A 551186-nucleotide genomic window follows, 5' to 3' on the forward strand; every position below is an offset into this window, starting at 1 on the left:
TACATCTGTTAGAAATCTTGCTTGACCGTTGGTTGGGGGCTCTTGGTTGAGGTTTTCACAACAGATTTGACGGTAACACCTGGAGGAATAACAGGGCTGGCTTAAAAATATGAACCAATAGTTGAAGTCCTGACGGTAGACACTCGTTTCGTAATACTTTTCACATGTTGCAAATATGGTATTTCGTGTTATCGACGATAATTGAAAGACTTCATCTAGATTGAGGTATCATCCCATCGTTCCCAACAAAAGCAAAAGGTGTGATGTTTCACTTCCGCCCGACTTGAGCCATAAACAATTGCGAAGTTAGACAAGATGAGCTCGATTTGATAACCAACCAAAGTACCATTCAGAAGCCTGAACAACAAACCGGGAGGGTACGCTGTACCTTTTGGACAAAATCCCAAGAACATCGTCACAGGTGTTTCTGCGCGTCGAGGCCGATAACTCTATTTACATTCTCACGCGGACAATCGGCGTGCCGGGGGGGCGGTACGACGTACCGTGAATGGTACCCGATATCTTGCGAAATGTGAAGTACGGGGAGCCTCCATCGCCATCATCGTCGCCGCCGTATCAGTAGAAAAATGCGGCCCGCAGATAACATATGGCCTCGTACGGCCGGCGGGGGCTGGACGCTTCTGGGAGGGAGCCCGAATCCCGAAAACACATGTAAACACATCGCATCACATGGTGGCGGGCGCGGGTTCTCACCACCACATGCGCCGTCGGTGGGTCAGGGCGCGTTACCGCGAAACATATGTCGGGCCCGATGTCGAACCTGGTCGAGGCAATCTGCTGTTGAAAGTCACCGCAATCCTACTGACTACGCTGACCGGATGTCAGTCAGTGCGATAAAGTGCGATATTCTTACCGCTAATCGGGTCCAGCATTCAGGTGAGCAGATTGCACCATTTTCCCCGCTGACTCACTGGCTGACCGCTGGCCATAAGAACACCGCGAATGGAACAGTTGGTAGCCCGAGAAAACCCGCGAGAACTTTCACTCTTCCGGACCGAAAAAGAACGTCTCACTCTCGAGTCTGGTCCAAGGCGGGGAAAAGGGAGCACGGGGCTCCACTTACGCACTTCTCACTTACTTGCACTCGGAACAGCGAACAGAGAGAGAGAGAGAGAGAGCGTTTGGTTTGTGCGAAGTTCTGATCGCAATTCTTATATCATCGTCCGGGAACTCAGTCATCACGGCTTTTCACAGGGACCACTTGTTGCAATGCACCCTTCCTCCCCCACCCATCACTGACATCCACACACACACACACACCCACAGGTTGTTGACGTTTAGTCCTTACGGCATTGCGACTACGAAAGGGTCGACGAATCAACTCTCATCTCTCATCGGCAGTGTTTTCACTGCGGTTTGGGTTTTCCGAGACTCGTCTAACTGGTTGTTGGGTCACCACACTTATTGACCACACTGCTCCGTAGCGAAGGATCAACTGATAACGCCGGCACAGGAAGAAGGAACACCGGCACAGGTGAACGCATCAGCGCTGCATCTCGTGAGGTTCGGATCGGCCGTTCACAATGGCATTGGGAAGCAACGGTAGTGTTATTTACAGGAACGCACTTGTGTGTGCGTATTGGCCAAGTTCGCAACAGGCACGTTGCGGTGACCCCCCCACAGCCTCTTGGACACAGCGGGAACTCATTTTCCGCCGAGCGCACTCACCGGGTCACTCACGCCACTACGCGATGACGATTAGCCGCGAGATACCTCTTCACTTTTCTTACGCCCAATTACTAGGTTCCAATTCCTTCGGATCGAATTGACAATTTTCCGACCGCATCCGACTGCGAATCGGCCCGGGGTCGGTTGGCGACAGGCATGTTCCGAGGCGTGTTCCGAAAGAGGCGTTCTTCGGCCCCGACCGGAGCTAACCTGCCCCATCTCGCTGCAAGGGGCGAGCGGGGGGTGCGCGTGTAACACTTTCGGGCAGCGGTAAAGTGCCGAAAGTAGGCCAAAGTAGCCGATACCGGCGGCGATGGCGGCGACGGCAGAAGGAAAAGAACCAACGGTTACTGGCCCGTTGAGTGTATTCTGACCGAATGCGCGAGTGCGTACGGCCCGCCGGGCAGACAATGTAGAGCACGTTAGTAAAGTGTGTGCATTAACAGTGTGCCGTTCCGTTCCGGTAGGTGGTGGCCGGTCAATCGGACCACGGGCCCGGAACGGATGGCGAACGGACCTGTACCGTTGCTGCCCCGGGTACGCAGACTCCCTGAGCCGACCTAGCTAAGAACCTCGGTGCGTCATAAAGTGGGGACCGGTGAAAGAGGGATGTATTAATGCTTGAGTCCTCCAAACTCACTACACTGCCAACCTTACTCCAGTGGGCAAGAGAAAACAGTCAGCTGTGCGGACATAAAGAAAATTGATTAAGAAAAACGAGAGAGAGAGAGAGAGAGAGCCGGGGGAGAGAGAGAAATCAAGGCTGCGCAAACCGTTCCACGAACGCCGGGAATGTCCACCGAGCCGTTTCGATATACGGTTATTCTGACCGAAAATCCGCTACGGTTGGCCCCTGCTCATTGGACCGGCTTGTCCAAATATTTTGCCAATCGCACCAACGCACTCGAGTGCTTCAAGAGGCCACACTATATACTTACCTAGGCCTAGACCTATGAAAACTGTTACTTTAAAACATCTGGCAGTGAACTGCACTCCCTACTTGTTCCGATAACCGCAACTTACATCTTACAAACGGACCTAGGCGAGACTTATCCGATTTGTTAGAAAGAACGGGAAAGAATTCATCAGATGGGCGCGCCTCGAACACGATTACAATTCACGCACTTGGTGCACTTGGGAAATAAGACCGCAAACTGTATGCCTTATGAAACGCCTACTTAAACTTAAAAGAAGCGAGTTGATCTTGACAGCTAGTCCAACGACCTACTATATGATGAACTCAATAAAAAACTATTAAACTATTAACGTAAACTATTCGTTCATCCTTCGCCCAAACCTTGAATAAACGATGTACCACAATTGATCGGGAATCGGGACTATCTGGTGTTCACTTCTTGGCCACCACTTATCAATAAACGCTGTCACTGTAAACAATGCGCTAAGAACAACAACAAATCTAATCTGGGGCTTCACCACCTTCACGAGCCTTCTTTATCAGGAGCAGTTTTCCCTGTGAAGGTGATAGCAAATAAACGCAACTCCTTGCAACACGCAACGCGCACGGCACGGGTGCATCCGAACCGAACTTCTTCGAATAACTATCGGCAAATAACTGATAGATTTGTGCCGCGCTTTTTATCACGACACGCATGCGTGGGCATTTTATTTGTGATCTTCGGCGTGTGGGAGTACGGCGTCTGTTACAGTACGTGTAAAATTAGAACGAACTAGAAACACCGTTTGCACCGGCATGGAAGTAACGTTCGCAAGTGGTGCGCCTCAGCGCATCAGTTTTGTGAGGATTATTGACAATTACAATGATCGCTGTTAGAGAAAGGTTTGCGCGTCCACCACTGTTAGCGGTTCAAACTGATGCCTCTCGCATGGAAACCATGTGGATTATTATTCTACTTTCTTTAACGAGCCAACGGCTTTGTCAAGAATTTTACGAACCAGGCGAACGTTTAGCAGTGGACATCATCAGACGGATAGACACAAGCGCTGACGTAGACTGACGCACTCAAAGGAGTCGTAGTTGGCATTGGTTCTGGTTGATGGCATAAGCGGTTCAAATTGCGAGGCGTAGACACGACTTCGGATGATGTTGAGCCCACCCAGGGAACGTAGAAGGCGCTGCATGCCGTCCCTGCGTACTATAGATAGACCTGCTGTCACAGAAAGGGCTTCACCGGCACTGCCGCTGAAACGAAGTGGTGGCTCAAGGTGGTTCAAGATCCAGAAGAAGACAACGAGTTCGCGAATCAAGCTCATCAAGAGTCCAAGAAGTTTGTTAGTCTTCGAAATAAGGTATTCACGATAGTCATTAAATTTGATTTAATTGCACAAAAGCAAACCACAATGCCTGGCACGGTCTAAACAATTACATCATTGCTTGTGGTAAACGGTGGTGATCACATTACGCACAGCAATGTAGCCGGACAGTCCATTAAGGGTACAGGGTAAGGGAGTGGCAATTGTTGATGTTACGTTGGCGATCGTTGATGTCAGATAAAAAGGAGTTTTTCCAGGTTGATACTTGGTTAGAAAATGTGGCTAGAAAAGACCTGAGAAAAGATTATCAGGATCAGCCTTCTTCGCGACCAACGATTGCACAGAACAAGTCTGGGTGGGTTTTATTTCTTTTTCGCATCGAAATTGCGAAGCTTTATTGTCCTAAAGAGGCTCTTATCTATGTGTGTCTAATGTTCATTAATTAGTGCAACCCGAAATTCCTGCTTTGAGCTCTAAGCTTCATAAACGAAAGTTTAAGCAGAGAATACTTGAGACGGTCAGCAAAGATCTGAAGGATAACATGAAACTGCTTACAATGCCTAAACACACAACCGTTTTAACACTACAGCGGAGCTTTCAAAATACGGTGTCCTTTTTTATTGTGCGCGAAATGTTTCCTCAACATCCCTGGGCTAGACATGAAGCTCCCCGAAGCCTAACCGAGCCTTTTACCTAAGCCCAACCGAGCGCTGCAGCTTATCTGAGCATATACCGAGTCGCGTTCGTCGAACGATTTTAATGGCATTTTGGTATTACGCTTTTATGTTGTCCAGGATCCATTGCATGAAGTAGGAAACGCGCGAGCTAATGCCCGGAACACCGGAAGCACCGCAGCGGGGCCCGGCCGAGATCACACCGTACTGCACGTAGCGGAAGTTGTACTCGGGCACCTGTGCCTTCATCGGTCCACCGGAATCGCCTTCGCAATGCAGCGTAGCGTTGCCGTACCCGGCGCAGATTGCGTAGTTGCTCAAGCTGCACGCCACCGAGGGGATCCGTGCCTGCAGCAGGACCGGGCTGACTTCTAGCCGCTCCGTGAGCCCCCAGCCGGTGATCCAGTACATCGTCGGATCGAAGCCCATCAGTCCGGTGGTGAAGGGCAAACACACCGGCACTACGTCCCCGGTGCTGAAGTCTATCGTACGGTTCAGTCTTAGCAGGCCGATGTCGTGGCCGGAGCGAACGATGCGGGTAAAGTTTGGATGGAATCGGGCTTCCGCTACACCGTATCGTTGAATGGGCGCCGCACACGTGTCATCCTCGCAGTCCGGATCGGTCCTGGTGTCAAACTCCCCGATGCGTACGTAACGTCTACAACGGGAAAAGGGACAGTTAGAGGCAGGCGCAAACCGGTGCTAATGCGTGTCGCCAGGGAACCTACAATCGCTCCATCTGTCCATCGATGCAGTGGGCAGCCGTCAGGACGTAGCGGCTGTTGATGATGGTTCCGGCGCACTCGGTGCTATCGCTGTCAGATGTGGCCGATGTGTACACGATCATGGCCATCCAAGGATACTGGAACAGGTGCGCTCGCTGCCCGAAAGCGATCTTATTCTCGGTCTCCGAAATACCACAGTTGTTGCGGTCAAACAGGCGCATATTCGGGTGACTCAAGACGGTCGACGCCGGCCTGGCAGTGGTCGTAGCCGGAGCAGGAGCCGGCGTCGTTGTCGTGAGCACGGTGGTCGCCTCGCAGCACACATGATACCCGGTGGACTGTAAGTAAAAGGTGAAATGATCGATCCACGCTTGATTTGGGGTCTCCGCATCATACCCCACTCGGCGCGGTACAGATGGCGCTTCGCAGGAACATCGCCTCGTCGGCCGATGGTGCCGTTCCGCGAGCCGAAATATCACGCAACAATCTGACCACCAGTGGACACGTCGCCAACGGGACACACAGCCCGGCCCGGTTCATCGGTGTCCGGCACGTCGGTGCATCCTCTCCCGCTCGTTCCCCAAACTCGATCACCGGAGCTAAAAGCATTCCAGAGAAGTATCGAATCTGACGTTCATCACGCCTCCTGACACCATCCCGTACCTTCCTTAATGCGGTCCTTCGCACAGCACAGATAGTCGACTTGCTGCAGGCTCGTGTAGCACCAGTTCCGGCGCACGTACATATCCTTTTCGCCGGATTCGATAAAATCTAGGCACCGTTCTGCCTCCGAGCACACACCCGGCTGGCCCGTGTCCGTTTCGCACTCCTTGCCCGTTTCCTGGTCGAACACGAGCTGGGAGGCGGTGCAGCAGAGGTGCGGCTGACCCTTGACCGGATCGCACCCCACCTGAAACGCCTCCAGCTCCGACGTCAGCGTGCTCGGATCGTCCACCATGGCGCAGCGGGCCGGTGGAACGCACTTCCCGTCGTCCCCGAACGGCGTCTTGCAGGACTGCCAACTGACGCGCTTCTTCAGCTGCGCCCCGATGCTCTCGTGGCTGACGAAATGGTCCGGATCGCAGCACACGTACAGCTGGCCGGCTTCCTCGTAGCAAAAGCTTCGCTGCAGTCGTTTGTGCAGCCGACGATCATACCGCTTCTGCAGCACTGCACTCCGCTCGTACACCGCCGGGCAGTTCTCGATGGGGACGCACTCCTGGGAGCAAGAGCCGATACTTTCCATCGGCAGCTCCGGTTTGCGCTCGTCGTGCCCATTCTTCCCCGTACAGCACACATGCAGAGTCTGCGAAGGGAAACAGTATCGCACGCACCATTATCACCGTTCGTCGTTTGACCTTACGCCCGACACGCTACGGCCAGCTGCTCCGTGCTTACCCCGTCTCGTCCAAAGTTGCAGGCGCGCTCCCACAGGAACGCTTCGTACTCGAACGACGAGCAGAACTGAAGCCGCAGCAGGAACCACTTGATCGAGGAACATTTGGACACGGGCACACACAGGCCCTGCACCGGAAAGAGGGACCGCGTCGCACACCAGTTCTGGCAGCCGCTCTGCAGCACCAGCACCAGCAACCAGCCGATCACTGTCAACCACGATCGCCAAACGTATTTCAGCATCGCTCACAGAAGAGGAGCGTGTCCAGGGTTCGTGCTTCTCGACCAACTGCGATGCTGTGACTGGTCCAGCTGCGCACCGACACCGAGGACGCCACGAAACCGTAACCTTCTGGGAGGATTATCGCTCCGATCGCACCGAACGCCGAACTATCAACGAGCTGACCACGCGGCCGTGTCTGTGCACCCGAGCGTCGAAGGTTTCGTGAAGATCGCCGTTCAAGATGAACGTGATTCATTGCCGGTCCACCGGTTGATCAAAACATTCTCGGCCTAACTGCGGGATTTTCAGACCAACGCGATCGAGGGGCGATCCGTTGTTTGGCAGTTCGCAGCTCGGACCTCGCCCAAAGGTGAGGGGTTCTTCTTCAACCACGACTCTTCCAACTCGTCTCCACTCGTCGCAACTCGGAACAAGTTCTACCGGATTCGATTGCGTCTAGTTGGTCAGCCCGAACCGGAAACAGTTGTGCAAAACAGCGCGCTAAAAGTTACCGAAGACGATGTGATGGGCGGGTTAATGGATTTAACAGTTCATCAGTGCGAGGGCAACTCATTACACGGAATGGTTATTGCTATTGTAGGTACACATGGCTCAGTCCTACAGTGCCCGCCGTTTATGGCAAGTTACTTCCGAACGTGGATTACCTTTGGAAATCCCACAATCGCGACAGGCACAAAGAAGGGTCTTCGGTCCTTCGGATGCGTCATACGTTTGGGGCGATGCACTACCAACTGCAACTCTTCGCGAAGTTAGCGAACATAGTTATACCATTCCAGTCGGCATGTAGTTGTCCTTTGAACTCCCTTGTTGAGAATGAACTCTTGAATAAACGAAGTACCAAACTCGCACAACTTGTTGGCTTATCTAATCGGTTGTTTATTACACTTTTTCACATTCGTCCAGTTCGAATCCTGAATGGTTTCATGAAATCGGATGTTTGTAACGAAAGTGTGCATGTGTGTGATTATTCAAATGTTCGGTTTCCGTACGGAACCGGTTTACCCAAGCAGCGATATAATGGCGAGCCGGCACCCCGTGGTCTTGGGAAAGAAGTCGAAAACCCATCCAAAGGTAAACAAATAATTTCGTTTTCATGTATCACCGAATTGTGTTGAAAAAATTTAAATAATACGGAACTAATAAAGGATCACTAAAAAATCCATGTAATTTGAAACATTTTAAACAGCATCGAAAAGTGCCATTCCGTTGGCCATGAGTGCGATATCGGAGTGCCGATTAAAAACCTTGTCCAATCCATTCTAAACTAACATTTGTACCACTCATAGCGTACGTCTGACGTAGTTATGGTACAGCCCGCTTTTGCTTGTTATCGTGTATCGTTATCATTCTAACCTGTTTCACGATCCTTGTGGATTTTATACGATGGGCCAAGCCTGATTGTTTTCGAACGTTCGGATTTATTTTTTGTTAGGAACGTTACTTATTTGCAGTCTTATTGCTTCATCTTTTATTATCTTTTGGACTGGTTTGTTCCTTTATGTTTTATTCGCACGACAGTAATCTTGTTTTGTCGGTTGCGATAGGTGCGGTTCGCTCCGGAATACCACATTGAATTTTAAATTGAGTACTTTTAATTAATTAACTACATTTGGTGTCGGTAACACCTAAAATCAATTCGTTTACACAATGACTATGGAAACAATGGCCAATGATGTTCTTTTGTAACATTTGTACAGAACATGAATCATGAACTAAACTATGTACTCAGCACACAAGAGAATACGAGAATAAAACTTGAAAAACAAAATCGGAGATGAAACAAATTATTCCGACAAAGAACTAATGACTAATAAGGACTGACTAATGACCAAACGAACAAATGGATAGAGATAGAGAGAAAGGGGCAGAAGAAGAAAGAGAGAGTTTGAGAATTTGCAAACATCGTACATTTTCGATCGAATGGAATGTAGCCACACAGTCTAGCACACATCATGGTGATAACGACCGTGAAATGGCCTCAGACTAATTACCATTGCTCCGTTTATTTACTCTACTTCCGCTATGAAACCCACGCGGTGCACTGCGTCCAAAACCAGATTGACGCTACTGCAGTCGTTACTGCGGCCCTCGTATCTTGCCGCCGATGCATTGCTCGGTCGGTTGATCGCCGTTTCGAAACAAATGCTCGAAAATTATTTGACGGACCAGCAGAACACCCTGAGGGACACCCTGACCGATGTTGAGAGCGATGCAGAAATTCCCACCGTGGCACCATTCTGCTTCCGGAAGCAAGAAGGAAAAACACAAAGGATACTTCTGTAGCGCATCCTTCCGCAACCTTCAATAGTCTAAACAAACAAAACCCACAACAATTGGACTATCGAATTGATCAATGGAGCTCATTATTGTTTGTAGGAGACACGGTCACTTTGTGCGTTGACCAACGAATCGGTACCTTTCGCTTTAAAAATCGGCGAAGATGAAAACTAGTCCCTCTCAGGTTCGGCGCGTCTAAGACTGCATGCTTCTCCTATCGTTCCATCGAGAACTAACCGTACAACACAACGAAACGTAATTTACTGCACAATAGAAATCACCACGAAACACTAACCGCAATGCCAACCAGCTCTAAGAAGTCGCATTCTGTCGCTTCATGTTGTATATTGAAAATCGAAAAACAAGAACTTTTACGATATGTGTTCACTGTGGAACTGTTTATTTCATATATTTCCAGTTTCGCATAAATTCTAACACTTGGTTAATTGACCTATGATGCGTGATAACTTGAAAACAATACAAATCGGTCACGCCTAGTTGGTTTCGATTATATTACAGTCTCTAAGGAGGCGCCCATCTTCCGAGATGTCGCTTCTGATCACCGAGTGATCTGTTCCGACTGCTTGGAGCGAAACGATCGATCTACATGTTGTACAAAGAATAACCTAGTGGTCACGAAACGTTTAACGTTGGGATAGAAAACAGTCAATCACTGGCAATTTTCATTGGATGGAAATTCGTACGTTACGTAAAAAAAAACAAAAGCCAAACATGAGTCCGGTTACCACCCAGTGGGCCGTCAGTAGCGGGTCTCTAATTTATGTGTGCCCTCCTGTTGCGTTTGGTACTTGCTTTGTTTGTTTCCCACGTGTGATCACATGGGGCAACATATGCGCGGTTTTACGAGATATTTGAAGGAGCATCAACAGTCTCTCGGGATTAAAAAAACAACATCACACAAACCCATTTCGCACTGCGGAAACAGCATCCATGGTCTGTGTTTGCTCTCCTACAGCGGACATCGGTTCTGTTGGTTCAATGTTTGTGTTTGTGCATTGGTGTGCTGGCTGGGTTCCTGGCATTTCTAAACTGGCACAAAGTATTCTACATGGTGCACTATACTCTGCACCTCTGCCTCCGAGTCGAAGGGTGGTAGCAGCGAAACCAGTCTCACACCGTTGTTGTTCGTAGTCTCGATGTACGATCGTTTCTCAAAAACTTTCAGACAATTTCGCACCGTGTCCGTGGATATGCTTTCGCCTGGAGTGGAATAGAGAATCCCATCATTAGTGCCCGTAGCATTAACCGATTTTATTATTGATCTAAACGAGTATTCCAATGATCTGAATCATTCTGAACCACTCTGTCGAATACATACCGTACTTGCAGGTACCTTGCTCAACGCGGGCGTTGATTTCTTTGATGCACAATTGGATGAACTCCGATTCCATCATGGATCCACAGTGAGTAGACGGCTCCGACTCCACAACGAGTAGTTTGTGCAGCGTGGACGCTACCGCTGCGTAGGTGTGTGTAAACGGAGCGAGCACCGACTGTAGCACGATACGATCGCAGTGCTTCTCCGGTGGAAAGTGTACGCGTTCGGTGTCTTCTTCGAACACTTGCCGATCATCGAAATAATCGTCCATCTCGTCGTCCACGTCCAGCCCATCCATGTTTCGGTACATCCGTTGCGCCTGTTGCTGTTCCTCGGTCAGCTCCTGCTTCGGTTGACACAAAATGTTCTGAACACACAGCCCTTCCAGCGAGTTTTCGAGTACGGTTTCAAGCTTCTGACACGGTTTGCACAGAATGAACTCGTACATAAGGAGGTCAGCAAACTCCATACACTTTTGCAGTAGCGAGCTACGCCCAACCGTCGTTTCGCCGGTGTCCATTTTGCGCTCCGTGTCCCGCTTGATCAGACAGGCACATGTGACGACGATCGATTCCAGGGCAAAGTGAGGTAGCAAACAGTTCGAGTAGTACGCCAGCTCGATTACGTTCGGTATCATGACGACCGGTTTGATGAAGGTTTGTCCGTTGCGCAGTTCGCGGGTTACGAGGCCGGGCCCAAGCAGGTCGGCAGCGTAGCGTATCACGTCCTCGGACGTCCCGGTGAACCCGAGATCACGGACTCCACTTAGCACGGCGCGGAGTTCATCAAGTGCTTCGACCAAAATCGAAAGCGGTGCTCCATCGCGGAAACGATTCAGCAGCAGGAAGGCGAGCGCGTTCGTCGTCATGACCGATGTTGCGCGTGCACTGTCGAACACTACATGGCGCGCAATATTGTCAATCAATTGACGCTGGTCCTGCTCTTCCTGCACGACATCCGTACCGAAAAGCGACGTGGTGGAAGGTTTATGTTGCAAACGCCTAAAATATGGGAAACATCATTAGCACAAGCCCATCAATGTGCTAGAACTTGCAACGTACCGCATCTCCGGTGAGTAGTTGTGTGCCGTGTCGGAGGTGCGCAGCGATTTTACCAGCTCGCTGAGTGAAAACGGTTCGTTAAAGTCGATCCTCATCAATCCGTAGCGGGCTTTCAGGACCTTCACGATAGCCTTTGCTGCCGAAGCAAAGCTTTCCGGTATCTTCTTTTGTCCGAGCTGTTCGCGCACGAAATTGCCATCGACCAGCTTTTCATAGTTGATAGAAACTGGCACTATCAAAGCGTCCGAGATGCTCTTGTCGTTGAACGCGTCTACGATTACGGACAGAATTCCGCTCTGGGTTTGAGAGATAAATAAAACATTGCTTAATACGCAAGAATCTCTTCATTCGGGACAATACGGTCCTACCTTGGGCATACACGGCTTTCCGGTCCTCGTTCGACCTCCTTCGATGAAAAACTCGACATTGTGACCGGCGGTCAAACATTTCTGCAGGTAAGTGTGCAGAACCGCCCGGTACACGTGATCTTTTTTGCCCGTCAACGGATCAATCTTGCGTTTGATAAAGAACGCCCCGTCGTAGCGAAGGATGCTCCCAAACACCGGTATCCGCAAGTTGTCCCCACCCGCCACCAGTGGACATTTGATATCGTTGTTCAGCAGGATGAAGCTGACCATAATGTAATCGAGATGGCTTCGGTGAAGGGGCAGGAAAATGAGAGGGATATTCGGATTCTTCTCAATGGCGCGCTTTATCATCTCAACCTGGGCCGGGTGGGCGGCTACGCCCGACATGAAACACGGCAGCAGCTTGTACAGTACCCACGAGGTGATGCGCAGCACCATATTGGAGATCTTGGACCGCATTCCGGTCAAAATCTGAAAATGGCAGAAAGCGAAACCGATCAGTCAGACGATCGCAATCGAAGCCACAGCAGTCCTACCTTTGCCGCTCGCTGTTCGTGTTTGTGGTGCATCTCGTTGAAGTAGCTGTCCTCGTCGAAGCTTTCGTCGTCTTCGGCAAGCCCCAACTGGGCCCGCTTTTCGTTCGTGGCCTCCTTGGCGGCCAACTCCAGCGCTTCCAGAACTCGGTCGTCCGGCAGAACGGCACCGGCCATCTGCGGGTAAGGGAATCGCTTCACACGCGTTGCCTGGGCCAGATGGGGACACCAGACGCCCCAATCGAAGGCACCAGTCCCGGTGGCAGTGGCATAGTGGGAACCGGCATGCGTTGTCACGCGCAGAATGTCGATCGCATGACGCCGCCGGTCACTCTGGTCCAGCTGAGGACGCTGATGATGAAAAGCACCAACACGAAAACGCACCCACCAGAGGAAGAAAGAGTGAGAGAGAACGAGAGAAAGAGATGGATGAGATAAGATAAAACCGTTCACGCAAATCTTCCCATCCAAGATGATCGCGCCCTCGCGTACCCAAACGTGATCTAGTTCGTAGATGCGATGATATCCGTTGCTGTTTGCCTTGCTGAGTGCGGCGCGGTTAGGTAACGACATCGGCCAACCCCCGCCGGCATTGGCCGGCATCGCCCTGTCCCTACCACACACACCGTTTGCTCTCTAAACTAAGCCAACTGAACACAGGAATGGTTACAGGAATTCGTCTACTAAACGGGCGACGCGCCGCGGAAACGGACAATTTGATGATTAGCTCAGTCGCAAGCCCCACCGAACTACTGTAGGAACACCAGGGGTCAACCGCGGACTGTGTGCTTGCTAAAAGGCAGGTACCTATGTTTCTGGTACCGGATATAAATAGAGATTCCGCCCGTGACAGCCGTGAGCTACGCAGTGACTGACACAAAACGCGCCACTGAACCCGCGCTGCTGTGCGCCGTCGGCTGGCGTATGTTTACGGTTCCCGAAGGTTGCCACCTCCTCTCGAGGTGAGAGAATTACTTGATGCCACAGTGACTTTCCGGCCAGTGGAGAGGAATCTTCACCACACTCTGCTGGTGCTCTCGAGATCGTTGTAGAGAAGATTATACATGCAAATAAATACGAAACCCTATCCTCATTTCGCCGTATCACACGCGTTCCTGACCAGCCCTCTCCGATAGGGCGAACAGTGCCAATTCCAGCGCAAGCTAGTGCGTTCAAGGAGTATATCAATTTTATAATTACATACTGAGGCATTTATTAATTGTGCAGCGGATTACGAATCGTTAATAGTTGAATAGTGCGAGCGTAATGTGGAGGAACCCTTCCTTCGCTAGTGAAGCAGCATGCATATTAGTATGCTCCACCAGGCACGAACATTCGGTAGGAATAGACTAGCCAAAAATTAAGATGTTGTTAAATTGTGCTCTCTATAAACATGCAAGTATTAGACAGTATTTCTGTTAACCGGATGCTAACCCCCCGTGCCCATCGTTATTGTGCAAGATTGAGTTGCAACGACTCCACGTGATAAGGTTTTACGATGATGAATGATTACCGGCAGAAATTGCTTTCAAACTTACACTTTCGATCGGCGAACAGGACGGGCACGCCAGGCCGGGGATGTGCGGCTGTTCCGGTTGTACGTGCGGTGTCGGTGTATCCTTTATATGAAACAGCCGTTGCTGTCGCACCTGTGTTTTATATGCAAACGGTTCGTCGACCAAGCCGGTTCCAGTGTCCGTAGATAGGAGTCGACCAAGTAGAACGGTTTAGAGTCGGTGTTGGTTTGTAACATTCACAATTCCGAAACCGTGCGAGGCACATAAATGTGTACATTTTTGTAGATGCATGGGAAAGCGTACGATAAGTGATGTATGTTCTCAATTCTCATATGTACCGATTATGCTATTTAATGTGCAAAGTCGCAAAGAACGTAACGAATTTGAAGTTACATAACAATCTTAGCAAAGAAATAGGCAATAGATCTCTAAAAGCATAGTTCATAGCACCATCGTCCATTCCGTATAACAGTGTGCAGAAGGAAGTGTTAAGTTATTTACAAATTCAGTAAACTCTTCGTTCGTGGTTCATGGTTTTGCAAATTCACGGCAGGCGTTCGAAAGAAGAGAACTTACGGAGATGCAGAAGCATGCGATACATACCGTTCGATCATTGTCCTTGTTGAGCTGCCGTTGCTCCCGTTCCAAATCTTTGTAACGCTTCGGGGCAGCAAAGGCAGAAAAGACGCCATTCCGTTCGGTGTCCGTAGCGGAGCTGAAAACATTCGGTATTCGGAAGGACCCGTACGCCTCCTGTATGCGATTTGATATCACGTCAACCATATCGTTCGCCCTGTACGTTGGAAAATGATAAAAAAAACAGACAAAATAATGATCAGACGATAAAACCAGGAAAACTACATTCGATACACTAATGCTCGAGATACAACTACATGATTATTGCAATTTGTGATTTTATGACCTAAATACACGGGATACAGTCGGGAGAGGTCGGACAAGAAGTGGTGGTTCTTCTAGAGGAAAGTTCTTGTCAGATCCCGCACGTGGTCCATTGCCGTAAGTGAACAACTCACTCACCTTCTTGAAGCAAGCATATGAAATTTGCTTATGAACCCGATATTCAAGCACATAAAAATGTTTGTTCCGTGCGAAGAACATTATCCAGAGCCAATTGAAGCAATTTAATCTTTGCACCTCGTGCCGAACTCATACAAGAGTGTGCCACAACCCCGTTCTCTTGCCGCACCGCACAGTGCTGTTATTAAGTCTGCTCAAGTGCAACCCACTCGGTTTAATGATTAACAGATAGCGTTATCGACGAGTGCTACTGATAATGGTAGCCAAAGTCTACCACAGTCCAACAGGAAAGGTGATCACTTTGTTTTTCTATACCAAATAATCTCGACTAAGAACTTTGCACCGAGTTTAGATTATCAAACGTCAGCTGCAGTTACCACCCTGCGGGGGACCATTGTGGTCCAAGCTAATTAAATAAGTAGATAAAATACTCGTCACCCAAGTCCAAAGTCTAGAGTGTTAATGGGTTCGCGTTCTTGTGGCGAATGGTGGTGGCTTATGACCTACGGTACAGTGGCAGGGCAAACAACGTTAACGTCGAAACAAGTGCAGGTGGTGATCGTTAAAAATTCGACCAGCACCTGCCCGATTACTGATACCAATGAAGCAAAAGATAGCATGTGTCAAGGACGGATTGGTCGTCGAGACAATTTTTGTTTTATCATTTATCAGAACGAGCCGAGAGTCGAGAGGGTCAATATTTGCGATTATTTCATCGTCCATCGATTGGTAGCAACTGACCAAACAAACAAACCTGTTGATGATCCTCGTTAGCGCTACATTTCCTGGTGTGAATAAACAAAGCTCCGCAAGAAAGTGGAGCACAGGTCGCTATCATGAAAACGAAACAGGGCACAGTTAAACCAAAAACTCAGGTGCCAGATATAGTATATTGATCAGAATGGATTTGAAAGCAATTATCTTCAAATAGCATAAATAACCGCGACTTTTAAACCGAATTCATCTCTTCGTTTTGAGAAAGTAACGGTTATTTGTTTTTAATTTTCACGAAAAATTTTCTTTTTTCTACTCTTCTTACACAACAATCTTCATTACACGAAATCATGTACAGCATCGTCAGATTAGAATGATGCAAAAGTTCTACGTCACGCTGTGTCATTATGTAATTGATATAACGCAACCGCGCAGCGTAAAGCTGGCGTAAGTCTAATTGGTAGGGGAAGAGTTTCATTGAACTCTCTTTCCGCAACCATTGAAAGTGACGTGGTTGTCGTGCATTGGCGGTTCACGGCCCTAGACGACCTTGACACTAAGAACACGCCGCGTCAGTCAACGGAGCGAGCATGGCCCATCGAACGGTTAACGTATTGGGATCTATGATACGCGCGCGGGAAATAGGGAAGTTTAGGGCAGAAATCCGAAACGGCGTCGACCGATTGTCTAAAACCGAACAACACGTAGTGGGGCGCAGTAGAAGCATAGCCCTGCTTTGGAAATCGATCGGGTTTCGAGGAATGGTTCACTTCATTAGAAAAACACTTCATGTTTGTTTAGCTGAGCGAACAGTCACTTCACTGCTATTGCTACTTTAGCTTTAAGTATTCTCCAAGTGAAGCAAGATCCTTTGTCATGTAGACGGTAGTTAGTTTTACATTGTGATGATCGCGTATCACCGCTGTTAAGGGGCTATCACTTCAATGAAAGGGAACGTGGAAAAATGCTCTTACGACACGTGGCACACGCCGACAGTACTTTAATTTGTAGTGAATGGTCAACTTTATTCTAACTTCAAACAAACGAATAACGATCGTGCTCGATGTTTGCACTGATAGACTACTAGCTACTTTCTAGCAGAATAAAGCAAATTGGAATGCTGAACGAGTGCCTGCCGAAAAGGTGGTTCCCCTTTCACAACTCGACGCACTCACAGCATCTCCATTGGCAAATGTAAGTTTTCTATTGCTGACCACTACTGCGAATCATGCCATACTCGCAGTACGCAAGAGAAACAGTTCACAACTGAGCTGAGCAAGGCATTCGGAAGCACATTTCGTGCCCGGCCTTAAGTGCGTTATTCAGGATCACTTTAAGGCCGCATAATAAACTTCGCAGCGACCCATTCCCGGGCGGAACAATCTCAGGATTAATCACTCAGCCAGTGGTGACGAGCACGCAACGCCTATCATCGTTCCGCGGCTTCTGCGGTGCGTTGTCCGGCTCCAACCCGGAGTACAGAGGTGCACACGAAATGCTACAACAAACAAACAAAAAACGGTCACGTAGTTCGTCAACCAATGCTACCGTTTCGCCTTGAGCAGAAGCAGTAAGCGCATGGTCAAAGTTCCGACTTAGCGTTGCGCGGCACGTTGTTCTGCAGTCAAACTCGAAATGATTGCCGATCGAACAGCCCGAGGACAGCGGCGGGAACTTCCCGGTGCAGAACGTGAAGCCTTCTTCCCCCGCATTCGGCCTATCAGCGGCAAATCTGTAGGGCCACGATCGTTGATCAATTGATCGATCGCTGGTAGGATGTTCCTTGCCGCACAATTGGTCGTCCGTCAATTCGCAGTACACGATCATAAGTAGCCAAGTAGGAGAGCTACCGCGGTGGTGCCGTGCTGAGAAGTGGAACACCGCGCCACCGAGGAAAGGTCAAGTCTGGAAGTCGGACGAGAGATGATAACGGTCCGAGCACGAACACCACGGATGGGTCAATCTGGGCCGTGATCGCCAAGCCGATTGCCGCTGTGTGTCAGGGCGCCGTGTGGACTCCAACCGCCGATCGCGTGATCGGCTTCTCCCCGTCCGCCCAGTGAGAGGACGGACGATCGCCGATTTTGCGCACATCAACGCAGAGGACGTTATTGATAATTTCGCCTGCCATTCATTTACCTTTGGTTTTTAAACAAGTATCCAACGACACAGAGAAACACTAGTATCTCGACGAAGCCCAACATTGTGGCGACCGGTTACCGACGACGCTCTCTCACCAGAACCCGTTCTTCGCTCTCTCGGACTCGGGGCCGGGAGTGACCCAAACACTGGATGCGGTACCCCTTGTCACATGCACTGCCACGCGCGTTGTTTATGGTGTGCCACGATGATTTGTACCACTTGTTTGACAGCGTTTCGGGCAGAAATGGCACGAGGAAAAAGCTGCTCGCGGCCACACCAAAAGCGCCCGCAGCAGTAGAGCACTGCGTGGTGATCCTTTTTAATTTGCCGCTGACGAAAGTTTCGCACCACTACACGATGATGGCCACCGAACCGACGAGGCTTTCGCTTTTCTTGTCAATCGCTAACCGAACGTCGTGCGACATCCGTCTCGTTGATGACAATGAACCTTCTGCTGGCACAGGGCCAACATTAAAAATAACAAAACATTCACTACTTGCACTCTCCGATGCGACTGATGCTTTCTCTACAGTGGAACAGCAGCTTCGACGCCACCGCACCGAACGAGTGCAGCGATCTCACACTTGCTTCAGGTGGTGCTACAAAATCGCGACACGAATGACACCAAACTCACACGCATCGATCACGATCGTCTGCAGCCACTTGTGCTAACGGAAGAACATTCTATGCGCGAGAGCTGGTTCTAAAATCTAGCCGCGGAATCGGCCGGTGAGACCGAACTTAGACAACGCGTAAGTACCACTTCCTATCACGACTGTGTTTGCGGCTGTGTTACGAGACGGCACCATTCGACCATGTCCGATGATAGGAAACCCATCGACTGCCGGCACCGCGAGCCGTTCGCGACGGTTTTGTGCAAAGTAGTCACAGCAATCATCTCTCGCGCTCTCTCACGGCTCCCTTGACAGTCAGCGGTGAGGTTGGCGGGATGGCCAGGGAGGGTTATGCTCCGAGGAATTACAATGCCGAGACGCACACCGTCTCCAGTAGCCGCGCGAACATTTTCGCGGATTGGAGGACAATTGGTTCGCGGGACGGTCAACCGGACATCACTACACCACACGCAGCGGCCAATAACAACGGCGTGCGCCCCACAACCAACACCGACTTTGGACGCCCAAAGGGCTGGCTGATAACCCGCGGTCGACCGGTCGGTGGACTCCGCACGACGGTAAGCGCCGTACGGGGGTACGATTTAGAAGTGACGAGCGTCTCGCGACTCGATGCTACGCATTGTATTTCCCGCTCTGCGCCGGTGTTGCGCCGGGCACAGGAAGTAGGGTGGTCTGCCCTGCTAGCTCGCGCTGTATCGCTCGCCTTTGTCGCTGATAAGAAACAAACTGCGGAGCGATCGCAAAAAAAACGATGGCAAGCGAATGATATTAGCAATGACGCCTGAGAAGACTAGGGACCGCAATTGCCTTGGTGCGACAACGACTGACAGGTTCATTGTCTACGACCAGCGCGTGGAAGAAAGTTGCCGCGGAGCACGTTGCAGGACTTAAGATGAGCCTGCGGATGGTAGTGTCCTGCCCGAGCGTGACTGATTCAAACAAATTTCCCTTGCAGCATCTTTGTTGACGAAAGATGATCGAACAACGAAACCCATTACTTTCTCCAATGCCGTGGGGCGTGGGCCTCCACTGTCCATGGGCCTTGACCATTCGTGCCGAGTACAAAGACAAATTGAATAGTTTAAATGCGAATAACGCTAGAACCGTCTTATTGAGTTCATTCACGTAACAAAACAAGCTTTTTCATATTTTCGATGGCGACTCAGAAATAATCTATTTTTTAGCGTAACCTGGTTAGAAAATTCGCATCGAGAGTGAACTTTTATATACATTCAAATGTAAACAACTGCAATGACATCGAGTTTATTTGCGACGCTAGCTTCTATCAGCTCCCCTTCGCAGTAGGCTTTGTGGGGGGACTCTCGTGTGCATCGTCCTTTCTGAAACGCAGTTGTTGCTGACAACAAACATAGAAACAATAGCGTACTTACGAATGATCAAGTTCCTAAAGTCGAAAGGGCGCAAAAGACATTCGGTCCGCTCGGCTGCGCGGTCATAGATAACATTGGTACTCGCACTAGGCAACAAACCACATTCCGCGTCGCAGGGCAAAGGTTTAATATGCATTTTCATCGGGAACAAAATAAAAAGAACTTCATCATTAAGTCGCGTCCAAATCTCTAAATCCCAAACGCCGGTGACTACCAGGGCCCCCAGCCAGGTCCCCCAGCCCAGCCTACCAGGGCGTCGTTTGGCTTATCATCACTTGATAAAGTTCGACTGTTTAATTCTGTGACAGAAGAGTGGCAAACATTCGAAGCACGATAAGGAAATTAATCTTCCGCACGTTGTGTACGAATAAGATCGATTAGATAACAAGAAGGATATAAACGGAATTAGCGAAAATAGCGAACGGGAGATGCTCTAAGTCTGGCAGAAAGGGTTCCGGCAAACCAGACAATCATGCGTCGACCTTTGACTACTCTACTCTGCAGGAACCGCCAGCAACCGACAGAGAGGAAGAGAGATAGCGAAGGCATAGCGGCGTAAGTGACGTAAATGCAACAGCCTTGCGCGAGGGCTCGATCGACCTCGGCGCGGTCAACCGGTACGCCACTGCTGGCCCGGCTGGCGGAACGCGTGCTAACATACTGATGCGCCATCAGCGTGACTTTCTCGGTGGCGTGATGTGCTCCTTCACACACACACCGATGTCAGTTCACGAATGAAGCTACACGTTGTTTGAATGGGATGCAGCTTTCGCGTTTGATTTAAAACATTTCAGGCCGGGGCGGGGAGGATCGCGACGATGAAGGTGAAGGGAAACGTTTTTCGTTTGACCGATTGTTCCCAACATCGTTGGTGTGCCCTCACGGATTGAATTGTCAATCGTCCGCTAATCAACATTTGATCACCAACGCCGCAGCTGCCGATGAGGCACTAATCGCGTCTTCCCACCGGGAACGTGTTAATCAGATGTGATGAGTCTTTGACGATGGTTATCGTTACAGCAACGCTATGGGGCTTGCCCCAAAAAAGACAGGCACTTCCCAAAATTGCAACGAAAGCTATCCCAGCTAAGTGCACGTGTTTTTTAACCTGTAATTTGATCGAAACATTAGTGCCCACAAACGAGGTAAAGGTTTATTCCTGCAGCGGAAGTCTTTGATTATCAACATTTTGCACATCGACGCACATTGCGAATGTTTGCTGCGACATACTGAAAGAGACAGCACGAAAACACCGGTGAAACATGATCGCACAGCTCGAGTGCGTGAATTACCGAAGCAGTGTTTCGTCATAAAAGTTACTTTTTCCAACAACATGCTAGCTTACGGGGCCCATATACTTACCTCAATTGATACACTTTGGAGTGGAAGACTGCTCAGGCGTTGTTTACTCGGGTGTGTGGCCGGAAGCACAATTTAGGGTAAGGTTCTTAGCAATCCGTGTCGTCGTTCCTGCAACCATTCACCGGTTCCTTGGGAGCACCGCTTTTAGCTTACGTTTGCAACGTTAGCACTTCGAAGTCTGTTCAACACAACACTTTCGTTCAGCCGTCGCCGCGGAACACTGTTGACGAACACTGACCCGTTGTGAGCTATGTGACATGGAAACTGGAGAAATTTGGTCCACGCAACCTCGCACTGCCACGCAACCACGAACCGCAAAGAGTTTGGATACAACAAACGGGAAATGGCGAAGAAAGCGAGTTGGAATAAGCAAACGCCGTTTTCCCCACCTTTGGCGAACAATTTACCATTGCCCTAACAACAACTGACAGCTAGTGTCAGTTTCAAACAACCGGTGACGTGCGAAGCTTGGTACAATGCGTTGCAAAAAAATGCAACAGTAACGTTTAACCAGAAAACGTTCACTATTTTCGATCGATATCATCCCATAAATTACCTACTTTATATTATCGACTGCAAAATGAATTATCTTTAGGAGAAAGTGACACAACTTTCGAGATATTTGACGTCCGTACATAATTATGTGTACGTGGAGCACGTGTTACAAACACAAGATACGATTCACTCGTAAATGAAATTTATCAATCCTTAAGACTTACTCAGTTCACGACGTTTCCTGTTCGCCGATAGTCCGCTGGGGGAGTATGTTGCACAATGCTAACGCTTTTGTAATTGACCGAGGTGCAACTAAGTAGCGATGCTGCGTCCAAAAACCACTAAAATTGGTACGAAACTGAAATGTGGTACGAAGATAAAGGCCGGTGTGATTTCGTATTAACTTAAATGTGAGAAAAAGTCAAACCACAAAGAATCTGTTGTCAATCAAACAAGTGTTTGCTGTAAAGTTTTTGAACATGTGTGTGTTTGAACATGTGAGTTCACTGTCGGAAGTTGAGCTGACTAGTCGTGTCCTATGTTTCTGTCCGTTTCCGTTTCTGTCACGTGTTTTATTCTTCTGTCTTCTATCCCGCATTTTAAGCCAACCTTTACAGCATAAAACTTCACGATTGTACAACCCACCGAATACACGTAGCTCCGAAAACAAGAAACCCGGTGAAATAATTTTTAAAATAGTATTTTATTTTACGTTTCATCGTCACTCTTACTTTTTTTGTTTCTCTTTATTCGTGGTTCCCACGAATCGAGTACGCGCAATGTTCCTTCCACTTTCCTTCGTATTTTCAAGTGATTTCACATTGTCCCGCACGGACAGAGGAATAATGGTTGCAGCTCCGCACTCCCTACCTAATATGTTTATCCCGTGCCAGCGACAGGCCTTTTTGCGCCAGCTCGTATCGTGACTCCATTAAATAGTTATAGCATTTTGTTATATAGGTTGCATTATTCACCATTACGATTCTCTCTCGGAAATGCAGTTCCGAGGCTCCACTTTTATGCACAAGATAAGGTAAGAGAGGAATGGAGACGCCGCATTTCGACTGCTTGATTGGCCTTATCTAAATGTGTACTTGTCTTTGAGCTACCTGTGCCAGAATCGACCCTTTTGTACGAGTTGCAATTGGTTCTTTCATTCCCAACCGGGTCATGTCGTTTTAGCTTATTTTTATCCGTTCATGTTTGTACCAACGTTTATATTGGCATTTAAACATCTTTCTTTATAACTCTGACTCTTTACTACAGCAGCGTGCACAGCGCTTGTGGTCTAACGCCGGCGCCGTTGTAGATGTCCCATAGTTTGCCACGCGTTAACCACGCTTGTTTAGCACGTTTTTTCTATACGTCCTCGATGTTGCTTGCGCTCAGACTCCACCGCTACTGCTCGAACCTCATTCTGCATATATAAGGTGTCAAGTGAATTGGCAGCATCCTTTGAATTTGTATGTTTTGTTTGAATAATTGCTTGCTTTAAGTATGTTTGTAAGGTATGTGTGTGAGTACTTTTCGTATTTGCTCGGCGCCAGCTGTTTTGCTAGGTTATCGCTTTAAACATTCGATGTTATTGGGCTGGTTTTGCTTCTTATCTTTCCATCCATTCCATTGCCATTCATATTTTGCTATATCGTTGTTACTATCATGAGTGGGAGTTATTCGTAGTAAACCGGTTACTTTACATTCGACTTACAATCAACACATGAAAGAGTGCTTTATTTACAATAATTTTTTTTATCTTATATTAACACCTTCCGCCGCTCTTCATTGTACATGGGTATTTTCCACCAAGAAGGAAAATAGAAACCGAATCCATCGTGGAAATATTGCCCTAGTTACGATGCTCGCAAAAGTGAAGGAAATATCCGTTTAATCTCATGCATATCAGCGACAGATAGAAACACAAAAACTGTCATGAAGCTCAATCAACTAATGTAAAAATCGAATATCTTAAATATGCTGAAAATCAAATATGTAATTTATCTAAAATTCGAGAAATAAATAAACACCTAATGCACTACACCTCCGTACGGATCCGTAAGGATACTTACAGTTCTAGTATACAAACAAGAATGCAAAAAAGGCTCCGCCCTTTCGTCTTATCAACTTCAACGAGCTCATCAACAAGAAAGAATGAAACATGAGTGATGAAATAAACTTCTAGCAAAAATAATAATGATATTAATAATATTATTAAGGATATAAATAAATCTACTTCGATCACATCAATACACCGCTGTCCTTCCACCATTCAGATTGAAACTGAAAATGAACAGTACGAACGTGCTATGCATTTTAGTTTATAAGATTTTAATGCACTTTGAACATCTTTTTATCGTTTTTCGAACAAACGTGTTGAAAATTTGCGTCAGCACCGATGGCGCCAATAGAATCGCGTGCATTGAAATTGCCATCAAACTGCTTATTTCGAGTTAATAAATAGCGCTTCCTTCTTCAGCGGGGCCGAGTACTTTCTGTTCAACTTTTGTACACCTTTCTCTACGTCTTATTCAAAGTCTTCCTGCTATTGGGTGATTCGTGCCAAATGACTGTACTTGTTGAGTTGCAACCCATTGACACAATGTCCAATCTAAGGACAGGTTTTTTCGTACTTTCATTCGGTTCCATACGACGATACACTCAAATATCGGCCACGTGCCGTTTTGGATACACCTTCTTTTCTTTTTAATCGATATTAAGACGTTATTTGTTTAATTATTGTGTTAATTACCGTACTTGTTACTGCTATCCATATGATCATAGTAATAAAGTCGTATTTTCCATCTGCCACTGTTCCCTCTATCCACGCCTGCTGCATATGTTTGTTTCTATGTTGTTTTATTACTGTTGACTCAATTTGGCCCTTGCCGGGCCCTATTTGTTCAATTTTTACTGCTGGTCTTTCTGCTCTTGCGTTGCTTAGCATGTCTCGCCTAGTGTTTCGGTAGTTCGTAAGGAATTAATTTTTTTAAATATTTTATCAATAGTTTGATTCGTTTTAACTAATGCATTTCTGTTTTTACCAAAAAAAAATCGTACGGAACCGCAAGTGATTAGTTTTTATCGTAACATATGCCTTTCTGTTTTTCTTCTGTCTTGCTGATGGAGTTGTATACGCGCATTTGCATAGGAGCCACGGCGTCGTCGTTACCGTTTCCGTATTGGTAACAACATTCATCACATTGCAACCTGTGCCACGGGCACTAAGGTGTTCACAACAAAGCGCACACAGATAATACATTAACCACATATCATGCTGTATCGCTCGTTTCATGGGTTGTTCTCGATTTTCTTTGTTTCTTTTCGCTTAGAAAGGCATAACGAACAGGCAACTCCGATCGGGAAATACTTGCAGCCGTTTCTATAAGAAGCGCGGTGGTCCAGAGTGATATGAACTATGCGGCAAACTCGGACTGGCTCGATGCAGTGTGTACGGCGAGGAAGATCGTTGGGCCAAAGACGATGATGGCAGTTGCTGCGACGGTTGATGTTGCTGCTGGGATGACGACGCTACGCTCAGCAGTTGCTGCTGTGAGCCATGGTGCTGTTGTTGTTGGTGATTACTGGCAGCCAAAGACAGAGACGCTTGGGAACCGTGAGTAGTGGCATGAGCCATCATCGACATCGACGAGCCCGACGAGCCCGATGTGGATGCCGTCGATTGATGGGACGATTGTTGCGTCGACTGCTGGGACGAATTCGACGGATGGATTGGGTTCAACAGGTTTCGTGTCATATAATGATGGAACGTGCTGGTGGCTGGTGCTGGACCGCTAGGGGCCATACGATGGTGTTGCTAAAATAGAAAAAGCACGCGACGATAGTAAGAAAACATGCTGCAAACTTTCGCCTTACAAAAATGGTTGGAAGACAGAATCAATACTAACCGAAATATTGTGATGTAGTCCGCCAATCGCTGCTGCACCGATCATGTGGCTCGGTCCATCACCCAGATCCAGGTGAAGGCTTTCGTGGACATCTGAGCTGGAACTTCCACCATTACCCATACTTCCCGCACCACCATTTCCGCCTGCACCACCGTTTAAGCTACTTCCTCCGCCCAAGTGAAGCTGTCCGAGTGATGCCGTGGCCATTGCCACGTCTGGCATTACGTCGGACAGGTGGCCATCTGAACATGCACCCATTTCACCTAGGTCCAGCCCAACTCCGCCGACACCACTACCTCCGCCTCCGGCGGAAGCACCACCTCCTCCGCCGGCTGGTGCCGATAAACGGTACGCCACTATGTCACCCCCCGGTATAACGGATGGAAGCTCCTGACGTCGGTGCGTTCCCAGCAGCCCCAGGGGATTGTTGGACACGGACGCATGTAAGCCACCGACACTGCTTCCTCCTGTCCCAGTTCCGTGAGAAAGCAACGCATGTTGCTGATGCGATAGCGGATGGTGTGACGGTTGCTGGTGTTGCTGAGAAGAGTACGACTGACTGGGGACCGTCGGTTGTTGGCGAGGGAATGTCATATTCCGACCGAAGCAGGGCACGGCTTGCTGCCCAATGTCGCCGGGCAGAGCTGGCGATGGGGGCGGCGTCAACTCCTCGTCCAACGATTGCTGGCTAGCGTGCAGATCGTGGTGCCGATGATGCTGGTGCCGATTCTGTTGCGAATGATGATGATGATGATGGTGGTGATGGTGGTGGTGGTGGTGATCGTCTTGATCATAATCCTGTGTCACTTTGTGTTCCTCCGCTCCATTCGCTTCCCCGTCGGTGCAGTAGCAATTGGCGCACTCCAGCAATTCAGCAACCTCGTCTGGGAAGTTGAACTCCCGCACGACGCGCAACCGGATCTGTCGGTTGATCTCCGATCGGCTTGAAAGCGACAAACCAAGCGCACGCTGGCAGCCTGGAGCTTGGCGTAGCTTTTGCTCCCGTTTCTGCATCGATTCCATCGTCGGAGCGTCTGGCGCAGGAATCGAGGCGGCGGTGGCCGCGACAACATCCACTCCGGCCGCCGATCCACCACCGAGGTTGGTGCCCGTGTTACTGTTTAACCGTGACACCATGTAGAGCGTGTCGGGAATGTCGGGCATGTGGCGCGCCCGTCGCATCCGCAGCAGCTCGATCTGCTGCGATGCAATGTGATCTTCTAGCAGAACCTTCACCTCTTCGTAGTATGGCATAAACAGCCGTGGCCGTACGAACAACCCATGATTTTTGCCACCCCGAATCCACGCATTAATTCGCAGACTCTCGCGCTCGTCGCCGATCATGTGAGACGGCGGTGTGCTCACCAATCCGCGCCGGATGGCCTGATTGAGGATCTCGTTATTCGGTGGCAACACGTGATCCATGCGCACATGCGGCAGAAGCTCCGAAAGTATCTCGCGGAGTTCCACATCGCTCAAGTCGCGCTTCTTAATACCCTTCCGAGTTACGGAGTGGGCCGTGTGACTGAGAAGATTCGGTTCCCGGTCCTCCATCCGACGTATCAACTCTTGTTCGCCCCATTTCAACACCGCCTGCAGCACCTCCAGCTCCGATGCCTGCAGGAAATTGTTCTGCAGAGCCTCGATCAGCTGCGATTTGTCCAGCTGGAATAAGACCGGCGAGCCAACAATCGCCGAAAACTCTTCGCGCAAATAGTGACAAGCCTGCCGATACACCCAGGCCGACCCGTGCGGTTGGCTGCCCCAGCGCAGTACGGTAGCCAGCGTTTCAAGTGACAGCCACTCGAGTATCAAATCCTCACAGCCCTGCGCCAGTATATCCAGCTCGAGAAATCGCCCAATCTGGTACAGTTCCATCGCCTCCTCCAACGGAGACGGCCGTGCCCGGCCCGTGTGCGTAAGTGCCTGCACCTCACCTAGACTTCCCGCGCCGCTACCACATCCGTTGCCCCGTAGTATCAACGACAAATCAACCGTGTCCAGGTAGATAGCATGCAGCAACACACGCGCATAGCGCTTCGGAATCACACTCTCGTCCAGGACGATGCGTGTTGTTGCATGCAGTGACCGATCAGTACCGTGCAGCTGATGCTCTTCACTCACGTTCCGTGTCCTTCGCTGTATCATGTTCTTGAAAAACGGCGACCGAGCGCTCAGAATCGCTTTGTGGCAAGGAAGCTCCAGCTTCGGCCGGAAGCCGTACTCTGAGCTACCGGAATCTGGTCGATGGTAGTCACCACCCTCAGACGTGAACACAATGGCTGCATCCGCATAGTCCCCTGTTTCCAGCAAGTATCGCAGATCGTTTTCCAGCGGATTGGGCGTTCCGAAATCTTCTCCAAGCCGGCGCAGCAAACTGACGTCGATGCTCGGATCGTGCGTGCAGAGATCCCCGGTGTAAAGGTAGCGAAGAAGCGACGAAAACATCGCCACATCGACCGGCGAAGAACGTAGCTCGAGACAGATACGTGCCCCATATCCGGGGCATCCGGCGAGCAGATCGCGAAAGTAAGAACAGCGTGCGGACAGTATTGCCCGGTGCACCGGGAACACGGTTCCGCGAAACACCAGATCGCAGTCGGTGCAGTGCCTGAAATCGTAGAGTGAGGCCAGGTCCTGTTTGAAGGTGGTAGCGGGCGGGCGAGCCAACTCAGCCTGCACCGAGAGGTCCTTTAGTGCGGCCAGCGACTCATACTCCTCCAGTAACGCGGACAGCTCAATCGGACTCCAACTAGACACGAACTCACGCAGCACCCGCCCATGATCACAGGCTTTCGACGAGCGGCGTCGTCGGATGAGTTTTTTCTTCAGCGTCGCGAAACCCGTTACTTTCTTGCGTCTTTCGCGCACCACAGCCCCCGGACCACCGATACCGGAACTACCAACACCGCCGCCAGGGCCGCACATCGGGCCGTAGCCCAGACCTCCTCCCGAGGATAACGGAGTCGTAGTGGCTCCCGCCGCCCCCGATGACGTTGAAGTGATCCCTGACAGACCGAGCATACCGCCACCACTTCCACCTCCTCCTCCTCCTCCTGCACTAGAGCCGGGACAGTCGGTTGACGCTGTTGCACCCATCTCCGTCGTAATGCATGGAGGATGATCGCCACCGCTCTTGCTCTCACACCAGTATGACAGTCCACAGGGTATCAGACAGCCCCATAGACCAGGATTCATTGTCCAGCAATGGCGTCGATAGCACCGCGAGGCAGCTCTGAAATGTGGTACAGGAACTCCATTAAGCATTTGGAAGAGGGACGGGCACTCATCAATATTACTGATTTCATTATGGTTATGCATAAACTTTAAATTTAGACCACAACTGGCGGAACTTCACACAATGGGCATCCTAAGTTGTGACCCTCTTGCCAGCAAATTCTGAATGCCCAGAACACTTAAATTTAGACCACAACTGGCAGAACTTCACACAATGGGCATCCTAAGTTGTCACCCTCTTGCCAGCAAATTCTGAATGCCCAGAACACTGTTCTATACCAGACACGGTATCTTCTGTATCCCGTTTTAAGAAAACTACGGTTAGACTTCGGGATGCAACCATATTTGCTTGTTATTGCATGTGTAATACAAACACGATTGATCATTGCTCGGTGCATTCCAATCCTTCTATCGGTACCTAATTTAATTACGACATCTGTAGGCATCAGAAAATAGAACGAGGGCAAATAATGCACAAAATGAACATGTTTTTATCCGTCGATAATCGTCAACAACAATCGCATTTACTTGGCTTTTGTTCAATTGTGGAAGCAACATAATCGAAGGTATTCGCGTTACGTATGATTTTTTAAATCTTTCACCAACATTTCACATTTACTTTTCATATGCCCAACTTCAGAAACCAGTCCATGCTATTAAATAACACAACTCACCTGAATGCAATTGTGCGAACATTGTTTCTCCGAATTCAAAGCCCGCTTTGTGTAGCTGGCTGAAAAAGAGCTTCGTTGCAAAACAAAGGTTATCGTTCGCTTCTTAAGTTCCAAAACCTGTGCGCGTGTGTGTTCACGTGAATTTTGCGACCAATCAATGCATTATTTCTGCGCTAGTCTCCTTGCTTGAGGCCAAATATTCATTGGATGCATTCTGGGTACACAACACAACGCATCGCGTCCGGAGTGAAATGCTGCTGGAAACACCAATCGCTCTGATTCGCCCAGAACAACACCATCGAGATATCCTCCGAATGCCAAAAGCCACAAAAATCCCACTCCTACGCATCCGGTTCTTGGCTCTTCAGGAAGGCGGTTCCAGCATCATGCACAAATAATTGGCCGTCCTGGTTTCTTAGTATTCTTCCGTTTTGTGAACGATTAGCAGCAGACAATTTGAGCAACCAGAAGAAGCTGTCGAGCGAGCGATGTTTACATTTTGTCCCGTTTCACTAGCAGAAACATAGTCGACGACCTTTCTGGGCAGCTCAAAAAGGACGTCAAACCTCTCTCTGCTTTTCGTCACCTTCACACCTTTCAGCACGTTCCTCAGCCCGGCACGAGTGCTTTCTCCTACCGATTGGTTGTTGTTGGGGTGCAGTCATCGACGGGGTCGAATGTTTCATCCTTTTTTCCAAAACACACGCGCACCCACACACCGACGTAGGCACGAACACACACGGACGCATTCACGCTCGCACGCACAACACTTTTTAATGCTCCTACGCACGCACCGTGCGGATGATGGCACTGGCGGTGGTATTAGGGCGTGCGAAGTAGCACTTGCACCAAGCCCAGAAAGATGGACCCGATGTAGAGGACCGCTCGCTCCTGGCCAGACATGTCACACTGCGAACGCAAAAGCGCTCCCCTCAGCCTCCGCCAACGCCCCTTTTCGGGCATTGGTGAGCGAAAATGGAAAACACTTTTCTCACCTTTTCATACGTTGTTTCTGGGCCCCTGGCCCCACCACACCAACAGCGCGGACTGGCTTTGCCTCTTGGATTTCGCGATTGCGAATCTCGCCCCGTTGTGCTCTTTTCACTACTCGCTCATCCCGAGCTGCATTTGCCCGCAAGCCATGGCTCGCACCGACCCACAAACGGCTCCACCTTTAAGCACTTGCGTTCGTCAACCCGTCGCCCGAACTTTTCAACCTTTTTCCACTCTGTTGCCAAACTGCTTAGCACCCGCAGGAAAACATGAAAAACTCCAGTCGACGACGACGACGTTCTGTAATTTTCAAGTATTTCAACACGACCACCACTGCCTACTTTGGGTAGCTACGGACGCACACCACCAAAGCCTCCCACTGTAGCTTCTTTCTTTTCCCTCTGCCTTGTGCCTGGGACTTGCCGTCAGCCTCGCACCAACCGAGCCGAGCTCGACCAAATCGGGATTCGTGTTTCGCCTGGCGCTGTCAGTTTGACAGTCCATTTTGAGTTACTTTTTCGACACTCATTCCCGGAAGGACGATTGTTGTCAGATGCGCTCTGTTTTCGATATAACAACGGTCGTTGCTACCAATCAGCAAGCAGTGTTTTTATTTTATTTGAACGGTAACGTCATCAGAAAACAATGTTTAGCCAATCAGCGTACTGATTGGACCCATTTTGCGAGCGTCGTCGTATCGCAAGTTGAATGTATCGGAATGCCACGAGAAAACAATAGTGAGTTCCTTTGAATAAAGTCAAACGGCTCAAAGACTGACGACCAATCGAGATCGATATATAATCAATATTGAGTTGATAACGTAAAATGTCATCGTTCAAAAGGTTGGATGATTTTTTCGGTGGTCAACGTGATAACAAATGTATCGAACCCTTCCTAAAATACCGTTGACGTTGTTGCGCTTGTTCTGAACTGTACTTTCATTGAACTGGTGCACCGTTCCGTTTTATCACTGCAACTTCACGCGTAGTGAGACTAGTTTTAGACATTCATATTTCGACTGGAAAACATTCCTTTTCAAAAGAAACTTCACTGTTATTTTTCGTCCCTTTTTCTAATCATCCCTTTTGGTAATACTTTCACTTACTTGCTGACTAAGGAGAAGTAGTGACAAAAAGAACAGAAGACACGATCATTTTTGATCTTTTTTATTCTCTCTATATGCAGTAACGGGCTAGTGGATTTGTTTGTCAATTCATCTTCACTGTTAAAAGTTGTTAAAGCTAGATTTCGCTTCACATTGTTTATCACACCCTTATTGTCGTTAGATATACTTCACAGCAATCGCAATACTACACACGAACAGCTCCAGAATATGAACCAAAAATGCGGGGCAATTGAAAGCATTAGTCGAATTCGATGTTTCCTGGTAGCTGACCAAGCGCCTTGGCTTCGGCAACACGTTTGTAGAATTCAGAAAAGTCAACATGTGATCGAATTCGCTGATTCGAGTCGTAAGGGTTGCCGGGTTGGGTGCTGTAAGAAAATCAATTCCGATCAGTTACCTGAAAGGAAATCGTTGGGAATTGCGATGCGCACAACTTACATGTTGGAGCTTGTTACAGAAATGTTAGAGTTGATTGTACAATGATCGCTTTCCGTCGGTGTAGCGTCCGAACTGGTTGAGCTGAACGAGTTGATGCTGCGGTTGCGGTTCATAAATGCCTTCGGGAGCGCATAATTAAAATTTCTTATCAACAGTGTAACATCATCCCGGCTGCTGAACGTTACGGGTTTGTTTTCCTCCACCAGCTGCATGTAAACGTCGTGGTGCTTCTGTACGATACGATGAACCACGGACTGAGCCACCCCGGCAAGGGTTGATTGGTTGTGAAATTCTTCTGAAATCATTCGAACCAGCTCGCGATTGCCAGTTGACGTGTCACCCGTGCAAATATCGTGCAACGCTCGGCAAAGCCCACTCGACATCAGCACAAGAAACCGACAAGCCGGCGTAATCTGTATACCGCCCACGATTTCCGGTTCAAATATTACTGGTTCCGTTGCGGCACTCGAGAGAAAATTGCAGTCTTTGTAGCCCGCTTTGCCAAGGTAGTTGCCGATACACCGTGTGCTGTACAGAGGAACACCTTCAAAGTTTTGCGCCATCAACCCCAGCCGAAATAAACGAGCAGCTTCTTCTGCGTTCAGCAAATTATGGTCGATACTCAGCTGCGTTACTGTGAGCGTATCGTGTTCGCCCGTCTTGCAGAGCAACGCCCGACAATTACCTATATTTCCTAGGTAAAGATGGGACCGATGAATCAAACCCACCACTGCGCTGGCTCCGATCGACAGTTCGTTGTTGATCCAGTCAAGTTTCTGCAGCACGTTTTCAAACTGTTGCGATATTTCGTATTGATTCATACCATCCGCCGACAATTGCATTTGGATAGCGGTTTTCCTCGCGACGTGCGTATTGATTGAATCCAAGTAACCTTTCTCGACGGAGTTGAACGATTGGCGCATCAACTCTTTGACGGCTTCGTCAGTGTGACAGGAATTTAGCTGCCCGAGCAGTAGATCGGCAGCCAAGCCTTGCAGGGCATACTCCGCCACTTTGACTTCATTATGACCGGAAAGTATTGCATACATGGACCTAACAACGGGATCAACATCATCATCATCAACAGTCGATGTAATCTAGATAACAAGATACCCACAAGGTATTGTCCGCTATGCAAAGGCACTTTTTGTCACGCGACTTATACCCCTCGTACCTGCTGCCATCTTCTCTGTGAACCAAGAATATTGGGAAATATGGATGAAATTGGAATCGGGACAAGAGAATAAGCAGATCACAACATACTTATAGATTTGATTCGTCGCCTCGCCCACTCCTGTCTGATTACAAACTTTAAGGTCGTCGGTCCACGATTTAGTTTTGTTGTTATTCTCCATAGCCTCCATTCTGATCATCAGTGTCTTTTTTCTCACCAAATTAATAACTGAAATAACAGAACGATGTTTCCAGTGGCTTCCTTTATTATTTCTGTTAATACACAACTTCTGAACCGAGACCTACGAAACGCTGGAACAAAACAAACACGAAACGACGTCTTCTTAAATTTGACAACTTCGGTTGTTTCAAGTGTTGCCAAATAGCAAAATATGCACAAGTTTCATTGCACATTTTTTAAAATTCTGTTCAAATCTATTTTCACATTTATTGGGCGAAACCATCTGCCATAGAAAAACAAAAATGATCAAAGCAAGCTGCAGGATATTTTTCAATGTGTCTATTGCTCCATATCTGCAGAAAAGCTTACGTTCTTTCGTTCTTGTAGCCGGTAAAATTGAAAACATGTAACAGAACACCATACTTCGTCGGAACTTCGACTTATTATATTTAAGTTAAACGAACGCAGCTACGTTTATTGAACAAAACACTGATGTCGGAGGAACCTACAGAGAATATTCTCATCGCAAGAATGTTACGTGGCTCATGATATTATGTGAAATTGGACTCTATACCCTGCAGGGAAAGATAGGTCTATTATGGTTTACAACATATTTCGTTTTAGTTCTGATCTTCGCTGCTGTTGTCGTAACTGCCCTCACCGTCTTGCTCCATTGGTTCAACTCCGTCTTCCTGTGGCTCCGGAACAGAGTCACGAGAGCTTTCCTCACTTTTGCTCTCTCGATCTGTTTCCTCATCACTTGGTCCTTGGCCGTCCTGTGACTCACTATTGTCTTGTGGGGGTGGTTCTTGTTGCTCCTGCTGCTGCTGTTCATTATCATTTTCAGCTATCTCTTCAACTATTTCGGCCGTATTACGATTGTCTTCTTCTACAACCTCCTTCATGCTATCGTCTTGACCTTCATCATCGTCTTCTTGGTGACTACCATTCATCCGTGGCGTACCGTCCCCGCCGTAATCGATGCCATTCACGCGTGCATCTTCAACGCGGCGTGTCATGTTTTCAAGTTCATCCGCCAACTGCGCGTACCGAGATTGTAGTGCTTTTTCGCGCTCCGTCTGTCTCATGACATCCTCTGTGAGCGATTCCAAGCGCTTCGGAATAGCAAGGTCTTCCTGAGCGGCCAGAAATTTGAACGTCGACAGCGCCAAACAGTTTTGTTCGATCTGCTCGTTAGTGTCCTGAAGCTGCTTTACCAGCGCCTGAGCCCTAGCCTGATACCCAGCTGTGAGGATTTTGAGCTTTTTCTCAATCTTCCCACATCGTTTCGCTTCTTTGGCCATGTGTTTTCGATTGATTTCAAGCCGCTTCTCCGCCGACTCAATACGATCCTTTTTACTTGCCAAATTGGCACGCGTGTAACGATTCTGACTCGGAAGGTACAACACCTGCGACAAGCATTCCTGCCACACTTGCGTGTAGCTTTCCAGCGATAGATCACCGTGCGCCATACCGTTCTTCACTACTTGCATCTCCGTTGCCAGCATACTGCGAGCTTCTTCCAGCTCACTTTCGTCGATGTCCTCATACGGGTGTTGATCCAGATAGGCCTGGTACTGACTCAAAGGAGGACGTTTGCCCGATGGCCCCGGTGCCTGCTGTATTGGATTGCGCAGTGCGTCGTAGTTAAGCATTTTTACCATTTCCTGCTTCACGAGCTCCTCGGCTTTTTGAAGGTCCGTTAATCCATGCATTTCGTTTGTCGGACGCAGGACGGTGTTGTTGATTTCCAATGGTCTCGGAAGTTCACGTTGAATAACCTGGGAACGTAGCGACAGTTCCTTCGCCTCTTGTGCTAGTTTGTCCTTTTTACGCTTTGAATCGACATCTGACTGATCCGGAACCATCTGCTCCACAAGTGCTCCTTCGTCCGATGGTTCATCTGTTTCGTTGTCGGGCACCACAATTTCATAGTCGTTCCGCGGCGTCGGCAACAAAGCAAGTCCGTCTTTTAGCGTGGATTTCAGTTGCTTCTGATACGATTTGTATGCGGCTGGTGTTTCTGCCACACTTATGCCGTCCTCTGTGTTAATGTTCAGCTTATCGCGCAAAAAATTCGGCGTAGTCCCCGGCAAATGCGGCTGAGTCGTGGAACCGACTGGTACAACTGCACCCGAGGCTGGAGTTAAAAATCCTCCTGGTGTAGCCCCACCGTCGGCACCGCGAACCGACCGGAATGGTGTCGCAAGCACAGTATTGGGTGTTGCGACTGCCTGACTTTGTGGCAGCACTCCCGAGAAGTCAGACTGATGCAGCGGAGTGTTCACTCCGCCTTTCAAAGGCGTTTCCACGTGTGTTAGGGCCATCATATTTTGTGCCTCTTGCAAGATGCGATCCGTCACCGGTGCTGGTGTGCGTGGCGTAGCGGCCACTTGCGGAGTGATGCTGTAATCCGCCAGAAGTGCGTCCGTAGTTTCGACGCCGCTTTCCGATGCTACTTCTTTAGCTATCTCACTGGCTCGACCCAACTTGACGACTTGTTGCAACTCTTGGTCTGAAATTTGTGGCTCTGGCAACACTAACTTAGATCGCTTTTTGGCCGGTTCCTGGTTTTTCAAGAGGGCCGTCGGTACATCGTTTTCTTTGCGCTGTTTAAGCTTTTCCTTGTCTTTCTTCCGCTCGCGAGCTTCCTTTTCCACACGCAACTCACCATCGAGCGTCTGTTGGCGCAGACTTGAAAAATCCGTCGCTATCGGAACTACAAACTCATCGGTGGTGTCATAAAATCCGGGAGCCGGAGTTTTTTCGAAAGGAACTTCCGAGTTGTAGTCGATGCCCTTTAGCTTACGCTTCCGATTACCGACTCCGATTCCTGCTGCTCGAAGCTCCCGACGCTTCTGCAACGCGGCCAGCCGGCGAGCTTCTTCGAGCTGCTTTTCCCGTGCCTTACGCTTCGCCTTTTTGCCCTGAGTGTTAGCTAAACGTGCTCTCGCCTCCGAAAGCATTTCGAGTTCATCTTCGTCCATATCCTTCGGGTCCGGGCGCGCTGGTTTTGTCTCCGGGTTAGGATCAATTTCTCCGGGTTTTAGCTTGCGCGGATCGTCCATTCCATCTTCACCCTCCTCCTTGCGCTGTGCTTGATCCAGCAGATACTCGTACCGTTCCAAACACTGTGCCGCAGTGCGGCCAATGATGGGTGCAATCGTACGCCATTGCGTCGGCATCAGCTTGGCCAGATGGAGCAGCTTTTCGTCCTCTTCGCGAGACCATTCGGTCTTCTTGATGCTCGGGTCCAGCCACTCATACCAACGGGCCTTGCACTGCTTGGCAGACTTGCGATGCAGTAGTGATGCAATCCGAGACCATTGGTTTTTGCCGTACTTCATTACGGCGGCCTTGAGAATCTCATCCTGCAAATTATTTGGGCATGGGACCAGCGTTAAAAACACACCAAATCAAACGTACCAATCGCCTTACCTCGGTGTTTCGCCACACACCGCCCTTTATCATTATGCGTGGCATGATGGAGCACTGTCGAACACGTTAGTTTTAACCAAAAATTCTTCAAATGCACCAAGTTGTGCGTCTTTAGCCGAAATTCGGCGTGAAGCAAGGTTTTACCGGAGATTCGTTTTCACTATCAACTACCGCAAACAAACGAAAGTGTCGCGTTTGACAGCTGAAATGTCAAAAGCAACAAAACCACACGCACACATGCGTACGGGCCGTGTATGCACTTTTTCTTCTTCTTTTTTCTCGCAGTCTCAGGGCAAAGGTCCTGTCTGAGGATCCAATTCCCATTCGGACTTCTTTATATACTAGATGAATTTGATCGATGGAAATGGTGACGTACAACGGTCGACCCAACGCAATTTGCCTTTTATGTATAAGAAGAATAGCCACATATCCTTTGATTGCAAAAGTGAATATAGCTCAACTAATGCATTTGCCACGAGAACTTAGATTTGCGGCGTTATAGGAAATAGCTAGTTCAACTTTACGTCTCCATACTGAGAGGATTTAAAGAAACGTTCGAACAATCATTTCAATGCAAATTCTGGGACTATTTAGAACGGATAATCGAATGGGAGAAAAGCATGTATGTTGAACATCGTTATATATCCAAAACGGTACAACAAAAGTTTAAAAAAAATCATTTCATTTCATTATTTACCAAAGGTTTATTATGCATTTCGTAGCCTTAATTTAACACCAGGGTTTCTTCGCACTCTTTTTTAATACACTTAAAATATTCGACCAAACAAACCGAAACAAAATAATTAAAAACCTTGGCAAACCAAATTTCTTGCTGGTTTTTTGTTTGTGGTATGCTCGACATAATACTATAATTTACGCGCAAATAACAAGTTGAATCATTTGCCATTCCTCAACAAAACTCTATAAGAATACACTTCAACGAATAACTTTGGCAGTTTTTGTGATGTTGTAAATTCCGCGTCACTTCCGCGCTACAGTAAGAATGGACGAATTTGGGGATCTGGTTCAGCGCTGAAATGGAACAGAGGCATCATTGCGGTGTAATTATGATGACCTTAGTGAAGTTCTCCCTTTGTTTTACTGTGCAACAGCCAGATGCATCAGTTAGTTAGTTCTAACTCCTAAGTATAACTTTTGGATCCCTAAACAGCAGTACAAAAAACTGTCGGAATGTTGATTTGCGAGTCGAATAAGGTACTCATATCGTGCGTTGTAATATGCACCTTCTTGTTTGTCCGTTTATCTACAAATTTAAAACAGCGGCTGATGCATCACATCGTAGCTCTGCGGCGCTTAAGGCTTATCGGTACAGACTGGTTTCAATACACAAACCGGCCGCAATTCGTTCAGTGCGGTTGTTCGACGAAGTGATGGATGCCGTAACTTAGTGCATATTTGTTATTGTGTATCGATCCGGGGACGTCAAGAATATGCTATCCTAGATTAACTGCGTTGAACGACTTTATATATACACACAGGAAACACTCGTTTCCCTAGTTTAGAGGCGTTTTGCGGGACCAACGCCGGGGAATGATATTATCACATGCATGAAATGGTTGTTAAATCGACCTAAGGAAACTGGAAATTCCAATCCGTTACAGTGCACAGCATCTAAGGATCTTAACCATGATTAGCTCAATGCGTGCGAAACACTTTTGCCGGTCGCCAGCACCGATGATAATAGTGACACCATTAACAGTAACACTGTAGAGTGTTGTTTTTGCGCGAGGGCCGAGCTGCATTTTAGCTCATCCCTGGGATAATAGCTGTTCGGAGGAGCATCCTCGCTAACTTTGCACCGCTCACCGCGGCTTTCGAATTCACTGTTGCAAACTTCCTTGCACGAAGGGCAGATGACGGCACCGCGATGTAGCCACCCTTCGGCCATCAGTTGAACGGTGAGCTTTTGTCCGGCAAAGAAGCACTCGTACGATTTGTTCGCTATCACTATGTGCAACCGTCCGCGATCACAGCGATACTGATAGCAGCCTGAGCCCCAGTGTTGCCACTCCCGCGTCTGGCGGCATGAGCGTTCTTCCCACATGCTCTCGCTGTGATCGAAACACTTCGAGTTGGGACCATAAGACTCCAATGCAAAGTTTTTCTCAGGTTCTGTAAAAACCAATTCATATATTAAACTTCGATCGAGTGTGGTTAACGCCATTTGCCAATCGTTCACTTACTCGGATTGTTGTCCTCGAACTGACACTGCGACCCGCGCACTACGATGTTTTTGCTGCGCCACGTGAACTCTTGAATGTAAGGGCAGTGGTCGGCCAGCGAAACGGACCCACCGAAGTATCCCTCTTCGCCGGTCGCCACGTAAGCAAGAGAGTCAAAGTTTTGATACTGTGCTGGCAGCTGTGTATGATGGCTCACTAAGTTGCACAGTGCGACCGAACTTCGATCGTCGGTACATTCCGTTTGGAGCGGATCCCGTTTTACCTTCACACAGAACGGATGAATCGAACGGCCCCTAAAAATGATAACAATTTATATTGGAAAAAAGGTGAAGATGATAAACTGCAAGATTACAGTCGAGGAACATTTCCCTGATCTAAAACGATTCCTTTATACCTTGCTGTATTGGAGGTGATCCAGTCCTTGCAGCTGCGCATCGCAAAATTGCAGCCAAGCCCTCGACCCCACGTCAACGGAGATGCCATGCTGTAGTTCGCCCTATACCACCCGGAGTCCTCCATCAGGGCGAGCGTAATGCGCGAAAAAGCCGAACTTTGTGTGTGCGTTCCTGTCATGGCCTCATTTTCAAGCACCCTCTTTTCCCAGTGCGTCAGTGCGGTACCCTCGCCTCCCTGATCCTCCAATTCTGCTCCCTCGAGTTTCTGGCAGCTAAAGTGGTCACGCACTTCCTTTACTACTCGGGGTGTCACGAACATATCGATAGTCCGATTGATTGTGCCGCCTCTGACTGCCCAGTCTGTTCGGACTACCTTTCGGATAGTGTCGTCACTCCATTGATGAATTTGAAACCTGAAAACCAAACGAATGCGGAATTACATGATCTTCATCGAATGCACCCCGAACCCGAGGTTCTTACTTTTCGTTCAAGTACGGTTTGCCAGTGTCCGGTTTACGAGGAGTTCGCGGGCTTCCGTCGTCGTCCCGAAAAAAGGCATACAAGCTGACCGAAAATCCTAGTGCGTGCAGAATCTCGTGCTTAACGGTGGACAGCAATGTTTGCAGCTCCTGCGGCTTGGTGCTGATACTGTCTGGACAAAGATTCGCGTGACCAGCGATTGGACGGTCTAACGCAGCTTCCTGTTGACAGTGAGCAGCATACGCAACCGTTAGTCCCTTATGGCAGCGTTCCGACTGCAGTGCAGATACGTAGAATATGAAATCGGCGTTTGAAATTCCCGGTCCGGCTGTCGTATTAGCGTCTTCGTGACAATCTTGGCCAGTCGAGTTGCACACACGGCACACCTGTAGACGAGACGGAGTCAAGATCAGGTCGATAATGTTATTCCATTCCCTTCGCCAGATTTTTGTCGCCATCGCCCTTCCCTTCGCCAGATTGTACTTACGTCCAGGTGATCGGGAGGCACCTGCACCTCGCCACAGAGCGTCACGGGCTTGCAGGAATCTATGCAGTAGGTCATGGAGTTTTTAACAAACACTTGACTGCTTTCGCACTTCCGGTTCAGTCGTATGACCTCTTTCGTCTGACGCACCATCAGCGCTTGCTCCCAGAAACGGACGGCTTCCGGTAGAATCGTGTTCTGCATTAGAAAGAAACGCGTCAGCGTCAGTTAAGGGAAGATGAGATTGCCTGAGCGAGCATTTCGAGGCTTACATTTATTAGAGAAAACTTATCCGTGTCCAGCCGATAGACCGATTCATCGTAGACAATTAATATGCGCAGCGCTTGGCTGACGCTACGTTTTCGTATCACGTGAAGCGGCTCCAGTTGTACCCCATGAATGACCTGGAAGAAAGCATCGAACGTCAATATAGTATGAGTCGGGACAGTTAAAATATAACATATATAAAAATTGCATGTTATGCTATGAGCTTTTCCTTCATTATCAAATAACGGCAGACTAAACAAATAACGGCAAATACTAGAAATAAACATAACCGAAAGCTTCCATTTTTTCACGTTACGATTTCGCAGACTTAGCGAAGAGAGGCGAGGCTTAATATTTACTCCTAAATGATCATGCGCTACTTTCCTTCTAAGATTACGGTAGATACGTTCACAGTGACAAATGATAATGGTGTTTCTATCTCGGCAATGGGCAACCAGCATTTCACAAATGCTGGACCATTTATTAAAAAAGATATCGCATCAATCGACAAATAAAAACAACAGGCATTCGTCGTTCGGGTTACCGATTTAATTCGGCAAGCACGCGAACCTTGAGTTTATTTTTTTCCACTGCATGTCGGAACTGATCATGTTGCTTTTGGTTAATCGCGGTTATAAAAACTGAAACCGGTAAACTTCAGCGTTTTTAGGCCATTATCCAAGCTAATGGGAAAGCCATTACTAGTTTAGTTCAGTCTTGTCGTTCTTATCTTTATCAAAGTAACGGAACCGTTGGCTGTCAATATGGTTGATTCTTACCTAAATAGGCCTCCAAGAAAGTGAGCAGGTCAGAGCAAAGCCAAATAATTGATTTTTTGTTTTATTTTCGATAATTCAGATGAACTGATTTCGATGTTCGAAATCCAATTTGAAGACTTAGCGTGATTTATGTTGTTTTGAAATGAAACTACTTTTGGGGAAGTGTTAGCAGTGCACAATTTAATTATTTCATTTCTATGGGCCTTCCAAGTAATTCCTTTTACGACCCCTTTTACAACCGCAATTGGGTCGTTTTTTGCATCGCAAAACATATGGCTTTTGACCAAGGCTGTGACCGACAAAAAGTGAACCTTTGCTATTAGGTCACGATTCTTGGTGGTCCCAGCAGAGACAGCTGATATCGATCATCAGCCAGCACGGGTCTGAACGGCACTGAGACTGGCGGTGAATTAATCAACTTCCATCCAATTTCGACCGTGGCTTGACTAGGGACAGATGTTCGTACTAGTTGAGAGTTACGATTGGAATTGGGATATTTTTCATACATTACTCATACAGCATATATTGTTAATCGAATCTTTTCTTTACACCACAAGCATAGTATATTGTGTGCGAACATTTTTTTTTATACTTGTAGTCTTTTAGCAACCAAAAAACTGCTACCTTTTATACAACTTTTCATTCCGTTCGGACAACGAAAGGAGTGATTAATTTCGGTAAACCACACCTGCATATTGTCACAGTTTTGAGAGATAGGATGCATTACGTCAGTCACAGCTGAAGGACAACTATGGCAACGAGTACCGGTTTATTCGGTTTTATGCACGCAATCGACACAGTTTTTGTATTTGTATTGTTCAGGTTGTTGCTCCTTCTATTTCTGTTTCACTGTACGTACGTCAGGCTTAATGATGTAATACATGCAGTTGCATGTCGCCTGGCCGCCATTGAATATTATGCTGGCAAAAGAAGTCCAAATTTATAAATGTATCAACATCACAAACCGGTCAAAAGCTGACAACATTAACTTCTTAAAAGCGGACCAAATATAATACCTCAAAATAGGTGGTTAAACTGGTTGAATTAAATAGCGATTCGCCAGCATTTCGCCGTCAATTAACGCCCGACACATAACGACGTTCGTGGAAATGAATAATTTTCAATCGCTGGCGGAAGCGGATGATACCAACCAAAAAAGCCCAAAAACTTCCGATTACGAAAGCGCTGATAGCGAAAGTGCAACATTGACGTTTGATGCCGCCATCGACCGTGCCACGTGGTGGTTACGAACGCATTGAAGCCTCTCCGTTTCGAAGTAAAGTAAAAAACGGTTTTTTACAGTTTTACCTTTGTTCCCAGCCCATGCCGATGCCCGTGATCGATGGTGCAATTGAAGTGGAAAAAGGTGAATTATCATTACCGAACCACACGCACGTGGAGCAGGAAGTGATAAGAAATCAATTTCATCTGACTCACAATAGCCGGTGTGCAGCTCCGTTTTTTATAGTACAGAGTGATGGACTGGCCCCGCCATCGTACGGTGGATGAGTGAAAGTTGTTTCCAACACTTTTCTATTGCAGACAACAAAGATCGGTCGCCGTTGTTTTTTGTTAACTCCATTTTAATATGCTTCAGCGATTTCTCGAACTTGACCGTCACACCGTTCGTGACGGAACGCGTAAGCAAAACTGTGACGGTTACTGGAGCATACTACGCCTGCGAGCCTCACACCGATTTCATGGTCAACCCGCCATGCCACGCCAAGCCACACCCGAGTATCTAGCAATATCCTTTCCCGATTTTAGCGCACGTCGAAACCTATTTAAAAACTCCGTTCTTTAAATATTCCACCTTTAACTTTCACGCATCGAGTTTTTAACCGAGCGTCACCAAAACGGGGCTACATTTTCCCCGAATAAACGAACGCCAATTCTTCCGTTGCCAAAGCCCTGGTGGCTGAGGCCCCCCAAACAACTCGAACGGCTTGTGGTTGTTCGTTTGGCTTCTGTAGTTCGCAGCCAGGTGATGCATGCTCGACCCGGCCGGGGCCATGTGAATGTTCGGTGCCACGCGCCCCACGGACTTAACCGGTTTATGCAATATGTCGTTGCAGAGCGCAAAACGAAAAGTACTGAACGAAGTCCAAGTGCCGTGCAGCTATTGGAATGGGTTAGGATTAGGATTGGCGCCTGCGGAACAATCTCAATAATGTTCGGCATTGTTTTTTGCCTTGGCCGCTATTAGCACCGATCACAAGCAGGGATCACAAAGGTACGCGCTTCGGGAGCAGTGAGACACAGATGAGGGATGAATGGGTTTTTATGTACATTAAATTAGCTCATGCCGGTTATTGATTGAACAGACGTGTCTCGCATAAAAAGCGACACTGTTTTTGCAGCGCAAAAACGCAAACCGTGCCTGCCATGAAGTGGGCACAAATAAGTGATTCTTTGCTCAATGAGATGGCGCTATCAGACTCAATCAATCGATCCTTCTCAGTAGGGTTGCGAGACTAACGTGCACGTAACGGTCGTGGGGCGAATAATGAACCGTTTTTCAAGAAAAACTGAATGCGATGAACGAGGAACATTAATTAAACCATAAATGCTTGCGCCTCCTCTTCAATGCCAAGTGTCTTCGATGATTCCCGCCGATCCGCTGCCAGCTCACTGCCGGTTTTATGATCCTTTCTGGCTAGACAACGCACCGGAGTATATTTTCCTCTTTTCTCGTGACGCAAAGAAGTGACTGGGCAAACAGCATGAGAAAGTAGTCACACTGTGTGTGAGGCCATAAAATAATAAGCGATGCTGCACATCATTAGCAGCGGCTCGAATAGGTATCGTGCAGATGTCAGATGCCTTCCACAATCAGCCTTTCAGTATCGAACAACGCTAAACGGAACCGTTGTTGGTCGTTGTTAATAAAACAAATTCACCACGAGTTGGCGGTTGGCTTCCTACGGTCCGAGGCGCTTGTTATTCAACTGTCACCATGTTGGCCAGTTGATATCGTTTGCCGTTCACTACTCAACCCGGCCACGTCCTGGCAGACGGCAGCTATCGGAACAATGAGGAAGTGTGTTTGAAAAGGAAGCGGACGGCCAAAGAAGGGCTCGCCGTGGAAGTTGTGCTGGCTGACGACCGACCCATTGCTGGAGGTGGCACTGGGAACCACTCGGCTGTACTAGAAGAGGCACCACACCGGGTGATCATCACCTAACAGCCGCACGTTCGTTGTCATGACCACCGAAGATGCTTAATGATGTAACGCCAAGTGAGTGCGCCCAAGTTGGAGAGACCCGGCCGGGCGACAGATTGCATGCCCGTAACCTACTGATGGTTCCGCGAAATTGCAGCCCGATAATGGTGCCCGGTGCGCAACCCTCCACAGCCCCCTTGGCCGGGGCCAAAGGTGAGTTGGGCATGGGAAATGGCCACGGAGAGCGCGAGAAATCCAAAACCTGCGCCGATGCAAATGAACCGTACGCGAGCTGCTGGCGGGCCAGACCAGGGTTTCTACTAGTGAAGCAAGCCAACATCGGCCCGCCGGAGGCATGCACTTTTTTCGGGCTTTGCTTCAGTTTTTTCTCCACCACCGCGCACGTCTCCAGAGACCAGCGCTCGAAGGCAGCGAAGGAACGGAAACACGAACTGCGGGCCATCGAGGCGGCTTGCTGTAAACTGTCACGCGGCTGTCATTGTTTCCCCGCTCCCAGACCCGCCGCCGCCGCAAGCCGCTCCGGCCCCAGAGGGCCCCATTGTGACCGACATTCGGTTATGTCATGGCGTGACTTTTCCACGGGCAGCCGCGCAAGATGCTCGCGGAACTGCGCCCGTGGAACGAATAGCGGACCACCTTTGGGGGTCCGTTGGCGTTCCGTTGAAAGTTGGCCACGGCTTACTTACAGCGGCGGGATGGATCGATCACTCGGGTCAATCAGTGTGTCAATATTTGGTGGTGTGAAAGGGAGCCCCAAGGCGCATACGGCACCCGGCGGGGGGCAAATGCCGGTCACCCCATGCCGGTTGTGTGTGCGGTTTTCCAATATTGGGCCATGTTATTTACGTATCCACCAACAAATAAGTGCAACCAAACTACTGTGCACTGTCCGGCTATTGTTTCGTTTCTTCTGCTTGATTGTGTGTTAAATCGCTCATTGTTTAGTTCGAACAGGACATCGAATATTTAAAAAAAAATTAACCAAGCACCATCTGTTCAACTGACATTTGGCTGAATTTATCCGAAAACCGAGACTTACTTTATTTTACTTAATTTGTCTGATTTTTTGGCGCAGAACGGGAAAAAGTTTCTGGGATCGGCTGGTTAGCAACATTTAGAAGGAATATTAGGAACATTTTTCCGCCTTTAATTTATGTCACGATACAGCACGATGATATATCATTTTAATAATACAATAATAATGTTAGGCGAGGTGCCAAGCAGTAATAAATGAAGCTAATTCTAGAGAACCGAAACCTATATACAAACGATGCGATGCGATTTATTTGCATAATCTTGAGACGCTTAACCACGGACCCAACTCGCAACGGTTTTCTACATCCCGCCAAACTTAATAGAACCCGTTTATAAAATGCTGATAAGCTATTCAACCAGCTCGTACTCTCGAGGGAACTTTCTTCGTGCCGAAGGCTGGCGCGCAGCCAATCATCTGGCGTCAGTTTCGCTCTTATGGCTATGGCAACCACAATAATTTCTCCCGCGAACTAATTGAGAAAGCTGATAAAAGTGAAAATGAAAACCAATGTAGGTGAGATGACCGGCAGGCACCCCGGTAGCCACAGCTCACCATGGCGCGGGATCAGCGAAAGTGAAATACCATGTTGTTATGCTGTTACGGCTCGTTCGCAGCTGATAGCGGCAGCCGAGCTGATACATCACAAGCACCGGGCATACTTCGCGCACTTCTACAGGAAAAGGGCGCCAATTCAGTGGTTGACGAACGGAGGAGTCGTCGTTATCGTTAACACCCATCACTTTACTGCCTGAACTGATCGAACGCATTTTTGCGTGGGCCGCCCCACCTAATGGATGTTGGTTAGTTTATTCGAAACTGGCCAACGTCGGATTTGTGTGTTTCGGAAGTAATACGGCACCGCTAGTCGGCTCTGAACTTCATACCGGAAACAGGTTCCTCGCCATCACAAAAGTCCAACAGTAGCCAACACTGGGGATCTGGGTTGGCATTTAAATAGTGGCGTGTCCTTAATTCTCTCGGCAATCTCTTAGGCCACCGGAACGGAACAGTTGCCGGCAAACTCACAATGGTCGCCCACTGCTCTTTGCGGTTTTGCACTTTCGCGCGCAAAAAACAACCACGGTCCGTTCCGTTCCGCGCAGAGCTGGTCTTGCTTCCGTCACCCAAGGATCGAAACACCAGGGAAGCCGAGCACGCGTTAAAGGTCCGCTCCAGCCGGCTATCGAAGGTGCCAAGATACCGCCGGGTGGTGCCCAGCGATGGTGCGACCAGTAGAAAGTTGCGAACCGTTTCTCTATTGGTTTTTGGTCTTAATTTTTGAATTATTAATTCAACCGGAATGAGATTAGAGTTTGCGGTTTTCGTGCCATTCCGATATGCTGGAGCCCGAGTGTGCAACGTGTGGGCGCGATGATGATGGCTGCGAAAGTTGGTTTTGGCTTGCGCTGCGCTTGGCCGGTTTTCAGGGTGCTGCTCCGGTGCTGCGCTTTCCTGCGGTTGAATTGGTCCATTCGTTTGTTTTCCGGGCTTCGAGTCCCACCCAAAACGGAGTCGTTTCGGTGGGATGCAAAAGACTTTTTGGGTGCTGTGTAAGCCAGCGACCGAAACGAAAAGGTTAGCAAGCTCTGAAGCCGATCCGTACCCTCAGAAGTCGTCGGTACTATTCCGCTAGTAGTGGTGAAAATATTCAAATTAGTCACCAACCGAAGGCTGTGATGTTTGACTGAGTAATACTGACAGAAAGGCACTCGGTACTTCGGGGATACTATCAATTTTATTCCAAAATCATCAGAAGGATAAACAATTAGTAGTACCTTTTGTTATCTCTCACCAAGTATAGCATGGCCTAGTTTCCTGCAGCTTTTGCAGGAATTTGGCTGGAAGTCGAACGATTGAATCATTTTTTTTTAATTTCAAGAAGCTGCGAATGTGTGATAAAAATATTTAAACAAAAAAGCACCACTTTTAATACCTAAAGAAAAACACAACTTATTTAAACAATCGACACACTCGCCAAGCACGGTCCGAAAGGTCGGCTTTGGGTTGAGAACAGTGGAACACTTTTTTCCGCTTTCGGAAACAAAGAGAAAGCGCTTGCTCTTGCGCGGTTTTGATTGATTTTTTCAACCCCCCTCGGACGATTTGGACCTTATTAGAGGGGTGCTCGTTGCCACCACGTGGAGATGATCGTTGCGCAAGTACCCAATAAACCCGCCCGCTTGCTCCGAGAGCCCGATACGCAAGAAAACGAACACACACCGACGTATTGACGTATAACATCGTTCATCTTCATCATCGAGACTGGTGGTGTGCTCCCTCAAGTATGATTTACACCCTTCAGTTTATCTTGTCACTTACAACCTACCGCGGCTCGCTGTAAGTAGTGTTTCCGGTTTGATGCCATGATGTGTCGGTTTTTGTTTGAATGCTCTCCCTTCGCACCGTGAATCGCTCCGGAAAGGTTGCTGGGTGGTTTAACGGGCCGCAGTTGCCGTGGCGAGTTGTGTCGGGTTGCGCGATAAACTCAGGTCCGGCAATTATCTGATTCATGGGCACTACATACCGCGCACTGCACTGCAGCAGCAAATCTCTGCAGCAGACGTTGCGCAGTTGCATTTCTGGAGAGGTCGTCCGCGAGAGATGCAACAATGTTTTGTGTCTCGCAGGCCGGCAGTAAGACACCAAAGTGCTGAACGGAATGTACGAATTTTCCACTTAAGCATCATTATTAATTTAGGCATGAAAAGGACGGGATGTCGTTTCCAACTACAAATCACTGTTCGTTGGCGAACTATGGAAACGCAAGCAGATGGAGAGAAAAACTTTTACCCAAAGATCGCAGCAGCTGGAGGCCAGCCCAGCCGGTGGCGTTTCACGCACGGCACCGCAGCCGGGCACATGTTTGCACATAAATAATATTTACCGTACACAACAATTCCGTTCGCCGTCAGGCGCAACTCTGTGTACGGACTTCACTCGATCCACATGGGCGAGTTGCAAAAAAAACGGAAGCCGCCGAGGCGGATGAGTTTCTTTTTGGGGTACACATCTTCGCGACATCATTTCGAATGTGGCTTCTTCGTCTCCGTCGTGGCGTGTCTGACGTACTGTGACGTGAAGGCGTCCCATTGTTGGTACCGCGTCATGTTAATTTCTCACATCAATTGATCAACACGAAGAAATGGTCAGATCTTGACACGATGACACGGGGACTCGTTTGACGCATCTTATGATCTGTGATGGCTTGGGACCTTTACTCGTACTTCTAGTCTCGTGTGAAATGTGGCTAATTTCCACGTTCGAGATATTTGTTTACATATTTATGTCGCTATAATTTCCCTGCTTCCCGGTGGTCGACCTAATGAACTGAGATTATGCAAGCGAAAAAAAATTAAAACAACAAAGACAAACCTCCAAACTTCATTTCCCAGACGTAATACTCCCAAGGTACACGCGTACTCCGACAGGCATTATGCGGCGTACTGGGCTCTTGGAAGACACCATTTCAGGCCGTCATTCTCTTATTTCCACCGTCACGCCATCGCACGAGACGTGTTGCCGAAGCCGCAGCGCCAAAAATGGCTCCGGAATGGGCCGGCGCGAGAGTGGAGAGTCTTGGCATTGATCACTGCGGTACCCGCCATCATCCCCATCAAAAGATGATGGCTTAATGATTGATTCTAAACTCCGATAATTCCCGCAATCCGCAATCATCGATCGTCGGCCATCATCGGCCGTGCAAGTTTGGAGGTTGCATAATTGCACGCCGCGCACACCGCGAACGATCCCCGCTCCGATCGAATCAAATCAAACAATCGCGCGTTTGGCAAGCCACCCGTCACGGCGGACAGAGTACATCGCGGCCATAAGACGAGGGAACGGGCCCACGAAGTATCACCACAGCGGGGCCGAAGGTTAGCGTCATGGATCCGGTCGATGGTTGGTGCGTTACCAAATCGGCGGCAGACGCAGACGAACTACCGGACGGAGTGGCGTCGCCAGTCCTGATTCGTTGGACAATTTCAAGCGATCGGTCGATCGCAAATCTTACCAGATCGTTAATGGCAGCCGGTTTGGGGTGTACAAAGAACTTCCTCGGTGCACTCTTTGCCGACCTGCGTTACGGTGACTTTCAACTGGGAGGAACTGCGAGATGGTCTGCGGGATTATTCGTGTTGGAAAACAGTATGCTCAGTTCACTCAGTTCACAGGTCGGCCAATATGCAGTCACGAACAATCTGTAGGTGTTCAGAAACATTTCATTGGGGTTCTAGAGTTTTTCTTGTAGTTCGCTCCTTTTTTTCTAGTTCATTTTCTAGATAATTCCTAGGCACGCCTATGCAGTATACTCAGAAAATTGATGCTTCAAAAAGAAGTCTAGTATGGATCGAAATAGTTCAATCATCAGGATAAGCTGGAAGCATTGCGATTGCTGGATAAACACGCCAATGTACTACGATGCTAATTGCTTGTCATGAACCCACGTAAAACACCCACCAACTCCTGCTTGCTTACGTTCGTTCCCACCGATAAGGACAATCACGTTTCTTGGTAGCAGATGTTCTACGGAAAGAAGTATGTCGATGGGTCATAGTCGAGAAGTAGAGAGATCGTGACATCACCAGGGCTGTGGAGCTTCAAGGGAGATACTATTTGTGTTTTCACCCGGCGATGCACGATTGACACACTTTGGCATGCACACCTCAGCACCGATATTCTGCAATAGGTCGAACTATATGCCTAACCACAGGCCACCCTACCACGTGTGGTGTCGACCTCACGTACCAGGGTCCGATGTCGACTTGCAGTGACACTACGGGCCGGCGGCATCATGTTTTATGATAATGACCACGAGCACACACCGGCTTGCGTACTTGCGAAATGTCTTCCAATCGATCATCGTCCAAACCCATCGCCGGCTGACTACCGATAAGTGATGCGTTCAGTAAACGTGCTGGGAGTTCAATCAGTTAATCACCCTCAAGTCCGCCCGTAACTCTGCTGCCTTGTTACTGGGCGTTAAGTGGCCAAGGGTTTCTCAAATCCGCATAAACCACGACTGACAGCCCGAAGAGAGTGAAAGGAGCCGCGATCAGGATGGGTCCCCAGACCCAGGAGAAAACGCATGCACTTTCCATCTGATGAGTGCACCAAAAGGGACCTATCGGTGTGCGATTTTGCATAGTGATCTCGCGAGGTGGCCATCGCGCTGCACCAACCGCCATCGATCCCTAGCCCTGGTACGGGGCTACGGGAATGAAGACATTGGCCACGGGTCCACCAAAAGCGCTGTTGCGTTTAAGTTTTGCATTTTTGCATATTGCCTTTTTCAGCGCCTCTACCTCGGAGAGACTCGGAGTCTCGGGCGCTAACCGGTTTGTGCAAAATAGAAAACATACTGTTCCGGTCGCTCCACAAGTGCTAGCGAAGATCGTTGCCGTTGTACGAATAATATCGCTATTAGCGGACCTCGCCTCGCCTCGCACCACATTAGTCTTGGTCGGTTTATATTTGGATGGCGTAAAACGGAAAGAAAGTTTTCGATTAACATAGCGCCCAGCGCAAGTAAAGGATCTCCACACATCGATGGTCCGCACAATGGCCCACAAATTGAAGTGTTATGACTGGTCCCTATTGGTTATGTGGGACATAATAATTTTCTTCGGGACATAGATATGAAGTTTTACTGTATAAAATATTTGTTCCCCTCTGTTTACTGCGGGTAGATTAAATTACACATATGGTAATTAATTTCCATGAAGGGTTTGAGGGTTTATCTGTAAACTTCAGATTACCTTCACCTTCATTTATACGCCGACCAGCCGACCACAAAGTGATAAATATTTTGTATTAAAGGTGTTTAAAACATAACCAAATCAACGATACGATTTTTAGCGATTTTTTGCAGCATTTAAACTCCTCTCCAAACTTCTATATAAACCTTTTTAAGCTTGTGGTATGATTTTAAAACTATCACACTTTTCTAACCAGCTAATCAGTTGTTAAGGTCAGAATCAGAACCGCGAATACCTTTTGAATTAGCTAATATTCTGCAAACATTATCGTCACAATTTATTTATTATTGATCGGTCTTATGTCAATTTACTGATGTTTCGTGGAAGGAAGTTTTGTTAATCTATTTTTCGGCTCTCTTCAGTTTATGTGTGGTAGAAGCTACTTAACATATAAGAAACATAAATTGTCGCAAAAACGTGGTAATGCTTTAGTTTTTGAAAGGGTTCCTTCCTCTCGAGCTCAAGCTCTTTTTCAAACACAAAAAATTTTACTTAAATGAGATTGAGATTGTTGAAACAATTTCACAAGAATGATAGTCTGAAATAACCAGTTTTTGAGCTCCCATTCGACAATATTGGCTCAAATACGGTAGCAAGCGCCTTTCAGCCACCAAAACCAAAACCAACCGAAAGAACCTAACTGTAAATTACATTCAAGAATTTGATCTTCTGGGTCCAATTTGCTCGTGCAATTTGTTTGTCAAATGCGAATTAACTCATGCAACGTAACAGTGCCGTGATGAGCTGCCCCGCCACACACGCATCTGAATCGTGCACTGCATTGAGTTGACAGAGCTTCACAGGGATCGTTCGGTGTCAATTGGTCGTTGTTACGTCAGCCTTCCCCGAAATATACACTACTCTTTCTCTTTCTCTTTGCTCTGTCTCTCAGTCATATCCCAATTTTGATGCTGAGCAAAACCGGATTTCTGATTCGTTCAGGCTGAGCCGTACTTTACTATCAAATCATTATCGAGCCGACGGTGACAACACGCACGTGATGATGAACGACTCCAGGGAAGGGTCCACCTTCTCCCTGCCGTGGGTATCGCCCCAAGGAACAAACAACCCTCACTTGGGCGGTTGCCACGCCACGTAACATCGGGCGTTAGTCGTTTTCCTAATCAATGTAACATCAAGGTTAGTGGCGTTCCATTCCAACTATGTATCCAACAAGCGGGTCCCTCTACACACGCAGACTGCTGACTGCACAATCGGGAGCACTAGTGATCGAAGATTGAGTAACCTCTGGTTTCACATTTATCAACTTGCCAGACACGATGCTCGCAGTAAATGTGTTGTAATTACAAGAGGAGCACGACTATACGATCGTTGCGAGTCTCCAATCGGAATTACCAAATCCCGATGCAAGGTGACTACTCTGTATGCAGATATTACGATTGGCGCCCGCCCCGACTGCAGTCAGATCAGGTGAGGACTACTAAGTTGCTATCGACACCTACCTGCCCCTCCGGGTTAGACATTGGTATGCAAATCAGTTGCCCAAATGCCACACCCGGCGACAGTGGGGAATGCAAGCATACTAATCTGTGTTATGCTACACCCGAGCGATGTAACGCTCGACCCACCACACCCTGGCGTCTAAATCAATCAAAAGTACCGTTGAAGCCTGCCCACACTGTGCGCTGATGACTTATTTCAATTACTCAATCTCACCATCACCCGCCGTCGCTGTCGGTTGCCGGCCCTACCCTAACCGGACCGGAGTGACAACAACCTGCTACCGCTGGAAAGTTCTTCTTCCGAAAGGTCTCTCGAGCCGGTTACGTTCCTGTTGTTGACATTTTGCGCAATCTATCCTCGCAGCTCCCGATGCTCGTGGTTCGTGAATTATCGCCTGCATAGCGGGGCGCAGCACAACCAGTGGTCACCAAAGTTTAGTAGCTAACATTTCGCTAAAAGCCGACAAAATGTCAGCCCGGTGCGGAAGTGGATGAAGTTCCCATTGGCCACGTTTTACGCCTCCTGTCCGGAGATCATTAACATCGCGAACGGTGGGTCGTTCGTTGGCTGACCTTGCCACGTTGGTCAATAAATTACGTTAAGAAACTGCCCAAGATGCCAAGACTTTCACCGAACGCACGGACGCAGAACGGCTGCCGATGCAGTTCAAAGACCGGCGAAGGGCCACATACGGGAACAAGTTGACGAGGCGTGGCCATCGTTTACCTTTCTGCATTCGAATGCCCAAAGGTGAAACGGTTCGATCAGAGGGCAATTAACGTGCGCGTTTAGGATAATTATAGTATTTATCCGGGCCAATGGGATCATGTTTAAAGACGTCCCGCGACGCAGATGTTGATCACGATGATGATCGGTTTACCGGTGCGTCGCGAAACGGTGTACTCTCTCTTTTCAGGTGCACCTTCATGAAGGATAATTGGCTTTTGGTGTCACTTTACCATTGGCTTTGGGTGTCACAAGTTGATTTTGTGGGTTTACATTCCCTTCTATCGTTCTCACGTCAAATACAAATACAAATTAAAGCAATGAAGTCTGTCCTCCGATTTTTTAGACGATCTTAACTACTTCATAAGCGGCAAAGCTGGTGAATGTGTCCCCATTCACTGTTCCACGCTGAGAACGACACATTGGTGAGACCGCGAGGTTTGCGCTGGCGTTCACACAGATCCTCGCATCTAAGCGTCTCCCGGGTTCAGTGCATCTTCACAACCAACCACGTGACTGCACGTGGCTCGGTTGCGCCAATCGATTAGTTAGCGAAGCTTTATTGCCCGTGAGATAATAATGTGTAGCAGATGCGTTGCGCCGCCACTTACCGATGGGAAAACGGTGATGAAGAAATGCAGCAAAAATGTACCAGCAGCTTCACCTCCAGAAGAAGCAATCAGCCGCCAACGGTTTGAAGGGTTCCTTTCAACGTACGTGCGAGCGTGATCGCGTTGCAACATAGAATCGTAGGTCGAAAGGTGAGAAGCAAATTACTGCGATACCACCGCAGCGATCGGTCGTTTAGACCAGCGAATATGCCTACGTTTGTCGAAAATTTCAATAGGCAACAACTCGTGTTGATTGCCAATGATATATTGGGCATAAATGCTTAAACAAGATTTCGAAAACAGAAAGGACAGAAATTTAAATCACGCTTTAGAACAACCGTAGTTAGACACATTCAATGTTTAGTTCATAAAAGTTTAGTTGGTTTAGTTCAGTTATTTTAGTTTGGAACATTAAAACTAAACTAAACTAAACTAAAAAACATTTTAGTTTACCTATTCGTTTTACGATCCCTCGAATATCGAATGAAACTAGACATTATTCAATCTGGTAAAACTGTCACGTCTTTGTAAATGCTTCGCTCAAACCATTTAGAAGTTGATGACGGACGATTTCCTTCCAATCCCACGAGACACGCAACAAAGAGACATTTTTATACGTTTTTATGTTTGTTGCTATTGATATTAATTCAAATAATATCATAAAACTGCGAACGTGGCTGTGGGCATAACAACTCAATCCGGAGATTCAACTTTATTTCTAAAAGTGTTTTATTGGTTTGATGATTCAAAGAATTTAATTCTGGACGTTTTTGTTGGGACAAAACTACAAATAGAAATTTTCATTATAGCCCAGGCGAATCGTCGTCTATATGTCTTCAATTATGGTGAGGATCAGAACGTTACAGCCAATGTTTAACGAATTAGCGAGAAATAAGACAAGTAACATTTTAGTATATTTGTTTCATTTATGCTCCAAACAGTTAGTTTCAGTAGTATTAACGTGCGATAACATGAACTTACAGAAGGAAACATTGCACGAATAACTATTTCCACGATGTGGACATGTTAATCAGTTTTCGCTTTAATGTAGATTAAAACCTTCGGATTACGCCCATATGTCCAAGATTAAGACCATAAGCCTCGATTAAAACCGAGGATTAAGCCCCATATGTCTCCCAATAAACCAGTCACTAGCAATCGAGCACTGGGAAGTCAATATTTAACGCCTTTGACTACAGATAAGACGCGAAGCAAAACCTGATTTATTGCGAAGAGTATGCAAAAAACCCTTGTTATACTATATTACATCCTTACATGGTGTAACACTCTGTGGCCCAAAATAAAATTCAAAACCGATTTGTTAACCACACCGTTTCAGTGGGCTGTTAAACGAGTTTTGGTGGATCGACACAAAAAGAGAGTACCGACCGAGCACAACCTTCCTTTGCCCATCGGTCGGAGCCCGGTCATATACGAAACAACACCTCTAATCTCATCCGAGATGCTTTCAGTCACCCGCGGGCAAACGGCCGTAACGTGAAGGAAAACGAAAGTGTTTCACAGTTTTTGTGGGTCCCTTCGACATTGAAACACTTTTCGACCGACACGCGCGTAATATGCGCTTAATGCTGCTAATGAGTGGAGAGAATGCAGCGGCTGGGTACGTGTGGCCTGCCCTATTAGCACATATCCACCCCACAGCAGAGTGAGCATACAAAGCATTCCCCCGGTTGTTAGCGTACACGTTCGAGACACTGGCGGTTGTTCAACATCCGGCCCCAAAAATGTAGAACATGCTCCGGGATGGTGCTAAGCATGCTCGCCTGGCTTAACGACACAGGTTTTGTTTTCCATTAATTTGATGTTCGTACCAAATTATTTAAATTTCCACATTGGATCGACTATGAAAGGAGTACGAAATCTGGCACGGGCCGGCGCATATGTTGGCCTCGTTTGCAAGAATTATTTCACGACACATCATTGAGCATTGTTTGGGGGCAAATAAAATGGCCAATTGGAGGCAGTTTGCGTTGGGAAAATTTTACGCAAATTTGTGCAACATCCGCCGGAGTTCCTTTTTTGCCGGCATTACATAACGAGCACCGATGACCATTAGCCGCGTTGCTACCGATTGTCGTCGTTCCTTGCATGCACCCTACTAACGTAATTCCCTAGGAACTTGCTGAACCATTTGCCACCACACTACTGCAAGCCTACCGATAGACTTTCGATTCGACGTGTAGGCTGGCCAGATTGGTCGCGGCCACGTAGTGGAAGGTACTGTTACCGGCCTTTGGGCGAACAAATAAGCGACACGCAAAATCAAATTCGCGATGGCTTCATGTGAGAAGGTAAACCGCTCATTCGTCACGTGCCACCATCAGCGCCGCTCGATCGACGAGGGCCATTGGCAATGTCTCGTAAGTAGTGATTGGGAGACAGTGCACGTGTAGCGCAACTGTTGTATTGATGGTTTTGGGTTAAGTGGATGCGCCACGAAGGCGCTATAAATCGACGAAAGGATCACACGGTTGCGTTCGCGCGCGCGCGCTCGCGCATGCCCGTCACTTTCGCGAACCGCGTCGAAGGATCTCTGACAGTTGCCGTGCGTTTCAGTCATGATGTGTCCCGTCGAGCCGTAAGTTTCGATAAACTGTTTCTTATCCGTCACTCGTCATCGTTGTGCAACTCGATGTGCGTAGCATTGTTTCTCGATTACCAGTTCACGTGCTTGAGACGATGAATCGCAACACACGCGTATGTAAATTTCGCCGAAACTCATTGAGACACACGGAGAGCAACACATACGCCAACCCAGCCCACACTTTCTCTAGCAGGCAATCGCAGGCAGAAGTTCTGTGTTGCAGAAGTCGATCACAAGTATCGCTGGCCGAAAGAGAAAACGTGAATCTCAATTGAATCACGCGCGTCGGTGACTCATATCGTCTTGAAGGTCTTCAAAAGAGCACATTGTGTGGAGTTGCTCATACGCAACTGATTATGTGACCAGCGAGTCCATAATGCACCGGGGGTTTCCAGTCCGTATTTTTAATCTCTTGTCTAGGCCCGCAATGAACAGCCCATCATCATTCGATAGAGTTCAAAAATGAGTAAACGGCTCCGTTAATCATACTTGGCACGGTCCGGTTGACGCAGCATAGGCCTATTGATTATCCTAGCTTCCCGTTGACGTCGTCACGAACTGGCGAGAGGCGGGAAGATGAAGAATTTTTACAGTCACATACGGCGCCGCTCGGCACATCGCAAGATGCACGAGGTTGATTGGAATATTACGGCCATCATACGGCACAGTGGGGCCCATTGTCAGCGTTTCCTCATCGCGCGAGAAGGGAAGCATAAGAAACGTCAGTTTTTCCCACCCATAAACCCGTAAGCGATCTCCCCGGTGGACGGCAATAATGACGCCAATTCATGGCGAATGCTAAACGATGCTGAACGCGCTAGATCGATGAAGCAAAACGCGCGCCCCACTCGGGCACTCCCTCGGCAGAATTCCTGGACAGTACGACCACTGTGTGTTTCTGTCACGGTGCGAAACATCAGCATATTTACCTGTGCAGAAGAAAAGAGAGAATAACAAACGATTATTTCGGCATCATTAGTGTTTGAAAAGCGCGCATAGCCGTATCTGATAGCATAGAGCTTTTAAAGCGTCTCCCAGATGTCCCACAACGTGATAATCTTGGTCCGTTACTATTTGTTTTATTGATATGAATAATCTTAGCGTCGTAGTGTGTCGTTGTAAAATTACAATTGCTATTACAAAATAGCTTATAATCAGCTTTATGTTACGTTTATCAAGCGACCATCCTTGACCCTCTTGTTCTAAAGCCTTTGCAGGTTACAACGGATCGACCTTGAGTTTCCTTCATTAGCTTGTTCTCCGAAGTCGTTATGGGATTAACAGGCTACAGTTGGTTCAGAAAACGTTCACCAAGGTCGTCATCACCAGGACAGGTTTATTAGATCGCAATAAAATACCTAACTAAGGGATCACTACTAGAGATGGAGCTCTTGAGCATAGAAGACAGCATGGAGACAGGCGCTATTTGCGTTTCGAGTGTTACAACGTGTCTATTTACTCTCAAATTTCTGTCATCCATCATACAAGGACTTCAGGGTTGTTAAGTAATTTAAATTTTGACTTGCGTTATTGTTGGTCTTGTCCTAGTTATTGGAATGTGATTACTGTTGTAAACCACTCCGAAGGTTAGCAATCAAACTGCAATGCCCATTGCCTTTCTTTCCAAAACGAATCTAGTTAAATGAATAAATAACTAAATAAAAACACCGCATAGATCAACTGAACGGTTGATATCTAAAATCGGTGATCGTAACTCCTTTACTAAGCTCTCCGGAGAAAAAAAGAAAAAACACGGAAGACTGTACTAGATCATTCCTCCGCCTAAGCCCGTTAGCATCAATTAATCGTTAAGTATCTTTCCTAGCTATCTACGCCATCAAGCACTCGAAGGACTCGGTTCGCTTTCAGGTGGTCTTTCAGCCATCCCTACCCTGCCGACAGCCCCGATGGTGTTAATTTATTGTTCCCAAAGCCACACCTGTCACATGATCCGTCTGACGCGACTAACCCCCGCGCGAACCTCAGAAACTTCGGAGTTAGAAAAAAAACGGAACGAAAGAAACGGTGCTTGGGAGGCGCAACAGATCATGTCCATCGAGAGCCGGTACGTATGACCGTGCATAATAGACCAGACGGTGGCCTTGATTGGCCATTACACGGTCCGTTCTCTCCGCTGAGAACGGGTTACGTCGGAGAACCTACCCGAGCACCGAGCCCACCGCGCATTTATTAGCAGAATCGGCATCTGCACGACTCCCACCGAGAACATTACACCGTTCCCCGTTAGGACCCGTTTACTTTTGTGGCATCTAGGAGGCTGTTATAGTATGTGCGCCCCGTTTCCTGTGTTACTTTGCCTCTACGTTATTAAAGCGCACTTGCGATGATCTGTGGAGGATGTTTTTGCATCCAAATATCTTATTGCAGCGCACCTCAAGGTGTCGAATGTGAGTCGAACTCTTCACGTGCCTATCTTCCACTCGGCCGCCGGTGCTACTGCTGCTTGAAAATCCATCGCTGTTTTTGTCGGAGCTCACTGACTGCCTCCTAATGTCAAGTGCAACCATCGCTTGCTGCTCAAGGCGAAACCGCCATTCGCTAGCCCGCCGAGTGTGTACTTAGCGAGTTTAATCACGTTCGCAGCTAATTCGCCAACGGCTTGCCACCGGTTAGGGCCGCGAACCAATTCGTTCGTGTGCCTTCCAGATTGTATGCAAATTTTAATTACTGAGCATTCCTGCTGCCAGAGTTCTGCGGCTTGTTGCGTACTACAACAAGTGGACTGCAAACAAGGATCGCAGGAGATTGGAACCTAATCTCCAGGGAACGCAGAACCCTGGCCTGACCAACCTGACATAACACTGTATCAGTGACTTTGTTTCGCCAACGTGCTGTCCGTAATTGCACTCACGCGTTGTTGTGCCGATTGTTCTGCAATGCACCACACCGGTAACAGCCAATATCGTCACACGACGACGGAATCGATCGTAATTGCTCCAACCTTTCGCAAATCGGTGCAACTTCTTCAAAAGTCATGGTAACATTGTCATGGTAAGTCGATTTCGGGGTGCCTCTCTTGGAGGGGCTTGAGTTCTTTTCCCACCACGCACAACTTTGTCGAGTCGAGCTGAACTTCCGCTGACGGGAAAAGGTTAATCACACACCATCGGCTCCGGCACTCGAGTGTTTTTGCCATCGTGAGGCTATTTACACAAAGTCACCCCCGAAGTACGTCAATGCAGCCACTCGCAGGCCGCATCGGATAACCGGAGATCTTTCAGCGATGCGCGGCGTTACTGAGTGACGATTCGATCATTAAACAAACTCCGGCCGTGGCATCAGCAGAGGCATAGGATGCAGTTTCCTGCATCGTCGACATAGCAGAGGAGCCGTTGCCTGCGTAGGAAACGTTAGCAGACGAAGACCATGACGGCGACGAAGTCGTCCCGCGCCATAAAGACGCGTGAAAGTGAATCCCAACCAAAGGCGCTCGCTCGAGATGGACCAACCTACTTTTCACCGTCGTGCCGTGCGGGGCTAGACCGAAAATCAGGCCGATCTTGCGGTTTGCACAGAAAGAAGGCAACAGCCGGTGTGCGCATCGGTACCTCCGCTAATGGCGGTCTTTCACTTTTGCACACTTCTTCTAGTCGCTTTTCCAACATTGCTCCCGACGTGGGCCCAACGGCCATGGTCTGTGGTGGTCGCCGAGCATCGCTGACTCGCGATTCACACGACAATACACCGTGTTCCGCGGTTCGTCGCCTACAAACTCGCCGTTAAAGAGGCGTCATTTTGTTGCCATCACCGGTAACCCGGGTCCCGGTTCGGCTGCTCGGAGTTGGCCTCTAATGACGCACATTTGGTTAGGCCAACCAACCGACCACCGCTTCGTCAAGGATGATTGCGGACAGTGGAAACGCTTCCAATTTGATCGCCAATCGAACGTACGCTTCGATGCATTTAGACACCCGACCGATTCTTGGCTTGGCAGCTGACGATGGAACGCGACGCAACAACATCCGTACACTAATCGATCGATCGCAGGGACCGCGTCATCCGCCAAGGTTTACGAGTCGAGTTCTGCCGCGGGTCCGAATCCGAAAGTAGGTGCAAAAAAAATATATTGCGGACTATGGCGGGCCACTTCTCTGCGGCACGAGACCAACACTGCCGATGACGGATTTTTCACGGGCACACCCTATCGAGCCAACTGGGCTTGGTCGCTCGATGGCGCGTTCGTTAACCTTTCATCTTTCGAGGGCTGTCGGTTTGTTTTATGTTTTCACCCACCCGAACTAGGCACTGATCTGGGCGCGAACAGCGCCATAGTCTCCGAATGCTGCGAAGGGAGTTTTAGTGGATCGAAATTACATTGTGACTAAAGTTAAATTACGTCTCAATCGCTAGTCACAATGGCGTGAATATTGTAGAACAACTTGCTTTCGTTCATTGAAACCTTTAATATGGTTTGAAGTTTGCCCTAAAAGACCTTTAAAGCGAGATTAAAGATCACAGAAGAATTCAAATTATTCCCTTGCAGCGATAAATTTTAATTTAAGGACGTCAATGATATTTAAATATTTATTTAAGGACGTCAATTAAGCATTCAATTGTACAACGATCAAACCGTATATCAAATACTTGAAAAGCCATCGTCAAGCGCATGTGTTTCATACAGTTGCTACTAGAACCCATCAACCGTTATCGGCTCAAGCTTGAACAGAAATTTGTCTGAAACCGAGTTCAAATTCGTTTACTAATAAATTGCGATAAATAATGCGATTTTAAAATGCATACCGCGAACGAGAGGAATATTTGGCCAATCATCGACTCATGTCGAACACGGGTGAATGTAAATCACTATACTACGGGACAATCTATTTAAAGATTAATCTATCTGTTCTGTTTAAAAAAATCAACTTTTGGGTGAAACGAAATATGCGGTTAGTTAAAATAAAGGCTAAACGCTGAATTTTGCCGTACTTGCTTTTGTGAACTGACCTTTTTAAGCATAGCACAGCAGGAACCGTTCGATGCGGTTACTCACGCGGGCACGGCTCCAATTCCTGGTGCCATTGCCACAAAGGATCGGTTGCCCTAAATAAAACCAGTAAAGCAGCACCCCTTCAACCGGGGCTTGAACTAGCCGAAAATACTTCGCAATGGTTGCGTCACTACGTGTGGGGAGTTGGTTCTTGTTTCATCTGCATATACGACCGGGCCTCTGGGAGATGCCAGGTTTGAAAAAAAACTGTACAAACCATAACGAATTGTTTCCAAAGGTCACGTAAAAACAACCGAAACAATTTGATCATAACGATTTCACCAAATTATATGCTCCAGTTTAGGAAGAAAAGGGAAACATTTTCGCGGCCGAGCGTGTGGAAAGGTTCCTTGTTCCTTCGAAGCGCGATCGAGGGCAACGTTTGAAATTTGCCAACCGGTACGCTGGAAGGCATGAAGGCGTGAGACGGTGCCACTAACCAGCCGATCGCTGCCGTGCCACTGGCGGCATTTTTGTCGATCGATCGCCAGTTATGCTGGTGATCGTGAGCGCAAGTCACGCCCGACTAGAATCGAACCCCCGTTGCACCCGTTGCGGATCTAAAAAGAAGGTTCTTTGTAGGCCCAGCGCAGCAATGCGCTTCATCAACCGCACACCGTGAGAATAGATCATGGGACAAACGACACTGCAGTGCAGGGTGTGGCCAACAACGTGCCACAAACTTGGGGTTCTCTTCCTCAGCATAAATATTGTCCATTGAATTCATTATTGTTTCCCGTCACATCGATTGTTCTCTCTCTTGGCGACACGTGCCATCGGTGGTGCATCATTTTTAGATGCATTCAGTCTGTTGGCGTTCGATTCGATTCGTAATGGCAGTAAATGTCCCTGCAATGGAGTCGTGTCTACCATGCTCGTTATCGCGTTGATCAGTTAGTGACTTCCTTTACCATCCACGGCGCAACTTGTCGCAAGTGGTTCCAAGGTGCGTATATTGGCCAGTAGGCCGGTCTCCATCGCTTCGGGCCTCGCCTCGTGAACGAACGGTAGCGAAACGTGACCCTGAGCTTTAAACCTCACCACATTGTAGCACTTCCGTGTCACGCGACGACTCCGACGACCAGAGTGCAATAGGAGAACCCAGATGTTGTGGTCCAACAACAATCGTTTGTCGTTGTCTTTATCGTGAGAAATTTTCAGGCACACTCAGAGTGTACGCACTGGGAAGCTACCTTTCGGCGGCGAGTAACTACGACCAGTTCTAGGAGCAAATGGAATTGTCGTGTACTTCCAAGCCGTGGGCTCGGCAGTAAATATTTATGTATGGTTTCCCATCACTTGGACGGTTTTCGACACAAAAATTTGCCCAACCCGTATCTTGCCTGCGTAGAAGGTGGGCAGCTGGGCACTCATCGTGCGTGCGCACAACGAAACTTGTTCTAAGGGCCCGCGAGAATGTCCTCGAGCCTATCTCGAGTACACACTGTCGCCCCCCCCGGGAGCGCACTGTTCATTCATCATTCGACGCGCTCGTGGGTCGCTGCTAACGAGCATGGGAAAAGTGGCCACATTTTATTCAGTCTCAGTGCGCGGGCGGCAACAAACTGCGCACAGGTTCCTACATTTAGCATGCCTTGCACAGCCAGCCCGTGGATTGTCAGCGAGTTCAACGATCCGTAATACCCCTTCTGTGTCTGTGAATCAAAAACCATCAATCATCATCAGGTTATGCCTTATCCTACGATTAAGAACGCAAATAACACGAGCTTTCCGGACAATTATGGAAGCGTTACATTCTTTACGAATCGAACCGTGGGTTGTTGAGTTTGGATGGATTCACAAATCGACGCTAGTATTTGTGCAGTGAAAACCATGGCCAGATCCTAAGATCACCGCATGTTACAAAGTTAATAAATCTGTGCAGTTTCTTTTTTCGATTTTCCTGAGTAACTAACAGATTTTCTTTCAATCGATCTGTTTGTTTTCCTTCGTTGCTTATTCAAACCCGTATTAATCGTCTGACCATTTCCACATCACCAGACACACCACGTTTTCTCTGCTCCAAAGCGTTTCGGAATAAAGTACCCCGAGCCTGCGGGTTTACTGACGTCCATTTTGCGTGTCGAACGTGGCCACGAAAGAAATGAATAAAAAAACATACGATCGGTTGATCGTGAAAAGTTTTCTGCCGCCCCTGAGCGCCTGTTGATGATGATTGACCGAGTCAAACGTAACGAGGTGGTAAACCTCCGCCCAACGGGCTCAGTGGCAGCACCGTTTGCCGGTCCGCATGGTCAGACAGCATGAATTTGGATGTGACATTTAAGTATGTTGCAACGAGACGGCAGTCGCTCATCGAACCGGCGGACGGCGGTGGTCGATGGCCGGAGGCCTCCGTGATGGGGGGCGTATGAAAATGAGGCAGGCTGAGGTGCATTTGTGCAGTCAATGCACGCAGTAAGTGTAATAAAGGGGAGGCCCAACGGGCGGATTGGCCCACCGTTCAGTATTTCGTGAAGCGATCGATTGACTGAACCAGGTACGTCTTGGTAGACCCGAGCCCAAATCACACACGATAAACTCGATCGCGTTCGCCATAAAGGATCTTAAGGTAGATAATCAAATTCCATCGCACAGTCGCAACCGCTTCAACGGATCAAACGAAACAAATTAAGAGATGTAGTTTTTGTAGAATAAAAAAAATATTAAAATATTACACTCACCTCATGTGCCTTGGGATGCACATGTTTACAGTGGCCTTCGTGGATGGAAGAGGTCACAGCAAGCGTGCCACAGACGATCGACAACCAGCACAACACGACAACTGACGACCAGTTCCAAGGGTTTCCGCATCCTGTTTGGGTACTGCTTGGCCGGGGAGCCCGCCCGTCGCAGCTTCTTTTCACTTTCCGCCGCCAGTGCGCACGGTTATTGATTTCTCTGCATCCTAGCACCATCTCCTTCGCGGCAATGACCGGTTCCATTATCGATTGAAGAATGGCCGTTGTGCGGTCGGACTTGTTTTTCATCACAATGCAACCCACGAAAGGCTTCTTTCTTACGAACTGTGTAAAGAACACACTTCCCTGGGCATTCTCCCAGCGTTTACGACACTTTCGTCATCGCACTCGGGCCAGCCGAACTGCGGGGATCAGAACATAATGGACGCAAATCACCATACTCCTTGTTTCGTCCTATTCCACACTCGACCCAATTTCATCCAAACTCTCACTTTCTCGCAACGGAACAAGGACACGCGTTCCGCGCCCACCAGGTTAAGTTGGGATACGTCACTCTTTGCACGGTCAATCGATGGGAACAGCAGCACCAGCAGCAGCCCCGAAAAAGACGTAGAGCGGTGAATTCGATTCGATTTTGCTTAGCGACGCACACGGCCGTATGCTGTTGGCGTGACTACGCGCGCAGCAAGAAACTCACGACCGAGCAACCACCGCCGCACGCCTCGATTGCATAAACCAAACAGAAAGTGGTTTCTTGCGGAGGGGCAACTTTTATTCCAGCGCTGGTTGTGCTGCGCCGCCACAACCGGTAGGAGGATGCCGCTTGGGGCTGCTGGTTGGCTAGGCGCTCTCGGTTACGGCCACCGCACTACTCTTGGTTGAACCGTGGCCGAAGTGGTTGATATGCTGCTGCCAGGCACACATTTTGTGGTCGCCACATGCCCCGAGCACGATCGATAAACGATTCGCGAATTCAAAGTCAGCCGCCATCCAGATCCTTTCCGCCATTCCTTTCCGCTTTCGGAGCATAAAAACGGCTGCATGCAAAACTCGACAGCTCTGTGCGTCTCTTTCTATGATGCGAAGCATGGAAACGTCGAAACACGAAGAAAAACAATGCCGATCGATACCGAACGATGACAGTGGGGCCAATACCACGGAGCAGTGTACAGTTGTAAGTCCACTACTGCAAGCAATCGCTGAAAGTTAATTTCAAAACATTTATACTGTCCACAGAAACCCGACAATATTTGGCAACGATATTCTATTGTTAACTGCAATTGAACGTTAGTCTAGTACCCTAATGATATTAAAATTGTTTATCAATAATCAAAGTTGAAAAAAAAATTCCGAAATGCTGCCATGGTCGAATCGCCCGTTCCCGCAGGGATGCTGTCAGTGGCGGCGGCGTTCGCTCTGTCACCTACGCCATCTTTCAGCATTTCTAAAAAAATACCTGCTTGGGTCCCGCCGCTCGGATTTGTTTGGCGTGTTTCTGCTGGTAAAATACTGTTCTGTTCCCGCCGGAGGTGACGAAAAACGATGGCAGAATATTTGGCATCGATTTTCGGTACCGAAAAGGACAAGTAAGTAGTGCACACAAGATGTGCCTTCCCACTTTCTGTCGTACGGGCAGGACAGGCGTTAATGTTGCCAAACTTGATCGGCTTTGCTTCGTAGGGTCAATTGTTCGTTTTACTTCAAAATCGGAGCCTGCCGTCACGGGGATCGATGTTCGCGCATCCACAACAAGCCAACGTTCTCGCAGACTTGTCTGCTCCAGAACCTGTACGTGAATCCCCAGAACTCAGCCAAATCGGCCGACGGAAGCCATCTGGTTGCCAACGTTTCAGACGAAGAGATGCAAGAACACTACGACAACTTTTTCGAGGACGTGTTTGTGGAGTGTGAGGACAAGTATGGCGAGATCGAGGAAATGAACGTGTGCGACAACCTTGGCGATCACCTGGTCGGCAATGTATACATCAAGTTCCGTCGCGAAGAGGACGCCGAACGTGCCGCCAAGGATTTGAACAATCGCTGGTTCGGCGGAAGACCCGTTTACTCAGAGCTTTCACCGGTTACGGACTTCCGCGAAGCGTGCTGCCGCCAGTACGAGATGGGCGAATGCACTCGCTCCGGGTTCTGCAACTTTATGCACCTAAAACCGATTTCGCGCGAGCTGCGCCGATACTTGTACTCACGCCGTCGCGGACGTTCACGCTCCCGCTCGCGATCGCCTCGTCGTGGTGGTGGTGGCGGGGGTGGAGGTGGCGGGGGCGGTGGTGGTGGCGGAGGTGGTGGTGGCATTGGCGGTGGACATGATCGTTCTCGTGACAGGCGCCGTTCACGCAGCCGGGATAGGAAAAACGATCGGAATGACAACGGTCGCAAGGGGCGATACTGAAATTCAGCAAAAATTTACCTCTTTTTACGCTATAACAAAATGAAGAATGGCTCAACGTGTAGGAAGTTTTCTACAAGTGGAAAAAGCCTGTCATCTTTTTGCATCCGACAAAACTGATTGAACGTGACCGGAACAACCGCCAATCATCGTTTGAACCACAACAAATACACATAGAACTGACAATGTTCAATCTATTGCTAATCTAACTGTAAAGGTAAAAACGGAAATACAAAACACGCGTACAGATCACAAATAAGCCATTTTATTTCCCAGTCAGTGTAGTTATCGTTTCACAGTTGTAGAATACTATAAAAATGAAATTTTCTATACGTTATGTTATCAACCGCGGGGGCTACAAATTCTTGCAACAATTCACAAGGAAACCCGGATGGTCTGTAACCGTTCGAATTGGAATGGGGATTCTCCTGCCCGATCTTGTAGATCTTGAATGTGTGTGATGACATCAAAAAGCGTAGTGGCGTCCACAACATAAAGATGGATGTAAAAACACTACAGCTTATTACGCTGCACAGAAATAGACGAACGATGGGAGAATGATTCTTGTACCGCCCATCGGCCAAATGCAGAGGGTGATGTAAAAGTTATTTTGCCCCTTCGACAACATCAAATATCAGACCATCGAAAACACGGTCTCCTGTAGTGATTTTCTCGATTAAATTTAACTAATTGGTTGACAATTTGCTGACGTTGGTTCATTTAGTACGCGCTAAAATGTTATGATATAAATATACGAGCTAGATATGCTAGAGCATGCCCACGCTGGCCACACCGTCCGCAAAGGGGTTCGGCATATTTGGAATTGTGGATTCTGCCAGTGTAGCAACTAAATGTAAACCTGCTCTGAAGCAAGCGCCTCCGTGAATGGTTTCACAATAACGCTGGTTACGAAGCAGAAGATAAGCCCGAAAAAGATGGAAATAGGAAGCGCTGGCAATGCCTTCCGGAAGATGGCTAGCAAAAGCAGCGTCAGGCAGAGTCCCTATGCGGATACGGAGTGCATAATAAATTAGATTCAATAATTGATTCAGTCTATTTCCGGTGCCATACTTACCACCAAAATAGCAACAAAGCAAGCAATGGTCGTATTCCAATCACCATAGCTGGAAGCTTTACCAACAAGGACGGAGTAGAAGATAAAATCGCCTAATCCTAACTTTATTCCCCCTAAACCAGGAGAAAAATGTAAAAGATAAACAATTGATTGTTCAGGGTGTAAAAATGGTAATGGTAATCAACAATTACTTACTTTCTTCCTGGTCGGCATAAATCGCTACACTCTGTTGTTGAGAGCTATTCGTTTCTGCTGTAACCGTTCGATACTCGGGCCTGGATGGATTATTTGCCATGTTTGCTTGTACTTCAGTTTGAAGAAGACGCGTCACTCGTTCCGATCTTCGAGCGACCCAATCTTCCGTGAATCCGGCCGTTTGGTCTACAATTTTACAACGAACATTGATTATAGTACAAAAACTGATATTACCACACAGTAACAAAAACTATAGTAAACAAAACCGTAAATACAACCCATCACCCATAACCTATAATATCGTATGAATGGGGCAAAGAATAGGGAAAGGAAACAATACTTAAAACGAAAGCAAAATCAGAAAATCATGTACCCCTCGGTAAGCCAAGCGTTCTATCATTGCTTAACATGGCCAGAGGCGTACCTTCTACCGCTCCGTAGCCAACCGTAGGCCTGTTGTTACTTCCACCAGTCGCACCTCCCGTACCAATGGCACGTTCGCCTGAAAGCGATGCGGGGCGTTCGGGGTCTGTGTGCGTTCCCAAGTATGTATACATAATGGTAGCTGAAAATGGCAAAAGAAAATTTAAAAATCTAACGTCCAAAGTGAAATGATTGCAAGAACAAATTACATGAATAGATAAGAGCTGGAAAAATCTGTTCATTGCGCTCTTGAGCTGTTTCGACCAATATCCGGAGAGGCCCCTTCGGAGTAAGTACTGCAATCAAATCTACAAGCACAAGGACAAACACGAAATGAAACGTCGGGCATAGTGGCGGAAGGTCGGTCACATGCACACTTACCCCAGATTGATATCACGGCCAGTACCACCCATGTAGTCCATTCTGGCAGATACTTGATAAATACCAGTGCCATCAACGCAGCAACGAATATGAGGTAACCCTGTTGTAATCGCAATGGTCCGTGCCAGTGGATCGAGATCATGCCCACCACACCAAAGTTCCACACCATTAAGCCCGCAGTAAACCAGTCCATCGGGATGTTATATGCACGAAGGACCTCGAAGAGGTACAGCCCGCTGAAGAGGAAGAGCAGCAGCAGCGACGAAAGGATCAGCCAGCCGTGAATGACCTTATAGCAGCGATGCTTGTAGAGCACAATCAGCAGTATCGTCATTATGACAATCACCGTCATTAGAATGAGCGAGTTTGCCAGTGCATTCCAAATTTTTGTTCCAGTATCATCGGCCAGCTCATGGAAAGGAGTGTAAACTCTAAAATAGCAATCACAATCATTCTAATATGCCATTATTTGGTCGCAATGAGCGCAGCTTACAAGTAAACATCCTTGATGGTGTAAAAGTTGATAGAACTAATAGTGGCCACCACCACCATCATACACAGCGTAACGGGCACAAATAGTTTTATCACATGCTGTGCTCCATATTTGAGTCCCTCCTCATCATTCAGCGCTTGTTCCTGTTCCCGCTGTAGCTGTTGCTGTTGACGTGGGTTTGCGGGGCCCCGCGAAGGGCCCGGCCTACCCCGGCTGTTGCTGTCCCGTATAGTCACTTGTGGGACGGAATCAGTCGTCTTGTGGTGAGAAAATTTCAATGAAGAGTAAAGAACGAAGAATAAAAATAGTAGCATGAGTCACTGCATCGGTCTACCTGTTCCTCTGAACGGCTTACCCCGTAGGAAGGGTGATGTGAATTGCCAGTTTGCTCCGGAGGTATCTTTTGCCAGCGTTTACGCGCTCCCCGACCATCGGCCGCGTCGTGCCCGGTGCTTGATGGCTGATCTATATTGATGTGCCCATCCATTTCTCCAAATACGCGTTAAGAATTGTGTTGATCGTCCTCCAGCCTGCACTGCACCTGTGGCCTCAATCTCACGCCCTTTGATGGCGTCTGGAGCAAAAGTCGCGGATTGTGCAATCCCGCGACCGATGAGCAGACCTATTTAAACCACTTAAACCGATAGCATTTGCGACATCGTTTCACAATTGTGCTCGAAGAGTACTAAAACACTAGCGACAGTGAAATAATAGCAGCATATGCGTTGGCTGCTTGTTCTTTTCTTTGAAATCCTGGGACTTGCGATGGAGCTAGTTGTCAAAACACTTGGGTGCTACACACATACACACGCGGCTGGTTGCTTATTTGCAGCGTTACACTTTCTCCCGGGGAAGCGTAACGCCCTTAGCGTTACGCCGCGTAATAGTATTAAATAGTTACCGAAGGGGTTGGGGAAACAATAGGCATGAGTAACATATACCATTGTTTTTATTGACGCTTTTGTTTCTGCAGTTACAAGCCGTTATGTCCTTAATGTTTATATATTCTACATTTTAAATCGCTTTTCTGTTTCTTCCCTACGGTTCGTCAACGAATTCAGCTACCATTTCAGCGACAATAGCGTCAATGCTTTTAGATGAATCATTGCCATTCTCAGTTTCTGAAAGTTTTGCTTTCTTTGGAGAGCTAGGATCGGTTTCGATTTCTTTCTCTTCTTGGCGCATCGGAGTTTCAACGATATTTTCACTGTGGTCTACCGCCGGTCCACTGTCTAGCGGAATTACGACTACATCATCATCGTCTGAATCTTTCAACGGTATAACTTCAATCCTGTCATCCTCATCGCTGTCTTCGATGGATACGACGGAAGATTCTATAATTTTTTCGTCATCGGTGGTGGAATGAATCACACCTTCGTTTTCATTCAGCACTGCAGGCGCTTCTTTCGCGGAATTCTTTTCTGGTTGATCAACTGATATAATGCTTACTTCTTCCACCCATCCCTGGGGCTCTTCATGTATCGCGTTTTCCTCAATATCAGACCCCTCTATATCGCTGGCTTCCGTTACTGCAAGCGATTCGTTAATTTCACCTTCGCTGTCGTCTAAGATATCATTCGACTTGGTAGGCGATTGCTTCGATGGCAATGGTCTTTTCTTGGATGACTCCGTGCAGGTGCCAATAACTTCTTGCTGGCCATTCGAGGGTTGCTGGATTATTTGCACCTTAGCGAGGGACGCCAGTGGGTGTTTCTCCTTATTGGCTAGTGCATCCTTTATAGCTGCTTGATCGGCAGGAAAATATAACGTTTCCTTCCATGGATGCATTATTAGTTCCATCGTGCGAGCCAGCTCGTTGGCACAAGAACGCACTGCCGCACTCGGGTCATGTGTTTGAAATGCTTTAAATATCTCTCCAGCATACTGCAACGGCGGAGGACAATGATGGTGCGGATTAACGATGAGAGCTGCGAAGGAGCGGAGCAAAGCGATACGTGTCTCGTGTTCTCTGTACAGTCCCGTCGACTGACTTTGGTTGGTTACGAGTGAAAAGCACAAAGGAACTATTTTCTCTTGTAGCAATTTATGGGTGACGGGTTTAATGAAGCATCCCGCAGATTGCAAAATACTGGACAAGCAAACTAATGCTCCTTGGCAGAGAATTTCATTTCCAGCGTCTACCAATTGTTCCTTGCTTTCCGCAGATGTACTTCCGCTTGCGTAGGCCTGATTTAACGCAGTCGCCGCATTCTGTTCCTTTTGCAATTTTCTTTTGGCTTTTGACGAAAGGCGTTTCTGGCTACCGGCGTCGATTTTGAGCATCACTTCCGCTTCGTACGGTGTTATATCCCGTATGATCTGCTCCAGAATGGGTTCATTTACGGTCTCTATGCAACTACCGTAACGCAGAGTTTCGCACCACAACCCAATGCTTCGGTATAACTTGGTGCGCAGCAGTATAAAATTCTTCTTTCGGCCATACAACCTGCCTGCAGGATGTTGTGTAGCACGGAGACATTTTACAAAGGCCGTACATATGAGGTCAGCATACATAAACATATGGCTGCCAAGCGTCAACACTAGCCCATCAAACACTGCCAACAATCCTCGCTGGATTACCGGAAGATATGTTCCGTAAGCAATATTTTCGACGATTGGGTTTTGATTCATCGCCCCACAGGTAACGGACAGGCCACGGAGAATCAGATTTACTGCCCTGAACGGTGCGATTGGTTTCGGCACGGGGTAGGCGCCGATGATAGCTTGCTGGAGAAAGAGAATCAAGTTGTTAGTACGTGTAACGATCAGCTGAGCTGCGGCCAGTGGATCGTCCTGCGATGATAGCGGCCGAAATTTGAAGCATTCCAGTTCCGTTTCCTCGTCGAAGGTTTCGGGCGTATGGGCAAATATTCTGTTAAGCAAATCATGAACAGTATCAATCAACTTTCGGTAGTACTCTTCCCAGGTTTTTTTGTGCAGTGTTCCATGCTGTCCTCCGCCGCGTATCTGCTGTAGTAACAGTAAACATTCCGCTACACTGACCGCAGTTTCCCGATCGGTCGTATCCACCAATGAGTAAAGAAACTGCTCGATGCGGGATTTCAATGACCCGCACACACCGGCGTAGTGTCGCATTGCTAGCGCAAGAAAGGCCAACACTGATGGTACGACGGGCTTTTTGAGAGTGGAACCAATAGGCTCCAGCATTGTCGCTAAACTACTGACAAACAGTTTGCGAATGTCTGAAGAATGAAGCGACTTGAGCAGAAGCTTTTGTAACACCGTGAAGCTTAAAGAAACCGACTGTGTGGATCCTCCTTGGGTGTAAACCTTCACGCACATGTTTATGTAGTGCTGTGCCTTTTCTTCCAAGATATCATTTGGGCAGTTGGGAACTAGATCGCAGAGGGCTCTAAGTGCTTTGTCACGTGAGTTTGCATTGGCGAGTAATGAGCTGATGTTGGCGAGAATTGCTTCCAAGTCATTTTGAGGCTGAAGAAAATCAGAGGTGACATCAGTAAACTCGAGAGACGCAAATCCAGGAGCACATTACACTTACGTCGGTCCAAAAAGTTTGATGTTCCTCAAGACTGGAGAGAAATGATGAAAGCAAATGGCCATCCGCTGATTGCACCGCCGAGCTAAACAGTTGACCCACTCCTTCCATCGCTGTTTATACGAATATTACGAATAAATTTAACCACAAAATCTCGTCCTGCACGTGTACCGGCGAGAAACATAAACACCGGCAATGTCTGACGAATGACAGCACGGCAGGGTCGCCTCGTTTGCCATTATGACAGATAGACGTTCATGTTGTGTGCATGTTTCGAAAGCGGGATTACGGTTTCTTCCATAAGAAGATTTTTGTGCGCCAATGTTCTCCATGCAGATTTGTTTGCTAAATCGGTATCCTTCTCGACTTTACCTTATTCAGTGTCTTGTATTCTTGCATGCCGTCACAGACACCGTTTATTCATTTATCGGTTTATTAACCCATCCATTCTTAAGCCGGTCTCCTGCTTTATGTTGTCTCGTCAGTTGTGATTAGTTATAATATTTAGTCTAAGATATACTCGGATGTTAACAATCAGCTGTTAACTCTTACCACGGAAGTAAATAAATCAGTTTTTTGCTGCAATTCCAGAACTATAGTACATCCAACTCTTTAATATTTAATTTCGTTTTAGAGTAAATGGGCCCGTTAACTATTTAGGGTTTACACTGCCATTCTGCGATACGTTGATGCCGGTAAGTCGGGACAGGGTAAGTTTAGTTTGCAGCTTTCAAACACTATTTTAAGTGCTGAGCTATGGCATTCGTGTAGAGCTTTAGTTTCTGAGCTCTTTTATTTTATCTTCAAGCTCAAACTTCCACCGCATGTAGGCCACCTTCATACGGTCCCATACATTTTCAAATGAGTCCATAGCCGGCCTGACATCAAGCAGGGCGAATTTGTATTTTTCGTCAACCATTCCTCCATCGTAATAGTCGATGACGTAGCGTACATCCTTTCCGCAACGGTCAATGATCCAATCGTGGCGATCGAAAGGCAACTCGTATCCCATCAAGTTGCGTATTCTCGCGCGAGGACTATATTCGGTCGCTTTGCCGCCGAAGCTTTTCAATCGTGGGTTTCCGCATTCGCGTACATGCAACGCTTCCCACTTCAAAACCTCCTGCCAAGCTTGCTCGTTGTTGGCGTTGTGTATCTTGATTATGTCGTCCATATCTTTGGGAGCAATATCATCCTTCTGCCAGCGCCAGCCTTTACGGAGCATCGCATTCCAGAACATCTGTTGACTCGGGTAGAGCCAAAATTCTTGCTTTCCATCGGTTGTTACCTTAGGAATCGAGGACACCTGGCGTTCGGTTGGTAGTGGGAACGGCTGTCCTGGAGATGGGTTTTGATTGCCGGGTGGCATCATATTCAGCGGATTTACCTCGCTACCGTCGTGCTTAACTGGGCACTCCGATATAAGCACGGGTTGCTCTTTGGGTGGCTGCTTTTGGTGCATTGGGCATTCCGGCGGCGGATTTACTCCCATTGTATGTTTAATACCCATGTCAGGGTGTCCATTCGGCAACGCTGCTTCTTCCCCTTTTACGGCGGCATTTGGGACAATATTCGAAGCAACCAGTTCGGCTGCCGACACCGTGTTTCCCATTGCTGGGAAAGCCAAAAAAGATCAGCATAAGACCATGCGCACCGTGTACGTTACATAACTGAGAATATCCAATAATTGTAAATCAACGTTCGTGAAATGCTGGCTTACCTTTTAGCTACCGCGAGCTTTTCCCAGAGCACCAGTTTGTTTCGAACAGTATTAAATAAGGAAAAATTTCTCAGTTTTCATAAGTTCGTCGTCCTAAGTGAGAAAAGTGTTTTGACATACGCACGATTCATTTGACAGCACCATTTGAAAGAACATACTTTTTATAGCATATCGCAATTCTTATAGCATATTTGTTCAATAGCAATAAGCATGCAATTTCTTTAACATGCAAAGGGCACGATGCCAATAGTGTGCTCAAAGTCATAAATTGCATCTTAGTAAAAAAAAGTTTTAATTATTCTAAACATTTAATAATCGAAAACCAGTCGTAATCAGTATGAAGCATACCAACCGCAACTCATAAACACAGTTAGCGTTACAACCGTTATATTTATTAAAACTATTTTACAGTGATGCGCTGAAATTGTAATATTTTTGTAGCAGTTGCGAAGCGCAGGAAAACAGAAACAAGTAAATTGTATTATGACTCTAGTTCATGTACGAATCTATGTCGTTAAGTACGCCATTACAAGTTTCGAAAACTTCGTTTGATTTAATTTGCGAATGTTGTAAGTTCTGGTATTTTACACATTTGTGGTTTGGTTGTTTGATATTGTACCGTTCGACATGTAGTAAAACAACCAAAATGTTTGTATCAAAATTCTTTTTTGTGAAACGCGTTCTGTATATGAACACAGCTGTGGTTGTAATCCAGCCTAAGCCGGTCTTATCAGAATTAAGAGCAGACCGAAAATAAACGCTTCAGGAACCAAAAACTGATAATGGTTATCATATGGTTATAATGGTTATAGCTCGCTTCTCAACTTCAAATATACAAATACAGCACTGCATGAGATTTGGTTTAATGGTGTCAACTAATATTGTATCATACCGCTTGTTTTAACGTCTGGGTGACTTTAAATCATTTTACAATGGTGTTAATTTAAAGCATGTTCATCACAGAAACGATATAAATATCTCTGTGTGCTTCAGGCAGCTTCAACTTAAACCTGTTATTTCTACCTAGCAACTGAGACTGGTCAGCTCCGTCATATTCCTAAATGCATAGCGATACGACCACCTCTCATCCACTCAGCTCGGTAAGCACAGATTCCGCGTTTTCCGTAACATCACGTTTATAAGCACATGGTCAACGCATCGACAACCGCGCCTGCAATGTAGGTTATTGTTTGTGGCGAGGGAATGAGAGTGAAAAAATAGCAAAGTAAAATGAAGCCAGAATGGTCCTGTGTTTGGCATTATGCGCATTCTAACGCGGGCTTACACGTGACTACGGCTATATACAAATTAGGGATTCGGTTTCTTTCACAACTGGTGTAACATTTGGACCGTGTAGGTTCATGTCTTTGAGGGAAATTGAAACGGAATACATTGGAATATAGCGCAATACAGAGGAAAAGGCAAGATTAAGAGATAAAGTATTGAAAGCATTTTTTTTAATTTTTTGCATTAAATAACTATAGTGTAGTCTTTAACTCTGAATGCCTACATTCCGCGCACGCACTGGGCGCTACATTTCAGATTTGAAACGAATCTCGTTTTTTCACTTCAGCATTGTGAAGTGATAAAAAAAGTTGTTTAATACAGTTGTACAGACTGATTGTGTAACTTGTCTGGTCGACATTTCGGGTAGCAATCATAATATGAGATTTCGTCGAGTCACCCCGGGGCATGTGTTTGATTGATAAGAACCTTGTGAGTGTGCGTGTGTTCCCATGCTGACCACTGATACATATGGGAACTATTGCCGTACTTCGTACCATCCGTTACTTGCACAACAAGTATTTTTATTCATTTTATATTCCACTTCTGGAGCTGTAAGCAGTTGTATTTATTAAATAAGAGTGCTTGTAGTAGCTTATCGGTTTTTTCGGTTTCGGAAAGAAAACTTAGGTTTAAGTGCAGACTTTTACCTTTCTTAGCCTAACGAAGTTTAGTTAACAAAAAATATTTGATCAAGCAATAGAAAACAGGATGGATGGATTTTACAGGATCGGTGTATGAGGAAGGATGTTAGAAATGGAGGCGCATGGTACTTTTGCTTGTGGAAGATTCATAGAATTTTTCACGAATGACTAAGATTTCATTATTAAACGCATTGTACAGGTTTCTTAACGTGTGGACGAAAAATAGCTACTCGTGACCGATCTGTTTTCGTTCAACAGAGGCATGATAAAGATTATGAATCACCTTGCCCGACTGTGATCGTCAGTAATAAACGTGTCAAACTTCGTCTGACCTTCGGGAAGGTCGTTTGCGATGCCTGTTTGGTTTTCTGTAATAATATTAGTTTACCACAGGTGTTACTTTATTGTGATATAGTCACGCTTACTCATAAACAAAAGTCAATGCGCTTCAAGGAGCGCTAACGATCTTTCGATAAATAACTCAGATTTTCAGCGTTTTCGCAATCTGTCAGACAAAAGAAAGAGTTTACCTTATCGGTAATGTTCAGAGCATTGCAGGGAAACAATAAACCAGCAGACGATATGGCAACGAAAACGACTTAACACAGTCAAGAGAGGTTGCGATAACATATACATACTGCTGTGCATTTGTAGCAAATGCGATTGTAAATGGTCCACGGTGTCATACTGTGAAGAAGTTCAAGGTATTAAAGTAAAGTTGGAAGACTCACATGCTTTACATTGCTGCGTTACATGTGTAAAGTAAAGTAAATAAAACTGCAACATGTAACAGCAAACACCGGTAGACTCAGTGAAGCAAACGTATTTAAAATTCTTAGTCGATAGCGCGATTGAAGTTTCCTTATACAGAATACTCGATAAGCACACAACCCACGGCGTGACACTCGAAAAGAAAGATATACATTAGAAACTTGGTCTATAGCCGATAACCGGCACCGGCGCTAGACTATCGACTAAGTAGGTATTGACGTCACGTACACGTGACGCCGTACAGTTTGAGCACCTCGTTTTACCGGGCAACCAACAGGTGAGGGCATGAAATAAACTCTCCTTATCGTGCCCTTTAACCTTTGCCATGGAGCTTAACATGCAGAAACCTTAACAGCCATGTTCTACAGCGTGATCGCGTACCACAGAAACGCCTCAATTAACGAAAAATCAAATAGAAATCAATGTTTCCGGTAATCGACCGTCAAGGGCTTTTATTGTCAAATTGTTAAACTAGACTCTTACAGATTGACTCCTATCGAAAAAAAACGAAAAGCGTACGATAAACGTTTTTCAGCCAAATGTTTCCTCAATGTGTCGACAAAACCTGTAAGGACACGGTCCGCCAGGCAGAACAAAATCACCAACGTCGCATCAAGTTAAGTTGTCCTCAATTCTAATTTCCAGAACACTGATTCTTACTTATTTTACGAAAAAAATATTATTAGTATCACCATCTTTGCCAACATTTGTTACAGCAACACGCTGGAATCCGTGCGTGCCCAGCAACGAAGTTGCTACTCAGCTTCGCTGGCACTATGTGCAACTTCCACTCAAGATTCTGAAATGGCGTTCAACGCCCTTTCGGGTTTTGCCAGAAACAAAACTGCACTCTCAATGCTAGCTCGATGGCATCGCTAATAGTTATATTAATAAAGTAAATGCTAATCTTATAACTGCTGCATTATTTGAGTGTGATCATTTGATTAACATTAACTTTTTGCACTACGTTTCCACTGTGCCCATTTCGACGTAAATAATAATTTCCAACGTAGTTTAGGCATTCGGAAAAAGGTCCCAAACTCTGGGCTTTCCTCAAAATGTTTACGACCAACATTTCCGTACGAAATTAGATGACCACAGCCACGAACCGTCGCTCCTTAATCGTCGAATGTTGCCTCCAATAGTAGACCACAAAACTGTTGATAGCCTTTGGTAAGTGTTGTGAGCACGATTTTGGTTTTTGAAAGGTTATCGCCGCGGGTATGAGTAGAATGTAAGAAAAAGAAACGGCAGGTTGGGGAGCAACCACAGCTAAAATGGATCGTAGTATTCTTTTGGTCCTGCTCGAGGAATCGGTTTACAGTTGCTTAAAATGTTGGTCTAAAATTGTTACAAATGAAGTACGCTATGACTTATTAATTAACCGTCCGAAATTCCACGGCCTACTTGGTACTGCAAAGTTTTCACCAATCGGTGATCAACCAAATTAGCGTTAATTTACGTTTCGGGTCATACGAGACTAGTTTTCATAGTATCCGCATTGACGGTCACGTTGACTTCTGGAGATGGGCGCTGAGCTCTCGCGCCTGGATACAAGTCTTGGCAGTTATTGTTGGTATGGCCGCTTCCGATCGCAACGGTAGAAACCACTTCTCAGCAGCACCCAAAGGTAAATGACATTACGTGACATTGAAAGAACGTGTTTTGTATTCCTTGACTTTTCTCGCTCCTTCTTTCTCTCTCTCTCTCTCTCTCTCTCTTTGCAATCTGGCTGATGTGTCGTGGCGCGCGACTAGCACAACAATATACCAGAGAACGCGCCGCGAACACGTGCATCGCGCGCTATTATGGCGTGTCTGGGTTTTTTCTTTCGTTTTTGTGTTTTTCTTACTTCATAAAGAGATATCCAATTTCCTTGTCCCACCCGTCACGTTCAAGCGAGTACAAACTTAATTTTTAATGCCGATGCTTTGGGTCTGCCCTAATGCAAAGCCGGTTTCTTTCCAGCGCTGTGGAGAATACAATGTTGCGAAGAAGCTGTGGCTAACTGTAGCGAAATGCATTGCAGAAGTTGTGTTCCAAGAAGGAACCGAGCGATTAGCATTATTGCATAGATCACATATTAATATGATCATTTTTCACATTAGACTTGCGCCTTTGGCGTGAACTTTAGAAAGTTCATTGCATTTTTATATTGCTTCAACATACAAATGCTGAGAATTGTTAAACACCAGGTAAACTAGTTGATCTGTCGTGTCTCAAACAAAAGCGAAACTCGACCCGCCATAATTAAGTTCTGTTAAGTATGAATTCCGATCCGTCTGATCGCAGAATCGATCCACAGAAATACAACAGCCGTTCGTGAGGGGCATCGACTTACCTACTTTATTGCTGGGAATTTGTAGTTCGCAACTCGGAAATTCTTATCTTATCGGATGTAATCTACCACCCCGACATCGCGTGGATCACGAGGACGGCCGGTTTTTTTTTCTTCAAACTAGAATAGCTGTGCATTCATATTTTTTATCATTTTCAAACGCCTTTTACAGCAATATTAAAACGAATAACGTTGACCGTCGTAGTATTCCGAAGGCAGGTTACTATTACATTGATCGAATGTGGGAAAGAAACCAACAACGCATATTGGTGTAACTCTTGACTCTGACTCATCGGCGTTCGGACCGTTGACCCCGATGGGCGCGTCGCCAACATGTCACGAAAGTGATTGTCTCAACGTGCGAACGGGTGAAATATCTTACGATCTGCGGTTCTACCTTAACGATCGATCATTGTCGGTTATCGGGTTGCCTCGTTGCACCAAAGCTCGAGTAACAGACCGCTCTGCTATAATGTCCGAACATCACTTCACACTAGAATGTGCCCGCGAATCTACGAATCGCGCAATAAATTAGCTTACTCACCACACAGCGGTGCAGGATGGATTCCTCAGGAATCGTTGTTTGATTAGACACCGAGGTCTGTTTGCTTTTCCCGTATTTTGTATACACGAAAAGAGGTCGGCGCGTGACGCGTCACATGTCGGAGAGGCGACGCTTCCTTACAAGCCAATATGCTCATGGTTCGGACACGTGTGTTGCTCTGCGGGTGCTCTGTCACCGTATCGGCTTTCCACCTAAGATGTTGACTAATCTCTACTAGCTTCTACTTGCAGGGCGTTGAAAACTCAAAGTAAAAAAGTAAAGTAAAATCAAGGCTGTCGCGTTTGTAGCAGGCTGACGCTAGACAATTCCATTCCGCCCGAGTGTTGAGGTTCTGCAAAAACGGTAAATGCATGCAAAAGTGGGTGTATAGGCCACCGTTGACCTTTCCGGCAGCGCGATGTGGACATCCGCGTGATCGAACTCGGTAATCAGCAAACGGCCGACAGTGCGGAATGGAAACCAAACAAATGTCCACACGGACGGACGGGGGTCATGGTGTGCGATACGCCATTGGAAAATACATAACACTTCACAGCCAACGGCTGTGCCCTGGCGGGTGGCGAACACTTTCCGCGAAATCCGTTTCTTATCACATTTCTCTCTCTATCTCTCTCTCTCTCGCTCACTCTCTCTCTCTCTACAACCCTCCCAAACAGCCTTCCGCCCTGTCTGGTGGCTTGACACGCGGTCACATGCGAGAAATGAATGATTCCATGCTGGGCCGGGGAAGGGGTTGCTGGCACCACCAGTGGCACAGTACGTACCAGAAACGTGCGCCAGGCACGGTGGCGGCGGAAGGGGGGGAGGATGGGGAAGCGATTGTGTAGCGGAAGCCAGACGGACAGAGTGTAGAGTCACGTTATTTTCCACACGGTTCCACCGAACGGCGGATCAGACCTTATAATAATAGGAACCATCAGACACCACCACTACACTCGCACCGGTTTATCGTTACACTCTCTCTCGTTGGCCGGCCAGCCGCCAGCTATGCAAACGCAATCAAAGTGAGCCTTGATCGGGTCCGGTGCTGTGTATTGCTCTCATTTGCCTGCTCATCTCTCACAGTGTGCCGCCATTGCGGCGATGGCGTTTTTGTTTGCTTTATAACAAAAAAGCAAGGCCCAAGTGCGAGAGAACGGATGCAAAGAACATACAGCCGAGTGGTCAACCGGTCAACTAGAGGAAATCACGCGAAATCGTCGAACGTGGCTGATCGGTGCCACTTTCAGCGGCTCACCAACCAACGAGGCAATCAGTGAGAAAAACTGTCTATCGCTCTCACGCACTCGCCAGTCGCTATCGCGGCTGGCTCGCTACCCACACAGCGCCGAGCCGGGCCAGTCCGGATCGCGCGAGTCAGTGTGTTGGTGGCAAGGTATTTTAGCAATGACAGTCGCGGGCGCTCGCCTCTTTCGTTCATTTTCTTAGAGCTGTTCAACCGCGGTGCACGTGTCGCGAGTCGTGTGTTATTGGTCTCGAGTTCCACCGTTACCGTTCGTCGTCGTTACCGTGCCATCTATTGGTTGTGGCCCTGTTCCCGGTAGCAGTTCTATCGCCCCCGGATCTCAAGCAATCCGGTGACAGCTTGTCACGAGTTAGTTCGAGTGTGTGCCGTGCGTGCATTTTGGTGGTTTCCACCGTGGAGGAAACCGAGACTTCCGCCAGAAGGAAAAGCCTACGCAATCTCCACAAATACCGGCGCCGTGCTGCGTCACAACGCGATACAGAGTGCGAATCGAAAGGCCACACGACAGAGAGACCGCAAGCGTGGATGATTTTATTGATTGAGAAGCACCACGACGACGAGACGTCCTCTGCCGTCAATCGAGGCTGGGCGCGTATGGTAGAGCCACTCGTTGCCAGTCTATTTTCGGCCGACGTGCCGATTGTTCGACAGAACCGCCGATAGGAAGAAGCACTAGAACGTGTCCGTCACCAGTGACTGTCCATCGCGGAAGCGCGTGCCATTGAAGTGCATTTACGAGATCATCCGTGCTAGAATCACGTGTCACCCAGGCAACCAGCTACGCCTGTCGGTAACTTTCTTCGATCTTCACACCCCAACCGCATTGATGTATAAGTTTTTCGTGAATTCCAGTGTCAAGTACATCATAAAGTAGTGGCCGTGTAACCCGGGCCATTGTGAAGTGGATCGATATCGAGAGTCCACCGCCAGTGCAATCGAATATTAATTGCACCCAACAACAACAACAGTTCAGTCCAAACCGATTCAGTCGCGCCACCGAGAGAGAGAGAGAGAGAGAGTGTGCACGTGTTGCGTGTGGCGAGTTTTCTTGTTTTTCCGTTCAATTCTTGACTCTTTCCGGACCGGCTTCTCGGCGCCGGCACACTACCTATTGTTTTTTTTTTCGTTCCGCGTGTACCCTCAACAACGGATTTGATGTGTAAAGTGGCAGCGACCGGCCACAATTCGCTTCTGCACGGCAACCACAAGCGCGTTCGTTCGTTTTTCCGCAAACCCCGCTACACCCACTTCTGCTCCGTCTGGCACATCATAGAGGGACGGTCAGGCACCAGGAACGCAGCCCCCGATCGCAGCCCCAGACCGTCGACCGCGAAGGCAACCGCACCCCGGAAACAACAGCACCAACAACGAACTGAACGTTTGCACCAACACCAGCACCGCCGCCAGCAGTGTCAGTGGGTTGGTTAGTGGCTGGTCCACCCGCTCGGCCGTTCGCGTTCCGCCACGGTAGAAAAGAAACAAACAATTCCATCCCCAACCGAACGGAGGTGCGTGAATCTTCCACTGAACTGCCCCGAGAATCAGCGGAAGTTTGTGCGCGCGAACCCAACGATCAGCAAGTTCGGTTCGGCTGGCGATCGCATATTGTTGGAAGTGCCAGAGTGTTTTTTGCGGGAAAGTGCGGTCCAACATCGCGGCGTTTCGGAGCATGGGCCCGGTGTCCCTAGTGTTGGCCAGTGCATAGGTTGCGCCAGAGGGAACCACAGCTCCGTGGAAACGCCCGTTGGCCCCCTAGTTCGTGTCGATCGCGGCTTGTGTTGAACGAGCCCTCCGGAACATCTCGCCTCGCGATTTGTGCGCTGTGCTGTGCCGTGCGCGCGTTTGACAAAAACCGAAGCCGACCAAAACCGAGGAAACCCGTTCCGTGATCTTCCTACCGGGCTGCAGTGAGTGTCTCTGTGTTCGTAGATCTCTGCAGATCAGAGCCCCACAATGGACGCATACTGGGAAGCAGCAAACGGGCATGCACAGCATTCCTTAAAATACGAAAGGTAAGCTTTTCCTACGTGACGTGACAAGTATTGGCGGTCAACGGGAGACGATGTATAAAATCCGTCCACCGTCTCGTCAGGCCACATTGAGACATCGTTCAAGCGGCGCCATGTTGGGGGGGACACCTTAAAAAAGAAACTGACCGGCCCCGCCGCACACGAATGCTCGTGAAATTGAAACATATTGCCACCGGACGAGCAGCCGTTCGGTAAATTCTTGACCTCTGTCAAGGTTGAGCCGGCCGGCTGTGGGCGTGGACCGGTTTCTTTAAATGAAGCGCATAGGTATTCGCACAACGCACCGAGTCGTATGGCCATCTTTTCGGCGTCTTTTATCGGAACCACTAGATGAAGCTCTCAGCAGGGGCCCAATCCTGCACTCGAATTACGCCGCGGCGATAGCCAAACGGACAAGTGCAGGCTATCTGTGTATTCAGGTCCGTTTGAAATTCTTTTGCCTTCAGTTTGACAAGAACTCACATTCTCATTGACACTTTCAAGGGAATACTGGAACTGAAGACCAAACCTTGGACCAACAATATGCCCACTAAGCCCATGCCCATCGCCTGCAGTCCTGCGACCAATCTTCTGCGAAGAACCTCAAACCTCGGGCCGCGATGCATTTCACTGCAGTAATCGATCGACACCGACAACAGCTCGATCATCGTCGTCCCACCACGGGACCCACACATTATCGGGCCGACTCTAATACTTAATGTAAGCCCACTCGGGCGAGGGGGCACCACATCACGAGGGTCACGTGTGGCTGTGTTTGCACGTTCCTGTGTCCGTACTGCTGAAGGGATTAAACGTAAGCCACTGAAGCCGCGCCAAGTTCGCGACATCCCTATTTGTTCGCCGCCGCCGCTGTCGCTTGACCACCCCTCAGGAAGCGATTTATACCGAAAACTGACGTCAGTTCTCGGGAGGGGTCGGGATTTTATGATTTTAAACCCAACCGACCATCCTCCTTCCTGTGTCCAGTTATTGGCGGAAGTGTGCCGTTGCGACAGGGTGGCTAACGAGAATGTTGGTGGACGGCGTCAACAGCCGAGCGCGGTGGGGAAGAGAGCAAACAAACAACGTGATAACGGCCGGGTTCTGCCAAACCGGGTCGGGAATACCACACACAAGAGAGTGTACGTGGAGTGCTGGGCGCGGGGTGCTTGACGCTTGCTTAGCAGCAGCGCGCTTAGCGTGTTGTGCTTGGCGCGGTTCGGCTTATCAACACCACCCCACGGTTCACGGGTGTCTAGGGACGGCCGATAACTGCTTCCAGTGCCGCCGCCCGCCCGTCCCAGTATCTTCCCGCTCACGAGCAGTGGAAACCCACACGGACGGACCCATATCTCGTTGTCGTCGTTCACGCTTCAGGCACACTATCTCCGGGCACGCACACTATCGCCTGACCTCTACCATCCGTCGGCGGTTGCTGGCCCGCCCCGGGGACGAGCATATGATGACGAGCGGTGGTAGGATGAATCGGGTGGTCCCCGCGGGTGGCGACACAATAGAGTCACTTGGTCACGTAGCGTGAAGAATTCCGCCGTGAAGCTCTCTCGAGATCATTGCTCAACTCTGCTGCCACTCCTGGCGGCTGGCGGCGGCCACCGACCACCCTCGGGCAGGGTGTCCCACTTGACAGGAGCTTACTGGTGGTGGTAGCTGATATGGTGGCCGATGTGGGCTGGGTTGTGTACCGACTGCCCTCGTCGTGAGTGCATCAGCCGCTTTGCTGTTGGTGATGCTATTTCTGGCACTGATAAGGGAGCTACACCCAGCGCTCCAGGCGAGCAAACACGCGAAGAAAGCGAAAGAACGCAACAACACGACAACAATACCACGCATCATCCCGCGAAATGCACACACACACACATGGACACGGACACGCGAGTCACGCTATCACGTGTGCACGCGTGGCACTGAATCACGCGGGACGGGTCGCGCTAGAGAGAGAGAGAGGATCCGTATCTGGAGTGTATCAGGTGATCAGGCGGGGCGGGCGAGCAGAAGCGCCCTGGCCGGGGAGAGATTATTTTGCCTTTTTTAGACTTAGCAGACGGAGCGTGTATGTGTGGGCGGGTAGGGAGGCAGTCGATCGAGAGAGGGAGAGAGAAAAAAAACAAATGCTGGCAATCATGCCGGCATCGCGTGCCCGACAATTGCGTTGCTGATGACCCTTGCCCGAACTGGCCGTATCTCGGGCGGATTTTCGATCAACAACACTGACAAAGGCCACCCGAAACACGCACACAAACACGCACGCCTGGTGTGTGGAAGTGGCCACCGATGGCATGCACCTTCCATCCCAGGGAACCAAGGATTAGAAATCGACTCTAGATGGGGCCGCCGATTTCAGGTTTTGGGACAGTGCCCAGGGTGTTTTGCATTTCTAGTACCTCCAAATCAGCTCCACTTTTTTGCAATTCGAATGCACAGGACCTGCTGTGCACTGTAGTGCCTGTGGTGATTGGTGGTAATGTAAGCAATGACAGTGATTCCAATAGAAAGTCAACTGCTGCAACTGTTCCTGCGCGCCTCGTTGACAAATCACGCGATTATACTGCCCAACACTGATACGAGGCAACCTGACTGAAGTTAAGTCAAAACCGGTGAAAATAACAGCACCCCTGGAGACTTGGATGCGAAGGAGGTGAAAGTGATGCCCTAAAGCAGTCTGCTGCCAACGGGTATCGTACTGATGCAACAGGATATTTAAAAAACTGTACAGATCGTAAAAAATGGAGGAGAGAGAGTCGAACATTCATCAAGTCATAGCTGGGGTACGCGATAGCGAATCGATGCCTTGTGACTGGAATCTCGGTATCATCTACCCCGTACACAAAAAGGGAGATAGGCTACTATGTAGCATCTATAGGGGTATAACGGTGCTGAATACCGCCTACAAGAACTTGTCCATTATTCCGCAAGAACTACTAGTCACTTAGGTTGATGTAACAGCATAGAGAGATCACGACCAACGTCACAAGCCAGATGAAGGTGGATGGAAAGCTCTCTAATCCCTGTGCTACCATCAAAGGATTGCACCTGAACTCTGTAATGGAGAGCGCAGGGATCATTAAGTCCAGCTAGAGTCTGGCCTATGCTGATGACATAGACACCAAAGGTCAATCTAACAGTTCATTCTACAGCCTGAGGAAACTGATATTGGTCCGCGGGTGAGAAGAGCCAGCTGACGCGACCCGGTCTAAATGGTGCCGTCATTTGTTTATTCCTCGACTGTGTCTTTTCAATGCCACATTTTTCCGTTCCCATGACTTCCGTTCTTTTTTCGGCACACGTCCTTTTTCCCGGACGGTCTCAGGAATGCTGCAGGATGTTATGCTGTGTGAATGGTGGGCCAACCACCACCGACAAGTGTCGCCCGTCATGGGGGGGAGGGGCAGAGCGAAATTTAAATTTATCCGTCACCCGCCAAATATCGCATCCCGCGCATCGCGCGTAACATTAATCTGGTCAGAAATTACAGCTGACTAAACGATTTGCTCGCTGCTCTCGCGCCCGTCGGTCGGTTATTTTTACCGTGTATCCTATTTTCGTACGCACCGACCACTCACTCCGCAGCATGGGTATGCGTGTTGCGTATTTTTCTTATTTTGTTTCAAATCCCGAGCGCCGAAGGAGCCGCCAAATAGTACCGCGGCGCTCTGGCCATGGGCGATGGTTACACTTGGCGCCCCTAGATTTATTCATTTGTTTTCGTCGAACATCCTCGAACGTTTTTTGCCACTTGATATGTGAGGCGCCAATTTGGAAAGTTCTCAGATATTCGACTTTTACACTGCCAATGCGTCATGCCGCACTAAACATTAATCCTCGGATTCAGGTATCGTTCCCGCCGGATACGTTGAGTTTTGAATTATTTAATTATTTAAGTTTACAAAGCTAAACACTACTCACCACTACGTTCATTGCAATATCACAATGATGGACTTTAGTGCTTCGCTCGATTCGTCGAGGTCAAAAACACTGGCTCCCAGTCTGTTCGTGTTCCGGTGGCTCGCATGTGTTGCTGGGGAACAACCATCATATCAAGAGGGTGTTCCAGCTTGGCTTACCTCTATCGCCACACATACCACCGACTGCAGCTAATCACTGGCCGGGTGTGACCGGCTTGACGTCGCGCCGTTGAGTGGATAATGCTCCGAAGGTTGGTATGCGTGTCGTCCTGCCACTGGAGGAAGGTGGCAAAAATTTTCCGTCACGTGCAAAGGCTTGTGTGCCGTGTGTGAGGGAGATAGAAAAGAGCACAGAGGTGGTCTTTTTCCAATCCCCTCCGCGGGGGGGTAACCCATTTACCGTCACGTCATATGCTGTAACACCGCTAGCCTCGTGCATCGGCACACGACACCTGTTCCGGCACATTTTTTCGCATGTTTCGCGGCAACGGCGGAACCAATCGTGCCAATAGAGTGTCTGAGGGTGGCTTATGCTGCTTTCCAGGAGCGCGCAAAGCTCGTTGGCTTCCGCCCCGACGTTTGTCTAGGCCGGTAAACTCGTTTACCATATAATACTCCTATTGGCTAAGCTGATTTTACTGAACTTTAAACTAGAAATGTCAAACTTTGCAGAACCGTCAGTTATCCAACGGGCCCGTGTGATATAAATATGCATGCCTGGCCATGCGCTCGATCCTGCGTGTGCAGGAAAAGTTCAGCCACCTTCACCGAACCGGCCAACCCAGGAGCGGCAGCGATGAGTAAGCGGCTACGTAAAACTGCCACGCAGTATCCGTTGTGTTCGCTGCGCCACCCAAATGAGCTTCGAAAGACGAAGTCGAACAACCGAATTCCATCATTCGCCGCACGCACCATGACCGGCGGAGGTTGCTGGAATTTTTGGCAATGTGGCGGCGATGTTGCGCGCATAAAACACAGACCTGCTGCGGGAAACGGGGGAAAAAACGGCGGCTGCTCCCACAGCTTCCATTCGCGCCCACTGGACCGGGGAGCTATTTTTAGCACGGTTGTCTCGAGGATGAGCAAAGGAGCACCAAAGAGAAGCGCAAACCAAAACAACTCCACAAGCCTTCCTCGGTCTCTGTCTCTCTCGCTCTCTTCCCAAGACACCCAGAATGGTGTGCGTGTCTGCGTGAGTCTCCCAAGAGATTCAACGTTGTCCACTTACTCAGTCTGCGTTTTGTTTCTGGTCCCTCGCGCATGATCGTTCATTAAACCGCTCGCGAACGGACTAGTCCGGGGTCCAGTTAGGTTGCAGAACAGTCCCAGTCCAACAACCGAAACCACTTCCTTTCACCACCCCCTGGCGGTGCTCCGTGAGTGAATGGGTTGACCACACGCGCGTTTTCGTGTTGTTGTTCTTGGCGTCATCGAAACGGTATCTAGAAACCAAAAACTGTCAAGGGCGACGAAACGAAGAGCCGATTTTCCTTTAGTTCTTGCGTCGGACAAAGGAACATTATTGGTCCTGGAGCACGCTGAAGTCGGCATTTCCGCGTTCGAGCTACACGGGTTTGGCAAGAGAACGAGCTGGTTAGCGTGACCCGATCTCTTGCCATGCTGCTTCAAGCTACTTGTTCATGTTCGACACAGCCTAGTACTACGAGCACTCGACGGCTCTGCTCGGAACGTGAGAAGTATGTGTAAATCGATCCATCGCCGCGCACGTTTTTGCCATTTAACTGCGCGCGCGATCTACGCACGTCATCATGGGCGTTGATTTCCTGGGTTGGTCACAGGATGAGCGTTCCACTTGAACGTACACGGACTTGGACTCCACTAAACCGCGCGGCGCCAGACAAGTCTGAACAACCTGTAGCATACCTGTATGTGGGCTATCGTCCCAATTCTTCAGACCTGGCACCAGACCACGGTACGTCTTGGACCGATGGCGTTAATCGATCTCTAATCATGCACCGTCGACTACAGTTCACCGGCACCACAGTGGTCCACGTGTCCCATTCGCAAACTTGGAACACCGAGCACACTTGGGGCCCGCTGTTGGGAATAGATTTTCTTTCTCAAACGGCTCACATAAACAAGATGTACGGAGAGGAAGAAAACGTGTAGCAGGGTGGACGTACCGTCTTCGCCCATCGTCCCGCGCGGACGCGCAAATGTGATAGATCATCAGCGATTTCAAACGTGATCATCGGCCACGATGACGGTCAGCGGTTTTTCGCCTTTTCGAAATGTTTACTTATTTTTGCACCCTCGACAGGGCCATTGCCATGAAAATAGCACGACTTTCGTACGGATAGAGGGTTAGCACATTAGCACATTCGGACGGCTGTGGTGGCCCTGCCCCTGCAATTCGTCATCCACCGTCCATAGTCATAGTCTACGCGTTAATAAATTGGGTCTTTAAGCGCCCCGTGCCATCGTTTCTGTCACATTCTTGCTTGTGCCGGATAGAAAAAAAATCACGCAGAACAGAATCGCACACCACACCGCGTACATAGAGTAGTTTTGTACTGTGTTTACGTAGGACCGTTTTCCATCCTTTCCTGTATTTACACAGTTTCCGGTGCCCCAGAACGGCATCCGTCGTTCCGTTGGCCGCGAGAAATCTGTTTCGGAGGTTTTGTGTTACATATGCCCCCCAACGCCACGCCCGGCTCGTCGGCCAAGGTTGGTTCGGCAAAATGAGGTAAATTTTCGCGAATTTCCTTCACCGCGTTCTGGTGCTGCAAGAGACCTGTGTGTCCTCCCCGTCACGGCCGCACCCGAGAAATGTGCACAAACATGCACAAACATTTGGCGCGCCCCAGTGCCACGGTGCCCGGCGCGAAGATGTCCTCGGAGTTTTCCTGTAGCTGCTCGTCGAAAGGCTGGGCCCGCCGAACCGTACGCCACTTCAATGTTTACACCACACCGAGTGGTGGCGCCGGGGGGACAAACGCAAATGAAACCGCGGGTGAAAAGCATTCCCGTTTTTTCCGCCATTGACGCCATTGCCATCACTTGACCATCGTCGGTGCCATTGGCGAACTCAGCATAGGGTATCACGTGAACAGCGCGCACGACATCGCGCAAAAGCTGACCAAACAAACGGAAACTCTACTCTCGGCTGGCGGCTGGCGTGGCGCTGGTTTACGTTTCACGTCTGCCACAGGGTTGAGAAATATTTGCAACGGGAGATTCATTAGCATCTTCGGTTGCCTTCAGGCGGGAACTATCCACTGCGCCCGGTTAGTCACACTTGTGCCTCTCAGATCAGAGAAAACTGATCGAACCGGGCGTCTGTGTAACTCGGAGTGTGCAGACCAGTTATCACGGTCACCAATCGCTAAACAACTGAAACAACTTTACGAATTTCACATTCTAATTTTGGCCTTTATTTAGCGAGCAGATCCCATCGGCGACGGGAATCGTTTGGGAAATAGACCCCGCCCGGGGGGGTTTACAGCGCCGTGTGACCATGTGGACGGGGTTCGAATGTCCTACCGGTTGTGAATTGGTTGCGTACACCAACCGGTAGGCTACATACGCTTGCGCAGGGCCGTGCGACAATCACCATGAAAGGAGGTGCCCTCAGGTGCATCTGCGGGAAATTCCGAGTCCGAGTACTTGCGGATTTGTCCGTCCCCCGCGATATCGCAATACATTTATGACTGTTGGCGGACGTGCAGGAGAATTGATAATAGAACTTTCATAGATAAGTAAGAATGATTACCTTGGTTCGATGTCGTAGTATTCGATTGTTTTATGCTAGCCGGCGCCGGGGTTCCTCCCATAAGTTGTATTTTGAAAGTAACGCAAACGTTCACTAGAACCAACATGTCTACTTAGATTGACAACTTGTTGCCAGACGTACGGCGAACATCGATCAACGTGGTTCAACGAAGAGTGGATCGACGAAAGCTCATAATCGATGAAGATCTCTGCTGACCATTTGTTGAATATTTTAAAAATACACAAAATTGTGTATTATTTCCTCCCTCTCTTGGTATTCTTAGTGTGTTTTTTTCAAAGTGGTAGTAAACATTGTTTATCTCGCGCGAACATTGAATTCTTAACAAATGGCGGCTGGCTGACGACTCGTTTTAAGTATCCGATGAATACGATTTGATCGATGAACGATTTGGCATTTGTACATTTTGTGATGTTTTTTCCTACAACTTCAACGAACTAAATCTCGTGCATTTCGACAAACATTCTCTCGTGGGCACAAAGAAAAAGCACCGTGCTGGGCAGCCCGGACAGCCATTAAACGGTCGCACTTCAGGTGTCCAAAGAACTCTTCGAGCTCGTCGCCGGTCCTGGTGGTGGTTCTTGACGTGTCTTTTAAAGTGATGTCTTTCGCGTCGCGTCCGTTCCAGCCGCCAGCCCACCAGCCGGCCGATCCGACGAGTTGCGCAAGAAGCGGGAAGTAGTGAAGGTCAACTACTTCCCTCATTCCTACGAGTCACGACGACGACGGCGGCGACGGCGGCGATGGTTGGTCGACTTCGGGATTAATGTGGAGAGTTTTTATCGATACGAACATATCGATGTGTATCCATCCATTCGCCTGAGACCGAGAGCAGGTTCGTGTGTCGCTGTGCCTGAGCGCTATAAATAAAACACGTTTTCCATTTTGATTAGCCCGCGAGGCGCGGGTCGTGGGAGGGGGACCGTCCCACGACGACGTCCCGGGCGCTCGAAACCACCAGAAGTTGTGCACGCGATTCGATGTGGGCTCCTCTGAACGACGGGCGCACAAGAAATACTCCTGGCACTCCTTGTTGCCAACGATGAAATTCTGATTGACACACTCCACCAGAGGGCGCGCGCAGTGCTCAGTTAGTTAACTTTTACTACAGACTGGTGCAAAAATTTAATAAAATGATCCAAGTAACATATGTTGAGACTTTCAAGAACAGAGACTTAGATTCAACCAAACCACCGCTGCCGTGTGGTGGCATTTCAGTCCCCCGGTAGTGATCGAGAACACAGGCGAGAATGGTTGTGCCGTCGGAAAAGAAACAAAACCGGTTCGCGCAATTGGTCCGCCAGCAACGGCTCCCTCCCCGCGGCAGCGTGTGAATTGTTCCGTGGAGTGTGTTTTTGTTGTTCTTTTGCGAAAACCACTCACATTCCGCCTCTCGCATATCGATCGTGATGGAATGCAATCGTGGGGCCGCTACTTTAGCCCACCACCCCCTTGTGCATTAATTAAAACCGAGCCACTGACGAGCTGCCGTCCCGTGTCGCCTCAGCGTGTACTGATCCCCTCTAGAGTCTAGGAGAGCAGATCAGGTCGGAGTCCAACAGCGAGCCATGCTGGCAAAATGTTGTCGCTCGATCACAAATCAGGAAATCTATTAGACCGCCAGTGGCAGCGCCGGAAACTTGCAACTAGATTGCCTAATCGAAGCCGCATCGAGTTGCGCAATTATTTAAAATGTCCTTTAACTTCCAGCGTTTACTTCCTTTACGTTTACCTACACCGATGGGTGATCAGATGATAACGGGAAGTGCCAAAATCTTGCAGCCACTGCCAAGAACTTATCAACCTCGGTCTCAACTGCGCGGAGGTGACTAACGGCCGCCGGCGGCGGCATAACACTTCCGTTAGTAATAAGCACCACCACCCGGGGCCGAACGGGCGGTCGGCGGGAGGTCACGGACGGTGAACGGCGCAGCAAACGGCTTTCTGGCTAGCGTATAATTTAACGGCGCATGACGTGTATGGCACCGGGGTGCGACACACAGAAAAAAAGAAAGATAAACGCGGAACGCCACGGGCATTAGAGGGACGGGCGGCGACCACGAACCACGCCGCTATCACGTGCGGCGAGTGGCCTAGCGTGCCGAAAGCGAACCACCTTTTTTGCGCCGAGACTTGCGCAGATACATCACGAACACCGCACACATCCCACCGCCGCCGGCGAAATACTTGTTTCCGTGACACGCGGACGCATGGTGGTGGTGGTGGTGGGACACAGTTAGGATATTCGCCAAAGGGCTGGCGCGCAACATGTCTTCCGCCGTGGCCGCTAGCGCCTAGCGCACATCAAAATACCCACCAAGCGCCACGCCCGGTGGGTGGTAACGCCCAGGGTGGCGGTGGAAACCACCCGGACCGAGGGGGGAAGTGTTTAACTAACCAGAACACGGTGCGTGGTGGCCATGTTTTTCGTTTCACCGTAGTTTTCCTTTTTCTATGCCCACAAACAGTAACACGTGAGCCGAGCAAAGGCACAATCTGGTTCTGCTTCTGCTTCGTTTCCGTGTTACCGCGCAATGCGCCCAGCAATGGGGTTGAAATGATTCACAATTTTTGCGAAGCCAAATGCCGTCCGTTACATGGTGAGTGATTGAAGGTGGAACTTTTGGATAGCTGAAGGACATCCGACGGTGCTTGCAATTGGTGTTTAACTGAACGTCGTCAGATGATCATACATTCTGTCCAATAAGTGACGACATTTTGTGATTTTATGCACGTGGTCTGTTCAAAAAATTTCGCGACTTTTGGGTTTCGCGTTTGTGGCGGATTGCTTCGGGCAAATTGCGCATAACTTGCACGCAACATTCGTTACTGACCTTTGGCAACAACTCATGATGCGCACACGACCCTGTAATCGAAGAAAACTGTAAGCACAACTGTTCACCTTCGACCAAACTTGGCTCTCCGTGAGTTGACAACTTCTCGGCCCTATGAAATCCTTTTTGAACCCCCAATAAATGCTGGTTATAATAGCTTCACCATAAGCTAGTGTCCCCGAAGCGGCCTCTTGAGTTTAGCGAATAGCCAGATGGTGCCAGATGGTTGCGGAGTGATCTGCGCGATGCAAAAACATCACGATGATGTTAAACCAAGCATTGAACCTCTCCACAAATCCATGCTTTACTGAGAGTCTCTGTTGACAGTTGGCCGGTTTGGAAGGAATTCAAGATGCACCAAACGCCCAAAAAGTTACTGGACACACCCCTCCAGTCCCTGAAAGAGATAGGGATGTTTGAATCCATGCGCGTTCCACAAACGTTTCAATCCAAACGGGATTGGATGCGGAACTTAGTCGTTGCAGCGCGCGTTGTGCGCACGCAGAGTCGCCAGGATGTAAACAAAGTAATTGTGTGCAGTTGCTGGGCCTCCTCGAGGCGGACGGATGGACGGAGTGCCCGAATGCGCGTACCCCTTTCGCGGCGGATCCATTTGCCTTCGTCGTCGTCGTCGTGGTCGTCGTCGCCGCCGCCGCCGCCGACACTTGCTGACTCGCCGCGGTGGCGTCCGTCGACGAGTGCAACCTTCGACGAGTTTATTGACGTGCTCCGTGCTCCCGGGTGCCTCGGTAAGACGATGCGCAACTCGCGAGGGAAATTTGCACGACGACAGCGCGTTCTACGAAGCAGTGTGCCTGTACCATTATCGGGCCTGACTGACTATTGAAGCGCTTCCGGATCCAAGACGCCCCACCGTCAAGTTCTGTGTGCGGCGAGGGCCCGTTAGGAGGCGTGCAGATTATTCCGCTAGCGCCCTTTTTTCTTCCCACGAGTGACGGAAACGAGCCAAGCCGCGCGAGTCACGCCCCAGCAACAGGTTGTACGGACGACGACGGCCGCAGGGCTGTGTGCGTGTCGCGCTATTGCTCACGTCGTCGTAGGAGCGCGCGCGGTTCTTTATGCAGGCCAACATATTTACGCGGCCAAGCATGGCGAAAAAGAATGTGTGGCTGTCGCGGATGTCACGTGTGCCTGTGCCGTTGCCGGCGTCAAGGGGACGACGGTCGTTACGGAGGTCGGTGCCGTGCGGTGCGAAAATACCCCGTCCTCGGATGCGACAGAATGGCGGAGGAGAAGGATGCCTCAAGTGTCTGCCGTGTTGCGTACAGCACGCCCGCCATCTCTATTTATAACGCGCAGCTCATCAGGCGAAGTTTTGTGGTTTTTGTGTTTGATAATTTTAGCCTCGAGCCGAGCCAACCAAAACCGTAACCAAAACACCCGCTACAGCGTTATTGCCGATGATAGAATTTATACAGTAAAATGCGATTGAACCGAAGTGCGGATTGGAATAATCCGCCGCGGGGTCAGGACCGCCAGGAGGGAGCGGAGGATAAAAAGTCATGACCGCGAAGTGATGTACCGCGCGGGCTCGGGTGGCGTCCGCCGCAACGCCACGTCGGTCACGTTTGTTGGCATTCGCCCAAAGCGTTGTTTCATTATCGCGCCCCCGTGCTCGGCTCGGGGCGCACATGTGCTCTGTGGGCCCGTTGTTATTCGGCCCGTTAAAAATAGCCACCCGAAAAGAAAAGGGAGGCGCGCGCAATCGTCGGCGTGCAAAATCAGGACCCTATCGTATATCGGGTCTCGTGGGTGGGAAATTGAATCGAATCCTAGCGGATGGAATGATAGGAGCAGCGCTAAGCGGTTGGCGTATAACTGACTTGCTGGCTCTATTGGACATATCGCAATGGCACAGTCTCCAGAACAACACTAGAGGGTTCCGGTTGGGTTGAGCGTTACGCATCGTACAAAGTTGCACGGGGCCTGTTGGTCACCGAAGTGCGTGCTAAAATTATTCACCCTCACACAGGGAATGCAATCGGAGTTCTAATATTAGCCCACAGTTCTTCGCATCCCACGTTCGATCGGAGCGCAGGCAACACACCCGAGCGAGAACTCGGGGATGGTATGTTGCAAAAACACATTGCCACACGAGGCCGGCGCATCCATCCAGCAAAGCTACTGCCGGACGAACTGAGCAGGAACGTTTGAAAACGATGTTGATTTTATTCGTCTGCGTTCTGCAGCGTCAACTCTGTCCCCGAGAAGCCCACGGTGACAGCAGATAACGGATAACAGAATGGAGATGTAGTCCGGTCGGAAGCATCCAATCGCGCCTTCCCGGAATCCTTTTCCCTTACGGCGCGTTCGGCAAGTCCGACCTAATCTTGATCTTCGTGCCCAGGGGATCCCCCAGATCGTCTGGCTTTGCCAATGATCACGTGGCCGCGTTTGTTACGATATCGCTCTGTTTTCCAAACTGTTTCCAGGCGCGCACCGAACGGGACCATCGCTTCCATGTCGGCCGGCACAATCGGCAGCGCGCGCGCGCTGAAACATGTGACAAATTTGTTTTGTAAATCCGTGCCCATTTCCCATTCCGACATAACAGAACCCCCTCAAGCCACAGCCACCGCGAAGAAAGGAGAAGCAGCGCGAGGTGGCTAACGAAAAGAGAAAAAACAGGCACGACACTGTAAGGGCTGGGAACGGGCAGGCACACCCGGTTCACAAAACCCTACAGCGGCGGCGCACGTGGTCTGTGTCTGGGAAATGTGGTTTTTCGATTACAATTGAAAATGGATCACGTTTCGTGGCGAGAAAAATTAGTTTCCGAGCAAAGGCGAACCGAAAAGCAATCATACCGTAGGATGACGGCTCGGCGCCCGGGTGGTGGCAAGGGGGTGGGGGACCGGACGCCGGTTAGGAATCGGGCCACGGCACGGGTAAGTTCACGTGCCAACTTCGGTGCTGTCCTTGTGACCTATTGCTTCACGTTGCCGCACGGGATGCTGGAGGCGATGCGATGATGTTGTGCGAACGTGTCCGATGATCTCCGTGTCGGGTATCCTTGCAGCGGTTGCCACATACGCGGTGCAATTTAAATCTCAAAATTATTGCCAACTGCGACACAACACCAATGAGTCACCGACGGGGGCATGACCGACGCGCGGAGCGTCTGGGCATGTTTGTCTGGTGCATTTTTGTTGATCATGCTCCATTCCGAGAATTGGCATCATCGGGAACACCGGTAATGGGTGGTTCGTACGAACGTACCATCTACAGATTTTTATTGTTTTCTTAAAGATTTTGTTTCGGTTGAAATTTAAAAAAATGTGCACTGGTGTCTGGGCATACATTAAAAATTGTTTTATCGTGAGAGATCGTAAATAATAATCGTCTCGCGTTCTGGAAGTCGTTTGTGGCGCATGAAATGAGAAAAATCTTCCCAAGTGTCTATCAAGCCCTCCTCTAATAGTTTTGCATCCTGTTTGAATCGTTCACAGTGAGGCTCCGGTGCAGCCTGGCTACACGTACTGCGGAGAACCGGGATTAAATTTCTCCACCAACAGTACCAACTACAGTGAAGATGATGCCGACTTCGCACCCGGAAGGCGAGGCAAAACATCACGGGTAAGGCACAATCATCCCGCAGGCTTTACAAAATCAACCCAAGTAGGTTAATAAGGCAATCTGAGTATATTGAGAAGATGAAGTGTGCATGGTCATCCCTTAAAAAAACGTTCAACATTGGCCGGCCCCACGTGGATGCTTTCCTTTTTCACACCCGCTACAATGCGCCATTCGTAACAATGGCAGGTCACGAGATTCGCTTCAACTGCTTTGTAGATTATCACAGGAAACGCTATTTGCACGCTATGTAATTCACCCACGCGTGGATCTGATCAAATCACATTGCTAAACTGATCACGTTGCTGAACAGCAGCAACATAATCCAACCACCCCGTTCAATCCATTCTAATCTATTCTCACTCTGGCCAGGCAAAAAAAAAGAACACGATATTTAGCTTGAAGCAAAATCGATGCATCACGTGCTAATGGCGTTGGTTTAAATATTTTAGATTGGAAATGCAACAATAAGGTATGAGCTCATGATCGTTGGTTGTAGATGAAACAAACAGTTCTTACCCGGCAACTGCAGCAAACGCCGAGCCAGCAAAAAACAGTGCTGCGCAATGTGCTGCTCAATTGTTCAAGAGAAAGCTGATACTAGGATAAGAAGATAACATTTTTACGCTACTTGCGATCAATTGATATGAACGACGGTGGCGAGTACTGTAGCCGGGGAGGTCCCCGTAGGTTCGAGGCAGTGAACAAAGCGCGTGGAAAAGATTTGAGATTTGATTGATAGCCAGCATGGAGCGTGGAAAATGATTGGGTGTTTCCGAATGTTACGGTGACTCATTGGCACGAATGGTGTTGCATCGATTTTAAGAAAGCGGGTCGTCAATGCTTAACGTGGCTAATGGATCGATAGTGGATCAGGTTTCCTAATTTCGACCTTCGTGTTTCATTTCACACAGCAAGACCCACTGTCACACCGGATCATAGAGAAGCGCCGCCGCGATCGAATGAACTCCTGCTTGGCGGACCTTTCGCGGCTCATTCCTCAGCAGTACATGCGCAAAGGTCGGGGCCGCGTGGAGAAGACGGAGATCATCGAAATGGCGATACGCCATTTGAAGAACCTGCAGAACCAGGAGTGTGGCCGAGAGTCGTCCTGCGCAGAGCAGTACCGTTTGGGGTACAACGAATGTTTGACGGAGGCAGCCAAGTTCATGTTGCGCGAGCGAGGCGAGGAACTGTGCTTCCGAATGGTGGCCCACTTGAAAGAGCACTGCAATGATATAATGAAGAGTGAGTTCTGCGAGATTCGCTGTCGTGTGGGGCTGAGGTTTTATTCAAATTTCGTTTTTCCTTCCCTTTTGTCTTGCAGGCGAACTGTTAAAGTCCCGTTGTGGGTCAGAACTAGCGAACGGTGGCAGCCCTATCTATCTGGCTGGGGCTCAAATCGGTCACATGCGCGAAATGATGTCGTGCCCGTCGGACATTGAGCACAGCAGCAACGACCATCATGACGTGAAGGATCTAAGCTTCCGTAGTGCAACCAGCAGTAGCACAAGCAGCAACCACAACCCTGCACAGGCACCGGTCATCACTTCTACCGCACCGATCGTGCAGCATCACGATACATCGAGCAATCACTCAACGCAGGACTATGATGCGCCGTCGCCACCACGAATTTGCAGCGCTGCGGGGCTGCAGCAGGACACAAATAACAACCTGAACCAACATGAGAGCGTTCTGCGCACGATCCGAATGCGCAAATTCTCGGAGCACGCTTCACCCGAACACGAGCACAGCCACAACAGCTACAAGTTCAAGAACTACATCCAACAGCGCTTTTCACAGGATACGCATGAGAACGGCGCTCATACGATGGACATTGATCGCAGTCCGATGTCCGTGCACGAAGATCATCATCATCATCAAAGTTCGTTGCGTGCCTCCCCGCTGACCAACGGTAGCACCGGGAGCCTTTCGGGTGTCGATTCCAAATCTTCCACCAGCACGAGCGTCAAGTCTCCCCCAGCACTAGCGTCTTCCTCGGACGAACCGCTGTCCCTGAAGCGGAAGCTACCTGGAGTCTGCACCGAAGCCGCCATCGCGTCGATCTCAGCTCTGGGGAGCTCCCTGGAAAACCCCAACAACCATCTCCAGCATCACTCACAGCAGCAGCAGCAAACTATTTCTACTTCCGATGGCGTGTCGTTGGAAAAGAAAGTGGCCAGCAGTAAGAACGGCCTAACCATTATGGCATCGTCTTCCGTAGCGCCCCTGCCAACGGCGGAAATCAAGCACGAACTGCTGGCAGGTGCTGCGAATGTTTTAGCCGCAGGAAATCCTACCGTTGCTTCGGCTCCGACACAACAGCACCATCACCATAATAGTAGCCATCATCATCACAGTTCCTACCATCCGGTACCGATCTTTGCCTGCCACACCCAAGGCTTCTATATTCCGCTGAACGTGGACTACGAATCGTTGCTACCGTATCTAAACGGAATTGACCTGTTGAGTAAGAGCTTCCTGCAACTGCCGCCTCTACATCCCATCAGCATCAGCGTAAACTACAGTCCAATCGCACCTACCAGCACCGGTGGCAGTAACTTGGTGGTTAAAGCCACCATCAACGGGTTGGCCACCAATAAGTCCAAACTCGTCGAGGGTCTCATCAGTGGATGTTAGACGAAGCGATCGTAATGGGCAAAGCAAATACGGCACGAAAAGTATCATACCCTGTTGACATCTACTCAAGCAGAATGCATTTTCCTTTTTCTTCGTCGATGTCTCTTTGTGACCGTTGTATCAAAAATTGTTCTACGGGAAATAGCTTGTATGTAACTAAATAGCGGCAGAGCGCAATTTGCAGTGGTGGAGCTTAATCAAAGGTGGTCAAGGGTACTAGATCGTGGAGAGAATCCAGCCATACAGACATGATAAAGAAGTAAATCACAATCAACGGATGCCAACGATCTTTAGTCAATCCTTTGATCTTTAGCTAAAACAAACAGCATAATGCTGTAGTAGCTATATAAATAACAAAACTGAAATTGCACACAAGAATCTAGCCCATTGTAGGTTCGCAAATGATGAAAAGATCCCTCATAGCAACCCAGTTCGGTGTGTAATGTGTATATTTAAACTCAGGTAAACCTTCCCTTATTTCCGAGTGTGCGCATAGATCGATCCGTCTTTCCGTGCCCCCCTTTGTTGTTGTTACGGGTTACAAGAACAATAGAAACTATCAAGACAACTAATAGAAATTATAGAAGGACTTAACTGACGGCTTGAGCTAAGCGCTATCCGAGGGTATGAAGGAAACCTGAAAGTCATTCTTCCTAGCTCCTTTTCGGTAAACTCAGCGCCGGCAGAAGCAAAGCTAGCTTTCTAATATACAAATTCGCAGTAACTATCGCCATAACAACAACAACGTGAAAGATCAAAGCGAGCTAAACGGAAAACGCCACATGTACTGGACAAATGAGTCATTACAGTTAAGCGACAAGTGCTCGATATTCCAATTCGTCGACACGTAAGAAGCATTACTCAAACTGGAAGTTCTTTACTAAGGGATAATAGTTTCGTGTTCCCTGCGTTAATTTCAACAGCTCATATTTTTTGTTTTAATTTTGTCATCATTTACTTTCTTGTAACTAGAATAAAAAAACTGTGATACTGTGAGAAATGTTAGGACATTGTATAGTGAAGCCTAGAGAAAACTTGAGGTGAAACACGCAAAAAGCTACAGAATGGAGGCCGAAAGAAGCTAGGCCACGAACAATAATGGAAAATGAAATGCGTTATTGGCAGAGGAATAAACGGAATAAAAACATGCTTTAACAATGCATTTGATGCCACACCTGATGAAACGAAGACCGCTGAAGATAAAAGTGATAGAAAAAATGGACCGACAAAACCCCCATGAAACAGGACAAACTGCTTACTATAATTCCGGACGGACCACAGTAATTAACAATGTTGGCATAGTGCTAACGAAGAAGGATGCGTAAGTTGAACGATCGAAACAAAGAGTTTCTTCCTTCGGAGTACCGCCATCGAGGTAGAATGCGATTTGTAACTCCTTGTCCATTTCGACGCGCGGGGGACACTGATGTGGGTGTAACAAAGCAACAACCCTCTTTCAGAAACAGTAGATAATTTGTATTGAGGGTGAGACTTTTTTACTTCACCGCCTTTTTATATACATATTATTGTGAACCACGCGAGTATCCTGACAGATCACCATACTGATGAATGCAAACGAAAACTACAATGTGTCCATTCATTTGTCCAAAAATTGGACAAAACATAAGTCCGCTTAATGAATAAATAAAGAAGAGATAAACCAATATCCATATACATCTACGGTTAACAAAATGTAGAACAATATGTGAAGCTGTGTAAAACAACTAATAAACACGTTCTTGGTTTTTCTTTCACTTTTCTGAGAAATTCGACACAAGCACATTTTCAGACCCGGCACGAAATGAAAACAATGTCAAAACGAATGTCTTTATGGAGGGGCATGAAACGCCGTTATCGCACTTCTTAAAAAGTGTTCTTTTTTATGGAACTGTGCACACAGTCCTATCCGACTTATTTGTAGAATTCGGTTTTAAGTTATTTGTCTTTCTTTTATTATCGTACTACGTACCGTTTGAACAACTTTTTCAATTTAAAAAAATATAATCAACTAATTCTACATTTTACTATTCTTCTTCCGAGGGAAACAGTAATTTCGCTCACTTTTTCCCACTCGTTGAGGATGAATGCTGAAGTGAAGGTAACCTAATGCACAAACTTAGGAAAGCGGCAGAAATCATCTAAGCTTCAAAATAAATATAAACCATCTAGACTCTTAACTAACAACAAACTTTTAATATCTATTTTGTTTGAAAATATGCGTTATTGTACCAAAAGAAATGACAGTGTATGGAGCAATAGGCATATTGAGCCGACCCAAAAAAACCAATGGTACCGAACAAGAGATTGTACTGATTTGCTGACCAGAGGAGAGCGGCCGGTGTAAGTACATGATTTTCAATCGTTCGTCAATCACAGTCCGAACAAGTCGCACCGCACGAATGACCCGCCAAAAGTCGCTAAGCCATCTGGAACCGTTCTACAAACGAAACAACAATCTTTTAGTACGATGGAATGATGTTTGCAGTAGTGGAACGGAACAGATTGTGTCGCCATCTCGCAACTGTGTGTTATAGAATGACAAACTCTATTGCTTCGTCCTCTTCGTCATCATCATCGTCGTCATTGTCGCGATCAGAAGTGGCGCTCGCAGGACCGGCGGTAGTCGATGATCGGTACGCTGATAGATGTGCATGCATTGGCCGATGGGATGGAAGGTCCGCACGCTGGTCACTGCTTTTCCCACGACAAAACACAAACATCGGATAGTTCCCCACAGCCGCACTTGATCCTCCGGCGACAGCATCGGTGTTCGCAACGGGCGTCAGAAACTGAAAAGGTACTTTTATAAGTTGACATTCACTTTAATAATTAATAATTGATAGCTTACCGGCTTCACGCCATCAATGAACTTGTAGAAATCCTTTTTCGTTTCGCAGTAAAATCCGATGCAACAGCTAGGATCCATCTTGCTCAGCTTCATCTTTCTCGGCGATTTACAGTGAAACGAGGCAACGGCAAAATTTTCCTGATTTACGTCCACCATGTCTTGGCAGTAGTGCGGATCGAGATGAATTAGTTTGTCCTCTGAGAAACGAAAAATCCAACGAATTCATTTTCATTGTTGCTACAGTGTGCCCCACATAGTGTGCAAACAACCTTGATATCCGACGAAGTACAGTGAATGCTTCGGCCGCCCTCCAATAATGCCAATGCAATAGTCTAAACTGAGCATCGCTTTAAGGCATTCGTTGTAGATTGGGTTCAACTTCTCGGTTCCAAGACGGAGTGGGACGAGCAGGATCAATGATTTCCAGTGCATGGCGGCAACGCTTTCTTCCGACCCGGGTGGCGTTTTCAATGCTTTACCGCTCTCGGCAAGAGTTGCTTGAGTTTCCTTCTTTTGCCACGGTGCTCCGGCAGACGGTGCTGATATAGTGCATTCATCGATAATATCCTGTATGTAAACTGAAGCAAAACATAAAATGATTGATGAACGCATGAATCTAACACAAGTAACAGTTAATCACAGCTCCGTTTACTCATCCGATACTGCAAGCCATCGTAGGGAATTCCATGCAGGTTCGTGGGGAAAACACACATCGCACTCACCGGCACAGTCTTGCGCAACGTAAACGTTGATTCCATCGAGATCGGCGATTTCTTGTGCCGCCAAACGAACGGCTTGTCGCAGCAAATGAGCAACAGCTCCCGGGCCGTACCAGTCGCCCGGTTTTTTGCCCGACGCCTTTCCCAAGGCCACCAACGTGTGGATGGAGAAGGGACTCGTTTTCGATGAAGTGTCCCCAAACCAACGGATCACCTTTCGGTGGATGTTCTCTTCGTACGCGTTGAACATTGAAACGTCCCAGCGCCAACAGCGTCCCAGGAAGTGCGTCATTAAACCTTGGGCTAGCAGCATTTGGCCACTCCGTATCATGCAGCCCCAGCCGCAGTCGGAGGTGTAGTTTGAATCGTCCATCGTTTGAAACTCGCGCCTGTACGTCATCCAGACACGCGAAATGAAATCGCGCCGGAACGCATCTATTCCTTCTTCCTCAACTATACCCTCCGGACTGCTGTCCTCGATAGCGTCTGTGCCTGTTTCTTCCGCCGGGGAACTAGAGTCATCGGCAAAGTATACTGGAGGCGCGGTCTGCACGAGCATGGCCGTACTGCTCAATTCTACCGAGCTCTCCATCGACGGCACCGGGGTCACCTTCTGGTGGTAGCAGCGGCCAAGCAGCCAGAGCGGTTGTTCTTTCGAAAAGTTGGTTTTCATTTTGTAGCTCCAGCCAAATTTCATGTTATTCCACATGGTCAACAGCTTCGATTCCACTTTTCCCTTAAATTCTTCGCTTGGCCCACTGCCAAGGGCACCAGCTGCGTATGGGCCACGCATCGGGCTCGAGGAGGCCGACACTGTTTCATGGCGATAAGCTGGATGCTGTTGAAGGGATACCTTTCGACTACAGTTCTTTCCGCCATCGTCACTCGCACCTGCGGCTGCATCACGCCCTCGACCGTCGCCCTCCGAAACACTACGGAAGTGTTGCGGTGTTACCGCGAGCTTGTTGAACCCCGTTCTATTTAGCAACACGTCGTAGTTCATGCCCCTCGAAGGTGTTCCGAGCAGCAGTGATTGTTTTTTTCGTCGTTTCCCCGTGCAGATCACTTATCAGGTGACACAGTGAGAATGAATGACCGTGAAATATACATTCGCGAACTCGCTGTACACTTTCACGGCGCCCACGTTCTTTCCGCGGTTCCGCTGTCAAAATTTCTATAGTCTCAAATAAGACTACATTTGCATCGTACAGAAACGTGCAGTAATTAAGCGTACCGATGCTTAATACCACTCCTGTTTGTTTTACTTTGTGTAGTAGTCGTATATTTTCCCAACCTTTTTCTTCTTTGCTCACCCCACAACGCAAACTGACAGCTGACAGACAATCAAATGTCACAACAAAACAGGGTGACGCGAAACTTACCGTTTGATCCATGACTCAAATTGCACCTTGCAGAAAAGTTGAACTGCTTACACCAGTTTTAAAATTAACTTAACGCTTACAGAAAAAGAAACATTTTACTGAGAAACATCATCTCAACAACGCTTCCTTTATTAGCTGCACTACCGCTGGATTGCAGCAACAATTTATCTGTCTACAAGCAACGGTTAATTGTTCAGCTTCATGTTTTCTTAGCGACTCTTCGAATCGGAGATCAATACTTGCGTCGTAGCGAAGATGGTTGTGTTTCATCATTTGGAAAAAGCTACAATTTTCCAACCGAGGCACTGGCCTAACGAACGGTTTACTGTCTTCCAAAAGCGTACTCATCGCTTCCGAGGAAAGATACCCGGCAGAATAGCGTTTTCTGTCGGGGCGGAGAAGCTTGTTGTATTTTTTTTGATGCGTAAGATAGTCTAATATAGCAAATGATTCCTTCAGCCCCTCGTCACCGCTCATCGAATCCTGTAAAAACGATTGATTAGAAAAGGATTGCAACGGATTGTGGAATTAAAATGGTTTACCTCATTCGGATTGAAAATATGCTTTTTTACTGGCAGCGGCAGGTCCTGGCAAATGTCCTGAATCAAGATCTTGGTGATACATTCGGAAAGAAGGCCCTCGATGTCGTTTTGCTACTGACAAAATATACATTTAACTAAGAACGATAAGATGCGCACGAAAATGGACGCTTACCAAAGGTAACCAAGTATTGAAGTTTAACGAGGGTTCCAGAGTTTCCACATAGTGCCACCATCTCGGCGGAACAATCAAGGCCATACCGGGTTCCAAAACGACATGGTACGCTTGATTTTCTACGTCCGTTAGATCACCGTACGACGAAGGACTATAAAAGTTTTCCTCGCAGTATACACTCGACTCTTCGAATGGTACGCGCACCGGTGTAAGCTTTGCCTCCGGTGGAAATAAAATCCAAGATTTTTTCCCGAAAACTTGTACCACTATGTTGCACCCGTAGGTATCGTAGTGACCCGGAGTGTGTGCATTGGGTGAACTAATCCAAAAGGAGATGTCCTCGTCGACGCTCGGGAACCCAAAGCAAGCAAAGTTTATGCCACTCCTACATACTGCCGGTAGTTCCGAGATATTTCGATAGCTAAATGAATTCCACCGTCCGGCGATATCTGGCTGGGGCTTGCAAATATCGCTCATACTCATCTTCATTTCAGTACGTGCCCTCTCCCATTGCGGACGGCGACCGGCTTTGACGGGACATCCCTCAAACGCTACCAATTCCTTTCGAGCACAGTCGTACTTTTCACACCACTCTTCGAATGTAAGCTTAAAACAATCCCACGGGACGGTCACATTTAACACCACGTGCGGAAGCTCTGCATTAAGTACGATATCTCTCAATTTATTGGGATCCATTAATTCACCGGACTCAAGTTGGTTTATTGTTTACATGAAATAAAACCAAAACACGAACCCGCCTTATGTTCAGTTCTTCCTCTTCTGCTGAAGCTGAGTGACAAAGGACATGACAGTGACTTGTTCCGCTTTGGTGTGGACCAATAAAAACAGTCACAATGTTCATTTATTGAACGAAAACGATTCAGGGTACCATAGAAATCGAAAAGGACAATTTTTCTACTGTTGGGATTATTAAACTTTTGGTATGCTTCCATTTCATGGTTACAAATTAGCTATGCAATTCAATTGATAAAATTTCCTGCATGGCATTTTGAGTGATAGCCAATTCAGTGCAACTTGACGTTTCTTTCCATATGCCTTTCTTACTGAGCTGCTAAACATGTTCTCTATCTGCGCGTCTCGTATTTAGGGTCGCTAGACTACTGCCAGTTTTTAAATTCAACGCAGAATCTGTAGTGATCATACTTGTTTGGGAGAAGATCAGCCTTTGAAAATGCAATCAGTGAACACGACGAAATTGGTAGAGAACCAGCAGCAAACCAGCATCAAAACACTTTCAGCATCACGAAACCAGAATGTATCAAAAGCTTTAAGTTCTTCTATCGAAAAAACGTCTAATAAAATGAAAACCGAATTATCAGGGAGTCGCGAAGCCTTTTCGTCGTACGTAAACGAATTCTTCGACCCATTGACAAATCAAACGAACGATATAGCAGAAACATTGAATGCAGATAAACGACCTATAAACGACGCACGGCAAAAACTATCAGCGTCGGAAACCACTTTATTGAAGACAATGGAATCGGCGTTTCAAAGTGCAAAGAAAATGTCGTCGCAACGAGATGATTTCCTTAAACAATGGAATACCTTGAGTAGTACGGTGAAGAAATAAACTCTGAACCGCTCCCGTTAGTGATCCGTTGGACGATGCAGAGCGACGTTACATAGATTCGTAAGTATACGTTTACTACGACCCCACACGAGTCGCAGGCTACTTATACAGCAACGTATCACATCATCTTGTCTTTCCACGAACAGGCATATTGCTGAAAAGCAGTTTGTCGTTATTCAAGCCATCAACTCACGCTTCAATATATTACCACCGAGCGAATGTCCACAGGCCAGCACGAGAAAGGCACCCTGCAGCATGCGTAAATTCATCGGTTGCAGTTTTTCATTTGCATCTGCCTTTTTCTTTCCGCCAGAGCCATCTGTGCTGCACTCAGAGTTGGTGGATTTGGTTGAACGAGCTGATTCCTCCGAGTATGAAACAATACCGTTGTGTTGGCCGAACATACGCTCGTATTCCGCGATGGTAATTTTTTCTATAATACCAGCCTCAAACAGTCTCATAATGCTACAAACCGGAAATAGCATAAGAATAATAAAACAAAGTTTGTATCACCACGACTTAACGAACAGAACTAGCCTACTAAACTTACACAACGTTCAGGCTGTCCAAAAAAGGACAACCGATTTGCACTGCAAGTGCGGAGTAACGGGTATACAGATTCTCGCTCAACTGAAAGCGATTGGCTCCGTAGCGTTTGGTGTTAAAGTACAGTGTTTCACGACCACCAAATACCGCAAATTTGGGATCATTCTGTAGCATGTGAATTCCCTCTTCGACGGAGCGCACCAGAAACGAACCGTTGGCGAATCGTTGCCGAGTCAGGTGATAAAGTCGCTGCAACACTCCCGTAGAATTGACGAGCGCTGCGTGGAACGCACTTTGCCTTTCGACTAACAGCTGATAGTTTTCGTTTATCATCCGCTGCTCCAAACGGCCGAGAGTGTTGATTGGACTTTCCCTGGCTGGTCGCGCAAGTTGCGACGTTAGCTGGGCGGAGTAGACGTCTCCCAGAACATATGTGGCACAAAGCCACAGCAGGATCGAGAAGAATCGCGCAAGATGTCCGTCGTAAGGTATGTTGGCCGCTGTTTGTTAGAAACAGATAAATCCGTTGTTAATCCAATCTTTTCAGCAAAATTTAAATTCTACGTACACTGCCTCAGGTAAACATTTATAGTATACCAAATACAACGATCTATAGATGGATATGTTGGCAAGCTACGTATTAGTCGCGACTGCTGTTCCGGTATGTTACCATAGCTTATTTCTTGTATGTAGCGTGCATTATATAAAGCCGGCTTCCGTTGAAAAAAATTTGTCGACCGATAAAATGGCCGGTTTCGGCTACGAAGCGACCGTTTGTTCCAACGAAACGGTGTGGAAATGATCAAAAATAATATTGGCCCCGAAATTATAATCGTAATGATCAATGGTGGCCAAACAGTCACTTGAAATGGGCGAACCAGTGCCAAGGCTTCATTCAGCTTGCGTGGCGCGTGCGTTACAAAAGCTGCCGAGTCAGCCAACGTAAAAAAGGAAAATTCAGCCGCCTTCATACGCTCCCAAGTTACGGCCACATCACCAAGGTACAGTTCCACTTCCCTGCGCTGCAGCATGCCGAGTGCGCCAGAGAAGCTTGTGTTGTCTTCCGTGCTGAGGGCTATTCCTTGTATTTTTTCCGGTGGCTCCACGTACTGGAAGGTGAAATTCATTCGTTCGGCTATGAGCTGCATCAAGTTATGATCGCGGCCACCTTTAACCGTGAAGTATGCGTCTTCATTATCAACATTGCGGTCGAGTTCCATTTCGTAGCCAACGTCGATGCCTGAAATGTTAGTGGAACCACCCCGGGGGCTACTGTCGTTTCCGTAGAGAACGAAATGCCACGGCGGTTTCTAAAGACCAAAAAATCGTATAAAATTGTTACCTTCAACAAGTGAAATAGTGAACAAATAGGTCTTAAAAAACACTCGTTTTAACTTACGTGAATTACAGGAATGGTAAAAATACGTCCCTGGAAGTTTTTGTAAACTTCCGCCGGAGTCGGCAGCAAAGGCACGCGTTTGAATGTCTTATCATTTCCATCATACCAGTTAGTGCTCAACATCTCACCCCTGTTATCGGGCTTTGCTTGGTTGTAGAATATGCGGAAAATATTTTTGCGTGGATTAGTAATGACCGCAATGCGGAATGGTTCCTTCAGCAGGCCACTGTCCAGCCGTCAGGACAACTGTGTCGCTCCCCAGTAGAATATGAACAAACTTAGTCTATGTGCCAGCTGCCGATGGAAAATATCGTGGACCATTTCTTCTGGATGGCAAAACAAAAGCGACGTGATTTCAAGCGATTGCTTTAGGTTGTCCTCTAAAAAGTCAAAGTACTGCCCTGGATCGTAGTAGACGCAGGTGGGAATGTTATGTTGGTGAATCATAACGGTTAACTTGTCCAGTCGATCGATTTTGGTCTCATTTTGCACTAAAATCACCAGTGATTTGGGTGCTAATAGGTTTACCATTTCCGAGATACCCCGAATCATTCCAGACTGGTTAGATCGCTCGGCTATTTCCCAAAATGTTCTTCTTTCTGACGATACTTCTGAAATCAAAATGTGATGAAAATTTACTTACTAACTTACGTTTGTACGTTTACACGTACGTTTACAGATTTTGTTACCTCCGCATGTAATGAAAATAAGAATGGCTACGAAGCAGAGGAATTCCTTCATCATTCACGTGCCACTTTGGGAATTGAACTGTACCTTTGGTATACTTCTGCCCATCTTATATAGTAAACCTATGGTGTTATACAATTCCACTTTAAACTCATCAAATATGTAGCTTCTGGCGTGTCAAAGAAAACAGCTCGGGCCATTATGCTGCCTATCAATCAATCTTAGCATGAGTAGCGCAATTATCAAATAAAACATATCACACAAAATTGAATTTTCAACAACGTGTTGAAACGCGTTTAATACACGTTCGACAAGTTCATGCTGGTTAATGGCGTGCGCCAGTTCCGGTTTACTAAAAACTGTCAACAGTGCGACTGTGGAACACTTGATTCTTTTACACTATTTTCGTTTGCATAAACAACCTTAAAGCATCCTCTCAACAATAATTTCATGTTGAGTACTAGCTAATTTGGTAACACTTTTGTCACCAGCGTTGCTAGCAATTAGCGAGTTTTTTTATGTCATATTATCCAAAATCGCAATAGTTGATAATTTTTAGTTTTAATTAGTAAATTTATTCAATTTAAGTCCCAAATGCATATAGTAATGGTTTTACGATAGTTTTTCATAAGTGATTTTATACATACAGATGTGGTGGTTGTATCTGTAAAAGAAACCCAAATTCGTTATAATTAGACTAGAAACTACAGTAAACAAAACCTAAGCCCACCGATCGTTTTTATTGATAGATTTTATTACCTATTAGTGGTACACGCCAGGATCTGAAAGTTGTTTATTTGTATTTTTTAAACAAAGTTCATGAGATGTTCAATTTAAATCAAGCCTCAAAGATTTCAAACCATGGATATTAGATTTAAATCAAACATGTTCTTTGAAATGCCTATCATATCCAACTCTTGTCACCGATTATACTTCGGCTTAGAAGATAATTATCACACGCTTACAGCATACGAGTTGCGCCCAATGTGAGAATCCCACTTTGCTCACGAAATAGGATAAGACATAAATAAATAAGTTTGGCTTTTCCTTCGTAAAGAAAACCACATTGTACATTTGATTACGCACCTTTCACATACATTTTTGCTATAGCGTGCTTAAATTTAATTTTTCTTTGCGTAGATGAGCCATTTATGTGAATGTTTCTATCGTTTCACAATGAATGCTTTAACGTCCATCGGACAAAAACTGACATCGTCCGATAACATCGCATCCTGAGGTTTCAGCAACGTCAGCAATGCATTGAAGACATCATGCCCTTCGGCCAAGTTTAGCAGCTTTTTAATGTTCAACTGGAACGCCAAAACAAAACCAAAGAATTATAAAGCATTACAGAGTAAGTGCAAATCTTTCAGTGAACAGCGCATGCTTACCAAGCCTTCCGCGTTGGCTTCCGAGGCACAATCGTCGAAGTTCGTCCGATGAATAACGAGCCCAACGGGAACCGTTGTCGATGCCGGCGGTGCTCGAGGATGCTCATCTCGACCAAAGCGGACGTGCGGCAAGCTGCGCATTGCGACAATCTCCATCCCTGGTTCTAGTGGTTCGTGTCGGCCGCCGAACCCCTCGTTCACCACTCCCGTCCAAAGGTTTTCATTGAATATCAGCTTATCGAGTGGATGAAGCAAGCTATGCATCTGACCGTAGGCTGCTGGGGATAAAAACCCAGCTGCGTATTCCGGATCGGGTCTTGTACACGATTCACGCGCTTCAAGCACCAGTCGGAACAGATGCAACACCGGTAGATTGTCCTGAACGCCCTGCCCGAGGCCACGATCGTCGTCACGCGTTAGCTGTCGATCTTGCATGATTTCCAATTCACCTGAACTCAGCGACGAACCCCCGAGTGGCTGGCCGCTTAATAGGGTAAGTCGGTAATTTTCATCCTCAATGAACATCGCCGAAGGTACGGGATAGTAGTTAGCTTGCAGTGGTAGCTTTTGAAATCGTTTCCGTTTGATCATCTGCATTGCATTAAGATCGGTGTAGAAGGTGTTACCACTGGCAATGTTTGTCTGCAGTCGCATAATAATCTCCGTATTTTCGCGACGCCCGATATCAACCAAGTTACGTATCTCGAGCACATTGTCTCGAAGGATGGTGTGATGTGTGACAAACGGTAGACCTGCGGTTACACTCGCTTCAAGCGGTCCCCTTAAAACCAATACAATCGGATGTTCGTACGTCATCCGTGTGGCGTTGCCAGCTGGATGGAAGAGATAGGCCCCACTCTTGCCGGAGCTCAGCTGCATTCCGTAACGATAGAATTCGAGATGAACCGGAATCGTGGCCTGATTGTTCTCGATTGTGATCGATTTCAGCATGCCCTTCGAGGTGAAGGCGGCACCAGGCAAACTGTTTTCGTCGACGCGTAACGAGACTTCACGTGGCACCGCAAACTCAATATCCTCCGGATAACCACCCGCAAGGTTCGCGGTGAACGGTGCCTTGGACAGAATACTTACCTTCGAATAAGTTACACTCCTGCAATGAAGGGAGAAAATGATTTTCATTAGAAAAAAACAGGCCAGCACTACCGGATGGTAACGACACATACGTGGATTCCGTGGCAGAATTGCGGAAATTGATGGTATAGACGCTCATACCGAGCGGGGGAACGGTAGCTCGGAAGAGCAGCCGAAATTTCGTGTTGGAAGGTTGTGGTTGACTAACACCATCGGGGCGCGTATGCCATGACCAAACGGGAGCAATTTGACAGGGAACGACGGCTTCTCCCTTACCGTCGCGAACCATCACGGAAGGAGTAGCAACATAGAACTCGACGATTTCGGAACGCACCTGTGGCAGCGAGTTGTGCAACACGATCTGTTTAGTTGGTAGCTCTTCGCCTACGATGATTGTAGGCCGGCTGCTGTCGGAACCGCTCACAGGGCGCGAATCATCGATCGAAAGATAGTGAAACGACGGGTCTGGTTGATAGACGGATGGTTTCGTCAGTAGTCGGTACGTGGCTTGCTGCATTACAAACTTGCACTCTTCAATGGCACGCGCCATACGCTGGGCGTAGTCTTCTACCACATGATCTTTCGCCGTACCGGTGATACCATCGTGGTGCTGAAACAGCGCAAGTTGTTGGCGAGCGTACTGCAAACGCTTCTCAAGCAATGTCCAGTCCGAGGACGGTTCCCAATTACTCCAGGCGTGCAGCATCTCTGCCGAACGAATGTAGTGCAGTAGTATGCGATCCTGCCGCTTGTGGAATGGTCGAGACGTGTAGTAGCCACTCCAGTAATCTTGATTCACGTCACAGTACGTGAAGAAATCTCCTGAAAGCGACGGAAATGGTTGCATAGTTGTTGATGACGCTCGGACCGCATCGAAATAATCCTGCAGCGTGGCAAACCGAGCGTTTACGTTCAGTGACGGCTCGTTGTTGATGTAATCAAACAGTCGCTCGTAGTTGACGCGCTGTGCTTCCCACTCGCTGCTGGTTGTGTAGCGGAAGTCATCCCCAAGGGGAATGAGCACGTTGCGGGTCCGATAAAGGACAGACTTTTTACGCCACTGGTCCACAATCGCCTCAGCCCGCTCGGCGACGTTCTGCTCGGTTATGGGACGCGGCGGCACCTGCCAAGGACAGTTAACGCCACTATGAGGCAGGCGTTTAAAATCAAACTGGCAGCACACCTTTGGATCAGGGCCGCAGGTATGGGGAACGTCGTAAGAATAAAACGGCATCATGTGGGTAAAGAGATCCGTATCGCCCCGTGTGTCCCACAGCTGGCGCCATCGGAACTCGAGCTGCTTGTTTTGCGCAAGATTCTTTTTGACGATGTAGTGCGTCCGCTGGATTAGCAGATTTTCGAAACCGGACAGTTTCAACAAGTAGGGCATGGTGGCCGACTGGCCGAATGGATCGATCGACCAGCTTGAAATGGGTGTTACGTTTAGGTGCGTTTTCAGCCACGTTTGTCCCTCGGTCAACTGCAGCAGTACCGCGTACCAGTGTGAGTTGGCCTCGTCCGCCATCACCCACCCACCGGTGACGAACTCTAGCTGACCTTTTCTCACCAACCGTTTCACAATATCCTTTTGTTCCGTCTTCAGTTGATCGTACCAGTAAGCGAAATAACTTATTTCCGCCCAAATGAAGCGGAGTGCGGGGTTTTCATCCAGGTGCCGTAGCATATTAGTAAAGATTGCCTTCGTGGCGCGTTCGTAGTATTCAGCAAACGTTTGGATCCAACCAGGATCGTTGTGACTGTGTGGCACCACAAAGACGTTCAGCTTATGGTGCTCATTCCATTGGCTTGGATTATATTTGACCGACCAGCCTTGTTTCCATGCACCTCCATCGGTGTTTTCGAACGAAACTTCGTCGTACAGGTTCAGCATTTGAATGTCCGGCCTGGGAACGATGTCCGCGCGCAGAGGGCACGTCCCCGGTCCACCACCATTAGCATTGATGACCGATTCCTTTATCATCTCACGGTCGCCCAACAGTGGTGCGGCCTTGCCGCCTTCGCCGTATGCCTCATCACCAGCGTCGACCGCACCCCGAATAGTGTCGATTTGTTTGCGTATATCTCCAAACTCATTGTGATGTTTGCTCAGCCCGTTTTCGAGCTGTTTTATTTTATTTTCCAGATAAGTGAGATCCGGATTCTGAGTAATACAAACAATGGCATTAGAAAACGAAAAAAATGTCACTTGTAATTACTTACCGCGCGATCGGAGATTGAATAATTTAGTACAATGTAAAGGACCAGAAATATCAAAAGTGTAACTCCGGAAAGAATTAATACAAATTTTCGTCTTATTCGAACCATGGTAAACAACTATCAGCCACAACTGGTCGACGTCTGGTCTGGAACCTACGAAGAAGGGCGCTACGAAGTTCTTATCAGAACACCTATCAAGTAAAGGTGTGTGCTGTAAAAATATCAAAAAGGAGTGCAACAAAAAAGAAAATGTTAGCTGTTCATGCGGGTTCGTGCCTCCGATTGAATTGAACGTTTTTATTACACGTTAAGAAAGAATCGTGCATTGTTTTCACGCTATCTAATCTACAAAGGCCGGCGATTCGACGGTGTTAAAATTTTACTTTTTGGTGTTTTTGTGGGAAGCAGGCTGCTGGCTTAAACACTGAATGCTGATGAATACCTTTATTCTTGGTGGAACATGCCAAAGGACGAGCAACAAACTTTGTTTTGAGAGATTTTACAAAAGCGCGACAAAATTTTCAGTCAAAACGAAACTCGAAAGTTTACTTTTCTTTCCACGGGTACTTCCCTTTCCACTGCTGTCGGCAGAACGTTGGCGAATGTCAAAACAACCCACCCCGAATGGGAAAATCGGCTAACAAGTTGAGTTACTTTTGACATCTGGCTAACCGTTGGGCCGTTGTGTAGATTTCGAAAAAGGGTGGATGTAAATCATCACATATTATGCTCTGCGGTGGACCAAAAAACTAGGTGGATATTTTGGTCGTCCATGCTCCATTTGGTGCTACATTTTCCCTGATTAGAAAGAGATCTGGCTGTCCTCTTTGTTTTCCTGTCTAAATCAGTGGTCTGATGCTAATCGTTTATGGGTGCGATAAGCGACCTTCTCTTACAGCCATTCTGTTTCTCGGTGTTAATTTTTATGAATAGTGAATCATGTACAACAATAAAACAACCTCTTTCGACCCTAAAGTGTTTCTTAGCACTACCGAAAGAAAACATAAGTTTTCGTAATCGATAAAAGCACACCTCATCGAAAGTTGTAGCACGACTGACATTCTGTGTGTCAATTTTGCTGGAACAAGAAGAAGAAGATGTTCCATAGGCGCAAAAATGAAGCAGTTTGAAAGAAAGCTGTTGTCGGCCCCGATTCCCAGCCATCATAACCCTTGGCGCACAAGGGATAGCGATAGGACAGAGTGACAGAGAGCGCTCGAGATCGTGACCAATGCTAGGAGAGCTGGGAACAACAGGAAGAACAAGAACCATTCCACACCAGAGTTGCTTGGGCCGTAAAGAAGAGTCAGGGTGACGACGAAAAAAACGTTTGAAAGAAAATGTCTTACTGCCATTGCAAGTTAAGCACAGAGTGAGCGTGTCAGTGGAGTTGGTGATGTTTTTTTACCCGGTGCGCTGACGAGTGAACCATCGATCCTGATCCTTGTGGTCACCGTTTAGGGATTGACCGTTTGCAAGAACGAGTGCATGTGCTGAGGTGCGAATATCCTCACCGTTCACGAGCACGCCGACAACCGATTCGGCGGCACCTTTTTGCCAAGAAATTCGCGAAGCGTTGTTCGACGGTCGAGGTTGTACACGAAGACGGCGAGGGGGACGACGACGACGACGACTACGGCAAAGACGACGACAAAGACGGGGTTTGACAGTGCAAATGACAGCGAAAAGGAAGAAAGAAAGTGGTAGAAGATAGACTGGCGCTTAGTTGGAGAAGAAAACATTTCAATCTTTGTTGCAATTTCGGCTGCATTGTGAAGGGGAACAACCTCCAAACAAGTGCGAACGAATGGTGGCTGTGATAGGAAGCTGGAAAAACGTTGGATACACGCCTCCATTGGAGAAAACACGAGTAGAAAATGTGCGATGTTTGCTCCGGGTTTCTGAATCTTCTCGTTTCATGTAAGTATGCCTTGACCACACACTGCACTTATGAGTTGCGTGTTGTGCGTTTGCACGTGTGTGTGTGTTGGTGGTTTTATGCATGCATGGCGGTGAAAAATGTGTCCATTACACACGGCGTACTTTTTTTCCGGCACCGATCTCAATAAATTCCCCTATGTGTTACCACGTTGTTATGTTTACAGATGAGTCGCGGCTTAATGGCAACAATGACACGGAACATCCTGTGTTCCCCCAAAAGCGCGAGGTGGAAACCGTGCTCAACTACATACAGACGTGGCCGAACCGACAGTGCATGTGTTGCTATAGGGATGTGAAAAACTTCGAACGATTCAATCTAGTAGTGCAGGCGATTGTCTATTTTACGGTGTATCAGCTGAAGAACATCCGTAAACTGCTGGCCCAAAATCAACTGCAAGCTTCAGCGGCCTCGAGTGCGACGGCGGGAATTCCATCGGAGCCGCCGGTGCCCACAAAAGACGCGATCACGGGCAGCGAGGGAAACGACAATGTAGCGAACAATGAACGAACGAAGCCAAGTGATGCTCCGGTGTCGAATCTAGAGCCGTCGGTAAACTCTGAGGATCGCATCAAAGATGGAAGCCACCGGGAGTCAGATAGCACCGCGGAGCAGACCGACGGGACACAGGAAAGCGATAAGCAGGTGGCCTCCTCTACCTCGAGCAATCAACGCACGGTGGACGAAGTGTGGACACTGGTGGACGTCGAAAAGTTGCTGATCCTGGTATCGAAAGTATTCCTGCTGAACTTCCCACTGTACGTGGCCTACAAGCACGGAGTGCATGCCCGCCTGGACGAAGTTTCAGCGCAGGAGGTGCAAACGCTGAGTATTTTCTGCGATCTGCACGACAGTGAAATTCCGGCGTTCTTGTTGCGCAACGTGTCCCTGTTTTGCAACTACGCCGGCTTCGACGTGATGATACAGTGCTTCGATCAGCCCGGTCTCCCGGTATCAACAGCGCACGCCATAACGGCCACCAGTTCCAACATCAAGCTGTGGATCAACTACCGTTCGATCGTCCAACTATTCATTCCGTTGCGCGTGAAAGTACTGCAGTACATGTGCCGCCTATCCGACCAGGATCTGCGTTCCCCGGCTACAAAGTCAATGGCCGACTTCATGTGGACCGCCATCAAGGACCCGCTCGATTCCCAGATCACCTTCGACACGGAGGGGCTGGCGCTTGCGTTCAAATACTTCACGTCGTCTACCTTGACGATGCGGCTTGCCGGCATGGCACAAATTAACGCGCACATCAACATGTTCAATGACATCTGCACCTCGGAGACGGTTTCCGAGGTTGAGGCCGTTGGGCTGAAGCTGGCCAACTGGTTGACCGAGAATCAGATCATCTCCCACCTGTTCGGTCCCAACCTGCACGTCGAGGTAATCAAACAGTCGCACATAGTGCTCAACTTTCTGGCAGTCGAAAATCAGATCACCGAAGAACATGTGAGTTTGATGTGGCAGGCCGCACAGCTGAAGCACTGCTCCAAGACGATCTACGACATTTTGCCCTCGCTCGTGAAAAATCTCGCCCCCAAACCGGCGGGCCATCTCTACGCGCTGCTCTGTCGGCTCGATCCGAAAGAGCACACCGAGCAGAGCATCTACATTGCGTCGGCACTGACGAAACTTATTTGGATGCGAGACTGTTCGCGACAAACGCTGATCGATATGAGCAAGTCCGTTGGTGCTGGTTTCGGCTCAGAGATCATTGCGAACCGTGGCGACTACAACGAGCTCCCTTCGAGCTCGGAGAACAGTGTCAGTGTCGATGGAAGTAATAGTGACGAGGAACATCCCGAGGAAGATAGTTCGGATGTCGAGGTACCACCGCATGCTTCAGTCACTGGCCACAAACCTACGGCGCTACTGGGACCGCCGGACACGCGTGAAGGCGAGTCAGACACGGGAGCGCCACCCTGCAAGCAGGCCCGTCATAAGAACTGCTGCGACGAAACCGATGGTGAGCAATGCGCAGTCTTACAATCTAAGAGGGTTGCTTGGAGTCCTTCTGGACCCCAAATAATTGTTTCATTCCATTCCTATACTGTGTCTTTACAGATGGCCTGAAGGTGGAACCTGACATTTATGATGTTCATCAGCGAATGAAGGAAAAAATGTAATTATTTCTTGCGAATGGGCTGGTGACTCGCGAACCGTGGCGTCTCGAATGCTGCTAATTTCACACTTTCGTTCACAGGCGAATCCCTTTAATGACACGATCGATGGCCGCGTTCAACGAGGACGCCACAAGCAGTGACGAGTGCATTGATGTAGACGAAACCTTTCTGCTTCGCAAAAAGCTGCGCAAAAAGCGGCGAAAGATCAGCGGTCTCACACGCAAAGAGCTTCAAGAGTTGCAGGAAAGTGTGTCCGATGTGGAGGACAGCGATCTGCTGGCCGCCATGCTGCCCGATAGCGATTGTAGCGATAACAACATGCAAACGTCCGTACTGCGCCACATTCAGCATCAGCAGCAGCAAAATAGTGGCCTGGGAGTGGTTGCACATGGAGCACTGTGTGCAGGACCTCTAGGGATTCCCGGTAATAGTGGCAGTGGCAGCGGCGGCCCCGGTGCCGGTCCCAGTGCCGGTTCCCTATCCGAGCGGGAGGCAATGTTGGTTGGCCGAGCAATGAGCAACAGTGTGGTAGGAAGACGCGAGCCGGGCACCGACGAGGTGACCAGTTTCATGGGTGCGATAGGCGAGGGGCATTTGATCAATTTTCTCAACGAGGCTGACAACGATGGTAGCTGCTCGTCGCCGTTGAGCAACAAATCGGAGAAAAATATGGCCGATTTCGATGATGAGGAGTCACCGTGCGACGAAGAGCTGGCACAGCTGGCGGCGCGCGCCGAATCGTTGCACGCGTCATTTCCGATACCACGGCCACGGTCGATTGGTGCCGTGTCGGGTCCTCCATTACGATCGTCCGCATCGGCATCGGGGTTAGGCTTGGTGAAGCACGCTCACTCTTCGCACTCACCAGGTGGTTTAACGAGAAGTGTGCCCATAAACGGTGGCAAAGGGCCAAAGGGACCCTCGACCAAGACGAAGGACATCTTGCAGGCTACGGCAGCGCTCGCTGCTTCAGCCGCAAGCGTCGGCGGAGGAGTCACAGTGGGCATGGGAGCCACGGTGGGTGTGGGCTTGGGAGCCACCGTGGGCGCCCCTTATCGATTTCCGGACGTTTGCCACCCGGGGAACACTCTTTTGTGGGATCTACTTCAAGATGATAAAATTGTAAGTTGGACCCATTTGCTCGTAGCCCGTGTCCCGTGTACTTTGCTTGTAACTAATGTCTTTTTTGTTATTTTGCTGTGATCCAGGGTCAACTGGGCGAATCGATTGCACTGGAAGCGGAGAAGGTGCTCGGCACGTTGCTCTGCTTTCACACAGACAAAAACATTCGCACGCGGTTCATCGAAGGGTGTTTACAAAATTTGGCGGAAAACCGCAGCGTGCTCACGAGCCTGAAGCTGTTACCGAAGTTGTTTGCGTCGTTTCAACAGTTTCGCGATGTTACGACACACCAGGTGGTGCTGTGGTCGGAAAGGCAGCATCGGATGATGTACCATTTCTTCAACAATCTGAAGTACTACACCTCAATCGTGCGTGGCACCGCGGCCGAAGGCTCCTTTCCGGTTGGTGCGAACGCGCCACTCTACTCGCACGTGGCACAGATCCAGGTCCGCTTGCAGTTTCTCTCGTCGGTGTTCAGCGACGTTGGTTCGCCGCGCAACTTCCGCCTAACGCTGAACCAGGTAGACAGCCTGTGGGCCTGTTTGGCGAATGATTTGGAGTGCAGCGATTGTCTGTTCGCGTGGCTGCAGGCGCAGGTGAAAGGAGGCGATACGCACGCCCTGGGCCTCAACGCTGTGCAGCATTTGTACTTGAAGCGTCTGGCGGAGCTGAAGCCGGAGGGCATCTCCATGATAGCGCTGGGGCTGTTCCAGCAACTGTTTACGCTCGGTCGTGAGGAGTTGTTCGGGCAGCCGGTGGAAGGCGCAAATCGCGAAAGTGACACCATTGGGATGGAGCACCTCTGGAAGATTGCGCTGCGGGCGACCAACACAGACGTGTCGCTAGCGGCCATTCAGTACATCAACACGTACTACATGGAGAAGCAGCTCAAGTTTGAACATCAGTTCGTGGCGCAATGCATGACCCACCTTTCGCAAGCGGTAGAAGAACTGAACCAGCATTCCGACGGTGGGGCCACGACAGAGTACGCGCTCATGTGCGTGCAGCGTGCGCTGATGCTACTCAACACCCATCTGGAGACATTTCGCCGGCGCTACGCGTTCCATCTTCGGCGTTGGGCGCTGGAGGGCAAAGAGATAGGTGCTCCGAGTGCCCTTCGCACAGAAGGTCCGGGACCTCCGATACGGATAATACTGCAGCCGGCCGGAGTGCCCGATAAGTCTGTTCTCCATCTGCACGCCAGCGATCTCGTCGCCGATCTCAAGGCAGAAATTGCCAAATGGTGGGAAACGCCTCCGGAAGACAAGGAGTCCGTTGGTGTATCAGGCGAGGGTATCGGCAACATCCCTGTCCCCAACTGTACCCCAACCGAAGCTAAGACGACGCCCGGTGGCAACACCGCTCCGGTACTGGGCTTGCTGCTGAACGATGGGCCACTACGCATTATAACACAGGGCCAGGAAATAACGTCCGAGTATGATGAACGCAGTCTGGCCGATGTCGGCTTCAAGGACAATCAGATGGTGTACGTGTCACTCGGCGGACGGAGCGGACGTCGCCGGGAGCAAACGGAGCATCCATCAATGCTTCCACCGCCACCGAAAGACTGCCTGCCGACGTTGCTGCTCCTGAAGCCTCCGTACTTTGAGCAGCTGTTCCGATTGATGCAGACGTTGGGCGACATGAAGATAAGCTCAACTGGCGACCGCTGCCAACCGAACACCAAGGCACAGCTGCTTTCGCGCCGGGTATGGGACATTCTGGCCATGCTACCTACGTGTCCGTCGTTTTTGGGCACACTGAAAAATCTTTCCTTCGAGTGTGCTGATCAACAGCAGCGGCACCGGCAACACGCAGAGGAGCCGCCCACGGAAAATGGCCACCGTCCGAAGATCACGCCACAGCTGATATGCTACACGTTGGAAGAAATACTCGATCCACGTAATTTGCAAAAGTTTATGTACGCACTGCACATCGTCGAAAGCTTGTGCAAGTCCAAGTTTGTTGGCGCCTGCTGTGGCGGTGGCTTAGCCGCCCCTGTGAAGCCCGTTCCGTTCGGCGGACCCAGTGGACTCGGTTGCAGTAGTCCTAGTACGAGCGCAAAAACACTGTCGGTCAAAAATCAACTGAAGCTCAAGATATCGACCGCAAAATCAATGAAGATGGCAGCAACTCAATCAACCGGTGCACGATCGCTCGATCCGGCTTCATCCGGAGTGGAGCGGAGTGACATGAAGCGTATCGCCGAAGGTCCCACCGATGCGGAGTCAACGAAACAGCAAATCGCCACCGAGTACGATCGTCTTGACGAATCGTTCAAAACACCGCAGCAGGAAGCTCGGATAGGCGACGTTCAACAGCCGCCAGTTTCGGAAGGGGAAACCAACGTGCACGACTCGGAACCATCGCCTGCAGCGGTGGCTGGGCCGGCGCCAGCTGCCGGAGACAACAAAAGGGCCGACGCGCCCGGCCCAACCGAGGCAATCGAATGGAGTGGCGAGTTTATAAAGTGCGGTGGCCTCGCCCATCTCTATCGCATCTTCTTATCCGGTGTGTTACAAAAACGGGCCGATGGTTCGGACGGTGACGAGCTGAACGAGTGGCGCCACGATTGTTTGGCCTGGCTGCTGCGGGTGCTCTGTCTGCTCGGCGTGGAAGACCTGCGGGGAGAGAGCGAAGGGGTCAAAGTTCCCTCGCTCAATCGGGCAACTCTGGCGCTGCTAGAGGTGCGACCAACGCTCGAGCGAATCGCTTCGATACTGAACGAGGAATCTTTGCCGCTCAATCCGAACCTCTACAAAACGGGTCTGTTCGGGCGACCGCAGGTCATACACTACGCAATGAACCTGCTCGTCTGCTATGCGCACTCTTGCCCGGAGGTGCACCGCACACTGTGGACCATAGACGCCAACTCGCACTGGTTGCAGCGTCTCATACTCGACGACCCAGAACCGGCGGTACGGCGGGAGGCCTGCGCGGCGCTCTATCGCCTGTGTTTGGGCAACTCGCAAACGTACTTCGAACTGATGGCACCGCTGCTGTCGAAGTTAGTGGCGCTTCTGCCGGTGGCAGAAAACATGAAGCCACAGAGCCTGCTGGGCGGTGGCCCGTCGACCGTTGCCGGTATCTACGCCGCGCTGCTTTCATCCGGAGATGAGGGCAAGGAACCGTACGGTCCAGCTTGTAGGGACTACTTTTGGCTGCTGTGTCGCCTGGTCGAATCGCTGTCGCCGCAGCCATTGAAGGCAGGCATTATGGCCGATGGTGGTGGCATGCAGCAGATGAACGCGATCGGGTTGGACGCGATGTGCCAGCAGGTGGCCCGTAGTGTTCTGCATCGGGATCATCTGGAAAGTCGGCACGGCAGCCCGGACGATGGGCTTTTCGGGCTACTCAACCTGATGGCCAACTTGCTGAAGTTTGACCCACCGTTCAAGTTCAGTCTCGCCGGCCAGGACTTTATGGTCAGCGTGTTCAGTTGCCTGTTCGAGCTACCGTCGCCGGAGGACCGCGAGAAACCCAAGTGCAAAAGCCACAATGCCCGGGCGGCCGCTTACGATTTGTTGGTCGAAATGTGTCACAACGCACCGAAAAACTACCTGCTGCTCCACGGCAAGCTGATGCAGCAGCACCGAGCGGGCCCTCATTCGCCCTACCCGTGGGACTACTGGCCCCAGGACGAGGGGCGCTCCGAGTGCGGTTACGTAGGACTCACGAACCTAGGGGCGACTTGCTACATGGCCTCCTGCATTCAGCATCTCTTCATGACCCCACAAACCCGGGACGCCATTTTGGCCATCGCGACCGATGCCCCGCAAAAGCATAAGGCCACCCTGTACGAGCTGCAACGCATGTTCGCGTACCTGATGGAGTCGGAACGGAAGGCGTACTGTCCGCGCTCGTTCTGTCGTGTCTACCAGATGGACCATCAGCCGCTGAACACGGGCGAACAGAAGGATATGGCCGAATTTTTCATCGATCTCGTCTCGAAGCTCGAGGAAATGACGCCGGAGTTGAAAAACCTCGTCAAGCGCATCTTTTGCGGTGTCATCAGCAATAATGTTGTGTCCTTAGTGAGTTTTGTTTGTTTAGGAGCGAAAGCGAAACCCAGCCCGACGCCCGGAGCGCGAACTGCGCCGGTCGCCTGCTGCTGCTTCGCACCTCCTATTGCCATTTTCGTGTATTTCATTGTTCTTTTGCCCCGCGTGTGTTTTTCGTTCGCAGGATTGTGGCCACGTGAGCAGAACGTTGGAGGAGTTCTACACCGTCCGGTGCCAGGTGGCGGATATGCGCAATCTGCACGAATCGCTCGACGAGGTGACGGTAAAGGACACGCTCGAGGGCGACAACATGTATACGTGCTCACAGTGCGGCAAGAAGGTACGGGCGGAGAAGCGCGCCTGCTTCAAGAAGCTGCCGCAAATCCTCTGCTTCAACACGATGCGCTACACCTTCAACATGGTCACGATGCTGAAGGAGAAGGTGAACACACACTTCTCCTTTCCGATGCGGCTGGACATGTCGGGGTACGTGGAGAAAACGCTCATGCCACAGCACTACCAGGAGGAGAAGCGCAAGTCGCAGATGCGGCGCTCACACTCGCGCAACGTTAGCGAATCGTCGACGACGGAGGTAGCGATGGGCAGTAGCAGCAGTAGCAGCAGCAGCACGACGATGCCAGGAAACGATGATAGTAGCAGCAGCACCGGTAGTAGCAACGGCAACCCGACGGGCGGTGCAGGTGACAGAAAGCAGCCGCATGATGATGGCGATATGGCGAAGAGTGGAAGCTTGGCCGAGGAAGAGAGAAGCCCCGAAAAGACAGTGAACCTCAACGAAAACGGGTCCTCTAGTAACGATGGAAGCAACGATCTGCAGCGCCAACAGCAGACGATGGACGAGGAAGACTCGGAAGATTTCAACGAACACTACGAGTACGATCTGGTCGGGGTCACTGTGCACACCGGCAACGCCGACGGTGGCCACTACTACAGTTTCATCAAAGAGCGCAACGAGGACGGCGATCCGAACCACCAGGAGCGCTGGTTCCTGTTCAACGATGCCGAAGTGAAGCTGTTCGATCCGTCGCAAATTGCTGCCGAGTGTTTCGGTGGCGAAATGACGGTAAGTGTACAGTCTGTCGGGTCCCGAGTAACGTCCTAGTACGCAAAGTAACACACGGTTTGTGGTCCGTTATGTACTATTTTGCAGAGTAAAACGTATGATTCGGTGACGGAAAAGTATCTAGATTTTAGCTTCGAAAAAACAAACTCCGCGTACATGCTGTTCTACGAGTGGCGCTCGAACAAGGGTAAGAATGTGCAGCGCGATCAAGTGGATCAACAACTGCCTGCGGCCGAGAAACGATCCAACGCTCTCCACCCGGCACCTGTCGTCTTCGATAGTAGCGGGTCGCAACAGTCACGAACCGCCGCTACTTTGCCATCAGCGAAAAGCACTTCCATCGGCACATCCAACACAAGCAGCCCCACCATTACCGCTTTGTCTTCTACCACCAAGAGTTCCGCTACCGTTGCCCTCGCAGCTAGCAGGGGGGCGTCGGACGAGGTGATTAAGAAGCAGCGAGGTGCTGCGAAGCCGTCATCGGCTTCGCTGATGGATGTGCCATCGGTTGTTGCACCATGCGGTTCGGCACAAAGTGTTGCTAAAGAAGAAGGTCCATCGACATCGACATCAACATCAACGTCATCGTCGTCGTCGTCGTCGAGCGCTTCGGTAACAATGGCACCCAATTTGGCCGATGAGAAAGTGCTCCAAGACACGGCGAAGCTGACTTCCAGCTCAGCGACAACCTTGCCGTCGGTGTCGCGGCCAGAAGCATTAAAGCCCGAAACGAGTAGCGTACGTGAACAAGAGACTGAACAAAATCAACAACCTAGTGAACTAGCTAAGCAAAAACATACTAATCTAAGTAAATGTGATATAGATAATAAGAACGCTACTAGCACTGCTAGGAAACCTCCATCACACCCGTCATCGTTAGCCACGGTGACCGTAAGTCCCGTCCCGTCGATAGCATCGATCGCGAGCACCGCCTCACTTTCGCCGGCCTCGACCGCTTCGACCGCGTCGGCTGCCTCGAGCTGCGCTGCTCCGTCTATCGCTGCACTACACCCGCTGGTCGTTCCCGCGATATCGCCGGCATCGTCATCGACGCCCGCGTGTATGGGTGCACTCGGGACGGTGCCGGTCATGGGCTTCCCGGGCGCAGCATCATCGCCTGCAGCCGCCATGCTTCACGGTGAGCCGGCACCTTCCAGCTACTCGTCGATATCGTCGCTATCAGCACTGACGGCCACCGTGGGTGGAAACATTGGTCTACCGATGGCTGCCGTCGTTGGACAAACGGCAGGGCCCGCGTCACTGCACACTTCACCCCACGTGGTTGTACTGCAGTCATCGTCACCAGGCTGCTCGAGTGGCACGGCCGTCAGCGGTAGTAGTAATAGCGGGAGCGGAGGTTCGCTCGTTGTCAATCGAATCAGTACGACTAATAAACGGCTCCGGCGCAGACCACTTTCGAAGGAGCTCGAAGAATGGATATGGCAGGACAATCGCCACTTTCTGCAGGACCGCAACATATTCGAACACACCTACTTCAAGTGAGTTCATCACCGTTGTTTGTAGTCGAAAAATGTACTTAACGTTCTTTTTTTGTTCCAGCTTCATGTGGCAAGTGTGTGGCCACATACCTCAAAGTTTGCTCGCACTCCCCGACATAACGTGCATCGCTGCGCAACTGTCTGTGTCGTTTTTCATCGAAACGTTCATTCACGCAAAAGAAAAGGTAGGCCGGCCATGGCGGTTCGTGCGTGGCGTTCCTGTGTCGCTCATTGTTTTCTGTTTCTTCTGTCCACCGCACAGCCAACGATGGTGCTGTGGGTCGAGCTGCTCACGAAGCAATTCAACGCGAGTCAGGAAGCGTGCGAATGGTTTCTCAGCCACATGTCCGCTGAGCCGTGGTGGCCAGTTCAAGTGCTGATACAGTGTCCAAACCAAATGGTGCGTCAAATGTTTCAGCGGCTCGTGATCCATGTCATTCAGCGTTTGCGGTAAGTAGCGGTGAAGCGCTTAGAACTATAAACACCGACCATGACGCACTCTGCTTGCTCTCCGTTAGGCAAACCCACTGCACTCTCTATCTGAAGGCGGAAACGGATGTAGATGGCAACGAAATCATTGGCAGTGTGTCGTGCGTTACACGCTTCATCAAATCGCTCATCATGCTGATGGAGCACGGCGCCAAGGCGCACTCCAGGCATCTGTCGGAGTTTTTCGGGCTGTTATACGAGTTCTCTCGGATGGGCGAAGAGGAGGCGGTCTTTCTGCTACGCATTAACGTCATACGCAGTGTGGCCGATTTTTATCTCGGTCACAAGGGGCAGGAATGTGTGAGTATTTGTTGCGGACGAATACAGTCCCGTCATTAAATAGACTGTCAGGTCAGGTCTTTCGAAAAAGTATAATTCCATCAAACAAATGGCAGCAGGCAGCATGAAATCGTCCGTAGGGCAGCAAGTTGTTTCATTTGTTTGTAAATTCCCATAAACTGGGACAACCATGTTAGCCGTAGTAACCATAGCAACCATAGTATTTGAGCAGTGCGAATGACGTTTAACGTTTCAACATACGTTTCAGATCGACGCCAGTTCGGATAACGAGGAAAACTCTTCTGATGAAACGCTAGCCGTGGATAAGTCGAGACCGGCGTCGTTGGACAAGATGATCGCGCTCGTCGCCTCGCTCGTAGAGCGTTCACGTGGTCCTGACCTACGCTTGCACCTTTCCGCTCGTGACTACAACGCCATTGCCGGTGGCAAAGGGTTCCCGTTTCTCTACCAGCAGATCAAGGACAACATTAACCCGCACCAAACCCGCCATCTAATTCACGCACTGTGCCGCTGTGACGAACGGTTGGCCAGTCAGATCATAGCAATGCTGTTTACCGCCGTTACCAAGCACACTGAACTGTGCGGACCATTTTTCAAGCTGCTAACACTGCTGACGGAATCGTCTGGCGGTCCATCCGGCTTGCCGTGCTTCTCGCAGCTCGTGCTGCAGCGCGTCTGGGATGCGGCCGAATACTGCCCCCAGTCGGCGCTCGACTGGTTGGCCGTGCAGGCGCCGCGCAATAAAATCGCTCACACCTGGATTCTGCAGTCTGCGGAGAGCTGGGTGGAAACGTTTCTGCTCGCGCACGGCAACGCACGGGTGCGCAATGCTGCTGCCCACCTGCTGGTGTCCCTAGTGCCTTCGCAAAGCTTCCGCAACAATTACCGTGCCACGTCGCACCACAAGCTCTCGATACACGTGTTCCAGCATCGGGAGATCTCCTGCGAAGCGCAGATTATACTTCACACTATTCTCAACCTGCTGCTGCTGTTGCTGCGTGCGGCCCGCAACTACACGGACATTAGCGTCCACGGAACGACCAAGCTGACCGCATATTTCAATCTGTTGACCTACTGCTTGGTGTCAAAAACAGAGAAGCTTATGGTAATTGCGTTAGCTGGCCCCCTTTCCAATGTCGTTAGAGGAAGTTGCCGAGATATTTATGCCCTGTTTGTTGTTTGCTTTCAGGTGGGACCACATCTACGGGTGCTCTGGGAACTGTTTCACCCGCGGCTTTCTGAGCCTGCGGTACCCGCCCATCACAACAAGCAAGCTTTGCTAGCGTTCTGGTACCAAGCAACGCAGGACTGCCCAGAAAATGCCAGCCTCGTCGCGAACTGTCCAGACATTACGAGGAACATCGCATTTAATTACATTCTGTAAGATTGCGTTTTTGTGGTAAATTCGAGCTATACATACTATTTAGTGTAACCGTATGAAAATTAGGCGATACAAAATGCTAGTTGGCCATTGCTGCAACTGTAGCAATCGCCATTCCGGGTTCAAAGCTACCCGAAAGGGGCGAGGACATCGAAGAGCTAAGCCCGGCTGAATTCTTATCAGTGTTTTCCCTCTCGCACTTCTTTCAGAGCGGACCATGACGATACGGAAATAGTAACGTACAATCGGGCGATGCTGCCGGTTTACTATGGTCTGCTACGGATGTGCTGCCAGCAAAGTCGCCTGTTGACCCGTCAACTGGCCGCTCACCAAAACTTGCAGTGGGCGTTCAAGAACATTACGCCCCACCCGACGCAGTATCCATTGGCGGTGGATGAGCTGTTCCGGCTGATGAACCTCTTCGCTCAGCGGCAACCGGACGCAACCGAAGCCGAGCAGCGCGAAGTAACAATGTTTCGCCGGACCACGCTGACCGCCTACCTAAGCGGACTGGATGCGCGCGTTTCATGGGGAACGCTTATAGCGGCCCTACGGATGCTGGTCGACAACGACGAAGATCGGATGTACGTCGTGCTGAACGGTGGCATCACGCTTTGCTTCGACGCACTGCACACGCTGCACTCGATGTACCACGAGGCTACGGCTTGTCACGTGTTTGGCGATCTCCAGGAGCTGCTGACGGAGGTGATCCTGTTGGTGAGCACACTGCGAATCAATTGCCGCGAGCAGAAGAAACGAATGCCACCCACCCTGCTGAAGGGGTTGCCGGATGCGATCCGTCGGTTGGCAACTCTCCTGAATACGTTCAATCCACCGGAAATGCGTAATCTCGCGTTGGAGGTGCTGAAGGAGCTGGTCAAGTGTGCTCCGGCGGACATTGTCACTACGGTTTTGGTTCCGCTGCTAACCAACTGTCACGCTCCGCATGTGCACCATCTGGTGCAGCAGACAGCAAACAACACCGCGGGAGCAGCGGCCCATGTCGCCGCGTCCGTTGGCCCGTTGGGGTCGTACTTCCCGCGTCGGGGTGTCAAAGCGGCATGGCCACCGGTTTCGAAGAATACACCCCGTCCGCCGCGGCCAATGGTGCAGATGAACATTCCACAGTCACAGATCTGCGAAAAGGTGAGCTGCGCAGTCCCGTCGGGCTACTCTTTGACCGTTGGGTTTACCAACTTCTGCTCAATTTGCGGTTCGCTGCGTTTGCCATTTCAGGGATTGGATAAAGATTTCGATCTGGCGTTGGAATTGTTCTACCGTCCCTATCATGAGTTTCTTGACATTCTGTTCCGGGTGGCGGTAACGACGAACTACTTTAGCGAACCGTTCGTCCATTTATCGCTGCTGGCCGGCATCGAGGCGGTCGTGTTACACTTTAACATTTTCCCCAAGTTTTGGGTTGGCATCTACAACAATAAAACTACGCACAGGTTAGTGTTTCGGTGCCCGTACCTGCTCCCATCGCCCGTTTGTTGTCACGCCTTCCAATTGCAGATACTCGGAAATGCTGATCAAAAATCCACTGCTCATCGACTACATCGACAATGTGCTGAGGGACGAACGATTGTCGCTAAACGATCCGATTATAGCGAACCTCATCGAGATCTACTATCCGAAGGTACGGGCCCCCCACAGATTTGCGCTTTTTTCGATACTTTTTTCTACAGTTTAGTACTTTATTCCGTATGCGATGCAGATAAAGTCACGGCTCGTAGTACCCCGGCTGCTAGAGTCCATCTGTCAGCTGCTGCCGGATAAGGGCAACCTGGAGGACATTTGTGGAGACTTGCAAGCCATCCGTATCATCGGCCAGCGCACCGGAATTCCGAACAGTGTGAAAGGCCCGCTGCAACACTCATTGAACACGGTGCTGGCAAAGTTCAAGGACGAAATTTACAGTGATGGTGAGCATTACGACGTGTTTCGGGGCTATTTGGTCATTTTCTAAATTCCTGTTTGTTGTGCCGTTGGATGTAGAGGAAACGCCTCCCAAAAAACGAAAAGTCACCGTGCCACACATCACGATCCACCCGGTTGTACGGTCGGAAGGTGACAGCGAGTGTGGGGTCCCTTCATCAGCATCACAGTCTGCCGGCATGACGTCAACGGCACTCGGTGCGAAACCTTCACGATTGAAGGAACCGATTTTACCGTCGATTGAAATCACCGTGCAGTGCAACAAGCAGCTGCAACAAAGTTCCGCAAGTGACGAGATTAGTGGCCCGAGCACGATCAAACCTTCAACCGGGGCGATCGGTGACCCAATCGGTGAGGCACCGTCGTCGACCACCAGCGTCGCGTCAACCAAGGGCGTCGTAGTGAGCCCGACGGAGGGAGGCAAAAAGTGCGAACACGACATGACACCGCCGACCCCGGTGCAAAGTAAAGAGCAGTCCGGATCGGACAATAGTGATAGCAAACTGGTGCCACCAATTGAACAGCAAGGAGAAGCGTCGGTGCCGAGCGCCAAGGAGACACTCGTTACCGATGTAGCCGTTGGCCCTCTGGTTCCCTCTGGTGCCGCTGCGGACCAGCAGCAGAAGCAGCAAAAACAGCAGCAACATTATTTGCGAAACTTGGTGAAAGACATCGAAAGTCATATCGAACTCATTTTCGAGTGCTTGGATGATGAGGACGAACACAATGCTGTCGGGCGGGAAGCTGAAAAGACGTGCAACCAGCGGGGCGACGATGACAGGGAAAGCTCAGTCGCCTGCTTGGATCAACCGCTTTTGGCAAAAATCAAAACTGCTTCATCTCCTGCCATCCTCGATCAGCAACCCATGTCCAGCGAAAAGGTTGTTTCACCGGCCGAGAGCAGCGGGGTCCGCGAGCAATCCGGAACCGTCGGTCAAAGTTGGCTCTCAACCAGCAACGAAGACCAACAGTGCGGAAGTCCGAAAAAGATGAAAAAACTACCTTCGACAAACGAGCCAGTTGCTAAGAAGAACGAAGCAGAAAAAGGCGACGCTGATGGCGGCGGTGGCAGTGCTGTCGAGGAACCATCAGCAGCAGACGGCGGCGATTGTCGTGCGGTGTATGCGTTGCATGAGCAGCAACCGCAGACTGAAGCAACCGCTGCTATCGAAGGAAACCCCTAGAGTGACGAAAAACAAAGCCAGGTTCTTTGATACTGATGTTATCATCCCTAGATAACATCATTAGGCGTTGGGTTTTTGGTAACGGGAGTCGCTTTTGCGGATAGGCAACACAGATTTGTTTCAAAAACGAATTATTCATACAGACACAGTAGTATAGGCAGGCGACATTTTAACCCATTTTCTTCTTTCTCCCGTCTAATAATATGCTTTTCCGTCGTGACGGCCAACGAAATAATTTCTCTACCACCGTGATTAATTTCTATTATCGTCATTATTAATATTATTATCATTACCATCATCTTAATATAATATTGTTTTTTTTGCGTACGTAGATTATACTTACCAAGTAAGGGGCCGCAGGGAGCGGGGGGAGGGGGGTTGATCAACATCAATCACATCACTCTTAAGCACGCTCACAACCTCTTGTGGAGCTTCTCTCCCGATGTGATATATAAGCAAACGTGCAGCGTGCGTGCGCATCCTTGAATAGGACGTTCTTTAAATGCGGAACATGGCCCTTGAAGCGAGAGAGTAAGAAATTTACCTAACCGCACCTTAATGTAATGGCGCTGGCCAAACTGCGGCGTTTAGGAACACAGCATTAGACGGATTGTTCCGAATCCGTGGATGCGAGTGTCGTCTGGGATCTGACAGACAAAAGCAACGATCGATGATCGATACTGCTGAGAGGGAAACATGAAAGAGACAGAGAGGGAGAGAGAAGAAAGGAACCACCTTTTTCTTTTTCCGGAAGTGGCGGAAAATGGCAAGAGTGGTGATTTGGATGTAGCTGTAAGGATTAGTTGATGCCATTTCAGCTTTATCAAACAATCGTTTTCTTTCTCTCTATCTCTCTCACTCTCTCTCCCTTTCTCTCTGACTTCTTTTCTCTCTTCCATTCATACATTTGCTATTTGATGAACAATCCTGATGAAGCGGCTAAAGATAGCGGATCGTCGACAATGGAAGCACACGCTGCGTCTATTGGTGGTTCGAAGGGTAGCTGAAGCAGGATCAAATACAGAGAAGAGATATCATATTTATTAAACTAGCTAGTCTAAACACTTCCTTATTGTTCTTACTATGCGTACGCGGAACTTATTATTTTTCATTATAAAATTACAAATTCGTCATTGTAAGTCGACGGGACAGTTCTTATCAGTGCGTCTAATTCAATCAACCGTATCCGAAAGCAGTTGTTTCAGCATCACAACGCAGTGACGCCATAGAGTAAATCAAGTTTGTAATACCTATTGAAAAAGAGAATGAAATCACTATAATTTGCCACGAACTAGCCCCCGAACGTCAAAACCAAACCTCACGTAGATCGTGGTTCGACACATCATTTATGCCTTCTCCTTACTGTCTGGCTACCATTTGTTTCGGGCTTCACAAAAAAAGATGCAGAGAAAAACTTGATAAACCAAACAAAAACAATTACATTCAAATATTTACCAAGTTAATTAACTGTTAACCCAATATTTGCGCGCCCTCTGTGAGTGAGTAGCACACTGAGATCCCTCCGAAGACAGGGTGGTGCTTTGTTACGATGCATCTCACCCGACTGTCACTTTTGTTTTGACATTTCTTCCTTTCCGCTCATTGCGTAAACATTGCGCACTCTTCGATCGGCGGAACCGGTGGTCCGGGATTTTCTCTAGGCGATTTGATTTTTCTACCACAAGATGACCCTGTTCCGCCCAGTTTTGTCGTTGATCCCACGATGTATGTTGCTGGCTGGCAACGTGCGCGCATTACATCGGTCGGGTGTGTGCTGCAAAGTGGAAGACCGTAAAGCAATGCTGGCTTCGCTGCCCAGCAAAGACGAAGGCACCATCGGAGAGCGGTCCATTGATATCGACACGATGATCGGTAACAACGATGCCGATAGGTAACAACAGAATACAGTTGATGCATTAGCACTCTACTGACGTATATGTTTGGCTGAACAGGAAAGTGAATCTGTTTCCCGATGCCAACACGCCGTCCACACTCTTCAACGGAGTGCCATTCAACGAGATTCCAATCTGCAATATTCGCGTGTCGCCGAACAATACGATCATCAGCATCACCGATGCCAAAGGAGTGCCACAGTTTATCCGTTCGTGTGGCATCGAAGGGTTCAAAAACACGCGCAAAGGCACCAACATTGCGGCACAGGCCACGGCCATCAGTATCAGCAACAAGGCGCTCGAGCGTGGCTACAAAACGGTTCGCGTGACGGTGCGCGGGCTGGGGCCGGGACGGATGGTAATGCTTACTTCCGCATAATGTGGATCCCTCTGTGACGATACTGATCATGCTTTTTAATTTTTCAGTCCGCCATCAAGGGCCTGGAGATGGCAGGTTTGAACATTATCTCGATCACCGACACGACGCCCGTCTCGTGGAACCCTCCGCGTCCTAGAAAACAACGGAAGCTGTAAATTTTCGTGACACGTTGGGTTGTTGCACATGTACGGCAAATATAGATCATTCTTTACGTCACCCCGTCAGCGCTCCTAACTTACGCGACGAATGTTGTGCTTTGGGTTTCACTTTATTTAAACGTACACAGTAACCCTAGGAAATATTTCTTCTAAATTCATTCCTCCCGGTGGAAGCAGGAAGATTGCATCTAACTCTTCGCAAAAACTAGTGTACCCCCTTACATGAAGTGTAAGTTAACGGGTAACTCATCGGGAACGACAATGAGCGTGGAGATTAGTCCGAGCGTGGTTCCATCGGTCTTATACACGGTATAAGACACACACCGATAGGCACCGGAGCAAGTTCGATGTCCCGCCAGTGGTTAACGTTTCACTAGGGTTTGCCGTTTGGATGGCACCCCTTGGGTATCTTCCCGCAGTAGATGTAACTTCGGGTTTTTGAAATCGGATACGCGCTACGTTCAAACAGAGAAGGCAACCAAGGCAGGGACGCGTATCGATCGAGTTTTCGATAGCGATACCGGAAAATCGTTTCGTTCGTTGTGTGTTTGTTTAGTTTACTCCGGAAGCCTCTCTCTCTCTCTCTATGCTAATGCTTTCTCCCTTACTATTGCTCCCGTTTACTTTCTTTGTATTCTACAGTAGGTTTGGTTTGCATTGGTTTTTTTTGCTGGTTCTTCTCGACTGCTATGATTGAACGGAATGTCGTCGAGGGATTTGGAAGCTCAAAAAATTGCATGTTTTCGCCCGTAACTAGGGACACGTTGTGCTGCGTTCGGGAGCCTTGGTTCTGCATGATTTGTCAGATTCATTTCTAGATCGACAGCTCGGTTAGGTGGCGCGGGAAGACGATACATTAAGAAGACGCTACATAAGGTCGATACATTAAGTGGGCGCTTAATTGCTGTCTGTCGTGTCATAATTTCGAACTGGGCGTTCGGCGAACTACCGATGCGGCCATCGCCGATTGGCAGGGTGCAATTGGCACTGTAACGGGTGGTAACGAACATTGTTCGGCAGCGGAGGTGGTCGTCGGCGAGTCGTCGCCGTTCGCGCCCGACAATCCCGCTTCTCCGTGCGATGGCATCGATGCGTTATTCGCCATCACAGCCGGCGCCGGGTTGCTGCTCGACGAAGCAGGCGAAACGATCGCCGACATGAAGCAGGTCAACCGCTTCTTTACCAGTCGCACTAACGGACAGTCATCGGTGGGTGACGAGTTGAGGGACGCTTTCCGTTTGCTTTTACTAGTACACGCTGAATCCGCCGATTTCAGGACCACCGGCAACGGCGCGACGGTCAGTGTATATTTGTTGCTTCCAGCCGAACAGCTGCGTTTATGATTCTTTTGTGCCGATTGGCGGCTGCGATCTTTCTCTTGGCTGCGTTTCGAGCGGCGACAGGAAAGTACACGACGGGTTAGCCCACATTGAAGCACCGCTCCCGGACCACCACCGCCGAGACAAACCCTGCGCGCAGGAGCCGGTGGTATCGTTGGTTGGGGTGGTGCCACTGGTGTCGACTGAGGTGATGCGACCAGCCATACGTCAGGAGGTGGTGCCCCTTCGAGTGGAACACTTTGCGGATCCAACGCCGCCCTGCTACCCGCGGCATCCTTATCACATTCCCCTTGACTAGAATCGGTATCCATGGCAAACTGTTCCTCGTCCTCCTCGCTGACTGATTCCGTTCCGCCATCTCTAGGACCTCCGCCTCCTCCTCCAGACCCACCTTCACCAGCGGCCGGTAAACCACCGGCACCACCACCACCACCGGCTCTCGAAGACGAGGGCGGAGAGGATGAAGAGTCTGGGGCGGCCGGTGAACCACCAGAGTTGTTGCGCTTCTCCTCAGCCAGGTTCAAGCTCTCCATGTAGCTGGATATGCACGATGGCGTGTAGATGACGGCAGATGCGTGTCCGCTACGGCCCGACGTCAGAGGGGTGCCCTCGTCCCACACATCCCGCACCGGATCGTACACTTCCACAATGGTCAGAAAGTCTTGCCCATCGTAACCTCCGATCGCGTACAGCCGACCGTCGAGCACGGTCAGCGAGAGAGCGCTACGTGCTATTCGCACTGGGGCGACCATCTCCCAGCACTGCTGCTCCGTGTCGTACCGCTCAACCGATGCCAGCTGCCTCGTCCCATCGAATCCACCGACCACGTAAATGTACTGGTGCAGGGCGGCGACACCCGCCCCACTGCGACCGTAGCACATCGGGGGCACCGGTGTCCAGGCGTTATTTTCCGGATGGTAACACTCTACCGACGCGAGCCGAGTCTTGCCGTCGAAGCCACCGAACGCGTACAGTAGCCGATTGACGACGGCCACTCCGACGCCCAGGCGTTTCGCTTGCATCGGTTGCACCAGTGTCCAGCGATCCGTTTCCGGATCGTAACTGGAACGGGACAAAAAAGATGGCCGTTAATGTCGTGGGTCCTCCCTACGCAACAGACCACACCTGTTGGGGAAGGCCCCCAACAGCCGCGGGGTACTTACTATTCGACCGTGTTGTGATAGTCCGAGCCCGACGAACCACCGACCGCATAGAGCAGCTCGTCCATCACCACCACACCGACACGGTTACGTGGCACGGACATTGGCGAACAGGGGCGCCACGTTTCCGTCACCGGGTTGTACCGATCGACCCAGTCCGAGTCGTACGACGAACCGGGAGAATTGTTCCGTCCACCGACCGCGTAGAAGGTGCCCTTGAGAAAGGCCGCCCCGAGCCCGGAGCGCGGAACGGTCAGCTTCGGCAGCGTCAGCCACACCTTGTCGTCCACGTTGTAGCCCTCCAGCATGTCGAGCGAGTGCTTGTAGTAGCCGCCAGCGACGAAAATCATGCGCGTCGTGTTGGGTTTGCGCTCACGAACGGCCGGTCGTTTGTGGAGTGTCAAGTCCTGAAAGATCTTGGCCAGGTACTCGCGGCAACCGGGCGCCTTTCGCAGCACCTCGCAGTTCTTCATCTGCTCCTTCAGGAAGCTGGGCGTGAGCAGCTGGCAGCGAACCGCCGAAAGGATGTGCTCCATCCTCGGATAACGATTCTCCTCGTCGTACTTGACCCACTTCAGCACCGCATCGTACACGTCCCGTTCACCCTGTACATTCAGCTCGTCCTTCCGGATCAGACATATCAGTTGGATCATAGAGAGTTGTAGGAACTCTTCCTCGCGGCAGATCTAAGCATAGGAGGAACAGGTGAGAGTCATTATGCGGCGCTAAAACAACGATGCGCGGCTCGGCACTTACTTGCGTAAAATTACGTTCGATGAACTGGTTCGCCTTTTGGCGCAGCGTCTCGCAGCCGTGTTGCTCGGCAAAGTTCGCGATACCGATCGCGTTGGTTGGGTCGAGCTGGCGCTCGAGGAACTCACAGCACGCGTCTATCACATTCGGCACCTGGAACATGGTGGCCGCCGGCAGCAACTGACAAACGGTCAGCTCGGTTACTCGGATGTGGCCGGTGTACATAAAAAACAGAATCCGGGCCATCGCCGTCGGGCAGACGCCCTGCAGCTTCACCCGTGTCATCTCGCACTCTTTCAGGCCGCCAGTGAACATGGCCTTGAAGTAGGGGCTGGCGGCGGACAGGACCACCTTGTGCGCGTCGAACGTTTCTTGTTCCACCTCCAACACCACGTCCGTCAGCATGTGATGGGACCGCATCATGAACATCATTTTGAGCACTTCGCGCGGAAAGTTCGATATGAAGAAGGTCATATCGCCGAGATCCTCCTTAGGTGCAATGCCACTGTGCAGGCCACTGGCCGCGCTGCCATCGCTGGCCAGAGAGCATCCCTCTGAGGCTGTCAGGTGAACACGTTCAACTCCGGCACCGACTAGGTTTGGTCCGCCGCTGCCGAAACAATCGGCATAGCCAGCGGAGGCCGCTTCCATGACAGACGACGTCCGATTTGCTATCCAATCCGGGGACTGTGAATAAAGAATGAGCAAATATACGTCAGACGTGATACATTATCTCTCCTTTGCCCGGTCAATCTAGTAGATTGTGCGGCCGCAGTATTTGGCATTAATCATCCACTGTTCACTCACTTCGATTTATATTTATATTTTTTTGCTGCCATCTTAGTATACTAGCTTTTACTGAACCGTCATGAATCAGCCTACTTAGGACAGAAGGCAGAGGGGATATGGAAGGGTTTGTTTGAGATGGCCGGACTGCATCGATAGCGCTTCAAGAACGGCCGGCATAAGAAGTTGGAGTAGTATCATCTTTGCGAAATAAATATTTCTTCCCTGAAAATTTCGTTTCGCCCAAAGTGTAATAACACAAAGGTTCATTAGAACCAACATGCTTACTTGGATTGACAGTGTTGGCAGTCTATTTGACATACGGTGAAAATCGATCATTGTCGTTTGGCGACGAAAAACGAAGAAGTTTTGTGCCGATTACAATCTTTTTAAAGGCAAATTAAATAAATTTATTTATAATGCATTCGTAATGTACATGAATGTATTAATCACATTATTTATCTATGGTTTTCAGCCGAATACCAATAGGCTGAAACCGAAAGCTCGAAGTCGTCTCGAGCTTCACCTATCTAGGGTCAAAGGTGAGCACTAACAGCGACATGCGACAGTGAATGCGGGTGGGAGCTAGCAGTCTACATTCGGAAGCAACTATTTCGCCCACATATCGTCAAAGCTGGAGTTGAATAGAACCTTTACTATCGCAAGTCTCATATACGCATCCGAAACATGGATTCTGCCCAAACCCTCTTAGTTGCGTCCGATAGGAAGATGCTCAGATTCATAGTTGGAACCCGTCTCTGTGAAGTGACACCTGGGAAGTCGCTACAACAGCGACCTGTACGCCCTGTACACAGATCACACTGTCGCGCGGCATATACACCTCGTCAGACTCCAATGGGGTCGCCATGTCATGAGAATGGTCGACGACGAACCAACCCGCAAGGTATCCTCAGACCGTCTAGATGAACACAGAGAGCGTGATAGGTAAGCAGGTTTCAGCCGAATTAGGCCGTACTTCAGTTCAAGCTTGGTGCGCCATCCTCCTGGGGTCTCCTATGATAATGTTTTTAACTTTTTAAATCATCGTTGTCGACCTATCTAATTTTGGGCTTCTTCGAGAAGAAGCGAGCGCCGATCGACCATGAGGTCATTCCATGAGTAATCCAACGGAAAAAAGGCCCAACACAATGAAGGTTGAGGTGGAGAGAGGAAAGTGGGCAAAACCAGAGCACAAACGTTGCTTAAAACGTAAATCATGTTCTGATGGCCTACTAGACTGGTCCTCCTTTTCATCTATCATCACGAACTTTGCATTCGCAAAGACAAGGCTTCGATGCAATTCTCAATTTTGTGTACTTTTTGTTTGAAGAAAGTGCAATTAACGAAACCGCATCCAAAAAATGTAAAAAGAGGGCCAAAGGAGAGGAAGCAAGGTAACAAATAGTTAAATTGCAGGTCGCAATTGAACAGAACTGTGTCAACAAGTGTCAACTAAGCCTTCACATTCCAGCCTTATTTCAATCGCTCCTAATATCTGCCCAACAAATGCAATTGTGTAAACAGTATCTTCGTAGATTGTCGTTTTTTGCATTTAACCACAGAACATTTTATCGGTCCATCACATCCGCTTGAGGTAATCAGGATCATGCAGTCAATAAAGTTGTCAATCGCAACAAAGAGCTACTGGTGAACCGGGGAACTACTGTTTTATTGCAGTTTTTTACATCCCTTCAAACTGTTTTTGCATTTAAGATCTCAAGCTGTGTTCGCATTTAAGATCGTGGCTTCCCATATTGACTTGTCGACACTTCTAGTTCGATTTAAGTTTTCCGCTCCTGCCCGATGTTTGCGCCGACGGCGTAACCTGAAACTCAGAACTGATGCGCGGTCGTCTCATGTTATTGCTTTCATGCCTTCTACGTAACTGTTTCACCCGGTTGTTCGAGTATGGAGTATTCTCTTTAAATACCGCTTACCAGCTTCGACGTTCATTTCACCAGTTATGATTAGTGTTAGTGTTATTTCTACGTTCTGAGGTAGGCTGTCAATTGTCAATTAGGCTACGTTGCCAGTTGAACGTTTTTATAATGATAAATAAATAATTACTTCCGATATTAGAACAGTTCAACCACCTTCAGGGGCCATCGTCATCGATTTAAGGTTTGTGACGATTCTTCTCGGCTGCATTCTGGCGTCCATTCGCATCCCTCCATGAACCAGAGGGCTCGCGTAGTCAGCACCAAAGCTCTCGCTAGAAACGGGAGTGCTAAACAGGATGTATTAAAAGAGTAACGTGGTTTCTTTTTTTCGCTCTTATCAGCAGCTTCTACCACAGGCGATGGGTGCGTTTGAGCCAAACTCGGTACCGGAGCGGAAGGTCACCGTCGACGAGGAACGCAGATGGTGGCAACGAACGGCTCAGAGAGCTTAAATCGTGCGTTGTCATCGTGCGATGTGTATCGTGTGACGTACAGTCGGGGTCTTTTGTTTGCTCTACCGTAGGACACCCCTATTTCCGCGCCTGCTGCGCTTTTGTCGCACTTCCAAGGGGATCCACTATCAGTTTCCATCACAGATTGGTCTCACCGGTGCACCGGAGTTTCACCGAGACCCTTTCGTGATCGTTTTGCTTGCTCGCAAAAGTCACTTTCGATGCAAGCCAATATGAAAATGTGCCCGTTGTTCTGCGCGATTCAGTCACTAATCAGCTAATGTTAGGTTACTGTTGCTCACTCACAACACAACAAAGATCGTGTTTTCTACTTCACATTCATTCGTTGACTTGTTCATTCCGAAACGGAGCTGCAGATAATAATTTCCGTGGATGGCGTTCGATTTTTTGTTTTCTCTCGGCCACAAAAACAGTACGCACGACGAGATAGTATGCGCGATGTGAAACGCGCAAACGTAATCAAACACTGCTCCTTCCTCAAGTCCTTGAGCCGCGGCCTTGAACTGGGCGCGGCAGCGAATGGTGGATCAAGCGCAGTTCCTCACGGCCACAGCTCTGCCGCGTTCAATGGCTCCATTTTCTAATCAACGGATCCATCGATCGATCGACCGTTCGATCGACGTCGATTCTTCCTGTGCGTCTCCTATTCTCCCTCGCTCTTTCTCTCTCTTTGGGTTTCTGGTCATGTGTCTTTTATTGCTACGTGCTTTAATCGCTTATCGCTGCAACAACGTTACCTTGTAACAAATTCTTAACACAGTTCATCATCGCTGCTGCTGGGTACGCCTGCATTCGCCTCCACACCCCGAGCATAGTCGCTAGTTTCGCTCATTATTTGAACGCTCCTTTTTTTTTGGTGCTATCGCCACAGTCTCATCAACCCCGGCGATAACCCGATAACTATCGAGATAGGGTGTTACGGTGACGAAATCTGTTTGCGCCGCGATTCGCCCGACTGTTTTGCTCCGGACAACGGCAGCAGAGCGATGCTACGTGCAATCGAAGAATGAGCGTGTTTCCCCGAAATGATTCAGTTTTTTACACCCTATCAGTGCCCATAACAACACACTCGACGCGAACCATCGGGCGAACTGACAGAGAGTGCCTTACTTGAAGCGAACGCTGCAGGACCGCTAATCGAGCCACCAAAATCGCCCACCGATACCCAGCTACGAGACGGTTCGTCTGCCTCTAGTTTTGCATAATGCCCTCATGACCTGATATCATGTTTTTTAATCTCCGCTGATATCTGCGGTAATATTTTAAACGTACTGCCACGGGCTAAGTGCAACTTCTTGCATCGACAAATTTCAGTGTCGACCAACATTTGTTTCAACAGGAGCGATGGTGTGACCTTTTAACCACTACGACAGATAGGTGACATCGCCATTTCACTGTATAATTTTGAGTCCTCGCGCTCATTCATGTTCTTCATTTACAAACTCAACAGAAGGATGCAGCGTGTGCCAATCGAAGCCAGTAGGAGCCGGCGGATCATTTCCCACACGTGCAACGTGCAAACAAAACACCACAAACGGCCAGTTATCTGAACCCACTCACCGGCCAGGCAGATGGCGCCGAAACGATCACCTGGCGCCTTACGATCGGATCTGGCCAGCGTTCGCAGCACATTCGGGCACACCTGCTACTTTGTCGGCAGTCGAAATCAGTCGAGGCACGTCCAGGAAAAGGATTGTTTGACAAATGCTTGTAGCGATCAACCTGGTTTGTGTGAATTGGTTGATTACCGTGCGCGGTCCGTACCGTTTCCTGTGAAGTTTCGCATTACACTGGAACTCAATCTGACCCCTCCACCGTTACATTATGCTATCTACCGAGAGCGGTAGTGCTGCGGCGAGAAGTTTATCAGTCGCACATTTCTGCAATGAACGAACTTTGCTTATCACGGTCGCAGGGCACACAGTGTGCGATAATGTTAGATACAAAGGCGATAAAAAATGATAGCATCATCATTAGATTTAGGTTTTAAGTACCTTCTCATGGTGGTGATAGATCGCCCGCCGACCAGATGTCATTTCTATAGATCACTCCAATTAGTTCGGAGCAGAAAAAGAGGGTAGCTTTCAACTGCAATTACGGGTTGTTTGGACTGTTTGGACTGTGTTGAAAACAAGATTCATTTTTATCGGTTTCCCAACACTTCGGGACACTGTTGGATTCGGTTGACGTTTATTACTAGAAACATTTTTCAGATGCATTTAGAAAGACCGCATAAGCAATCGGCAATAGAAATACAGAAAAGCTTCGAAGGGCAGCGCGAGCAGCATGTTTTAAGTGGTCTCAAACTGACGCTCTTATCTGTGAATTATCATGCGTAAAGGCATGCGTTGTACTGAGAATTAACATTCACTTCCTTCATTGACGACACTTTTTTAGTTGAGTACCGAGTACTGAGCGTTTTTGTGTTTGTAGTTATGTTTTCGCATGTGTGCCTTCGTGTGCCTTATCCTCCCAATTGGTGCAAGTCATGCTGAATCGAGCTTCTTGGTCAACAAGCGAGCGACGGCCAATCGCAACAACAGACCAACAGCCCCACTCTGTCGTACATTTATCCAACGCGACAGGCGCGTTTAACACGAGGATCTTCAGTCCGTCCATCAGGAAGTGTCGAACATTGATAGTTGGTGAAGCGATGGTTGTCACTGTATTATTATATCAGTTCACTTTTAGTTTTTTATGCAAATATATCAAGACTAACCATTGAAAGCAGAACATCGGAAGGAGTACGAGTTCATTGCGTTTTTGTTTTGTTTTCACTATTCTTCAACAACAAATGGATATAACATTTGGCTCCAAATGTTCACCGCCAAAGGAATGTATGTAAACTATGTAAGTTTGTTTAGTACTAAAACACAATCACACAGATATTCTGCAAAGAGTTTATGTTGTGTTCTTATGTGCTACGAAAAACTGCGTGGAAAAGTGCCGATACAATAGTAGAGGCAAGAAAGCGAGAAAAAGGATAAATTTTGTACGAGCGAGCTAGGAACACTGTTGGTGGTAGTGTATGGCGTAATAATTTGCCGATTATCTTGGATCCTAAAAATAGGCCACTGTAGTACCAAGTGCGACCAAGTCACACTCGAGCCAGACGGTAGGTTGGGTTGTTTTTTTTTCATAAAAATGTGTAAACATTTCCCAATGAGCGTGAATTCTTCTCAACAACGCAACAAAGTAAAAGTAAGATTTTCTTGTAACAACAAAGTAGCAGTTTATAATGTGGGCGCATTTACGTAGGGAACAACGACAAGATCGACGGCGATCCATGAAACGGGACGACGTTTCGGTACCATACACAACGTTTGTGCAAAAAAAGCCAGTCACATCTCAAATCTGTTAATTTATAATTTGTTGGGGGAAAATTGCTTCTTCATGTGAAATAATTAGTACTGATTGTACTTGTTGTTTTGTCAAATGTTTCTCGAGCAATTTTCTTTTACGCCAATTCAATGAAATTGTGTCTTATGTGTTGATAATTTCATCCAAATGTTTCTTCAACGCCGAGGCATCGATCTTCGCAAGTATTGTTAGTAGAGAAAATAGAAGAATTTAATGGACGAAAGAAAGATAGCCAGAAACACAGTAGACAACATTTCTTGACAAAGGCAAAGGTTTGCCATTTCCTACAACACGAATTCTCTACGACAAGAATCTCTGACGGTGCTCAGATTGTGAGGCTCGCCTTATGCTTGCGTATTGAGCAATTAGTTTAGAACTACAAAGCGGAAAATTGTATCGAATAAAGTCGAATTTAATTCGCCTGATAAAATAGCTAAAGTGTAGTTTCGGTTCCGCACAGATTCGCCGAAAATTGTTCGGAAAGGTGTCAAATACTTCAAGAAATCAAATACAAACGGAACAACAAAATATACATTTTTTTTTTAAATTAGAACTTCAACTCTATGCTTTGCGAGCACAAGTAAAAGAAAGGACGCCGTTGTGGGCATAAATAATAAAGTAACAATAGACAGAAGTTCAACATTTCAAATTATAAGTCGATTATCGACAACAACAGCTGAGCGAAAGCTAAAATCCAGGCTGAGATGCACACTACCAAAAGCACCCTCGCACCGTCAACTATCCGCGAACACTGCACACACCAGCAACACTTTGGTGTCGGAACCGCTCGCTCGCTCAATCGGTTTAGCCGAGGACCCGTCAACAGCAGCATAGGCGCGATGGATGCGTAAATGGTGGTGGCGGCTGATTTTGTGGTAAGTTTTGCTGAATCACGCTGATCGATCGCGCACTCAACGGCGTAAGCGAACGGCGGTACAACGCGGCTCAGGTTAACAGTCGCAGCACATTGCTAGAAAAGACAGCTGAGCTGAGCTCCAGTCAGATGCAAAATTTAAGTCATGTGCTCGGATGATCTTTATTGGAAACTGCACGTGCACGATCAGTGGTGTGCGCGATGTGACTTCAAGAAAGTTTGCCTTTCACATCCGCGTTGTGAGCAGTTCGAGTAATCAAACTGTTCATTTTTCGTGCCAACTTCTACCAAAGATAAGATAACGTAATAGGCAGAGAACTAAGTATCGAATGCTTGATGATTTTAGGATGTCAGAACGGATACTGCCGCAACAGCGTTAGCTTTTCCACTTTAGTGCTCGAAAAAAAAACATTGTAAGCTTTACTCCTATTAAAATAGCGATGAATGCTTTCGTAAGGATCCCATTCGATGCTATCATCTTGTGGAGACCGTGATCTACACGTGATCGCGACCTGCACGTGATCACGATAACGACCGCACTGTGCGTACGTGTGAATCCCGGAACATCCCCCGGGCAGCAGAAAACCACAGCGATACTTTTCTGCCACCTACTCGCAAGAACGATAACCGAAATTTAAACTGTACACCATTGCGGCAGCAACCGCTTTTCGCACACGACTACATTTATAAGAGCTAATCGTGCTGATTCATTGCTTAGCTACGTAAACTAGAGATGAAGTTCCGAGCTTGACGATTAATAACAGCGGCGTAATCTGCAGGGCGAAGCACATTTTCCGTACAACAACCATACGGCTATCTACGGGCGCTCCTAGTATACGTAGTAATATTTAACCGGATGGTCTCTGCCGTTCGCAATCGCATTCCATAGCACGAAGCGACAGCAGTGGCGCTCCGTCTTTTGTTGCACGACGGCGTTTGTTTACAATAACAGGTGGGAAGTTTGTGGACAATGAACGAAAGACAAACCGTTGTTGGATGACGTTGCGAGAAACGGAATTGAACCACTTTATTTTCATCATTTACATAACCCAAGAGTAGTTCGACTCTCAGAGAAAGCATTGTGTGTGTTACAAACGGCAGTGACTTTCTGGTCTTCAGAGCGCGAACGAACGTAATGTTCCTTCGCACAGCAACAGTCGTCGCTGTTGCGGTTGTGACGACCCCGTGCAATCAACTGTTTCGTCCGCCCGCGGGTTGTTGGGTTTACTTACGGAGCAAGCTTGTGTATCTGACGTGCGAACAATTACGCACCGCGTGTGCCCGCCTTGAAGCTGAGGAGCAAAAGAACTACGCACACAGCACTAGCAGACTTTCCGCCAAGCCAGGAGATGATGGGCACTACTTAGTCGGATCGACTACAGATTGCCTGTCCGAACCGTGCTTACTGGCAATCGCGCACTTGGCAGCCGATTCAAAGTGCAATATCACCATCAATTCCGCAATCGATTCTGGTCACTTTTGCTTTTGCCACCATCTCACTTCCTCCGTTTCCAGCCTGCTACCATCGACATCGCGCACATTAACTTTCACGCACGTTGTTGCACAATAACACAAACACGTTACACCCTATCACTAGCCGCGGGACACACCAACCCGCGCAGGGAACAGTGCTACAAACTTACACGAACTTGTGCCACAATATGCAGACGAAAACCTTATTTACAACATCTACCAGGAACGAAAACTCCAAACTGATTGCTCAAGCTCGTCGCGCAACTGACAGCGGACAGTGCAAGCGAGACAGCAAGAACATGACAAGTTTACGAAGAAACGTCAAGAAAAATGTAACGCCAAGTAACGGTACAATCGATTCGTACGATACAATTAAATAGTATTGAATACTGAATACTGAAATGTAGGATTTATTTTACAAATTTGTTTCTCTATTTAGTTTTCTGCGTCAAAAGAGGTACGAAGATGCAGATCGTAAACTTGTTTTGAAAAATTGGAGAATTTATAGCAAACAGTATTTTTGACGCTGTCGCGCTTTGACATTATAGCAAACATCATTCGCGCTACAACGGCTTTCACAACGAATGCAGAACTCTCCGACCATCGCCATTCAGCGTCAGCGATCCTATGCCGCGTAAAAATGACCGTAACGTTAAGAAAAAGTGTCGGAAGTAGGAAAACGGCTTACTGCCTGTTTCCCAGGTGTTTCTGGTGTTGGAAGTACTCGCCCTTTTTGTTCCTCATTGGTGCGTCGGACGCGACCGAGTATTTTAAAAGTTTCATAGAGGTACGTAGTCATGTTCCGCTCTACCCGTTCGCAGTCCTGCATTCGATTCCTCGCTAACTACGATGGCTTACCCTTGCAGGGCGACCTCTTTCTTGTATGTGCAGTGTGCTTGCCGAGTCCAAGCAAGCTCGGCAACACTTCAAGTCAAATCTTTCCTCAGCGGAGCCTTCTGAGGAATGAAGAATTTGTTGCTCTCTTCGAAGGGTTCGAATTTGAAGACCCCTACTTCCACCCATATGCTGCGTTAGATGTGCTCATACTCACCGAGGAAACCAGGATCAAAGCAAGTCACCGCCCTTTCATCCGTAAGCCTCTTCCCAAGCAGGCGAAACTACAAAAGTTGCTCAATGCGGTTCCACCGGTCCACCGTATGACGTTCTGCGAATACCCTGGCGAGCTGCAGTTGTCGAAATATCTTGCACAGAAATATGACGAAATTGCCGAATGGTACAATCGTCAAGACAATTTGTCTTTTCTGCACGATAATTTCGATGTCATGACCGAACGTACCCCAATGCACGAAAGGCGTTCAGCAGGATCGCAGTCACGTACTGCAAGTGCTAGACAATTGACAGGTTTTGCCGCCGCCGAGGAAGAACATCGATTTGCTGAAGATTCTCTTGTGGCACGCCAATCCGAGCGCAGTACTTCAGAATCAAACTCAGATGTAATAAGTTCTCAATCGATTGAGTTATCGAGTCAAGAGATTCAGAATCCAAGTACGGAATCGATCAACATAAGCTCTCAATCGCTCGATGTGAGAAGGGAATTGCTGACCATACCGTTGTCCGAGAGCCTGGGACTTGAGAGCCAAGATTCGCAACAACCCGGCCCCAGTGGATTGCAACAACAACACCGTGGAAGCGACATTGAAATGTTAATTGACGATAGCAGCAGTGATTCACAGCTATCTTCAATTACCACTCTGGGAGTAGGCACTAGAAGGAGCACATCTCGGAATCGATCCCCGCAACAGCAGGAGCAGCCTATAAGCGCCGCAGCTAAACGCCGTCGTATTCTACGTAAGTAAGAAAATACTCAACTTGCATGTAAATGTTCCGCTAAATGTTTTCGTCTGTCTACACGATAGCTATGAACCCGTCGCCAAACGATGTTACGGAGTTGAGAAGAGGAAATCACAGAATGCCTCGCTTGCCAGGAGGATAACTTACTGTCGGGTCTGCTGACTCAAGTTTACGTTTACCTATAGATAGCAAAACTAATAATTTAAAAAACTGTTCATAATTGTGGAAACTGCATTTTATGTAAGATTATACTACCGAGACTTCGAGGAAATCGTTCAAAGCCACGAGAATACCAACCAATGCTGATACCCGGTTAGGCCAGGTGAATAGAACTAACGACACGAGTGAAACGATTCTCTTTTAAAATTTCAGTAAAATACACAAAATTATAAATTAAAATAAAACAACAAAAACTTCATTTAAATGTCTTTTTGGTGATACATGTAACTCTTTTCTCTACCCATTTCTCGACTACTTCCACGCCTGCTTGACAATTTTCTTTGAAGCAAGCTGCTTTACGACACACGAAGTGGTGGTCAACACTATCAGTACAATTGTGATGAGGAAGTAGTCAAAGTCTTCCTTCAGCAGATCGAACGTTTTCGATGGGGAGACACGCGTCACAAACAAATCGAGGCCGTGCACCAACACCAGACACGTGCTCTCCAGCCCGGATGGTGCCGTGTGCATCCCACGAATATTGGCCACCGTCTGGTTGTAGTTGATCAATATTTCGTGGGGCAAAGGCAACTCTGGCATGTACGGTATAATACCTTCCTCGCGTGCTTTTTCGGGTGAAGTGACCGGCCGGCGGGGGTCGAGCAGTGCCCAGGACATCTCGGCAACAGCACCCGTCGATAGACCGATCAGAATGTGTTTGCTGGTAATGCCTTTTTCGGTGATCGTTTCCTTTAACGAGGCGACGGCCATTGGCAGAATGTACGATTGGCGCTCCACCATCGGCAGAGGCGGTGCGTCGAGTGAGCTCCAAACCGTGCTATTTGTCTGCGTTTTACCTTCATACAGCTCGATTGATGCTAGGTAAGGAACAGGAAAACAATAGCTCAGAAAAAACGGCGAAAGAAATAGTTCTTAAATTGACTAGAGGGTGACGCTGACATTTCGGGAATAGGCATCACTCTAGAATGATAACGGATTGACGAGGGATACTTACTGATTTCCGTACGACGAGCCTTATCATTGTAATAGGAGTATACGAGCCAGTTCTCCGAATGGACCATGTGCAGTGGAGGTCGGACGCGTTTGTGCGACATCGAGAACACAATCGAACCCGATACCACATCCACCAAATGCACGTTCATGATGACTGGTTACCATTAAAAAACCAAGAAAACGACATTAATGAATGTTTCGTATCAACGGGATTGGCATGACCATTCGACCTACATCTGTGAATACTGTCCAATCCGTGAGTCGCGACCGCGACTAAGTTGGGGTTGATGTACTTGTACAGCACCGACCGGTCGGCCATGACGCGCCCTTGCGAATGAACGTGCTCAATAGGGCTTTTGCCTTCGCAGGCAACTATCTGTTGGCGCTTACTGCCACCGCTTAGATCGATCTGCCACGAAGGAGTGGTGATCAGTTCCCCTTTCGACGATCCTGGTGCCTCCCGGTATTGTACGAGAAAGCCGCTCATTTGTGCCGTTCTGTGGTGGGCTGTAAACAGGTGGAAATTGTCGGCCTGGGGGGCCAGCGATTCTGGGACCACGTGAACTTGATTGTTGTAGTCAAGGAGCAGTAGTCCCTTCAAAAAGTCGGGTCCGGTTTCGTGCAGTAAGGCTACCTGTTGGACACGGTACGGTAGCTCGATGACACCTCCACCAGATATTGGCTGTCCCGTGATTGGGTTGAAGATATAGAGCAACCCGTTCTGCGAGATGGTACGATCGCGCCCCAGCACGACACACTGCGCAGCGAGAGGATAAAAGCGGGACGTACGCTGGACTAGCAGTTTCATCGGTTGACCATTTGCGAAACCGGTGAACGTGGGCAGGTAACGGATCCAGTGGTGTTTGCCGGAGACGTTATCGATACCGAACACCTTTCCACTGGCCGTAACAACGATTAGCATTTTGTGCAGACCGAAATCGTCTCGCACGAGACCGGCCCGTTGCGCTTTGGAGGGGGCAGGACCAATGCCGAGAATTTGCAGGAACACATTTTTGACGTGCAGCGCCTGTGAGGCGATGCGGCGCTGCAGAGCGCCGAAGACGTCCCCTAATGGCGAGGGAAAAGAACATGGTTTAACCGTCTATTTAGGAATAATTTTACGCGCTTGGGAATAAAACAACCGAGGCGCACACAGAACACAATGAACTTATTTTTAACTTTCATCAACCAAATAAACGTAATAAGCGGATAAAAAAGCAAACCAACTGATAAGACTAAAGCGCATCTGGACTACAATTCTACGGTCAACGGAAAGCTACTTAACACACGACCAAAACAATGGTCCTCATTTTGGTGAGGCCCTAGTATCCAGACGTAACGAAACACTCACATTCTAAACCATTTTCTTCAGCTTCGCTCAGCATCGCGCGTGGTTCGTTTTCGGGCGAAGAAATAGAGTAAAAAGTAGTCTACCCGTTACCGATATGACCCAAAAATGGACACGTGTCGTCAAAGGGATACTTACCGTTTTTATTATTTAGTTCCTCCTCGATTGCTCCTTCCGCGTCGGAAAGTGTAAGGTCGAGAAAGTCTGCCGTTGACACCTCCGCCAGTGCTTCCTCGCGCACCCACTTGATCTTGCCCTGTTGAATGAGCACAATTGCGCCATCTTCCGCTGACAGCAATATTCGGCACACAAGACTGGCGGAGCGTGATGAAGGACTTCCCGACGTCGACTGCTTACACCGGACACCAATCAACTCCGGGTCGCCCAGGGTTTCGCTGTAGTCAACGCTAAACTCGATCGCATCGAATCGTACAAAGTCGCGCAAGCGGTGCGCGTTTATGATAAGTCTGCCATTAACCCGATCGACCGTACCTTGCAGTAGAATCGGTTCTTCGCCCTGCACCGTTCGATCAACAAGGGCCGCATCCTTTGAACCGAACACCAGTTTTTGATCCGAACTAAGAGAGTAGTAACGGCCGTTTTGTATTACGGCCGCTTCTCCGCGGACTGGTCTTGGACGGCCGACGGCTTCGGAGCCAAGGGGCTTCGACAGAATACTGCTACTACCGTCTGAGACTAGATCGAGTGCGAGTAACTGTTCTTTAGATGCACAAACAAAGAATGTTCCGGCGAGCGAGCAACGTTCCTTTGCAGTCCAACTAGCAGCGATGCGGCTGGTCATAGCACGGGCCTGCTGCCCCGACACCGCTTGGTACGGCGTCACCTCGAGATGAGAGCCCCAAACGGGGACTACGTGGTAAAGCAATCCGTCGTGCTCGAACCAAACAGCATCTAATGCGGCCTCTTCGGCTACCGCAGGCAATAGTGACCATTCCCACTCCAGTGTGCCACTATTGGAGTTCCAGCCACGTACCAGTGCCGGGAGGCTTCCAGTAACCGTAATTACATCGTGTCCGAGGTTACCCCGACTTAATCGTGCACCAGTGGCCGATGGGTTAGTGACTTGCAACAGTTTCACCTCGCCCCGGGAACCACTTTCCAGAATTTGACGCCAAAGGATTTCCCCCGTTTTTGCACTAAGGGCAGCAAGCACGTTGCTCTCCGTGGCCACGATTATTCGATCAACGGAGGTGGTATCGAAGGCACCGTGAATAATCTTGCCAACATACTGCTGTCGCCTGAAACATACAAATTCGGGTTGGTTAGGAACAGGTACATGATGATGGAACTCTCCAGAATAATTACCAATCAAATTTTCCAATCTGATCCTCGAACAGCCCCGCGCAGCTCACTACGAGCGCGAACCAAACAAACCATCGGAAGCACCCATTACTCCCGAGGTGCTTCATATCGTAGTAACACTGCCGTTTTCTCTGTGCACAGTCGAATCGTTGTGCTAAACAAGACACGCTTCGTTAATATAATAATAACCCGTTTTCCGAATACAGAGCTGAGCCGGAATGAAGAGCCAGATTTTTCGGTCGGCTGATTTTTTCTTCTACTCACGATGTTATTACTCTTCGCACCGACAGCGTTGACAGCAGCAAATGTCAAAATTGATCTGACGTTCTAACATCTGCCAGTTTCGCCCAATATACTTCGAATCCGAAAATTCATTTACCCGTCCAGTTTTAATAAAATATACAAAAATGATCAGTTCATAATTTAAGTCAATTTCATAATTTAAGCCAAAGAGGATCTACATGTTTTCACAAATTTTAATTTATTTGGAGTTAGAACACTTAAAATACAGTTAATAGATATCTCATTCCTACAGCACCATCAGCCGGGGAGCAATGTTCATTGCCATTAGTTCCTGGAACAGTAGCTTCGCTGCGTACGGTAGCTTTACCTGCGATATCTGAAAAAGAAAATTGCCGTCAAATATCGGGTCAACATCACCACGGCAGGATATCATTTATGCTGTACACACATACCTGTGTTTTGTTTTTGCAGCCTTTGCACTCGAAGGTGTTGTTGCGCAGGTTGGCGATTGCTATCAAACCGCAAAAGTTGCAAACGTGAATCCGGTAAGGATCGGACACTTCGAACAAGCGTTCGCGTAGGAATTGTGCCGCTCCATGCGAAATTTGACAATCGCGCTCCATCTCACCGAAACGCAACCCTCCATCTCGCGCACGTCCTTCCATTGGCTGGCGCACGAGAATCTGTACGGGTCCTCGAGCCCGAGAGTGAATCTTATCGTCCACCATGTGCTTCAAGCGTTGGTAGTAGGTCGGCCCAAGAAATACTTGTGCGTTAATCTTTCGGCCCGTGTGCCCGTTGTACATGACCTCGTTGCCTCGTAGGTGATAGCCGTACTCCTGTAGGAAGGTGGAAATCTTCTGCACGTTCACGGCGTCGTTGAATGGCGTTGCGTCACCTATTTCGCCCTTGTTCGATCCTAATTTACCCTGGATGCACTCGATGAGATGGCCAATGGTCATACGCGACGGAATAGCGTGGGGGTTAATGATAATATCGGGCGTGATGCCTTCGCACGTGAACGGCATATCCTCCTGACGATACTGGATACCACATGTACCTTTCTGGCCGTGGCGCGACGCAAACTTATCACCAATCTGAGGTATGCGCACCGAGCGAACGCGAATCTTGCAAAACTTGTAACCCTCACTGTTCAGCGTCAGCATCACTTGATCGACGATGCCGGTTTCGGAGTTGCGCAAGAAAGTGGACCCATCCCGTTTCGTGTAGCGCTTCGTTGTACCGTCCAGATCATCGTCCGTTTCGGGCAGCGTAATCGTCTTTCCAATGACCACGTCGTCTCCAGATACGCGCAACCCCGGCGCAATGATTCCGTCCTCGTCCAGCTTATCGTAGAGTGCGTTTCGCATACCTTGGCAAGTTTGGCGGTTTGGTTTCTCAAACTGCTCCTCCTGATCGCCAATCCGCTTGCTTTCCGAGTCCTTGTACGAGCGGTAGAACACCGATCGGAAGAAACCCCTCTCGACGGCGGACGCGTTTAGAATAACACTGTCTTCCTGATTATAGCCGGTATAGCAGAGAATAGCAACTATTGAGTTTATACCCGCCGGTAGCTCTCGGAATCGCAGATACTCCATGGACCTAGTCGTCACGAGCGGTTTCATTGGATAGTACAGCACGTGCGCCAGTGTATCCATGCGCACGTGGAAGTTTGTTATGTAAACGCCCATCGCTTGCTTGCCCATAGCACTCTGGTAGGTGTTACGCGGGCTCTGGTTGTGATCCGGGAACGGAATGATCGAGGCACATACACCAAGAATCATGGCCGGGTGGATTTCGCAGTGCGTGTAGGTCGTACAGTAGGCGTACTCCTTGTCCTGCTTGAGGTCGTACGGGGTCATCGCGATCATGACCGTTTCCTCCTCGAGTGTGTCGATATACTCAACGACACCGGACGCCACCAGCACCTGCCAACCATAGTTGTTGTAGTCGCGGTCTTTTAGCATGTCAATGTGATGCTTTCGCAGCAGCAAGCTGCCGTTTTCCACGATCAACAACGGCCGACAAATACGCCCGGCGTCGGTGTAGATACGAATCTCACGATCACGAATATCTCGAATCATTGACACCTCCGACACGATGATATCCATTTGACGGCGTAGCTTGCGCAGTGTCGCCATCAGCTGCTCGGGATCGCGATGAATGCCGACCCAACACCCGTTGACAAAAATCTTCGTCGCATCCGCAATCGCAGACGGGGCTATTTCCTCCAGGTTCTCCATGGACCACTCCTCAAGAAACTCAAGGATTGGGGAAGGCTGCGAACCGACGGAAATGTATGCCATAAGGGCCAGATTCTTTACCAGTCCGACAGCAGCACCTTCTGGCGTTTCGGCAGGACAGATCATTCCCCACAGTGTGTTGTGTAGCTGGCGCGGTTTTGCAAGCTTACCGTCACGACCGATGGGGGAATTGACACGCCGCAGATGACTGAGTGTCGAAGCAAACGTTAGACGGTTCAACACTTGCGACACTCCGGCCCTGGCTTGATGTGCCTTTTTCTGATCACCCCAGTTGCCGGTAGCGAGCGAATAGCGCAAACCGTCCGTGATGATTTTCGTCTTGATTGCCAGCTCCAGATTAAAGTCCTTTCCGCGATCGATGAATTTCTGAGCATACATGCGTACCTCTTTCATCAGGTTCTTGAACAGACCTCGGAACAGAAAGGCCAGAAGTGGACCAGCCAGATCCAACCGCTTGTTTCCGTAGTGATCACGATCGTCCAATTCGCGGCGGCCAAGTGCCGCAAGCAGCAACCGGTGCACCATATAACCGAGGAAGTATGCTTTCTTCGTCTCGCAAAAGTCAGACACACCAACGTGGGGCAACATTTCTTTTTGTAAAATTTCCTTCGCGTACTTTATACGCTTGTCCTTAGTGACACCCGGGCGCGCTCCTCGGGCTCCGATAAAGTTGAGCGCTACATTTTGCTCCTGCACTACAAACGCTTCATCGAGCGATGGTTTCACCATTTCCATCATCTCGGGATCGTCAAAGTCGTAGATGATGTGCTCTAGGATATCGCGATCTGCCACGAATCCCAGCGCACGGAACACGATCATAATCGGTATTTCCTGCTTCACGTAGGGCAAGATCGCAATCACACGCTGTCCGATTGCAGACTTTTTGATGCTTTGACCGCCACGCGCCATCATGTTCACCCACAGCGTGGACGTTGGCCGAGAGCTGTGCTCGAGACAAGAACGGATCTCCGTCTTGTACGCGTACTTCCCGTCCTTCATGCTAAACACGTACACCGTGTTGGTGGCCATCTTTTCCTGGGCGATCAAAACCTTTTCCGATCCGTTGATTATAAAGTAACCTCCTGGATCGAGCGGGCACTCGTTGAGCTCCGTCAGATCGCGGTCGGTTAGCTGCGAAAGCAGGCAATAGGTCGAGCGCAGCATGATGGGGATTTTGCCGATGAACGTTTTTTGGTGCTGCGTTTCTACGGGATCCTGGCCCTCCACAAGCTTCGTTTTGGTGATGTCCACGTACAGCGGCGCGGAGTAAGTTAGATTGCGCAGCCTGGCTTCGTTCGGCATCATTGGCGAAGGCGAACCGTCCTTTTCCCAGTGCGTTGGCTTAGAAAGATAGATCTGATCGAACTTGAGCAAATAACGTGTCGGATTCTCGACTTCGCCCGATGAGTGCTGTGCTTCAGCGGTGAGTTCAATAGCCGGAGAGTCCTCCACAATGCGCTGCACCGACATCTGAATAAACTCGTCGAAGCTATCCAGCTGCTGGCGCACCAGCCCTTTCTCGTCAAAATACGCATTAATCACGATCCAACACGCTTCCTGCCACAACTCGTGTGAGATTTCCTCGGGATCCTCCTCCTCGAAATGATCTATGAAAATGCAACAAACAGTAGAAAAAGAAAACAAAAGTCAGAACAGCATTTCCGCATTCACGTTCATCACCTTCGTCGCAAAATACACACCATCCTCATTCTCATACATGATAACTTTTCCAATTCAACACAGAAAACAGCAGCTAGAAAGTTGTGAGGAAATTTGCCGATAAAATATTCTCCGCGTCGCTTCGTCAATGGCGGCGATGAAAGTGCGACTCAGACGTCCCGAGAAAAGATGCGCTTCTGGGTGACAGCGCTGTCAACGGAACAGTAGCGTAGACCTAAAGAAGGGAAACAAATTTTATGGCTCTTTTCACAAAATTCGTCTTTTTTCTATAAACGGGAAAAAGTTTTCTATAAACGTGGTTCACTGATTAATAGAAAACATAGACAGTAGAAACATAGAACATCGATTGTTTCGGGAGTACTTAATAAGTACTTATTTCAAGCTGTTCGCTACCAACTTCGTCAATGTAAGTTTTCCACTTCTCGAAACATTCTTTCAGATTGGTCGGTCACTAAAGACAGAATGAAACATTTAACGTTTGTTTGATTTTCTGTTTTTATTGTTTACCCGATGAAATTGAAATGAAAAGAAAACATAAGGAAATTATGTATTCATACGGTGCACGTCTTTCACCATCAACGCACAGCAGCTTCTCACCGTTGTGAATTGTGGTCGCAACCTTTCTGTTTACCTTGCACACTGTTTTCTCTCGTACATTAGCATCACAAGCATCGCACCGACTCTTCACGCGTTCGTACTGTGACGAAAGAACTATCTTTTGCATACGTGGTTCTCATAACCAATTACTTTGCCTTCGCATCTTGGTTTAGATTTCTACGATTCTAAGTGTTACATTAGAATCTATAGAGCTCTGTTGGGATATTTCTAGTCGCAGTTCTACACCAATCAAACTATCGTGATTCATTTTGCATGGAGCGTAGTTCTGTTCTTTGTCCAACCTTATCTTTTGCACGCGCACATCACACCTGTTTTAGTCGAGTTTAATCGTTTTCGTGTTGTAGTATTCTTTGCCGCATTTTAGCATCGTCACCACAATTTTAAATTTTGCTAATAGTTCAGGATAATTCAAATTATTTATTGGCTTACGTTGCATGGGTTAATCAGCAGTGGGTTCAGTTTCGCCTAACATTCTGTTCCTCGTTGACATTTACTTTGTCCGCAATTTTCTACTAACAATGCCATTGCCCGTTCTTCATTAGGAATCGCTTTATCCATGGTTATGATTAGAAAAACCAAACAAACAACAAGAAATCCGCTAACTGGAGACAAACACTGTTAAGTTTCAAGATGTGCAACAAAATCAAAATGAAGTTAGTTTCTTCACGTTTCAATATACTACACATAATCGAAATAAGACGGTACGGTACTTGAATTGAAGCCATTGATTACTGGCTTGTGATTTGACAGAGTAGATTGTTCCTATTGCAAAGGTGCTAAGTGATTGAATTGTCCGTAACATTCTGAGAAAAGTTTTCCTTTGCACAGAACAGAAAGGACCTCTTTGATTAACTTACACGTTTCATTTAGCGAAAAATGTGAAAATATGTTCAAATGAATGTCCTGAATTGTGTGTTGAAAACAAGTTATACAGCAAACCGTCAATGAACAACAATAAGAATCATTGCAGCAAAAACCCACACTAGTATTTAGTAGAACACAATAAACATTGAATACATTTAAAAGACACTACCTCACAGATTAGTGGGAAAAGCGAGTTTCAATATGTTAGAAAACTACAAATTCGGCATCTAAAAAGCATTTGAAAGTTGGACGCTGTATAGCATAAAGTAGATAGTGATAAGGTTTTCAACTCAGGAACAGATATCGTTCGATGAATCGTTTTCACCCTGAAGTACGAGTATGTCAGATATTCATGCTGTATCAAGCCATGCGGAATGAGGAGGCAAAGTGGTTGCGAATAAAATGACATTTATTATGATTCCAAAAAGTCCCACATGTTTACCTGGGAGTTCTTTATTTTTCGCTTGTGCTTGCTTTTGAATTCGATTATAAATGAAAACCACACTCCACCCGGCACAGCATGCAGAAAAAGCGGGACACCGAACGGCAATAGAAAAGAATTAATAACATGGTTTTCGAATGCTTGAGTTAGAATACACCTGCACCAACAGATCAACCGCATGGCAAACAATAAGTGTTAAAGAGTTAAAGATACTACCAATGATCAGAAAACAGGAAACATTGGTTACAAACATATTTCAAACTACATAAAGGTACCCAGGATCATAAAAAAGAAGAATCTTTCTGTCTCTTGCTAACTGAAAATGGTTACGAACAAAAAAGAACAATCTGAAACTCCTTGCATTAACAATTGCATATTTAGAATAAAAACAAACACTTCAGCTGCGTAACAATTACGCGACTCGTTCAAAATATGAAAATTAGCCATTCTCAGACGAAAACTAGTTACGCCAGACTTGCCAATTGGTAAGAATGCCGAATGGGAAAACAGAGATTTTATCTAAAACATAGAAGCAAATGTCACTATCACCTAATCGACAATATGACAATATCGTTTAAAATGTCTTACAAACTCTAAAAACATAAACTTGTTGACCGTTTCTGTGACCGTGGGGGTATGTTGGGGCAGAATTACATGTTTTTTCCGTACCTTTCCAGACGACACATTGGAAAGGCTGGCTATTCAAGATTTACAAGTTAAACTCTGACAAGCCTATTTCCAGCGGATGTAGAACAAACCGAATGGACATTCGACTCTACTACAACTTTGGACCAGATTCTGATCGGTTCTGATTGTGTGATTACTTTTTTTTATTACGATCGGTTCATACGCATCAACGCAAAAACTGAAAAAGGCGCAGTAGTGTGTGTTGAAGATTTACCGCAAGCAAACAGAACTATAAACAATCGAAAGAATATTCCTCGCAAAGGCGTAAAATATACGTTGTTTGCATATGTATAAGTGTATGTGTATATAATTATATTTATATATAGAATATACGTGTAATATAATCGTCTGACTGCCGTTGCGCTAACCATTTGTTGCAAGACTTTCGATCCTCAATTTAACGTTTACCAAGAGGTTACTAAGCTAGGGCAAATGGTTCCAAACAATGTATACTGTCGCTAGGTATTTAGGTGATGCCACTTAGCTGTTCTGCAGTGTGTTTTGGGGGCGTAGTTAATTGTTCAATCGTGGCATGCATGCGGCGGCGTTCGCATTACTCTCGAAGAGTGTTTAGTAGTTCAACATACCACCCGCCTGCCGCCATCACGTCGCGGTGTCTAGGCGCTGTTTCTTTTGAATCCTTTGCTTCTATTTTTATATCATTTCTATTACAAATACGAGTCTATTGGGCTATATTACATTATATTAAAGATTTCCTTCCAAGTAATGTTTAATTTTTTTCTTTTCTCCTATTTTATTTCCATTCATTCAATCGCGATTTAGCCACCCGTTTATTTAGTTTAGTTGGCTTCCATACTTTTGTTTCATTGTCGCATTCTTACTTATCCTTACTGTAGCTTTCAGTTAATCTTTACGGTGCAGTTTATTTCGTCTCCATTTTTAGGTGCAGACGTTACTTTCACGCAAAAGTTTTATAAGCATTGTCTGTTCGTATGTTTTTTTGCTTTTATTTTTTCTCTTTTTGTTAGTAAAATATATGCAATCAAGTATGGTGTATTTATATTTTTATATATATATTTATATGTATGCGTATATTCATATACGTTTTAGTGGCTCATATTAGCATTTCACCAACAGCAAGAATCTTCATTGTTTCGTTTCTACCGCCGCCACTACCATTGTTGCAGCCAAAAATAGAAACAAACACATCACACGCTTCACGCATCATAACACGAGCTTACACAAACACACCACACAGATCCTATTCCTTACACAACTACTTATGCTGTCATTTGACCGTACGTTTGAATGTTTTATTTTACAGTTCCATGTCTCCGCACGGTTTTTCGGAAGAAAAGACTCAGTGATCAAACACGATCGTTTCCGCAGGATCTCTACAATCATCGTAATGAGTTCTCCTTGCAATTTTGGTGGCGCTTCGTAAACTGCTCTGTTTTGAAGAGTTCAAACTACTAGCATTCGGTGTTCTGAATGAGTTCCGCGAATTTGTTTCTTTATGTTTTGCATAAAAAGTAGAAACAGGAATAGTTGTGAGTATTTCCGTATGTGTGTAGTGTGTGCGCTTAGCAACCGACAGATTATCTTTCATCTTTATCGCAAAATTTCGTTCTATCTGTAGCGCAAATCATTTACATTTCAGAAAGAAAATGTTATCCAAATAGAGCACGAGATGTACACAGACCGAATGGTTAAAGGGGAGAAAGTTAAAGAAATGCACAACAATTGGGGCCAGTCGTACATAAATTTGCTTTGCTCTGCTACAAAATCATGCAGGAAAATCATGTCCCCAGCCTCGCTCTGATAATTAGCGAAGCGAATAAACCATGAAAACATAAAAATGGAGAGAGAGAGAAAGAGATGGCGAACGATAAGACAAGAGAATTTAAAACCAATGGGCATAGCAAAGAATTGAATTCGTCAGCTGTGTGTCTTTGGTAGAAGGTTTTTGCAGACTAAGTATTTCCGTATTAGTGCCAGTGTGGTTTTGTGTAAGTGCCCTCGGAACAAACGCGCACTTTCGTCGACGTCAATAATTGAGACTTGAAACTCTCTTTGCCTCTCACCAGTTGTGAAAAATATAATACATTCTGCTAGAGCATTTTCGCCCGGTCGAGAAAACACGGGCAATCTTCAGTTCAGATAGTTTTCCCTTGGCAGTTCTGCACGATGCAAGAAAAACCATGATCACCTTTGTACACCCACCCAGCAGCCAAGAGAGGAGGTTCATTTAAAAAATCATGCTCTAAACGAATCTATCGTGTTGTGTTGTTCCTAAATTTTCTTTATTACTAGCAATAATTAAATGTATAAAGATTAAATCTACCTGGGTCATTCTCAAATCGAATTCGCAGTGGTTTGATCGAATATAAGACATTTTCTCTCGCTATATGCGCTACCCCAGCATGGCCTGCAAATCATTCTAAAATCTGTGCACACAACACATTTCATTACTCGACCAAATCTACTTTTCACGCATTTTTCTCGAGCATTCACCATATCAAGACGTAACACCAGATGGGCAGAATAGCTGACACGTTCCATGCTTCTGCGAACACACAAAAAAAACAAGAAACTTCCCGTTTGTGCCAATGTTTTACACACGTGCTCTTGTCCACTTTCCCCACGCATCCCAACTGATTTTTCTAAGGAAAAGGATGTGACAGGATTCTCGCTATTAGAGGTTAAAGCGATAAGAGAAGTGATCCGGATTCACATTTTTCGTTCGCGTTCTCGCCCAAGTGAAGGATAGTTACGGTTGTGTTTTACATACGTCCGTCCCGCTGTTGTGATATTTTATTGTATGTTTGTGTGTGTGTGTGTGTGTGTGTGTGTGTGTGTGTGTGTGGGAGAAGTTTAACGTTGCTACAAACTTCAAAAGGTGAAGATTGCATAACTTGTGTTACGAATTAGATAAACAAATTGTACGAAAGTTCTTGCAACTGAAGTAACCGAAAGCGCTCGCGTAACTGTGTTTGCTCATGAATTGCTTTTTGTAACGTTATGTTGACTTTAGCGTTCCTTCCAAAATCGCTGTACATGAAGAAAAAGTGTATTTTCGTCGTGCTTATTGAAACTCTTTTGTAGTTTTTTTTTCATAATCCTTCCTTCCTATGCGCTCCCCTCATTTATCTTTCTTTAAATTGCACTCCATTGCTATTAGTAAGTAAATCAAACAGAAAATAATATCTAACAACCAGGAAAGCATAAGGGACGAAGGATCAATATGTTTGAAAGCGTTCAGTTAATTTTGTTTGCCAAAAAACGTGTACCAAGCCAGTTCCACTAAACTAAACTAATACCCATGCTACTACAGGACAATGCTCGCTTGCGGCAATAATCAGTTACCGGACGAATGATGATCTCTCAATTCATATTACGTGCCAGAGGCGGTGGCAGCAGCGGTGGTTGTGGTGACGATGATGCTGGTTCCATATGCGGCTGCAGTGGTGCGGCTGTTTCAGCTGTACGGTGTGCGAAATATTACTATACGATGGCACGAAGGATGGTGTTCAAATTTTCTGGATCTTTTCCCCAACCACAACAGGATTATTACGTCTAATTTCGGCGGCACCCAGTTCCCGATAATCGAACGAACACTCGTGCTTGTCGCTGTATCGATGTATTGCGCAGAAAAGTCCTCCACACCGGCATTCGAAACCTTTGTTAAAATTTGAAAAAAAAGAAAATGCATTCAGTGTACAATACGATTTTTTAAAAGTCTTAATCAAAACACCTTTTAAAGCGCTTTTAGGTATGCCGTAATTGTTGGAAAAATATGCAACCGAAAAAGAGTTAAACTTGTATCACACTTACCGGTTAACCCCACTTTTTTGCGGCATGTTACACATCGATTCTTTTTCTTTTTGCCATCTTTATCGCCGTCTTTGTCGTCGTTATCGGCTATGGAGCTATTATTACTATTACCCCCAAGGCTGCCACTGTCGTCGTTAATAATTTTCTGTGGGGCAAGATATACAAGAAAAAATTTATCCGTTATCATCGGAGAAACCACAAGCACACGCCATCATGTACAGCCAATGTTGCAGAAGCAACTACTTTAGGGCTTTGTGACGAAGCAGCATTACATTTATGGTCTCTGGTCACGGGTCAACAATATGACTTTCGTTGAAAAAATGTTGATTTTATGGTTTACAGAACAAAACTACGTTGCAATAAGGTTTGATTCGAGATCATGATTGCAATTTATCTAAAACAAAGGGCTTTACTCTTTTCTTAACGATTTCTTCCTTATTGCAGGTGAAGTCACTGATGGGTCGCTTTGCCGACTCCATTCCAGAGACCGGCTTCAAAACAACTTCGGAAGCCGCTTCATCTCTTGGTATCTCAGTTGGGCAAACGACATCGTCCTCTTGACGTTTGGCGGCTATAGAAAGTTCGCTCCCTTCCTTTGAATCATTAATCCATTTTTCGTCAAGATTAAGCATAGAATGCTCATACACTTCTCCTTCTTCTTGTTCGTCATCATCATCGTCGCAAGTATCTTCATCCCCGGCGTTCTCTTCGTCGGAGCAAAACCCGTCACTAGTGACGAGCAGCATATTCGACTTGCCGTGAGTCATCTTCATCGTGCAAAACACAAAAAGAAGGGAGTAGCGAGGCCCATGAGCAAAGCATTATGTTCCATATAGGTGATCATGCTGTCATGGGGTAGTGTCTCAAAAATGCAGTTTCCTCGTTCAGCCGCTGTGCAGTTCTCGGCTGTGGCTACTACTTACATCTTTTTCCGAACTGAAAAGCCCACTGTGCACGGTTGGTTGTGCCGTGTTGGTACCAGTCACTATCAAAGTGTTCATGGAGGAGGTGGCGACACAGGACGACGACGTCGCTGGCAAAGAAGACGCCGTGGCTGCGATAGAGGAGGCTGATGTGGTTGTAGTGGTGTTGTTGCCGCCGCTGCTACTACCGCTGCCGCCACTACTGCTGATGCTTGCTGCGAAGCTCTGTGGCGTCACGACGGAACGAATGTTGACGGAGGGCGCTGCTGGGGTTTGGCCTGCGGCAGATGGTGGAGGTGCATTGTTGCTGGAAGGCGTGCTGCTAACCGGTGGCTGCTGCTTCTTTCTAAGCAAATCCTACAAAATGGTAGATTCGATTGTAAACAAGCAGCGTAACTGTGACCTAGCAGGTAGTGGCACTAGTGACCTTACTAGTGGGACCATTGCTTAGGATGCAAAGGCACACTTACTTTATAGCACACTGAACATAGCCCATCCTGTGCCGGGTTGCCATAATATCCACATCCTGATCTACACATCGGCGGCATGGCATTTGATTCACGCTCCATCCTTTTCCTCCGCTCACCCTCTGCCGCGCTGCTGCTGTCGCTCCTCTCCTTCCTTCACAATTTTCCACTTACTCGCTCCGAGGTACTGTTAGTTTTCCTGCTGATACCACCAACGACAGGCCTCGAACGCACCGTTTATGCCTTCGAAGATTCGATAATGATTGGCAGCACCAACTTTGATCACCACAAGGCGGCGCACTCAACAGTTTCACGTCTCCCGGACTCACACTTCACGCCAACACCGCACTCCCATGTAAACTCTTATTCTCCACTGTAAGTGAGCGAAAATTTGCAAGTTGGAAGCAAAACTACGACCTCAGCACACTCTTCCCTCCCGCACACTGTTCACGTTAGTAGCTCGTGAAACATCAATTTACACTCACAAAAAAAGTTAAAAGAGGGACAAAAAGTGAAGAAATGTGCTTGAAATACACGTCTTGCTTGTCCCCGTACCTCGAAAGTATGGCGAAGCGGTTGCTCCGAGGTTTCTCAGCCGTTACTACAGATGGATGTGTGATTCAACTGTCAACGTTGGTTGACCAAGTTACGTTGCTCACTGTTGCTATGCTGCTTTTCTGTGTAAGTAGGCTTGTATTTTGAGTCCTCCTCTCAAGGGAGTTTGCTAGGAGAAAAAAGGCATAAAAATACAAGAAGAATTAGATAATGATCGATATTCCAGTCGTTCCAACACACGATACAACCACAATGAACACATACCAATTTTTATGCGCTTGGGGAAATATTGCACTGTTCAGAAGATCCGTCAGATATGAAACACAGGTGTGTGGCCGAAAGTGTTAAGACTCGAGTTTGGTCGTGTCGCATTGGTTGGTTTTGGATCTGTGAAATAAATTAATAACGACAAAGATAATGAATGTCAGTTCAAGATCCATGTTAGGGCATATTTTGCGAATAAATCTTTCCGGACGCATCTGGCGCTTCCTCCCTATCAGGCGCCAACTGCATTCTATTACTTTGACATCATTGTGTGAGTGCACATAGTTTGTTGATGTTTGTTATGTTGACGGTGCGAGTGAGAGACACACACGGGCACTGGGCAGAAAATCTAACGAATGAGGTCAGAAAAACAGACGAACTGAAAATACGCATGTAACCTACTTTTTTGGTTTACTATTTTCTGGGCCGGTTTTCGTGCCCAACCTTGAACACACCCGTGTGGCTTGTCCACCACAGCATTCCTCCCCCTGTGTGTAGCCATCATTTACAGCATTAATGTTTTCGTCAGCCTCGTGATAATTGTTGAAAAACTTTAGACATTCGAATATACTACTTTGAGTGCTCAATGGATATTTCAAAACTAAACATAAGACACAAACACACACAAACAAGGCAACACTGTACGTTGTCACATAAGGCGAGCAATAATGTTGCACGACACAATTACCACGGATTGGTGTGCGTGTACGATAGAACCCATTGCTCTTCACTAAAGCGCTCGTTTTAATCGCAATAGAAGTAGATATTAGATATCTACAGCTTCACCAAATAATGCATACAGCAGCATCATCATTGCCGTTGCCGTCCAGTGTCCTACGGCGGAACTTGATGTTTTCAGATTTGAACACGTTCATATTGTTGAAATGCGGCAATGTTTGACTGCCTGTCAGAGATTGTTTCACATCCATGAAATAGAAGTTTGAGTAGTTTTTCGTAGCCAATGCTTGAGCTGTACAGTTTTGGTGACGCCCCCTCTCCTTCACCAACGAAGAAATCCCTCTTTAAACCAGGATGTTGGTAAGAGGAAGCAAATTGCGAGGCAAATTAACCGGTTAAATCGAGCACAGCATAAAATCACAAACAGTAGGCACGCACCAGTAGCTGGCTTTACAGAGAGTGAGATATCGTTTATGTAACACTAAGGGTAGACCCACCCATCAACGGAACCACCCTCATCGTCCACGTAGCATTGTGCATTTTTATGCACGCACGGCCACACGCAGGAGAAGCACCCACGAAATCAAAAAAGCTAACACCCCGTTTTTCCCATGTGTAACTGGCCAGCATGGCGTAAACTTTGCTTGGTTGTGTACGCACAGGAACCCAGTGGTTTACGCTAACGGCGATGTGCTTCTCTAATTTATCCACTCCGTTAGTTTTCATTTTTCATTACTTTTTTCACGATCCATTGCAAAAGATATGCTGCTTACACTTGTACCTCACATATCCGATATTCATGAAGTAGATGAAGCCGCCGATATGCCGTGTTAATGTGCAGAAGTCGTTCTCCGAAGGAACTTGAAGCAGCAACATCGAGCGAAAGGGCGAAAACCTACCAGACAGTAATGAAATAACAGCAGCTTCTTTCATAATGCCATCAAATCTTGATTACTGATGCAGGGTGCTAATGCGCTGAAGTGCGTTGAAGTACAAAATAGTGAAAGTGGTGCAGATGATGCTTATGTTGTGTGTGTTTCATTCGCCTAGGGTACCCACCTAACCACCTAACATCTTTCTTCTTAAGCAGAGATATGAGTCACCAGCAACAGTATAAACCAAAACTGCACGGTACAATGAGTCACCTAGCATGATTATACAGTTGTTCAGTGACTCATTGTTGCGCATTCCATTGATAAGTCCTCTAATCGGTTGATTCGCCTAACGCATGTTGCTTAACACGATTATGAACTACTAATCGTGGTCTATGAAAAATACCAGTGCGAAAATATAGTTCGATTAGCTGCAAATAAACTATTCAAAAGTTCGCCATAATCTTAAGAAGTCACATTGAACGTTGTGCAAGTTATCTTTATTCCTCCATCACTCGGAACAATAAAAAAAATACACACATGCCGCTTTGCGAATTTTGCTGATCGGTTGCGGAACTTCACCAACACACTGACGCTAGCTTACATAGGTGATTTACGTTCCATAATTATACCCCTTAGACCTGTCTGGCTGGCTGTCTGCGATGCCTATACGTTGCTTCGAGGAGTGTGTGGTGGATGGTTCCATAAATCGCCCACACAAACACCAGCCAACATAATCCTCGATTTCAACAAATGCGGAACACCCTTTTTACCTCCTCTACATTCACCTTCCATACACCTCTTTTATCCGGGAGAGCAACAACGCAAGGCCCAAGAAGAGAATTGGGAACAAAAATATTATTCATTCAAAGAGGAAAAACCGTAATGAACTCAAAAAAAACCCGACACACGGGTTGGCTTGCCGGAATTGTGGATGGGAAAGACACTGAGCGGAGCAGCGCATCAGATGGATTCTTCAAACGCGGTATGAAATTGTAGGAAAATTATTTAGTTTCATTCGTGAAAGACAGAGACAAAAGGAAACCAGTAAAGTAAAGAGAAATGCGAAGCCGCTTTAGGCTCTTTTGCTTTCATAAATAAATCTTTGATAGAGAACTGGGCCACCGAAGGGTAATATCTCGCGAACGGTAAACGGACACAAAATTAACAAGGCACACGAAAACGGAATCACCAAAGACAAACAAATGTGGCTGTCATCCGGAGGATCATCTATCTTACCATCCACCGATAGGATGAAAGAAATCATCAATTTCTCCACTTTTGGCTTTATATTTAATTGAATCTTTTGATCTAATGTTACGTTGGAAGAATGACATATTTTCGAATATCGCTACTATCGTTCCCAATTATAATAGATGTGGTTTGTTTACTAATTTATTCAAGAAAAAAAGGATTACTAAAAACATCCTCATCCTCGGCTATTGGACAATAGACGAGAGTTTTTTTAATGAACGCGGAGTATCTTTTGATTTTACCTCCCAGTTCCAACTTTTCATTTTACATTCAGGTCACATTCTCAAGATGGACCACCTCAAAAACATTTCTATTGCGTCAAATTGGTTGACAACACAAACATCCGAAGGAAAGATGGAGAGAGCACACCAACCAACAATCGATTACCACCGAATGCTATTTTCGGACACAGTCATTATTCTACCATTATCACTCCCCAGGCAGCCACTTGCCTTTTTTATTTGCACTCCTTATCATTTCGGGATAGAGAGTCTTTAAACGTCACAAAACGATTATTAGAAAAAATGTTAAGCAGAAAACGAAACTGAATGGATAAAGGATGAAGGGAGGATTGTTTCTTTAATCGTCAAAACATTCTGACGTGTATGGTTTCGTTTTCAGTTTAAAGATGAAATCATTACCACAATGAGGGATACACGTAGCGAAAAAAAAACTGTCTCGTCAAATCTTTAAAGATTTTCGCAAAATTGACGATTCTATTTTCGTACAATTGTTTCGCAGCATCTGTGATGTGCTGATGTTGTGATGTGATGTTCGCTCGCCGTAAGAAGCTTCATGTGGACACTAAACCTTCTGAAAGGGTGTATCAAACCTGCTTTGACGTTGTGTAAACGGCTTTGTTGTGTTAAATATTTAAAAATAAATCAACCATTCGCATTGTCCGGGTATACCAGCCCAATCTTCGACATATAGACAAACGCATTTGTGCGCTTGGAAGGCAACATATGCAATTAGGAAATTATACATTGACCATCAAAATACGAGACAAATAATGGTAATCAGTTTTTTTTTGCCACGGCTCCAAATGGCACCAGACTATAAGCTAAGCAGTGGCAGTAAACCGATAACCTACTTTCGTAACAATTTCCCACAGCAACAAACCCATTGTTTCGCTCTCCTTTCGCTCTTTCGCTGAGTTTTCCAGCTTGTGGCTGTTTGTGACGTTCTCGTTCACAATGTTTGGTCTAACGCCATCCGCTGTTAATTATTTTTCCTAACTTTCCCTTTCAAATCTCAATTACTGCTACACCTATTTCTTAACTACTTGCTACCTGAGACTATCTTTCATTGAATGCTGTTATCGTAGCAAACTGTGAAAAGATCACTGATGCGGCATATTTTCATCATTTCACTATCATTTTCCGGAAAAAAACAATACATTAATTAATATACAAACAATCGTACGCACACACTTTACCAAAATGTTCCGTGTAGCTTGGTTTAGGTGGGCTCATTGCCAAACAAAGCATCAAGCGTATGTCACGAGGGAAGGGACGGAGCGGAAGCGGAGATATTTCTGTACACAACACACACCTTGAACTTTGGCAAGGTTTTCCGCTGGATGATGGCTTACGGTGGCAGGTGCTCTGGGGCAACACCTTTGCTGTTCCATCTACTGACCATCCGCAACTTAGCCGGCCAACGGCCTTGACAGTTTCTGCTGATGCTGTGCGCAACCGAATGGTAATTATTTTCGTAATTTTTCTTTAGTTTCATGAGAAATTTTTTTTAACTTTAGTTTTCTAGTATACATTTTACAGTAGAGTTGATTCTCTGGACAGAGAACAGCAGTTGACCTATTTGAATCAACAAAACAACCATTTGTTCAGACGCGGGGTGAATTAAGGAAAGGTGGTCACTGAAAAACATTCGTCTGACCGCTCAGAGTGCGTGCGGTGTGAATGTAGTGGTAAAGCGCTGGCCAGTTTGTGTGGCGTCAAGGAAGCCTCGCAGCCGGAGGGCTGCCCTAACTTCCTGAGGCGGCACAATGAACACGGAAGATAGTAAAGGGAAACGACGGTGGCAGGCTGTGCTCACGTTCAACGGAGGGTGGAGAAGGCAGTTCGCCTCTTCCGGCAATTGGTCGAGCCGTTGATTGTAGTTGTGTAGATATTCTTAGTCGCGCGTCTCCCGCTGAAGCGACACACACCCCGCGCGCGTCGACCGTCCTGTGCCGTTTGAGGTCATTCAACTACAGACGTACAGGAGAACTTGACGACTGGCCGTTTTGGTCTCCCGGGTCTTGCGTGTATGGCCGCGGCGGTTACAGTCCGTCGGTGGAGGTCGAAGGAGCGAGTGAGAAACACAACACGCTGCTGCTGGTGCGAAGGCACAGAATATTGTTGGGCTTTCAACAGCATCTACTCCCAATTACAGAGAGGAGACCAGAAATGGATGCCCCCGTCCGCGGCGTGTGGTGCACAGTAGACCGCGCCGCGCACCGAAGCGCAAAGTGAACCCCTTCGCCTATAGGAGGTAAGCGAGCAGAGAACGTTGGAACGTTAAACACGTAAAACGCATAACCCAGCGCAAGCATCATACGGCCATACGTGTTCCGAGACGGTGAGAGATGTGGAGAGAAGGTTCCGAGGTGAAAAACACCAACAATTGTCAGTAAAGCAACAAAGCAACACACCATTAATGGAAGAACAAGAACACATAGTGGGGTGGGAGTGAATGAGACATTTATCGAAAATGCGGAGAGACTCTCTTTCGAAACCAGAAATAGAAAGAGAAAGAGGGATAGAGAGGAAGATACAACAAAACCACACATCGAGTCTTTAACCAACAGGATAGTGAGAACTCCCTTTTCCTTCCCTGAATAATATCTCACTCGAGTGAGAAGCCAGTAATGTGGGATTACCGCTCTCTCTCTTTCTAGATTTGTTTCATCAAGAAGCGTAGTGAGAAGAATAACGCACCACTAAAAACCCCTTCATTTACGCCACACATTTTGTTCCTCTCGGTTCTGTTTAGAACTCGCTCGGTAGCTAACATTTGTAAGGTACGGGTAGATATTTTGGGAACTTTGACAATCTAGTACTCCCTCTACAGTCGGGACTACTTGTCTTTACTTGGCTTCTCTTGTTTAGCTAATCAGTTTTCACTCACTTTATTCGTAGCTAAGAAATTTATCTTAGCCCACTGTATACGTACGCTGCGATTAGACACAAGGAACATAGACGCCGGTATCATACAAACTCAATTGAGCCTCAACTCTCACTCTACACACGTACGAACGTCGAATGGAAGAGAAGCGAGTGAAATAATGCTATCTTCTTCCGTTGTTCTTTCATATTTTATACTTTCTGCACTTTGTACCATTGAAAATGGGCAAGGACCCTGGGACCTTGGTCTGAGCCGAACGAACGGAAACGTTCGTGGGGAGCAACAAAGTGAACAGAAAAAAGAACTAACTTATGGGTCGTGCGTCGGTACCATTGGCTTTCAATTTTCTTTTTGAAACGTCCCTCGCACCGTACCGAACACGGTTTCCACGGTGGTGGTGGTCTTAAAAGCTATGCGCTAGTCATTCTTCACCGTTGGTAGCGCAGCATGCTGGGACCGCTCTATGCGGGGATGCTACAAATATGAATTTCATTTACCTATTTTTGAATTGAAAAATATTCAGCACCGTTCAAGCAAACGAAAACAAGAATTCATTTTTTTTTATTTGAGAAATCGTAGAACTCCAACTTTACAAGGATTTGTACGAATCCTTGGATTAGCTGTTATGTTCCTCTCACAAATAAAATTCAAAAATACCGTACGAAAAAACATTCAATAAACAAACACTTTGAATCGAAAACAATTAACGCAAGTAAAATCCAAAGCTACTAATGTTCCTTCTTCCTAAGGCTCCCTTGCATCTGACTCCCTTGCATCTGCATCCGACGACAGGCAAGGCGGCTACAAATGGCGCTGCCGAGCCAGGTTGGTGATAAAGAAACAAAAGTTAAACAAAGTACGTCACAAGGCCACGAGCTGCGCGTGTGTCCCGCTGCAAAACAAATTTTAAAAAAAGTACAAACACGTCTCACAGAACCACTTCACTTCACGCTACAAACAACACGCGCTCGCTCGCTCGCTCGCTCACTCACTCGCTCACTTGCTCACTCAACAGTCCATTAACAGTATTTGTCAAGTGGCGAAGAATGATTATCATTTCGCGGGTGATAGTAGGCGCCGACCAGTTTTTGACCGCAAAGATCACGAGGAATAGGTGAAGAAAGACGAGGTGTGAAAAAATATAAATCACAAAACAAACACTAGCGCACTACCTATTCGTAGAAGGAAGTTTGTTGCGAAAGAAATACATCGACACAGAATCGGATCGGATAGTAACTACGACTTTATAAAAGGTTGATCTGTTGTATGTATCTGTGCGCCGTTGGTACACGTGTTCCGAAGCAATCGGTGTTAACAAGTGATAGGTGAAAAATGCCAGCTGATGACGTTTTCGCTTGTGCAGTGAACAATGTCACGAGTAAGACAGAGAAAGGTAGTGCTTAGTTTTCTCTACTCTTTCTCTCATCAACGAATGGGTGGCATCGACTAATGCCGTTGGATATTTTTATCTCCAACTGCGAACCCAGTGTAGATATTGCGATATTTTGCGTTGCTGTTTGTTTTGTACTACAATACGGTTTACGAACTTTACACCTACACAAATCACTCACAAATCACGATGAGCAGTTCATGGTAAACCACGACACCCTTAATTCTCAGTTTGACTTTAAACTAATGATGTCTTCCTTTCGTGGGCAGGTTACTACGCAACAGAAACGACACTGGTTTTGTTAAAAAAAATACCTATCTCTCGGTCACGGTACAGACACGCCAACACAACGGATACCCTCTCAGCACGAACACAAACACAGTAACAAAACCCAGGCCCCGAAACATGCACTAATCCGTTGATAAGTTTTTCGCACAGCAAGCTAGGCAAGGGCGAAAGCATGAAATCTGGTCGGAGCAGAGGCAGCGGGGGGAACGTCATGCGAAAAACCCACCGTGAGCGATGAAGCAATAGGCTGTGTTTATCAGCGTTTGTCATCCACAGCTGATATCAAGGCTTTCGAGAAAGAAATAGTGCAAGCGCAAGGTACCGAACGCAGAAGAGAGACAGACACGTATTGCATACACTCACACATGCTCTACAAATGGCTCCGTATACAACGAACGAGATGAAACGCGAGCTGAAGTGAGTTCACATCGCAATTTGCACAATTCAAAAACAGTGAGGCGACACGACACGCGCGACGTATTCTCGTGTCACCTGCCCTTTACTCTCGTCGAGAAATCTATACGTGAGCCACGATGATCAAATGCCTTCACATGCGAAGGCTGCATCACAATAAAGTATTGATATATCCGTGTGTGGGTATGTATGTGTGATAGACATATTATTTCTATCTCTTCGGTACTCTAAGCCAAACGAACTCACTTTGCACAACACACTGACGAAGAAGCTTGAACGATCCGGTTGTGCGTACGTACATTACTCACATTCCCGGAAGCAATCTACAACGGCTTGTGTCAATCCTTTTTCCAGCTGCCGACACGCACACCAGTGCGTTCACATGCCACAAAAGAAAATAGATGATCGTGCCATCAGCCAACGAAACGAATCGTCGCGTTAGCTAAACTTCAGTAACAATTTCAACAACACTTCCACTGACGCTGCGAGCTTCATCATGGTATCCAACCACCGCGACGATGAATTAACAATAAAATGATGAATCGCGGTGTGAACAGGCTTTGATTAACGTACAAAGAGAGCTGCACGTCCGCATTGTAGCACATTTACGAGGCTGTTTCAAGCAATTGCTATTATTCTTGTCATGTTCCTCGCATGGACAGTGCGGACAACAGGTGCGCAATACAAGGGGACCAGAGTGAAAGAAAACTTACAACCAACGCAACGGCACAGACGACACGCACGATCCTCCGCGAACGATCTACACGATTTCACAACTTGACTCGAACTGCGAACTGACTCTCCTTCGGTCTGTCGGAACAAAGTCGAAAGCACCCCACAAAGTTCGCAGATGAGTCGCGAGAGTGAGAAGCTGAAAGTTGTGAGTGTATGTGTGTTGCTGCAGACGCGAACCTTCTTTCTTCTCTGAACGTGGCATTCGCGTATCGCTCGCTCTATTGCTGTTCACTCTGAACAAGCACACAAAGCGCACAAACAAGGAAAGACAGGCTCAGCGGTTTCAGCGTAGACGGTTACTCAGCAATATTGAAGTGAGACAATAGAAAGAGAGACCACCATCCGATCCCCAATTGGCTTCTCTCTCTTAACGCTCCCTGAGAGAGTCTCGAACGACGACGATGTTTGTCTCTCTCGTGCGCCGTCTCTTTGACATACTTTGCCTTTAAGCATGTATTGTGTTGGAAACGTTATTTGTGCGTGCGTGTATGCGTGAGTGAGCAACGTACGTCAAACAAGGTGCGGAAATCGCGTATGTACGAAAAGAGATGTGCACGGTCGTGCCTGTGACGTTCACCATAAATTTCCTGTTCGTCATGCTACGAGCACCCTGACTCGCGTGTGTGTTGTGAACAGATTGCGTTGCGTTGCCAAGGAGCGACGCAGACGGGACGAGATACGCAACGCAATAACTGGTAAGCACGCAGTAATGGTCAACTACGCGATGCACAATCCGGAGCCGGAACAACGAATTGAAAGCGGAAAACCAGTGTAATAGCGCAACAACATAGGATTACTGTTTACCAAAACTCAGATTGGCCGAAACAATAATAAACCAATTATTATTTTGAGCGCCTGCCACTTTCTTCCCGATCAGTGCAAGAGCTTATCATTGGACTATTAAAAAAGGACAGAGTCGTAAAAAGCACCAGCGTTAGTTCGCGCTAGATGCACTGTTAGTCAGGGTTCGAACTGACGTTTTTCGCATAGAAACCGACTAATCGATGCTGCGCAGGAGACAGGGAAAACCTAAGCCCAGAAAGGGAAATATCATCGCTATCGTCGGAACAAACCCAACAAAGAACACGAAGAAGCGACGTACTGCAGTGCTGCTACGAGAAAGTTTATAGTCCCATTCTGTCTAGCAATGAAAGAATATCCTTGAAACATTTCCTTCACACGATTGAACTAGAGTTCTTTGTCATTTGCCCTCATTGCAACGAATTGGCTGCTTTCTTTCCAATCATTGTGCATTCTTGAAATTTTGTATTGGGTAAGCTTTCCTTAGTATTGAACATTCATGCGCAAGAAATAGTGTTGTTACCTAAAAACTAACTAATGGAGTACAACCTAAAACTCACGTAGAACATACACTTTCTCATTGAAGTCGAATCGGCAATCAGTGGAATTGACGATAGCGTGATGGACCGCGAGTAATGTGGGGGAATCAGGGGATGCCAACAGCAAGACACGCTTCTATCAGAAACAGTCGCATCCTGACGTACTTATTGCTGCGCCACGTGTACGAGTGGCAAGCATTCTTTTGTTGTCAGTGGCTTCTTGCAATTGGTTTCTATTTTTTCGCATTACTTCGAGGCGCGTGCCATTAAAGGGCACACTATTGGCAGTGGCTTAAGATTTGTTTGTCGCGGAATTCGCTTAGATGGAATAGCAACGCGACATACACCGGGGTATGAACACTTACACTAACTTAGATCACAGAACACAAGCGTTTGTCTGCTGCATTTTACTACTGCTAACAGTTGCAATGTAATGAGAAAACTACCACATTGTTTAGTGCACCGAGTTTAGAGAAAGGGAAATTCTACTCCCAGCGTTCTCGATACAGTTTTTATACCTTGTTGACTATTGTTAACAAACCTGCAAATGATCCCTGGCAGAGAAATCATAGCTTTGAACATGAAAGCGATGATTTAATTTTTGCTATTGCTATTTTGAAAGATAGTATTTTTTGTGCCACAACTCATGTTCATCGTTCTCGACGTTCAACAGTTAATGAATTGTTCACTTTGATATATTCCCAATATCTTAGTTTACAACTTCGTTTCCATATCGTGTCAAATAAATTCATGTCTAGGTCATTTTTTTTAGCTTATCGTATAACAATGTCAATTGAACATACGAAGGGTAGATAGGAAGTATTTGTTTTTTCCCCTTTACGATCAATGCGGAAGTTTAATAACCAGCCTCTGCTACTTGTAGACTGTTTGTAGTGTACTACCACTGATTGAATGTCAAGTATTTCCATCCTGCGCTTTGTCTCTATACAGCAACAGTCAAGCTGCCACATGGTAAAGGCACATAGTCTACAAAAAAAACTAGAATATCTACGCTGGAAACAGATCAGTACAGATTGACCTCCACCTTTGTCTGTGCGCCGTCATTCATGTACCATTGAACTTCATTTCATCTCACCACCCCAACGGTATTCCATCCTGAAATAAAAACTAACTATGAAAAATAGTTAACTGAGAGCTATGAATTCTTCCGAAAAATTTCTAATTAAAAGGCGGTAGTGATGTGGCACCTTTAGCTGCTAGTAGGGCGCATACGATCAGCCTGTAATGACTCACATGAATTCTTCGATTCAAATTCTATGGTTTACGGTTCTCCGATTCCGTCTGCCATCTCAACGTCGCCACACTACCATCATTAGTTTTTTCTTCTAGCCATTTGAACCACACAAACACTCTCACACATATCAATCTTCTTCCGTGTGTTTACGTAGGGCACCTTTTTAGTCAACAATCAATGCAAAAGACCTTCAAAGTTCGTTGAATGCGCGCTGTCCGCTCCTAGCTTCAGCATTGGTGCGTGAACATAATTTCCACTCTTCGTGAGCGGACACAGGCGGCCGCGGCGTGGGATTGGTTTGGCGCTAGTCGATGTAAATTGTGCTCCTTCCTTGACTTAATGCATTGGTTTATTCTGTTTTTGATCTGTATAAGTGCATTTGGATAGGCGGAAGACTCGTTGGCCGCACGAAAAGTAAGGAAGTATGACGAAAGGAAAATGAAGTACTCCAAAGTTTACAGAGAACAAAATACAAAATTCACACATTTGTGCAAATAAGTATAACATACTGCATATAGCAAACTGCAGGAACCATCCTACTGAAAAAGTGAATACTAACTCATATAGTGAATTTCTGCACACATCTCTGTAACAGTCACTTTAACAAAAGAGAAGATACCTGCATTGGATTGAATTGGAGGTCAACAACAAACATATTGTTCGCTGTAATAGTAATAGATTTCTTTTGAGCTATAGTTGAAGAATGGATTTTATGATTGGATGTGTACCAGGTCTGTAACTATCTGTCTTCTCCCCGTAATAGGACATGTTGTTAAAAAGCGTCTTTGTCTTTGAGCTACTTTAAGTTTAACAAGCTTTTTTGAGAATAAAAACAACTTGTTAAAAAAATGTTCACAATAACCAAACATAAATATACCATTTAAAACTGTTACTACAATAAAAAATACTTTTACTGTGAAAACAACACTGCAAAAGTTTCGTCAACACGAAACAGTTCTTTTGTTGCCAAAGGCTGATAGCAGCTTGATGTTTCATCACACTTACGTTAGTAAGAAAGGAAGTAATTGCAATATAACTTTTTTGTTACATTTTTAAGGTTATCGCATCGGCACTATTCTCTTTTTTCATTCAATTGATAATAAACTGAGGGGTCTAATGATCATATACTCTACACATAGAATAACATTGAAGGATATGCGAACAAATGCAAAGAGTTTACCAGCATTTTCCACGAAGTTCGATTACGCTGCACCGATCCACCACTCCACCCCCTAACTCTCATATCAAATTGAATGAAAAAGAAATTCGGCTTTTTTCACCATTTATAGATAAACAATCTATATAAGTCACCGCTTGATGGTTGACTGCAATGAGGCTGCCTCTACTTTTTTTATTAATTTCTGCTTCATTTCAATCTTTGATCCTGGCGTTCTTAATTTTTCCTATAATACGAATAATGCCTTACTTTCGTAATATAGTTTTATGGGATGGAACTAGGAAGCATCAGCACAACAAGCACGAGCGGTTTCATTTTGGATATTTCGCTGTCAAAACTGTTGCTCGTTCTGGTCGAGCAATCTCAGCGATCCCATTTAGCAGCTAATTTAGTAATAATTAACCACATGACGAATTCGTATGATTGATTGATCGTCTTGTTCAATTCAACGTCGAAAGTGATTTCCCAAACGCTGTTCATGAACAAATTTAGTATTAGCGCATCAACCAAGGACTTTCTATTCCCCTTTTCCACTCGCTAAGGTATCTGCGTATGGGCCTCACGTTCAACACCGTCGACCTTTGAAGCATTCCTCGAGCAACAGGAAAAGATGATGCCAACTACGCACCATTGGTTGACATTTATTTGTATCGCATATCTAGCAAGGCAGCGGCACGTGAGATAGAGAGCAGATGGAGAGCGAAAAAGGTTGCGGAGACCCCCCAAGAATCTCCCCCCAGGGGCGATGATTTTCCTATAATTTTTTTCCTTCAATGTTTCACTTATACGTGTACGAGGCAACGCAGCAAGGGACACGTGTGTTGGATCAGACACATTGTGCGGTAGTAACAGCTCCTAGTCACAATTGCAACACAAAAACGTGACTTCGTTGCAGTCATTGATTACGCACTATTAAGGAGTTAGTTTTTTATACAAGATTTCGACTAGATACTTCAAATACACTAGTATCATCAATCGCGGCATAGAATAGATATACTCAATAAGTTCCCACGTGATCTTGTGGGTTACTTTTTATTTTATGCGATCTCCACGGTTCAAGCAGGTCTCGATGGAACAACATATGGATGTTTTTGTCCTGTTTTGTTCTAAGTTTTCCCATGACTGAAAGATATTAAGAGTGTGGTCAGAATGGTGTAGACTCTGCTTCACACAACAGAAGTGACGGCTAACATTATAATTTCGAAACCGAATATTTAAGTCGTGTTCATTGTTATTAAAGCAAAATGAAAACGCACTATATTCGTCGTTTGCTCCTCCAGCAAGCCATCAATTTCAGTACATACTCCTGCGGTTCAAGGCCTTGCCAACCTATGAGCACTTGGCCTTCGAATTAAAGTTACTTTGTAGAAATGCTTCATCGTCTGGATGCAGGAATGGCTATTGGTGTGTTTCATCGTCACGGACAGTTAGTGTGCGTTAGTAGTCCCTTAAAGCACGAAACAACCGCCGTCAACTTCAACACGTTCCGTCATCACGAAAAGCCAATGTCAAATGGAGGAATTGCCCAAGAAGTCTACAGCCCCGCGTGACAGCTCCGCTCGTGGTGGTGGGATCGGATCGCACAGCATTAATAATATTTGGCGATTTATCTTTGACTGCTATACCGCCCCTTGTACGTGTGTGGGTATGATATCGTGGAGGGTGCACCAATCCCGCGACCCGCGCGTCGTCCATCATGTACGGTCGGTTTGAGAATCAAATAAACGAAAAAACGGTGTCAAGTGGCGCGCATGTCTCAAGTCCTGACCAGCTACCATACAGAGGCAACGGTAACGGGTGCACACAACCATCGTTGCGTCGCGTAATTTCTTCATAATTACTTTTTCTTATTCGACACACCATTCACATCACAAGTCAGGCCAGCAAGTTGATTGCGCTGACGAAGGCTCCGCACAAGGCAAAAAGGCTTCAACGTCGCGACGGACAGACGGACGGATTGTCGCGCGGCATTCTGCGAGTATGCGATCGGAAAATATTTTCGCCTCCTCTGGTTGGTTCACGTTTTTCGCCTGCTGTGCTGTGCTGTGCTTGGTTGCTTACCAGAAAGAAAGTGTTGCTTAAAGCGGATGTACACTTCAATGCGTGACAAAAGGCAAGTGCATTCCTCGGCTGGTGGGATGTTCTTGTAGGAGAAAGAAATCTGTAGAGAGCAACAGTTTAATCCGTTTTGCTTCGTTTTTCCACTTGAGCAGCAAAACGCACTCACGCATGTATGATAAAACACTTGGACGAATGCGTTTGTTTCCTTCTCAAACTACGGCCACATTCATCCGATTCACGGACCACTCCCTGCCTTTGAGCAATAGCACAAAGGTACACCAAAGCTACACACACGTCTTAAGCGAGCGATTTCAAGGATAATCACACGAACGGTAGCCTATACATACACACAAACGCATGCCTAATGGCATTCGTACACATACACATTAACTGACACCACTTGCACTTGCAGTACAAAGAAAACACGCACACGCGACAGAAGAATGAACGTATACAGTACTGTGGTGCGATCGCAGTTCGTCGTTAACTGTTAAGATAATGGAGCGTATAGCTGCAGTTTGTGGGATGATGATTTCGTCTCTAACGAAAGCTTCGACCGCGGATTGCCGATAAAACGTACTGCGTTTCTTCGCTCACCGTCGATTCTAGGGCCAGAACCGAAAGAAAACGTTTGCGCAAAGATGTGCGATGTAGATGTGTGTACGTTTGTACTTTTGACGTTTAAATAGAGCCCACGGAAGCGCAAAACCATTTCCACCAGCGCCGTAATGAAGTATTGCTCAGTGATGTAGTATTTGAGTGTCCTTCGGAATCTCTAGAGGGGGCCGATAACACTATTATTCTTTACCTTACGAGAGAAAGAGAGAACAAGATAATGATGAAAATTAAACTGATTCGATGAAAACCTGCAATTGTAAGAAAAAGAAGTCCTTCTTTTGTGTCTGACCTGCAGTTGCGCGACATTACTCACGGAGCGAAGCAATAGCAACATCCCAAAAGATTGGAGTTTCTTGGCTAGTTTGAAAGCTAGATGTCTGTCAGGGAATGTTCACGAATTTCGAACACTACTTTTGATAGTATCATCAGTAATCGAAAAAATATTGCTCCTGTTACTTAACATCTCTGCGACTCTTTCGATATGTAGACATTTTTCATTGTTTCTATTGTCACCGTGTTAGTTGGCACCATCAAGCACTTTTTAGACAGGGTTGTGTAGAAAATTGTGTATTTACTATACGTATTCGATACGAATGTCGCAACCGCAATGCGAGAAAGAAGTACAGACGGTGGTTCCTTCAGAAATTGTTCACTATGCTTTTCTCACTCTACGTCTTACCCACTCGGGTTGCCATCGGGAGCAAATGACGATTTTTCTTGCAGCCCCAAACCCCGTACACAAACTAGACGCAATCGCAAACTAACAAACAATATCCGAACATCGCCAAGGTTACTCTTGGAAAGATTCGCGACATTGCAGGTGAAACCCATCGATGGACCGAATGGTGAACGCGAAGGCCATCTGTTTCGCTCACGGTATGAGTATTGAAAAATGTGTGTGGCACTTCGTACCGTGCCGCCATGTTGAAATCCACACACAGTCACTGATGGCTAATCCACAAAATGGACGGACACGAGTTTGAGCGAAGGACGACGACTAGCCTTAGGAGGTGCCGTAGGAATAGCAAATAACGAACACCTACCTTTGTTAGTAACGGGGATGGTAAATTGATATCAGGATACGATCCAAAACGCAATATAACTGGTGACACGGCAAACCCGAGCGCAGAACCTTCCGTCCAACGCAAACTCGAAACTCGAACTTCTCGACCCGTTTTGTCAGTTCTACCTACGAGCAACCGTGCAACGTTTAATGAAAATGCTGTGGTTGAAGCGGTGCAGAATGAGTCATTTCCATCAGTTGTCTCGCTTTAAGATAAGAGATTTTGTCTCTCTCGCGTATGCTCTCCGAGCAAAGCAGACCTTCTATTTCAGTCGTTCATAGGATTTCCTATTGTTACTTCTACTCTTTCTCTCTTTCTCAATAGACGAGAGAGAGAGAGAGAGTAACCCCGTTTATCATGTGTCATTACGTCTATAGTCTTTTTAGTCTATAGTGGCTGCGTGCGTGACTTTATGCACTAGAAAATTATTTTAAATTATTACCGCGATCCTTATTGGTGTTGTAATCCGTGCGGTTTTTCAATTTCGCAATGACTCACTGCAGAATATAATTTTCTGTTTCTTTGTCGCTATTTACTTATATTTATAAAATGTTATCGAAGGACCACATTTGACAGAAGGTTGTTCCTGGTTGCTGTCAAATACTGACAACAGTAAACAAACGCACTGTCAGAAAGAAATTGCACTGTGAACATCCTGAAATAATACCGAATACCGCTGAATATCACAACATGAAGGAAATGAACCAGGAATTTGGTAAAAATTGTACAATGGTGTGAGCTACAGCGATTTCATTGCACTTCTATTACACATTGCAGATGTTGCAAGGCATTTCGTCAGCGTGCTGGAAATGGATGATAGTATTTCTCCTGGTATTGCCGCAATCAAAACGCTACTGATGGTGCTGGAGAAGACAAAATGTATGTTTCAGTGGGAAAGTTTGTAGCATTTTACTTTAACTATGGACCACTCTCAGTTGATACCGTACAGGAGCTACACACGACGATCCAATCAGCGGTAAGTGCAATGCGGCATACGGACAAACCGATGACTTCGGTTGTTTCCGGGACCGAGTTGTTTTCGCGCTTCATAACGCTCGCCAAGTTCGACGATAAGACGATGGACGAAGTTCGAGACATCATGCTAACCCGAGGGAAAATGTTCTTAACCAAGTTGCTCGAAAGCAGAAATGTGATCGCGAAGCAGGCGATTACCTTCATTAATGATGGCTGTGTAAGCTTTGTACAAGCATTTGGTTGTTTGGTCGTTGAAAGTAGGTAACCAATTTCTTTTGCAGAGAATTTTGACCCACGCGCGTTCGCGAACAGTCCGTGAAGCGCTTATATTGGCGGCACAACGCAACAAACGTTTCCACGTATTCATCACACAGAGTGCACCAGACCATCATGGGTGAGTTTGATTATGGCAAGCGATTATGATATGCATTTCGTCTTATTGGAATTTATTGCTCGCTCCTTTTCGGCAGCAAACAGATGGCAGACGAATTGGAAAAAGCTGGTATCGAATGCACTATCATCCTGGACACGGCAGTTGGATACGTGATGGAGACAGTGGACATGGTGCTGGTCGGTGCCGAAGGTGTGGTAGAGAGCGGCGGGATTATAAATCGCATCGGTACCGTAACCATGGCAATATGTGCGAAGGAAATGAAGAAACCATTTTATGCGCTTGTGGAGAGCTTTAAGTTTTGCCGTTTGTATCCGTTGAACCAACGAGATCTTCCCGACGATTATAAGGTATGCCAAACATACTGTCAGCATATACGGTCATTGTTAATCATTTTTACTCTGCTCTTTTCCACACGGTGCAGTATAATAAGAATAATTTGCAGAACAAAGCGAAGGCTCATCCGATGGTAGACTACACACCTCCCGGTTATATCACTCTTCTCTTTACCGATTTGGGCATACTGGCCCCATCAGCCGTGAGCGATGAGTTGATCAAACTGTACTTGTAGTCCTTTGTATATAATAAAGTTTTAGAAAAGATGCATGAAAAAAGACCCCATTGCAATTTTCATTTCATCTAATAACGTAGCTGCTGATGTGGAAACTGTGGTACGGGCAAATGGCAAAGGCAGCCTAAGGTAAAGAAAAGCATTGCGCTTACCAAGTAAAGTTATGGATCTGACCAAGTAAAATTATTTCAATAGCAAAAAACCGTTTTCTTTCAAATAAATAATTTCAAACAAATAATGAGAAACGACAAGGGATATTTCACTTACATACTTAATTTATGTAAATATCGCAATAATGTTCCTAGCTAGTTCGGCTAGTTCGGCACCCGGTGTATAAGAGTCGGCAGGCAGAAATGTGGTCTACTGTTTGGCAAAACAGCGTTACTTTTTTATGCAAGTATGATTTTGTGCGTATAAACTAGGCAGATCAATGGATAATTTGTTGTGTATCGTACGCTTATATGTAATTGTTTAAAAGCTAAGCTGCCTTCTATTTTTTTGTAAAATTAGAGAACAAGAAACCTTCATGTTAACCGTTGCGATCACGCGTATCCCTGTTCGTTCGCCATTTTGGAAGTAAGTAAAATTTAGTGAACCTGGTTTGTGTTTCTACTTCTCGGCGTCCGATGGCACACAGCACAACTGTTGTTGGAGCGTAGCAAGAGTCCATTTGATCATTCTGCTCTAAAGTTTATACAGTGTCAAAACAATACAAAATAAATACAGTCACAGTAAATCCACTCTTTGTTGAAGCACAAACATTTGATTGAGAATATGTTTCGAGGAGAAAGAGTTGGTTGTCTTATCATACGATTGCATAAAGTGCTTCCTTCTATCGCAATCCCAGCATTCATTTCCCGCTCACTACCATCTTGTCGACCTAATATCTATCACACATTTAGTGCATATGCGTGCATATGCATTACCCCATATAAATCCCTTAAACCGAGTTATTCACTGTGTTCTTCAAGTTCCTTTGCATCGTTGGCGCGGTCATACGAAGTGCACTTCATTCATCCGTTTCATTTGCCAACGCAATCATTCGCTTTTCCGGACGTTCGCTCAATTCTAATACCTATTGCTGTCTCTAAATAGTTATACTTATGCAGTTCTCTGTCTGCATAGTTATTTTACAATTTAACAGCCCACGGCTGTCGACGCAATTTTCTAGGTATCAACTTAATGTTTAATCATCTTCTCCGTTGCCCTCTTTCCTGTTTACTTTGCTACATTAGCTCTGTCACGCTTATGGAAGCACTTTTTGCAACACGTTACAATCCCCACCGTTTTTACTTAGGTTTCGTTTTCCTCTCTTTGATTTTCGATATGATGCCAAATGTTCATATTGTTTTTATCGTTAGTTTTGTGCTTTTGATTACTTCTTCTGTGTAGAATGCCTTGTTGAAGCCATTTGGTTTTGATATTGTTCACTTACTTTTCAAACTATTTTTTTGTTTTGTTTCGCAAAGTGGCAAATATGAGGAACAAATAGTAAGGAAGCCGGGGATGGCCTGGATAGAAGCTCCACTTGGACCTGATTAAAAGTTGGCAGCATTGAACAATCGCTGTAATATCGTATTCCACAGTTTGTTAGTTGCCGACCATCCGACAACGGAGTCCTCTTTCGTCCACGGTCGTCCACCACCGCATGCCATCGGTCAGTCCTTGGGGCAAAGCAACAGTGCATCGACCACGCTATAGATTTCGTCAAAGTGTGGTCGACTTTCCGGTTCGTACATCCAGCACTTCAGCATGAGACGGTACATCTCGGGCGGAGCACCTTCCGGCGCAGGCATCCGGTAGCCTTCGTCGATTCGCTCGCGTGCCATCGAGTTGCTCATGCCCGAGTAGGGCGTGTCGCCGCGACTGAAAATTTCCCATACTAGAATTCCGTACGACCAGACATCGCATAACGATGTGTATTTGCCAAAATTCAGTGCCTCCGGTGCGGTCCACTTGATCGGGATTTGCTTCATGCCACCGGATACTGGGGAATAAAAAACACAAGAGAGTAAAACTAATGTTTCACATGTTCACTCGGAGAAGATATTGTGAAGCTTACCGATGTATTCTTCTTCCTCGCGAGACATTCCAAAGTCGGAAATTTTTACTATATTCTCGCTCCCTATCAGACAGTTTCGAGCGGCAAGATCTCGGTGTATGCAGTTCTTCGATTCCAAGTACCTCATGCCGGCTGCTGCATCTCGGCACATTCCCATTAGCTGCCGTTGGCCGAGCGTGGTGGCATTTTTGCGCAAGAACATCAACAGTGAACCTCCGGCCACCAGTTCCATGACAATCATGATCGGTTGTTTCTGCACGCAAATACCGATCAGCTTGACTATGTTGGGATGATCGTACTGCTTCAATATGCGACCCTCTTGAAGAAATTTACGCTTTTGTTCCTCCGGCAGCGTCATTCGGCACGTTTTTACCGCAACCAACGTGTTTTTAGATGACTTAAGTTTCGCTTTGTACACGTCGCCGAAGTTCCCGCGACCGATCTTGTCCAGCAGAATCACGTCATCGTTGCTGAGCTCCCAGCGCTCGCGTAGTACCGGCTTACGCAATACTGCACCTGAACGACCCGTCACTGGCAGCTCTGATTGATACTGGTGCACGATCAGCTCCTGTATGCTCGGGAACGCCGGTCCTTCGAAGCGATAGTGTCCCTGCACGAAGGACAAAGAAAAAGTAATGTTTCAGGACCATCATCAATAGGACGGCAATTTGCCACTTACTTCCGCTGTTGTCTGTACAATAAAGTGTTTGTGTCCGTTCCAGCAGACACTGAGTACGGTTTGGCTTTCGTCGTTGCGTGTAGTCTCTCGTACCAGAAAGTCGCCTTCATTTCGAAGCAATCGAACTACTTCCTCCCGGGGTAGTACACCGTGAAACCATTCCTCTTCGTGCAACGGACGATTCGTGGACAGCGTCATCTAGAATGTTATTAATAAAGAAGTCAAACAGATCGTCATATTTAAAGGGCATTTTAAGCATTTATTGTAGAATCTGGCTGCTGCCGCCAATAGGATAATGAAGGAGCTGGCGCTGAAATTCCATGCAAATGGTTTGATTGTGTACAAGCTCTACGACGAAGCCAGTTCTGAGAACATAAGTTCTGGGGATATCAAGCCGGATCGATAGTGATGTTACAAACATTTGTAGACTAAAATTTCCGCTAAGCGAAAAGAAATATGGAAAACAAACAATTCATACGAACAAGTACAAAATGAAACGTAATTAACATGATTGAACAGGTTATGATTCGGAAAAGGCGGTTGGGAGTGGGACAGAACGAAGGGAACCTATTAATATCGATGTTAAAAGGCCATCAATTAATGTCTGGCAATGACATCTTATGTTTTGGACACGAAACTGCTAAGTATCGCGGAGGCATAAATAGAGAAGCAGCATCAGTTGCCAACTTGGCAGCCAGCACTATTCTCGATTACCGATATTTTGATCAAACGTTTTGTCTCCGATAGAATGTCACTAGATGGAAAGGAGTAGAATTATGATTTATCACAGTTTTGCATCGACTATGAAGATTGAAGAACAGATGCTTGTAAAGCTTTTTTTCTTTACCAGCGTCTTTTTCGATACGAAAACGAAAAGCTAAAAATACGAAAAACTTCGGATCAAATTCCGAAGATTCCGAAATTGAATCAGCGAATGAATTGGTTTGAAAATCGTTCTCTCTCTCTTTTACTCTTCTCAGCATTCAAAAAGGGAGCAATTTTTTCGATTTCATTTTTCCAAACATGCAAAACGGTTTCGAAAATGATCCTGAATTTGGGTCAAACGTAATTGAATTTAATCTTTAATGAATCCAACGTCAGTGTCGTTGTAGCACAGGCCCCTCCAGACTTTGGTGGAGTATACTTTTGGGATCGTACATGGAAATGAGTAGGATTGGAGAATGTTGTTTCAACCAGGTAAGAAGCATCTTTCTAAACTCCCGGCTTTACCACAGAGACCAGTGTCGGAGGTTGTCTCATATGGGGGGCAGTATTTAATTTAAAAAAATAGCCAATACATTTCAAACGGCTTTGAAGGTCGCCATTCAACCTTCGATTTGCAAAATTTTATTCATGATATTGAATGTGTGCATGAAAACTAACAGGAGCATTTGTGGCATGAATGTACATCCGATATAAAGGAGTCTATCGATGTAGTATAGATTGGGAATTTTAACATGTTGCATTCCGCAGACTTCTCGTTTTGGGAGTGCAAGTTGAAGCAAATCATCAGTGGGCAACAAATCCGAAACAGTAGTGAACAAACATGAACGCTTACCATCGCCATGGTAACCTCACCAAGTTTCTAAGCAACATATCATTAACAGCGTCAGTTGTGGAAGCGGAATATTGCGAGGTCGAAAGGCGAGCGCCCAAAGCCGGCATACCGCGCAAGTCATCCGAAAAGGATAAGAAGAAAGTAAAATTACTTTCATTAGAGTCCCGCAGTCCATTATACACGAAACATCATTGACGTATTCGCAGACATCAATGTCAAGAAGTGAGCGACGGATGGCAATGCGGTGGAAGCGCGCACCACAAGATCCGGAGTCGTGTGCGTTCCGGTCCCGGCAGCTTGGCGATACGGTTCGGGAAAATGTTCAAGAAAAGTCATCGCGAGGAAAATATGACGTGGGCTGAGATGTGAAGTGCGACAATATTCCCCGCTGCTGCATACAACACAACCAAATATGCACAAAAAATAAGTTTAAAACAATTGCCTTTACCATCAGTAGGGTCATGATGCGTTTCTTGCGAACTGGTGGCCTCGGTGGAAACACAAAGTTGTGATAAACGCTATCGGTTTCGTACGACGACGATGTAGACGCCGTCGTACTAAATTCGGTGATGCTCATGGTTCAAACAATCGACAACGTTTTCAGCACTATTGCACTTTTCTTATTAAATAAATTTAATGCCCGGGTAAGCAGCTCCGGCGCACTGAACTGCAAAAATACCAACGCGTTACAACTCAGATTGCTAAACTTCTACTTCTGCAGACGGTGTATTTATAAGCACATACTCTAAACGAGATCTAACCACTAAAAATCACTCAGAACTGAAACCCCATAGAAAAGCAGGTGCCCAAGGTGCGGATGCGTAGGCCTTTAGAAAGTAATTTTCGCCGATTTCGCACAATCTTTATCTGTATGGGGTAGCACGGCTCTGCAAAAAAAATATCTCAAAATATAACTGTCGCTCGATTTTTTCGCCGGCGGACGCTTCCATCGGGGGAGGAAGCTAATTTTTCACTGGCCGTCATAACCCGACGACCGCGTGCCGAGAAGGTTTATTTTAAAGAGCAATCAGGTAGTTACGACCAAGAGAAAGAGACTAACGACGTCCGCGAGAGAGAGCTGATCGCGTTCGCGTAATGGCAAAAGAAAACCTTCCATTTTCACATGATCGTGAAGATTTTCACAAGGCCTGGCAAAATTGTCGCTTTGGCACCGAGCAACTATCTACAATTTTTGTAGATGTAGGGTTGTACTTTGTGTTTTGTTTTAACCTACTGCTTACACTTGGGAAGCAAAAATTTTCAAAGGCCAATAGACGGTTTTGAAAGTTGCTAATGAATCTTTCGAGGTGTCGTTCGAGGTGTCAATGTTTTTGAACCAAAGGGCTTCAAATTCAAATTCCTCCTACGTTGTGAGAAAACTGCGGTCGCTACTGTGGACTAGCATCTTTCATCGTGAAACCCACGGTTGCCTCTTGCAAAACAAGACATTTCTCATTTGGCCACACGAGAGATGAAAGTCGCGAAACGGAGCTAAACCAGACGCAGCCACAGGATCGACCCGGGCACGACGCGCTCACCGGCGCACGGCTGGTGTATTGGTAAGTTTATACCGCGTACGCCAGCATGGTGTGGCCATATGTGTAGGCAAACGGTTTTCGTTAACATTATAATAAAAATAAAATTAAAAACATCACTGCAATGGGATACGATGAGATCAACATGCGCGGATGTATTTTTACTGTTTTTTTTTCTCACGCTTCGTCAAGCAATGCTGGGTCTCATCTACCTATAGAGCATTAGCACCACGCTAGGCGGCTGATTTTAAAGATCGCTCCCCCGGATCTCGGTTGTCGCCTGAACCTGCCCTTCAGCAACGCAGCAATAAACGTCAACTGGGCACCGGGCACACGTGAAATTGCCGGGCGATAGCCCATCCTGGCAAAGGTCATTCAATCGTTAGTGTAAACCCGGTTCAGCGAAGGTGGATCAATCACCAACCCAGCTAAACGTTCAGAATGGGCCGGTTATGAAAGAAATGGTGTGTAAATGTTATTCTTTACTGTGCGATGCGATAGAAGTGTGTCGCGCTGAATGTAGGTCAAAGTCAAACGGAATTTGAATAATTTGGTTGAAACAGCTAAAAAGAACAATGAGAAACTGGATTTGTACGGCAGCAGCGCTAGTCCTTTAGATGATCAAAATAATCATAAGCATAACATAAAGTATTAGTATAGATTAAAACAAATTCAACTAAACACTATGAAGTAACACCAAACTACAAGAGCTACAGATCATCAAGCACTAAACTAATATTAGTGGTCGAACGAATGCAAGAAGAAGAAAAGAGAGAAGCACAAAATGAATTAGATGTAAAACACAGCATTTAGGCAAAATAAAACTAAAATCAAGCTACTATTAGACCATTACAGAGGCATGCACTACGACAGCACGCAGCAAATACTCACACCAACAACACCTTCAGAATAGTCGGTTAGTTTGTGGGTCTTAATCGTTAGCACATCGATATCCTCGTACTCGAGATTGATCATCTCGGATACGGACCACTCCTGTACTGCGATTGCGGCGAGCTCCGCTTCTGCCCAGCTGGAGTCCAAGCTGTCGTCATGGCACCCGTTGCAAATCTCGAGTTCCGGAAATTCTTTCGCAAAATCCAACACCGTCCGGCTCGGATGGATGGTGGTGCCAGGACGAACGATGCGCTTCGAGCACGTTCGGCACACTTCTCCTGTTGGCTGCCGTGCCGGTAGGTGTCGCTGCTCGGAAACGTTCGCCGTTGGGATGTTCCGACCCGTCCCGAATCCTGCCCCGTTCACCTTCTTGTGGACCAATTTAGTGAACTTTTCTTTCAGATTGCTTTTAAAGCTCGAGCTGGGTTTACTATTCGAATCGGGAGCGGCGCGGCCGTGGAGATCTGGGTGCGATGGTGTCGTTGGTAAAGCGTCACCGAAGGCACGGATAGGCGTCGAGCATTCGGCCGGTTGGGGTGAAAGCAGCAACGGCACACAATATTCCCCACCCATAGTATCTACGCCACGATCCGCTCCGTGCATGATCGGATCGGACGGCACGGGTGGTTCGTCGGAGAAGGTAAATCTAATTGCCAGCAGGCCGGGGCGTTCTTGGTCAGCGATCAGATCTAGCTTCTCCTCGGCACGTCCCTGACGCTGGGCGAGGTTGAGGGACGAATCCTTCACCTTGTTGGTCGAGTGTAAGAGTTCGCGCCAGGTTGCGCGTACCGTTGCCGAAAAGGACGAGCCGGCCGGTTTCGGTGCGTGGTCAGGCGACGCTCCCGGTTGCAGCTCGTCAGCCAGCAGTTCGTCTTCCGAGAATGCACTTGGAGGATGCAACTGATGCTGCTGCTGCTGCTGCTGATCGCGGTGCTTCTTCTCGTTCCTCGAATGATGCTGTCGATGGGCACGGTTCGCTTTGGACGACTTGCGTTTCTTTTTCTTCTGACCGCTGGCGATGGTGCGGTTCAACGTTGCTTGCTCCGCCGTTGTGCTGCGGTCAGTCGATGGACTTGCTGAGTCGGTTTCCCTCATCAACCTGAACTGCCGTTGACCGGCATGTGCTGCCATCCGATTTCGCAGTCGTCCGGAGAAGCTCTCGCCGCTGCCTGTTGCCTTATCGGGCGTACCTGTTCGCTGTAGCACTTCCGACCCTCCTGTGGCCTTCGATCCCTTCATGCGGAGTTTAATCTTGTCGCGAAAACTGTGAGCCTTTTCAAAACCGCTGGCGGTTGGTTTCGGTACGGGCACCAACTCTTCTTCGGTACGCAGGACGCGAATGTACTCGTAGTGCTCCGAAAGGCGTGCTGATAAACGCTGATGTTCATCGAGCTTCACGTTCAGTGCGTCGATAATATCGAGATGCTGTTCGATGGAGGATTTCCAGTGGCCGCTGCTGCTGCTGTTGTTGCTCTCCCCATTCGCTGCCTCTGGTAGCGCCTTCTTCATCGTCAGATACTTTGCTTCCAGCTCTGCCCGGTTTACTGTTGCCTCCAGGGGCTCACATTCGAATGAGCAACCGCGACGTTCCTCGACTTGATCGTCGTCGCAACTTTCTTCGTGCAGTAAATTATTTTTCGAGTCGTTCAGGACGTCATTCGCTGTCCTGTCCTCAGCGGCATCGTCGTCACTGTTGTCGTCCTCATCATGCACACAGGTTCGCTGCCGGTCGCGGTTGAACAGATGCATCTCACTATCCTCGCTGCAAGCTTTGGCCCGCAAACGCCGATACTGTCTGCCATCGGTCCGGGAGTTGGGTGAGTTAATGAGGTTAGAATCAAAATGGGGCGCCACGTTGTTCGGTTCGAACCGATCTTCCGATCGCGCGACACTGCTGATGTTAGTATACGCACACGCTTCCTCTCTCTCGTCCCGAGCAACATTGTCACGCCAACCATCGTTGAACGCCTCCATTTCGACGTACACGTTCGACAGTCGATTGTCGGGATCGCATGGTTGACTGTGGGAGGAAGATTCGGGTGCCCCACGATCGGAAAGCTCCACACCGGAAGCGTGCAGACTCGGAGGCTTCCCGTCGGCAGTGACGCAGAAAGCTTCCTCACAGTCGGCCGGTAGCTGCTGGTAGTGGTTAGTACCGTGCGGTGGTAAGCCGTCCACAGAAGCTTGCACACGCTCACACGCAACAGTGGAAGGACTACAAGCACTATTTACCGTAGCGGCAGTCGTGCCCGTCGACCGGTGCCCTGGTTTCGGCGTCTGCGCTGGGGTCGTTCCGGTTGAATCGAGCGCATGGGTACCGGCACCCGATCCCGGCGGCCCCGGTGGTCCCGATTTTCGACGCAACTGATCGATTATCATAGACATAACACCACCACCACCACCATGTTTGCCACCACCAGTGCGCAGTGAGAAAAAGCCCGATGTCAACGGTCCGTTGTGCTGTGAGTCGGTCTATTCGCGGTTCGATAATGGTAACACAATCAATGACCAAAGAAAATGAACAATTTGTTACATTAGTGAGAAGAAAACAAAATCACCGCACAACTAGTCGAAGATCAAAGGTCACCAGGGCAAACAGTTGCTAGAGAGGATCTACAATGTTCAAGTTAGCGGCATCTACAAGCACATCTTCTGGGATGCTGGGGACTTTGGCCCACCGTGCACTCACCGAAAGGTCTTGACTGACAGACTTTTTGTTCTCGATAAGGTGTTCTACCGACAGGTCGTCACAACCGGATGGTAGCTCCTCGCAACCGACCTCATTCAACGCTGCCCGGATCATATCGACCAGCTTCACCGTCTGACGTTCTTGGCACCGCAGGTTGCTCAGTTCCTTCGACGATCTGGGATCACACGAAAGGTTAGGGATAATTTAAATACACCACACAAAAACGTAGCACGCCGTAGCGGAACTCACTTATTGCTGGTCTGGTCCTTCCCTGGGGTTCCGTTTTGGGTGCCATTTAGAATCGGTGTAGAGGGTTTGGTGGCCGGCGAACCGACAGGGCTGGCGGCGGGTGAACCGGATGCACCGCTCCCGGTACCGTTCGGTTCGGCAAACAGTTTGTTTTGGCGCTCCTGCAGCTCCTTGATCGTACCTTCGAGCTCGGTCTGCCGGCTGCGCAGCCAATCGACCGTCAGGTTGTCCACCGTCAGCGTGTTGGCTTGCAGTTTGCCCAGACTGTCCTCGACGAGACTTTCGTCGAACTGAAAGACGACCGGGGCGGTCGGTGAGGTTTTATGTTTCTCCGTGAAATCCCGGTACTCCTCGGTTGAGTTGATGTTCGCTATGCTCGACTCAATGCGCAGCTGAATGTCGGCGTACTTATCGGACGTGGTGTCGCTTAGTTTGGCGATCTCCATCAGCAGGTTGCTCCTGAAAGTTGAAAGCAGGAAGAGGTAGTTTCGAGTCACAAGTAAATCTTGATCGTATTAGAAAGTTAGACGATCGTGCGAGCACGTGCGCCTCTGTCACTACCGTATGTAGCGTAGAAATCGAAACTATTCAAAATGTTATTATTCGTGTGCGACTAGAAAACCGATAGAACTTTTCACGAATGTACGTTGCCCAGTTTGAAAATAATTTGACCTAACGTACGCGTGCAAGGTACGCGATACGCACCACAACGCACCATGAGTTTCATAATTTAAATTGATCCGATGAGTTGGCGGTATTACCGGCGGAGGCCACAGGAAGTAGCCCAAGCCCACAGCACCCGCACACCGCAAGCGAGCCCTCACTTGTGGCCCCCTTCTGGTGGCTTCGGCCGGATGTTGGACGAATTAGTTCTTGGCGATCCCATCCAAATTATTCAAGCCCACTTCAGGAGCTTCGCAGCCGTAGGACGTTGCGCCGGAAGCGGACCGTCAAGATAGCGCATAAATTGCTGACTAATGCGCCGCACTGTCCAGGGAGTGTGTTCGGCTACAACAACACCTTTGGGTACCCTTCATTGCGTCCTAGTGGGACCGCCACCTCCGTACGTACCATGCCTGAATGAAGCCCTCCTGGAGGGACTGCTGATTTTCGAGTAAGCCGGGCAGCAGAATCGTCCGGAAGTCTTTCTCCACCTCGACCGCCTCGGTGATGAGCAGGACGTACTCGTTGTGTGCCTGGTGTAGCTTCCGGCAGGCTTTCTGGTACTTGTCGATGACATCGTCCAGTTTACGCCCGGATCTGCCGGCTGCATGGCGTAAACCGAGTGGTTCGTTGAAATGGCAAGAAAACAGACATACATAAATAAACCGGACAGCATTAGCAGCATGATGTGCGTGCAAAATATGAGTATTGCCCTGAAACTGGGCCCGAAACAGAATTCTTGATACCGATTTTAAAACTTACACTTGATATGTTCCTCGAAGCGACCTCGAAGCAGCTTATAGTAGTCTAAATGTTTCTGATATTCGCTTTTCTTTCGGGCAACGTCCTCTGTGAGCTGTAATGCGAAAAGAAGCGAAAAAAATTATTGATACATTGTGAAAGTGGTTTTACTCTCCATTCAATGAAAGGCTATAACGAGACGTGTCTTTTCATTCATCTTCAGAACATAAGCTTGTGAGCTTAAACTTATATCGCTCTAAAGTTTTCAAAGAATCCCAATATTAATTGCGTTATTCCCTGGCAAACATGCCCGAACGTACGACGATTAATAGTTGTTGAATTTACTAGACCAAAGACCTTTGTTTCAATTAAGTACTTATGTCAACTGCTATCAACGGGTATGGAGCTTCCACTCCGCCCATAGTGCCGATCCTACCGATATACCACCGTACCGTGCACTGGGAACTGCGGGCCCAGCTACTGCACTGTGCACAAATGGAACCAGACTAGTGTATGCATTTTATGCAAATTCAACCGAGACGTTTACCATCAGCGCAGCAGTACCCAGCTGCGCCATGCAATAAACTTCCCACCAACGAACCGAACACTGCCATAAATCATAACCCAAACCTCCCGCGGCCCTTGGTGTCACGTAAAGAAGATTTGATTTAACCTTTTCCGCCTTCACCGCCAGCGTTTGGGGTCGCCGCGTTCGGTTTGGAGTTTCATTCCTTCCTTCCCCTAATGATACACTTGAAAGCAGCTATCAATTTGGCATGCATGATTGGGATCCATTGGAAAGTCATTTTTCTGGAGCGAGCCTTTTTTGCTGGCTACGACCAGGGGCAAAGCCACGGCCAAGGATCACTCAACCGATGGTCCTTCGATTCTAGCGACATGAATTCTGGCCCACTGACTCGAGCATGCTGACCAGCGCTAGAACGTTGCACACCGACTCGTACGAAGCGATGCAACTGAACGATGGGACAAAAAATGATGGTGGGATTTTGAAGGAAAAAAACTATCCCGGACCCACCACTGGCACCGTTGATAAATTGATGGATTTTTTACCAAGCATTTCCCTTTGGATGGGAACGTTGGAAAAAGTGGAAACTATAAATCAGGACCCACACATTTCAGCAAATACCGGGAACTGCTAAGGACACTCGGGTGTTTAAGCGGAACTAGCGGAACTGATTGTAGTGCAGTCCAGTTAGAATGAAACGCTTTATGGTGCTCCCCATGTGATCAAATGTGTGCTACAGATAAGGCAGACAAATCTAACGCAATTGCTACTGATTCCAGTTCACAGAACGTTCGGTTTTTGTCTCGGGTTTCAAATTGTTCCATAATGGCCAGCGCTTGCCGGTTTTCAGTTTTTGTCTACAACTTTCCTAACGACGCACCGATTAGATTGCCTTTAAAAACCGATTTTGGAGTGTTACACAGGTTACAGAGTCCTTCCTATAACGAGTTCGAACCGGTACGATCGTTACATGTACGTTCTATCTGCTGTGGTCCTTAGTTCCGTGAGGCCGCTGAGCGCCGGTGAGAAAAGTTAACGTTAAATTTTGTTATTAAATTGCGTCCAACTTACGCAACGCTTAAATTACATCCACGCCTTCATCAAACAGGATATTCTGTATTCTGGCTGTCTTGGTTCGTGTATCAACAATTGAAATATGGCAATTCAACTGGTGGAAGTTGTTGACGATTCGCAAACAAACGCAGACTTCAAACAGCAAACTAAGAAGTTTTCTACCTCGCAGAAGGTCACCGAAGGCATCCTGTATGATGCACTTAAGCTTCTGAAGGTGTACGGCATCTCAGGTTCTCCAAGAGAGCGTGTTCGATACATTGTGGTCTTTGCTACCATTTTGCTAGTCGTATTGATTCCAAAGGTGGCATTCCCGTATGAAAGCTTTGAAACCGCAATTCTTGGCCACGCCGAACTCATATTTCAAGCCAATATCTACACGTGCCTCCTGATTCTGGTAGTGCAAAATGAAGAACTTAAGCAATTAGTAAGAGACTGCAAACGGTTTGCAGAAAAGGGTATGTAGAGTTTTTGATAGTCTTTGTCGAATAAAATAACAAAGTAAATTGAGCATCATCCTTCATCTCTACACCAGTTCGCCGTTGTTCGTCACGGGTGGTGGTCGCTAACCTGCAGTTCCATCAGGGTGCAATTCACAACACCAACCGAACCATATGTCGTATGTTGTTCTGCGCGGTGAACTTCTTCGTCTTCGCCCCTCTGATGAGCACGGTCTGGTCGTACTATTGTGTCGCTCGACGTAACAATGGTACCGCACAGCACGGTGTTCAGATGGAGGAAAACTTCTACGGGCTGAATATCAAAACCTCTTTGTCGGATTATCTGTTCTTCGAAGTCTTCATGATCTCGGCTTCGTACCTTGGCGCGTACTCTGTGGCCGTGAAAAGTGTCACGATGTATAGCTTGATCAAATATTGCACAATTTACTTCCAGCTGGTTGGCCTGGAACTGCAAGTCCTGGCTAAGGCCAACGGCGACGATTGGGGAAGCAAGCTTAAAATAATCGTGAAAATGCACCAGAAAGCCTTCGGGTGTGCCAAACAGCTGGAAACCGTCACGGCACCTTTCTTTCTGGTGCAACTAAGTCTATGCGTATTGATATGCAGTTGCATGCTGCTTTCGTTTGCCGTTTCTGTGAGTTGACGGACTCTCAACAGTTCCAAAGTGTTAAACATATTTTTCAATCCGTGTTTCTCCCGTTACAGGGAGTTTTTGAGGCACAGTTTATGAATCTTTCCATCCTATTTGCCGTTACCTTGTCAGAGACATGCATGTTCTGCTATCTGGGGGACAAGCTGTCAGCCGAGGTACGTTACTGTGCGCTGCACTTAACGGAAAGTTCTTCAAATAACATATTTAGAGCCTTCAAGTTTCGCACGTAGTGTATAGCTGCAACGCTTGGGATAATCTCTCAGCCAGTAAGATGAAAAACTTGCAACTAATCATGCTGCAAGCTCGGCAGCCCGTCGGAGTTTCAGCTGGAAAATTTTTCTTCCTTTCCATCGAACGATTCGGAAAGGTAAGTTCCAAGGATCGCTCACCTTTCGTGAAATTTCAAACATTTTCTTATACCTTTCTTTACCAGCTTCTCAAAATGACATACTCAATTTTCATAGTCTTGAAGGACGTAATATAAAGATATGACGAAAAGCTTCTGGAGACACCGTCAGCCACTATCGGCCATTGACTTTGAACTAAACGCATTTCCAAAAAAAGTTACTTGAAGTAAGGGATACAACAATTTGTGGCAATGGCAATAGAGAATGCACAGTTTAAGTAGAATACAGAAACAAAGCGATCGAATGAGTGTTACTAGAAATTAGGCATTATGTAAAATTCGACTTAACAACGAGTAGTACATAGTTTTGATCATTTGGACCCTTTTAACAAAGGAAGAAAAATCATCTCTCGCAAGGGCAAGAATTATTAATAATCTTTTTCTTTTAACATTTACTAGCTTTGTTAATTGAAATTAGCTACACAGATTGTTGCTTCAAACAATAGTTACAAACACTGTGTGCATTATTATTTTTGGCAACAATGTGGGGAGCAGAGTGAAGGCGGCCAGTCGAGCTGTCGTTCTTTGGCCTAACATTATTACAAACCCTTCTCCCCCGGTGCAATTCGATGCAAATATTTTCACTGTGGTTTACTAATAAAACGAACACATGCGGACAGGGAGAAAAGTCCACATTCGTCTGATTCGTCCGATGTGCGCTGTAGCAAAGCGGCGCGGCGATGTGGGAGACAACCGTAACAGTGCCCAGATTGTTTGCACTCGAGATGCACTGCAGCATCGCCGTGCACTTCGTCTAATAAGTTCGCATGGCGGTGGTCCCCACGCAATGCCGGCTTCTACCGTCTGTTACGTTGAACTGGCGCAGAAACTAGGCTGGCAGGCCGCTCCTGCCACCGACCGACCGACGGACTGCGAAACAACGCTTTGCCCAGGTCGACCGCCGCGGTACCCTCCGCCGGGAAAACCGTTATCGAGCGCGGTGTGATCTGGTTCTTCGATTACACCCGGACCCCGGGAGGCATCGTTGTATTTGATTTTGTGCATGAACGCGTAAAACGCAACTGATTCTCACACCCCAGCGGGGTCCCGTGGCGGCAAGATGGGAAACTGTAGCAACCCCGAACGCGGCTGTGTGCTGCGCCGTTATGCAGGATACCACCGTCAGCATCGCCGGTTAACTTTCGCGTATGGATATGATAATTTTTCTGTGCCGGCTCAGGAGCGGCCCTATATTGAGACTTTCTAATTTCCCTTTTTTTCGCTCACCAGAGATACTCAGAAACTTCATTCATTAGGGGGATCGTTGCGTGCAACTTAACTCGGTGCACTATCCCATGCTCCAGCGGGAGCTCACGTGCACGCGCGACGGCTCCGTGACATAATGCCCTACAAAACCCGACTGGATGCCTGGGAGCGGTTTACTTCACTGACGCACATTGGCCGAGTTACTGACTCGTGCTTACGCTAATGGTTGGAATTACGGACACGGACACACTGGTTGCCCAATTGTTAATCATAAGCGAGGGAGCTTTAATTGATCGTCTCTTAAGGCATTCTTCCTAAGCTAGCCCTTTGCACTTATTGATCAAAATTAAATGAAATCGGCAGTGATATTTTGTATGCTACAACGGGCAGTATTATATGATAATCAGTATCAATTTTTGCTTTCAAGTCAGGGTTCGAACTGGTGACTTTCGCATAGAAGAAAAAGCCAAATGTATGCATTATAATATTTCGATCAACATCAACTATTCCCATCAAGTTTCGTTCCAAACCTAGTATAAGTTATTAGACTTTTTTCTTGTGTCGAATGTTCATTCAACGAACCGTGAAGTTGTAGTAGTGCTTAATTGTATCTAAGATAGTTTAGCTTCATGCAGTTCGCTTTCCATCTGTATACATTATCTCATTTCGAACTAAGTTCCCATTTACAAAATTTACGGCAGCAAACTAACGACAGAAGTGTTGCACGTGCCGCTCCAACGATAGTAACTCCATTATATCTACACCTTACGCTCGTAGTGCAATCAACGAAAAAGCAGCTTAAAGATGATTCTCATTCGAATCAGAGGAATCGTTAGAATGGCGCTCGTTTACAAAAAAAAACATTACTGCCTTCGTGGCGTCTTAATCGTTCATTCTCTTTTTCTTTGCTATGCCACCCGGAAGTAGTTGCAATGACGCACGTATCGCGAGCTGGTACAGTTTACGGTACTACAAACGAGTTGGTCCGGTTTCACTGTCTTCTAGGATGTTTGCAGAAAAATAAAGGATCTCTACATTATTAAGGTTGTCTGGAAACATAGCAGAAGCTGAAAACAGTACCGGAAATCAAAAGCACCCTTGTCCGGCCTTAAACGCGCGTGAAGAGTTATGCTTCATTATCTTCAACATCCCGACCCAGACGCCCAAGCCACTTCACAGACGCCCAGCACCAGAACCGTTTCGGTGTGCAACACGAAAAGTGCATCGACCAAAGAAGCGGCCGCTTTGTGGATGTCCTGTGGGTGTGATGCTGACGCCGCGACCGGTTGTTTTCTATCGATTGCACCGTTGGCGTTCCCTGTAGCGGAAGTCTCACCAGACGAAGGAAGAACACATTTCCACCATCCTTCCACACTCAGCCTGTGACGTTCCACAGCGTTGCCCGCCGGTTCTTGCTTGCCGTGGATCATGGGCGATGTCTGGGAGCAAGTGAATGCACTTCGACCAACGCCAGCCGGCAATCCGGTTGCATTCGAGTAGCGACCCCATCCCGCTAGAGATGGGTTCGCCCACCACGCTGCAAGACATTCCTAAAATGGCCAAGTGCAAAAGTCACACGAAAAATAGCTCTTGGTCTGGTCGGGGTGTTTTTCTTACGGCGACCGGCCACCCCCCTTGCCGGAAGTATAGTCGGAAGGAAAATGTGATCAGCCGATAGCTGTCTGGTCCTGAACCAGCACCAGACAGTGATGCTGGCTTTCGAGGGCTGGGTTTCGTCTTTGACCGAAATTGTCGTAAAGCATGCAACGACCCTTTGTTGAAAAGAGAGCTTGGGATTGCATTTTATACAATCATGCTAAGAACAAAGGATATTTATGAGATCGTGTTCAATCGAATGAAATAAGGAAGACACAAGAACACGATATCATATACTTATGGTGTTTGATATAAATTTTGGTATTGGAAATTATGGTACAAATCAATAATAACATGGGGCACTGTGGCGATAGACGTGCCTGCATAAAAGTACTTCTCGTTTTGGTCCTCGTTTTGGTTTTGGTCAGAAGCAAATGGACCTTGCGCAACTTTCCGAGAAGCTAGGTGATTCCTGGTCCGTGCTTTATTGGCACTGGACGTAGAGTTTAATATTCACCTATTCAGGTTGACCTACGTGAGGAAATCATCAATATTAACTTCATCGGAAGGGCGAAAGGGTGTTCAAATTGAAATTCGCAAAACGAGAATCAACCCCTTCTAAATTCGACCAACCTCCCGTAAGACGAAAAACAAACAGTTTACGACAAGTGACGGAGCGGAATAAACGAAAACTTTTCGAATGAAGCACGACAAGGACTGCAACAACCGAGACAAAGAAAAACGGAAACCGGAACCGGGACGAGTATGCATTTCTATCGACTTTTTACCCATTTTGCGAACATTGTGATTGGGAATTTGACCGTGTTTATCACGTCCCTGGGGCCCGCTGTGAGCAGAGCGGTACATTGATACCGGTTCGTTTTGTTTTCCTTTTCTCTACTCCCTGGAAGTGTCCCAGATATCCCTCGATGATGCGATTTAGTTCCACGGAGGCTGCCGGTGACATAGTTTCCACCAGCTCGCCTGTGTGCGCCGCAAACGGCTTCGATGTCTTTGGCCTTCTGGCGACGCACTCGTAAAGAGTCACTGCGGAAAATCCCACTGAATGTTGCAACTTGCTGCTCGATGACCCGCCGAGGTTCCATTCCAACCAGTCGCCGTCATACGATCGATATCGCAGAGACAAAACGGATTATCGGATCGGTTTTCTGGGGTGTGCGATAGCTGGAAAAATAATACTCTTCCTTCGAACTCATTGTTATTGCGCCTATTACATTGAAGATTTTTCTATTTGTGACAATAAAAACATTCTTTAATGTTTTGAAATATATAACGAACAAAAAGGTCTGCGTTTTTTGTGAACAAGAGTTAAATAATATAAAAAATTGCTAAACATTTAATCAAGCACCTTCTGTTGGTGTCGCACTTACGATGCACTTTCAAGATTCTGCGTCATCGCATAGTAGAGGTCGAGCACTGGAATTGTGCGTCATGACTTTTAGCACCGAATTTCGTCAAAAACAGCAAACATGACTTCCGGAAGGTATGTGTAACTTATGTGCTTAATATAAAGCAAATCCTGTTATCGCTGTGGAAGTGATACCCATTTTTCAGAATCTCTATGGAGTCGAGCAGTGTTGCTTCAGTTTTTTTTTTCAAACCGAACGTGCACAGAAAGTTGGTCAACAACTTCTACATTACTGCTTTCTTATGGATTACGTAAGTACTTATTTACTCCATTAACTAATTAGTTCTACGTCCAAAGCTAGAATACTGTAACGCTGCAAAAGATCCAATTCATTCGGTTTCAGTCTACACGAATGTTTGCAAAAGTTCTTCAATAATTTATTACTTTTCTCTTCTCAAGTCACACATTGACAGCCAAACTAATGTGTTGGGTCTTCGTTTCGTGTGTGGTTCTAAATTTTCCTTTGTTGCCCCCAAAAGTTGCTCCGTGGTTGTGGAACTTGCAGAATAGGTGCTGTAAATCATCCACAACGCGATAAGTAACTCTCACCGCAACAGCAAGACCAAAGTCAATCATTCGTTGCCCTATTACTGCTGCTTGGTAGAGTAAATGTTAGGCAACAGCACCCGAGGGCGTTTCTCGTTTCACATTTTACTGCTATTGAATTTGTTTTAATACACCAGGCAAAATTACACCATTAATATGCCGTAGATTTTCCGCATTAAGATGATACCATTAACTTCGTGCATCGTGGGAAACACTGGCGAAATAGGAATGGGCGAACTAGTTAGGCCTGTTGGGTCTGTCAGGCCATGCACTTGAGGTGACCAACTTGTGGTGCAGCCCTGGTCTTCCGGACCAGGGCCAAAACCCGGTCAAAACATCATCCGACCGACAGCATTTCAGATATCGAACAGCATCCCTCCTCAAGAGCGGTGCTGATCTCAAGGGCATACAAATAGCGGTATCGATGCCATAGGGGTGGCCAAAGGCTTTAGAACAGGTTTCGAACCACCGTTCGTTGCATTCCGACGATTCAGGTGCAACGATGCACTGACCTACCGTACACACGCAATACACCACCGCAAGGTGAAGATCAAGCCACGGCGCTATCACAGGGCACCCACGGACCGTACTTTTGCCTACGCGCGCCCAAGCCAAAATGGTGTAACCGGTTCGAAAGTTTACTAAAAAAAAGTAACCAATCAACATACCTGGCAGTGGAGAAAGAGGATAGAAGATAAACAAGTTCCTACGATTTCCGGATATTCCGGAAACTTCTCGGACGACTAGCATTCCTGATAGACTCCGATTTGCCGCTCGGCTTAAGCCAAAGGCGTAGTGCAAAGGATTAGTGTGACCGCAATTTTATAACAAATACTATCGATCAGCTGAAATGTTTTACCCACGTTTAGTATGAGTGCCAAAGTTGAATGCACGCACGAAACTTGTCTGATGCTTATTTGCCCAACCGTTCCTTGGTGATGTTATTCATCTTTTCGTCGAGTTAGTAACGGTTGTAATTACCAGATGCATTACGCTGTCGGCGTTAAATGTCACGACGCGTATTAATCAAGCGCATAATTGAATCGTGGAATAAATTAAAACTAATTTCCTCGCAGTGCCCTAGGGGTATATTAAAATAGAAAAACACTAACATAAAGTGAACTTGAATCAATTGGGTTAAATATCGTGAACAGAGGTCGTAAACTAAATCAAACGGGTAACTTTTACTAAACAGTTACCAAATGGGATTATTTGTGCAAAAATTGCCACCTAAATTTCTCACCAGTATTTGTAACACTCAGTGTCAGTATTTGTAACACATCAGTAAACATAACCCTGAAAAAAAATTACCCATAATCAAGCAGGACGTGTAAATGACAAAGATATCATTACCATTTACTACACAATCACAATTTACACGAGCAGCCGACGGAAACAGACGCTTTAATTGTTGCTCAAAATGGCTACCCCGTTAAACGGGGGCGGCAAGACACTGCTATGATCTTCATTTCACGGGTCAATTAAACCTGTCAGCAGACGATGGGTCCACAAGGAACCACGGGGGGAGTAGGGACGGGAAAACGTTTACCTCTAAGTATGTGCACCTTGCGATGTAAACATGGTGGTTACACGACACATGGACTAAGAGTAAGCATTATTTCCCACCCATCCGGCCGGAAAAGCGTGATGCCGACGAGCTGGAAACACGAAGTTTGTCAAGCCGAGGAGGTCGAGTGAGAGGAAGACGAAACATGAACGGGCAGCAAACAATCGAAAGATCCCCCCAAAGCCAGTGAACAGTGTGCAACTGAATATAATTGAATAAAATTGAATAAATTGATCGTCCGACGAAGGGTAGTACAAGGGTGGAGACGAAAGACGAGCGTGGGGCGTCTTCCGTTTATGAGGCCCCCCGCACAGGGTCGGTCGTGCCGAAAGGCCTACCTCTAATTTGTAAGCCAACGGCAGCGTGTTGTTCAGACTGCCAGACTTTAGGTTCGCCATTATTATTTCACTCCTTCCAGTCCCGCAGCATTCACCCACGCGGCAGATTTTCCACACCCACCACAAATCGTTCACTTTCGTTTCCCATCAAGACCACCAGACGGCTAAGGGGCCACTTAACACACTGCCCTGAAGACAACCCCAGTACATACAGCCACAGTCCAGTTTCAGGTCTCTTCAGACCATTTTTACAGCAACGAAATTGATGCGCATCGTCTGCACTGCTAACAGACCGGAAAACCATCTTCCGTTGGCACCTGGCGAGTAGTTGTTACTGTATGCTCGGTAATGGGTGCTAATAGTGATTGTCTTACTGGCCTATCGATCATACCATGCGCGCACCTTGCAACGCAAGCATACCACTGTAAATGATATGCAAACTATTAACACAAAAACCAGTAAGTTTTTAATTAAAGTTTGTTATTATTTTAAGTTACATCACAACTAAATTAAAGTAAGTTAAATTGAGCCATTTCTGCGATGGCTAAAGCAAACACCAGATGAAAGGAAACGTAAATTGTAAGATCGTAAGACCATTCTGTGTATTGTTTGGCCAATTTATCGATCAGCGTGAATAACGGGAAAATACTGAAAACTTTTCAAAACGTCATTAAACAATACCGTTGGTGTTAGTTTTGGCAACTAAAAACCTATAATGTCCAGCGGCGCGCTCTGGATGATGGCCTCATTTTAAAGTGTTACTTCCATTAGACTAATGCGGTTTTCTTGGCAGTGGTTATAAATAGAGAGTTTAAGCCTTCAGCTTCCATCAATTTTCAAGCCATTGCTGGGAACACAAAACGAATGGCCTCTTATTTATCAAGTAAAACACTTGAATCGAAAATGGGTTAGTACCAGTTGCGGCGTACCGTGATTCTTTTTGACACGAATTCTAACCGTCACTAATGCGGTCCGTTATCGAGCCGCAAAAAGAAAACTCCCGCTTGGCAAAAGAGATCTTCTGTTTTCTGTTTAGATTTTTCATCGTTAACAGTTCGTTTTTGCAGAAACCCATTCTTTCGACGTATCAGCCGTTACGCTGGGTTTTGCTTTCGAAAGTTCGTGGATATGCGCTAAATTTCTAAACTTTTATTAGTGGCGATGGCTGGAATCCGGCGGACCCCAGCTGGCAAAACATATGTGTTTCGCCCTCCACATGATGCACGCTAAGCGAAAACAGACGTAATTTGTCAGATTTTCTTCCGTTTGCTGGTCGTGGTCCGCGTATGTTGTCCGTGTCTAGTCGACGTAATGCGATGTTTTTAGATTTAGTGTTTTTCGCATCAATAAAAAAAATCAAATCTTCGCCAGAAACACAGTACGGTTCCTGTTGGCCAGTTGGTTCGCAAACGTCTTACGGCCAAAACGGCGTATCTTCTCTCTCTGATCAAATCATGAAACAACTGTTCGTAGGAAAGAGCTCAGAAAGAGCACACTGTTCGAAGAAATGATTTAAAAAACGGAACGACGAGCAACAGCGTCGACAACTAACTGAACGAGTCCTCAAACCTCAATTAATACCAATTCGGTGATAATTGGAGGCAATTGCCTTCACAGAGTTTCTTGGGGCATATTCTGGGGACCCATTGTCTGGCCGCCACCGGGCAATGGGTGAGACATTGACGCTATTAATACAAACGGCGAAGATATGTTGTGGTTGCTTGTTTGAGTAATCAACAAGCCATACTTTTACGAGAAGTTAGTTTTGCTTTGCATTAATAACATTGAGACAGTCTACTATTGGTCTACTGATTCATTAAAATGTTAATAAATGTTTTACTACTTCCTAAACATGATGAAGAACGATTAAATATGTGGTAGCACGAAAAGTTAGCGTCCAGCAATAATAGTAAATTATGATAGACTGTAAATTATTTGTAATGAAAATGTATGTGAACTTGTTAATTGTATTGTTACAAGTTTCGCCCCGTGGAAGCATCGTGCGGTTTCTTACTTTGTAAGCAAACCGAAAATCACGCAGGTTTTTGTTTATTTATTCTGTCAGCTCCCTGTTTGGCTCTAAACAAACTGTTCTCCTTCGCTCCTATCATTTTGGTCATCATCAAGCCGACTCGACACTGGGACTTCGGAGGCTTCGGGTGGGCCAACTACAAACTCGACCGAAGTCTCAAAAACATCCAACCGGGGATTTGCGCACCGGGGAAGGAACGGTTGGGAATGTCTTAAGAAACCGGTTGAAGGAATAGACAAAAAAAACAGTACAAACATTAGCAAACCACGTAGCGACTAAAAACGGTCACAATTAGGAGTGGCGCCAAGCGACTGGCGGCGCAGTGTTTGTGCGTTCGCAACAGCTCCACCTTTGCCGCTCTAGTGCCGTACCAGTGACCTAAAATTGGCGACGGGACGTACATTCTTGCAACACGTGTTCATTGTTGATCCGCGACAACCAAAAACTCCCGATCGCCGACAACAATGCGTTAGAAAATTTTGCTTTTTCCGAATGCGTAAAAGAGAACATTTCCTTACAAAACCGTGGACCTGTAAAACCTGCGTGCGCTTCGGTCATGCTTCTTATCTTACGGCCATCACTGTGTCTTTGGCGATCCGTTGCGCGCGCAGCAAAAATACATGATCGTGCGCGAAAGGGAACTCGTTTTTGCTAACAGACAAGCACGCCACACGCGCCAGTGTTGGTGGAGGTTAATTGATTTGACGCCTCCCCAAAGGGGGTTTGCTTCGGTGGTCGTTTGACAGTTTGATGACGTGACTTGTTTTGTTTCAAATTAGAGGACACGATAGTGGCATCCGAAACTGTGGCAACCCGTACACGGCCAGCTGTTCGCGCTTGCGGCGCAGAACCGAATATCATTCGCATCTCTTTTGGTACCATGGCCAAACCTTATGCTTTCTGATGTCCTCGCTTCCGCGATGCAATCCACGTTGTGTGTGTTTGTGGTTCCGTGGGTGAGAGGAAAATGTCAACGCCCAAGTAAGTGCGCGACGAGCATCCTCCGGGGCGCATGAATAATTTACAACAAGTCGCTCGTCAGCTGGTGAAAGTGTCGAAAGAGTGCTGCTGAGTAACGAGGCCCTGCAAACACGCGGTAAGCGTGGCAATCACTTCTTCGATTACCCAACGACATTACCCGAAGGGAATCGGCCCGCGTGTGGTGTTGTTGAAATATTATACTTCCTTCCTGCATTATTAAACAAATGATCTAAATAATTTGTAATAAAAAATGACTATTTTAGTACTGCAAACGATTGTACTACCCTTTTTTCCGCAACCCTAGATTTGATGCACGTACACTTTGTTGAACTATGGATGAACTGTGGATTTTAATGGCGTAACTCCTTTAATCGACCTCAGTTAACGCCTAACAGGGTTCGGTTTGCATAAAAACACAATTCACAGTCAAACCAATCGCCGAATCACAATGCGCTACACAGGACAAACAGCAAAGTCTACTTTGTTGCCCTACATTATGTGCATCCGAGCAACACGACAATCGCCCGATCTGGCTTCATCAAGAGAGCGTTTAACAACATTAGCTCTATTATAACGCCGTTGCCATCCTTTGCCGAGCCAGACCGAACGTTGAGAATATTTTCGCAATGACACCACGTCTTATTTAAATAGTCCTGACACAGACACTCTGACGATGTAGATGCTGTGCGCCAAAGAGTTTTGCTCAACGATTACGTTTTTACCTTGTTCATTGTTTACTTTGGACACCAGCTTCAACATTTTGTCACCAAGTACAATGATAAATCGATTCAGTTTTTGGTAATTGTAGTGCTAAAAAAATGTCAACAAATTTGCTAAAAATGATCAAACCCAACAGCACCACCGAACTCGTTTGGAAAGTATTGCTACATCTGCCAGCCTATTTGCCGGCAGTTAGACTATGTCTCGGCACCAAATCCTGCATCTCTGTTCACTCCTTCAACAGTTTTCCGATTGTCTGCCGGGTCAATGTGTAAGCCAGAGCCGGTCGGTGACCTAATTTTGGGGCTTTAAACTAATTTCTTACTACACCGCCACCGGTCTCCTCGCGTCCTCGCTCCCCGTGTGAATTAGTACACAGCACTCTATCACACATGTTCGTCGTCGGCCATGTTTAGTGCAGTTTGAACTGTGCCACAGACAGGCGCTTGGAAAAAGAAAAACACGACATGATTTCCAATATCGACTAAATGTCCCTGGTGTGTCCAAATATAGGGCGAACTCAGATAGTGTATGATGCGTTTTAGTGCCATCCCCAGCTGTTTATACGAAAATGCAGTCTACAAAGCACTTGAACCGAACTATGCCCGCAAAAGTAAAGATAAAGTTTCAATGAATTGAGCAAACCCTACTGTGTTACTTACATGGCTAAACTGGGTGGCGATTTTGGTGTGCTCCTCCTGGTACTGCTTCCGAACGCGGCGCTTCTCCTGGTAAAGGCTGGTCAGCTTCTCGTGGCATACCGTTTCCAGCTGCTCTGCGTTGGTCCGAATTTGTTTGGCCGTGTGCTCTAGTTCCTCCATAAAGCTACGCCACGCGCGCATTATATGGCTTCCTGTAGGCATGAGAATGAGTGATACCGTGTTAACATAATCTAATGTATTCGACATCATTGACTCGCGCGGAAACAATAGACGCCCTTGATGAGCTGAGCAGAGCTTGCTTCGAGGCTAATTTGGAGTCAGAAATTTGATCATGAACTTTGTGTTTTTTGTGAATTTGTTATTTGCTTTGTACGGAGTGTAGGCGAGCAAACTGAGAGAGAAACTAATATCCTTGTGCTAAATTAGATGTCATCATAGATGCTTCGTGGGTTCGACACACCGCCCTAAAAGGGTTCACTTTAAAAAATGCATTTCGAAATTAACCCTAAACTTTAAAATATATCCACACACCTTCCACTTTGTGTAAACGAATCCTTTGTGCATTCCATCCTAAAAAAAACAAATATCAATTCCGTTTTAATTACTACTTGCCATTTCATTCGATTGAAAGCACATATAACATTGTGTTTTGGTATTCTACTCTGCCTTTTGAAGTTTCGCAATTCGCTAACCAAATTTAAGGATTAAGCCTACTTCGAGGCGCATCTGCGTTGTATGCTTAGTATAAATTGCAACCAAAAACTGAACTAAGAAACAACAGCTTTGTAGCCCGTGCAAATCAACCCAACACTGCTTGGGCAATATTTTAGCATATTTCATTACGTATTCATAGCGTGGTGTTTCGGCGCAAAACACGATGATTCTTGTCTATGCTGTAAATAATTGAGAAACCTTCAAACAATTTATGCACGCGAATGGGTCATTCCATCCACTCCAATTATTCCTTTATTTTTAGTTTCAATCAAATATATATATATATATAAATATAAATTACGATGATGCTCATAGTATTCGTGAACTTGCCAAACCTGAGCACGCTAGAAAAAAATTGAAAGTGCAATCAAGCTTAGCTTTTGAAAAGCTTCACTGGTAAAATAAGCAGTGGCACCTTTTCTTTAAATGTTTTTTTTCCCAACACTATTTAACTGAATGCATATATTTTCATTTTGTTAGGAATTTTGGAATGCAACTCCTTTACCGTAAACCAGAAACCTCCTATTTTATTCATTCACACCCATTAAAAACTGGCGACCGGAAGGTAGGGAAATTGAAGCACATCTCGGAATCATTGGTAAACTGTCTTCCGACACCGTTCGAGGATGGTTTATTCTTTAATCTTAGAGGCGTCCATTATTTCTGTAAGAGGGTCGGTATTTCTGTTAGAGGGTGGTTAATGAATTGCCATAAAAGAAATTCGACGAAATCCACACAGTAACAATCGAAAAATTACACTCGAACGTGAATTCTCCCATGACTTTGGGTCCACGCCAGAATGGAAAACGGAGCACGGCAAACGGAAGTGGGCGATCAATGAAAACGATTTAAAATAAATTCCATCGATTTGGGGTGGTGCGTGATTATGGCCATAAACAAATGCTGCAAAAATAAGCACACGAAGATATGTTCCGGGCCGTGAGAGAGAAACTGAACTCGCCACCAAACGGAAACCGAATGATTGCGCACGATGAAAATATAACGTATAGCAAATAATGCGTTTGGCGAGACCTTAGTTCCGATGTTGGTGCACGACTCAATTTTATTGATGCTTTTCCGGCTTCACACATAATTCGCATTTTGTAACGCTCGTTGGTAAAAGTCTTGGTACGTGAAAACTTTCCTTATGTCTTTGGTTTTTACTGAGCAGTACCAACAAACAACATCGAAAATATTTCACGTCATAGCTATTCAAGCAAGAAAACGATTGTGGAACTTACACAATAGTGGAAAAACAGTTGTTTTATTCAAGGCAAGGAAACCTTTGCCAATGCCAGCGAGTACAACAATTGCCGCAAATAATGACGGTATTTCTGACCACAAGATCTAACAAACTTCGGTTCCAAAACTAGCGTCGATGTTAAACAGATGTTGTTCCACTTACCTTGCAGATCATCGGAGCGGTCAATCTTCAACCCTTGCTGTGTGACGGCCACCAGGGACACGGCATACTCTCGATCGCACTTTGCCTTTTGCGCCAGACACCGTTTCATCGTTTCCAACAGCTTCAGTTCCGCTTCCTGCCGATTGAGCAGCGCATCGTGCGCCGCTCGGCCTTGTAGAGCGGACGAGAAGCCCATGGTTCGACGGTTGGAGCGAACCGTAGGGACCGCGACCGACGATCCCGGTCGGCGATGCACTATGCACCACGAATTGCGTTTGCGGTTACACCAACCGTCAGATTGAGCAGATTAACTGCTATTACTTTCGTTAGTCGTGTCCAAACACACTTTTCGATGCCACACGATCACTATATAATTGACATCACGGATTTACATCACAAGCGCACCTTAAAAGCACGTTATCACATTCTTTCTGCAGTAAAAAAAAACAGTTTTGGACATAAACGATCAGATAAGATGGGTTAAACTTTCAATCATACCAAGTCAAATTGTTAAAAAATAAAACTAAGACGATCAACGAACGCTTGTAAAAAAATCCTATCTATCGACAAACTAGAAAATATGTCGGAAAATTGCGTTCCTCGTACACGCAGGAACTTTTGCACATACACTTCGGGAATCTATCTTTTAAACCAATTGATGTTCAGATGTTCTCGCCTTTCAAGAATCGTTCTTCGTTGCGAATATCTGAGTTTGGAATTGTAGACGCTGAAAATAGAGGACAAGAAAACTGTTTAAATAATCGAACGGAATAAACGGAGAGATGAGAGATGAGATGTGCCTCGAAGGCAGGAAAACCTATAAACCTAGATGTCCAACAAAAAAAGTTCATTGTTTGAATTGACTGATAAGTACTGACAGCTGTTAATCGACAACAAAATTATGTCGGTAACATACATATTTTTACGAAGTGTATAGCATACGTGTAATGTATTGTCCATTTTGAAGCCTTTTGTGCTACGCTTTTTTGGGAAAAAGACTTGAAATAAGAACAAGATCATATATTGTTACAATAGCTTTTTTACATTTTATTTCAACTCAAAGTTCTGCACCAAAATACACATTAAACCGTTGATAAATTTCATGTCGCTTCATAAAAAAAATGTTTTTAAACCGTTTCTGTTTGTCTTCTAGATCAACGAGACTTCACTTTTCTGATCCATCCCACATCCGAATGTTGTACGCAACGATTTGGCTTAACGAATTATCCAACATTGAAGCATTTCTACGACTTATTGGTTTGGTCGCTTGTTTCCGAGTCATGATCCTGAATCCAATCGAAGTCATGCTCACCATTCTGAGACTGATATTGGTTCAATAAAACTTTAAAATTGTTTCGCAGAAAATTGTAGTTGGGAGTGGTAGTGTAACGTAACTTGTAGCAATAGTGCATGTACTTGAAAATCTCGGTTGGCAGATTCTTGCAAAGAATTTCGGGTGTTGAAGACAGTTTTTTCTGGTAAACCTTTTTGAGTTTCTCCACCTTCGAAAAAGCTTTGATGTTCTGCCATGGTAGGTATCCCAGGATGAACTTCACAAGCATGTATCCGAGTGACAAGAGGTCGTCTCGACGGCTCAACTCTCGTCCTTGGTGTGCATGAATCGACGCATAGCGAACAGTGCCGACGAAGGAACCGACAAATTTATCCGGGATGTGCCGTTTCCGGGATGAGTCCCAAAAAGGCTTAGCCAATCCATAATCAATCAGGTGAACGATGTGGGCCTTTTCGTTGCAGCCCATCACAAAGTTTTGCGGCTTAATATCTCGATGCACATAGCCGTACTTGTGAAGCAGTTCAATTCTGTCGATCATTTGCATGCCCAGCTGCAAAGCGGTAGGGAACGAAAAGCGTCTGCCGCATGTCGTCAACAGTGAATCCAAGGAGTCCCCCAACAGTTCCATTATCAGCACCTGCACCTGTCGATTCTCGTCCGTCTCGCAGAGATACACTTGGGCGATCCCTTGCTGGCCCTGTAGCGCCAAATACAGATTGTACTCTTGAAGAATCAGTCCCGGCGCCGGGATTTTAGACTCTATTTTAATGGCCACTTTAACACCCGTTGCGATATCCTCGGCACGATACACGTCGCCAAATGTGCCAGATCCAAGCTTGAACTCGATGCGGTACTTCTTCAGCACGAGTTCACCCTTCGGAATTCTTCGGCCATTGTTTTGCGTTTGCACAACGCTGTCCTCCATGATTGAATACAGATTTTGCAGCAAACACAATGCTTCGACCAGCGGTACAGCTGTCAAAATACTGAAGTAAAACTCGTTTGTCGAGGTCTACTGTGTTGAGCAGAACAATAGTAAGCTTCGAATGCGAAGTCAAACCAAATAAACCAATATTGTCTTATGAATATTATTGCTTGACAGGAGGTTTCGTTTTATTTAAGTGTTTTGTCTGAATTTTAGTTCCACTTTCGATCGATTTCGATCGTACTGCGTCATTCAAACAAACGTCAAACGTCAAATCGGAAGCAGTAGATATTTTCGAGATGACAGCTTAACATTAGTAACGGCGAGATTTTCAATTGTTTTTTTTATTCAACATTTTTTTAATCCTTTAATCTTATGCATAATACTTTGATTAGCTACATTTAATTCCATACTTTATTCGACTAATTAACTAATTAATCAGCTGAACTTTTATTAATGTTTGTCAAAATTAAAAATCATAGTTGCCAATTGATGTTGTACAGGGTGGTCAAATAAGACCTTCCACTTTGGAAGTAAGTTTTTAATATTTCCCAGCTTTCTTCAAGCGTACAGCGACCAATTTCGTAAATGTGTTTACTAAATGTCTACAATTTCCAGAATCAAGTTTAACGTTTTAAACATCAAATAATGGGTAGTTAAAGTTATTATTAAAGTAGTTATTAAACATTTGACTATTATTATTCATCTATCAGGCAAGCTTACGTTTGAACACCGTCTGTCGGGTCCGTTAGTTTTCAATATTGGTTTTAAATAACTGCCGATAACTCAAAGCAAGAACATGACAGTAAATTTTCTTCTGTATCTATATTTCCATAGCAGACAAGAAAACTTGTTCAGGTGGATACAATCGATCATCAATAAAGTCAATGCACGGTAAATGGATAAACTGGACACGCATAATAATACAACGCATCTCACTCAAACTAGTTCGTACATGAATACGAATTAACAAAAGGAAGCAACCTGTAATTAGGGTTGCATCCATCTTGGGTCGGTGCAAGAATTTAATGTTCAACTATGTTCGTAAGTTCAAGTAAAAACAAAAATAATGTCTTTACCTTTACACAGATCAGATGCTTCTTTTGCACAGACAAAATCGAGTCTTTTAGAAAGTACCAAAATTCTAGAGTGCGCCGGTCTTTACATAATTGTTTATTTGAAAACTTAGGCTTATCCGAGTATAAGTTTCGCAGCTTCATTGTAGATTAAAATCAATGAAAACAATCTATTCTATCGAACACAACTACCTTCAACAACGAAAAGCTTTGTAGTAACACACACTGATCGCTGGAATGGTGTGAATCAATTCTGATGCGCATCAGTTTTCGTGTTAATTTCACATCAAAATTATTTAATCATTGCAAAAGATAAAATTCAACCTGAAACCGTTTGGCTTTACAGTACTCTCGAAAAGCATTGTTTATGATCTTTTCTGTCCCCGGCACTGTCCCTTTGCAATGTAATGAAACTATGTGATTAATTAACAGTACTTCGGAAGCGTACATAAATGTACATAACAAAGCATGTTACATGCCTAAAATGGTAATACATGCAAAGTTCTGTACAAAAGAATAAAAACGACGTACAGCTTTAGTTGCACTTGCTAGTTATTTGCTTTTCCTTTCTAGGCTATGCAATAATTGCGTACTATCGTTACTTCAGTGACATTAAAACCGAGGTTTTTCGAGCGGACGGATCTGTTACCTGATCTTCTTCTGGCCGTTCCGGTTTTAGTCGTAATTTTCGAACCCATCATTGGAATCGTGTCGCAAACATGATGCTATAAAGCAGAAGCTGGTGATGCTCAGGGAGCTTATTTCCAACTCACACAAGCTCATCTACTTTAGGGAGGTGATCCAGTATAGACGAATGAAGTTGAAATAAAGAAAAATAAAAACCATAACGAACACATAAAACAAGTTCAGTGAAGAATGAGAATGAAGCGTGTTTTCTCGCTTCGTGTATCATCGCTACGCAAGAAAACGGTACGCTAGCACCTCGCAACATGCGGTTCGTTGAAAGCCAGAAGCAAGAAGCATTGTTAGCCCACAGCTTCCGGCAAGTGATCTACTATATTTTCTATGGCTATCAATTGACCAAAATTAAACCGAAAAGTAATGTGTCCAAATAATCATTCAATCGTCCTTAGCAAAGTAATAGTTCACCATCCTAGAAATGGTGATGTAAAATCTGCTTCTAGTAAAATTGTTTAATACATCACTTGTTTGTTGCTCTCTAATGAAAATGACGTAATCGTTTACAACTAGAACACATTTTAAGATTCATTTTATAATTGATTGAATATTTTACAGAAACCTAGTCAATAAAGACTCTGGCTGCTACTAATTGTGTTATGTAAAACTGATCCAAAGAAAAGTGAACAGGTTCATAAACAGAAAAAGATCAATGCATTACGACCAAAACTGAGGCTTCGATATAAGAAGTGTTCCTTTTAACGATTTACCGATGCGGGGAAACCCGTTACAACTAGTAGTACGTGAAGAAAAAGATGCTGCAAACCGGTGTACGATCAGACTGGTTTCGAGGAGCTCGTAAGGGTAACTAAACAAACGTTGGTCGAGAACAAGATCGCAAGAGAAGACAAAGCACACATTTATCGCACGATGCGCTCTGCATCGTGTTTTGCTGTAGCAGGTCGATAGTATGTATTATTATAAAACTACCAGTTATTTTTTAGCTATTTATATCCATGAAACAAGTCTCATTATACTTCGAACTGGATAAATACTTTAGACAATACGATATCTAAAAATAAACAAACCACTTTATTTTGTGTTATATGGTTTTGTTAATCATGCATCTCATGCATGCATATCATGCATGGAAAGGAACTGATATCGGTTTCTGGGTGGGGTGACAATAGAACTAAAAAAAAAAATTCTCGGGCACATCCAGCAGCGAGTAATCGATTCGAACAGCTACTGGAATTAAGTTCTAGTTATGAGAATATGAAAACAAGGGTTTCAGCAACGAGTTACTATCATCACTGACACGGTACGTCACAGACACGGTACGTCACAGACACGAGCAGGTTTCGCGTACACTTTACGCATTTGTTTTCATTTGATTGATTCATACTTTATTTTATCTCCCATCCTGAATAACGAAAGCCAACACTGATTAAGCCAAGTTGATACAATCGTCTTCGTGATGGTGAAGAATAATGCATGAAGAAGCACACCAAATAGAAGCCACTGTTCCTGTCCTTAAAACTGGACCATCTTTTACTAACTGGTCAACGGCGAGTGAAACAAAGACCTCGATAGAGAGAGAGAGAATGGCAGAGGGATAAAAAACTTCGGACCGCGAGAGTCGCGATATCGACATGTTTTAATGACACGCAACAGTGGTGTGCAAACAAACGAAACCACGAACTAAGTTTCGGCAACCACCGTTACGTGTACTTTTGCCTGTTCTACCTATTTTAGTTTAGGTCGAATACCCTGCGACAACCGATTAAGTTGCACATTGTTGCACATTTCTCTCAATCCGCAACTTTCGCCACCTTTCTCACGCATTGCAAGGGTGAAAAACAATCCTCTCATTCGCTGAGCTCAATGAACACGACAGTCAGAGACATCAAACTTGTGGTCAACACCACTACCGAACACTAAACACAGCAAACATAGCGGCCTACCAGACGTTGCATCGTGTAGGTCGTCTTCCAAGAATTTCTTTCTTATTTTTAGATTGCCGAACACGAGACCGAGCGCCACCGCCAAGATAGCATATCCAGTCAACGTTAACTCCAAACGCATCTGCTGACTGGCAGAAACGTTAAAGCAGTTTACCAAAATGCCATGGCTAAACATGTGATTGCAGCGAATAGCGTATTCTTGCGCGAGGCGTGCTGGTGGAAGAACTACGAACATATTTTTTTCACGGACCTACGTAAAACATACATGCTGATGTTTTATGCTTTCAATTGATGGATTCAGAAAACCTAATGGTGAAACGTTTAACTCAATTGTAACTAGAACCAGGCATTTTTAAACATCCTAGAACAGCTGTGGACCTTCGAAAGTGAGGTAATTAGTTTTACTATCGATTCAAGAAAATGAACGGACGATTCCCCAGTAACGATGTGCCAATGCTCAAAGGGCCGTGGTCACTTATTCATGATCACCGATCTTCAACCGATTGTTTGCTTGGGCACCGTCATTGGATAAAATCATTTCAGACGCACCAGAACAAATATGTTGTTGACTAAAATCCAACCAAAGCAACGTTTAAGATGAAGATCGTCTTTTGGCTTGTGTTCGAAGTGCTCAACGATTGTTGTTTTGCAGCATGCAATAGAACACACCAAGATCGAACGTTCCGGATTGGTAGCATGGTGAGAAACAAAAACAGTGCAACAACAGCAACAGCACGGCCAACGCGATCAGGTTTTCGACCGCAACCCTTCCTCTTTACCAATACATTCGCACTGTCACACTCACACACAGGCTCGCGGGACACAAATATCATCGCACCTGACAACTGTGTGTTCAACGAAAACCTGTTTTGTTTTGCGCTTTCTTCTTCGTTCCGGCTGTTCTCCTCATTTCGGTGTGTTAACTTAGCATATTACTTGGTTCGTTGTCCGTTCCTCGTTTTGTTGTTATTGTCTCTTGCCAGAACAAACTCGGTCGTTGTCTACGTTCATTCATCGGTGCGATTTAATCACGTTTGTTGGACTGTGTGGAATAAGGCTGAACAAGTCCAAGATTCATACTTTCATTATCCACCCAAGGATTGATAACACCTTACCTTATCAAACGATGGCTGGGAATGTTTGGCAAGTCTTTTTCCAGGCAGTGTCAGGTTACGCACTGTGTTTCGTGAGTACGAGATGCCGGATGTGTCAGCCGAAAGCGCGTCTTAACGATAACCACTAACAACCGATTAAATCGAAAACAGAAACTCTCTGTCACCACAATCGGTTGTTTATTTTCACTTTTTAAATATATTTGCCCCACCGTACCCACATCATCAAAGAGCATTCCCACATGCCTGTTCTAGATACCAGCGCATGGGTGTGAACAGCGGATCGGACAAGGAAACGATTAAAACACGGACACCAAACCCAAACGTAGGTAACAAACTTTTTGCGAATGAACTCCGGCCGGAATGAACACAAACTGGACGGATGCCGCGGGATAAAGGGAACAGACTCGCGATTGCGATGCCACCAAAAAAGAAAGCTCGCCAGCAGTTGATTGTGGCCGGCAACTTGTCACAGCGAAAGGCCACCAGGAGGTATAAATAACGCACGCACGCACGCACGCGAGTTTTCGGTAAAAAGCAAAGTGCCTACGAACTGCGAACGGGTTGCAAACATCCGAACGTCTACGCGCCACGAGGAGTTCAGTTCGTGTGTTCGTGAATCGTGTCCACGTTTAGTGAGAACCACGACGATCCCTAACCGAGAGCGGGTTGTGAGAGCCAACCAATGGTGGGAAAAGTTGAATGAAAGTACGTGGTCTGTTCAAAAATGTCTGCGGCATCTGAGTTTCTACACGCTACGCAAGAGCGCTTGGGGGTGCTGACTGTCGTGGTGCACCATGAGTTGCTGCTAAAGGAAACAAATCGAAATCGAAAATGGAATATATGTAGTCCGCGGAAATTCAAATGTCGCGCAAACTTTTGGACAGACCACGCATCAGCCGATCAAAGCACTTCGAGACCGGTTTACTCTCATGCCCAACAAAACCCGAACAAACCGCGGTGAGAGTGCGAGAGATAAAACCGGTTGCGAGCAAACACGATTGCCGCGCGTAGGATGATCCAAACGGAATCGCAGGACATACGCGCTAAGGTGTAATAAGGGAAAAATATGCATTAATTTCTCAGTCGCCTGTAAGGGTTATCTGTCTGCAAATGTTGCTCCCAATACTGCCGATTCTTCGGTTCGTTCTAAAGATGTCAGTTCCGATCACCAAACAATAAATTGTTGCTCAACACGGCTCTGTCCGTTTAACTAATAATAAAAAAAAAGAAAGCTCCAGTCAAATTAATCAAATGACGTAAGAGTAATTCTGATATTGTGCAGCTAGTATTGCAGGTAGCACGTAAGAAAAATAAGGCCTATTCAAACACGATCATGACCTTACTTGTTCATTAATATTGTTAATTTATTATAGGCTTTAATAAGTGTATGTATATAAAGTGTTTGCATATGTATAAGTATATCTATACGTTTCTGCTAAATATGTATACATTTCGATTCCATTACTGATAAACAAATACTTTTCGTGTTGTTCCATCGTTTCATGCGCCTTTTGTTCAAACCGTTCTCGTTTTGTCCTAGTAAGCAATATTAATCAACTGCGAACGAAATTGTATACATGGTGGTATGACCTGATCGACCAACCTGCACAAAACAATTGAAGGTTTGAAAAAAATGAAAATAGTGTATTTCAGTGTTTCACGATTCATTCAAATTATCCGCACGTTAAAAGTGCGTCTGGAGACTTTGTATCCCTTTGGCATTGGTAGTACCCTGAATGTTGCATTTCCCCTTGGGGCCTTCCGAAAAGTTAGAAAACAACACTTTCTATCAGAAAACACAACAGAAAAAATGGATAGCCGAACCGATAAACACATTGCGCACGATTCCTATGACTGATGTGATTGCGAATGTTGAGTAATATTGTTGTTTTGCTCATATATCCGCCATTATTGGTAATATTGGTCGATTGGTTGTTTTTTTTAAATCCTGTAATTGCCTGAACAAAAAATAGTCAATTCATAGACATCGTTAGTTGTTTTTGTGGCACATCTTTTTCGATTTCCTTTACCAGTCCCAAAACTCAAAGTAGAAAAGCATTACTTGCTCTCTATGCTACGGGTGTATAGGGACCGCCTGTTTCTGTAAGCATTCTAAATCCACTAGGCTAGGTATGGTTCTTTATTACGCTGACTCTCTGGTCATTGTATCGCGTTCACAATAGTATTTATTCATTGATTTTCATCCCTCCTTATAACGAACAATTTATGCAGGGTACTACAGCTAGTACTACACAATCCGTTCAATCAATCTACAACATTACCTTTCAAATACTTATTCTTTATACAACGCCAGCGCCTGCTTCGCACATAATCTATTGGTTGCTATGCAGTTCACATTTTAAAACACACTTCACTAATTCCATTTACTAATTGCAATTAGTATGTTTTATGAGTATATGCTCCGCAGCAACATAGGATAAATAGAAGAGCTGCATTGACGGTTTGTTGGAAAACAAACAAGTATTCTTTTTACTATGATTTATGTGATGTTTCAACATAAAATTCATGTCTTCCACTGGCATTCATCACACTGATTTTATTCCATTTGACTTTGTAGTTTTAGCTTTGTAAATTAATTTTGCAATGGTAACAGAGGAATCATTTATTAATTTTATTTAAATAACAACAGTGTCGTATTCTTTTAACAACAAAGAGTTTACCTAAATTCAAACAAATAACTGTGCTTGAGAATCATTGTTATTCACCATGTACAGACTACATAACACCGACATGAAGGTTCTAGTTGTTCATGTTTAATATATTTTACTTACATGCACAATTTCCCTTTACGTTTTACGGAGAATTTTGATACTTTTGTCTATATAGCCTTTCCTTTGTCGATATTTCCTTGTTTCTTTTTCTTAGGAGATGCTACTACCTTTTTGGGCTGTAATTCAATATCGGTGTCCAATGCATATTGCTATTATTGTAAATCAAGGGGGTTTGAAAGTTCAGTGCATTTCTTAGTCATTGATATTTAATCCAGAGTTCGGAATCAGTGACAGTATTTTAAAACGGCAAGGAATTTAAGAACATGTGATTCAAGTAAACTTGTCAAATACTTTAAAATGGCTTAGTCATTCTAAGCCAATTGAGTTTGTTTTGATTTCAAGGAATTGATTGATATGTAAAAGCAAGTTAGTTGTGTATGTAATCTTCAACATCAGTGTCACGAGGATTTGATTTTAAGTTTAGCTTAGCTTTTTTACGTTGGCTTTCTTTTAGGTGGTTTTCTGTAATTGGAACATTTCACAAAAGCTTTGCCAATGATCTTTTCCTAGCAAGTTTGATCGTGTAGATTCGTACCACTGAAAACAATGTTACTACGTTACTCTGTCAGATAAGGTTCCAACATTTGTATTGATTTTTGAACACCAACTCTAATGGAATATTGTGATGGTAGGTAGTTTATCGTTTTTAAACAACAACTTTCTTGTTCCGTTCGTCTATCATGCTATAAAAGGAGGCACGCTATTTTTTATTCATACCGTCGGGTATATATGCTGTTGATGTATATAAATGTATATAATTTCCTTCGTCCATTCGTTCGGTGTTATGCTGCATACTGTTTTCATTCCATTAGCTCATCTAAGTAGGCGTGCAGTTGAAGCTCATGCCTCTCTAGTGTTAGGATCATCTACCATCGGCTACTCGGCTGTTCCGCCTTCTTCGGTTGGCTCGATTTAGTTGTCACTTGTTGAGTGTTACTTACTTGTACATGATTGAGGGCGTGAGTTTGTATAACGTTTAAAGGTAGCTTAAAAAGGTAGAGGTGTTATAAGAAGGGCCTTGTTTGGAAACAGGCCACGGACATCGGTGTTAACCGTTTTTGGTTTTTATCTAGTCTTGAGTGATAAGCTCAAAAACTCATAAGGAGACACATTAAGTTTCCTACGAATGTCATATACCTCGCAACAGCTTGCACATTTATCGACGAGTTTTGGTACATCCTAGAAGTGTTAACTTGCAAGCAGTGTACGGGTAGTAGTGACGGAACGTTCATTGGAGCGATCAAGCTAATCGTTTGACCGCAAACGGTAGACAATAGAGAACAGCATAACCAGACAATACTACGCATCGTTAAAGGCAAAAGAATTGCCACCGTGTATGAAACAAGGTGTGATAGCGTAAAGAAGAAGGAATCTATCATTAAGCGCCATTTCAGTCTTGTTTAAGACTTATTTAAGTAACAATCGTGCACTTCGTACATTTGGTGGGATGACGACGGAATTTACGAATACAATTTCCCATTGTTCATGTTTGAACGATACTATAAAAAACATAAAAAACCACATTACCGATGGTTAGGAACTCTTGGCAAAGGAATCTAGTCGTAGGGACTGATACAGTGCATGCTACCAGGATTACCGTTGATAAACAATGTTTGCGTTTTGCTGTTATAAATTGGTGGCCAACATTCATTTTGTTCATGTAAGAAGGACACTAGCGTTTTATGGTGTTTTCATCATACTGCGCACCTTGTTTAACATCGTTCTTTTCTTTTTGTAGTGTCTAAACATTGAAGTGGTTTAACAGTAGCAAAGAAACACTTCTTTCATCGATCGGATAGCGATCGATCGATGAGTTATGACTTTACATCATCTTCAAACCATATGCCGCACGGTAGCAGTTGATGCAACGCAACTCAAGTAATGTAGAAATGAGTAACTACAGTTATTCAGAACATTGAACGTAAACAACAGGTGATACATCAGTAATAATATAACTGTGCCAGCCAGCTCATGTTGGTGGAATGTTTTCGATGGGTGATACATGTTTGCATGTTTCTAACTAATAGGCTCATCGTTAAGTGTTTTGCCTTCCAAGCGTTTAGCTTTCCATATACCCGATCTTTCTATTACAAGCACCGTGTAACCAGTTAATAGTTCATTTTACAATCTATTTCTTTCCTTATGTTTGACACTACAAGGAAGCAAACAATGATCAATAACAGAACTAATAATGAAATGCAAATCATGTTTACCCGCCCAGGTCTTACAAACGATGTGAAAGTCAACATCATGTCCTTCCGATAGCTTTAACGACAGTTTTGCTCGTACTTTCAGAGTTCGAATGATACTGTGATTTCGCAACTGATCTTTAATTTTCTTAGTCAATTTTGGATGTACAATCACTTTACTTAAAACTTTCTTCCTGGATTTAGAACTTTACAGAAGTGCGGCAGCGTGACACGGCAGTCGACTTGCATCGCACTGCTAGATGGCGGTCTGCCTGAACGCGTGGGTCATTGCGTTTGTTGCTCGGGTTCGCGCGCATAATCCTGATGCCGTCGTACAACATCCGCAACGATCGGTTCCTCGATTTCCAACCCAGTCAGGGCCTGATCTTTGGTAAGCACAATCTCGTAATTACTGCTTGGTGTAACAAACACAACCCGGTTTTTGCGTGTTTGCAGTATGTTCGCAATGACGAGTTTGTGTTTGTACTTATTAAGACTTTCTCGCGACTTGGCGATCAGTAGAGCCTCGTCGGTTTCGAGTTTGAACGACACAACATACGCATGCGGTACCCAGAGGCTTACAAGCGGTGCCAGCATCTTCGGTACAAGCTGTAGCGATATCGTTGGAGCTCCATGCCCCGACTGGATCTTGTGTGTTGGCATTTCGTCCTGCGGTACATAGAAGTCTGATACGGCTGCCGCTAGAAACAGGACCGCGTTTCGTTCAAACGGTGCCAGCGACTCACAGGCAGCACGCAATAACCACATATAGTCGACAACACTGGTGAAGGTTATGTACAGCATCCGATGCGTTTCTTGCGCATTCTTATACTTGTCGAGCACCGGTGCCAGAACATCCACTGAGTCAGGTTTAACTAAAAGTAATGGAAAAAATGTGAAGATTGTCATGACATTCATGGTTGTGGTTATGACAATGGTTGGTTCGTATTCTAAAGCAGATCTAATAAATACGAGATATTTTTTTATTTTTTTTCAGGTGCTCAGCGTTAGATCAACAATAAAATATTGCACATCGTTGGTAGTATCATATACAAACAAAAACCGATAACTCTATAACCTTTATCATTCTCCTGACTAATAAGAGCAAAGGCAAAAATGTATGGCAAAACCATACAACTAGGAAAAGATTAAGGATGGCGAAAGTTGAGTACTGTTTTCTTGAGATTTGTTGTTTTTGCAAACGAGAAATCTCGCTTTTATTGCATCATTTCCTTTTTCGAGCTAGACAGCGTAATGGAACAGAACAAAGTCATTTAATGTGCATCACAAAGTAGGAACCAGAAAAAAAGCTTACCGGTGATGGTGGTGCTCATACCCTCCTCATGTAATTCCAGCATGTCGAGCAATTGTTGGCCGGTGAAGTGACGCGAAAAGGGCTCCAGAGATTTTGTGCGGTGCATGAAGATGACAGCGTAGCCATGTTCGAGAAAATACTCCGCAGACGCTGACCCTCGATTGCCTGCACTGAAATTATCGACGAATCGAACTGTGTTATGTTCCAGCGGAACAGTAGTACCACCGGACTGCAGAAAAGAGAAAAAAATAAATACCAATTTAAATGTTCACGCTCGTTTGCAGCTCAACTGATACAAAATTTCTGTCCCCCTTCACAATTAATTCCGACAAATTTTACGGTAAAAATTCAAAAATTCAGAAAAAAAAGTTTTCCGTATGTTTAGAATTATATTTTTAGACACAGTTAGGTATTAGCGCAGAAGAAAATTATAATGACTTATGATAAGCCATTTTCGGTTCGGAGATCGGTTGGAGTACCTTTAACTTGCAATTTTCAATTACATAGTAGTGGACCGCGGAACATTACAACCTACCCAGACCTATGTACCACAGAACTACTTCGCCTTTATTGTTTGTCTACCTTCCGTGGTACAGACTAATCCGGTCTCACTATATGAGGAAGCAGGAGAAAAAAGGAAATAGATTTCACAGGATCACTTCCCAAATAATCACTCAAGAAATCGGAGTTACTAAATCTATAAACGACCAATGCTTTCTTCCAACAGCGAAAGAAGGCGTCTGTTCGGAAGTTAGTCTTTAAAGGAGGATATATTCACGTTTTAATTTTTTTTTATTTACGATCTGTTTTATATAGTTCACTAATAACATAGTTCGAAAGACGTCTACAAATCTACCGTTTGATTGGTTTTGTCTTGTGACTTGCAAGAACTGTAGCATGGAAAACATGAAATGGTGTTCAACAAAAAATTGAAGTTCGGGAACTCGGGAATAACACAAAGGTACAGTTGAATGTGTTGTGCTCCACCAGAACGAATCCTATCCAAATGAATTGATGAAAGCCCAACTCTTGCTAGAAACTTTATTTCGAATAATGCAATCGTTTCTTGGTGGCGTGCGAGAAGTAATGCGTGCACAGAGCGATAAACATTATTTTTATCACTTATGTATATTGCACATTGCCCACTTTGGGCGCACCAATTGGTGTTTCAATAAGATTATATTGATGTTTGGTACATTTTGGTACTTCCATACTGCGCAGCCATCGAAAGGACCATCGGCGTCGGATTTGTATGTTTTATTCATGGAAGAAATAGACCAAAATGGAATGAACGCATTGCAGGATATCGGATTTGTGTTTCGGCCGAAGTGTGCACAAAGTGAACTATGGAAAGCACCCGGCTAATTGGGGAATGGGAAAAACGAAATATTTTGGAAAAAGCAATGAGTCCGACGGACACGGGGCGTAATAGTCGCCCCGTCGTGACTGCTAGAAATCGACCATCGCTTGAGGGAGGCTCGTCACCACCTGTTGAAGGGTAGCACATTGCTAAAGCGTGCTCAGGCCAATCATATCCTTTATCGGAAGTATAACTAAGTCAAACAGGCTCTTTTATGGCAGAAAGCAATAGAATATTCTAATGATATTATGTTATGTGTGTTTATTTACCTATACTTCTTAAGAGCTCATTTAGCCACCTAGCTTGTCAATTCAGGAATGGAAATTTCGCTCAGAATGAGTTTCAAAAGTCGTATTGAGTCGTTCGTGTTACTTTTATGTTTTGTTTAACACAGTATGAAACGTGTGTTCGTGAAAGCGTAGAATTTACTTAATTTTGTGAGTTATTTTTGAGCACAAACGCCTAATCGATAAATGAGTACTGGGCAAAGAGACAGAATGCTAACCGATAAAAAGAGCACCTTCGCATCTCGCCATTAGTAAAAACCAACGTCAACCTTTGAAGGTGGTTTAAGCAACAAGATAAAAAGTAAAATACAACAAAGTAATAAGACAATAATCATTTACCGTAACAAGCACGATGTTACTCTTCAGTTTGTAGTGACGGTCGCAGAATTCCTTTAGCAGGGATCGGTTATCCTCGAAACAGTTCGGTGGTAAATGGGTGGCATAGAAGTCCTCCCAGTGAGACGTCATGTTTTCAGCTGCCGTGATGAGGCTTGCGATGAGCCAGAATCGCGTTTCGTTTTTCTCTTGCGATTTGAAAACACTGCCACCGTCTTCACAAGAGCTTAATGAAGCTGGGATTTGTTGGCGTCGACAGCTTTCCAATTCTGCTCAGATGTTGGTGCTCAAGTGATGCAAAACAGGAAAGATTCCAGACCAAATTGAAACCACGGCTCTAGCAGCACAGCATCATCACTTTTGCTACTCTTTTGAAGACCCAAAACTTGGTGCTACACACGGTCCGTGAAGAGGTTGTTCAGATAGCACAAAAAACAGATTGTTGAGCCACCTTTACCTTCGGTCGGTTAGTAAAGATATGCTACACAAGCGGCAACGGGAGTGGCAGCGCGATATGAGCACAGCGACTAGGGTCAAGGGTCAACCACTATGTGCTGATATTCGGTACAGATAACAGTGGCACCTTTACCTAATCACACTTTCATGCTTAACTGCGATTGCACGAACAAAGTTAGTTTCAGGTCACGATTCGACGATGTTACATATGAGAGCAGCTGAACAATAAAGTTCGTGCAAACTGCTTAAGCAAAATTTTTGACAACACGATCTGACAACACCAGAGTTTGGTGTGTTTCAAAGGGCCGACTACACGCACATGACATTTGCATGGTGTCACGGATTTGAAAATTTTTAACGAATATGTTTATTTATTCGTTGCACATAATGCACTAGCGCTCATCTATTCGTACAGCGGGGGGAGTAAATGATGGAATTTGGCATCGCTGTTTAACATTAAGTTATTCTTACCACACAAACTAATCGGTTATTTCGTTTCGAATAACAATTCGTTTGAAACATTGTCCGCAACTTTCGTTCTCACTAAACGTTACTTCTGGAACTGGATAGCAGAAAATGAACCAATTGGCCGCATAAGAATTGTGACAATATCGAATCAACTCACCTAGTCTATTCCTTTTAAAGATTTTGAGCATGGAGCTTCTTTCATCTCTTTTACTGGGTTTGTTTTTATTTATGTATTATTTGTCGGTCAGTTTTGTTTTATTGGTTTGTTGATTTATATTTCAAATTTTCACAAAAAGTTAAGTCCCGCACCGAACGACAGACCAAACAAGTGGTGGCCCCAAAATAAAATGTCAACTCCCCCTTGGTATTCTAGGATACATAACGTCTAACTGTATCTGTATTTCATCATATATGAAACGGTCGTTATTTAGGTTTTACGTGCACGTTATCATCTTTTCCCTGTCTTTTTATTCATTTTACTTACAATTCAGGAATAAGATTGATAAAGTGTTCTCTTCACTCTATTGATACAGAAACTTTGTATGTTCGCAATCGATCGCGGCTCACCTGATTATGCCTTTCTTTCTCGCAGACCAACCGATACTGTTTTCATTCCTAACTCTACAGCCATTGGCAATCGTTTTCGGAGTTATTTCCAGCGTCACCTATGGCTGATAACTGTCGCGTGCCATGTGTTTTGTGCTTTGTTGGAAAACATTCATAATTGGCAATGCTAAGCACGCTTGGACAATGTAAGGGTAAAACGTTGTTTTCTGCGATAACCGAAGTGCTTTATTTGGACCATCCGATCAGAAAAACGGTTCTCAAAGTAAATTTATAACAAAGCAAATACGGAAATCAATCAACACAAGAAAAGCCGAACACTTTGTCACTACTTTCGAACGCATCGACTCACACCACTTTTAGTACCAACAGTGTTTTATTTCTTGCAATTGATCATGGCGTTTACTTACGATCGGCATGTTGTGGTTCTATCCTGCATTTCTTACGAATCATATAAAATTAACGACGTAAACTACGTTGTCACTTGCTAAGTCTCTCGTATGCAGCGTTTGATCTTTCTGAAAGCGCTAACGCTTGCAACACGTTGCTGATGCAGTCATTCTTCTTGGATTCGCGACACTTGCCACACATTGAAATTCTGGTACAGTCAGCACCTTCCACTGAGTTTGACGATGGAAGATTTCTTAAGGGTTTCGAGGGCACAATTCGATATCTTGCGGCAACACGAAGGATGTAAATTAGTTACGATGTTTCTGAACAACATCCACCTTAGGCGGAGTTATTCCTCTTACGTATCCTACCGTTTCTTACTTTAAAGATGCTTTTCATTGGGCATGGTGGTCCTTTAGAAGGCTCTGGCTAAACAATTATTGTTATTAACGGCGGAACCGAAATACCGTCTGCTTTAGTTCCGTGTACCATGTTGTTTTTCTTTTAGAAAGTGTTGCAACAGTAATATACATTTTCCCCTAACACTGTCCCACAGATTGCAAGAACGCAGGACGACGTAATTTTGCACACATTTGCGCGGAATCTTAGACTGAAAAGATTCATTATTCCATTACGAGTTTGTTGGAACAAACGGCGCATTTTTTAAAGCATTCACCCATGGAAACGCCGAAATTCTATTATGAGTAAACAACACAATTTATCAGCAAATGTGGAGCACATTCGAATAGACGACAAGGCAGATGTGCTTAAACGAAAATTATTTCAGCAGAAAATAACAGAAAACCAAACTTTCAATCGCACAAATTGAATGAAACATTCAACAGTAAATCCCTACGGTTTTGGGGGAAAAAAATTAAGTAAGTTTTAAAAATCAAAGCATATTTATAGTCTAACAATTGTACGATCAACTTTAAGATCAATCCACCCTCCTTGATTCTCACGCGTTCGTCCTTTGTTCCTTTTTTTGTGGCGAAACATCACAACGGATTGCAATTGATGAATTTTTCCGTGTTTGTTCTCGTTTCGTGTTGGTACTACTTGTGCCGCGAATAAGCTTTCAAATCCTTAACAAATGTCACAAAACTCAACTGCTGTGGCGATCGAATGATGTTCTCGACAACAGTGTTACATAATTTCAATTGTTCGTAACTCGCAGCCATTATCTCTTTCTCCAAAAACACAAGAACAACATTACTTGCGAACGTTGTTGGGCAATGAAAGAAGATCATCGTCATTACTTTCATTTCATTGCACTTCCGAAAGAAAAGAGAAACAGAAACAGAGCAAAAATCATTCGCAACATTCCCCGCCTACACACAGCTTTGTACAGAGATATTGTTTAACGTTTTTTATGCACAATTTGCCCTCGTTTCCTGTTTTTCACATTGATCTTGCGTCGTTCCTAAAAGCATGCCGCCAATGCCAATCTAACTTTAACCATATTTGTGTGGTTCCTTCCTCGTTGCAATTCGTTTCCGTTTATTATCGATTCCCTAAACGCATTGAAAATGTCTGCCTTGCTACGGCTTTCGCCTCCCGTCTACTGTTCACTGTTACTTTAAGCATTGTCGCCGTAATCTCGATCGCCAACGTTCAGTCGATCCGGTGCCGCCGTGACGGAGAAGCCCAAAATTCGATTATCGAGCTTGGTCATTTTATTTTTCTTAATTTTCTTACCCTTACCCTGTGCACGATGTAGGGAAAAAAAGACAAGAATGACATAAGTTGTTTAAAAACATGTTCAGTATGGTTGCGTTGCCGCACCATTCTTCATGACATGACAAATGGTGCCCATTTGTGTACTCACTTTGATTTCTTGGAAATCGTTCGATGATGGATTTATAGCCGGTGCTGGCTTGCACATATCATCAATGTGGGCATTCTTTTGGCGCTGCTGATTTTTGTACTTGGAGCGTCGCTCGAGGAATTGCTTCGAGAATTCAGAACACTCTTTTGTTTCACCTGGAAGGTCAAAAGCAAAACGGATCAATAATCTGGAACCACTCAAGATGATACGTTTCACAGCTATTTTTATTTCGTACCTAAGTATACACGGATGTATTCCTTAACCTCGTACGGTGACTCGATGTCCTGCAGAAAACCAACAAATGTTGGAACTGAAAAAAGCAAACGAAACGAACCGGAAAAGGATGCTCGTGAGGTTGATTCGAAAAAAAAACAAAAACAAAGGCAAAATAAGTAGCACTTACTGTCGACATTGCTATTCAGCGAGCTGAGCGCACGTGAACACCAGCTGGTAAACTCATTGTTTTGCTCATTCTGATTTTTACGATCCTCTTTACGATCAGCTGCGTTGCCCCATGCATTGGAAGTCTTGCCGGTTTTGGCACCACCACCAACCCCTCCCGCTGCCGACGATCCTCCCTTGACCAAGCCGCCGGACTGCTGTTGTTTCTGTTGCTGCTGCCTGGCTGCGTTAACTGTCGACGTAGAGGGGGTTGAAATGCTGCCCATGGTCTTGCTTTTACTCAGGAACTGCTGCTGCTGTTGCTGCTGCTGTTGTTTGCCAGGCGCAGCGACACTCGTGGTCGAGCCATGAGTTTGTGTCTTACGAGCATGATTTCCACCCTTACCAACGGCAACGGCAGGGGTCGGCTGTGTCGGTTCCTCCCAGAAACCACCGGAGCTTATGTTGTTGCTCATAGCGTTGCCAGTGGCGAACGATGAAGTCGTCTCATTGCTTCCTTCGGCACCCCACGGTTTGCCCGAGTTCCAGTACAGCAAGCTACTGCCACTCTGGCCTTGCCACACCGCCGTTCCCAAAGTCAGTGTCTCATCTTTTTTGCCAACCTTAGCCGGCTGGGCCGTAATGGCTGCTACCGTCAGCCCCGACACGTTGAAGTTCTTCTCCCGTGCACGCTCAGCGGCCGCAGCTTCTTCCGCTTGTATTTCCGCCAATGGCTTCACGTTTGCCGGTACAAGATGAGCATCCCATTTTAGCTTACTGTCGAGCTGTGCCTGTAACACGAGCAACTGCTGCTGCTCTTGTTGTTCGCGCATGGTTTGTTCTTGGCGTGCTAGCAGGGCGCGCCGCTCGCGTTCGGCCTTCTGAATTTCAGCCAAACTTAGACCACTGGTGGCAACCTCTGCCACTGCTGCGGACCACGGAGCGGGCTTGCTAGCGGCACGTGCCACCTGCTGATGAGATGGTTGTTGTTGTTGCTGCTGTTGTTGTTCCTGAATTTTGATCGCCTCTCGCCGCTGCGATTCCAACAGTTTGGCCTTCTTTTGAGCATCCTGTTCCTCTTGGCGTTTTTTTTCTTCTACTAGCTTTCGCTTCTGTTCCTCTTGCTGCAGCTTCTTCAGCTCCTTCAAGCGTTTCTTTTCTTCCATTTCTTTCTTCACACAGATGAATTCCGTTTCATTTTCGTTCACCAAATTATTGTGACCATTGCTGTTGCTACTGCCGCCGCCGTGTGTATGGTTGTTGCTTTTGGATGGTTTTTTCGCTTTCGGCTGCGTCGGCTGCTGCTGTCCACTTAACGACGAGTCCGAAGTTGCTTTTTCATCAACATCGACGTGATTAAGTTGCTTGTTGTTTTGTTTCTTACCGATACTCCCGCCATGCGGCGGCTGCTGTCCACCCATCAGCTCCTTCTTTTGTTCTTCTTTCGTTTGAGGTTTTTGATTGAAACGTTCCTCTTCTGGGTGTGGTAGCTGCTGTTGTTGCAATTGCTGCAACTGTTGCTGCTGCTGGAGGTGCTGCAGCTGCTGCTGATGTAATAGTTGATGCTGATCCTGTAGGTGCTGCGAAGGATGCGGCTGTTGCTGCAGTTGCTGTTTCTGCTGAGCGAGAACTTCACTCTCAGACTGCAGTTGCTGCTGTTGGTGTTGCTGCAGTTGCACAAAATGTTGCTGATGCTGCAACAGTTGCTCCTTTTCAAGCTGCTGCTGCTTTTCGACTTGCTGATGATGCTTGAAAAGCGAGGCCACGGATGGTGCCTGTGGTTCATTCGATGGTCCACCGCTGTTCATCAGAAGCGGATGACCAGCGACAGGAAGATGAGACTGCGACTGTTGTTGTTGCATTAAAGATGCAAATGAGGCACTCGTTGGCGGAGGTGGCAAATCACCCCAAGCAGGCCCAGCGGCTCCGGGAACACTAGCACTGCTGCAGGGCATCACGCCGGGCATTCCACCACCGCCACCAGAGGCACCACCACTGGTCGGGGGTTGAGATTGTTGTTGACCTGCCGTCGTGTGCAGCCAAGGTGTTATCAGTTCTGCAGCTGCCTTCGACGACTGTTGTTGATGTGGCGTTAGCTGTGGATGTTGCTGATTCTTGTTCATTGAGAGCTGCATGAAAAGTGATTGAATCGGGTCGTTATCCACCGTCGGTTTGCCCGCCGGGTGTGACTGTTGTGATTGAGGTGTCGGTTGTTGGTGCATGGCCAAGCCGCCGCGATTCATCATTAGATTGGGCGGGCCCAGTGGGCCGAGGTTTTGTACTGGTGGTTGCTGATTAAAATTGATACCATGCATCAACTGCCCAAGCGGGTCGTGGCCCCCCGTGACTGCAGCTGCAGAGTCAGCATTCAGTATATCTGCCCAGCAAAAAAAAAAGTTAAAAACCATTAGCACTCCACATTTCGTGTAGCAACTCTAGTTGCGCGCAACACTTACTCATCATCGGTCGTGCACCAGCCACCTGTTGGGGTTGCACAAACTCTGGCATGTGCAGTTTCAAGAAGTTGTTATGCTGGTGGTTACCGGACTTCTGGAGCTGCTCCAGCAATGGCAGTTGAGATGATTGCGGCTGTTGCTGCGGATGTGGTGGAATATCCCGCAGCTTTAGATTGACTAGCACGTCCTGACCAGCCTGTTGTGGTATGCTGGGGCCGCCACTGAAAATGCTTGAACCTGGCGATGGTCCCACCGAAGATTGCTGCTGATGACCCGGCAATGACGGTGACATCAACATACCGTCGACACTCACCAGTTGGTTCATTTGTTGCGTTATGATGGCGTTCTGTTGCTCCGGCGACAACAAGTGCCAGCCCTCCGAGTTGTGCAACTTCTGTATCAACAAACTATGTTGTCGGATTACATGTAGCCGTTTCATCTGTTGCAACTCTTGCTCTGTTGGTGGTGCCGGCATACCACCAACAGCCGCCGAAGAAACACCACCTTGACCAGACGTGTGCAACGCAGATGGCTGGGGCTGACCCGTCTGCGGTCCACCTATGGAAGGTTGCTGTTGGTTCACAGGTGACGGTTGAACTACTCCGGAAACGTTACCTCCCGCCGCTTTTGGTTGGATTTGCGTTCCAGGCCCTGGTTGCTGCTGGGAAGTTTGTTGTTGCTGAGAAGATTGCTTTATTCCGGAAGTTCCGTTAGTGCCCCCACTGGTTTTGATCGGCGGTATGGTCATCGAGTTAAGGAACGGAATGGACCCTCCACAAAGTGCTACCAGCGTGCCGAGCGTAGTGTACACTTCGTCGCAGGCTCGGCGCACCGAGAGCGAATCGTCAAAGTATCCGGCTCGGTACCATTCGGTCATTTCTGAAGCTGGAAATGGACCCTGAACCTTACCCTGCGGATCGCGATAGTACCAGACGTCGGTTCCCGGTGCTGGCGTTGTCATCAGATGATGTAACTGCGATATCCCAGGTGCAACCGCCCCTCCAGCACCACTGCCACCACCAACGTGCACTCGACTGCTAACATCCGACATCAGGAGCGCATTCACTCGATGAACGTTGTGGTTCAGTATCGGTTGCATGGGCATGGGTGACTTCGGTAGGACCATGTTCAAAGGAAGACCGCCGGTAGCTCTAACACTACCTGCCATACCCATCGCTGCTGCTGCTGACACTTGTCCACTTACAGACGACATTCCGAAAACGGGCGACTTTTCTAACCCGGCGTGTCTCGCTGCGGATGCAGCCGAAGGCCCTCCCAGCCCACTGACAGACGGATCACCGTCAGTCACCAGAAACTCGTCGTCCATAATCAGTTGTGCCACCATGTCGTCGGCTACCTCCTGCATACGATCAACACTCGTGCTGGAGGGAGACTTTTTCGGTTCATTTTCCGTTGACAGTGGTAACGATGCCGGTTGACTTTTGCCGGCGGCTTGCGATGCATTGTCACCGTTTCCTCTTTCGGTAACAGTGCTACCACCATCGTTGGCACCCGAAGGTAGTTCGTTTGTCTTGCCCCACGCGGGAGTGCTAAGAGCAACGGGTTCCGATACAGCTGATTCGATCGATTCGCACGACGCAGAACGGCCTTTGACAGAAGAAGAAACTTCCGAAGTTGCCACCACACCACTAGGTCTTTCATCTTGGGAATCTCTCTTCGTAGTGCTATCCTTTTCCCGGCTTTCGCGCTCCATACTACTACCTGTCTTACTATTGACAGTCGAGCTTGGAGTGAACGCTGTCTGGCTGCCATTATTGTCACTTTGCAGCCCCTCTAGCTCCTTGTTCGCGGAGTGATTCATCGTTTCTTCATCGTCAATTGTTCGGTCCTTGTCATTACCGTACTCGGCTCCGGAACTCTTGGCGCCCGATGCTGATGACAACGACGATGATGCGGAAGTCGAGCTCGTCGCCGCGTCATCTCGGACGGTGCCACTTCCAACAAGCATGCCGCTTTCACCGAGGCGCCTCTCCGCGGGCGGCTTCGATCGTTCACTATCCTTCGTTTTTTGTGATGCCGGTTTGACACTGCTACTTCCACTGTCAGATGCATCGAACCGGCCCCCTCCACCACCAGCAGTATTGGCTCCTTCAGTGTCATTATCGGAATCATGAAACGCCCCGGTTGCATCGAAGCTCCCACCGAAATCGCACGGATTTTCCGTTGCCCACTCGGGCAGCTCATCCGCGTCATAGTGCGGGCGACGCTTATCCGGTCCCGACGAGTGACCACCGGATGCACTGCTGTTCAGCAGCTCGTTCCCACCGTGACCGGCCCCCGATAGCCGGGATTTGTACGCCGGTACAGAGATCATTCGCTCACTGCTGCTATTGAGACTTCTCTCAAGCAACCCGTGGGACGAACTGTCCTCGTCGCGCCAGCTCGTCGAACGCGACCACTTGTCACGACCACTGGCAAGACTGCCGCTGCCACCGGAGCGCCAGTCACCACCGCCACCAATTCCGTTGCTAGTATTGTCATCATCGGTACGCGAACGGCGCCAGCTCTCCGTGGTACCACCGGCCGAGGAACGGATCCGCGAGCCGTAATCTTTCCTCGGGCTGGATGACGAACTGTTCCACTCGATGTCACCGATTCCACCTCCACCACCCAACGCGCCACTTCCACCAGCACTACCGTTGCGCTCCAACCATGGCCGTTCCCCCTGTAGCAAGAAGTAAATGTGAGAAAAAACGATGAAATCCTGGGACCTTCTGTGGCAGCGAAGACCACTATTGAAACTTACTCTTCCTGCACCCCTGGATTCATCATCGTAGAATGAGGTCGAACGAGTGTAGCTTGTGTAGGCGCCACGTCCTCGGCCACGGCCGCGATCAACTGAGACACCGCGTCCACCACCGCGACTCGGTATTCCCATCGAAATACTTCGCGATTGCCAAATGCGCTACAGAATGGAAAAGATACAAGAAGTGGGTTAGATTAATTGAAGACTGAGGCTACGGACCTCAGATCGAAGTGCGGTGTCTTACTCTTGAGTCCGGTTCCGTGGCAAGTTCCTCCTCCGGGCAGGGGGTCAGGGCGAGGGGCGGTTGCACCTTCTCTACGTACAAGTGCTTGTAGTTGACCAGTATCTCCGGACCTTTGAGCGTTTTGCTGTCAAACAATGCCAACATCTCTTCTCGCCCGTAGCGGAACTCGGCCAGCGCGTATCGGGTTGTCGGTGCACCGTTATTAGCAGCAGCAGTACCGGCACCGCTGGACGACAAAGTGGAGTTGATCATTCCGCCGCCACCGTTACCACCCCCACCAGCAGCAGCACCACCACCGATAGCACTACCGCTGCCGCTATGCGATAGGCCATGATGGTGCTGCGAATGTTGGTGGTTCGAATGGTGCTGCTGATGGTGAAGCCCAACACCACCACCACCGCCACTGTTGTTGACGAGGGTGGTGATGGTGTTACTGGTGTTGATGCTGGCGCTACCGCCACTGCTGCTGCTGCTGCTACTGTTGTTCATCGACTGACCGCTGCTGTTGCTATGGCTGCCGCTGGTATTGTTTTGATGGTTGCTGTTGTTGCTACTATTGGTGTTGGAGTCAAACGCAACCTTGCGCAACCACGCCGGTCCAAAGTTGATCGCGTCACCCATCGCGCGTCTTCCAATCGGCACACAATCAACCACAATCAACAACTGCTTACTTTGGCACCTCCGCTGCCCTCACGATGATCCTCGACGATCCTCCGAAAGCGTGTAGAGTTTACTGCCTATCCGATCTTGCCCTTGGTTGTATAGCGTTTGTACGCGGTGATCTTCAACCAAAGCTGTCTGATTGATGGTCGACGAACGTGTCCGAAAATTCCCGTTCCGCCACTGATCAAGACAACCGAATGATGCCTTACGTTAAGAAAGAAAAAAGAAAGAATATAAATTACTAGAAATAAAAATAAACTGTAACACAATTAAATTTAATAAAATATGTACCAAATTCCTCCCTGAGTGTCATCACGCACCAGGCCAGCCATTTACTGCTAATAAGAAAAAGTTGTGCTCTACTAATCGTTTCGAAATTTTAGATCTAAAGTACTGCACTACCAGTGTAATAAATTGTTCAATTTTACTCATGGCTGTGATAGTGTGTGATCGACTGATCGTTACGTTTGTTTCGCAAACCAATCGTCGAACGTAAATTGTGGCAACATGCATGGAAATGGGCACCCAAGAAAATAGAACCACTATGGTGGTAGTCCAATCGTTTCGTCTGGATCGTAAGTCAATTGATTGCAATTGTAAACATTAACGCACATGGCGTGATCGGATGTTCAATAGCAAACGAACGAATGAATGGTGAACGTGGGGGAAAACCAGTGATGTTGGTTTTGTTGCGATATATTATGTTTATTCAATATTTCTTCGGCCAACCATTCTTGATAAGTACGGGCTATAGCAACATCAAACGAGTTTTGTCATAAAGTTTTAGTTATCATACAAGATCTACGCATACAAATGATACTACTCAGAGAAAATTGTCGTGTTGTTGCCAACAGCTGATAGATTCAGTTGCGGACATGGCTTATCACTCCGTAAAGTGTGTATCGCTAGATTGAATGATTCAAAGGCCATTTTGTCGAATGATAAGCTCAACATTCCCTCGATTACCTACACTATTTCGGTGCTGTGACGAGCAAACAGTTTGGCTTGATTTTGGAAAATAAAAACGAATTGGTATGATATAGCAACCAAAGACGGATACTCAAAGAAAGTTACGTTATTTCTTCTCTAAGCGGATTTTACAACAAAATACAACTATACTGTAGCCCTTTCCATTTTTCTGCACTAATTCTAAAGCTTACAGTACTACGACATGGAATGTTTATGTGGCTATGATTAACAATAATTTTGCTGTTGTTATTTTTTTAACAAAATAAGTGGCGTCTATTCTAAACCATGATCAAGCTTTTACAATTGAATCGCGTCGAAAAAATAAAAAGGTTGAAATATGTTGTTAAATATTTCATTGCTTTACTCTTTTTTTTAAACATCTGTGTGTTAAACATATGCTATCTTCACTTAGCTTAGCGGTACACATTTAAAGTCATTTCAATGAATAGTTATTGTTCCGATTTAAGTCATCTGTGCCACGGAAATTGCAAAAAAGGCATCTTGTTTCGTGGATCATTAACGAATTGTCCCGTGCGTTCAATGGAAATATAAGCGGTGACGGAAAATGAGCAAATTCGAAAGAATTTAACGGCAACATTCAGAATCGTTAAGTGGGGCATCTTTTTTGCCTCAGCTAGCGAGCAGTTTTAGTACCAGCGCTCGTGTATTGGATGAACGAGTGAAACGAGCTACAACCACATCCATCACTTTTAGCGCATTGGGCATAAAAATAGTTTTCGCGAATTATGTCAGTGAAGTAACGTAAGCCACGTGAACATCTGTAGCGCCATTATATTGGACGCTACGCAATCTGTGTATGTGGACAAAATGCTACTAGGAGATTCACTGAGTTGGTTTGGTACAATATTGATGCCTCACAACTGCAGTCTGGATGGTTTAATCTTTTCACTTTCAGGTTGCATTCAGTAGGACGCTCAAAACTATTCACAGGCAATCTGCCTCCTAACTGATAGCATAATCAAGACTCAGTAATAACAAATGTTGGAGGCTTAAAGCAGCTTGTTATTCGTCAACTCAAACCCAACAGCTTTCACGTGGCACGGCATGTTAGTTTAAAATTACTTTCAATAACTTTCAATATTTTCACCAGTAAACTTATAATGTCGAGAAAATTGAAACTATGTAGATACTGGTTTGCTGGTGACGTCAATGAGAAGTTATTCCCACATATGATTGAAGTTTCCGTGGGTAAAACACGATACAGTCTGTAAGCTGCCACTGGGTTCGGGACATGCAGAATTTCATCTTGCTATTGATTGACCGCACCACCGCTCATACGGTTGTGAATTATACAAACTTCATAAGAAACGTCTTTTCAAGTTTCGTCTCGTTGGCACATGCACATCGTGCAGCCCTTAGTTATGAATTATGCGGATTTAAAAAGGAATTTCGGTTCTGTCGGTGAGCCTCTTGCAGCTTTCTTGGAATATTCGCCTTGCGCTTGTCAGAGCGCGAGAGAGCGAGATAGCAGAAAATGAGAAATTAACGTGTTACACCGTGGCAAAGGGGAAATCGTCCGATCTCGTACGATTTTCAGGGGAAAAGACTTCGCATTTAGGCATGTTTTGCAAGAATGGCATCTTGGCGCGCCTTAATAAGCCTTAAAATGATGTGAGTTTTGAAAGAATAGGAATGCCATTTGCCCTACACACTGATTGGATTGTTAAAAAAATTAATTTTTTAGTTTGCTCCCCTGTACTCCAGATTGTATAAGCTTGCCCGAAAAACGTCTATCATGTCACCGGTCGTCCACACGAACTGTTGGGCTTATTAGCGCCAACGGTACAGTTCAATACTTTTCGGTTTTTTCGCCATCGGTGGCTCCGTCGGTAACCGCAGCGCCCTGTTCCGATGATGATTGTTTGCACCTGATGTCGTCTGTCGACGACAAACGCGAAGGCTCTGGTTTGCTCAGCACCTGCATTTCTTCTGCCGTCCGTTCAACGTCTCGACCGCCACCGATGATGCCAGCATTGCCGGACCCGGGTACTGACTTCTGCTTGCCAAAGTTTTCACCGTCTGCTATCGTTTCCGGTAGCTTTTGGTTGTGTGTTTCCGGCAACAACAACGACAGCACTCCGCCAACAAACGCGAGCGACCCGAAGATGAGAAGCGGTAGCGGTTGCCAGTAGTCGCCCAGAAGATTGAAGTATGGTGCGAGTATTCCACCAACGCGTGCACTGGTCGAGGAGGCTCCCAGCGCTACGTTTCGAATGACGGTCGGGAATTGCTCGGCCGAGAAAACGTAAACGGTACCGTAGCTTGACGTTATGGCCATTTTACCGAGCATTGCTAATACCACGATGAGCCACTGCTCCGACTGCGGAACGACCATAGTGGTTAGCAGCATCGTCCCGGCGAAGATCATGCATCCGCACAGGATCGTCCGTCGCCCCCAACGGTTTAAGGTGACCAGCAGGAACGAGTAAGCCGGTATCTCAACGGCACCACTGATGACAAAGTTCAGCAACGGATTACCGCCCAGGTTGTTTGTGTTCCATGATAGACCGTAATACGTGAGACTGTTGACGAACCAATCGAAGAAGATCAGCATCGCTTTGCGACGCAGGTTCGGGTATTTGAAAACGTCCAGCAGCGACGGTTTCGTCTCGTTCGCGTCTTCCTGCTGCTGTGACGACACCTTGTCTTCTTCCTGCAGTTTATCGAGCGCCTCCTGAGGAACGGTCAGCCGGTTGCACTGTGCCGCTCTTTCAATCAGTTTGATCGCTTCAGTCGGTCGTCCGTTCGAGAGAAGCCAGCGGGCCGATTCCGGGATGAACCACCAGTAGCAAAGGAATAGTACACCTGGCAGTGTCAGTGCGATCTGCAGCATGCGCCACTCGTGGATGAAGTACGCAAATGCGGCCGTTAGCATGTAGCCGACAGAAAAGAACATCATGCAGACCACTCCGGCGTACAGGCGATCGTTCGGACCGACCATTTCCATCGCAATTACATAAGCCACCAGAAACACGCCGGAAGTGGTGGCTCCCACCACCATCCGGGCCAGTGTATACGTGAAGAACTCAGGTGCGACGCCGGCTAGCACTCCAAAGATGACCTGCAACACAAGGGACGCAAAAAAAATTGGCTTCCGGCCATACTTGTCGGAAAGATAGCCGAACCCGATGCTGCCAAGCATAACGCCGACCATGAAGAGGGAGTCTGCCGAGGCACGCAACCAGCCGCGATCACACACCATGTCCCAGTCGGTAACGGTACTGCTTTCGAATTTGCTTCGATCGTATACCCATTGATTGCAGGGTCGCACGCCGGCGGCCGGTGTTCCTCCACTCCAGTATGACTCCGTGAAGTTTGCATCGAAATAGAAGCATGTCGACCGTTTCGTGGTCAGCGTATCGATCGGGAAGGCCATTGAGATGCGATCCGGTTCCATCGCATAGCTAGCGTTCGACAATTCATACGGCAACTTGCAGCGATAGTCCGGAACGGCCAGCAGAAACACTCCGGCCAACTTGTGGAATGCACAGCATATTGCCGGCAAACAGAGCAGCACGTAAATTCTGCGCTGGTACCGGCCGAACCCGCCAAGGTGTGGTAGAATGTCATCGTAACCCATCGCGTGGCCTTTCGTTGTGACGTCGTCTGCTGACGAAGTGTCACCTCCTGTTGGTGGTTGGGTCGTTGGTTAGAAGAGCACCCCAGAGTCGTCTGTACACGTTTTTCGTATTTGCACTTTTGACTGCGTATGCTTTTCTATGCTTCTTCTTTTCTCTTCCTTGACTTGCTCGCGCCACCTCGTTCGTCACCTTTCGCGCAATCGGACGGTATTGCGCAAATGCACGCTTCGTGGGGTCGGCTTTTCTCACACTTTTCTAGCGAAGCCAGGCGGCGCCGGAGTAGACACGCGTACTTTCTACTCCACAGAAGACTACTTTCTTGTGCTTCGTGCAATGCCGGCAGCGTGCTAGTAACTCGCGTTTCCAATGATAGTTGCAATGGCAAGTATCTATCGCATCATCAGCCGGAGAACTTGGTATCTTTACAGATTATTTCCGTGTTGCCACGGTAGAATTTCCGCACTCGATCAACACTCCGACATACTGTTAAACACTTGAGTAGTTCTCGCAACAAGTCACAAATGATGAATACGTCACGTTTTTCATCGACAATTTCAGTGCGTTAGGCAGATGGGAAAACTTTTGCGCTCATTTTTACTCCACTGTTCTCACGGTTGGTTATTGAAGTGCTTTCAACATCTTCAGCAATAATAATCGTAGCAACTGTAGTAAGATTACTTTTAGTAAGAGTGGGGAAACTAGGAAAATCAGAGTGTCCTAAAGTCTCGCCAGTCAAACTCCGTCCGCCCCGACTTTTGATCCGACCGTGCGTTCCCGGGCTCCGCTTTTCTCTGTTCTCTCTGCGTTTCTCTCGCTTATGGTCTGCGCCTTACTCTCTCGGAAAACTCGCAACCCTATCGAATTTTCAAAGGAGAAAGCGAGACGGTTCAGAACATAAAAGAGAGTGCGAGTAAGACGACTATGGCTTCGATTGTTGCTACACACGCGTCTAGCTCTTATGTAGTAGAGCAACATCGTCAGCTGCCGGGTTTTCACCAACACACTCAAGCTACCGCGCGCAAGGAACGAATAAAGAAAAGCCGTAGCTTGCGTGTGTGTCTCGTGCTAACGTCAGACACATCTTTTTGACAAACGCTAACACTTTGTGGAAGGTTTTGGCTTGATTAAACCACCCAATAGGGCGGATAAAATTAATCGCTTGCACAAGTACTTTGTCCTCGGAACTTAACTTATGCCGGGAACAAGTGGCGATCTATCTCGTCACGTTGGTGTCTATCTGGTATCACGTTGATTATCGCTATGCATTTTCGATCTCTCTATATTCATTTTTTCACTCACTTCTACGGACACTAAGGATTTCGACACACTAATCTGACTACTTGCACCGACTGTGATCTCCGCTTGACACGTTGAGTTGTGAGTCACTTTAGAGCATGTGGCCAAATATAGCGCCCAACACGTACACGGAGAATTCTTATCGTATCAAATTTGATTCGACACAATACCCAGTCAATATAAGTTACGGTTAACATGTTTACCATAGTGTTCCATATCGTTGTATTGGATGCATTAAATACCTATTGCAAAACAACGTATAAACTAAAAGCCGGTGGTTGTAATGCTACTTCGGTATCGGTTAACAACAAACTACCGGTTAGAGGTCACAAGATTTGGTGGCATAATTATGAACAAAACAAAATAGAAATAACTATGTAAATAAACAACCTAGAGTAGTAACGAACTCGCATACGTTTTTCTATCAAAGCTATTGCCACTTCCATACTCGTTCCCCGTATCCTTTTGGCGATCATTCGAAATTACTCTTACACAGTGAGGAGCTGCTACATGCCTTTTTACAATAGGAATAATGAGAGGATCAGTAAGATGACAATAAAGTGAACGAAAACCAATTAAAACAAATACATTGTCGGGTAGGGTTATGCGCATAAGTTACGCACCACAATCCTTTATCAAATTAAAATTGATGTAACCCTAATGTTGAAAGATGTGAAGAAATACCGCTTTTCCGCCTAATAGAAATTGCATCTCAAATTATTTCAAGGATCACAATATGTTCAACTGAAATTTGATTGAGCTTTAGATTTGAGCGATTGCTTACTAAAATTGATAACACTCAAATATGCTAAACAAAACTATAAATTTGGCATACTGCGATGGAATAAACTTTTCCTAATGATTTTCAATGCTAAAAAGAAGCAAACTATCTCTACTGTGTAACAGTAATTTAAAACAGCAATGATTTAATAAGAACATCAGACAATCTTTTCGTTTTTCGTGTTTAGATTTGAATCATGAGATCCATCGTTGTTTTTGGTGTGACACCGTCTATTAAGATATATTCAAAAGTAAAGACGACTTAAATTCGACAAACTTTCTATTATAAGGCCATGGTTACACACTCAAATAACAATCGCATATCGCTTTACCATTAAGTTGAATACCTAACAAAAACTTGTGTAATACATGGCGAGCACTTTCAAAGCAAAGCGATTGCATTCAACACATTCCCTATTTTTACGCTTCTCAGCCGCTCACATCGAATAGCGTTAATAGATATTTTTGCACTAGAAAAACATCGACGGGGATAACATTGCAGGGGAGGTAAACTTTCAAGGAACATCGGTTTACACATCTTGCGGCACACAAACATGGTATGCACGCCCTGTACTACGCTGGCTAGATGATTCCTCGCTTTACTTGTAAAGTATTCCTTTTGTTGCCGTAATCTTTTCGGGATGACAGCACAATGCTGAAACTTTATCACATCGCACTGTAACTGAACACAGCATCCATAACCGAAAACATTATTTAATCATTTGTACCAAATTTTCCTTATGAAACGCACTTGCAGATGATCGGCAACACTGTAAGACTGCATTAATTTTTCTATCCATTTGTATCCGGATAAAAACTTCGGATAATTAGTTGTTGATTTTTTCTCACAATGGCTTCGAATCGTTTCCTTGTTGCACTTGCTGCTAACGACACAACTGTCAAAATTTTGCCATCATGGTACACTTGCGTTACGAAGCCATGCTTTTGCATTTTTTTCACCGCACATCTCTCGCACACAACCAACTAATTTACGTTTATATCGCGCGATTCGAAAATTGAAATCAGCTGGGCGGCAAATGACAGCACGTACTTGAATGCTCCTGAGCGGAAGAAGCAATGTTTGATCCTTATACTCGCCTCTTGTAATGTAATATTTCTATTTTTGGTATTACGTCACAGTGAAGGTATTCCATAGCGCTTCGCTATTCTACTGGATCATGATGAGCTGAGACCAGCACAGGACCAAAGCAAACAAACAACTAAATTTCAAAATGCATCTTTTCTGCTTAGCATGGTATGGAAACCGATAAGCCACTGTTTTTGATCAAATAGTTTTAATTAAAAGATTTGAAAAATCGAAAAACATGCCTCACCTCTCACCAAACATCAACTGCTTTTTTAAATAACACAAAGTGATAAGTTTGGGCCATTGAATCGATTACTATAGGAACTTTCAGCTTTGGCGAAACACTGGTTAATCGTATTAAGTAGTTTGCTAAAGGTGCTATACTTTAGACAGTTCGGGATGACTTCTTTGTAGAATCAAAGCAAAAGCATGAAGTTACATCGAATCGTACAGATTTTTAAATTACCTTGTATATGATACAAATATAACTAAAAAGCCCAGAGCCAAATAGGGCTCTGAGGTCTAATAAAATAGGAACTGGAGAGAAATCGTCAATCGTTCGTCAAAAATATGTTATTTGTCTTCTAGAATTACAAAACATAAGCCGAAGGTAAGGAGGAATGTTGTTGTCATAATTCTAACTTATACTTGCGGTAAGTTTCGAAGGTTTCTGAAGACTTATTTGCTAGTTTTGTCCAACACATCCGACGTAACGGAACAATCACAAATCACCAATGGAATCAATAGTAGCAGTGTAATACACTACATTATTGCCATGCACCCGGCCTCCGTCGGAATTTGATGACAAACAGGCACCATGCACATCCTGTTTTGGCTTTTGGCAACAAACATTGATTTTATCAATTCCTTTTCTTTTCGATTGAGAAAACCTCCTGGTTATGCACGATGACCCCGCACTAGGGCATTTGGTACTCAACGAAAGGTCGTATACCGAAGAGTTAGTAAGAAATGAGTCCTCCCACAAGTTTAGATGCTTGACTAACCTAAAACGACAAGAAGAAAATGAGAAAAAATTAAACGAATGCAAGGAAAACAATCATAGTTTAGGCTGCTGTCCGAAACCGACTGCCATTGGCTATTCACGCGTTCAATATCGGCTTCTTTTCGTTAAAATAACAGGAGAAAAAACTTATCCACTCGGGCCACCTACGAAATTGCGTTACCGAAACCGAAGATTCGCCCGCTAAGCGAATAAAAAAAGAACGATACCGACACTATGTTAAAAACCGCCGTTACCGATACTGATAGCCCGGCTACATGCATGTGTTTGTGGCAGAGCAACAGTAGCAATGGAGCGAAGAACCAACGATGGACGACCAAGTGGGGAAGGTCTCTTACTGTCTCTAGCGGAGTGAGTGAATATGAGTTGTGAAATGAGTGTAGTGTGTGCTTCTCACAGCGAGAAGAGACCAACTCGATCGGTAGGAAGAAAATAACCTCATATTTTCACGATTTTAACGAAAAAATATCTTCTCCTCGCTGCATGGGTAACGATACTAGGGTCTGGAAAGTAGCGCTTGAAGCCAACATCCCGTCGGTATGTTACAAGATAGTCGAAGCAGAGCTACTAATGCTCAGCAACGTGATGTCCGGAACTGCAACGTAGTAGGAGATTCAGGCCAAAAATTCATCAACCATTGAACTTCTCATCGTTTTCGTTGCTCCATTGGTATGATACACGCTAAAATCCCACTATTGCCGCAAATAGCTACGCACCTTCGATAACTATGATCTGCTTCCGAACTCTGATGTTTCCACTAGAAATAGAGAAGCTTTCAATTCTTTAAAGGCTGCCGCGATGGTTTCGGCGAGGAATCTGCACAACGAAGAAGAATATTTCCGCGAGCACAGAGTCTCACTCAGGTTGCACACCGCAAGCAAAAGGGTACGAAATCACGACGGACCACGACCACGGCGACAATGAACAACGAAGACTACGGAGCGACGAGCAATAACGACACACTGTTACCACGAATGGGTGAGAAAGGAATGAATTTAGTTGGTCCGCTGCTGTTTGCTCTTCTGCCCGTCGTTCACTTTTTCTTTCAACACGAATGCAACTCACACTATTGCACAAGGCGGTACGCACACTCTTTGCTTCGAAATAAAACCTCCGAAGGAAGACCATACATTTTCCACCACTACTGCCACGAGATGTTCGCACACGAGACGGCTGATGGTTTCGGGGTTTCAAGTAACGATTTCGCTGTTCTGTTTCCTATTGTTTTCCGTACGAACACATTATTTTTCTGGCATTGCAAACATACACAACATAAACATGAATTCTCAGTTCACGACCGAAATTGCACCTTTGCTTCACGTTCGTTTTGACAGTTTTATTTCAAGGTTTTGTGTTTCGTTGCTTGCTGGGAAATAATCCCACATTTCATGCCATTCACATGACTTGAATGTTTAGGATGTAACGTTATCGAACTCCCGGCATTCAATTTGATCGGACTCAAATAACCAGTAAACAACCAGTCTGAGTTGAACTTTTCCGACACTTCTGACTGAGCGTTGTGTGTCTGGACCTAGTTGCGAGTGGAGAATGTGCAACGCAATACACCGTCGGACAGTACACGAGCGTTCGAGATTGTATCTACCGTTTTACAGTTCACTGGGCAAAGAGCAGGAATATGCAGAAGATCTCGATGCGTGTTAACACTTTGTGTCCCTCATCAGAAGCACAAGAGTCTGCCTCTCCTACCTTTGCAGAGCCGTTTCGTTCCAGGGGAACTAAACGCGGAGATGCTTTCTTTCCCGCGTGGGAAAGAAATTGGGCGTCTTTGAGCCTTATTCGCTTTCGAATGGCGTATGTTAGTTGAATGATCTACGTTCTTCGTGTATGCATCAAAGAAAACGAAACTATTCGCGAAAAATACGAGAGCCAAAATATTTTTCTCTGTGATGGACAACAAAAATACCGTGAATGAAAAATTTAGTACTTCGCTGACTGACGGCTCTGTTCGTTGAGCCTGTACTAAACAAAATCGACGAAGAAATTATCGGCAAAATATCGAAAGTGTTTCCAATATCCGAGAAAATTCTCAAGCCAAAAACTACTGATGGAAAAATACATTCAGTTAAAAATAAATTTTTTCAACTAAGTGCAATTGAAACCGTAAGTGTAAGTATTTAGGTTCCTTCGTTCTAAACACTTTCTTTTTGTACTAAAACATTTACAAGTGACAAGTTAGTTGTTTAGTCACCGAATAGGTGATCTCCTGTTTAATTTCGTAAAGTCTTCGCAGTTATTGACTAAACTCAATGAACAATGAGTTCACTAGTGTTGAATGGAGAAGTTGAAGGCGCCAAGCAAGCGCTGATTCTTGCGCTCGGTGATAAATGGTCCGACTATCTGGCCAATATGAAGCTTTGGTTTCGTACAAAAAAAACCAAAGAAGAATTCGATATTGAAAGCCGTAAGCTTCTCAACCCGAACCAAACTCATTTACACAACCGTTTCTTACTGGCAATTCTGAATAAAATCGATGCCGCTTCACCTCCGCAAACATCTACGGGTACTAATTACGACGGTTTACAAATGGTGGATGCTGCCGGAACATTCGGAAATATGAACGACGGATCTGGTTACGGGTGTCACTCATCGCTCATCACGCAGCACGAGGCTCGTAGTGGGAAGAAGCGTAAACGGTCCTCCAAGTCGTCAAGCGACAGATCAACATTTCAGCCCGTCTCGCTTCACGAATACATTACTCGTATACCAATCGGCCCCGAAAATGATCCTTCCTCTGGTCAACAAAGTGCAGTTGGAGGTGGTCTAGGTTCGATTCCGACGATACGGTACGCGGCGCAGGAGCTATTTTTACCGGACAGCGGACTGGTGCTGGGCCGACTGTTGGTCGGAGCATGGGAGCATGGGCTGGCCAGCGCGGATGACTCTGCTGTGGAATTGATTGTTAATTCGGTGCAAGTACTTCTTAAAAACATACTCTCCGCGGTAATAATGGCCCGAAAGCATTACAAACACACCGCAAATGGCACATTTTTCTATGATGTTGGTTGCGAACTAAAGCACCCATTCGACCGAAATACGGTCACTAAAAGGAAGATCGACGACGAGCCAATGGAGTTGGATAAGGAGATCACCACTGTTTGCTACTTGAAGCCTCCACCGGGCGAATCGATATTTTTGGCCAGCTGTGAGCAACTGTAAATATCGACAACAATATTGGTTCCAAGACGTAACGAGTTTAAATGTATCATTTTACGTTCACTATTCCAAAACAGGTATCCTACCGTGTGTCGAAAAATCACCGCCTACGAGCTGTACAAAGTTCTTCAGGACCGAAACATCATACCTTCACACTCCGTGTATTCGATGAATGTCGAAAGGATATCGAGCCAGTTATCGTAAATCTATATAATCATTTTAGTGCTAATCGCAAGGATATTTTTAATAGTGTACATGCATTTGATTCATTAAGTTTCAATAAACAAGTGCACATCGAACCGTAAACCGTGCAATATTTATGTATCATTAAGAATGGCCATTTTATTTTCAACAGGCCGCGAAAAACTTGCAACATGATAGCTTAGAAAGATAAAGTAACATTATTTCTACGTCTTTCCATCGGCTTTTGAGTCATCAACACACATCACAATTATACATTTTTCATAATCACATATTATACATTAAATTATATTATACAAAATACATAATTTCTAAGTATTTTCATACATCACAATAAAATTACCACAAGGAGCATCATCGATTATTAGGCGTTGCCCTGTTTTTCTTCAGTATGTTGCTCCAAATGCGCCTTTAGTTTGAGGAAGGTTTTTGGTGCATGGGGACATTGATTGCAACGAAGAGGGCTCACAAGCAGCGCGTAAATATGTTCGTGAGAGGGTTTTTTCATTTTGCCGTTCATGTGTAGTGTCGCTAAGATATCTATGGAGAACAAATTGAATACAGTTTCACAATTTTACGATATGTTATTTTTTGCACTGGGTATGCGAAAATGAGAAGCTTTTCTACTACTTACGGTCGAGTTTAATGAAAAAATCAGTGTGGAATGCATTCCAGCGAAAAGGATCCTTTAGGAATGGAGAATGATAATCTTTCGACACAACGTGCAAATGGAGCCGCCGTTGAGACGGTTTTTGATGGTATCCAAAATCGAAACTTTCTTTTGGTAATCCCGTAGAAGTTACTGCCTTCCAGCCCAGTTCTTCCATATGCCGCAACAACGAAATATCGCCGATCGTCAACTGCAATCGTAAAGAAGAATTACCATTGCCATTGTTAGTGGTAAGTGTTTAAAATTTGTCCTTTGTACTTACATCGTACACAGAATCAATATCTTTCCATGGCAGAACCAAAAAATGAACGGCTGCAATAGGGTACGCATCTTTGATTACGACGGCCAGTTCCGAAACAAAAAGCCTAGCTTGAACATCATTGATCTTTTTAATCAGTTCGAAAGATTTCGGGCCCCATTCCATTACAACTCGTGGGTGTTTGCAACACGAAAGCTACGAAAACATTAGATTTATAGAATTCTTGTTTTTCTATGAGATGTTTTGATTTATTACGAAAAATTTATGAATTCTGTAGGGAAAATAATAATAAAAACAAGTTGAAAGTGACAGCTGTCGAAAATGACATTTCAGCAGTGTAAATAAATTTATCCTGTTCGCTTTTGTCGCGGCTTTTGTGGTTTGATATCGATGAAGATGAGAACCAGTTGTCGATTGTGCGGCTACAGTGCTACGGATTTGAATGAAATTTTTGGCTTGCCCGCATACGGTACAGGCTACTGCGGGAAAATCGAGAAGTATTTATATTTGAGGGTAAGTTTTAGCGCCGTTTAGGCAGTCAAAAACGAGCTCTTACTAACGACTTCTTTTGCACGTTACCTGAAGGTCACTCAAAATGACGGGCTATCCGAGTTTGTGTGCTGGATGTGCTCTCAGCAGCTCGATTCTTTTCAACGATTTCACGAGAAAATAATTGAAATTCAGCAAAGGACTCTCGGCGAACGGTTCGCTCATTTCATGCTTCATGGACCCTATGAAGACCACTTTAGGACAGCAGATCAAAGTTCCAAAATAGAGAAAAATGAACATATCGAAAACTCAGGAGGTGCAGCAACAGAGAACGAATTGGACATTGCTTCGGTCGAAAATGAAACACATGTTGCTCAGAATATGACTGCCAAAGCTACAAGGAATCAAAAACTAAAGGCAGATCTTCCAAATGATAAATGCCAGAGACGGAAAACTGTCCGCACTCGCGAGTCTACAGGGACAAAAAACTGCCCCAGCGTGGACACGTGTGATACAAGCGAAATCGATTCAGTTGATATTTCAGAAGTCGAAGCTCTTGCTGCTGAAAAAGGTGCAGCGGATATTGCGGAAAAGAAACCCGAAAATCTGTTCGTGAATGGACGAATGGTTGTGAAAGGACAAAAGTTGCGACAACTCATTTCCCGTTTCTATCGACTGCAATGTGACTTTTGCAAGGAAACGGAACTTCGATTTAACCACGTGGATAAGTTATACGACCACTACGAAAAGGTGCACAACTCTAGAGGATATATTGTCTGTTGCGAGTTGAAGCTGACGGACAGTGAGAAGATAATCATACATATGGCCCGGCATATACAACCTGAAGCGTTCACGTACGTATGAGCTCACTGATTTGCAACAGTGCACACCAGATTTTTCGCCCATGGTGAGCTAATTTCCTCTCATTGTAGATGCGACATCTGCGGCTATATAGTCACGAAACCGAAGTTCCTTATAAGCCATAAGCAAACCCACCTACCAGTTAACGATAAACCGTACGCCTGTCCCCACTGCACGAAACGGTTTTGCTGGAAACGAGCGCTAACAGTTCATTTGAACAGTCATCAAATAGCTGCTGAACGTAGAGTGTTCCGCTGTTTATTGTGTGAGAAGACGTGCGTAACGATGCAATTATTTTATACCTTGTGTTTTAAATTTCCTTTCGTTTATTACAACCGATAGATACGAGACTCCAGGCGGCTTATCGAACCATAAGCGCAACGTACACAAAGGTCTAAAACCGAAGCAGACGCATGTGTGTGATGTATGCGCTAAGCCCTTCGCAACGGTGCACGGACTACGGGAGCATATTTCCACCATCCACCAACCTTGGGAGGAGCGGCAGCTTCAGTGTGCAGAATGCGGCAAATGGTTGAATGGGGAGCGCTGCATGAAAATGCATCTTAAGATTCATTCGGCGAAGAACCTGGCCTGCGGTGAGTGTGACTATAAAACAAACAAATCGTTACTTTTGAAGCGCCATAAAATCACTCACCACCAACAAGAACGCCCGTTCCTTTGCGATCTGTGCGAGAAAACGTTCAAGGTAAAGCGTGACCTCAAGGTGCACATGCTAAGCAAGCACAGTATGCAGTCTCGCACATTTCAATGCAATTTTTGCAACCTTCGATTTCGTAATTCCGCCAACTTTTACGCCCATCGAAAAAGTCAGCATCCGAAGGAGCTTCAGGCGATGAGGGATGATCAGGAGTTGGAGAAGAAACGCAAAAGAATTCGTGCAGGCCTTGAACGATCTTCAAGTACGGATCGGGAACTTCGCGCTATGAACGTGCGTGCTACTCCTACTAATGAAAGCTCTGAGCCTATTACTGAAGATGTCATAGTTGTCGACAATAAGCACTACCGCTTGCGTAGCGAAAACGATAGCATTACTGTTGTTGTTGAAATAGAGGACATGAGCGAAATATGAAAGAAAGTTTCAGCATGATGGTGAAGTTTGAAAAAGATAGCAAGAAACAGAATTTGGGTAACTGTTTCCACAGTCAGTGTCACTTGTAATAAGTATAGTTCACATTATCCCCGAAGTCTCTTTTGATTTTCAAATATGTGTTGTAGACGAAAAAAATAAAAAGATTAGAACAATAGGACGTGGTTAATATGTTGTAATGAGAGTAGAAAACAGTTGTAACAAACGTAATTTATTTCACGTTATAAAGCGTATAAATCTATCGACACACCAGCTTTGTCTATCAATTCGAAGGGCACTGTATTGAAATATATATTTAAATGTCGTGTATTTGTTATTTGCGAATTATTAACTAGCAAAGACCAGTTCACCTGTCTTCATCAAGACCATCTTTGAAATCAAGGCGGTTTCTGGTACTATTGGCGTTTTCTTATTGGATGTTTAATCGGTTGTGTATCTGACCATGTGGCGCTAATTATGTTAAACTTAGAATCTGCATGCCTTACACGAAATGCTGCACAGCAATACTTTTGATGTTATATTACACTGTCTTAGTTTCTCAGAAATCTCCTAATTAATTGAACATTCTAACGAGTGAATTTGAGTAAGCTATTGAATTACAGAGAGGGGAGGAAGTAGGATAGACAAAGTTACGATGGTTCTGGCTAGTACGGCGCACACAACAAAGAAAGATTATTTATCTAATGAATGCAACATTTGATAGTGATACTTTGACAATGGCACAAAAATATTTCAGCACAGCGCATTATAATTGCCACCCCCAGAAGAGATTGTTCGCATACCAACCTGGCGTGGTGAGGGTCGGGAGGAAAACGATCCATCCGACGAGTCCTAGTACATAAGTTCCAATAAAAATATATTTTTTGTGGTCCCCTTGCGAAAGCACTTCCTGGACGTCGGGAAATCCCATGTGATTGCAGAATGCATGTACGATGAAGGGTGCAAGGAAGTGTCCGGAACGCACAAACAAGTACGCCGAATAAATACCGAAGATAGTGGTGTAGAAAAACTGAAAAAACGACACGATCAACACCTCCCGCAGGGGACGCCCATTTTGTAAACGCTCTTTGATATGGTGTAGGTGAGCCAGCCCGAACAGGAGTGGCGTAATGAGCATTGCAACAGATGGCCGAAAAGTTTGGAGAAGCAGTGGTAACATACAGGCACGGAACGTAAATTCTTCGGACAGGGGGGCAACGAAGTGGTTGCGTAGCCAGACCAGGCTGTGCACTGCGTTCATCCAGTACATAGGTTCCGAGTAAATCCGCCACACACCGCTCGACAGCTGTACACTTAGTGGACCCAGGAATAGCACCATGGTTAACAGTAGTGGAATGCTCGCAGCTGTGAAAAGACCTTCCCGCCGGAACCCCATTATCTCCCATAAGCTGTAGCGCTCGAATACCTGCTTACTGGATAGCGCAAGCACAAAAAACGGAGCGACGAGCATGACCACGAAGACACTAAAGAATCGACGTTTTATCGTTGATGGATGGTCACTAAAATGTAACACAAATTGAAGATAATAATCTTGTGAAAGCATGCTCTTGACGCATGCTTACCGATCGTGCTTGGTGTTCCATATGTACAGACTGGCGACATAAATTACGGATATCACAAAGCACGCCCCGACCGAGACGAACGGGGAAAGGTAAATTATACCCTCCACGGCGGTGGGATTCTGTTCCGGATCCATATCGCTGGCCATACCGGCACACCAGATCCTCACGAACAAATCCCAACGCTGTAGAAGCCGCACCAGCTGTTCCACTTTTGCATTCGTTTGCTAGCCAGCTACAAATATCCCCGAGTTAGGTTACTCGACTGTCCAGTTTCGTCGTGCCGTGAAGGATGAGTTGAAAAATGAGAAAAAATATTCGTTAGTAAATGCACCGGAACCGCATAATATATGCTAAATACGTACAGCAAACAAAACAGTCAGAGCCAACATCAACAAAACTGAAAAAAATGTTGCAATGAGAACGTTTTCACTTTTTTTTCAATTTGATGGCCCGGTGAAAATTGTAACATTTATTTCAATGTTGACGTTTATGTTTGGTTGACGTATCATGCGTATTTTTTGTTGTGAAGATTTTCTTTCGTCACAATTAAGTTCAGTGCTGCACCTAAACGGATTACTTGGTGTTCTAAATGCAAACGTATGTGCAAACATGGTGGCGAGCTAGTGAATCGATGTTTCGATCCGTTGGGGTACGGGCCTCGACTACTCAACCACTGACTGACTACTAAACCACTTTCGAATTAAGACGTCGCTCCAGCTTACGGGGTGAGCAGGCTGGGCAACGAAATATCAGTGCCACGGAACTGAGGATTTACTGTCTGCGTTTGCTTGCTAAGTGTGGATCTTGAACGCCAAAGAGTCATCGGGTTTGTGACACTACAACAACGGAATGGCGTACTCCAATCATATCGGCGATATTGTTCACCTGAACGTTGGTGGAACAAGATTTTCCACCTCACGCCAAACACTAACATGGGTTCCGGACACATTCTTCACATCTCTGCTTAACGGGCGTATCTCAAGGTAAACGTAAAGCAGGAACGATCGTTTTCTCGCGGAAAAATAACACTTTCAATTTGTTTTCATCAACCATCTTTCTCCTCAGTTTACGCGATGAAACGGATGCAATTTTTATCGATCGTGATCCAAAGCTGTTCAGTCTGATACTTAATTATCTTCGCACGAAAGAGATCGACATCAAAGCCGTCGACATACGAGTGTTGCGCCATGAGGCTGAGTTCTACAATATTGCTCCACTGATCAAACGGATGATGCTGTGTGAGGAGATGGACCAATCCAGCTGTGGCGATGTACTGTTTTATGGTTACCTTCCAGCCCCTAGTAAGAACTGTTTCGAATCTGAGCCGTTTCTCATCTTTTGTGACACACTCAATCCTCACTCACGTCTCGCTTTCAGATATTCCTATCCAAGAAATGCCAATAAGTTCGTCTTCGTCTAGCTCGATAAGCACCGGCACGGTTACGACGAGCAACAGTGTATTGTCCGGTGCACCTGTGCAGTCAAAATCGGATCCACAGCCCGGTCCATCAGGCATTGGACAGCAAGCAGTGCCTGCGACACTGCAGCAGCAGTCTAATTCACAGTTTTCAAATTGCAACAACCAAATTCACGCTTTGACCACGGCTGCGGTGGCATCGACAAGCAACGCTAATACGAACTCGAACCCACGCCCTGGATCAATGGTGCGTGTGCCAGAACTCTCGCAAGGATCTTCTAGTTCGCCAGGAAGCGCGAGTGGCACGGCAGCCACCAACGGCTCGCGCCATTCCGGTCATTCTCGCAACTCGTCTTGGGATATGCGTGTGTCGTATAACGGGAATGGTAACCGTAGCACCCAGTGGGTTCCTGGCCACTCGCGTACAGCTTCGCTCGATATGATGCGCCATTCACGCAACTCATCCGTAGATCTGAATAAGTACATACGGAATGAGGTGGGCTTGGTGTTTGGGCCGGGTGCAACCAGCACTGGTTGGGCGGATCCGATGCGTGTGCAGATTATCAAGGCACACCACAATTGGATTTCTGTTGCGTACGCCCATTTCGTCACTTGTTACCGATTGAAAGACTACTCGGGCTGGCAGCAAATTTTCATCTCTCCTTACATCGAATCGACGATCGAGCGGATAGCAATAAATGCTAAAATGAACCTGGCTACTTCGGCAGGGGAGCAATCGCACAGTAAAATGGTCGCAATCTCATACGGAAGCCAGATTCGGCTGTGGGGAATCTCAGACGATGGTAGCAAGACCGACGTGGGCACATTCAACTTGCACGTGCGCGTCGAATATCTGTTCTTCATCGGCAGTCAGTTGGTTGCGCTGTCCTCTTCTGGCAAGATAGGCGTTTGGCATGCGATGACGCAACACTGGCAGATACAGGATCTGGTTCCGATACTATCATTCGATACTGCCGGGTCGTTTCTACTGCTTGGTTGCAACAATGGTTCCATCTACTATATCGGTGAGTTAATTTTGCGGTTTTCATTTTGCAAAGGGTCTTATCATGTGTGATTTTGAGATGATTCTTTTTCTTTTTCCTGATTAATTTTAGACATGCAAAAGTTTCCATTGCGTATGAAGGATAACGATCTGTTGGTAACGGAGCTGTACAAGGATCCATCGAATGACCACATCACGGCAATATCGGTCTATCTAACACCCAAAACGACAAGTAGGTGGAAGTGAATAGTTATCTTTCTTGCTGTAAATGAAACGTGTTACTGTAGCTCAGATACGTGTATTTACCGTCATATTAGTTAAAAAGCAATGTTGCACCACACTCGCCACAAATCACTTGCACCACCGTCTCCACTGTCAGTAGTTCATTACATACTCACACAGAACGAACACCATTCATTGAAGACCGAACGTAAGGACACTGATTTGGGTCACTTTGAGAATTTTGCAGATGCTTGCGTTACGCATACATTTCCTCCCCCTAATACTACCTCTGAGTACACATGTTTTTATCAAGTTTCAGCTCTCCAGGGTTATAATACGATTTTCCGATGTTTCAACCACGCTTTGCTCAATGCTTACCTCCTAGTCAGCAGCCATAGTTTCTTTTCACCCTGTGCAGGACGATTTACTTTACTTTTTTTCTCTTTCTCTATTTTCTCTTCTTTTTTGCTTCTCCTCTATTTGATGATACTCTGATATGTTCTTTTCTTTTCGGCTGATACATAGCCGCGGATCGAGTTAAGGAAGGTAAAGATAATCGCACAAAGTGTCCCTTCTGCTCGTGCAATTTGGTTATTTTGCGCCATTCGTGCACTTTTCATTTTTTGGTTCTTTGAGAGCAAACAATCAATCAGTGATATGGTTCGGTTTCGATTAGTTATTTTTGTATCTGTGCCGTAAATAGAGAATAATCGTGTTGGGACGGAGAGTATTCGATTCTCTGCTTGTATGTCCATTGTCGTGTCAATTGTGTTTTGTTACCTATGCGTGTTGCTAATCAATTGGAGACGGTGGTTGCGATTCCCTTCTTTCCGCCCTAATATAAACGCTCGTGATTCATGGGGCTGTGCTTATGTCATTTGCGGCCCCAAAATCTGCATTATTTTGTTACGTTGTTTTATTTATGTGTTTGGCTTGATGGTTTTTGTTGGTAATTTTTTATGATTCTTCACCATTCCTTCTTTGTTACTCATGTTTCTTTTAATGGATTGTACCCATTTTTGTTTTTTCGTTTTGTCTTCGTGTAGGTCTCTCAGGTAACTGGATAGAAATAGCCTATGGCACACGATCCGGTTCTGTTCGCGTCATTGTACAACACCCGGAAACGGTGGGCCATGGGCCGCAACTGTTCCAAACGTTTACCGTGCACCAGAGCCCGGTTACGAAAGTGACATTGTCAGAAAAGTTTCTGATATCGGTGTGCAGTGAGTACAATCACGTGCGAACGTGGCAGGTTCCAAGATTCCGTGGTATGATCTCTACACAACCCGGCTCTACACCGGAAGCATCGTTTAAGGTACGCAAGGCAACGGCTTATTGTAGATAGCGTAGCGTGAGATTTAATTATTCTTTGTACTTTTTTACAGATAGTGTCTTTGGAAGCAGTAGATTCAACTTATAGCTATTCGGCCGGTAATGATTTCGGGCCGTTTGGCGAGCAGGACGATGAGCAGATATTCGTGCAGAAGGTGGTGCCAGACACTGATCAGCTGTACGTGCGGCTAGCCTCGAACGGTGAACGTATTTGCCTGATACGATCAGTCGATGGGACGACAGTCACATCATTCTGCGTACACGAATGCGAAGGCTCGTCCCGCATGGGTTCGCGACCGAGACGTTTCATTCTTTCCGGTCACTGTAATGGGGCGATACAAATGTGGGATTTGACCACCGCTCTTGAGATATCGAAGAGAAAGGACCAACCTAAACGCAGCATCGGAGGACCGACGGCGGACGAACTCATTCGGGAGCTTGATCAGTGCGATCTGAGCAATAGTCACTGTTCAACACCGTGCATGTCCCCCTGCCCAACGGCATTCTCCAGCGGCATTGAAAGCACTACGGTCGGACGATTAAAACCGTTCAATGTTGCGTTCTTGAATCAATCTGCGGCGGCTGCGTCGCAAATAGTCGCGGGAGTGAGTGCTCAAGGACAGGCAGCGGCACTGGTGGCAGCAGCGGGTGCTATTGGAGCTGCGGCACCACTTGCGGCTCAGAATCATCAACCCGAACAACCGAACTGATCTTTATTCCACCGGCAGAGGGCTTTAAGGAGATGGTTTGAATGTTGCCAGCTGGAGCTGGGATTTTAGCCTAAAGCTTCGGCCTATGTAGTTATGCTCATTATGCTAAATTTACGTAATGCACACTTGCATACACAGTAACTATTAAAGCATTTCTGTTCCTTCAGATCCATCTTGTCTCCACTACAATAATATCGGAGACCTTGTTGCATCATAAAAATTTGTTGTTTTTTTCTCGAAATAAACTTTTATTTTTCGAACTTGTTTGTATTTATCATGTTTGCACAGATGCTTAGATATATTTTCGTACAGTAAAATGTTAGGCGCTGTAGCGATCTCAATGGCACAATTAGTAGACATTAATTTCTTAGTCACATTTTTGTTGCAGACTATGAAATACTTTGCTAATGGTTGCATAGGTCATCTTTTGTGCCAATTGCACGGCACTTATTCCTTCGCAGTCTAGTACATGAAGGAGATCCTGACGATATTTCAGTAAAAGAACAACGATTGCATGTTTATTCATTTCCACGGCTCTATGTAACGGCAGCCGACCGTCGTTATCGGTGTGCGTTTGCGGAAAGTGTAAAAATCGGAGTAAAAACTCCACTTTCACTGCAGCAAAATAACTGCTATCCATTACCGCGTGGTGGAGCACTGTACGACCCTGGTTGTCGGGTTTTATCATATCTAGCCCATAGCGATCGATGAGCAGTCGCCACAGCCGTTTGTTTGGTGATAAATAGAACGCGATCGTCCTTCCTCGCTCGTCGACTGCATTAACGTCGATTCCATAGCCCACAATTAGTTGTTCGATCATCTTTTCCGAAACACCATCGTTCATGATGGCAAAGTGTAGGGAAGACAACTTATACTTGTGGCTCGTCGCGTTTACATTGGCCCCACATTCAAGAAGAATTTTAACGCAAATTTCCTTCCCACTTTGCAACGCTACATGAAGTGCCGTTTCTCCATGCTGGTTTTCATCACTATCGGTCGTAGATGTCCGAACATCAACTGTATCGTATCGCGTCAGTAAAAACCGAAACAATTTCTCGTTCGGAACTTCGATGCAACGGATGTAATGATGCAGAAAAAGTTCGCCGGATTCGAAACGCAAATAGTCTACGTTTAGTTGTCCCAATGTTTTCTCATTGCACTGCAGGAGCTTTTCAAAGTTAGTTTTATGGAGATTGTCGGATTGAAGATCCGCTTCCAAACCATCTAGTGTCGCACCATGTTGCTGAAGATATTCAACGACCAATTCATGGCCGTGTAGTTTCGCTTCTGAGACTGCACTGTTTCCGAGCTTATCTCTGTGATCCAATCGATCGGCGAAACCACACTTTTCGAAGAGAAACTGAACTATCTTTAGGTGGCCACTCGAAGCCGACAAAATGAGCAAATTTGAGCCGTCATATTCGTGCAATGGGTCGAGAGAATTTTCCTCCATGATGCTGAACATTTCGTTTAGCTTTCCGCGACGACAAAGGTCAAAGAGTGTTTCATAGTAGTGCAAATTTATTGTGTTCAAATGAGCCTTTTCTAGCTCCCGAAACTCGGGCGTCGGTTGGAATGCCAGATGCTCTACTAGAAACGCTGCTAGGTCGTATCTGTTATCCGCGACGGCATTGTCGAGAGCCGAATTGTCCCAGATAAATTTGTACGGGGGTTCGCGTTCTGGTACTTTTTGTTCCTTGGCCAGCGCCAGAAGACGGAATAGAAGGCTGTGGTCGAACTCGTTAACCACCGACAGGTTGTAGATGTTGTATTGACTGATCTGTAGGTCTGTTCGATTCTCTAAAAACCATTCGATCAGTGCCACGTAGTTACCAGAGATGCACACGTTGAATGTAGCACTTAGTTCTGCCGTTGACATGGTGCGGAGTTTTAAAGCTGAACTGGAATTCGCTCCGTTCGCCAGTAACTTATCGACAATGGGCCAATCTTCGCTATCATCTGCCAATTGTAGGGGCGTCCAGTTGTTTAACTGTGGACATTTTTGCTCTATGGCAAAGCCGTTGGTCGAAAGTAGTAAATCTATTATTTCCAACGACTCATGAACGATGTGCAAAAGATTACGCTGCAAGCAGTCGGTTGTTGACCGCAGGGTTTCGGGAGTACAATCTTGTAGCATTCCGCGAGCTCTCTCGACGTCGTGATGCAGAACTGCTACTGCCAGTGGACAGTGACGAAAAAGAAGCTCGTCGATCAACTTACGACCGACAGTCCTGTAAGCTTTGATATCAATTTTTTCGGGATGGTGCAATAGATACTCGGCCGCCAATAGATTACGCAATGCACGGTGCATATTGATTGTCCTTACTTGTTGCTTCGCAGCGGTAGAATCTCCCATTGCACAACGGAAACACTCTTCTTCCAACTGCTCCAGTCTAAGACTTCCTGCCGCACCTAAATGATTCCAAATGAAGTGTTCCTTCAAGGCAGTGTACGAAAAAGACGCCGCTGGAAAAGTTGTGCTTTGTCCCCCGTTATTAACCACCTCCGATATTAGGAAGAGCAAAAACACGTTACCCAGTACGTTTTCTTCTTGCTGCCGGGTGTTGTTGTTGACCGTTTTTTGTAAAATGATCTGCACATCTTCAGAAGAATCTTTTATCAGCAGTTCCAAGCATTGTCTCTGTTCTGCTTCGTTTAACGCTGGTAGCGTATACTTAGCAACCGGGATGACGCAATTAGCTACGATCGCTTCCCAGAAAAAATCATCACCAACTATCCATACGGATAAACGAGGATTGCCTATGTGGTGAATGTTGTTTAAAAAATTTACCAACAGGTTTATCTCTTCCCAGGGGCAGTAGTCTTTTGTTGCATGGTCTATTAGAAGGAGCAATTGTCCGGTTTTCACCGCAAAACATTCCATCTCTGTATATGCACTGAATAAATGGCACAGGGTATCCTCCACACGGGTATTCGTTTGGCGCAAGATGTCTATTACGTCCCAAGCATTCAACCGGGTTACTATCCGGAACGGATAAGACCGTTTTGAGGTGATTTGTAGATTTTTCAAGTAGGTAGTGCTTCCGTTAGTTTCATTTGATATGAGCACATTTATCGAACTGGGTGCAGGAGGAACGGAATAATACTGATCGTCAAAGCTGACGGTGAAATGCTTTGCAATTGCTTTCTGCGCTCCTTTGCTACGTAACCAGAACACTATGCCGTAGTCCTGCAGATAGCTGACCTCGTGAACGGTGTCGTGGGTCTTAAAGGTATCCTCGAATGCGGTTGTATTGTTCACAAGAAACCAAGTACTCGGTACCAAGTCTTCTTCACGATCGATACAATTCTTCTTTATGTATCGCTTAATGTCTTCCAGTGTCCCCTGCCGTACGATGAACAATCCGAACGGTGCAGCTGTTTTACAATCTGCGTTAAGATCGGCAGCTAAATCCAGGAGACTGATACCATTCAACGGATCTGGTTCAGTGAAATAGTACGGTTCAATAGGTAGTGTTGTAGTGGACTCACTCTGTTGCGATACTGCTTCTTGTAATATCTTTCGAAGTGTTTTCCCGTTTGAAAAACGGATTTCATACACGCATCTATCTCTTGCCTCCGTGTGCTCACGAATGCTGCTAATGGCACAAAGCACGTTTCCTGGAATAGCCGATAAGACGGAAGGATTCATATCGCACTGATTCAGCACAACAATGCTTGGATCTGTGGCTTCGATTGCAGGCCACTCGTTGTAGATGTTCAGGTAATGCTTCACACTGGAGGCTGTTAAGATGCCGAAGTATTCACGTGCTTTGCTTGATACATAGTTTGGAGATTTGTGTGAGCTTTCTCCATAGTCCCTTATGGTAAGACGATGCTCCAAAATAAGAAGCTCCGTTTCACGAGTTTCAAGATGAATCACAAGAGCCACAAGGTAATTCCTCAGCTTATGATTTATGTTTTGGCCGCATATCAGTTTGATTGTGGTGTGTAACGAAATGTATCTGTAATTAAAGAAGTCAAGTTATGTAGTATTGCTCATTACAGATCATTCTAATGCCTTACTTAGTGAGCACCCAGATTGAAAATGCATCAAAAGCTTTTCGAAGCTCTGGTTCGCCGGAAAACGATGCACTCATTTCACTGGTTCTTTCCGCTACCGCTGTGAAAATACTAAAGAATTAAGCAAAATTTTATTTTCTCCGAAGTTTCTGATTGCTAGTAGAGAATTCTAATCTTTTTGTCTACTACACTTCAACATTGACAGTGCGCGACCAACAATGTAGTAGTATGTAGTGAGTCAACCTTCGCTGGCATGGTGACAACGAATTGGAACTAGATTTCAAAATCTAGGCAAAACGGTTGCTGATACTATTTTTGGATGACAAGTCTATTCGTTGCAGAATACGTTTCCAAGTTACCTTCAAACCACTTTAGTTTACCGTGCGCACATGTAAAACTAAAGAAAATACGTTTCAAACAAGGCTAACTTGCCTGCAGTTGTTTTTTTTAATTCTGTCTTTTATTGGATCACAATATGTACAAAACAAGAAGCACGTAGAGATGCCGAAACGAACGGATATTGTTAAAAAAAAACAAAATATTTATAAGATTTTCCGCCATTCATTTTGGCCACCTTTGAAGAAAGTCAGCGGGATGATATTACAAACATTGGGCACAAATTAGGAAAGCAGAAGATTAGAAAACATTTGGTGCTTTCCAGTCCTGCTTCTGATGCCGCTGATTACACCGTTGCCATCGTGTTTGATTAGTTTGGTGTATTGCTATCCGCTAGAATAATGGTCGGCATCATAATAAGAAAAGTGGTGGTAGTCACAATAAGCCCAATCGTAGAGTTTAGGTTGAACAAATGTCCGTAGTGAAAACGGCAGTACCAACCATACAGTATGACGGCCGTTACCGCCAGCGTTCCTATGTAGATGAAGTAAGTTCCGTACCGCGTTCCGGACCGCGTGTTATTGGTGGGATGTCCGTTCGAATCGCGACCATCCGTAGTGATGCCATCGTGACCATCGCCTGATTCTGACAGGTTACCGTTGCTACTTTGCGAGCGATGGTCCCCATTTGATGTTCCATTTGTTGATCGATCGCCGCCATTAAGTGATGATTTCTGGTTATGTATCAAACAGTGCACAACACAATTGTCGAACAGTCCACATGCGGCCAATGTTTTGGAGTCGGGTTGTAGCACGTGTCCGTTGAACACCAGTCGAACCAGCTTTTGCGCCCCCAGTTCGACGGTGAAGTTGCGCTGCTTGAACTCGCCGATACCCTCATTCAGGTTACCTTCAACTAGCTTTGAATCATCGTTCAAATATTTAAGCTTAATGCGTATTGGTTTAACCACTGCAGACATCGTTTCTGTGCTGCTACTGGCCTTACTCGTGCTTCCCAAGGCACCAACGTTGGTATTTTCCGTTGAATTTGTTCTATTGGGCCCGTTTTGCCCTTTGCTACCGGTTTTGCGTTGTCGAAGTTCCGTAGAGGTCAAAGACTCTGCTTCTATGGGCACTTCGCCGTCGTTACTTTCTTGATCACCAGCATCCATCTGGCGAATGATTTCTTCTGGTCCGGTGTCGTCGAATGTGTCAACTACCACGTGCGGACTTACTACAGTCGGATAACCTTCTGTGTCGCTCAAATCCAGTCCCGTTGCTGACTCGGAAGCTTCCGTTAGAATCGATTGTGTGATGTTGTCGATTGACGAGGCTATGCTATCGTTCTCAAGGTCTAGCTCCTCAGTCTCCGTAACGTTCGAGATGTTGGACTGCTGCGATGAGCTTCGCACTAAAAAAGAAAATTGAATGCATACGTTTCAGCCGACGTTTAGGTTACGTTCACGAAAATACTCACAAATGATTGTCGTTACGCTGTGCTGAGGAATTGTATTCAAACGGCGTAAATTGTTTTCAATGACGAATACTGCACCTTGTGCATTGGGACGATCTTCTCGAACGTAGGTCGAGCGCCAGGCCAAATAAACAACAATTATCAGCAAAGCCCGTAGAATCCAGTAGTTAAAGAGCTCGTCGGTCTCATCTAGAAAGGGCAACATTTCCCTTATTGGCGCCTTTCTCCGACGGCACGGCCTAGCCCTACAGACGACGATGATATGCTTCGACCAGCAAACAGATTTTCAATGTATCCACCGAACAGAATAAGAAAGGGAGCGCATCCTGGTAAGAAATAAAAGAGAAATCGTTTCGAACAAACATTACGCACAAAGATGATGACATCGCAAATGGAACGTAAACAACAACAAACGAATAGCTTACATAAGCCAATTCCTATTCCTCCGTCTATTGGTTTTACCGTATTTAACGGGATTGTTCGGTGTTTGGGGATAGAAGGCTTGCAAGAACTGATGAATACCGTGCACACACGGGAGAGCACATTCGCATTCACACGCTCTACGGCTACGGCAGATGTTCCACGGGAGACCTTTGTCCTTTCACTTGTTTTCGAACTTAGTAAATTCGTCGAATCGGCGAAATGAGATGTGTATGTGTACTCTGGTCAACAACACACGCAATAGTTGCTCTATAACCACGAAAGGATCTGGAGAATCGTGTTTATTTTCACGAATTTTTGGGCAAAAGAAGTCTACAAAACTTGCCTATGACGACAAAACTTTGACGTTGTTCTATCTTCTTGCCTTCCAAACTCTGACGTTTCCGAAGGCTTCCGTTGTTTTGAAATGTCAATTCAGTCCTGCTGTCAGCGCTGCTGTCAGAAGTTGTCGCGTGTGAATTGTGAAGAGTAGGAATTTGGTTAGAATAAATAAGCTAGTTGTGAAAGCGCGAATTTTGTTTTAACGCCACAGTTTCACTGCCTTCACACACTTCGGCCATAGAATGGGAGTACCAGCATTCTTTCGGTGGTTATCACGTAAATACCCTTCCGTGATAATCGAATGCGTGGAGCAGAAGGTCAGTATAGCAAGTAATGCAGCAATGTCGGCAAGTGTTTTGTTATTGGGCGTTTGACCATAGATGCTTCTAAAGTGTAATGAAACCGGCAATCACCATATCCAAATTCTACATTCAAAATACACCAAAAACCTGTCGCGATTTCGTACGCGGCTCAATTTCTCCACGGACATTGGTTTGCTATGATAGCAACGAACGTAGCCGAAATTGTTTTCATTCACTTTCTGTTTGGCTTTCTTACAACCATTTCCTAATTATTGCAGAACACTGACGATCATGGCAACGTGCAGTATGAGGACATGAGTAAGCCCAACCCAAACCGGGTTGAGTTTGATAATTTATACCTGGATATGAACGGTATTATACACCCGTGCACGCATCCGGAGGACAAACCGGCGCCGAAAAATGAAGACGAAATGATGGTTGCCATTTTCGAGTGCATCGATCGGTTGATGAACATTGTCCGGCCAAGAAAAGTGTTGTACATGGCGATCGACGGTGTTGCACCACGGGCTAAGATGAATCAGCAACGATCACGCCGTTTCCGTGCATCGAAAGAGGCGGCCGAAAAGGCGGCCGAGATGGCGCGAGTCCGCGAAGAGCTTGCTGCAAAAGGTGCGATTTTACCACCGGAAAAGGAGAAAGGTAGCCACTTCGACTCGAACTGTATCACACCCGGCACTCCGTTCATGGACCGGTTAAGCAAATGCCTCCAGTACTATGTTCATGACCGCATGAATAACTATCCGGGCTGGAAGGGTTTGAAAGTGATCCTTTCCGACGCAAATGTGCCCGGTGAAGGCGAGCACAAAATTATGGATTACATTCGAAAGCAGCGTGTACAAGCGGACTACGATCCAAACACGCACCATGTGTTGTGCGGCGCGGATGCGGATCTTATCATGTTGGGACTGGCGACCCACGAAACACACTTCACAATCATTCGTGAGGAGTTCCTACCCAACAAGGACCGACCGTGTGACATTTGCCAGCAAATAGGGCACGTAATGAAGGACTGCACCGGTTTGCAGTCGGAGCGGGAGATGATGAAAACTCCTCCCGGTCCAGGCAAGGAAACGCAGTTCATATTCGTCCGCCTGAACGTGCTGAAGGAGTACCTGCAGAAGGAGCTCGATATGCCGAATCTGCCGTTCGCGTACGATTTCGAGCGTGTCATCGACGATTGGGTGTTTATGTGTTTCTTCGTTGGCAACGACTTCCTTCCTCATTTGCCCAGTCTGGAGATCAGGGAGAATGCGATAGATCGACTCGTGACACTGTACAAGAAGTGCGTGTACAAGACACGCGGTTATCTAACGGACTCCGGGGCTGTGTTGCTCGATCGGGTTGAGATGATCATGACCGATCTAGGGTATGCGGAGGACGAAATCTTCCGCCAGCGAAAGGTGAGCGAGGATCGTTTCAAGGAGCGGAACAAACGCATGCGTTTGCAAAAGGAAAGGCAGCAGCGGCCCAACTTCCAGCACATAAACAACTCACAATTTGCACCGACACCGCTCGGTCGCGGGGTTCAGCCTCAGGCAATTGTAAATGCACGCCAAGAAGCGGCTCACTTTCGTATGCTTGGAGCCTCATCCGGTGACGGAAAAGGAAGTGGCGGCGGCGGAGGAGGAGCGAGCAGTGATGAACCTGGACCACGTGGTATTAAACGAAAGGCCGACGAACCGCTGGCCGTAACGGTGGCGGATGCAGAGGAACAAGAAACACCAGATGAGGTGCGACTGTGGGAGGATGGTTTTAAGGATCGGTATTACGAGTCAAAGTTTGACGTGTCGCCACAGAATACCAAGTTCCGGCAAACGGTTGCTTGGGAGTACGTGCGTGGCCTGTGTTGGGTGTTGCGGTACTACTATCAGGGATGCGCGTCTTGGGAGTGGTACTTCCCGTACCATTATGCACCGTTCGCGTCCGATTTCAAGCACCTCGACAACGTTAACGCACATTTCGATCGGGGCACACCGTTCAAGCCACTGCAGCAGCTGATGGGCGTCTTTCCGGCAGCCAGTCGCAGTCACGTACCTAGTGCGTTCGCGGAGCTAATGGTCGATCCGCGTAGTCCGATCATTGACTTCTATCCGATCGATTTCCACATCGATCTGAATGGGAAAAAATTTGCATGGCAGGGCGTGGCGCTCCTGCCGTTTGTAGATGAAAAGCGTTTGTTCCGGGCCACCGATCCGAAGGTACCGTTACTGACGGAAGAGGAAAAGCTGCGCAACATTAATGGAGACGCGAAACTGTTCGTGGTTCCAGGGAGTCCCGGTTACCGTACGCTTTCCGGACTGTGCGTTGGTGATGATGTGGACTACGAACGCGAAATCGCAGTTACTGTGGACTGTGTGCAAGGGCTGATTGTACCAACGAAGGAGAACGTCCCACAGAACGGGGTACTACAGTCTCCGATACCGGGTCTAACGGCGATAACTGACAACCGTGTTCTGACGGTGCGCTTTCTCGATCCAAAGTTTGCCGACGATTTTATCTTTCCTGCCCGCAAGCTAGAAAATGCGACCGATCAGCCGAAGGTACTCGGCGCAAAGGAGGGCCCCGTGATTGGGTTCGGACCGCGTGTCGATCGAGCACAGCTCGGTTCTGCCGGTCACCGAATGGTGAATAACCGCCTCGGGCTCGGGTACGGCAACTCACGCAACGATAGTACCGGAAGTTACGGAAATGATAATGACGGCGGTCGCAGAAACAACTATCGGCGAGGGAACGGCGGATATGACAACAGCGGCAATCGCTACGAATCAAATCGTAACGGTAAGTTAATCATTATTTCTATGGCAAATTCTGAGTTTGTTTTTGTGGTTCCTCCCTGCGGATGTGCAAATGATTTCGCCTTACATGTGTCCACGATTTTTGGCGTCAATTAGAGGATTGCAGGCGAATGAAGCAGATAATGATGTTCATGATTGTGGTGGTGACACGGCGGCGGAAGGTGGCGTCCGTTTTTTAGGGACCCCCAAGTATAGACGTGGAGTGCCACTCGAGGGAATCGCACACTTACAGCGCACAGGAGTCGCCTTCCTGTTTTGCCGCTGCAGTTAGACGCGCCGTCTCCATTGGATTGCCACTTTGGCACGTTTTCGCTCCCTCGGCGCACAACCTGGATCTGAAACCCTCCAGCCGAACGACTGCATCCCGTTTTGCGGTGCCTAGCGCTACCCGACCGCCTTTCCATCCTTGCTTCATTCGGGACGATATTGTTCGGTTAATTAGTTGCTATTGGGACGACCTCGGTTGGCCGCGCTAGTTTCGGGTAGCGCAGAAATTTCTTCCACTAATGAGCGGTTGCTTCATTTGGAAGCCAGCGTGAATGATTTTTCTTCGTTGTTAATGCGCCTTGGGGGTTGCGTGTACGTGTACATAGGCCGATTCGCTGACGCAGGCAAGGCCGGGGGGCAGTTGCTATCTTATTCTTACCGCGTTGGCAGCACGTCCCGCATAGGCAATTGTGTGAGAAACATACGCGGAGAATGCTGCTCTTAGCCTCATGCTTTTGGGCGTGGATTTATCGTGCCATTGAAAATTTGTACCAAATTACTGAGCAATAACCAGCAATGTTTTACAACACACCCTTAAGGTGTAGCTAATTTGTCTACAATGCGAATATTTGTTTACAATTTATCATTTAAAAGTCGTCAGAATTACGATGTTTGGGTTGGAAAATTCAATTGTTTTTCCGAAGTTCATTTTCTTTAGTTCACGAAATCATTTTATGTTATGATCCCGATTCGATTATTGTCTGTTGAGCTAGTTGTCTTTATTCTTCAAAATCGTTCGATCATCTCACTAAGAACATTTAAGTTCACGCAAAATTCTTTTATTACAAAACCTATTAATTGCTTAAAACTTTTTTATTTGGTGTTTGTGTAAAGTATACATTTTAGAAACGGCACGTCATTGGACGAATACTACTTTCCGATGCGAGAAAAAGGGTACAAAATTCTCTACGGATAAATGTGAACTAGGTTACTATTGACCTATTAAATGGTAGCTATTGAGAAAGGCTTTGAAATCAATTATTGGATGAGATTAATCAGACGGAAACATTATCTTAAGTTTATCGTCGATCGTATCTTTGTTCCTTCGAAACATTTTCCGTATTCACTGTGTTGACAAATAACGTTGAGGTGTTTAACATCATGAAAACGATGTTATTTCCATTCTTCCCACAAAGCATGCTTTTTACTCTCAAACCCCTCTTACCAATTAGATTTATTTTTTTTTACTTTCCATGACGGTTTTTAACCGGGAGATTTAAAGGATATCCATCCATGTTTTTTCCCTAGAAAGGGGTTCTCCGACTCGGGTATGGGTACGTGGAAAAGATTCCGGTTGCGGCAATCGGGGACACCAAACTGGGCTGATGGTTTATTTCGAAGCAGTTCAGCTCCGCTCGTCCCGAACCCTGGGTTGCGTGTAGGAGTAATAGAAAAACAATGAAAAATAAAATCTGTCCCCATTGAATATGGATATGGAAAGAGAAAAAAGCCTGTCTTACCCGATTTGCTTGTAAAATGCCAGCCAGCGCTTACGTATGCACGAGCACAAACCTTGTACGTTCAATGGAAGACGAGTTTTGGAGTGATAAAATGTAGTAGAAAAGAACACATCTTATCCTCAGTCTACTCGAAGTGAATGTTTTCTTCTTGCGTGCGTGGGCAAGTACTAAAGGGATGTCGTGTGGATGGGATATGAGTTGAAATATTGTTATAAAAACACCCTAATGTGTGTGCACCTACATTTTGTGGATCAAAAGTACTTGTGATGATGTGTATCGTAGGATTTTCTTTCCTATTAACGGAAAAGAGGAGAGAGGTGAAAACCGGCATCGAACCCACGGTGTGGATAAAAATAGGATTGTCCTTACCGAACGTATTGTCTTCATTGGGCCAGCCTATCGAACACCAGGATGCTTCCGTGGCCGTTATGCAGCACTGGCGTGTACCTTCTTCGAACGAGAACATTGTTTAGCTACAAGGCGTAACGAAGTTACCGGAAAAGAAAAATGGATCACTACTGGTGGCACCTTCTCCACTTATGTTTCGTCGGTTAAACCGCGAAAGTGATCACTCTGCACACAATACGTTAAAGACCCGGATAATGATAGGTTCAATTATGATTCAATGTGTGTATATCAGTAGTCGAGCGCCGCATTGTGAGGAAAAGGATCGGACCCGTGGTTGAGGATTAACAAACCGGGCGTACGGCTATTGGAAGATATTTTGGTCGTGTCGGAGGATCACTTGCCCTATTTACGGTAGCCTATTTTCGTGTCGTACCAGGGTATATTCTGGCTTTTGTTTTGAACGGCTTGGCAAGGATCCGTTTTTTGGTGCGTAACAAGGATTTGGATAGAGTGATAACACAGGCCAGAGTTAACTTTTATTCTCCCATAGAGATGATCCTTTTTTGTATATTGCTTGTGTTTACATTCGCTTTTCCGGTTCTCTGTCTTTCTCCCGTTTGTTTGCAAACAAACCATGCCTTGCGATCATGCAACGCCCATTCTCATTCTGGTGTTCTGAAAGAGCGTCACTCACCTTTTTCTAATCATTTTCCACCGATTTACGAATCGGCATCGAATTACCTCTCGACAAGTTGGCGAGATTTTTGCCTATGATACAAACGGACGACATACTTTGCAACCAAAGCCGCTTTCACCGGTCCAGGTTTGATGCAGACTGATGGAACAAAAAGGATGATCCTTACAAACAGCCGCTGTCGCACGTTGATACGGGATCACTGCGATGGCAAGTTCTGGTTAATTACCGACTTAGCTTTCGGCTTTCGCATAGTGGGGATCTAGATCGCTACTGTCGTTTCTTGTCACCTGGATGGACATGGTTTGAAAGATGTTGTTCACGCACCAAATCAATCGTGAGGACCATTGAATCTTTTAGGTATCGTTTGATCTCCTGATATTCCGGGGCAGTCCGTTTGATTCGGTGCTCAGCTGCACCAATGGCGCATGTTACCTTCCAGTTTCAGCTTGTGCCGGGCTATGATCAAAGAATATTTCGATTTAATTGTAGCACTCTGTACGCTCGTACTTTTAGAAATTTTAACATTATCATTTCTTGCATAGTTCTCGAAATATGCGCTAAAATCAAGCTGTGTAATAATGTGTCAAACATCTGCTGCTTTTCGATTTATTGATTTCATGTGAGACTTTAGAAAAGTTTTTCTTACTGTTGTTGGTTACGTTGAATTTCCAGATTAGAAATATGGCCAATATAATCAAATATTCGCGATTCAAACGGGTAGTTTGACGAACCTTGTGATCTTACTGTGTCTTCATCTTAGCATCATCATCATCATCTTAAGTGCTGAAACCCTTTTACCGTTTTTTATTGTTAGATATGGGAGCACAGGAACACCTCATTCGTCGGACGAAATTCAATCAAGAATCGGATCCTTAATCAAATCGATCGGACAACAAATGGAGCATACCTTGTTTGCTATACCGGTTCTGGCATGGAACCGGCTCTGGTGTTTTATTAATATCTTTGAAAAATACTTTTTGAAAATATTGACCAGATATTGCTTCTCCGTATAACACGTTACATACTGTTTGATAAAAACTCTCTTCTAATGATTTTTTCAATTCGACTCTTACCAACAAGCGTAGCTTGACATTTGTTGTTTGTTTGAAAACTCCTGTTTAAGTGCATTCAACATTCACAATGCCCCTCACCTGGAACCCTGCTCATGGACGCATGGGCATAAAAAGAACGTACATATTTTTTTGAACCCCCAGAACGGTTCTAGTGGACTTTTGCAGGCGTCCATTCGACTATACCTTGTAATCGCTCTCGTATGGGTAAGCTGGTGGCGTTGGTGGTAGCTCCCCAAAAGCCTACAGGCCCTAGAGGCCCACATGAGGGAAAGCATTAGTGTTTGGTGTGTGTAAAGTGTGCGTATTTGCACACAGCGGTGTTTTTCCGTGTTTCCCGTCCCCGCACGCACCGCACAGTGGATGTGGTCTGTTTTCCGTGGGGCGACAATCAGACAATCAATTGCAAATTGATCTTGAGAGGCTTAATGGCGGCGGCGGGCCCATTTAAGCTGTGGAAAGTGCACTTCAGCAGCACAAAGCCCGCTCCTTTGGGCGCGGGTTGTGATGAACGTTTGTTAGAGTCGAATGGTGGCCAAAATCTCGTGTCGCGTCACGAGCCTCGCTGGCAGGTCTCGGCCACTGAGGCGCACATTGTCCGGGGCGACGGTAAGTCAAACGATTTTCTGCACCCACCGTGCGTCATGTTGCAACACCCGACTGGGTAGCACGAAATTCTCGCGTGCAGTTTTTGTAAGGCTCATCATATTCGTTTGTTGTTGCCGGATAATACTGCTAATGATGCGAGGAAATCCCGATCGCCGTCGAACGGGAGGTGGCATTCTCATTTGCTGCCGATGAGCAACTAGTTTTTGGTGACCTCTTCAGTTTGCCAGTGGTTTAGTGCTTCAAGTTGGTTGAAGTTATTGAAAGCTTTCACGATAAATTCCGTCAAATAATAGAATGATTTTGTGTGATCGTCGAGAGAGTCCGCCAACCTGATGTTGACGACAGACAGATCACCTAGCTCAGAGTAACTTTATCTCATTCGACATCACTGTGAGGTACTACCACCAACTCCTACCAACCAAGTGTTTCGCAGAACACAAAAATGGAAAAGCCAAGTTAAAGATGCTTTCGAAATGCGACGTGGACCGTGGAGAAGAGTATGTTGGCTGGTGCAAATTGTCGCCATTCAGCAACCGACTCTTGCGCGTGAGTGTTGTGGTTTCCGGTCCTGCCAGTGAGAACGACACTGCTTTGTGACATCGGGATGGTGGTTCCGTCCGCACGGCCGGTGTCCTTCGACCTGCACTAGAACGCAGGAGGGATGGAACGGATGGCCGCGGTCTGATCCCGCTGTTCGTGAGGATCTCCACTTCAACATTTTCCGCATTCATTCATTGGGAGCGCCTAACAACGGTGCGATACAAAAGTTTGATGGCTCTTCGACCCGGCGGCTGCACATGGTTGAAAATCGTCGCCGGTTGAATGCATATTGACCTCTATTCTTCTCGGTGGGCGTTGTTAGCGTTGTTGTACCGCTTCGCCCGAGCCGACGGACGGTTCCACGAGAGGTTGGGTGAAGGCATACGGCCATAATTATGCTACAAGCGTGTTGAGTGGTTTGATTTTCGTTTTCGCATTCGGCCGGGAAACCCTCAGGGGGGCAGCTTCACACTTGCGAGGTCCGGAGTTCTGGCGCCATGACACTGGGGAAGCCAGAAGTATGTGGTGAACGTTGAGTTTAAAGATGTTGAGCGCAGATACTCGTGAACGCGTGGGGTCTCAGACAAATGTGTCCTTTTGTCACGCTAAGCAATCACCGGAGCGCACGGTCCAAATTTTGCGGTCCTTTCGGAGATAATTTGGCAAATCGGATGCGCTTCGTTTTCCAAACGATGGGCGGGCTATGCTGCGCTACCAATTTACTGCCCTCTGGTTCACTGCGAAAGTAAATAATTAGCATTAGTATCGTACTGGGTTAATATATGTTTGACAATAATTTTATTGTTAATATTCATCCAATATGTTGTCGGTTGATCGAGCGAGTTTTTATATGGATTTGCCAACCGTTCACTAAATTCACCCAAAGTAGTTGTTCTTCTTATTGTGCTATTATTTCAAGGTTTTTATTTGAAAGAATTCGAAAATTTAATTTTAAAAAGTACGTGCTCATGCTCAATTTATTTTTCCTCTGGGCATTCGATAAAACCCATGATAATAATTATCGTGCCTGATTGTTGGCGTCGTTTCAGATTCTTACAACAATTACTCAGACTACAACACGGGCAGTAACAGTTCGGGCGGTAGCAGCAATAACTGGCGCAACAAACAGGAACGTCAGCCCAATAATTCAACCAACGCAAACCAAACGTTTAACGATTCTGCTGGCCCAAACCGGAGTGTGTTTGAGCAGCTAAGCAGCCAAATTCAGCAGTACCAGCAGCAGATGGTACGTGAAATTTCACGCCATTCCCAGGCGATTCCGAGCACTGCCCTGCCGAATCCGTTTGCCAACCAAGTCCCGTACAACTACGACACCGGTAATAGTAACTCAGCTAATAACTGGATGGCTAACAATGGCGGACGAAATAATAACACCCATCGCGGTGGAGGACGAGGAGGAGGTAATAGCGGTGGTGGAAGACAGTTTCAGCAAGGCGGTGGACGCTACGGGGGAGGGAATCGTTACAACCAACGGAAGCAGTACTAGGAACTAAGTCTAGCGATACGGCACCAGTTCAAACGACTGGCTAAGTGTTGTGGTATTGGCAGTCGGTGCTTTTAACCACCGATTACACAGACTCAACTGTTGCGGCATAAAATTAAATGTAAAAGGTTAAAAGGGCATAACATTGATTAGAGCGACTCTGCATTAATATATTCGCAGTTTGTCGAAAAAGGCAAATTGCCAGGTGTAAGATCGTGAAAATCGAATTCCCATCTTTCTTGCTTCCTGTTTCGATAGAGTACAAAACGATTTGGTGAAGTGGTAGTTTTGAAGAAGATTTGAAAGTAAGGGAAGCGAGAAACAAAAAAAAAATAACACTTAGGAAAAGATAACAACAAAATCTGACGACATCGTCAGTGAACTGTTTATATCTTTTCGTGAAATATTTTTATTTAGGAAAACTATGAACGGTAACCATATATTTAGAGTTCCGATTGTCGCCAAAACGACGTGCAAGAGTACTTTTACTGATTTTTTTGTAAATAAACGAATGATCTGCGTCATGACTTCACCTAACAACAACTGCGGACAACAACTACAATGAATGGTGGCACCGTGTCAGAATGTGTTTGAGGATACCACACACCTTTTTATCATACTTGGAAGATTCAATAAATCATTTGTTTAACAGCACTTCAACGTGAAATTTGCTTCAGCACTCCTAATGCAGGGGCATCTTCCAGTAGCTTAAATGCATAAAGCATAGAAGGTTTGGTTACAACGAAGATTGGCATTGCTACTGTGCAATTTAAGAACAACCATCGACATTGATTTGGCCGGTCTGCATTATTGTATTTTGAAATCTTATGTTAAACTAATCTGCCGTTAGTTGGAACTCCACAATACACGAATGAAGTTTAGATGGCAACTTCTGCAAAATTGAATTGACAAAACCACAAAAATATTGCATAAAAACGAAACAAGTCAATAAATATTACCAGCACCATCTTGAACATGAACGCGGACCATGGTAATGCGGATTAAAAGTGTAAACTTATCTCACAAATTTATCTACCGAGTTCCCAGTTAGGGGTTTGTTACGGAGGGTTTTGTTTTTTCGTTATTTCTCACGATGTCCTTAACGCCACAACGAGAATCATAAAAGTACCCCGCGGTTGGGGCGGTTTTGGGCCGGTGGCCTGGTGAAAGAAACAAACGAAAAATCGCTGGGAACCATGAGAGAATCAAACTCCTTCAGCAATCGGCAAGGAAAGCACTCGACGATTTTTCTCGCGATCTTTTGACACTTATTATGTGCAGAAGAAATTTTTCTCAATCTTTGCGCCGTTCGACTTCGCTCGCGGAACAATCGAGTGGTAAAGGTCATCCTATTGTTTCGAGCCACAGCACCCGGAGATTGTCCCGGGCGCATTATGCGCCGCGGGTGCACCGTAGCTGGCGTAGCGGGGCTGTCTCGAAGCTGGTGCCCGACACTCATAGGACGTTCTGGCGCACACCCCTATCCGATGGTAGGCCGTAGTCGTGGTCAGAAGGATAGCCGGGAATCGGTCCAAAATCGATGGGAAACGTTTTTTCCGCGTAATTTGATGCGATATGGATGGCGATTGTGATTCAGGATTATGATCGCCAATACGGCATGCGGGATACTGGCACGAATATGCGCAGCTTAGGCCTACCGTAGGTACATTTCCTTACTGCACTGTTCGAGTTATTCCAATAGTCAACGTCCTGCATCCTACGAATGTCATCTTTGATGTCCTAGCCTCTAATTGGGACCCACCATAAAGTGGGAGCAAGAGAAAACTGAATAACGTTGGCGGTGGTGGCTATCTGAACAGAATCAACGAACCATCAATCGAGAATATTTTCTTGATCCAATGTATCACCGCAATGACGAGAGGGTCCCGAATTAAAAGAGAACAATCACGGCCACTGCACCGCGACCGGTATTTTCGGTCAACCGGCGAACAGCAAACTGCTGCCGAGGGGGACATCCTGCGGCCAGCTATACCGCTGGGACTGAAAATGAGACATCAATTAGCGCACCGAAAGATGTAGACGATGCCAGAGAAAAGAACATTTCCGTTTCTTTGCGCATGTAGCTCCGCTCCCGGTAGTCGTTTTGAGTTTCTCAAATTATGCCGTCACGCTGGTGGCAGGAACGGCTACCACCAACCGGGCGGTCACACGACCTCTATGCGTTGGGGTCTTCACGTAAGTTCTGATTCTCTTGAGGCGGCTTCCGAGCGGATGCTGAGCTGCTGGAAGGTTTGATTGAGTATGCGACAGAACGCGCAATGCGCTTCCAACTGCGCAGTTTGCCATTGTCCGGAAGGATGTTTCAGTTTTAGCTTTGTGAATATTTTGGGGCTTGACGATTGGCGATTAGAAGCTGTTGGGCCATTGAGCGGAATCAGGAGAAATAGTTCACTTGGAATATTGCCTTGATCTGAAATCTTCTCGTTTCTAATCTCTGGAGAAGGTATTTTCAAGTGCATTGGAAAAATTGCATGTTGCATTGCAATGCATAAAGCATTGCATCTATTGCTTACAGTTAAGCTTCACACTTTGAACCAATGAAACCTACAAGTGCCTAGCAATGTTGTGAGGAGTTGATGTCCGAAAACTAATGGCCGAGGCCGATGGCGGTGTAAAATGAATATGCAAAAGGCGGCCAAAAAACTGTAGACCAGCTTTCGCCTGGCCGGGCGTACACGTTGACAGGTGAGCTCGTAAGCTTGAAGGTTTCCGTCTCTGCCCACTAGTTACACGCTGGCGGTGGAAGTCCACGTTTGGCCAGCATCAAGTGACGCGCTGAAGAAGCCCGCTGATGATGGCTAACTCATCAATGTCATGATGGCTGGCGCCATCAAGGGCCGCTGTTCAGGCAGATTTCGGGGAGCGGTACAGAGTGGTACCAAATTTTTCTCGGAACCATCTCACCTCCATCTCGGCAGCGAGACAACCCACTACTGTGGTGGCGCTTGAAAACGGTAATGATCAGCGGTAATTAACAAAAAAACGGGAAATAAACGAAATGTCGATTTCAAGTTTGCACGTTGATCCTCGGCTATGCCCTAAATGTTGTAAATATTCAAACTTTCTTTCCATGTCGACGGAACTTGGGGTGTTCGATCAACATTAGTTGCCTGGCTCCAATTGAGATGGAGATGGATTTACTCTGAGATCTTCGTGTGGTAATTCTAGGAAACCTCCGGCTGGTTCTAAAAATTGGTCTGTCCCTTTATTCAATACTTCAAGTCCGTGGTTTTAGGTCCTTTTTGCCAGTATTGGCAAATTTTGCACTATTCCGCCTCCAGCTCATAAATAGGATAATTATGCAACCCCTAATTACGATCGACAGCTCGGTGGTGGAACGTGACGGCGTCCGCTGGCAAACGGAGGGCGGGAGGTCCGAGCTGCGGAACCAGCGTCGTCCAGTGGTCTTCCGAAAATTATGGCTCATCAACGCCTCAAAATGGTGTCGCTGGTGAAGTTGGTTAAGCACAGGAAGTGTAGTGCCGGGCCGAGTCCCGGGCGCCAGGGCACTTCCAACGCGGGGCTGGCTGGCTGGCTGGTAGCCAACTGACGGCACTTGTGTATGCGTAGCCAACGAGCTCTCCAAACTCGCAGCGGATCACTCCAGGGGCTGGCCGGGCTGTTCCTCGCCGCCGCCGCCACCGCCAGCCCAAATTCTTGCGTGGCGCGGAGCGGCCGCGCGAGGTGATGAAGTGGAACCACACGACGAAGGATGCGCTGCTGCTCCGCAGCTGACGGGCAGGCGGAACGGGGCCGCGCTGTTTGCTTTTCTTTCCCATATTTTTCACCGTTTCTGCGGCTTCCCACGTCACGGCCGTCGGGAAGCGGCGTACGCTTTCGTGTTGGCTGCAAGATCGTTTTGACAGGTTTGACAGTTGATTTCCGCCAATGACTCCGCCTCGCGTATCACTCCGATCGGCACGGGGCTCTGCGGCCAGCCAGAGGTACTACTACGAAAAACTCTGCGACCCGGCACTTCACTTGGCGTCACCGCGGCAGAGTCGACAGAGTCGAAAACAACAACGTTGAAACGTTAAGTGGGGGCCACTCGAAAGGAAAAACTACTAACTTTTTCCTTCGGACGCTTCTCTCTTTTTCCCGGCTCTTTTCTCGTTCGCTTTGGCACTCGCATTCAAAAACTATTCCGCGGCTGTCGCTGACGCTGCTGCTGCTTTTGCTTCACTCGTTTGCTTTGTGCCCCACTCAGTCTGGGTGTTGATTGGTTGTTGATTGAAGAAGAGTTATCTTTTTTGTTTCCCACAATTTCTTCCCTTGGCTTTTTGTTTTAAGCTGGACTTTTCTGCATAATTTTCAGCCCTCCGCATGGCCCAAAGAGCCGGCTTTCGACAGCCCGTGGCCCCCAGGGTGATCGATTTTTTTTACTCAAACCAAGCCATCGAATGTGCGTCGGTTGACCGAGTTCTGAAGTTTCCGGCGCACTGCTGCGGGCTGCTTGGCACGCTTCCGTGAAGGATGAGTTCGTTGGGTGAGAGTTGGTGCGCCAGCTTCCCGGCCGGCCGATGGGCAGGCACCTCGAAGTTTTCACCTCATTAGCGGACGATGTGCGGCGACAGTACTATTCGTTCGAACGGACTTGTTTCCAATTTCGGCGTTCGTGTTATTTCACAATTCCAGTCATTCCGTGCCTCGTAAAAATAGTTAAACAGGAGCAACAGATAAAACGAGTTGTGTGCTAAAAATAATAAGCAGGGTTTTTTGCCACAAAAGATAATCACTATTGGATCGAGGGATTGGACCAAAAAAAATGTCGGAGAGTGAAACAACGCGCAACTCTACCCAAAACCAACCTTCCGGGGGCAAGCTGTTCATGGTTTGTTCTCCTTTCATCTCCGCTAAAGACCTCGCGGGCCCGAGTCTCGGATTGCATATGTTGCCGGCCGAATGTGCCGTTTCCCCCCTCACGGGCCAGGCCAACATAGAATGCCAGCATACATAACAATGTCCCTCGCGTAATTCCACGCTACCTACCTACCACGGTGCTACTTGAGTCTTTTTAACGGAAACTTAGCCGCAGCATGCTCGGGAATCGGGAGCATAGCGAACGGCGTCGTCGGGCTGGACGAATGGACTCCCTGTTGTCGCTGCCCGGGACCCGGGTGGGAGCCCAAAACCGAATGCACGGTGGCTAGATTTCGGTAGATCGGGTCGGGCACATTCGAACGACTCGACCCCGATCGGGCTGACCGTTTATTTTGATGTTTGCAAAAAAAGGTATGCCATGCCAGCCATTAAGAGATGAAACGGAATCTGGTATCCCTCGATGTACCAACTAAGTCATCTTATCAAAGCCAGCTAATCCATTAATAGCTCTCAGTTCATGTTACGTCACCTATCGTTTATATGACAATATCAATTCAATTTATGTTAATCAACGGAGCCCGTTCCGTTTTTCGAACAGTATACAAAAGTAATCAATGGAGGGGAAACTCGTCATCTTAGTGAAACCTATCAGGCCCATTACTGCACAGCGCAATTTTCCAGCGTGGTAGCGTTGACGACTTTGTAGATCCCGCTTGACCCAGAATCGGCGCCAAAAATTAAAATGCTAACTAAAATCCGTCCAAAAACATGTGTTCTGAATAGAGTATGCCCGCTTCGGGAAGGTTGTGTGGCTCCGAAAAACGGAAATGGCTTCAGCTAAACTCTCGAGGGGGCATCACGCTGGTAGGTTGATAGTAAAGGAGCAATGCCGCGGACAGCCCATGGGCTGTGCTGGCTGTGTGTGTGCGTGCGTGTGTGACTGCAACACCGGTGAGATCGCGCTCCTTCAGAAACAAAATCCTCGAGTGGCCACTCGTGATCGAACAATCGATGAACAGCGGCGACGACGACTACGACGGCGACGTTGATGATGGCGCGTATGATATGGGATATGCAATAGCCGCCGAGCGAGTGAGAGTGTGCGTGAGGAATGGGTCCGTAAGGACTCTTGACGATTTCATATGCCATTCGGAAGGCGGGCGGCGAGTCAGAGCGCGCGCACCGCGGTGGCCGCGCGGAAAAGCGTGAAATGGAAATCCAGCTGCCTCCATAAACCACTGCGCTGCGCTGGAGGAAGAAAATTGTAGAAAAAAGGGGAAACAGGAACAAAACAACATAAAAAATGCACACACACCGGGGCAGTTCACCAATTCCGCTGGAAAAAACAATACACACTTGGCGCAGCGGTAGTAGCGCTTTCGTTAAAACTGGAAAGCGAAAGAAACGAACAAAGGTGATCATGAATGCCACAGACGTTTGACAGCTTGAAGATGTAAATTCCGTGGGGGAGACTGAAGGGGCCGTAGCATATTGGGTCGGAGGATTGCACGATTTGCCGTCGTGGCTTTGAGTAGATATGTGGTGCGCACGGATCAGGAAGCAGAGCGTCCGCATAACATGGTAGTGAAATTTCTTTGAAATATAGCATTTAAATCTCCATTAGGTACAAATGGTCCAATACATGCAATCTCCCATAGTTCTCTTTACTATATTTTTGTTTCAGTTATTTATTTTATTAAAATGTAGTGGTGTGTAGGGTAGGAGTGGACCACACAAAGTTTGAGGTTTTTTGGTTTCGTTGTTTGAATTAATAATTCGCAGATTAAGTTTACGGTGCATCTTGTATTTTGCAGAAATGCGAATCTTTACACGGAATTGACAAAGTTCTTATGAAAATACTATAACGTATTATTTGAATGACCATGAACTGCATACTAGTCTACAGTTTAGAAAGGAAAATTGCTGCACATAACGATTGAGGTTCTTGCACCAGACACTTGAACATGAAACAAAATAATAGTTCAACATTTCAATTCAAGAGTTAATTGTCTGGCCCCATGACGCAGCTGGCTCCTGTTGTCATTACTGGAACGTCGACATATCTTCGAATTTTAGTTTCAATCACCATCCAAAATGGTGTGAATCAGATCATAAAGTTGCTGCTAGTTTCACGCAATAAAATCTGAACACAGTATGCAGGCAAATAACTATTATTGGACACACGGCAGAGCCAAGAACCACAAAATAGACAATTGGAATGAAGTATCAAGGTACTCGAGAAAAAATTGACGAAAAACATCGGCGATAAAACTCAAGCTTTGGGGGTTTCAAAAACGTCAGCTTCATAACCGTAATAAATTGTGCACTCACTTCGACAGGATTAATGCCACGAACCGTGTTGCCGGACCAGCACTTCTAACACACTCTACTAATACTGCGCGCCATCAGTACACTCGGTATGACTCTGCCACCATTCCATGTTTGCTGGGCATTTATTTGGTTGACTCCGTGTTCGGTACGTCGCCAAAACTCGAATTCCAAATGTCTGTCGATAGTTTCCGCTTTTTGTAATTTAATTTTGTGCTAAGGTAATTTTTTGTACTAAGTTTTCATGGAAAGAAACTGTATGGAACCTTTAAATGGTGTCCTCGTATACGTGAAAGGTATGTATCGCAATTGTTATCGCACACGTATGCGTGTCCAACACGGTAGCATTATTCAAAGGTGTAGAATGCTCCATTTGGCACTCCTTTTTCTACGTTCGTGAACCGGAAGTTACTTCTGTTGAAGCGGCTGAATGACTAGTAAATTGCAGCCTGTTTGGTACGAGCCCTCGAGAAAGTGCACCGCAAAGATATGCCAGTTAAACGCCGAACGGTGCCCCTACCCGTGACCAAAGAAACGGACCACAGACCTCAAACGTGCATAGCGGTAGGAATTGTAAAAAAGTACAATTGCAAAAGTAACAATATGGCGCGCCCAAACAACGGCGTAAGGTGCAAGCACCGAGAGCCGGGTTGCGGCCAATGGTTGAAAGCATTCATCCACAGCCTTGATCTGCTGAGAAATAATAAGACGACGAAAGTGCATTTTCACGGAAGCAATTTTGTGCAACGACATAAAAGCTAGAATCACATTTTTGTAACAAGTGCAGCCAGAACAATCAACTCGCCCAAGCCAACAAAGTGATCTTTTACAGTCCCTGAGAAATTGTTTCCGAAGTGATGAAATATGTACTTGTTGCTAGGATTTTAGTAGAACCATTAGGGAGCCCTGGAGGAACGATTAAAGCCGTACGCTTTCATAGGTAGAACAATTTCGGACAATACTCTGTTTTGAATGAAATAATTTGAAGCCTGGAAGATCAAGAGAAATCTCTAGGCATGTTTCATCTCTGCTGGTACTTGAAACGGTAGCGACGGGGTTTATGCTGGAGGGATATTGTATTAAATACTCTGTCAGTACAGACTACAGATTGGAATCATAATTACGTACATGTAATAGCATATTCTCATGTGATAATGCTAAGTTCGAGCAACCGAGCTTAATGCTCCACATCATTGACAATCAAACCGAGGAACACAGCGCAATGACCAGACCAGGACGTCTTATCTATTCATTCATAAGTTGAAGCTGAACCTATTTCTATAGTTTGGTTGCATGTAATCGTGTTGGATTTGAGTAGTAACGTAATAATATAAATTTTTCTGAGTTAGCCAGCATCCGGAATCGCTATCGTTTTTACCGTAGTACTAATTATTAATTATTTAGGTAGAACTGTTCCGTGCATAGCAGTCCATCGACAAATCGGTGGAACCCAAAGATAGGACTCAGATTTTTCTGTTTTCAAAAAAGGTATATTGTGTGCTGTCTGCAAATCATTCTGTCGTAGGTTCACCATTTCCAAAATGGCTTCCACTAGGTATGGCACGGTTCACGACCCGTGAATGAGGAAGCGAGGGAAAATGCAATTTCCCAGTTAATTAACACAGTCAGGGAAATTCTTCTGCATGATGGGGCGCATCCTTCTGCATGATCCTTCTTAGTGGGATCCTGTTGGTCGTGCGTTTTTAATATTTCGCTTTTAGGTTCGAGTAAAGTTTCGTCCTAGCCCTCACCAAATCTGCGGTGGACGGAAACTCAAATCGAAAGAACAATCAAACAGTCGTCACCTAATTCAAAATTTCGTGGTTGATCAATAGATGAGGAAAATGGTTAGGAAAACAGCTTCGTAATGTGCACAAACATTCGGACGAACGACTTGGGCAGCGCTTTGGAAATCGGGCAGAAAGTCTATCCACTCTAACACGTGGCTCCTGGCCACGAATGGCGTGGAATACATTTATAAAATGCTACTATTAAACTATACAACTTCTATTTTGATGTAGACAACTGCACAAGGGAGTACATTCGGTTTTTTTTCATATATTTACATACCATTATTTAATGTTTTAATTCTGTGTTACCGACTTTTTGATTATGGGTACAAATAAGAGATGTGTTGATGCATATCCTTAAGCCTACAGTTTTTCTTAGCGAAAAGAAGAGCGACTTCGAATGAGTTCGAATTTACTTTGTAATTGACGAAATTGCGGCTTGCGGTAGTCAGTTGCTGCCCCTGACCTATCCGTCGTGAAAACCGATGAAAACATGCAACCTTTCCGCGTTGAGCTACAGTTTCGATTGCGCATTCGATTGCGTATTTATTCGATTCCGAGCGATAGCCGCCAATCATGTGAGCGCATGCTCTCGACTTGCCACATGCCAAATGTATCGAAATTTCGTCCAGGGCGCCTTGTAGCGCACTACTTCCTGTCCTGTGGCATCCGAGAGCAATCGGATCGGATCGGGTGGCAATCGGATCGAATCTCACGACCCACGCTACGCTCGAGTGTGTGTGCGGACGCGTCGGAAAACAACGAGAGAAAGGGCTGCAGCTGCGAGTGTATTGGTAGGCTCGACGCCGATTTTGCGGCTGTGTTGGTGCGTGTAACGAAATGTTGCCTTTTTGACTTCCTCCATTACGGTTCCATTATTTGATTCCGCTGTCTTTCTCTCTCGCGCCGCCAGTGGGTGTCACTCGGAAAGATTCTGGCTTCCGAAAATCAATCACCGGACGCCATCTTGAAATTGGGGGCTGCAGTGTTTGTCCCCATCGGTTTGGCAGACTTCGCCGTTGTTTGAATCGCCGAGTTGATGAATTGCAAATCGATAGTATGATGGAAGTTGCTATCGACTTATGTTGTTTAAATTGAATGATTTTAATGGGGCGAGCAATGCGTAAGCGCCAGGCATGTGTGCCATTTAATGTTTTCTAGTAAATAACTTTTTTGAGTGTCTTTCTCATGGTTTATGACGTATCTGATCGTAACATGACTATTTTGGATGAAACTTTCACGCGATTTTGAATTCTGAACTAATAATCTACCTCCACGTTTGCCTGAATTCTTACCTTCTATTCCTTGACTATTACTAAAGTTAGACCAAACATTTAACCCTAATGTATTTTAAGTTAATCAACTAAAAAACATTAAGCTGGTAAGAAACGGGCTTCGACGTACAAGTCTCAGTAAAGTAAGTTAAAGTTAAATCATGCCGTTAAGCAATCTTAATGTTAAACATTTTTATGGTTGACTGCAAAGAATTTTGTATTAGGACCATTTTAGGACCATTCTATTTGTTTTTGCATTTTCGACAATACTTTGTGTGTATCTTTGCTGATTTGTTTGAATGCTTTGATATGCGATCCATTCAATTCATACGATTTAGTCACTACTTAATTGATTCAGTTGCTAGCTGTATATAACATAGATAAATGTAGCATACTACATAAAACATTTACATGTAACAATCATACCTATGAATCAATCAATATTTTACGGTAATTTTTTTTCAGAATCATAGAAGAATGAGAGGGCAACAAAATTCAGACCAACAAAAGGCCGGACTGTGATTTCAAACGAATGAAAAAACATTGACGGAACAATCCGCTGGCCGGAGAAAACTCCGATGAAATAGCAATAGCGAGAACTGTGCAGCTAAGTCACGTTTTCGGTCGAAGGATATGGGCGCACGGAATGGTTAAAAATTTTCGGACTGGATAAACAGAACGGTCGCAGAGTAGGATCACATCACTGTCCGAGGTTTGAAAAGCTTACGACATGCGAGAAAGTTGATGGCGTTTTCAATAGTGGGATGCTGCCGTGCCTTGACGTGCCCGTTACTGGGCATCCGTCCCGTTCTCGGCTAACCTTCATTTGTAAAGTAAATATTATTTCTGATAATAACCGAATATTTTCGTTCCCTGCAACATGGCTGTGCATTTTTCGTCCACCGGCCGGCCCACTGCTGTCAGTTAGCCAGCCAGCGCTCTTTTTCGTTTCGTTTCGTGTCTGGTTTCAATTTCGTGGTTCCATTCCATTTCTTTTGTCCACCCAATGGGCATCGGTCCACACCAATTGGGAAAGAATTAAAGAAAGGGGGATAATATTTTAGGAAAAAAAAGAAATAACATTTTGACCATTGTCCGAAAGCGAAGATTTGTTCGAGATTTTGAAACTCCGGCTCTCGTTCCTGGGTTTTTTGCTTCCCAAGTCTGCGCTGCTGTCACTGTTGGACTTTCGACCGTGGAGCGTGATAACAAAGTTTTTTACTTTTCACGGCTTAAAAGCCAATTTTATTGCGTTCAGTTATTCGGGGCACATGCATTGCGCTAGTAGAGTGTTGTTCTTGATGGTGTAATAGTATCAGAGCAGAGCCAACGAGAAATGTTGCTGTCTACAAGAAATGTAATACTTCACACTGAGGGTTATGGTGCGAAACTAAGTAGAAGAAGGAGCATTGTATTCAATAATCAATTTAATTTAGTTGCTGAAATTTGTGTTACTGCACTGTGCACTAAAATCTACTAATAGCAATCGGGCAATTAACATTAGTCAATCGTTTATATGCGAGACTGGTGAAGGTGCATTAATAAATAAAATGCTTTTAGAACTATTCGATAAACGTAAGATCTTAATATACCACAAATTACTCGATTAGCAATGGTATCTGTAGCAATAATTGGAGCAGGATTGTGTCGTTACTATCAGTAATTTAATGCAATGCCAATCAACACTGACGTTTTGTTACATTAACATGGCTAATAAATTGAAAGCACCTGCACAGTCTTGATCCGGGACATTTTGCATCTCAATAGCGCACACACCCGTCCACTAAACCACTTGCGTGTCCGCACTTCCTGGTTCTGGAGAGCACTAGGAGGAAGCTCACTTGACACCAAGCGGGCGTGGTGCCGCAGGTTTTCCTCGGCTATCGCGATTTTTCCGTCCGATGGCAGGAAAAAGATATGATCACGCCACGTGGCTTCCGCCGGAACAGTGATACCAAGTGACGGGTATCAAATTACGTTCCTTTCATACGGGTCGGGGGTGTGCGATCGGCAAACCGGGTGATGTCTCGGGTGTCTCGGGTGTCCAGCGCATCGCCTCCCAATGCCAGTGCGTGTGTGTGATGACATTCCATTTCACGCCACATCCACAACAGAACCTGTCCGGGGCTTAATGTGTCGACGACGGTGACAAATTCTGTGCCGGTGCCACTGGACGTGAAGGGCCGGGCGCGTGCGCTCCTTGGCCGGGCAGAAGTGTCGCTGGTCAATTCGGACGTCCTCCCAGAAAAAAATGTGGCGAAGGATTTACTGCTATGGATGGAAGATGGTTAAAAGTGCAGTGAAGGGAATCGAAAAAGTATGACTCTCTATTGTACGCAATCAGCCATTTTGCAGGTTGAGATAAAAAGGATCAAAATCATTTTGGAGAAAATATACGAAACCTAATTTTGGACACCAAAACGGAGTATATTAAAATTACTGTTTCTACTCTCTGCTCGCTAGAATGACTTTTACGGCAAAGCACTGTGTCTGCGGTACATCGCAAATTCTTGTTCATCAGGACGAATCTGGCGATGGATGGATCGTGGATTTTTTTGCTTTTACGTTCCCCAACAAAGGCTGCTAACTGCTGCCAACCGTGCCACCGTTCATTCCGCACAGAAATTGGCTTTTTCCTGTATAAGGCGCTTTTTGATTGCTCTGGTCCTTCGGCCTGCGGACGAGCTTGGCGCGGTACTTGTTGGGGCACCGTGCTGCATCTCAGTGCCGCAAATCTCATTTCGGTTCCCCTTTGCACCTTCAGCAGGCTACAGACACACGCAAACGCACACAGGCGCAAGCGCGTGTATAATCGAACGAGTGACCAAACCCAGGATGAGCGTCCCCGGTGATGGGAAATGGGCAAATAAAACCTCCGGTCAGTGGAAAACATGTCAGCGACAGACATTGGACTGCCGCTTTTCATTTCAGTGCCCGCACACACTCACTCCCGGGGCCAGGATCATAGGGGCGGTTAACCTTCGTTAGGCGTTTGAGTTTCTTGGCCACGCCGATCGATGTGCTCGGGAATGTTTTATGGAAGTAATTTTGGGAGGTTTGGAAATTGGAACTGAGTGGGAGCGAGGCCTTTATTGCCACCCGAATTTCCCGATGGCCAACCCGATTCGCGTTTGCTGAAAAACGTTACATTCGGTTGGTAAATATCTTCAAATTCCGAAACTAAAGCAGCCGATGGTAGCGATTGCGTTGTGCTGCCGCAACCCCTTTCTTTAGCTTTGTTTGGTTAATTCCCCAAATTTCTTCTAGTTTTGAACGATTCGATTCATTCTGGCGTACGCTGCCGCTTTCGACCGCTGGCCTACGTTTGACTTCAATTTTTGTGGCTTCGATTGAGTGTGCGGTTGCTGAAAGGAAATGAATGTTCCGCCGTTCCGTGCCGATGGCCAAACGGTCTACGGGCGTACCACAAATCCCTTATCCCACACCGCACCCAGGCAATCGGGACGAGAATGGATCGTAGGATTCACTCGAAAAATTTCAATGGTTGAATGCCAATTCGGTCCGGACTGCTAATTCCTACCCTAATCCGTACCGACGGGCCCCGGGGTCGGCCCGGGACCGGAAATGCCAAATTTCCCAACCCAAAACAACCTACCTAGTGCTGCGCTGCGGTTCGGTCAGTTATATAATATACTTCATTTTCCAGGCTTTTGTAAATGAAGCGCCCGATCTGCCAGAAATAGGATGTAAATTTGACGTTGTGGCGGTGGCTGTTCGCATTCGAATGTCGCTCTTTCGCTCGCAACCGGTCTGGTTGATTGACTCTGGGACGATTAGGAAGGAAAATCGATTTGAAACGATTCGGAGTTGAGTATGGCCAACGTTAATTGGCCGCCCCTTGTGCTTTGTGTGCTCGCCACAATTCTAAAATGTTTGATATTGCCAACGGTTTGGACAATCGAAAAAAAAGGATTCCGATTTTTGTATCCTGCGCCACGTTTTATTTTGAGTTAAGCAAACGGAATCTTTTTGGCGAACTACAGTCAACAATTGCGTTACGATCACGCACTTAAACTTTATAGGTCGTTCGCTTGGTTTCGGGGACACGCGTCCGCATTGATCGATTTCACCTTACGCCAATGCCATCGATTGCCCGCCAGACGAAAACTGGGTTAAAGTCAAGTAGAAGTCAAGTGTTGGCACAAGAAATGGCTCGAAACTGCAGTAGAAATTGTTTTGAAGTGGTCGCTTGCGGTTTCGCAATACGCCGTTGCGCCGTCGGGATCATTCGGCGATCGGCACAATGGCGGGCTGCTGTTGTAACGAAACAATATGGCGTCAGGCGAGACGCGACGAGAAAACATTATAGGATTGTTCCGCAGGTTTGGCCAACAATTTGGGGCTTCGGTGGAGTTTTGTTACAGAGCACGGCCATCATGTTGTCATAAATTGTGTGCGAAAGCTTCGTTCTTCTCTAAGGAAAAGATCGCACCGACACAGCATGGCTCGGCCGCGCCTTCCTTTAATTTGACTTTTTCTTTATTTTTGACCAGTTCAAGGGTCCGCACTCTTGAACGATTATCTCAGCACAGGCACACGGCTCCTGGCGCTGGTGGTCCCGGAGTGGCCCGGAGTTCCTGGACCACTGTCTCCGGCTTCCCGCCCAGTCCTGCGTCATCGCTGCCAGCTCGCCGGGGAGTCCGATGGCCATACTGCGCCCATGGGCACCGGTGGCCACCCGAGAACCATCGCCGCTCCACGGGTCAATCACGGTGCACGGTGCAATCGATCAGCGGGAGGCACCTCCGCACGGCGGAACACGCTCCGGTTCAAGTGCCTCGATGGCCGAGAGGTTGAAAGGGAAGAATTTGAATTTCGAAACCGGCAGCAGAACCCGCCAGAGACAACATTCCCGGACGCCAAATGGCGGACGGAACTACGAGTCATCATCGTTATTGTGATTGTGATTCGTTGTTTTAACGAACGAACCATCTTCGGGCAGCTGCTGAAGGGGGGAGATCTGTGCGAGAGATGTCCGTCGTCGCCAGTTCGTCGTGGGGCCAGTTCGTGCGCAGGTTAGTTAGCAAAACACTTCAGTTGTTACGCAAGAAGTTTACATTTCTAGCGCTGCGCGGCGCGGCCAGAACCGTCGGGAGAGAGAGAGAGAGAGAGAGCGAACCCCACCGAACCTGCTTGAAGTTTATGCTCTGTATGCAAAGCAGTCCAAAGGATCCGAATGCGGGATTCTGTGTTTTTTTGCTGCCTTCATTTTTTCTTCCCGATCTGCCGGTGCTGGGGTGATGTTGTTTTCCATCCTCGCTTGAAGCTCAGCCTCGGCCACCACCGTCTTCTGCTTCTTCGTTCTCGGGTAACGTCTTCTCGTTGTTCTGCGGCCCGTACCGACCCAAGGAATGGCCACGAGGACGGTTTTGGGTAATCGTGCCGGGCGGCACGAGATGAGTTAGCCGTTGTGGGCTGTATGGTGATGAATGAAGATGAATCGATAAGTTTGTGTGTAAATTAATTTCGATGGTTTTCTAAGTAGAAACCACTCGTCAGTCACCGCGTGAAGTGTGTTGGCGACGGCGAGCCTTTCTTTTGCGGGGCTCACGCAGTCGCGCCTAGACCTAGACCGTTAGCCCTGGGCGTAAACTGCGCCGTGGACGAGGTATCCAAATATATTCATATTAGACCATTGCTGTACAAGTTGGGGTCACTATGAGTAGCCAGTGTAGTGAATGATACATTGACGTTATTCTTACTTCGTTTTAAATTTTTACTTCATGCTTATTCATCATCGGTTATCGATTCTCAGTGTCTTCTCGGTAACTGGCTGCAAGACATCCCTTCGCAAGATCGGACATCAACGCCGCACGTTGGCAGTTTCATTATGTAAAACAGAAACTTATTGAAACTTATTGAAACGTGATGTTTCAAGCTAATTTTTGCTAACACACATTTGGTCATGGTCAAAGGTAGGGGAGCTTCCACAAACTACTTCAAAGCCTAGATTGACGGCAAGCAAGTGCAACAAGGTGGGATTCGCAGGGAATCGTCCACGATAAATTGCTAGAACCTGGCGGTGAAGTCAGCATTCACCACAGGAGTTCTACACCGATGGAGCTATGGAGTAAAGCTATCCGAAAAATGACAAAAAGTGATAGAAAGTAGCGGGCAATATGTGATTGATTGATTGATTGATTCCAGTAAAAAACAAATAAAAATATCATAGCTTTGCCGTTTTCGTGGCCATGATTTCAGTGAGTTACATTTTTATTATAACTTCAAAATACCAACGAACGCTTACCAAAGCTTTGCGGTTGCGCCGAATGTGTTCTCTCCGTTGGGGTTGCTTTCAAACGAGATTCCAAAAAGGTTGTCCTCGGTGTCATGCCCGGTACTTTTGCTAACAATTGTCATTAGGTGCCGGAGATCGTGACCAAAATACCTCCCGGCCCGGCCGGTGAACACGTTCGCCGCCGACGGCAGCGTGTCAATTAATGGTGTTCTTTCGCGCACCGCCCAGTAACACCGAACCTCTTCGGGGCGCTTGGCGTTTGACTTGCGCCGTACTTGGGAAGCAATTATTTTTTAATAATTCAACCCAACCCCCGGCGGCGGTGGTGGTGTTGGCGGCCGCGCGTCGGCTTCACACCGTGTGGCCGGGGAGCTGGACCACCGTTTTCTGGAACGAAGAACCATATTTTCCATTATAACACAGCACACATCCATCAAGGCGCGCACACAGCAGCTCATCGGAAAACAATCAGGAAATCATAATTTGTTTTCACAAAAACATGACATTCGCCTGGTGATTGGTGGACGGCTGGCCGCGGAAGGCTGGCAGGTCAAGAGAGGTGCCAGCGGTCCCCGTGTGCGCACCCCCCGGGGGGTGGCTGCTCGCGCCCTCTGGCACGTGCCGGAACCGTGCGATGACAGGCCAGAGTTCGACAAGCCGGTCGCTGGGCCGCCCGGCAACCCGTTCCACCGACCGGGCCCGACGGCACGTGCATCTTATTTCAGAAGTCAGGTTAATCCCCTCCGGCCTTCCCCGCCGACACGGCCGTCCGGAGGCCGTACAAATCGCGAATTTCCCGAAATTTTCACCGTGCACCGGTAAGCTGCTTTTTTATTTAAATAAAAACACTCGCGACCGGGGCGCTACCCGAGACGCTCGGGCCGCCATCTTTCGGCGGGGCCACGGTACGGATTTGATTTGTTTAATTTATTGCCCAGGTAGCCAGGCGCCCGGTGGTGTGTGGCGGTGGCCAGAAATTCACCTAGGAATGCTCGCCCGGTGCCACTAATCGCCTGTTATTGGAAACAGGAGCATCCAGTAGCCCAGTCTCCGGGTCGGCTACGGCAACGGAAGATCGTTCCGAAATCACTTTATTAAATTGCCGTTCCGGTTGCGGGGTGCCAGGGCACCGTGGGCCGGAGGATGGCCGGTAGTAGGAGGGGAACGAGAAACACGATGCCTTCTCGCCGGGCCGCCCCGTCGTTCCACGTCACTGAAAACCGAACGAAGGGGAACGGCGAATCCTTGGCGTTATCCTTGGCGACGGAGCCGCGTTCCGATTCGGTGTTACGTAAATTTGCCCGGCGTGAGCGAGCGAGAGAGAGACAGAGAGAGGGAGGGTGCGTGAGATGCAATCGCTCCCGTTCCTTCGTGTTCGGCGTTTGTGTTGATAATTTGTTTCATATGTTCGGATTAAGGACCGACTGGCCCTTTCACCTACGACGGCGAGGGGACGGGAACCAGCACCCGCCCACAGTCCGCGGCCATGATTTGCGTTTTTTGCCAACGGGTGGGGGAAACCGGCACCGGCCAGGCGGGTGGACGGGTTCGGTTTGCAATGTAATTGTCATAACTGTCAATTATCGTATCATCCGGCAACGGTCGGAGAAGCAATAACGGGCGCTCGTTGCTACACTTCCGAGCAGGCGTTGGCCAAGGTGAAGTGCGGCCAAGGAATCGACAGGAACTTGTTAACAACTCGCCGTGGGGCTTCGTGGGGCTCCTGACCCTGTCCGAACTGATCCGGGGTTCAAGGGATGTGCCGTCTTCACACGTGATTTGCAGAAAGGAAGGTATTAATTACTACAGTATTTTGGTTTAAGCTCGGTAATGTTTTGTCGAGAACATGTTTAAGACTATTACGATAGGTCTCGTGAAAGTGTTTAGTAATCCAGGGATAACAATCAAGTCTTTTTCGTGCCTCGTTCAATCTCTCGTTATTGTGTGTCTAATTTATAAATTGCATCGGAGTAGCAGAACTTCGTCGAATTAGAATAATCAAAGGTCATTCTATGCAGATTTTTTAACACCATTGTATAGGTAAATGTTTCGTACTTTTTTATTTGAATACTTCATGAAACAACCTTAAAAAATTTATCCTTAAACTTATGCAATCTTTGATACAATTTTTTAACGTCACAGTTACAATACAGTTTTCTTTTACGTTCTTAAGCTACGTACGTTTACGTAATGAAGCTACCAGTGAGAAAATGTTTATGGCATACTGTTATCCCATAAACATTGTCTAACTTAACTAACAGCTAACAATTTACTTCTTTAACGGGTAGCCTCATTAGATAATAACATTTACCTACCTTGGAAGGAATTCGATCCTGATTCGAACTATTTACAGCTATTCATCCGCGGATATTGGCTGTATAAATCGAATGTGTAGTATTTGATATTTTCTGCTTCGGTTATATCGTGCTTTTCTTGTGCAGTATGCTATGGTTGCCATGGATGAGTGTCGTTTTTAGGAGCTCTTTTTGAATGACTACAGAAATACTAATAATATGACTATAATATGAGTTTTTGCGCTGTTTTAATTGGGCTTTAAGCTTTGTAATGCAATTGTTGAGAATACGCCGTCGACTAGTTCAGCGACTTAAAGTAAATGAGCTGCAGTTAGCCATAAAATGCATACACATTTGTTTTGCAGCCTACGATATTGGGAATGTCCGATACATAAATGTCTGCAGAAAATTGGACAAGTGCCACTGCCTTGCGGAACCAACCAGTTCCGAGCTCCGATCCACTGTTTCCCATTATCACGTTGATCAGCCAACTTGTGTCAAACTGGCTACTTCTGTTTTCAGGAGAGCCTCGAACCTGATGTTGGTAACCAAATTAGTTTAAGCTTGTAACTCGTAGGAAGCAAATATCGAGCCCCGATACTCGGTGGGCGTTCGATTCAATGGATTGTACTGAAAATACGGTTTAAAGCCAACCAATTAGGCTTTATTTTCGTACACCAATTCATGCGGTGCCGTTCGGGGTTCTCACAACTAATCGTTGAGCAATTAAAATCATTACGCCTCCGGTGGAATCGGCGCCTACCACTTCTGGCTGCCTTTGGCACCAACTAGCGGTGCGGTGCGCCCCCTTTCGGCTTCCGGGTGTTGCTGCCAACAATATTTTCCCACCCTTAACGGCCGGGACCAGTAGAGTATAGTGTCGGGCCGGCAGAGTGCCGCGATCTCGAAGCGACCGAGGGGAAGTCAGATGCCCTCCGGGAAGGCACCTACTGCGGTGCCGAAACAAACAGCACATTAAAAACGGCTAATCCCTGGCGAAACCTGCGCCGGGAAAAAGGTTGCCAGGGGGAACCCTTTCGTCTTGTCAGCGCCCTCTGGTAATTGCTGTATCAGGAAAATTGGTTTACTCTGCGATCTGCGGACGCACACCAGTTTATCCACCCTACGAGTGGCCGCCCGGTGGGTCTGGGGGATGGGATTTGGGGCCTTCTAATTCCTCCTAGTCATTAGGCTGCGTCGTCAGCTTTTGGAGGCCATCGTCGCCAACTGCGACCAGAGCGGGACTTTGAAGACGCCACAGAAGATTGACGCGAGGTCCACCAACCAGCGCGGCTCGTCCTGCGCGGCCATTGTCCGGTCGCGCGGGGCGGTCGATTCTGGGAAGCATGAGCCCGCTGAAAAGCGGTCCCGTCCGCCATGCCAAGGAGAGAATAAATAAGACCCGGCGAGACGGACAGTCGGCGTGTTGTCGAAGGCCCTGTCAATCCCTCCCTGGAAAACGTGCGCCCCGTGCGCTGAGTAGGCAGGCGGCGGACGGAATGGACGGAAACGGCGACGGAGCGAGCGAACGAGCCTGGGTGGCCATGGCCCGGGGTCCGTTTGGAAAGGTCGCAGCGCAGCGATGATCGCATCCAGCGAGCATCGTGCCACACGAGCTGATGAATGCACGAGCTCTGTAACCTGTAACCCGTGTTTGGGTTTGCGTGAAGACGGGGTATAAACCCCGAGAATGTCCGTGACGCAGTTAGTCAGCAGTTTTGGATGCGCATGCCTGTGGGTCACGCAGTACTGGGAATCGCCCGGAATCGGATTCCTGGAGAACGCTCGACGTTCGACGACGACGACGACTCGGTGTCGCTGGTGTCCTCCTCCAGACGGGAGTTCCGTCGGAGTTGGAGTGCTCTCGCAGGACTTCTCGGCGTTCCCGGGCCGCCGTACTGATGATGCAGTAATTAAATAATTATACAACTTTGACCACTTCTCGACGGGCTCGTGCCTCGCCGGTGGTCGGATCGGCTGTCGACAACATCGGCTACGGGCCGATAAATTGAGCTTTCTGACTTTGGAACGGTTCGCGGAACATCGCCACGCTAGAGCCGGCGAAAGGAGGCCCGGTTGGTTACGGTACATGGGGTCTACCGAGGGGCGGCCGACGGGGAGTGTGTGGCGTGCTGTCAGCAGAACCCCTTTGGGCCGAACAAAGGAACATTCCGGAGGTTAAAGAGCGAAAAAAGTAACACTTCTGTCAAACGCCGCTGGCTGCCAAACCCACCATAATCGATTCCGGGTAATTGCTGGCGCAAGTCTTCACAATGGCGTCTTTTTTTCTGGCGTTTGTGGCGTGCAATGGCGTGTGCGTTCAGGCACCATGAATTGGGGTTTCGATGGGGAGTCGACGCTAATCACATGACAGCGATCCGTTCCGTTGTCCTGCGCGTGATGTGATCCGTCGTCGCGGCCCATCGTTGGGTGTTGCCCGTAGACACACCTCGGGGATTCGCTTTCTGAGGAGAGGTTCGCTCACCGGAGCCCAATTTGTTGTGTTAACGCGCGCGAAACAATCGACGGACCGGTTCGATCCGTTGACGGGTGACGGTTGAACGGCGATGCAAATTTGCGCTCATTAGATTCTCTGCCTGTCAGCAAAACTGTCACCGCGCGGCACGGTTATCGCGCACGTCAGGGCGGGTTTGTTGAGTGGCCACCACCGCCCTTCTCCCTCCGGGCCACCGGAACCCATGGCCAAACCGATGGTGCCGACAGGAAAATTCAACCCTCGGCACGTACTTCCGCGAGGCCCGGAACATCACGGCCGGAAGTAGCGATCCGTAGACGAGCCGCCACGTATAGAGTTACCCATGCGGGCGCCCCCCGAGCAGGCGCAAGATTGCTTAATTTCTTGCCCTACGCCATGAGGGTCTGAGGCTCGGTGTTGTGTGTGCGGGTTGTGCTTCTTTAAATCGTTCCCATCTTGCAGAGATACACCATGTTTCGGAGCAGCGAACGTTCACGAGGAAGTTCCTCGGTCGTTGCAATATCTGCAATAATATCTGGTACCGGTAATAAGGTATCGAATTAATTGCTGTGCCACATTCGTAGGGCTCTGTTGAGTTGCAACTTAGACTTCTTTGAGGTATGGGCGCTCAATTTTAAAGTACAACTTAGAGGAACAGTTTTCTCGATTACCATTGAGCACTCGTTTCGCCAGTATGTTTGATTGAGTTAGTTTCCACCTTAGTGTCCACGTTTGAAAATGTAAATTTTCAAGTGACTTAGCCGAATTCTACGATTACTAGATAGCTCTTCTTTGAATTAATATTTTGGAGAACTCATCCATATTTGCACACCAAGGGCTGTGACAATCAATTGACATTTAGGTCGTGTGAAAACTTTAATCCTATCAGGATTCAGTTGAGACATTCACATTTGGAAAACCTAAGCATGTTCCAGAGTTTGGCTTTAATAAGGAACAAGACACCCAAAATAATCAGATGTCGATAAGATCTGTTGTCAAAATTTGAAATCACGGTTCGGGCCGGCGAACTTTCTTTGGTGGAAAACGATGGCCAAACCCCACGATTCGGAATCGGAAAAACTCATCCACGGCCCAGCGTGACTTTCCCTTACCTGACAAGTTGGAGTCCAATTGTCTACGTCACGTACCCAGACCCCGTCCACCGGAAAACAATAGGACCACAACAAAAGGACAATGCCGAGAGCGGCTGGCGAACGGCTGCGACTTCCCTTCCCCGAACCGAAACACCAGAACGACGGCTATCTCGTTGGCGAATCACCGTTTTCCTTACCGAGGAGACCACAGGAACGTGCCTTTCCGGACCTGTCACAGAGACGCTCCACTGTCACCCGGTGCTGACGTTGTCATTGTCGTCGTTTCGAATTTCAGTCGCCCAGCCAGGACTCGTTAGTGCCGGGTCGCTCGAGTGTGATGGCCAAAACTCACGCTGGCACCACTTGTACCGGGGGGTTTGGGTTTTACGTTGGGGAACTAGAATTTTGTCCGTGATTTTTGGGTGATGATCTTGACAAGAGTTTCACAAATCAAATTACAGATTGCGTCAAACTGTGGGTTAGCTCTCTTGTAGTGAGATGTTAATTTAGCTGTAACAATCAATAATCTAATAACTTACTAAACACAACAGTCGTCGTCAGTTTTGTTTCCTCATTAAGGTAGATTTTCTCAAGTTTGTAGATTTTCTTACATTCGTGTTGGCATCGGTAGCAATTTGAAATTACATTTGCCACACAGAACTCACAAGACTGCTAACTGTGCTGATGAATTTTATGTCAACAATACTGCATCCTTTCAACGGAACAGAAAAGGGAGGAACCGTCAGAGATCTTTAAGCACTTGAAGCGCTGGACAAAATATAGTAAACCATCAAGAACACGGCCTCATTAAAGCCTTTTACCTTGATGCCCAGCGTGACCTGCTTATGAACCCGAAACAAAATATTGCACTACGTCAATAAAGTTTAATATTCATAACCTTTTTATTCCGGCACCTTTTTTTTGGGGGCCCATTAATCTTTGTCGCATTTTCCAACGACACGCCTCCGACGGCCAGAGGGTACTTCTCTCGGGTTGAAGACCGAATTTCGCCCAGGAATCGCTTGCCGCCGGTACAAACTTTTGTCAGCTTCGCGCACCCGTTGCGCCTTTCCTTTCTCGCGCAAGCAATCAATCCGATAACAATCTGCAAGACGTCATCTTCACAAATTTCGCTCACCCTCCCCGGGAGATTCTGAACCCCTCCGTGGGCCCGCTGAAGCCCGGTGATTTCTTCAACTGTTGGCAAGTCGTGGGCGGAACGACCGATGGCGTAGCCAAGACGGTCGACACGCTGTGGTCTTACGATGGCGGCAGAATCTACGCCTATTCAAAATTCATCACCATTTTAGCGAGCACGACGTTGTTTCTAACAACGGGTTGCCCGAAACGGGTTTTTGGCGGGTGGACCCTTTTTTTTGGACGAAAGTTCATCTTAAAATTGCGCTGGTGGCTGGCAGCAGGAATGAAAAATGGACGAAAACCCGCCGTTTCGTTTTCTTCAGCCTTCGACTTCTTGTGCCGGGTTCTGGCCTTGCACTGTAGAACGTGTTTCCGCCAAACGATTTTGATAGCTTGTGCTATTTATCGTAATTTTTAAATTATAGAACATACAAAATACCTTAAGTTTATTATATTATGGTTAAATGTTTTCATTGCTAGCTTTTCAATAAGGTGTTCAAATCAACAGGATACTCATGAAGTGGCGCACATTTTGGTCATCGATTTTTCCACAGTGTGCCTTCGTGTTTTCGCGTAGTACACCGCCTAGTGATGTCGCATTTTAGACCAGTATGAATACTGAATGTTGTCTCCAGTGCCGGCCCAAAATAAGAACAAAAACTGCTTCTAGAAAAAAGGGCCTGTGGATCGCAATTCTTTGTTGTCTTGAATACCATTGCTTGGCGTATTCCAATGATAGACGATAAGACGTTCCCCTTTCCGGAGGTACGAAAAAGGTCATAAGACGAACAGATCTGGAACGAGGCGAACGAAACAAGGGATCACTTGGCAGTGTTTGGACTTCCTTTCTTCAGATTTTGATTTACCGTTCTCACCTGTTTAATGGATGGATGTGTAAAATTTTGAAATTCATGTACACCAGAAAACTGTTTTGGAGAAAGTCTAGCTTGTCGATTATTATTGGACCAGGGTTTTGTCAGGGTTCGAAGTGACGTATTTCGTATAGAAACCGATCGATTGGTGCCGGGCCGACGGATGATCTACGGACGACCCGCGACGTCTAAATGATCGGCTTTACGTTATTAAAATAAAAATATGAGCATGCAACAAATTCAATTAATGATCGAAAACCAGGAAATTGGCTTGGGGCACAACATCAATTCTGTCAAGTTCGCATCGCTCTCTTGCGGTAAATTGTTTCGCGACGGCTCGTTACCTACCTTTTCAGGTCTTTTTGCGCGCTGTCTTGTGGGGAAACAACCCGCAAGATACCGGACAGCGAACGTTCCAGCTATTCGACAACCTGTTAATTACTTCTCCGTCGTCTTGGCGCAATCGCAAGAAAGGGGATGCTGGAATCATGCACCCAGCACGGAACGAGGCACACCCAAAAAGGAATCCCAAGGTTCGTTTCGATTATTTTTTTCTTCATCTTATTTATTTTCGCTGATTTATATTTTTCTTTTAAACTCCTGCTTTTGTTTTCTTATCCGGCCCTGCTCCGGGGTTAGCTTTGCGCATACTCCTTAATCTCGCACCACCTCGACACGGGCTGAGTTTACATATGACTTGCAAACGTTTGCTGGCTGGCTGGCTGGCCGGCCGGCCAGTCTCTACGAACTACGAATGATTTGCACATTTCCTATTCGGGACCTTTATCATTGATACTGCTGCTGGCTACCCTGCCCAACCTTGCGCTCGGCACGCCAGACGCCGGTTGGTGTTTCACGTGCTCGGGAACGTGCTCGGGGTGCGCTGGCGTTAGTGACAAACAAGTGGCTGCAACACTATACTGTATCTATTTTCTCACGAACCACACGCACCACTAACGCATTGGCATTTTCGTTCAGTGTTTATTTACTTTATTTTATCATTTAAAAATCATTTCTGGAATCATCTGTTTCGTCCTTAGCCGCAAACTGTACAATTTTGCTACTTGCTCTCTTGCTCCGTGTGCGGACACACGTTGCATTGCCCTGGTTTTGTGTTGTATTTAATTATTATTTATTTTCACCTACTCATCCGCAAACCTCATTCTTCGGGACGCTTGCGTAGTTTGTTTGGCCGCCGATTAAGTGCATCGAAAATAATGACGACGACGCACCGGAATGAGATGAGTGCTGCGGCCCGCCAGCCTTCCGGCCTTCCTTCGTCCTGTTTCGTTACCAATACCCATTTCCGTAATTGAATGTGTTGAATAGAAATTCCATCGATTTCTGCGTTTGTTTGTTTTTGCGTGCCAACGGGGTCCGTCAATGCCAGCGACACAATCGTTCTGCCCTAGCCGTTAATACGAATTACCTTACGTACGATCGTTAATATATTATAATTAATTCTCTTTGTCGCGCCATTCCCAATCTGTGCAATCTGTCTTCAGCCCCGGATTCAGCGGACATAAACATTTAGAGTTTGGCAGGGCAAACAAAACGATCAAAACACTAGTGCGCCTCGTGCAACTGTGGCCGGTCGGTGTCGGTATGTTTCAGTGGGGTTTAAACGATTTTGCTACAATAATTGGTTGGGTTAGTGTTTTGCTCTTTGCTCCGGCTAATGTTTCGGTTCCCTTTCCAGCCGTTCCGTCGAGATAATTCCGCGGTTTTACCACCGAATGTTCGGTTCCGCGTGCCCGGATACTACACCCTGGGGTCTTGATCGATGCTCAATAAAACAGTTATATACAAACGTGTCGGTGTGTGAGCGTGTATGTGCGCTTCTTACTTTATATATGTTCATCCCGGAATTAGGTACACTTGGAACGTTGCGCTTTCGGCGATGTGGTTACAGTTTTTCCGGTTTTCCATGTCTTGATTTTTTTTTTTGGTACTTCTGAATTCTGCCCAATGCGGAGTAAATAATATTGGTGACGTCACCCCGACGAAGGCCGATTCCATTTTCGATGGAGAAGCCATTTTGAAATCGGTGCCGACCGAACGAAAGCAATAGAGCAAAAGCAGAAACTGCCGATCGCAGAGTATGTACAGAGCAGACCTACCGAAGGACACAGCACACACACGCAACCACGCAAAAATGTCAGCCCTAGCCAGACGGAATACGGAAACGGAAATGGGTCCACTAATATTACCACGCGCGCGTCTGCAGCGGCAGGTAGCCGCCGCACTGCTGCTGGTGGCTGTTGGCCATGAAGTTGTTCTGGTTCCGGTAGGCCATCGCCAGGCTGTTGGACATGAGGGCGTTATTGCACGGTTGCTGCAGCATCTGGTGCTGGTGGGCGGCGCCGGCATTGTACGACGACAGTAGCGCCGCGGTGGCCGTGTCCGGCGAGTGGGCGCTCGAGTCGTTCAGCATCACGATGCTGCCGCTACCGCCGGAAGTGCTGCTGCCCGGGCCGCCACTCCCGTTGCTGGCGCTGCCACCGGCCCCGGCACTGCCGTTGCTGCCTCCACCGCCACTGCTGCTGCTGCTGCCACCGCCGCCGGAACTTCCTCCAACGCCGCCGCCGGAGCCGTTGGAGCCGGACGAACCACCCCCGGCGGATCCGGCGGTGGCCCCGCTGCTGCCTACGGCCCCGGACTGCTGAAGCGAATGTTGCTGATGCTGGTGTTGCTGCTGCTGCGACGGGTGCTGGCCGTGCTGGGACGGATGCGGTCCGTGTTGATGTTGCTGATGCTGCTGCTGGTGCTGCTGTTGCTGCTGCTGTTGCTGTTGCTGCTGCTGGTGCTGCTGCTGTTGGTGCTGGACGGCGGCCGCGGCTGCGGCGGCAGCGGCTGCTGCGGCGGCGGCGGCCGCCGCACTGCTGCTGCTGTTGCTGCTGCCGTTCGACCCGCCAGAGCACGGCTTGCCATCTTTAACTAGTACTGGTACGGCCACACGTCGTGGTGAGCTGGCTGACTGGGATGAAAAACAAACCTCGCATTAGTCGACGTCGCCGATGGCCGCAGGGCGCCTCCGCTGGTGGTGAGCGGGACCAGCGGCGGCGACGACGGGGGCAGTGCCAGTGCCACCATCATGCCTCCGCCCGGGTGCCCGGCATGCGCGTACTGGGCCAGCTCGTCCGGGTGGTGATGGTGATGGTGCTGCTGCACCAGGTGGTTCACCAGTAGCTCGTGTTGCTGCTGCTGCTGCTGCCGTGGATGTAGTAGTAGATGTTGTTGTGCTTGTTGTTGTTGTTGCTGCTGCTGCTGCTGCTGGTGCTGCTGCTGCTGCTGCTGCAGGCTGTGGAGCTGATCCGGTGTCCGGTGGAGAAGCGCAAAGTCCGTGGGCGGCGGCGTAGTGCTCGAGTCGGCAGCGACCGACCGTCCGTCGTCCGAGGCATCGGCGACGTCGACAACGGAGGTGGTAGTGGTGGCGGCGGCGGCGGCAGCGGCCGCCGCGGCAGCAGCAGCAACGGCGGCAGCAGCAACAGCGGCACCACCACCGGAGAGCCCGGCACCGTGGGACGCTCGATTACTAACCTGATTGTGCTGGTTCTGCTCGGCCATTGCTTTCTCCTTGGCCTGCCGCTTGCACTTGTACCGATGGTTCTGAAACCAGATCTTCACCTGCTCGCCGCCAGAGAAGGGTGGAAAAGTTGAGTGGAAAACGAAGAGGAAAACATTAGCTTCGTGTGTGCGTGTCCTCATCCGCGGCCCGCTCGGTGAAGTGGATTGCAGAAGCAGCAGCAGAGGGCTTCCTAAAGAGCCTTCTTCAGACCGTTTTTGATTTTGTTACGCCACCGTAAGATGCTGTGCCGTCCCCCCTCTCGAACACAAGGTTCGTGTGGTGGCCTCAAAGCTCCCGGGGGCCAACTCCCCGGAACACGGAACAACTTTGTCGTTGGCGGATCCAACACGCGACCGATTTAATGGGGCGCGCCCGCCTGCCCCAACAGACATCTTGGGGCCCCGGGAAGAAGCTGGAAGTTCTTCAAAGGCGTGTGCCTTCTGCTTCGTTCGTCAGCACCCGAACGACCGCCGCGGACCGTTCTTTGATGATTGCGCCAGCCAGCGCCACACGAGGATCCGGTGTGCCAAGTGCCAAACGGCTCTGTTCCGCTAAGCACCCTTGGTGCTAAAGACCCCGAAATAAGTGATGCAGTTTCATACAGCGCTGCACAAAGCGACCTTCGGGGAATTCGAGGGCCACAAATTAAACCCGCGGACTGGCTCGCGGCCATTTCTATGTAGGCTTTTTTGTTGTGTTTGCTAGCAGGGCTGGCGTGGCGTCCTTTATCCTGTGCGCCTTGGTACGTGGTGTGAGATGAGAGCCACCCGGACCAGTTGAATCCTCCCGGGGTGTCTTCTGGGTTGGTGCTCGGGAATGGTCATTACTGTTTTACGGTGGATCACTCGAACGGCTTGCACCAAGCGTTGTTTGAAAAGTAACTGTAAAGTTCCTCTGGGGTTGGCGGTAGAGCCAAACAACTTGATGGGATATACTGGAATGCTTTGGCTTCGAATATACACTTGAAAAAGGTAATACATAAAGTATGTCATGATCTGCCATTCCTGGAGTCAGATAGTCATAACGTAACATATTGAGAAGATACGAAATTAATTATTTCTGTGCATAGACATTATCTGCGTAGTGAATTTATTTTATCAGAAACTTCCACAATGTACCTCTCATATACAAGGTACGCTGAAAAGTTTGTGAAGTTCAACGTGGAGATGGTAGCACTAGTAAACAAAAGCTAGCGAATTTCATCTGTATGCAGTTACTCTTCAAAGTTTCAAAAGATTTACTGCCATTGTAACAGTTGTTTGAGTGAGTTGATGTGTTGACATACTACGCATTCATTGGCAGGTTAAAGGCGGAACTTGCAGATTAACGGAACGGAACCACATTTGCAGAAAAAGAAACTCCTGTTTCACCAATACAACGCGCCATCTCACACCTCAACGGTTGTCATGGCGATAATCGAAGAATTACAGTTTGAACTGCTTGACCATCAGCCTACTCACCAGATCTAGATCCAAGTGACTCATTTTTGTACCTTCTTCTGAAAATAAGGCTCGCATATCAGAGATTCATTGAGAATCCCACGAATGCTAGGATCCTTTACCCATTCACATAATTTTAGAATATTTTCCTTTAAAATATTTTATAATTAGCACAGATGTTGGACGATGTTCAGGACGATGTTCGATGTTTATCCTTCGCCTTGAACAGAACAAAGCCCTGTCAATCATTATCAATCCAAGTAAACATGCTGATTGTAATGAGCGTTTGTTTCATTATCTTCCAGAATTTAAAGTCAGCTAGTAAATGAAGGTTTTAGAGGCCAGGAACACAACGTAAGAAAACACATTCCTCCACTTTGTTTTAGCGGAGTAAGGCAACCGAAGAAGCGTCCAACTATTCACTTTTTTCCAAGCTCACTCCATCAATTTCAATTTCACATTATTTGGGAAACGTATTGTCAATTTACATTTTAACGGAAGACTTCGGCATAATCAGTCCAGTAGTTTTTCCGCATACAGGCTTCACTTGAACCATCCCGAAATCCCAAACAGCACCGCGGTTTTGACCGACATATGCTCTAGTTTTATTTTTTATCCTATTACATCCAACAGAATGCGCCATTGCCATTTTGCAGCATGTTAGCAGCCTAATGAAGTACGCCGCCACCGAGCTAACGAAGCAATTTCATTACCGAACGCACGTAAAGTGGACCAGGTCCGCCGGTGGTCGCACTGGCAAAGCACCGAAATGATAAAAGCAGGTGGACCACAGGATCACAGGTAAGTCGCACGATCGCGTTCTGCGCCCAGGAAGATCTGGCCCCATAAACGACGGTGGCGATTTTCCGGGCGGTCAGGGGGGGTGGTGGAACATTTGAATGGTCGGCACTCGACACGGTACGCCACAGTGCGCGGCCATAGTTTGTGCCCATCGAGCCACTGCCCCCAACGGAACGTAAACAGTAATTTCGTATTCTCTTTCACGGAACTTCAGCGTTCTCGCCTCGGAAGAGGTTCTCGCTTCGGGGTGCAAGGGTATCTGGTTTTCTTCTTTTTTAGGTGAACGGGTGAAGACCCCTCCAGCCACGCAGCCCCTGCAGGCCAATTCGTGTGGCCGGCGACGAGTGTGTTGGCGAAAGTTGTTGAGTTTCTTTCAGAAATTGAACGCTCTAAACGTGTGCCGCCCACTTCGGCGCCGGAGCATGTGGAACCATGCACGGGCGGGCGGTACCGGGGGGGGAGGGGGTCTTCTAGGGTGCTACTGGAGTGCTGGTCCAGCCACACAAACTAACCCCGGTCTCGGGCGCGCGCGGATGCGCCTCGGATTAGGCTCATTTTGGGGTCTCGGGCGAGGAAGTGAAAGAAAAACTGAAAATGATTTTACGCCCCAAGTAACCACTAGCGCGGTGTTATTATGCAACACTCGAGTGCTGCATAGCGGCAGCAAGAGCCTCGCCCGCAGAACACGCGCTGGCTGCCGGGCTGGCTGCATCGGATTACACGAATGAATAGTCCCGGGAGATATGAGGCCCGGAGAAGCTTGCTCCACTCCTCAGGAGCCTGCAGCATTTGCATTAACGCCTTAGCAGCTACTTTCTTGCTTTTAATTATGAGCAGCACTCCGTGGCCGGACTGGTCACAATGGCAATATGTGCGCGGGTGAATTGAATGGATTGCAGTTTTTGCATCCGATCCCGGGATGCTGACGAGGCTCCTCTATGCAAACAACTTCTTCAGCAGAACCCTCAATGCCGGCGCACACGGACGCTTTCAGACGCCGAGTGTCGAGTGTTCACATTATCTCATCAGCAGCTTTCTCGGGCCGCAATTAGCAACGTAATCAAGCAGCGAAAGCCGGCGGGTGGGAGCGGCCAATCTTTTGGGTCCATCCGTTAGGATCCGATTTGAAGAAAAGCCCAGCCCAGAGGAAAGAGCTGTTGCACTACGGAACGGGGAGCAAACATTGGCTGTCATTGTGGCCGCAAGCGAGCATTGCCACATTAACATGTTGCAACATTTCACCGACATTTCGTGGACTCGGACGCGATGATGCGGGGCTCAATGTTGCCGTGTGCTTTTATAGTAAATGGACCGACAGTCCCGGTTGTCAAAGTGAAGGCACCAAAACCGGCTACAAGGCTCTCGTTCATTACGCCTTTTTTATTCATCAAATCATTTACCACTTATTTTAATTACTATGCTCGCCACGCTGGGTGAACGAGACGCCCAGTAGGCCACTGGTGAATGGAAAATAAATCCATTTACCAAATTTGGATAATAGTTCTCCTAATTACCTTTATTGCATTCCGGAGCAGAGCGCGGAACTCAATAAAGCTGTAGTTATTCTTTGTTTATTTTACGTTCAATTGCAACTCAACCATCATATTAATTCATAATCCGCTGCCATCAGCCCAACTGGGGCATATCCGACGGCCCCGGTATTCACTCGCTGGGCGCGACCCATGCGACTATCTTGATCCTGATGGTTAATTAAGTGAACTTAAATATATCCCCATTGGGAATGATACTCCGGAGTGCCTTTTGGATTTAAAAACGCTTTACCCAAAAAGTTCTTCACTCGTACGTCGACAATTCAACTTAAATGTTCGGGGTCCTGTCACGTCATGATCACCTTACTTTTTTGCATACAATCGTTCTGCAGAAAACAACGGTCTCGGACGGTCTCACCGGTCTCGGAGAACGGACGGACTAACCTTGTTGGTCAATGTCCGCTTCTTCCGCGTGTCCGTTAATTAAGTTGTTCCTTCATTTTTAAAGATTCCACCGGTTTTTATGGCTACCGTTACCAACGAGGCGTGCAACCGAGCGCTGATCTTTCGCCGATCATAAGCCACCCGCACTCGTTAATTGGCAATAAGCTTCGTGGGAAGGCAAGGCGAGTCGCCTCACCTGATGTTCTGAAGGGCTCGAATTCGGCGAACGGTCCAACGCTCGCTTCGTCCAACGATTCGCCGAAGGAAGGGCCACCGCACGCTCTGTTTATTTTGGATTTTCCCGCCAGGACGGTTCGATCCCGGGGCCCGGGAGGACCCTGGGCCATGCCATGTTTACGTTGGCATGACCGATGAACGCCTTCCGGTTCACCGCCGGAGCGGGCGGATTAAAAAGGTAATCATCATGCTGCGCCGCACTCGGGGTCCGCTTCTCCGGGGCTATGTTTTCTTTACCGTCTTTGCCACCGCCCGACGGTCGATGCAAATATCTGGTGTTTCTCGGTCGATTGCCATTGCATTGCCAACGGCCATGAGATTTGGGTTTGAAAACGAAAACAAAAAAAGCATACCAGACCAACCGGATGGGAAGGATTAGGTAGATTATTAAATTATAAAAAAATAAATTTCTTATTATAATCACTCGCATCCGGCCGGCGATCGTGTGCGGAATATGTTCGCCACTTCGCGGCTGTCGCATCCTGCCGGTTAACTCCCTCGTTCGAGACATTAGCGGGAAAATACTTTGCTAATGCTAATGGGTCACCAGCAATCGGGGGAATTCCCTACCCATCCAACAGCTTACTACAAACATAGCTAAACGCAACATAATCGGTGCTTGCCAACGGGGACCGTGGCGGGAGTGGCCGTTTTTTTGGGTAGGAAGTGGGTAGGTGGAATGTTTTCAATTTCTTCAACTTAAATCTTCAACAAATTCAGTATCAATTTCAATTCAACAGTTTGACAAAAATCGTTATTTAAAAAAAATCTTTATGCAGTGAAAAGCATTCATTTGACTGTCTCACTCTCGATAACTGATATGCATTAGATTTGCGATAATACGACAGCATTACTCGAGTACTACTCGGGTACTTTTATTCGCTGAAAACCAATGAAAAAACCAAACCAAAACCAATGAAAAAACATTATGAACAGCGAAAGGAACCGATTTTAACCGGAAAAGATAGTAGGAATGTTCGAATCTAAAAAGGCTAGTAAAGTACGAATTGAAGTTTTAAATGGCTTGCTCGTAACGCCATTCTTACTTGATCTAACTTCGATTTTTTGACTGACGACAAAAGCTCAAAGAATTAAATGTATTATGCCCAGCCGATACCTTGCTGATGATTTGAAAATAATCCGAAAGTTTGTTAATCTGTAAGGACAGCCAAAACCGTTTTTGAATGTTTTATAATCAACGGATAAAGGATAGAAAAAGTGTTTAGTATTCCGATTTTTAGTATTATTGCCCGGCCAGCTCGAGTACTGCACACCATCGCTACAATGTTCGGCGACCTAAGGTTTTCGGCTGGATGCACTCGACGAACCCAAGGATCCACCCAGCCGGGGCTAATTGTGCGCCCGGAGTTTTTGCACCGGAACATTCCGAATATGCGACCTAGGCCCAGTTCGAAATCTCGCTGCGTGTGACGTCAACCGCTCAAGTGGGGTTGGTTCGCCTCGTTTGGCTCACGGCTCTTGGCACGATTATTATTTTTGCCTTCACTTTCCACCGGTAGGCTGGTTGTGTGGGCACCACAGCATCAGGCGGGTTGCATTGTATTTAAGGTTATGTTACCTTTCCCTCGACGTAACCAACCCGGGTTCCCGAATAACCGGGGTGACACGTTAAATATGTCTGACCGAAAAGAAAAAAAAATACAAGGAAAATCCGTAGGGTCATGATTACCAGATGTTTAAGAGAAATCCGGAACGCTGCGTCCGCGTCAAGCACCGTAGTGAACCTTGACGGGCTCGAGAGCCTACACGAGAGCCCCGCACGCATGCGAAACCGACTAGAGGGCAACAACAAAAAAACGGAAAACGGAAAATAAGGAGCAAAACCACTTGAACTGCTTTCAAACCGGGCCGTGCAGCCACCGCCGCCGGTAAAAACTGTCCTGCCCTGCCAATTCCTGGCCGGCCGCGCTCTGATTCAGGATGTGGCGATCCGCAAACATCTGCCAGCGATCGATTATAGCGCAGCACAGCGGCAATCGGACTTTGGTTGTGTTGCGCGATGGCGCAAAAATGGCGTCACTGCTGTGAACGTGTGGGGATTTGAAACAATGCAAAATCGGAACAGATTTAAGGCTTCCGAGTGCTTCCGGCCCTTGAGCGTCCTTTGAATGTGAGTGTTTGAAAGAACTCCCTCGCCACACATTTACGCAAAGAACTGAAAACCCCAAATCTCAGATGGAACGAATCGGTGGTTTGTCTCCCGTCCGTAGTGCCGTCGGGTGAAAAACACTCTTTTAATATCAAACACGTAGCGACGATTAAGAAACAAACGACATGCTAATGTGTTGTTTCTACGCAGCAATCTTACGATTATCCATCCATCCGGTCCGGTCCGATCGATCCCGAGGCAATCGATCAATATTTTTGGTAGAGATTTTTAAAGAACGCAGCCCAGCAGAATCGGAATAAGGACGAAGGTTTTTTAGCTTTATCCACTGTCCGTAAACATTCTTCGGGGAAAGTCCCGGTCGGTTCAGAAACCGGTCAAATATTGTTTCCTGTGCTGATGCTCTCCCCAGACAGGCTGAATCGAAGTCTTCCGCCTGCGTCTTCATGTTTATTGTGATAGCCAAATCTTTACTCGGCCCGTTTGCGGTCGCAATTGTTTATGTTTATCCGCGCTAAGCCGAGAGTTTGTTGTACGCTGTTGTTTTGGCACCAAAATCCGCACCAGGCTTCCGGCTGCGCCATTAGCGACTGACACTTGCTGTCGATGGTCCCAATCGGGGGAATTTCCATCTCTGCAGCTGGCAATTCCCGTCGCGGTGACTAGCGCACAAATCCTTCAAGTGGGGCTTTCCACGAGGTGGCTTCACTGTTCTGGTCGCGGGCATTTTTAAAAATATGTGCCAAATTCAAGCTATTGAACAATATTTTCATTTATTCCCACGTACGCCATGTTTATCAAAATGGCAGTTACCACGTTGTAAACTTTGATGGTTGCCCCTACGTCATGGTTCACATTTCACTAATCGCATTCACACCACTTCCGGTGAGCGAACGAACGAGTTTGGCCCAGGGAAAGTTCCATTCCCTTGGCGCCTTGGATAAATCGTCCGTCGCAAGTAATGGAGCAAATTTCGTGCGCCATTTTGAACAAAGCAAACCGACGGACTTTTGCCGACCATTTTATCTGCCCGTTTGGCCTATTTGAAACGGGAAGCTACGGTAAAGTAGACCTGAAAGCTGCCTCCGAGCAAACAAACATTAAATTGCAGTTATCACACGACCATTTGGGAAAACCAACCAACCCGGGAGAAATGGATAACAAACAGAGTGGCGCGCTGAGTGCTCGGTGTGAAAGTGTATCTTTCGGACACGTGATGCTACATGCGCGAAATGTTTCACCAAATTGATCCCCGGGTCGAGGCGCGATGGCCCAAAAAACACTAGCGCAAGCAAACAAGCCACCAAAACCCCACCGGAAGTAGGCGTGGGCGCCGGCCCGTGTATTGCCACTAAACTTGTTTTATCATTTTCGCGTATGCGCTGCCCGCATAATCTACTCGCATTAGTTCTGCCGCCCATGCTGGGATGCTGGGCGCAGAAAGTGAAAGAGTGCTCGAGCGAGGCAGACAGAGAAGTGCGTTGCATGGCAGCCATATTTTTATATCCGGCCACGAGTCCCTGGTTTGCCCCAATCGCTGCAGCCGTCTCGGTGTTCCGGTTGCGTTAATCACGGACGCTGCGCTTTACGGTGGCCGTTTCCGGCGCTCGTTTGATTCAAATCGATCGTTTTTTTCTGGAGCATTGTGCCACGCTCGGTGGCTGCTGCTTCCGGCTGTGCTCCAACTTTGCCGGCTTATTTGGTGTCGGGTTCGCCGGGTCCTATTGCTCCGCGAGCGGTTGGCGCGCAGTAATGGCCGGGAAGCCGACGAAGGAGCGGGCGCTACTACAATGGCACTTAACGACCATGCTGCCGCACCGTGCGCCGGCGGCTGCTTCGATTTCAGCTGACAGTCTCGTTTGTCAAATTGAATTTCTAAAACGAAGTATCACTTGAAACGTTAATCAAAAGTGACATCGTCAGTATGGGAGAAGAGTGCGTTTCAATAGAAGCCGGCCTGCGCATGTGTGGCCGTGTGCGTGGAGCAAGTCCACACCCACACGCGCAGTTACACAGATTAGAGGGCCGATAACGGACGCAATCGCGGCCCCAGGAACAATGGTGCGGCTAGGCATCGTTTAAAATGGCGTGTGTGTCCCACACGGGAGTGTGCGTTCTCTGTTCTACGCCCAGCTGCTGAACTATTGTTTCGTTTTGTTTCAACCTTCGAGCCCTTCTGAAGCTCGTCCGAAAAGCGGCTTAAAAAGTGTTACTACCACAGTTGTTCAGGTGCCATAATTCCGGCCACTTTCACGTCTCTCGGGGATTTGGTAAGGCAGATATTTTTTTTTCTTGCTTCATTCGATCACACTTTGCCATTAAAGTAAGTTTCGTCCGATATTGGACGGGATCCGGTCCCCGGGTCGGCTTCGATGCATTTCGAGATAGCACTTGGCGAGTCTGTTTGCGCAACCAATTGTCAATGGCGACCATTTGCCACTCCGGCGTAACCGAGAGAACCGCGCCCGCGCCCGCTTTTTTGGCGTCTTTCTCTTTATGATCCATTTTTTTCATAAATTTCCCCTTGAGAACGCACGCCAAAAAGATGTTTGTTCAGCAATTCGGGCGAATCGACCGGGAGAAGGATTACCCGTGTTCGGTTTCTCCGTTCCGTCGCCGGTCCGAGATGGCCCAGCACCCCGTCGGTAATCTGATTAATGTGTGTTGTTATTTCGTTGCTAATGTGTAACAACGCCTGCCTGTCGGGGTGTGCGCTCCCGGAGGCGGTTGCGTACCGTTTTGTGTTGCCAAACCGCATGGAACTGCACGAGCCCCCGCTGGGAGACGGTCCGTGTCCTGCTGGTATCTGGGTGTAGGACGGAACCCACAGCAATGAAAGGATTTTCGCGCCTGATAAAATCGCCAAAAAGGGCCGGGTATTTTTCTGTGGCTACAATGGATGAAGATACCACAGTTGGGATACAAATCAAATTCTTTTTGCGGGATGTGCGTCATTCGATTGCTATTCACTGTAGACAGCGAGTTTGAAACGGCAGCTGCCGTGAATTCGAATTTTTGTTCCTGTGGTGCAACCTCCAATGGGTAAAGTCCTGCCACGATCGTGCTAACTGATTGAACCGGCAATCGGTGGAACGACACCACGCGATAATTATTCACTGGAATCATGCGATAAATACAAATTGGATTAAGGAAAGTAGAAGACGGCTCAACGCTTGACGGAATAGTACTTCGGTTGCTCGTTGTAACATTAATATTTTACCAGTATAACATACTGAGAAGTAAGAGACACAATCAAAGCTTCTTACACGCCGGCAAAGGAAATAACAAAATGGCGGAACTCTGTAGCTTCAACAGTCAACACAAGAATACTACCGTATTAGCTATTCAAATGTGTTGGAATCTTACGCAATTACCGATCCAAAATGAGGAACAGACGTTACCTTTCTAACACAATGTTATGTAGCTGTGACAGGCCAACAACAAAAGAGACTCAATAGAACTCAATGAAGAACTCTAGAACTCTTCTGAACGTTGTAAAATTAAACATGATTGCGAACGATGCGTGGAACGAAATTAAAAATTAAAAACATTTGTTTCATTTTATCAAAAAGAACCTTCCGGTCTACTTCTCGATTCCGTTTAATATGCTCTGTCAACAACGGTATTTTATCAAATTAAAACCGACACAGATCCATTGTATCATTCACGGAAAGTTTAATTAGCTTCAGTTTGGTTCACCCTTACCGATATCTCATTGTCCCCATGGAACCTTCCCGCAATTTAGAAAGGAAAAACTAAAAACAATTTAGCAAACCGAGTACCACCTCCTTCACTACTGCCGCGTGATCCGAACTGCCTTTTCACACTTTCACCGCACCGCTCTCCAGTGTACATTATGCTTCCGCTCGGACAACTCGGATTGTTCCAGCTCCGCGTTCCCCGACGGCGGCAAACAACCGATGTGCGAACGGGAACCGGAAGCGATTAGAATCGATTAACCGTCGCCGCAAACAAACTGTCACCGGCAGCGCCCGGCCGAGCCGAGGCGAAAGGCCGGATTTTGGAGACGCGTGCGTGAAAAATTGTGCGGGGTGTCCGGAAAAACAACACACACCCGGGGTCCCGAAATATCACAGCGAGCGAGGAGTGCCGCCTCGTTGAGCGATAGAATGGCCGGAACGGCGTAACTGTCATAATCGCACGGTCTATTACTTCCCACACCAGCGGGCCAACCCTTGGAAAGCTCCCACACGCGTCCGGTGTCGCGAGGATAACTGTCAAACTCAAACGCGGTCTTAGTGTTCGGGGTGTTCCGTGAAAAAATAAATGACACTCACCACCACGCACCCGCAACGCACGCACGCACGCAAACTCTGCCGGTGACACGCGGAGCGAAACGGAAATCCCGGGCCTGGGCCAGGGCGATCGGCGTGGGCTCCGATCGAATTGCGCTGCAAGTGGTGTTTGTTTGTTTTATCGAAATAGATTGTCCCCGTTTCTATTGCGTAAAGGGGGCGCAATGCGCACAGCGTAAAGTGTGTGCGGGGAAGGATCGTGTGTTTGTTTTTTTACGAACCAACGCTCTGAGGCATCTCGACACCTCTAAACGGCGCCACGGATTGCGAAGTGATAGGCGAACGGACCGCACTGCAAACGGCCACCCGGGGCTTACCTGTGTGGGGGTGAGGTGTATTAAGCTGGCTAGGTGCTCGCGTTCCGGGGCGGACAAATATTTCTGCTGCTTGAATCTTCGCTCCAGCTCGTAAACCTGAAAGTGCAAACGAAATGAGGCCATGTACAGCGTTGTTCTCGTCGACTTGTTACAATACCATCGATTTGTGTAATAAGTTCTATTCAAACGATTCAAACATCCTAGACGAGGACCTATGCCAATATACTAGAAGATACACTAAGTTTTGACGTTCGATAAGAAGGATACATTTTTGTGGTTTGAAACACATTTTATTATTCAGTATAGCCTCCCTGAACATCAATACTTGTTCCTAGGAGATTCCAATTCATAAGTTCCATTCCTGAAGCGAAAAACTGGGAGGTCTCCAAAATACGCTTCCACAGCTGCTATGACGTAATCATTTGATGAAAAGCGCCTGCCGTGCACGATTTTTTAGGTCTGAAAACAGATGGAGGTCGCAAGGGGTCCAATCTGTTGAGTACGGTGGATGCTCCAATAATTCGAACTTAAATTCATGGCCATTTTTGCCATTTTCAAAATGCTTCTGTGACAGGGTGCATTGCTCTGATGAAAAAGGATTTTTTCTTTAAAAAGGGTTTTTTTCACGAATTTTCTCTTCCAGCTGGTCTACAAAGTTACAACCATAATCGAAATTTATTGTTATACCAGTTTGCAAGTAATCTGCTGACAAAATTCCATTCGCATCCAAAACACTAACACCTTCTTGAGCGGATTCTAGGCTCAAACTCGTTTCGGACCCAAAGAATCAGGTTCACACCACTCCTTAGTCTCTTGTTTTGATTTAGCATCATGGTGATAGACCCAAGTCTCATCCATAGTAATGATGCAATGATGAAAATCCACTTTATCCTTTCGAAAACACTCTCTCTCAAATCTCTCAAAATGGTTCGACGATATTCCAATACCATATCCGGTATTTTTTACGATTTCAGACGTTATGTCTGTTTGATTACGTTTTTGACGTTTCCAAAAATAAAAATTGAATCACTGCACGATACTAGATATTTTCCGTTGTAACAACGTTGTGTAAAGAAAATTTAATGAGCGATTTAAATGAAACTTCACATACGTTCATTAGAAGAGTGTACCAATATAACAAAAAATAGGCTCGTAGCAGCGCCTTCTGGTATCGAACGTTAAAACTTAGTATACACCCTAGTACTGTTAAGTACCAGGTAGCACCAGCAATTTAATTGTTCACCTTTTCAAATGACTTGACTTATAACCTAGCAATGATGTCAATCGGTCGGAAGAATCCATACATGCAAGGCAGAAATATTTTGCAACCATGCCTTAGAAACGGAACAACGGTACAGCTTCCGCCGCTGCCAGTCGCGTGTTCTCCATTAGTCCATCGACATGTCCTACCTGCACAATCGATAACCGATTGTGCAGCGGTCCGACCAAAAATCAGCATGCTAAATGCGGACCACTGCTGAAACCGCGCAACCTTCTACGCAAATTGCTTACGATTCACGATTTCATCTTTAAATTACATTTCAAAATGCAAACAGGTCGCACGGTGTAGCTCCCCACGAGGGGCCCATTGTTGTCGAGCTCAGCAACCGAACTGGAAAGCCAGAAAGGCGAGAGAGACAGAGAGAGAGAGAGAGTTTCCGGTGGGGCCGGGCGAAAATGTTCATCTCGGGCAAATATTTGCTCGGCAGGCGGCACACGCAGCGTTCGGAGCGAACATGAAACATGCATAAAAGTATTGACAAACATGCACAAACCGAAAAGGGTCCGCCGCCGCCACCGAGAAAATCATTATCCCGTTCGGAAGCTGGCTACCGCGCGACGGTCCTCCCGACGGTCCTGGCAGGATAACGTTATGATAATCCCCCAATTCCGTTCCGTGCTCTCCAACGTGACACGGCTGACGGTCGCCAGCCGAGGCGCTTTGGCCGACTTCGTGCCGGCTTTAATGGTTCATGGTATTTAAGCAAGAAAAACACCGGCCAAGACATCAGCCAACCCGCCCGCCAACACGTGGACCGTCCGTCAGTGGCGGCGACGCTGGTTCGGACCAAGAACTCACCCAAGGCCCAGTGAGAAAGTTAATCAAATATTTAAACGCAAACCGCAGCGTCGAAAGTGGTTTTGGACGGGATTATTTTGGACCCCGGCCGAGGGCCACCACACCGAGTGTAACGATTTGGGGCGCACCGATCCGATATCCGCCCGTCTTGATGATTCACTTTAATCCGCACCCGGCCCGTGGCCTCGGGATGACTCTCGGTTCGTGCTGATTTCAAGTGGGAAAACATTGACAAATCGATCGCTGCGCACAAGGCACAGAAGCTCGGAACGGCGCACCTTACTTGGCTTCGGGAGTCAGCAGGGGCTGTTTGCGTTGGGGATTGTTTAATTTTTTGACTACCAACCGGGGGCTCTGTGTCTGGAGGGGTTCGAACGGTGACATCCACTTTAAATTAAAACTGAAGCAAATATTTAAACACGAGCCCCGGAGCGCGGTTATCGACCGTGTTCTGTTGTTTTTAATCGGTAGGCTCCTCGTAAGCAACTCACAGCACTCACTCACACACCCACACGCACAGCAGCGTGGGGTTTGGGTCTCCTCGAGGTTGATTGTGTTGTTTTGGGGCTTTGTTGACAGTCGTTGAAAGTTTGGTACCCCCGATGGTGGCACTTTGTCCCGAAAAGCGGCCCGAAAGCTGATCGTTGACCTTGAGCAACTTGACGCTCGTCAGGTGCAACTTACAAACGTCAACGTGTTGTGGAAGATGGGCTTTAACACAGATATTAATGTTGGCCAGTCCGCTCAGACGTTGCTGCCTAATCAACTAGCCGCAACGCAATGCAGTTTAATATTTTTAAGATTCGTTCGTATCGCCGAGGAATCTCTCGAGGCGAAGCGCAATGAAGCCCAAGTCCAGCCGGAACTGGAACGGCGCAAAATGGGTCCCATTCGTCGTTCCATCTTTGCCTAGAACCTTGCGCCGAATCAACCATCCGAAGAGGTTGTGCAGGTTGTGCGATGGCGCGGTACACTGGGAGAGAGACAGACCGAGAGACCGAGAGAGAGAGAGACAGAGGGTGCGTGTGGGGGGAAACAAAGGCCGGGAGTGACATAGAATGCTGGGAATAAATAGCTGGGACCGGTCAAATCCGTCTTGTTCCTGGAACAGAACCTGGAACAGCGAGCGAGCGCTGCAAAGAATGATGCTGCTGGCTGCTGCCGGATTTTATATAAACACGAAGAAGGTCCAGGGAAAAAATACACAGCCGGGGAGTATCTATTTACAAAGCACTTGAAATGAAATGCCAAGTTTCATCAGCAAACTAATATAGGAAGAGCCGCATACCGGTCGTTGTAGTTGATGCTATGACAATAGTGAGCAGGAGGAGGAACAGGGCGCAGGGCGCATGGCCACGGATACGGTGGCACCGGGTTGAGCTGCGAAGGTAGCGACTGCAACGGGGTGTCCTGTCGGTTCGTCGGTCGGTGGTTGGCAATAGCATTCCGGGCACCAGAGTGCCAGTGTGTTCGTGGGCAGCGAGCTGCGTATTGTCACCACCCGTCCTGGTCGGGGTCCGTGTTGACTTCAGCGGCGGACAGCCGCAGCCAAACGGTAGCGCTAGATCAGCGAAATGTCAACTTTGGCCACTGTTTGACACACACAAACATACGCCGCCGCCGCCGCCGCCGCCGCCGCCGCCGCCGGGACACGTATCGACAGTAAATGCACCACGGACATCTTCGACGGCGTAAGATTTTACGGGCGTCCGGTACAGCGATCCGGTTTTCGCTTTTCTGTTTCCGAACACTGAGTGAATGCAGCGTAAAAGCCCCATAGGACTGTTAGTGGTCCAAATGATATAAAAGCAAATGTTCGAATCTGATTAGAAAGAATCGAAAAAATTGATTTTAATCGATTTCGATCTATGACCCAATAATTTCAAGTTGAAACATACTGAATAAGGGAACGAAAAGAAGATGATGCGCCTTTTCTTCGATCGCGCTACCAAACGGATTCGTTTGGGGTTTTTTTTTCTACCGACAACAACAGTAATCACAACACGCCATTGGCAAATGTCCACAACAGAGTGACAGCTGCCGCGGCAGCCGAACAAACAGGTTGGATAATCAGCGTCTCGCGGACGCGGGGAAAAACTGAAGAAAAACAAGCTTTTTGCGGAGGAACCGGTGCCGTCGTCGATCATCTGTGAAGGTCGCTGCTATCAGTTGCGAAACGATTACGCCAGCTCGTCAGTCACGTGGACGTGGGGCACAATAAAAAAAAACGCCAACCCCGAACGTTAAATGCAATCGAGCGGCAATTACCTGCGCCTGCGTGAAGAGTACGCGTCGCTTCCGCCGCTGTGCAAGCGGAAACTGCATCGGTTTGGTGTCGGACACGCTGCACGCCGCGAGACTGCCCATGTTTGACATTGCATGACCCATCGTACCGCCGGCCGAGCCGCCCATAAGTCGAGATACTGGAAAGGATACGAGTAGAGAGAAACAACACTTTATTGAAGAGGTTAAAAATCGCAACAATTTAACCTGAAATAGAGAAAAAAAATAACACGACATTTTCTACCACAATGAGCACTGATTTGATCACGGTTAGATTATAGTTTAATTAAACAGATCGCAAGTGCAATAGGGCAAAGCTGAAAACTACGACTACAGTAACTGCGATGCAACATATTTTTGGCAATATTTCACTTTGCTCAATTGAATTCAATATTATATAATGATTTGTAAGTGTTACAACTTTGTCTTTGTGCCTCAGGATTGAATGATTGATGACACTGTGTCAACTACACAGGAAGAGCTGAAGCTTCGGAAGTCAGGAATGAGCCACCTCCATGCGCATACAAACAAAACCCAAAGAATAAACAAAAGAAGGAAGGAAATGTTACACTAAGTAAAGCCATGGACTTCGTTTGAAGAGTGTATCCCAAGTGTGCTCCTGAATGTCCCGTGGGCTCCCATCCGTCGAGTGGCCACATTCCAATGGGTTCTCGAAAAACGCACAACAACCCGTAACATACGCACATTCTCATCGCGTTCTCCAATTACGCCTTCAGCCCGAAAACTATCCCTTAACTCTTCTTCGAAAAGTGTCCTGAAAGTCATTTTCAGTTGACTCCATCACGCTTATGCACAGAATTCCTTGCGGTATCCGGAGTGTGGCAACATAGCAGAGTGTGTCTAGGGCCCGATCAAACACGAAGTGCCACAGTGTGCTCACTCAAGTGGGCTGCAGGACACAAAGAGTCTGGCCATGTGGAGAAGAAAAATGTAGAATGTTACCACAAATATGCAGCCGAAGGAAAGTTCGGTCGACTTTCGGGGTGAGACCTAACAGCACTTTCACCACCACACAGTCGTCAGCCAAGGATACGCAGCCGCCCTCAAGGACGGTTTTAATCACCGCAAACAAATAGCGAAGGAAATGTGACAAAAGAAAGGTTAAACAGAAAGGCCCACGACCGACAAGGATTCGGGTTACCGAAAGGGGAACCCGTCACTGCGGCACGTCTCCAACGCCGTCCGCTGCCCCTTTTCGGGCAGGTTCTTAAGGAAATTAGCTAAAAATCTGACTTCCTAATGCTGCGCCGGCTTTAGGGAGTGCTCTAACGTGCACAGATCCTACGGTCCAAGAAAATCCTTTTTTTCCGAAGGCGAATGTAACCGGATAGGGCCACACGGCCTGGGTTTCATTGCAAGTGCCAAGCCGAGCGCCAAATTGGACGGATTGCTCTCCGCCACCGAAATCTAGCCGAGAGCCTGTCCGGGACCCGTGTCAACACCATTTTCGGAGGCAATAAAATTCTCCAATTTCATCCACAACATTCCTGGCCACCCCTCGAATGGGGTTGGACTGGAATTCATTCCACTGACGGAGGGTTTTGTTTCCAACAAACGAGGAATTTTCTCTTTGGCCGCTCACTGACTACTACTACACCGAAGACACCGACTCCTGATACGTGCCTAGGTCCGAGGCAAATTGTGGTGGTGATCCGGGGCTACCGATTGGCTACTGATTGGCACCACCGTTCTCAATTAACCTGTGCTATGAGAAGTTACGTTAATTCTTTTGACGTAACTATAGGAAACCGAAACCAGATTGAAAACCATTGGCAAAATCTTGATTTACTAGAACCCCAGCGAACCACGCTCGAAAATGATCGTGCTGAATCCTTTCTTCAAATGATTGGATCGGAGGCGTATGCAGCAATCGAATCACCCAATCTTATGTGGCTCGAGGACACATACTGATGAAAAAAATCCACGTTCGTCTAAATCCTCTTATTTTGCACCGACCCACCGTTCATATCGATCCTTTCCAGTTCGTTTTGTTTGTCAATATTTGCGCTCTCGTCTTCGTAGCAACGCGTTTTGCCAGGATGGATCGAATCCGTTGGGCCACGTAATCCTATTGCATCCTTCCCACTGTTCGGTCAGTGAAGCGGTACGTGATAATTTTCATCTTTTCCGCCACAGGTGCTACACACGGTCAGCCCGTCAGTACTTTGCAAGGTCTTGGGATTTATTGGAACAGCATTATTTCGTACGATTGTCCTGATTGTCTGTCTCTACGCGACCGATGCGGTAAAGGACATGGCGGGGATTTGGGTTTCGTTTTCAGTATTTGTCTGGCCCCACGCTTTGCATTGAAGATGCGTCCGCGGAGTGTTCGTCGGAAAACACGAAAAATGGCTGTGACAGAGAATCTGACGTTTGTCAACGCGTTTAAGTCCTAGTCGTTCATAGGGTCATTACCAAACGAAAATTGTAGCCGTGCCGTGGTAAATTACAAATGATGCGACCCAAAACGCTACCTATCTCTCGACCCTCTCGTGCCCCGCTTATCCGTAGGGTCCGCCCTTCGTTTCCAGGGCACTTGGGCCACTTGAAAGAAGTTGCACTTAATCGAAAATTTATTGTTTCCATTCCTGGTCGACCCTTCGTTCGCCATGCCGACTACCAGCGAATGGAGATCAAAATTCAGAACGGCCGACCATGCGTTCTACACACCCCATACACGCCGATGTTGTCGACGCGCGGCTGTCTCAACAAATCAACGCACTATGCTGGGCGCTTACATGTCTGCGGTTCCGGTAATAAACCCTCCACATTTGCTACCACTATCTGGTTGAACCAATCAAAGTATACCGACCGCGGCCGAAGGCGTCCGTGCCGCTGACGATGGTTCAATCACTTGCTTTAGGCGGCGGGAAAAAAACGTTTCGCCCCCTATTGTGCTCCTGACCACCCTCAAAATCCGGCCATTTAAGGCAGAAGCGTAAAGCAACAATGAGAAAAAACCGGGAGCCATTGGAACCTACTTCTAGTGAGCTTGTGGCGGGAAACCCGAAATTGATCGTTTCCTTTCGGTGTGCGCCTCTGAGAATGCTCGGGCGGAACCCCTCGGCCAGGGCTGCGGCCAACGAGCAACCAGCGTCTGCTCCTGTCTGGCATGAAACAATGCGTGAAATAGCGCACCGAACCGGATCCTGGCGTCCGCCGGGGGAAATAGATCCCTTCGGTCGACACCTCAACGACGCTGCAGCGCTGAATTGATATGTTACGGGTACACTTATGCAGAATTAGCATATGCGGTCTTGCTCACAAAAGGATGACCAGCTGGGACATTACTTTCTAAACTAAAAATATAATTTGATGGAAGCACGCACTCTAAGCTCTAGCATAATGCAGCTCTAGTGCCAAAATAGAAGTATGAAACAGCTTTTCTCAGATAATGTTCGCACTACACTACAAAAACCATTCATTCCACAGAACCAGAATTCCGTAAAACTTCGTCGTACCAATAACTTTTCCATCCTGTTGCCAGGACTGCAGTGCCTGAGGCATATCGGCACCCCGATGCTGATGCCCGCCACAATGTCGTGTGGAAGTTTTGGGCGTAAAGTTTTGGGACCAACAATTAATATTATTCCAACCCAAAAATCTAATTTCCCCTCGCTCCCATTGTGTCTCCCCGCGTCGGGAAAACGCCCTCGGCAGCAGAAAAGATCAACCGCAACAATGAGCCCTCGCTGATCGGTTCATAATTGTGCGGCAAATTGGTTATCAAAATAGGGCCGGTGGTGGGGCCGCCGTAGCTCGTCTCGCCGTTGGCTGGCTTAGACATCGTGGTCCCGCTTTGACGAGGGGTGATTGGCTGCAATTTTGGGCAAGCTTGTGTCAAGCCGGTAATTCGATAAGCTTAGTAGTTGAGCTTCACTCACTTCTAGTGCTCCGGATTTAAACGCGCACCATGAGGAGGCTAATTGACCAAATCGAGGTGAATTATCATATTCAATAAATCCACTTAAAGTCTCCTCCAAGGATAACACAATTGTGCATGATGAAGTACGAGTTTCATGAAAAGAAATCTACAGATTCTCTAAAATATGCCACATTTTACCGGTCGAGTTGTACTAGCACCAACATAAATTTTGGCCGCAAGTTGATGCACTCTCAGGGTTTGAATCGGTGTAGTGTAGACGAGTAATCGGTCGGACGGACAAGCAACCCATAGCATACTTTATACTACGCTAATTTCAATCAAAAAACGATTACTATATACAGGGTCAACTATTTCGTAGTTTTTGCTGATATTTTACAGTTTTTGAATGTATCTGTCAAAGCCAAGTGTCCAACTTTAAGCTGAATGTCTTCCCTTTTTTGAAAATGAATTGCTTAGCAACAGAACAACGTGTTAAAATTTTAAAAACTTTTTACAAAAGTTGGGATGCGAAAACGCTTATTTCTCCAAGGCCGTAACACCCAGAAAAGCTGCCTGTATGGTTCGCATTATAGCCTGGCGGCGTCATAGGTCCTTATTTTTCGAAAATGACGAAGGCTACCGTCCATTCCGAGTGATACCGCCAGATGATACCAGATTTTTGTCTGATGATATCAATCTGATGCGCCTTGACAGCGTTGTAGTTTTTCTTGGGGACTACACAAAGAATAGTATTTATGCTGTCAAACTTGCAACTTTGTAGCATTTGAAACCTAACATTCGCCAAGTTATGGCCGAGGTACCTCCCGAAAAGGGCAACAATAGCAAAGTACAAACTTAAAAAAAATCATTTACATCTTAATTTTTTATGTGTTTTTTCTAAGAATGATTTTGAAACTACGAAATGCATGACCCTGTATTATATTATCTGCACACAGATTGTTCGATCAAGATGGCCATAGGATGATTGAACAAACAACTAATCAGTTGATTGACAAAACTTGTGAAAGTTTAAAATATAGTCTCGCTTTATGGCTCACTTTGAATGCTTTGCCTGCACTATCAATCATCGAACCACTTTGGTCTTCATTCTGCTGCCATTGTTTGAGTATCTCTTTCCATCGCGTTCAGCCGCTCCTTCTCGATGGCAAATTTCATTTCTGGTGCGAGTAATGAGCGGACCGGATCGCTACTTGCAGCGTCGTGTGTTTGCACACGACGCAAAAACAATGCACTCAATGCTCGCGCATTCAGCGCAAGTCGCGTTCCCAAACGGTAAATCCAATTCATCGTGTGCCACCAGAGTCGTTTCGTGCTGGGTTCGCCCGTGTGCAGTCATACTTTTACTTCATTTCAAACAAACTGATTTGCCAATGGCAGGACACATGTTTGCTCACTTCCTTCGCGCGCTGCACAACCGTCGGTTCGCCCTTGGGTTTAGTGTGCCCTCAAGAGAGAACGGACGGCGCAACGGGCCGCAAAGCGCGGACTGATGACGGTTGTTGTTGCGAAGGCCCCGTGCAAACTGGCGACCTCACAGACCTCACAGGGCCTTCTTGTACTGGTGCATGTACCGTTCTGTCAATATGTGACCATTTATGTGGGTTTGTTTGTAGGTCTTTAAGCCCGCGTCCCTCGCGCACAGCGCTCGCGTACGGAAGCAACACGTAATGGATAAATACAGTTTAAATGCATATATGTTGTGCCTAAACTCTGTTGTTAGCGTCGGTGCTTGCACACTGCCGGTTATTTCATAAAATGGTTACCAACTGCGAACCACCAGTAAAAGTGCCCCTGACTAACAATCAACCTTTTGGTTAGTTTTCTCAGAAGAATCAAACTTTTTAGGAAACCGAGTGTGTTGTGCGATCGAAAGTTGTTTGCATTTTTTATAACACTTTTTCAACATTTTTCCCCGACAACTGTTATTTTCTTCCATCACGGCATCGAGCGGAATAAATTCTGTTCCGTGCTACTACTGGACCTACTTTTATAGTTTAGTTTGAGCTATCACAACGGCCGTCGCAAACTTACTCGCAAAGCGTGGGTCACTGGCGGTCGAGCCGTACCAGCCGGCGGCCGAGTTGCGCATATCGGTGTAGTGGCCGGCCAGCGACAGGTTGTCCGTCGGCGCGCAGTAACTCTGCACACCGGGACTGTGGTACAGGGGGCCCATCGCGTACGGGTTCGCCATGCTTCCGGTCGTGCTCCCGGTGGTCGTATTCGCTCCGAGGGCACTCGGTGAGTTAACGCTGCTGCCGCCGCTGCAATCAAACACCATCCCAAAAAAAAAACACAATCGAATCGTTACGTTACGGTCAAGGAGAGCCGTCCAGTTCCACCGGTCGAGAGGACTTATGGGAGGTGTATTTGGTGGCCACGTACCTGTAGGGAGAGGGAGGATTGGCGGTCAGTTCCAGCTTGCGGTACTCCTCGATCGGGCTCAGGATGTCGGTGACGCTGAACGGGGTCGAATGGCTGTGCAGGGCCGAGTTGTGCTGCAGGTTCTGCAGGTGCTGCAGGCTGGTCAGATGGTGGTGGTGATGGTGGTGATGATGATGGTTTGGCGCCTTGGGCGACAAGCTCATAACCAGATCGACACCATTCAGATCCGGTAACAGTCCATGCTCTTGCTCGGAATCGTCTGGATACACTCCAGAGACACTCGATAGCGTGGTGGACATGTACCCGGTTTCTAGTTCAACCCCGGCCAATACGATAATCTGCCTGCGAAGCAAACGTCGAGAGTCCCCCCGGCCAACAGTGTCCCCCACCAAGCCGCCCTTTGGTTGCTGCCTGGTGCTTGCTAGCCTCGGAACATTCACAAATGTTTCACTACACACTCAAACACACGCGCACAAACACACACTAACACGCCAGGACACGACGGGTGACTTTTCGGTGATCTTCACTTCCGCACAATCCTATTGTTTCATAGCCTCTTCGTTTCGCGCTGCTGACAACGCAACAACCGCAGTGATCGAGTTTTCTTCCGCCTACGCGCACCCAACAGTGGTCAAACTGGCGTTCGGGTCAGTTGTATTTTCTTCCCGAGAACGCCCAACAATCTCTGCTGTTGACGCCGTTGTCAATCAAAACTCTCACGGACGGAATTCGCAGCACAGCGGTTCGATTACGACGGACGCACAGGACACGGGTTTTTTTTCTTCTAATGGACACTTTCGACGGAGCACAGGCTTTCACAGAGAAGTGATCGACGACGATCCTCACCAATGGCTGCCAGCGGTTGCTAGTATTTATTTTCCGCTCTTCGAGGATTCTCGCTTCTCGTTCCCTATTCCCGGCCCTCTGTGCGGGCACTCCACCGTGGAGGAGGCGTTGGATCACCTCTTGTGCGGGTGCGATGTTTACTTTGCACGTCGTCGTGGTCGTCGTGGTCGTTGTTTACGAAATTATGCTCTCATCGGTAGCACAACGCATCGCACGGCTGCGAGAGGACAGGACGGCGAACGAGTAATCGAACGGGGAGCGCACACGGATCCGGATCGCCGCCGAAATGGAAAGGGTCGCCGAAGGACGAAACGAAAACAGGCGCAGCACCACTCGAGACGCACGCCGAAGTTGTCCGTCAAGCGGTTTGAGAGGTCTACCTGAAACTGAGCTGAGCTGAGCTGAGCTGAACTGCCGCCGGTTCGGCCCGTCGCCCATTGGCCACGCCCACTGAACGCGCAGAGCCATCTGAACGCGCCATCTTGGCTCTCTCTCTCTCTCGCACTGGTTGGAGGACTTTCCATTCTCCATTCTCATCGTCATCCGATTGGTTTTCGAGTGCCCTTATCAGGACACTCGAAAGGCGTGTCCTTTTGATGAAATCCAAAAAATTGTTATATTGTGTTTTTCCTCTGTTCGGCTGCTTCTTCGCTCGTGGTTTGGCAGCTCTCGACTTTTCCTGCTCTCTCGCTCGCGTCATGTCCGGTCATGCATATTCATTCGAGTCCCGCCGATTCAAGCAGCGCGATTTTCGCACTCACTCTGCAGCTTTTCTTCTTGCTCGTCGTAGTCGCCGTTTTCCCTGCCAGGCTCCTGCTGGCGTAATTCTCTCATAGTTTTACGCTTTTCCGCTTCATCTCGCTTCAGACGGAAAAGCTGTCAGAGGGAGACAGCATGTTACGGAGCGAGCGAGCGAGCGAGTGAAAGCAGGACAAAGACAGCGCAGCGGGAAAAGATAGTTTTCCCCATCCATTGCACCCTGTTTTCTTTTTCGTTGTTCCCAGCCGATCCGATCCCAGCTACCTCGATTCACGACTTCCTCCCGGAACGAGTTTTCGCAGCGTTCGGTGTGCGTTGATGCGATTTGCTTACGCGAGCAAATGTTTTTGGTACGGTCTTTGGCTTTTCTTTTTCACGGCGTGGTTAAAGGGCACAAAAAGCTGACTTGAAGGACGCTAAATCAATAGACTTGGCCCCCGGGGGGCGCTATGCGAAACGCGACGGGAGCCACGGGTGGTGGTGGCTGGTAACACTAGAACAAAGGGAACTTTTTATTCGTTGTTTCGAAAGAAAACACAAACCTGTATATATTGCGACCCTGCCGATGCCGACACACAAACTGACTTAGAATTGGCGTTGGCTGACCGGAATGTGAAGATCGAAACGGCACGATCAAGGACGACCGGCACCAACCTAGAGTAATGCAATGAAAATAATGCAATGATGCAAGAACTAAGCTGGAATAATTGGATGCTGGCGGCAATAGAATCAATATTGTGTTTGTGTTCTTGACCGACGCGTTTGAAGTGAGGCGATGGTTTATCTTTTAATATTTCGCGAATCACAACTAGGACAAGTTAATGGCCGTTTACAAAACTGGATTAAATTGTTGCAAACTATTCGACAAACCAACTAGACACAATTAGATACCAACTCTATGGTATCCGTCGGAGGAACCGTATCCTTTTATCTCTGACACGATTAATGCGTACGTAATGCAATTACTGATTGAAACTCAATAGTTTCCCCATATCCACGGCAGCGAAATATTATTTATTGGGAAATTTCCATTTAAGGAGAAAATTAAGCTCTATTTCTGGGAAAAGAATAATCGAGACAAGAGAACGGACGCAATCTGAGTGTCCGCTCTGGTAACCTAGGCAGGGCAAACCGAGAGACTAGCGCACACGTTGGCAGAACTTTGCATAATGAAATAAAAACAAAGAAAACTACACACTTTCAGGGAATTCAGCCAAACGACACCGCGGACTGGCGAGCAAAGTGGAAATGACCACTGACTCCGGGCAGTAAAGACAAAATAGAAAGAAATTAGAAAATGGAAAAGCAGTACAAAATGTCCAAGCGACGCCCGGTGCTTGCCGACCGGACGAAGGAAAGTAAGGTGCGAGCCTCGCCATCGGCATCGACAATGTTGGGAAAAAATAGAGAAAACAACTACACACAAACACACACCCTTATTAGCAGAAACTCGTAGAGGTGAGGGCACTAGTAGTAGTAGTTGTTGTTGCAGTGTGATGCCACACTGGGGTCAGGCCGCTGTAGACGTACGGCACGAAAACTAGGTGTCAATAAAGTACGCTCGAGCGCGGTCTAGCGAACTTTGGAGTGGCCACTTTCATGCTTCTCGAATGCTGAATCTGGCATAGTTGATTTTGCTGCCGCTATGCTCCTGCGCTGACTGCTGCTACGCTGGCTGCTGTTTTACTTCGGGATTTTTTAAACCTTCAGCGATTCCAATAGCTATCGGCTTCGGGGTTGGTTTGTCCACTCCTTAATGCTATGCAGTTGACCATCAGAACCACCGGTAACTGGTAGCCGGTTTATGCGCGGATACGAGGCTCGGTACAACTTCTTGTTTGTGCAGATGCATTACCCAATTGAGCCATGGAGCAGTCGGTTCCATGGCACAATCGGCATCATGGTGTTTTTACCCGTTGCCTGAAATGTTATGTACGCAAGTTATCCTACCAAACCTTCGGCGGTTGTGACGAAATTTTCGAAACGTTTTGAATAGAAAGCCTTCGTTGTACAATACAATTCAATATATTATGCAATCAATTTTATACGCTTAGGAACGCACCGTGATTTGATCTGAGTGCGTCAGCTTTTCCTCTGTGATAAGTCATTGTAAGTTGTAAGTCAATGAATAAGATCTGCCGCCGATGTCACTGTGGTGGACGAAAGTCCACCGCATTCGCGAAGCCACAGCCATGGGTACGCTTGCGGGGCCACTGAAGTGTCATTGGGAATTTAACGATCCTCGAGCCGCGAGTCTCGCCAAAATACTTCATCGTGAAGTGAGGTATCGTGGCATAGAAATGGTCCCGGAAACAATGGAAGCATTCGGAGCAGCAAGGAAAGCCAAACAGCTGTTCTCCAAGGATGTATTTGGATGAAGTGCATCCATACTAGGTGGCCCAGTTCCCACGGCTTGACGTTTCGACAGGCATGTGGCAAAATTCTTTAATCGCTTTTGCAAACGGTAAACGCAACGCATTATGCCAAACCCATGAATCAAGTCAGGAGAGGTTTAATGAAGTTCCTAAGAGCAGCCATTCAAAATGATGTCACAACAAATACACATTTTTCTTCGGTCAAGTGCACTCGAGAAACGCACTTCACTCCTTGGTTGTAATGCAGAACGAATGCGTTGTTGTTTTCCAGGACCTCAAAAAATGTTCACATCTACTGAAATGCATCCATAAAATCTGACCATAATAGGTTGATCCCTGAGGGTTCCACCTGAAGCGGTTTCGGACAGGATCGTGCAAGGATCATTGTGGGGAACGCGCAACTCAAACCCGATCACGTTGGCAACCTGCCAAAGAAAGCAGACAAGATTCAACCTCGCACAGCATACAGTTCATCCAGCAAAACCTGTCGTAGCCATTTTACACACAATCATAACACTTATGATAAGTACTGTCGACCGAAAAGAGCTTTTCCTTTCACCGGCTTGCCTCGCTCCCTAACTTTGGTAGAAGGAAGCGATCGGTGGCTACGACGGGTCACGGTAACCGAGACGCAATGGAAGCCAAACTGGTGAAACGAGATCGAAGGATAACGTTCCTGGTGCATATTCTTGATGGTGAGTGTGTGGCGGTCGAATTTTTGGACCACATGGCTCGCCAGAGTTGGCCAATGGATCGAACACCAGGCGACAGGAGCACAAATACCTACCTCACTCATGTCAATATACTACAGATTAGACGCAAGGACTCTTGGGATGGTCGAGTGTGCGATGAGTGATAAGTGAGTGAGAACGCACGGACCTTCAGCTCCCGTGTGGTACGCGACCTTCGAGCCACTCCGAGCGAATGCGTTTTAAAAATTTAAAAAAAGAACCACGTCATCTCAGGAACTGGACGATGGCTTAGAAGACTCGGCTCAGCCTCAACATAGTCGTTGCCAGGCGAATGTGACAAAGCAATGTTTTGTGTTTATTCAGGACGCATTTTCTTCCCCGGTCCTGTGCTGTGTGTGTTCGTGGCTAGATGTCGATGGATTCTGATTATAGCACTTAGCCAGCACTTGGGTGGTCGCGGATTGCTGTTGAACCGATGGCGATAGGACTTACGGTTTTAACGAGAAACACAAAAGCGAGAGTAAATAGTTCAATTAGTTGAAAGGATGCTCTCGTGCTAGAGTGGACAACTCGGTTGGTCACAAGTTAGTGAAGTGGTTGATTGAACCATTCCCATCGAGTGGTAATATTTGGGTTTATTTAGTTTTTGCATAGTCTTACAGCAAGGTTTAGGCACACATGTGTGTTTAGTTTCACAACTTTTTCATCAGCTCATGTGTTTACTATACAAAAATTGACATACAGAGTTGATTGAACGATTGAATTCTGGTGTCATTTAAATTATTGTGCATTCTTTTCAAGCACATTTAGCTTATTGAAAACTGTCCATCAGGACTTAGCGTTACGTGACGGACTACAGTTGGACCGTTACGCACTGATCGCAATGAAATTAATTATTCACTTTACTGTTCTATCGGATCGTGTAATTTAACCAAAACAAAACAATCTCGCTTCCCAAGTCGAAAATTATCTAACACAAATTCGAATTATTTCAAAATTTTTAACAATACAGCATTTTGTAATACAATCAAGTATTACTTAAAATATTCGTCGTTCTGTAAAACAAAGCTGAATGCTTTCGATGTTTAACAAACGATCTGCTCAAATCCATCATAGAACCATCAGTTAAATGTTTCGAGATCCGAGCAGCAAACGCTGCTTAAAATAATCTTTAGTACAAAAGTTGGGTCATATTTTTTCATTACAGTATAGTATTTTATTTATGAGTTTAAAAGCATAAAATGCAATTTTGTATTCATACCAGCTAAACTGGACCAACTACCAGCGCTCCGAATACGAGCCTTGTGCCATTACGTTCTTCCATTCGGGATCCCACGGAACTGGAAACACCAAGTATTCACCACCCGTGAACTTATGCAAAAGAGCATGAAAGAGAAAGAGAGAAACAGAGAAGCAAGGGAAATGGGGAACAAAAAATACGAAAACAATTCAACCATTCCGTTAAACGGTTCGCCGATTGAAAGTTGAAGATTAGCGCACTTGAGAACGGGATTTTTGCCCCGTAGGCCTGCGTTTCCATGCCGACAACAACACCGTTTCCACGGGAGGTTGCGCGAAATAAAAAACCCAGGAAAAACGCCCTAAGTCAGGACGGCGGAAGTGGGACTCGCTACCATTCATCCGATCGAGCTTTTCCCGTCCAACAAGCAAAATACCGTTGAAGAGGAGTGTAATCGGACGCATTACAGAAAAATGAGTGCTCGCACACACAAACACACACCGTTGCATTTAATGTAACAAGCAGATTGAGTGTTGTAAACGCCCGGAGGCGCCGAATGTGAAAAATGTTACAAAATAACGTCCAACGCTTCAGGTTCGTTTGGAATTATCACTAGCGATTGTGGTTCCGTCGGTCGGGAGTGTCTACAACCGGGCCTCGGAACCGACTCTGCTTGCAGGGTGGTCATGCAAACCAAACAAGGGTCTTTTCAAAATGGCGCCCTGCAGATTCTCTCCGACGAAAACCGACGATATGTAGAATCCTGTCAATAACTGTTCAATTGTTTCAAGACAACATCGGAGTCCGAAAGACACTTCGTGGCGTTCCACAGATTCTTATCCGGCTAGATATATTTGAATAGATAACATGCACATGACTCTTCTATAGCGTAGGAGGAGATGAAAAATTAAAAGCATCATGCAGACTAATTGAAGGAACGACCGGTGTGTCAAAAGAATTCAAAACTTGTTCGTTATCTACAAGCTCACAAACTCCATTCAAAGCTGACACCCATTTCCGTGGGCCGGCCAGAGATATCTGTTCCGTCTTTAATGCTTTATAAACATGGATCAAACATTCGCCTAACAATTTATTAGGACCGCACCATCGCTGAGCCGGGCTACGCTTCGCACAGCCATGGGAAATGCATGGTGAGAAGCTTTCGCTGGTTGTTGGCCAGGCGAGATGAAGATTTACGATATGATAGGATGACAAACGGTAGCACTATGTAAACATTACGTCGGATAAGTTTACCATCCATCGTAACGGGGGTGACCCGGATGCACCGGTTCCGGCAAATGAAGCATGAAACGATAGTCCAAGTGTTACAGAACGCAAAGGCGGTCTCGAGATGCGGATCGTAGATTGACTGATAGTCTCGGTCGGCTCATCGGTCCCCGGGAGTGGTACCGAATGAGATTAAGCATGAGGCTCATTAGAAGTACCGTACGAAGGACCAAACCACGAAGCTCGTTGCCGGACCCTGGAATCTGCATCCCGCAGCGCCCGAGGACTTGCGTGTGTGAGTAATGTTTAGCAAAGGGGCTCGGCCGGGTTTGCAGGACTTTGATTTCATCTGTAACGCTGGGCAATAAATGTCGGGTTGTCACCGTTGAATGTCGGCAAATGTTGTGAATGATTGATGCTGGCCGCCATTGCTCAGCAACAGTTGGAGCGCGAATCTGCGGACCGAACACTTGGCAAATCAAATGTTGTGCCAAATGCAGCCAGATCTCGATGAACCATGCACGATAAGCTGTTATCATGAAATTTTAATTGAGTGCCAAGCAAGCGTCCCAACCATACAGCCTTTCTTTGCATTCCACGCGAACGGGAAGGACTTTCCCGTTTCCCTCGGTGACAGTTCGCCTCACTCTCCGGGTTCGCCCTAAATAATCACCATTCCAGACGTCTGCAGTCTCAATGCCTAGGGTAAGGGATTTCTGTTGCTGTTTCCTTTGCGCTTTCCAAGGCATTTCCTGCGTCTTGTCGCGCCTCCAATGTTTGCAGCGAGTTTCACGCCATGAATATGTATTGTTCCGTTGGTAAATATTGAATTGTAACTAAAATAACACACCGTGAATGTTCCCTCGATGCGATTCGTGTGCAATACTTTTCCCAATTAACAGAAGGTCAGAGAGCGGCGAACGGTAATGAAGAGCCAAAAGCCCGATCGGGTGTGTTGGTTGCCATAAAGTTTTTGGAAAAGTTGTCGGATAATTACTTACTTAGTTACCTAATATTTTGTAATCGGTGCGATTCTTCATGATTTATTAAATGCTGTCCGCCGCTCATCGTTTCAAAGCTCTGGTACTAGCAAGCGACCATCATTTAAGTAAGTTATTACTTTCAGTTCAAGAAAACGCAAACCAATGTTTCATTGTCCTACCAAGATACAACCTACAATGTGCCCTGTCGTTCGGCCAACCCACATCTAGGATACGCCCAAACCAACGCAAAGTTCGGTACCAGCGACTGTTACAACTTCTCGGCCGCCCCGCAACAGAGTTCATCATCACATCGGTCGAAAATGGCATTGAATTTATTTTGAGCCAGCAAAAGTGTACAGAGCACTTTGGGCGTACTATTTTAATATTAATTTGAAAAATATCGTTCCCATTGTTTGTTTGCATTTTGCAGGCAGCCATGCCAATGTCGACTGTCGATTGTTTGTTTGGCAAAACCCTCCGGACTGCGCGCCCGGTCCCTTGGCCTTACACCGAATCCGTTTGCTGTTGCTTATTTTGTGTACTGGGCACACCACCACCACGCCACGCTGGCAAACTCTCCGCGCCGCTTCGTTGGACCTACTCAAACTTGATAGATTTGAGGTTAGGGTTTAGTTGCAAAGTTGTTTAGATATAATTTGGCCTCCGTGGGCGAAACGGTGAACCCTTGCTTGCGACACGATGGTTGGTAGCGACAAACCTCCCGGTCGTCTCGCCGAAAGCATGGCCCACATAACAGCCAACAGTGTTGAAGAAACAATAACGAAGCATATCCACGAGCACCGGGCGACCAGCCGGAATGTGTGAAGCTATTTTAGTGCCTGCTACGACTGCGCCACGACTCAAGGCAATGTGCGGTTTGGCTACTATGGCCGCCGATTGGCGAAGGCCGAGTAGATGAAAAAAAATAATTAACATTCAAGTGCTCGGCAAACAGTTCTGCAGCAAAACAGAGGAACGGTGGAAAATTGGCAAACACAAAGCAAATTAGGAAATCGATGACGCACCGTTCCACCACCACACCACCACTATATACACTAATAGTGGTTTGGCTTTGCGTGAATCTTGTGCTTAAATACAAGATGATGTGTTTGACGATCTACGTGCCAGTTAAAATGGCTATGGTTACGAAAATGCCTCTGCATTCAGTTTACAATCACAAGTTTTAATATTGAGTTACGTTGTTCCGGTTTATTTATCGCCAATAATTGTGAAATGATTTTTTAATGTTTCTCCACACCCATTTTCAGCCAAATCGGTTCAGTCGCTGTTCGTTGTTCGAAAACTGAATTTTGAATTTGAAAAAACCCTCTTGAGAAAAAGTGCAATAAAAAGCTTAGAAGAAAGCTTAGAGGAAAAAATGCTTAGTTTGGAGAGTTGAATTTCTTTGAAAGATGGAAATTCATCTGGAAATTTTGAGTGTTTTTGGAGAGGTTTCGATTTGGTTAAGAACATTACGATTTGAATAGAAAATTATTTTCCAAGAAAAGCCAAAGCTGCCAAAGCTCATTCTGACTTGTAGAGGGCGCTGCAGTCGGCCTGCTCGACCGGAGCATCGAACCTGCGGTGATAAACGGACGTAGGCGCTCGAGCAATTCCTGTCACTGTTTTGTAAAATAAATAACTAGAAAACAATAATCGTGTTTTGGCATTTCGGATTTCCGGCCGGTACGTTCTGTTTATTGTTAGTGCAGCAAAATGTTGAGGATTGCAGCAAAGAGCAGCGAAACGTTGATTCGTGCATTTTCCTCGATGCACATCAGCCGCCAAGCTCCATTAAGCAGTACTGTGAGAAACCATTCATCATTCACTTCGGAAGAAGCCCGCACCCGAGTGCTCTTAAACCCAAACAACCCAACATTACATAATGTCCGCAACACGAGTTTCTTCAACAAACGTAGCTATTTCTGTTGTTCACTTGCTCCTTGAACGCGGTTGTTAACGCTTGTTCTTACCTTCGTGTCTTTCAGTTCCCGCCGAGCAAATTTGGAAGGGTGTTATCTCGGTTAGTAACGCTGGTAAAAAGCGTGGCCGCGGAAAGGGCTCCGGTCGCATCACGGCAAAGGATTTGAACAAAGGGCAGGTGATCGGATTCGGAAAAGCGAACATTGTCTGGCCCGGCCTTTCGGCGCCGGTTGTCCGGGGTCGGGAGTTAGTTCAACAGCAGCGTTTGCCAGAGGACAAGGAGCGAGAAGCGAAGCTGCGGCGGATTCGCGATGAGATGGTGAACTTCAAGCGCCTGAAACTAAGCCCACTTGAACGCGGCTGGTCGGGATCGAAGGCGCCGGGCCGTAGCATCGGACCTCCGGATCCGATTGGCGAGGACGAGTTTTTAGGGTTCGAGACCAAGTGTTTGGAGCTAAAGGCTGTCGTAAATATGAAAGGCAACCACGGACGCAAACGGCGCGTTTCGGCCATGGTCGTCACCGGCAACGGTAACGGCCTTGCCGGGTTCGGATTCGGTAAAGCGATCGAGGGCCGAGCGGCGCTGCGGCAGGCCAGGAACCGTGCCGGTCAAAAGCTGATGCACTTTGAGTTGTGCAATGGTAATACAGTGTTTCACGATTTCCACTGCCAGTTCGGTGCTACGAAGCTGTTTGTCGAACGGAAACCGGAGGGCTACGGTCTAAAGTGTCACCGGGCGATACGCACCGTGTGTGAAGTGCTCGGTATTAAAGACCTGCGGGCAAAGTGCGAAGGATCAACGAACGTTCAGCACGTTGTGAAGGCTTTTTTCATCGGACTGCTGCAACAGAAACACCACCAGCAGATAGCGGAGGAGAAGGGTCTTCACGTGGTTGAGTTCCGACCCGAGAACATGAACTTCCCGAAGGTGGTCGCGAGTCCCACTGTGTGCCGCACGGAAGCGGAGCTGCACAATAACGAAATTCTCGACTTCACGCAGTACTGCATGGGTGGAAAGATTCAGTTACAGAAGAAGAAATTCCCTCCCTTCTACACCAAGTTCCGGTCGTGGGAAATCTATCTGAAGAAGCAAGAATACCTCCGCAATCAGGATAAGGTGCGAGTACGGATGTTGGCCGAAACGGGTGAGGTACGCAGTTTTCTTACGGAAAAATACCCCGAATGTCGAATGGGCCCCGCCCCGAAGGAAGAATAGCGGAGCTGTGGTTAATCCTGAGTGGTAATCGTCTTGTTCGCGTCTTTTTTTGAATCGGCCCACGAACCAGGCAGTCGTCAGTGATATAATGGGAAAATGCACACGAATGTGCAAATGGCAGCAATGCAGAAAACAACACAAACAAAGCGCGTCAAACAGCTGATTGTTGTTTGTGTTAGTCAAGCGGTCATCAACATCGGGGAATGTGCAGGGTTGCTACGACATCGTGCAGGGTTGCTTTTCGCTGAACAGCTGGCTCCGTCAGCTTTCGGAAATAAACATTAAGAACATTACCGTTTTGTTGAATACTTTCGAATCCGAAGTACGGAACACAATACGGAGTAAAAGAGAATTGCAATCTGCTACCATCCCCTCTTTCTGACGGGCACAGTTCTCGGATGTGTTTTTTTTCTGCCTCAACAATATTCCCCGCTTGAACCCTGCCTTCGGTGGCGCATTCGCGTTCAGTCAATCGCGAGCAACGATCAAACACGGCACGGCAGGAAGAAAGAACGCAAATAGCACGACAGCCACAGTTTCCCAATCGCATAGCACTAGAAGACGACAGCAAATGTAAAAGTTTCTCGCAGAAAAGCAACCGTATTTTCAAATGAAAACCAAAAAGCAGCCACGCTGCGTGCGGTCTGTGCAAGCCAATTAAACCAAGCGAAGGTGGAATAATTGCAATATGTGCTAGACACGTATCGCGAAATACGCCAAACCAGAAAACGGAACCGAAAGTGCGCATGCAAAATCTGACGTTGCAGCGAAGTGGACTTTTTGGGTGTATTTTTAAAACAACTCCCGGAGTTGGAGCAGCAGAGTGAGCCAACGAAAAGGACTTTGTGGGGTGGTGCTGCCAGTATTTTTGCATTCGCTTCACCCACCTCATGTGGAGTGGCTTCTCTTTTTTATTGCCTGCCAGTGCAAACGCGAGGAAAGGCAGAAAAAGAGAGTGGTTGTGTGGCGAAGAATGGCGTTGTGTTTCGTGCCAGCAGTGTGAGGAAACTGCGAAGATGTGTTGGTCAGCGCTCGACAAGCGCAGTTTGTTTTGATTCGGCTGGTGCCTCCATCGGTGTATGTGATTTGTTTTCATACATCGCGTGTGCGTCGCGATTGGCAGCTGGTAGTTGTGTGGGTGAGTTTTGACAGATTGTCAGCACGGGTGGGAAGAGAAAAGAGCGTAGCATCATTAATAAAGAAGGAAGCAGACGAAGGAAGTGTGTTCCGCGAAGAACGGTGCGCGTGGTTGTGCTTGGCGTGAACAAAGAAACATACGCCATCGGTCGGTGGCGTGCGTTCGAAAGGGAAAGCGCACGGTTGCTCGCAGCAAGGAGGGCAAAGCGAGAAGCAGCACACGGCGTCTCGGCGTAGCTAACGAAATCGCACACCATTGGCGGTCGGCTGTGTGTTGGTAGCAATCAGCGGAGTAGGCAGCGAGCATCACACGGCGAGTTAGCTGCCGTATTTCTTGGTTGCCATCCGCTCGCCTCGACAGAACGGCCATTCGTTGTGCGGAACGGGGCAATTGTGCGAATGCAAATCGTTCACTCGTTTGTCCAAAGGTTACAACAGCGCCGCGTGTTTTGGCCGTTACCGATTGCAGACCTAGAGTGCGAGCCGCATCAAGCGTTAGCTCGGCAGTCCTATTACAAGAAAGTTTCAAACGTGGACTCGTGCACTGAATTTTACTACCCGCGGGATCAGTTCTATAGCGCCCTCACCATCTGATCAGTGACAAGAAGCGAATCGGCGAAACAATCCGTTCCCCGCCAGCACCGACACATTGCAGCCTAGGAACCGCTCAGCAACCGTTAAGTGCGTAGATAAACGTGAACGGCCGGAATAGAGATAAAGTGACGTGTCGGAACGTGTGTCGTGTGCTTAGGTTAGCGATATTTTGAGTTCAAGAAAACCTGTTGGTGGCCAACAATCTAACGTGGAGTCACTAAGCGACACTCCGTCGTCCGTCATTACCACCACTCTGCCATCGCCAGCTTTTGTTGGGCCGGGACGGGTACACGCCGTCAGCAGCCAGCAGCAACATGCCGTGGTATGCTCCGTGGTCCGACGTGATCAAGAAAAAGATCTGCCGGTTTCTGCTCCAGCGCTACCTGGGACGGTTTCTGGAGGAGAAGCTGTCTCTCGATCAGCTGAACGTCGACTTCTACAACGGCACCGGCACCGTGCACAACGTCACACTCTATTGTCAGGTAAGCAGGGGTCAGGATCGGTGCGCTTCCTATGATGTCAGCGCCTTTCTCTTGGTTTCATGGATGATGAGTTCGATTCATCATCGATTCGATTTAAAAATTCAACGGCAGAGCACAGAGAACACAACGTGGCCATTCGGGGTTACCTGTTGTGTGGCGCGTTATCTTTACCAGTCGATTCGTCACCGGCCATTGGGCTTAACCTTCGGCACAAAAACAAAGCGATAAGCATCGACACCCTGCACCCCGTTTTATCGTTGGCCACTTCTGTCCCAGAGCAAATCCATTCCCACTAATGCGACGCGTCCTTTAAATGACGATAACTTCGAACCGATTCTGGAATCGCGCCTGTGTCTCTCAAAACAAAGCACTTCGCCGATGACCATTTCGCAATTGCGCGCTGCCTTTTCGTTCCATTTGCGTAAACAAGTGACACGCAGACCCACCGATTGACGACATGTGCTGGTGTGCTGCTGGACTCTCCGTTCGTAGACCCGTTGTTGATTCTCTGTTCGCTGTTGTCATTCCGAAGTCGTTGTCGTTTGGCTTGATTTTATCGCCCGTGAATATGAAGTAAGGCACGCCGATCATGATCGCCGTGCCCATTGCGTGCCCCATTGGTGCACGTTAGGAACTTCATTTGTCTTAATTCGTTCGCTAATTATATTCACCTGCTTGTAATTATTACCGGTGCGACATCGCCACCTTTGTGTATTTATCGCTGCTGATTGTGTATCATAGTTTTATGGATTTTTAGTATAATTTGTTGCGCTTTTTCCTGCATTAGCTTACTTCCTGCCCAAACTAACTTTGTTGTTAACTTGATTCGTGCTGATAAGGAACTTATTATCGTAGTTGACCTTAGCATTATCTGCTAATCACTCCAAATTATTTTAGTTATGGCAACTAAAACTACAGATCCATTAATTGATTCGGTTGAAATATGCCTGCCCGTGTTCCTGTTGCTCAATACAACTACCGCGGAAGTATAAATAGAGCAGGATGATGACTTTTACTACCTAAGATGACATCTCTACCTGGCTGACTGCGAGTGCCTAGAGCTTCTCTCAACGCGGGTGCCACTGCTCTCGAGTTGTTAAAAAGGTTAACAAACCATCGGCGGCCAGCTTGTTACCAATACACAGAGCCCTTCGGAATGTCTCAGCACTAGGACCACGCGCTCTAGGTGTTGCTTTCTGGTTTCTGCTGAGTGTGCGGCCAGATTTGTTTTGATTTGGGCTAAAGATACAGCTCAGATTTTGTTGCCACTATAAACCCGCTCGGCTGCTACTCGGTACACACGTTTGCTGGGGGTGCTGTTTGGCGTTCGCGGTACCGTCGTGCGCTACCAACAACATGATGCTGCATCCCGGTTCGCAGCAAGAATGAATTGCGCATTACGTATGGCCGGCCCCCTTCCTTGCACCAGCGGGTGCGATCGATGGCGCCGAGGAATTCCGCTGCCAATAGCAAAACACATCGTTGGAGTGTAATGAGAGCGCGTGTTTGCATTTCCCTTGGAGTTCGCGAAATACTAGAGATGATAACGGAGACAGTTGGACTGCGACCAAGTGGCGCTAGGGCGCAGTACCGTTTCAGAGGGTAGCCAAACTTGAAACCCTTCTACGGGCAACTATGGCCTAACCAAATTGATGGAATTGACGCAATTCTCTAGTTTGTTTTTCAACTTTTGCATATGTAGCTAAGCTCACATACAGCGCTGAGGTACGCATCAGTAAATACCTCTATTGGTTCAGCACCTTCGTTACGACTGGTGTGCGTTCCAAGCGCACATTAATTCGTACACACTTAACCCGTCACGCCTCATGTGGGGGTAGTTTTTTGTGGAGTGTATGGCGATCGGTATGGCTGGATCTATTATTTCTAAACGCTATTTTCGGTCAGCTGAGCTCTGGTGCTTGTGTTTGTGTTTGTGTTGCCACTCTCGGCATCCGGAAAACCGATATCGGCAGCCTTGTTCTGCCCAACACCAATACCATTTAAGATGTATTTTTGAACCTAGTCTAAGCGGAGTGCTTCTGCACGTTCTTATTGATCAAAGGCATACGGAACTTTACTATTTGCTGCCATGATCCTTCACTACCGGAAGATATGTACTCGATCAAGCGGCGAATCACGCATGTTGTTATTGCTTCGTGCAAAGACATTCCTCTACACCTAGGAACTGGCTCCCAGCAGTCAAATCCAATATAGGATGTAATATAAAGCATTAAATCTCTGACAGTTAAGTGGAGGTCCAGTTGTTAGAAGGAAGCTCGTGGTGCAAATGTAGTTGCTCTCCTCCTAGCTGGGCACGGAAAGTGAGTCACCGATCATTCACCGAGAGAGCAAATCAGCGCAAGAACACACTTCCACACGTTCCATCAGGAGCCGACATGTTCCTGCGAAAGGAAAGCTGACGAACCACCATCACTTATCCGAAGCGATCTTTGATGACTGTGGCAAACCGGTTCACCAACCGCCATCAAGAGCAAAAACGACGAAGGATCTTTTTTTCGTTCCGTGGTTACGTGTGGCAGTCAGCTTTCTATACCTTGATGCCTGGTCTTAAATTAATTACGCAGGGATCAGAGTTAAGGCCGTATTACAGTGAGTTCGCGACAGACGATCGATTTGTTTCTCGCGTATAGGTGACCATTTGTAATAGTTCCTATGTTTCTGCTGTGTTTTGTTTGTAGCTAAACCTTACCAGAACTTCTGAATATAGGTTTTGCAATTATTGTCCATGGTTTGGTCTGGTGACATTCATCTGGATTTACTGGCGGGATTCTCCACGTGGAAGGGTTGTCTTTGTTCAAGTGTCTGGTTTATTTGATGTATAGCGTCTATCGGTCTGTGAAAACGAAAAATAATAATAATAACAGTCGAGCAGTTTCTTTGAAAGAGGTGCTCCACGATTGATGACTTACAGCGGTGGTATCTTGAATGTTGGAGTAGCGGAAGGAGTAGTCTATGTCTGACGGACAATTTCGCCAGACAACAGACGACTTCAAAGTGGTCCTTTTTTGTTTTGCCATCGCCTTCCTACATCGCACAGCCCGGTTGTGCTCCATCATCCGCATCCACCACATAAGCACAGGCAAAATTTAGCCACTTGGATGTCTTGGTTGTAGCCACCGTCGCCACCGTTGGGATGAACAAAGAAAATCGCTGCGCATTTGACCATATTGCAGAACTGCAGTTTGGACGGATGCATAAATTTTCATTGCACCGCACGTTGATCATCACCTAACCAGGAGTCGATGAACCTTGCTGGTATCCAGACGCCTTCTTCCTACCAGCCGGCAAACTCGTTTCGCTCGCCACCAACCGCACTTAAGCCACTGGCAACTCAAGCAAACCGCTAACAAACTGTTGTTTTACTGGAAACTCTACTCTACTAATCTCATCTCAACACAAAAATAGAATGGCTAAGAATCTTGGGTACCGTGCATCAGCAAGTTTCGACCGGTGATGAATACGACTGGCGATTGAGGGTAATCTCTGTAATATGATTTGGTGCATAGTTACTAAAAATATTCACTTCAACACAAGGGTCCGATTGGCCGCTGGTGGGCAAACAACTCTAAACGTTCTTAATTATAAACCACAAGACACTAGTTCCCCACCGTCCGGTGGAGTACAGTTTTCTTTCCATTATCGTGCTTTTGCTGAATGTGTTTTCTCTTCCTTGATCCCGTTCGATTGCATCGCTTCCGGAGGCCACCGCAACTATCACCACCAAACCACCAGCCCTAGTGCCGGCTGCAACTAGCGGCAGCAGCATTTAGCAAAAGGTCATCGAAAATTGCTACTTAGCAACGCAATTTGCTGGGAGGCCTACTCGCGGTACACCTGGCGCGTGTACTGCAGACAAGGATACTTCCTGTTAACCAAGTTGCCCCGGCGTGGTTGCTATGGCAAAGAAACCGCAGCACTAGAACCGCTTGTCGCTTGTGCGCCACGAGTGATCCGAGTAAACATACTTTCTTCTTTGCAGCAAAAGGGCTGGGCTGAGTGATTTCATACCATCTGGTTCCATCGCGGTGCATTTGACCGTTACCTAAATTCAAATGATTCAACTAAGTCCGAAGAATGGAAGTAGTCGCGACCATGAAGCGCCTTGCGACTGCGCGTCCCCCTTCCGAATGTGGCCCAATGTCGCTCTGAAACACATACAAAAACAGCATAGTCAACAACCGGACAACCCACGGTAGGCGCCACGAAACACACGCGTGCCTTCCATTAACAGCTGATTGCTATGGATTGCCAGGGGAGACGGTGGAGAGCGGGGGTTTCGTTTGTCCCCGTGCGCGGATTCGTCGGGTTCGGCTCGAAAACGTGTTTGGCGTGTCGCGCTGGTCGCGACTATCAAGCGCTCCTTGAACCTGCCTCATGACCGCGCTCTGTGGCAGTAAGTGGATGTTGTGTGTTTATCTTTAATGCCGTCACCGTCTGCGCCATCGGTATGTGTGTTTGTGTGTCTTCTGGTGAGATTGCGAGTGGCGAGCGATCGGATCACAGATCGAGTCCGGTTCTTTGCACGACCCAAAAATGGACCCTAAACCTTGCACCAAGTCGTTGTCATCGTCGTCATCGCCGCTTACGACGCAAAATCGGCTAGACGGATGTGTGCCAGCACCCACCGCAACTGTGACTGTCAAAGGGAATCTCGTGTCTCGGAGAGGATGTTTTCATTTGCTGTCAGTCAGGACAGCCTTTTAGAATGTTATCGTTGAAATGTGTTTGATTGAGACACTACTGCTAAAAAGGAGTCTTAAACTATTAAGAATTGCTCAGAAGAGTATCGAAATAATAACCAATATTGGTTGAATATTGAAACAGCATCTAATAAATATCGTCTTTCGTTTTGATTGTGCAACATTTGAACTGTCCAATGTATTCGGGAAATAATCAACTAATCATCTATAATAATCGTTGGTATTGTGTTTTCGCAAGCGAAGTAGCCGGTTTTATATGCCCGATTAATTGGGCCGCCAGCAATCTAATTGGATCGCAGTTAGCAGCGACACGCTTCCATGTGAGAGGGCCATTATCCGTTGTTGCGGTCCAGGAACGCGCGACTTTTTTATGGCTTTGGTGTTTCCGAAACACCAATAATGCCTAGTTTTGCTGCCGCGTGTATTCGACAGCATACCTCAATAAAGTTGCAAGTTTTATAACGACTAAGCAGCAGAAGACGAACCGTCCAACGAACAGAACGAAGACAGATTTCGAATTCGCACCACCGAAAAGGAAGTGGCTCTGGGTGCCAAACGATGATGGCAAATTTATCCACATCGCGCCACCGCCCGTTGAAATTATGCAAACGCGCGGTGTAATTGTTGATTAATATTCAACGAGTGCTTCATTGTTGTGTGTCATCTGTTCGACAACAACGGGCTCGTCGTCGGTAAATAAACGTATACTACCGAAGCACATAGCCTGTGACACAGCTTTCGTGTGACCCTTTCCCCAGCGCGCCCCGATTGCTTCTAGCTTAGTTCATACGAGTTTTTTTTTGTGTTTTCTGCTGTTGTTAGCTTACACGGAGCTCCCGCATTTGCTGGCAGATGAACTTTGAGCCGCAACCCCGGCTATGACCACGCTTCCGCGTTCTATTTCCGCGGCCTTCGTGTATTCTAATGGAAAAACGATCAATATTTTCCCCCTATGCCAGAGTGTGGACCACGATCTGATGCGAAATGGTTGTGGTCTTCGATCTAAGCACTGGTCATGGAATCAGTATTTGGAACCATAATTCAATGAAATTTATGTTCATCGTTCTGTTTCACTTATTGTAATGGATGTTTCAAGTCCACGCCCAGCAGCGGGTTCATCGATAGTGAGGCACTGAACCAGACGCCAGACAGCGGCCACGTGGCGACGCTGTCCTATTGAACGCGCAGAGCGGATGCCGAGCATCTTTCCACGTGATCGCGGCATGGTGATAATTCCTCATCTGAACCGAAAGAGCAGTGTACAGGAATGCTGGTTAAGTGATTCAATTCCATCGCACTTACCCCCTTACTATGCTTTTTGTGCCGCCGTCCCCCCACTGGCAAACAATGTGTCTCTCTGCCGCACTTCCCCGCGTCCCTGTCATTGTAGCTGTTTGGGCAGGCAGCGGTGGTGACCCTGAACGGACGCGACGCGCGGATCTCTCAGCGCTCTTTGGCCACCAAATGCTACGAAACGCCGCGTGGGGGTTCCTTTTTATTTTTGGCTCTCATTTGTGCGTGTGTGGACCCCCGAAACTCGAAGTCCACCCACGCTGGGAAGAGGTTTGGTTATCGTAGTGACCTTCGCATCGTTTATCGACCGTTGGCATTTGGACGGGGACATGATGGGTGCGTTGGAATCGGCATAAGCTTTGCCTAATTTTTGTACACTTACGGAGTTATGCTTTTGGACACGGTGTCGGGATGGCCCCACTAGAGACTAGAGAGGTGCCGTTGTTTTTCGAGAACTGTCCGTCTCGTTCTGATGATGTCTATATCAAGCTTGTAACGGTATCGATCTGTCAATCAACTTCAAGAGTACTTTCATGCTATAAACTCCTCAATAGCAGCTATTTTGCTAAAAGCATTTTTCCTTTCTGTCTTCTTTCAGGCCCTGAATGAACTGTGCGAAGGTCAAGGATGGGGTGTCGAGGTAACCGGTGGACACATCGGATCGGTCACAGTGAACGTGCCGTACGAGTCGCTGCTCGCAAAGGATAGCTCGATCGAGGTGTCCAACCTCACCATAAGCGTGCGGCCAAAACCCCGACCCACGGATGGCACTTCGATGCTCGAATCGATGTGGTCGTCGATGTCTAGCTCGATGCAACTGGCACAGGAATACCTAGAGCGGGAGAGCACCGTCGGGACACCGGATCCTAGCAATGGCGGTAGCGGGACCACCCCCAGTGGCAGTGGACTGCCGTCGAGTGCCATGGAAGGGCTAGAAAACTTTGCACAAATCATCGACAACGGTACGGTTATATTAGGCTAGGAAAATTCGGCTTGATGAATCCAGCCTTCGTATAAGCCTAACCCTTTGTAGTAGCTCAACACTATTGCGCAGTGTGTGTCATTACGCCTCACATTCACATTCGCACCTCGGCGCGGCCCTGCGTCGACGAGCGGTTCCCTCCCGTTGACCTAATTTCGCAGCACACAACGGTCAAAGTCGCTGCAGCGGCAATGATTAGATTCGAAAGTGTTTACGCCGACGCCAGCAGTGGAACTGAACCTTCCCAAAACCGTAGGGGGGGTTGACAAAGTCAGTTAACGGACGGACGGATGGCGCTTGGTCTATTTGTGCTGCGCGCTGCGTGGAACGTTCTTAGGGACACAGTCTCGCAGTCGTTGGTATGCGTCATCATACGACCTTTTAGAATATACCGTAAAACACATACACACGCGAACGCGCGGACACGCACGCGAATATCACAACCAATCACTTCCTTGTCCGATGTCCGCCGCGTTGTACCACGCGTGTGTCATAGCGGTTCATCAAGTGTCGGTCGGTACGGTACTCTTGCTGCTGGTTGGTTGATCTCGGTAATGGCACAATAATGCAACGCCACGTGGCAAAGCCCCTGTTATTATGAAGCACGATCATCTTTGTTGCGGATCATGCGCGGTTGGGTTGTTGTTTTTTTTAGTTTTATCGCAAACACGATCGCGACTAAGTTGCAGCATGTGGGACTGCTTCTCCGAGGTCTGATTTTGTTCCGATAAACGAATGATTGTTTAAAGATTCGTCTCCAACATGGCGATGGAAACAAATACATGATATACCCTTGCGAGTTGGTAGTGTACTTTGGTTTAAGTTTATCTGAGTCAGTTGTTGTTGTACGTATAGTCCAGGGTAAATCATGTTGATCATATTTGATTGGTTTTGTGCTAATACCACGATTGTTTTTCACTTCATACTTGCAGTTTTGAATAGGATTAAGGCGAAGCTGTTGGACACAGAAATTAGAATAGAGTATCTGACACCGGAGGGTGACCGTGGTGTCGCTGTGATAGTGAAAATCAAAAGGTAATTTTCGAACAATCATTTAACAGAAAGCAGACTCTCTTCTAATGCGTTTCTATCACACCATTTCGTTCGCAGTATCGATTACCAGAATGAAGCTGGTAACGATCCACCGGACCGCAGCCCGAGGCCATCGTCTGCTGCTGCATCGGATGTGTCGGGCCCGTCGGTTGGTGGCAGCACCAAGCATTACCAACAGCAGCAGCAACAACAAAAATCGTTCCTCATAGCGACACACGCTACGCATCACATCACGATCGAGGGCATCACGTTCTACACGGAAGAGTTCCGGATAGATAGTCCCAAGTTGCGCCGGCGGCAACGTCCAACGGCGCACGACGCTGGTGGCAAAGGCGAAAGTATGATTGCAAGCGAGCAATTTCTTAGCACGGTGTCCAATCTTCCCGATGCTACCGGCGGCTCATTTATGCCTAACGCCAGCTACGATGGAACCGAGTTCTTTGGACGGAGTACCGCAAGCCCCTGTGATACTGGCAGCAGCAGCAGCCCCGGGAGTGGTGGGCAAAGTACGGCAGCGCTCGGTGAGGATGGAAGATTTTACCGGCGAAGCGACAGCAGTGGAACGGACCGCGAAACCGAAGGGGAGGATGAGGACGAAGGGGATGACCACGGTGAATCCGGGGTACGTATGTACCCGTCCGGAGAGATTATTGTCGGCAAGGTCACTTCGAAGCAGGAAATTCGGCTGAAGATGAAGCAGGCGGACAATTTGCCTGGACCAAACGTGGAACTCGAACTGTCGGTGGGCTCCATCCAGCTATTCATGACACCGAGGCAGCTGCATTCGCTGGTGCTTCTATGCGATGGATTTCTGGGCGGCGCCGAAGAACCGATGCCCCCCGAAGTGAAACGGACCGGCGGAGACATGAGTGGTGCCGCTCGCCGAAGACAGCAAGAAGCGGCCGATTTGGATTTCCAGCAAAACATGGCACGCATGGGAGGCGGTATCGGCATCAACCAGGGTTGGTCACTGGCCGATCCGATGCAGGCGATGATTCAAGAGCAGGCCGAATTCCTGGAGCGCGAGTTCCGTGACGAAGGTGTCTGCTCGGAGTCGATCATGTCGTCGAACAGCTCGATGACCAGTTCGTTTACCTCCTCCAGCACCGTCTCTCGTACCACTTCTGCCGCCAGCCGCCGTCGCATGATCGACCCGGACGCGAACGCCGACATTTCAAAGTTCAATGTGCGAGTGGCGGCCATCGCGCTCGTTCTACTGCACGACGATCTGCTGCTGCTGGAAGGCAGCGATCGGACCACGGAGCGAATGGGATCACCACTATCGGAAGCCAGTGTGCAGCAGCTGCAGACGAAAGCTGATCGATTTTTCCGTGCCATCGGCAGCCTCGGGTTCGGGCTCAGTGCGAACGACGTGGTTAACGCCGGGCTCATCCTCGACAGTGGGTGCGATAGCAGTCACCTGCGATTGCTTCTGGCACCGATTATTCTTGAAGGCGACGAACAGCGAAACCGGTGCGGTTCACTGTTACGCTTCACGGTGGCGATCGCACGAGCCGATTTCCGTGAGGCGCTTCCGGAACTGTCGGTGCCACTGGTGGAGTTCCACCGCGAACAGCGCCCTACGCCCAGTGCATCCAGTGCTCTCCCAAAGCGGCCCGAAATAGCCATCAATTTCGAGCAAAGCTGCAACGCCTTGCGCGGTGGCACAAGCGGTGGAAAGCGTTTTTCACCGCCACGCACCAAAATCCATGTCACGATGGCACCGTTTTTGACCGAGTTTGATATAACCCTGCTCGATCGACTGAGTTCGGCCCTCTATCAGGCCCCTTTCGCGACCTACTACCACGCTCACTCCGTGCGCACGCCAACAGTTTCGACCCCCCACAGTCCATCGACGCCGTCGACGAATCGATCGAAAATGGAAGCGAAAACCGAGCTGCAGCTCGAATCGCTGGAGGTGGACTTTCGGTTGCGCTTCCCCATTCCGGACCTTCGGCCGATACACGATCCTCAGCGGGTGCCGTGGTGGCGACGTAACGTTCGGCCGGACTATCTCCTGCTGAAGCTTGACCAGGTGCGCACAGTGGTCACGCTGAATCCTCATCCACTGTACGATATTTCGGCCAACGCCATTAAACTTTTGTACTACGAAACGGATTCGAAACCCGGCGCCAACGCAGCCGGGGTGAATATTGGTAAAACTGTGATGCAAGAAAATGCCTCCCCGGGACAGGTGCCCGCCGTTACGTACCCGCGCATAGTGATTGAGATGCCGAGCGAGGAGTCGTTGCAGAAAAGCTTGCTGGAAGGTGGCACTACGGCGGAGCCGCCAACCAAAGCAACGCAGCGAAGTTCCGGCGGACAGCGTAACTACGAGGAAAGCGACAGTGAGCCAACGTCGGGTGAAAGCTTCGGTGTGGCCACGGGATGTTCGAAGGAAGACACTCCGTTCAGTGCGAAGCGTGTGTGCCGGGAAAGCGATACGCCGCATTCGAAAGCGGCCACGGGAGCGCCGGAGGCACCGGAAACGCTAACACTGCCCGGCGATACGGAAGAAATGAACACGTTCTGTGCGTGCGCCATGAAACGCTCCAAGCTGCAGATACGGATTGATCTCCCGGTTGTTAGTTTGCAACTGAAGTAAGTTCCCGTTTCCGAGCCGATGAAGCATCGTTTGGAAATAATTCCCCATTAAAACGCATCATTTCTTACCCAGGTCGAAGCATCTGTACGAGCTAATTTACAATCGCATCAGCACGGACCTGTTGCTGTGGGAACCGAGCGCTCCGTCGGCGAGTTCCGCGCCCGAAGCGCAGCCGAATGCTCACAGCGCAACGAAAGTGTCCTTCTGCGAGCCGGAAATAAACCTTGCCGGAATGGGCATGATGGACTCGATCTACATGCCCTACACAATGTGCCAAAGTGGAATTCAGCTTGGTAAGTGTGCCCGGGGGGAAGACGAAAGCAGATCTCTTCCATTACGGATTTCCATTGCAGATTCCAGCTCGTCCGCATCGAACTCGGAAACGGAATCCGATTCCGATGGCATTTTTTACTCGGTGTACGATCGAAGCACGATGCACGCATCGGGCAGTGGATCCACGGCAGGGGCCACCGGAAGCTTCACAGGAAGAAAAGGGTCTTCGCACTCGCAGCGTAAATCGTCGCATGGTGGCTTTAAACTAGCCGCCGGCTTGCCGGGTTCGAATGCCGAACGGTGCAGCAACACGGTCGCTTTTCAAATCAACATTGGCCAGGGAATCGTGACCATGTTTGCACCGGTTCGCGATGGACAGAAGCACGTCATTCCCGGGCAGTTGGGTGAGTCCGTGGTGCGCCTCAATTCCGGTTACATCTTCTCGGTGAGCGGCTTCCGTGGCAACACGAACCTGGGCTACCTGTGCATTCAGGCAAAGTCGGCCGAGTTCTATCACTGCGGTTTGATACCAACCCCGTCGAGCAACCCGCCGTTGCGGCTCATCAACAGCGTGCTGCCGCCGTATCTGCAGTGTACCCTGTATCCGACACCGAAAAACTTAACGCTGCATGAACAGCGTGGCTGCGCGAACCGCGAGATGCTGTCGTTGGCGATTCAAATAAAAACCGTACCAGATCTGGCCATCAAGCGCATCCGGATGGCAGCTGGCATTCAGCTGACCACTCTCCGGCATCACTCGACCCTCCCGCAGCACGCCTGGTTGACCCAGCTGCTCGACATGCTGGACGTAGTCGACTATCCGGTGCCTGGCTACACGCCGCTCGGCGTTGTCACCGAGATGCATCTGCACCTGTGGGACTGTGCGATCGACTATCGGCCACTATACTTCCCATATCGTGCCATCATCACCGTCGGGTCGTTCATGATCAGCAGCAACATTACGACGGCCAGCAGTGGCCTTACACTGAACTTTATCGCCGAGGACGTTACGCTCAGTTTGGCACCGCAGCCAACCGTTTCCGCCGGCAAGGACAGTGGCCAGTCTTCCAGTGGTCAGTCGGGCTCATCGACAACCTCCAGCAGCAGCAGCAAAATCACAGTCCTCCCGTCGGCGGAGCTCGTTTGCGTGGTCGAGGTGGGACTGTTTGAAATTTCGCTCATGCTCAACGAGCGGGTGACGGTCAAGTTCCCGAAGTTTGATCTCCGCACGGCCATCAACGATGTGCACGTACGCACGTGTGCCGATTCGGCCCGAGCGTTGGCTCAATTGATCGGCTATCTGGCCGCCGAAGGAGATCTATTGCTGGTCGACGCAGGTGAAGGAAGCGATCAACTGCCACCCTCTGCGGCTCGGTCATTGGCCGGAACCCCCGGTAGTGGCCCGGATTCGCAGGAAGGCTATTGCAGTAGAGGAGGTCTTCCGATGGGAGGTGAAACCGAAGGTGATTTGCTGCCGGTTAGGCCACCGTCAAGTACGAATGCCCCAGTCGTGACGCCGAAGCAACAAGCACGCGTCAACACACTGATGGCCGATGCGATGGAGGAAAGTTTGTACATCGAAAGCACGGCGAGTGGTGACGAATCCGTGGACGATGCGCTACTCCACGGCGGCGGTGCTGGCGGCGATGGTGTGGAAGTGTTTTTCTTTCCCGACGAAGACCAGACCCGGGTGCACTTCAAGGGGGACGATGAAAGCAAAAAAGGACGGCTCGGTAGAGCCCGGCTACTCGACAGCAACAGCTGTAAGCGCCGCTTTGGCTCTGACGACGATTCCCTCAGCATCGACGATGTTTCGAGTGTTCCTTCGTCCTTCCACGACGACGACCACTACCTGCGCCAGCATGACACAAACCCTTCGTCGGTGCCACAAACGGACGATGATAGTAGCAGCATGAATATGCGCGAGTTACTAAACTTCGAAACCTCAGTTCTTGGGCAACCACCGGTCCACTATGGGCCGTCAGGGGACGTCTATGACGACGACGAGGGTGCCTGCGAAGCACTGCCCCAGGTAACGATGGATCTGGGCGACGTGAGCAAGTTGAATCGACGAGCGGAAGGCTCGCCCTCCGGGACTGTCGGTACTGCGGGGCAGCGTAAAATTAGCTCGGACACGGACGATGACTTTTGCATCATCGCCGACGAAGAGCGACCGCATCCGGGCGAGGATGCGAACCGAAATCAAGAGGTGCCCGTATCGGACGATCCGATACGGATCGTGGACAATCATTTCAGCGTTCCGTCGGGCAAACCGGATCTGCTGAAGGCGCCGGATGGTTTCCCGTCCGCCGTTGAACGGTACACAATCTGCGAGATGACCGTCACCTGGCACATCTACGGTGGGCACGATTTTCTCACGAAAGAAGATCGCCGCCGTCGAGCCAAACATGCGCCCGGTAGTCAGGCGGGCACCGTCGGAACGGCCGTGAAAGCGGAATCCACAGCCGCCGCATTCACTGCGCCCGCCTTGCCAATGTCGGAGGCATACAAATCGGGGGTCAGCTACTCGAAGGGATCGCCATCGGTGAGCTTTGGCGGTGCGACGAACGCGGCCCTCGCCCGGTTGACGTGGAAGACGCGGGGCGGCCAGGAACGGCGTCACGATGTTACGATGGAAATCCACATTAGCAAGGTACAGTTTTCGCACGAATCATACCCATCCAACACAAAGGAAGCGTCCCGCCAGGTGCTGTTGATCAACGAGCTCGAGATCGTCGACGGGTTGGCCGTTTCCAGCATCAAAAAGTTCCTCTACCACCCAAAGCTACCGAGTCGACCGCAAAGCAAGCAAAGCTCAAACCACCACATGGTGGTCATCAAAGCACTGCACGTTCGCCCGAATCCGGTGCTACCGGCCCAGGAGTGCTGTTTGCGCGTCTCGGTACTACCGATCCGCCTCAACATCGACCAGGACTCGTTGCTTTTCTTGATCACGTTCTTCAACCAACTCGGAGGCGGCGGTGATCTGAATGATTCGAGCTCGATAGCAGGTCCGTACCCGAAAGGCCGATCATCGCAGACCGTTACACCTGCCCACCAGCCACCGGTCATGACGGTCGAACCGGTGCCTGAAGCGGTACAGGAGCTGCAAGCGAAAAAGATGGTCTCCGAGAACCTGATGCTGCTGATCGAGGAAGAGGAAAAACACAAGGAGGCCCAAGATAGTTCGGCGTACGGCAGCGAGGCGGGTGATGCGGCACCGATCTACTTCCGGCACGTCATCTTCAGCCCGGATGTGCCCATTCGAATCGATTACCACGGCAAGCGGATGGAGCTTTCGCACGGTTCGTTGGCGGGTCTGTTGATGGGCCTCGGCCAGCTGCAGTGCTCCGAGATACGGCTGAAAAAGATCTCCTACCGGCACGGGCTGCTCGGTGTCGACCGGTTACTGAATTTCCTGCTTCAGGAGTGGCTGCAGGACATTAAGAAACACCAGTTGCCGAAAATCATCGGAGGCCTCGGGCCGATGTACTCGTTGGTGCAGCTTTGTAAGTACCCAGCGTCCACTGTGAGCCGACTACTGTCGTGCGAACTAAATTTTCTCTCTCTCTTGTGGCACATTACAGTCCAGGGTGTGTGGGATTTGTTCTGGTTGCCGATCGAGCAGTACCAGAAGGATGGCCGCATTGTGCGTGGACTACAGCGGGGCGCGCAGAGCTTCACGGCCCGGACGGCCTTGGCTGCGCTGGAAATCACCACGAGAATCATTCATTTGCTGCAGGTGAGTGGACCTGTTGCGGACAATGCACAATGGATGTTGCCTAAACGGTGGAGTTGTTTGGTTCTTTTTTAGATAACCGCTGAAACGGCGTACGATATGATTTCGCCTGGCCCATCGATCCGTCGGGGTCGCGGCAATCGTAAAGGAAAACGAAAGCGTCTTCACCCACCGCATGACATCCGCGAAGGAATGTCCAACGCCATACAGATCGTGCGCGAGGTAAGTGCAGAACATGCGAACCCCGCGAATGGTCAATACTAATGTTGTGCGCACCTAATTTGTCTCTATCGCAGGGAATTTCGGAAACGGCTCACAATCTGGTGGAAATCACGGCACTGGAGCATGACCAGAAGGGATACACCGGTGCCGTCGGGGCCGTTATGCGCCAAATTCCGCCGATCGTGGTGCAACCGATCGTGCTAGCCACACAGGCCACTAGCAACGTACTCGGAGGCGTGAAGAATCAGCTCGTACCCGATGCACGGGCGGAGGCACGAGAAAAGTATAAGGATGATGTCGAGTGATTCTGCGCCAGCCATGCCGTCACCATTGATGGAGTGATTAGGTGTAGGCTACATGTTTTACCCGCCCGAGTGAATACGCGATTGATCAATCGACCTGGCTCGATTGATACTTGTCTTTTATGTTTATTCGTTAATTCATTTATCTAACATAAGTCTGTCCCCTGTCCCAGCTTCCCTCCTTTTTGCGTACCGAGGCAGCTGCACAGATCATAATGCTCTGATTTAGTAACTCCTATGCTTCTGTGGCTTTTCGTACTCCATGGAAACGAAACTTAAACTAACTGATGTAAGTGATAAAACGAAAGTTAAAAAATACACAGACACACACATTACAAAAACACATCCCAGAGTGCTGTGCACCGTTTCCGTTTCCCATTCGAATGAGGAGAAAGGAATTCGCGCTCCTCAGTAGGGCGAATTGCAGCAGCAAGTCACAATCAGTTGATGTTCGTAGCACGAGTTGGCAAACAGCTGGCTGCAACCAGAATAGCCGCACCCGCTGCCGAATCCTGCTCCATTGAAGCCGCCACCGAATCCACCGCCGAATCCACCACCGCTACCACCGAAACCGCCGAACCCGCCTGGGCCACCACCGCCCCCGTACGGTCCGTTCAATGAACCACAGCAGCACGCATCGTTGTAGGCTTTCTCGTCGCAATAGCTGTACACTGATGCATCGCACAGGGGACAGCCTGGCAGGGAACGGGTCCTTGCAAACGGGTACGGTCGACGGAACCGAGCCGTGTCGAGGACCTCGGCGTCGGATTTGGTCGGAGCTTTCTCTTTCGTCTGCATCACGTCCTTCGAAGGTTTTTCTTTCATCGTGCGATGCGGCTTTGAAGGGTCGTCGGCAGCCACAATGGGAATGTCCGTATCAGCAGCAACCAGCGGCCGTGGAAGAATCAATTGCTGTATGACGGGCGATTGTAGTATTTTCACTGCGACGAAGAGAAATGAAACACGGGGAAGCACTGTAAGTAATATGTTCAGTCTGATTGATGCCTTTGGTGCTGAAACTTGATTCCTATCACTACGGTGCTTGCTGACTACATGATGTTAAGCGAAACAATTAATGCAGCAAAGCAGCGAGATTTAGAATGGCCGTGCGTGGCATGAGTTTGAATTTTGTCACATTTGACTCCCCTACAACATGGTTCACGATTCAGCACAAGGTTTTTGGGAAGGAAATCGACAATCACAAACACACATACAGTGAAAATGGTGTTCTCCTTGTCTCCAATTTTCGGAGCTCAATCTTGCCTGCTGGCCATAAAAGTGCAGTGTTGCTGTTGCACCCACGCTCGCAATGTATCGGACTCTGCTTGGGGATACCGACAGATATGTGTAGCGTGATTAACATTTTAACATTAAAATCGTATCTCCGATTGTGGTAAATTTCGAGCTGTGATTACTAAATGTTTATGGCACGATATGATTGCTTTGTAATGAAGCTTCAATTTTTGCCATATCTAATTTCAAGGCGAGAGTTTGTGTTTCGGGAGTGCTTCGTTTAATAACGGTTGCCATGGTTACATCTCAAGTACCTCGTCGGGGTTTGAGGAACGATCTTAACTGTGCAAATGAACCTTCTTTTCCAGAATGGCGTTACGGCCCTGATATTACAACCACAACTCGTGATGTTTTGGGGAGCACATAGTCTCAGAAGTTTTCTCGAAAAAGTACAACCCTCAAACGTGCATCGATAAACTATCACCACCCTCTGCCGATAGGAGAGATACAAGTATCTTAGTCCCTAATGCCACACACTCCTGACAACGTTTCTACAGCTATGGTTCGTACCGATATTATCAACCGTTGGTATCGTGGCCATTGCCGCGTGGTCCTGAAGCAGCAGACAAACGGTGCCGACAAGCAGCTGCAACGGCAGCGACCGCCGTGGCGGGGTTTCACCCCTTGTCATGGTCCACTTATCAAATGTTTCGACTTCGTGCCCAAGCGCCAATTTCTTGCCACTGACGTCACTAAACGCGCAGAGGACGTACACCTTGTCTTTCGAAAGCAGACGCGGTCACGGCCACGGTGCGTCACCCGCACACCGTGTGGTCAGCTTGTTTCGGCTTCACTTGATCTAGCACGGACGCAGAGACCTCAGAGACCGATGGACACGAGCTGTCGCTATGGACTGATCACCTGGCGGAATGACTGGTTCCGATAATCCTCCAAAGAGCACCTTCCGCGAGATCGAACACCGCCCCGTGAAGTCGGCTCTCACGCCATCGGCTCCGAAGCCAGTCACCCTGCACAGCATCTCCAGTGTGTCCATTCAGAAGACATTCTTGTTGGCCTTTCTCCCCATCGCTCGGTTTCGCTCGTTGTGCTTTCACCGACTCACGTTGTCTCGTTCCGTCTCACGCGCTACCGTTTCCTAGGTCAATCCTGCCTGCCGATTTTGCATTATTTCTTTCGGGGACCACCGCTTTGCACGATCGGGCTGGCGGCCTCCTAAACGATGCGAGATCATGGACCATCCGGTGGGGGGGTACCTGGACATCGCACATGTCCCCGCTTCCTCTCTGTAGTGTTCTCATTTTCCAACGGCCCATCGTGTTCGTTCTTTTGTTGTTGTGTGCCGCGGCTTGGTGTAGCAAGTCGCGTCGCCCACCCGTCGATCGTTCGGAAAGAGCAGGTTCCCGATTAGCGGTACTTTTACCGCCCAACAGATTCACGCTTCGAGGAGATTCCGACCTCCGTAACCCGTCGGCCGGTGTTCGTTGTGGTTTTATTTTTTCAACACACCATCCCCTGAATGCCGGTTGTCTGAAGGAAGGCTTAAGAATGTTAAACTCGTCCGCTCGGAGCAAAGTGGAGCTACCGCTGGGACTCACCAGGGTCCACGTTTTCCCGTCATCCCAATGGTGCCCCTGTGGGGTTCCCCGACGCCCTGATGATCGATCGGTTAATTGAAAATCGTGCGGCCGCGCCGTTCCGATGTACCACACGGAATGGTTTGGCGCTCAAGGCGGTTTCGGAACATGAAATTCAAGCGAGACTTAAGAAATTGAAGCATGTCTCGAATGTGTTACAAGTTCTCAACGCTCACTGTCTAAGACTGTAAGACTTTTTTATCTACACTATTTGTGCTCATATAATATCTTATCCGGTACACAATTCTCACGTAACTCCAATTATTAATTCGCATGTCTCAGAACATCACAAATCAGTTTTCAACGGAACAGAGACATTATTTCTATCTTGTTTACTATACGAACCCTGCAAGCCATTATGGTCATACCTAAAGGTGATACTAAACATTCCCACACTAAAGGAAAAACCCTTTAGATTACGCCATGTACGGGTTAACGGTGATGTTAGCATGCTCATACAGGTAAAAAAAAAAGTAAAAGTACCTTTTTTATGTTCTAGTAAGTTTATTTAAAGTCGCTTCTAGTAAAGAAGTACCCCGTATTTTCTATAAACCTATTCTACATGACCTGAGTGATCAATTCTTAAACTTGCTGTCTGCTTTTATTCCGACGATTCCACTTCATTAGTCTCACTTTTAAGAGCCCCAACTTTATATTTGGTGGCATTTGTACTCTATGTCGCCGTGAACTGTGGTGAAACACTTAGAGCATTGAAAGCTGATAAATAGTTTTACATTTTCTTAAACTGTTTTCAACGGGTGCCGGTCCACAGAATCGACCACAGACATCGGAAACGTTGATGTTTCGGTGGCCAAACGGCGCTAGGCTAAGCTCGCTGTGCGCAAGATTCTCTGGTTAATCACACAACAGTGGCCTCCGATTAGTCTGGGATTAGGGTGATGTCTTGGGTTTGGATGCATTAATCTGTGGATTTACCGGTGGTGCCAGTGCCGTATCTATTTGGTGTCTATTTTGGTTAACGTTAACAACTGTCTTACGATAAAAAAGGAGTTAGTCCGCTCACACGTGAGTGTTCGGCTTTTAGCTTATAAAAGCAGATTATTGCCATTGCCGGTGGCAGTTCCGGACGGACAGCTCCTGTACCAAACACTAGAACCATGAAGTGCGACGCCGTGATCGAGAAAATTAAGGCCCGTGTTGCCGCGATCGACCCAAAGGGACCTCGTAAGGTACTCGGAGTGTTTCAGCTGAACATCGAAGCAGCCGATGGTGTCCACGAAATCGGTAATCGGTTTGCCCGTGACTGTCCGATCATGCATCCCAAACTCACCCGTTCCGCTTTCTGTTAGTTGTTGATCTGAAGGCCCTTACCGTCGCCGAAGGCAAGGCTGCTTCACCGGATGTGGTCATCAACCTGAAGGACGAAGACTTTATCGCTATCGGAACGAAGCAGGTGCCGGTCAAGGATGCTGTGGCCCAGGGCAAGGTGAAGATGACCGGAGATCAGGACCTTTTCCAGGCACTGGTTGATGCGATCTAAACACATAAGACTGAATTTCTGGGCGTCAAAAAATCGTGCAAACAATCAATAAACGACAAGGGTTGAAAATTAACAAACTATTGATCGAAACGAACTCTTCGACAGTGAGTCAAAAATGGATTAAATGAAGTGCCGTGAGCTGTGGACAGATAAGAAGTACACTCTAAAAGCAAGTTGTTTCTACAGAGTAAGTGACTAAAGGAGAGAGAAAAGCGCCTGAAAGATGTGCCAGAAAGGGCTGCAACTGCAGTAAGTAAAGGGTTGGTCCCAATTTTTTTTCTTAAGCGATTGGGGCATTTATCTCGATCATTTGTGTGCATTTCCTGGTTACCCAATGTTTTCCGGAACGGTTTATTGAGCAGTTTATTGGTGTTGAGATTAAGGCTGTCCACTGTTGCTGGTAATTCCCCCAGCGATAGGCTTTGGTTATTTGATCCTGCCTGATGTCGTATTCGAACAAAGGTCAGCGTCCAACTCTGTGGGATTACAAGCAAGGTCCATTTTGGAATGAAACTGAATCTTTTTCCAACACTTACACACTTCTAAAGCATTGAAAATTTGGCAATAACTGGAAAGAAGATAGCAAAAATTGTAACCAGTCACGATACTCGGTACACTAGCCAATGCCAAACTCACAATGAGCTAACCAGATTAGGGTGATTATATTGAAATTATCAATTCGGTTCGCTTATCAACAGCACCGCGAGGGCCAGTGTTGGGTGTGCCTCGGTTTTGATAATTTTTGACTTCATCATCCCCACCTAACAGGCTAATGACTCAACGTGTGCCGTGTGCCGGTTAATCAGGCCCAGTCTCGCCGATCAATAAATGTATTAATGTATGGTTTACCAATCAGTAATGTGATTGGCTTCGCAAATACTAGCAATACTAGCAGCAGCAGTAATGCAGTAAGTAAGAAGTAAGGAAACTAAAACTCGCGTTTGCTTACGCGTCACTGCAAAGTGTGTCTCCTTTCGGATTGGCTGGATTGAGCGTAATCCTGGACAAATTATGAACGCACTAGCTTGACATGCGAATTGACCCGAATGAATGCTCAATTGAAAAGTATCTCTCAATCATTAACACAGAGAGCAGCTCGTTCTGGGACACAATAACACAAGACTGCGTTGCGCCAGCTGAGCAACGCAAAAATATGAGTTAGAGGACATCGCCGACATTAGAAGAGGAAGACCTTACTACGCACATGCCAAGCCGTGGGACGAACTCCGACGACTCTAGTGCTCGGACGAACCCAACTTTGCATACTAACTCAACCGACAGCAACTTTCCGTTGAGTGCACCGGGAACACGAGGAACAATTGAGAACGAATTGGTACAGACCGATGGTCTGGTCGGTCTGGTCAATTCTCGCTCAATAATCCAATTAAAAGAGCTCCACTCGACTTTCGACCACAGTCGCTGACGCTTTCTGCCGGTACCCGTGCCCAAAACACTTCCGTGCATCAAACCGCACCCAGCACCCCGCCTCGGTACTGGCCAAGATAAGATGTCTATCGCTGTGGACGGTGGGTTGCACCCCAGTTGATGTCCGTCCGTTTCCCGATTGTAGACTAATCGTCGGGTCGGGTCGAAGATCTGCACTGGCCAATCTAGTGTTCGCGAACACCTCCGTTCCGGGCTGCCCTTCTTGCCACTGGGAGTTGCGCAAGCAGCCGTCGTCAGATAGATGACGGAGCGATTGAAGGTATAAAACGCGCCCTCGAAGGCCGTCGCGGCCCAATCCTGTGTCGAAGTCTATCGAGTCCCGCTGCCGTCCAGTACGTTCCGCCATGTCGTTGGAGACGGTTATCGAAAAGGTGAAGGCACGCGTTGCCGCCGTCGATCCGAACGGACCCCGCAAGGTGCTGGCCGTGTTTCAGTTCAACATCAAAACGGCCGACGGAGTCGTGCCGTATGGTAAGCAAGGAATGCAACGTTGAGCACGTGGCCCCCCCGGCAGTGAAGTGCATCCGGAGAACATTGTTATCGAATCGTTTTCATTTCCGGTTTTCGTGTTCCATCTCGTGCGGGGATTGATGCCAAACCGATAGTGATCGATCTGAAGCAGTTGAAGGTAGAGAAGGGAACGGCTTCCGATGCGGATGTGACCGTCGGGATCAGCTTGGAAGATCTGGTCGCGGTGAGCGCCAAGACGCTGCCACTGGGTGATGCACTGGCACAGGGAAAGCTGGACATCCAGGGCGATGCCACCATGGCCGCTAAGCTAGCCGAAGTCATCTAGGTCTACAGCGACCGAGAACGATCGCGATCTCTGCGGCAGTTGCCATCACGTTTCAGCTACCCTCGCCTTCCGTTATTCATGGTTTGTAATAAAATTTTCAAAACGTGTTTGTGATAAAAGGCTTTTTTTGGAAACTTTGAACCGAAAGTAAAGGCTACCAAAATGCGCTGTGTGACCAACACCTGTGTGTGATACCATCGGCCTGTTCCCTGTGACCGTGAAAATAAATTCCAAACGTTTTCTCTTAAAACCGCAAAAGCCGTCGTTAAAATTTTCTTCATTTTCCGCTGGAATTGGAAAGAAATTGGCCAATTGGTAAGGTAAGATTCGTAGAAATACACGAAACAATGTTTTTGCTTCCGTCAGAAGCTTCAGGGAAAACATTTGGGAAATCGCAAATAGCGCTTTATTTCTCGACCTGGCGCAGAGGTTTTCGCATGCTGAACCACTTACTAATCTCGACGGGGAAGCAAAGAGAACAGGCAGATCTCTTTCTTATCAGGAGTAATTGGGCTACCTCCGCGGTACTACATGCAGCCCTGTTACAAATGCCGCTGGAACTGGTGCTTTTTCGAGAGGTTTTTAATGCGGAAGCACTTTGTCGACGCAGCTGTCGATGCGAAAAATGGCCGCAAGTATCGGCAAAATCAATTGATTAAATAAAAACACCTTCTCTTTTGAATTAAATCCACTTTATTCGCCGATCTCGTGCAGTTACCTTGGCAGATCAGCTCTCAGAGAAGATCGATTATCGCACCAATCAACGATTAGCATCCGGCCCCTAATCTCCACGGGGAAGTAAAGAGGACAGCTAGATCTCTTTCTAATCAGGAGGAATTGGACTACCTCCGCGGTACTACATGCAGCCCTGTTACAAATGTCGCTGGAACTGGTGCTTTTTCGAGAGGTTTTTAATGCGGAAGCACTTCGTCGACGCAGCTGTCGATGCGAAAAATGGCCGAAAGTATCCGCGAAATTTGTCGGATTGTCGCTTTTTGGAAGCCACTTCAAACCATAGACTTGATGGACGAATACCGCTCATCATGCCCCACGAGTGATGAAGTGAGCCTGAGCCAAGATGACCGCTTTTATAAGTCCTTAAGCGCGACCACAGCTCAGTAGGACTAATATGAAATGCGAATCTACCTCGTGTTTGCAAGAACTGGCAATTCGCTGATAGCAGAGGGCATGTTTTTGCAAGGTCCTCTCCCACACCGCAAACAGACGATCTTTCTGCACGTGCTCCTTCAGCTCACAGCGTTTCGGTTATCAGCCGTTTCGCCCAGTGCACCCCGACTGCAGCGCCGCCGGATTGTTGCTCCTACTGCAGCGCGAGTGTAAACCATGCGCGGACAGATCACGTGTGATCGTCCGTACCTCATCCGCGCAGCGACACCACAATCTAACAGCCGCCACGATCGGGGCGGACGCCATTCACGAATTGGCGCGAAATTTCACGAATCACACGCGGGTGACGCTCTGGCGGGCGAATGTGGGATTGTGTTGATGACAACGGGTAGTGCAATGATAGAGCGCGATCAACACAAAACAACTCAGACACGATGCTGGCCAGTTGTAACAAGGACCTGGCCGCGGATGGTGATCTCGGTGGCTAGTGGGTAAAACAGCGTGCGGCGCGGTCGGCACGGATTGTGCGAACCGACGGACATTATGAATCCGATTCTGTGCGATTTTATAGCCGGTTCCTTCGGTGGTAAGTGTAGTAGCTGTAGCTACAGCAGCGTAGTGTCGCAATGGCGTTGTGCCTTCATCCGTTGTCCGTTGCATGGTAAAACTCGTCCCAGGAGCCTGCGGACTGTTGGTCGGTCACCCGATGGACACGGTGAAAGCGTGGCAACAGAATTCAAACTACGGCATGGGCAGCGCCATGTACAACATCATCATTCGCAATAACGGGGTGAGTAGGCCGTGGGGTGTCCGTTGATGTCCGTTGATGTCACGGTCAGCGTGCGTATACTGGGGTGTTCAATAAGTTCGGAGCCTAGTATTTTTGTTTTGTTATATTGGTACACTCTTCGTACGAACATTTGTGTCACAGTGATTTTTACAACGGAAAAAATCAAGTATCGTGCAGTGATTGAATTTTTATTTTTAGAAGGTTTAAAAGCAAAGGAAATTTATGAACGAATGTTGAAAGTGTGTAAGGACTCTTCGCCTTCGCCAAAGACAATCCACGTCAAAATCACCCAAAATCACTCAAAACACTTGAAATCGTAGAAAAATACAGGATATCGTATTGGAAAATCGTCGAATGACTGAAAAAGATTTAGTACAACGCTAAATAATACAGTGTATTGAAAACTATCAAAACGTATTTTTCTTATCGAGGCTCCGAACTTATTGAACACCCCAGTATGCTGACCCTCGACCCATCGTCTGACTCTGCCGTGGCCACCGTCGGTGGTACAGGCACGGAAGCGGGCGTGTGTTTATTTCCGTTGGGGCCGGTGCCAAATATAACCACTGGCCACTGGCGTCGGTCGTGATGGTCAGGGTCTCGCGTGGCCGTTAGCCATCGCTTTCCCCCCGCACACAAACACACTCATCGCTCGTCGTTCCCTTTCCCCACAGCTGAGGGGATTCTACCGCGGGATGTACTTCCCGCTCATCTCGAACGGTGCACTCAACTCGATCGTCTTTGCTGTCTACGGCTCCCAGTTGCGGTACTTACAGAAACAGTAAGCATAGCCACGTCCATACCGCGTACAACCTGCTGATCCTTTTTCCGATGGCCGTAGCACCCGTTCGGATCGACTGCGGAAAGCGTACTGGAGAAAGCACGTGTTTATCGCCGGTTCCGTCGCCGGGCTGGCGCAAGTTTTTCTCGCCTGCCCGATCGAGGTGGTCAAGGTGCGGCTGCAGACACTGTCCTGTGAGTATCGCGAACGTTGGAGTCCCCGAAAGGACCTTCAGATGTACATTTAATGCACTGGTCTGGTCTTCATTCGGTTGCCCTGGTGCACTGCTATACTCAATTCAGTACCCAATTTGCTTTCCCAATTCAAGTTATCGGGCATCCATGGGCCTGCCTGAAGGACATCTTCCGACGCGAGGGCATGTCGGGCATCTACCGGGGCATCACGCCGATGATGTTCCGCGATGTACTTCCGTACGGCGTGTATATGTACGTGTACGAGTACATGCTCGAGATCGAGCAGCGGCTGCACCGGCTGAGCAAGGATCGTGCGGCCGGGGCAACGATCGGTGGCGCACTTCAGGCGTCACTCATTGCGACGGCTGGCGCCGTCGCCGGCGTAGCTTCGTGGATGTTTATCGTGCCGTTCGATGTGGTGAAAACGGTGATGCAGGCGGAAACGGATCCCACCGTACACAAGAGCATGATGCACTGTTTCCGGTCGTTGATCAAGGTGCGCGTGCGTCCGATCGTGCAATTCGCCTACTTTGTACCGATTGTTTTCCGTTAACCCACAGAAACACGGATGGCGTTCACTGTTTCGGGGCAGCTGGATGATCATCGCCCGTGCGGCCCCCGTCAATTCGGCCACCTTCCTCGCGTACGAGTATTGTCTCGAAAAATGTCAACATGTGTTCAACGCGGCGTCGTGAAGTGCTTCCGTTTCTCAGGCGGGCCATCGGATCCTACTGGTGCTACAGTGTCGGCCTCCTTCGGAGAATTGCTACGGGGACAGAGATTGGACGGACTCGACATAACTCGACGATGTATTTTAAGTTCAAACTATCATAAGTATTTATACGTACGGTTAATAAATGTTGCATGTTGTCCGTCGGTCGGCAGCGTATACAAACCCGTCCACGTTTGGTCTGTGCCGCTTAAGAGTTGCTCATCCGGAACCGGCTCCGAAATCAATTTTCTCCGCTGTCGCTTTCTCGCTTTGTTTCATATAATTTTATTTTCCTTATATAGATTTTTTTGTTTGTTTTTAATAATTATATAATATTATTTTTCATTACTTTTTTAAACACTTTAGTTTTACTAACATTTTATTTGTTTCCGTTTTTCTCTGTCTCCTTCTTCGTTTCACCTTTGCTCCGGGTTGCTCGCTCACTCTCTCTCTCTCTCTCTCTCTTTCTTTCTCTCTCTGTCTGTGCCGCGTGGCTGCACAGTTTTTCGGTCTCTCAGTTTTTTTTTTCGGTCACTATTCCCGTGTTTACTGCAATCTCACTTTTACCATTTCAATCTTGCAGTTTGGTTTAGTCCACTCACCACCTTGCAGCGTTTGGGCGTTCAACAAGTTTTGCACGGCTTACATGACTACTACTGCTGCTTCCTGCACACTATAGTGCGCCGCTGCTTCCGGTGCTTTCCGCTTAATCGGCTTGCGGTAGGCAGGCTCTTTGCTGTCGCGTTTCCTGTTATCTGGCGTGTTGCTTGCCCCCCTGGTTGCATCATGTACATCGTTTCTTAAGGGCGTGTTTGTTTCGGTTCATACTATTGTTATTTTCCTTCTCTTTCGCGCCAGCTTTCATCGGCTCACGGTTTGTTCTTTTCGCGTCTATCATTGTTTGTATTTCTTATTTTGTTTTTGTTTTGTTTATCTGTATATACTCTTTCTGTTTCCCACTGCTCACACCAACATGCGATCTATAGTGTTACGTCGGTGTTAATTCTGTCGGCTATCTGTGTTCTCCACCTGATTATTATTTTTTTCGCTTTTGTTGCCTCTATTTTCTTTACGCACCTTCTCTATACAGTGTCATTCTTTGTTTTGCATGTGAACGCCACGTTGGAGTGTTCTTCTATGCTTTTGCTTTGTTTTACTACTTTTTTATCATCGGCACAGCATTCTTTCTACTAGCAAAGCAGGCCACTACTAATAGCCTGGTGTATGAGTGCTTTGTTGTTCTCTTCCCATCACTCCGCGTTTGGCGCGAAACTCTACAGAAACTATGCTTGGGGGTTTACACGTGTGTACAGAGTGTGTTGTCACTGATAACGGGAAGGTGATGGCGCCGATCTTGCTCATGATGTGCCGCTTATCGTGTGCTCATCTGTGTATGTGTGTGTGCGTGTGAGCATACTTATTGATTTGGACTTCTAGGTTCCAATAAGTGACTGTTACTGCACACAATTACCACACTGTCGCACTACATACAACTGACTGATTGGTCTCACTTTCAGCTTTTCTGATGTTTCAATTTCTTTCGACAAACAAAATTTGTCCTTTTCTTCCTCATTTCGATTCACACACACACACTTTGAGACGCACACTTTTTTGTTTATTTTTAGTATACGCTGTCGTTTTATACGTTGTTGATTTTTTACTTCTTTTTACAATCGCTCCTCGCTTTTAACCCTAATTCTACAACAAAGCACAACTGCTTCATTTTTCTTTGATTCTACATCGGCGCACGGTACCTGGTTCTGCTCTCTTCCTGCCGTGGTGAACGGTTCTGGCCGCTGCAGTTCTTGACTCCTGCGAGTGTGTTATGTGCACCGCGTTGTACCCAGCATGGCGGCCATTAACGAGCTGCATCGTCCCGTTTGTGCCGTTCCGTTTCACATTGTTTTATCTAGGTTCTGCTTCGCAGATTTCTTTTTTTTTATGCGCGCTCATCATTCATACCGTAATTTCTCCTTTATCATAAACATACGCACTGGTTTATAATCGTTTACAGATCGTCTGGGCGTTTGCTGTTATCTTTGTCTTGCGTGCGCTGCTCTCTCGGTACACTTAATGTTGGTGATCCACCGTACTTCACATCCGATCCTCCTGGTTCGTGTTCTTCAAACTCGGCCGTATTGCCTGAGCTTCGTGAATGAATGGGCGTATATGGAGTGTATTGCTGAATGTTGCTAACAGTGTCTCTGCCTTGCGTAGACTTGCGGAGCACTACACTGTTTTTGAGATACCATTTTTACGTCAAATAAAATGGCGGTTACACCTTACCTACACGGCCCCGAAGGACATTGCTTTGGCAACGGTGACGCAATTACACAGGTAAAGCAACAAGCCTCTTACGGCTGGTTCCAGTTAATACACCTTATTCGTCCCTGAAGCATCCCTCCGATCAATGATCGTAATATACGGCGTCGCACAGATTTGAGGTTTGAGAATCAATCAGGTTCAATCAACAAATGTCGGGCAAGCACAAAGAAGACGGATTAGATAAAAAATACAACATCATTCACATAATCGATGGGCCCTCGGAAATGACAAGTGACGAAGAAGACAAAACAACACAGAGCGCGAAACGTCACCCACAGCACTATAAGGTGATAGTACGAAAACAGAACGGTAATGAGCACTATACGGACGAAATAAATGAGCTTGCCCAAATTGAGTCAATTTATACGGCTCAAGAGTAGTGCAATGCCAAAGGTTGCTCTGCAACTGTCAATGCTTGAACTTCAAAGGAAACACGTAGATGGCGCACCATAGCAACCAGACCACCAGAACCTACACGATCCACACGATCATCATCATCATCAGCAGCATCGTTACATACCCATTAAAAAGATCCGCCGTTCGTTCCAACCGTTCTTCGCTGAAAATGTAGGCATATTTTCGCCACATCCGTTTTTCATTTTCATGATTTTTATTGATGCATTCATCTGTGTGTTCATTGCTTCCGCTTTACTGAGTACAGTACTAGTGTTATTATTAGCAGATTAATTAACCGCAATGGGTTGTTTAAATTCTTTTCTACGCTTCATGTCTGCTACACGTTGTTCTGCTTCCGCGCCTAAACGTTGCGTGATGTACGCGACGCTTCACAAAATTTGCTCTTTACGATAGACCAACCGTACGTATAGTAGCGTAGCATACGCAAAATACGCTGAATGTGGGCTCATTTGGGATACGAATTTTGAATCAGTGCTTGAGTTCACTGCTCTCTGCACTGATGTTCTAAAGGTAAAACCTTTCAAATTTTGTATGTTTTGACCGCAAGTGTTTGGGATGATTTGCGTGCAACACTAGCCCTCGTCACTGACCGCTTGTGGTTGCTCACGTGTTCGTGTCTCCAGAGTCTAAAATTCGCGTGTTTTATTGCGATGAACCGGGTTGGAATAGAAGTGAAGGTTTCACACAAAGAAGCTTGTTTTTGGCAATATCCCACCGTTTTACAGAAGAACGGGTGTTGCTCTCGTAGATTTTGTTTCGCAAACGAACATATCAACTGGAAAAATTGATGATGACAAGATAAAAGTGGGTTAAGTTAGGAAAGCAATCGGTCAACCGATCGTTTGAGAGTGTAATGAAAAACAAAATTTAAACTGAAATGTCTTTACATTCATCGTTCATTCATTTGAACTGCGAATCATCGTAGGATTACCGGCCATATGTATTTTTTGTTTGTTTTTTGCCCTAGCCGTTACACGTTCGTCTGTTGCGTCGTCGATGCGATTTCTTTTGCTACAAGAAGAAGGGGGGCCACTTCTTGAGATAGGGCGCCCGACAATTATGCTTTGCATAGTTCATATCGTGCACAGAGAATGCGGTTAAGACTTGATATTTTATGATTCTCCTTTGTCTATTTGTCACTCATGTTTGCATTAAGGTGGAAGGAGCCAGGATGTGATCGGAAATATGCTTTGTTTTCCCTCTAAACATTGCTCACTATTAGTTGCTTCTTTACTTAAATCGTGTACACAACGATGTGAATTTCATCATTGCTAAAAACGGCCAACAGTTAACGCGAGCGACCCATTCGAGCACATACACGCACACCCATACACACCCAAACACGCATACCATACGAACAACAAAAGCCAGCCTTTTCGTCGTCACAGAGCAGAGCATGACACTCGCTAGTTCTTACTCAACACGCGCACGGAAATCACACTCCGACCCACATCATCTGTGCCACAAACACGTTCTAGCCCTGTCGCGTGCTTTTGCCAGTGGTAAACCGCATTGCCCTTTATGCAAAACAAAAAAAGTGTTCTGTTCTCTTTAAGAATCGATCTTCTCTTCCATATTCTCACTGCCTAGCGTGTTTCGCGAATAATAATAACTAATTTATAATTATTCATATAACTACAACAAATACACCGCTTCCTTTTCTGCTCGTTTACCAGCGTGTGGGTTTAATTTCTAACTTCAGCTTCACTGCACTCTACAGTTTTGTGTACTCTCTTTTGCATGCTATCAAGTGATGTATCCTCTATTTGCATCACTGTGGTGGTGGTATGTGCACATATTCCAATGATTTTAGTTTTGTGTTTCTTCGCGTTTGTTGTTTAGTGATACGATGATTTATGCGCCATGCCTAGTTATTTCGCGTACTACATTCACCACCCACCGGCACAGCAGCGCACCGTCTGCTCCGCACACGAGCGCCTAATCAAAATCCCCCGCAAGTGTCGCCCCTTTTTAGTATTGTTACTATGTCTAGAATATTAAGCACGGTTGTTTCAGTATTTTCCCATACTTCGGTGTATTTTTGTGAATGTGTGTATGGTATCTGCTGGATACTTTTTAACCTTTTATCATCATTGTTTTGTTCTAAATATGTTTTCTCGATTTTTTTTTAGTTTTCTCTTAAATTCCCAATACTTTGACCTGGATTTTTGTTTTAATTTACACCCTACAGTAGTGTGTTCGATACATTTATCGAAGCAACGCCAGCTAAACCCGGTCCCAGTCCGGTCCGGCTGTTGCTGGTTGTATAGCTGATGCGGCACATTTGTTACTCTCTTTGCGTATTGGGAGATGCTGATGTGTCTATTTAAGTGCCTGTGTGTGTTGTGGTTGGTTGGTGATGTGTGCTTTATGATTAGATGCAAATGAAAAGGTTTTTCTTCCTACGGTTTCCGACGATTAGACTTTTTCCAATATCGCCACTACGGTTGTATTATCTTCTTGCGGCTTTTTGCTTTTTTTTTTGAAAACCCGGTGGTAAAGCGTGTGTGTTAGTTTATCTGGTTGCCAACAGTTATTTTATTCCACTAGAATTGTACACTTTGGGCATGTTTTATTTGTGTTTCGGCCACATGTAATTTGTTATGGATCTTCTATATATATATATTCTTATCTTCTGTATATATTTCTTCTGGTTTCCTTCATCAACATTTATTTTACTCTTTTGAAAGTCTTTTTGGGCCATATCATTGTGGTATTTGCATTTTGGTAATTTCGCCCGAACGCCCAAACAAAATCAAAAGCACAAAACGAAAATGAATGCAAAGTTGTCTGAACTGGTTTTAGAGAGGTTATCACGAGAAGTACTTTTGTTGGTTTGAACGGCGAGCAAGCCGTTGGAGCGAATCGTTCGAATGATTGAGCGATGATTTTAAACAACAAGCCACAAATAGCAGCTGCCGGTTGGTTTTAATTTCTTCGGAACAAGAAAGAATGTTACAAATAAACGAAGGAGCACTCTTCGAAAAAACACGGTTTAGCACTTTGTCGTATGTACACCTAACCATTCGCCATATTGTACGGCTCTCGCAAACACATAGTATAACCCCCTTAACGATCGGAACGTTTTTGACTGTTTTCCGAGTGAAATACAAGGCTCTGACACTTTACGTTCTCCCCATCAATAACGATAGAAAAGGCTGGTAAGTAGATATGTTACAAACATAGTTTCTATAACGCCAATCACGGGCAAGATGAAGTAATATTTCCACCACACACTGAATGATTGAACCAATCGCAACAAGCAAGAAAAGTCGGTAAGGCGAGAAAGGGATTGCATCGAAACACTTTAACGCAAACCACACTCCGGCAGCTGCATTTAGGCTATATGATTCGATATTTACCATTCGCACCCAGGGGGAGGCATATCGAATCTTATCATATTTGTTTTTGCATTATTATCCTGTGTACTTGCCTTTGCATCTTGTTTCCACTAGTTTTATTCGCCACTAGTTTTGTTTTGTGTTTAACAATAGGGTAATTAATGCCTTTGTTTAGAATGATTGAATTTGCTTTTTTTCGTGATAATATTATTACGTTCATTTAACGATCGAATGTTAGTATATCGTACTACAAATGTTGAGAGGCGAGATGGTCGTGAGCCGCTTTCTTTTCATGTGTTTCCCTTTTGGCTTGCCGGTCAGTGTACATGATATTCATGTGTGTAGTAGCTGCGTGTTCGTGCGTGTTGCTGTACCTTGGTATGCATGTCACTGAAGTTGGTGATTTTAGAAAAAATATTATTCAGTACATCACTTGGCCCCCGCCTCGACCGCAGACGAGTTATGCTGCTGGGAGGTGCCGGAGAGTGCATTGGCGGAACCGGTACCACCAGCGGACCCCGGAGGCTGAGAGCTGATGCCGCCTGCGCTACTATTGTTATTGTTATTGCCAGTCGAATTTGCCGACGAGGGCGACGAGGATGATGATGTTGATGTAACGGTCGGTGATGTTAGCTGGTTGGGATTTAGCTGCACATTGCCGGTGCCACCAACCAGCGGCGTGTTGTCCTGTATTAGCCCTCCCGCCGACTGATTGGCGAGCTGATTTTGATCCTTATTTGGCGCACGGGACGATATCTCGAGCTCATTCAGACGCTTCCACAGCTCTTCGCGCTCTCGTTCCCGTCGCTTTTCTCTGCCAATTCCGAAAATGAGTTAGAAGCGGCATCGGGTAGAGCAATTGTAGTAGTACAGATATAAAGGAAGGAAGAAAAAATAACAGGATAAGTGATGCAGGACGTATTGGGCGCAAATGCTCTAAGGAAATGATTTATTGAAAGCATCAACAACAAGCAAGCAGACACCGAACCAGGGGGTGTCGAAAACTTACTTCTGCCGCTCCGCCTTATAGCTTGCTGTTAGTTCGTCGAACAACTTCGAATTCATTTCCATAAAAGTTTTCAGAACGTTGTAGACCAATGCAACAATCGTCTGGTTCCAGTGCTCCTTGCTGATCCGGTAGAGCGCTGGGAACATAATTGGCATTATAACGGCATTGTTGTCCTCGATCAGCGACATTGCATATTCATTGTTCCAGAAGTAGAGTGCTCGCTCGGCCACCTGGAGTAAAACAAAGTAATTTATGAATTACACGGATATTTTTTTTTCTACGCTCCTGCATTATTCTTTACATACCTGGAAGTGGGGACTGGAAACGCACTTGGCGATTTGTCGGAACAGCGGCTCCTGTATTTTGACAAACTGTGGCGGCTCAATCACGTCCAGTATCTCTTCGATCTCCCCTAGAAACATCACCTCCTTCTGCGAGCATGTCTTTGGCCAGAATTTCAATAAACCCCGCACTACTGGTTCGGTCAGGGAGGCGTCCTTCTCGAGGAACTGCACCACGCAATAAGCGAGTTGCGCATGGTATAGGGACAGCACTTTTACCTTGTGTAATGGCAACAGAACCTTCACCAAAAACTGTTTATGTTCTGCCTTCAACGGTAGAGCAAAACCGTTGATTATACTGTGGGATAAATAGAAAAAAAAAACAAATTACTACGGACCGAGCAAGACCATATGGAATAATTTGATCTGAGTATTAAACATATTTCCTATTGAACTTATCAGATATATTTTACTATGCAACACACAACAAAACAAATACAATACAACGAACAAATTATGCTCTTTACATAATGAGATGGGTTGGAATTTTGCAAATGTTTTAAAACCAACCAAAATTTTGCTGAAAATTGTCTTACAAAGCATATGTAAAACCTTAACCTTACTCAACGTCCGTTTCATGACAGTTGGGTTTTCAAATCTGTGCGGTATTATGTATTTATTTTATGAATCAATTTTTTGCCATTAGCACATGCGCACTAAACATCATCTCGCACGTCAAATAGCACTTCGAATAGTAATTTCATGACGAACTCTGCACCTGCTCTGTGTGTTGTACACCACGAACTGCTCTCTCGCTTATCGGATGAGAAAATACAAGAGTGCCAAAGGAAGGCACGGATTGAGCGTTCGTCTGCGTGTGCGTGTTTCTATTCGGGGAATACATATGCATTGTACTGAACACGGGTGTTGTGTTGCGTTCGAAAGCGTGCTAAGCTTAGAAGCTTTGAATCTTTAAATGCGATGGAATGTTTGAACTCATTTTCAATCTTGTTCTGATACTTTTAACAACATGAATAAAAAAAATAAAAATAAACACACAAAAGTCTTTCTATGTTTTTGTAACGAAATAATCCCTAAACTAAAACAATTTGTAAAGATGAAAACAAATACATCAATATCTGGTTTGTTTTAACTGTTAAATATGAAACACCAAAAGGAAGAAACAGTACATAAAAATGTCAGAAATAGTCGTACATGTTCTTTAAAGCATTCGAACCCTGAGTCTATATATTGTGGACAGGTATACTAGGTTCGTAAGAACAAAATAGTCGCATAGTCGTCCTACCGTATAGCATATGTGCGGCGCCCTTTTAAAATTGCAATCTTACCTTCCCAAAATCTCCAAGAGCTCGCCGACACCGTTGAAGTGCTCCGTTTCGTATATAAAACGTAGGAATATATTATTAATTTGCTTACGAATAAAAGCACGTAATCCTAAGAATTTCCCATAGATACGATGCAACACGGTTTTCAGAAAGTCGCGTTCCCTCGGGTCTTCGGAATCAAACAGTTCCAAAAGCTGGAAAAGCATAAAAAATCATAAAATTATCATTATTTGCAATAAAATGTATACAGTTTTACGATTGCGACAATACCTGTAGTACAAATTTCTGGTCAATGACTTTCTTTCCGAATGTTGCCTGGAAGTCGGCTGATTCAAGAAACCGAAGAAAAACTTCATACACCAGCTGCAGATGGGGCCAAGAAGCTTCTAAGGTGGGATCATCCTCTTCAGGATCGAAGTCAGGGTTTTCGCTAGGCGGCAGGGTTCTAAACAAATTAACCGATATCTGCAAGTGCAAAAGTAAAACCGATCAATAATACCGTTGAATACGCATACTCCAGATCAGCATCTATAGTGCATCGATACCAAACCGTACGTACCATTTTGATAATCTCCGGATAGACATTCTCCGTCAGTACGCCACGGCCATGTGTGATATACGCTGACAGATCGTTTAGGGCGGCCCGCTTGATTTCTTTCCCCTTCAGATCCGACAAGGGATCCATAAAATCGAAAGACACGCAACATTGTCGCAGCTTGCGGATAAACAACTCCTCTTGCTCTAAGCTGGAACAATCCACTAAAAAGACGGAAAATATTTAACCAATTTAAATATTTAACGAAAACTAATATGTCACAACTTTACTAATTTTCCCTGATACTAATTGAAATAGCTTTGCGATACAATCGAAAAACAGAAGAAATGGAAGGTTCCATAGCACTGTGACCGAGTGCATATTCACGACTTAATACGCATGGTTATTTTCATACACTTCCTGCCACTGAGTGCTTTTCATCGAGAATAGCACCCGTAACCTACGCACCTTTCCCTCGTATTGACCTACCTTTGAGTGATGGCAACTGTTGCAGTTCGACATCTTGTGAATTCCTGTAGCGTGATGAGCCCTGAGATTTTTTGCTTTTCTTCTTGAGCGAGCGTTTGGCAAACGGATCGATTCGATCTACGAAGGTCCCAGCCGACATTGTTTGGCCTGCAGGTTGCAGTGCTATGTTGTTCCGCTGTGCTTCTATATTTTACTTCTGCTTTATGAATTATTTGGATCTTTTTTCGTGTTGTCTGCAGGAGCCCTTCGTGCACTAGCTAGTCAACAAGATGTTCAAATGAGTTTAGTAGTGGTCGCCACCAGCGTCGCAAGCTGCAGCATACACTCCGTCGGGTTCACTCTAGATGTTGATGAGGGCGCCCCACACGAGCTATCTCACACACTTAACGCACTAGCACGACCTACATCAGAAGTCAAAAATGTTGGAGGGATTAGTTTCCACTACTAGTACTATCAATCGTATTTAGAAACACACGCTTCAAAGTCGTCGCGAAAGGTGCAAGTTTAGTATTCTTATCCCTTTTACTACAATAACACTATGCACCACATAACTATACTGAGCACAAACTGATGACTTCTGCACGAATGATTTTTGTTGATTGTGATCCACAGCCGTGCCAGTACGTCAACCAGTACATCAACCAAAAGCACCGGTAGAACTTAACGGGATATAATTTTCGTTCACTACACGATTAATTGTGACTGCTAAAACTGTCCTCCGTCAATCCCTTCAGAACACAGTTTTGTAGGCGCTAGTGTCACACCACAACCACCATTTCCCCGGTTTTCTGTGTGCTGACTGACTGGCTGCACAGAGTAACTATAAAACAGTAACAAACATATTAGTAATAAATTTTCGTATTTATTCGTTAAGCGCATCGGAAAGTCCAACTCTAACTGACGGAGTCCTTCTTAGACTGTCTTCAATTGTTGCAAATATTGCAAATATCACACACATATGAACATTTCAAAATTTGCCACAATACTCCATTCATCTTCCATTCTTCAGTAATTGTTAATTACTCCAATCATCATTCTTCGTGTGTTCAGTGTCGCATCGATTTGTGCACCATTTTCACTTTTTGGTAAAGAGCATTTCACGAAGGAAGAAACGATATTTCAGTATTCATCTGAAAAAGAAAATAAATGAAAATGGATTAAGTTATTGTTGGTCACATCAGACGATTTCAAATTATAAATATTACATTTAATATGATCTTTACAATCTTTTACAAAATATAATTTAACATAGTTATCACCTTACACTAAATTGATAGCATATTAACATAATAAGTGAAGTTATCGGTACGAAAAACGATGCACTGCCTTGCTTCATCGTGCCCTGAGCTTTCATTGTTGCTGCTGTGTATCAATCGGCTGACGAAAGTTATTACTCTAAGAAAGCAACTCAACTAGTCTTAATAATGTTGGTAGCCAGAACTAATTTGACTTCTTGGCCCTTCTTTTGTGCTCTTCATGGTCGTACAGATTGAAACTTACGAACGTATTGACGCTACGAATTATGGGGAGATCGCCGCTCTTTGCACCAAGAAACCGATACTTTAGCAACTCTGTTGTCTTAAAGCTGCTCTGATGTTCGCACTTTTCAATATTTGCCTTGTAACTCGATCAAACGATCGGAGAAGGTGACGAAACATTTACACGAGCATCAAATCAACAGCACTAAATCAATTAACAATCACCAGCAAGATGGGTTCGACGATTCCCACTAGCAATCGATAGGGTAAAAACGGAATGTGCAAGATTCGTGTGTGAATCGAGCATTTCCAAATTAGAGCTTATTGTTCAGAACATTCGCTTGTGTTGCAATTATTTCGCAAACGACGCCTGCCTGTGGCGGTGAAAACTAGGCATATCAAACAGAATGTATTCGAGAAGGAATTTTCAATGGTTAAATACATGCAAATCGGCGGCGGTCGATGGTGGGAAAAAGGTCAATGATTAATCTACACTAAGCATCACCTGTTCGTTTGCACGCAGCTGCCTTCCTTCTACCGATCACATGCTGTACATCAGGAATATCATTCCATCACATGCTGTACATCAGGAATATCATTCCATCACCGGCCTAATTCACTTGTGCGATGACCGTGAACTTGTACATTCGTCATCTAATCAAACGTAACACTTTAGACTGGCTGACACAATACACTCTTCTCGCACAGCATTAAAAGGTCCAGATGTAAAGGCCAGGACATGGACCCGTAGGTCGAGGAGAAGCTTTCAATAATTTCAACATAGTATTGTGATCTTCGAGAGGTTGACGAAATGTAACAATTTGCATCGGTCAGACTGCCTAGCTAGGACGTAAGAAGCTGTTTGCGCGTTACTAAGAGTTTCTAAGAGCTCTAAAATTTGTAAAAACAGGCTAATTTCGACGAGTCGATAGGAGCATCTAAAAATAGGTGATTGTACTTTACAAAAATATCATCTCATGATCGGCGGTTCTCCGAGTGTCGTGAACTCGAAAGACGCTGAGTCCAATCTCGTTGGCATTGTTATTCAAATAAATAATGAACTAAAGTTACAACTTGAGCTTTAGCAAACATGAATATCTAAAGGGAAGTTTTGTACAATGTTTTTTGTATTACATGTATGCAAAAAGTAATGTCTTTTACAAACAATTCCATGAGCATTACCCATGCATTATTTTATCAACCATAAATAGCCACACACATTATCACACTGGGGTCTGTATGACTGAATGTCTTAAATGACTCCATTTGTTCTGCCCGAAGGACATAAAAGATCGGCACAGAATTTAGAACATTTCCACATCACCACACATGAAACACATATTCAAAACCGTTCAAAAATTTAAAGTTTGATTTATAATGAACATTCTTGAAAAACAACTTTAAAAACAAGATAAAATTTAAAACCTTGGTACCCAGTAGGTCACTAACGACAGTAACGGAATAAGATTGAGAACTACCTACGGTTTATGGGCGATTATCGCCAGGTATTCTAATATTATTGCATTCATGAATAACGACGGCGTGGTTAGACATGCAAAAGCACCATGTGGGTGGATAGACGAAGGCTACGCAAAGATCAATTGAAAATATATTTGTACAATGTACGGTGTAATTTCGCTTTCTGCTGCAGATTTTACTTGTTTCATAGAACGAACCGTCATGCTAAAATATCATCTAATTCGCACGAATTCAGGTAACGGTAGTTAAAAATTTAACTGACGTACAGTGCATATAGGTGATAATGTCTGTTCAAACCTTACTATGTGTAAATGACAATGACGTTATGATCAGCATATAACGTAACTTGCGACTTTGGTTACCAATTCGCGATCACTGGATCTCTATTACGAATCTTTTTAATCATAAACCGTTTGACCCGTGCAAAGCAGACATTGATCGTAATGGTACTACAAAGATCGCTGACAATTTCACAGGTGTTCCAAGAGAGAATGTGTTAGTGACAAGCGCCATGATTGCAGTGCTCCGACGCGATATCTTACAGCTGCTGAACTGTAGTGATAAAAACTGAATATGCAAACAACAACCCCGTCGCCAACACTAATTCACGCAGTATGTCTTTGCTTGATTATGTAATGTAGCGAGCAAACCCGGCTTAAACAGTATTGCTATAGTCAATCCCACAGCAGATTTTGCAATCAAACGTAGTTAATGTGCAACTTGCGGCTAAAATTCGTCCAAACACACGTCCAACAGTAAACCACAAACAACAAATCCATGCTAATACATTTTCAAACAAGTTATTGATTTGATAAATCTAAAAGAAAACAAATTTCAAACAAAGTTTAAAATTTTGGCGGCTGCTGCCTATTAATTCTCTAAACTTTTTTTTTACGTTCTCAAGCCATATAATCTAAGACGGCCTACTACAGTTCCACTTGTAATTCACAACAAATTCTAAATGCCGTAACAAGCAATCGCATCAGTATGAGCGATAGCAATGTTGAAAAACGGAATGAGAAACAAATGATGCAAGCGTAGCTAGGAACTGCGTAGGTTATGATCGAAAATGTGCATGAAAGTAGTAGACTCTGATTCGCCAATCGTTCATGTCTATCCTGGGCTTAGCGAAAGCCACAATCAAATAAGAAAATAGACGAAATTAGTATCCAACTAGCATGGAAAAAAAAAGTAGAATAAGTACTAGAGGGAAGAGTACGGGTGTAAGGGTATGTAAGCAAACGTATAAATGGAAAATAAAAGTGTACACTAAGAAGTAACGGGTGACACTTATCATACTAACACACTATTGCTTCTAGCGGATGAACCATGCTCATGAACCTTAAATGTTTCCAATGTGGGTTGTAAGTACATTGTTCGATTTTCTTGCCTTTCCTAATGCTGTTTCCCAGACTGATTATTCACTAGTTGCAATCGTTGTTCTCAAAAAACGAGTTACGAGTTTTCAGTACTTTGCTATGAAATAATTTCGTATCTTTTGAGAATTTTCTAAATATCAAAGCGACACTCAAAATTCACAAACACAACCTCCGCGCGCACTAACATCATTACTTGAGCTGTCAAATAAGTATCTGAAGGAACCGACTTCAGGAACTCACCTGAACTCACTGATCATCGTACAAAAGGCACACGGATTTTGACAGATGTGATGCGCCGCTGCAGATTTTAATGAATAACTACTGATTTGTGTAAACTTCCAGCACGTTGAAGGACAATCGAAGAGTCTCTCCGCAAACCTGTATGCTGTTCAAATGCTCTTTATTAACCACCACGCTGTGCATTCATTTATTTTTGCTGCCTCATGACCATCGGTGTGGCAGAGAACGACCTCATCGCCCTCTCACCTACGGCGCCGTATTGTGCGCGGTAATAGAACGGATGGACGAGAACAGCGAGGCAAGGTTATGGATCACCAGTACGGGATGATAGACACACACAACACAGCGATTGGGCTACACACTGCTCACATGACAAACTTAACTTTGCCACAAATGGAAATTTCTGTTTGTTTCCACATTTTCTCTCGCCGAATGCAACCAAACTCTTCAGGCGAGCGATGTTGCTACTAAATTTCCTTTTGTCGTTCCACGTCCGATAATCTTGTTAGGCTAGGCGAATGAAACACACACCACCCGCAACAAAGCACCATACAACCGAGAGCCTTTATAATATGCATGCAAACTTTTACGCTTTTCGCGACACACAATAGCGACGACCTAGGCGAAGTACGTGCGAACGGTTGACCTTACTAATCCCACTGCAATTGAGTGGATCCGAGTAAGGCTAGCGATACGGAACAAACCTAACATAAGCGATATTTTCCACACTCCTGTCACGGCATGGACGTTCCACTGCATGCACGTATTCGCCACATTCTGCAACGTACTAGCCGGAAAAAACTGAATCGAAAAGCTTGTACACTACACTACAACCGGTTTGCATCGTCGAACAAAAGGAGCAAATCGCGGTGGTCACGAATCGGTTCACAAGCAACGAGGCGGTGGCACTGCATAAAATGTTGTTCAGCGTTCAGCAGGGGTCGAGTAAACGACGAACAGCGGCCGCGACACTTAACCGCCTCATCACAAGAACTCGGTGGCGCATACTGACACTCGAGTAGTAGCAACCCATAATTCGCAAAGCGATTCAAACACTTCCTCCCAATAATATGTAAATAAAAATCAAAATGGCGGAGCGAATTGAGCGATGGAGGCGCTCACCACACCACTCATTCGATAAGCTCCACCAGAAAAGTGGGGAGAAAAAAGAGCGAGAGAGAAAGAGATACGGAAGAACCCATCTCTTGCCCCAGCGTAGGCAAAACTAGCTCACCGTGGTACGGTTTTGTTGACAGCCATTTCCCAACAACAGCAGCTGAAGAAGTAAAACGAGCAAAGCAAGCTTAATAAATAAATACGATTAGCATCAACAAACTGTGATCGTGGAAAACGTGGTTATAAATAAGATAAATTTTTTGCACACAAAATAAATCCGATTAACAAGAGTCGTTTGAACAATGAACCATGTCTTTCTTGAATTCAGACACAGCTCCAGCTTGTTGCTTTAGTTGCGAAGACTGAAGAACAAATTGCTCAATTTGTTTGATCGTGTGTCACTTTATGGCGACTATCGGTCGAACCTCTCTTTTTGGTATTATCTTTTTGTTGAAAATTAAATGGCTAACGCGAATAACGATATGATCTCCATCGATTTCTTACAGTAAAACAACAAAGGTGAATATTGTTGTGGTATCCGATTAGGGATGAAATGTATAAGTTTGGGCTTTCTCAATAAACTATTTAGCTTAACCGAAATAAACGAAATTATAAGGATATTGAACGGTTGGTTCGCCATTTGTTCACGGTCCATTTATAGAAGAGAAAAGATTTTTCCTGTATCTTGATACAGGAAAAATCTTTTCTCTTCTCTTGAGTCTATAGTATCCAGACCCAGGTTATTGCATGACCTTATACAACCAAATACATAAAATCACTAGCTAGCTAGACGTCTACTAAAACTATTTATCATAAAATTCATTCGCAGATGACTATCAACACGATCGCGCTGCTGCTTCATATTACAGAGAAGACCTGCTAGAGTGTGTGTTCGTCGGAAGTTTAAAGAAAACCGGCGCGGTCATTCGGCTACAATGTGACGCACGGCTACAGAAAGAAAATATGTGAAACCACAGTAAAATTAACGACCCATGGTGGTCGTCACGATTCAACTGCTCTCTGAAGTCACAATGCGCGCGAGGGCAGCGCAAAACGCTTTCTCTGATATAAAAGAAATTTTTTATTTGCATAAGCACACCTTTTCCGTTATACTTTTTTCTTCAAAACTAAGAAACAAACAAAACAGAAAATACAGCCAAAACATCTTAAATTGCAAAGCTGGTCGACAAAAATTAACTTCTTTCAAACGAACTCTACTTATTTACTTCGAATTGCAGGAAGTTACTTTATCACTTTGTCAAGATGATAGAATTAAATTAGTGCAGCTTTTGATATTATTCGAATGCCCTAAGGCAGTGTCGAGTGACAACTGCAACGGCAACAGTTATTTAAGTTAGAATATTAGACGATCAAGTTGAATCCCTCCGTTGCCTGCCACATCTATGGATGGTTTTCGTAGACGTGATCTATGATTGGTTTTGTCTGGAAAGCTGGCAGTCATTAAATCCTGTCATATCTTCACTTTTCTCTGCCGCTGCAAGCATACTTGTCACCGATACTAGTGACGAATTGTGTCTTTTAGCGGCAATGCTCGAAAACGAACACTTTTGATCTTATTCGACCATTCATCACAGCTAATCACGCACACCAAAGAAAGGTACGCAGCTAAAGAAGCATCACATCACCACGAATCTGTCCGACCAAACGGTGGTTCGCTGAGTTCCCCTCGGATTAAAATTACGACAAGTCTGGCTGAGCATGTATGAGAGGTTCGTGTTCCCGATGAGGCTGATACAATTTCTTGACTTATAGATGTGTTCGTGCACGCGAGCAAACGCGAGAGAACATTGTGTATTACGCACGGAGTGAGCCAAAAAGAGTTAGGGGAGGAGAAAAGATGACGCGCTCAACCAATCTTCACAAACACATACGAATATTTTTACGAAACAACCACTTAAAGATATGAGAGCCACACTAACCTTCCTTGTCTCGCTCGCTCTTTCGATCGCCACTTCTCGCCGCCCGATATCCTGCGATTGTATTCGTTTCCGGAGCAGCGATAAAGTTATCGTTTGTCATATCAGTAGCAGTTATTTGATAACTAAAAACGAATTCCTCAATCCCGGCGTTTTGAAGAGGCTATGTGATTCTCTAAACCGGTTCTAGTTACATCCCGATCGAAGCAGCCTACGCAACACTTTTTCCGACCACTCACACACACTTACTTTACAGCATAAAAATACACAAAAACTACCTTAGCATTGAAAGCGGGCACAGTCACTTGAGAATTATTCATTCGCTTGTTCTCCTTCAGCCGACATGGTGGAAACCATTCCTGGCAGCTTTAACGGCTAGCCAAAAACCCTCCGAATCCCCCTCTAAATCAATAAACCACAGCATGTCACGAGTATCACCATTTCCGGCAGCCAGCACCTTTGTCGTGGAAGGCGCAGTTTTTCAATCGCACACACTTCCGTTACACAGCTGCATAGGCAGTCTACCACCTCCTACTACAGAGGAATCAGCCACTGCACGGTGGTATCCACGGCAAGATATCTGGCACCCTCAACGTCTCGCGCCACACTCAGGACAGCCGTTTCCGAACAATGAAATCACTTTTCAATAATACTACAGACAGACGTCACGCGATAGGTGCATTGAAATAAGTCTTCCGAGTAAAATGTTTTTTCTTCCAATCCACCGCGCTAGACGTACATTTGCAAGCTCTCTTCAAGTATTCTCGCAATACGGTACACACACTCATACAGTGAGGAACACATTGCTTTACACACTGCACACAAGCCCACACATGTACCTAGAGCAGCAGCTACGCCGTTTTTTCAGCACCCTGTCCGACCCGACTGTTGCGACATTATTTTGACTTACGCGTTCTGCAAATTCTGTAGAGCTTACTTTTCACCGGTAATCGACTGACTGAAAGTTAATTGCAGATGAGTTAGCAACCGACGTGTACGAACTCGTCTGCTACCGATTACTGCCTTTCTTCCTTCACACTTTTTTCTCACTCTTTTTCAGGTCGTTCCTACGGAACATATTCATCGACGACTACGACTTTTTTCGTCCGCTCTGGGGCGGTTTTTCGCCGGTCGCACTTGTCTCGCTCACACGATTTCGCCCGTCCCTTAGGTTCTCTTTCTAGCTCCGCCCGTTTGACATTCAAATTTGACGCAATCGTCGAATTTTCGAAATTAGACTCCAAAATTAGAAACGCATGGAATTTAAGCGCTGAGGATTATTATAATTATTATTAGGCAATTATTTGTGCGGTTGTATAATAGATGCCAATACCCGTTACGCATCTAACGCATTATAGATTTTCTTTTGTTAAATTGTAAACAACACTTAAGCATTAGAAAATATCGCAACCTAAGCGAAATAATCACTTTGCAACGTTTCTGATGTGCATATGGTGGGATGAAAGGTGTGGTGTACTTTGAGCTTTTAAAACCTAATGAAATTGTTGAATAACAACCCCATCAACAACAATAAATGCATTTGAAGCAATGCTTTGGCCATAAAATGACGAGAATGTTATAAAACACACGATATGCTGATTTTTGAAAATGACAACGCTCGACCCCACATCCCATAACCGGTCAAAACCTTTCTCGAAAACGCCGGACGCCGAATTCACCAGATGTTGCTCTTTCGGACTAGTATTTGTTCCGTTACATGATTAACGATTTGGCAGCACTCTGGGAAAAATGGGTCTCTGAGTGGATCGCTGATCGCTGAATCGACGTACTACCTAAAAGATGGGAGAAAGTAGCAGCTTACGACGGACAATACTTTCAATAGGGTAGTCATACGTTTTGTTGTTGTAATTAAGTTACAAATGTCGCAAAAAAACGCACGAATTAATTGCTACACCCAATATTAATTATTATCTTTTGTTTACTAGAGTTCTTCAAGTAAAAAACTTACAACATGAACGTTTACACTGTTGCCTAGCAATTTCCACTGTTGCTTTAATGTTACCGAATCAGGAAAGCAAAAATACTCGGGAAAGCTCATTAATTTGGCCACTTCTTGTGGAGTAAAGTACCGAACGCGTAGTGTCCTTAGTAATTCAAGTTTTTCGTCGTCTTCGACAGCCTTCGTAGCACTTTGATATATGTTGTCAAATTCCTGTTTTGAAAGCGGAGAGAACACCGACCCAGTTCCTTCGGCATAATGGGTGTAAGCTTTCGTGAAGCACATCGAGTTGGTCGATTCGGATGTACAGATATCCATAATCTGTAAATGTCTCTTCAGAGTCACCTCTTTCAGCAGATAAGATTCAGTGGCTTCTGAATCCTTGGTGATTTCACCAATATTCACCGGTTGTACTGCAACGGCATTGGGAGGTTGCGAAATGATTCCTTCAGCATTCCATTTAAAATAACTTCCTTTCCGTTTGGCGATACAGTAATATCGGTGACGAGTGTTTGGTATTCCAAATTGGTGTGGAGACAGTACATATTCTTGGTAGATGAAGCCAGCGTTCTGCAGTCGGTCCTTGTACAAGGCACATGCTTGGGACGTTTCGAATCCTTTTACATTTTCCATCAGAATGAACTGTACAGTTGGTATATCTTCAAGCAGCGCGCAAATGTGATGGAATGGCTTGGCTCGGAAATCGTCCAAATCATTGAATTTTCCGTTTCGCGAGAAAGGTTGACAAGGGGGAGACATGAGTATCGTATCGACTCGCATTTTTGTTATACCGCTCGCGGTCAAACTAAGAATATTTCCATTCCGAACGACTTGTTCTCCAAAGTTGTGCATGTAACATATTTTGCATATTTGGTTAATATCAATCGCAGATACGATTTCGAACGGTTTACCAGTTCCTGCAAATACGAAGAGCGTTGTTAAGATTGGAGTAACTGATTGAGCAGTGGTTTTTTCACAAACTCTCTAATGCCATTCTCATGCCGCCAATTCCACTAAACAACTCCAGCACTCTGAACGCGCTGTTTTGTTTCGAAGTCGCAGAATCCATTCTCGTGGTCCTGAATCGTGGTCGAAAGAAATTATTTGCAAGCAAACTGATCCGTCAACTGCAACTGTCTACTTGACAGCGTGCCACAGTCGTGAAGTCAACAAACATCAGTGAAAATAATATTCACTCCTTAGGGAGATGAATGTGGTATAGTTTCACAGTTTCTGGATCTTAAAGGGGAACGGCTAACAGGGAGAATAGAGCACATAGCAATAGGCTAACTTTTATTTCAAGAAAATAATTAAGTGTATTTATAGTTATGGTTATCTATATTCAGGGCCCCGCAACGAATGCCTTTGTCCATCTTTTCAGAATATTTTATTGCGGTAGGCTTAGTCCAATAACATAAGTGTATTCCACATCAGAGAAAGCAACCAACAACTTCGAATCTGTCAAACGTAGCAATCTTCTTCATAGGTATGTACTTACGCAGAATTGAGGAATATTAAAATCATATTATTATCGAAATATATTAATGTAATGTTTCTATTTCCAGATCATTAGATCTGAAAGGGAGTTGAAATTCGGCTGTGCCTGAAAAAGTTCATTTTGTCAACCTATACTTTCTCGCGTATCTGTGTATCACCAGTTTTAACAACATGAGCAAATCGATGGATAAAAAGGAAGTTCGGCAAGCCATAATAATTGGCGATTCGTACAATGAAAACTTTCAACCATTTACTGGTACCTCGCCACTGGTAAGTTTGTTTGGGAAACAAATTTCTAGAGGTTTTATCGTTCAGAACATCATCATAAATCGTTACTTTACTGACTAGGCTTTGCTGCCAATCGTAAATGTACCGCTGGTCGATTTTACGCTCGAAACGTTAAGCCGAAACGGAGTGGAAGAGGTCATCATGTTTTGCAGCAACCACATCGGCGAAGTCAAGCGTTACATCCAGCAGCGCCAAAGCGAAAAATGCACCTGGTCTATTAACATGTCTATTAACATCATCAGCTCAACTTCGTGTCGCAACCTGGGAGAAGCGTTGCGTGATTTAGACGCCAAACACATCATTCGTGGCAACGTGCTGCTGCTGGGCATTGAAAGCATCACGAATGCGAATTTGGCACTGCTGCTGGATGAGCACAAGCGTCTCATGAAAGTGGATAATGGTGCCGTGATGACGATTGCTCTGAAAGAAGGTGTTCCAGGTATGCGGACAGGTAACGAGTTGGTGATTGCGGTGGAACCTTCGACGCGTCGTTTGCTCTTCCATCAACGTTTGACCCAGCAGCAAACGAAAGACAACTTTGAGCTTCCACTCGAGATGTTTCTCACCAATCGTGATGTGACAGTATGCCACGGAATTCTTGATCCCCAGATTGCAGTGTGCAGTCATATGGCATTACCATTGTTTGCTGATAATTTTGATTTCCTTACGCGCGATGACTTTGTTCGCGGCGTGCTAATCAATGAAGAAATTCTAAACAGCCGCATTTACGTGAGCAAGTTAGCGCGGGAAGAGTACGCCATGCGCGTCAATAATTGGCAGAGCTACCAGATGGTAAGTTTGGACGTCATCAATCGTTGGGTGTATCCGTTAGTGCCAGATATGGGCATCAGCCAGTTCCTTCAATACTACAAATGCTATCGGAACAACATCTATCGCCATGGTGATGTGCGACTGGCGCGTTCCAGCAAATTGGTCGGCGATTTGGTAATCGATAAGCATAGTTCGATTGATGAAGATACGTACATTCATCAATCGACGATTGGTAAAAACTGTACCATTGGAAAAGGATGTCGAATTGAAAACAGTTTCTTGTTTGAAGGCGCTAAAGTTGGGGACGGGTGCGTGCTGAATCATTGCCTGATCGGGACGGGGGCATTAGTTGGTTCCAATTGTAACATTTTGGATGGCACAGTACTGGGAGCAAATGTAGAAATACCCGCCGGTATGAAAATCGTCAAGCTCCTTGTACAAGCAACGGCACCGGAAAGCGAATGGGCTGGAGTATCGAAAAAGCTGGCGGATCGCGCATTCACAGTGCCCGATGAACAAAACGATGAAGATTCCAATTCTGATGACGAAAACGAAGCTAATCTGTTCGATCAACCGACCTATCTCTCGGTGCTGCAAAGAGCGTATTCTCCATCTATTTACGAGCCATCTGACGAGGAATCCGAGTCTGGAGAAGCATCTCCTGTACAGGAAGATGCGAACATTTTCCTATCGGAAGTGGTTGAATCGCTGAAACGAGGTTTTGCGGAGCAAACCAATGCAGAGTATTTGATACTGGAAATCAATTCATCGCGCTATGCATACAATATGTCGCTGAGTGAGGTTAATTTCTATGTAGTGAAAGCTATTTTACAGATTTTAATGTTGCAGGAAAACGTTCAAACGAACACTGTCGCAACGTTGCGCAAAATATTAGGATACTTTGGTGTTGTTGTTAAAAACTATATTCGCGATAAGGATGCTATGCTCGACTGCTTGAAAGCGTTCGAAGAGATGAGTCAATCGAACGAAACGATCCGCAGTAAAATTGCACAACTGGTGCACTATCTGTACGAGAGTGATTTGGTGAGAGAAGATGTTATTATTGAATGGCACGGAGGCTTGGACGACGAATCACTGAAGAAGGCACTCTGCAAGTTGGTGGATTGGCTAAACGAATCCAGCGACGAAGATGGGGAAGAAGACGATGAGTGAGGACGGAACGATGTTGAATACCTAGAATGAGGCAATAAAAAATCTTCTTGATTTAAAACGGCAGAAAATTATGTCTAATACCAATCACTGCCTAATTCGTCAACGAATTAACGTAAATGTTTATAGAAGCTTAATATTTTCATGGCTGATGTAGAGTCATTTTGGAGAGCATATCGTCATAATTGTGACTTTGAGTTGCCGATACATATTATTATCGGACTTATTTATGTCTACAATTATTCATCACTGTTCAATGTTTTGATGGTTTTGTTTTGTTCTTTTCTCTGCATTTTCTAAACAAACACGTTCAATTAGGTCAAAGCACATAACGGTAACGTCAGTAACGCTACTTTGACAACAGCTACGTTATTCGTTTTCGCTGTTCGTGTTTTGGAGTAAAGCATGTCGAACGCACATTTATTTCTTAAATCGGGGTTCCCAAGGGCACCACTGCAGAACGGAATTGGGCGGTACGTGTGCCAGTTGCAGCGAATTACTCTGAAGTACTGCAAAAGCAGCGGGTCCAGCAAGGGCATGCGGGAATTTCTCGAGCACGAGTTGGTGGATTTCAGCCGTGCGAATCCGGGTGTTGCGGTGTACATCAAGCCGCGTCGCCATCGCACAGCTGTAATATCAGCGGAATTTTTGAATGGCGAGCGAAGTTGGATCAATTGTCGTAACCACAGTCGTGAGGAGATCGCAAAATGGGTTCAGGTATTGAAACAGTCAAACGGACACGCTGAAGAAATGCGTTTACGTAAACAATGGCATACGGACGTTCCTAGTGTGCAAGGTCCGTGGACGCCGTTCACGCATCGTCATCATTCAGCCAATACGACCGAGTTTCCTTCCGAAGAGCTGTCCAAACTTAAAATCACTGATCCCAGTGCTACTGAAAAGCTTTTGGAATTGTACCAGGCGCACCGAGAAAAGGCGTCTAAAAGTGGAGAATCAGCAACGGATGTCGTCAATTAGTGTTTCTGTATGCTTCTTAGTTAGTTATTGTAGACTAAAAATAAAACAGTAATTCGAAGAACACACTTGGATATAAAATGATTTTTAGCGTTTCATTCATAACTAGTTTAAATTGCAAAATCATTTGGGACCTTAAATTAAACCGGTTTATTTACGTTTTTTCTGTGAGTTGCGTTACGCTGTCAAAAGTCACGTTACGCAGAACTTGCTAATCGAAAGTTGTAGCTTTAGAAGGATATGCCGATGGCAACGATATCTTAGTTCAAACAAATCAGAATGCATAGCATAGCTCGAGAGCTATTCCATTTTTTTAACATTATGCGATACGTTTAATATTCCTCTGCCTAAACGAAGTTAATGGTTCGTGCAGACGGTGTTTTAGTAAAAGCTGGAAATATGATGTCGATGGCCAATTCCGATGTTTATGTGCACTAGTTGGTTTGGATCGAACCCGTTATCTGTCAACATACGATCGCATCAGTTAAATGGTAGCCTAACAATACCCGCTTTGGCTTCTCGTTCGACGGTTTTATTGTTGTCTCCTTTCGCGAGAGCATTTTCAATGCTAGCACGTTTGTTCTGTGCTGAATAGTATGTAAGGCTTGCATTTAAAATGTCTGATTCTAAAACAACGAAGCTGGAGAAGGTCCTTCCGTCTGATGAGGAGCTTGGGCGAAGGAACTGCTGCTGGAGGGAGCTCGCGAAGGTAAGCATGTTGGTTTGCTGGGCAATCGCACACACTTCAACGCGTCCATCATATGTATTATGGCTCGCAGAAGTACGAGAAAGGCCACGCTGAGGAGCTTGAAAACGCCATGGATATTGACGCCGTAATCGATGTGCTTGATCAAGAAATGGATCCTGAAAGTTCGGTTAGTGACGTCGAAGAAGCTTCATCGCAGAACGAGAGCGTGGACGAGAATCAGGAAGATATCAAGCAACAGCTGAAGTCGACCGTTTCTTCACGCAAGCGAGCGTGGGAGGTGAATGGTTTGAAGGAAATATTGGAGGACCGCGATTTCGCGATGGTGAGCAACGAAAAGGTTGAAAATTGGCTGCGAAATCAAATGCATAGCATTTCAAGTCAGCTAAGTGTTCAATACAAAAAGAAGGTTACCACCGTGACTGAAACGTGCATGGACGCCGACGCCGATGCCGACTCGCAGTATTCGGTAGACACGGCACAGTATATACGATCGAACAAAAAAATTAGCAATCGAGTTAAGGTGACCACGATGATCAAACAATATGCCGTTACTAGCAACGTACGCTTCCATTCAATGGAAGACATTTCCGACACAAAGCTAGCGAACGATCAATACTCGTTACAGGCACCTTCTCGGCGATATAGTATAACGGAAATGGCGTTAAATCCAACATGTTCCATAGACAATAAACGGTCACCTCAATCGAAGCCCATCGCTCGTACCGCACAGACCACCAATCATCGTACCAGGAAAAAAGTGTTTAAAAAAACAATCCCCCGCAAGCGAGTTGATCGTGCGAAATCCACTGAACAACGGTGCCCCACGGACCAGCAACCGATGCAAGCGGAAATGTACGAAAAAGCCTTAGAGCAGTGTGCGAGAATGAAGAAAAACAAAACGCGCCGTTCTTCCCGGGTCTCCAAAAACAGCGACCGGAAGCTTATAAGCGAAACTCCTCGAAAATACTCATCAACTTCTTCCTCCGATGACAACAATGACGAGGAAGTGTTTCGAGGGACGAACCAGTATGCCAAATCTTCACAACAAATGAAAACCAACTTTTCCAGTGCGGCAGAGGTCGCTTCAAAGTTAACTAGATCTCGCGATCGACAGCCAACCCTCAACCAATCCAATCAAAGTTCTTCGTCCGAGCAAGAAATCGTAGAACCGTTTCAATCAATTACGCTCGGAGTATCAAAACGTCAGCGGTTACAGAATGAAGCATCCAGTGCAGGCACTGATGTTGGGCAACCCAGTAGAACCGTTTGCATGCAGTCAAAGGGCAAACACCATGGTGAGGGCTTAGTTATTTTTCGTCCCAAAGTTATACAACCGACCCTACCAGACACCGAGCAGATTTACCTTCGCATGGCTGACTTAACACTGGAAGGCGTTACAAAGCAACGACACCTTGAGCTGTTCCGAGATTTCAACTATAAGGTTCATCCAAATTCAATCATCTGCTTCTATCCCAGTGATTCAGAGTGTGACGAATCGCGGTCCCAACATATCTCGGAATCGAGCATTGATTCCTCACTCGATGCTGACGATCCTATTCTTACTTTCAATCCACGCAATGTGAAACGGTTGAATTTAGTTGAAGTACCTTATCATTTGCAAAACTGTTTTGTAGTGTGGGACGACGGGATAAAAACATATATTAGAAGAAATGTAAACAACACACACAATAGCGATTCGTTGGTGAATGGGAAGTAAAGTACATAAACACTGTGCCCAAGTTAGTTCTAAAAGAACCAAGCATAAAAAAGTCTGCTTAGAAAGGTAAGAGCAAAACTAGATTTAATATGTGAAATATATTGAAAAATTAAAAGAGATAATTTATTCCCAAACGAGTCCTAATACATATAATTCTAGTTTTGTCCAACATGGCGAACGCTTGCACGAAAGTAATAACTGCTAGAAAATGATGCGATTAGTTATCGATAAAGAGAAAATTAGAATGTAGGTTATCCTACAACATTAATGCCGATTTCGTTCTGAGAGTTCACTTCATGTCAAACTAATTATTTTCTATTCATCTCCATTTGAATCCGCTGCAGTCAGAAAAACACTGTAATTGAAAAAAAATCTGTTGCTCTGCAAAGAATTTAAATATATGTTCGGTATACCTTTCAAGAGCTATTCCAGCGTAACATAATTAGCAAATCAAACTCATTATATTCATTTGACTTCACTTCCCGACCCATTGAGTCTTTGGAACATCCGCTCTCTTTCTCAATCAACCTCCAACTTTCGGAAGCTGCCAGCTAAGCCATATGTTGAATTTTCGGTAGCTCCTGTGCACCCGTTCAGGGGTTCCTTCAGTGCTCCTACTGTACCCTCTTTGGCCGCATCGGAGTACATGCTCAAGTGCACAGACATCGCATCGTCAGCCAACAGTTGACTCCGGTACGCTTCCACTTCCTGTTTCCAGAGGCGGATCATATCAGCCATCGGCATCACCCCTCCATATTCTTTCGGCAGCAGACGTTTCTCCAGCTCAATGTCCTTGATGTCGGTGTAGAATCGGATACGGTCGCGTAGCTTCTGCGAGATCAATGACATTCCAAAATCGACTGCCATCTTCATCGCCGGGTTAATATTGCATCCGTACATCTCCCTGTGACGCATTGGCAGGATCTTTTCACCGTTCTTTGCGATCCTCACCGCCTCTTTGATTGTGAATAATGTCAAATACTGCAGTCCGATTCCCGTACCAACACCGGCGTGGATAAAGCCTCGAATCTGATTCTCCTCATTTGCCATCAGTGTTTCGTAGCAAATGCCGTGAATTTTAAGCATGTCGGCATTGGTGAATTCGCGTAGATCGAATACACCGGGACGGTAGAAGATCACGCGACGCCCTTCTCGGTCACGCTCGGGTAGTGCGAACATGTAGCTGCAGAAAGTAAGCGTTGCGACATTAGAATAAGTTACATTCCAAAACCATGACAAGCAAACAGCAGGACTTATGCTCAATTTACCCGAGGTCAAGGAGTTTCGCCATCTTCGGTAGTCGGCAATCAAGATTTTTGAACGCACCCTCGAACGCATTTTTCAGCAGCACATAGCGCTCTATATTTTCCTGTACTACTGGGATTTGAAACTTCTTGGCCCGAAGGAATTTCAGGAAAAAGATTGCATCTATAAGAAAGAGTACCGAATGGAAAAGGATATGGTTATTCCAATGGCTGGAATGAACTGCAAAGGTTACCAACCCATGCGGATTTTGCTGATACGCGGATTCTTCTCGGCCCACTCGCGCAACATCTGAAGCGCATGGTCACGGGTAGCCTGTGTTTCCCGTAACTCCTCATGGGCGATTTGACGGAGCTCGTCCGATAGGGTGAAACGATATTGGTCTGCCTTCGTGATGGCTTTTGTGTATTTCATGTTGCGGTCCTGTGATAAAAGAGAAATCGAATGAACATATCTCCTGAATTTTTATAGATATTTAAAAGTAATTTTTACAGTAGCTTTGTGTTTTGCAATACTTTTAATACAATTTTAAGACATAAAGCAGTTGGAAAATATGTCTGCAATCAGTGGAATCACACCAATTGCCATCGGATATCACGTATCTTGTGGTTGGCAATGAATTTTTAGATGAGGCAGTAACTACATAGTGAATTTAAGAGAAACTATAGAAGTCATTTACACTGCGGCCTGAGTATGGGTTGCGTGTCAATAATATCTAAAATTTATTTGTCCTTCGAACGGGTTACAGGAGTTGTAAAATATGTTCAAACGGCAAATGTGACTGAGTGTTTACAGATCGCAATAGGTTTATGTATAGCTTAAGTAATATTTGATCAGTTTTAGAAGGTATAAATGTACCAGAATGGCGTTGATTTGCCTTTATTGGCGTTTACTATTGGACGAACGGCGTTTATTCCATCATACCGTTTGTAGTGTGTCAAACATTATAAAAACCACACGCTAAAATATGAATCTGTGTTAGTCGCCATAACAAACGGACGAAGAAAACGTAACCCGAAAACCGCAGAATAGTGAAACGTGTTTGGCGCAGGTGATTTGGAATGGTTGGCTGGTTTTTTGTTGCCACTGACAACCGGAACCCATGGACGGCGCTTGAATTAGATATTCTTTTTACAAAGATTGTAAGATACGAAAGATAAGTGAACCCTAGTAACGTCATTATGTAAGAGGTCAATCACGCTTTAAGTTACGATCTATGTTACATTACTACGTCACAAAACGTTGGACTAAAAATGTGGTGAATGTAGGTCACTGTGCCAATCTAGACAAATATCATCCAATCGGTCCAGTGTGGTTTGCCCGTGATTCAGCTAGTTCCATGCCTGACCCGACGTTATGCAATATACGCTGGTAGCAGCAAGCGATGGGTGTTTCTTTTTATCTAAAGTGCCTATGCTCCGTAGGACGGTCGGTTTGTTTGACTTTGTAGGACTTTGTGGTGGTGAAATTCACTTTTTCGCTGTGATCGTGATATCGTAAGTTAGACCACCTTTATGCACCGTCTGCAACTCACTTCATTCTTCAATAGCACTTATAAAGAACACTTCTGAACTGCATCTCGCCAACAAGGGCCTGAGGAATTCAAGTGTGTTGCTTCATCTGGTCGGCGACGAGGTAAACAGAAGACTTCAACGAACGAAATGAACGAAACAAACTGCATCGCCGGTTCCTTTGTGGAATGCATAGGAAAATGTTTATGCAAACGTTTTTGCATTCACTTCAGCAGCACAATGTTTTTCCCACTGGTAGGTGGAATTGAAGAAATAAAAATGAAAACTTAAAAACATGTCACAAAGTTAAATTTTGCAGCTTACTTATATTAATCATGTAATAGCGACAATAATTGTAGCTGCGCATTCTTTCGAGTTTTTTAAGAAGAATCTGTTTCGTGTTCCAATATGGCCGCCTGGTCTGGTTTAGTATGTTGTAATAAAGATTTGCAAAGAGAACCCGAGGACATGTGTGTCCTAGCGGTCGATCTCGCCGAACACGACGTCCAGCGTACCAATAATAGCCACCAAGTCAGCCAGCATGTGATGGCGCCCGAGTTTGTCTAGTGCAGCGAGATGTGCGAATCCGGGCGCTTTGATTTTGCAGCGGTACGGCATGCTGGAACCATCCGCCACCAGATAAATCCCGAACTCGCCCTTGGGTGCTTCGACCGCGGTATAGGTCGTACCCGGAGGGACCTGGTAACCCTGCGTGTATAGCTTGAAGTGGTGGATAAGTGCCTCCATTGAACGTTTCATCTCGTGTCGCGACGGTGTCGTCAGCTTCACGTCGTCCGTTTTAACTTCACCAGCCGGCATCTGGTTGAGACACTGTTCGATGATCCGGAGCGACTGGCGCATCTCCTCCACTCGGCACAGGTACCGATCGTAGCAATCACCCTTGGTACCGATCGGTACATCGAACGAGACTCGATCGTAGGCATCGTAGGGTTGCGCTTTACGTAGATCCCACTTTATGCCAGAACCGCGCAGCATGACACCGCTGAAACCATAGTTGAGCGCATCCTCGGCAGATACAATACCGATGCCGACGGTACGCTGCACCCAGATGCGGTTCGTGGTCAGCACGTCTTCCACTTCGTCCAGTCGCTCACCAAATTTAGAAGCAAATTCGTGAATGTCATCGAGCAACCCGAGCGTTATATCCTGGGCAACACCACCCGGACGAATGTAGGCAGCGTGCATACGGGCGCCCGAGACCCTCTCGTAGAATTCCATCATTTTCTCTCGTTCCTCAAACAGCCAAAAGAACGGTGTCAGCGCTCCGATATCCAGCGCGTGTGTCCCGACTGCCATGATGTGGTTAAGAATACGCGTAACTTCAGCAAATAGCACGCGAATGTACTTCGCGCGCAACGGAACATCAACGTTAAGAAGCTTTTCGACAGCAAGCGAATAGCACTGCTCGTTGCACATCATCGAAACGTAATCCAGCCGATCGAAGTACGGTAGTGCTTGGGTGTAGGTTTTGTACTCGATCAGCTTCTCGGTGCCGCGGTGCAAGAGACCAATGTGTGGATCGGCACGCATCACCGTTTCACCGTCCAGCTCGAGCACTAGCCGTAGAACACCGTGCGCTGCCGGATGCTGGGGACCAAAGTTTAAGGCCATGTTGCGGACAGTCTTTTCTACCGGTGCGATCTTGCTGTTCCACGGCGGTATTTTCCAGCGCGATGTCACCGCGTCCGGGTACATGACCGGTCCTTTGAATTGCTCTATGAACTCCTCGTCCGGGAACCACTTGCCAGCGCTCCGAAGCGTCTGTTGTGAGCAGGCGACGTTCCTAAGCAACCCTTGAGCCGCATAAAGCTTACTGACGACGCACTTGATACCACTGTTCAGCACCAATAATGCCATCTTTGTCTTTGCGACGAACTGACAAAGTTAATTAAAGGTGTTTCCGAGACAATCGAGCACGATGTTGCTTCCTTTTCACTAATGAATCGATGTTGTTCGCCTAATTTATCGTAATCAACATTGAACATGAACGCTACCAAATAGTACAGGAAAAGGTGGCGGCAATACTACGCAGAGAAGTGACGTAGCCCCCTGAAGTCGAGGACGTCGCCTACTTGAATTATGCGTTACAACAACAGATGGGGAACAATTTGGAGCTACGTAGCTGTAGACCATTAGAAATGTGAGATGCTCACAGGTTGTCCGTTTAGCGCTAGATTAGACAATCATTTTGAGCTCAAACATTCTATGGTACTGAACTGAGCTACATACAAATTATTAATGCTGTTTTGCTTTCATTTGAAAATTAATCAGTCAATTTCGATGTAAAAATACTTAAATAATAATACTTAAATGTAAGTTTTCGCAATTGGCAGGCATCTTGGTTACCAATCATTAACATCAATGTACCATTATTTTCCTCTTTTTGCAAAAAGTTCAAGGTCGTAGGGTTTGACCGATTTCCACATAAAACCCGACTGGCCGGTCTACTTGCCCTGCCTTTATCGTGTGTCCCGTTTCGTTTACTCGAAGCTGTGGTGCAGAAATGCACAATGCACAACCCATGCTATACGCTCATGTCAGGGCCACGTGTGTGCCCTGTTGCACGGCTCGTCTGAGACGTCTGCCTGGTGCAATGTGCACCGGCATGATCACCGTTAACACACTACCTACTGACCAACAAACTGTGCACTTCGTTACCGTCCACGGCTCCAAGTGAATTACTCAATGGTCTCCAGCAGGTTTTTGCGCACTGTTTTGCGGCGACCACTGTCCAGAAATGCTGCACCCGCCCTTCATTATCTCGCCTCCGAGACGAGATGCAGTTTTGAATGGATCAACCGCAGGGGCAGGTGGTCATCTTGGCGGATGGCGGTAAAGATGCCGGGTTTCTCATTTCACGGCGATGGGCTTTGCGCGTTTTTCTCCTGTTCAAGGTTACTGCGCTGGCATGCATTCCCAGCGAAATGTGGGCTCCGGCCAAAGGGCAACCCGTTGATGTTTCAGGCGTCATTGTTGAGCGGTTTATGAAGCGTTTTAGCTCCAAGAAAGATTATCGTTAGAGGCCGCTCCGAGTTCGATGCATTTGATCGGTGGGCTGACATTAGCGAGGTAAATTAGCCCCCACTCTTATAATGTAATAAGCATGTAATCATGGACTACTCTGGAGCCACAAATCACTCTAAGAAAGGAAACAGGTTCTAATTCTTCAAGAGTAGAAGGAAATATAATACGGTTGGTTGATTATTGGTGCCCTGATGTTGAACAAACTTTAGTCTTACGCCCTAAAAGCTCTATTCATGACCGACATTTTTATATTGAATCTTATAAAATTTCTTGTTTTAGATGATTTTCAACCTTGATTTTTATTTTATTTTCCTTTATCTTTTTTTAAACTGAATCACGAATACTACAGTTTAATCGTTTGAAAAAACGTTTATAAGATGAATTAAGTTTTTGAAAACTTATGCACTTATGTATGCAAATCGAATAGAAGCTAGTAGAATCGACATCGACTCGGATCCTTCATCGTCATCCCCATCGCGTGTGGATAACCTTGATGCAAGCTGTAAAGTATCTCCGTGTGCTCAAATAATAGTTATTATGAACGTCATCAGCCTGCCTTTCTTATGCCCTTTAGCTCTAAGTAACTCGCGGTAAGTCTAAGTCCCTGCTGCTTGAGGATATCTAACGGTGGGCGGTACGGGAGTTAAACAATACTTTGCACGGGCCGCAACTATACGACCCGGCAGGCTGATTGATTACTTACCGTCCTTGTTCGCTAGCGTTCGAAGGTGAAGTTGCTCTTATCCGGGATAATCAAGAAATAATGTCGCTTGCGCTGGCTTGTGAGAGCAGTCTGTCGATCCACTGCAGTACTTCGCTTAGTTAGCAAACATATTTTGTTTTAACTATTCCATGCAAATCACATGCGACTAGCTCAAAGTTGAAGCAAATACCAAGCCTAGCGTAGGTTATTTTACGAAAAACATTTGTCGTTTTTGCAACCCAACACAATTCTTCGGTTCTAAGAAGATCGTTTCTCGATCACTATGCACAAGTCGTCCAACACAAACGAAAAATGAACACTATTGGATGGCTGGAACACTATTTCATGTCCATAGAAACACTATGTGATCGTCACACTAGAATGCCGTCCCGAAATGCCCGTCTCGATCGCCAGCTAAACAACGACTGATCATTCGCCAGACGCCAAACGAGAACTGTCTCCTGCCCGGGCACGCAAATGCGCAACCCGTTTGCGATGGTCTCGCAAAGGCGTGGTGGCAACACCCCCTACCATTTTAGTCACTCCGGCGTTGCTATCACAGGCACAAAGGAAACTGATCTAAACATTGGAGACAAAAAATAGCGAGCGAGGCAAACCAGCAAGACATTGGTGCAACAGTGACCACAGGTTACAGCGTTTCGGGCGGAAAAGAAAGGTTAGGTTTTTATCGTTAACCTTGCGAGCCTGCGACGCAGACAACTTCTTCCCCGTTCTGGATACATTTGGCCAACGTGGGCTTGGCCTAGTTTTTTACGAGACGTAATGTGAAATATTGTTTGTGGTTTCACATAATTTCTTTTTACTGCAGATTTCAGAGCGACCAACAAGCGTTTATTGTTTCATAACATTGCGGTAAACTATAAGCCATTCTCGACTAATGACTTAACAGCGTTTCGGGAGAAAGTTGCAGCAGAAATGCTGCGTCGGCAAGGTTAAATAGAAACGGCCAACTTCAGAATTTGCCAGCGACAACTGGCGATCTTAAAGCATTGTAAGTAATAATCGCTTCGCATTGAAGAACAAATGTTGCAATCGCTCGTCTTTCCACACAAGTTCGTCAGGGGTTCGTCAGGGGTTGGTCAGGGGTTATGCGTCATAGATGAACTTTTCCAAGCCAAGCCATTGTGTGTCACTAAAATCAAGAACTTGTGCTTTCTTTATTTTAAGTTTATTCCTTGTTTTGTGGTGAATCACGCTTGGTGCAAACTGTCCTTGCAACTGAGGAATTGGCAGGGTCAAGTCCGGAAAGTGTTGACTATGGCCCTACGAGGACGGAAGTGATATCACACGAGAATTCCCTACATCCGACCGACCGAATGGTCCTGTCAATGGTTTTGGCTGATGCGTTGGACGACAGCAGCTGAGAAAGTAATGACGACGTCGAGCCGCAAAACGCTCTTGATTCCAGCACTTCCAACCTTACTGTAAATCGTATCGAAATTGTACAAGCTAAATTCAAACAATGTTTCCACACCGACAACCCTAAGCCATGCGTTTCTTTTGGAGAGGCACACTTCGTGCGATACCCGGCAAAATTTCGAAATCCCAACGGTAAAAATGTTTAAACCACAAAATCACAAGTAGATGCATACAACATTGCGCAGAAATGTCAGGAGACCGAAAATAGATAAACTGGCCACACTGTCCACACTGAAGTTATGTACACAAATCAACAAAGCTGATTAAAGTGCCAAACAAGTGCCAATAATAAAACAATACATTATCTTTGAAAAACAGGCATTTGGGGATTTGTACTTATTATACGTGAGCGATACAATGGTGAAATTAAGTTGCCTCTATCGATTGCTTTTTTATTTAGCGTTTACTGTGAGCTTCGCTAGCTCCGACTGCGGGTGCAACAACAAGCGCGTGCCCGAAGGAGTAAAATCGCCGAAAGAGCAAGTTATATTTCCTAACGGAGGACTGGAAAAGGCAGAAAAACTGCTCGATTTGGTGGAACATACGAAGCATTATGACCAAATGAGCCTGATACCAGGAGGAGAACATCTGATAGGCACCAACGAACCAATCTTCCCTGCCGATCGTGAGTCACCGGCTCGTTCCGTGACCGTGCGTGAATTTTACCTCGATCAGTACGAGGTGTCAAATGAACGGTTCCAGGAGTTTGTGGATCAAACGGGATACATCACGGAAGCGGAAAAGTTTGGCGACAGCTTCGTCTTTCAACGGCTGCTTTCCGACGAGGTGCGCAAAAAATATGAAGACTTTCGTGTTGCAGCCGCTCCGTGGTGGTACAAGGTCGAGGGAGCGTGCTGGAAGTATCCCGAAGGGGATAAGGCACGTGGCATCGACGATCGCCTAGATCATCCGGTAGTACACATATCCTGGAACGATGCCGTAGCGTACTGTCGTTGGAGAGGAAAACGTTTGCCGACGGAGGCTGAATGGGAGGCCGCCTGCCGGGGAGGACGAAAACAAAAGCTCTTTCCGTGGGGCAACAAGCTGCTTCCAAAGGATCGCCACATGATGAACATTTGGCAGGGCAAGTTTCCCGAGGACAACCTGGTGGAGGACGGTTGTGATTCCACCTGTCCCGTGACGACTTTTCGGCAAAATCCGTACGACTTGTACAATATTGTAGGGAATGTTTGGGAGTGGACGGCGGATTTGTGGGATGCAAACGGAGCAAATCAGGTCGAAGAGCAGAAATCGGGTGTTGATCAACCGAACCGGGTGAAAAAAGGGGGTTCCTATCTATGCCATGAGTCGTACTGCTATCGTTACCGCTGTGCTGCTCGATCGCAAAACACTGAAGACAGTTCCGCTGGCAATCTTGGTTTTCGGTGCGCTGCCGATGTAAACTGATGACGAAACTAGTTTGCCCCACTCATTGCACATGTGATAAACTGAATAAAGTTACTTCTTGTAACTCTTGTATTTCCGCTTTTCGTGTATGGACTGTTGATAGAAATTTGAAATTGCTACATTTAAACAAGCTATTTGGCAACACTGACATTCTGAAAGATGTCGACGAAGTTTGACGTTGACGGGCCGGGTTGGAGAAAAACAAACGTGTTTACTATTGCATGCGGTATTTCGCATGTGGTGCCGGCTAGAAAATGTTTCCACAACTGAAAACGGAAATAAAACAAGAAAAGCTGAGCTTTTCCGATGTTGGTAAGTGTGTACAAATGACGAACGAACAGAAGTTAATGCGTAACTACACTTGTATCGATTTATTCTTATTTTTCTCAGAGGACACAAACTCGGAAGCGGACGATGAAAGGGCAGTCAACAAAACTATATCTCATAACATCAAGCAAGAGAAATTAAGTGGTTCTGAGAGCGGTAGGCATCCGTTGGCAGGGTTTCATACTACACAGAGCATTTGCCTTTCTGCTAGCACAAAACAATGAGTGACTGGTTGGATATTAATATAGTTTCTTCATTCTCTTCCCAAATGCCGCGGATTCAGAAGAGGACCAAGAAAGGGGCATGCACATCGAAACGAAGGCTCCAGCAATCAAACGGGAGAAAGCTTCTGATCACGAGGACGGTAGGTAATCATAGATCAAAGGAGACTTCGTATTAAACTAATTTGGATGTTCTTTCCTACCCTATTTAGATTTTCCAGACGATGCAAATAATAGCCTTTCCGCAGACGACGAAAACAACTTGGACAGTACTATTAAAGAAAAGCATCTTTTGACGCTGTTAAAACACTGTCAGAAATCCGCCTTTAGCAACGAGATGGAGACAAAGCTACGGGATTATTTAAAACAGTTTCCCAACGTTGGACCTATTGCAGGGGCCCGAAATGTCGAGCTAGATCTTACCGACCCTGACGAAGAAGCGTGGGTTATTCAGTGTCCTGCTAGTGTTGATCCTTGTAGCGTGTTGTTAAACACAAAGCTCAATCTTTCGTTGCCGCGTTCGCTCATTAAAAAGTGTCCGATGGCCCTCGAAACGAACGTTCGTACCAATCTGGCAGAAGACGTGATCAGTGTGCTATCCGGTTCGAGAGTAAAATCGTTCATTCCAACCGGTTTTGTGCGAATCATTGAAACACTACCGAGAATCACCGAACCACAAATGCCAACAGAAGTCAACTCGTGCGGTCAAGTACAGGTACCTTTTCCCGAAGAACTTCGCGTGCGACATCCGTTGCTGGGTTACGATTATCAGGCGGCCCTAGAAGTGCCCAAACAAGTACAAAAGCGTCTTTCGACCGCACAGCAGAAATCAGATCTTTTGTACAGTTCTTCGAGCTCATCAATTACGTCGAAAAAAACAAAAAAGACAACCGTTAAACTTGAACCCGGCGTAGAGATGGATTCCAACGATCACTCTTTAGTTGCAGATAAAAAGAAAAAACGAAAAGAAATTAAAAAAGAACCAACTGATGAAATTTTATCTCCCCCATTGAAGAAACGGCAGCGAAAAAACGTAGAAAATGAAGTACAGAGCAGTTTGATCATCAAAACAGAGTCGCAGAATGAAGCTGAGGAGGACGATATATCGTGGTTATTAAACATTTAATAAAGCATCTCTAAAGCTAATTAGACTTTTTTGATACGCTGACGCGCAATTGGATACTATATTTATTAGTTTATTCGGCCATTGCCATGCGGCTCACTGTTTTTCTCCATTCTACAGTTACTAGATGTGTTCGGTTCCAAATGGAATGATACGTGGAGTTTTGTGCTGGTTGTCAAAATGTAAACCCTTCCCAATCCGCCCATGTAACGGTAACGTCGTCGTAAATCTATATATGTATATTTTGATTATTCTGCAAATCCGCAAAACTCAACTCATCGTAGGCAAAATAGCAACCGCTCTCGCGAAAAGCAATAAAGTGCGGAGGACACAAGTAATCACGCCAATCGGGATCGAGCGAATCGATACACACCGTACGCGGCAAATCCAAGAAATCCGTATTTTATGGTATACTTTAGCATTCGTTGTCCCAAACTGGCTGGAGGGATACAAGCAATTGATTGGATGCTTTCGGTGCTCACTTTGCCCCAGTGTTTGGCAATACCGGCCGCATGTCCAATGCCGACAACAGCTACCACGCGCACCGGCTGCTCAGTTCCATCCGAATGCTTAATTGGCAAAGCGGCCATTTGCAGCGAGTGGCAAAGGTAACGATCGCGCTCGTCGATGAAGACGCGACCGAACGCCGGGAACTCTTCGGCCATTTCGAGCATGATCTCTTCAAGCAAGTCTTTTTTCTTGCACTGTTCTACCTCCTCCGGGGTGATGTCGTCCATGAATAGCAATTTCGGAATGAGCTTCACCGTCTGCCATACCGAAAGTCCACGTAGTGCCCGCTGCAAAGTCACCTTGATTTGCCGATCGCCTAGTTGGATGATGCAATTAGGTATTTTCTGCGCTTCCTTCACAGCGCACCGGAACTCGCCGCCTGGTGCCATTCCTAGTTTCTTGGTAAACTTAGCGTTCATGCTTAGCAGAAGAATGTAGAACAATCCGTTGATGGAACCATTTGTCTGAATTATGGTGCGCATTTTGGCTAAGTTCATGTTCTTCGCTTCCTCCAGCAGTGTCTGCTCGTCATGTCGGAGGATGTGTACCCGTGATGGACACAGCTCTAGCATAACCACATTCGGTTGTACATTGCGCATCACGAGCGACACATCTCGCTGCGAGCTTTCGCTGAAGTGCGCCGTGCCCACCAGGTACACCTTGGCCCCGTCAGGCGTCGTTAGAACTGTGACTGTCTCCGGGAGGTGGCGATCAAACTCTTCCAATGTTCCGTATACTGGTATTGTAGAAGCGGTACTTTCTATCGGTAGCAGCGATACGTTGGCCGTTGTATCACGAGAATCCTTTTCGCCACCCGCCGTCGTCACCGTCGACGTATCGGGTGATTGAGACATGTTGATGCTTACGTCTGGTGCACGCGGTGTGCCTACCTTTTGCTCTTCATCTTCTTCCGAAGAGCTTACGAACGACAGTGTGACATTTTGGGCTAAGTCCGAGCCACTCAGGTCAAGACTGAGCGTGCTGGCAGTGCTGTTGAGGGCGCTCGTATTATCCCCGATACTGTCGATTCCGGTGGTCTGATTGAGATTGTTGTTGCGCAAACTATCTAAAAGTTGTCGCGTCGAGTCTTTCACAGATTTGCTTTGCTTAACCCGCAGAGTATCGTTCCAGTCGCCGGTTTGGTTCAAATTTTCCATATCTAAGAACAGGTAAATAGCCATCATTAGCAGAAACAGAATGCAAAAAACTAGATACTAGACGTAGGCATGGATCATACCACTTTCAGAAGTATTCAGCATGGTCGAATTTAAGGTCTGGTCCAGGGCACTGTTATACTCGGACGAAGAACTAAACGGGGATGACATTTTGGAACGACCGAAGAGTAAACAACTATGATACAAGTGCAACAATCCACGTAATCGCTTCCGCAGAGAAACCCGTCATGCGTTACTGAATGCTGGCAAGGTGATTGGATCCAAGCACACTTGTTTCTGGTTTGTTGTATTCCAATACGATTTCACTACTTCTACGGTAAAACAAGAAAACGATGTGCTGAAAGTTACTCAAAACATTTCACTTGCAAAATGCCTTGCGTAGAGACGTGTCATCTACGACTTAAACTATTGTTTCGCGATAGCCCTTCACAACTTTAACCCGAGTGCGTCGTACAAATGTAATTCAGTCACCTGGCGAGAATGCAGCTGTCTTTCCCACGGTTGACAGCTCTCAAACATGTTGTTTTTTGGCCGTTACTAAAGGGCGTCGACTCAAAGTTAGCGTTAGTTCCATTATAAATTCTTTAATGATGTTTATACGGAAATGATAATAACAAGGATTGTTGAGGGGATTCAAAGCATTGATCGAACCTTTGTTAAGCAATGCAATCGTTTAGCTGTTTATTTAAAAGATTTTTTGTAGTTAAGATTACGAAAACCCGCGTGAGCCTTCCAGCAAAACAAACAGCATAGCAAGGATACATTTTGTGGCAGATTGGATCGGTTTTACCTTTTATTTACACCGTTTGGTTTTCTGTAACATTTGCCAAAACTACACTTCAAGTTGCGCCATTGTATTAAAACTGGCCCGACAGGAACTTGGAAAGAAAGTCTGTCGGTTTCGGTTCTTGGCTTTCCTTCCAGTAGCGCATAATATGTCCCTTTTGCTTCCAGATTTGGACCGACTCTTTTAGCTCCATTTGCCCTTTGATGACGAGCATATCGATCACACGAATATCGGAAACGCTTTTGTGTTTGAGAAACTCTTCCCGCAGCTTCTCTCGGCATTGTTCGACAGATTTCGGGATATCGTAGTCCATCACTGGCGACCGCACGGTAGACATAGAGAAAAACGAGAAACAAAGCAAATATACCTGTAGTTATTGGAACAACAACAAACGGCGATCCAATCGATAACGCAGCAGAGCAGTGTGTACTGGGAGAGCTTTCTTATGACATAACACAACACCGATTCTCACCGATGTACGGGATTTGACGATACCACGCCTTGTAGAGGTTGAGCACGCGTTTGCGTGCCTCCTCGCGGTCCACGGATAAGATCGGTCGCACTGACTGCACCGTTCGGCGCACGGCTTCACGGCTAGCCATTTCCTTGTTTAAGCAAAATCTACCGTGCAAGACGTTTCTGCTACCGTGAGAATTCTGCAACAATCGAATATGTTGTGACAGTTGTTTTTTTACACCTTGTCAGTCGGACCCAGATGTTTTGCACTATGGGAGCGAAGAGAAGTTAAATTCGTGTATTGTTAACAAATCATTATGAATAAAAAACATGAAAATGCAAGTAATAATGTCATTTGATGTGTTCAAGCAAAGCAGTTGATAAGCATCCTTTAGCAAATTTGAAAAGGAGTGGGCAGCAGCCTGAACTTAGCCTGCATAAAATGAATTTCTTTACGAACGAATGTCAATTAACAGTTACCCCGTTTCTAAAGGGATGAATGTAAGATTCCATAAACAAAACAAACAACATTTCATTTTATTTACGGCACGACGCTAGTGAAGTTAGAAATACGGTGTTTGTTAGCTAAAGCTAAGTATTTAAGGTAACTAAGAACAGTTGGAATAGTAATAAGTACTATTTTGGAACTGCTGGGGAGTTTACTGTAACTTTTCTCATGTTGCGCTTTTTCAGTACCAGGAAAGATGCTAGAAATTACGTGCAACGATCGGCTGGGAAAGAAGGTACGAGTAAAATGTAATCCGGAAGATACCATCGGTGACCTGAAGAAATTGATTGCAGCCCAGACTGGGACACGTTCCGATAAGATAGTTCTTAAGAAATGGTACACAATCTACAAAGACAATATAAAACTTGCTGACTACGAAATCCACGACGGAATGAATCTGGAACTCTACTATCAGTGAAGTCCAATGACAATCACGAATGATTGTACGCACAGTCTTTGGGCAAGTTGGTGGACACAATAAAGTTTAATTTTAATGGAATCAAAGCATAGATTGATTTTGTTTGATTTAGGCTTGCGAACTCCGAAGTTTGACTTGCTTGTGAACGCCCATGAATTTTCAATTCACGCTTTTAGCCTGAATGTCTCAGATGAGTATGTACTGGGATTATGAAGGTTCTGTTACGACTGTCTCGAAATTTGTGTCCCTTAGGAGTCCACTAGAGAATCTAGAAAGACCCACGTTATCTCATTTTTCAATGATTGAACGTTTTGAAGGATTTGAGAGATTTTTGGTCGGGACTAAAATGTGTATGGGATGTGAGTCTAATTTGTCGTTCCATTCAAACTGCTAGAGTTCGTACTGTAAAAATTGCGAACAAAGATGGGAAAATTCGATCTCAGAATGTTCACTATCTCCATCCACAGACATGTTTAACTCCACAAAATTAACCAACTCGTTTTCAATCAACTTTATTGTTAAATATCATTTCCCATGACATGTAATCTCATTTGCTGAGTATGAAGTTTTGTATTGTATTATAACGTAGAAGTATCAGTTTTTTGCGTTAGCTATGCCCGACAAAATCATCTTCATAGCCATAGAGTAACATCAGGGCTGCTCATAAACTGTGGTCAGTTCCGCTTTACAATAATCATAGTTTCTATGGATCATCTGCTTAGCATTTTTTGCCTCAATGTATTTCTGCTCAAATATCGGATTTTTCGTTCCAAATATCTGTATCAGAGTGCTACCGACATACGCTGGAAGGCTAAGAACCTTTTTCAGCGGTACAATTTATTGTTTTTGCATAGGGAAACAGAAAGAATAAATAAGCGGGGAAATTACCTATCGCATCCGGCAAACAACATAATTTAAGAAACACAATGCCAATGTGCCTTGAATCTGAACACTCCTTTCGCTCCATTCGCTCAATACATCACTTTCTTTTTGTTCCATTGTTTTCTTACGTTTTTCCACGCCACTACATAATTCTTACTTTTCAAATCTCATTCTATTTTCACTCTTTTTATAATCAACATTCTAAACAATCTGCTATTCTTTAGATCCTATCGTATTTTTTCAGGTTTCGCATTTGTATGATAAAGTCCGAAGAGTAAAAAACGATACAATCAGTCGTACATGTGTGACTAGTAGAATCTTTGAATCTGATTTTCTTAACCTTTTCCGGATGTTGCCTTTTAAGGTTTCTGTCAGTGTCCGTTTTAAGCTACTCCGTGGAGAATTTGTTTTTAGTGCACGACGAATGTTTTTAAGTTAATTTCAAAATTACAATACTTAAATTATAATATTTCGTCGGTTGTTATAAATACAAAAAAAAAGAAATATGCAAGGTTTTTTGCATCAAAGGTATTATTGTTTGTCTGCGTATGGTATATTGTTTCACTATGGTGTGGCCGAATTTGTCCACTGCCTAGCATGTTTTCGTCGTATTTGAAAGATAGGCGTTAGTTAGTTGATAGTGCTGTGTATTTCATACTGGCGTTTTAGCATTATTTCATAACATTTACTCCGACGTTTGCACCCCGTATTTTGTAGTTTAATACGTAGGTGCTTGTTCACTCCGTCGTTCTCACTGTTTTGTACAATTTTTCTTAGCTACTTTTGCACATGCTATCTGCATTCTTCATGCTCCGTTTTGCTGTGTTTCACTAAATTCCCCACGTTTACGATAGTTTTGAAAACACTTCGAGTCGAAACCAACCACCTATTGTATAGAAAGAATTCCGAACTTTGTTATGATCAGACTAAAAGTAAAAAGGCTAAAGTAGAAAGCTTAAAACTGTTAAATTGTTGTAAAAAAGGTACGCATTGCATGACCTGCAATTGGGTTGAATATTAAAATAAATTTCGAGAACATCGCACAACTTCAAAGCAGAGCAACTATTTTGTTGTAGATCTCCTCTTTACGGAAATAACTAGTTATTCATTTGGCCATATTCTAAAATTACAATAATGTACCTAGCTTGATTGAATGGACACACCTGTAAATAAGTAAAAAAGCGTTCGATAGAGTAAAGTTACACAAAAAGAACATAATTGTAAATAATGGCCTGAGTCCCTTTGTTTTTGCTGGTACGGTTTCGCATCGTACCGAGTGATCGGCATTATGTCGCAAACTGATACCCATCAAAAAGTAGTGAAAAAGAAGGAAGAGGTATAATTCTAAATCACAAAACTTATGAATGATAGTTAGAAAAGATGTATAGTATAAGTCCAATCGAAAGCGCTACAGTTGTCAACATACCAACTGGAGACTTAGGCTTGGCAGAGGGCAGTGTCCAAAACTATTAAGCAACTGTGCATTGGTTCTACACCATTGTCCATACTCTCTAAAATCAATATTTTCATAAACCATCTCATGAACGATTGGAGAATGCTTTATCAATGAGGGTAGGTCGAACAATGCACGCATGCGCATAAATTTGTCTACCAACCTTGAAATCAATAGGCTGCTAATAGATAACTTCTTTGTAATAACAATAAGCAACGATCCTGTTTTGTATGTTTTTTTTTTGGTTCATTCTCAATTGTTCTACTTTAATTGTTGGTAAGATATTGTTGGTAGGATGATTGGTAGAGGCTGGGTGCTCCATTCTATTCGAGGCCATGAATCTTCGTCTTTTCTTTTCACTTGTTAGACGGTAGTGCTATGTAATGATGTAGACTAAGCGAAACCAATCGGCAGCCAACTCAGGCTAGCTTAGGCGGATAGTTGTTCTAGTATTGCCTGTTTCTGATGCTTATCATTTTGAGATCAATCGTGGTTTTTGGCGTGAAAATGGTTAAAAGAGTCTGTGGGAAAGGAGCGGGCTTAAACGTTCCTCTTGCTCAAAAACGCCTCATTAGTACCATTTCTACACAATACCTTATTTTAGCACCGTGTGTGCTGCCGACGCCACACACATGGATTTGATGTCTAAAGTGTTTCTTCCCGCCAAAATTTTGGCTCCGGTTAGTTTTGATTTAAATTACAGTTGTTTTGATATTTGGTTGAGCCATCTGGAACAACATAATCAGGGGGGGTCTTTACTTTTTTGGAGTTTGATTCTAGCTTGGTTGAGGCGCTACGAGAGCAGCGCTCGACTGCCGTAGAAGCATCGATGGTGGACGTTGACCACCTTTATTGGCACCAGGCTGTTGCGCCAAGGGAATCTGTTGATGAGGTGGCGGAAGCGGTTGATTGTGTGGCGGAACCTGTGGAGGTTGCTCCTGTCTTGTCGCTGCCGATTGACAGGCTCCAGCCGGTTGATTTTCCTTCTGGGCATCATCCGAGTGCGACTGCTGCCTTCTCAGCACTTCCATGTATTCTCGGATAAGGTTGGCAATTTGGAACGCCTATATTGGAGTTAGATAAAATGAAATTCCGTGAGATCCTTCAGTTCGGAATCACTACTAGGAGCCTTTTGAGTAGAGTAGAAAAATGCTGTTCGAAATATGAGCGCACGATAATTTCAACAGTCTCATTTACCTGGGCAGTGGTGAGTATGACCTTTGATTGTTTCTTATCAGAGCCAGTGATAATCATAAGACAGTTCATGTTGGGAGAAAACGACAGTATTGATTGGTAATCGTATGTGCAGAGTGTGTTACGGGAACGATGCTCGAGCAGATGCAGTCCTTTCTGGTCAACCGCTAGCCATAGCATTCGCGGCCAGTTAGAGGTGAACGATTGCATCACATCAAAAATGGTGGCTTTGTGCAGCGGCCAGCTTTGGATGAGGTTCAGGAAAGATTTTTTCGCTTCAGCCGGCGTTGTGCCGCGCAGGCTTTGATGATGCATCGCAACACTGTCGCGCGGGATGTTGGGCACGAAACGGGGTGGTAAACAGTGCGCTGCTATCGGTCGGTAGTCTTGCACCACATCGGAGCTATCGCCCAGTTCAAGTTGTCCTTGTAGAGCAGTTAACATAATCTGCAAGATAGGAACAGTTTTCGTTATTTGCAGATCAGAGGCCATTCAAAGGAACAACCCGGAACCAGGTTGAAAGCACTACTCACAGCCTCCATTTCGGTGATTGGAAAACGTTCGGTACGCAAACCGTGTAGCACCTGGTGATAGAGCAATTCCTTCTCGACGGGGTCGTCTAGGTTCATGTACTGATCGCAGAACAGATGTTTCTTGAAGAGAAACAGATGATGCTGCCGGCGACAGGCGGGTGGTAAGTTGGAGCTCTGATTCTGTTGCACGGCCTGTGCGGCAGCAGTGCGATACTTTTCCCACTTCGACATAACGTCAGCAACCTTTTCGTCCGGCAGCAAGCTGCGCTCGGAGGCTCCCAGCACTTCGTATATGGCATACCCTGTGTTGTGGCACACATCCAAACCGTCCCCAAAAGCACCATCAGAAAGCACACGTTAGACAAGCATTAGTTCACACGCACTGCACTCCCCCAACGAACCAATCGACCAGTCGGCCGCCGTCACTTACCCAATGCATTTTCCTGAAGACCAATCTTCTTCTTCACGATTTCCATCACCTCTCGAGAGGTCGAGCTTGGGTGGAACTCCACCGAGTGGTACTGGCCGTCCATGAAATGGAACCGCGCGTAGATCGGACGGCGATTGATGGTGCAGATGATCTCCTCCCGGCTTGGTGGCCACTGGCGTCGCCGGGTACCCTGCGTTTTGAAGAAACATTTCTCCGCAAAGCGTGCATACTTGCCCTCCTCGGTGATGAAATCACTAGCGCAACGTTTCAGATGGCCAAGCAGATACTTGCGGACCACTTTCTGCGGTGGTAAAATGACGCTACATGCTAGCGAAAGCAGAGCCCAATGGCGCAGGTTAACGCGTGAGTTGGGATCGGGATGGTCGGTCGTTTGCTTGATCAGTTGTAGATACAGTTCATTGAGCAGCGATTCCTTGCGCATGCACCGATCCATGATCGATTGTATGAGCGTAATGTGTTCGTCTTCTGCACGCTGAACTGTCTCTCCTGATTTGTACGAATGTACACAGGGACAAGACGATTTAAAAAAAGGAAACGTTGATGAAATAACGCAATGGATTCATTGATTGATACACATTAATAACTACTGTTACATCACATTACTTTCGTATGATTACATATAAGCATAAAACAGGGCGAGAATCGGCGATCAAACATCGCCCATTTTAGCCCAGGCATTATTAGGGTTTCTTCTACTACAACTTACCGTTTTGTCCGAGGCCTGCGTATGTCAGGATCGAATTGAATACCTGCAGCATGGCTTGCTCCTCCTGGTCCGGCAGCTTGCTGAGACTCTGGGGTAACGCTTGACGACTAAAGGCCCAGTAGGCGTGTGGAAAACCCTTGTACGTTTCACCGTGATCGTGCACAGAGCTGCCGTGCTCGGCACGCAGCTTCTCCAAACGATGCTTAGACAGGCGGCGCAGGGTGTTGCGCAGGAAGCCTCCGCTCGGGTCCTGCGGTTTGCGCAGGAGTTCAGCATCCACCAGATGGCGACGACACACAACCAGGTTGTGGTGCAACCGCACCCGATCCTCGTTTGTGATGCCTTTGCTCTTCTTGGGAGGCACCTCATTCTCGGTGATCCAATTCGAGAGTGCCGGGTAGTACGACACGATTAGTGAACCGATTTCGTTCTTCTGTAAAGTCTCAAACACGAAGCACCGCTGCTGGTCGGTAGTGGTACCGCCGTGTCGGTTGAGACTGAGCGTGATGAAGCTGTCGCTTGGATCGAGCATGATCGACTCTACCTCTGCGTAACGGAACTCATACAGGACGAACTTGTCGTCCGGCTTGATGAGTATGATACCCTCGCAGTTCACGCCGAGTATTAAACTGTTACCATAGCTCCAATAGCCACGGTAGGACACGGCGAACATCGTTGTACCGTACAAGGGGTACTGCATGACGCACGATAGGTAGAGTACCTTCGCCGTCAGCTCCGTCCGTCCTGAACCGTACTGTCGATGAGCTTGGGCCAGTATCGGCACCCAGAACTGTTCTTCGCGGGTTTTCGAAATGCGCTCCGGTAGATAGCTCGGCACGTCGGAGTAATACTCCGGCTTCGGTTGGTTAGAGGGATCGCCGAGAGCGACCTGGGCCTGCAAGCCGGCCAGTTGTAACGCCACTTTCTCTGATACGGGGAAATCATCACACTGCATCGAAGGAGGGACAGTGAGCGAGATATCGATATCGAGCGGGGCAAAACGTGTCACTTACCTTTACCACACTATATACGGCTTGAGCGTACAACATGTTAACCTCCACCGGATCCTGCGATAGTTCGCGTGTGCTCTTAAACAGACGCTTCTTGAACACAAAACGGTTCTCTCCCGAGCCCAGGGTGGTGGCGTTTTTGCGCAACGTCGAGCTGGAAGCATGAATCTTTGTTTGCTTTCTACGAAAATGCAAGAGCCGTCGTCGACAATGGAAAGCAAAAGAGAGGAGAAAACACATCAAAACATCATCCAGCGACAGGATGTCCTCTGGTTAGTCGCAATTTTGCGTTACAGGTCAGCGTAAAAAGACAGTCGCGTACGACAAAAGCCGTAGGTCAGTTTTCCAGCGTCAGTGTGCGCGGTGGTCTTCGTCAGGTGGTATAATACTTGGGCAACTTTGTGCTCAGCAGTTCCTCGGGCAGCTTGAGGTACAACACAATTCGGTACGCCCGGCGGTTCACTTTTTTCACTATATTCGTCAGGCGACAGTCCCGGTCTCGTCCACTGGAACGTTCGATTGCGACGGAAGAGGCGAAAAGAAAAAGTGGCCCAAAACGAGGCACATTATTGATACGCGTAACGAGAACGGTAGCGTTTAGTATGTACAACACACAAGTGTGTTCCAAAAGACACAAATTACCAAGCGAACTGCACACAGCACAGCAATCAACCAACACGCATAGCACCGTGATGATGAATGAGATTATCAATGAGGTCCTTCTGCGAATATTAGGCAGCCATATCTTCAATGCTTGTTGATGAAATCGTTTATATATATTTACAACGGCACGGTACCAAAATCGCGTGTTAAACCGACAACGTATGAAGACTACAATACTTTGGCCAAAGATTTGTCGATGAACGCGACGAAGTTAGTCAATTTCAATTATCGATGCAGCAAAATATAAGTGTTTGTTACAAAGAGAGCTGCAGAACACATTATTAACAGAAACCATGTACAATTCACTTCCGACAGCCTGAGTGAGGTCTTAATAGGTCCAAGTCTCTAGGTCAGTTAGAAAGTATGCCAGCCGTAACACGGTAACTTAAACCGTCCAGGAAACTACCCCACCAATCGCACAAAGTCACACAATACACGCTCAACAAACGAATGTTCGAAAAGAGCTGTACTTACGTTTCCCAGGCTGCAATAATGTCATACAAATAATCGTGCGACTTTACGTGCTCTTCACCATCCGGGCGAGATTGGTAAATGGCCCATCCTTCAATATTGCACAACCCAAGCTTTTCCGCTAGCTTCGCGACCGCATCGCTGGCCGTGTCCGTTGGGTGTACATCAATGGCCTTCGTACGACCATCGAGGAAGAAAAATCGACAAACGATCGTTCCAAGCCGCCGCATTGCCTGCAAAACCGGGAAATAGCCAACAACAGGAGCGGATCAGAATAAATGGACACAGCACACAGTGAGGATTGATCCGTACTTACCGCAACCTCCACACTCGACGGCGGATACTGACGGCATCGGACTTTTGTGTTTTTACAATTATCTAAACACCATTGCACGTACTGGCGCAGCTTCCCTTCGAGAGATTCCAGATTTTTCTTCAGGAAACTAACGAAATACCGGAACAACAGTTTGCTCGGCTGAAATGCGACGATTGTAAGGCAGAGCAACAACCACACCCGGTCGGTCCAGTCCACGCTCGGATTGTTCGTGGCCTGCCGCATGCATTGCACGAAGATTTCGTCCCGCAACTCCTCCCGTTCGATGCCTTGCCCGATGATAAACTGAATGACCTGCAATTCCCGTTCGTTGTTCAGCTCGCCGCGAATGTATTTGCACAGATCGCGGAACACGTTGCACGCGATAGTCACATTCTCCGGATCGTACATGTGTATGTGCGACGACGGGATTGTGGTGCCACGGTAGTACGTGATCATCTCGTACTTCGGCACCATATCGACCGATTTTCGGCCCTTCCGGGTAAGGGTCGCCATGATGGTGCCCTCCGGTGATCGCTCGTGCGTGTTGTAGTAGCTTTCGGCGAACTCGAGGATGTCGTAGTACACATCGTCGCGCAGTAACTCCTTTTCGCGCTCGCTTATATCGAGCTGTTGCATCTCTTGCAGCTTCTTTTCCACCCGATACTTGCGCCGCTGTTCACGTTCCGCGTACGGATGACCAGCGCCGGTCGAGGAAGCGCGCGAGCTCGGGCGGCTTTGCTTGGGCGACGACGGGCTCATCGGACCACCGGAACCAACGCGCTGGATGGGACTGGCGGACCGGATTACCGCCGGGCTCTTGGGACGTAGCTTATGTCCTGCTGTACCGTTCTCCAGGTGAACATATGCGTGGTTCGGAACAGCGTGAGCGTGTGGCGGTGGTTGTGGAGCCTCCGCTTGACCGTGATGTGCATGCGCTTGCGGTTGGTGTGCATGGGGTGGTGGCGCCGGTTGATGTGCATGCACCGGAGGAGGTGGCGGAAGAATTGGATGACTCTGTGGTGGCAGCGCCGCTCCCATCAGTGGTGGTTGTTGGGGAGTTTGATGTTGCGGAATCGGTGGCACTTTTTCATTGGCTTCCAGTGGCGGCGGTGGAAGCTCTTTGAGATGGATGACTGCTTCGTAGATAGGCTCTTCATGGCGTCGAATGTGATGAAGCGTTGCCGGATGGTGGTGCTGCGGCGGAGTTGGTCGCGTGTGGTTATTGTTCTCGACCGGTGGCGGTGGCGGCGGCATTGTCGGTTCCGGCAACGATGGAGTACTGTACGAAGGAAAGAAAATTTGGCATAAAAGCTACTTCATTCACAGGTAACGTGCTGATGCTTACCCTCCCATAGGTTTGGGTGTCGTTGGTTTGTTGGTATAGTTGTTATTGTTATTAGTGTTGCCGGTGGTACTGTGGGCCGGGATGCTACCGTTCACCAGCTGCGCTTTCGAGGTAGCGGTAGTGGCCGCTACATTGTTGTTTCTTTCGCATGTCAAACCTTCGATTTCTTGCTGTATAACCGACTCCAGCTCGACGTCCAGATCTTCTACCAGCGTGTCCATCTTTTCACCGATTTCGTCAATGATGGCATTCGAGTTCGCGTTAGGCTGTACCTCGCTGAGAAAGGCAAACAAATTGTCCAGATCAACTGAATCGTTGCTTTGCAGGCTGCCCGCTTTCGCGCCATTGGCGCCGATACTGCCTATCAACTGGCCACCCTTGTCACTGCCGGTAGTGGCGTTCCCGGCACCGCCGTTTTGCTGTTTGCAGGCTGCTTGCGAAAGGCGGCTGTTATTATTGTTAACATGCTGTTGTGAGTGCAGTTTCGAGTTTATCTGCTCGGCCATTTGCGACAAAGCGAGTATTTCTTCCTTAGCGACCCTGCAGGGTGGGATGATACAGTTTTGTGGCATTAGTTGTGCTGTTCGTGAAATACTGTTCGGTTCGGTTGTGGTTCAGTTTAGTTGTTATAAAGTTGATCTAAACCATTTCTAAGCTACAACGTGCGATCTATCAATAGGTTTCTAGCAAGCGTTCAACACGAAGGACATGGAGGTACGCGTTCACAGACACATAGATAATGCACGGACACAACGGAGCGCTGCAGCAAGCCGACTCACCCGATTCTGTGACCATCTCCAGTACTACACAAAGGCATGCTTATACGGTATGAAAATCAAAACAGGCTGTGGTTGGTTCTCGGTTTATGGTTAAAGGTCATTCAGGCAGGAAATGATCAAGATTGCTACGTAAAGGCACCGGATGTAAATGCAAAACCAAGAACTACATGCTTTCGTAGGTGGTTTGGATTAATCCACCACGGCGGTCGTTACAATCGATAGTGAAATTAAAAGTAGCACCAAAGTTAGGTTTGCAAAGCTGGAAGAATAGTCGAATGCAAAAAATGGGGAATAGTAGTAAATGGATTATTGAGAAGAAGGTTAAAAAGTCTACAATCCTGAATACTCTTGGACGCGGCTACAAAACAGAAACAAACATGACAACAAATTCCCAATCACGTTAAACGGTAATTGAATACTGTCTTCCGCTTGAGGCTGCCGAATTCGATCCCCATTACCAAAAACAAAGTCTACTCTTCGTAAAAAACACATCCAACTACAGATATGTACGCATGGGAGACCTCCCAGCCAAGAACAGACCTTTCGCTTTCCTCCAGCGCCTTTCGGTCGGCTTCCGCTTGGGCCGCTTCTCGTTCCTTCCGTTCCGCTTCCAATCGCTCACGTTTACGCATCTCCTCATCAACGCGACGCATTTCGCGCAGTGCGGTGGCCACTTCCCGTGCGAATACTCCTCTCAGGTGGCTCTGGATGACGATGGCAGCGCGACGCTTCTTGAGGAACTCGATGCGTAGCTTCCAGCCCTTGTAGGCATGTTGTATTTTCAGCGCTGCCGAGCGATATCGTCGGTACTGCTGCTGCTGGCTGTACCGTTTCCAGTTCCGCTGTATGACGAGGGCCTTCGAGTTGATCACCTGCTTTCGGGCGTCCTCCAGCGGTTCGTGAACGACACTGCGTAGAAAAACCTTCGAACGCCCCATCTGCCACTCGGTCGTCGGTACGTTCAGCTCACGTATCACTGCCAGGGCCTGATCCGGACTGGACATGTTGCGGAACCGTTTCGTGAGGCATTGATATTTCTGCACAAAGTCGTCGAACGTCAGGTGGACCGGAAAACCTTCGCGCCGGATACGGATGATGTCTAGCATGCCGAGATAGCGTAGTTGATCGAGAACCAGCTGATCATCGTAGTCGTTCGGCAGCTTGTCACAGTTCGGCTTAATGCAGCGCACGTACCACGGGTTGGTACTTTGCAGCACGTCTACGAGGGCCTGTAGCTGCTGCCGGAAGGTATCGCTAACGGTCAGCTTTCCCTTTGACGTTCCGCGCGAAACCGTGCTGGTGGCGGAGGAAGCGGCTGACTGTACGTGTTGAATGGAGAGCAGATCCTGAAAGGATGCAATTTCCTGCACGAACGTGTTGGCACTGCGGCTCATGTGATCAAACAGCACGTCCTGCTGCACATCGCGGTTCTTGTCGACGAACCCCTTCACGGTGTAGCTAACGCAACCGGCATAATGGCGAATACCAAACTCCGACTCCCAGTGACGTCGATCTTGCCCTTTCACGTAGCTCGAGTGAGGCTCGAACTCACTGTGCAGGTTGGTCAGATATGCTGTGTCGGATCCTTTGGGCATATGGCACTGTTCCGTGAGCAGTTTGAGAATACAGCGGGGCGGTTTCTCGATTAACTCCAAGCACTGTGTGTTGTCGGTAAATTGAATGTGGGAAAACTTGATTTCCTCTTGACGGTACTGTGAACGAGAAAGGCGGCGTCAGAGAAGCAAAGATAAAGAAAAGCACGATCAATGTCTGGGCAAACTTACAATTTCCTGTTCCAGCGCAAACACGTAATGGTTGAAGAACTTGTGTAGCTTTTCGTTCGTGTAGTTGATGCATAGCTGCTCAAACGAGTTGGTATTGAAGTTTTCGAAGCCGAAAATATCCAGCACCCCGAGAAAGCGGGACGCATCCTGCCCCGGGTTGATGCAGGTGTTGATGTGACTGATCAACCAGGCGAAGGTCCGCGAATAGAGAGCCTTGGCCATGGCGTGCCGGTTTTCTCCCGCTTCCTGCAGCTTCAGCGGGATCTCCGTAATGTTGCCGCGCACATTGATCTGCCGCTTCAGCAGCACTTGCACCAGATCCGCCTCCTGAAGGCCGAGCAGCTGGGCCACGATCGTCACAATTTCGCCATCTTCGGGCGCCAGCTCGCACCGCTCTCCGTCGACGTCGGCAAAGTTGAGGTTTCCCAACCAAATTATGGCACTTAGCACGCGAAAGATGCCGTCTATCAGCGGCTGTGATATTTGCAGCACGTTGAACGCCAATCGGAGGGCCTCAAAACGCTTCGATTCGGCCGCTACCTCCATGGCCGACTGTTCGCCGGCTTCCGTGCCGCCCGAATTCAGGTACCGATAGAAGGAAGCATCGCGCAGATGTAGCACGGTGGCCAGCTCATTGTTGGTGCGCCCCTCCGCCACCAGCTGATACAGGACATGATAGTTGCGCTCGCCAGGGCTCTGGAAGGTGATGCGTGACTGCTCCAGCAGATAGTCCTGGATGATGCACCCTTTGATGCACCACTTGGAATCGAAACACACTTGCATGAACTTCCCAAATCTAGAGCTGTTGTCGTTGCGAATGGTTTTCGCATTGCCGAACGCCTCCAGGATAGTGTTGGCCTCTAGGATCTGCTGCTGAACCCAGGTCGACACGTCGCACGTCACCGAGCACAGGTACTGCAAGATGAATTTGGTTGTTTCCGTTTTCCCGGCCCCCGACTCGCCGGATATGACACATGATTGGTTGGTGTTGTTGTCGCGAATGTTGCGATAGGCTGCTTCGGCCATAGCGAAGACGTGCGGCTCCAGGAGTCCCAGCTTTTGCCCGTGGTATTTGGCGACATATTCCTACGGTAAAGCGAACGAGAAAATACGCCAGGTTAGTCATATTGCGAAGCATTACGAAGCAATTGCTAATGCTGCTGCACATCACTATAAAAACTCGACGACATTGTATGACTTTCACCTTTGCCTCATTTCATGTCAACACTTTGCCATTAGTGTCTTTCAGTAGCAGGAAAGTGGTATAATAAGGACCGTTATTGCACTGCATATTCGCCGCGGCAGCAACGCAGTGGGTCAAGTGTCGCGCGGCGGGTGCTGACCTACTTTTTGTCAAATGAAAACCTCCCACAGTCTTCCGCAACAGGCGGGAGTGAAAAGGAACGAGACGAGAGCCCCATTCGGGCCCTCCACAGGAAGTGGCACCTAGCTCAAAGCAAAGCTAGAAAGGATATTAACAATCTGAAGTGCTCCGGCTTCGGTACGGAATGATATGGCATATCGCACTGCTCCTTTGACCTCAAATGAGTCGTTAGATCACTTACTTCAAATTACTTCTAATTATGAAGAATGTCTGTACACTAATCTAAACTCAAATCTGTTTTATTCCTCACTTCCCGTTCAAGACTAGTTTGTAAACTTCCCTATGTGTCGATTATGTTTAAGTAATAAGTTTGAAAAAGTATAGATTGCATTGCAGGAAATATCGCTTTCTGTTACATGGAAAAGGTTGGATAGAAAAAACGATCGATATGTATATGAATCACGAGTTCACAAAGCAGGGATAAGGAACCAGGGAAGTGTAAACAAATCATTTGTAATGGAAAATTAACTTCCAGAAAAAGATGGTGAAAATCGATTGCCGAGATTTTTTGCCAATAACAGTGATTAGATACTATGAGAGATTTATTAAGGAATTTTATACATAAGGATAACCTATTGGAATAATAATCATACAAAACCAATACGGATGCTGAATTCAGTTACCGAAACTGAAACTGGTACTGATTGTAATGCGGATGAAGGGATTCTCTACAATTCGATAATTGAAAAGGAATCATGCACATTTGTTAATGAATTCAGTCGCTCAGAGAGTCGTAAACCAGAACCAAAGTAAATCTTTTCTCATTCTCACGATGAGAAAAGATTCAAAGGGCTATAAAAAAAGGCCTCGAACCTATCATTTGTTTTTCAACTGTGCAAACAACAGAGAACCGAACATATTTTCCATGCCATTGTTACCCAAAAAGGGCCCTGCTGCGCTGGTGGTACGGCTAAGCACCGCTAACGGTGGTGCAATTTTAAATTTAAATTTCGAAATGATATCGCCTGGCCGGAAGGAAAAGACGCCAGTAACAGCAGACACATCGTTGAGCTACAGGCGCACATGGTGGTTCAAGTCAACGTCGAACGCCAACCCGGCCGCCGCGCACTCATTGGCACTAAAGTTTTTCTTTAATTTTCCTTTTCCGTAGCGTCTAGATAACGATCATAAAAATCGCTCGGCTGCGAAGCCGGCCTGCCGACAAGCCAAGGTTAACACGGGCGACGGCGGTGGCCGCGGCTGGCCGGCCAAACGGAAAGGTTTACCCACCGGTTGGTCAAAAAGTGTGATGCGCTTCGTTGGACCTGAAATTCCCACAATTAGCATGGGAAGCCTGGGGTCACCACCACCACCAGCTATCGACCTCTGGCACCAACCACGGCAAAGGCATGTCGAGCGGTGTAGACATAGGCTGTGATAAAGTTTCCAGAAACTGTCCCTTTTGGAGAATGATATTCTTATTCCCTTGCACCGGGCCTATTGTGCCATGATTTTGGTGTTCTTAAAGAACTGTGGGAATTTACTTGCGATTACCGGAGGTGTAGTGTGCTGGAATGGCTGTACCCTGAGCGATTCAAGCACCTTTAACGATCGAAGACGCCCAGATCCAGCGAAAGTCACTCCTCCCGTTGGCCAATCCTCGTGGGACAAGATGTGTTTTGCCAGCTGCCTTGTACCCAACACTAATCACGGTCCGCGGTTTTCACCCAACGTGTGCGGCTAACATGGCCAGATAATTCGTAGGCGAATCCGGAACGAAGATATTATCGTTTCTAAACGACTATCTTTCGTGATAATTGTATTTTATTTGGCACATACCATAGATCTACGAAAGAAAGTGTTAGTCTGGCCGTCCGATCGACTCGCCCAGAGGTATCGCCGCCGCGTGTTGAGAAACATGGATACCGTGTGCAAATCTCGTGTAACATTCACCTGGAAAGGGATGTTTCTTCTTCATGTCGGACGCACAGACAGCTTGTGGTTAGCGAGATTATGGACGAGCCAATAGATGGTGAACTCAAAGGGCTAGTTTGGCTTCTTTAATTCTCGCCCAACCGACTACTACCGCAAGCGTTAGTAAAAAAATATTTACCTTGTCTGCCGTAAATGACCGAATGACGGAATAAAAGGAGGTTTTTTCCTTTATTTCCTGTTACAGCGGTATTAGGGGTGTAATGGCACTGCTAAAAGAGCCATGCAGGCAGCATTTACAACCCGTCCCAAAAAACTGCATTTTTTGGCACAACCAATCATCAACCAATCATCAACCAATCAAACAATCAATCGAAAAGCTGTGCGCATCCGACGATAAATCGAAACCCCGTTGTGCCGTTTTCTGTCCAGACGGGGATGCTCGGTCAGAAATAAAGAAATTTCCGGCCAACGAAATCTGTACGACGCCGCGACGAGACACTTTTTATTAGTTTTCAGTGTTGGGAAACACAGTCGACCTACGGATCCGCCCCGTAAGGAAAACGTAACCTTTACAAGCCAGTTGTAATTTGTTTGCGCAAGGCTGTTCCTTGCCAGTATTATTAGTATTATTTAGTTATCGTGCGGGTGAAGTGATGTCAGCCGGTTGCGATTCTAGCCCATCAAAAACCTTCTTTCCGGTCGCTCTAGAGGAGCTCGGCCCAATATCGTTGGAATAGCTGGCAGTTACCCGGGGACACTTGAAAGACCACACGTGTGGTGAATATGAATTCTTATGCTACTTCCTCTACGGCAGGCCTATACGGGCACAGGGTGGCGCAATCGAACTCGATCGGTTGCATGTGGTGCTATGTACGTATAAAAAAAGGCTGATGGCCGCGTAAGGCGGTGGTCACAAAAGCACAACGCACCGGAAGCACCAATTCCTTTTTTATGCTTATACACCCCTGTTCAATCGAGGGTAGATCGGCTGACCAAAATCGGTGGCAACCGTAGAATCACCAGCCAAACGGCGAAGATGTGTTGGTTTTTTCTTGACACACGCCTCTTGCCACAATTATTGCTGCTTGGCTGGCCCAGCGATAATCCCTCTGTTGGTTATAAAAACATTTATTGTATGTATGTGATTTTGCCAATTAAGTCGTTACGCGGCGAGTGGTAATTAGCGGATGCGATATGCGGCCCCCACCGTCCACTAGTGGACATTGCGCCACTTGGTGGCCCTTATAAACAATCGTTTCGTTTCGTGACATTTGATGGAACTACCAACTGTTGATCGCACAGATCGTATGTGGTACTTTTATCGTATGATTGGCAATTTGTATTAATCGTATTAATGTCTGATTGGAGCGGATACATAAATAATCGGCTAACCATGCTTTGATGGCTCGAAATGATAGATTTTTTTAAATTTCATTTTTAATATAAGCATCTAGATTAGGATCACTAGGATCATTAAGATAAGATCATCGAGCGTGAACGCAAAACGCGAAAAAGGTAAAGCAGCGATTAACCGAAGTGGCGACCATTATTTATGCAACTCGGCCAGTGACCAACAACATCCCCATGTGGAGGGGGCTCTGCTGCTGCTACATTAGGGCCCGATCTGTGTCCGTCCGGCGATGGATGAAAACCGAGCGTTCAACGTTTGTCAATCATGCAAAATTGCTCTCCCGAGAACGCCGAGTGCTGATGGTGGACGAGATCGTGGGAAATTCTGCTCCGACCAGCGGCCAACCCGTGGTCCACTGTTTACTTTACAGCAAACCATTCTGTCACAGGTAGCAATTAGAGAGTAGGCTTACAGATTTGCGCCAGTCTCACAGAGAACCCCCTGGGTTCGTGGTTGCTTTATTCGCTGGTGACGGGAGGCTGGTTGGCTGCATTCTGTCAGACGATTGGGCAATCGACAGGTAAGCACGATTAATTTTCCGTGGGAAAACTCGACTTGGGTAGCCTGTAATTAGCACCACATAATGATGGTAGTTTTATGCGTGTGCAACCGCTGGCTGGCTGACAGCGCTAAATCAACAGGCATTTGCCACAAAGGCAACAACGGTTGTCGTGTTGAAATTTAAACTACATGCCCAAAAAAGCCCCAAAAATTACATACAAGTCGTGAATGTATTTTCAAACTGTGCAGCTGATGAAACATCACATCGGTCAGAAATTCATCAACCATGTTTCGCTAAAATTTTTATATCTTAATACTTGCTAATACTTAAAGCCTACTTTTGGGAATAGATCCATGTTTACATTTGTTTTTGTAAGTTTTTATAAGAATAGCCTTCAACACATTCTTTGTTTCGACTCCCATATCAACTATGGATTGTGTGTTCGCACAGCGGCCTTTTGAGTTTAGCGAATAGCCAGAGGTCACATGATGCTGCGGTGATCCCAGAACGATAAGGGACAATTTTGTGTCGAAATGATCGCGAACGGATCACAAAAATATGAGAATTGTCTCTCCACATATCAAGTCTTATTTGACTCACACCATTATGCAAACGACGCATGACAGTCAATTTGTACTCTTCGTTGAAAGTTAATAAGAACTAGTTGGTGATTAAGATTATTAGAAACCGTTAGATTCGTAAAACTAGGTTTCCGGTTCCCGGCTTCCCGGGTGCAGCGATTGTGCAGCGAAAGCCGATCCTAAATCCAGGCGTGCTCCTGCCACCAATTTAGAAGAAAGCACACCCAACCCACAACGAAAAGGAAAGTTTTACTACCCCGGAACCTCTCGTGTTCCACTTGGAACCTGGGGCGTCTTGGGAGCGAATAGGCCCCGCCGCCGAACAAACGGCAGATGGGACCAGGAGTGAGGATCAAACACGAGATGATGGTGATGATGGATGGCGGAGTTTTCCCCTTTTGTCCGGCAGGTTAAAAAGGAGAGATTGCGCGAAAAGTTTCACTCATCTGGCACCTACACAGACAGACAGACAGCATAACGAGCATGGCACGTGTTTTTTTTTTGCCAAAATCTGCGACCGGTGGAAATCCGTGCTCTACACAGCCGGCCGGCCAATTAATTAGTGGCAACACACGCCGGAGGAGTAGTAATGGAGCAGAGTTGAAGCACCGCATGATAACGGGTTGTTATCATCGCCGGCTAATCCGCGGCCCCGGGGTCCAGATCGCAGAAACAGCAGTTGTTGCCGGTTGATTTCGAATGACCGCGAAAATGGGAGAAGGATAAGAGAAAGAGAGAGAGAGAGAGAACGAGATCTGGAACGGTTCGTCACTCGATCGATCAATCGGTTGGAATTTGTGGCCATCGGGCTGGTGGTGAGCCCCAAAATCTGGCCGGTGGAGCGTGCGCTGCGGAGTGTAGCGAAGATCGATTCGATTGGAAAGAAATTTATTTATGTAATTATGGGTTTGATGGTCCAGCATTTTGTTTGTGTATGTGTGGGGAGCATCATGCCCGAGTTCCTGTCGAGCAGCGACGCGGGCAATGGGACGCTTGGAATAGGAGTTTGATGCTTTCGTTTGACGCCGTCGTCGTCGTCCGGTTGGCCCACCATCAACATCAAGCCCAAAACGTGGCCTTCTCTTCATGCACCAAATAGTTCACGACTGGTGTTGCCGCCGCCGCCGCCGCCGGTGGCACACCTTTGGCCCACGGCATGGTGCCACTTTCCTGGCCCCACCCCACCAACCTCTGGCCACCCAGCGGAAGAGGGAGCATCGCTTTTGGGCGCATCGCAACCGCATCGAATGTGGGTCACCAAAAGCAGATGCTCTCCGCGTGTAAGCCACCTCTTCGTCGGAGCGGCGCTCTTCCGGCCAACTCTCTCGTCGCACACCCTCTTCTCATCAACATCTCCGTCCGAAGACTCACTCGAAGAAACAGAAACACAGAAAGGTTTTAGTTTCTTCGTATACCGGCGCGGTCAGCGCCAGCGAGGAGTTTGGGGGTCGACCTCGTCCGGAATCGGGAGGGTGCGGTATCCATGGGTGCGAAAGATGATCAGCCCGTGGGCGCCCAGTGACAGGGCCGTCCCCTCCCGGGGGCGGAGGGCGAAGAAAAGCGGAGCACAAGATGAAAAGCATACTGATTAATCTTCCCATTCCGAGGTGGAAAACCGTTGGTTTCTTCTCTCTCGCACAGACACTCTACACGCCGGTAAAAGCGAAAATCTAGGGTCCATAAATGGCCCCCCTCCCGGTAGCGACAGGGCCGACCATCGGCATGTTTATGTAGGAGTACGGACTAATGGAGTTTTTTCCGCCGATCCGTGGCAGCAACGGCATCCGTGGCTATCTTAATCTCACTCACTCACCGCCAGCGCGGCCAGCGCGGCCAGCGCGGCCTCTACACAACCCATTCCCACCGTGAGGGACCGTTTTAGAACAACCTCAAAGTTAGACCCCAGAAGATGCTGCCCCAGAGAGGCCCAAGAAGATACGGGCTGCTGCTGCAGCTGCGGTTTTCCGACACTTTTCCGGAACGACGGCGATGAACACATCTCGCCCGGCTGGCCGTCCAGCACATTAATCGGCACTCGGCGGATGGCCGAGGAGTCGTAAAAATTGAATGATGAACGTACTCTGCCACCGAAGTGTCGAGGGGCCGTCCCCGAGGCGGTCGGTGAAGCGGCACGCGGCGTAGTGGCCAATTATATTGGCTTTAAAACAATGAGCGGTTGGTGCGGCTTTTATTGGTTCCTTGGCGTTTTTGTAACCGATGTCGTCACACCGAAAAGTGAAGTCGTCGAAGCGCGAGCCCGCGAGCGAGACTAGAAATTAATTTGCCATAAGTAGCTCTGACTATTTCCCAAACACTAGACAAGTAGACATTGTCTACTTGGCTCCGGGACTCGGACTGAGCAATGGCAACTCACTGGCGTGTCGTATTTTTTGCTCGAGTTCGCTAATTTGAGTTTTTCTCTTTCGAATGACACTAATTTGAGGAAGGAATTTATTGCGACAATGAGAATCAATCAACATTGATCAATGAGCGGTTATTTAATTTTGCTTAATTACAGACATTATTTGACCCACAATGGAGTGTTCACAAATTGATTCATTCACCTTATGTGCCTAACACAAATAATGGCCGACGACAACGTCGAGTTGAACGACATTTTCCTCCGAGTTGCTTGAGCACTCTTTGAATTGGTTTGATAGTGTGTTGAATAATAATAACAAGAAACATTGTTCCTCAAAATGCTACTCCAAATCAAAGATTGATATCGTTCATGGTCCAAGAAATTGGAAATATCCTTCGGTGGGTTCGTATGGGTATATCAACAGTATTCAAATGGAAAGGTACGAGTATGTCCAATCAAATCCGACAACCACACGGAAAACCTCCGACGGAATTTCCACAGACCAGTACGATCGATCTGATCTGTTTCTCCCTCACTGGCACTACAGCAGAGTTGAAACCTCTCAATTCAGAAGTGATGTTTCGTTTAATCACTTAATTCTATTTCTGGACAAAATTGAAAAGAAATTGGTGTTGCATAAGATGTTCTCTCAAGACAGACTATCACATTCGAACAATAATATTACTCTCAGCATGAGTATTAAACATGTTTAAATTATCCCAACCACTTCTAAAAAGTATCTAATTTACTAACGTTGATGTAACTTGCGAGTAACTTAATGCAGTTGTTTTTCACGATCATTCCCTAGAAGTTATTCGGACAACTGTCCGCGGTTGAGTCGTGTATTATCGGGCAACCGGACGAAACACCGAAGCCCCAAGCCATCTTCCTAAGCCAGAGATTGCGACCTGGGGTCATCCCATGGTTCAAAGACCCCTGATGTGAACGGAAAGCGGGCCAAACGAAGCATCACTCGCCAATGTCATACAAAGTTTTCCCCAACAGCATCGTAAATGTTGCGCGCGCGCGCGCGTTTTAGCAGACCAGCGGCGGCGTCCGCTTCGTGTCCGATGCTGCACACAGAGCTCTGCCGGCGGGTTCTAAATTCAGACGCTTCCCCACTATCGGCCACCGCTACTCCACTCAAGTCTGGCGGTAGAGCATAAAATACGCGCGCCACAGCATCCCCGGGAACGTCGCCGGGACGGCTCATAACAATCATCGTTTATCAATGATCGTTGCACTCGATGAAACGCGCGCGGCCCCAGCAGAAACGCCGTGCCGCATTTTCACTTCTTTTTTCCACAACGTCTCAAGAGAGACAGAGAGAGAGAGACGGGACAGGAAATATGTTGCATAATACGCGCGCAGTACGGCGCTGCTCTGCATCTAATTCCCCTGGAATCTGGGGCCTGTTGCAACGATACCGAATGGCCGTTTTTCGGTGACACGTTCGGCAGAGAAGCCTTAAGCTGGCGTGAAAAAGGCTATGCTCTGCTCACACACGGGAAACAAATTTATGGCCACTGAAATATAAATCACTTGGCTGTAATGGCACAGGCTCCACCGTTCACCGGGACGGTATCCCCCGACGTGCGCGATGCAGTCTTCGTGGGCAACTCTAACGGATGGGGATTATTGTGGAAACGCTAAATCTCAAAAGAGCGCAGTACAGCACTTACCTGAGTGTAGCATTCGATCTCTTTGTACGGGTTGACGGCAATCAGGATCGATCCGGTGTAGGTCTGTGTGAACAATCTTTTGGTTAAGGATCGTTCCGATTCCAACGATACAACTATTTTAATCCCGGAATTATCCCAGATGCTTCCGGAGGCTGTGGAAACAAAACAATGCTACACAGAACAAACATCCTCAGAGGTCTGTGCCCTTAATTTGTCAGTCCGGGGAATTCTTTCCTCAGCGACGCACAATCCGGACATCTCTTACATGTGCTTCGTCGTAGGAATGTCCAACGCAAGGAAAACTAATTTGTCACTGGGGCGGGAGGCTGATGAGCATTACATCACATTGCTCCAGAGTTAAAAAAGATGGACACATTGTTTTTGGGTGACTTTGTTGTTTCTCGGGCATCAAACAAAGCTCCCGCAAGAAATGCGGTCCGCATGGGACACGTGTAAAACGCGGGCTACAGTGACAAAGTGAACAAGCTTATTTATAGCCTTGCCCCTGGGGGTAAACATATCTTTTGATAAACAGAAAACAACGTTTCTAGTGAACACAAGCAAACATTAAAAGCGCATCGTTCCGGCGCCAGAAAAACACTCTCTTCAATGTGGATTGCGTGCTGGTGGGAATTGGTCCCTAAAAGGAATTGATTACAATTGTTGGTTTGATGTACATTTAAATGCTCGTCCCGTTTTATTTGTGCCCCCGGCCAAACGATCCTTCACATTTGTCATCTGGAACCCACCCATCAACTCACCCACACTCCACGGAGTAGTTGGACCTCCGGATAGGCGGTTTATGTGGGCAAGCAGTGCCCCAATTAAAGGCCCACAGACCAGCACAACGGTCACAACGCACGCCCTCTCTATTTTGGGTGTAAATTAGAGTCGCGTGGGCCTGGCCAGTGGCCCCGGAACCCTTTCGCAGTTGAAGTGTCGTTGGCGGTGCTTGATTCGACGTATTAGCAGCAGGCACGACCGTTAGTTATTGTTTGGCGTGCCCGCTTTTCAATCAACCCTTCGGTCGTTTATGCTGAGCACGTGCCGCTTGATGCTCTAAGGGGTCCGCGTGGTGTAAGACGGCCGATGATGAGGCGCGATGTTTCGATGTTTTAGCGGAACCGCGCGAGGTGACTCACGCGACGCAAGCGACCATCGACGGGGCTCTTATCACCTCGAGATTGGTGCGTAAATTCCAGGAAATTCTGTGTTAACGGTATTCCGGTTCGTCTGATCCGGTCGTTCCGCGTATTCAGTGTTGTTCAAAGATCCTTGTTGTGCGAAGGGGGAAGTGACCGAGCGAGCGAACTGCTGAATCATGCAAACGATGATTCATCATACCGCCCCCCAATACGGCAAGGTGTGATCACCGCAGTGGTGATCGTCGTGATGCTGGAATCATCGCAATAAAGACTGATAGCGACAGCGAAGCCGTGGGTCTCGGGCCGGACCAACGACCCACATAAGCGGTTCAATAAAACGATTTTCTGAACTTTGCCTTCCCGTTACCCCTTTGCAGCCTAGGGAAAGCCCCCGGGTGGTGGCATGAAAAGAGATTCCCCAACAGTGAGTCACCGCACCAATGCTGCAGTCGCGGAAAAGATTCCCCGAGATCAAGCTTTCTCAGACTGACTCAGGAGCCGGCAAAACCGATTAAAAAACCGAAGGAATTCGGTGCGAGCTTAATGGCCGTCGGTAGAATCATGCCGCCGGCAGAAGGCGCATTCACTTCTCCGTGGCCACACAATCCACTGCAGCAGCAGCATGCATCACTGGGCGATGCTACTGGTAGCTCCTAAAAACAAGCGAAGAAACTCCCGGCGAACGGCCAAAGATGCGTAAAATGCGTGTTTTATATTTATTACACCACGGTGGTAACTATCTCGCCGCCAGCGCTCCGGGCTAGGGTGCAGCTCTAAAGTGGAAAAGATCCGAACCGATATGGTCGGATTATGAGCTACGCTTACGGTTTTACGGTGCCGACCGTCTCCGATTACTCGCGCCAGAGTTCCTCGGCGGTGGCGTATAAAAATTGATGAATTATTTCACCACGCTCGCAGGGGCTCCCTGGACCCTATGGTGTGGGCCTGAAAGGGCTGAAAACATTCATCAAGAAGGATCCCGGAACGGACGCATCCGAAGTAAAGTGATTGACGGCTGTGGGATTAAAGCGCTGAAAGTGAGACAAGTTCTGGCAAAGGATACGTATATCTGGTCGCGCTCGTAGCGCACTTTCAGATTGCGGTTGATGCCGTTTTCATCGATGTCCGAGATGCAGGTCATATCGGGGACACCCTTGTCCGGGGTGGATCCGATGCGGCCTGAAAAGAGAGTAATTGAAGAAACAGCATTAGAAAAAAAAACTGGGACATTCTAGGCAGGCACTAAGCCATCCTTCGCGCTCTGTGGCAGAATGTTGATTCTAGGTGTCCTTTTAATCAGCGAAAGGTGTTGCTCGGGGTTTCCATTCCACTGATGGGATGGTTTCTACGGGCTATTTTTAGTGTCTACGGTCCCCTTGAGCTAGGTGTACCGAGAGCGGGCAGCAGTAATGAGTCCCGCTGCGGCACTCCAATTAAAGAGAAATTCTAGAATCACTTTCCAAGAGGTTGTCGCACGGGAACTGTAGTCTGTTTCATACATATATATGTTTGCAAACATGATTGCGAAACAAAAGATCCGTTCCCAGAAGCCGGCGCATAACGTGGTGGTGCCGGCCGGGATTCCCGCTATTTCACCGACATCGTGTGGCCATAAAGACGCTGCGCGCGGGTTTTCCCTAGCCAAAGTCCCTGCTACCGCATAGGTCCGCCGGATTCTTCACGCGATCCATTTCACGTCCTCAAGTCGGCAGAGGATTCGCTATTGCTCGAGCGCAGCGAGTCCACACAACTGGATGCAGCGGCGGCGGTGGCGGCGGCAGCAGTCGCTGGCCATCGTCCCTCTTCTCGGTGGTTTATTTTTATTGTCCACGGCCCGCCCGATCGGCTTACAGTCGCTCCTCTGCCAATGTGGTGCTGCCACTACTCCAAAAAACCAGTTCCCGGCCGGCGCTCTGTGCAGAGCATCTTTGGGGCGTCGCGGTGCCGATATGCACTGTTCTAGAGTCCGCGTCCTATTCACGTTCTTCACTTCGTGAGGCTCTTTCGCAAGATTGCTTTTCGGTGTGCGTTATAAATAACTCCGTCTACCGCGAGTTGGTGCTGCCCAGGAGTCATGAATGACGTTCAGCCACAGCCGTTACTATGCGAACAGTCATTTGCCTCTAGCAGCAGCTGAATGGGTGGCCAAGGACTGGCGTGGGGCTGCGATCTAAGCAGACGGCCTGCCGGCTTGTCGTCAAAACAAAAGTGGCGCTCTGAGCGCTCAAAGTTTGTGGGTTGTTGCAAAAAACCGCCACCAGACCAATATGCTGCCGGGCCCGGGGGCTGCATCACATGAAAGGACCAATCTGCTGGGCTGCTGTTGGCTGGTCGCTGGGACACCTGTCGTCTAGACTTGACTGATTGATTTTAATTTTTGTTGGCGGATAGAACGTGGACAGTATTTAAAGCTCTTATGAAACGTCGAGCCGGCAGCGCTGCCAGTCTTTAAAAAAAAGCCACATGATTGAAGATGAATTCCAGGTTTGGAGGGGGCAAAAGTTGTTTTGATGGATGAACGTGGTGAAGCCATTCAGAACGTTACATCATGACAAAGTTTTGGCTTGGCTGCAAAATGGTAGATTGCCGTGCTTAAACCCACCTCATTAGTAAGTTTTTTGCAGTTCCTAAAATAAGTGAACAAAATGGTTTGACCAAAAAGCAGCATTCTGCAATTTTGACGAAAGGAAAAACCTTCGTCTTCGGCCAAACACAATATTGAAAAGGTTTCTTCTATCGAAAGTAATGCGCTGTATTCATATTATTGCCAAGGTTTTTTAGTCAGTATCAGGGTTAAGCCCAAAAAAGTTAATTCAACCGAGAAAAATGTTTAACTGAATATTGGGAAACCAGAATTGGTGTGGAAATGGTTCGACATGAGAGCTACACAGATTAAACGAAAACAAATTGATTAATATAAAAGTCATATTGTGTTCGAACTTCAATTGTACATAAAATCGGTCGTTGAACAAATCGTACATGGAATATCGAGAGCAATAAATTGACCGGATTTTCCTGCAGTCGTCAAATCAATAAAAGTTATTCTTTCAAATGAACGTTTGCCCTAATTTCTAAAACTCATCTTTCGATGAAACAAAGTTGCAGACTCGACAATCAAATAACCAGAGGTTCAAATGAATGAAACTAGTGAAAATTGGATACCGATTGGGGTAAAAAAAACATAAAATACTATGGCAATTAAACGAATTAATTTTACTTTACCCATACGATACGACGCTCCAAAAGCGGGCAGTACTTTCTGTAGGACCTACCACAAGTAAACACAAATTTTACAAATCAACTTTGTCGGTAGTGCATAAGATCATGGCTACCAGTTTCGGTCCTCTGCTGACAAAAACGTGGTTCGTGGATCGACCTTTTGGCCAACTATTCGAAGCTAATCGCTAACACGCACGCTCCACGCCCTCCACTCGCACAATCACCGCCTCAGGCCATTACCGAACTCATTTATGTCTACTGTCTCAACGGCTCAACCGCCCCGGAGGACAAAGGATCTCTAACAACTGTTTCGATATGCTGCCGCCGAGCCGGTAGCCGTTGTGGCGGGGGCCTTCCATTCCCTCGCCCGAGACAAGATAAAATTATCCGAGCTTTGTTTTGGTCGACCCGATTCGGTGGTCCTCTCATGGCCGCGGTCGACCTCATTTCTGCAACTGACCCGACCCCGCCACATAGTTATCTGGAGGGCCTGCTCCCCGACAGCATCATAGGCGAGAGGTCGGCCTGGTGAGTCTGATAGCCGCCTGGTCGCCGGCTCCTTGAACTAAACAAGGCACGGCCTCTTACGCGTCGGCCTGATTTTGGACTACGCCGCACTTTCGATGCAGCTTCATCTCGAGCGTGTGCGTAAGTAAGACGTTGAAATGCGGGACCCAGAGCTGGACACGAGCGACACACAAAACAGAAGAAAAGGAAAACGAAACTAAGGCGTTCGGTAAAAAACCTGGCGTTCGAAAGCGTGCGCCTGACTGACAGCTGTACAGCAAAAGGGGCTCGTCGCGAAGGACTAGCGCCCGCGTCTGGACGAACGAAACCGAAAGCGTGATTGATACTGCCCCGGGTCCGCTTAGGCAGCGTGGTCATGTTCCTGGCGTGTAGGGCACACGACGGCTGTCGGCGGCAATGTTTCGTCGGTTGTGACTCTTGTCGTGGACATCGGCCCGGAATCGTGTTTCGCACGCGTGAGCCATATCAATTTTTGCACAGCACTGAAACCAGAGTGCCGGCAGGGCAGGGCAGGGCAGGTGGTCTCCGGGTGGACCCTTAGTTGCCAGCAACCTTGATCTTGGGTTTGGGTTCGTAAAGCAGACAACGGAGCAGACAATTTTGTACAAAAAAAAAACATTCGATATCTCAGTCTTGGGACTTGGTTTTGCCGACGGCCAACCTACTAATGCCCCAAACCAAACCCGTCTCCTAGGGTTTCCTATCCTTTTCGGGGGGTTTTAGGAGTGTAGTGCTTATTATTGCCCGGTCAGCAATCGTGGTGTGTGATATAAACATAAATAAATAAGAAACCGCTTAACATGCGTGGCTGCCGGTTGCGTTGTCAACGAGGCTATATATTGCTTTCGTCGCACTATAAAGCAATACAGAGGCTAGCCAGGCATCTGGACTTACGCCACGTACAGGCTGCCTGGTAGTAACTCAAAGACCATTGGCTGCGCGCCTGTCATCGTGGTTGTCTTGGCCCGGGGTTCAATTGCTGCCGGGGCCCTGCGCGCATTGAATTACGGCGAGAATTACAGCGTGAATTAGATAACTCGAATGGCACACGAAACCCGCACCATAGTAGTATAGCTAAGCCTGCGGAACACGTCAATCACGGCAAACGGTAATTTATGCCTCCCAGTCAGTGGTCGACGGTGCCGGTGCTGGTGAGGCGTGCGCAGTGATACCCCGGAGACTGCAGACCCGGACCAGATCCGGCAGCCGGTTAAGCGGGTTGTGCAGCAATTAGTTCGGTCCCGAGGGAAAGATCAGTATCTAGGCGATCCAAAAACTGCCAGCCCAACTCATTCTGTCGATCATTACTAGTCCGGGCGCAGCTGGGAGGTCCTGTCTTGGCTGCAGTTTTTGGCGCGCGAATGCAATGCAGTTGTGTCCAAGAGCTGGGGCAAGGTTTTCGGAACGTTTGGCTCGTTGGCATTAATTGACGGCCCGCGGTAATCACCATGTCTCCCCACGACACTTTTGCCGCGATTAGATTCAATTAAGCGACATAAATTGATACAAACTGATCCATAAATAGTCGTAGGCGATTTTGTGGTACTGGCCAGGCCGGGTGCAGACCTCGAGGACTGCAGCTGCCGTTTAATCATGGCGCCCTGCCCGGTGAGAAATTCGGGTTTTAAACCCTGGACAGATAACCGTGATAGAGACCCAGCGGGGGGGACCTTTTCGTCGGCTGGTCTAGAGCATTGGAGTGACACTCGAAGCATGATTTCGAGCGCCCGCCGCATGACAAGTTCCAGGTTTCCCAGCATGGGTGCGCACGCGTTCTACACTTTTCGCATTATTGGTAGAATGGGAAAAGTAGATTGATTCGATCCGTCATCCGGCTGGGTGGGTTCACGTCAAACCACGTTTCTGTCTGCATAACTTTGAAACAACCTTTCGAATTGGGGTCCTATTTTTGCTCAAAGTAACACGAGACCAGGTGCATAGGGGAGGTGTCGAACGGGGTTCTTTTATCAAACATTCACACGGTGGCATTTATTTCGAATGTCGCTCGACTTTCGATTGGCAAGGGAATACTTTTTGCCGTGTCCTGTTACTTAGTAACAGCCGATTAGGTTTGCACTTTCCACTCGGCTTACGACGTATGGAACATGTCAGGGCATGTCCCTGTGGCACCCTCTATACGTTGCAATGTAGCCATCAATCACACAAACGTGGCCACCGTCGCCTGACTTGCACAAATCACACATCGAACGTCAAGTGCGCTGCGCTCTCATCACCTATTAGCTACTCCAGCGTTTCCATAAATCACGGATCCAAAGCAGGTTGGGTTGGGCCGTGGCTTGAGCATGATGCCAGCAACGGTGCAACGGGCGTTACTCTTATCGAAGCCATAAATTAGGCATCTGACCAAACTGTCGGCACACACGGTAGCCCGGTAATTATTGCCCGTACAATCAGACTGCGAACGATTAGTCACAACATAGATCGCCAGATACTTTCCATCTTGGGCTCTGTTTCGGTCTCTCTCGCTCTCTCTCCTTTTCTTCACGCTTGAGTCCGCCGCCACCACGACGTTGCTGACCATTAGAATGTCTAAGGCTCCACTCACATAGAAAATGTACATACAATGTAAGTGCACCGTGTGCCATGTGATCGGGTTCGGGTGGAGCGAAGCCGAGCCACAACACCACCTGATCGTTGAGGGGGAATTTTTTCCGATCTTGACCGTTCTGGAACAGCCACGTCGTGGTATATGAGAATAAATTTTGGTGAGTTGCCGGCCGGTAACTAGAGACCGGTGGCCGTTCACTGGCGCTGGTGCCCAGTTCGGTTCTGCTTGTTAAGCATCGAACAGAGAATCAAAGTCTAACAGGCTAATGCACTGACTTAGCCACCGATGATCGAGCTCGATATAGTAGACAGCGTCACGCAGGCTGTGGAGAATGTCCGTATAGTGTTCGAGAGACCTAGCGGGTGTTATGTGAGAAGGTTGCCAATCTTTGAAGTAAAAATTCGGACGTTACCAACGGGACTGTAATGGTCATTGTGTAACCCCACCACACCCAGACAGCAATTTAGGGTCGAAGGTAGAACCCCCCGGTAGAGGGGCTCACCACAATCACTTAGCATAGTGATGAACCTGTTTGTCATTGGAATTTGGCGGGTATTCATATGCTGACAAACGTGTTTACCGACTTTGTGGATCGTCACCTTCGTTGATGGAACCACACCACACAGGTTCCTAGAGGCTTACCGTAGTCCACTTCCTGTTTTTCCACGCGGCCCTAGCAACACCAGATTGACCATGAACTTTACATAAAGGTGTCTCTGCTAGTGAGAGTTACTTTTGTTTGAAATGCACGTAGTACAATGTTGCGCGCGCTTCCTGTTTGAGCATGCTGACCATTTTATGACCAGTGTGCGGTGCGCGCCACTTCGACAGCTGAACGGCAATCGAGTCAGTTCCCTCGAAATGACAAGCCCATTTCTAGGTATCCTTTCACCGGGCGGTGCTGTAAAGTTTTCCGTGCTCTAACGCCTTTTTTCGCGTTGGCCGTGCTCCAAGTGCTTCCAAAGGTTAGCACAGCAACACGAGCGCGTTCTAGCATTTCAAATGGGCAAAACAATGTTGAATTTATGCGCACACACTGGGGCAGGTAACACTAGACTAGGCTAGGCCGAATATGCTGTAGTAATCGACAAAAACGAATGGCAAAAAGTCGACGCAACGTTTTATTTTTTATTTTATTTTTTTTATTTTATTTATTTATAAACCCGGTTGCTTAAAGCTATACAGGCGAGGCTTAAGACACTAAGGAGAGGAGAGGAAATAGGAGAGGGAGAGGAGAGCAAAACGGACAACAAAGTAGAACGAGACTCCTTTGTGAGGCAGATAACAGCACCTAGGCTGGATAAAGGTTTTGTAACAGGGCACGTCTGAAGGACGCTAGAGGAAGGTGGAAGTCAAAGTAGCAGTAGGATTGATTAAACGCACGGAGACAACGGAGGAAGGGGTCGGAGGAGCCATAAAGAGTGCGGCGAAAGGGAATGAGGAAGCAATCACGGCGCCGTAGGGAGCGTGAAGGGATATAAAGAGGAAGGCGGGCGAGGAGGGCAGGATCGTCGATAGTGCTCAGCAGCAGCCCACCGATGAACAGATTTTGCGCCACACAGCGCCTATCCACTAAGGACAGGAGGCCCAATTGACGACAGCGGATCGGGTAGGGTGGAAGATCAGAGTACCTGTACCCTAGCTGCCGACAAAACACCATGCGGGTGAAACTCCTCTGAACCTGTTCAAGCGCATTGGTAAGCGTTTTGCAGGAGGGGTCCCAGACAATGCACGCGTATTCCATACCAGATCGTACCAGGCAACAATACAAGGACTTGAGGCAGTCAATGCTGCGGAACTCCCGGGAGAGAGACCGAATCAGCCCCAGTAACCTAAAAGCTTTACTGCACACTGCCTCGATGTGCGCAGAGAAGGTAAGCTTAGAGTCAAGCGTCACCCCAAGGTCTTTCACACAAGAAACGCGGGCGAGGGGGGTAGACAAGATATTATAGTTGTGTGAGATAGGAGAGGAGGATCTAGAAAAGGAAATGACGGAGCATTTCTCAGGAGAGAGAAGAAGATGGTTAGAGGAGCACCAGAGGCAGACGGCGTCTAGCGCATACTGAAGAGACAAACAGTCAGAGATGCTATTAATAGGAAAGAAGATTTTCAAATCATCCGCGTAAAGCAGATAGCCTGGGGATTGGAGGATAGAGGTAATGTCATTAATAAAAAGGATAAACAAAAGGGGAGAGAGGACACTACCTTGAGGGACACCAGAGGTGCAGCCGAAGTCCTTGGAGAGGTACGACCCAATGCGAACACAACAAGAGCGCATCGACAGGAACGACTCAAACCATTCGAGCAGAGCGGGAGCGACACCAAGCTTCCCGAGCTTAGCAAGAAGGAGAGCATGAGGCACACGATCAAAGGCAGCTCTAAAATCAGTGTAAATCGCATCCATTTGGCCCCCGCGATCAAGTTCCGCCACCGTACGGGAAACGAATTCGATAAGGTTGGTTACAGTAGATCTTTGGGGAACGAAGCCATGCTGGTGCGGGCTCAACCATGAGCTAACTGCAGAAAGGAGGGACGGGCGAACGACCGACTCAAAGATTTTACTGCCGTTGCACAGAATGGAAATACCCCGGTAATTAGCAACGCACGCCTTGTCCTTATTTTTGAAGACCGGGATCAACTGCGCCTTCTTCCAGGCCGCAGGAAAGGTCCTTGTTGAAAGCGAAAGTTCAAATAACAGCGCGAGTGGAGATGCCAGAGATGATGCGCAATGCTTAAACACAGAGGCCGGAATGCCGTTCGGATCAGGAGCGAAAGAAAGACGAAGATCGGAGAGGACCTTCTCGACCAGATCCACGTCGATTGGCAGTTCGGATACGTAGAACACACCCTCAGGCGTGTAGGAGAGGCCTGGGTCAAGACTAGCCGCTGAGGACAACGGTACCGCGAACAACGCAGCAAAATGACTGGCAAACAGGGAGCAGATGTCAGCAGGGTTGTCGGCAATGGTGTCGTTGAGGTACATAGCACTAGGCAGACAGCCAGAGCCTCTGCGAGCACCAACGAAACGCCAGAAGGACTTAGGATGGGAGCGCAGGCGGGATTGCAGACGGTCGACATAGGAACGGTAACGGGCCGCGTTGTAAATTCTATAGGCCCTCATCGCGTACTTGAACAGCCGTTTGTTAAAAGGCGAGCGAACGCAGTAGTATGCACGCTGCGCCCTATTTCTATCCCTTTTCGAATTGGATCATGAGATATTGATTTTTCGCCTGTCAATCGCGAAACGGTGCTACAAAGGGCCCCAAAAAATTCAGGTTTTAGGTCGCCATACGTTTAGATTAAAAATGTATTGGAAATGTTCAATAAAGCAAGGAAACGAGCCGGCAAGAAACTGCTGTTGGTTTCTGCTCTCCATTTCTCCCCAAACACAAAGAACAATGGGGCCCAACAGAGCGAATGGGCCTGCCACATGGCGGAAGTGTCACAGCAATATGTTTCGGGTGTCTGATGGTGGTGAAAATGGTTCAGGCTGTGGGAATCTCATTATACACTTCCAATCTGCGATCTCACGACCAACCGTGACCGGGGCGGCCCGACAAATTGATTCTCATATGTTTCGCTTCGCGGCAGTGTCTCCGGCTCCGGAACACTACTCAGCCCGGCGTCGTCATCGTCGCATGACTCATTTGAAGTGATATTTGCTCAACAACGTACGAACCCGTTTGCCATGAGGGACATCATCTTTGCCAGCGAAGTTGTACTGAGACACTCGCGACCGACCGCGGGCATCATGAATCAATGGCTTTTTATTGACGCAATCGTGAAGTCAACGCTGGATAGTTTTTAGATTTTCTAGCACCATTTGGGAAGGGATTTCCTCACCCTGCCCTCAACAAATAATTCGTGTTTTGTTCGTGGATGCGTTGATTTTGAGAAATTAAGCAATTTCTTTTCAATGCTTGCAGCAAGTTTTATATGCCTGTTTCCACGGTGTTAATTAGCGAAAAATCGTGCACGTTTCGCTACCGGAAGGTCCAACTTAAGGTAAGAAAAAAAAGCATGGACTTTCAGTTGAAAAAGCGAACCGTGCAAGAGTTGAATGAAGACAAATTAAGATTAAATGCGAAGAAAACTGTGCCTGTTAGAGGACGGTGAAAATTAAATTACGGCGGTGCGATCGGCGATGACGGTGAAAGTGATGTGACGCGATGAATGATGAAAACGATTAAAACTAATTTAATAATTTGCCACAACAAATAGCAATGAATCGTGCTTCAACGCTGAACGCTTACACAAACTTTTGCCTCAAAATGGCAAGATTCAATCAATCAGGTTAATGACTGAAGCTAGGGGTTTAGTGCCGATCGAATGTCCTCGAGAACGGATTGGGAACAAATTTGAGCGTATTTTCAAGAATCAATCATGCTGCCTCCGTCCCATGCCCGAAACGTGTCGTGGGGTCGTGATTAGTGCGCGCACAACATAGCATGTTAAGAACAACACCTATCTATTCGAACGCCTAGACAGGACGCAGAGCTCAGTCGTCGGAAACCTGGTGGCGCGCGATGTTTCGTACCGGTACCCCGCTTGAAAGTAATTAAAAAGTTTGTAGGACCGGTCGCTGGGACCGGCCACGCCAAGACCTGATAAAAACCGTCAACACATTAGCGGAATGTGCCGACCAAAAAAAAAAAGGAAAAGTGATTGGCCCGCCGCCCGGTGGTTCTACTTCGGATCGAAACCGGAGAAAACCTGACAACTTGTTATCTGTGGTAACACCCACACCAAGCAGTTGTTCCAAGTCGGCTTCGCGGTGGCGATTATGCAGGGCCCGGTGCGCTCGCGGATTTGCGAAGTGTGTCCACTGAGTGGTAATTAAAGGCAGCGTTTGTCATTAAATCGTGCCCAACACGCGGCTCTGGCAGGTCGCAGATTCCAATAAAAGGCCCAGAGCGCGCGCGCGCGAGAAGGAAAATGTAATATTTCAATTATTGCGCTACTTAACGATAACAAGCTGAAGGAAGTGTGGCTTAGTTTATGGCTTAATCGTACGAGCAAGATCGGATCCCTTCTAGTGTCCCCTAGTTCTAGTGGCCGCTGGACTGGTGGACCCTATTGTTGGGCGGAACGGTTCGAACGGCTTATGTTGGGCTCCATCGGCCCACCCATCGGAGCATGGCAAACTAATGACATAATTAATTAGCGCCGGTATGCACGAGAACGATGTATGGCCTCGAAGTGTGTCAATCGAAGATCGGTTCCAAACGCCACGAGCCCCCTTCACACGACTCTGGGCAATTCGATTCGATGTTCCCAAATTAGACGCGTCTATTAGTCTCGCCCTGGAGCATTCACAAACATACATATGGTGATCTTGAGCGCCTACCCCTACAGAGAGGGTGGTACAGAAATGTAGATAACATGTGCTGAAAGTTTCATATTTTGCTCACGAACCCGACCGCCGCATGGTGGCTGGCGACCGTGGTGCGGTGGCTGACCGACTCTGCTGTGCCAGGTCGTTCCCTAGAGAGGTTGGCAGACCGCCACCAACTAACCTTGCCGTTCGGTTGGTTGGGCGTTGGTTACTAAAGACACACACGAAATACAATGTTTGAAAGCACGGGTCCGGGTCCAGGCACAACATTGTAGTGGGCCCTCCTCCGTTGGGTCTACCTGTGCCAGCGCCGCATAAAATTGTACACTTATTTTGGAGTACCCCACATAAATGCATTCCTTCGGTCGAACATGGGTCGGCGAACACCGACGACGATCACCAGAATGCTGCGCGGCGGTGTCCTTTGGCCGCTGCTGTGTGTGACCGCTGACTGGGTGGTGTATTATGCTCGTGGGTTGATTTATAAATCACGACAAACAATTGTTCAACCGATCGGGGAGAGACAGTCCCACACATGCGAGATGATGGTTGCGAGCGATCGGTATCTGCGTGGTTGAGGGTATGAAGCAATAACTTCCACTTGTTCTGTCAAACATTCTGTGACTGCAGGCCTGCCGGTGGTCTGCCGTCAGATATCGCAGAAAGGACATCGTTTGTGGAATCAAGCCGGACGGACATTGAAATATGAGCGCCAATTAAACGGAGCGACTTGTTAAACCTATAAACCTTTTTTGATATTCCCGATGGCGTTGTGAACACACGCGCGCGTCCAGAATAATTGTCATAAGCACATGGCAAAAATGACTGCAATGGATTGCCTTTCCCTATTAATTTAGTATGGTACACTTCAAAGCAGCAAAGTAAGGAGATTCATTTTTTGCTTGCCCTTAGCTATGAGCGGGATGGAACTTTTTAGAGGTTTTGCAATTCTGCGCCACCGCTTTGCCAATGTCACTCGTTGCCTGTATGCATCCTTTTTGGTTGGCACATTTTGGCTACGGGAGTTATCACGCGACTAGCGAACTCAACAAACCTGAGTACTTTTTACGCGGATCGAAACGCGAAAAACTGAATTCTCCTTGGCAATATTGTTAAATGTCGGAACCACACAGTATCCTGTACCCGTCCTTGCCTGCCTTATGCCATTATGTAAGTGTGTAAGGGTGTTAGGGAATAGGGAACCGTTCGTGCAGGTTCCGACCGATCGAGGGATTATCAACCCCGAAACGATTTGGGAACAAAATAATTATCCTCGGCTCTATCAGAATTGAGGAGTGAAAAACATGGAAAAAGATGCTCCCGAAACAGGACGTTTGTCAGCATTCGATCACGTTAGTGGTCACTGTTTGGGCCGCCGTGTTTAACACACACTATTAAGGTGGTTGCGTGACGGGCGCAGGAGGTTTGTTTGTATTCGTCGTTTGCTAACCTTTCTCCTTCTGGCGCGGTGGAAGTCCTGCTCCGTTTGACAGCTGCTCGCGTGCGTGCGCACGTGCGTCAGTTCCTCCTTGTTACGCACGTGTTCTACACTCTGTCGGTGCGAAGGTGTCGGTGTGTGCCGATGTGGTGCGTGCCACAGACCAGAGGGGTTCTGGCAATAGGACACCCTTTTCGAGGCTCGAGGGCGGCCCATTGGCAGACCCAGGAAGGAGGAGCGGGTGGTGTAGAATGACTTTGCTTTCTCGCAACATAAACCAGCTGCTTTACCCGGGCGCATCTGTGTTTGGAAGATGCATCAAAAGCGAACGGTTTCACCAGCGACAAACTGAGGATTATTGTATTGATTATTTTGCTGACTACAGCTCTCAATGAAACCGCGTTTGTGTTGTTTCATCTCAAAAGAGTAATGGTAAGGCGAAACCTTCTACTGGTGTTTATGAATTTTCATACTGTTTATTATTTCGGCCGGAGTGTCCTTGCCGGAAATCGTGAGCGCTCGATATCAAAGAGAAAAGGTCGCGCTCATAAAAACACAATAAAATAAATAAAATATTATGTAAACAAATCGTGAAACTCATTTTCGCATCACTAACTATATAGCGTGGAATGTTTCACGTGTTCGTGGTGCCAAGGAAACCCCAACCGGAAGCGGATCACCATTCTGAGTCGTTCAATATTCCTGTCCCGTGGCCGCTAAAAACCCCATCGGCTGGCGACGCGAGTCACATGAGTTGGAACTGTGTGTGGTAAAAAAATAAATAAATTCCCTTCTTTGTATGGACGGTGGCGGCCATCGGCCGATTGTGTCTTGTCTCTTTGGGTTTTGCTTTTTTTTGCTTCGTCGCCTTGCAACATGTCAGACGGGGACCGTTCGTAGGACGGCTTTAATTCAATTTTTGATGCGTCGTGGACCCAGCCCAGAATAGTGTGGAAAGCGCGGAATGTAAACAACGCAGAAATGAAAAAAGGAACGGCGACGGTCCCGCATGACGCAAGTTGCATTCTGTGAGGAAATAGGCAGTAGAGTGGAATGGAAATGGAAAAAGAGCCACGCGGGAGCCCTGTCACAAAAAAAGCTCAACCATTGCGCAATTATGCTTTGTTTTTAGGGCCTATTTCAGTCACGCGAGCCTGTTTGCCACTTAACTTAATAAAATTGTGGGACCACCATAAAAATGATAAAACATTGCGTAGTGTCATCAACGCGTTGGAAGAAATCAACTAAAACAATACAACCATTTAAGTGTATCTTTATGTATGACTGAATTTTCCCAGTTCCAGGAGCACTGCTAATGGTTGCCATGATTGTTTTGCTAAACTGAAAAGTCATTGAACAAAACATAGGTAAGATGATGAGTTGACATTGGTTAGGACAACGTCAAATATTTTCTTTCGCACCAATTCTTCGATGGTCCAGCGACGATGAATGACCGCACCGAAGGCAATCGAATCATTCTTTTCGGCGCTCCAACAAGGACAGCTTAATGCGGTGGTTTAGCGGAAAGAGACTCGCAAGAAGTTCATCCATTGTCTTCTTAGCCATTCTCTGCCGACAGTATGCGCGCTGTCTTATACGCTGCTCGAGATTATTGGACTTCGATAGATGATGGAACCTTGAATGCCACGCCAAGAACCATTACCTCCGTGCGCGGCGCTTGGTTAAGAAGTTATCGGAATCGCGATAACGTGCACGGCTACGCTTGAAAGCGTGGCCGGAAAACAACATCGCAGCACGCATCAAACCGGAACAGACCAGAGCGTGTCGACAGTGTCGAGCCTTGTTGGAAGCAGTTCAATGTTTCTGCTTGGCGAACGAGTGCCCAACGGCCGAGAAGCCAGATTATTAAAAAATGAAAAATATCGATGACATTTGTTTTTATAATAAAGCAAGGCGATGTCGTGGGTGGCTTATTTTCCTTCGATCATTAGTTGATTCGGCTGCGAGTATTACCTTGATAACGAATGGTGATATTATTGAGCACGAAAATGAAACAAGAATTATGTCCTATGATTAATTTGAAAGCAATAGAGAGAAACCCACCTTCGAGAAACACTGGAATCGGCATGATGCTTGTTTGCTGTTGTTACTGGTCTGGCAAGGAAGAGTGCTGGAAGCTCAATGGGGCTCTGCAAACGGTGATTGAATTGGTGGCAAATGCTGCCAAATCCAATTGTTTTTATCTTTCTTCCTGGGCCGCCGTGACTATCAAGGGGGAACCCCGACGCCCCGCGAAATGTTGGCAGAACAGCGTAAGGATACTTCCCGTTGTGCGTGTATTGGTGAGCTCACGGCTCGGTTTCTGTGTCGTGCTCTGCCTTTCCTCGGCAATCAGTAATCATCACACAATGCACGCACCGCGTGCGCATTTGAACGCGAAGGCTACTCACACAATGACACACCGAAACTGCACACACGCGCACAGCGCATCCTTTTGCTTCGTTTGCCAATGGCAACGGGCCAAGCCCAGCGCGAACTGCTGTCGCTGGGTGCACCTTTTTTATCACTGAAATTCGGGCCGCGAACGTTGTGCCATATTTTCACACTTTTTCACGCACCTCTTTGGCCGCACGGCCTTTCACATCCCTCTCAACGAGGACTCGAAGGTCCTTTTTTTCATAGGCGTTGCTTGGACAGCAGTCGGTCGTCGGTCGGTCTACATGAAAATTTTCGATCACGCCCCGGACCAGCGGCTGGCCAAACGTGCTCCCGGACTGGTACACTTTTAACGTAACTTAATTCGAACTATTTCGCAAGGATTCGTCGTCTGCGTGAAATGGGACTCTGGACTAGTGGTCGCGTAACAAGGACCACACTTTCGACTTGTGACGAAAAGCGAAAAACAAAGGCTCACTATTCTTTTTCACACCTCCGTTGGATAGCACTTTCTTAAGGTCGATGAAAATCCCTCCGTCAGCCCGTCGTTGCTACGGCTACACATCACGATGCACACACACCATATACACTCACCAAACACGGCGCTCCCCAGCTAGAACGAGGCGCTTTCTTCGATTTTCTTATCAAATTGCAAACTTCCTCCGTGTTCCGTTTCGCTTTCCGTTCTTATACAAACCGTTAGAGCGCACTAGCGGCGAGCGCTGGGTGGCTTTTGGGGCGACGGGTGAAGAAAAAGACGTTCCAGGAACGCAACGGACGGGGCCAGCATGTGACAAGTGTGTGGCCAAGAGGTCACCGTCCACTTTGGCAGTGCGGCGCTGCGCGGCTCATCCTCGGACGGGTGCGGTTCCGCTGTTTTTGCTGTTGCCGTTTTCCTCTACTCGGACACGCTTGGCTTCCACCCTCGCTCCCTGTCGGTTTTTCTTTCACCGGGACTCTTTTCACTGCTCCACAGTGTCCGTTGTGGTTCTTTTGTCTTCGCAGGGGCGCAGCTGACGAAAGGAGAGAAAGAAAACGCGCAACCCGAACGACCGAACCGTTCGAGTGGTACCGAGAATCGCTCTGCGAAGCGAGCGGAACCGGAAAACACGTCCGAACTCTCTAAGCGCAAAATGCGAAAAAAAAAATTATTTCAAACGGTTCAAATTTGATTTCTGTGTCTCACTTTTACTGACCAACTGACTAACGAACTGACTTTCGAACCTGACTCTCTCTCTGTGTCTCTGCTCGGTCTCTGTTTTTCTCTCTGACTCTCTCTGTATTTCTCTGTGATCCCGGACAAGGCTATGTGACTATGGGAAAAAGGTTGTCATCACTCATAACATTATTTTAGGAAGTGAGTTTTAGTTACATTTTCTCAAAATAGGTAAATTAGCCATGAATTTAAGTAATGAGCAGAGTATAATAGTGAGTATGAGTGAGTTCAAATAATGATTTCGAATTACGATAAACCATCATTGCATGAAAGCGTGTATTACACAAAAATGTAGAATTTAGTCAAAACAGAAGAAAACAATAAAGTTGAAAAAAGTATCCATTTTCTTCTTAAAAACAAAGATGACCTCCTTCGAATACAAATTACCCACTGTGCGATGGCGAGAAACTGATTTTATTGGTACCGAACTCACCAGCTGTTCGGCTGTACAATGCAGTGACGTCACCTTGGGAAAACACAACAGGTATGGCAATAACAATAGAAACAACATAAAACCTAATTTCTTGGTACTGCGTTTGACAAAACTTGATATATGATTTTAAATTCTTGTTTTCTGTTTTGCTTTCTTGGCAGTTCTCGAATCATCATGTTTCGTCAATTACATCTCTTTTTAATTTCCACTACTCCTTGTATGGTTACGATTACGGTCAGTTGGATAATATTTTTCATATAAAACATATTTTAATACGCCGATGAGATTTACGTTTCTGTTTTATCAACTATGAACCGTCATTGGCAAGGCTTGTTTTCTGAACTGCCGGATTTCACAGATTGCAGAATGTTCCATAGTAGTAGTACATAACGAGCCACATTCACCATCGAAAAATATATCAATATCCATCCCATATGAATATATTTCGTGTGGTAAAAAATTCGTGGAAGCAAATGAAAAAAAAAAAACTTGAAACTTGATCAAAAAAACTTCTTCACTTGTTTCCCTCTGTTCTAATAAGTCCATATTTCGTGCAACAAAGCAACTAAGGACAATTCGCAACATGAAATAATTTTTCAAACAGCAGATTTTATTAACCGCGCATCAATCTTCGGATATTGGACCGCATTTACAAATAAGAGTTCGCAACGCCAACCAAACTAGAATAAGCTCCAATAGTCTCGATGCGGGTTTCCGTTACTTGACACCCATAGTGCTTTTGGTACCAACTGATCGATCGAATTTTGCTAAATCAATCATTCCTGCGGCTGTTTTGCACGATAGATTAGACTGCACTACCACGGGGATCGCTCGCTGATCTAGTCCTTGCGATGCTAAGGATAACTGTTTGCTGTCTCATTCTAGCCGGCGGCTTCTATGGTTGATAATACTGTTTACCAACTTAATCGGTGTACTTTGGAGCCGGGCTTTCGATCTTCGAGTAGTCTCTGACCGGAGAGTAGAACTGTAAATAGACAAACAGAAAGGGTTTGTTTACCACCACTGCACGAAGGAGAGAACTATTTATAAGTGGTTGTTCCGATGAATGGCCCTTTGCGAGCTTGTGGGAGAACCACTTTACATAACACGGCAATGTCACCTTATGCTGCTTGGTTCTGAATTCCTCCCAGGGTTCCGGATTGTTCTTACGGGACCAGGTTACTTCAGGACTACGGAGGGCTAGACGAAGGGTGTAGAACACAGATCCTGCCGCTCCCAGGGCAATACAAACGTACAGCGGGATCAGCTGAAGTATGAAATACAAAAATGTTATAAACCTAATTGGCACAAATAATGTTGATTACTGCAAATTTTTTGATACACAAAAGTGCAGTCTGCGCTACGCTGTGACGTAACCAACAAACGCATATTTCGCCGACAATTTCTGGTCAATGTCGTTTCAATACATACCGCTGGGTTTTTCTTCAAACTAGCCATAGTAAGGCCCTGCATTTTGCTGGATTTCTAAAGTTTTTTTCGGGGGGAAAACGATTCTTTTTACACACCGCGCACTATGTGAAATGGCAGCCAGACAATCTTTCCCTTCTTTGAAGGCGAGCGAACCGATTGATGAAAAACTACTCTGTTGGAAAAGTGGCGTTTGACGTCTTGGTTTTGTACCGGTTCGCGAGAACAGCCCTATTCAAATGCAAGTTACATGAACTTGATGATCAGAATCTGGTGCATCGTAGAACATAGAACATAATGTTGCAAGCGAATAAATGTTATCTTAATCAATGTCTTATCAAAGAATTTGTCATTTGTTCGCACATGCCATTCATATTTTTGCACATGTCGTTTATCTTGGATGATTAGCACATTTCGCATTTACAGATAACAAGTAACTGACCTACGCAAATACCATTTGCAAAATCGAGCCGTGCGAAAGCCATATCGCAAAACGTTTTGATTTGGCAAGCGGATTCGTCTGAATTGATAAAAGAGAATAGGGGGCGATACCGTTGGTCTAGTCTCGAAGCAAAACGGTGATTGGAAACAAGAGTTTGGACGAATTCAATTCCGTTATTTTGTTTTCTTTTAATCTTAGAAGAACGGACCGGGCCGTATTTTTTGTTGTTGTTTCGTCCAATCTTTCAGATAGCATTAAATAAAGATAATTTAGGCTTTTAAGTTTGTCTTTCGTTGTTCTATTTAGTTTCAACAGCAAGATTGGTCTGTGATTGAAGTGCAGGATTTCAAAGCAAGTTTTGTATTCAATTGAACGTACATTATTGACATTATTGTGTCTATTAAGACTTATGTTATTCAATTTATATTCAAATTGAACACCAATTTTTGCACATCGTTTTAAGCACGAATACAACATTGCGTGGAAGAATAACCGATTCGTAGGAAATCAACGCGTTAGCTCATGGGTAAGTAACGTCAAAAAAGTAAACAATTACGACAGCGCTATGTTGCGAATGATAAGGAGCAATTTTGTGCGATCGACAGTAAAAACGGTATGATCCGCAAGTGCAATGGTAATGTGAATATTGATATCTTTTAGTTTTGCTTCATATTTTCTCAGTGTTCTGCCGGTTTAAGAACGACGCGACTTTGTTTCGCCACAATGAAGTACCTCAACCAACAAGAGGCTATCGCAATTGATGAGGAATTGTTCAATGATTACAAGTTTAGTGTTGATCAGTTAATGGAATTGGCTGGTTTAAGTTGCGCTCATGTCGTTGCCGATGCTTATACGCCTAGCAGGTAGAAAAGAGCCGATCAACTCTTTTTTCCTTCTTGTTATTGTACATGTTTTATTCTTATAGCCTAAAAAGCAACAAAGTACTTGTTTGTTGTGGTCCGGGAAATAACGGAGGCGATGGATTGGTGGCTGCTAGACATCTGTCTCTGATGGGCTACGATCCCTACGTGTACTATCCGAAGAGAACCGAAAAATGTTTATTTGTGAATTTACAACATCAGGCAGAGTCCATGGGAATCGTTGTTAGCGCTGACTGCCCTCGGTCTGAATGGGTGGATGAGGAGTTTGGACTTATCATCGACGCACTGTTCGGGTTTAGTTTCAAGCCCCCGGTACGGGAGTCTTTTATGCCCATTATGTCGGTTCTACAAAACTCCAAGGTACCGATCGTAAGCGTTGATATTCCGAGTGGCTGGAACGTTGAGACAGGACCTCTGGGAGAATGCGCTATTAGTCCCGCATGTCTCATTTCGTTGACGGCACCAAAGCTTTGTGCAAAACATTTGCAAAATGCGCGTCACTACCTTGGAGGACGATTCGTGCCAAAGACATTAGAAGCAAAGTACTGTCTGGATCTTCCTTCATATGAGGGCAATAATCTTTTTGTGAAACTCTAATGAGCATTGGATCGTACTAGAGAAATAAAACTAAGGACAACACACTATGGCAGTTTAAGGTGTTTTCAATATTTATTAGAAAATAAATATCTGTAAACATTGTTTAAAAACTTTAACTGCTTCAAAATTAAAGCAAAACGGACATCACTTTTGCACCGTGCGCCACCCACTCTTGTAGACGAGCTCTGCAGCCCTACGGGGCCTAAAGTACGACATTGCAACATCTTCAATTTTAGGAAACGGGCTGTAGTTGGTGCTTTTGCTGAGAAATTCTTTGCTTTGCTGCTGCGGTCGCTCTTCGGTCGGTATGGTTCGGATGGTGCGTTCAAACTGTGGCAATTTGGCAAGTATCATTGTCGAGCTACGTTCCAAGCGTCCGGGGGCCGTTAAGGACGTTTGACTTTCTCGGCCGGACGACTTTGCAGGTGACGTCTCCTCTGGCGGTGGCGTCTCTGCCGGGGGTAGTCGCAACCGTAACAAAGTGTCGTCTGGTAGCCGCCATTTCCGCAAATCGTCACTCCACTCCGACTCCTTTTCCAGATACTCTATGTTCCAGTAACGACCATCCTTCCGGAGGATAGGCATCGCTTTTTGGAACAGGGTTTCATAGAACAGAATTTTCTTTTCCAACAGCCTGATGGTGGCAAGGTAATCATCCCTTTCGCGCTGAAATTCGCCCTGAATATCAGACACTTCTTGTTCGAGAGCTTTGGTTCGCTTTCGGAGCGCTCGTATTTGATCGTATCGCTTTTTAAGCTCTTGTTGAGTATCGGTACAGTGACCCTGTAATAAATCCCGATCTTCCGTTTGCTCTATTTTGCTCAATGCTTGGGCTAGTGCATTTATTCGTTTCTCTGACGCGAGCTTATTACGGTAGCGCTTTTCCTTAAGCTGTATATCGTTGGCTCGTTCGCCACCGACAAGCGCATCTTTGATCTGTTTAATGCGATCGTATATTTCTTTCCGGTTGACACTCGGTATCCCCGTCGGAGCTGGTGCTGTTCCACTCTCGGATGTTTTTTTCGTGTAAATGTGCTGCATTTGTTGCTCGTAGTATGATTTAATTTTTTCTATATCCTTCGCCAGTTCCTGTTTTGCCATTTTCTGTTCCTCGTGCTCCCGCTTCAACCGTCTCACCTCTTGATCGTATTGTAATTTCAATGCTTGTTTTTCCTTCTCGAACCCTGCTTCTTCGAAGGCATTTCCGGTGACATTGTTGGTTTCACCTTGCAGGAGCTCCTTCAAACGCACTATTTCCCGTTGATATTCGCGCAGCATCGTGTCTTTCGGGTCTTCGTTCACTCGTGGTTTGTTGGCTATATTCTTTGCCCGGCTCGCGTACCTCAGCGTAGAAAGAGTTTCGTCGTAATTATAATCGGCTGGTGAAATGCAAGCAATCATCAGTGTCTTTGTGTTTCCCCCTAACGAATCCTGTAGCAGACGGGTAAGCTTCGAATCCCGGTACGGTATGTGCTTGGTTTTCCCATCTACCAATGCCGAAATCACGTTACCAAGCGCAGATAATGATAAATTAATTTTCGTAGCTTCCTTTAGTCGTTCCCCGGTTGCACCCGTCTTGCTTTGTCTCTCTGAACCGGCCAAGTCAACCAGGTTCAGCTTGCCGCGTTTTATGGCTGCGCCTTCACCGGATACACTTGTCGACATTTGTTCCAAGCTGATGGTGAAGATGGAGTGCGAACGAGAACTCTCGATGTTCATGAGGGTTGCGCCCACTTTACGATTTTTAGCGCCCATCTCGAGCAGCTCGATGCACTCCTTCATTCCGTGAACTGTGTGAAGGGATAGATTTTGGATTGTAACTCCTTCGCCGGCGATCTCCTTGATCGATAAACTAGTTGCCGGAGTCCCATGGCCCGTCGTACTCGATGATGCTTGGGCTGGCTGCAGCAGATCGCGTATGGTTTCATTGTAAATTTCCAGATAACTAACCAGCACCAGATAGCGGACCTCGTTGGCCAACGATATCGCTTCAAAAATGTGTTCGAACGATCGGGGGATGATCCCGATGTTGTTGGCATTGTTAGGATCAACCGCGGCCACGTTGTACGTAGTTCCCTGCATTGTGTGCGATTTGCCGCAACCCGTTTGACCGTAGGCGAAAATCGTAGCATTGTAACCCTCGAGAACACTCTACAATGTGATAAAACGAATGGTTGTGCTGTGGTCAATTCTGCGTTAAGCTGTTGATCTTGAATGACTAACCTCAACCAACGAATAGCAAATGTCGCTGTAAATGTTCTCGGTCGTGGCTGCATAACCGTACGCATTGTCAAATTGGAAAGACTTTTGCGGTGCGTTCGGATCGTTCTGATTGTCCAGGTTTACCACCGCATTATCGATTTCAATCACATTCTGGGGACGAAGAAACGAAATTCACCTATGTGAAGTTACAGATTGAATTATGTTTTGTTCTAACTTACCTTACAACATGATTGTTGTTCCCGTTTATTCATTGGCCGGCACCGTACAACCACTTTCACGTTTTCGGCCATGATTTGTCGAAGTTGGCGGTGATAAAATGTGGCGACTAATCAATTATTCGTTAGTCATTGGGCTGTTGAATTCTTACTGTAGTTTACCGAAGGTGCTAGTTCACCGCCCGTTTTTTGTTTGCTGAATATATCGTATGCGCTTACGTTACTTCCATGTGGTAGTCGCATGTTCAGGATGATAATATGTTGGGCCGGAGGTATTATTTTTGCTGCAGTACCCACTGTCTCACGTTAATCCTTCACGGATAGATGGTAGATTACTCTGAATGGTGTTTAGATGTCCCATCGTAGCGTATATCGAATAATGACACACTAGCGTGATGTTTGTTTTTCAAAACTGCTCAATTTAAACGAACGTACGGGTAAGAATTTTGTTCCTTCATAAATGGATTTTTCAAAAATACGGCCCAGTCCGTTCCTAAATATAAAAAAAAATGGATTTTTGAAGTGTTTAAATGGGGCTCACATCTGTTTTACTAGTGCTCAGTGTATCGTTTAACCAACGATATAAAAAGCACAAAAATACATAAACCGTTGTTACCGTTTTCCACTTTTTTTTTCAAAATATTTGACTGTTAAATAATTTAATATTTTTTTACAATCTATTGCGATGATATCTCGAATCTATGTTTCATAAATACCCTTTTGAACTTTTGTGGAAATTCGCAACGAATTGAAAATAATATAATAATAGTGTATGTTACTGACGGAACTACACGGCACCAATATCGTGTCCACAACAAACGCTATGTTATATTTCGACTTGGTAGTGTTTCTTCAATTACTCACTCTTCCCGAAGCACCAGCGACATGGGTAAACAAACAATTGCACAAAATGATTCAGAAAGCTAAACTGAGCACTTTCGTCGATGAACTACCATCCATTATAGATATAGGTCAAGGATGGGTGGATGGGTGAGACCTGCACGACAGTAAAAACGGCCAGGGAAAGATAGACCACAGGTTTTCCTTCAATTCGAACGATTTTTCTACAAGCTTCCTGACACACGTTATCGAGCTACATTCCACCATTTGTAGGTAGAATTTTCAGTCACTCAAACCGTTTAAAAGCGGCAAAAGCGAGAAAAAAAATCCATCATTAAAATTCAATCCGTCTCACTGGTCACGCAAACCGCTGGAATGGACTTCTCAATGACTCAGTAGTTAGTTGGTCCTGGCGCCGATGATTGACCTTGAACCGGTGAAAGCACGAATGTTGTACGAATGAGACCGGTGGTCATTCGCGTTGTTGTGATCGCAGATCAAATCTTTCCTATGCTTGTACCCAATTCCTATGCTACGCTCCGATGTCTGTTGGCGAATAACTAAAGCTAGACTAACAAGATGGTTCGACATACGCGAGCAACCATACACAATACGACGCATACGCCAGTGTAATGTGAATGTAAATTTTTAATAAACCAAATGATCATCGGTCAATATTTCCTGTTATCCTTAATGATGCCACATTGGAAGATAGTATGGATTTGTGATGGCGGAACCGTCGCCAACGCAACACAACTTAACTGTGCACGATTTTGGACATTTGAAAATGTATTTCACGGTAATGCAACGGTTTCGAACGTAGCCACACAATAAGCGACACTGAGGCCCCAAAGTTTAAATAACAAACAGATACATTTTCCCGGTGCTTCGAAATTCAAATACAAGTCACACGATCCGCAAAGGTGAAACCGACACCATTCCGTCGGACGTGCTCGGGTCAACTGAAACTGTTGGCCCCAGATCAGGACCTTCCGGGCAAGTTAAGGAGCACTTTATGTTACATGCTGTTACATCCACACAATTCTTAGTTGCGCATGCTTCGTTTCGGTATCCATAGTGCCGCATTTGTGAAAGGCAGACACGTGTTGAAGATTTTGTTTTGATTCCTGGTCTTCATTTACATATGTTTGCTTGATAGTTAGTGGTTAAGACTTGTGCTTATCGTTGCGTAGAAGAGAAAAGAAGTATCTTGAATTCATCTCTGTTAAATAGGAAAAAATATCAATAATTCCATTAGAATATGCTCTCGGTTGTATTTGAAGCTATAAATTATAATGTTGTTAATAATTATCATTTTCAATAGTCGTTATTTTAAATTTCGTATGACACTTCAATTCTGTTGCTGATTTTGGTACATATCACCCTACCACACAATCTTAACTTTTGGACGATATTGGACTTTTGGACGCAATGTTGATTATCTCGTCGGTGCGAGTAGATTACTTCACAACGCGGGTGCTTGTGGCTAGCGGCCCCACAACGTATTTGCAGTGAGACAAGTGGAGTGTTTTTGTTCCAACAACGTCGCGAATAGTTCTAGATTTTCTTTAGAATACATTTTGTAAAGGGTGCTTCATTAGAAACTAAGAAATAGAGGTATGTAAAAAAATCGTGAATGCTCTACGTTATGTTTGATAGTTCAAAGTATGAGTATTATCGATAAGAGATAATGGTTTAGACGGTTCTACGTTCCGTGTTCGTATCTGGTGCTGTTTAGCGCAAGGGAGACATTAATTATGATTCAGCAAAATAGGTTTCAGTGACAGGACAAAGTTGCTATCCGGCTGGACCAACGTTCATAATCCACATTCACTTAATTTTCATTTATTTTTTTCATCTTCTCACTAATGTATGCTTTTCTTGCTTTTTTAGCGATGAACATGGCACGCAAGCTCGACGTAGTTATATTTGGTGCTAGTGGCTTCACGGGAAAGTACACGGTGCTGGAAAGCATTAAACTGTTGGCGAATTTGAGATGGGGCATTGCCGGTAGAAGCCAATCCAAGCTTCAAGAAATACTGAAAGAAGTAGGTGATAAAGCTAAAACGGATCTGTCCACGGTGCCGATAGTGCTGGCGGATGTCAATAATCAAGATTCGCTAATTAATATGGCACGTGATTGTCGTGTGGTGGTAAATTGTTGCGGTCCGTACCGCCTGTACGGTGAGCCGGTAGTGAAAGCGTGTCTAGAAACACGCACACATCACGTGGACGTGAGCGGTGAGCCCCAGTTTCTGGAGGGAATGCAGCTAAAGTACCATGAAGCGGCGAAGGAGAAGGGAATTTACATGATTTCGGCATGCGGTTTCGACAGCATTCCAGCTGACATGGGAACCGTATTTTTGGAGCAACAGTTCGATGGCGTTGTTAATTCGGTAGAGAGCTATGTAGTCACTAAAACGCAAGGCCGCCGAGAGATGGGTGGTATCCATTATGGGACCTGGGCTTCTGCGGTGCACGCTATCGCAAATCAAGATGAAGTGGGACAGATTCGCCGGAAGCTGTTTGCAAAGAAACTACCCGACGTGAAACCGAAATTACGCGAAAGGCCAACACTACATAAGTCTTTCAATGGAAACAAATGGTCGCTGCCATTCCAGGGTGCTGACAGATCGTGCGTCGCACGGACTCAAAGATTTTTGTATGAAACGGAAAACAAACGACCTCTGCAGATGCGGGCCTATATATCCTTCGGGTAAGAATATAATGTTTATTGTCAAATAGAAAACTAGAAATTTGCAAATGTTTGCTACTAATGTTTTAAAACTTTTCCAGGGGATTATTGGAAGTGTGTGCGGTATCATTCGTTGGCGCCATATTTTGGCTAATGGTAAAAACATCGCTCGGACGGCAGATGTTGTTAAATTACCCGAAACTATTTTCTCTCGGGATGGTTTCCCACGAAGGTCCGAGTGACGAAGCAATGAACAACGTAAAGTTTACATTGTATTTTGAAGGAAAAGGATGGGAAGACAAGTTGGCTAGTCCAGAGGACGTTTATACCAATCCTCCGAATAAGGTGATTCACACAAAAGTTGGAGGAACAAATCCTGGCTACGGCGCGACCTGCGTCGCGTTAATTCTCTGCGCTAGGACTATCCTGTTGGAAGCAGAGCACATGCCTGGCGAGTGAGTATGCCCGGTTTCCAGCACATTGCTTCGAAATTTAATAAACGTGTTTCTTTTTACAGAGGAGGCTATCTGACTCCCGGAGCTGCATTTGCCAAGACAAACCTTATTAAGAACCTCTGCGAGAATGGTTTTACTTTTGAAGTTCTTTCAACGTCAAAGTTGTAAACGTAATTGCATTCAGAGCTTCGTAAATTAAAATAGCATTAAATAGCATTTTAAAATTATTGGTGGCAGTAATAAAAACTAATTTCTGTAGTTTGTGTTTGAATTTTGTTATTGCAATATTCAAAATATAGTTTGTGCTTACGAGCTAACCGGTGCAAACCGATTCGGAACCGGTACATAGATTGGCGACCAAATGCGGGATCGTGGGATCCGCAATATTGTTTAATTTCTTAATATACTGATGCCGGTAAATAAAAACGAAGAGTGTATATAAATTAGAGCCCCAAAATTAATGACATCGATTGGCATGATCGGTGAGTTGTGAATTGCATTTGCTAAATAGTTTTTGTTCAAAAGAGTGGTTCGACTCTGCATTATAAACGCGTGAGAAGCACGCTCTGCCAAACGCCAAGGCAACAAGGATGGTGTGTGTTTACCGGCAGTAAACACATTTTCTACAACACAAGCCGCAACAAAGCAACCTGCGTTTGCGATTGTCGCGCGAAAAACTCGAAAATTGTGAAAAATGAAGATCGAGGAAGTGAAAAGCACCGTTAAAACTCAGCGTATTGCAGCGCACAGCCATGTGAAGGGGCTCGGATTGGACGAGAATGGAACACCGCTGCAGATGGCTTCCGGACTGGTAGGACAAAAGGATGCCCGCGAAGCGGCCGGCGTGGTGGTGGATCTGATCAAATCGAAAAAAATGTCCGGACGAGCTCTGCTGCTGGCGGGACCGCCGGGTACGGGCAAAACTGCCATCGCTTTGGCCATAGCGCATGAGTTGGGCAACAAGGTGCCGTTCTGTCCGATGGTTGGCTCGGAAGTTTTCAGCAGTGAGATCAAAAAGACGGAGGTGCTGATGGAAAACTTCCGGCGCTCAATTGGTTTGCGAATTCGCGAAACGAAGGAGGTGTACGAGGGAGAGGTCACGGAACTTACGCCGGTTGAGACGGAAAACCCTATGGGAGGATATGGCAAAACGATCAGCAACGTGGTTATCGGGCTGAAGACCGCAAAGGGAACGAAGCAGCTGAAGTTGGACCCTAGCATCTACGAAACATTGCAGCGCGAGAAGGTTGAAGTTGGGGACGTGATTTACATTGAAGCAAACAGTGGTGCCGTCAAACGCCAGGGTCGTAGCGACACGTTTGCCACCGAGTTCGATCTGGAAACGGAGGAGTACGTCCCGCTTCCGAAGGGCGAGGTACACAAGAAGAAGGAAGTGGTGCAGGACGTAACGCTGCATGATTTGGATGCCGCCAACGCGCGGCCGCAGGGAGGTCAGGACGTACTTTCGATTGTCGGTCAAATGATGAAGCCGAAGAAAACGGAAATCACAGACAAACTGCGAACGGAAATCAACAAAATCGTCAACAAATACATCGACCAGGGCATCGCGGAACTTGTACCCGGCGTTCTGTTCATCGACGAGGTACACATGCTCGATCTGGAGTGCTTCACGTATCTGCACAAATCGCTGGAATCGGCCATCGCCCCCATCGTCATCTTTGCCACCAACCGTGGTCGGTGCGTCATTCGCGGAACGGATGACATCGTTTCTCCGCATGGCATTCCGTTGGATCTGTTGGACCGACTATTGATCGTCCGCACGTCGCCATACAACATGAGCGAAATGGAGCAAATTATACGCCTGCGAGCGCAAACGGAAGGACTTAGCGTGGAGGACACTGCTATTCTGGCGTTGAGTGAGATCGGCTCCAACACTACACTCCGCTACGCGGTTCAGCTCTTAACACCGGCCAACCAGACAAGCAAAGTGAATGGTCGAACTCAGATCACCAAAGACGACATCATGGACGTACAATCGCTGTTTTTGGATGCCAAGCGGTCCGCAAAGTTTTTGCAAGAAGAAAACACCAAGTATATGCAGTAAGAGGTGTGTGACGTGGTTCGGTGCGTGGCGTTGTCCTTCGAAATCTGCGTTATGTAAAACCCAAGGGCCGCAATAAATTCACTCAACGAACTGAATCGATTGTATGCCGGTGAGTTGTTTTATTCTTGCAAATTTATTTTAGCTGGTCCCTGCTTTATTCGTAATCCGGCACCATCGGAGGGCACGTGCAAACGAGATGCTTGTCACCATACAGGTCATCGATACGTCCTACTGTGGGCCAAACTTTTGTTTCCGGTTTGACGAAAGGCTACAAAAGACGGATGAAAGAGTGTGATGAGGCAGATCAACGAACACAGCGATAGTGTTACTGAACAAACTTACCGCTGGGAATGCACCCAGCTCGCGGGGATACGGACGATTCCATTCGGACGAAATGGTTTGCTTCTGCGTGTGCGGTGCCATCTTCAACGGGTTCACTCGAATGTCCAGCCGGCCCTCTTCGATTTCGTGGATTTCTTTGCGGATAGAAATCATGGCATCGCAGAACCGGTCCAGCTCTTCTTTGTCTTCCGATTCGGTCGGTTCAACCATGAGCGTACCGGCCACCGGCCACGACATGGTTGGTGCGTGGAACCCGTAGTCCATCAGCCGTTTGGCGATGTCGACCGCTTCGATGTTGGCAGTTTTCTTGAAATCGCGCACATCCACAATGAACTCGTGCGCCACCAGTCCCGTCTTCGGATCGGTGTACAGCGTCTTGAAGTGATTTTCCAGCCGCTTCGACATGTAATTGGCATTCAGAATGGCAACCTGCGTCGCGCGTCGTAATCCCCGGCCTCCCATCAGTTTGATGTACGACCACGAAATCGGTAAAATGGCCGACGAACCATACGGTGCAGCACTGACGACGCCAAAGCTCCGTCCGTCGCTCTCTGGATGTGGTTCGATGACAGGATGCGTCGGTAGGAAAGGCGCTAGATGAGCTTTAACCCCGATCGGCCCCATTCCGGGTCCGCCGCCACCGTGCGGGATGCAGAACGTTTTGTGCAGATTCAGATGCGACACGTCGCTACCGAAGTCGCCGGGTCGGCAGAGGCCAACCTGGGCGTTCATGTTTGCACCATCAAGATACACTTGTCCTCCGTGTCTGTGCACGAGGTCGCAAACGTCCACGACGTTGTCCTCAAAAATACCGTTCGTCGAGGGGTAGGTAAGCATCAGACAAGACAGATTGTCCGCGTTCTGTTCCACCTTCTCCTTGAGGTGAGCCATATCGATCACACCGGTTGCACCGTTCACCCGTATGGCCTCCACTTTCATGCCCGCCATCTGGGCCGACGCCGGGTTCGTACCGTGTGCACTGATCGGAATAAGGCAGATCGTTCTCTGATGCTCCCCGCGCGACATGTGATAGCTGCGGATAGCTCGCAGCCCAGCGTACTCGCCCTGCGCCCCACTGTTCGGCTGGAAGGAGATTTTATCGTATCCCGTAATCTCACACAGATCCTTTTCCAGCTCCGCAAACATCTGCATATAGCCTTTGGCCTGCTCTCTCGGTGCGAATGGGTGAATCTCGGTAAACTCTTGGAAGGAGCACGGAATCATTTCGGTCGTAGAGTTTAGCTTCATCGTACACGACCCGAGCGGAATCATCGAGTGGACCAGCGAAATGTCCTTGTTCTCCAACTGCTTCATGTAGCGCACCATTCGCGATTCGCTGTGATGTTTGTTGAAAATGGGATGCGTTAGAAAGGGTGACGTACGCCGGAACTGAGTGTTAAGGATGGTTCGGCTCGTGGCTTGCGGATCGGCCACAGTACTTTCAATGTCAGGGCAACCGAAAACCCACAGCAGGTCGCCAATGTCCGACGTTCTGACCGTCTCATCCATAGCGATACCGATCGTATCGTCATCGAAGTACCGCAGGTTAATCTTCTTCTGTTCTGCCCTCGCCTTAATCTCAGCTGTTGTAGTCCCGTTCGGCACCACGTGCAGGGTGTCGAAGAAAGCTTTGTTCAGCTGTCGATGGCCCGCCTTTTCGATACCGGCGTTCAGTGTGAGCGCGCAGTTGTGGATGTGATTGGCAATGTTCTTCAGACCTTCCGGTCCGTGATAGATGGCGTACATCGCGGCCATATTAGCAAGCAGTGCTTGTGCCGTACAGATATTGCTGGTCGCCTTATCGCGCCGAATGTGCTGCTCGCGAGTTTGCAACGCTAACCGGTACGCGTCCTCTCCGTCCATATCGCGCGTCACACCTATCATTCGGCCCGGAATGAGGCGCGTCAGTTTCTGGCGGCACGCAAAGAAGGCCGCGTGTGGGCCACCGTACCCGAGCGGAACACCCAGCCGCTGGGCCGAACCGATGGCAATGTCGGCCCCAAATTCTGCCGGTGGTCGCAAAAGCGTAAGGGCGAGCAGATCCGTGGCCACCACCACCAGCGTTCCGTTTTTCTTACAGTCCTTCGACACCTGCTCAAAGTCCTGCACATCCCCGAACGTGTCCGGGTACTGCATCAGCACACCCGATATCTCGTGGTCACCAAAGTCGATTGCCTTCACCGAGCCGAACACCACCTCGATACCGAGGGCTTCCAGGCGAGTCTTCACCACGGCCACCGTCTGTGGGTGCAGTTTGCGCGAAAGGAACACCTTGCGCCGTTTGTTGTACCGATAGCAAAGGCTCATCGCTTCGGCCGCCGCAGTCCCTTCGTCCAGCAGCGACGCGTTTGCGATCTCCAGACCCGTCATGTCCGTGACGAGCGTTTGGAAGTTCAGCAGCGACTCCAGACGTCCCTGGCTGATTTCCGGTTGATACGGAGTGTATTGTGTCGTCCAGCCGGGATTCTCGAAGATGTTCCGCAGTATCGGATGCGGCACCAAACAGTTGTGGTAACCCATGCCAATGTACGATCGCCACACCTCGTTCTTGCTACCGATTTGCCGCATTCGATCGATCAGCTCGTGTTCATCTGTGTGGGGAAAAAGATGGGCGTTCAGCAGGAAAAAATTACAACCGCGTTATCGGTGGGATCATGCGTATCGTTTGGGCCAGACAAGGCGGGGGTCAATTGGTTAGTGTTATCAACGGAGGCGCGAAGTATTGATGATGTGAGCAGCATGGGCAGAAAAGGAGGATGTTTCAACGGGTGGCAGCAGCTCCAGTAGCACGTCATCGTTGCTACAGGGCCGTGAGGCGCGGCCTTGATCCACGAGGCGTGCCAGCTCGGACGAGGCACTTTGGCGCGAAAGAGAGTCGGCAACTCGCTTGGTGGCAGTTCCGTTCCACGTCCTCCGTGACGTTGCATGCTTGACGGCTGACCCTTCTTTAGAAGGTTATCGGCGGCAATACGTTGGGTTGGAAATGAAATGTGTTTCCGAGTTGTGTGTGTTCTGTTTTCGAGGAATGAGGTTGGATTTTTCAAATTGGCACAACATATATGGGAAAGAAATCGGAACTCTTGAAAGCAAAATTACTTCCATTAAGGTGGTATCGAGTAGGGGACGTGTAACGGTTCCACTCCAGTTAGTAACTTCAGTGTTTTAAATGTCCATTAAAACTTTTTGACTTGGTGATACCGATGGATGTGATTTGTGAATGAAAGATGATGTACAGAGAACCGTGGTACTTACTCATCGGATCCTCTATATTGAGGATACGTTTGAATTTGATCACCTCGGGCACGGCTTTTTCCGACAGTTCGTCGAGTGACTAGAAGATTGCACAAGAACAAATAAATATTTGATAATCTTTGTTTGAAGCTCATCCGGTAATAAATCGGAGTGGCCGGGCTGCATTAACTTCACTTTCACTAGCTTCACTCTCTCTCTACGGTTTTGTTTTACGACCAAAGCGCAACTGATAATCACCTTGAATCCGATCGAGTTCAGCATGGTAACGACGTCAGTTTTACGGGGGCCAATATGCCGCGAGGCAAAGTCCGGCTTGTTTGGGAAAAGCTCTTCGACCGTGGCCAGATAGCGCTGTAGCTGCAAGTTGCCCTGCATGCTGGCCGACACCCGAGCCAGTAGGGCACCGTGGCGCCGACCGATAGAGTGCAGTTGCTGCTTGCCAAGGATCATCGTGCGTTGCATTGTAACGGCGTGAGGTCGCAGATCAATCAGTAAATGGGTGTTTAGACAATACCGTTTGTGTTGGTTATCACTGAACGCATAGCACGGAGGGGCTCACTACTGATGGGGCTGATACACTTAGGGAAGTTACTCCAGTGGAGGCTCGTCGCACTAGTTGTTGGGCGCTATCGCATCCCAGCGTCACAAGGATTGCCACACGAACACTGGCACTGCCTAACCACTGGCGGGATCTTTCGGCTCCGAACTGAAGCTGCGTCCGGCCTCGTCATTCGCTTTTATACGGGATGCCCTTATCAGCCGGAATTCAGCTCCTGCGAAGAACCGATCGTGTGAGCGAAACGATCGTCTCCGATCGCCCCGATCCGGAGTAAACAAAAACATTCCGGCCTCGATGGCTGAGCTGGCCGCGTTCTTGCTGGCGTTGGTCTGAATTTTTGGGGCCATCGTTCCCTGGCCGGTAGTTGAAATGATAAGGGCCGACCATCCTCTCAGCGAATGATGAGTGACGTTCGCTACCGGCACCGAGCGATAGTGTGCATCACGTGCCTTCCGCACACCAGATGTTCCGTGGAGGTCCCTCGCCGTTTTCGGAGCTATCGGGCCGTAACCTGGCGACCTACCGTACGGCCGTTTGTGAATTGGGCGGAAGAACGATTTATTGAGACGTCTAAGTACATAACGGCGATGCGGAGAGGGATGTAAATTGATAATAGCGTTCGTATTTCAGTATTTCAGCAAACGCAATGGGCAGTGTTTTGATATTTCGTGTGATTTGGTGTCAAATAATTCGTTGGTGAGTTTTGTTTTCATTTTCAATAATTGAATTAATACAATAATACAATATTTGCATAAAAAATATAATCCGTAACAAGAGAGAGAGCGAAAGGAAAAGATGAGCGTGTCCTTCGACGAAGTCACAGTAGCAAGACTATCTCGAGACTTGTGATGTTAAAGCTTTTTCTTGCAACACCAAACACTGTAATAAAAATCATGCGAAGTGTACTGTTTTCAGTTGTATATATTTCCTCTAATGTTACCGTCATTTTCAAGGAATCTTTTCGTTATCAACATCGGTGCCCCATGTTCCGGTTTGGCTCAGTTGTAAGTTGTTTTACTTTAGTCAAATCAGAAAGGGGTATCGTTTTGAAATGTAAGCATTGGCTACGTTCGTGCCAGCACACGCCAGTAATTTCGATTTATTTCGATTACATTTGCTGTGCCGCTCGCTTACACGTGGTTTGAGTGTACAGAATGGTTTGGCGAATATACACTGTTTTTTTTAATGAACATTCGTAGAATAACTACATGGAATCCGTCCCCTGTTTACCATTAATGCTATATCAAATCTCAGCTTAAGAACCTAAAACGGCAATAGATAATTGTTGCTGCACCCGATGCGGCAAGCGAATCCCGGTGTCGGGTGCAGTTCGTTTGCGATTGACGTGTTACCCCACGGTATCTTCGGTGACGTGCCGGTGGCCACTTTGAACAAGCTCCGGAAGGAATTGTTGCTTCGGTTAAATAGTACGTAAAGTAGCGAATAGTAACGAATAGCCTGTGGTACAGGCTGGTAACACATTCAACACGCGTCCACACCAGAGCGACCACCAGAGAGGGTAAACCAGAGTCACCATACGTGGGCGCTATGTGGGTGTACGTTATGCGAATACAACCAACAATTGTGATTTTCTTTTTTTCGAAAACGATGCAAATGTAACAACCAATGTACGAAACAACGGTGCACTCACGCTGTGCTTCAAGCGGTCCTTGCTGCTTCCATTTCCTCATCCAATATCTTAGTCCTGTGCTTTCCGCGAGAATGGTAGTCAAGTGCTTCGAGAGAGACAGACCGATGCGTGGTGATGGTTCGCAATTTTACTAAGTACATTTGTCATTAACTACGGCTATTAATACCAACTGCGACGTGTCTTCTGTTTTTAGTTCTGCTCTTTTAGTAGCTAGCTGATCAGAATCTTCGTATCGGAGCCTTTTGGCAGCCATGTTTGGTTTTGTTTTATGTACGCTTTTAATGCTAACGGCCCCCCTGCCTTCGCTATGTTCTTCCGCAGTAGTAAAGTACACCTTATACAACCTTTCATATCTAATGTAGATAGTCATAAGTAGTAAAGTTGCTCTAGCAGAACAGTTGGTTTACGGCTGGAAAATAAAAAGAGAGAGAAAGAGAAAGAGAGGGAAAGAGGGAGAAAGAGACAGGAAGAAAGAGCAACATAATCGCACCTGGCCTCACGGCAATCGACTTGGCCAAACTACTTTTTTCCGCGAATCCTCACTTCCAACATTGCAACACCTGCCAAGCAACTTGCGTAATTCCTGTTCTCTGCTGAATGTGGTATAAAAGTGTGCAAATATATATGTTTCTTATGCATAGTATATATTCACTAACGTCACTAGGTCCACCTCACTAGTACTACGCATTCGGTTGGAATCCATTGGAGTTTGGTGCTGAGAGGGTTCTATTCTGGAACGTCTACGGTGTTGTTGAGTGATACGGTTACTAAATTCGAATACTTCACTACCCTCGCGTATTCCAGAGGCTGGCTTCACACTCGACCCCGATTTATCACAGGAATTGTGGCTATTCAGAGAGGGCAGGAGTGCATATATGTGTGTGGGAAAGGAAAGCCTAGTCGAAACGGGGACAGCCAACGTGTAGTATCTTCGGCCATTGGCGATTCTGCTCGGATGGAACAACGGGGCGATGCTAGTGCAGGGACTTCTTGTTGGGCGATGAGGTGAGCGTAAGGTTCAGCGTGGTGTCATGCTTAAAGTCCAGGCTGTTGTATTTGGTGGGGGAAGGCGACAGGGCACTACTGATCGGGTAGCTGGCGGCAATGGCCGAGATCTTCTCGTAATTGAACCTCATGAGAATGTTTTCGCAGCTCTTGATGTGCGAGTGCTCGGTATCGTGGTACGTCACGTGACGCAGCGTTCCCGTGTGCCGACCAACGTTGGCCGAGGTAGTCGGCGAAAGCAACGGTGGCTGCGTGGGATGGTGGGGTGGAGAATTTTCCGCCGAACGTGTTGTCCGACCGGAGGCCACCGGTGTGGCCGGCTTCAGCGATTCCAGATAGGCTTTGCTGATGATCGGCGAAGACGGTGACTTGTCGAACTTGATCAGCTGTCCACTGTCACGCTGCAGGTGCAGGGTGTACCGATCGTGGGACGTGCTCTTCAGTGTCGTCGGACGTACGCGGGGCTCGGGAAGCTTGCGTGAGGGCGATGCAAGGCGCGGTGATAGCGGCGGTGATTGACTGTAGTACGAGGCGTAAGTGTACGTTTTGGGAGACTCGCGATCCAGCGACTGGTTGTCGGAGGAGTAGTCGCTGCTGTGATCTTTGCGGGACCGAGCGCTTCCACTCTTGTCCGCATCGCGATCCTTGTCCTTTCGCCGGCGCGGAGAGTATTCCTTGCGCTTGCGCGATCTACTCGGCCGGTTGCAGGACGCTGGCCGGCAGCGGGCCTCGTGGGTTGTGGAGTAGTCGTGAACCATCACCAAGGGGGGTTCCGCCCCGCACCCGTTCGAATCGTTCGTGCCGGATGTGGTGGAGTGTGAGGAGTGCGTTTCGAACTGCTTGAGCGACTTCTCTAGATTATCGATAGTATCACTGATGCGATCGGACTGAATGTCCGACTCGTAGTCGCAGTAGCCGTCGATCGCTTTAATTGAGCTCTCGATCGAGGACAGCGTCGCCAGCATGTTCGCATTGGAGCGCTTAAGGTAATCGATTGTCTTTATCGTCGTAATGTAGTCGTCGCCCAGTTTGATCTTGCCGTCCTCGATGCCTTTGATGATCTCCTCCGTTTTGGAGCTCTTCACCTCGTCCGGGATTTGGATCGTGCGCAGGATCTCGTCCTGCGCGTGGCGCCTGATGACGGCTTCGTCCGCCGTATCTTTGGACGAGAAATCCGTGGTGCGTATGGATTCACATGAGCGACTCAGCGGCTTCTCACCGAGCGCTTCCGGTTTCAGCAGCTCGTCGATTTCGTGCCGACTCTTGCGCTTTTCCGCCGTGCTTTCGGCCGCCGCCTTAAACCTAGCCAGCTGCTCGTCGGTTTTCTTGATCAGTTCGTCCGTCTTGAGATTGCTCAGATCGGTGGGCTTCAGCTCGCTGGCATCGTCCAGCTTGAAGCGGGTCGGTGATTTGCGTGCCAGCAGACGCGACATTTGTTCCTCGGACTTTTTCAAAATCTCCTCCGTTTTGCTCGACGTAACCGGTTGGGACTTTTCCTCCAGCTTCATGTCGATCAACGAAAGGCGCTTCTCCAGCTTGTCTATCAGCTTTTTATCGTGCGTTCGAAATCGTGCTAGTTGTTCCTCGGTTTTCTTGATCAATTCCTCCGTCTTGGACGATACCGCCCGGGTGTCGATGGCACTAAAGCTCATGTTGAAGGGTTCACCGCCGCACTCGGGTTCCGGCTCTTTCGGACCCGTCGGTTCCGGAACCTCTCGTCGTTGTTCCGCCTTTTCCTCTTCCGGAGTTATAATCTCGCGGAAGTTGTCCTTGCGCACGTAGTACGTTGGCTCCGGGGGAGCGAACCTAGCCAGCTGCTCTTCCGTTCTTTGAATAACCAGATCCGTTTTGGACTTAATTTTTTCGGTCTCTACGAGGGGCTCCTTATTCGTGGTCGTATTTTCTGGCTTCACTTTAAACGGTTTGTCAGCGATCGGTTTGTCGGGCTTTTCCAGCACCTCATCGACACTGGGAATGATCTTACGATCGAGAGAATCGGCGTCGGTTTGTGAACTCGGCAGCTGTTCAATGGATATCATTAACACATTCGTTTCATTTTGCTTCGACTCGGTGATCGGTTTGTCGGGCATCTTTTCGACACTGTGACTGATCTTGCGATCAAGGGGATCTGCTTTTGCGTGTAAGCTCGGCAGTTGTTCAATCGGCTTAATCAACTTTTCCGTTAAATTTTGCTTGGGATCTGTGAACCGGTTGGCGGGCTTTTCTTGCATCTCATCAACACTGGAAATGATCGTGCGATCGAGAGAATCAGCATCGGCGTGTAAATTCGGTCGTTGTTCAATTGATTGCATCAACACTTTCGTTTCATTTTGCCTCGAATCGGAGCTCGGTTTGTCGAGCTTTTCCATCTCATCGACACTGTGAATGATCTTGCGATCGAGAGGATCTGCTTTTGCATGTAAATTTGGCAGTTGTCCAGTCGGTTTAATCAACATTTCGGTTTCATTTTGCTTGGGATCGCTGAACCGGTTGGCGGATTTCTCCAGCAGCTCATCGACACTGTTCGTGATCTTGAGATCGAGCGAATCGGCGTCGGCATGTAAACTCGGTAGTTGTTCGATCGATTTCATCAACATTTCCGTTTCGTCCTGCTTGATGAGCTGATCCGTGCGCTGCTCGTCGTGCTCTCTCGACTTTCGCACTATTCTGCCTAAGATTAGAGAATTTTCTTTTATAATCTCCAACATCTTGTCGCTCTTGAGCGCATTGGTGTCGACCGACACGAGTCCCTCGGAAGCGGATCGTTTGGAAATGTCCTCCGGTGGCAGCTCCTCCACCTTGATGGGATCGTCCATGGAGAAGGATTTTTCCTTCAAGAATTTGACGCGATTCGTTAGATACCGCTCAATGTCCTCGGGGCTCTGGTTGCTCTCCTGTTGCGGTGTCGGAGTACGGGCGTCGGCCAGCTGGTACTTCGGTTGCTTACTGTCGGCCATAACGACCGACGACAGGTCCGTGCTGGGTGGCAATAGGGGGCTATCGTGCTGCAGGCTCGTTTTGATCGGTAGCTCCAGCACGAACGATGCCGACATGGACGAGCGATTGGAGATGTTCGTAAAGCTGTAGTTGTCGAGCTTGGACGTGTTGTCGCTCCGATCGAGCACACTTTCGGTGGTAGTAACTAGCGATTCGCTTACCTTGCGCTCCTTGATCACGTTCAGGTCGAGCTTGTTCGGACGTTCCGCCGCATTGATGCGTTCGAAGAACTCGTTCGTGACTCCTTCGTCACTGACCTTGAACAGGTCCGTTTCCTCCACCTCGACCAGCGGAGTGCAACTTTTCGTCGCTTCCACCGTGACGGTGTTGTCGGAAGGTATGTTGGCGAGATAGTCTGAGTAGTCCATCATAGAGGAAGGGGTTTTCAGCGGACTAATGGTCGACATGCTGACGTACTTGCTAATGTCCGGAATGGGGGATAGCTGACTCGTGCTGGTAATGGCAACCGAGAGCGATTTATCCTGCAGCTCTGGGAGTGCTGGCATCGCCTTAGGTTTTTGTTGGCTCACTGTGTGCTCGGAAGGGCTTAACAGATCGGTAGCCACCTCGGACATTCGGCTGAGCTCTGCGTCATCGTCGTCGTCGTCCCCGAAGGACGACGGTTCCTCCTTGATATCGGTCAGCTCGCTGTCGCTCGGCACGATCACAACCAACTTCTCGTCCTCAGGCACTTCCCGGATGATGGATTCCGGCGTTAGCCGCCGCTTCATCGGTGACGCTTCCAGCGAGGAAGCGCTCAGCGGTTGATTGTCATCGTCACACAGGGACGTACTCGTGCTCGACTCCGCATCCGATTCTTCGCTGTACGACGATGACTCGCTCCGGCGCTTCAAAGCTCCGGCCTTCGTTCCCGAGGAACCGTCCCCACCGCTACTGCCCGTCTCCGACAGGTTACTGATGGCCGACGAAGCGCTGGCCGACTTCTTCAGTTTCGGAGAACTGCCGCGTGCCTCGTCGCCGCGCGACTTGCTCGGTGAATCCTTTGGCAGATCCCGCCACTTTAGACTGTTGCGGCGCTGCTTCGTTTCATCCATATCTTTCCAGTGCAACGTTTCGACCGGTTTCGGAGATTTGGGTACGGCGGACTGTTTCGATTGCTTGGAAGATTTGGACGCCCGCACCGGCGGTACGGCACCCGGTGGTGGTCCCAGTCGTTTGCCTTTGGCACTCAGCAAAGCATTCTTGCCCACGAGCAGCTGATTCACCTGCAGCGTTCCGGTGTTCGGCGAAGGATTCGTCGGCTGCCGGGCAACGGCCGCCGTGAGGATGATATGTGCCTGCCGCTGGCGTTCCCGCAGCTTGTCGTACTGCTTCTTGAGGAGTGAAATGTCTAGATTGATTTTTTCCTTGCCCTCTGCCCGGGCCAAGTTCGTCGGTATACCCAACGAAGCCCGTCGGCCAGACCGTAAGCCCCATGCGGTAGCCGTCACCGCTAGCCGGGAGTCCTCGTCAGACTCTCCTTCGTCGTCGGAGTAGAAAATCCTGCAAAAGCGAAATCGGGACATTAGTGCTCGCCAAGGGTTTTGATGGGTGTTGCTTTCGCTTACTTCAAATTCGATGACTCCTTCAGCTGGGTGATGCTGTTCAGGTGTTTCTCGCGCAGTCTCTGCAGATCCGCGATTGGTCCAATGTCGACTACCCGCTGGATGAGTGCGTTCGCGTCCACCAGACTACCGTTGACCAGTTCCGACGAAAGGGCACCCATTTTGCAGTAAAAATCGTCCGCCGTTTTGGTAGCAAGTATTTTGCTGCAATGCATGGAGAGAGAAGGTAAGAACGGTTAGTAGCGTTCCATTACGTCAGCTGCAGTTTTGTCGCTCTCGGTACCTCTCTAATATTCCCCAAATGGCAAGCGCAGTACGCAGGAGCACATCGCTGCCCTCGATCAGGATCAGGTCCCACACTCGCAGCACCAGCGGAATCGGCAGACAGGTGCAGAACAGCGTTAGAAACCATTGCATGGTGAACACATTGGTCAGTGGTGGCTCGAACGCGCCCTCCGGTCCCTGGAGCTTCTGTAGGTGGCGGGCGAGCTTCGGTAGCCGCGTCCCGAGCAAATCCCGGAACACGGCCATATCGGCCTGCAGGCCACCGAGCGAACCACAAAAGTAGCCCGCCGGCAGCAGGCCTTCGATCAGCAGGATCATCACCTTGATCGATTCGTCCTCGCTCTTGTCCATCACCTGCAGTATCAGGGCGCCGAGCATGTTGAAGCCTTGGCAGTAGCCCACCTCCGGGTTGAAGCGAGAGTACCCGAGCAGCACTCGCTTCAGCTTCGCTTGGTTGATGGTCCCGGACGGCCCGGAGCAGAGGCTCGATCCGGTCCGGTGCAGGTCCTTCACGATCTGTATGCCCAACTCTTCGTCGTCTTCGTCGCACTGCTCGCTAAGGCATTTCGTTGATTCTTCGTCCCAGTTGAGGGATCGAGTCTTGAGGTACCGATCTGCCAGGGCCATCCACAGCTGGGGAAGGGGCGTAAAGGAAAATCCAGGCTATTTGTTGCACACCAATCAGTTCGGCCAGCTACGCCGCTACCTACCTTCCGTCGGAACTCGGCGGGCATGCCACCCGGCAGGCGAGCTACCATCTTCATCGCGTGCAGCCACTGGTTGAAGTCGGACTGCGTGTCCGGGACGCCCATCTTTTTGCTGATGTTATAGTCGGAGCTGGAGGCCGACGGTGGCGGCGGTGGAGGAGGTGGTGGTGACACATTGAAACGCATTTCTTCCGACTCTGCAATGAGACCCGGTTGACCGAAAGTGGCAAACAGCGCGCGTAGATTGATAAGAATGCGTGCAGCATATGGGAGCAATACAAGAAAATTGAACGGCAACGTAACAACTTCGAGTAACTTGAAAATAAAAATAAGTTCAAAATCGTGCATCGTAAAGCAGTAAAATCAACTCAAATCGGTCCCATTTTTTTTTCAATGATATTTTATGATGTCAGTAACGGGCGCTATCTACAAAGAAACTGTAAGCTATCTACGCTATCTACAAAGATGCTGTACCATTTAGAAAGTGGTCGATCTTGACCTATCTTTACTTGCAGTGGCGCTGTAGAGGATCCGGAGTCGGCAGAAGCCACAAGATGTATTTATGAAGCAAAACAACCTTAATCTTCTTATTCGCTCGTAACAGGTTACAACAGATAGGGCGGGATTATCGGCACCGAATGATGTGAAACCATACCATAAGTCTGGGACGGGGCCCGGTCGGTGGACGCGTAATCGAAACCAGATCCCCGATACTGTGGGAAAGCCTACCGAAACGACTCAATACGCGGATAAATAAACAAAACGGCATCGGCAACTAAGACGACTTGCGTCGCGCCGGTCCACCGTGGCGAACCTTGACATTCGTTCAACTAGGAAACCTGTTGCCGTTGTGGGAAGCCATCAGTTTCGGTGAATGAAATAAAATATTCGACCCGAAAACCTTCCAAAAGGGACGAAGGCACAAGACGGCACAACTGAGAAACTGCAACCGCTTGCGAGGCGACTAGGTAGCGCAGGACAAATTGAGATTAATGCTAGCTGGCGTCGGTAATGCTGGCGCTGCCATGACGGTGAAAGGACAAATTCATTAGGCGATCGGAAGCTGCCTGACGATGACGATGTTGCAAAGGAGAAATCACGAAAAAGGATCAAACATCGTCGTCGTCATAAAAGTAGCGATATCGTGGGCGCTTTATAGCCTAACGCCTAACGCAAAGGGTCCGGAACGACCAGCCCAGGATATTGCGGGCTAATACTCAATTTTGACCAGATTGCCACTGATTTGTTTTGAAGCGGTGGGCTTTTACGATTGTTTCATGATGAATAGGGCCGAGACTACGGTTGGAGCTTTCAAATGGTACTAGAAACACCCGCCCACAGCCGACCTTTGACCGTGGGGATCCCTATGCGGCGCCTCCACCGAGCGATTGATGGTTCGTCAGCGCGACTACCGGTCCCAACGGCCGGTGGTATTTCCTACGCCCTATGCTCGACCCATAAGCGAGCATCCATTTCCATTCAATTAACTATTGATTTCGAATATTCTCACCCTGGGCAACGTGTCTTTGGTTGCGGCCTTCAAAAATAGACCTCCAAATCGGGAGGAGATTTAAAAACAGAAAATGAAGGGACAACGACAAACTGGAAACATCATCCTGTTGAGAGCCAAACTGAAAGCCTTAACCAACAAAGAAGGGCACTAACGAGAAGCTATCGCTTGAAGCTTTCAGGCTCGGGCAGGCTGGAAAAAGGAAGCCGATTCGTTTATCGTTGCCCTTTGGAGAAGTTGATGAGCACTGCTGTTAGCGTCAAGTGTACACACACCCACACGCCCGGCGCTTAGAGGTTCCAGGAATTTCGCTCGGAAAAGAAGTTGTTGTATGAAGTGGACACTTGTTTGGTTGCTGCGAAACATGGTAAATGATGAGTTACTTGAGGCGTAGGTTTCCTATGAAACGACTTGACTTTTAACAGAAGTCATCCTTAAGCCCACCTCAACCCGTGGGTAGATGGCGAAAGGGCAACTGAAGCAACTACATTTGTTGTGCGATACGATGTGGGCTGCGCTAATGCAGCCCTTCTGGAGAGTTGTCGGGATGCTGGGATGAAAGGGAATATCAACAATGAGTCAATGAACAATGCAGGTGAAGTTGTGGTAAACACAACGTTTGAATGCGCGAAGGATACAAAACACGAATAAATGTACTGTACAGGTTTCATGGTTTGTTGCTGATTTGTATGCACTATAAATATCTAGTAGTTCGATTAATATTAATAATGCTAAACTAGATATTCTGTAGCTGCTAAATCTGGCTAAGGAAGCATTATTGACCAGAAATTATAATATCATGTTTTTGGGCGCTGCCAACTCCAAACGTCACGTTTACTAGCGGCAGCTTTCTGCAGCTTCTGCGGTGAATCAATGAGCACGATTTCCGCACAGTCCAGCCGACGGTTGGGCTGGACAGTTTATTTTAAGATTTTCAGAGCCTTTGTTTCGGTTTCCTTATGTCAACCCACGTGCCGTTGATTCACGCAATGAACTCATGCAATAAAATTGTAACACCATTAAACGAGTCAAGCGACTGAAAATGAGTAAAACGAGCCAACGAAGAAACGCCACGCCGCGGATCGAGCTAGCGCAGGAGCTGGATTGTGTCCTCGGCCAGGATTCGAGACTAATCTACCATTGGAAACCGGGACCGGCAGTGCTCTAGCGGGCGCCGAATCTAAGGGTCCTAGTCTCGCGGCACGTAGGAGATGCGTCTTAAAACGCAACATATGGTTGGGATGGCGGTTGGTACCTTGATAGCAGCTGACGATGGGGCTGCTATTGGATGCGGTAGGGGTGGTCGTGCTCGTGCCACCAGATGGCGCAGTTCCGCCTACCGTGAGATTTTTAATCGAGCTGAAGAGAAAACTCATGTCAGGAGCTTCGCTGCTGTTGCGCGTTTGTCCCGTGACCTGCCGGGATGGTGGGCACTGATTGGCACTGACGGTTGTCGGTGTGGCGTGTCAGGCCCCGGGCCGCCGTAGGGTAGTGCTGCTGGATCCTTAGCCGTAGTGCGCCATAATTCATGGTGCTCGTAAATTCCATTCTACAACACCGGCCGGTGGAGCAGGCATTGGGATATCGGAAGTGCGGGCGGCCGGGCTAACGCTGCTCCCCATACGTTTCCACTAACGATGCCGAGGGGAATTACTATGGCAGGCCGGTCCTCGAGCTTGGTGCCGAGGCTGAAGTACGTAACGAAACGAAATTAGTGTAACACGGTCAGTGTGCGCTCTGGTCATCGGGGTCTTGAGACGATGAAGATTGCCAGTGAGCGTTGTGATAAAAATTATCGATCGTTCAGATGTCTGCGCGAGTGCATTGGACCAGTCATTCTGGTTCGTTTTTAAGATGAATGCGTCGGAAGACAAATTGCAACAATTTTAAACGTAATCCCTACCGTGTTTAATAGATGAATGAACGAAAGATTCCAGGTGAAATGTGTACTTTTTTGTGTTTTACTTTAATATTAAACTTGATAAAAATTAAATTAATGTAACTATTTTCCGGCAGCTGCTAAAAGGCAGTTTATGGACAGCTTCATTTTGTCATTTTCTTTATACTTTTAAACATTATTACAGGCTACATAGCGATGGTTAACCGTTCGTACGATTAATAAAAACGAAATTCGACATTTTACTCCTTACTTGCCCATGGCTAATGCTGGCCAATTTGACAGGATCTTGTTATTATTATTTTTTCTTTTTTGATATTTTTTGATATTTTTTCTATTTTTACGGATTCTGAGACATTTGTGCTAGTAGTGCCCTAAGTAATTTACTAGGCGCTCCGGTCGTCAAACGAACCTCATATTGCCCACAACCGACGATTCAATCTACAACTGCAAAAGCGCTCCGTAAGTCGATGTGTTCGAATGTTTATGTTGTTAGTGGGCCCTTTTCACTTCATCGCTCCGTCGTTTGGCTAAGACTTTTCCTCCCACTAGGTAGACGGAAAGTCCCAGTGCCAGATAGTCTACTTTTATGGCAGCGAATGCCGGTCGCCGGCGAAGGACGATACGCAGAGAATCATGCTAATTTAACGTAGGTTGATCCTACCCGCGGGACTGGTTTTTGTGCTATACTTTCGATTATTGGATTAAAATTATGGATCGAGACACTATAGCGCGACAAGAAATTGTTCATAGAAAGACGCTGCGTAAACAGTTAGGATCATTTTTTTGACTTGCTGTCGGGAGAGAGGATGTAGAAAACATTGTAGCATCCAGTAGAAGAAGATACGACCCGCATCGTAGCAACGGTTTAACCTTTACAAAAAACGACTGTGGCCAACGGGAAATATTTTTAAGCGTTGGCGATGGTGGTTTATGTTATGAGAATGTTTGAGCAGCATGCCATGCCATATGCCGTTCGTTATCCAAGCGCAGTCGTCTGAATCCGAATGACATTTCAATGTGTACTTCGCGATATCGCCTACAGGACACAGTGGAAACCGGTTCATATCAGAGCGAGAAGCGAGGAACACAAGTAAATATTCGTTACTGATAGGAAATGCAACGTGGGAGGCACAAGACCGGTGGGGTTAAATGTGTACAATACTAGAAATAACACATTTTTACATGTTATTGAATATTTTGAAACAATCTTTGGCGAAACCGTAAGTAAATTGGAATTTTTTTTTGGGTCAAGATGCCGAGCATTGCTTCAACTATTAACGATTCAAGTATGTATACTTTATACTTTTATTTTTTCAAAGGACTTCCTACGTCATCCTTTGAAACCCTTTCAACAGTTTTTGTTGGTGTCCTACTGATAGCAAGAAATAAAAACAATTATTTTCACAGCAATTAAACTGCACCTTGCAATTCAATGGATTCAATTCAATGGATGCAGATGTTGGTGGCACATTCAGACACGCAACAATGTCTGTTAGTTCGCGCCTCCATCGCAGTGATAAGTATTGGCGTTTATTTGCCGTTACCAATCAGTTCCGTCCTTAATCGATCGTTAAGGGTAAGTTGTGGGTGTGCACAGAAATTGAGTGGCCATCGCAAGATTACGCTAATGTGCGTATGTTGTGTAGCACGACAGCACTATGTACAAGCCAACCAGGATCGGGGCCCCTCAAGGATTCTGCTTGACATGAGTAGACGGGAGTATAGGGGAAAAACGGGTTATAACAAGCGACCCATGTGGATGAATATTAAACACCTTCAAAGGTCACGTAGAGCCACTCTGGAATTAGCAACCTGGGAGACGCTCGACGTGCAGTGAACGGCGACGCGGTCGACAGTCGACGCAATAAAGACGCACAGGATGTTTTATTCGAGGAAATGGCACGAACACTCGACACAGAGCAATAGCAGATCGAAACGGTGGAGACTACGGAAAGCTAATTAAACATCCCTCGGGCGACAATCGTGCCGATGCTTATCGGGGAGCCACGGGATTTTTCCGGCAAGTTCGCCTGCCGGATGGAGTCCGATGGTGACGCAAATCAACTGCCGCGTCGGTGCCGGATATCAGCCGGGCTGGGGGGGAACCATCACTGCTTCCGTATCAAGCGTTTTATGGTGAATTCTTCCGGATGGAGCTCCATTTTTGAGGCCGAGCCGAGACCAGCAATCGTTGTGGTGAATTCAATTAAAAGTGTTGCTTGTCCTGTACAAATGTATAACCGTGGCAAGCTATGAGCCGTCACAGCCATTGCGGTGCTTGTTCCGTTGAAGTTTCATCGATGGTATCAAGGAGAAAGGGGATGTTAAATCTTGATTGCAATGTATCCGTCTGTCAGGCACAACGTTGAATTCTGCCAGACATTTAATAAAATATGGGTTCGTCTGTGTTTCACTTTTCTGGTCACTCTGGTTTCACGGTCACATGAGCAAAACTATTAGGTAATAAATCGTTAATTGAGTTTGAGCAATATAACATTGGAAGTGGAAATTAATGTTTTGACGAACTGTTACGGTTAAATTGCTCGTCAGTTTTTAAACGATTGCAGAAAAAGAAAATATTCCATACGCCAAATATTAGTTTACTACGTGCTTATTACAATTTTTAAGTTTTGCTCAATTCCGGGGCTTTGTCGGAGAACCGTCGCTCATGCACCATCACTGGAGCTCAACATTTATTGTTTGTCGCGAACCACGCTTCCAGTGACCAATTGGTGTGAGAACTTGTTGGGCCAACTAGCTTACATATTGCCCGGAAACGGAAGTGATGTTTCCTTATTTTTCGGAAATTTCAACACAGTCGGTTTGAAATTTTCCGGTTGCATCCGGCAGTTTGGTTGAACGGCATGCCGATAATTGCATCCGCTCGCCCATCTATTATGTTGTAAGGCGGTGTTGGCAGAGCGTGCCACAGAGGAACGGAAAACTTGCGAGGAACATGATATCACATTCTACCGATTGAAAACCCATCGGTCAAACGGCGGACACAAAGTTCACGAAGCGCGCGTCGAACGATCAGCAGTCCGGCCGAGATGCTAGCAACAGCACAGACAGGATGGAGTGCCGTTTGGTTCTGGCTACATCATCACTGCAGACAGCTGGCACCTCATCTGCTGCATGTTTCATTTTTATCGCGCCCTCCCGGGCACATCCTTTCCGGAAGCAACGCTCTGAGCCCTGTTGAAGCTGCATAACTAGCTGGGCCAATGGATGGTGCAAAGCTACGGCCCGTGTCAAAGTGCAACACTGGCCAAGGGGTTCCGCAGTACCACGCGGGCAACCCCGTGAATCATCTGGACTGGTTCTGTACGCCGATGGCAGACAATGAGGCAGACACCAGGCGTTTTCTGCCACGCCGTCTGGGGACCCAATGCTGGCCCCAGTGCCGTATCAGTGTTCTCGGTAAATTATTGATTTTTTCTTTCGCCCTTCGCTACTGGGGACATTCTTGGCTGAACCGGTTTGAGAGTCGCTTAAAAGACGCTTAGAGTTGATCTGAATTAATGCCTGCGAGTGGTGCAGCTTGATGTAGCTCGTTTGCGGATCGGGTAATCGAGCTAATGGACTATGCCACAGCAATTAATCGGAAACCGGGTTTTACAGGTGATTGCGCTGGCAAAAAGAAGCACTATTTATGTCACGTAATAATTTATGGTGTCACCAGCCGTTCTAGGTAGGTAAGTAGAAGTCGCGGCCGAAGACGGTGGCTTATCGGCTGACTTTTATTTGTGCCATAACATCTCTTGCTAACGCTATATTTATGTCTGTGAAGTACGCCGAATGGTTCAATCAGTAAATCACGACAAAATGAAACAAGAAGCTTCTTGGGATATTATCTTTTACAATCTATTACAATAACATTACTTATCATGGCGGTGTAGAAAGAATAGAGCACAAAAGCAGTAAACGTTATTAGTAGACTCTTAGTTCAATTGCTTTTTAATCATGAAGGCTTCAAATAATTGTTTTATTTTGTGCAAAACAGTGAAAAAAGGAAAAAGTTTACATGCCAATCAACAAGTTTCATTTTTACTGAACATAGTTTACTCAACAAGAGATTGCTGTGATTGCTCAAAACTTAACTCAACTCAACAAACTCAAAATGACATAAATGCGATACAAAAAAAACAATAATAGTTTTCCTTTTTCTCGTTTACTGTTACTCTTGCAAAACCCCCTAACCAGGATTTTTTTCTTTTAGTTTCGATGAACTAACATGAACGTAGTTTAATTTTGTTTTAAACCGATATGGAAATAAACTTAATTTAATTTGTTTGTTTTTGCTTGTACTTCAAATTATTGAAAACCCGAATGAAAATTTGCGGTGTCGTTTGTGTCTTGTGAAAGGAAATCTTTTGAGGTCCTTCGTATCGCATTAGGTTGAGGCGTCAAAGTAATAGCCTTGTATAATGGGGCAGTGGCGATGTTTCGTGTATCCTTGAAAGTAAAAGGACCAAGACGAAATGTAAACCTTGACTCACAAACGAAATTTGATATCGCACCGATGCGTGTTATTACATTCTTTACAAATGAACGCGTGTTGGTTCGTGTGCGTGGTATGTGAAATGTAAATGTGTGCACCAGTGACTGGCAGTGAGTTATGCATATCATTTAGATAAATACTACTACCATTCATAATCGTGGTTAGTCCGTGGCCGGGCGCAGACTGTTTCGGTGTAGCCTTTTCGTCCTGCAGCCAATCCCGCTTGGCGACGATAGGATCTGGCGTGGCTATCGGTCTGATGGCCTGGTTTAAAGTAAGCATCGATACACGAGTTCTACCCGAGTGCTACGACTCGACGTTATTCTAAGTTTCCCGTTCCGGCTACGGTTACCATCTTGCGATTGAATTTTCTAGAGCAATGGGCACTACAGTTGGGACACATTTCACTTTACGATCGACCGAAAAAGGGGAAATCCGTAGTAGCAGCGAAAGATCGTTATGCGGAGCATGTTTCGTTGCATCGACGTGATACTAATGTTTCTAGTCTTACTATGCCACATTTACTGCCCGGAACTGCGAGCCTAGCAAGCGCGACCATGATTAAGCTGCATTGATTTTAGAAGCGGTTGAACTTTATTTTAAACAATGCCACACTTTTGCACTCTTAACTAATTAACTCTACGAGGTTAGACACATCAACCACAGCTGTAAGAATTTTTCGTGCAATTGAAGTGATGTCCACCAATTCACGAATTGTGGACGGAGCTGTACAACCATATTTTTTTCGTAATCTCACGGTTCTGCTAGTGATTCTGCTAGTGATTCTGCACTTTTGTTTACGATTGTATTCTATTATTTCCCCCGTCCATTACGAAGTTGGCCGTCACGGACCACTACACGTGGGCCGTAGAGCTTCGTTTGCACTGCATTTAGAATTGTTTGCAGACTTCGAGGTACCGCCACCGCAGCTAGACGCCAATAGTCACGCTCACAAACGCAGGAACACACACAAACAGACGATCGGGTAGATGTGTGAGAAAACATGTAATAATGTAATAATTGATGTAATAATTGATGTAATAATTGTCGCACAATTCTCGTACGCAGCGCAATATTTCTTGTCTACTTGCGTGGCATTTAGTACCCTGCGTGTAGGCATAATCCTTTGTATTTATCACTAACACTGCGACATTGCGATGGCGTTTCTGTGTTCAGGTTATGCTTAATACCCGCCCGCCGACGATGACACATTGCGGTACACACGGCCGTACAGAACTTTCTGGGAAAACAAAACTTTACGTGTTACGTACACTTGTAACTAGATGCCATTTTTGGTCAAACGGATAGAGAACACTAAGCATAGTAAGAATGCGTATTTTGGTCTAATCCTTCCCCATGTTGGCACCGTGCGCAACGATCGATGAACGATGTTCTAGACTAATGTTAGAAGCTGATATTTTCGGTCCTTGATATTTTGATCTCACAAACAACTAGGCTTAAACACCTTCGTTCCCTGAACCAGTTCGCGTGGGAATTCAACCATCATCCCTTCGGCTAGTCGTATCAATTCCGTTCGATTTGGTTGGCACTTCCTAGTGGAAGCTAGGAACTAAAACGATAGAGTTACGTAGCAACTGGACAATCGTTCGGTTCACTCAAAATTCACTGCTCTCTAATCGCCTGGCTGGAATCAACTCTATGCACCATATTGTGTAACGTTTCAACTACAGTGTCGCGCGTTCCTAATCCAGCCGCTGGAAGCTTTTCCATAAGCCCCATTGGAAAACTCCCTCAAACATGTTCGCGGTACGAGGACACTCTAGGATCTAGCTACAATCGATGCCGTACTGAGACTGACGGAATCACACCGAAAAGACATTTTCTTCCCCATGGACAAGGGAGGACCGATGCCATGGTGAGAATTTCCCCTTGTGCTTTTCTCATCGGGTGATCAGTGAGCGGGTGAGCGATGAGATTTTCGCACCTACGCCGCACAATGGAGGAAAGGTGAACGTAAACCATCTTTAAAAAGTGAGGATTTTAGTTCTATTTTTCTAAAATAGGATATCTATTCTTATCTTATCTTTATTTTATCTTATCTTATTATTATTATTTGTTATTATTTATTGTTACCTTATTGGTCATAGTTATCTTATCTATGACTAATCCGAATTTTTAGCCTTCCATGTTGCGTAGACTCCGATAATTTATCTGTCAAAGTCGAGACAGAGACAAAAATTGCTCTTTCAATCCAACTTTTATCAGATACTTTAACGCGTACGGGGTCAGAATGTTTACGAAATTACGAAAAAGTACAGTTTATTAACTTTGGTAATTCAGCAAAACTAAACTAGGCATTACAATTAAAATGTAGATAATTTTTAACCATTTCCAGTGAGTTTTGTATCCGCCCCGATCCGAAGGAGGCGCCTGGTCTTTAAGTAGTTTATGAAATGACCATACAAAACATATCGCTTTTATGAATTTTACGCCTTTTCTATTATGGAGCTTTGGAAGCGCGGTATAAATGTTCAGAGAAAATTTTCCAAAGAGAAAAATTTAGATGAAACTCTATATAATAATGATTTCGAGCAACGATAAATCATCATCATCTAATACTATCGATAATAATAATACAGTACTACCGTAAATTCTTCCCAAAACCAAATATGTCCGCCAATCCCATACAAATTCCGCACAGTGCGCCGCCGACATGTGATTTCAGTGTTTTGTTTTGATGAGAAAATCGCGTGGTCCATCTGATTTTGAACACACAATTTCTCATTCGATAGCAAAACGCTTTCTTGGGGCCGATTAGGATCATGCGCACAATGGTCGTTGCACACAATTGCATGGCCAGTGATAACTCCTGTGTTGATAGGAGTATACGGATGTGGACTGCATTTGCGGCTGGCCGTGTTGGTGTGGCCAGTCTGACAGCTTGTCATATGGTTGGTGTATTGAATCCATCATCGCTAGAAAAATACAATACCCTTTACCCTTAAATTGTTTACCGCCCACTACCAGCCGCACAGGAAATAGCGTCTCGATATGAAACACGTTTTTTGGTGACTGACGCACAGGGTGATTCTGTGCAATGTTGGAAATTGGGTTTTATTTGGGAAAATTAGGAATCAAATGAGATCATCGATAAGATGAATGATCATTGAAATACTGCACCAAGTAATTTTTTGCATTCTAGCTAAATACGGTGCTGGAGGTGAACCACGCGATTTTTCATTTGTTTTAGACGTAGAGTAAGATTTACATTTTATATTTTTATAAATGCATGATATTTTATTGAATTACTGTTAATGCATGTTATGTTAGAAAAAATCGTTTGGGATAACGAAATTTGTTTAGGATAAAAGCTTGATAGTATCAAGAAGACCAGAACTATCTGTGCTAAATATTTTCGGACAGTAACAATCGAGCATCATAAGATGATTTTCTATTAATATTTCTATTTCCTATAACAGTCATAAACTATCGAACATTGGTGTAGAAAAAGACTCTGTCCTCTTTCGGGACGATTCACGAAACTTCCAAACTTTGTTGTCGTCGTTTCGCCTCTTGAAACTTTACAAATGCCGACAGAGCATTAGGCAGCGTTGCCATGCAACGGAACCGGGTGTTGTTTTATCAAATCATAGTAAACATAGTGCGGTTGTACGGATACCAGCTCTATGATTTGAAACCGTTCTCGATTCCAGCTAATAGATAGCAGAGTATAAAAAGGTGACGCAGGTTGCGTTTGGATCACTTAGTTGCAAACTGCCGTTATAAAACCGTGTGCGGTGCGTGATTTTTAATGTGGTGGGAAATGGATAGCGAAAATCAGAAAATAAGCGAACAAACCGTGAGCACCGTAGATGTCTACAAGGGACTCTCATTGCCGAAACGCATCGAAAGCCCTTGTAAGTATTTGTAGGGCCAAAGCAGAAGTGAGTCAAGCACAGAACTGTGCCCTGTGCTGCTACACTGTATTTTTTATCGAATGGTTGCAGATCAATTCACCGGATACGGATCACAGCAAGACGGTCGCAACCCCATTTACAGAACTTCGAACTCCGACTACGGTTACTATCCACCATGCCCGCATACAGTTCCGCACAAGTGAGCACAGTGTACATTACAGGTACCACAAAAGGCACTTCATTTCATAATTCATAATTTTTCATTGCAAAGGTATTTTCCGAAATCACACAAATTCACTGGTCATCTTCACGAGTGCGGCATGTACCGCAACTATTCCCTAAACACTGCCGTGGATCGTCCTTACTGCAAATTCAACGAATAAGTTCAAAGAGCCTTATTCTTTAGTCGTATTCGCACCAAATTTTTGTAATAACGCAAACAATAAAACGTATCACAAATCGCTAGCAGCAGATGTTTTTCACCCAAAAATAATGAATGTAATAATGAATATAATCGAAAGAAAAATTAGCAGTTGGTTGAATAAAAATTAGCGAAAATTTTGTACCATTCCCTAAGTGAGAGATGACTTCTTAAATATTCCTTTGCATACATTTACATCACACAAAACAGCAAAAACTGTAAATTACTTAACGGTGAACCGATAACTGATCCTTGCAATACGGTCTCAACACAATTGATGATACATTGTTTATGATACATTGATTAAGGCAATTGATGATGGAAATGGTGATTTGGCTAATTCTGCTCATGCAAAATATGGCTAATTCCTCATGCCGTGCAAATGGCCATCTATATGTGAAACTAGCAACCAGAAATTTGAATTCACATCCCATGCTTTCTTGCAAGACGGTTACTCAATGGAAATTCGAATGAACGAGGCAGGTATATGTTTTTGTGTTTTATTTTCCATAACTTCCATTCCATTATTTGCTTAGTTGTTTTAGCTATTAGAATTAATGTTTATCCATGGTTTCACGGTTATCTTTGCTACTTGTATGCATCCTCGAAGGATTTAATGTGTGTCCTGTGTCAATAGTTTAGATGCTATTGTGGTTGTTGCTACGGGTGGTTATTTTTCCTGTTTTCCTGGCTTCGTTTCTATTACGTGCAGTGCCGTGGATTTATGCTTCGTTTCCGAACCGCGCCTTTACGCACTGTCTGCTACACCTCTTCGTAGGTTGGGGAAAATTGATGTTCTGTTGTCTGCATATTCTCATCAACCACCACACCTTTCCAGTCCAGTTAAGTTAATCAGCACTCCTTTATCAATCACTGCAATAATGTTTTGCCATTTGACATGGTTGGATTATTGAATTGGTTGTTCGAAATAACAGAGCACCCGGCTCACGTGCATTCGCAGCGGCTGCTCTAAGAGGGATGTGACGTTTGCGATTAACTTTGCTTCGTTCATTTAACAATAACTATTAAACAGTAGTTCACGATACAGTTAGGGTTTTTATCAAGCATAGTTGGTAACATAGTAGTAGTTTGTTTTTGCTGCGGCCGTGGAGCAGTTGCAAACGAACGATTGGAAAGTAGACATTTGATACAGCAAATCGGCCGGTGCACACTGTCGTGCCGTAGCCGTTATAAGATTCTTATGTTTTTAATGAGAGACTCCCTTTTCCGTACGGCGGCGCACAGCTTCCTCTCTCCTATCACTGGGCGCAGGGCACACGACAAAGCATTTTACGGATGCAACAAATTTTAACACTGTAATTAGTTTCGTTGTCTATTTGGATGATATAACACATACTGTCGGGAAATGTGTGACGTCACAGATCGCATCGATATTTGCCATCGGAGCGAGCAAGCGCCCATCTGAGGGCCGTCCCGTCTATTGGTTTGCGCCTAGTAACGATTGGAAACAGCAACACTATGACATTGACATTTGACAATTGAGGGTTTATGCTTATGCCTACGATAATATCATCAACTTGTATTCTTTTGCGCACTCCGGTCCACGCCGGTTCAACCAACTCATCACCCAACGCCCAACTCTCGGAAACATTATCTTGCGATTCTCCTTGAACACGGTTTTCGGATCTTTGGTGCTATTGTAAGTCACGTGAACGTGACCGGATTGCAATTGTTTGTTTGTGGGTAACTTTTGCAAAAATAAGATGCCATTACTTAAATGAGCAACTGGAACAACTGGATTCATGTGGGTTCACTATCGGTAACTTAGCAGAGGGTTTTTTTTAGCGCTTATCAACGAGCATTGTACTATTGTGCTATGCGTCACACTTGGGTTTAGTAGAGCAGGGAATGTCATCAAACACAATCGCAAACAATTTCGGACACTATCTCTTGTGTGTGGGAGAGGGGGCAAGGGCTATCAAGCACATTGTTGCTATCGATTACGTTCTCTCGACACCCTCACCGCATTCCGGATGTTTCCCTCCGTCCGCTTCCCAGTTGTAGAATTCTGTAAATATCAACTAGTCATATCTTAGTAATATATTGTCTTCATATGATATATAGCTACTGCTGAGAACTTATTCAGAACACACGACTACCATGTCCCGGGGCTCTGCGGGTCCCCCCACATGATGGCGCGCTCGGTGGAAATGTTTGTGTTCCGGTGTCCCACTTTCGGCCAGGATCTGTCCGGGCCACAGCTCAGCTCGTTTCGGTAGTGTCAATAATATTTTAGCTTTTATCAATCTAACAACATTCATAATCGGTGTGTATGCTCCTGGCGGGGGTTGCGTGTGCTATGCTTTTTTGATATATTTTCCTTTGCTTTGCGGTCTTGCACTTCTATGCCTTTCGTGACGGTACGTTCTAGAGAAGTAAGGGGATAGAAGTAAGTGGCCTGACCTGTGTGGCTGCGTGTGCTGTGGTGCAAGCTACAAACGTCGCTAGGTGTATGTGTGTCTGTGGGGGCTGGTAACACAAGGGCTAACCTTCTGGCGAAGTATTAACTCACGGGGAGATGGGTAAAGGTCTCCTTTAACACTACAAGTACGTCTAATCAGTCGTAGTAGTATGATGCATGCATGGTATCGTGTGACGGGATGAACTGCAGCAGCACGTCCCAGCAAGGATGAAGGATGATATGCGTGCGAGCAGCGAAACAGACCGATGGCACATAATACTGAAGGTGTAGCTGATTGTAGTACATCGTAAGCCAATCGGGCCAATTGTGTAGAGTCGCACTAGCCAAATGATAGACTGCGATGCGATCCTTTTTTGTTTTGTACACCGACTAAAGTAGAGTATAGTGCGGTCCTCTCTCAGTGTCAGGGGTCGAGTTCGAGCTTCGTCGCTTCGAGAGGTTAGAGGTTAGTATCGCTTACTAGTTAAGAGAGTTGTGTTTTCCCGGACTTCCGCCATCCGTCGCTTCGAAACCCCTTCGACAGGATGTTGCCAGGGCCGGCGCCCATCGCCTTCAGGTTTTATTCTTCGGCTTTTGAAACCAGGAAACGTCAGAGGCAATCGTTGAGTTCGCACACTCTCCGCTCCGCCACTTCGTCCTTAATCAATTTAGTTGCTTAAACGTGTGTCTGTGATTACATTTAAAAGCTTATCAGATAGAGTGGAGGAGTTGCTCGCTGCCAAAGCAAGTGGAAACAACGGCGAAATGCGTGAATGAAGGGATGCTGCCGAGGGCGCACTATCGGGGCGGTGCCGTTCACTTCAGATCGACGTCGTCGTCGTCGTCACCGCCGTCTTCGCCCCTTTGAGGCGCTCGGGCCCACGGTCTGCTGCCGTTGCCTGCCAGCGACACGCTCCGCGTGTCCTTCCGGCCGTAGATGAAGTCCGAGTCGGACGCGGTGCTGCTGAAGCTGGCACTGTCGCGGCTACCGTACGACCCGAACCGGCTCTTGGCGCCCGATCCGGTGCTGGCGGTGGCGGCCGGCGAGAACGGCGAAGCGCTGGTCGCCGTCGGCGGTCCGCTGCCGCCGCCGCCAACGACGGGCGGCGTGCTGGGGCCGGTGACGGCGCTCGTGCCGAAGATAAGTTCCGCATCGCTGAGCGACTCGGTCCGCTGCCGGAACTCCCCGCGGCTGCCATTGCGGCCGAAGCGCGAACTGTAGAAGTCGCTGCCGCTACCGCTGCCACCGCCGCCGCCGCCGCTGCCGAGGCCGCCGAAGATGATCTCCGCGTCGGAGGAGGCGCGCTTGGTCCGACCGAACTCCTGCTTCTTCTGCTCGGTCGCCGAGGTAGCCGGCGTCGAGTGGCCGGTGCTGGCCGCGCTCGAGTAGCCGGAGGTCGCGGCCGAGGACGCCACCCCCGACGCGGCGGAGAACGGGGCACTGAAGCCGGTGGCGGGCGCGGAAGTGGGGAAGGTAGACGTAGACTGGGGTGGTGCTGGGGCCACCGTCGCTGCAGTGGCTCCGCCCGCCAGCCCACCAACACCACCACCGGAAGCGGCTGGCTGGAAGCGCCCGGCTAGCGATGGTTGTTCCCTGATACCTTGCTGTATTTTGTAACGATCGTGGTCGTCGTTGGTTGTGATCTTACTGCTAGTTGTGGTAAAGCCCACCGGCTGGCCACCGACGGTGGTGGTGGTGGTGGTGGTGGTGCTGGCCAGTATCTTGTCCTTGTCGAAGGGATTGATACGCTCGGTGAGGGCTGGATCGTACGCTGGACGCTTCGGTTCGGCCGGCGGCTCAGCTGTCACCGTGGCCGACGGGACACCTTCCGAAGAAGAAACATTGACTCTGCTGCTGCTATGTACATTGCCGGCGGCGCTGCCGTTGCAGACACTGGACGTGGCGGCCCCGCTGACCGGCGGAGGCGGTGGTTCAGCCGACGGCCGCATAATGACGGTCTCGATGGAGCTCTCGCGGGTACTCAGAATGCTGCCGGTGGCGCTGCCGGTCGAGCCGCCCAAGTCGCCGCCGCCGCCGCCGCGGGTCTGTTTCTTCTTCTTAGCCAAATCCTACATGTCACCGAAGATACCGGCGAACGTTTTGCGCAGATTCTTCATCGTGTCCTCGGCGTCCTCGACCACCGACGGACCGCCGCCGGTGGCTCCTGGTGGGCCCCCGGCACCCGGCCCCTTGCCCGCCGCCGACCGGGCAGCCGATGCCGACGAAACGCCCGACACCGAGCTGGACTGGGATGCTGCGGAACGGAACGGAATGTGTCGTGAGGATGCGTTCCACCGGAAGTGATCGTCTGCTGCTTCTTACCTTGCGAGTCACGGCGTCCAACGCTGGTCAGAGTGGGGGCCCTCTCGGACGGCTGCTCGGGGAAGTCCCCCCCGGATTGGCTGCTGAAACTTCCATGCCGCCCGATCGAACCGACCCCCGGGGTGGTGCGTTCCGGGATCGGAGGAGGACCTCCGCCGACGGGCACCGGCCGAGTCCCGATCGGTACCGGCGGTGCATCCTCGGTGGGGCTCGTGCCACGCGAAGATATCGAGCTGCGTGATACGGCCTTCGTCAGCATCGAAGGGCGGCAAACGTTCTGTGGGTGAGAGAGAGAGAGAGAGGTTAGCTGGGCTTCCAAAGGACGAGGATAGCTGGACCTTTACCTGCATGCGACCCACGACCAGGTCGGCAATCTGGCGACGATCCTCTTCCTGGCTGTCACCCATCAGCGGGAAGGTCGAGTCGGCGGCACTGATGATGAACTCCTTGCCCTCCTTCGAGACGATCACCGCCACGCCGCACACCTCCATGCCACCGAACAGCTCACAGACCTGGACCAGAATTAATGAGCGATTAGCATGGCCGAGCATTTGAAATCGCAACTCGAATTAGTCAGCCGCCACGCGCGCCCAGCGTGGGCGATCATCTCGCTTCCGCCACCCGGGTCTAATCAATTCTGGATCCTTAGTCATCCGCACCGATCCGGATGTGGTGGTTTGGGGGTGCTTCGGGTGCCCATCTGCCCACTGCTTCCGCGCTCCGCGATTAAAAACGCGTCGATTCGGGGGCGCTGGAACTCTTGGAACCCTTTATTCATCCCGAGCGCCAACTGCGCGTCGTTGGCCTCTCGTATGGCGTCATTGATTGAGTCATTTACTTCGCCCGCGAGCGAGCGAGAGAGCCCGACCACGGAGGGGGCAGACAGGGGATGTCGGCACGTGTAAGAGGCGCTTGGACTGCGTGACATCTGGTTCTTGTTGCGCGGCACCCGCGGCTGAGATCATCGCGCGATCGGGGAATTGCGGAGTTTTGTTTGGTTCTCGCTGTTCGTACGATCTTTTTCTTTTCGTGCCCGGCACTTCGCCCAGGTTTGACGCGAGACGTCATTGACGAACGCAGCGCGGTGGGGGCGCCGGTGGGTTTAATTATGGCGTATTGTACTTAGCCGGGCCGCGCGGGACGTTTTGCATAAACAGACGCCCGATGAACGATCGCAATCGATGTAGGAACTGCCGGCACCGGGCCACCAAAGAGGGCGCCTACGCCCACCGGGTGCTCAGAATCTTGGAATTCCTTGCGCCCTCGCCCGAAGCTATGTGCCCGGATACATTGCTCTGGCGGCAGTCGGGTCTTGTTGGGACGGCGATGGAATGTTTAAATTGCCAAAGGACAACACAGCAGTTTTGAGGAAATAAATGTTGATGAACGCCAGAAGAGGACGTGCCGTCAATTTATGCAAAAATGCCCCCAAACATTCTGTATCGAGGATTAGTGTTTTGGGTTGTGTATAGGGATTTCCCGTTTTATCATATATTTGCCAAACATTGTTGGCCCATATGTTAAAATTGGGGTTCGTAGCCAACAGTTTAGTCCTTTTGTCAATGAGCTGTGCTCTGTTAGGTGTTCCAAAAAAGTCCAGAAAGTTGCGCCTGGCCAAAACAAAAGCATAGGATGTCCAAACGCTACTCATTTGGTTATAATAAAAAAATCTTTTAATATTTTTCGATGCTCCATACATTTATTTGAAAGGATTATTCGTCTAGTTTACGTATAAAATAAAATTTTGGTTGCAGAAAATTGGGAAATATGAAAAATTTATTTCCGAAGAGGTAGGTCGTCACACCATTCGTCAAATGCACATTTCATTGAAGCTCATTTCCACCTCTGTGGCTATCCTAATAAGCAGTATTGTGGTTCGGATAACCCACACATCGTGCAAGAGAAGCCAATGCACCTAGAACGAGTGACTGGTGCGGATTTTAGCTGATTGGTTCTGCGGCGAAATTGAAGCTGAGAACTTGGACCACATTGGATTTCAACAGAACGACGCTACGAGCCATACAGCGACAGCCACTTTCGATATTTATGTTATGCAAACAAATTAGCAACTATTGACAACCTCAAGACAAAAATTCATGGTGGACAATTCTCCAAATTCAATCCACCTTTCAAATAAATGAAAAATAACCATCGAAAAATATTAAGCAATTTTTGTTTTAAAGCCAAATGAAAAAAGAACGTTAGTTTGCACACCCTCTATCAAATTTTGGTAAGAGGACCAAGGTGATCAAAAGGATAAGGTTTTCGACGAGAGGATTAACTAACTAACGGTAGAAGAACTCTGCATGTACCGATATTTAAATGCACCTCTGAAGCTACCGATATTTATAATATCGGTAATAATAGATAATTGTAATGGAAAACGGATAACGGATGTGTGCTAGAGAGCTAAACGTTTTGTTAGTATCAAGTGATAGCTTAAGCATTTAGCCCCATTAGGCAGATGCGAGCTGCTTGGATCTTATCATTCCAACTGTAAAGGTTTTATCATCGCATTTCTATGTTTTATTCGCTTAGTATCAAGACATTGTCTCCAAGCCCCTAAAACATCGCACTCGGCTAGGAAATGCAGGAAAATATTCCTCCTGCTCGTAAAATGTTGAGGATAATTCCTTCGAGTTTTAGAACATACCAAGAACTCTAATTTGTGAGTTATCGGAACTGAAAAGCATCAAAAAGGGTGCGATCAACTATCTAGCCATCAACAGACTGTGATTTGTGGTCAAACCACACAAACGGGATATGTAGGGTTTGAAACGAAGCACATTGTTGTTAATACAATGATTTTGTGCCAATGATAGATGTTTGATAGACACAGCAACATCGGAGCTAATTCGAGCCCCGTGGAGGCGTCAACAAACGTCGACGACCCGATAAGCACATTACGCTGCTTATAATCAACAGGGCACGAAACCTAAACGGTTGACGACTGTAAAGTAATCACACAACGTGCCAACGTGCCTCACAGCTGCTCTCTGGTGAGGTCGGTGTTGTGTCAAATTGAACAAATCTACGTTCCCCACAAATTGCTGCGAAAACATGCGAGTCCGCGTGCACAGGCATCGCGTTACTGCCACTGGACACGCTGGATTTAACGTCCGATTCAAACGCCACGCCATGGCCATGTTGTTCCTTTGGAGTGCAAATGTCCCGGCTGAAACCGGCTGGTGTGCTCCATTCACGTCGCGTACGAAAATCACAACATTCGGGTACACGCACGGCGCAAAATGCGTTTTCCATGTCCACCCTACGGCGACCCGTTACGCCGACGGGCAGATAGGGGTTCCCTTAAAAGGACGCAGCACAAGGGATAAGCCGCGAGATTATCTCTTTGCGCCGTGGACGGATTGTAACACCGAAATGAACCGCCCCGTCGTCGGACGGCTGTTTTCGGAAGGTCCCAGTTTCCGAAGGCCGCGGACCAGTTTCTGCCGACGTGCCGATGGTATCTGCTGGTACGGCCTCGCCGTAAGGAGTCGCGAGCGCGCACGTTGCCCGAGGCGGTGCCGCGACGCCGATAAATCATTCCGAAAAACGTGGCGACAAACGCAAACCGTTTAAAGCCGTCAAGATTAAATGCCATAAATAATCGCTCGCGCCAAAGTAAACGCACCGCCGGTGCGCAGGAAAAATGGCGACAAAATGGTGGGAAACGACCGACCGCGAACCACGGTCGTCGTCGGCGGAAATGGACACCCGAAATGGAGTGCGACGCTTGGCCGGACTTACCTCGTCGACCCAGGTTTTGTACTTCTCCGTCATCGGGATCTGCTCGAGCATGGCCGACCCTTGGTTCGTTTTCCAGTTGCCGGAAATGGATTTTCTCCTGCGTGCGATAGGCGAACGTTAGAGCGTCCATGTGTGTCCCACTTCCTGGCTGCGGTGCATCCGCCCGAGTTACTCACATGAACGCCTTGTAGCTGGCGCCGATCTTCTGGATGTGCACGTCGAACTTGGCGTCGATGTACGGCTCGAGGCTGCAGTACGATCCGTTGTCGGAGAGGCCCGCACCGCACAGGAGCCCGGCGGCATCCTGCAGGGCGCCCGGGTTGTCCAGTTTGGCCGTAGCCTTGCCGCCGTGGCAGTGGCCAGCCTTCAGCACACACGGGAACCGCTGCCAGGTGAACTGCGGAAGATACCAGGAAAAGACGACCAAGAATGTACCACTCAGCAACCCGGTCTGATGGCAGAGACGGCGACAGTTCAGAGAGAGGTTAAGGTCGATTGAGGACGGCTTAGTAGCGGGGGATAAGGGCTACCGCGGGGACGATCATAATTAATTCATACTTCGGTCTGGTGAGGCTACCAATTTACATGCATGCATATTTTAAACCATAACGATGCTATCGACAGCAGAATTTATGGCGCACGAATTAACGAGGCTAAATGAATGCAGAGTACCAGAGAGTGGCGCAGAAACGCGTGTCGTGTCAGGAGCGTACATTACTCGAACCTGGATTTACCCACGGCATCATGGTTCCGATTTACAGAAACTCTGGACTCTGGCAAATCATCCGAAAGTCTGCATTCCAAAGGCATTCCCCGAACCACTTCAGCATGTTTATGTTGTCCGGGCGAAACAGCTTGTGCTCGCCCGGCCATGTTTTATGTTTATTTTACCTTGAAACTGTGTGCTACTCCTATTTCGGACCCGCACGGATAGTGGCGTGCGAGTGACGAAAAGCAACATGCTCTGGCTGCGGCCACTTCTGTGGACTTCTGGGCCGGTGTGGTCGGCTCTCGGTCGGCCCGGGAGTGATGGAGCATCGTCTGGTGTAAATTAATTGCAAGCCATGGTGCGGTTTTGCCGTACGCAATGCGCTTCAAGTGCATCGTTCGACCATCCGGTCGCACTTGCCCCGACGGAGATCCGTTCGCTCGTGGCGGCGTTTGGCTGGCACCGGGCCAACGAGGAAGTCCGGGTGGCGGGCGACGTTCCGGATCCGACGGTCGATCTGCGCCGGGGTACATCATTAGACACGCTCCTCGTGCTAACCCCGAGGGATTTTCTGATATTTCCACAACACATTCTCGCGCCCGCGGATCCGGGTTGTGGTAAAGCTGTGTGTTTGATCCGCGATCCGCGGTGAGACCATTTGAATTCAATTTGCTGATACGAGGAAGCCAATATTGAGCATTTGATGTATGCGTATTGTTCGATGGGGCCAAAATTAAATATTAATAAACGAGTGGTTGTTGGGAATGCTAAGCTAAGCATTTGAATGCATCAACTGTAGGCGCTAGGAATCAAAGGATTGTAAACATTTTCGATTCATTCACGGGCGATGGAGTATTAATAAATTTATTGTCTTATCGCTTTTCGAGATGCAAATATGGTGAGTCACTCCTTCCAAGCGAATGGCTCCCAAATGGCTGTTGTTTCTCAATTAAAATGTTAATGAGCAACGTTTGCCGAACATGTTTACACTTCGATTACCATCAATAAACCAAATTTCAGCCGACAGTGGTGGTCGTTTCTTTGTTTGGCTTTTGGGAAAGGGTTTGCCCATTGGCAGTCCAAACAAATGGCCCATCAAGAAAATGGAACGGCGCTAATTTTGGACAGAGATCACCAGAATGCCTGTCTCGCCAACAGATGTTGCCATGATGACATCGATTGCTTCGATTGCTGTTTTTTTTTTTAAACGTGAAGAAATCTCTTCCCAACGCTTATTTTGTTGAACAAAAACCGTTCTGGCACCACAAAAACCGCAAACCCGCCATCGATCACATCCAGCCACAATCGATCGACCGGCATCGGTGCAGTCAGAAAGAGGACGATCTCGCACGATCTCTCGATCTCGATTTATCTCGCAAGTACAGCTTCAATTTTTCAAATCTGACAATTCCGCTTTAAAACAATATTCGCGCACATGTCAAATTTCTGTGTCCTTTTTTTATTCTCATTGTTTTCGGCACCAACAGCGCGGAGAGTGAGAGCCTGGGCACTCATTTGGCGCAAAGAGCGGGTTCGAGCGCGAGAGAGTGGTTTTGAGAACGAATGAATAAGGCTGTTTCGCTCTAGCGACAGCTATCTCTTTCCCGGGCATCGCTCGGATCAGAGACCGGGAACGCTTCGAGTCGAGAGAGAAGAGAGAACGCACAGAAAAGAGAGAAAAACAGAGACAGAGAACGCGAGACAGAAATTCAGCCGCCAGATAAAACAGGGGATAACAGGGGAAAAAAACAAAAAACAGCCGAGAGTTTCCGATTCAAGCTACGAAAATCCCGAAAATTTCATTTTTCGGTTGGAGTGTACGGACGTGTTTTCCGGTTCCGTTGCAAGAAAAGCAATTTCAGTGATCGTCCTCGGCGTATTATTTGCGTGCTAACATTTCCATATCAGAAGAGAGTGTCGTGAACGAAGATAATTCCCAGCAACCGTTGAAGCGTTTTGCGGTTGGCAAAACTACGAAACGAAAGGAAACTACTTTGCCGGTGACTTGAGAAGAACGTAATAACCGCGAACCGCGACAGGCGACAGTGTGCGTGAACGGTTTTTATCTGCTGCGGCTAGTGCGCGGCGAAAAAAGTGGCCCAGGATAGGCGCAGGTGCTACGAAAGTACCGCCGCTACATTGCACTTTACGGCGGTGTATTCCGAGGTGTGCAAAGATCAAGGACGATCGTCCACAAACACAGCCTCTTTGCCGGCCGTTTTTCGAGGCCAACCTCAAGCGGTGAAGTCCACGTCATCAGCAGCTGTGTCCGCTATCACCGAGAATCCTTCGACGATTCGTCCGAAAGCCATCGATTTGCCGACACGCGCGTAAAGTAAGTTGCCCTGGGGCACATCAACCACTAATCCTACAATCTAGCAGCCATTGCGGACGGTAAATAGTAATATAATTCAATAGCCCCCTATTCTCACAGAATGGGCGAAAAGGGGGTTTATGGTACCGATTATGATTGGTGGGGCCCGCATGGGTTGGGCTGCAAATCATTCACCGGGGTCCTTTTTTCCACCATTTAGCTCGCCCGTTTCCGGTTCCGGCCCGGCTCGTGGCTCGCCTTGGCGTGTTTGTTTTTTTCTGGCCCACCAGCGTTCGTGGAATTTATGGGCGAAAATTATGAACCACCTGTCCACCTGTCCGCGCCCCGCGAACCTCGTTCAGGCGATGGGTTGGGCGTTTGTGGTTAGCTCGCGCGCGGTTTGTACAGCTGACCCCCACGCCAGAGGCGATGTTGTCCTCTCGTGTTAAGTTCGTTCGCTTTTGGGAATCACGCCAACGCCACGCTGAACACGCTTCGAGGAAGACCACGAGAGATGGTTTGACGTTAAACACAATCACAGCCACACACAGGCACACGACGCCGCGATGCTAGTTGATCGGTTGATGAGCTTGTTTCTGTTCCTGGCCCCCTCCACGGACGCGTATCGCCTTTCCCCGATCGGGTGAGTTATGGAGCCCGCGGCTAGCTTATTGCTCAAAAGCGCGGTTTGCGGTTTTTATTTTCGTTTTATGTGCTGACACTGCGCCCGATCATTTCTTTTAGCCGACCGGTTCATAATGCGTCGTTTCGTGGCAGAAACCGCATAGTTTTACGATGGGTCAGCAGCATTGTCTAATTCGCCATCCTTGATGTCCAATGGATGTCCGATTGAATTATTGCAGAAGAAGCGAATTTGCTACACTATTCATAGGATTTACTGATTTGTTGTGACGTTCGGCATTAGCTCCATGGTCCCTGTTTGAAGCCCTCTCAGCCCTCAGATGATGATTGCGTTACGCTTATTCAGATCCATCCGACGCACAGGGCGAAAGCGAATGCGCCATGATTTGCATAATGTTGTAGGGGAGGATTGGGAAATCTATAAAAGCCATTCTTAGCCGAATGCCATAAAAAAGACGTTAAACAGTAGCCGGAACTCGACGCGCGAACGCGAATCGCTGACGCAGGGCGTTTTAGAACATTCGCACTGCGGCGCGGTGCAATGCGGGTAATCCACTTCAGACCCAAACCGGACCAAATTCACTTTCTCAGCGAAACCGTGACCACTTGGGAATGGCTTGGTTGGCTTGGAATGGATGCCGTTGCCACATTCACCGCCGTGCTGCGAAAGTAGCACAGCAGACGTGCGTAGCACTGCCTCGGATCCGATTCGAGAGGTCGACCTTGGCTGTAGAGATCAGCTTAAATGGGTGGGTTTCGTTGGCGCTCCAGCCGTATCACTGGCCCACGTTGGAGGGATCGTCCAACGGCGCCATAAGCCAAGATGAAGCCGCCGTAGACGACGACGATGCCTCTGGGCGCGCCGCGAGTGTAAACAATGTTATCTATTGTTTTATTGTGATGTCACTGGAGAGAAAATGCTCGAATGGAAGGAAGGTGGCCGGTGGCTACGACTCCATCCGGGAAGGGAGCAACGCGGTCGAGGTGAGCGTCTAGCACTTAGTGGAGTCACCTCGCCGGCATTTCCGATGGCAGACTTGCAGGCAGTTTTAAGTACATCGATCGAGACGACGACGGCGATCGTGTGGACTGGCCAGTCGGTAAGGTCAGTGCGACTAACGTCGGAACTGTGCCGATGCTCTCGTCGCCTTCGACGATACGTGCTCGGGCGACGTGCGTTGGGACTTTCCTAGTCCTCTGTGACCTTCTGCCAGGGGTGTGCTTCGTGAACGTAAGTACATAAAACGATCGTTGCACTGCCGAGGTCAAAGTGGCGCCCTGAGACGACTCCGCTAGCTCACCGTGCCCGGTGGTTATCCGTTCGCAGTACATTAGTCTAGATCATGGCGCACCATGAGCGATCGATAAACCGACGAAAATTGTGGATCACGTCGGACAGCCAGACCGAAACAGGCCACATTGCCCGGGGGGTCACCTTACGCAGCACGGTCCGATTTTCCAGGAACTGACGGATAGGTAAGCTCTCGCGCAGGGAACGTGATCTGCTCAGTCCGGTGCCCAGTAGATTTATTGCCCGCGGCCATCGGTCCGACTGGTTCGAAGAACCCTAAACTAGCGTAGTACGTCTTACTCTCGGACCGTCGGTCGATCATTCCCTCAGGATTAACGCTCCACACAATGGCCATCGCTTGCGCCTTCCGGTGTATTTGTTTATCGTGATCGGCAAATGAGGATTCAGCCCTTTTTGGGCCCGAAGCGCCTGCACTTATGTTGCCAAGATGCCCGGGGATCGATCATGTTGATGGACTATGCAAATTGGGTGGCATCATCATCATCATCGGATCGGATCACGAATAGGCCACCCGGTCCCGCCGCCTAGCGCTGCCCGAACGGGCGTGATCGTATTTCTGATGCTCTGACCGGCACGAAAGAGATGGGGGTCGCCGAAACAGGTGCCTCAATATTTTACGACCCCCCGGGATTGATGCGTGGGATGGATGCGCAAGATGAGAACATAAAAAGGTTTGTGGGGAAAAAAAAATAACAAACACCAACACGCGGCAATCACGAACCGGGGCCGAATCATCCTCGGGGGCGTTGTGTTGCCGTTTGGAGTGTTTACCAAACAAAATTCCTTCGGGGCCACTTCAGCCGCGATCGGCGATCTCGGTGGTTCCAGGCCTCGGGGAGTGAATTCTTCCACGCGAATGTTCCTTCCGCGGTGGCCAGGGTTCCGTTGGTCGAATGGGTTTGTTTTCCTTGCGTTCCGATTGGTACCGACGACCAGCAGCCAACCGAAGAAACGCGTAATAAATAGACGGGCACGGGTGCGCATATTTGTTCGAAATAAATATTTGCACCGAGCTGCTGCACTCGACACGGGAAGAAAGTGTGAAAAGTGAACGCTTTGCCACTGTGACCGGTAAGGGCTCAGTGAAATGTGCAAGTGGCACGGGGCTTGGGCCGGGCCGAGGATGATTTTTCTTTTCCACTTTACTTTCAATCCTTATGAAATAGACATACACCAAATTATGCTAATCACTGGTTTGGTTTGGTGTAGAATTTTGGAGACCCAATCACTCATCTGTATGTGTCTAACAATTAATGTCCGTTTGTATGGTTGTTTGTTGGTTCGACTATGGATTGGATTTAGATGTTGTCAGAAGTGAGTTTGAAAATATGCCGAAAATTGTAAGATTTGTTCTGTGCCTCTGCACTGTCGCCAGATTAAACACCTTCTATTGTGTTCTCTTAGCAAACTAGAGCATATTTCAACGTGATAACTGTTCTATAAGGCTTCTATGTTCGATGTAACAGTCAAGGGCCACATTTGTCTCACAAATAAATTGCACAAAGAAGAGGTCGTGGTCCATAAGTTTTAAGAGAAGTTTAAAATATAATGCTGTGTGTTAAGTTGTGTTTTATGTTAAGTTGTTGTGCACAACAAATTTTCTACTCGTGATTTTGCCAACGTTTAAATCGTCTCCGTCCCATCGATTAATCGATTTCAAAATAATTCAAATTGTGGAAATTATTCGGAAGTTGTAGAAGCCATAAAAGTAGAAGATTCGATTTTTTTACAGTTAAAAAGATGGATGTTGGGACTTTTGCAAACACATTTCCAATCATGTCTGTAACGTGTTTGGTAAACCAGCAAAAATAGTTTTACGTCCGGGCAACGGAAGAATAGTGCTAAGCGGCCCATTTTAATCGATTATCGATCAAAACCTCAGTTTAGCACGTAGGTCTGTAGTTTAGAACTAAGCTGTCAACAGTGATGAAACACTCAGCATCAAAAACAATGGCAGGGTACTTATTCCATCCTCAATTTGTTTCCCGATGCGCAATCGCCTGCGTGTCCCCGTCGGCCAACGGAATGTGTGATCTCGCGGCGTCGGTGGAGCTCCGCGGAAACCGCGGACCCTGAGCGGCCCCAAGTCGAGCGGAACCGTCTATAAATGTTGAGAATAGTTGAAATTCTTGTGCACCGAATTTTGCGTCACAATCCCGAGCCGAGGCCGACCGGCCCGAATATAGACAGACAGTCAAGAAAAGTCACAACTCAGCCACCAAGAAGATAAACTTCCTCCCGGTGCCATGGCACACCATCTGGTCGCTTCCCGTGTGATCCGTTCCATTCGGTTCTTGGTTTCCGTCCTCCGTCTTCGAGCGCCACTTCGGTGTTCGACTTTTCAACGCGACGATCGATAAATCAGCTGGGGCCGCTGGTTTAGGGACACCAAAAGGGAATGCTGGTGCACACGTGGCGCACGCGGTGTGTGTGTCACTTTCGACAACTGAGTCTGGCAAAGTAAACACCCCTCAATCTAGGGGGCAAATTTTTTCCCTTTTCGCCCACCGTGTCGGGTGTAACGAAGGCAAAACACTCAACGCCAAACCTCGGCGCGGCCTAATGGCGTGGGTCAAAACAATTTCGCCAGCACAGGGCCGGCGGGACATAATCGTACCCCGGTCGGTTGGTCGGAGGTTTGCCTGTTCATTCCAGTTCGTTTAGCTTGTTATCACCTCGCACACCTCGCGGCGCTGATACCGGGTTTTTGCATCGCCCAAACTGCACCGACCGACGGCTGAGCCTCGCCCCCCGGGGTGTGTAGCGAAAGTGCATGTGAAACATGAATTGCCACTCACCGGCCCAGCTCGCGGGCTGACTTGGAACGGGGCGGCTGGGATGGCCGAGAACGCGCCTCGGTGGTAAGCGAGCGGAGTAACCCCCGAAGGAGGACTGACTCCCAGCGATAGGAGGCAAATGTGTGCCACTTTGTGGCTTGCTCGTACCGCGAGGTGTTATGGTCTCTGGACGTCGTGGCCACGTGTGGATGGAAATTGGAAAGTTTCCCGGCTCGGACTGGCAGCGTCGGAAGGATGTCGAGCATCGAATCCCGCGCTAATGGCAGGTGTGGAACTGGGCGAAGGATTTGGAATACGCTGACACGACACGGGTGTTTACAGCCTAGACACGAGAGTGGTGCAGAGTGGTGACCAAATTATCGGGGCCTCCAGCTCAACTCGCATTTCCGGAAGCTCTCGGGCCGTATCCTAATTAATGGTCGAGTGGATGAAACAATGCAGGATTGTGCGATGCTCATCACAATTTTTTTATGTGGCCACCCTTCTGTTGGCTGTGGGGCGGTTCGGGTCGGGTCGGGAGGTGGAGATGATTTATCACCCGCTCGCTCGCTTTGCGTAACCTGGCCGGTCGGGCCCGGGACCATTCTGAAGTAGATTTGTTTCGTAAGTCCCCCAGCGCCGTTCACGCCAACAACATACAACAGCAACATAACGCCACGCATCGCACCGCACTACCGTTTATGCTGCGTGCCGGGTCGATTGCACAGTAAACCCCTTTTTTCCCTAAACCCGTTTCAAGCGCACCGAAAACCTCGCCGTGGATTACCGATGGCCGGTGAGAAAAATGGGAAGCCTCTTGGAAAGTGGTACTAAATTGTGGCCACAGTACATCGTGCAGTGTGCGGGATTTAGCCAATCGGCTACCAGGGGGGTGCTATTGATCGAGTTTTATCGACGGATTCTTATCACGACGGAAGAAAGTAACGCGCAACAAACGCGGGCAGATAAAGTTCCAACAGGACCGAATGTTAAGCACATGCGCGCTGCGATGCTGGAAAGTAATGCTGTCGTTGGTTCGACGGTTCGACTTTTTTTCCACCACCTCACGGCTGTTGACCTTTGCCGCAGACGGCAAAGACGAATGTGGGTTTGTACGATATTTTTGCTACAAACGTGTCGTACCAACAACTGGGAGTTATTGTCCAGAAATATCAAACGGACCGTGTACACTCTGCATGCTCAACCAACCACCCCAACCACGGAGCAGACAGACCAACCACAACGCAACCGTCGCTCCCAGGAGACCACTTTCGGGATGATTTATTGTAGTGTAAACTTTCAGTCTACAGCAGGTCAAATCCAAGTCGCAAGCAGCGATCGTTGCGAGTGAAAATGTCTTTCAGGACGTGAAGCAATCAGTGAGTTCGCAAAAGAGAATTTATAATGAGCAAACAGATTATGGCCCGGCCAATTGAAGGAAAATAAATTTACTGACGATTTTAACGTTGTCCCTCCCATGTACATTAACATCAACTTGGTAACATGTTTTACATCGCATAAACTTTTGCGTATTTTGAGGCACGTTCTGAATTTACCCAACAGCACCCTTAGTTCATCGTACATCAACGGTCCCAATTACGTCATCTGGCTCGAATATTTACTGTAGTTTAACTAATTGAAAATTTACTGTATTCCTTTTTAAATAGACAAATTATAATTCAATATCAAAAGAAATGATTAGCAATGTGCAAGGACCCCAAGAATTTTCCTAAAATTAGTCTTTTTCTAACCAACGAATTTAGATTACCCTTTTATAAGTCGCAGCTGAATTTTAGAGCCCGCCAAACCAATAGGAAAAAGGTCGATTTGTACAGTCTCAAAATAATAAACGGAAAGGTCGGATAGTCAAAGCAAAAAAGTACGGGTGGGATCGGTTGAAGACTTACTTTATTTGCTTTTACTATCGATTTTCTAATTATTCTTCACGATGCTCCAATATCTTTCAATCAGACGAAGTTCCGAGGGGTTTGGAATCTTCCAACACAGTATTAGTGTTATTTTCTACATAACTTTTTAGAGCTGATGATGGCAAGTGGCTTAGAAAGTGGTTACCACTATCTCAACACCAAAGTAATATATATTTTTGGTAAACTTGTGTTTTAGACACTTTTTAAACGCATTAAGCAACCTTTTGGGTGACATCTTGGATGCAAAAGTCTTGTGGGCATTTATTTAAACTTTCGCCTATCACCGCATTCTGGCTTCAGATCGGTCAAAAACGATCGAGACAGTGTTTGAGAATACAACTTACAACACGAGTGGTGATTTCGTTATGCCACAATGGGACATACAACATCAGCAGGACATAGTTTTTGACGTTACACAACTAACGAGGTTTCGCAATGCGAGTTGATGGCTGGAATCAATTTACTGTGGCTAAATTTCGCTGTGTCCCCTAATCCCTCGCTTTGATGGCCAATAAGCCACTTACGGGAGCTGAGATCGTCGAAAAATATCTGCTAACGGCCTGCGCCATAACTGTCCCATAACGTGCTCAGGGTTTTGCACCATAACTGAAAATTATCTTATCGCGTTCGGATCGCCCCCTGGGGGAGTGTCGAACTCTGTGCGGCGCATATTGCAACGCGAATTGCGCCATGCACGGTGAGTCATGAACAGGGTGGCGTTTGCAATCCGCCGGCGTGATAATGTTGATGCCATCGGCGATACTGCTGCCAATGCGGAACAACCCGGTGCCGTCGGATGTGGATCGAAAACAGATCTACCGCCACTTGCGGGGCGGATTTATAGATGATCGCGGCTGATGATGCAAATCGGATCAGAAATGTTTCAAAAGCGTGGAATCTCGTGCGGGAAGGAGAGCATTCTAGAATCGTTACGCTCCATTAGCGGCTCTCCGGTGCAGAAGGCTGAGGAAGTGTAGAACCCCGGCCCCGGTGTAGGGCGGCCATAAAACCATCGTCAAACCGTGCCCATGTTCGACAAGCTTCTCCCTAGATCGTTTATCGCTGCATCCCCTTTCGGTGCCTTTGGTATCATCAATTAGCATAAATTAGTCGTTAAAAGCTAGTGTGTCCCCGGGCGTCGTCGTCGTCGTAGCAGCACACGAGCCACGTGCAGCGCCGCCGATCGCTGAGGTGTAACGTGCATGAGCTCGGCTGCCGGAAGATTGGCCCGAATCGGTTACGGAAGATGCCCACAAACCGGTGGCCGGTGATCGATCGATTGATCCGTAGCGATCGCACTCGTGTGGCACACGAGCAAGATTGACTGCCTTTCGAACGGTTTTACTACGGGCCACAGCCCGTAGTAGGGCCCGTTGTGACAATAACGCCCAAAACGAGATTAGATTCCAAACGTTTCGGTCCTGGGCCTTGCTTCGAAACGAGTTGGAAGCAACCGTTGGGGAGGCTGTACCACCGGTACATAGCGGGTGGCCAGCCAACGCTCCGGGGGCGCTTCGTAGCGCAACAACGTTAAGATTTTTATCACCTCAATCGATGCCGCAAGGCTCAGAGGGGTCTGTAAAGCCGCATACGTACGTCCAAGGAGAAGAGCGAGCGTGTCCGACATTGATAAGTGCCGCTAAACGTATGCAGATATGCGCCATGCTTCGGCAAACAGCGCGCTTCAAGCGAGACTTTCGATTTCATGCTGCGATCGTAATGATGCCGTTTACCATTTACGGCCGCTGAAAGGTACCGAAAAGTAAATGGAACACTGGACGGAGATTGCACGAGTGGCCGCCAGGCAGAGCGGGAAAAAGAAATTTCCGATTGCAAACGTTTTGTAAAGTCCGCTCATTTTAGAAGGACCCGTTCGGCGCGGAGTTTATCAACTACGTTCAGGTCACCCGGTTCCGGAACCTGGGTATTTTGGACCGAGCTTAACAAAGTATACGGGTACGGGTGTTCCGGTGTGGTAATTAAATGGCCAATTAAACACGGGTTTCATACGGCCTTTCGTCTTAACTTGTTTGATGTTATAAGCTTCCCGCTATAATCCAATTGCCGTGAAAAGGGTAGTTGCGAAAGCTCGCTCCCATTACTTTCGTTCACCTGAGCCACTCCGCTCGTACGTCTTGCTGTCTGCGCGAACCTGAGAACCTGTTATTTGCAAATGAGGGTTTCCTTTTAACGTCAAGCCCGAGTGTGCCAACGGTGGTAATTATTGAAATCAATTACGGGCGAAACGAGCCCCGGCCCGTCGTGTGCGCTCTGTTAATGGGTATTCATGATGTTCTAATTTATGTGTGACAGTCAGTAACTACCGATAGTTGGCGGCACACGACCAGGAGGATCCGGGACTCGCGGAACTCGTACTGGCTGATACGGACTGGTCGATAAGGGTTCGATTGATCAAAATCGGTACACGTAAAGCCCCAACCGTTTGCTGTTCGATTGGTGAATTTATTGGCCACTGCGTCAGTGTGCGGGGACTCGAATATCGGCTGATTGTACGATGGTCACGAGTCAGGGGACGGTAAGGAAACCGGTTTCCAGTGCTCTTCCAGGTGGCCCACAAAACGTGCACGATGCTCCGGCAGCAGCAGCAGAGTGGCAGTGGGTTTTGTGTGACGTGGCCGCTACCAGGACAATCGATGCAAGTGGACATCGATCGCCGTCCGTCGGTCCGTTCTGGTGCACTCTCATCGTTACGTCACCCACTCTCGCTAGCGGACGCCCGGCCTGACGATGGGAAAGTAAACAAACCATTAACGCCTGTCCCTGTGTTACGTTGGCGCCAACGCCGTCGAGTTGCGATTCCCGGCCGGCGGGTTCTCTAACGACCGCTAGCTGGTGGAGCGCGTCCAGCGAAGATCAAGGCTATACACGCATCCCCGGCCGCGGCTTGCGCTTTCGCATACTCCGGATTCCTCCCGGGGGCGCGAAGTACAATTCCGCAGGAGAGTACGCACCGCGGAGAACCAGGCCACGGTGTCGGGGGAGTGCGGCCACGGTGGGTCGTCGTCGAAAGAACGATCTCGTCCCGAAGCTGACGACACTTCGGCGGACCGGCTGGCCGCAGTGCGCAGCGAACGCGCGCGCTCGTACTGTCAAAACAAAACCACCGAGAAATATGACTCAATTAAGCTATTTTTAGTCGATACCCTGTCTGTTTGATCGGGTATCCCTGCGTTGTTTTGAGACCACGGCACACAGTGATCCACATAAACTCTCGGCACTGTCGGCGACAGCTGTCACTTTCGCACCTTCCCAGCGCTACTACTAACAAATGCGGTGCACTATGGGGAAAGGGCGGTCATACATCAACTTTAAAAACTAATTATATTAGAATGAAATAGATAAGTTATCTATGACAAATCCAAATTTTCTGCCCTCCATGTCGGGCAGATTCCGAGAATTCATTCAAATCAACTTTTATCAGCTACCTCAACGCGAGAATAGATTCCGAGAATTCATTCAAACCAACTTTTATCAGCTACCTCATCGCGATCGTCGAGATTAGAGATTATCGCATTATAGCACAGTTTTGCAAAGGTGCTCCGCGAGGATCCGGGTTGGTTTGATGGGTTTAGGTTCCTATATTATCAACTTCGTTTATCAGTTGCGGTTATCAGTTGAGCTCAGCCACTTCATTGGAAAGGTAATGAATCCTTCCTAATGAGGATAATGAGGCATTGCAAAAGGAGTTTGGGTAATTTTAGACTATTTCCCGTGAGTTTTACTTGCAAATGCCTGCCAATTCGTCCGCTAGGCTTATTGTAAGGAGGCGCCTAGTCTCGATGTAGTCTATGAAATGGCCATACAAAACATATTGCCTTTGTGCCTTTTCTATTATGTAGGTGAACTAAGTGTTATCAGTGATCACGGATCAACCAGGTATGCGTGGCCCTATTTGTAGTGCCTAACCAGATGAGTGATACTTGAAAATGATTTTACCCCACATCCTTCTGTATTTAATTGTATTTCACCTCTCCATTGTTAGTTGAGGTTTCTGCAGTGTTTGTTAACCATTTCATATGGGAAAATCTTTAAGAAATTGAGGGTTACCTAAAAGTACGCGATGCTGTATGAAAAATAGGAGCTAAAAATTCGTCAAGAGCTCTTCGATGCGTTCGTAGTAAAAGTGGATAAACCGTGGGTAGGATCTTCAGTATCTAACACCTCAGGTGTTCACAATGTAGATAAACATTTGATGGAAAGGTTTGGGAATATCTTAACAACCATCATAAATGAATCATAACCATCATCATTTGAAGTACCTGCTGCACCTCAAAAACTAGTTCTATTTCATTGGGTTAAAGGCAGCGAAAAAAACTCATCAAGCTTATGGCCACCTTTCCCATAAAAATTCCCCACTGTGCAGTGGGGAACCCACGGTGTGCTCGGATCTGCTGCATCGCTAAATTGATGAGCCGATGCAGTGTGTGCGCCGCCAGAGAAGCTGTGTCAGTTGTTTTGAAAACGAAGAAACGGAACAACAGACCCCTGAACTGAACTCTCGGTATGTATATGTTGTGTTGGCCCTCTCGCGATGGCCCATCGCTGGCCGGATCGAAACGCGGTGCTAAAATGGACGAAAGAAAAGGTGAAGAAGAACCGCGTCGAACCGCGCGTTGGCACTGAGACGGGTGACACAAAAGCGGGCGAGCTCCGGGACACCTTTCATAATTCGTCAGGGCACCCTTTGCCGGAGCTGCAACCTTTCGACAGCTGCGTATTGCAAACAAACGTGTTACGCTATCTAATCGTGGTGTCAATTTTCATGTGACGGAACGATGCAACCGTTGGGTCACCGGTTCGCCCGCATGCTGGAGTGCGATCTGTTGGCACCGCACCCGGTGCTAAATGGCTCTAGATTTTTCGGGAAGTTTTCTTTCATTCCACGCACGCCACAAGGGGCGGGCGGGGAAGGACTGCGGAGCACCGCCGAAGTGTTGGCCGCGGTGTGAAAGCGGAAAGATAAATGCATCAAACGGTGGCCGTTAATCTTTCGGCCGAGGTCTTTAGCATGTGCTGCACCGCGTGTGAGGGTTCGTTCTCACAGGGATTCGTTGGCCGGAGCATTAAGCTATCGGTTGATGCACGAACAAGGTGTGAGAGAGAGAGAGTCGTCGACTGAACGTGATTTACGGACGTATCTGTTACGGAGCCAGTTAAACAAGTGGTTTCAGCGGGAAGTTGGTAAAACGTGGCGGTGATTATGAAAGGAAATCACTGTCGATGGTCGGAAGAATTGACGTATGTTCCCGACCAGATTGGTGGGGGTGACAAGTTCCAAGATCGATTGTAGTACATGTGCTACCGAAACAGGATCGGGCAAGTCACACTTAATTTGAGCGGCTAATGGAACACTCCAATGGACTAATGACCGTCGGGGCAACACCAGACGGTAGCGGAAGGGTTTGCTCACGGCGCCCGTGAGTAAGCGGCCAGCGTCCAACGTAAGTGGACGAGAAGGAAACACAACTCTCATTATCATTCTTGCCCGATCTCCCGTAATGGGTCTCACCACCAACGCTACGGCCGGCGAATCGATAAATCAGCCGGAAGTTGTGTCAGCTTGGTCCCAACAAAAATCGATATCTAGAGTAATACTAAAACTCTATCAGTAATGGAATGTGCCGAAAATCCGCGCTGATTTCGTGCCTAGCTCCGGAGCCATAGGAAACCGGAAATCTGTGCCATACACCACGTGCCCTACTCCGAAGACGCCATTTTTCCAATCGACATATTGTAATCGGAGAATGGCAATATTGAACCGTATCGATTACATTCCCCGGCGGTAGCTAAATTAAATTCCCGCACTGCCGGCAAGATGGCGACCGGTGGCGCAACGTTAATGGAATAATTTTCGCCTGTCGCTCCCTGTGTGCAGCGACGCCATATATGGCGCGCGAGAGACCATGCATGCTGACACTGATCAGCGATTCCAATTAGTGGCGGTGGTAAGTGCATACCATTCCGGTAGGCGAAAAAGAAAACGATAAAGGGTGTGAAAATGACGAGCCCAATCGTAGCCGGTGTGACGGTGACAGTTTACAAGGATCCGGTCTGACAGCCCGAAGCGTCCGAAGGTGCGGGCAACCTCGAGACAAGGTTGACGGGGAGCCGCGGAATCTTCGCGTCAAGGTTGTTTGGGACTGACTTGGGATCGGCAGCCGGCGGGGGACCTGGTTGAGATGCTTGTTGCCAAAGTGACCACACTCTGTGCCGAGCCGTTACCGTTCCAAGAATTCGCCCATCCATTCCAAGCGCTTCCTTTTTACGGAAAGTGGCAACGGCGAGCGGTGAATGAAGGCCACTAGCCATTGAATGAGAGCGTTGGGTATTTTTAGCCGATGACATCGTGACCGGCGAACCCCACGCCGACCGCCGAGGGAGCAACGCAACCGGCACCACAAGTACCGGGAATTAAAAACTAAACATTTTGGCGAGTGTTTGATGCGATTGCTCCTGCGAGAGCGTGGCCGCAGGTGAATTCCACGGAAATGATTTATTTCAACTCTGTCAACATGAGCGAGTTTCAATTTCACGGCATGCACGGGTTTCGGAGTCGAAGCAAGCCGGAACCAGCCACTGCAGAAGCACGTAAATCAATTCACCACCCAAAAGGAGCTGTTGCCAGAGTGCCGGACCGTGGGACCCATCAATAATGTAGAGCACACTGGCGAATGGTCTGTTTTGATTGTACGAGAAACGGTAACAATTCGCCAACAGAACATAACTTGGCCGGCTTTCCGTTCGGTTCTCGGGAACTGCTTGTTTGTCTTGCCAGACAACCGATTCATTTAGCTTTCGATTATGCGGCCGATGGATTTCCGCCGTTGGCCTGGGCCGACATCACGCGCACGTCACGGCGAATGAAGGGTGTGCATTGAATAAACATCGGAATGAGATCGGTTCTTTGGACCGAAAATCTGTACGGTGTGCGTCGTGATTTCGGCGTTGTTTAAAAATTCGTTTCCTCTCGGAGGTTGTCTCGCGGGCGCGGCGTCACCAGCCCGGCCCGTTATGGGATTATGGGATTTTAATTTCAACCAAGCAACTGTCCGCGCTCGGTGCCCGTTTGCCTGCCGCCGGTTTTGATGTATTTTCTTTCTTTCTTCTCTCGATCTTGCAGATACACAGTCTGACGCAATGAAGGCGACTCTGGCGGCGGCCTCCGTCCTGGTGTGCGGGGCCGTGCTGATGGCGCTGCTGCCCCCGGTGGAAGCCTGCAGCTGCTTGCTGCAACACCCGCAGACCGCTTTCTGCGAGTCCGACTACGGTAAGCTGGTTTGGGCTGGAGTGGGAAAGGTCCACCCGTTCCAATAACGTCTAGAGCCGGCCAGTGTAAGCTTTCCGTGATGGAGAGTTTAACGTTTTGGACGGCAAAGTGATTGAGCGCACTAATGTCCTTCGGCAGGATCCTTTTTACGGGCGCGCCACGCAACAACCAGTTAGTACCAGGGTTCGCCACTCCGTTGGAAACCGGAATATTGTCGGCGAAAGCTTGGGGAATTACGGAACAGATAATAACGACGCTTTATTACCGTTTGCTTGGCCGTTTCTTAAATCGAACAGTTTAGCTCAATGGAGTACGCGATCAACGTGTAGGATGAAAAAAATATGGATATAAAATCAATTCCCATTTTATCTTGCGAATGTTGAGAGGAGTTGTTAATTTTGCTTCTTCAATTTATCTTTTCAGTGATCGTGGCTCAGGTGGTGCGTAAAACGGTATCGAAAACCAAAATGGATGCGTACAAGATTGCAATCAAGAAGGAGTACAAGGTAGGCTCAAGCTTCGATCTTTCTATCGTGCGGCTTAACCGTGAACTGTGCTCCTTTCCAGATGTCCGACGCTGCACGGGAAGGACTGCGCCACGGTAAGCTGTACACGGCACCGACGGAGCCGCAGTGCGGCATTCGGCTCGAGCCGAACAAGGTGTATGTGATCGCGGCCAACACCCCGACGGTGGGGCTCTGCAACTTCGTGCGCCCGTACTCCGAGCTGACGATCGTGGAAAAGCGTGGCCTTGCCGGCGTCTACCGTAAGGGCTGCGGATGCAACATCCAGCTGTGCTTCAACATGCAGCTGTGCAGGGTCAAGCCGAAAACCTGCAACTGGTCACCGTTCACGCCGAAGGGTGAGTGCGAAAGAAGCTACGGGTCGTGCGTGCCGGCCGGACGGGCCCAGGAGAACGGATTCCCGACCAAGTGCCACTGGCGTCGATCGCCCCGTTTCGGGGACTGTGTCGCCAAAAACGGAACCACACAGGTGTTGACCGTACCGTCGCATCGCTAATATTGTTGTTACGAACGTTGGTAATTTTATGCCCTTCCCTGATCCTTGTGACGCTCGATGACGACCGATCGGTCGGTTTATTTATCACGCCCCCCCTCCCGCCCAATCCCCTTACCATTTATGTAAAGCGTATGTTTTACGTTCATTGTGGACCGTTGCGTTGTGGAGCTCGAGAGCGGTTGGCCGATGAATGTAAATTATGTTTCGTTTAAGTACAAATTAGCCGTCACGTAAGCCTACATTACCAGTAAACGGAGGGCAGCGCCGGCAGCAGTCGGAGCTCGGTGTCGACCAAGTGTCTCCGGCCCGCACACTCTGCCGCTGCCCGGTGCGCGGTGAACCATTTTTGCCCAATATACATTGTAAAATCCGTACAGTTTGAGATGGGTTTCATTTTCTTCCTCACTTACCATGTCCTTCGGGTTAGGGAAGAACGTTTGCTCCACCAGTGGGAATACATCCCGCCCGAGGCGTCGCTGAAGCTGCAGCAGATGCGCAAACACCCACGGTTTATCCTGCGATAAAGGAAATCCGAAATTAGTGCGAGCGAAAGCCGGCCAGGTGGACCGCGGTACTAGCATCGAAGCAACGGGAAGGAAGCGTTCAAGCGAGCAAAGGGGGGCGGCGTGTGACGGTGCTGATGGTCATTTAAAAGCCTGAGGCTACCAAGCAAAAGCCAATCGTTATATAGCACTTGGACAATTGTTCGGTTGCTTTAGAATTTTAAACTACGCGCGTGAAGGAAATGGAGCTTGACTACGCTACGGTACGGTAGGTACTATTGCTACTATACAGTGTGGATGTGTGGATGAAGCAGCAAATTTAACGTGTTTCGTTCGTGGTTTTTTTCAGTGCATGAACGGGTTGGCAAGCGTTGGGCGTTGGCCGGACCCTTACCTGGAACTGGTAGAGCGAGTGAAGCGAGTTGATGCTCGGCACCCCACCATACTTGAGCCCGAGCAGCGTCGAGCGGTAGTCCTTCGACCCATCCCGTGGTGGCTGGCGCACCAGAATGAAGTCCGGCCGGAACGGTTTAACCTGCTTGGAGCCGCCACCGCGGTTGAAGCACACCATCGGGCCCGAGTCGGCGCTGGCGGTCAGGGTGATCTCCCGGAACTCGGCCTGCTCGACGCGGATATCGTAGTCACTGTGCAGCCGCTTGCCGCGGAAGTACTTCGACCAGTCGGTGTTCTGATCGTCGACCACGAGCAGCGTGAAGCACTTGTCGCGGTTGAACGGCTGCACCCGGCTAGCGGTCGATACGGCCGCACCTGAGGGAAAAAACGGGGATGGAAATAAGCCGTTGGACCGTCACCACTGTTTGGACCCGCCCGCACACTGCTTACCAATGATCGAGGCTCCCTGATCCCGCGCTGCTCCGGTCAGGCTCTGCACGCGCTGCAGCAGACTTTCGCGCGACTTGGCCGGACTCGACGGGGCACTGGTGCCCCGTTGCGGACCCTTGCCGAAGCTCAGCGACAGCTCGGGCCCACCGGTCGGTGGAGCCGAACCCGGTGGCACTGGGCCACCGGGCGAAATGGAGCCGGCGGTGCCGGGTGCCGGTGGCGGCGGAATGCTCGGTGGGCCGCCCGGCATCGGTTGCTGCTGGAGGGGCGGCTGTGGGCGCGCTGACGGGGGCAAGTCTTTCGGATCGACATCCTCGCACTCGGAAGACAGGTCTCCCGAGCTGAATCTGCCAATGAAATCACTGCATCAGCACAACAAACCGGAAACGAGGAAAGACGTGTGTTGTGGTGGTGGTGGTGTGGGTGTGAGTGTACGGACACAACATGCACGGGACACGAGAATGGCACCGAAACGGAAAAGTGCGTCGGGATTGGGATGTCGAACGGAAGGCAGGGCGGTTTTCCACCACAGGGACGATGTGGCGATCGGAACGGGTCGATCGATCGAGTAGTAGGCGATTGGAGTCGAAGGCGACAGAGTTGATGGCACGGGGCGCACATGGGGTAGAGAGGTTGTAAAATGTTTGACAAACGTTGTTGTTGGACACAAGCATACCGGTCGGATTAGTCGTCGAGCGTACACGTTTAATGGGGCATTGGTTTTGGTTTTGGTAACGGCCGCGTCACGGTGGACGAGTAACGAAAAATATGCACCCCACAAAGAGAAGAGAGAGAGAGAAAGAAACAGAGAAAAGAGAAAGAAAGAGAGAGAGAGAAACAGGACAACAGCATTAGTACACGGAGGAAGCGCTCGCACTCGTCGAGGGAAACAGAAAGCACGGTAAGCTTCGCTCCACCACGCTGGGGGCTGCCCATCGGGTGGGGAAATCGTGGGTTTCACTTCCTGCGGTGCCTCTGTCTGCCAGCGCTAGAAGCGGCCAGCGCTGGGTGCCGTGCACTGGTGAGCTGGCGCAAAGGGGGGAAGCTTGACAGTAAGTATAATACGTTAAGCTGTTGCGATCCGCAGATCGGATCGGTGATCGGGAATGATGATTGCAACGATCAGAGCAAATGTGTTGGGAGAAAGCAATAATGGAAACGAACCCCACGCGTAGCTCTTGTCCAGAGGTTTTTTTTGGCAACTTTGGTTTTTCTTTTCGGCTCCGCTCTACGGATCGGTTTCGGGAGAGCCGGGCGGTTCAAAAGCCTCGGTCCGGATGGCTCGATCTGGACAAACGCGGAGTGCAGTTGGATTCGTTTGATGACAGACCAACCAACAGAACACGAAAAGCGATGCCATGAGTGGAATGGAAAACGAAAGCGGCACAATAAGTGGGAAACACGCGGAATAGGTGAGTTTTTGGTGTCTTCGGATCGCAGCCAGGAATGAAAGAACGAAACAGGCGCTGAATACTGCAGCACTCTCATGCATTTTAAATACGAAACCATCGACCGCGACAATGAAGGGAACGAAAGGACGTGATCCGAAGGCGTGAAATGGCGTGCAAAAAAAACAACAAAAATAAAAAGAAAGGGGTACAGAGCGAATCGAGTCAGGGGGTTTCAGGGGCCAAAAGCACACGATACTTACCGTCGCTTCAGGAAATTAACATTGCTGGTAAAACTACTTTTGAAACTTGCGAACGACAGTGTGCCGGCTGGTGGATCCTGCTAGATGTGGCAATGGAAATGAGAGCAGAAGAGACAGAAATCGGATTTAAAAAGGAATCCTTTGGCGAGGTGGTCCGCGGTAGACAATCGGGGCGTATGTAGGTTTGTGTGGAAGCTGGAGGTAAGGTGTGAGAGCAGGTTCGGTGCAGGACTGGGTTTTTGCCGCCGTGGCTACCACAATCTAAGGATTCACAGTGCGCCTTACGTCTGTGTGAGTAGGTGACACCTTTCGCGACTCCCGCTTAAATAATGACATTTTTAATTGTTTCAGCCAGGATGCGCTCGGGTTAATAGTTTGTGACACTTACACAACAAAGTGTTGTTTTGTGAAGAAAAGTAAATTAAATTTAAATGATGCTTCGTAATGCGATGAATTGCTTTCCGTTTCGAGTTTTCGCCTTTCTCGAAACGCGGCACACGGTAGAGCAAGTTTCTCCAGCACTGCTGGTGAAACCGATTTTCCAGCGACTGTTAGTTTTGGCGCAAGTTGGCTCTTAAAGCCAAACACAGTTCCGGACGTCGGTGAAAGAAAATAAAACCGGTGCAGAACCTGACCAACCCGGCACACACCACGAGCTACGAGCGGGTGGCAAAGTTGCGGTAGCAAAGTCGTCCGTCAGAGGCACCAAACAAGCAAACAACAATCATCTAAAACTTTGTGCCAAGATTGGGTCGGAACGACGTCGGTTGCGCCGTGACGTTAACCACGGCGGGAATGAGAATGATTGTCGGAAAAGGCTACCACGAAGCGATCGTTATCATTGCGAACCTACTCAATCTTGAGCGAAGAGTTCGCAGCGCAAGGACCTCGCTCGGTCCGTGGTGGAGGCGCCCGGTGCTCCGCGTGGATGATTATGTTATCGGAAGCAGCGCTTGCGACTAGGCGCATGTGAGTGTTTCGGTTGTGATGTGTGTTGGGACGGTTATGGTTTGTTTGGGTGACCGGGTACGTGCAAAAGCGTGACAAGGACGTGGAGCCTTTCCTGGGAACCACACAGGGACGTGGTGATGGCGTAAGGGCGCGCGACGGCCGGGCGTATGAGAATGAAGCATAAACTACACAGTGGAAACAATGTACGAGGGAAACAATTATTACCTTTGGCGGGGCGCAGATTCGCCCGCACCCAGCGTCAGATATGGCGCTAATATTGAACGGAACGAAACGAAAGTGAAGGCAACTACACGCTACGCACCCGTGTGGCGGCCTAGTTGACTTCCGCTTCCGCTACGGTTCTGTGGGTTTGTGTTTTGCGTATTTTTAGCGTACGTTTGGGTGGCGTTTTCTCGTTCCTTTTTGTGTCCGTTTGGTGCTGTAGCTCCTTTCGATGGCGTGACGACCTGGATGGAATATACCTAATGACTGACTCCGACGAGTGAATTTCTAGTGACGCACGCCGTTGCACTTTCTGCCACACGACAACGAGTGCGGAAGATGGACGTGTTTTTTCATGTCAATAAAGGTTTTTTTTTGCAGGAAACAAAGTGAAAAAAGACAAGGAAAATGTGATTTGATGACTTCTCGGTATGCGCAATTACTCTAATGTATACATATCTGGTCTGCTCCAATTATACCTACCTTTTTGAGTTAATTAGCTACGGTTTCTCGGTGACACGCCGGGTTGCAGAGAAATCTACAGAGCAAAAGGGACGACATGGAAAATAAAATCTCGTATTAGCAAAGGTTTAGATGCTGCCGTCACGATTATGTTCCATTGTGACTGAATAGTCTTCAACAATGTAACTAAGCTGCTGCGAAAGTGGTTTCGCTTCGAAACGGTTCTCGGGCTTCCAGGGAGATCCTATTGTCTACAAAAAGCGAGGACGTTTACTTGCTGAGCGCATAGAAAGAAACATCTCCTGCTAGGCGTGCCGGAGCACCCATAAAAGTATGCTACATCCTTCGACAGCCCTTTAAAGCTCTTCATCGTCACATCGGCTGGCTCAGGGGTTGGCCGTACCGTATCGTTTACGTTTTCACTTCAGTCGCATCGCAGCTTATATTGCGTCCGGCAGGGCCGAATGAAAAATTCATAAGATAAGCAATCCTTGTCTCAATGTCGTTGAATGGCATTGTGGGACTCGTTTTGGCGACACGGATTGATAGCGTGTCAGCGTGGTGCTACCTTAAATACCATCCACGCATTTGTCTTCGCTTCCGCAATTACCCTTCACTAATGGTATCGGCACGAGGAAATGAGATATCGCCGTAATTGAGGTGCGCGCGGAAGGTTCGACCTCGGCAGAAATGTTCAGTAGTAATTAACCGAAAGACGGTGTGGCTGCAGGGCCAAGTAATAGTTCGGGGAAGTGTGTCTTAAGGAGCACTTAAAGACGCATTGTGGTTAATGGGAACCGGAGTTGATAAACACGTTCTTCTCGATTCGTAATCGACTGTAATGATGAAAAGTCCTTTCAAAACTTTTTCATGCTCGCAAACACAACAATGTATAAGTTCCTTTAAGACAAACAAACTGGATGCAGTTCCTTTACTTTATACTTCCTTTTTATTTTTCGTGTAAAACGTTTACTGATTCCATTTCTGAAGCTGGCAAGAAAGCTGCACAATTGTAGCGCTCGATTGTACTCTACTTTGAAAAGTGAGCGTTCGTTTGAAGTAGCTTCTTCATAACGGAGATGAAGATGTGCCTCTTGTAACGGGAATAAAAGAACCCCTTCAGTGTAGGCAATTTTGCGAGAAATTGTCGAGACACATATCTTACGTTGCCCTTCTCAGGTGAGCGAGCAACATCTCGAGTGGTTGTATGTGCAAACCGGAAAGAGTTTCCTTCGTGGAAGAAGGGAATGCTTTAAGCACAAACCAAAACCGTGCTACATCTTCAACGCTGTAGCTTGTTTTAATACCAACACGTTTCTTTGGGGCTCCATTAGGAAACCTCAGAACGATAGAAGAAAATTCAATTTCTATTACAGGAGCTGTTGTGCAAGTAACCAACGGGACCTTTACCACTGTTGCCGGGAATTCCTGGAATCGTTTTCCGGACTGGATTGTCATTCCCTCGGTGCGTAAATTGTGTTAAGTGGAAATGCAAAAATATTCATCCATTTGCGGACGCCGATTTGCTTCGCTACTTCTAGACCACCCGTCAGGCACTAAGTGTAATAGTGATGAATGTCCCGAGGTAGTAATCTAGGCCACAGCAGGAAAGCGACTGAACCCGGCAGCCGTTCGACTATTGAGCCTTGATGCGAATGCGAATGCGAACTTATTCCACGCAAACACGAAGGCAACCCCTAATATTAACCACTAAATAGTCACCCTATGTGCGGCTACGTTTGTGGCTTTTTAATTAGAAAATCTCAATAATGCCAGCGGCATGCCTGGGGGCCACATGCCAGCATGACATTGTATGGGCGTTGGGTTTTTCTTCTTGTTGGCGAAAAGTTTGTCCGAACATTGGCTCTGCGCTCACGGCGTTGGGTCGTGTCGCACGAAAAGCGGAACGAAAAAACTGTCCCAACGTGACTTTGAGCGATGATTACGTGCAAGCTCGTGCCGTTGATAAATGGTGGTTACCGATGAAAAGTAGCACAGTATTCCCGCTTCCCAGTGATCCTAATAACGTGTACGTCCGCTTTCCAAGGCAGCAAAAGGATGTTCGGCGAGGCTTACGGCTTATCCATTACTCTTTGATGTGTTTGTAAATCGATGGATTATCCAATAGTGGAAGTGTTCATGATTCCGGACGTGCCGTCTGTCACTCGTGCCAAAGGAACCAGTTTATTGGCTGAAGCAGCAGCTTCAGCAGTTGCCTCAAGGGCTATAAGTAAAGTGATTTTCCTTCGTTCGATATCCCGTAAACTACGTGTAGCAAATGTTTTAGCAGTCAGCAGATGTTTTCCAGGACAGGAACGTTATGGCATTGGTTGTTGAGTAAAGTTTCAATTAAGAGAACTCGAAGGTTGTACTTCTGTTCCGGGTTGCCCTCAGTTACAGATACTATTTCAATGAGATAAAAATGAACTAATTGAATGAAGGCTTCTGATCAAAACTCTCCCGAAACAAGAGAAACTTGTACTTGCTATTTCTGTGAAAGCGTCCTCGCAGTACAGCTTTTGTGGACCCGGTAAGGATATCAAAGGAATCAACAGTCTTTTCAAAATTAGTATCCCATTTACCCGGCGGATTTTCTCCAAAAAGCGGATTTAACAAGCTTTTCAAATATCCGGTGGCTCCACCAGCGAGCGAGAGGTTGGCAAACAGCATCAAACGATGACAGGTAGTCTGTTTCAATTTAGGTTCGTGTGGTTCCGCCGGAAAGACAGATGGTTCATCGTGCTTTCCCCGTGAACATCCTCGTGGTCACCGGCCCAAATGTCCCCTACGTCGGGACGGTCTCATCAGTCAGTGGAACCGTTTTTCTGGGAAGAGAAACTTTCGGCAACAACCAACCAAGGGGTCGTTAAAGGTTCAGCGAAGGTTCACCGCTACACTCGCACCGTTCCGCATCACCCAAGGTATCGGGAGAGGAAGTATCAAACCGTGGCATTTCTTTTTCGGCGAAAATGTGACAAAACTGGCGCCTCAAGATGCTAATCGCTTCCGGAAATCGTGATATCGAGAGAAACGCTTTAAAACTTCACCCTGCCGTAAGTAAACGTTCCGGAAACCTTTAAATCATTTTGTATTCAATTCGAGAGAGAAGGATATTGCCCTTGAAGTACGCGTTATTTGCCTAAGGGGATGAACAACAATTACTGTTAAATGGCAAATATTACGAAACTTGGTTACGGTATCAATTTCGAAATCTTAGCCCGGAGTTGTTTATGAATTGGTCGTTCTGGCCTCGTGCCAAAAGCTGAGAGGAGGGATACTCTCGTTTAGTACGGGGCTAAGCAGCTTCCCGTTTGAAACGTACCGTTGCTACACTGCAAATGGTTACGTTTGTTCGATTGGGTGGGAAATAACTAATAGGAAATAACTAATTTCATACGAAAATGGGCTGCGATGAACGGCCATCCAATTTTTCGCGAACCAAAAGATGCGGGAACCACAAAATTGAAGTAATAGTCATTATCATGCTGGAGCGAAAGCGATTGGATGTAATTTTCTTAAGAAGTTGGGCTTTTTTTGCAATATTCAGCCCATAATCGCTTCAAAGGCTGAACACGAAACGGTTCGCCATCCGCAGGCATCTAGCGTCTGTCCGGGCGCCAACGCCAGCATAATATTCTGAATCGATATTTACCCAGCGGTCCTCCCACCAGCGGAGCCTGGCGTTTCTGTTGTTCTTTCTGGTGAAAGTTGAAGAAAGCCGCCCGGTGTGGCGCCCGACCACGACGACGCATTTCCGTCCAACGCTAATGATGGGAGGCGCCCCAAAGTCTGTGCAGTTTCTGGTGCCTTTCGTGTTTCGTGGCTGTTGAGGTCTTCAAGAAAGCGAGCACGATATATGCGTGGCGTTCTTTGAAGCGGCCTCGCCAGTGGTCCTGGAGACCCGCTGAGTGACATAATCCACACGCCTTTTCAGATGATCCTCCGTGGTATAGCGTTGGACCTCGCAAGGTTTTGACTTTTTTCTTTTGATGGTTATGAACGTCCGCCCTCACAACTGGAAAGAATTGAAGAGGACGCCAAACGGTACGCACTACACCACTACACGTGACTCCTACTGCGCAGTGCGTTGTGTGCGCCGTAGTAACAGGAACAATCTCGGTGCCGTTGACGTCTGCCGAGCGATTGTTGCGCCTTTGACAGAACATACCCCGGTAGTGTTGATACCCAAAATCATGTATCTAACTTGTCTTCATTTCCGTTACATTATTTACGGATCTAATTCGTAGCGCAGACGGTGTTCTCTATAGGCTGTCATTAAATTTTCATAAAAATTTCCATAAGACATGGCCGAAAGCATTACTTTGTTTGACTTTTCCACGTAACCCATCATTACAACATGTCGACAGTGAACGGATATGATTCAATTAAGGAACAAATGCGTTGCGTTAACAAGTGAAACGTGTCGTGTGTTTCTATCACCGGAACTAACCCGTGAACGATAGGCAATTGTCGTTGCATGGCGATTATCATACGATTTTAATGGTTGTATTGCTTAACAACAGCATAAAATTATATTATTCTCTTACACAACTACAGGACTAAAAGACAAACTCAAGGAGAATGCGATCGATGTCCAAGAAAATCTTTAAAAGATGCTCTAATCTCTTAATTGACGTCAGCATAATGGTCGTATCATGATCGAGGTATGATTTTCGATCGAGGAAGATAAATTCCGGATTAAAATCCTAGTTGAGTGTTTCGACATATTTTACAGGGTGGTTAGAAAACTGGAATTGATTGTTGCAAATAAAGCCGTAAAAACTAGTTTTAAGAGATTCTCTACCATGTTTTGAACATAACTTTTCGAATATCGGAATGTCGGAATTATGAAACAGAGCGTTTCGAAAGAGAGTAGACATCACGAGGGCTAATTGTATGGTTGACCGAACTTGTAATGTCTGCTATGCTAGGGAAAAAACAACTGTCTCCAAAAACAATAATACGGTAATACGCTTATATTTTCGGACCTTGTTTTTCCACCGGAGAAAGTTGGCCAAGCGTGAGAAACAACTTTTCTCGGTAAGCATTGAAGAAAAAGGCTTTCGTTTGGCTTTCGTGCATTCTTCGTGCATCGAATTTATTTGGCTGAGTTTGCGGTTTCATTTGTGTAAAGATGTCAACCATAAATTGCCCTTTTATTGCGGTCTTCGGTGCGGTGTGCGTCAATCTATCGACCGAACCGAAATACCAGGGCTGATGGAGACGTAGGGGTCAAAGGTGCAGTTTGAATCCGGTTGGAAAGTGGCATGAATGTTATAAAGGGTAAATGGGCTGAATCAATGTTTACGGCTCCAGTTTTGTGGATAGATCTAATGGAGCGTTTTTGCGGCTGCATTTATTTGAAGTCAAATAAAACATGAGACAGTCCTGAGTCTGCAGTGATGCGGAAACATTGTGAGCACCACTTCCACAACATATTTGCACAAGGTTGATGTGAAATAAAAATCAATTACACTCGGTGAGGGTTACGTTTAAAAGTTAAAAACCACTTTGATGTTTCACCCAATAAAATTATGTAGGTGCCCAAAATTCAATCGTTAACAGTTTTTTCATTTTCATTTTGCTCCCAAACGACAAACATCGGTCGGTCGGTGATTTATCCATATCCATTGGTGAAATATTATACCTAGCGTTGATTGATCAGTCTTGGCTCAATTTTCTTCTTTTCCTTTGGCACTAGCAGAGCACAAACTGGGATCAGTCAACGATATTAATGATTGCACTGAACGTTGCAAATTTATTTTCCCTTGCACCATGTTTATCACAAGTTCTGCTTTACAGCACTTACACATTACTGAAACTTTGGGCCCTTTTTATAATAATTGAATAAAATGAAATTGACATTTCGTAATGTAAATTCTTTTGTCCAATCCCCAAGCAGAATAATGCAAGCTTTAGTCATCTACTTTGCATCCCAATGATGTTGACAGAACATCTTTGTCGATAATCCGTTTTCTTGAGCCTGTTTTGTTGACTGAAGAAATATTTACACAATGGATTCATTTCAGTACAAGCTAAATTTTACCGTTGGTTGCGCCACATATCGGCAGTTTCTGTGCTATCATTACTTGTACCGATAGTTTCTGATGCTGCGAGACACATTCACACATTATCAAGCGTTACGTAAGTGGCGGCTTTCTGTCCTGCACGTGAGTTTTCCACGGTGTTGGTGTGGGCGTATATGTGTGCTGTCGCGTGTCCTCGTTTGTTCGCTTGTCTCGCATTTCCCGTGGTACATTCTCTCCCCGTTTGGAAAACCTGGAATGGCTAACCATAATCAATCCTCACTGGTGTCCTCACAGAGTTCCTCCAGAGAGCCGTTCGGTAGAATTAAAATCATTCTATCGCTAGGAGCGGAGAGGGTCCTTTGGAAGCGACATTCGTTTTCGTATCGCAAGCACCAATAATCTCATTTGTAGCCATGCAAACGCGGCACCGCCAGTAGACAGGCCGACCGAAAGAACGGCAAACGGGACGCGAATAAGGGAATGCGCATCATGGATAAGAAAAAAAGGAAGCAAGGCGTAACCATCGGCCAACAAGTTTCACATTCCGGATTACTTCCAGCGAAGATCCAGCGCTCAGCAGCAGTCGGCTCACAGTACAGAATTTTTGATGTCGAAAAATCGATCCTGGATCCTACATAAATTATAAAACTTATCGTGCCCCAAAAACAATCCACGCGAATCCCGCTCCAGGGGGCATCCGGGGTCCAGGGAGAAAATCGTTAATAGCTCGAAAGGTAGCCTGTAAATTCTCGACAGAATCGGGTCATCAACTGTGGTGCTAGTCAGTGAGAAGTGAACCTCGCACGCAAACGTTACGTCGGGAGGCAGCACGCACGCGAACGAAAGAGACAGAGAACGGGAGTGACAGGACCCGAAGAGAGTTTGCTTCTGGAGGAGCAGGCGTGCGTGCGTGACGATGGCAACGGGTCGGGTCGCTTTTGAATGGGTGGGCTTTTCAATGGAACTTTGAATGGAAAGAACTTCCGGGCATCGTGTGCGTATAACCCCATCGTAGTAGTCACTCCAAAAGGAATAGTAAAAAAACGAGCCCAGAGGCTGAGGCCAACCAGTGCACTGAAATTGCATCCGAGAGCCCGGTTTTCGCTTATTGCAAAAGTTGGCCAATGGCTTTTGTCCACGGCCACAGCACAGCCAGCCGAACGAGGGTTTTCGTGTGGGGAATTTTTCACTGGTCACATGGCTCCTTGGAGCGTCCCTGCGAAGCACACACCAACACACCTACCTTGCGGCTTGGCAATGGAAGGAAGTTACTCCTACGGCGTGAGTAAGAGGATAATCCCGGAGCACTACGTTGTCGCAGCGAACCGGCGTTATGCGGGGCACTTGAAACAGGGATTCACTGATTTGCTGCAACGCTCAGAACAGCAACCACTTAGAACAGGCGTAGACAGGACCACTTTTACTGACACCTGAAATTGAACACAAGCAAAAAGGGCAGAGACCCCGCTGTAGCCACTCACGGACACACGTTACGCTTCGGCACGGAGCGGTGCAAGAATGAAAATCTTCTATTCGTCAGCGCGGTTCACTCCCGAAAGGATATTCAGACGGCGGTCCTGACGGTTCGTGCACAAATCGGGCCCCTGTCGGCAGAGCCGTCACCAGCTTCGGGCTGGCTGCTCACTCGGATTCGTACGACTTTGGGAGCACTACAAACACCTACAAACACAGGCTCCCGCACATATACGGTGCGGGGACACACAGGACACGAAAAAGGACGAGAAAAAGCTTCCACTAAATCCGAGGAGCCCAGCTCGTTGTCAGCGCCTTTATCGGAAAATAACCCCCCCCGTTTGGCTTTTCTATCTGCGGTGTCGGAAAACGGAAACACGGAACCAGCACACTGTTGGGGGTGAAACAAACAATAAAAGCATCACCACTACTCACTGCATTCGACAACCTTTTCACGGCGGGAAATTGAATCACTGCACGTTAGACGGCGCACACACCCAACGGTCACGAACGACGAAGATGTTCTGAAGATATTCTCGAGATGGAAGCTTTCTCTAAGGGCGGCAGAATGGCAGAAAGCGTGAAGCGTGCAGTGCGCATGGCCGGCACTGGAAGGCGGTTTATCGATCGGCCGTTGGAAGCAGTAACACTCCACTATCCATGGTGGTAAGTTTAGTACACGCAGCGTTCGTGAATGTGGGACACAAGCCCCCGAAACGGTTTGAATAAATCCGTTTGGAAAGGGTCGAGGAAAATGTAATACATTTGTGACAACGGAGCGCTTCTAAAAGGGAAGTTGTCAATGAATTGCAACGAATAATGAAGACGTTTTCAATCTTATGTCCTTTGAAACGTTAGGGTAGCTGACTCTTTGGTTCAAAGGATGTTAATGTATTTCGATACATCTAATAAAATATCAGACCACTTTCTTCTTATACCATGGATTATACTAAGGATTTTTGTACTAAAGATAAAGTGGATTTCGGGCGTCGGCTCAACACTCACTGAATCAAAACAAGAGACTAAGGAGTGATGCGAACCTGTCTCTTCGGCTCCGAAACCAGTTTTGCGGAACCTTCGGCAGAAATTTCGATTATTGTTGTAACCTTTTAAAGAAAACTGAAACTGTTGTAACTGAAAGAGAAATTTCCAAAAATGATCCAGACGTGTTTCCAGAAGATGTGTGCAGAAGAAAAAAATCTTTTTCATTAGGGCAATGCTCCGTGTCACAAAGGCATTTTGATAATGGCAAAAATCCATAAATTATTCGAATTGTCGAAATGAATCCAACGTATTCATCAGCGTCGACCCCCAGCGACTTCCATCTGTGTCCAGACCTTAAAAAATCATGCGGGGAAAACGTTTTTCATCAAATTATGAGGTCATAACGGCTGTGGAAGCCATTACAGATTATCATTTCAGGGATGGAATTTTTAAATTGGAGTCTCGTTTGAACAAGTAGGCCATGTAGGCCATTCAAACCATAAAATTGCGTTTCTATTAAATATCGCACCGCAAGACTTTTTTAACAACGCAATACGCTGCTTTAGCGTTTCAACTTCTTTTCGTACTTTCGCTTCCCTGGTGGCCTCTCTTCCAAAGTGATTGAAATGCAAAAATATAAGACAAATGTGGCTTGCGGCTGTTGCTTTAAATAAGTTATTTTCGTTACTTTAATAAAATGGGTAAACAATTAAGTTTCATTAGAAACGACGAACACTTGTTCATTGAAGCATAAGAAATGAGCTTCAATGAGATTGGTGAAACGGATATTATTTTCTATAGAAAGATTAAGCGATGAGAGCAAATTGATTTTTAACGTATTTTAAGGAATATCTGAACTCATTTATTATCATTTATCGTTGCCCAACGTTGGACGACAAATCGAAATTCGAAAACTGATTCGAAGCGTTTCGCATTTCATTTGCCTACTTGGTAAGCTTTCGTACTTCCAGTGAGCTTTCGCTGAAAGCGTTTCACGCCGAAGCAAGCTTTCGAAGCAAAAGCTTTCGCTGGAAGTTGCGTGTGTGTTGGTGATCTATGCGTGTGTGTTGGTGATCGTCGCTCACTCGCCCACACGAACACAGGCACGATCGATGATGATGATGGGGTTGGAGCTATCCACGGCAACTGAATTCGTTGGGGCGATTCAGTTGTTTTGAATAGGTCGCGATCGCTGGACGCACAACTCGATCCCGCCACCCGATCGACGGTAGGTCAGGGTGTTAGGTGGGCGCCCATCCCGCCCGTCTGTCCGCCCATCTGCCCGCCACAACGGCAACACGGGAGCGAAAAACACGCACATCGGGCGGGCAGAAAATTGAGGCTGAAAGTGGAAAGTGCTGCTGTGCATTGTCGTCGTCGCCGTCGCGGAATGGGGGCCCCCCACAACACAACACAACAACGAGGCTGCGTTGAGTGCGATTTCCGCGTTACGGAACGGAGGAACGGTGTTTGCGCGGGCCCCGTCCGCTGTGCGCCCTGTGAAAATCAGTGTCAGTGAGTGTCCGGAGCACGGACAGCGCGGAAAAACACACTTCTTCTAACACGCAGCCTGCGGTGTCCACGTATCTTTCGAGACGACGGGCTTTTTGCGACTCACCGAAGGTCACAAGAACGGGCTCGGTGCGTTTCGATCGCGCGAGTGGGGTTTCGGTTCGGGGAAAGCCACCACCGTCCAAGTGACCAACTTCTCAGCCAACGTGCTCTCCGAGGGGGTGCTTAGGGCTGCTTGTGGTTGTACATTTCCGTGTAGTGCCCGCCTGCGCTTGTCTGCGTTTCGAGCCCGATCGGTCGAGCCCGATCGTGGATCGCGCCACGGCGAACGCTTCCGAATTGTGCCACCGTGTGTCACCTACGGGTTGTGCGGCCAACGGAGCCACGGATGCGTCCTGTCCGCAAAAGCGGTGAGCTGCTCCCTGGCGTACGGAGCGAACGGGTGATTGCGTAAGCAGAGGGGAGCGACACCGGGCAGCAGCGGACCGTGGGGCACCGAGGCGGAGAACGGAATTCCTCCTTGTGTCGGAATGTGTGTAATGTATGCGTTCGGCGCATTAAAACCGAAAGTGACTGGTGTGCGCGCGCGCGAAGCCCGTTCGCCGCTTGTCGGTGCGTTCAAGTCACTGGCGCCGAGTTTCGGTTGCGTGCGGGAAACTGCACCGAACCAAGGAAATGGAGCTGCAGCTGACGCGCTCAAGCAACCGAGCAGTGGGTTGCTGTACATGGGTAGCTACTACCCCGGACACCTTCCCCGAAACACGGCTTCCCGTTCCGTCTTCCGCGCGTTGGCCAAACTCCTAAAAAAGCGCTGTTCACTGGGCGCTGGGCGGGTCGGGAAGCCAAGCGCTTGTGACTCAATCGAGGCATTACCTCATCCGGTCAAAATGTAGCCGTTTTGCTGGGCGAATGGCCGGCCGGCCGTTACGATCCATCGGAGACACTGCGCGGGCCGATTAAGTAAATAGTCATTATCAAAATGGCCACCACAGAAACATAGCGCCCCGACAGAAGAACATGATTAGTGTCGGCTCCGGCGGTTAATTGGTTAATGGTTTTGGTGCGGCCCGTCCGGGTTTTGTGGCTCAGTTACGACAGATTTTTTAGACGGCAAACGCACACTTTAGTGGCGGCCACTAAAAACGCAACACCTGTGCACTGGAGCCCTTCGCCCTTTGCAGAGCACGTAGGATGTAATCAGCCGATCGCTTCATTTTCACCCCATTTCGGCCTCTAAGGTGCTCTGAAGATACGGCCACGATGCGCCGGCTCCAAGGCATCATTTTCGCCCAAATCTCCGGGTCAGAGGTTGTTGCCGAAAAGATGAACGCCTCGCGTAAGCTGCGTTGCGTTGCGCGTTGCTGTCTAATCCCTACAGCCGCGCGAACAGCGTGCCAATCATGCGCCGAAAAAAAAAGAAAACAATGAGAGGGAAAAACATAAAACCTGTCAAGGCCCATCAAGCTGGCGAATGTTTGCTGACACACTCCTGTTAGCTGACACCGATTTCGTGTCGATCGGACAAAAGTCTCCCGGTGGTTTCGGTGGTTTTGCGGCTCCCCGGGAGCGCCTCAGACACGGAACCTTTCGATGGCTTCGGGCCCGTGGCGTGTCCAACGGTCTTTTGACAGTTTTGAATTACAAATTAGTGTTACGGGATCGTCGTCGGCGGCGGCGGCCACAAGAAGGTGTGTTTACATTTCGGCGTCGTAGCGCCCCGGACCAGGGCCGAGAATGGTTCTAGTTTTTTTTGCTTCTCTTTTTAATCACAAAAATCTGTCGGGATGGTGTGAAAATTTGCGGAGCCCTTGGGAGTCTTTTGAATGGCACGGGCTTCACGCGAAGATCGAGGACGGCCGAGTCCTCTGACGGGTTGGCCAGCCCACCGCTCAAGACCGCTCAAGAGATGAAGCCGTCAGGCGACCCTTTGATGTGCGGTGCGCTCATTACAATCTCTTGCTGCGATCGAGTAATTTCGTGGTTTCGTTGGATCTATTCTTGAACGCGCCACGTGACCGCGTCCGAGTGCCGCGTTGCCGGGCGCTTAGTGTGGGGCCAGGGAACGCTCGCAGACCGACAAAAAACTTCTCACTCATTCTTCCGGTTTTCTCCCTAAATTCTCGCCATCATCCAGCAAGTGGGCCAGCCAGTGTGAAGTGAGAACTGGAGGCAGCGGAAAGCGGCATTGTGGAAGTCGGAATTAATAGGAAGATTTGAAGAATTGGGAGCTTTTGTAGGGTGTGGAATGAACTAAAGCCCAACGGCCGACAAGAGGCAGTACGGTGTGGTCCGTGGTGTGAAGCTCCAATTTTTCCAAAACGATCTATTGTGTAGCGCCCAGTGCTTGAGTGTTCCAGTGTGAATTTGATTACCGAGAGTCGGTCCGTAGGTCGGATGTGTCGGAATTGCGGGAAGAAAGGTTAACCTCAACGACACACCGTTCGGACAATCTCAGTGCAACGCGTGGACCGCGATGGCCCAGGAAGATGATGTTTGCCGCCATCTGGCTACGGACAGCAGGAGGACGGGTCACTCGGTGCGATTGATGCCACTAACGGTGCTGCTCGTTCTGGGCGCACTCTCCGGTCAGGTGAGTCAGTTGAACTTCGATGTTGCGCTGTCGCCGCCTCGTAGGCGGAAGTGAATCGGGTGTTCTAGGTACGGGCTGCGGGCTGCGGGCTTTACGATTCCAGCGAAGACGCTCCCAGATTTGCATAAGCACATTCCACGGAACTGCCAGCGGTGCTGAGTCAACAGCGCACCTTCGGACAAGTTTGCAGTTTGTCTTCGTCGCAACTCATCACAGTTGATCGATGTCTGGAACTGCAACCGTTCCGTTGTTGCGCCGCTTTCAAGAGAAACATGGGAAATGCAGCCACATGCACTGCGTTCTGACACTTGAACGAAGTGGCATCGGTGCAATTCCGCGATTCCACGCGGCCGAGCTATACTTAGAAGCCACTCACTTTATGCACGGGCGTCAGCATTCCGTATGATGCACTGCAGTTAGAAAGTGCCATAATGGCGATCGTTCTGAGGTCCTCGACAGAAGTTTGCATAAATTTTGGTTTACGTTCCGTCACTGTAACACATGGGCTGAAAAGTCCCGGGCATAAGAAAGGAAACTCGTTGAAATCTCCGTCACGTGCGTTACATTGTTGCCTTGACAACATTCTTTTCTATGCCATATGTTTCTTTGCCGCGTCTCTTTGCAGTTTCGGCCTTCAAACCCTCCAATAACGCTACGTAATATTCTCTGTTGATGGTATTTCTCTTCCCAAGATAGTCGATTAATATTACACCACGAACATTCCAACATACCGGGGCTACGATGTTTTTAGCCGATTGTTGTACTTTAGGGCGCTTTAAACGAAGTTCACTAGCTGCTCTCCACTCAGAGGACGCTCGTTTTGATCCCGGAGTGAAGTGATGGATGGCCACACACTGCTCAGAATCATCACCACGTTCTGGTTTCTGGTCCACATTGAGCCAACTTTGGACAGACCTTTCTCTCAGTCAAATGTTCGTGCAATGCAAAGCCAACACATTCTGTTGATATCTTTACAATGTCAGCTAACTCACAAAACTTCACTTTTTGATTATTCAAATCGATTTTGTGGATTTTTTAAAATGTTTTCAGCACCTGAATGTTCAATGTTAAGCATCTGAAAATGTCGAGTGTTATTCCTGGTAAAGTATGTTTGCGAGCAGCTTTTCTGCATTACTTCAATATGAAGAAAACTGCTACCGAAAGTAATAATATTTTAATGGGTGTTTATGGTGAACAGGAATAATCACTGGTAATGAAAAGTGAGTTTATTGCGATAATTGTAGAAGCAAAAAGGCCTGGATACAATGTTCACTGCGCAAAGATTATGCTGTGTATATGGTGGGATACGAAAGGTGTGGACAATCCCATCGACAACAATTTATGCGTTTGACGTAAGCTTTTTGGCCAATGAAAGGACCAGAATGGGATAAGCCGATTTTTCAACATGACAACACATTCCAAAATCGGTCAAAACCTATCTCGAAAATGTCGAATGGGAACTTTTATCCACCGCTGTACTCACCAGATATTTGAACTTTGGACTACTACATATTCCGTTGCATGAGTACCGATTTGATAGCACAGCGGTTCACTTATTAAAATAGTATTGAAAAATGAATCTCACTAGATCGCTTCTAAAGATGAGGAATGCTATCGACACGGTATTACCTGAAAGAAGGGAGAAAGTAGTACCTAACGACGGACCATATTTTCATTAAAGTAGTCATACGTTTTGTTGTTGTAGTTACAATCGCCGAATAGAAACCTTACGAATTCATTTGCAGACCCAACAACAAAAGTAGTGTTGCTCGATTTTTTTGTAGAATATTCTGAAGCTTTAACAGCTCTCTCTTGAAGGTCAGTACTAACTGAAAAAAACAATTAATGGTAGATTAGCTTAGGAAATGTTCATCACTAATCTTTCGAGATCCATGAGTCCAACCACCGGTGGTCGGTTGATGATCTCGTCATGAGGCACAATTTTGGCTACGCAAAGAAATCAATTCTTGACCACGCGCTTTGGAGGAATGTGTGGAGCACAAGCTCCGGCTAAGGTTTTTGATCGCTTCGCCCGAAACATTCCCGCCCCGGAGTTGAGTCACGGAGTCTCTTGGAAGATTCGTTCCCCTTCACAGCAATTATTCGAGGAACCGAACAAAAAAGCAACAGCCTCCACGGGTAAGAACGGGTGACCGAAGCGTGAGGGAAATTCTGAATAATTATGTTGTCTGCCGAAGGCTCACGTGCGCAGACGGACATTTTTTTTGTTTTTTTTCGGGGCTCTGCGTCCGCGGGTGGACATATTGGGTGCGCTGTTGGGGCAATTGGCCGCGCACAGCCAATTGTCACCGACGCGTTATGGCGTCGCTCGGTACTCGGTGAAATCATCATCGTGCGCACGATTCAAGGTGAGCCGGTCGAGGTTGTCCGCTTCTTGGTGTCGAGGCGAATCGGGCGTCCGGGCGTAAGCATCTCTGCTCCGGCGGCTGCTGTGGCCTCGCCCCTATCGATGACGTTATGAGAGGCTGCAACATAGCGATTTTCGTGCCATTGCGTAACGGTTGGCCACGGAAACCGATTGACATTTCGGCCGGGTGGGTAGCCCGGGGGCTCCAAAAGCTTCACATGGCGCGGATGGAGCCCCACAGCGACTGCAAAAAAGCGGCTACTTAGGAATTCAACAACGACACACACGGCACCCGTCGTGGATCGTAGGACGGGAAACGTAACCCCACTCGCCCGTATGTGTGTGGGGATCGCAGGCCGCCCAGGTATGGGTTGCGAACGGAATCTCGAGATGGCCTGCGCTCACCTTGAGAGCCAGATGACGTAATGTCACAGTGCTGCGGTGTCGGAAGTGTCGGTAGCCGCTGCCATCGCCGTGCACTGGAACGGAGGTGACACAGCGCTACACACCTACGGAAGCACGCACATTTGGACGGGAGACCCACGTGGACCAGGCGCAGAGCATGGGCCGAGAGAGCGATTATATGGGATCGTTTGTTTTAATCATTTAATTTTCCCCGTCAAACCGGAGCAGCGGGGCCGAGCCGCGTGAAACGTCGGTCCTGACTCCTAGAAAATGGCGACCAGGAGCCAGGCCGGGAGACAGGCCAGAAATTAAAATCCCATCCCCGAACGAAAGTGAAGTCCCTGGATCGGTGGCGTGCGTGGTGTCGGCCCGATGCCGACGATGACGATAATGATGATGATTGACGATAATTGATACGGAGTCCCGCAGGACGACCGCAGGAGACGGCCAGACGGCCCGGTCGGTTCGGTTCGACGCCTCATGATTGATCGCCGGTAATTATCAACGCCGCCCAAGAACCCGCGGCCCCGATCATTATGCGCTCCGTGCCAAAGGCGGCCCCGGGTCTGGGTCCTGGAGATTTAAATCACGACACCGGGAACACCCATCACGCACGGTGGGGATGGGGCCTATCGTAACATGATAAATGCCGCCACTGGCCGCCGGCGATCAAGATCACCCGATCGGGGGATATCGGAATTTTCCACAATCCACTCCAATCGATGCCGTGCCGCCAAGCACCGGAAATGGATGAAAAGTGTTTCCTTACTGCCCGACGAGTTTGGGATCGATCTTTCTTTTTTTGGGTTTTGCGCATCACGCAGCGTGCTGCGTCATTCCACGCGAGGGCGCTCGAATTCCCTTTTGCCTCCCATTTTTCCAACCTTTTCGCTTCGCTTTCGAGTCGAGTTGGAGAGTTTTCCATGGCCGTGCGCCGGGTGGTCGATTTAATTTGCGATTCACTTCCGACATCATTACCCCGCGGTCGGTGGGCGAATGGGGGTGGTGGGGCGATGGGTCTTGGGTGCCAAAGGGCTGGGTTTATTCCGCTTTTATTTTCGAGTGCTTTGCACGCCGCACACCGCTGGAACTGGGTTTCCTGGGGTCTGGCATAGCTAGTGTGCAGTAGTGTGCCAGTTTTATTGTTCGATTGTTTCTACCGCCCCCTGTGTATGTGTGTGTATGTGTGTGCGGCAGCAGCATACTAATGAGCGCACAGAAAGCGCCACCGGGCCGTGGGGTCAGCGAGCGGGCTTTAGAACGAGGGCCGGCGCTCCAGATATCTAGAGCAGAAAGAATCGCTGCCTTTCGGTGTTCTATGGGGCCTGGTGCTGCGTTTAATGGCCAGAAGTTGGCCAATAACAGTCGGAGCTATCGCTTTCCGCAACGGCACCCAGGTGGAGAGTGGTCGTTGGATTGGTGCCACGATAAGATTCACTTAGCGAGAGAACCCGTTACTCGAGTGGCCAAAAGTAAGAACGGAGCACCCATGGGTAAATGGCTACAAAAAGCCTGCTAACCGCTACGCTTGGAGCACCCGAGGAACCTGAGAGAGCTGAACCCGGAACGCCGATAAACGTGCGCGTGTATGTGTTTATAATAGCATCAATCTTCATTAGCGCCGCTGATGAAGATCATCTTCCGCTTAGAATAGCGTGTTTTAATCAAGCGAACGCGGCCAGCGGTCAGCGAGCCTTCCCACGCTATTCTGGGCTGTTCGACCCAATATCAGGGAACTGCTGCTGCTGCTGCTGCTTCTCTTCGGGCTGTCATTTCCCGAACCGGTCGATCCTTATCGTGCTGATTAGCGTAATCATAGTCTTCGCATTGGCGCGCACCGTACCAGCACCGCAATTAACACCTCGATTAGAACGGTGGTTGAATTGGTGGTTCTAGACGGGCGCCTCCCATCAAACCGAAGGCGCTCGGTGGGGATTCACCCGCTTCCGACAATTAGACAACAATCAATTAATGTAACACGTAATCGCCACCCGTTTCGCCGTGTGGCCAGGACTGCCAGGACGTGGCCGAGGCTGGGAAAATGATAGTTTTCCGCGCGATGCTAATAATCACATCGCACCGAGTGACTGGCGCTGGACTGAGTGCCACTTTCTTCCGGTGCTTCACCGAGGTTTTTCTTTCCGCTTACCGATACTCGGTGGTCTCTCATTAGCATCGGCATGGGTTAAGTGACGGTCCGGTGGTCTGCAGCTGCAACTGCACTCCGTTGCGTCATCGTTACGACGGGTGCCCGGCCCGCCCGATGCATTCCTGATGCTGGGATCGTTGTTTTAAATCGCTTCAGCAGGGCACCGCGGGGTGTCCTGCCCGCTCCACACATATTTTGGCGTTCCGGCGGTGGCGAGAAACCGGTTCTGGTCGTTCGGTGCCTGAAATTCGCCTGTTCGCTGAGCTTCGTTACGGTTCCCGCCAAACCGGTGAGCCGGTTTTTTGGGGCCCTTTGCGATGAGTTGCGATTTACAGCACCGCAACTCGACGCGAACGATCGCTGACTGAAAGAGTGATGCGTTTCGTGGTGAGTTGATTTATCAGCCCCAAAACGATAGCTAGTGGCCCGGTACGTGATCGTGACCGATCGGTGATCGTTGAGCGATCGTGGTGAGTAGCATAAATCGGTGCTACACAGACAGCCTACAGCACGAAAAGTAATGAAGTCACTGTCGGCCCAGAGAGCGGGTTCGTCGCCGGCCCGGGTGTTGCTGTCGTTCGATTTCGGAAACCGGTAAACGAACCATTCGCCAGCCACTCCAGTCTCCAATCGGTTTCGGGAGTGGCCACCGTAAAGGATTAATACACATTCGGCGGCCCCGACCTACGCCGTGGGCGTTAGGTTGATCTCGGTACCTGGCCCCGGTTGGCAAAGGGAGTTAAATCATTTGCACCGTCCTTCGCGTCCTTCGCCGGGGGTAACAGGCCCCTTTGTTGTTCCTGTGCCGCGATGCAGGGTGCATTGTAACGGACAGTACGACATGGCCTCGCAGGCCAATCAACATAAACCATAATGATTTCGCAATGCACAGGCCTCTCGGTGGGTTCGCTGCAGTCGAGTGCTCGGCGAACGGTCAAACAGGTTTTCTGGGCCCGGGATTCGAGAAGCGATTAAAATTATGGCGGGCGGGCAAGCTGGCAAGCTAAACGAGCCCGCCCCGAGAGAGCGGGCCACATTTTGGGCCGTTAACGTGTTTCGTAAGAATCTGAAGAAATTTATTTAACTCCGGTACACGACACACGCCAACACGGGCGCACGAACTCGGATGGTTTCCGCTCAATATCTGGTACCGTTCACTTAGCGCGGACCTGCGCTTAAAAGGGTAGAGATTCCGCTCAGCGGAGCCTAACGAGCGGAGTGAGGGAGGTGCCCAAGGAGCGAAACTTTGCTGAAGGTGAGTCATGCAGAACCCTGGTCCGAGGTGCGTAATACATCCCGGGACCGGGTGTGTGCCGATTAGTGGAACAACCTGCTCCCGCAAGATGTACGCAAAGTACGCTTAATTGCATTGGCCACCAGTTTGCTCTGGGGGGCCGGTGTGGTGTGAACAAGGTGTTCAACATCTGTTTAGTACGTTTTGATAATTGGTTTTTGGTGGCCATCTCCTCGTTGCTATGAGCTGAACGGAGAAGTATAATTTCCTTCCATCCAATTTCGCGTGGCGCGGTCTCAAGAATGGAGAAAGGGCTAGAAGCGCAAAGCGCGGGAAAGTCAATTGGAAACGAACGGATCGGTGTTGGAGCCCTTGACCGAGGCGGCCACCGATGCCGTTAACGGGCTTAGTCGTGCGCAGGTTTCGATTATTGGATGCTCCCGTTTAGAAGAGCCCAACTGAGCGGGGCTTTATTTTCTCCGAACCGTATCCGCAAGCAGCTGCCACCGACGAAGTCCGCATCGATCTCCAATTAGAAATGGTGATCGGCATGGGGCTGCCAGCCGCATATCGCGTTTCGGGCGGATTTGTTTGGCCGAACACTGGCATCGTTACGCTTCGATGCTTCGGCGCTCGGGAATGTGGTGTCCCAGCGGGAGGCGGAGTTGTATTAATTTCCGATCACTCAATCATAACCAGCGTGGCCGTGGACGACAGGTGCAACGCAAATATCAATCAGTTATGCCACCTGGTCACGCTGGCGGGCTTCGAGCTGAATTCCGGCTCCGAATGTCGCACGTGAGCTTAGGTGGTCTCCCTGTCTCTAGCCAGGGCACCAGGCTTCTCCGCGGTTAATTAGTTCGGCCACACGCGGACCGAACGTCACCCGCCAGAGGAACTGCCGGTTGGGCGTTGGAGTATGACTTCCCAAGAAACGTAATCACTCGCCGGTGATCTGGCTGCTCCGTGAAGCGAAATAACAATTACACTCCGCCGTGTGGAGTAATTAATTGCCCACTCTGGCCCGCTCGCCAAGAACTCTCCTCGGTTCGGTGTCTTCAATTCTCGGCAGCCGCCCCCGATCGGTACTGATAAGTGAAAGCACTAACGGGAAACGCGATTGTGACAAGCCACGGCTACCGTGGCGGGGCGTTGAGCGATTCGGGCCAGAACCGGGGAAAAAAACCCAAGACGAAGATGCTACTATGTGTGCATTGGATGTGGCCGTGGCGCGAGGTGTTACTCTGGCCGGTTCACAGAAACTGCGCCAGCGCCGCCATGCTGACGGATGACGGAGACGGGTTGTACTTATTAATTAAGGCAATCTGTTTTGCGCACGGCACGGTCGGCGTTGAAAGCTAGCCCCTAGGAACTAGAATTGGAAGCTGATTATCGCTCGGCGATGGTGAGGTAGTGAGAACAAATTGTCATGATTTACACGACGATAGCCGCTTGTTCTCGGAACGGCACCAACGAGGGAGTGAATGGCACTGAGCTGAGCTGCTGAGTGACATCGGTTTGCAGGAATTGAAGAACGGCTCAGTATGGGTTGTTGTTGTGGTGGTTTTTTTAACCCTCTGTTGAGAATTTAGTCGCAATGCTGGGCGGTTCTCAAAATCTAAAAATGGTCAGGCAATGCCTAAATGAGCATCTGTGGTGGACCAACAGATATAGATTAGCTGGATAAATATTGTAAAATAATTTAGAGCAACGCAAAACTTGTTAATCGCGGCGTAACTAATCGATGACTGGAACCGATGATAGATGATGATCGACCTTATGATGATCGATTAAACCTCATCCGATTTATCTCTTCGACAGACGATGTACTTTCAATTGCGAATTTACAATTTAACACGCAAATGATAATAAAAAGGGGTTCTGGAGCAACAGGTTGGGTTCTGGAACAACAGGCTGAAAACGCGAATTTCTCCACAAAATTTTTTTTAGCGATGAGATTGAACAGAGACCGTTATATCCAGAAAACGGCCATAGGATCCTAGTTTTTCGAAAACAAAGAAGGGAGCACCACTAACATTAATTCCGAGCGATACTGCCAAATGATAACACATGTTTTGGGCCTGCAATTGAAGATGCGGACTTAGAAGACATGTGGTTTCAGCAAGACAGTCACGTTTGATGACGTTAATTGTCATTTCACGTTTTGGTGATGTTAATTGGGCACCAAGATCAGCAAGATTGGACACCGTCAAACTTTTTCTTGTGGGGCTACGCAAAAGATCGTGTTTATGCTGACAAGTCTGCAACCTTGAAGCATTTCGCATGTTATGACCGAGGTACGAGGGTCACTATTTATATTTCGGGAATAGGAACAAAAACAAATAGTGAAGCTGCGAATATATTTTTATTGTTTTTCAAAGTACTCGCCACGATGATCGATACACTTTTGCATGCGCTTAAACCAATTTTCAAAGCATTTATTCCATTCCGAATGAGGTATCTCCAAAACATGATTTTTGAACGCTTCAAGAGCTTCTTCGGGCGATGAAAATCGTTGACCACGCAGTTTATTCTTCACGGATGGGAACAAAAAGAAATCATTGGGTGCCAAATCAGGGCTGTACGGCGGATGACCCATCAATTCGATGTTTTGAGTGCTCAAATAGTCTCTTGTTTGAGCCGATGTGTGAGAGCTGGCATTGTCATGATGAAGAACAATCCGACGTCTCTTGTTTGTTTTCCTTATTTCACCGAAGATTTCTGGCAAACAGATGGTTGTGTACCACTCAGAATTTACTGTTCTACGATCCTCTAGAGACACTGTTGCAATATGACCAGTTTTTCCGAAGAAACAGGCCACCATTTTCTTTGAAGTGCTTCGTGTGCGAACAACTTTTGTTGGATTTGGTTCATCTTGGAACACCCATACAGTCGACTGCTGCTTACTTTCGGGCTCATACGAATATATCCATGATTCGTCACCTATCACGATTTTATAAACGTCTTTTGAAGCACCGCGATTGTATTTCTGAAGCATTTCTTTGCACCAATCGACACGAGCCTTTTTTTGAGCGATTGTCAAATTATGTGGGATCCAACGTGAACATAATTTTCGCACAGCTAAGTGTTCATGTAAAATCGCATATATGCTGGTGGAACTAATGCTTAGGGATGCCTCAATCTCACAATAGGTTACATGACGATCTTGCTTAATCATTTCGTGCACAGCATCGATGTTTTCTGGCACTACAGTCGATTTTGGACGACCTTCACGAAACTCGTCGGACAGCGAACTACGACCACGATTGAATTCACTATACCAGCGATACACAGTGGTTTTTGATGGAGCATCATCGCCAAAAGTCAAATTAAGTTGATTGACGCACTCTTGTTGTAATAATCCACGTCGAAAGTCGTAAAAAATCATCGCTCGAAAATGTTCACGATTCAGTTCCATTTTTTTGCCGAGACGAAACTTTCAACTAAATATAAAATAAACAAATAGCGTCCGTATGACAAAATGTTCTGAGTACGTATGTCGTCAAAAATGTCAAACTTTACGATGGAACCATCAGATGGACTCACATGACATCAGTGTTGCCAATTCCCGAAATATAAATAGTGACCTTCGTACCACCCAAAAAGTGGAAAAAAGTCGTTGAAAACTATTTCATCAGAGGATCTGAATAGGGACAGAATTGGAGAAAATAGAAGCAACATTGTTTAGAGACCTTCTAAGAGTATTGATTGCCACTACATAAAGCTTGCCTGGCTTATGCTAGATATAAAGAAACTGTTTTGCCATTACCGAGCAAACTATGTCTTGTTCGATGTTGGGCAACCTTCCAAGGATAGACACGGTTTTGGTGGCCCTCGAACTGCGGAGAACTGCTCCCGCGGCCCTTTAGAAAGGTGTAAAAGATGCCATAAAACGAACGAGTCGCTGCCAACGGAGCACAATAACCCAGTCCTCTCGAATTGGCCGTTAATTTAAATTCCTTTCATCACATGTCGGATCCGTGGTGCCCAAAACTGCACCCTCGAGGTGAATGGCTCGAGTCCCGCCGCTTGGAACATGTGTGTGCAACATACCGCGCCCGGGTGTCGAGGTAATTAGATCCACGTGTGTGCCTCGGGCCGGTTAAGAACCAGGCCGGTGCAGAGCCTTTCGGTGTCCCTTCGGTGACGCGATTACCAAAATGGTCACCGTGGTGCCGATCGCCACACACGCCTGCAGGGCCTGAACTTGCACTAATCGGCTTATGCGGATCAGCAGTCGGCAGTGGGCCTTTTGGTGAACCGATTGCTTTCAATGGTAATGAGCCATTGTGCGCCAGGCTTTGAGTGGACCGGGAATCGACCGAACCAGATCGGCCAGATTTCCGCGATCATTCCGGCCACAGGGAAAAGGAATGTCGCGCTATCCGATTTTGACCGATGGTGTTGCGTTCGGAGTGGGTACCACATGGACCCATTGTGATGGTGTCCGCCGGTGGCCACGCCGACCAGCACGCAGCGCGTGCGTGCGTGAACTCCTGCAGAATTACGATGTTGCCTGCGAGGACTAGTTCTCGGATCTTCTCAGCGGATCTAGAGCCCTCCGGGGGCGAGAAAACAATGTCAACGACAACCGAGGGCGGTCGTTGCGTTGCGAGCACCATCTTGTCATAAAACACCATCTGAGGCGGGCCAGCCATAAGGAACCCCGCCGGATCGGTTGAGTGTCGCCCGCGGTCCCGATTCTACTCGTTTGGCGAATTATGCCCTCCCCGCTGGGTTCGTAATAAACATGCACACGGCGACGACACCTTCCCTGGGCACGCCACGGATCCTGGACCGCATCGAAATGCAATCGCGATCCTCCGCCGTTGCTCGGAAAACCTTTTTTCTTCTTCAAATTATTCACTTGATTTTGCCACAAGCGGGCCGGACCGCGGACCTCTTTTGTTGTTGTTGGTGGTTCCCGGACGTCGCACGTCCTTTGCGATAGTCGTGGTCTGGCGTCTGGCGACCCCGAGGTCCAGGCGAAGAACGAGAGTGAAATCGAATAATTTCACCAGCCAAACAGCGAGGTCCGATCGTTGGTTAGCAATCCGCAGTCGCCGAGTGCTTCGGGCCGTTTTCATCGCGATCGGATTAAGGTGCAGGGCCCGGCTGAGGTCAGGTTTATGGTTTTGTGGCATATTTATACTGCTTCATTGCGTCACATGCTGGGCAGGGTGGTGGACCCGCTGATAGGGTTCAACCGCCCACTGGGCAATCGTTTCTAATGATTGCAGCCGAGCAGGCAAACTCCGAATACCTTTCTTGTGAAGGGCAAGCTGTTCCGTGTGTTGTTTAGTTGTTTTTCTTTTCCTCGCCATTTTGAATGTATTTTCTTTTTTATTATTTTTATGTTATTTTTGTATTATGTAATATATTTTTGATTCCATTGCTTGCGTTCTATTGTTGTTTGTTTGTTTGTTCTGCTGTTATTCTTTTTCAAGACCTATCCTATAACAGTATTATCGACAAAATGCAGTCTTTTCGCAAAGTATTTGTGTAATAATTGGATTTAAAATTTGTTTTCCAATATTTGCCTCTTCTTTATTTACAAATACTTCACTGTTTGTTCTGTGGAGTTTGACGAGAAGGCAAATCTGCTGAGTATCAATGTTAGAAGCAGTTATCCCAAGAGTATGTTGATTTCGATCGTCAACAACTATTTTGTTTGAAGAACGGACTGTGTTTTATTTATTAATCCTGTTTCTTAATTCTATCGACGTATCAAACTTAAATCTAAGCGTCATGGAAGATGCCAGGAACAGTGGCTTATCCCGATTTTTGGAGTCGGTTCTATAGTTGGCCATTCTCTATTCCATATAGCAAACGTTGCAGGTGGTGAAGTTACAATAAAGCTACATGCGAAATTTACAACAGTCAAGACTTTTCCAAACCCTTACTCAGATTCGTCCTGGGACGATGGCTTTCTGTCCCGGTGGCGGTCCCCTAGTATATGTCAACAACTTTAGTTAACAACGCCCTCAACTAGTTAAGTAAAGTAGTTAAGTAAAAAACCAGAAAACTTATTATTTGAAGATTTAAAAATTAATGATTTGCAGTTTCAAGAGTATCTCGGGAATATTTTACATTATACATTTCCGAAATTGGATGTGGAAAGTATGTTTAATTGCAAAAACAATATTCCATTAATTGAAACTGAACGAATGAATGGTCTGAAAGGCGAACACTTCTAGTTGAGATTCCTTCAACACAATTATAGTTTAATTCTCATAATAACCCGTTCAGTAACGTAAACAGTAAGCATATTAATTCATTAAACCGAAACATTGTTGAGCCTCGTTTTGCTGCCCCGAAATGCACACTTGTACCACTTGAGCTATCACATTAGTCTAGTTAATTAGAAAGCTTTCCCACTGCTGCTCTCGTCAGCCGGGTGGCTGGGTTCGGAAAGAATACAATTTCCATTTCACTGCCAAAAACCGCCAGGAAGGGAATTCCGCCGGTGGTTGGCACACTTTCCCAAGCGCACGTACCGTTCGCTGAAAGGTTGGCGTGCGGATGCGTGCATTGTAACTGGCCCATTGCTAGTTGCGTTCGCAAATGATTCGCGAATCGGACGCGATGGGATGTGGGTTGATTTGGTTTTATTTATTTTTTCTGCCATTTTCGGCAGCTTTCCCACCGAAAGTAGCGGGCCGAACTGCTCGCTGCGCAAAAGGTTTCCGCCATTTCCATCTCAGGAACGGAACGCAAAACGCAAAGACCCGTTCGCTGTGAAGCGTAGCCGCAGCGATTAGGCTCGGGCGCGGAGAACGGCGCCAGCGCATCGTATCATCGGCAGCATAACGCATCGGCAACATTGTAGCGTTCCGGTTGCAGTTGTAACGGCAAGTCACGAAGACGGCTAGTGTGGCTAGTAATAAACGCAAAATGACTCTGCGCGTCGCTGCACTGCAACTGTAATTCACAAATCCTTTCTTGTGGCCAGAACCGGTGAAGTGCGAGCAGCGCTTTGCGGTTTGTGGTTTCCAGAGCGAAAGGCGACGTGACCAGAGCGCAATTCGCGGCCTGGTGGGCGTATAAAATTGGGAGAACCAGGAACAGAGCCAGGACACCGCCACAGGTCATCACAGGAACTCGAACCGTTTCGCAGAGTCAGTCCTCTCTCTCTCTCTCTCGGCAGCAGAGCAGATATCTAAGATTGCCTAAGGGAATGCTGCTGTACTGGCCTTGGTGGGCTCCGAGGGTCACCGGGAAACCCACGTAAGCTGTAGAAGGCTGCATGCGTTCTTGACACCTCCTCAACTACTCGCTCGCAACCAGAGTGGGCGACACAAGTGCACCTCGCCTGCGATCGTCCCACTCGTCACCGAAGGCCATCCCGACGACGACGGGGTTCGTCGCTTGCACTACGGTTTCGATCACCACGTTCGTTGACCGGACTCACCAGCAGCACGCTCTATCGGACACTGTCCGAAAACAATAGAAGCCCCCGGGGGGCTGGGCGTTTCTAGCATGCTCTAATTCTTGCCCGTAAAAACGATGGCGAGGCCCCAAATGTCGAGTGTCTAAATCGTATGCACACGCGCTCTGGAGTTCGAAGTCGGGGAACGGGGACCGAACCAGAACAATGGATTTGCTCTCGAGTGTGCGCCAAGATGCCGAGATCTTCTTTGGCAGCGCAAACTAGACGTCCTAGACCTTTCGTGCGTGCCCGCACTTGCCGCTAAGCTGTGGCTAACCCTTTTTTTACTGTGGCGTTAACGGTTGAGACTGTTGCCGCGCCAGACTTGCGCAGAGCGGAGATTCCACGACCTCCACGATTGCCGAAGGAAAGAGCGTGCCTAATTTATTTCATTTTCTGCGTGATCTTGAATCAACAGAACCGGCGCGTAGGCCGGCCGTAAACGGCTCGCAATGAGGCCGGGATAAGTTTAAGATTAGTGCGGGAGCAAGTCAAAAGTAATTATTTTATTTTCGAGTTGCGAGCCTCGTCAAGTGCAGGCGAAGTGTTCGGGGGTGTGCGATAAAACGTCTTCCTTTTTAATATTTAGACCATTAGACGGCTCGGTTCCGGTTCGGTGTGGGTTAATATGCGTGTGAATTTAAAGGGACCCACAACTTCAGTAACAAAGTGGAACCACGAACAGAAACTGACGAAAATCGAACATCGCTTTCAAGGATGTAGTTGTAGCTAGGTAAGAGCGATGTTATTAGGTTTTTAATTAAATTTTGTAAACGACTAGAATCGATTCTCTCATCGGACGGTTGTGTTTAATTGTGTTTCGCGCTCCGTTGACCACTGTCAAAGCGGAACACCGTAAGTCGCACAGGTTCGTGTTCTGCGGAGGTCTTTGGAGTAAATAATAGCATAACAACAAAGAGAGAGCGGACTAAATGTGGAGCAAATCAACAGCTCCCGCAACTGGTCCAACGTTAGCGTGCAACATTTAAACATGCTTATTGTTTGGTCGACCGATCGGTTTGCAGCGCCGTTTGTCACTATCGTGTCCGACGCATGGTGACGTAACCGGGCGGCGCATTGCATATGCAAAACCGCCTAGATGCGCCCCACGGATAAACCTTTGGACGGACCGCCGACCGTCGACGTCACCGAAAACAGCGACCTGTCGGGCAGCAATAGATCATGCTAATGTGACAACATCCCATCGGTCGGGCACACCATATGGTGCGACCATTCACTTTCCATCATGTCCGCGAAAACGGTTGTTGATCTTTCGGTGGCGCCAACCCGTTTCTGGTTTCCCGCATTGAGGTCACTCGCCATTCTGTGGCCCAGCGTGTGTTTGATGATCGTTCGGTTGCATAAGGGCGTAATGTAGATCGAAGCAGATTGGTTCACGTCCGCACGTTGATCGTATCGTGCTGACCCGCCGCTGTGCGATAATTTGCACCCTGCATCCCTGTCCGGTGACATTGAACATCGGCGTCATCGTCGTGGCGGATAAATTGGTGTTGAAACCCCGGCTCGGAGCTGCGTCATAGATAATGAGTGCACTGTGCCCAAGTGAATCATATCACTGGCATGCATCAACCGGACCGGAAGTGATCAACGGGCAAGTGGCCCTGCGAGTGGCATGATGCGAAATGTGTGCGAAATGGTGCTAGGATTCAAGAAGGTAGTATGAGAAAACAGTAGCTAGAAGCTAATGCGTGGTGGGGATTGGACAACTTTATTCCACGAGTTGTGAGTGACATCTGATTAATAATTGGACTTGGTTTCAATGGAACCGTATGCTCAGGTGATACATTACAAGAACCAGTACATTAAGCTCTTTCTAAATATCCTAAAGAAAATTATCACTTAGAAAAGCTTATTGTTTGAATGGATTGGTCAGGTGGCTTATGAATACTGACAGCCGACACTGTGGGTTTTCCGAGCCCCAAATTTAACAATTCTGCTTATTAACAAAACCACCGAGATGGACATAAGTGTAAATGAAATGATCTTTTCAAGTTTAGTGCAGTAGACGACTCACCTCAAGAAGTTTTTAACATTCCCCAATTTTCTGCCAGCGTATAGCGTCCTACTCCTTAAATGTAAACGTTTTTACTAACTGTTTATAATTTCCAGAATGAAGTTTGATCGGTTAAAAGACAAGTAATTGGTAGTTTCAAACTCCAAACACTGGCTGGATCACCCTTATCATATATCGATCAATATACTTGATCGATCACCTTTACGTTTATTCTGCAGCGATTTGCTTTTGTTGGCATGGAAAAATTGGAATTACTGTCCTCATTTCTGTCAAATATCTATTGTTATGTCTATTTTTAAATGAAACAGTAATTAAATGCTATGCTATACCATAATACTAAATGTGGTGCGACAAACTATTGGACAGCACTTCTAACGAACTTTACGGTAAAATCGCTGCCGAAGATGGCATTAGTTGGTTCAGTTCTTTTCATGGCGAGAATAGCATTAGTTGGTAGAGGTTGACAAGAGTAGAGCTGTCCAAATGAACTTAGAGACACCAAACTTACACAATCAATGCTCCGCTTCGAACAATCTGTAGATGGTGTGCTTTTATTTAATACTCAAAACCTCTCATTCTGAACGTTTTAAAACATTAATTTTGAAGGGTATTACATATATTTTAGAACATCTACAGTAAAAATAGCACGGTGATGGTTGAATGGGGCGAGTGTTAATAGTCCGAGTTACTGATATCTTGCTATTAGTTTCTTTTCAACTTCAGAAAGCAAGCTAAGCCAATGTTTTGGTTCAATCAAAATCAAGCGGTCGAATTAGTTTCCAAAAATAAATTAAAATGAATCGCTATCGATTGCGAACCACATTTTTAATGAAGAAGGACATTACATTCCAACGCGCTGGCAACCGTTACTCGTTCAAATTGGCCTAGAAGTGCCACGGCGATGAAAGAGGCAGAACTGTGTTTATGCGATGTTCTCCTAAGCCACATTCAACTCAAAGGGTTATTCATAATATTGAACGCCCGGTGCGAGGGACCCAGCATTCATTACCGCCGGCAGCTTGACCAGCCTTATTCAAATGAAGGTCTCAACTTACTGGGACGACGCTCGTGTGGAATGTTTTCAATTGTGATGTGAATTCCCAATGCCCGGGTCTAATGATCGTCCGAACGATGCACAAGTGTCACCACACTAGCTCCCGAACCCTATCATCATTAGCGGTGAGTGCGGTAAGGTAAACGGCGGCCAACCATTTGCCAACGACACTCCCCAAACGTCTGCAAGCGATCCACACCCAGCTCCTTGACGCTTGACTGTCCCTCCATTCGCATTCACGTCACATTTCCGTGTAATATGATTAACGCGCCAACACACCTTCAGGCTGTCGTCAGGCTGTCATTTCCTGGCCGGGGGCTTCCATTTTCTGGGCCCCGGTTGTGGCGTGGCTTCCGAGCGCAGCAAATGTGCATCGTAACCACCGGCGGCGTCGGTTCATTAAAAGGATGGATGGATGGATGGACGATCACCAGCCACCAGCCACGAGTGTTGAAAATGAGGTTAACTCAAGCGTTTCCCACCGAGCCGTCACCTGCTCCGAATGTCTCTCGCCGGATGATGATCGAATGGCGCCGATCGTGAGGCTAATTGTGGGTCACTCGTAGCTCCGGCCTTCCTCAATCGTTAGAGCAGACAAACATTTTTTTTTCGGTTGAAAAATCGACAATTACGTGTTCACGGGCCCGTGGACGGATTTCACGAGGCGCAGCAGCAGCAGCAGCAGCAGGACTATAAAAGCTGCTCGCGGCGGATGCGGACCGTCAATTATCGATCGGGTTTTGAAATTGGAATCAATCTTTCACCTTCGCCGGGTGCGAAGACGATTTAGATGGCGTTTTGATGGCCACCGTTTGACTGATGGTGAAGGCAACAGTGATAAGTGTTGCTGCGTGGCGTTCCGACCCCGTTCGGGACTCGCCCTGTTCGCGTCCTCATAAACGGTCGCTACCAGAAGCGCTCCAATTATCGGGCCAGATGGTCGTCGGTTATCAGCAGCCATCACGGTGCCGTTAGCACCTTCGACTATAATTTATGCCGTGGCCAGAGTGGGAAAATCTAGCATAACCTTGGGAGTTTCCGGGCGCGCTGCCAACGGTTTGAGGCGTTTAGTCGATACATTTTCGGAAGGAACTCTGTGAACTCCTGCCTTAGACCGCGGGTTCGCTACGTAAGGCGATTTCGGACAGATCGTGTCTTTGAACCCAAACAGGATTACTCCCACAAAAGTGACTGGCGGAACAGGACTAGATTCGGTGGACATTCGGCAAACATCTGTTTCGCCGTCGAGTAGTTGTTTTAGTTTTCGAGGGGTTTCGCCGTGGCCAAGAACATGTTTTGGTTGCCTCCAGCAGCCAGGCCGGCGTTCGCCCATGCGGAACCATGAAACCGGTTGTAAAGTTCATCCGCTTCCTTCGACGAGCCGCTGACATTGAGAGGGTCGCTCCGCTTGCCTTCACGCCAGCGGTGGCCATTTTCGGCGATGACAAATTTGGTGTTCCGCTCGGGCATTTAATGTTCGCTTGTTGGCCGGTTTCGTTTTCTCCTCGTCGATTCCTTTGTCACGATTCGATCCGGGGCCGCGACGATGTTGTGAATTTTCTGCAGCCGGTGCCACACCCGCGACGAAAACACTTTCCACCGAAGGGACAGGGTACGTCGGTATATTGAAATGGCCCCCCTTGAATCGTGACGTGCGATTAGTTGGAACGGTAGAAATATGAAACAGCCTGAACCTGCTGTTGGTCGTGCCAATCCCCTTCAGCCCTTGCGGTCATCATTGGATTGCCAAATCGAATTCCGAAAACACCTTCACGTAGGTCGCTCGGTGCAAGTTATGAGGGTGCTCAAAGCATTGCCCAACATTACCCGTGAAGTGAAAGTCGCCGGCAGATGCCCGGCGTGATCACCCCGGAACGTCCCGCATCCGACGGGATTTGCATTTTATACGGCCGACGGGCCCTAATTAAAACTAAATCCAACATTATGCGGACTGAGCTGACGCGGACTGAAGCCGAGTTTTTGGACACCTTTCGGACGGACGGACATAAATCAGATCTACCGGCATGGCGGGAGGCCGATTAGCTTACACCAGCCGGGTATTGTTACATCCCTGGTACTCATGTTTCGATGTCTTCCTCTTTCAGGTTACGGCACAGGACGCCGAGTTCGCACCGCACGTCACGGCCACCTGCAAGTCGGGCACGATGAACATCCGGATCCAGTTCGCCGGCCCGTACAACGGTGTCGTGCACGCCCGGGACTTTCGGACACCGGCCTGCATGACCTTCGGCAACGGATCGGCCTCGCTGGCGCTCAGCCTCAACCTGCTGGCCAAGTCCGGCAACAGCGAGTACTGCGGCATTCTCGTCAGTAACGTGAGTGGCGGTGATGTAAGCTATCTAATTTCCTGCTTCTTACGCTTAGCTTTTAGTAAAAACCCTTTCTCACAACCCCCTGCCCTTGGGTGCATTTTATCGCCCCCTAGAATGGCCAGATGGCAGGCGGAAGAAATCGGTAATCAATAACACATCCGAGCATTTTCCGCAAAGGCCTAACGATCACGTCGGACCGGGTTGGACTCGCTGATAGCCAGGGTTGGGAAGAATCACGACCAACGCATGGTGCAGTGCTGTAACTAATTTGTTGGACTGGGCTGCTGTGCAACAATGTTGGCCAGGCCACAGGCCAGGTGGCCCAGGGAGCTACGCAACGTGCGCCGATTTTGCAAACCCAGCTACGGCACGTTTTTGCTGCCGCTGCAGAAACATTGTTGTTGCAGGGTGGCGATAGTGTTGTCAACGGGGTGCATTAGCCTTCCTGGGGTTTCCGGTGATTTTCGAAAACAGACCCCGACGGTTGTGAAATGTTTGAAAAAATAAGGGGACGCTGCATTTGTTGTCCACATTGTTGCTGCATACACTTTGTGTCGCTCGTTTGCGGAAATCCATAGGTTCGGTCCATAAGAAGCTAAGCTGAAGTTGGGCCTTTTATACGATCCAGTCCAATTAATCATTCTAATATTTATTTGAGAATCGGAAGGTAACCATCGCTAAGAGACAATTGAACCCATTGGGCCACTAGCATTTTCGGAAGCAAAAGTTTTGTACCAGTGTGGCCTAAAAATAATGGAAATCGGTTTGTCTTCGACTATCGTGATTTGATGGATTACGAATTGTTTTCAATCTGTAATCAATTCTTTCCAATAACTGTCATCAAAAAGTACTATTTGATGTGTCGAATGCTTAATACTGTGAGTGAGAGAAGATTTGATTTGTGGAGAGACAATTCTTGCTTCTACTGCCTCGCAACGTTTTTACCACACATTTCGTGATCATTCCGCCACAAACTCGATCCATATCGTTTCGCAATCACCGTATTCGCTTGACTTAGCACTATGTGACTTATGGTCAATCGCTACGCTCAAGAGGCCGTTCCGTGGACCCCTTTTACAGTCAATAGTTGAGATAGAAACAGAAACGAAGAACGGTTTTGAAGGCTATTCCAGAAAAGAACTTTTCGAACCGATAGAAAAAAATGGAACAAATGTAGACATAGATGTATTGCATAAAGTAAAGAATATTTGAAAGATAATTCCACAGACTTAGAAGAACAAAGAAAGATTTTTCTAGTCATCTTTTTCTTTCGGTTGGTGGAAGAAAATGGTACATGATCCAAGTTGTCACCGGATGCCCGGTACATGGCCCGGGCCATTATGCCATTGTCGTCACCAAATTCTCTGGGGGAAATGCCTTCAGAATGTTTCTTCAGAACGCCTATCATGGTTGGGCCGCATGTGGCATTCACCCATAAGGCAAACGGGACAACGGTCCTGGAATGGTGCAACAACCCTCAACACTTAATTGACAGCAATTGCGATCATTTGCGATCATTTGCGGACTGATCTTCCCATCCACAAGCCAGCCAGTCAGCTAACCACCAAGCATACCCCAAGCCCGCCGTGAAGCGATAATCGTTTGCTGATCAGCAAAAAGTGTCTCTAAATCTTCAACTCTCCGGTCGGCGGGGAAGCGGTCACCTTCAAGCCAAAGTCCAAGAATTGCGACCGCTCCAGAAGACGCAGAGCGAGAGTTGCATATGGCCATGATAGATGCGCGACAACTTGTCAAACCTGGAGCACAACGGCCGGAGTGACAAGCGTGAAGCGCATACGACTCCGCCGCAATGGTCTCGACCGACATCCCTCGGGAATGCCTCTGTCATCGTGCGCCTATTCTTAGGAGGTCCGCGCGGCCAATTCTGTGCTAATTATCGGGACCGGGGCGCGACGGAATGTGTGCGCATTGCAGAATGAAGAAATTACCGGTGTCCCGGGACCATCGGATTCCCACCATCCGTCTCAGGGTACGACGTGCAGCCAGGCGAGTCCTGTAATCTCTGATCGCTGAGTAATGTACCTAGAGCCCGGCGGAAAGGTATCGCATTCCTTGCGCCCGCGGATAGCTTTGAGTCCGGTTCCGATTATTCAAATCCAACACCGAGCCGCGGTGTCGGTGCTTATCGTGCGACCCGATTTTATTGATCTGCATCGCCTCGCGGCTGACAGACACGCCACTTGAAGTAGAGGAGGCCTATATCGGGAGGCCATGCTGGGGCCGCCGCCATTGGGATAACGATTGAAATGGTCTCGCCATTGCCATTGTATGGAAAGCATGCACGGCCACCGAGCCGCCGAGCATGGAGCGTGGCGGAAGAAGCAATCATGAAATGCATTTCGGGCCGATTCGAACCCCGTCACATAATCGTGATCTGCGATCGATTTGACCACACACACCGCCGACGAGATTAGCTGGACGCGCCCCCACAATGGCCGGATTGTGTCGGTTTTATTTGATCGTTCGGGAAGTTTCCGCCCTGTCGTAGCTGGGGGTTTGTGGTACCGTTTCGTAACAAGCTGCACATGTGCAATTGAGTCGTGTCAACTCCTAGCGAGTCCCGAGTCCGCGAGCAGCAGAGAAAGGCGGGCGAAAGATCACAACAACTATGCTAAGCAAATCGAAGTTGATCAATTACAGATTAGCCTACCGCCTATCAGAAGGAACCCCAGCCTAACGTACCACCTCCGATGCGGAAAAAGGAGTTGACCTGAGCCGCCTAGACCGTTTGGCCTACATATCGCTTCGTATTAAGGGGTTCCATGTCCCACCGATAGCATCGATCGAAAACTCTCAGAAATCGTGAGTTTTGTGCTGTTCCCTCACTTACTGGCTAGGGGTTTGACGCTCGAAAGGCCCCCGAAACAATGGAGGTGGTGGAGGTCCCCCCCCACCGGGGGGCAGACACACCCGATTCCCCGTGGTTGGCCGTAAATCGGCCGTAGCTGAGTAATGAGCGGTCGGCGGTTTGCGTCCATATGAGCGACTCAAAAGGCTCGGAGCCGATCAACGCTGAGGAAGTAGTCGAGGGGCCTGGGCAGGCAGGATGAGGTCAAATGTCTGTGGTCTGCGGACGCCGGCCCGGGACCGGGAAGATACCGGGACTCAAGGAACAGACAACAGCTTTACGGCCGAGTTCCAATTAATCGTGGCGAACCGAGCGGTGTCCAGAACGGCGGCCGGCGCGCGATCGAGTGACCTTAATTTGACTCGTGCTTAGCCCGGTCGGTGACCAGATTCCGGACCCGGCGTGAAGCATTCCGGCGTCGGACGGGACGGAACCGGCCTCTTCCTGTGTGCCTGTCGCTGTAACGGTTTCGATGGCTGCTGCACTCACTCAGCCGTTCCGGTGAAGGTATATGGCCCGTGGGCTTCATCGTCAGCCCTGCGCAAACCCGTTCGGAGAGCCCGCCATCCAGTTCCGGAGCCTTCATTAGGGGGGCACCTATATTTAAAACGCTCCGATAGAACATTTTAATTGAACTCCCCAAACCCAACCTCTCTGTGTCTCTCGGCGTACGAGGAACTGCATCGGGTCGGGGCCACCAAGTTATCGGACAGGTGAGATTGGGATCTCCCAGCATTGCCCGACATTGCCCCGAACGGACTGGCGACTATGTAGAGGAGGCCTTGGCGCTGGCTGCGCTCTTGGGGCCGCCGATCGTGATCGGGGCCGTACTGGAGCGCTTGTTAGTCGTGCCCCGACAACAATGGTGCGGCAACCAATTTGCAGCAACTCCTCGCGGGGCGTCACAACGGAATCCTCGGATGGTGGCCTGCGACCGGGACGACGCCACGCAGGTGGCGAGGTAGTGGCCGTCCCGAACTGCGGTCGATAAATGAAGTTACACACCCGTCGTACGACGTCGGATTAGATGGATTTGATGGATTTTGATTGAATTAAAATTAATAGCCTCACTCCGTCCGTCGGTGATCCGTATGAAAATTGAAAAAACGTCGATTCGCGAACGGGACGGTGTTTGCATAACGTGGCCCGGACCGCCGGACATTGCATTGTTCGGTACGGCCAACCCGCTGATTGATTGATCGATCCTTGCAGCCAAGCGGTGATGAATTTGGTTCAGTTTATTAGAGTTTCGTTCCCGAAGGCCGATCGCTTCCATGCGCGATTAGTGAACGTCGGTGACGAGTGGTCTGAGCGGTTCGCAAAAAAGTAGTCGAACGGTACGAACAAAGCCACAGGACTTACCTAACCGCGAGCCGCGATTAGGGTTTGTATGGGCGCTCTTCCGCCTTCACCACGCCGATCTCAGCTGCGCCTGATCACGAGCGAGTGTCCCGCGCTAATCCGTGGCCTCAAATGAGGGCCCGGTGTCCCGGTCCAGGGCTCCAGTCCGGAAGTAGGCCGCCAAGTCAAGCGGGTTGCACCGGGCGACCGGCTCGTTCGTGAGGAAAGTAGAACGAACAGATTAATCCGTTCCAGTGGTGGCGAATGAGTGCACCGGTCGGGAGCGTCCCCTGCCCAACCGAACGAACCCTCAAAATTGGTTTTGCGCAGTCGCTCCCCGTCCTGGGTCCCTCCGGTAATTTGCTCCCTAATGATGGCCACCCATAGCCGAGCCTTCACCCCCCTGGTGCATGGTGCATTCCTGTGGTGGCGAGCGAACGGGCAATGGGCGACCATCATCGGGTGGAGCAACTTTTTGTTTACGACCGGAAAACTAATTCTCCCGCGCACTGCAAGTGGGACACGATAAGCTGATGATCGCGGGACTATCCGCGTTGTGCTGAACTAGTTTACTAGCTTCGCACCAGGATAAAGACACAAAAAGGCCAGCCTCATTAGGTTCGGTTGATCAAGGATCTTAATGGGTCGGCGGTTCATGTCGGCATCAATCGAAGCGCTCGCGTGATCGCTGCGGCAGGGTTCGGGAAGGATAAACCTCGGTCACTCGCATAAGATCGATAAAACAACAAAAGAACAAGGCCAACTTATAGGGTACACCTTAACCTTTTCCACGGGCCGGTTGCTCAATGCAAACCAGTCCGAGTCCAGCCAATTAAGATACGAAGGGATGCTACATACATTATGCAAATTTATGCTGCTGACATTTAAAATTTGGTGGCTTAATATCGATCGAGTTTTCAGTTATTTAGGGTAAGCATCCCGTGTTTTATAATACGGAAGGGTATGAAAAGGCCTCGCTGTTGCTTAAAATTGTTTGACCCAAGCCTATCTGTCTCAAGTACCAAGGGAACATTAAATTGCAACTCTTGTTCCAAATGTTAGGGTGTTTTATTCCTAAAAATCCGAAACAGCATACGGAAATCGGAAACGGAAAAGGTATGCATTTGTACGATATGTTCTCCGGTTAATTCGGCTGCACTTTCCGCTTTCCGTAGGACAGTTCATTTATTTCACTTATGATTTTACAAAGACATTGTAGATTTTTGTTGCATTTTAACAATTGGTCCGGTTTTTTGGAACGGATAAAGATATCGCCCCCCCAAATATATTGCGACTTTCCAAACGGTACGTGCTGGGCAGATTGCGGGGACCTTCGGATCGACCTTAAAATTCCGATCGGCTGACCATGGCGAACGGCACGGCACCTGATAAAAATGCGCGACCATTCGCTCGCTTCTAATTCCCGCGTGGCCGGTAGTTAGCGGAATTGCGATTAACAGCGATTGAACGATCGAAATGAACCCATCCTGTGGCCGCACGCGGAGTCAATTGATTTAATGCTAATTGTTTGGCCGAACGAAGGAAACGAAGCGGCGCATAATAGATACGTTACACGTCTCAGTCAGCCACCCGTGTTCTCAGGGAACCTGGCGTGCTCCGGCTGCATCAGCAGTAATTAATAGCGACCTGCAACTCACCGCGGCGCGTCATCGGCGCTGAGGGTGCACCTTTAATCAACACGGCGGGGAATCGAACCGTGGAATGTGGTGCGCAATGGATCATCGGAACCCTTTGCCCCGACAGTCCCCGACCGACCGGGGATGGAAGATGGAAACCGACCGGCAATCAATCCACTTCAAACCGTCGACTGATCGACATTGTCTGGTAGTCACGGGATGATAGTGAGGCTGTTTGTTTTCGTTCCCCAGGCTCTTCGGGAGCTGTCCGGGTGAGCGCTTCGAGCAAGGAGCCAATCAGCGGCGGAAACGCATTTCATTTTCTTTGGGCCTCTCCATTATGGACTTTGTCCATTTTCAGAGCAAGGCCGTGTGTCGGTCGATCATTTGTTTAATTGTGATTCTGGCCGCCGGTGAGACTTCTGGCAGCCGCAGAAGGAAAGGATACAGTTTGATTGATTAGCATGCGAAATGAAGCTGTCTGGTCTGGCGGGTCAACCCTGCATCACAGTGTCACAGAGGGCGTTGCCGTGGTTACCGGGACCTGTTCCCGGGACGATAAATGAGGCGTGATGATGCGTAAGCGTGAGAAATAAATTAAACAGTGTTAATGCTCGAACGGTTGCTATAGTTGCGAAGCGAGCCTTATTTGAATAGCATGTTGACTGCGATCCTCACGAATGGACGTGACTGGGTTGCGATCTGCGCTGTCTGCTCGGTGGGAACGATTTTTGAAGCTTCGATCCAAAGGTAATCACTTTTGGGTTAGGAAAATATCGCCAATTGATAGTAAAAATTAATTGATTTAAAGTCCTTGTATTGATGCCTTCACCTTGCAAAGTGTGGTTAAGTTTGAGTGTATTTTTTCATGCTTCATTTAAAAAAGAATACAAACAGCAAATGAGACAGGAACGCCAGCGGTCGAATGCCGTCAAAACGCAACTCTGTTGCTAGTTACAAACGGAAACATGTCCGAGCACTTTCATGGAAATAATGCTGACCAACGGCACCGTGGCCGGCCGAGTAGACATTCTGTGTACTGACATAACCCCGCTTAACCTATCGGTTGTCAATGGGCAGAATGGATGGTGTAAGTTGACGATCCTGACAGGCGGCGTTAAACATTGTATCATCCGGCCGTTGGCGTCCGGCCCGAGGAGTGCCTTCGGAAACTCGTTTTCTCTAGCTCTGCCTTACAACGAGAACATTCTGCGTTATTCGCACTGTCGCAATCGTGGGATGGTTGAATTTGCCGAAATGACGGACCGTCCCTGTCTTCTCGGGCCACGTCTCTCGGGGGCCACCTTTGGCTCGAATTAAGATACACTTTTTCAAACGTCCGTCCGACAATGCGCTGATTAGGTGATTTGGCGTGACCAACGGAACCCTTCGGCTGACATGCTCGCTCACCCTATCAGCCCAAAATGGCGGGCAGGCTCACGGCAACCTACACTCGGCCCTGGGCCTGGGCCATGATTAGCCCTTGGAGGACCTTCTTCACGCTTCTTCTTGTGGGGCACCTGGTGGTGGTCAGGGTGGTCATCTGATTCAGGGCACGGCGTAAGGTCACGATCTAGCGAACGGGTTGCGAAGACGGCCAGCAGCTACACTCCCAACGGCCGTCGTCACCCGGAACGCCGCACCGACAGCGATTGAGATGGCTATTGCTATTTAAATGCTTCCGACAACGAAATAAGCGCAATTTACTCTCGATATGGTCGATCATTTTACACTTCTTCCGAGGCGGCCAGGTTTCGGACGGCAGGGGCATACCACCCGCGGGGGGGCTGTGGGCCTGGGCGGGGCTACAGTTTAATAGTGTGTACAAAATTGAATCGTGGCCCTCCTTTTTCCAGGCCAGATTGAACATGAAATCACGCTTTAGAAAGGCCGTTCGATTACGCCGCCAAAGTAGGGGTGCTGTGTTCTGTTCAAAGGAAGGTGGAACACTTTTCGCTCCGATGACCGTACCGTTTAATTTATTTCTATTGCCTAATGATAAGGCGATGAAACGGTTTTGGAGCATTGCAATTACTTAGTAGGCTTTGATATTACTACTTTCAATATTCATTACGCCTTTCCTAACGCTTCATCTCAATGAGTAGAAGACCGGGGATATTTTTTAAATTTTTAAACAAAGGTCCCAAGGGTTATTGTAATCTTTTTTTACTAAATGATCTCCTGAAATCTGTTTTGTTTCTCGTAAAGTGTTGCCAGTTAAGGTGATACCATTTTCGTTCGATAAAAAGAAAATAAAAGC

General features: G+C 47.3%; 68 protein-coding genes across 92 annotated transcripts in view; 27 read left to right on the plus strand and 41 right to left on the minus strand.

Annotated features, from left to right (window-relative positions):
- Positions 1-4425: 4425 nt before the first annotated feature.
- Positions 4426-6958, minus strand: LOC131207431 (serine protease 7-like). Its single transcript, XM_058200044.1, has 5 exons — positions 6719-6958; positions 5984-6626; positions 5717-5919; positions 5324-5658; positions 4426-5253 (listed from the first exon to the last, which is right to left on the minus strand). The coding sequence occupies exons 1-5, from the start codon at positions 6956-6958 to the stop codon at positions 4695-4697; spliced, it is 1980 nt and encodes a 659-aa protein (XP_058056027.1). The 3' UTR covers positions 4426-4694.
- Positions 6959-9611: 2653 nt separating this feature from the next.
- On the minus strand, positions 9612-21522 carry LOC131212111 (glycerol-3-phosphate acyltransferase 1, mitochondrial). 4 transcript variants are annotated; one of them, XM_058205855.1, is made up of 8 exons: positions 21337-21522; positions 14658-14847; positions 14076-14186; positions 12541-12888; positions 12005-12475; positions 11637-11932; positions 10576-11576; positions 9612-10457 (listed from the first exon to the last, which is right to left on the minus strand). In XM_058205855.1, exons 2-8 carry the CDS (start codon positions 14835-14837, stop codon positions 10282-10284), a joined length of 2583 nt encoding a protein of 860 aa, XP_058061838.1. In that variant the 5' UTR covers positions 14838-14847; positions 21337-21522; the 3' UTR covers positions 9612-10281. The 4 variants fall into 4 exon arrangements, with proteins under 4 accessions (XP_058061838.1, XP_058061837.1, XP_058061839.1 ...); XM_058205854.1 differs by lacking the exon at positions 21337-21522 and adding an exon at positions 17946-18747; XM_058205856.1 differs by lacking the exons at positions 14076-14186; positions 21337-21522 and adding an exon at positions 17946-18747.
- A 1053-nt stretch (positions 21523-22575) lies between these two features.
- On the minus strand, positions 22576-29751 carry LOC131208324 (BTB/POZ domain-containing protein 7). The gene is made up of 3 exons (XM_058201027.1): positions 29645-29751; positions 25734-28968; positions 22576-25642 (listed from the first exon to the last, which is right to left on the minus strand). Exons 2-3 carry the CDS (start codon positions 28929-28931, stop codon positions 25208-25210), a joined length of 3633 nt encoding a protein of 1210 aa, XP_058057010.1. The 5' UTR covers positions 28932-28968; positions 29645-29751; the 3' UTR covers positions 22576-25207.
- Positions 29752-31824: 2073 nt separating this feature from the next.
- LOC131209894 (TGF-beta-activated kinase 1 and MAP3K7-binding protein 1-like) lies at positions 31825-33645 on the minus strand. Its single transcript, XM_058203047.1, has 4 exons — positions 33465-33645; positions 33319-33390; positions 32202-33254; positions 31825-32131 (listed from the first exon to the last, which is right to left on the minus strand). The coding sequence occupies exons 1-4, from the start codon at positions 33572-33574 to the stop codon at positions 32002-32004; spliced, it is 1365 nt and encodes a 454-aa protein (XP_058059030.1). The 5' UTR covers positions 33575-33645; the 3' UTR covers positions 31825-32001.
- Positions 33646-34010: 365 nt separating this feature from the next.
- Positions 34011-37131, minus strand: LOC131208977 (cell division cycle 5-like protein). The gene is made up of 2 exons (XM_058201930.1): positions 36994-37131; positions 34011-36926 (listed from the first exon to the last, which is right to left on the minus strand). The coding sequence occupies exons 1-2, from the start codon at positions 37036-37038 to the stop codon at positions 34176-34178; spliced, it is 2796 nt and encodes a 931-aa protein (XP_058057913.1). The 5' UTR covers positions 37039-37131; the 3' UTR covers positions 34011-34175.
- Positions 37132-37683: 552 nt separating this feature from the next.
- LOC131209277 (leishmanolysin-like peptidase) lies at positions 37684-65149 on the minus strand. The gene is made up of 7 exons (XM_058202305.1): positions 64677-65149; positions 40829-40960; positions 40560-40754; positions 40073-40458; positions 39592-40005; positions 39198-39490; positions 37684-39126 (listed from the first exon to the last, which is right to left on the minus strand). The coding sequence occupies exons 1-7, from the start codon at positions 64980-64982 to the stop codon at positions 38645-38647; spliced, it is 2208 nt and encodes a 735-aa protein (XP_058058288.1). The 5' UTR covers positions 64983-65149; the 3' UTR covers positions 37684-38644.
- Positions 65150-66149: 1000 nt separating this feature from the next.
- Positions 66150-67345, plus strand: LOC131211995 (splicing factor U2af 38 kDa subunit). The gene is made up of 2 exons (XM_058205704.1): positions 66150-66280; positions 66375-67345. The coding sequence occupies exons 1-2, from the start codon at positions 66237-66239 to the stop codon at positions 67099-67101; spliced, it is 771 nt and encodes a 256-aa protein (XP_058061687.1). The 5' UTR covers positions 66150-66236; the 3' UTR covers positions 67102-67345.
- A 2-nt stretch (positions 67346-67347) lies between these two features.
- Positions 67348-70403, minus strand: LOC131211994 (presenilin-2). Of its 2 annotated transcripts, none has more exons than XM_058205702.1 (8): positions 70021-70403; positions 69666-69922; positions 69173-69603; positions 69001-69099; positions 68742-68933; positions 68369-68554; positions 68174-68286; positions 67348-68101 (listed from the first exon to the last, which is right to left on the minus strand). In XM_058205702.1, exons 1-8 carry the CDS (start codon positions 70150-70152, stop codon positions 67946-67948), a joined length of 1566 nt encoding a protein of 521 aa, XP_058061685.1. In that variant the 5' UTR covers positions 70153-70403; the 3' UTR covers positions 67348-67945. The 2 variants fall into 2 exon arrangements, with proteins under 2 accessions (XP_058061685.1, XP_058061686.1); XM_058205703.1 differs by having other exon boundaries at positions 68793-68933; positions 70000-70403.
- A 199-nt stretch (positions 70404-70602) lies between these two features.
- LOC131211820 (proline-, glutamic acid- and leucine-rich protein 1-like) lies at positions 70603-73325 on the minus strand. The gene is made up of 2 exons (XM_058205451.1): positions 73186-73325; positions 70603-73118 (listed from the first exon to the last, which is right to left on the minus strand). Exons 1-2 carry the CDS (start codon positions 73291-73293, stop codon positions 70704-70706), a joined length of 2523 nt encoding a protein of 840 aa, XP_058061434.1. The 5' UTR covers positions 73294-73325; the 3' UTR covers positions 70603-70703.
- A 71-nt stretch (positions 73326-73396) lies between these two features.
- LOC131211821 (holocytochrome c-type synthase) lies at positions 73397-75034 on the minus strand. The gene is made up of 2 exons (XM_058205452.1): positions 74903-75034; positions 73397-74796 (listed from the first exon to the last, which is right to left on the minus strand). Exon 2 carries the CDS (start codon positions 74792-74794, stop codon positions 73958-73960), a length of 837 nt encoding a protein of 278 aa, XP_058061435.1. The 5' UTR covers positions 74795-74796; positions 74903-75034; the 3' UTR covers positions 73397-73957.
- Positions 75035-83047: 8013 nt separating this feature from the next.
- Positions 83048-102163, plus strand: LOC131212621 (transcription factor cwo). Of its 2 annotated transcripts, XM_058206554.1 has the most exons (4): positions 83048-83762; positions 97741-97867; positions 98779-99112; positions 99192-102163. In XM_058206554.1, exons 1-4 carry the CDS (start codon positions 83704-83706, stop codon positions 100502-100504), a joined length of 1833 nt encoding a protein of 610 aa, XP_058062537.1. In that variant the 5' UTR covers positions 83048-83703; the 3' UTR covers positions 100505-102163. The 2 variants fall into 2 exon arrangements, with proteins under 2 accessions (XP_058062537.1, XP_058062538.1); XM_058206555.1 differs by lacking the exons at positions 83048-83762; positions 97741-97867 and adding an exon at positions 97878-97909.
- A 274-nt stretch (positions 102164-102437) lies between these two features.
- Positions 102438-105336, minus strand: LOC131208926 (cysteine protease ATG4D). The gene is made up of 4 exons (XM_058201868.1): positions 104075-105336; positions 103622-103930; positions 103353-103549; positions 102438-103293 (listed from the first exon to the last, which is right to left on the minus strand). Exons 1-4 carry the CDS (start codon positions 105072-105074, stop codon positions 103033-103035), a joined length of 1767 nt encoding a protein of 588 aa, XP_058057851.1. The 5' UTR covers positions 105075-105336; the 3' UTR covers positions 102438-103032.
- Positions 105337-105561: 225 nt separating this feature from the next.
- Positions 105562-106925, minus strand: LOC131207434 (HSPB1-associated protein 1 homolog). The gene is made up of 3 exons (XM_058200045.1): positions 106168-106925; positions 105996-106106; positions 105562-105936 (listed from the first exon to the last, which is right to left on the minus strand). Exons 1-3 carry the CDS (start codon positions 106861-106863, stop codon positions 105562-105564), a joined length of 1182 nt encoding a protein of 393 aa, XP_058056028.1. The 5' UTR covers positions 106864-106925.
- An 850-nt stretch (positions 106926-107775) lies between these two features.
- LOC131207435 (ionotropic receptor 40a) lies at positions 107776-111489 on the minus strand. Its single transcript, XM_058200046.1, is given in 6 exon segments — positions 107776-107912; positions 107967-108223; positions 108309-108804; positions 108873-109614; positions 109704-110314; positions 111477-111489. Coding segments are annotated over 6 exon segments (2256 nt in total).
- LOC131209180 (alpha-mannosidase 2) lies at positions 111113-115645 on the minus strand. Of its 2 annotated transcripts, none has more exons than XM_058202180.1 (5): positions 115533-115645; positions 115094-115301; positions 112966-115034; positions 111782-112892; positions 111113-111700 (listed from the first exon to the last, which is right to left on the minus strand). In XM_058202180.1, exons 2-5 carry the CDS (start codon positions 115196-115198, stop codon positions 111554-111556), a joined length of 3432 nt encoding a protein of 1143 aa, XP_058058163.1. In that variant the 5' UTR covers positions 115199-115301; positions 115533-115645; the 3' UTR covers positions 111113-111553. The 2 variants fall into 2 exon arrangements, with proteins under 2 accessions (XP_058058163.1, XP_058058164.1); XM_058202181.1 differs by having other exon boundaries at positions 115395-115533.
- Positions 115646-116967: 1322 nt separating this feature from the next.
- Positions 116968-132445, plus strand: LOC131207436 (ubiquitin carboxyl-terminal hydrolase puf). Its single transcript, XM_058200047.1, has 18 exons — positions 116968-117010; positions 117196-119001; positions 119100-119157; positions 119239-120280; positions 120367-124314; positions 124466-125365; positions 125453-125888; positions 126078-126864; positions 126926-127049; positions 127127-127314; positions 127383-127653; positions 127901-128758; positions 128843-129033; positions 129244-130180; positions 130271-130485; positions 130550-130673; positions 130752-130959; positions 131033-132445. Exons 1-18 carry the CDS (start codon positions 116968-116970, stop codon positions 132154-132156), a joined length of 13260 nt encoding a protein of 4419 aa, XP_058056030.1. The 3' UTR covers positions 132157-132445.
- Positions 132446-133777: 1332 nt separating this feature from the next.
- LOC131210278 (small ribosomal subunit protein uS11m) lies at positions 133778-134665 on the plus strand. 2 transcript variants are annotated; one of them, XM_058203503.1, is made up of 3 exons: positions 133778-134047; positions 134109-134406; positions 134475-134665. In XM_058203503.1, exons 1-3 carry the CDS (start codon positions 133842-133844, stop codon positions 134580-134582), a joined length of 612 nt encoding a protein of 203 aa, XP_058059486.1. In that variant the 5' UTR covers positions 133778-133841; the 3' UTR covers positions 134583-134665. The 2 variants fall into 2 exon arrangements, with proteins under 2 accessions (XP_058059486.1, XP_058059488.1); XM_058203505.1 differs by having other exon boundaries at positions 133778-134027; positions 134104-134406.
- On the minus strand, positions 134646-146866 carry LOC131210277 (kelch-like ECH-associated protein 1B). The gene is made up of 4 exons (XM_058203502.1): positions 146504-146866; positions 137842-138525; positions 137089-137771; positions 134646-136987 (listed from the first exon to the last, which is right to left on the minus strand). The coding sequence occupies exons 2-4, from the start codon at positions 138487-138489 to the stop codon at positions 135502-135504; spliced, it is 2817 nt and encodes a 938-aa protein (XP_058059485.1). The 5' UTR covers positions 138490-138525; positions 146504-146866; the 3' UTR covers positions 134646-135501.
- Positions 146867-147350: 484 nt separating this feature from the next.
- On the plus strand, positions 147351-148956 carry LOC131212933 (uncharacterized). Its single transcript, XM_058207023.1, has 3 exons — positions 147351-147531; positions 147611-148553; positions 148622-148956. Exons 1-3 carry the CDS (start codon positions 147385-147387, stop codon positions 148696-148698), a joined length of 1167 nt encoding a protein of 388 aa, XP_058063006.1. The 5' UTR covers positions 147351-147384; the 3' UTR covers positions 148699-148956.
- LOC131212932 (ER membrane protein complex subunit 1) lies at positions 148785-152665 on the minus strand. 2 transcript variants are annotated; one of them, XM_058207020.1, is made up of 6 exons: positions 152404-152665; positions 151216-152336; positions 151081-151101; positions 149964-150797; positions 149731-149883; positions 148785-149593 (listed from the first exon to the last, which is right to left on the minus strand). In XM_058207020.1, exons 1-6 carry the CDS (start codon positions 152505-152507, stop codon positions 149028-149030), a joined length of 2799 nt encoding a protein of 932 aa, XP_058063003.1. In that variant the 5' UTR covers positions 152508-152665; the 3' UTR covers positions 148785-149027. The 2 variants fall into 2 exon arrangements, with proteins under 2 accessions (XP_058063003.1, XP_058063004.1); XM_058207021.1 differs by lacking the exon at positions 151081-151101.
- A 221-nt stretch (positions 152666-152886) lies between these two features.
- LOC131208906 (DNA-directed RNA polymerase II subunit RPB2) lies at positions 152887-156724 on the minus strand. Its single transcript, XM_058201840.1, has 3 exons — positions 156608-156724; positions 153096-156514; positions 152887-153019 (listed from the first exon to the last, which is right to left on the minus strand). Exons 1-3 carry the CDS (start codon positions 156624-156626, stop codon positions 152930-152932), a joined length of 3528 nt encoding a protein of 1175 aa, XP_058057823.1. The 5' UTR covers positions 156627-156724; the 3' UTR covers positions 152887-152929.
- A 2593-nt stretch (positions 156725-159317) lies between these two features.
- LOC131208907 (AN1-type zinc finger protein 6) lies at positions 159318-181595 on the minus strand. 5 transcript variants are annotated; one of them, XM_058201846.1, is made up of 7 exons: positions 181457-181595; positions 165203-165325; positions 164939-165107; positions 164387-164756; positions 163917-164273; positions 162994-163138; positions 159318-162838 (listed from the first exon to the last, which is right to left on the minus strand). In XM_058201846.1, exons 4-7 carry the CDS (start codon positions 164483-164485, stop codon positions 162690-162692), a joined length of 750 nt encoding a protein of 249 aa, XP_058057829.1. In that variant the 5' UTR covers positions 164486-164756; positions 164939-165107; positions 165203-165325; positions 181457-181595; the 3' UTR covers positions 159318-162689. The 5 variants fall into 5 exon arrangements, with proteins under 5 accessions (XP_058057829.1, XP_058057828.1, XP_058057826.1 ...); XM_058201845.1 differs by having other exon boundaries at positions 164869-165107; XM_058201843.1 differs by adding an exon at positions 179796-179895 and having other exon boundaries at positions 164387-165107; positions 181457-181553.
- A 517-nt stretch (positions 181596-182112) lies between these two features.
- Positions 182113-183414, plus strand: LOC131209998 (translation initiation factor eIF-2B subunit alpha). The gene is made up of 6 exons (XM_058203179.1): positions 182113-182192; positions 182255-182356; positions 182413-182669; positions 182734-182846; positions 182923-183193; positions 183268-183414. Exons 1-6 carry the CDS (start codon positions 182168-182170, stop codon positions 183412-183414), a joined length of 915 nt encoding a protein of 304 aa, XP_058059162.1. The 5' UTR covers positions 182113-182167.
- A 296-nt stretch (positions 183415-183710) lies between these two features.
- On the minus strand, positions 183711-211029 carry LOC131212962 (tyrosine-protein kinase Fer). Its single transcript, XM_058207063.1, has 9 exons — positions 210797-211029; positions 208678-208868; positions 194506-194599; positions 194152-194347; positions 193081-193539; positions 192832-193006; positions 186156-186353; positions 185477-186086; positions 183711-185401 (listed from the first exon to the last, which is right to left on the minus strand). Exons 1-9 carry the CDS (start codon positions 210990-210992, stop codon positions 185073-185075), a joined length of 2448 nt encoding a protein of 815 aa, XP_058063046.1. The 5' UTR covers positions 210993-211029; the 3' UTR covers positions 183711-185072.
- A 1011-nt stretch (positions 211030-212040) lies between these two features.
- LOC131207437 (casein kinase I-like) lies at positions 212041-213015 on the minus strand. Its single transcript, XM_058200049.1, has one exon. The coding sequence runs from the start codon at positions 213013-213015 to the stop codon at positions 212041-212043; it is 975 nt and encodes a 324-aa protein (XP_058056032.1).
- A 6172-nt stretch (positions 213016-219187) lies between these two features.
- LOC131212699 (phosphopantothenate--cysteine ligase) lies at positions 219188-226687 on the minus strand. The gene is made up of 3 exons (XM_058206668.1): positions 226092-226687; positions 224106-224334; positions 219188-223665 (listed from the first exon to the last, which is right to left on the minus strand). Exons 1-3 carry the CDS (start codon positions 226218-226220, stop codon positions 223076-223078), a joined length of 948 nt encoding a protein of 315 aa, XP_058062651.1. The 5' UTR covers positions 226221-226687; the 3' UTR covers positions 219188-223075.
- A 632-nt stretch (positions 226688-227319) lies between these two features.
- Positions 227320-236324, minus strand: LOC131207438 (GIGYF family protein Gyf). The gene is made up of 8 exons (XM_058200050.1): positions 235965-236324; positions 235643-235868; positions 235399-235557; positions 232632-235317; positions 230198-232552; positions 230030-230104; positions 229795-229949; positions 227320-229671 (listed from the first exon to the last, which is right to left on the minus strand). The coding sequence occupies exons 1-8, from the start codon at positions 236261-236263 to the stop codon at positions 229546-229548; spliced, it is 6081 nt and encodes a 2026-aa protein (XP_058056033.1). The 5' UTR covers positions 236264-236324; the 3' UTR covers positions 227320-229545.
- A 709-nt stretch (positions 236325-237033) lies between these two features.
- On the minus strand, positions 237034-240875 carry LOC131208686 (organic cation transporter protein-like). Its single transcript, XM_058201503.1, has one exon. The coding sequence runs from the start codon at positions 240873-240875 to the stop codon at positions 239085-239087; it is 1791 nt and encodes a 596-aa protein (XP_058057486.1). The 3' UTR covers positions 237034-239084.
- A 6405-nt stretch (positions 240876-247280) lies between these two features.
- Positions 247281-248487, plus strand: LOC131210279 (transcriptional adapter 1-like). The gene is made up of 2 exons (XM_058203506.1): positions 247281-248233; positions 248312-248487. Exons 1-2 carry the CDS (start codon positions 247335-247337, stop codon positions 248436-248438), a joined length of 1026 nt encoding a protein of 341 aa, XP_058059489.1. The 5' UTR covers positions 247281-247334; the 3' UTR covers positions 248439-248487.
- A 213-nt stretch (positions 248488-248700) lies between these two features.
- On the minus strand, positions 248701-249596 carry LOC131210681 (aprataxin). The gene is made up of 3 exons (XM_058203961.1): positions 249368-249596; positions 249070-249295; positions 248701-248975 (listed from the first exon to the last, which is right to left on the minus strand). Exons 1-3 carry the CDS (start codon positions 249527-249529, stop codon positions 248800-248802), a joined length of 564 nt encoding a protein of 187 aa, XP_058059944.1. The 5' UTR covers positions 249530-249596; the 3' UTR covers positions 248701-248799.
- A 164-nt stretch (positions 249597-249760) lies between these two features.
- On the plus strand, positions 249761-252807 carry LOC131207439 (zinc finger protein 62 homolog). The gene is made up of 4 exons (XM_058200051.1): positions 249761-249877; positions 249950-250707; positions 250786-250989; positions 251057-252807. Exons 1-4 carry the CDS (start codon positions 249761-249763, stop codon positions 251802-251804), a joined length of 1827 nt encoding a protein of 608 aa, XP_058056034.1. The 3' UTR covers positions 251805-252807.
- Positions 251994-253782, minus strand: LOC131208483 (CAAX prenyl protease 2). The gene is made up of 3 exons (XM_058201258.1): positions 253747-253782; positions 253385-253646; positions 251994-253321 (listed from the first exon to the last, which is right to left on the minus strand). Exons 2-3 carry the CDS (start codon positions 253528-253530, stop codon positions 252568-252570), a joined length of 900 nt encoding a protein of 299 aa, XP_058057241.1. The 5' UTR covers positions 253531-253646; positions 253747-253782; the 3' UTR covers positions 251994-252567.
- Positions 253783-254083: 301 nt separating this feature from the next.
- On the plus strand, positions 254084-258271 carry LOC131209432 (SH3KBP1-binding protein 1). Its single transcript, XM_058202503.1, has 6 exons — positions 254084-254367; positions 254450-254685; positions 254762-255826; positions 255917-256036; positions 257073-257341; positions 257412-258271. Exons 1-6 carry the CDS (start codon positions 254234-254236, stop codon positions 258066-258068), a joined length of 2481 nt encoding a protein of 826 aa, XP_058058486.1. The 5' UTR covers positions 254084-254233; the 3' UTR covers positions 258069-258271.
- Positions 258272-258334: 63 nt separating this feature from the next.
- Positions 258335-262232, minus strand: LOC131207440 (uncharacterized). The gene is made up of 2 exons (XM_058200052.1): positions 262095-262232; positions 258335-262033 (listed from the first exon to the last, which is right to left on the minus strand). Exons 1-2 carry the CDS (start codon positions 262166-262168, stop codon positions 258436-258438), a joined length of 3672 nt encoding a protein of 1223 aa, XP_058056035.1. The 5' UTR covers positions 262169-262232; the 3' UTR covers positions 258335-258435.
- A 308-nt stretch (positions 262233-262540) lies between these two features.
- LOC131209573 (uncharacterized protein B0303.4-like) lies at positions 262541-264681 on the minus strand. The gene is made up of 3 exons (XM_058202669.1): positions 264326-264681; positions 263904-264226; positions 262541-263837 (listed from the first exon to the last, which is right to left on the minus strand). Exons 2-3 carry the CDS (start codon positions 264103-264105, stop codon positions 262798-262800), a joined length of 1242 nt encoding a protein of 413 aa, XP_058058652.1. The 5' UTR covers positions 264106-264226; positions 264326-264681; the 3' UTR covers positions 262541-262797.
- A 223-nt stretch (positions 264682-264904) lies between these two features.
- Positions 264905-274883, plus strand: LOC131209112 (5'-3' exoribonuclease 2 homolog). Its single transcript, XM_058202101.1, has 3 exons — positions 264905-264979; positions 265243-267763; positions 273821-274883. The coding sequence occupies exons 1-3, from the start codon at positions 264905-264907 to the stop codon at positions 274276-274278; spliced, it is 3054 nt and encodes a 1017-aa protein (XP_058058084.1). The 3' UTR covers positions 274279-274883.
- Positions 274884-299254: 24371 nt separating this feature from the next.
- On the minus strand, positions 299255-323860 carry LOC131208715 (thyroid transcription factor 1). The gene is made up of 6 exons (XM_058201546.1): positions 323686-323860; positions 317733-317887; positions 313385-313480; positions 302185-302271; positions 301525-301621; positions 299255-301170 (listed from the first exon to the last, which is right to left on the minus strand). The coding sequence occupies exons 1-6, from the start codon at positions 323843-323845 to the stop codon at positions 300851-300853; spliced, it is 915 nt and encodes a 304-aa protein (XP_058057529.1). The 5' UTR covers positions 323846-323860; the 3' UTR covers positions 299255-300850.
- A 9954-nt stretch (positions 323861-333814) lies between these two features.
- On the plus strand, positions 333815-335590 carry LOC131209200 (small ribosomal subunit protein uS5m). The gene is made up of 2 exons (XM_058202205.1): positions 333815-334073; positions 334147-335590. The coding sequence occupies exons 1-2, from the start codon at positions 333875-333877 to the stop codon at positions 335295-335297; spliced, it is 1350 nt and encodes a 449-aa protein (XP_058058188.1). The 5' UTR covers positions 333815-333874; the 3' UTR covers positions 335298-335590.
- Positions 335591-337342: 1752 nt separating this feature from the next.
- LOC131208732 (autophagy-related protein 2 homolog A) lies at positions 337343-353013 on the plus strand. The gene is made up of 9 exons (XM_058201568.1): positions 337343-337510; positions 344123-344486; positions 345439-345541; positions 345617-348160; positions 348237-348457; positions 348518-351946; positions 352025-352179; positions 352252-352398; positions 352473-353013. Exons 1-9 carry the CDS (start codon positions 337343-337345, stop codon positions 352701-352703), a joined length of 7362 nt encoding a protein of 2453 aa, XP_058057551.1. The 3' UTR covers positions 352704-353013.
- Positions 353014-353108: 95 nt separating this feature from the next.
- Positions 353109-354624, minus strand: LOC131207441 (dnaJ homolog subfamily C member 7 homolog). The gene is made up of 2 exons (XM_058200053.1): positions 354504-354624; positions 353109-353641 (listed from the first exon to the last, which is right to left on the minus strand). The coding sequence occupies exons 1-2, from the start codon at positions 354622-354624 to the stop codon at positions 353109-353111; spliced, it is 654 nt and encodes a 217-aa protein (XP_058056036.1).
- A 2082-nt stretch (positions 354625-356706) lies between these two features.
- On the plus strand, positions 356707-357089 carry LOC131211020 (non-specific lipid-transfer protein-like 1). The gene is made up of 2 exons (XM_058204357.1): positions 356707-356833; positions 356899-357089. Exons 1-2 carry the CDS (start codon positions 356707-356709, stop codon positions 357087-357089), a joined length of 318 nt encoding a protein of 105 aa, XP_058060340.1.
- Positions 357090-358806: 1717 nt separating this feature from the next.
- LOC131210660 (uncharacterized) lies at positions 358807-359436 on the plus strand. The gene is made up of 2 exons (XM_058203939.1): positions 358807-359006; positions 359141-359436. The coding sequence occupies exons 1-2, from the start codon at positions 358880-358882 to the stop codon at positions 359329-359331; spliced, it is 318 nt and encodes a 105-aa protein (XP_058059922.1). The 5' UTR covers positions 358807-358879; the 3' UTR covers positions 359332-359436.
- Positions 359437-360908: 1472 nt separating this feature from the next.
- LOC131210138 (solute carrier family 25 member 45) lies at positions 360909-363092 on the plus strand. The gene is made up of 6 exons (XM_058203342.1): positions 360909-361045; positions 361137-361249; positions 361924-362030; positions 362091-362224; positions 362359-362720; positions 362785-363092. The coding sequence occupies exons 1-6, from the start codon at positions 361003-361005 to the stop codon at positions 362917-362919; spliced, it is 894 nt and encodes a 297-aa protein (XP_058059325.1). The 5' UTR covers positions 360909-361002; the 3' UTR covers positions 362920-363092.
- Positions 363093-366707: 3615 nt separating this feature from the next.
- LOC131211132 (serine/threonine-protein phosphatase 2A 56 kDa regulatory subunit epsilon isoform) lies at positions 366708-381352 on the minus strand. Of its 6 annotated transcripts, XM_058204491.1 has the most exons (9): positions 381246-381352; positions 373444-373499; positions 372680-373080; positions 372215-372414; positions 371926-372120; positions 371659-371849; positions 370334-370667; positions 370029-370258; positions 366708-369833 (listed from the first exon to the last, which is right to left on the minus strand). In XM_058204491.1, the coding sequence occupies exons 3-9, from the start codon at positions 372816-372818 to the stop codon at positions 369449-369451; spliced, it is 1674 nt and encodes a 557-aa protein (XP_058060474.1). In that variant the 5' UTR covers positions 372819-373080; positions 373444-373499; positions 381246-381352; the 3' UTR covers positions 366708-369448. The 6 variants fall into 6 exon arrangements, with proteins under 6 accessions (XP_058060474.1, XP_058060475.1, XP_058060479.1 ...); XM_058204492.1 differs by lacking the exon at positions 373444-373499 and having other exon boundaries at positions 381246-381347; XM_058204496.1 differs by lacking the exons at positions 373444-373499; positions 381246-381352 and adding an exon at positions 380312-380419.
- Positions 381353-382235: 883 nt separating this feature from the next.
- Positions 382236-383384, minus strand: LOC131209994 (tRNA (cytosine(38)-C(5))-methyltransferase). Its single transcript, XM_058203175.1, has 2 exons — positions 383250-383384; positions 382236-383185 (listed from the first exon to the last, which is right to left on the minus strand). Exons 1-2 carry the CDS (start codon positions 383335-383337, stop codon positions 382251-382253), a joined length of 1023 nt encoding a protein of 340 aa, XP_058059158.1. The 5' UTR covers positions 383338-383384; the 3' UTR covers positions 382236-382250.
- Positions 383385-383739: 355 nt separating this feature from the next.
- On the plus strand, positions 383740-386019 carry LOC131209401 (translation initiation factor eIF-2B subunit epsilon). Its single transcript, XM_058202460.1, has 3 exons — positions 383740-383754; positions 383834-384035; positions 384114-386019. The coding sequence occupies exons 2-3, from the start codon at positions 383937-383939 to the stop codon at positions 385995-385997; spliced, it is 1983 nt and encodes a 660-aa protein (XP_058058443.1). The 5' UTR covers positions 383740-383754; positions 383834-383936; the 3' UTR covers positions 385998-386019.
- Positions 386020-386387: 368 nt separating this feature from the next.
- On the plus strand, positions 386388-387035 carry LOC131210537 (large ribosomal subunit protein mL43). The gene has a single exon (XM_058203797.1). The coding sequence runs from the start codon at positions 386400-386402 to the stop codon at positions 386970-386972; it is 573 nt and encodes a 190-aa protein (XP_058059780.1). The 5' UTR covers positions 386388-386399; the 3' UTR covers positions 386973-387035.
- Positions 387036-387572: 537 nt separating this feature from the next.
- Positions 387573-388625, plus strand: LOC131207442 (uncharacterized). The gene is made up of 3 exons (XM_058200054.1): positions 387573-387678; positions 387749-388322; positions 388609-388625. The coding sequence occupies exons 1-3, from the start codon at positions 387586-387588 to the stop codon at positions 388623-388625; spliced, it is 684 nt and encodes a 227-aa protein (XP_058056037.1). The 5' UTR covers positions 387573-387585.
- A 910-nt stretch (positions 388626-389535) lies between these two features.
- On the minus strand, positions 389536-396337 carry LOC131211702 (retinaldehyde-binding protein 1-like). The gene is made up of 4 exons (XM_058205282.1): positions 395918-396337; positions 390898-391081; positions 390664-390823; positions 389536-390578 (listed from the first exon to the last, which is right to left on the minus strand). Exons 2-4 carry the CDS (start codon positions 391070-391072, stop codon positions 389915-389917), a joined length of 999 nt encoding a protein of 332 aa, XP_058061265.1. The 5' UTR covers positions 391073-391081; positions 395918-396337; the 3' UTR covers positions 389536-389914.
- Positions 392647-394047, minus strand: LOC131207443 (NADH-ubiquinone oxidoreductase 49 kDa subunit-like). The gene has a single exon (XM_058200056.1). The coding sequence runs from the start codon at positions 394045-394047 to the stop codon at positions 392647-392649; it is 1401 nt and encodes a 466-aa protein (XP_058056039.1).
- A 1288-nt stretch (positions 396338-397625) lies between the features above and the next one.
- On the plus strand, positions 397626-398794 carry LOC131209995 (formylglycine-generating enzyme). Its single transcript, XM_058203176.1, has one exon. The coding sequence runs from the start codon at positions 397715-397717 to the stop codon at positions 398762-398764; it is 1050 nt and encodes a 349-aa protein (XP_058059159.1). The 5' UTR covers positions 397626-397714; the 3' UTR covers positions 398765-398794.
- A 159-nt stretch (positions 398795-398953) lies between these two features.
- LOC131212145 (uncharacterized) lies at positions 398954-400476 on the plus strand. Its single transcript, XM_058205899.1, has 4 exons — positions 398954-399076; positions 399155-399247; positions 399375-399455; positions 399525-400476. The coding sequence occupies exons 1-4, from the start codon at positions 399019-399021 to the stop codon at positions 400436-400438; spliced, it is 1146 nt and encodes a 381-aa protein (XP_058061882.1). The 5' UTR covers positions 398954-399018; the 3' UTR covers positions 400439-400476.
- On the minus strand, positions 400471-403332 carry LOC131212144 (traB domain-containing protein). Of its 2 annotated transcripts, XM_058205898.1 has the most exons (3): positions 403275-403332; positions 402183-402431; positions 400471-402104 (listed from the first exon to the last, which is right to left on the minus strand). In XM_058205898.1, the coding sequence occupies exons 2-3, from the start codon at positions 402268-402270 to the stop codon at positions 400774-400776; spliced, it is 1419 nt and encodes a 472-aa protein (XP_058061881.1). In that variant the 5' UTR covers positions 402271-402431; positions 403275-403332; the 3' UTR covers positions 400471-400773. The 2 variants fall into 2 exon arrangements, with proteins under 2 accessions (XP_058061881.1, XP_058061880.1); XM_058205897.1 differs by lacking the exon at positions 403275-403332 and having other exon boundaries at positions 402183-402556.
- LOC131212146 (NADH dehydrogenase [ubiquinone] 1 alpha subcomplex subunit 6) lies at positions 402856-403590 on the minus strand. The gene is made up of 2 exons (XM_058205900.1): positions 403380-403590; positions 402856-403222 (listed from the first exon to the last, which is right to left on the minus strand). Exons 1-2 carry the CDS (start codon positions 403507-403509, stop codon positions 402978-402980), a joined length of 375 nt encoding a protein of 124 aa, XP_058061883.1. The 5' UTR covers positions 403510-403590; the 3' UTR covers positions 402856-402977.
- A 274-nt stretch (positions 403591-403864) lies between these two features.
- LOC131210548 (ubiquitin-like protein 5) lies at positions 403865-404369 on the plus strand. Its single transcript, XM_058203809.1, has 2 exons — positions 403865-403967; positions 404057-404369. Exon 2 carries the CDS (start codon positions 404068-404070, stop codon positions 404287-404289), a length of 222 nt encoding a protein of 73 aa, XP_058059792.1. The 5' UTR covers positions 403865-403967; positions 404057-404067; the 3' UTR covers positions 404290-404369.
- A 1171-nt stretch (positions 404370-405540) lies between these two features.
- On the minus strand, positions 405541-428509 carry LOC131207444 (myosin-I heavy chain). Its single transcript, XM_058200057.1, has 14 exons — positions 428476-428509; positions 427882-427997; positions 425674-425736; positions 415877-416962; positions 414633-415804; positions 413314-413853; positions 411969-413247; positions 411656-411885; positions 410522-410699; positions 409509-410457; positions 408782-409288; positions 408352-408653; positions 407822-408265; positions 405541-407688 (listed from the first exon to the last, which is right to left on the minus strand). The coding sequence occupies exons 1-14, from the start codon at positions 428507-428509 to the stop codon at positions 407401-407403; spliced, it is 7188 nt and encodes a 2395-aa protein (XP_058056040.1). The 3' UTR covers positions 405541-407400.
- Positions 428510-444542: 16033 nt separating this feature from the next.
- On the minus strand, positions 444543-445546 carry LOC131209758 (cytochrome c oxidase subunit NDUFA4). The gene is made up of 3 exons (XM_058202893.1): positions 445385-445546; positions 445074-445220; positions 444543-444938 (listed from the first exon to the last, which is right to left on the minus strand). The coding sequence occupies exons 1-3, from the start codon at positions 445424-445426 to the stop codon at positions 444876-444878; spliced, it is 252 nt and encodes an 83-aa protein (XP_058058876.1). The 5' UTR covers positions 445427-445546; the 3' UTR covers positions 444543-444875.
- An 841-nt stretch (positions 445547-446387) lies between these two features.
- Positions 446388-447323, plus strand: LOC131212894 (NAD(P)H-hydrate epimerase). Of its 3 annotated transcripts, none has more exons than XM_058206966.1 (3): positions 446388-446436; positions 446505-446686; positions 446749-447323. In XM_058206966.1, the coding sequence occupies exons 1-3, from the start codon at positions 446389-446391 to the stop codon at positions 447299-447301; spliced, it is 783 nt and encodes a 260-aa protein (XP_058062949.1). In that variant the 5' UTR covers position 446388; the 3' UTR covers positions 447302-447323. The 3 variants fall into 3 exon arrangements, with proteins under 3 accessions (XP_058062949.1, XP_058062948.1, XP_058062950.1); XM_058206965.1 differs by having other exon boundaries at positions 446397-446436; positions 446484-446686; XM_058206967.1 differs by having other exon boundaries at positions 446428-446686.
- Positions 446400-453973, plus strand: LOC131212893 (saccharopine dehydrogenase-like oxidoreductase). Of its 2 annotated transcripts, none has more exons than XM_058206964.1 (4): positions 446400-446436; positions 452473-453295; positions 453376-453729; positions 453792-453973. In XM_058206964.1, the coding sequence occupies exons 2-4, from the start codon at positions 452475-452477 to the stop codon at positions 453895-453897; spliced, it is 1281 nt and encodes a 426-aa protein (XP_058062947.1). In that variant the 5' UTR covers positions 446400-446436; positions 452473-452474; the 3' UTR covers positions 453898-453973. The 2 variants fall into 2 exon arrangements, with proteins under 2 accessions (XP_058062947.1, XP_058062946.1); XM_058206963.1 differs by lacking the exon at positions 446400-446436 and adding an exon at positions 446441-446457.
- On the minus strand, positions 447446-449814 carry LOC131212892 (osmotic avoidance abnormal protein 3). The gene is made up of 3 exons (XM_058206962.1): positions 449743-449814; positions 449525-449674; positions 447446-449452 (listed from the first exon to the last, which is right to left on the minus strand). The coding sequence occupies exons 1-3, from the start codon at positions 449812-449814 to the stop codon at positions 447446-447448; spliced, it is 2229 nt and encodes a 742-aa protein (XP_058062945.1).
- Positions 453974-454353: 380 nt separating the features above from the next.
- Positions 454354-455870, plus strand: LOC131212672 (ruvB-like helicase 1). Its single transcript, XM_058206624.1, has one exon. The coding sequence runs from the start codon at positions 454424-454426 to the stop codon at positions 455792-455794; it is 1371 nt and encodes a 456-aa protein (XP_058062607.1). The 5' UTR covers positions 454354-454423; the 3' UTR covers positions 455795-455870.
- LOC131212671 (glycine dehydrogenase (decarboxylating), mitochondrial) lies at positions 455808-460078 on the minus strand. Its single transcript, XM_058206623.1, has 4 exons — positions 459626-460078; positions 459389-459467; positions 456137-458727; positions 455808-456062 (listed from the first exon to the last, which is right to left on the minus strand). Exons 1-4 carry the CDS (start codon positions 459848-459850, stop codon positions 455949-455951), a joined length of 3009 nt encoding a protein of 1002 aa, XP_058062606.1. The 5' UTR covers positions 459851-460078; the 3' UTR covers positions 455808-455948.
- Positions 460079-462572: 2494 nt separating this feature from the next.
- On the minus strand, positions 462573-471043 carry LOC131211131 (uncharacterized). Its single transcript, XM_058204489.1, has 6 exons — positions 470923-471043; positions 468161-468354; positions 467449-468083; positions 467169-467369; positions 465098-467103; positions 462573-464551 (listed from the first exon to the last, which is right to left on the minus strand). Exons 1-6 carry the CDS (start codon positions 471041-471043, stop codon positions 462573-462575), a joined length of 5136 nt encoding a protein of 1711 aa, XP_058060472.1.
- Positions 471044-479840: 8797 nt separating this feature from the next.
- On the plus strand, positions 479841-480329 carry LOC131211081 (piercer of microtubule wall 1 protein). The gene is made up of 3 exons (XM_058204433.1): positions 479841-479946; positions 480037-480145; positions 480218-480329. Exons 1-3 carry the CDS (start codon positions 479841-479843, stop codon positions 480327-480329), a joined length of 327 nt encoding a protein of 108 aa, XP_058060416.1.
- Positions 480330-483605: 3276 nt separating this feature from the next.
- On the minus strand, positions 483606-484739 carry LOC131207445 (uncharacterized). The gene has a single exon (XM_058200058.1). The coding sequence runs from the start codon at positions 484737-484739 to the stop codon at positions 483606-483608; it is 1134 nt and encodes a 377-aa protein (XP_058056041.1).
- Positions 484740-484859: 120 nt separating this feature from the next.
- Positions 484860-508448, minus strand: LOC131207922 (synapsin). Its single transcript, XM_058200558.1, has 8 exons — positions 508199-508448; positions 507750-508123; positions 507263-507367; positions 489039-489259; positions 488863-488959; positions 485457-485624; positions 485113-485389; positions 484860-485044 (listed from the first exon to the last, which is right to left on the minus strand). Exons 1-8 carry the CDS (start codon positions 508446-508448, stop codon positions 484860-484862), a joined length of 1677 nt encoding a protein of 558 aa, XP_058056541.1.
- Positions 491337-507218, plus strand: LOC131207924 (tissue inhibitor of metalloproteinase). 2 transcript variants are annotated; one of them, XM_058200560.1, is made up of 4 exons: positions 491337-491906; positions 505686-505832; positions 506256-506338; positions 506400-507218. In XM_058200560.1, the coding sequence occupies exons 2-4, from the start codon at positions 505703-505705 to the stop codon at positions 506850-506852; spliced, it is 666 nt and encodes a 221-aa protein (XP_058056543.1). In that variant the 5' UTR covers positions 491337-491906; positions 505686-505702; the 3' UTR covers positions 506853-507218. The 2 variants fall into 2 exon arrangements, with proteins under 2 accessions (XP_058056543.1, XP_058056544.1); XM_058200561.1 differs by lacking the exon at positions 491337-491906 and adding an exon at positions 503023-503066.
- A 12698-nt stretch (positions 508449-521146) lies between the features above and the next one.
- Positions 521147-551186, plus strand: part of LOC131208322 (uncharacterized) — a 37300-nt gene continuing 7260 nt past the window's right edge. The window contains exons 1-3 of one of the 3 annotated variants that reach the window (XM_058201023.1): positions 521147-521198; positions 523617-524072; positions 542852-543097. In XM_058201023.1, coding sequence (XP_058057006.1) covers positions 523956-524072; positions 542852-543097 — 363 coding nt within the window. In that variant the 5' untranslated portion in view covers positions 521147-521198; positions 523617-523955. Of the gene's footprint in view, positions 521199-521435; positions 521482-523616; positions 524073-542851; positions 543098-551186 lie in introns of those variants that run through there. The other 2 variants (XM_058201026.1, XM_058201024.1) reach the window with 2 other exon arrangements.

This window comes from Anopheles bellator, chromosome 2 (genome assembly GCF_943735745.2).
Source record: "Anopheles bellator chromosome 2, idAnoBellAS_SP24_06.2, whole genome shotgun sequence".
Taxonomy (NCBI): domain Eukaryota; kingdom Metazoa; phylum Arthropoda; class Insecta; order Diptera; family Culicidae; genus Anopheles; species Anopheles bellator.

Excerpts from the sequence above, each read along its gene's own strand:
- LOC131211820 (XM_058205451.1), bottom strand. The coding sequence starts at position 73,293 with ATGGAAGGAGTGGGTCAACTGTTTAGCTCGGCGGTGCAATCAGCGGAT. Across the intron at positions 73,119-73,185 it reads ATCAAACTTTTTGGACCGAC|CCTCAAAATGACTTGGAAGC; the intron begins GTAAGTGTAATG and ends GATTTTCTTCAG.
- LOC131211994 (XM_058205702.1), bottom strand. The coding sequence starts at position 70,152 with ATGGATGGGCACATCAATATAGATCAGCCATCAAGCACCGGGCACGAC. Across the intron at positions 69,604-69,665 it reads ACCATCAAGGATGTTTACTT|AGTTTACACTCCTTTCCATG; the intron begins GTAAGCTGCGCT and ends TTGCTATTTTAG. Across the intron at positions 68,102-68,173 it reads GCTTTGTTGCTATTTTGGTG|GGACTCTGCCTGACGCTGCT; the intron begins GTAAGTATGGCA and ends GTATCCGCATAG.
- LOC131209112 (XM_058202101.1), top strand. The coding sequence starts at position 264,905 with ATGGGAGTACCAGCATTCTTTCGGTGGTTATCACGTAAATACCCTTCC. Across the intron at positions 264,980-265,242 it reads TCGAATGCGTGGAGCAGAAG|AACACTGACGATCATGGCAA; the intron begins GTCAGTATAGCA and ends TAATTATTGCAG. Across the intron at positions 267,764-273,820 it reads CTACGAATCAAATCGTAACG|ATTCTTACAACAATTACTCA; the intron begins GTAAGTTAATCA and ends GCGTCGTTTCAG.
- LOC131208907 (XM_058201846.1), bottom strand. The coding sequence starts at position 164,485 with ATGGAGCGTGAATCAAATGCCATGCCGCCGATGTGTAGATCAGGATGT. Across the intron at positions 164,274-164,386 it reads TATGTTCAGTGTGCTATAAA|GATTTGCTTAGAAAGAAGCA; the intron begins GTAAGTGTGCCT and ends ACCATTTTGTAG. Across the intron at positions 163,139-163,916 it reads TTTTCAGTTCGGAAAAAGAT|AAAATTATTAACGACGACAG; the intron begins GTAAGTAGTAGC and ends CTTGCCCCACAG.
- LOC131209277 (XM_058202305.1), bottom strand. The coding sequence starts at position 64,982 with ATGAAAAACAAGTCCGACCGCACAACGGCCATTCTTCAATCGATAATG. Across the intron at positions 40,961-64,676 it reads TGCATCCCAAGGCACATGAG|GTCATTCATGGGGTACAACT; the intron begins GTGAGTGTAATA and ends GCTTTCTTCCAG. Across the intron at positions 39,127-39,197 it reads GTTCGAGGACAACAATCCGA|AACCTGAGAAAAACTTTGCA; the intron begins GTAAGTGAACGA and ends TGGTTTTTACAG.
- LOC131209994 (XM_058203175.1), bottom strand. The coding sequence starts at position 383,337 with ATGGATTCTGCGACTTCGAAACAAAACAGCGCGTTCAGAGTGCTGGAG. Across the intron at positions 383,186-383,249 it reads CATGAGAATGGCATTAGAGA|GAACTGGTAAACCGTTCGAA; the intron begins GTTTGTGAAAAA and ends TCGTATTTGCAG.
- LOC131210138 (XM_058203342.1), top strand. The coding sequence starts at position 361,003 with ATGAATCCGATTCTGTGCGATTTTATAGCCGGTTCCTTCGGTG. Across the intron at positions 362,031-362,090 it reads TTGCGGTACTTACAGAAACA|CACCCGTTCGGATCGACTGC; the intron begins GTAAGCATAGCC and ends CGATGGCCGTAG. Across the intron at positions 362,721-362,784 it reads GTTTCCGGTCGTTGATCAAG|AAACACGGATGGCGTTCACT; the intron begins GTGCGCGTGCGT and ends GTTAACCCACAG.
- LOC131207434 (XM_058200045.1), bottom strand. The coding sequence starts at position 106,863 with ATGGATCCCAATAAATTGAGAGATATCGTACTTAATGCAGAGCTTCCG. Across the intron at positions 106,107-106,167 it reads TCAATACTTGGTTACCTTTG|CAAAACGACATCGAGGGCCT; the intron begins GTAAGCGTCCAT and ends TTTTGTCAGTAG. Across the intron at positions 105,937-105,995 it reads ATATTTTCAATCCGAATGAG|GATTCGATGAGCGGTGACGA; the intron begins GTAAACCATTTT and ends TCGTTTTTACAG.
- LOC131207442 (XM_058200054.1), top strand. The coding sequence starts at position 387,586 with ATGTCTGATTCTAAAACAACGAAGCTGGAGAAGGTCCTTCCGTCTGAT. Across the intron at positions 387,679-387,748 it reads GCTGGAGGGAGCTCGCGAAG|AAGTACGAGAAAGGCCACGC; the intron begins GTAAGCATGTTG and ends TATGGCTCGCAG.
- LOC131210548 (XM_058203809.1), top strand. The coding sequence starts at position 404,068 with ATGCTAGAAATTACGTGCAACGATCGGCTGGGAAAGAAGGTACGAGTA.
- LOC131212962 (XM_058207063.1), bottom strand. The coding sequence starts at position 210,992 with ATGGGCTTCTCGTCCGCTCTACAAGGCCGAGCGGCGCACGATGCGCTG. Across the intron at positions 193,540-194,151 it reads GAGGGCTTCATTCAGGCATG|GAGCAACCTGCTGATGGAGA; the intron begins GTACGTACGGAG and ends TTCAACTTTCAG. Across the intron at positions 193,007-193,080 it reads AAGGACCAGACCAGCAATAA|ATCGTCGAAGGAACTGAGCA; the intron begins GTGAGTTCCGCT and ends GTGTGATCCCAG.
- LOC131208686 (XM_058201503.1), bottom strand. The coding sequence starts at position 240,875 with ATGGGTTACGATGACATTCTACCACACCTTGGCGGGTTCGGCCGGTAC.
- LOC131208324 (XM_058201027.1), bottom strand. The coding sequence starts at position 28,931 with ATGAATCCTGGTCTATGGGGCTGTCTGATACCCTGTGGACTGTCATAC. Across the intron at positions 25,643-25,733 it reads GACTACATCACAATATTTCG|CAACACCATCGTATGGCCCC; the intron begins GTTAGTATTGAT and ends TTTCTATTTTAG.
- LOC131211020 (XM_058204357.1), top strand. The coding sequence starts at position 356,707 with ATGAAGTGCGACGCCGTGATCGAGAAAATTAAGGCCCGTGTTGCCGCG. Across the intron at positions 356,834-356,898 it reads CGATGGTGTCCACGAAATCG|TTGTTGATCTGAAGGCCCTT; the intron begins GTAATCGGTTTG and ends GCTTTCTGTTAG.
- LOC131210537 (XM_058203797.1), top strand. The coding sequence starts at position 386,400 with ATGTCGAACGCACATTTATTTCTTAAATCGGGGTTCCCAAGGGCACCA.
- LOC131212894 (XM_058206965.1), top strand. The coding sequence starts at position 446,398 with ATGATAAGGAGCAATTTTGTGCGATCGACAGTAAAAACG. Across the intron at positions 446,437-446,483 it reads TGCGATCGACAGTAAAAACG|TTTTGCTTCATATTTTCTCA; the intron begins GTATGATCCGCA and ends GATATCTTTTAG. Across the intron at positions 446,687-446,748 it reads GATGCTTATACGCCTAGCAG|CCTAAAAAGCAACAAAGTAC; the intron begins GTAGAAAAGAGC and ends TTATTCTTATAG.
- LOC131212892 (XM_058206962.1), bottom strand. The coding sequence starts at position 449,814 with ATGGCCGAAAACGTGAAAGTGGTTGTACGGTGCCGGCCAATGAATAAA. Across the intron at positions 449,675-449,742 it reads AACAACAATCATGTTGTAAG|AATGTGATTGAAATCGATAA; the intron begins GTAAGTTAGAAC and ends CTTCGTCCCCAG. Across the intron at positions 449,453-449,524 it reads TTTGCTATTCGTTGGTTGAG|AGTGTTCTCGAGGGTTACAA; the intron begins GTTAGTCATTCA and ends ATCACATTGTAG.
- LOC131209432 (XM_058202503.1), top strand. The coding sequence starts at position 254,234 with ATGGCGTACTCCAATCATATCGGCGATATTGTTCACCTGAACGTTGGT. Across the intron at positions 254,368-254,449 it reads CTTAACGGGCGTATCTCAAG|TTTACGCGATGAAACGGATG; the intron begins GTAAACGTAAAG and ends CTTTCTCCTCAG. Across the intron at positions 257,342-257,411 it reads CACCGGAAGCATCGTTTAAG|ATAGTGTCTTTGGAAGCAGT; the intron begins GTACGCAAGGCA and ends ACTTTTTTACAG.
- LOC131212671 (XM_058206623.1), bottom strand. The coding sequence starts at position 459,850 with ATGCAACGCACGATGATCCTTGGCAAGCAGCAACTGCACTCTATCGGT. Across the intron at positions 458,728-459,388 it reads CAATATAGAGGATCCGATGA|ATGAACACGAGCTGATCGAT; the intron begins GTAAGTACCACG and ends TTCCCCACACAG. Across the intron at positions 456,063-456,136 it reads AGCTGGGTGCATTCCCAGCG|CCTTTCGTCAAACCGGAAAC; the intron begins GTAAGTTTGTTC and ends CGTCTTTTGTAG.
- LOC131211081 (XM_058204433.1), top strand. The coding sequence starts at position 479,841 with ATGTGGTGGGAAATGGATAGCGAAAATCAGAAAATAAGCGAACAAACC. Across the intron at positions 479,947-480,036 it reads GAAACGCATCGAAAGCCCTT|ATCAATTCACCGGATACGGA; the intron begins GTAAGTATTTGT and ends GAATGGTTGCAG. Across the intron at positions 480,146-480,217 it reads CCGCATACAGTTCCGCACAA|GTATTTTCCGAAATCACACA; the intron begins GTGAGCACAGTG and ends TTCATTGCAAAG.
- LOC131209401 (XM_058202460.1), top strand. The coding sequence starts at position 383,937 with ATGAGCAAATCGATGGATAAAAAGGAAGTTCGGCAAGCCATAATAATT. Across the intron at positions 384,036-384,113 it reads TTACTGGTACCTCGCCACTG|GCTTTGCTGCCAATCGTAAA; the intron begins GTAAGTTTGTTT and ends TTTACTGACTAG.
- LOC131207436 (XM_058200047.1), top strand. The coding sequence starts at position 116,968 with ATGTGCGATGTTTGCTCCGGGTTTCTGAATCTTCTCGTTTCAT. Across the intron at positions 125,366-125,452 it reads GTTTCGGTGGCGAAATGACG|AGTAAAACGTATGATTCGGT; the intron begins GTAAGTGTACAG and ends ACTATTTTGCAG. Across the intron at positions 130,181-130,270 it reads AGTCACAGATCTGCGAAAAG|GGATTGGATAAAGATTTCGA; the intron begins GTGAGCTGCGCA and ends TTGCCATTTCAG.
- LOC131212144 (XM_058205898.1), bottom strand. The coding sequence starts at position 402,270 with ATGTCATCCCCGTTTAGTTCTTCGTCCGAGTATAACAGTGCCCTGGAC. Across the intron at positions 402,105-402,182 it reads GCTGAATACTTCTGAAAGTG|ATATGGAAAATTTGAACCAA; the intron begins GTATGATCCATG and ends ACCTGTTCTTAG.
- LOC131212146 (XM_058205900.1), bottom strand. The coding sequence starts at position 403,509 with ATGGCTAGCCGTGAAGCCGTGCGCCGAACGGTGCAGTCAGTGCGACCG. Across the intron at positions 403,223-403,379 it reads TCGTCAAATCCCGTACATCG|TGATGGACTACGATATCCCG; the intron begins GTGAGAATCGGT and ends TGCGGTCGCCAG.
- LOC131211132 (XM_058204491.1), bottom strand. The coding sequence starts at position 372,818 with ATGTCGGCTGGGACCTTCGTAGATCGAATCGATCCGTTTGCCAAACGC. Across the intron at positions 372,415-372,679 it reads ACAGTTGCCATCACTCAAAG|TGGATTGTTCCAGCTTAGAG; the intron begins GTAGGTCAATAC and ends CCGTCTTTTTAG. Across the intron at positions 370,259-370,333 it reads TTTCCAGTCCCCACTTCCAG|GTGGCCGAGCGAGCACTCTA; the intron begins GTATGTAAAGAA and ends GTTTTACTCCAG.
- LOC131210278 (XM_058203503.1), top strand. The coding sequence starts at position 133,842 with ATGACCCTGTTCCGCCCAGTTTTGTCGTTGATCCCACGATGTATGTTG. Across the intron at positions 134,048-134,108 it reads GGTAACAACGATGCCGATAG|GAAAGTGAATCTGTTTCCCG; the intron begins GTAACAACAGAA and ends TTGGCTGAACAG. Across the intron at positions 134,407-134,474 it reads GGCTGGGGCCGGGACGGATG|TCCGCCATCAAGGGCCTGGA; the intron begins GTAATGCTTACT and ends TTAATTTTTCAG.
- LOC131210660 (XM_058203939.1), top strand. The coding sequence starts at position 358,880 with ATGTCGTTGGAGACGGTTATCGAAAAGGTGAAGGCACGCGTTGCCGCC. Across the intron at positions 359,007-359,140 it reads CGACGGAGTCGTGCCGTATG|TGATCGATCTGAAGCAGTTG; the intron begins GTAAGCAAGGAA and ends CCAAACCGATAG.
- LOC131209998 (XM_058203179.1), top strand. The coding sequence starts at position 182,168 with ATGAAGGAAATGAACCAGGAATTTG. Across the intron at positions 182,847-182,922 it reads AGTGCACCAGACCATCATGG|CAAACAGATGGCAGACGAAT; the intron begins GTGAGTTTGATT and ends CCTTTTCGGCAG. Across the intron at positions 183,194-183,267 it reads ATCTTCCCGACGATTATAAG|TATAATAAGAATAATTTGCA; the intron begins GTATGCCAAACA and ends CACACGGTGCAG.
- LOC131211821 (XM_058205452.1), bottom strand. The coding sequence starts at position 74,794 with ATGGGAAACACGGTGTCGGCAGCCGAACTGGTTGCTTCGAATATTGTC.
- LOC131208483 (XM_058201258.1), bottom strand. The coding sequence starts at position 253,530 with ATGGCCAGCGATATGGATCCGGAACAGAATCCCACCGCCGTGGAGGGT. Across the intron at positions 253,322-253,384 it reads TGGAACACCAAGCACGATCG|TGACCATCCATCAACGATAA; the intron begins GTAAGCATGCGT and ends GTTACATTTTAG.
- LOC131208906 (XM_058201840.1), bottom strand. Across the intron at positions 153,020-153,095 it reads GCTGCAAAAACAAAACACAG|ATATCGCAGGTAAAGCTACC; the intron begins GTATGTGTGTAC and ends TTTCTTTTTCAG.
- LOC131212699 (XM_058206668.1), bottom strand. The coding sequence starts at position 226,220 with ATGACGTCTCACTGGGAGGACTTCTATGCCACCCATTTACCACCGAAC. Across the intron at positions 224,335-226,091 it reads GTAACATCGTGCTTGTTACG|TCCGGTGGTACTACTGTTCC; the intron begins GTAAATGATTAT and ends TCTTTTCTGCAG. Across the intron at positions 223,666-224,105 it reads TATGAGCACCACCATCACCG|TTAAACCTGACTCAGTGGAT; the intron begins GTAAGCTTTTTT and ends CATTACTTTTAG.
- LOC131212672 (XM_058206624.1), top strand. The coding sequence starts at position 454,424 with ATGAAGATCGAGGAAGTGAAAAGCACCGTTAAAACTCAGCGTATTGCA.
- LOC131209180 (XM_058202180.1), bottom strand. The coding sequence starts at position 115,198 with ATGGTTCGAATAAGACGAAAATTTGTATTAATTCTTTCCGGAGTTACA. Across the intron at positions 115,035-115,093 it reads ATTCAATCTCCGATCGCGCG|AATCCGGATCTCACTTATCT; the intron begins GTAAGTAATTAC and ends TGTATTACTCAG. Across the intron at positions 112,893-112,965 it reads AATTCTGCCACGGAATCCAC|GAGTGTAACTTATTCGAAGG; the intron begins GTATGTGTCGTT and ends CCTTCATTGCAG.
- LOC131211131 (XM_058204489.1), bottom strand. The coding sequence starts at position 471,043 with ATGAGTTTTCTCTTCAGCTCGATTAAAAATCTCACGGTAGGCGGAACT. Across the intron at positions 468,355-470,922 it reads CATCGTCAGCTGCTATCAAG|AGTCGGAAGAAATGCGTTTC; the intron begins GTACCAACCGCC and ends GTCTCATTGCAG. Across the intron at positions 468,084-468,160 it reads CCGCCGAGTTCCGACGGAAG|CTGTGGATGGCCCTGGCAGA; the intron begins GTAGGTAGCGGC and ends CCCCTTCCCCAG.
- LOC131208926 (XM_058201868.1), bottom strand. The coding sequence starts at position 105,074 with ATGAACTACGACGTGTTGCTAAATAGAACGGGGTTCAACAAGCTCGCG. Across the intron at positions 103,931-104,074 it reads CGTTGCGCAAGACTGTGCCG|TTTACATACAGGATATTATC; the intron begins GTGAGTGCGATG and ends GTTTTGCTTCAG. Across the intron at positions 103,550-103,621 it reads GTACTTCGTCGGATATCAAG|AGGACAAACTAATTCATCTC; the intron begins GTTGTTTGCACA and ends TTCGTTTCTCAG.
- LOC131207443 (XM_058200056.1), bottom strand. The coding sequence starts at position 394,047 with ATGGCATTATTGGTGCTGAACAGTGGTATCAAGTGCGTCGTCAGTAAG.
- LOC131207439 (XM_058200051.1), top strand. The coding sequence starts at position 249,761 with ATGAGAACCAGTTGTCGATTGTGCGGCTACAGTGCTACGGATTTGAAT. Across the intron at positions 250,708-250,785 it reads ATACAACCTGAAGCGTTCAC|ATGCGACATCTGCGGCTATA; the intron begins GTACGTATGAGC and ends CTCTCATTGTAG. Across the intron at positions 250,990-251,056 it reads TGTTTATTGTGTGAGAAGAC|ATACGAGACTCCAGGCGGCT; the intron begins GTGCGTAACGAT and ends TACAACCGATAG.
- LOC131207445 (XM_058200058.1), bottom strand. The coding sequence starts at position 484,739 with ATGCGGCCGTCGGCTGAACCACCGCCTCCGCCGGTCAGCGGGGCCGCC.
- LOC131207441 (XM_058200053.1), bottom strand. The coding sequence starts at position 354,624 with ATGACAAGGGGTGAAACCCCGCCACGGCGGTCGCTGCCGTTGCAGCTG. Across the intron at positions 353,642-354,503 it reads ACCAACGGTTGATAATATCG|TGAAAATACTACAATCGCCC; the intron begins GTACGAACCATA and ends TCTTCGTCGCAG.
- LOC131208715 (XM_058201546.1), bottom strand. The coding sequence starts at position 323,845 with ATGGCGAACCCGTACGCGATGGGCCCCCTGTACCACAGTCCCGGTGTG. Across the intron at positions 317,888-323,685 it reads CAGTGACCCACGCTTTGCGA|TATCTCGACTTATGGGCGGC; the intron begins GTAAGTTTGCGA and ends TATCCTTTCCAG. Across the intron at positions 313,481-317,732 it reads TACTCTTCACGCAGGCGCAG|GTTTACGAGCTGGAGCGAAG; the intron begins GTAATTGCCGCT and ends TTGCACTTTCAG.
- LOC131207922 (XM_058200558.1), bottom strand. The coding sequence starts at position 508,448 with ATGCCGGGCGGCCCACCGAGCATTCCGCCGCCACCGGCACCCGGCACC. Across the intron at positions 489,260-507,262 it reads TCCCTAACCCGAAGGACATG|TTCACCTGGCAGCGGTTCCC; the intron begins GTAAGTGAGGAA and ends TATCTTCCGCAG. Across the intron at positions 488,960-489,038 it reads GCCAGCTACAAGGCGTTCAT|GAGAAAATCCATTTCCGGCA; the intron begins GTGAGTAACTCG and ends TATCGCACGCAG.
- LOC131210681 (XM_058203961.1), bottom strand. The coding sequence starts at position 249,529 with ATGGAATGGGGCCCGAAATCTTTCGAACTGATTAAAAAGATCAATGAT. Across the intron at positions 249,296-249,367 it reads ATATTGATTCTGTGTACGAT|TTGACGATCGGCGATATTTC; the intron begins GTAAGTACAAAG and ends TTACGATTGCAG. Across the intron at positions 248,976-249,069 it reads TTTTTTCATTAAACTCGACC|ATATCTTAGCGACACTACAC; the intron begins GTAAGTAGTAGA and ends TGTTCTCCATAG.
- LOC131212893 (XM_058206964.1), top strand. The coding sequence starts at position 452,475 with ATGAACATGGCACGCAAGCTCGACGTAGTTATATTTGGTGCTAGTGGC. Across the intron at positions 453,296-453,375 it reads CGGGCCTATATATCCTTCGG|GGGATTATTGGAAGTGTGTG; the intron begins GTAAGAATATAA and ends AAACTTTTCCAG. Across the intron at positions 453,730-453,791 it reads GCAGAGCACATGCCTGGCGA|AGGAGGCTATCTGACTCCCG; the intron begins GTGAGTATGCCC and ends TTCTTTTTACAG.
- LOC131207438 (XM_058200050.1), bottom strand. The coding sequence starts at position 236,263 with ATGGGTGACGCGATCAACTTTGGACCGGCGTGGTTGCGCAAGGTTGCG. Across the intron at positions 235,558-235,642 it reads CCACGGAACCGGACTCAAGA|CGCATTTGGCAATCGCGAAG; the intron begins GTAAGACACCGC and ends TCCATTCTGTAG. Across the intron at positions 232,553-232,631 it reads TGGTGCACGACCGATGATGA|ATATACTGAATGCTGACTCT; the intron begins GTAAGTGTTGCG and ends TTTGCTGGGCAG.
- LOC131208977 (XM_058201930.1), bottom strand. The coding sequence starts at position 37,038 with ATGCCACGCATAATGATAAAGGGCGGTGTGTGGCGAAACACCGAG. Across the intron at positions 36,927-36,993 it reads GTGTGTGGCGAAACACCGAG|GATGAGATTCTCAAGGCCGC; the intron begins GTAAGGCGATTG and ends AATAATTTGCAG.
- LOC131207437 (XM_058200049.1), bottom strand. The coding sequence starts at position 213,015 with ATGGAGGACAGCGTTGTGCAAACGCAAAACAATGGCCGAAGAATTCCG.
- LOC131211702 (XM_058205282.1), bottom strand. The coding sequence starts at position 391,072 with ATGAAATACACAAAAGCCATCACGAAGGCAGACCAATATCGTTTCACC. Across the intron at positions 390,824-390,897 it reads TATCAGCAAAATCCGCATGG|ATGCAATCTTTTTCCTGAAA; the intron begins GTTGGTAACCTT and ends TCTTTCTTATAG. Across the intron at positions 390,579-390,663 it reads GCGAAACTCCTTGACCTCGG|CTACATGTTCGCACTACCCG; the intron begins GTAAATTGAGCA and ends TACTTTCTGCAG.
- LOC131207444 (XM_058200057.1), bottom strand. The coding sequence starts at position 428,509 with ATGGATCGCGTGAAGAATCCGGCGGACCTATGCG. Across the intron at positions 415,805-415,876 it reads TTGCGCTGGAACAGGAAATT|TACCGTCAAGAGGAAATCAA; the intron begins GTAAGTTTGCCC and ends TCTCGTTCACAG. Across the intron at positions 410,700-411,655 it reads ATTATTGCAGCCTGGGAAAC|AAAGCAAACAAAGATTCATG; the intron begins GTAAGTACAGCT and ends GCATTTTCGTAG.
- LOC131212932 (XM_058207020.1), bottom strand. The coding sequence starts at position 152,507 with ATGAAGCACCTCGGGAGTAATGGGTGCTTCCGATGGTTTGTTTGGTTC. Across the intron at positions 150,798-151,080 it reads TGAAGAAAATGGTTTAGAAT|GGGACGTCTTCGGCGCTCTG; the intron begins GTGAGTGTTTCG and ends CCTCGCCATTAG. Across the intron at positions 149,884-149,963 it reads ATTGGACAGTATTCACAGAT|TCATCATGAACGTGCATTTG; the intron begins GTAGGTCGAATG and ends AATGGTAACCAG.
- LOC131207924 (XM_058200560.1), top strand. The coding sequence starts at position 505,703 with ATGAAGGCGACTCTGGCGGCGGCCTCCGTCCTGGTGTGCGGGGCCGTG. Across the intron at positions 505,833-506,255 it reads TTTCTGCGAGTCCGACTACG|TGATCGTGGCTCAGGTGGTG; the intron begins GTAAGCTGGTTT and ends TTATCTTTTCAG. Across the intron at positions 506,339-506,399 it reads CAATCAAGAAGGAGTACAAG|ATGTCCGACGCTGCACGGGA; the intron begins GTAGGCTCAAGC and ends GCTCCTTTCCAG.
- LOC131212933 (XM_058207023.1), top strand. The coding sequence starts at position 147,385 with ATGACCGTAACGTTAAGAAAAAGTGTCGGAAGTAGGAAAACGGCTTAC. Across the intron at positions 147,532-147,610 it reads ATTTTAAAAGTTTCATAGAG|GGCGACCTCTTTCTTGTATG; the intron begins GTACGTAGTCAT and ends TTACCCTTGCAG. Across the intron at positions 148,554-148,621 it reads TAAACGCCGTCGTATTCTAC|CTATGAACCCGTCGCCAAAC; the intron begins GTAAGTAAGAAA and ends TCTACACGATAG.
- LOC131207431 (XM_058200044.1), bottom strand. The coding sequence starts at position 6,958 with ATGCTGAAATACGTTTGGCGATCGTGGTTGACAGTGATCGGCTGGTTG. Across the intron at positions 5,920-5,983 it reads GAAGGACCGCATTAAGGAAG|CTCCGGTGATCGAGTTTGGG; the intron begins GTACGGGATGGT and ends GAATGCTTTTAG. Across the intron at positions 5,254-5,323 it reads GATGGACAGATGGAGCGATT|ACGTTACGTACGCATCGGGG; the intron begins GTAGGTTCCCTG and ends TTCCCGTTGTAG.
- LOC131209894 (XM_058203047.1), bottom strand. The coding sequence starts at position 33,574 with ATGATCAGAATGGAGGCTATGGAGAATAACAACAAAACTAAATCGTGG. Across the intron at positions 33,391-33,464 it reads GCGACGAATCAAATCTATAA|AGAAGATGGCAGCAGGTACG; the intron begins GTATGTTGTGAT and ends CTTGGTTCACAG. Across the intron at positions 33,255-33,318 it reads TGCATAGCGGACAATACCTT|GTCCATGTATGCAATACTTT; the intron begins GTGGGTATCTTG and ends TCCCGTTGTTAG.
- LOC131209758 (XM_058202893.1), bottom strand. The coding sequence starts at position 445,426 with ATGCAGGGCCTTACTATGGCTAGTTTGAAGAAAAACCCAGCG. Across the intron at positions 445,221-445,384 it reads GTTTGAAGAAAAACCCAGCG|CTGATCCCGCTGTACGTTTG; the intron begins GTATGTATTGAA and ends TTCATACTTCAG. Across the intron at positions 444,939-445,073 it reads TCAGAACCAAGCAGCATAAG|TTCTACTCTCCGGTCAGAGA; the intron begins GTGACATTGCCG and ends GTCTATTTACAG.
- LOC131209995 (XM_058203176.1), top strand. The coding sequence starts at position 397,715 with ATGGTGAAATTAAGTTGCCTCTATCGATTGCTTTTTTATTTAGCGTTT.
- LOC131212111 (XM_058205854.1), bottom strand. The coding sequence starts at position 18,010 with ATGTTGGGCTTCGTCGAGATACTAGTGTTTCTCTGTGTCGTTGGATAC. Across the intron at positions 14,187-14,657 it reads ACAAGGACAATGATCGAACG|GTGCGACAGCAACGGCTGTT; the intron begins GTATGTATCGCA and ends TATAAAACACAG. Across the intron at positions 11,577-11,636 it reads AACTACTCACCGGAGATGCG|GCGTTTGCAACATAAACCTT; the intron begins GTACGTTGCAAG and ends CCCATATTTTAG.
- LOC131207440 (XM_058200052.1), bottom strand. The coding sequence starts at position 262,168 with ATGAGTGCATCGTTTTCCGGCGAACCAGAGCTTCGAAAAGCTTTTGAT. Across the intron at positions 262,034-262,094 it reads TCAATCTGGGTGCTCACTAA|ATACATTTCGTTACACACCA; the intron begins GTAAGGCATTAG and ends CTTTAATTACAG.
- LOC131211995 (XM_058205704.1), top strand. The coding sequence starts at position 66,237 with ATGGCAGAATATTTGGCATCGATTTTCGGTACCGAAAAGGACAA. Across the intron at positions 66,281-66,374 it reads TTCGGTACCGAAAAGGACAA|GGTCAATTGTTCGTTTTACT; the intron begins GTAAGTAGTGCA and ends TTTGCTTCGTAG.
- LOC131209573 (XM_058202669.1), bottom strand. The coding sequence starts at position 264,105 with ATGTTGCCCTTTCTAGATGAGACCGACGAGCTCTTTAACTACTGGATT. Across the intron at positions 263,838-263,903 it reads CAGCGTAACGACAATCATTT|TGCGAAGCTCATCGCAGCAG; the intron begins GTGAGTATTTTC and ends TTTCTTTTTTAG.
- LOC131210277 (XM_058203502.1), bottom strand. The coding sequence starts at position 138,489 with ATGGAAGCGGCCTCCGCTGGCTATGCCGATTGTTTCGGCAGCGGCGGA. Across the intron at positions 137,772-137,841 it reads TCGAACGTAATTTTACGCAA|ATCTGCCGCGAGGAAGAGTT; the intron begins GTAAGTGCCGAG and ends TCCTATGCTTAG. Across the intron at positions 136,988-137,088 it reads TATCACAACACGGTCGAATA|TTACGATCCGGAAACGGATC; the intron begins GTAAGTACCCCG and ends GTCCCGTTCCAG.
- LOC131212621 (XM_058206554.1), top strand. The coding sequence starts at position 83,704 with ATGGACGCATACTGGGAAGCAGCAAACGGGCATGCACAGCATTCCTTA. Across the intron at positions 83,763-97,740 it reads CATTCCTTAAAATACGAAAG|TGAGGCTCCGGTGCAGCCTG; the intron begins GTAAGCTTTTCC and ends AATCGTTCACAG. Across the intron at positions 97,868-98,778 it reads GGCGAGGCAAAACATCACGG|CAAGACCCACTGTCACACCG; the intron begins GTAAGGCACAAT and ends CATTTCACACAG.
- LOC131210279 (XM_058203506.1), top strand. The coding sequence starts at position 247,335 with ATGAGTTCACTAGTGTTGAATGGAGAAGTTGAAGGCGCCAAGCAAGCG. Across the intron at positions 248,234-248,311 it reads TTGGCCAGCTGTGAGCAACT|GTATCCTACCGTGTGTCGAA; the intron begins GTAAATATCGAC and ends ATTCCAAAACAG.
- LOC131212145 (XM_058205899.1), top strand. The coding sequence starts at position 399,019 with ATGTTTCCACAACTGAAAACGGAAATAAAACAAGAAAAGCTGAGCTTT. Across the intron at positions 399,077-399,154 it reads GCTGAGCTTTTCCGATGTTG|AGGACACAAACTCGGAAGCG; the intron begins GTAAGTGTGTAC and ends TATTTTTCTCAG. Across the intron at positions 399,456-399,524 it reads AGCTTCTGATCACGAGGACG|ATTTTCCAGACGATGCAAAT; the intron begins GTAGGTAATCAT and ends TACCCTATTTAG.
- LOC131208732 (XM_058201568.1), top strand. The coding sequence starts at position 337,343 with ATGCCGTGGTATGCTCCGTGGTCCGACGTGATCAAGAAAAAGATCTGC. Across the intron at positions 344,487-345,438 it reads TGCACAAATCATCGACAACG|TTTTGAATAGGATTAAGGCG; the intron begins GTACGGTTATAT and ends TCATACTTGCAG. Across the intron at positions 348,161-348,236 it reads GTTGTTAGTTTGCAACTGAA|GTCGAAGCATCTGTACGAGC; the intron begins GTAAGTTCCCGT and ends TTTCTTACCCAG.
- LOC131209200 (XM_058202205.1), top strand. The coding sequence starts at position 333,875 with ATGTTGAGGATTGCAGCAAAGAGCAGCGAAACGTTGATTCGTGCATTT. Across the intron at positions 334,074-334,146 it reads CACGAGTTTCTTCAACAAAC|TTCCCGCCGAGCAAATTTGG; the intron begins GTAGCTATTTCT and ends CGTGTCTTTCAG.